This window comes from Diceros bicornis, chromosome 5 (genome assembly GCF_020826845.1).
Source record: "Diceros bicornis minor isolate mBicDic1 chromosome 5, mDicBic1.mat.cur, whole genome shotgun sequence".
Lineage (NCBI taxonomy): Eukaryota > Metazoa > Chordata > Mammalia > Perissodactyla > Rhinocerotidae > Diceros > Diceros bicornis.
Genome location: NC_080744.1, coordinates 89,492,634 through 90,069,349, shown reverse-complemented (window position 1 = coordinate 90,069,349; position 576,716 = coordinate 89,492,634). Strand labels below are relative to the sequence as shown.

Genomic DNA, 576,716 nt, shown 5'->3' with positions numbered 1-576,716 from the left:
CTACTTTTCCACCATCTCCTCTGTAAGTCCTCCAACATCTCACTTTGCAATATGGGAATAGTTGGTCTTTATCGTCTTAGAACTTCAATTGAAACAGAGTTGAGTCCCATTTTAATATCCTTTTGAGAGAGGGAGAGTTCGTGAACAAAAAGCACCTGCTTAGTATAAATACTTAAAGGAAAATAGCCTGGGAACCTCACTGGATGGCCATAATTACTCCCAGGGTTCAGGGCTGAAGGAAGACAGATATTTCTTCCTTAGAGTGAGGCCATTGCCTCACCAGCAGAAGCAGGCTGCAGGGGGCATTGAAGCTGATGCGAAATCTGCACAGGAACATGTTCCACCAGCTCCCTGCTAACTTCCCTTAGAGACCAAGTTCATTATCCTCTTAAAGCTTGTTTTCTCATGCAGAGGAGCTTGGCAGGCCAGAGAGGCTGTGGTTCTTTAGTCATGGTCTGCTGCTTTCACAAGAACTTTCTTCGACAGCACACTCTCAAGCCCAAGGCAGCTCCCACTCCCCACCTCCAGCCCCCCAACCCACCCTCCGCTCCATGCAGGGCAAACACGTGGCTGTTCTCACTTCTTCTGGGCTCCAGCTGCCTTTCCAGAGGGACCTGAATGTCAGATATCCTAGGTTCAAAATCTGGCTTTCCCACTCGCCAGCACTGAGAGGTCCAGTGAGTTATATAACCTCTGTAGACCTCAGTTTCCTGCCCTGTAAAATGGGAGTTATAGCACCTTCCTTAGAGGCTCTGGTGTGTATGTGATATGACATTATACACAAAGCACACAGCAAATTGCATGGATCTTAGTAGGGTCTCAGCCACTGTTTGTTCCCTTTCCTCTGAGATATCCTGTAACCCCTGATTTCTTATACTGCTCTTCATTCCCCAGGTCTTAACACCATGTCAGTGCCAGTAATGATAAAAAATCAAAATACTGTCCTACAGCAGAATAATACTCACTAATAACTGTTATCATCTGCATTCGTAAGGAAGACAATGTAGGCACTGACAGGGCCATAAAGAGGCCTGGACCAAAAACCTTTTCACTTCACAAATGAAGACACTAGAGCACAAAGAAGATACACAATTCAGTCCACAGAGCCACTTAATTGAAGAGCTGACCCAGAAGTCAGTCTTTCTGCCTAACTGGGGACTGGGTAGCTGATTACCCTATTTCTGGGAACGGCCAGGCACAGCCTGATAAACTATGGCTAGAAGAAAGGAACAGCGTGGAAGGAACCAGAACCAGATTACAAGCTAGGGTAGGGCAGCCATGGAAGAGACAAATACAGATATGACACTAACAGTAGACTGCTCGTCATCGTTGGGCATTTACTTTCTGCTCGCTCTGATCTGTGTGCATTATGTACATTATCGTATTTAATGCTTAACAATTCTATAAGATTATTATTACCATTCTTATTTCAACATAGGAAATCTGAGATTCTTGGAGATTAAGTAACTTGACCTACTACCCATAATGAAAAAATAGTGGAGCCAGGAATTGAATGCAGGTCTGTCTGTTTCCCATTTGTAGGCATCAAGAGAGTTCAATCTGACAGCATCATATTCCAAGCATCTAGAAACAATCTGTCCAGACAAGTTCATAATACTGAGTGTCCAAGATGAAGTCACAAGGATATCTCCACAGGATGGCACACAGGAATGTGTCCTTTCACTCTTTCATTCTCTCTCTTCTCTTCTCTTCTTTCTTTCTTCCTTCCATTCATTGAACAAGCACTAGCCCATGTCTCAGTTGATACTGAGAAACTCCATCCAGGATCCTTGCTCACCTGCCCATGAGAACATCGCATCCCCACTCCATTGCATGAAAGTCATCGAAATGTCCAAAATGTCCAGGTAAAAGCTTTTGAGCTTTGTTACAGGTTGAATTGTGTACCTTAAAAAAAGATATGTTAAAATCCTAAGCCCCAGTAACTCAGAATATGACCTTATTTGGAAATAAGGTCTTTGCAGATTTAACCAAGTTAAAATGCAGTCATTAGGCCAGGTCCTAATCCAGTATGACTGAAGTCCTTATAAAAAGGGGAAATTTGTACACAGACACACACAGAGGGAAGACGATATGAAGACACACAGGGAGAATGCCATGAGAAGATGGTGGATTGGAGTGATGCACTTACAAGCCAAGGAATGCCAAAGATTGCCGGAAAATCACCAGAAGCAAAGAAGAGGCAAGGAAGGCTTGCCCTATAGGTTTCAGAGGTAGCATGCCCCTGCCGACACCTTGATTTCAGAGCTCTAGCCTCCAGGACTGTGAAACAATAAATTTCTATTACGTCAGCCACCCAGGGTGTGGTTCTTTGTTATGGCAGCCCTACCAAAATAATACAGGGATGCCCCACACACCCTGCCCCCAGCCCTCAAATCCCCTCCCGTGTCATCCTGCCCCCCACTCCCCACTGCCAAGCTCAGAAGCATCTATGCCTATTGTTCTGAGAGCTCCCAGGTGCCCTTTGGCAATAAAGCTAGCCCAGCCCTCTATGTCTCACTCATTCAATCACTCCCCAAATGTTCCAAGTACCAATTTCATGCCAGATACTATTCTGGTTCACAAAGAACATGCCTCTGCCTTCAGAGAGCTCACATTTGAGAGGGAGAAACATACTCAGAACCTCAGGCAGGCAGCTCATGGCATCCTCCACAAAGAGAACTTCCAAGTGGAGGTCATGGAGAGGGAGAGCTTAGGAGCCAGACCTGGCCTGCCTTCTAAGGGCTGGGACGTCAGGTAGAGCACCCAGGGCAATCAGAGGCCCAGCTGGCAGAACAAGAGTGGGTCTAGAACCCAAATGAGAACCAGTGCTTCAAGAAGACAGGACTGCTAAAAATCCTACCGAAGGATTGTTCTAGAGGCCAGGGCAGGGCTGACCCTATCGTGGCAGGCAAACAGTGTCACCATTATTGTGAGAACCAGACAAGGGACAACTGACTCCTCCTCTTTCCCATCCCAAGGCTGCTTGGAACTCTCACTTGTAGCGGGCACAGGGGATCTTCTCTCATCTACAAGACGTCCTCGAGGCTAAGGAAAGGCACGTATTTGGAAAAAACTTGGCAGAGGTGTCACAAATTTGTCAACAATCCTAAAAACTTCATGATGATACCAATAAAGAGTTGCAAAGCTGAAAGGAAAGTTTCTAAGCTGTCAATAATAAAAAGCCAATTTGATCAACCATGCTAGAGGGAAGACTGAAGCATCCTTGTATATGATTTTACAGTTTCTCTATAAAAATATTACAAAATCATTGTCACGTGAAAAGGAAATCAAAGAATACATAGCCAAAAATTTGTAGGGAATAAAAAAGTATTATAGAGGTGTGCAGGGAGTTAATTAATAAAAATATCCTGTTCCCTTTCTGGATTGTACAGTATATGAGCTATTTGGCAGCTTTTCTTATAAGGATTAGAAATTTTTTTTTCAGTCTACAGAAAAATTGAACACACAGCATAAAGAGTTCCCATAAAACCCCTCACACACGCTCCCACCTCCAGGTTACTCGGCAGCTTTTTAAAGTCTGTAATCTGTTGTGATTCCTCATTCTAAAGAAAAATCCACTTTGTATCTAATTTTGTTTGTAATTTTATATTCTTTTTCTTGAGAGCACCCCCCCCCCCAAATCTTACCAGCTTCAAGTTCTACAAAACCCGGAACGCATCTCCCCTTCCTGTCACCCCCTTAGCGTGTTTCTTTCTCACTACAACACCTCGAGGTAGGCATATCATAGCCACACTGCAAACTGAGCTACAGGGAAGGCAATCGATGTGCCTGGAGGCACAGAATGAATACTGGTGCCCCAGAACTAGTGCCTGGATCCTTCTAGATAGTGCTCTGCCATCAGTCCCCTCTACTCCCAGGGACCTGACGAGTCAGGGCTTTGGGCCTCCTCCTGAAGGCCAACCCCAGCGCGTCTCTGTGGGCAGGTGTGTGACTTCACCTTCTCATCTGGAAACAGGGATGGTAAAGAGAACAGGCCTGTAATACCTTAGCTGCATGCCTGAAATTCAAGAAGATGAAAACTGAACGTTCTTCAAAATTTACCAGCAGCAGAATCTGATCCAAATGGATAACAGGTTATTGCTTATCTCTATTGACCTAATTTTGTGTGAATATTTATATGTTTTGCTGTTTGATTTCAAATGCTGCCCCAGACCCCACAAGGGCTGTTATTTCATAAACAGTTCGTGCACTGTAATTGCTTTTCTCAAGTCTGCAGAGCTCTGAATTTTGAAACACATCTGGCCCCAAGGGCCTTGATGAGGGGGCATAAACCTGAACCTGCCTCATAAGGTTGTTGTAATGGTGAAAAGTAGTAACACATGTGAATGGGCTTGGAGCACTGTAAAATGAGGGCCGGGTGTAGGTGGTAGTGGTGATGATTTTATCCATGCCCGTTGGCACCATCGTCACCCTAAGAATGGATAATAAGAAGAAGGGGAAAGCTTCTTTTCAATCTGAGTAACGTGTTCCACTTGAAATGTTACCTGAGAGCCCGGCACGCCACCTGGACAAGATAAATACAGACACCAACTCTGTGCCCGTTTTGGGCACACTCACTCCAAGCCCTCAGAGCTGCTTCCCACCCTTCGATCTGGTGGAGCCCAGTGACCTGCGAGTGTAGCAGGAATCTGAGGTCCATTCCCAGTCCTCTAGTGATTAACCAGGCCACTCCAAAGCTCTCTGGGCCCCCACTGCCCTTCTCTAAAGGACGGGGAATAGTAGCTAATTGTGGTCTGCGTTATGGGCTGAGTTGTGTCCCCCTAAAATTCGTATGTTGAAGTCCCAACCTTCATTATCTCAGAATATGACCTTATTTGGACACGGGATCTTTACCGAGGTAATCTTGTTAAAATGAGGTCATGAGGGTGGAGCCTAACCCAATACGACCAGTGTCCTTATAACAAGCAGAAATTTGGACACAGAAACATGCACAGAAGGAAGATAATGTGAAGAGACACAGAGAGAAAATGGCCATCTAGAGGCCAAGGAGAGAGGCCTGGAACAGATCCTTCCCTCACAGCTTCTGAAGAAACCAAGCCTGCCAACACCTTGGTTTTAGACTTCTAGCCTCCAAAGCCGTGAGACACTAAATATCTGTTGTTTAAGCGACCCCATCCATGGTAACTTGTTATGGCAGCCCTAGCAAAATATTACGGTCTGTATAAAGGTAAGTCTACTTTGTGTACGTGTTACTCCACTATTACTGTTACTCCTGTGGTAATGCAGGTCACTTGTATGTCATAATGTATATGATCACCTCAGTAAATCCAGCATCAGGCTGACCCTGCTGTTGACCGGCAGTAAATTTCATAATTCTCCATGTTCTCCTGAGAAATCAACTTTGCCTAAGTGCTCCAACTTGTAGCAGAACAGAAGCAACATCAGGATATGTCTGCCTTGTCTGTTATCCAATTTTGGATCTACCCTACTAACAAGTCAATGGGCTTGAATTTCACCTCCTGTCTCTGCCCATCTGTCAAGTCAACACATTTCAAATAAATTGCAGGAGTATTTACCAAGCTGCTCTAACTATAGCGACTGTAATAGCTACCACTTATTGAGACCTACTCTGTGCCAGGCACTGGGCTGTGCACTTGGAGACATCATGTAACTTAAAGCTCACCACAGGACCAGGAAGTAGGTAGTTTTATCTCCATTTTATAGATGAGGAAACTCATCTGTATCCCTGAGATGGGCACTGTGAGCCATGCAAAACAGGGGACTGTAGTCTCTGCTCATGGGGATTTAGCAATCTTGTTACTGATGTAGTTTAAGTATACAAAGCAAGTAGAGAATCACATGATTGGGTGCATAGAACAAGCTGTTAAACTGAATATAAATGAATGTCAACTCTAGTACTTTATGATCTCCTCAAAGGATAGACCACATCATATTTGACTTTGTAGCCCTGTGGTTGACACAGTTCTTGGCCTTCAGAAGAGGTTTATGGAAGGAAGGAAGGAAGGAAGGAAGGAAGGAAGGAAGGAAGGAAGGAAGGAAGGAAGGAAGGAAGGAGGGAGGGAAGCTGGTACCCAAAAAGATAAGGGCCATTGCTGTATCTTGGCCTTAAAGCAAAATTGTAGGATTTGGAACCAGCAGGGCAAGACAAGAGTAGCAAGTCCAGAAATGGGGCAAAGACAGAGGACAGACAACAGAAAGAGCAGATAAAGCCTAGATCACAGAGAAAGAGACAGGGAAGGACCCACAGTCTCTATAAAGGAGCAGGAGGGGAATGCATTCCTGATCCACAGTCAAGGGCTCTTCTGCCAAAGCCCTCTGCCAGGGTGGGCTCACAAAACACGTTTTGAAAGTACATCCCATATCAGAATCTCCAGGGCTGTCAGGACGAGAAGGCAAATACACCCAGTTGCATCTCTCCGAGCATATTCCAATGTGTTCCTTTTTGAGCATGCTTCTGCTGGTCTTCAAAACGCCATGCCACACACCCAGGTCCTGACCTCCCTGCTCACCAGGGAAAGGAAAGATCAATTTATCACACACGCACACATGCACGCACACACACTTTTTTAGAGTAGATCTGACTTATTGGACCTTGATGGATTGGAATGTCTTTGATTGGTGGGGAGGTGGGACTCCTCCTAAGCAGTAAAGGGTCTAAGAGGCCAGGCGCCAGAAGATCCTGAACCCAGGTGATCTGTCTTGGACTTCACAGGAGCTCACCATAGTGAACTGAAAGCACCACCATCCAAACTCCCCAGGAAGAACTCATTCTCTCCAACGTCCCCCCGGCTCTCAGGCAAACTCTCAGTTCCCAGGGCTGTAACTGATTAGCTCCGTGGTAATGCATAGGATAACTCACTAAATCATCTCAGCAGAGGAAATTGACTTTTTTAAAAGATGAAACCTTTGCCTCCCAAGAGCCCCATCAGAGTCTGGAGTTTCCTCCTCCTGGGCACCAAGATTCAGCCTATTTGTCAGGGGCCGAAACACGTGTCTAAACTTCTGAGAGTCATCCCTACCTTCCTCTGTGACAGGGACAGAGAAGGAGACATTAGATAAAGTTATCTAGATTTATTTATGTAAAAAGCCTAGAAAATCATCACCCGCCCTTGGCTAAAGAATAAAGCCTGCCGGCAAAGTGGAATATACTAATTCTCAGCCCTAGACAGGTTCAGCGCTGCCTTTCGGGTTTGCCTGCCTGAGCTCCACTCCCCAGCCTGGGATGCCAGCCTTTCTGGTGAACACACAAAGCTTTCTTTTCCATTAAGCAAAGATCAAAGAACAAAGATTGTTAATGGCAAGAAATTGCCAGGGAATGCACTGATGTCAGAGCTCCACACACCTACTTTGGCAGGGCCTGTAATCTTGCTCTGGGCGCTCAGAGCTGCCTTTGGCCACGAAGTACAGCACACCAGCTTCGCTTCCTGGGCCCTGTAGTAGGCTCTGCTGATTCAGGCCTCCCTGCACTCATCCTCGGGGATTGTCTGGACACCCGCCAGGCTGTTTAGTTTCCGTCTTGATTTTGAAGGTGGCTCCAAGTTGCCTATTCCAGTCAAGACAGGTGAGGAATTACCAGCAACTTCCCAATCCACGTACTTGCAGATCAGCTGAGACTGAGTTCCTTCCCCTCCTCCTGCAGGGTGCATAGTGATAGATTGCCAAAGAGCACATCACCCAAGGTCCAAGTTATTGGGTTTTGATTCTAAATAGACAAGAGTTGGGCTGCCCAGTTATGAGCTTCACCTGAGCCCAGATTTGCTAAGGAAGACATTTTCTGCAGCCAAGTGTCCACTTGGCTGAGAGAAGAGGCCATGACAGGCTGAGTGCCCACCTGGTTGAGGAAAACAGTCTGCCAGGCACAGGCCCGGTGGGATAAGGCGTATGTGACAATTAGCTGCTTACAACTGGGATGCCAAAGGATTCAGCTGTTCCAGATGTAATGCTGGATGGTTCCCTGAGAAGTGGAAGGAACAGAGCGACACCACCACAGAGCCAACAAAGAGATGCTGAATGAATGTATGGCCCTTCAGCTTAAGCAGGCCGGTACTCCATGTTTCCCTGCTAATTATTCAAGTTTAGGATATGCCGCCCTATTTCATGCAAAATTTAGCAGAATGTATTGGGAAAGTGAGCCCTACAACATGAAGCTCGTACTGCAGTAGTTGAAGGTTTAGTTTGGTCGCCAACATCTAGTTTACCTATCTTCTCTCTGAGTGCTGCAGATCCCCGCCCCCCTACTGCAGGTCAACCCCCACTCCCTGCCCTCACACACCAAGCCAACCCACCTTGTACATGTCATCCAACAGTATGACAGTTTTGTGCCCCATTGGTTAGACTGAACTACATTTCCCAGAAGTCCCTTCTCTTGTATGTTTCCTGTTAGGTGGGCTCCAAGAGAGATTCTCTCAGGAGAGCTGGAAGGCAGAAGGGAGGCAGCAACTATTTTGTCGCACATACATTGTTGCTGATCTGCCAACTTGCCTTTTTGACATGACGCAAATGCTCTCTTCTCCCCTAGAGTTTTCCTTCCATTTCTCTGACTCCTGGTCCAGGTATGTGTATGTTCAGCTCCATGAGGAAGGACTCTGGCTCCTGTAGGAAACCCTCATCACCAAGGTCAGAAGCAACAAGAACAGACACGGGGTTCAGTTCATCCTCATGGGGTTCCAGCTTACACACATGGGGTTCTAGCCTGCTTGTGATGTGCTCTGTCTGACCACCTGCCTGGGGACTTCAAGCTCTAACATTAGACTAAGAGACAGCCTTGTGGAGACTGCTTAGCCAGTGTCCATAATTGTATAAGCCGATTCCCTACAGAAAATGAATTGTATATTTATTCTGATACTTTGGGTGAACTCTGCCCAATACAAGTAAGGGATTTTAGAGACAAAAATCCCTCAAAAAAGGGATAGGTGGGGAGGCTCACACGAGAGCTAAAAGCACTCAGCACAGATTATGGCCAATAGTAAGAGCCCAGTAAACATCAGCCAATTTTAAATGGGCAGGGTTTGTTCAAAGATGAAAGAAACAATATTTGTAAAAACGTTTTCAGAACCATGAAACACTACCCAAATGCTGGCTTTCATTACTTCTACACTTAGTGCTACTACTTATACTATCAGCAATATGAGCAAAGAATATCGATCTGTCTGAGGAAACAAGTCCTAACTCTTTCACATTAGTAACATATCATTTGGAGTATATATTTCCATACCAAATACCACCTTAGGTCAAGCCCACCTGAGTGCTCTCCTCTGCCTATGCTGGACGATCAGGACCCCTTCCCCCAAAGGCTCGCACATGTGTCCGGGCACGTATTGGCATGGGCAGGGTGTGCGTGGATCACCTCCTTCCTACTTCTCCCACCCAATGGAACTTGAAATGCAGTCAGATTTCAGAAATGGGATCCAAAGGCCATATCCCACTGTTGGGCTCCTACCGTATGAACCAAATAATCTTGTTTCCAAACATACTTGCTACCTAGTGTCCTGGGAGAGCTATGGAACCAGTCACACACACACAAACTCTTCTTCTCTCCAACATGGGATGAACCCACTGTCTCCAGTCCAGTTCCTTCTGTTTCATTCTTTGCCTGCTATTCTACTTCCTACAAACCATCCTCCCCATTCCACAAGACCTGACGGTTTTGCTGCCTTCTTACGGTGAATCTCCTGGAATGACCGCTATTTCCCACCAGGCTCCAGAGGATTCCACTGCAGTCTTTGCAGCCACAGGGTGGAATGAAATAGCACAGACCACTTCTAGAATTAGGAATGAGACTGCTCTGCGCCTTTAGAGTTGTGGCTGATCCATTGCAGTGCCCTCTCCCAATCCAGCCTAAGAGGCCAGGTTAGTCCTCCCTAGTTAACTTTCCTCCCCCTCGGCTCCAACTAGCAGATGGAGCCATAATGCCTTAGAGCCAAGTTGATCTTAGTGACCATAGTTTTAGGCTCACGACATAGAAAGACACCTGAGGTAGCCCCAGGGAGGTATCTGTGCTTCAAGAAAACATTCAGTAATTGGATCCTGATTCAAACAAACCAATCACAAAGGACACCTTTAAAACAATAATGAGAAATTTTAATATGGGCAGTGTATTAGATGATATTAAGGGAACTACTATTAATTGTGTGATAATTGTAACGTAGTTTCTATAAAGTCCTTAACAGAGATTTATACTGAACTATTTACAGGTGAAATGATATGAGATTTGTTATAAAATAATACAGAAAAAATAAATGAGGGAAAGAAATAAAACAAGATGGGCAAAATGATGATAATTGTTGGATCCGGGTAAGGGTGAGTGGGGGTTCATAAAACTATTTTCTCTACATTTTGTATTGATTGAAATTTTCCATGATAAAGGAATTTTTTTTAATTCGTGAAAAACATACAGATACTTTCTACCCGCAGGTAAATTTCTACCCTATCAGTGCTTCGTGAGGATCCCAACTCCAGTCAGGAGATGGGAGTCCAACATGGACAGAGAAAGCCGGGTTTTCTCCACCTGGAGAAAGATGGCGCCAGGAGAGAGGGAACACAGAGTCCTGGGGTTCTCTTTTAAAACTTACTCTCCCAGGATTCTAAAAGCTGCAATTTATCGACCAAATTTTAGTGGCTACATCCAAGACTATCAAATTCTAAGCGGAAGTAAGGTCTAGAAATAAGAATGCATAAAGCGATTTGGAACTTTTTTTACAAATTTACTTTTATTATGTCTTGAATATATGTGCAATATCGTAAATGTATTTAAAGTGAAAGAGTAGTTACTGTTCAAGGAAGCAATAAAACAAGCTATCAAGTTCAAATCGCACTCAAATGTTAATAAACATATAGGCAACGAAAACAACTATCCACATTAGAACCTACTATTAATATGAAATAGAACCACTATCTGCACTGTCAAACAGAAACTTTTTCACTTTTTCAGATTATATTGTTACTCAATAAAAATACTACTAAATTTTGAGTCCTAATGGAGTTTTCAAGGAGTCTAAGCCAAAATTTAAATTTCCAAGGGGAAAATAATCCTGAAAAATTTCACATCACCTTTTGTAATAGATACTAATTTCAACTTTCTTACCCAGTGTTGGAAACTCACCCTGCACAGTGGATTGTGTATATGTGTATAAATCCTCTTCTTTCTTCCTGTGAGATGACAGTCCCATTAAGACACCATCAGCCCCTCTGCCCAATGGTCAATGAGTCATTCAATCAATAAATAGGTATTGAATTGCTACAATGTTTCAGGCATGTCCAGATGCAAAGGCTTTAAGGAAACGGGCTTATTTAGTGATACAGTAATGAAAGCTAACATTCGAAGAGCATTTTTGCAGTTTACAAAGTACAAAAACCGGAATTCTCTCACTGTTCGAGCAAGTCTCTGAATCCTAGTTTCCTCATTTTAAAAGGAAGGACAGTATTATCATCCAGCTGAACAGTTTGGGGGTTGTTTTTTTTTTTTTTTTGCTTTTATTCAAAAATGTTTGTTGAGCAACCACTTTGCACCAGCGGCTGTATTTCTATTGATATCACAGACAGTTGTTATAATAATCCAATGAACTGTGACAGTACCTAGCACCCAGCTTGGCGGAGCGCAAGCTCCTTAAACGTCCATTCCCTTCCCCTTCACTTATTTCATTGGATCTTTCCCGAGACCGCCTCTTAGCCCACTTTCCCAGCCTGCCTCTTTGGCAGTGATTCGGTCTCCCTTCTACCATCCGCCTCAGGCCTCGAAGCCCAGTCCATCATGGGAAGCATCCAATGTCAGCACAGCACCCTCATGGGCAGGGCTCCCACCAATCTCAGCCCAGCCCTGCCAGCACGACCCAGACGGAGTGGTGGGCTGGGGAACTGGAGGCAGGAGGAACCAGTCAGGTCTGCTGTATTGAGTTAAGATAGACTAAAACTTTTAACTGCTCTGATGCTGCTGAATTCTTAGGAGCCACTTGAATAAGCAATGCATTGTGTTTTCTCATTCCTGACAAGGCTGACCCACAGAGGCTACCTCAGAGCCTACGGTGGGGGGCCGGGGGCAGTTCTGAATGCCTAGGCAAGCTTTCCCATTGGAAACCACGCTTCCCACTCCTCAGCCATTAGTAACACCAATCCCTTTTTCCCGTCACACTGTCTTCGTTCTCACGTCTGACCAAGGAACTCGATTAATTTTCTGTGATGTGCATTCCAAATGACACCACCTCGGTCCTTTGAAATTCAAAGAGCTGGATTAATGAACCACAAACTTCAACCAAATTGGCTGCGTAATCCATCACATCTGACCACAGCTTTGCCTCGAATTCCAAAGAACGGCAGAAATTTCCCAGGCTGCTTTTGAAAATGAACATAGAAGCCTGAAACAGCAGCCTACTCTGCATTCATCCTCTCTAGAAATGCTACGTGTCTTCTGTGCGCTGGAAATTAAATGGTCCCATTCTCCCCCTCCAGTATTTTCTTGATATAAATTTAACCTGTTCAAATGTTACATTAAATTCCAATCTTTTCCAGAATAATCTACATTTAATTCCTCATTCTATCAATCTATTGAAAATATCCCTCTTGGCAGCCTTTCAGAAAAGCTATATGAATTGCAAACTCTCTTAGATTTTGTTGAAGTGTTAAGAACACTACTTATCCACATATTCAACTGAAGCCCTTTTATTCCATTCCATTTCCCCAAACTCCTTTCATCTAATGTCAGAGCCACAAAAACCAGGAGCAGTGACTGGGCATAGCCATTCACCTCTCCTTCAGCGGTGAAAATAGCATTAATGTTCGCAATGGAAAAAATATATATCAAACTAATTACTTCCTTTTCTTCTGAAGTAAAAGACAATCTAACACCATTCTTTTGGACATAATGCCATTTATTTCACATAAGGGGTTTTTTGCGTGCTCAAAAAAGATGGTGTTTAATACGTGTGAATCAAAACCCAGATTAGCTAATTAACCGATGTGTCTGAGAATGAAATGAAGAATCAATATGCTGTGAAGATTGTCAAAAGCACAGAAGAAATGTCAGGCCAGGTGAGACTAGTTCATGTGGTCCAGAATTCTTTCTGCCAGTAAAACAAAAAAATGCTTTTTTTCAAAAGTACTAAAGAATAAAACTTTGGTTAGCTGGAATGGCCAAGAAACGAATCATTGCTGGATAGCTAAGTTTTCCAGAGAGCTGAAGGTAAGTTCTTTAAGTAGTAAAAGATTTTGTTTATCTTAACCATTTCCCTGTTAAACATTGCTTGCTTATTCAGTCACCACTATGAACACCAAAAATTATTTACTGAAGGCCTAAGGACTTGACGAATTGTGTGAAGTTATTTGTCCCTTCATTAAATTGCCCCAAATTGTGCTGATGTGCCTGATGGCAACCTCAAACTTGAGTTCTCTATATCCTGACTCTCAGGTAGGCTCTTGACAGTCTCAGACAGGTAACATGATGTGGGGTGACTTCCGATTGTTATTTCGAATGACGGAGAAGCTACCTTCCCCAAATCCCTAACCTTCAGTAAGAATTGGTTAAGACATTCATCGTGTAGAATTTCTCCAATCTAAGGGCTCTAGTCATGTTCTTTTATTGCAGGAAGAGACAAATGCAGAGGTCATTTCTGTAATAGTCACAATCACTTATAGGATGTGATGGGGAAACTCAATCCTAACTGATCCAATCTTGAGTTACAGAAGAAGAAGGACAGAAAATTAGACTCTTGAGTAAAGCTTACTGGCTCTGGCAGTCAAATGCCTCCCTGAAAATTCTAGAAAACCACAGAAAAAGTTCGGGCTGACAGAAAGAATAGGCAACATCAATATCACTGAAAAGTTACCAGATAGCACTTCAAGATAAATCAATCCAGGAGCCGGCCCCGTGGGATAGCGGTTAAGTGCGCAAGCTCCGCTGCTGGTGGCCCGGGTTCGGATCCTGGGCACGCACCAACGCACCGCTTGTCAGGCCATGCTGTGGCGGCATCCCACAGAAAATGGAGGAAGATGGGCACGGATGTTAGCTCAGGACCAGTCTTCCTCAGCAAAAATGAGGAGGATTGGCATGGATGTTGGCTCAGGGCTGATCTTCCTCACAAAAAAAAAAAAAAAGATAAGTCAATCCATTAATTTCACTACTGCTGTAACATCTCTGTGTTTCTGGTTTGTAAAATTTTTTAGAGTACCAAGTTCTAAACATTTATGCCTGTACTCGAGGCGTAGAGATTTTCCAGAAATTTGAAGCTATTTAAAGTGATTACAAACTTTTTATTTTTCCCATTTCGTATGAAAGTTGGTACATTCCAAAATGCACCGTGTGGTTTCTTGCCTGCTCACCCAAGAGATGCAGGGCCTCAATTCTTCTCTCAGGGTCAAAGCCATGCCTATGCACAGCCAGGACTTGATCATGGGGCAACGGGAAGGTATTCCTTGGAATTTCCTTCCCAACTGGGTGACTTTAGGAACATTCTTAATTTTTTTTATCTGATAATACAGAACATAATGGTATCTACCTCATAAGGTGGATGTGCTAATTAAATTAGATGATGCAGGTAAACAGACAAGCATGATGTATCTGCTAAGAGGAAGAGGAAGTTTCTTGGCCTGTACATCAATTTATCCTGAATTCTGTGCCTTCCCTAGTTCTTGTCTTTGCTTCTCACTTTTCTTCTGTTTTCTGCTTGATCATGTAGCTGTCATCCATCCCTTTTCTCATTTCCAGACCACCTGTTCCTTCTAATTTTCTGTTTCATATTTTCTGTGAGTTGCCAAAATAAAACAAAGCTTCTTAGAATTGTATATAAAGGAAGAGAAAATAAGCCCTGGATTGGAGCCTTGCTCGGCCCTAAAATCCTTCCTGAGAGACTCTGGGGCGGTTGTGTCGAGTAGATAGTGGCCAGCTTTCATGACCCAGCACGGTATCACGGATGGCTGTGATTTCCACGTGTAGAAATGTGTGGTAAAGGACCACGTCTCCATGTCATTTCCTCGAAACACTCCTCACATTATCAGTTTTGTCCAAGAATTAGGACCTTGAATAAATGCATATTTATGAAACATAGAATCTTTTCAAATTGTTGTAAGTTAAAAAAAATGCACAATTTTATCTATGAAGTATTTTTCAAAAAAAAAAAAAAAGTGCCTGAATCTAGTTAAGCCTCTTGGACTTAATTCTTTTTTTATAGAAGGGACGAGAAACTATCACAGACTGAAAGAGATATAAGAGCTGGATCAACCAAATGCAGTATGAGGACATTGTTTGAAACTTGATTTGAAGAATCTAACCAGAAGAACACCATTCTGAGACAATAATGGAACATTAAGCATGAAAGAGATATTCTATATTAAGGAATGATTATTATTTTTGTTGTAATGATGATTTTGTGGTTACATATTTTAATCTTTGTCTATTGGAGATACATACAGATGTATTCACAGCGGAACGATACGATGTTTAGAATTTCCTTTATAGCACTCCAGCCAAAAAAGAAAGTATGTGTTGGGGCAGAGGGGAATAGATGAACAAAAATAACAGAATACTGATAAGTGTTGAAGCTGCTGAAGGATACTTAGGGGTTTATTACACTATTCTCTTTACCTTTTGTAAGTTTGAAATTTCTCCAAATGAGTCTTTAAATTTATAGACGGATACATTTTTAGAATGTCATTTTAGCTAACACATTAAAGCACCACGCTCCCTGGGATGGAAGGCTAGCTAAAAACTCGGTCAATCCAGCCAGCCATCAGCACTCATTGAGCGCCTACTGTGCACCCAGCCAGGCAGCTCTAAGAGGTCGAGCTCGTTAGCAGCCATTCCTAACGTAGCCTTTGACACTTGAATGCATTTCTTTTCATCTAATCAATTTTGCAAAATCACAGTCACAATGAGATTCTCATTTGGGGTTTGCACAATCTGAGAGACAAGTCAATGTATCATTTTTGACCCTGTATCAAATCTCAAGTATTTTCAATTAATACATAGAAATGTATAAATGTGACATCAATTATTATTAACCAAGTTAATGGAAATTTACACAATGAAATAGCTCACCTATCTCAATCTTCTTTGGCCTCAGTTCCTTTGGTCTTTCAAATTTGTTAAGCACTGCTAAAGCTATTTTTGGAATCCCTCATTACTTCCAAATAAAGAGTCTCAGTTTTCGAATATTTTGAGTCTAGCAAAAACAGCATGTACCTGAGAATCAGGAGATAGGAGCTCATGCCCCAGACTCTGCCAGCGATGAAATGAGTAACTTGAGAGACTCCTTTCTGCTCTGAGTCTCAGTCTCCTCATGTAGGAAACAAGGCTAACTGTACCCGTCACCCATTTTATAGGCATTATACAAAATTAAACCTGCCCCATGTTATAGGGATTATGCAGAAAACACAAGATGTATGGGAAATAATGTTTACTAACTTGAGAGGCAGGAACTGAATAAGTTTAAGACACCTGTGACCTTGGTTCAAGCTTTCCTTCTCTTCTCAGAGCAAAAATATGTCCAGACAGAAATCCTTGCCTGGGCCACCTTCATGTTCATTTGGATGGTGGAGTCCATTCCCTTTTATACCATTAGAAACACAGTGAGGTGTGGATATGGTGGCAGGATGTCCTAGAGGCCCCTGGAGTGATGCATAGATGGCCTCACCCCCAGCTAACCCCAGAGATGGCTAAACAACGTTTCCCAACTGTGTTCTTCAGCTGGTCCACTGGTGACAGTGGCTCACTGCAGCACTGTAACTCAGTGAGGGGACCGCCTCACTCAGCAGGACATATCAGAATCTCCAGGGGTGTCTTTTTAATAAGCTCCCCTTGATAGTACTTCTCTAGGATTTGCTTTATTCTGTAACACTAACACAGCTGCTGCAAAATATTGAGGAAACGAAATCCTTCACGTCCCTCACCAAGAATACGACAGTAGTGCACTCAAGCAGCAGGCACAAGTGTTCACCCCGTGACCGTTCACCCTGGACCAGGGCACCCAATGATCCAGATAAGGGGGAAAAAAGGAAACGAATGTCTTATTTAACAGGATCATTAAAACCTTGAAAGTGGCACATAGGAGTACTGGAGGGTTGTTAAGGGCGAATAGAACATTGTACAAAGATGATTGGTGGCCGTCCCCACAGCGTAGAGCTAATGCAGTGGCCAGGAGGCACCTCTGATAACTCTCCCTGGAAACTCTGCCTTCCAAGCCAAGTCCTAACAGTACATAGGTAGGCGGGTGGCCTCAGACCTTCCAGTGGATGGGTCTAGAATTAGTGCAGTGCCTTAGAGCTCACATCTGTTAGTAACCCCAGTCTTGAGTCAGCTCTGGTTTGCCCACGCAGAGGCCACCCCTCTGCCCCAGCACCTGCAGCCCTTACACAGCCATCCAGCTTCTCCATTCCCCCTTTCCCAGCACACCCAATGGAGCAAGGCCACTATGGTCTGAGAACATTCCTTCCACTTGCATCCTGCATTTCCATTATTTCTAATAAACAGGAGCAAATCTCTACCCATTCAGCCTGCCCATTCCCATTCTCATTCTGAGTTTGACTTAGAGTATCACAAAGCTGGAGGGATCTCAAAGAGACCAAATAATCCATTTGTGTCCTGCGGCTCTGTTCTGCTCAGATCCTGAGCAAAGGTCTCACCGCCCCCACCTCAAATGTTAATAACTCCATTTGTATTCTGGTTACTCTCCAAATGTTTCTATTTAGCTTCTCTCCCTGGATTTTGGGTACGCACTGAGCAGGACTGAAAATACCTCGTGACAGCTGCGATCTCGCCATTTGGAGAACTCCAGGTTCCACATTGCAAGATGGGGCGAGGGCCGGGCCCGGAAAATAGAGCCCATCTGATGAGCTGGAATGAACGCCAGCACTCGCACGGCACACTCCGGCCTTCTGGGAGGAGCAGATCAGAACTATGCAGTCAGAGAACCAGACCGGAGTTGGAGGCCGCGTTCTGCTCTGACAAGCCTGGGGTCGACTTCAGCCCAGACATCCAAACGCACGTCACGTAGAGGAGACCCACAGGGAGGTTCTGACCCTTAGGCAGAGGGCCAATAGGAGGCTTCTCTGATGTGAAGTAAACAGGCAGGTGCTGCAGAATGTAGATCCGGAGCGCCCCCTCCGCTTCCAGCTCAGACACCTGAGTGCCCCTCGCCCACCCCCTCACTCTAGGATGAGAACGGGCGGCGCGCAGAGTTCATTATACACGGAGCTCGGCGGCTGCTCCCGCAGCGCGTCTTCCCTGCACCATGGGAGCGGGTAGAGGATGCTTTCTTCCTGCATCAGTCTCAAAATGGGTACTCTCTATACAAGTATTAGTTAGAATTTTTATCATGGCAGGGAATGATAAATAGAACTTTTCCCCCTTCCATGTGATTTTGAGGTTTTTCTCCGAAGATAAAGCCCATGTGGAAAGATCTTCCCACAGCATGCTGCAGAGCACTGGGGGCAGTGACAGAAGCCCCCATCGTCATCCCCCAACATCGCCATGGCGAACCATGGACAGCAAGTAAACTCACAGAGAGCACTGCAAAGTCAGTTCCCCTCGCGGCATCTCTGAGGGCAGCGTCTCCATTCCTGAGCCTCTGACGGCCAGTCCCAGACTCACCGTGAGTTGGAAGGACGCATACACCACCTAGCCCAGAGGGAGGGAGAGCCTGGGGTGACACAGACAGTGCAGGCAGCGAATCCAAGAGGTCACCAAATCCCAAATCTCAGGACTCCTCAGGTGTCAGAGAACGTCCAACAGGATGAAGTGTCTGCAGAGTGGCGGGCACAGAGGTATGGCCGGGGAAGAACAATTTCACTGATCTTTCGGTGATCTCTAGGAGAAATGTCGTATCATCCAATTAGTGTTAACCTTTCATTGCTCCAAAATCTTGGGCAAGCATTTTGTCCAGTTGCCTTGAAACAGACAAAAGAAATAGAAGCAGGGTCCACTGCTGAAGAAGTTCACATTTGATTGGCCAGGAAAAAGGACCCAGGATCCGTTGAAAACCAAATGTCAAACCATGTAGAAACTCCTGGGAGGTCATTGGGAGGTCAGTGGGGACCAGATTCAAAAAAGCTGCATAAAAAAGAGAAGGCTTGAGCTGGACCTTATTCAGAGCTAACATGTATTTAATTACTATTCTGTGCCAGACCATACAGTAAATTCTTCACCAGGCTTCGAAAAAGGTGCTACTATTATCTCCATTTTACAAATGAGTAAAAGACATTTAGAAACGTTAAGTCGCCAACAGTTAGCTAGGCCACAATGAAATTAGGCATCACCCAGACCTATCTAATTTTAATGCCTGTTTTTCTAACCACTGGATTATTATTACCCCGCCTCCCATAATGTTATTACTAACTATAACTACTATAAAAATATATATATAATACTACTATATTTCTAACCACTGGGTTATTATTACCCCCCTCCCAACAGAGAGAGGGGGGCCAAAGTGGAGAGCAAGTGGCCTAAACCAGGAATCAAAGGCAGACGAGGGCAAGAGAGACCCACAAAAAGATGCTGTCCTGTCCTCGTTAAAAAGCAAGAGTTTCCTTCCAACTACAATGACTTTCATTTTTTCTCCTTGTGCTCATCTACATTTCCAAAATTTACCTGATGAACACTTAGCTGTGTATAATAAAGAGCAATAGATATTGTAATAAAATTGTAGGTGGGGCAGATTTGGAGAGCTTTTAAGCAGAGGAATTACAGTTCATAACATTCTGCTAGTTACATCACTTCGTATTACCAAGGAGGAAGCCGAGGCATTAAAATAGTAGGCAACTTCCTCAGGGACACAGTGAGATGAAGACAAAGGGGATAGGAAGCCAATTCTGTGGCTGGTGGGTGCTCTCCCCGCCACACTGGATGCTGCTGAATTTTCCAACAAAGGAAGCATCAGGATGCAAGTGGGAGTTTAGGAAGATTAGTAAGTGGCAGAGTGGAGGGCGAAAAGGAGTTGGGAGCCTCTACCAGGAAAGAAGCTACTGCAAAGAAGGCATGGCCTGGCATCACACTTGGCCTCGACCAGCAGGCTTAGTAACCAGGAGCAGTAAAGAGAACATTTTAGACCATACTGAAGGAAAGCTTGATAAATCCTGAAAAGCAGGTGTGTCTAGAGCATGAAAGAGTTGAAGGGATGAGAAATTTATGTTCTGGAAGAGAAGGCAATGGTGCAGCTGTTGACCTTGACTGGTCTATGACCCAGGTGTCAACCAATGTTGAACTTCAAGATCCTGAAAGCCAAAATCAGAAGCTTCTGCTCTCCGTTCCCTCCCTGTCTGCCTCAGTCCAGGACACTAAATTGGAAGTTCTCAACATTTTCCCCTTCAGCAATACACCTGATATTTGTTATTTACATATGCAATGCGCTCCTCAAATTTTGATGAAACCCATAAAAAAGTGTCTGTGGAAGTAAAATGCTGCACAATATTTCATTGTCACAGCGATTAACAGAAGGTTTTTTGTTGTGGGAAGTGACCTATGTAAGATAGTCCCTCTGGTTCCTGGGGTGCTATCTGTACCCCGACCCTTTTTCTCCTACTCAAGAAAGCACATCAGAATGCAAGTCAATAAGTTTTCTTAGAGAAATCATCTTGAATCTACTTCAATTTATAGAAAAATTCATAAGCATTGATTCTTTCACTATTGTTATAAGAAACTACTTGAGAGATCTACTCTACAGTGTCAAGACACCAAGTCTCCAGACCGCCAATCCCACCGGTGCCCTTGGAGATGCTTAACTCCCTAGGCACAATCTGACCTCCTGACCACTAGGGGGAAGATGCCTCGGCTTTCCTAACCTGGAAACTACCCTGATCTCAGTCATTTTCTGACTTCCCACCTGCTGAAAGACAGACCCCTGACACTGTCCTCCCCTCCCATCCCCAACATTCTGGCTCCATGGATCCACCTTCTTGATCAAAATCACTGGCTTCCTCTGGTCAACTCATTTGACCTGACTGGTCTCAGCTGCTCCACACAGTCCACTCAGGGATTGTATGATGGAAAATCTTTCTGATGTGCCATATTTATTATTCAATATCCTCCATGATGTAGTCATTAATAAAATGGTAAGGAGAGATAGTGAATGGTGCAAGACAGACAGGGGAACAGAGAAGCTAGCGCTACAGAATAATAAGGGGACTGAAGGCAAGACAAGGTAAGCACCAATGCTTACAAAAGAATAAACACATGGACTGCAGGCTCCACCTCCTTTTCCCTTCTCAAGAGTCATCCCCACATATTACACTCACACTCTTCCCCATAAGCATTTGTCATTTGGCCCCTGGTCTGCCATGTTATTCTGTTCCATACAGTTGTGTTCTCACTTTATTTCACTGACAGAAATAACTAGGTGAATGATGCATAGCTCAATTCCCTTTGTCCAAACACACCTTAACTACTTTCACAAGGCTTTGCCCTAACCAACGGGCCAATGCTGCCACAATGCTTCTCCCTACCCAATAGGCCCAGTCTCATGTAGAAGCACCACAGAAATAAATGGTATCCCGAGTAATATGATTCTGTTTTCCAGGAAAATGATGACTTTGGGGCTTGGAATTTCATGGCCTTTAAGAATAGATTTTCCATAAGGGAATTGGAAATACACAACCAGGAGGAATTTAAGAAGTCCCGGCCATTATTAATATTATATTTATTTTATTCTTGGAGGCAAGAGAAACTTGGTACAAATTTATTAAAACTTTACAAGACCCATTGATGCAATGACCATAGTGTCCCAAATGAACTGACCAGCATGAATATACTTCTGGGAGCAAGGAGAGAATATTTGAATTCGAAAGGATCTTGGGAGGGGTGGGGAAGAAGTATACGGCTGCTGCATCTGTAGTCTGAGCACATTTTCCCAATTATTACACAGGCAGAAATTTCCTGGTATAATCATTATTGTCATTTCTCTCAACCACTGAATTAACACTACAGATTTCCACCTTCCACAGTCTTTAAAGGAGGAAGCCGTGTGTACACACCCCCTGAATTATATAATTTGTAGCTCGAAATCAGTCTTGCTTCCTTTTCCTTTATTGACTTTTATGTCTAAGCAGATTTTGCAGACACTCTTTAACTTGACTGTGAATCATGGAGTCCCAGAGACCCAACCAGGTGATGGAAAGGGGAGAGAGTCACACAACAAGTTTGAAAGCTTTTCAGTTGTATTCTGCCCAATCAGCCATAGCCCATGTCCACTTCAAAAGAAAATGAATGTTTAGCTGGCCTAAGGAACAAGCTGACATAAAAAGAAAAACATTTTCTAATAAGGGAAGAGTTATCTCTTGCAAAGTGACCCTCAAATCACTACAACTTAAGATGTTTTCTTAATTATGAGACAAATGTAAATGAATTTGGGGAAAATTGGGTTCATGATTGGACCTTAGAAATAAGATCATCACTGTCGTTTTACAGATGAGTAGAGTGAGGTCAGAGAGGGAAGGCAGGGTGTTTGTGTGCGTCAAGGACCAGAAATTATGTAGCATCCTCCCAACCAAGCTGGTTTGGTGCCGCCCCCAAACAATGTCACCTATTCATCTTTCATTCACTCAATATTTATTAAGCACCTATTATGCGCAAGGCCCTGGTAACCACGATGTGGTTGCTACTGAGGAATTTGCTGGGCCAATGGGGGAGAGAAACACAACCTGCCAGCCCTGTGAGGACAATGGATTGGAGCCCAGCAGACCACAGCAAGAAACCCAGTTGGAAGGCTGTTGTGGTGACCTCTGAGAGCAGCGACAAGGGCACGACCCTTGAGCTGATAATTACAAGAGAGAAGAAAGGATGGATTCAAGAAACATTTAGCAGGTAAAATCAGCAGAATTGCTGATTGATGGGCTGTGTGAGGTCATGCAAAGAGGAGTTCTGAATCCCTTCTAGATTTTTTTGTCTTGAGTGGCTGGTAACCAAAATAAGAAATGTGATGTAATGAGGAAAATGTGCGAGTTATCCAGAATGCAAGTTAGAATAAGAAAAGTAAGAGAGAGAGACACACAGATGCTCTGAAGGGGAACAGAAGGAGAGATTCACTCCAACTAGAGAAACTGGGAAGGCTTCCTGACAGAAGTGACATCTGAACTGATCCCTGAAAATGAGTAGGATTTGAGAGATGAAAATGGGAGGGCAAAGCATTCCGGGTAAAGGGGGGAGCAAAGAAAGGGGAAGAATGTTTGGGGAATGGAGACTAGTCCAATGTGGCTGAAACAGAGGACAGGGAGGAGATGGACTATGGGAGGTGTAACTGGATAGGGGGCCAACTTTCTGAAGAGAACCTCGAATGCCATGAGGAAAGGTTTGGATTGTCTCCCAGGGCAGAGGGGGAGAGTGAAGGCTTTTGAGCAGAAAGGTGACAGATCAAAGCAGAGCTTTAGAAGGTACCTGTCCAGTATTTTCAGAGTTAGTGAGACCTATATCATCTTCCTGAGCCTATCCAAAAGCGGAGGAGTCAATTCCACTGCTTTGGAGACTTGAAAATGAATAAAAATGAAATTGAATAAAAATCCCTTCCACATTCCTCTGGTTGGCCTCTCTCCAAGAAGGGCAGATGGAAAGAGGTGGGCTTGGGTGATGCTTGCCCTTTTATACCGAATGGTGATCAAGCTGCTCCACGGAGCTTCCGAGGCAGGTCTCAGATCAACTGATGGACACCAAGCAATGCTTAATGACCAGAGAAAATGTCCACCCCCGGGGGAAAGGGAGAGCTTTCCGGAGAAGCTGGGGTGAGAAGCCGGCCTTCTGGAGTCCTCTTACAAAGGGAACTTGCAGGTGCAGAGAGGGAATGGGGCTGAGGAATACATCGCCTTGCTCCTGGAGACTTGGCTCCATCTCAGGAAGGAGCTGGCCAGCAGACAGGTGCCCGAGGGGGCTGAGCAGCCGTCTCCACTGCCCACAGTATCCTTATGGCACTGAATTGGACCCAGCCAGTTGGCACTGGGTTTGCACAAGTGAGATACAGGATTCCAAAGGAAGGAAATGAAGTACAGGGGATGAGAAAAGCCCCAGGCATCCCGCAGAGCCGAATGCAAACCCTGGAGCCAGCAGCCCCTGGGGTTCTGGCACAGGCTGCACCCCCAAATCTAAAGTCTGGCCTCCTCGAGGTCACATGCCAAATGGAATTTACCCACTCGCATGTCAGTCTCCCTTCCTCAATTTGAAACTCCCTGAAACTTATCCCCGGACTCCGACTTGGTATCAGAAACTAGAACAGGACCTATTATATAATAGGTTAGAAGACAGACAGACCGGCTAACTCAGACGGCGAGCGGAGAGAGCTGGGCAGGAGGCTGAGAGCCTCAAACAAATTACGCCGATAGATGAATGTCTGTTAGTACAGGGTAACTTGAATGAATCGTGTTTATATGAAATATTCTACTCTAAACCTAGTTACATGTCTGTGCATGCGTGTGTGTATACATATGTTTTGCATGTGTATATCTATGTATATTAGATAGATAGATAGACAGATAGATAGATAGATAGATAGATAGATAGATAGATAGATAGATAGATAGGATAAGATGATTAAATTATGCTATTTCTTGCTTTTTTTGTCCAAACCTTCCCTGCTGTTTTGGAGTGGTTTGTTCATGGGGCTTTACGTTTTTTTATGGGAGTCAGTGCTGAGGACCATGTTGTGGAGATCTGGACTTTTTGCACCACCCGCTGTATCCACTCTTGTGCTTCTGGTAACTGTGACCCAATTTCCTTTTATGAACATCAACTTGCGCTAATTTGCTCAGTAGAACCGTAAACCAGAGCGACACACTCTCCCCTAGCTGAGGGTTAGGCGCATCATCAGGGCCAGAGAGATTACACTAACTAGCTCTCTCTCGCTCTCTTTTGGGCCTTCGTGTCTTGAGCAGAGTGATACAAGGGAAGAAATAAATTATTAGAGCTTTATTATAAGGAATATCTACTTTATTATTTTCACATAAAATAATGCATAAGCATTAAAAAATAGTCATTCTACATCGCTCCTGAATCAGAAGTGGAATTGTTAGGAGTCCTGTGCATCAAAACACGGGAAAGGGGAGGAGAAGAGGGTCCAATGACTCAAGTCTGGTAACCCAGTTCTTTACCATGGAAAGAGCTAAGGGCCCCCTTCCTTTCTTTCACTTTCCTCCTGCCTTAAAACTTCTGATATAAGCCAACGAAGGCTTAGTCACTGATTATCACATGAGGGTGGGGAAAGACATAGAAGGAAAATAGAAGTTATAATCCTTGCCTTTTATACTCTTTCCATGTCAGGCGCTATACATATATTATACAATTTAATACAACACACTGGCCGTGGAGGCGCTACTATGCCCGTTTCAGAATGTAACTGGGGAGCTAAGGCACAGGAGACAGCAGAGCCGTCTCTCCCTAGTCGGATGACATGAGTGTAGCACACCATGGAGATAATCCTGTCCGTGGCTGGGGTTGCTTGGCCAATGCAATCCCCTGGGGTTGTCATAGGGCGTACAGGTGGTTATTTGTAGATACACTGTGCTAAGTAAGCATTTATTCACAAAACCCAAACATACTGGACACAAAACAACTAAACAATAACACAAGGTGTAATAGGAAATTAACTACCTGATACTTAAAGATTAGTATTGAAGGCAACACCACCCATTGGGCTGAATATTGAACATTTGAATCACTTGAATGTCCTTGTTCCTGTTATATCTTGTAAGCAAAATAGTGGGATAAAGTACCTGTTGGGCATGGAGGTCTTATATGGGCTGGCCCTCTGATGTGACACTATGCCCCTTGTCAGCTGCTGATATCAGAGTCCTGGGTCAGGGGAGAGTGTCATATTTCAGAGCTGGGCCTGAGAAAATGCCACCTTCAGAAATGCCGGGCCTGTTTCCTTAATTGATAAGAAATATGCAGAACTTTGGGTTCATCAGAACCAGTTCAACCCTGCAGGAGTGCCCGTCAGTTAGGTCCTGGATTCCTGTTGTAACTAACCCTGACTCTCCAGCCTTCCCTTTGCACCTGTAAACTCCAGATATCCCTGTAAATTAGCCCGACTCGGTTTCTGTTGCTTGCGCCCACACACCCTGTTCCTACAGGCCCCGAACGAAAACTAAATAAATCACCAGGCTATAAATGGATGCACCAGTCACATTCAGGATGCACTGTAGTCTTCAGGGGGTGGAATATTTAAGTTTCTAGAACATTCTTCTTCCAATCAAGAACCATTTAACCATCACCCACTACGTTCAGCATCCCATGACAACCATTTCAGAGAAAGAGAGAATTAAAAATCATTTTATCCTCTACTATCTACCCTGTTCTTAAACATTTCCTTCAGTTTACAGGGCCCACATGAATTGGTGGCACAGGTTAGGTTTCAGTCAGTTTTTCTGGAGTTTAGTATTAAATATTCCCTAAAACTTGCTAAGTATGGCAACATGGTATTTTGATTGTTGTTGCCCTCTTGTTCCAAGATTTTGGAACATATTTTCTTGGAGGGTGAGTTGAGCAAACACAGACACCTAAGGGGCTGGTGTGGGAAGCACAGAACTGAAGTGATTTCTAGTGGGAAAAAGGAACACACTTTGGAGCACCTGTGTCTATCGCAACTAAGTGGGGTACCGTGGAAAAGTGCAGGCTTTTGACATCTTTAATAATTATCATAATATTAGCATCTGTTTATTGAGCGCCCACTCACATGGACCTGCAACTATTTTAGGTTCTTTTTATTTATTTCGTTTACTCCTCACTGGTGAGGAAGCAACTCAGAGCAGCTGAGATGTGTCCAGTGCCTCCCTGTCCGATGCGCTCTCCTACCGTCAAGGGATTTCTAATTCCAAAGCCTAAGGATTTTCCCTGCCTCCCTTGATAATCGCCCTAATAATAAGTGCTGTTTTTCTTTTTTTGTCATTTTATAACCACTTGGTTTTATTGCACAGAAGCAATCAAGAGTGGACTCCAGTGGAAAAGTGAGCCCTGGCATGACTCAGAGGCCAGTCTCACCCACTCCACCTCTTCCAGGATAAAGGGCTTGACCACTCCTTTGGAAAACAGAAGGCATTCAGGAATAGGTTAAGACATCTCAAGCATAATGTGCTTCTAACTGCTCGTTCCTCCTTGCAGTCGTCTGTCAGGTGCACAGACAGGAAATAAATGCAGTTATTTGGAAAGGAGGGGGGCGGTTTACAGTCAAATGTTTATGTGTGGCATTTGGCATATCTCAGATGGGGCTACATAAGCTATCAGAGCATAATTGTCCATCACCTGGGGAGAGCTTGGGGCCTCTCCAAGGTGGTTGAATCCAACCATCTCTTTTGATAAATGAGAATGCTGAGGCCCAGGGCATTCTTGACTACCGTCAGAATAAAGACTAGACCTCGGGTCTCCTGAATCTCAAACCATTGGCCTTCCCACAACCTCACCCTTCAACAAAGCCTCTCCAAGTCCATCATGCTGCATGTTAGGTTGACTTCCTCCTTTTTATTCCAATCCTGCAAATAATGAGCCTCAGAAGAGGCATACCTTAACTCCTGTTCTTCTTTCCTTCACCCCAATGTTTCTATCTTTCCAAGTCCTCCTTGTTTTGATCCACCTCCCAGTTCCTCCTGCCCTTTCCCCAGAGCAGCTGCCAGGGCAAGTTGTAGCAGGCCCGTTGTGGGAGTCACTCGGCAGTGGCCAGGGACAGCGGGGAAGCCGGGAGGGAAGTGGAGCAGGGCTGGTTTCAAGGGCAAAGGAGCAGCTGGTACTTCAGGCGACCACTGCCAGCATGGCAAGGACAAAGCAGGCCCTGGGGAGGGAGAGGGCAGGGACGTCCAGCCGCAGTTCTCCAGCAGCCAGCAAGAGCTGGAGCCTGACAAGGCTTAACTGTCCCTATAGCGCCATGGTGGGGACAAACAGGTGTTCCCACAGCTGATTGGGCAGCTCAGCTCCTAGCAGGGACGTAGGGTAGGGCAGACGGAGCAGGGAGCTGCAGAAACACAAGGTCTAAGAGGCAGCCAGGCCCTTGCAAAGCAGTTGGGAGTAGCAGCCTGGGATGGAGCTACTTATTCCTAGAAGGATAGAAACAATTGACCTCCAGCCAGTCAGAGGCTAAAGGCAGTACGATGTGGGACAATGCTACCAAAAGGGCGGTCCTCACACGAACAGCATCAGCAACACCCGGGAGCTTGTCAATATGCAAACTCTCAGGCCCCACCCCAGACCTACTGAATCAGAACGTGCATTTTAACAAGATCCCCAGATGATTCCCACACACATTAAAGTTTGAGAAACTCTGGTCTCAGACAGCAGTGTCTCAAAGTGTGGTTCCCAGACCAGCAGCAGCAGCATCCCCTGAGAATTTGTTAGAAATGCAAATTGTCGGGTTCCATTCCCAGACTTCCATGGATGGGGCTCAGCAAACGGTTTTAACGAGCCATCCAGGTGGTTAGAGGCAAATTCAAGTTTGAGCAGCACTGATTTAGAGAACAGCTTATGCATTTTGGAGGGAGGTGGTTTAGAGGAATCTCAAGAAAGGCATCCTGATTGCAGCTGGCAGGAGGACCCAGGACTTTGGCTGTAGCTGGCAGTATCTCCTGCTGCCCCAGCCTCCCAACACACCCACAGAGATCAGATCCAGAATCCCACTGGCCCCAGGATTCCCAAGTTTCAGATCTGAGCTGGTCAGAGACCACTACATTTATTAATGATCATTCCAAATTAGCATACCATATTTAGGTAAGCTGGACCCCAGATGGAAACCGAAAAGCTGAGATACATAATCCAGCCACCACCTGGACTCTCCTTGCCCTTAAGGACCAGATATAACTAGCCAGAACTTCACCCCCTGACCTGTGGAAATTCAGGATCCTCCACCAAGTTTTCTGGGTGTTCTCAGGGTCCTTCTATCTCAGGTACTTGTAGCTGAATCAGGTCAACAGATGGATAACCTCACTGACCCTTGCATCCAGTCCCCCTGCCCCACAGCATCAATCTGGGTGAAGGTCCCAGCACATTCGTGGTTTCTGTGTTGTTGCTTTTTTTAAAAAACTGCCATTGGAATTTTGGAAGTAGTAGACTTTCCAAAGGTATTAGGGAAAGGGACTATGTCACAGAAATGTAAGTCGTTTCTAATTGAGAACGTCACTACCATTCTTAAAAGCCCCAGAACCTATCATAATGCTCTGATACTCTCTCCTCCTCTCTTCTCACCTCCCTTGTGTCTTCTTTCTGCTCCTCTCTTCTCCCACCCCATCACCAAATTGCTACTTATTTATAATGCAGAGAAATTTACTTCTTGACTCTCACTAAAGCATGCCCCCACCATCTCATCTTCTATACCAAGAAGGATATTTTCTTACATAAAATATTTTCTTTCTGGGAGTAATTCCAGTGTCAATGAAAATAGACAGACAGACAGATAAATAGGATGGATTTTTGCTTCACTGAAGCACACGGCCCCTCCGCCTTTCATTCCCTCCTTTGCAGAGTCTTGATCACCCCTCCTTGTCCCATTTTCTTAATCTAACTCTGAGATGTCTTCTTTCATTTGTAATGATTCAGGTTATTTTATCTCCTTCCTTTGTCTGAAACCAAAACCTCTTTTCCGGAACTTCTATTTTGTACAAGGCTAACCATTACCCACATCACAGCCTGAATTGTATACCTCTTCTCTGTGGATATTTTCCAAGGCAGCTGGCAGCTTTCTATAAAAGCCAAAATCCAGATATTCTTAATGTAAAGGCTGGGGTTCCCTTCTAATATCTGGGGGCTTAGGAATCCTAGAGGGAGAGGAACTCTGTAACAGCAAGTCTCCTCTCCTTTCCATTCCCAACACCAGCATCCTAGCTTAGAACTCTCACCATCCTTTCCTCGACGATCAGAAAAGTGTCATGAATGATGTCCCTGATTCAGTCCCTCGCTATCCACTCCACCCCACCCCCCCAGGACCAGGTCCTCTGTTCCCCATCGATAGAGTCAGCCTCATGCTCACAAATCTTCAAAGGCTCCCAATTGCTTGTAGAACAACACCAACCTTCCCCCAGCTCAAGTCTCCCACTAAAGTAAGAAAGGGGTAGTGAAAGGAAAATGGAAAAAATACAGAGCTGGGAAGAGGAAGAGACAAGCACTGATGGCTCAGCGTGGAGGGAGGAAGAGGCAGAGCTGGTATCCACACAAGACAGTAGAGCATGGGGTGCTAGCCATGAAGGTAACCCGCAGGAGAATGATTAGAAACATTTGTGGCCACCTTGTCACTCACTGAGAGTCAGCTCAGAAATCAGACCTCTGGTGCCCGCCCCGTGGCTTAGCAGTTAAGTGCACGCGCTCCGCTACTGGCGGCCCAGGATGGGATCCCAGGCGCGCACCAACCACCACTTCTCCGGCCATGCTGAGGCCGTGTCCCACATACAGCAACTAGCAGGATGTGCAGCTATGACATACAACTACCTACTGGGGCTTTTGGGGGAAAAAAAGGAGGAGGATTCACAATAGATGTTAGCTCAGAGCCAGTCTTCCTCAGCAAAAAGAGGAGGATTGGCGTGGATGGCTCAGGATTGATCATGAGCCAATCCTCAGGGATTGGCTCAGGGCTGATCTTCCTCACAAAAAAAAAGAAAAATAGAAATCAGACCTCTGGACACACTATGGAAAAAGCTGGAATGAAAGAACAGGTAGGAACAGACGCTGGACATGGGGCATGTAGAAAAATAAGCCAGGTCAAAGGTCAGTTTGCAAAGGGAATTAAATATGTGCTCTCTAATGAAATGTTTTGGTTTTGTCTTGTTCTACTCCCCTGAGACAGCGCTGTATGAATGGCCAGCTTCAGGACATTATTTCCAGCGTGAACTGCATTCAGTTCACTTCCTCACCCGAACACAGTGTAAACGTTTTATTTACTGAGTGTATTTGTGCAGTCTTTCATTTGTTGTCCACCCGTGGCCTGTGCTTCAGGATCCATGTTGCCCCAGGTACAGAGTCTCGAAGGTCAGGTGCCCCAGTGTGTCGGTTAAATCGCTGTGTGTGGCCCCATTACAGCCCAGGAGCTGCACAGTATCATTTTGGTTTTGGTAACAAAGGGCTGGGAGCAGCCTAAGGAACAATCTTAGGAGCTGGAAGTGCTAGTAAAAACATCCTTACGCCACCTGCAGTGAGAAATCATGATTTTTCCTGTGTTTAAGGCCAAATCTAACTCCAGGGGAAGTCTGGGGAGTTGAATATTGAAAAGCATAGATGAGATGGAGAGAAAGTCACAGCTCTTTGTCCCAAAGGAGATGCAGCAACGCTGTGGCTATTTCAATGATGGAAAGGAGAGAGGCATTGTCCAGGGAGGCTGGTGAGGAGGAAAGGGCAAGTGGGAGCATATGGACCAGGCTTGAATTCAGAAAGATTTGGATTTGAATCCCTACTCTTGTTATCTACCAGATTATTGGCCAGCTCAATTTATGTAACCTGTCTAAATGTCAGTTTCCTCCTCTCTGAAATGGGGGTTAAAGTATCCGCCCCAAAGATTTGTTGGAAGAATGAAATGGGATAATAGACGTGAAGTGTCAAATATCTGGTCCATGTTCAAAGAATGCTGTTTCCTTTCATCCCTCTCTCCTTCCTTCCTCATTTCCTTCCCTTATTCCAATAAACCAGCTCCTAAAATGCCCTACACTGGAAATGAAATAAAACCACATTTGCCACCCCCCACACAGAAGGACGTCACCAATGAACTCTGACAAAGATTTGAGTACTTGCAAATAATCCTTATAGGAACTATCCAGAGTGAAAAGAGAGATCGCTAAGAAACCAATTTCATCCTCAGCTTCTGAGGGATTATTACAAGCAGCGACTGGGAATAAGTATATACAGATAACTGACGTTATAATTGCCCTATTCATCCACCAACATCTTCAAGGTTGCTCAGAAATTTTTTCAAAACCACATTTCATCCCTCTCTCTCCCAAAAAACAAGCATTTTGCTCATCTGTGAGATGATGCCTCCACCACCATCCTCCATGTGAGAAATATGCATCCACTTAGCTGCCTCAGAAATACCGCAGAGAACTAAGTTCACAGGAATTCAGAGAGGAACGGAAGAGGTAAGACACGATGATTTGCCTGAGACCTAGTCAGGACGTCAAAGGTGGCTGTTAAAATTTTGGCAATGGCTATAGTGGTATATGATAGAAGTCCCCAGACAAACAGGGCCCCCTGCGAGGTACCTCTGTCCCCCGGCTTCCAGATGCTTCTATCACACGGGTCTGGGGCCGGCCCAGTGGCATAGCGGTTAAGGTCACATGCTCTGCTTCGGCAGCCCGGGGTTCACTGGTTCAGATCCTGGGCACGGACCTATGCATCACTCGTCAAGCCATGCTGAGGCAGCGTCCCACGTAGAGCAACTAGAAGGATGTACAACTATGCCACACAACTATCTACTGGGGCTTGGGGGAGAAAAAAGGAAAAAAGGAGGAAGATTGGCAACAGATGTTAGCTCAGGACCAATCTTCCTCAAAAAAAAAAAAATAGAATCTATCACACGGGTCTGAGCTGATGTTTGAGCCTTAAGAACCATCATGTGGGCCATTTGCCTTGGCTCACTTTTCTGCAGGCACCTACGCTGAGAGCAGCCTTTTGGTGACCCTGGGTAGGCAGAGAAACAACTTCGCTGACAAGAAAAACACAATGTCTACATCTGGCAAAACATGGACTCTCACAGGGTGCCTCCCAGAGCTCCTCAATGACTCAGAGAGGAGAACGTCACCTCCTGAATCACCACGCTGCTCCGGCCAGCTGGCTCTGCTTCTCTCCGAAGCCTGTTCCTCAGATCCTGACAAGCTCTTCAGAGAGACGACAACTAGAGGCCAGGAGATGTGTCAACCTCTCGATTCACGCTTCTCAGTCTACACACAAAATGAGTCGGTGTTGACAGACACAGAGTAGCACTTCTGACCATTTACACGGCCATCCTAGGTCAGTGAAATGATTGGGGAATTTGGCAGCTACCTAGAAGGACACAGTTCTTTATGTTGGTGTAATCAATTTCGATTAATAAATCCATCCAGAGCAGGCTTGAAATTGCCATACTGGGGTTCTCTGGCAGACAGGGTTGTTTTGGCAAAAAGAGTGGGTGGAGGGCCCCTCCTGCACTGGGGGCCCCTGGTCTGTGTGCCTTCTTGTCTGACTGCTCCAGACAGAGCAGGGAGTGACCGAGGATCCAATACAACCCAGCTGGTTAAACTCTGAATGATACCAGGATGTGAGAATTACACAGAACCAGAATAACTTCATGAGAAAAACCACAAACACACTGGAATTTAGTTCAGTAAAAGAGATCCTTGGTTGAATTGTTTTAACTTTCAGCTGGACTTCTGGCTTTTTATTCTTTAACCCGTATAAAACATGTATTTATTGAGTGCCAGGAAACACCACGCGGAGAGAACATGAAATGCCAGAAAGGGAACAAGCTTTGAAACCTGGGCCTGGCCTCCCTCTGCCTCAGTTTTCTCATCAGTACAGTGGGAATAATACCACATCTAGCACATAGGGTTGTTGTCAGGATGGAACATATTACTGTAGATTGCGTTATTGGCCTCAACCTTCACTTCTCCCTCATGCTTTGCCATGTGACTTTGAAGCTCCCCCCTCCCCACCCACCACCCCTTCCCCACGCCTTGACTTTGGGGTGGCCGTGTCACTTGCTTTGACATATTGAATGAGATGGACATGACAGTTCCTAGCATAGGCCATAAGAGGCCTTACTTGTGTCCACTTGTTCTCTTGTCCCTCTGCCAGGGCCAAGAAAAGAGCATGCCTTGGCTAGGCTACTGGTCCCAGGAGGATGAGAGACACATGGATTAGAGCCACCACAACGACTAGGGCCAATGACCAGATCTATCCTGGCTAACTCACAGACCTACAACAAGAAGAACCATCTTGGGCCGGCCCCGTGGCTTAGTGGTTAAGTTCATGCTCCACTACTGGCGGCCTGGGTTCGGATCCCACGCACCGCTTCTCCAGCCATGCTGAGACCACGTCCCACGTGCACCAACTAGAAGGATGTGCAACTATGACATACAACTATCTACTGGGGCTTTGGGGGGAAAAACAAAGGAGGAGGACTGGCAATAGATGTTAGCTCAGAGCCGGTCTTTCTCAGCAAAAAGAGGAGGATTAGCATGGATGTTAGCTCAGGGCTGATTTTCCTCACAAAAAAAAAAAAAAAGAAGAAGAAGAAGAACCATCTAACCAAGCCCAGCCCCGCTCAACCTAGATCAGCCAAACCCCAGACAATATGAACAATAATAAATGATTGAGGGTGTTTTAAGCTAATGAGTTTGGGGATGGTTTGTTATATACAGCATTACTGTTGCACTAGCTAACCACTACGCTTAAATTTATACACACACACAAAGAATCTCCCACAGAACCAAGTACATGGTAGATGCTCAATAAATAGTAATTTCCTTCCATTTCCCTACTACATTCCAAACACTGTGCTACACGCTGGGAATACAGTGATAGATGAACCTCAGACCCTTGAGAAACTTTCAGGCTAGTGGAAAAGGAACGGTAAGCTGTCAGTTCAAGTCCTCGGTCCCTCGCAGAAGATTAATAGAAGCTGTGGAAAGGAAAAGCAATGAGCAAATGCCTTCTCCTCCTCAATTTTTTCCTAAAATATGATAAACTAGATGTTTTCCCAAAGCAGAGATTTCTTTTCTGTTTCCTGAGACCACATCTGTCAGACACTTTCATGAGTCTAGAAGGAAAAGCTCCTTAAAGATAGGGAGAGCGTTGGGGTTGTGTCTGTTCTTTGCCTTAGATTGTTTCTGTTCAAGACTCTTCAGGACCCAGCCCGGCTTTGGTGGGATCAGAGAATGCTGTGCATCCAGCTAACTTGAGCTCAAAGCAGAAAAGGCCTTCAAGGGAGATTTTGAAAACTTTTTCTTTATCAGTGTTGAAGAAAGTAGTTCAAAAAGGACCCATCTTTCTGAAGACAAAGTGTACCCTCTGCAGCTGCCCACTCTCATGAAAGGACACAGTTCTCCAGCGGGGCTTTGTCTGCAATGGAAGGATCAAATCCACAAGGAGGTAAAGCGTGAAGATATTAGGGATTTTATCACCAACCATGTAATGCCTGTCATTGAATGTTCATCGAGTAATGGCCCAGGCCAATAACACCCCTCTGTGTTCTTAAATCTCTCCTGTCAGGGGAGCTTTAAGGATAGTTTCTATTCTTTACCCCTTTGAAATGACCATTCAATGGTTTGCTGTGAGAGTAGCCTCAGCCTGACAGAGAATTATTGGCTTTTTTCTTGTCAGCTCAGAGGAAATATCTATGTGATGCCACTGGCAGCCGAGACAGCTGGCGGACAAGAGGGCACCGAGATGTGAAGCTTGGAGTCCGGGGGGAACGGTACGGTCCAGAATACGTTCATGCCTCAGCTCCAGAGAGCTCTGCTCACCTCCAGGAGACGGACCTGGTTTAGAAGAAAGGACTAGAAGACAAGTTTGCATGAGCAGGCTCTGTTCAGGGGAAATCAGAGCCCTGAGCAGCGTTTTCCTCTCACTCTAATGAACAGAGAATTCCCTTCCAACCAGATGGCTCCACCAGTGTCATCCTTCTTATGCTGTGGACTGCAAAACACTCTCGACTATGTGAGTTCACGTAAACCTTACCACTTAGATCACCCCAGTGAGATTTGTCATGTTAGACGTTAGACCACATGAAATTGCAGCTGTTTGACTGTTTTTGACCTATAAAAACTGCAATTTTAAGAAAAGTGCTCATTTTAGTCAGGTTTATTATACGAAGTAAAACTCAATCTTTTTTATATACAGCTCTTTGAATTTTGGCAAATGCACACAGTCATGTAACTGCACCCACAATCAAGATACGGATCATCGCCAAGACCCCAAAAAGTTGCCTCATGCCCCTTCGTAGTCAATCCCCATCCCCCACACCCAGCCCCTTGCAACCCCAGACCCGTTTGCCATCTCTGTAGATTTGCCTCTCTAGAATGCCGTAGGGATGGAACCATACAGTACGTAGCCTTCGGAGTCTGGCTTCTTTAACTTCGCATCATACGCTTGAGATTCATCCATGTTGTTGCATGGATCAGCAGTTTCTTCCTATTTATTGATGAGTAGAATTCCAATGTATGGATTCACCACGTTCTTTATTATCTGTTCACCAGTGGATAGACAACTGGGTTGCTTCCAGTTTGGGGTGGTTATTAAAGCCACTATAAACATTTGCATGCAGGTTTTTGCACGAGTGTATGCTTTCATTTCTCTTGGGTAAATACCTCCGAGTGGGATCTCTGGGTTATAAAATAACTGTATTTAACTTTATAAGAAACTTGCAAACTATTTTCCAAAGTGATTGTGCCACTTTGCATCCCCAGCAGCAGCACGTGAGAGCTCCAGCTCCATGTTGTCACCAACACTGGCATTGTCAGATAGGCGCGGATTGGGGGTGGTCAGCCATCCTGATAGGTAGGGAGTGGTATCTGATTATGATTTTAATGTACATTTCTCTAATAACTACTAACACTGAGCATCTTTTCATGTGTTTATTTTCTATCCATATATCTTCTTTGGTGAAATATCTTCTCAAGTGTTGCCCATTTTCTTAAACTGGGTTATTTGCTTTCTTATTATTGAATCGTGAGAGTTCTTTAATCTAGTTCTTTATTCACAAAGTTAATATCAGGATATTAGTCCTTTATTGGATATGTGTTTTGCAAATATTTTCTCCAAGACTGTCTTGTCTTTTCATTTCCTTAAACAATGTCTTTTGAGGAGCATAAGTTTTTAATTTTGATGAAGTCCAATTTGTCATTTTTTCTTTTATAGTTCATGCTTTTTGTGTCCTATAGGAGAAATCTTTGCCTAACCCAAGGCCACAGAGATTTTCTCCTACATTTTCTTCTAGAAGTTTTATAGTTTTAGGTTTTACGTTTAGGTCTGTTATCCATTTTGAGTTAATTTTTGCATAGGGTGCAAAGTATGGTTCAAGGTTCATTTTTTTGCATATAGATATCCAATTATTCCAGCATCATTTGTTGAAACGACAATCCTTTTTCCATCAAACTGCCTTGACATCTTTGTCGAAACCAATTGACCATATGTGTGTGGTCTATTTCTGGACTCTACTCTATTCCATTGATCTATGTGTCTATGCTTTTTCCAATACCATATGGTCTTGATTGCTGTGGCTTTATAGTAAGTCTCAAAATCAGGTAGTGGGAGTTCTCCAACTTTGTTTTTTGGGGGGTTTTTTCCCAAAATTGTTTTGACTATTGCAGTCCCTCTGCTTTACCATATACATTTTAGAATCGGCTTGTCAGTTTCTATAAATAAGCCTGATGAGAGAGTGACTTACCCAGGTCACATGGTGAACATGCATTAGAGTCAGCTCAGTCTCCAATCATTTCTATGGATCCAAGTTCACGATCTGAGCGTGAGCTCCACACAGAACACTGAGGGAGAGCATCATTATCGCAGAAAAGCTGAGGCAGGTCCTGCAGAGCTCGCCAAAGGTCAGGAATTCTGGCTCTCAACACATTGGGAAGAAAACCAACCTCGTCTTCAGTCACTTAGCTGCTGCCTTGCCTTATCAGGGCAGGGAGGATAATCGGATATTGTCTGGAACAAATCATACAGTCATAGATCAAGTGTCTGCGGAGCCAAGGTGGAGCCCTGGTACCTCAGGGAGCTATGATTCCCAGCTTTAATATGCCCTGTCCTGTTGACAAGTCTATTCAAGCAAGCTTCAGTCTTGGCTTCTTGATTAGTGTTCCCAGTCCCCACTGGGAAGGAAGCCCAGCTCTGAACCCTCTTAGCTGGTGCTGGGACACCTTGCCTTACCCATTCCAGTCTTTTCCACTGTCTCCTCCCCCCTGTCATTGGCTGGGGCACCAAAGCAATGAATTCTCAGGACAGAGTCCTGCTCCCTGTGCCTGTGTCTACCCCAATGGCTGACCCCACCTCCTGGGCTATTCCTCTTATCTCTATCCTCTTCCCAAACCTATCCCAGTTTTATTGTTCCCAATTGGACAGCCTCTAGAAAGTATCCCTTCTAGCCACCCAACACCCCACAGGTGGGAGGCAGACTAGAGTAGAGGTTGAGAATTCCAAAGCTGAGATTTGGAACCAGACAGAACTATTCTTGAATCCCAGGTCTGTAATTTTGGGCAAAATATTTAATTTTCTGAGTCTCAGTTTCCTTGTTTATGAAATATTCTACAGAGCTGCCAGGAGAACACAGATAAAATAAAGCATTTGAAATGGTTGGCACACTTGTTGGCACATACCTGGTAGTAATCAGCACCATTGTGGTTCCTCTGCCGCAGACCCCCCATCCAGGCCTGATCTCATTTCCCCACTAGCCCACACCACTGAGAAGGCAACCTGCCTCCCAACAGAACCCCAGCGCTCTGGCACCAGCTGCGGTGGAAACACCCTTGGAAAGATTCCACTGCAGGAAATTCAGTAAATCCTCCATCATGAAAGTAGCAAGTCTCTCCCTCGTAGGTCCCTTGTGCTGACTTGATTGAAGAGAAATGGGCATTTATTTTTCATGATTCAGAAAAACACTCTTTTGCACTTAGAGAAAGGAACTCAAGCCTAATATCTGACTCTATTGATAGTCTTATGCACTTTTAATGGTGAATGACCCATGAGAGAGCCTGTCTCTGTCACTGGAGGACCTTAACGAGTGCTTTAGTTCTCTCATTTTCTGGCTTACCATAGAGCCAAATGAGAAACTATCCTTCATTCCCAAAGATGGTGCCATTGGCTTACGCACAGAGAAGCTTGAGATGTTTTCCGACGGTGGTAACGGACAGTGCAGGTCCACTGCTCTCTGAGTTCTCCCCCATGACCAGAAGTAGGCCCTTAGGAGAAGGTGGCCTGAGTTTTGGATGGAAGCTGAGGCCAAGGGTGCAACATTGCATTCTACACGTACAAGGATCACACCCGCCATCTTGATGTGTTCGCATGGAGCTCTAAGCACGCAATGACAGGCATGAGTCCTACTTGCTCAAGGAACCAGCCTGGGTCCTCTCTGGGCCTTGCAGGGGAGTGGTCATGGGAAGACCTCAAGCATTAGAAACAAAACTGAACCCAGAAGTCACACCAGGGACAAAACAAGTCTCAAACTGCATACACAGCATGAATGAAAGCACAGCCCCAAGCCCACAACTGTGCCAAGCGGCCCACAGGAGGAGCGCCCAGGCAGCTGGGACATGCTTGCAGACATAGATCTGGACTCACTCCCTTTCTGTCCACCTCGTTCCCAGACCTCCATCCATTTCTGCCTTCTCTCCTCCTCTATCCCTCTAGTTGAATGCTATCTACTCTATTCGCCCCCGTCTTATATTTCCTGATTCATTTTCCAAAAGTTGATCGGCCTCCTCCCTCCTTATAATAGACCTCACTTGGCACATCTAAGGGGTCACCATATGTTAGTAATAACCCATGAGCAGCCCTGACTGAGGACACGCTGACCCCACAAGTCCTGCTCCTTAATTCCCAGCCCAGCCTGAGAAGGGCTAATTCTACCACTGGGAGAGTGCAGGCGGGATCTCAAACCCTGGACCAGGGATGGCAAATACCTACCTCGTACACATACCTCACCTCTCCAGACTTTACCAACGACAGACAAAGCCTTCTTTCCTGCGGGGCCAAAGACAGTGGAGTTCAGCCTAAGGCCCAGATCAGAGATGGGTGAGAGCACCAGTTTGCCCGCAAGTCCCAAATCCTACGAAACCTCTCAGTCCCAGGTACTCCACGACAGCCGGTCACCTTAGCAGATGACACCAAATCCAAGGGAGGCTCAAGCAGAAAACACCACTGTGGAGTGAGCGAAGGGCAAAGATGGGAGGAAACAGGAGCAGAGCCAGAAGCTCTGCAGAGAGTTCTAGAAACTGAACAGTCATTTCTTACATAAAGAAACCATACTAGACAGGATAGACTACCTGGGGTAACAAACAACCCCAAATTTCAGTGGCTTCAGGTGATAAAGGTTTATTTCTTGCTCACATGACAAATTAACGTGGGCTGGCAGAGGGCCCTGCTCCACATGGCTATTCAGGGATGTCGCCCTCTTCTGTGGAGTGGCTTTAACCCCTTAGGGCAGAATCCCCCTGGGTCCTCTGTGCTCATTCACAGACACAGGAGGAGAGAGGCAAAGAGAGCTGTGTTCAGGGCTGCATGGCCGGGCCTGGAAATGATGTTCATCACTGGCTGGAACAAATCTACCCTCAGGGAGGCAGCAAAATACAGCTGTGCACCAAAGTAGAACATGAAATGGGCTGTTTGTTGAATATCTAGCTCACCATTGCCTACAGAACTCATTAGTCATAAAAGCAGGACATGCAGTGGTCAGAGGGTCCAAATGCCACCCCCCCTTATCCCACATGCCCTTTACATACCTAGGCTACAACATGAGAATAGTGGGGGGCGGGCAGAAAAAAAAAAGGCAGGGAACTCAGCAATTCCACTCCTGGGTATACACCCAAGAGAAATGAAAACATGTTCACACAAAAACTTGTACACGAATATTCATAGCAGCATTATTCACAACAGCCAAAAAAATGGAAACAACCCAAATGTTCATCAGTGGATGAATGGATAAACAAAATGTGGCATATCGATACAATGGAATTAAAAAGGAATGAGGTACTAACACATGCTACAATATGGATGAATCTCAAAAACCTTATGCTAAGTGAAAGAGCCCAGACACAAAAGGACAAATATTACATGATTCCACTTATATGAAATGTTCAGAATATACAAATCCATGGAGGGGCAAGAGGGAATAATGACTGCTAATGGATACAGGGTTTCTATTTGGGGTGATAAAAATGTTCTGGAATTAGGTAGTAGTGGTGGTTGCACCACCTTTGAATATATTAAAAATCATTGAATTGTACACTTTAAAAGGGTGAATTTTATGCTATGTGAATCATGTCTCAATAAAAAAAGAAAGAGAGAGGGGGAAGGAAGGAAGAAAGGAAGGAAGGAAGCAAGGAAGGAAAGAAGGATGGATGGAAGGAAGGGAAAAAGGAAGGAAAAGGAAGGCAAAGTTGCCACTCCATTCCCGCCCAGGCCCTCCCACACCTGCCCTAGACCCCACTGCCATCCCTGTTGGCCCCTCCATAGGCTCCTGGCATCCCCCTTGCCCCGCAGCTGGTTGGTGTGTAGCAAGGGGACACACACACAGCAGTTGTTGTGGTGACATGTGACAGGCCCAAGCCTTGTTTCTGCTCCTCGTCTCCGAAGCAGCATGTGGGCAGCTGTCCAGGGACAGGCAAGGTGTGGAGGTGAAGAGCGCCAGATGCACTGACGGCAAACGGCATTATCGATCTTCATTTCTGCAGGGCACTGCCGGGGCACTGGGGTTTCTACTGAGCCATGGAGCTTCTGGAAACAGTAACCTAAAAGGTTTCTCTGCCATCTGGTCTGTTACTGACCCTTCAGCTCAAAACACCAAGGCTTCCAGGGAAGTAGTTTGGGCTAAAACGCTAGTTTTTCTTGCTGGGGCAGCTGCAGAAAGAACGTGTGGAGACACAGACAATCTGAGATTCCTTTGTTTCAGGTGAACTGCCCCTGAAGTGGAACAACTCCTTATTTCTGGAGAGCATGTTAGTTGGCTGACTTTTGCCATCACACTGCTCCTCACAGCAACTGTGTGAGATGGGTCGCTGGTCCCATTTCACAGACCAGGTGAGTGAGACACAAAGGGAAGGGGTCTGTCTACGGTCACCTGCTCACAAAGAGTAGAACTTGGTCTCAGATAATATTAGAGTCTAAGGGATCTAAACGTTCTCAAGCCCAAACCTTTCATTTTACAATGAAAGAGAGAAATGAGGCTCAGAGGTGTTAAGTGTCTGGTCTGAGGTCACACAGCCGGACCCAGAATTTGGGTCTTCTGCCTCCCAGGACACTGCTCCAATGATGCCACCACAGCATTCTAGGGGAGAATCTGTGCCACAAGCAGACAAATGAGGTGAGCTCTACGGTCACCCACACTCGGAAACCTTCCCTTCCTCAGTGGGTAATCAGCCCTCCTGTCCTCTGTGCACCCAGAGCACCCAGAACTTACCATATCTGACTCCATTTCCTTTTTATGTGTAAGTCACCTGCAGCAAACCAGGAGCCACCTGTGGGCAGGAACCAGATCTTCTTTATTTTTCCATCTCAGAATCTAAAACAATGCCCCAATATGGCATCAAGTTGACTTCATTCATTCCTTCATTCCCAAATGTTTGCTGAGCACTATGTGCCAGGCTTTATTCTGGGGTGGCGATGCAGTAGGGAACCAAAAACCTGGGTGTTGGCCTTCATGGAGCTTGTGGGCCTGTGAGATGGGGCAAACAACAAACTACAAGAGAATGAATAAGTGAATAGATCATTTCAGATGGTGATCAGTGGTTCATAGACAAAAAGAACAAGAAAAATAAGATAGGGCGGGAAATGCGACATCTAAACAGAAACCTGAATGATAAGAAGGAGCCTGCCAGGCCAGAGAATTTAGGGCAGAGAGAACTGAAAGTGCACGGAGTTTAGGTCTCAAAAACACAGAAAGACAGCCAAGTAGCTGGAGCACAGGGAGGAGAGGGGTGCCATACAGGGTCAGAAGTTGGGCGGGGGCCAGATCGTGCAGGGCTAGGAAGGCCAAGGCGAGGATTTGGAATTTACCCTGGGCGTGATGGGAAGCCATGGGGCAGGGGTTAAGCAAAGGAATGTCCCGATGTGATTGACGCTGTCAGAACATCCCCCGGGCCACTGTGGGGAGAGAACAGACTGGAAAGTCAGTCTACAGTTCAGGATTGCAGTGGTCACAGAAAGAGTTCTCTGCATAAGATTTGGTACCATACCCAGGTGTTCCAACCCAGCATCACCAGCAATGGGACGGCATGACATCTATGTGCCACCTGAAGTGACGCAGCAGGAAGGACAGCAGACCTCCCAGGTAGAATTCTTGCCAAAATGTTTAACTTAAATCTAATCACACAGAAACAATAAGACAAATCCAGAGTGTTGGGCATTCTACAAAACAAATGAACCAGACTGTTAAGAAATGCCCAAGTCCTAAAAGAAAGTCCTCTCAAAACAGAGGAAGGAGAGCTCTAGAAAAAAGAACGTGACTTAAGAAACATGATCACGAAATGCACTGTATGACGACTCTTGAATGGATTCTGAAAGGGAGATTGAAAATCCCTATAAAGAACATTTCTGGGACAATTAGGGCAATTTAAATATGGATTGTATGTTACATAATGTTAACCCGTCAATGTTAAACTTTTTGAGTGTGATAATGATGTTGTGCTTATGTAGAAAAACGTCTTTATTCCTAGGAGATATATGTTGAATCACTGAGGGGTGAAGCGTCAGGATATCTACAACTTACTTTCAAACATTTCATCCAAAAAAGGGAGAAAGCAAGAGATGAGATAAACGTAGCTAAATGTTAACAATCATCGGATCCCAGTGAAGAACAAGCAGGTGTTCATCTGCCAGCTTGTCTATAGGTTTGAATTTTTCAGAATAAAAAGTTGGGAGGATGGGAAATAAGTAAACAAATTAGTCAGTTGATTAAACGAACGAGATTTGGGGAACTCCTTTGGCTAAGAGCTTTATGAGCAGTTTGCTCACATTGATTCCAACGTGGATAGTTCCGGAAGGACGCGGGCAGGACTAGAACGGATGATCTTTCCTGGTCTCCTCCAGATTGCAGATATTTTTTAATGTGGAAATTCCAAAAGCAGAGCAGACAATGTGCAATGCTTTAGTGGCTACTGCCATCTTGTGGATCTCCGAGTCTCAGTGAGGGTGGAAGCCAGACATTCAGGGTCACAGTATGCTAATAAGCTGCCCTCCACCACCAGATCGCTAACACGCTGGAGGTTAAAAATTTAAGCACTTTTGTTAACTTCCTTCCAGAGTGAGTAACAGTGAAACGCAGCCTCCATCCTTCTACAGGCTTCCTGGATGCACAGCATCTTTTGCCTGTACAATTACCAGGCCTAATAGAACCTTCATTGATTTTATTCTACCAAATTGGAGATAGGGAGCCATTGATTTGAATTTTACTGCCATTTGCACACAATATTGACTTGTTGGCAATGTTTCTCATGAAGGTTACTGAAAATGATACTGGGCACTTTTGATACCGCCTTTTCAAACCTCTAATTAGTTCACAGACAAAACTTAGAAAACAGGTCTGGGAGGGTTCCCCTTGATCAGGAGAAAATGGGGGCGGGGGGGTGTGCCAGCAAAAGAGTGTTAGGAGTAGCTGGGAATAAAAATAGATTCTGGATTTTCTCTGCATGCAGGATGGATGTGGTACAAGCTCTAAGGCTGGGCTGACTTGGGTTTGCATTTCAGCTTTGCAAGGCCACTTCCTGCTTGGGGCAGCTTGGACATGTCATCTTCCTGAGGATTCTTCATCAACATGGTGATGGCAACACATCGGACCACTAGAGGATTAAGGATGTTTTCAGGCAGTTCTTCTCAAACTTCAGCAAGCAGTAGAATGACCTGGAGGGTTAAAACCACAGATCACTGGGCCCTACCCATAGAGTTCTGATTCCCCGGTCTCAGGTGGCCTGAGGATGTGCATTTCTAACATGTTCCTAGGCAATGATGTTGCTGCTGCTGCTCTGGGTACCATATTTTGAGAACCATTGTTTTAAGGATTAAAACGCCATAAATATCCGGTAAGCACCTAGCAAGTAGTTGGCAGTCAATAAAATGTCTGCCTGACATCTTCCCCCACTCCATTCTGCGCACCCCCTGCACCAACATTGGAGTTGACACAAACATTTCTGAGACTGAAGCTATCTCTAAGAGATGCAGCAAAGTTCTTCCTAAAGGCTCTTCACAGCCTGTGTTAGGTGGACTAGTGCCCCCAAAAATGCATGTCCACGCAGAATGTCGGAATATAATCTTATTGGAAATAGGGTCCTTGCCAATGTAACTCGGGCAAGGATCAGGATGAGATGATACTGGGGTAGAGTGGGTCCCAGGTCCAATGAGAGTGTCCTTAGGAGAGAAAATGATACACAGAGAGACACACAGAGGGAAGACAGCCATGTGAAGACAAAGGCAAAGATTGGAGTCATGCTGCCACAAGGCAAGGAGCCACCAGAAGCCAGAAGAGGCAAGGACGAACTCTTCTCTAGAGCCTGCAGAGGGAGCATGGCCCTGCCAACTCCTTGATTTCTGACTTCTGGCCTCCAGAACTGTGAGACAATAAATTTCTGTTGTTTTAAGCCACTAAGTTTATGGCAATTTGTTATGGTGGCCCTAGGAAACTAACACACAGCCTGTTAGAACACAGCATTGACCAGTTCAGCTCAAGGCACCTTCCCCAAGGAGCCTGGAATGGGCAGCGTAACCCAGATCTACTCATCCAGGTAACTTGTCTCCATGCCTTTAACCTTTCACCGGTATTTTCACCTCCATCCAAAGTGTGCCACCCCTCTCAGCAGGCGACTCTGAGCCCCTGCAGAAAGAGATGGGTGGTATGTTCCCACCCTCCAGGAGCTCATAGCTAACACTGGTGAATCAGGAGAAACCAGAGGCAGCCTGTCAGGGACTGAGAAAGGACAGCCACCAAGAGAACATGGGTGCAGAACTGCTCCATAATGATGGCAGTCGGGGGCCAACCGAGGATTTTAGGTTTTATGTGCAGAACTATGCCAGAGGGGACATGATTTGGCCCATCTAAGTAATAACCATGATGATAACATCAGGCATCAAGCATCAGGTAACTGATCTACTCCTAACACTTACGTAAATCTAGCCTCACTTCCAATGTGCTAGGAGGGTTCCACACATAAATGACAACTGCCTCGTTACCTCAGTATTCTGTGCATTTCCCTTCTTGTCACTTGTCCTTGAGATTCTTAGTGACCATCAGCCTCCAGGTTTCATTTGGGGGTCCACAGTCGGATCCATTTGAGTTGGTTGAACAGAGAGAGGCTTCCTCTTCGTTGTCAGAGCCAAGTCCCTGTCAATGCTCCCCTACAGTTTTCTTCTGATGCTTGTCCTACTTAAGACATCTTGGGCAGATCTGTCTCCTTGGTGCAAGCATGTTTTCAAGACAAAGCAAGACAGCCCTTCTGGGATCCCTGTTCTTTGCCCTTCCTCCAGTTTCCTCCATGTTGAGGCCCTGTTAGAATTAACCGAAGGAGAGAAGTGGTTCTGGGTTCAGTCTTGGCTGAGAACAAACTTAGGGAAACAATGTCACTGAGAAATGTGGATCATGTTGAGAGACCTTTCTCTCCATCTTTACTATACAGCATCCAACCATATCTTGCCCAGCAGGAAGTCCAGAGCTGCCAGCCAAGGGGAATGTCGGGGCTTAAATTCTTCTTAAAGCTGATTCTACTAGGGAGCAAGGCCAGAGGGTTGAGAGAAGAAGAAAACATTTGGCCAACTTTTTGGTCCTTTGGAGCCCAGTCAGTCAGCAAGAATCTGAGGAAACTGAAGGTTCCTGGCAGGATCAGTTGCCAAGGCTCCTTCTAGGAGATTTTATAAATAGGGAGATGGAAGCTTGCCTCAAATTATCCAAGAACTTACCCATCAAATACAGGATTCCTCATCTCCACCTTGACCTCCAGCTCAAGATGTCCTTTCCTTGGGTACTTTCTGGATGGACATCTTTTAGATCCATGTGTTGGTTTTGCTTAAGCCCATCCCTCATGTGTGTGTTGCCTGGGTCAAGAGTCCAAATGGAGCCCCACCTACCAGATATCTAAACATCTAAAAGTTACTAATAAGGCCAACAAACCATCAAATAACATGTTCTAGCCTCCTCCATTGACCAATACACCTTCACATTGACATGGAAGGCCAGGTATGACTTTCAAATTCCTGGACTTATTACTATTCTTGTCGGGAACATGGTAACCTGGGGAGAGCTAGCTCCCAGCCCCTGCACATCAGTCCCTCAGCCATCAGCACACAGCCCACCCCTGCTCTTAACAGCCCAGCTCTACTGCACACCTCAAAGGGCCTCACATGCACGCATGCATTGGACACTCCAGTCCACAGGTCCAAGCTCCCTCTGCACCCTCTACCAGCTGTCACCGCTTGATCAGCCCTCAGGCCTAGGGTGTGCACACCAGAGGTACGGTCTGCCCTCAGGAGTCGGGCCCAGGGAAGAGACACACATGGTCCCTGAAAGTGGGCTCAGGCCACCAGGCAGGTGATGTCAGGCACAGAGTGGTATGGTGTGGCACAGGCAGGATGGGCACAGTCCCTTGGCCCCAACCCTGTGGGGCCCCACCCTGAAGCAGGACCTGAGAAGGTCCCTCTGAAGCATGGGGCCCAGAGGACGAGCCCCTCTTGCCCAGGTCTGAGGGCAGCACTGGTTTTGCCTACCCAGCATCCATTTCCCCATCTTCAGGGAACAGTAGCTCAATTTCTCTTTGGGGAACCACTCTCTACCATCCCAGTCCATGTGGTTCATCTGGGCCCCATGCCTGCCACTTGGGGTTATGCAGCTCATGCCCCTCAGAGGTGTGTGGTCAAGGGAGGGAATGCCCAGTTGGAATCCAGCTGGGCTCTGCTGGCCAAGGAAGTGCATCAGGGACTTTTTTGCTGTTTACGTGCCCTAAAGGATCACCCCCCCAACTCTCAAGACCCAGGCCCATTCCATCCCCACCACGGTCATCAAAATCCCATCCCCACCACCAGCAAAAATACGTGATAGAGGAGACCATTTCATCAGCAATGTATGTGGAAAAGACCAGAAGGTTCAGCTCTGTCATAAGCCCAATGAAGCGACAGATTGGGGAAGCTGCCAAAAAAAATATTTCTTTAAAGCTAAAGCTGTCTTCAGCCCCATTTATGGAAGTCTAGCATTCAGATCAAAGAAAGATAAGATCCACTGTGGTTTACAGTGATCAGGCCACATTGGAAAACTGACATTTTTGATAACAATTTGGCTTTGTGAAAGACTAAAAAGAGACAATAATCAAATGCAGCCTCCAAATGCAGTTCATGAGTAAATTCTATTTGTTCTTTAAAGGTTTAACGTAAAGGTTCTCAACTCTAGCTGCACATTAGATTCAGCTGGGGAGCTTTTAAAAATATTAGTACCGGAGCCCACCCCCCAGAGACTCCAATTTAATTGGCCTGGGGTGGGGCCCAGGTAACAGTACTTTTATAAAAGCTCCCCTGGTGATCATAAAGTGCAGCCAGGACTGAAAACCACTGGTTTAATGTTAGGCAGACACTTCAGGAAATGTGCATATTACCTAAATAGTGCAAACAGCGCCTAAACCAGTGGTTCCCAACCTGGAATGATGGTCAGAAACATCTGAGGCAGTTTTTTCAAATTCAGACCCCTGGCCTGACACTTAATTGACTGAATCAGAATCTTCTCATAACTTGTCATTTTTTCAAAGTTGCCTGCTTAATTTCAATAATCACCAGCGAGCAACAATACCATTTTTCTGCTGAGGATGCATATCAGCAACATCTGGGGCTCAATCCAGGATACAAAGTCAGGATGGGAGCTGAGCATCAGTGTTTTAGAAATTCCACTTCCCTGTAATTTTTTGTCCACCCAGCTAATATCACTAACCTGGGGCAGGACAATTAAAATAATAAACTTACCGTAATGCTACAGTGTTAGTTAACCACAGCTGCCTAACAAATTATCCCAAAACTTACTGTCTTAAAAAAAAACATTTGTTGTCTTGCAGATCTCCAGGTTGGAGTCTCTCCCAGGCTGCAATCAAGGAGTCAGCCAGGACTGCAGTCACTGTAGGCTCAGCAGAGGTGGGGACTTGCTTCCAAGTCACTCAAGTGATTACTGGCAGGATCCAGTTCCTCTCAGGCTGTTGGACCAAGGGCCTCAGTTCCTCACTTGCTGTTGCCTGGAGACCTTCCTCTGGCCTTGCCACGTGGACCTCTCTGTAGAGCAGCTCACAACATGGCGGCTGGCTTCATCAGAGCGTGCAAACAGGCAGGCCAGAGAGAGAGAGTGCTAACAAGATGGAAGTCACAGTCTTCTGTAACCTAATCCCAGAGGGGCATCCCATCACTTTTGCAGTGTTCTATTTATTGAAAGCTAGTCACTAAAACAACATGAGATGCCAATGCCACTACACGACTGTTAATAAAGCCAAAATCCAGAACACTGACAGCACCAAGTTCTTGTGAGGATGTGGAGTAAAAGGAACTCTCATTCACTGCTGGTGAGAATGCAAAATTGTACAGCCACTTTAGAAGACAGTTTGGTGGTTTCTTACGAAACTAAACATAACCACACAGCAAAAGAAATGAAAAGACAACCTACAGAATGGCATAAAATTTTTGCAAGCCATATATCGGATAAGGGGTTAATATCCAAAATTTATAAAGAAATACAATTTAATAACAAAAAAACAAACAATCTGATTTAAAAATGAGCAGAAGAACTAAGCAGATGCTTTTCCAAAGAGGATGTCAAAATGGCCAACAGGTACATGAAAAGATGCTCAACATCACTAATCATCAGGAAAGTGCAAATCAAAACCACCGTGAGATATCACCTCACACCTGTTAGAATGGCTATTATCAAGAAGATAGGAGACAACAGGCGCTGGTGAGGATGTGGTGAGAACAGAACCCTTACACACTGTTGGTGGGAATGCAAATTAGTCCAACCACTATGGAAAACAATATGGAAGTTCCTCAAAAAATTAAAAATAGAACTACCATACGATCCAGCAATTCTACTTCTGAGTATATACCCAAAGGAAACGAAAACAGGATTTTGAAGATATATCTGCACTCCCACGTTCATTACACCATTATCCAAAATAGCCAAGATATGGAAACAACCTAAATGCCCATCAACAGAAGAATGGATAAAAAAGATGTGGTATATACACACAGTGGAATATTATTCAGCCACGCGAAAGGAGGAGATCCTGCCATTTGCGACAATATGGGTGGACCTTGAGCACATTATGCTAAGTGAGATAAGTCAGACAGAGAAAGACAAGTACTGTAAGTACTTGTCATTTCACTTATATGTGGAATCTTAAAAAAATGAAAAAAATCAAACATAAAAAACAGTAAAGTAAAATGGTGGTTAGCAGGGAGTGTGGGATGGGGGAATAAGATTGATGATGTTTAAGGGTACAGACTTGTAATGAGTAGTATATACAAGTCATGGAGATCTAACACACAGTGTAACTAATATAAACAATAATATTGTACTACAATGATATAATGTGACAAATATAGCTACAAAGGCAATCATATTACAATATATAGATGTATCAAAGTAACATGTTGTACATCTTAAATTTACACAATGTTATATGTCAAATATATTCAATAAAAAAAAAACTAAACATACTCTTACCATACGATCCAGCAATCACGTTCCTGGATATTTACCCAAAGAAGTTGAAAACATATGTCCACAGAAAAATCTGCACATGGATGTTTACAGCAGCTTTATTCATATTTGCCAAAACCTGGAAGCAACCAAGATGTCCTTCAGTAGGTGAGTGGATAAGCTGTGGTCCATCCAGACAATGGAATATTATTCAATGCTAAAAAGAAATGGGTTATCAAGCTACGAAAGGCTAGGAAAATACATATTACTAAGCGAAAGAAGGCAATCTGAAAAGTCTACAGAATGTACGATTCCAAATATACAACATTCCGGAAAAAGGCAAAACTATGGAGACAGTAAAAAGTTTAGTGGTTGCCAGTGGTTAAGGGAGAGAGAGAGATAAATAGGCAGTGCACAGAGGATTTTTAGGGCACTGAAACTACTCTGTATGATACTATAATGATGGATACATTTCATTATACATTTGTCCAAACCCATAGAAAGTCCACCACCAAGAGTAAACCCTAATGTAAACTATGGACTTTGGGTGATTATGATGTGTCAATGTAGGTCTATCAATTGTAACAAATGCACCGCTATGGTGGGGAGTGTTGATAATGGGGGAGGCTATGCATGTGTTGGGGAGGGTCTACGGAAATCTCTGTACCTTCCTCAGTTTGCCGTGAACTTAAAACTGCTCTAAAGAAAAATAAAGTCTTGAAAAAAATTTTTTCAAAGCAAGTCACTAGCCTAGGCCATACTCAAGGAAAGGGGATTATACATGGATGTGAATACCAGGAGGCGGCGATCACTGGGGACCATCTTAGGAGTCACAGCTACCACATCCTGAGCACTCACTCACCAGACACCTTTCTAGGAACTCTGCACACTAACTCAAGTAGTCCTTAGAGCATTGCGAAGAATGAAGAAATTGAATCTAATGGGAGAAAGTAACGTCCTTGAAGCCGTGCAGCTGGTAGGCACAGAGCTGGGGCTCCAGCCCCCCACCCATTGCCATCGGTTCCCCAGCAAGAGAACTTCTCCATACAGATCCCGCTGCTGCCTGTGCGTGAGCAGAATATTTCCTATGAGCACCTGGAGGAGGGAGCACTGACAACGGACTGACTGACATGTCCTATTGTCCAGATGGGGTGAGGACACACCTCCCTTGGCTGGGTCATGGTCAGGAGGAGGCCGACACAGGAGCCGGAGCTCGTGGCCAGGCACGACTCTTCTGCCTCCAAAGAGGCTTTTGAACGCTCTGCCTCCTCCTGCCCCTTCCCAGCAGAGGCCTGAAATACAGTTCCAATTAGCGTGAAGAATATTCATGGGCTGCTCCTGTGGCCCGAGCATGTCTTAGCAGTCTTGAATAAGTTGGATTAATAAACTATCTTTCATTTGCCATCCTTTGGCATAAATTTTGCATTAGGCTGAATTCAGTTAGGTTCAAGCTGACATCATTCCCCCTAAGACAACGCTTTCTTCTCGTGGGCATGCGTGTGTTTACAGGAGGATGTTCCCGATGGTCCAGGAGCTCCTGGCGCATCTTGAGAGCATTTTTATGAACACTCAGGCCTGTGGTGCCTGGGAGTTAAATCTGAAGATGAGACCGCTCTTGGATTTATGCTCTTAATAAAGTGGGCTTCTTTTTCTTCACATTAAGGACAATGACCCGACTATCAGCTGAGTGTGTGGCTGGTTCAGCACTGTGGAAGGCTGTCCATCTAGAGGACAGGGTCAGCAGGAGAATGAAGGATCAAAGGTGGCCTTGTGAATGGGGGAGAAACCACAGACACAGTGCTCTCAGGGCCGTGGGCCCCATGGGGTTTCAGTGGCCTCCACATGAGCCTATGTTTGGCCCCACGAGTCTTAAGGAGGCCCTTGCAAGGCTTATTGTGCAGGGAATCTGACTCCTGAGCTCAGAGCACGGGGCTGCCCACCTAGGGTCCCCGAATCTATCGTGGAACATCTGGGAAGGGAAAGCCCTTCAGTCCACTGACATGCAGGTCTTGATGACCGTTCCCTCAACAGGGACAACTCTGACCACATGGGTTTTATGTCGAGGTGGCAACCCCCTGGGAAGAGTGAGCACGGTGAACGCAAGAGCGCCAGAGCAGATGCAGACCTGGATGCGACCAGGATGCTGCACTCTAACATACTCCAGGTGAGGCCACTGTGGCTGGTCCATGGACCACGTTTTGAGTGACATAAGCCAGCTGGGAAGCCATGAAAGATGAAGTGATCAGCTACTCCTGTGGGTGACAGGGACCCAGGCACAAGGCAAGGCACTGCTAGGGTGCCCAAGGCACCCCACGCACTATGCCCCCCTGCTCTGAGGAGAGCGTCCACTTCTGATCAAGCAGTGAAGCTGAGAAGAAGGAGCGCAGAGAAGGTGTCAAGAGGCTCCCATTCTCGCCCTGATTCCTCCGGTAGTCAGCTCTGCGACTCCGGGTGAATCTCCCTGTGCAATGTCCCAGCTGCCGCAACAGGCTACATAACATCCAAGGGAAAAAGAGATCTGAGAGTGTTCTCAGAAATAGAACACATATGCACGGTCAAAGAACCAGGACCAAAAGCTCAGAGGTTTAAGGCAACAAGCTGCCCCCAGCATCCTCCCTGGTCCCTGTTCTCGTTAGCAGCTGCACGGGGCCCTCAGGGCGTCGGGCACCATTAGCGATCCAGAGATGTCTCATGTGCTTGTCTTAGAGTTGCACTGTGTACACAGCCCGTGACCCCCACAATGTGGTTATCCCCGAGGCAAGAGGCTTTCAAAAGGGATGCCAGGTTGCCTCTTGGGCCCTCAAATCCTAACTGCTGTGTTGACTGCTCTTTTAATCCTTCAGTCCCTAAGGAGGTTATGGGGAAAGTGTGTCCTTTTCAAATTGTGGGCAGTGAGGCAAATATTAATTAGTATGATCTCCATTGCTAGATAAGGAAACAGAAGAATGAGGAATAAAGTTGAGGAGGGAGTCTGGATGAAAGGGCCCTGGGGAATATCGTCCTGCCGTGGATTGAGGAACACTTGGGTGTACCCAGAAATACCTACCCGCAGAGCAGCCCCAGGGTCTCATGGTTTCTACATACTTGCCCCCTGCACCATCACCCCATCGTCAGCAAACACACACTGAGACCCTGTTCTGGACCTAGTGCCAAGCTGACTACTCCTTGGAGGGTGGGGGGCTGTTGGCTAGCAGAGATGGTGGTGAATCAAAGAAAAATAAAAACGCGTTCCTTTTCTCCAGAAACGTAAAACTAAATGTAGAGATAAGTTAAACTAAAAACAAAACCACAATAAGGGGCAGACTATGCCAAATGCCAAGCAAGATTTCATGCTAAGTGCTCAGAAGCCCCGTGCAGGAGAGATTCCAGGCTCAGACGTGGGAGGGTGTTTCTGACCCGTGGTAGCAGTCGAGGTGAAGAAGGAAAACAGTAACCACAGCAGTTGTAGCGGCTGTGAGCTCAGCTGCTGTCCTGTGGCAGCTACAGTTTGGTGACAGCCCGGAACCTTCAATACACAGTGTGGAGTGTGTTCAGCCCTCTGGACAAAGCCGGCAGGAGGAGTCAGGCAATACTGCCCCCTAGAGGTCAACTGAGACCTGTCACCATGTGTTGGAGACAAAGCCAAGATGCCCTGACGTGCCAGAGTTCTGGCACCCTGCGGGAAAGATGTGAGCCTGTCTCACACTTGGGCTTCAGACATGTACAGATCTTCTGCTGGGCTGGGCATACCCCTAGGCGAGGCCTGACCTCAGGGCCAAGGGATAAATTAGCCCAGGTGCACCGGACGTCTGGCTGAGAGCAGGGCCAGGAAGCTGGTGCGGGCAGGCCAGGAACAGAGAGGCTGCCGGACCATCACTGTCCCCACCTACACCCTCGGTGACTGACAGACTGGAGAAGAGGACTGGGTTCCGAGGAAAGGACCCCGCCACTAGGGGCACACGCGCATGTGCGCGCACACACACACATACACACTCACACTTATGCTGCTGGGGACTCTGGGAAAGAGACGGCCGTGAGAAACACAAGCTATTTCTCCACCTGCCAGCGAGCACGCTGCAGCAGGAAGGAGGCTGGACGGCAGCCCAGGGTGGTGCCCCGCGGTCCTCTCGCAGAGGACAGGTGAACTGCCCCGGGCGACTCTGACTGCTGAAACCCGGGACACGCCTGCCACAAGCGTGTGCACTCACTTATCCTGAAGTGAGGAGGGTACTGTTACCTTCATTCTTACAAATGAGAAAACTTGATGATCAGAAAGACCGTCAGTTTCCCAGGGCCACTGATTTAATTCCTGGCAAAGCCAAAGCCCACGCTGTCAGGGGCTCCAGCTCTTCCCTTGCAGGGTGGACCGAGCAGTGTCAAGACCAGCATTCAGGAGTGAACACTAATAGAGAAAATAAATTACACTGTTAGAATCCTAGTGAGAAAAATAAAGTATAGCTTAAACATGCCTGGGGTTTGAATGTGTAGCAACTCAAGTCAAATTTCCTTCAAGCGGAGCAGCTCAGGGCATCCTGAAAACTGCAAACTCAAGGCGTTCGGGGAAGTTCTCATGCAAAACAGCTCCCCACTTGCTGCCTTTTCTGTACTTATTTCTGTTACTTGCTGCCTCCGCTGTGCTGGAAGTTAAACGGCTGTAGGAGAAGTAGATGAATTCTTATCCCAGAGCGAAGAAGAGGAGAAGGCTCCCCTGACAGCCAAATACAAAGTGATCTCCCGTTTTCCTAATGAGAATACGGTATTAAAAAAAGTTTGGGGGTAACTTGAATATGCAAACTTTCTAGGGATGTGGAAGGAAGAGTCAAATGTCCACTTATAAGTATTTCATTTATTCATTTAAGTGCTAAATGTTTTCAGTGGCATAACTTGGATTTTTCACATTGTTTATTATTACAAAATAAGTCTGAAACTGGACGCATAGCTCCTTCATGGCCCCACGCCCATCTGCCCATCACAGCTTCCTTTACAGCCACTCATGCTTAGAGTTGATGGTGTCTTTCTTAGCTCCTGACTTTCCGACTGAAAGAAGTCCAAGGGATAAGTGCAAACAGTGCAAAACCTAAGAGAGATTCATGGAATTTGCCAAACAATTCTTCTCAGTTTTGTTTTTCTTAATTTTACAAAATCAGGAATTTTGGAAAAAATCATGCATCAACATGACATATTGTTAGAGAGGCCACTCCAGAGTGATATCTCCACAATTTTTGGGAAAATTTAATATTTCAACAGTCTTGTTTCTTGAGAATTGTTTTTATTTTTAATTCTCTCATTACTTGAAAATAATAAATAATGAAATCTTAGAATTTCTGATCTCTAATCACTGTGAAAAAGAGTTTTTTTTTTCAAGTACCGCACTTTTGGTGGAAAAACAGACCTGTCTAACTACTTTTTGGGCTGGAGAAGTTTGTGTGCCCTAATGTACTGTTAACTAAACCAAACTCAAGTAAACTAAGTTCTAGTAAGAAAGCTACAGAAAGTGGTGCATCACGCCATGGAATACTACTCAGCAATAAACAAGGAACAAACTATTGATACACACAATATGAATCTCTGGAGAATCATGCTGAGTTTAAAAAGTCAGTTCCAAAAGGTTACATACTGTATGATTCCATTTACATGACATTTTTCAAGTGACATAATCATGGAAATGGAGAACAGATTTGTGGTTCTCAGGGATTGAGGATCAGAAGGGGGAGGGAAGGAAGCAGATGTGACTGTAAAAACACCCCAACAGGGGCCCTTGTGGTGATGGAGATGTTCTGTTTCTCAACTCCATCAATGTCAATATCCTGGCTGTGATGTTGTACTCGAGTTTTGCACGATGTTACCAATGGGGGGATGAGAGTAAAGGGCACACAAGATCTCTCTGTACTATGTCTTATAACTGCATGTGAATCTACAACTATCTCAAAATTAAAACTTAAATTAAAAAAAAGCTAGAGAGATCTTTTGGATGTTTATAACGTTTGGAAAAGTGGAGGCAATGAACAGTCTTTAAGAGTTTACTTAAACCACTTCATGGTTCAAAGTTAAGAAATAAGAACACATCCTCTAATATTCTGAATATTCTTAGTATAAAAGAATTCCTTGTATGGATGGGGGAAATTGCACATCAGCTTCATCGGCCAGGCCCTGTGGTGGATAAATCTCTATTGGACTTTATCTCACTTACCCTCACACTGACTTTCAGAAACTCAGATTATCATCTACATTTTATAGAGCAAATTGCTGTCAAAGAAGTGAAGCAGTGTTCCCTGGGTCACACAGATAGGAACTGGCAGGTTTGGGATTTGAATTCAGGTTTGTGTGGATTGATGTATTTTTTATCACCAGATCTGCTAGCCATTTAAGAAACAGTCATGAATCCCAGGAGTAGAAAACCTTTCAACTGTAAGCCACTGACCTACAATAGCAAGAACAGGAAAAAATAGATAAAATCAAAGGCTACTATCAAGTAAAAAGCAAGCTGTTTTTTGTCTTTTTTTTTTTTTGGTGAGGAAGATTAGCCCTGAGCTAAATTCTGTTGCCAATCCTCCTCTTTTTGCTGAGGAAGATTGGCCCTGGGCTAACATCCATGCCCATCTTCCTCTACTTTATATGGGACACCGCCACAGCATGGTTTCATAAGCGGTGCATGGGTCCACACCAGAATCCCAACGCGCAAACCCTGGGCCCGAAGCAGAGCATGCAAACTTAAGCACTACGCCACCCTGCCGGCCCCTTACGTAATTTTTTAAACATACAAATATACATGACTACTAAATGCAATATGTAATCCTGGATTGGCTCCTGAACTGTGAAAAACTTTTCCTTCTCATACGAAAGACCCTAGTGGAACAATTAATGAAATGTGAATAAAGTTCATTGATTAAACAATAGTATATAGTATTGATGTTAATTTCTTGCTTTTGATAATTGTACTGTGGTTATGCGAGAGAACATCCTTGTTTTTAGGAAATACTGAGTGAAGTATTTAGAGGTGAAGAGACATCACATCTGTAACTTATTCTTAAAAGTATTAGAAAACACATTACATATCCGTATCATGATGAGGGTTAAAATTTGGAAACTATAAGTGAAGGGTATATGGCAATTCTTTGGACTATTCTTACAACTTTTTCTAACTTTGAAATTATTTCAAAATATTTTTGACTTTAAAAGTACTCTAAGGGGCCGGCCCCGTGGCTTAGCGGTTAAGTGTGCACGCTCCGCTACTGGTGGCCCAGGTTCGGATCCCGGGCGCGCACCTACGCACCACTTCTTCGGCCATGCTGAGGCCGCGTCCCACATACAGCAACTAGAAGGATGTGCAACTATGACGGTGCACACCACTTCTCCGGCCATGCTGAGGCCGTGTCCCACATACAGCAACTAGAAGGATGTGCAACTATGACATACAACTATCTACTGGGGCGTTGGGGGGAAAAAAAAAGGAGGAGGATTGGCAATAGATGTTAGTTCAGAGCCGGTCTTCCTCAGCAAAAAGAGGAGGATTAGCCCGGATGTTAGCTCAGGGCTGATCTTCCTCACAAAAAAAAATAAAAAAATAAAAGTACTCTAGGAAATATGCAGAACAGCTATCCAGGTAAAGCCCCAGTGATGAACATATTCTTGCAAAGCTCTGCAAAAATATTGGCCAGGTCTTTTTTTCATTCTTTTCTCTCTTTCTCTTCTCTCCACCAAAACTAAAAATAAAGAATGATTTGGCCCGGCTGGCTAGGCAGGAATTCCTGAAAAGCAAACAACTCAAATTCTACAATGAGACAAGCCCTCCACAGATGTAGCCTGCTCCCTGTGGGGCACCAGTTAGGGCCCACGCAGCTGAGAGACGGGAGTCGGAGTCGGCGGTTTCCCTCCAGAGAGGCGTCAGCTGTCAGGCACCTCCGTATCCCAGCGGGTGTAAGAGCCGCCCCCACCTGGTCCAGAATCCAAGAAGTCCGGGCAGCACATGGTGAATACTGAGCGCCCAGCACCCTGCAATGAGGAAGTACAGTACCAGGGAGAGGAAGATCAGGGAGCTGGGCTTTTGATAAAGCAGGAGACATATCAAGGGCTAACAGAGCCACATTCTGGAAACACATTTTATACAGAGAGCGCGGGATACCCGCATTCGCAAGAGAGCAATCATAAATGTCTAGACGTATAGTGACTCGGAGAACCGGGTGTCTAGGCTTATGTAACGTTTTCCATCATCACATTCCTAGAACACCCACAATTCAAGCAACCCCAGCTCGTCCCAGGCTGAGCTCCTGCGGTGATATCTTGCACGAAAGCAAATGCAGCCTGCAGGGCACCCTCAGGCTCCCAGCATGCCTCGGATCCTTGCTCCCGAGCTGCCTGCATTAGAGAACGTGGTAGTTTGTAACTGTTAAAAAGAGCGATGTCCCCCTTCTCCCGTGCCTTACTGCCTTGCACACTATGATAATGTTTCCTTGATTCTCTATCTCTTTGACACCTGCATATCAACAGTCCCTGCTGCACAGAGCTGACTTTTCTGAAAACTCAAAAATTGCTTCATACACACACACACACACACACACACACTCACACCCCAGAGGACAAGGCCAATTCTCCCCATAAATTTCTAAACTGTTTCCATAGAGACAGGCTCTGTGTACCCCAAGTGTGGATCAGCAGTGCCACCTAGTGGGGATTGGTTGGTTATCCTGCATGCCCCAAACCCCAATGTTGGATGAGAGGGGATAATTTTTTTTTTTTTTTTTTTTTTTTTTTTTAGCTTTCTGGTGTTCTCCTTCAGTATATCTAGGCATCTGTCCACCAATATCTACTTGAACCAAGTTTTTTGAGGCCACTGGCTTCCCACATGCAGAAACAGAGTCCAACGTCACCTTTGGCACTGGCGTTCCGTCTCGTTTTCCAGATGCTCTGCTATCCCGTACCTAGCTCTGAAAAAGTCAGGGACTGCTGCGGAGGTCCCTTGGACATCACACACAATGACTAAAATAAACCAACGCCTGACATGTAGCAGAATAAGACTCGTCGGGGATTAGAAATAAATGACGTCCTCGTTTATCGTTTTATTCATTTGTTCAGCCAGCGTGGATTCTTCTCCACAAACTTGGATGTGCAAGAAGTAAGTTTTCTTTGTTTTCTACAAACGAAGTTACCCATTCCATCAGGGAGCAGAAAGTTGATATCAGAAAATTCTGGGTCTCCTCCCCTCACTTTATCCAAGTTCCAAAGGACTCGTGTGGCGTTGAGTGTGGGGCAGGGTGAGTCCTCAGGGCACTTATCCGTCCACACTCCCATCTGCCTCCTCAACAGGGGCCATGACCCCGGGCAGAGTGGCGACATCCGCCTGGCCCCGCCGTGGAGCGTCTCATGGTCAAAGCCAGCTCTACTGTTCTGCCCTGGGGTCCTCTTCCCAGGCGTGACTGCCAGCTGGTGCAGTAGAAGAGGGAACCCCTCAGGGGATGTCTGCAAATAATAATGTCAGCCAATATTCATCACACTTATGGACATGACCTATTTGAGGGCTGCGGCATATAAAGATGAAAACAGACTCCTTTTCTTAGGCTCACGGACTCCTGGGGAGACAGACTCATCCACAAAATACAGGAGTGCTCCAGGCAATTGCTGCAGGGGAGACGCAGGTCCCCCATCCCTTCATCAAAATGCTTGGGCCAGGTGGGTTTTGGAATTCCAAAGTGGTTGGATTTGAGAAGGCGACCGGTCTATATATTACATATTCCCTAATATCTCCGTCAGGGTCTGCGAAGTCATCCGTAATCACTCCCATCCATATTTCTGCAGCAAAACTCAGGTGGAGGAAAGAGAAACAGATAAAGACGGTCAACAACCTCACGCCTGAACCGGATTTGCCACCAAATGAGGCTTAGGAAAATTTTTTGTTTTTCATCATTTTTGTTTGAGATGAGACCTGGAAATGAAAGCTGGCCAGGTGGTGGGTGGTGGCCTGGCAGACGGAGGGCCACCGCGCACAGGGACCCAGGTGAGGGCCAGCCGAGCATGTTAGCACAGGCTCAACAAGTTCAAGGTGCTGGAAACACTAGGTTCTCCACTCTTTTCAATACTCCCTGCTCTGCCTCAAAACTCCCCTTTGCAGGCAGCCTTCCCTGGTGGCCCACCCTCCCCTGTACACATCGCATTGTCATTCCAAAAACGTTCTGTGTTTCCTGTTGGGTCACTACAGAGCTGAAATTCCTTAAGTACAAACAGTAGCTTCTCTCTTTGGTACCATCTAACACCTATTCAAGGTTTTCCGTCATGGCCATCCCCTCCCCTACAACAACAACCATGTCTGCAACCAGCAGTAATAACAGCGACGCATTCTGAAAGCAGTTATTTTGGGTGGTTAAGGGATAGTATTAGTCCTGGACATGACAAGGAAGGGAGAGGGGACGGAATCTCTCAGGGGTTGTGTGTGCTCGTCTTTTCTCTCCTTATCCTCAACTCATGGAACCAAAAGTTGTCTCCGACTCTGGCCAGGAGACAGATTTTTTTCTGTACATTAATTCTCAAGTCAGTGAAACTTCTAAAGCAGTGGTGTACATATTCAGGCGGTAAACACGGAGAGCCAAATGGAGTGGTCTTCACAGTTATTTTCAGTTCTCTGTCAAAATATTTAGCAATACATAAATCTTTTAAAACACATTAATTTGGCAGTGCACGCAAGCATTTCTATGAATATTAATCACCCCACAATCGCTAAATGTGGCTTCCATTTCAGCATTTCTTCAGCACTTATCAAGGAAGACTGGACCCAAAACCCAGAATATAAGACCCAGAAGGGCCTTGCCTGGACCTAGGGACAAGCCCGCCTCTGCCCAGGCTGGCAGGCCACCCCTGCTCCTGCCTCCCCAGCCCACCCAGAAATTTACAGGCAAAGCCACCCCCCGTGCTGTAAATAGATGCTGAGGCAATTCAGAGAGCCAGGAGGAGGGCTAGCAGAGTGGGGATATTTCTGGAATATGTCTTTTCCCTGGGGCTGGATAAATCAGCCTGAACTCCTCGGAACTCTATTTCCTGCAAACTGTGGGAATGTAAAAACCATATTACTGGTTCAGCGTTGTTCAGCGTGGGTTTTCTCTCAGTTTTTGAAGACACGCACAGCATAAACCAAATATATTTTTAATACACTGGAAACGTGCAGTGGATTTTACTGAAAGTGATTAGACCCAAGAAAAGAAACTGAGATAACACGGAGGAAGTAGGTCGATCTGGGACACTTCCCTCCCCCAACCTCGACGGGGAGGACTCTGATGGCCTCTACTCACGTTCAGAGGGACTAAGCTGTGACTTACAGAGAGCTCCAAGGGCTGCCACCTGGAGCTAATGCAAAGCTTTTGAGGAAGAAGGCTCAAGCTATGTGAATTCAGCAAGACCACTTGAAGGACTGACTTCATGCTCAGGCTTGTGCATGAAACAATGAACACAATTCTGGCTTAGCCGTCATGACAGGATGGATAGTTTGGGCTGGCAGAATAACAGCCCCCCCACCTTGGGCCAGCCCCGTGGCTTAGCGGTTAAGTGCACGTGCTCCACTGCTGGTGGCCCGGGTTCGGATCCCGGCGCGCACCGACTCACCGCTTCTCCGGCCATGCTGAGGCCATGTCCCACATACAGCAACTAGAAGGATGTGCAGCTATGACAAACAACTATCTACTGGGGCTTTGGGGGAAAATAAATAAATAAAAATAAACACTCTCCCTTTCTCTTTAAAAAAAAAAAAAAAGAATAACAGCCCCCAAAGATGTTCACACAGTGATCCCCAGATCCTGTGACTGTGTTGTCTTACACGGCAAAAGAAACTTGGCAACGTGATTAAGCTAAGCGTCCTGAGATGGAGAGATTATCTGGGATTATCGGGGGGCCCAATGTCATCACAAAGACCCTTATAAAAGGGGGCGGGGGGTCAGGGTCAGCAGTAGGAGATGTGATGATGGAAGAAAGAGGTCAGAGGAATGCAAGGAAGGGGCCATGAGCCAAGGAAGGCAGGCAGCTTCTAGAGCTGGAAAAGGCAAGGAGACAGATTCTCCCCTGCAGACTCCAGAAGGAACGTGGCCCTGCTGACGCCTTGATGTTAGACTTCCGAGCTCCAGACTGTGAGAGAATAAATTTGGGTTGCTTTAGGGCACTAAGTTTGTGGTAATTTGTTGCAGCAGCAACAAGTATTGGTGGGAAACCAATCCGTAAGCCCGATCACCCACTGAGCAGTCTCCCCACCACCGGCACTGTTGTGACAGAAGCACCCGTGGGCCACTCGGGGAGTAGAAACAAGGCGAAGGTCAATTCTCTGGAAAGGCCGCGGAAGGCCTCACAGAGGAGGCAAGTGAACCATTTTCAAAGGCTGAGACCTTTGGAAGCAGGGGGAGTTTAGGAAGCATTCCAGGCAGTAGGCAAGGCCTGAGCAAAGGGTCAGAGGAGGGACGTGCACAGCATGTTCATGCAATTGAAAGAACGTGGCGTGGCCAGACCGAGGGCGCTGACAGAAGATCTGAAAAGATGAACTGCAGCCCAACGCTGAAGCAGGGACTACTACACGAACCAGGCAGTGGAAGGGAATGTAAACCTACCATTTTCTCAGGAATTTGACTAAACCTCAAAGGGCAGTGTGATAGGCATCACTGACACAGGGCAGAGACCAGGGTGAGGCGAGTGAAGCACTGGCTCAGGGGGCAAAATTGAAGGGAGGGAGCAAAAAAACTCAGTAATCAAGATAAGCAAGTAATCAAGATAGTGTAATATTCAAAAATTCAAAATTAAAGCCAAAAAGTGATGAACAAAATATCAAAGTTTTAAATAAAGACAGGGTCAGTTACAGCGCCTTGATGAGCCACGCAGGAGCCTGAGGCAAGTGGAAAAATAAGCCATTCTGATCCCGCCTTTAAATGTTTGATATTTTGTTCATCATGGACTTTTTGCATTAGTTTTGATTTTTAATACTGCATTAAAATATAACATCATTTTTTTATTGAGGCAACATTGGTTTACAACGTTATATGAATTTCAGGTATACATTGCTATATTTCGACTTCCGTGTAGACTACATCATGTTACCCAAAGAACACGAAAACCTTAATTCAAAAAGATATTTGCACCCCATGTTCATTGCAGCAAAATATTACTTACCTCAATTACTGAGGTTTTTGGTGCCCCCTTAACTTTTGCACCCATGCCAGTGCCTGATCTGCCTCGCCTAGTCGCGCCCTGCCCCAACCTTCTGGAGAGGGCACATGCCAGTATCACCCTCCACAGCCTATGTGAGAGATGCCAGAGATTCAAAGGGGATTTCCTTAAGGTGGGAGGGGATTTTTTTAAAGAAACGTGAAGAAATAGAGGGGAGAGTTTGACGTGTGTTCCCTAGTGTTTGAGGGTACAGAGACTAAAGCCTCCTGCTCTCCTGGTTATTGCAGCCCACCAAGGAAAGGCTGAGGGAGAGGGCAGCAGAAGGGCCCATTCCCCCTCCACCCCTTGGGAAACAGGGTACATGGGTTCCCCAGGCCAGGTGTAGGATGGAGACATGAGCTGGGTCACAGCGTTGCCCAGATGAACTGCTGCTGCAGAGAGGGGAACCCAGCAGAGGAGGCTGTGGGGATGTACCACTAGGGGGCAGGAGCTGGGGGAGAGTCCGCAGAGGTTCAGAGGGTGAATCGCCTACATCAGGAAACAGTGCGGTCCAGGGTCCCCATGGGGTGTCTCAGAGGAACCTAATACCATGCCCTAGAGAAGCCACGTGACTCGCAGACGACGTTCAACAGCCAAGGGAGAAGCAGGAACAAAAGCTCCAGCCAAGCCAAAGGCCTTTGACCAGAGTCCTGCTCAGCCCTCCCCCAGGGTCCACCCTGGAAAAGCCAGCTGTGAGGCAGAGGGCGTGACACAGAACAAGGGGAAGGAAAGAACAGGCATGTGCTCACTTCCCGTGGTGGCTGATGAAGGCTGAGGTAGGAGGGGAAGGAAAAAAAATTGCCTGGGAAATTGATGTCTTGTTTCAGATTGGAATGGATCTTTTAATAACTGGAAATGAGGTTAATTAAGCCCCAAAGTGGCTAAAAAAGAATAGGCTTTGCTCAAGATCAGTCAGAGTATAATTGAAGGTAGTGATGAGGAAAGTGTAAACCAGTCTCCTAATTGCTTCCTACAGAGTTCAACCCATTTAGTAAAACAGTTATGCTGGTTATTCTCCATATATTCTGCCCCCTAATCCAGTCTCTGTCCTTCCTTGCCCTGCTCAGGGATCCTGGAGATTGACCCCTGCAGACTGCAGCATACAGGCTTCCAAGACAGCCACTGTGATAGTTAATTTTACCTGTCAACTTGATTGGGCCAAGAGGTGTCCAGATATTTGGTCAAACATTATTCTGGGTGTGTCTGTAAGGGTGGTTTTGATTAAATTAACATTTAAACTGATAGACTGAGTAAAGCAGATTGCCCTCCCCAATATGGTGGGTCTCATCCAATCAGTTGAAAGCCTGAATAGAACAAAAAGGCTGAGTAGGAGGAAACTTCTCTGGCCTGACTGCTTGAGCTGGGATATCAGTCTTCTCCTGCACTCAGACTGGAACTTACACCATCAGCTTTCCTGGGTCTCCAGCTTGCCAACTACAGATCTTGGGACTTCCTAGCCTCCATAGTTGTGTGAACCAATTCCTTATAACAAACAAATATATATTCTGTTTCTCTGGAGAACCCTGACTAATACAGCTGCCTTCCCGTTGGGCTCTGCCAAAGGCAGCCAAGACCTGCCTCTGCCCCACTCCTCTGGCAGCATCCCTGTCCCTCCATGACCATAACCCCTCCCATAACTCTAGGTCTCAGAGGCTCTAGTGACAAGATTTCCTCCCCTGGTGTCTTCAACCCTAGGGCAGTGATGGCTTTCATTATTGCTAGCTCTGGGTGTTTCAACATCTTTTGTTTGTTCCATTAAACCCAGTCCACAAAACCCTCTATGATCAGACCGTTTGTTAAAAGTCTCCTCATTAAACCATCTGAATGAATTCCATTTCGCATCTAGATCCTGACTGGTGCATCCAGGAGGAGGGATGCCTCTTCCACTTTGACTGGAGAGCAAGAGGAATGAATGAGTGGGGATGCAGGTGTCTTGGGTGGGGATGAAGTGGGCAGGAAGTAAGGGGAGGTCACATTGTTGGCCTGCATTTTCTTTATGAAGAAAGATGGAAAATCAAATGTTAAAATGGAATCCAGGCAATGAAGTTTTGTAGCAGGTAGTAAAAGGAATGGAGGAACCACCATTAAGACTGGAAGCCATGAATTTTTAGAGGCACCACTCTGTAACTTTGGATAATTCTCTTCGTCAGCTTTGAGCAGCTGAGTCAGATCTCATCCATCTTCAGTGCTTTGCACTGTTCCACTTAAGAAACCATAACTACAGATAACAATCAAAATAGATGTTCAGGGCAGCCTCAGTTCATGGACTGAACAGGGTGTGTTGTATTTGCAACAAAGGGATTAACAGCACTGGGCACATAGATGAAGATCAAATGCACAAATATTGCAAAGTAAGGGGCCTACAGACTCATGTCTTATCTTGGAACATTTCATGGCTTGAAGTGCCAGATGGGAGTTAATGACTCATAATTCATCAAAGGCCGGATCAACTTTGTGTAATCGGCAAACTTACATTCTCCCACTTTACCACTTTGAGACAGCATGGTGTGGAGGAAAAGGCAAGGAGTCTGGACAACTTGATGACCTACTAGGTGAGTTTTGGCAAATCACCTAAATTTACTGAGTCTCCATTTTCTCATCGGTAAAACAAGGATAATGCCACCTTATCCCCCTGAGTTAAAGCACCTGGCCCTGACCTGAGCCCAACAAAGGGGAGCTATTTTTGAAGTCTGAGTTAACATCGCAATAGTGGTAGGGTCCACACAATTCTGAAGGGTCTGGATGGAAAAGGAATAATGAAGGTAAGCCTTATCATTCTTTGGCCCCCACAATATCAATTTGTGCACATTTGGAAATATTCCATAGATCATATTATAGCTACTGCAAATGACTTTGAATAAGACTCAGAGAGGTCATGGAAGAGACAAGTACCCAGGAAGACACCAATGCCCTGGAATGATAAAGGATCATCACAAGTCATCTAAGGAGTCACTTTACAGGGAAAGCATCTTTAAGAGATCCAAGACTGAACAGCTGAGCTGACATTCTGAGATTATCTTGCACCCACCACAGGGAAATGCCAAAGCTTTTTGCAAAAAAAATTAGACACCCAGGCTCTCCTTTTGTTTCCCACCTTTTTAAACTCTCCAATACAGACACCCTGATCTCCATGTAGGAGATTATCTTTGGACTTCTTTTCCATGCTATCTCTTTCCCACATTATCCATGCTATCTCTTTCCCACGTTATCACAATAACTGAGGAGTCTGCATTTGGTGAGGGTAGGAGGGACATCAGTGGGGAAAGGGAAACTTGGAGCAAAAATAAGATAGAATATGATGCTCAAGTGTTGGAATAAAATTTTTCTTTACAGTTACTCCAAGGAGCTGGTCCTGTGCATTTCCAGGAACCTTAATGATTAGTTTCCACGGCATTAATCACAATGAGCAGTTTTATTATTAAAACAGCCAAAGCATTTTCCATGCTCACTCTGACGGTGACATTAAAGCACAGAAAGATAAGCAATGGGATTGGGGCAGAAAAGTAGCATCTAGGAGAAATAGAGGCAGTTATCAACTGTACTATCCTGCACAGGCTTTCCATGGCTAGAAAGAGTTATAAGATATCAGGTCTACGTACAGAGAAATATGGAATGTCACATTTTATAACCCAACATGCTCTTTTAATAAAACTTCTATTATTTAATATTGTGTCTCAATATGGTTGGTTCCATTATGAATAGTTAATATTCTTCACAGGTGCTGAAAAACCAGAAAAGTCTGAAGCTGGAAATTAGAGGGTCAGGCCAGTTCATCTTCCTTTGCTCCCAAATCAGTGACATGTAAATCATCAGAAATATTCTCCGGGACTAAGATAGGCAGACTGGACAACACGAGGGATTTATTTCAAACTCAGCTTCTATGAATCCAGATGTCCACTCATCTCTTATGCAAAATGCTGTCCCAATCAAATCCTGACTTGTAAATGTCCATTTCCGGTGATACATCCCTCCCACATCTGCTTTGGGGTCATGACCCAGCGAGGTGTTTGAATATCAGCCCAGCAACCTGCACTGCTGAGTTTTTTTTTTCCCCTAGTCTTTTGAATTATATTGAGACTTATTTTATGACCCAGGATATGGTCTAGGTTAGTAGCTATTCCAGGTGCATTGAAAAGAATGTGTATTCTGCTGTTGCTGAGTGTAGCGTCTTATAAATACCAATTAGGTCAAGGAGATGAATAGTGTTCAAACCTTCTATATCATTACTGATATTTCTGTCTATTTGTTCTATCAATTACTGAGAAAAGAGTGTTAAAAATCTTCAACCAGGGGCCGGCCCGGTGGCGCAAGCGGTTGGGTGCGCGCGCTCCGCTGCGGCGGCCCGGGGTTCGCTGGTTCGGATCCCGGGCGCGCACCGACGCACTGCTTGGCAAGCCATGCTGTGGCGGCGTCCCATATAAAGTGGAGGAAGATGGGCACAGATGTTAGCCCAGGGCCGTCTTCCTCAGCAAAAAAAGGAGGAGGATTGGCGGATGTTAGCACAGGGCTGATCTCCTCACAAAAAAAAAAAAAAAAAAAAAATCTTCAACCATGGGGGACCGGCCTGGTGGTGCAAGCGGTTAAGTGCGCGCACTCCTCTGCGGTGGCCCGGGGTTCGCCGGTTCAGATCCCGGGCGTGTACCGATGCACCACTTGTCAGGCCATGCTGTGGTAGGCATCCCATATAAAGTGGAGGAAGATGGGCATGGATATTAGCCCAGGGCCAGTCTTCCTCAGCAAAAAGAGGAGGATTGGCAGATGTTAGCTCAGGGCCGATCTTCCTCACATACAAAAAAAATCAACTATGATTGCAGACTTGCCTGGTACTCCCTTTAATTTTCTCAGTCTGGGGCCGGCCCCGTGGCTTAGTGGTTAAGTGCACGCGCTCCGCTACTGGCGGCCCAGGTTCAGATCCCCGGCACACACCGACGCACCACTTCTCTAGCCATGCTGAGGCCACGTCCCACATACAGCAACTAGAAGGATGTGCAACTATGACATACAACTATCTAGTGGGGCTTTCAGGGAAAAAAAGGAGGAGGATTGGCAATAGATGTTAGCTCAGAGCCAGTCTTCCTCAGCAAAAAGAGGAGGATTAGCATGGATGTTAGCTCAGGGCTGATCTTCCTCCCAAAAAATTTTTTTTAAAAATTTCTCAGTTTGTGCTTCACGCATTTGGAAGTTCTGTCATTAGGCACACACACATATAGAATGGATATGTTTTCCTGACGAATTGGTCTTTTTATCATTATAAAATGATCCTTGTTATCTTTTGTAATACTCCTTGCCTTGAAGTCTATTTTGTCTAACATTATTATAGCCACTCCAGCTTTCTTATACTTCCTGTTTTCCTAGTATATCTTTTTCCATTCTTTTCAACCAATCTGCGTCTTTATATTAAAAGTGTGTCTCTTGTAGAAAGCATAAAGATGAGTATTGCTTTTTCATCCAGACTGACAATCTCTGCCTTTTAATTGGCCTATTTTGTCCATTTACACTTAACACAAATATTGATATGTTGGGTTTAGGTCTACCATTTTATTTGTTTAATATTTGTCCCATTTCTCTTTTTTTTTTTTTTAATAATTTTATTTATTTATTTTTTTCCCCCAAAGCCCCAGTAGATAGTTGTATGCTATAGCTGCACATCCTTCTAGTTGCTGTATGTGGGACCCGGCCTCAGCATGGCCAGAGAAGTGGTGCATCAGTGCGTGCCCAGGATCCGAACCCGGGCCGCCAGCAGCGGAGCGTGCGCACTTAACTGCTAAGGCACGGGGCCAGCCCCCATTTCTCTTTTTTTTGGTTAGGAAAATCAGCCCTGAGCTAACATCCAATGCCAATCCTCATCTTTTTTGCTGAGGAAGATTGGCCCTAGGCTAACATCTGTGCCCATCTTCCTCTACTTTACATGGGACACCGCCACAGCATGGCTTGACAAGCAGTGCATCCATGCACACCCGGGATCTGAACCGGGGAACCCCGGGCCACCAAAGCGGAGTGTGCGCACTTACTGCTGTACCACTGGGCTGGCCTCTGTCCCATCTCTTTTCTGATCCTCTGTTCCTCCTTTCCTGCTGTCTTCTGTGGTAATCAATTATTTTTCCAGTATTCCATTTTAATTCCTCTATTGGCTCTTGAGCCACACATTTATATTTTTAGTGTTTCACATGAAATGTAAAAAACTTACGATATTGTAGTTCCATTAACCAGCCTCAGTTCTTTGTACCACTGTTGCCATATATTACATCTATATATATGTCATAAACCTCACTGATTTGGGGAACTTTGTTAAAGCAGTTAACCTTTCCTGATGAATAGAATGGTGAAGTTAATCATAGGCTTATTTTTCTTTGGCAAGATCAATTCATAGACAGTGAGAACAACAGTTATATTTCTTTTTCAGTTTTTTGATGAACTGTTTGGGAATCCACCGTATCCTTTTAGCAGGAAGTCCAGTATCACCTCTTGAGTCTTGCCCCCCTCCTCCCTTTGCCCCAGCTTAAATTGCCCAAGACCTTAGGGGCTTACTCGATCCAAAAGGATCAATTCTACTTCCTAATACAACACGGAGAGAGAGAGAGAGGAAAAGGAGAAAGAGGTGGTTATGGAGGAGGAGAAGAAAAGGAAATAAGAAGAGAGGAGGAGAGACTGGAGAGTCCACTTGGTCCACTGGCACAGTGGCTTCTGCACCGTCACTTGGTGTCCCCGTTGAACATGGCCCAATGCACACTTGCAAGGCACTCTTGCCTTTCTCCAACTAAGACTCTTGCTGGCCCAGATCTGTCTGAGCAAGAGTGGTGTTCCACACTTGACCTTCGAGGCTATGCTGTCCTGGTTCACACTCACAAGCTCTGCCACTGTTCCCCCAAAGCACAAGGACATGCCAGGGTGACCGGATCCACAGCCACCATCACACTCCGGGCCAGCCCGGGCCTGCTCACAAATCCTGAGGGCCTGGGGAAGAACCCATCACTGTCTCACCTTCCCTCTTAGTGAGCTCCCACTCTGAGGCCCTTAGTGTCCTTCCTTTCACAGGGCCCGGTCAGGACCTGCTGTTCTACCCCCTCCCCTAGTTTCCCTATCTTTGAATTCCACAGAAGGGTTGGAAGGTTGGTCCTTTCCCTTCTACAAGGCCTCTAGGCTTCTAGGGCAAGTTGGTGCATTTCCCAACTCTTGCCACTGCCCCCAGCCACATCCCCCTGCACTGGAGGGGAGAGGCAGCCTCGAAGGGTCAGACGAACATCTTGTCACCTCTTTCCTCAGGACAGGAGTATCCATCGTTCCTCCCCTTGCATATTGAGAGGAACTATGCACATGGCTCTTCTCAGATCAAAAGAACCCAGCTCAAGGTGATTTTCTATATGTGCCAGACATTGAAGACGCTGACACAGCTTCTAAAATCCAGCTTCCTCCAGCACCCCAATACACAAATACCTACTTACCTACTGTCTTCTCGCCTCCTTGATGGTGAGCATGTTGGGACTGGATTGGGATTTGAACCCCTAGTGGCTAGAACAACTCCTGGTATAGAGGAAATCCTCCACAAACGTTTGTGAAAGAATGAAGGAAGGAAGGAAGGAACCAACTGCTGAGTTAAACCCAGGCTGGGGTGAAAAGAGACAGACAGAGTCTGTAGAGAGCAGAGCAAACACCTGCACGTCCCCCGCTTCCCTGAGCGCTCCTCACTAAAGGGAAGGAACAGTAATCTGATTACTGAGTCCGATTCCAGGGCACTGATGGAGTCGTGGGTGCTAGGGCACAGGGTCAGTGTGTTCACACGCTGTGCACATCCTTGTGGCCTCCTCTTCTGCCCTTTCCTTCCAAGAGGCTAGACGGTGAAGTGGCCAGCATCTCCCCGAGGGCCGCCAGCATCCCCTCCATGCCATCCCTGGTGGAAAGACAACACTGGAACAAGAAGCTCTGCCTCCCCGGGTTCCTCTCCCAGAAGATGCTGCTGAAACGTCCTGATGGTCACTGGTGCATCTGATGGCCCAACCAGATCTGAGGTGCCATCCTCCCCTCCACCTATCAGGAGCTGAGGTTATTTTGCTGAATCTGATGAAGGAACTCTGAATTTCCTTCAAGGGATCCGAGCCTGTGAGTCCTGAGAACTGGAGCTGAGCTTCTAGAAGGAGGAAAAGAAGGGAAATGGCTCCCGCTGGTCCTGGTCCAGCACTTACTGCAGTGCCTGTGGCTGGTGAGCGCACAGCCGGAGCAGCCGTTCTCATTATTATCCAACACCCACAGACCGAGAAGGAGAGGATTAGCCTGTAAAATGGACCCACAACTGAGGCTCAGAAAAGTTAAGTAATTTACCCAAGATCACACAGCCAGAAAGCGTTCCTCCACAGTGTTAGTAAGGCTTGGAGCATCCTCCTCCAAGCTGGTTTATGTGAACTGCGATGTACTTGAGGTTGTACATGAAAAATCTGATTTTCTAAGAGGAGAGACCGTGCTCTCTGGTCCTCATATCTCCAGGTGCCTCAGACAGTGAACTAATTCAGCCAGCCCCATATCTCCTGAACCCACACTGAAACAGCTCAACAATAAAAAGACAAATAGCTCAATTTAAAAATGGGCAAAGCATCTGAATAGACATTTCTCCAAGGAAGACGTGCAAGCGGCCGATAAGCACATCAGAAGATCCTCCACATCAATAGCCACCAGGGAAACGCAAATCACAACCGCAGTGAGATACCACCTCACAGCCACCAGGGGGGCTGGAATGAAAAAATCAGATAATGACAAGTGTTGATGAGGTTGTGCAGAAATCGGGACACTGAGACACTGCTGGTGGAACATACAATAGTGCCGCTGCTCTGGAAAACAATCCGGAAGTTCCTCAAACGGTTAAACATAGAGTTACCATACGATCCAGCAATTCCACTCCTAGGTATGTACCCAAGAGAAAAGAAAACAAAAGTCCATTCAAAAACTTGCACGTGAATGTTCACAGTAGCATTATTCATAACAGCCAAAAAGTGGAAGCAAACCAAATGCCCATCAAACAACGAGTGAATAAATAAAACGTGATCTATCTACACAATAGACTATTATTCGGCAATAAAAAGGAAGGAAGTACTGATGCATGCTTCAACATGGACGAACCTTGAAAACACTATTCTGAGTGAAAGAAGGTGATCACAAGGACCACATATTCGGGACTCCATTTATATGAAATGTCCAGAGCAGGCAACTCGACAGAGATAGAAAGCTGATTAGTGGTTGCCCCGGGCTAAGGGTGGAGGGTTTCTTTTTGGGGTGATGAAAATATTCTAAAATTGACTGTGGTGTCGGATGCACGACTCTGTGAATACACTGAAAGCCATTGAATTGTACACTTTAAATGGATGAGCTGTATGGTATGTGAATTATAATATCTCAATAAACCTGTTCAAAAAAAACCATACTGACAACATTTGGTAAGCTTTGCCTGAGCAAAGAATCACTATCATAGCTCTATTTCTAAATGTTTATTTTCTGTTTTATCTCATTTTAATTCCAATCTATCAACTATGGTCAAAACTACACATTATTTTGAAAAACTGGTATGATTTTTTTGAAAGACATGCGTTTGGTTCCCAATTCTGCCTGTGGCCAAACATGTGACACTGGGCAATCACCTCTTCTCTGGGCCTGGGTCTCCTCAATGGCAACATGGGAGCGACGGGGCCTACATGGCATGTTTCCAGCGCCACCTTGTGGTGTGGTTCAGGTGCGCCCTCACCAAGGACATCTGGACAAGAGGTGAGTGGGGCCCAAGAGGCTGCACCTCCCCAGCGGGGGCATCTGCTACTAGTTCTTACAAAGGCACCTGGGGGCTAGTGCCAGCCCCGACGTCATAAAGCATAGAAATACTGTTTCTAACGTGCAGAGTCAAGTGGGGGGTGCGTGGTAAGTGATCAGCTGACGGTGAAGTATGTCTTTGGCTGCAAATAACAGAAAACACTCAACCTGGGTTGATGCACGAGAGTATTCCTGGGATCACAAAACTGCAGTCCTGAAGGACGGTGGGGACCAGGAGGGGCTGGCAGAGACCCTGCTCCCGTCTGACCTCATCTGGGCGGCTCTTTCCTCAGACGAGAAGCAAGATGGCAGCAGCACGTGCAGGCCTGACGTCTGTGCACCCCAAGGTCCCCAGGAAGAGAAAGGGCGACTTCCCGACAGTCTCTAAAGAGCCAGAAGCTTCCTTCACAGAAACACCCAAGTGCTCTTCGTTGGCTACAATGGGCCTGGCAGGGCACATCCCTCTCCTGAAAGAAGCCAAGGCCAGGACAAGGCTGGGCGCAGACTGCCTCGGCCTGCTCGTCCCGGAGCCAGTCACCACGGCAACGGGATGGATCATCCTGTGGCTTAGACCATCCCACCCCGGAGCTTGAGGGGTCCAGGCCATGGTGTCTGCGAAACAATGGCAGAGGGTAGAAGGCATGTCAGGGGGACAACAGCACCCACCACACGGGGCCGCTGGGGGACTCAACACCGCGGATTAATACGTCCAGGAGCTTCCTCAGGCTGTTTCCACTGGAGCAAAATAGAGGGGCGAGTCACCCTCCCCTCTTGGGTTGTTTTCCTTCCATAGCCACCACACAGGTGACCATAATAATTATTTTGACCAAAAGTTATTATCCAGCTCGTGATACTGCTCTGAAATCCATCCATTAAAGATTTCTTGGAGACTAACAAGATCTGGTATCTTGGAGACTAGCAACTAAGAGAAGTGAACTGAGAGTGTACTCTATCATCCCCTGAATTCCTTCAGTGCTGACTCATCCCGGGCGCCGTGCTCCAGCTCTAGGTCCTGGAGATCCTGACACTCCTCAGAGAATCAGGTAATGAACAAACGAAGGTAACAACAAGGTAATTCCAGGTTGTGAACATGTTAAGAAAGAAATAAGATATGATGATAATGTAGCATCATTGGGGAGGTGACTTAAGACAGGGCGGTCTGGGAATGTATTTCCAGGGAAAGGGGGCGGCTTTGACGAGGGAGGGAGGGGGGAGATGATGCAGGGTGGTCCTGGATGCCTGCCTGCCTGAGGAGTTCGGCTTTTATTCCAAGAACAACGAGAAGCCATCGTCGGAAGGGAGGGGAGGGTATCTGCGGTGAAGTCAGACACGGATTGAATCACAGCTCCATACATACCCTCCCTGAGCCTCAGCTGCCACGCCTGTAAAAGGGGATTAATAATACCCACCTCACAGGGTTATAAGAACAAAACGTGAAAAGAGCATTGTAAACTGTGTCACAAATATTAGCAACCTCTTCCGTTCTTTTCTTTAAAAACTGAGGGCTGAGGCGTTTAGGAGGAGGGGTCCTGACGAGTCCTGACGTCTGCAACCCACTTTGAAATATATCAGAAAAATAAAATAAGTGTGATGGGTGGAGAGAGAGGGATGGATAGATGGACAGACATGCAACCAAACAAGCAGAGTAAAGTGTTAATGGAAGAATCTGGGTGATGGATATATGTGTGTTCACTGTAAAAGTCTTCGAATTTTTAGGTATCTTTGAAATTTTTCAAAATAAAATTTTGAGGAAAAAGGAGAGAGGCGCCACTTGTATTTTAAGAAATTTGAAAATGCTTCTCCCGTCCCTCTCCAACTCCGAATGCCCTCCTTTCTTGTCTGATTGCGTTGGCAAGTCACCTTGAGTCCTGCCGAGTAATTCGGTCCCAAGGGGGACACTTAAGCCACCCAGGTTGACGTGAGTCAGCTTTAGGGGGGCCGGTGACAGGCGCCTGGCCGGGAGCTTTGCAGTTAAGCCCCTCGCGAGGGCCGAGCCTTTGCCGCTTGAGAAGATGCAGGCTGTCGCCGCTAGAGGGCGCTCCCGCGGCGCCCTGAGCTCCAAGGGCCGCAGCGGACGGGGCCGCAGAGAGCCAGATTCCTTCCCCGGGACGGGCCCTGGGACCCGCAGCCTCTGCAATTACCTGCGGAAAGCAGCTCTTCAAGTAGGACGGTCTGCGAGTCAGCGCCTACCATCTGGCCCGGCAGGGATTCTGATGAAGAAGAGAAGGAGGGAGGGAGGAAAGTAACGTGCACTGAGCAAGTGTCGGTGCTAAATGCTTTCACCTCACTTATTTCATGTTTTAGTTATGAATCAGTCTGAAAATAGAACAGGAATTGAAGTGCAAAGAATATACGTTTCATTCCTGGAAGAGACTGCCCAAATGGGGGCTCCCTGGTTCTCAGAGGGCAGAGCAGCTTTTCCCGCAGTAACACACCTCCCCATCCCATGAGCAAAGGGGCTCGGAGCAGTTGTGTCCCCTGGGCTGAGACAGCACCTTATGGTGGCTTCCTGTGATCTCACTCAGCATCTTTAAGGAGCCTGCCCAGCCCACCCAGTCGGCCCTCCGGCTTCTTTGTGTGGGGCTAGAAGAGTGTGCTAACCTTGAACCCTTCCTCAGCTCAAACCATCCCCACTGGCCCAAGTGTTTTCTGAGATTGTCTGTCTGGTACCCCAGCCACCAGAGATTCAGCCATAAATCATCAATGACTCAGTATTTTATAATCATAATCATTCAAAACCACTGTATACAAATCAATGATTTCCTCAAAATGTCTTTTTTGTGTAGCCACAGCCTTAAAGTTTCAAATACTGTCCTGAGACACCTCCACCACACGCCCGCATCTCTCCACCCAACAGACCCACACTAGCCTGCAGACAGCCAGGAACCCCAGCCCACCGGCTCCTCGGAGCTCCCTAAATGTTAGCACCTTGTCCCCGAGAAGGGAAGCAAGATTGTGCTGGGAAAGTCATTTCCTGGCTTCAGACCTGCCAGATTGGGAGAAACAGGGATCTGAATCCTATGGGAATTTGGTTAGAAAGGATGGTATGTCCCAGATTTTGATTAGTGTTTCTTTGGTGTTTAAATATTTTTATTCACAAGTAACACATGTCAGGTCTGAGAATGAGATAAGCACGCAGACAGTTAAATTCATCCATGAACCCATCCTGAGGTAAACACTCCTGCCATTTTGAACTTTTTATTTCTGTGAATCTGTTGATACACATGCCATTTTTCCTTAAAGGTTATATTGGACACACTATTTGTAACTTAATTTTATCATTTAATAATAATTACAAAGACCTTTTGATGGTTAAAGGATCTTTTAAAAAAAAAAAGGTGAAATCATGACTCTCCTACAGATAAAAAATGAATGCATGTTAAAGATTTTATTTAACTTGTTCTTAATGAGGGAACCATTAAGAGGTTATAACTGGTTCAAAGGAGAAGTCAAGACAGCAGAGACATTTATAGACCAGGAATACTGAAATGGATTTGCAGATGGACACAAAAGTGGCTTCTTCCACTGGGGAAAGGAGAGTCAAGTGAACCCCCAGTGGATGGAATTTATCTGCATGTCTATAAAGAATTATTTGCATTGCCGTCAGTTGTCTACAACTTAGGGAGATGTAACATAGCTCAAAGGCCACGAAAGGTGAAGAACCACAGAGAATCAGAATCAGCAAACCCAGGTGGGTGTGATCCACATGATGCCTAACGCTCAGCTGAAGCACAAATTTTCCCCCATGCCATGTAAACACCCACACTTGCATGCTCCCTTTAATGGTCACATATTTTTATTATGTCCATGTTTCCATAATTTATGTAGCAAACTGTTATTGGACTTGCAGTTGTTTCCAATTCTTCATTAGTATAAACAATGTAGGGGTAGTTCCTTTACTATGAACATCTTTGAACATTAACTTATTCATTCCTCCGATAAATTCCTAGAAATGGAAGTCCTGGATGGAAGGACGTGTACGTTTTCAAAGTCTGATACATGTTGACAAATGGCCTTTACAAGCTTCTTTCTAACCCACCTGGAATCCTTCCTCAAATCCAAACTCCCTCAAGTCTGATTTAAAACAGAGCTTTTATGCTCCTTTGACAAGAAATGATTCCTTGCGAGGAAATAATAAAAAGCAATAGGATACATTGGAGTATATGAGGACGCCATTTGGTGTAAAACTAAGTCAGCCTGACCTTGTTTTTCCAGAAAGGCCTGGCATGGCCTGTTGAGCATGCATTGTACGTCTGCTTTAAACATTTACAATGTCCCAAGCCAAGAATGATGCCCTTACGGATAGAGGTGTTGCCTTCCTCACGTCAGCACTTCTTTAAGGACAAGCATTTCTTCCCAGAAACAGGATTAATTACTGACCTGCTTTGTCTCGTCCCGTGACCACTGACCTGCTGGCCATCCACTTGCTGTGCTCGCCTGTGCCCACTGACCTGCCGTGCCAGCAAACGTCTCGTGACTGTTGTAAAAGAGATATTCCGATCACACGTGATGAACGCTCTTTGTTCCAAGACGGTATATAACCACTGAATACCCTGCCTCTTCGAAGAGCTTCCTTCCTTGGGGAAGGTAGTTTCTCCCGGGCTATAGTCCTCAAACTGACTCCTATAAGAAACTCGCCCCAATTTTGATTTATAGATTGATTATGGATTATTTGCGTCAACACCTGCTTTGAAATTTCATTCCCCTTCTCTGTAAAATTATTTGCTGATGAAGGTAAACTACAGTGTTAAATCAATGGAGAAATCAAACAAACGCACAGATAATTCAGCTGAAGCAATCGTTTCTGCAATTCCTTCTTTCATAGCCAGCTACTATTAACACACTCTCCAGCTCGTCTCCAACACAGCGCAGATCTTTCCCACTACTCCCCAGAAGCAGGGAGAAGAGTCCCTCAGAGCACTGGGGTTCAGAGACCTAACCTTTCCCACCCCTAATCCTTCCCAGAGTGGAGTCATTTCCCAAGACTTCTTAGCAGAGTGATCTAGGGTGTCTTACTCAATCCTACCAGGCCTGTATACAATTAGTCTGATAACACCATCAGACATGGTCATTGGGAGAATTTGACAATGTCGAGCTTTACTCAAGTTTCCTTCTTCAGAAACAGAGACAGTGAAGAAATTCCCCCCAAACTTGTGTATTCTGAAATCCTTCCATCCTTTTGCACTCTGGAAAACAGCTTACCGTAAGGAGCTACCTTTCCCGTATGACTTAGGTAAGACTTGCTGTCCACTCTTTCTCATGACTCCCATTAGACTCGCAGACGACCCCCAATCACCTGTGACAAGACCAGATGCAGTCCCTCCAACTGCCGTCCTTTGTCTCATAAATAACTGGCTGATCTGGCTGTCCCCCTGAAACCAGCTAGACACAGATGCACGCTTCCTGTCCAGCCGACTAAGTGAGACTCCCCTGATTACAAAAACAATCCTGACTGCAAAATCACCCCATCTATACTCCTCTCCTCTTCCCTAGAAAAGTCTAAGGCAAAACTACCCTGCCTCAGGAGATGCTCGAATCTTCAGATCTGGAGTGTTCCCACTATTGCAACAGCCTGAACAAAATCAATTTCCTTACTGGTTCGGTTCTTTTGTTGTTGTTTTTTGTGGGTGTTTTTGGCTTTGACACACCTCTTTAAATCAGAGTGCAATTCTCTCCCTCTCCCAGAAGCTACCAGCTGAGGGTAGTTCCTAGCAACTCCCCAGTGAGAGCTGGGGTGCAGCTGCTCCCGGCTAGGACCCTGCTCCCGGACCCATGTCCCCCTCTCTGCCCACTTCCTCTCCTGAAGGAATGGCTCCTGCGTCCACGTTTCCACGCACCCTTTGAGGGAACACTGGAACGTGTAGGCTCCATCTACGTTACCTGGTCCAACTGACTGTCGTAGGAGGTGGGAGGGACGGTGGAGCGGGGCAGAGAATGCCCTTGGAGAATGAGGCTGGGTTGGCTTTTGCAAAGAATGCTCTGGAGGGACATAAAGAGGCTAGAGGAGACCTTGGGCATGGCCACGTGTGCTCACAGTGGACACTGCCTGGCCACCCACGCCTGAGACTAGCTCTAAGGGGGTCTAATTCTGGAAACTGGCTGAAAGAGCAGGGAGATTGAGGGGGCAGGACGCAGAAGAACACAGATACCTGGGCAGAGGGGACATTTCACTCACACATTCATTCAACAAACTTGAATTAACACAGTTGAATTTCAAGGATATTTACGGGAGGAAGGAAGAAATGACAAAACACTGGGCATTGTGAAAAGACTGAGAGAAGACAAGACAATCCTTGCACGCTTAGAACTCACCTTCTAGAAGGGAAGATGATTCAAAATGCAAAACTACCTGTAATACAGGATTGTGTAGGAGAGGTGTCATTAAATTCTATGGAAATGAAGAAGAGGGAAAAATCAGTTCCTGCAAGGCTGCAGGGCCCTCCTCACCCCTAGGGGCCTCGGTGCAAATTGGAAGGAGTCCACCTTGACAGACCCAGCGCCCTGGGCCAGGCCTGGCAAACAAAGAGCAAGCTAGCTTTTGACACCTACCCCTCCTCAGGGAGGAGCTCTCACCCCTTCCGCTGGGCACCAGCCTGCTCCTCTGTGGGTGGCAGCCCAGGGCTTCGTGGAGGAAATGGCATTTGAGTCTGAGAAAGGACAGGCAGGATTTTGATAGGTAGAGACAGGTGGAGGTGGGGTGGCAAGGGGGCTGTTGAGAGCAGAAGCCAGGATATTCTAGGCAGACGGATTGGTGGAACAGCATTCTGGAAGTGGGATGAAGGAACTCCCACTGGGAGCATGGGGATTCTGCTGGAGCTGTCCCCTGGGGGGCGGGGGGGGAGTTCCTAGCAGGGTACCTCCTGAGTGAGCGCTCCCAGGTCACACACCCAGGCCAGCCAAGCAGGGCAGCCTAGTGACTCAGAAAGCACAGCTTGAGAGTTATTGGTGACTGAATTGTGTCCCCCCAAATCTGTATGTTGAAGTCCTAAACCCCAGTACCTTAGAATGTGACTGTATTTGGAGACAGAACCTTTAAAGAAGTAATAAGGTTAAATGAGGTCATAAGGGTGGGGCCCTCATCCAATCTGACAAGTGTCCTTATAAGAAGAGGAAGAGAAAAGACCACGTGAGGACACAGGGAGAAGGCGGCATCAGCTAGCCAAGGAGAGAGGCCTTAGAGGAAACCAACCCTGCCAACAACTTGATCTCGACTCCCAGCCTCCAGAACTGTGGGAAATAAACGTCTGCTGTCTAAGCCCCCAGTCTAAGGTACTTTGTTATAGCAGTCCGAGCTGACAAAGACAGGGGTCAACATCAGGCTCCAAAATTCCTCCCTGCGTCCTGAATAAGTCACTCAGCCTCTCGGAGCCTGTCTCCTGATCTGATGTGTAAACCAAAGAGAGAAACACATTCCACCCAGGGCAGCGATGAAGCTGAAGTGAAATCGTGTGTGTGAAATGGGAATCCAGTGAGTGTGCAGAGTTGACGGAAGAGTGTAACTTCTAAAATGAGGCGCATGCACCTAGGGGTGAGGTGGGGAGAAAAGATAAGAAGTGGGGCTATAGTTAACAACACTGCATTGCATATCTGAAGGTTGCTAAGAGAGTAGATCTTAAAAGTTCTCAACACAAGAACAGAAAATTTGTAACTATATGCAGTGATGGATGTTAACTTATTGTGATGATCATTTTGCAATATACACATATATCAAATAATTATGTTGTACATCTGACTCTAATACAATGTTATACGTCAATTATAACTCAATCAAAAATAAATATCTTTTTAAAAAGATAAGAACTGTGGTAGAGAAAGAAAAAATAAGGACTTGTTTTTACATTTATCCTACGTCTTCCTTTTACATTTCTATTTTTGTGTATGGTTTTCATGGACATAATACATAAATACACAAAAGTTTCTATATTATGAAAAATATCACCCTTGTAAATTTCTACTTCGCATGTTTTAATGCAAATCATATATGAATGCAGTGATATATGTATATGATACACGAATAAATAGATTTGCATATAGCAGGGTATGAGATTTTTAAAATTTTTAAAATCAAAAAAAATCTGTGGAGACCCGTGGCGACCATAACAGTGTGTCCACTAACATTTCTTTGCATGCACTGCTATGCCAGGGGAGGGAGGGAGTGTTTTGGAACCAGAGAAGAGGGAGGAGTGTGATGATGGTTGGCTGCCATCAGGAGACTGGAGGATAGAGGGAGGACGGCAGAGCACCTATGCCCACTCCAGCCCTCCGGACAAGTGCTGAGACCCAGGAGGTAGGGGCTTGAACTGTCGTCACGAGAATCTTTGTGAGATTCTGCCAATGACTGAGGGCCTTCGGGCACTGGACGAGCCCCACCGGCATAGACTTGGGCACAGACACTGGCACGAACATCATTCTTCAGACGGTCCCCTTTCGTGGTTACAATGGCAGGAAAGCTGTGAGTGGTGGACAAACAGAAGCAGGACAGGAAAGAAGAAAGGGGTGGACACTGGGGGTTACACCTGACACACTGGGCACGCGGGAGGCTCCCTTTGAGATCTCCCCAAAATGACTGGAGACCCTTGGAAGGGGGGGTGGGGGGAGGCTAACATTCTTGTTTGGGGAGATGAGTGGCTCAGAGCCTCTGTCATTCGGTCATGAGTGTAAACATGGCCCCATTTTGCAGTCACAGACTGCAAAGATGGACAGATGAGGTCCAGTGGCATACAAGTTCCATATTTCATCGAATCTCTACTTTCTGCGGCTGGGAAAGTTCACAACTTAGAATGCACGTGAAGAGATCCCAGGGATTCCCAGAGTGCACCATGAGGATGTAGGGAAAGGACTAGCATGTGCTCACTCCGTGGGAGGTTTTCATCCGTGAAGATAGAGTCTGAGAAACAGAACACAAACCTGTGGTCTGAGAGCTTGCAGTGCTGGGTTGTGTTAAAAAAAAATTGCCCAGACTTTGGTTTCAGTCAGAATTGGTTGAATTCCTAGCTGTGTGACCTTGGACAAGTCACTTACTGTCTCTGAGTCTCAGTTGTTCCACCCGAAAGACAGGAATACTCTCTTGCTCAGTGCAAACAAGGGGAGAGGTCTATATATCCAACCGCCCTTGACCTCCAACACTCCCATAAGCCTCCTCTGGGGAATGACGTTCTGGGTACAGTCTTCACAGCTCCAGGAAGACCCCAGAGCAGAATCACAGTAGCAGTCTGTAATTTTTTCTCCCCCTGCAAAATGTGGCAAGTGGGATGGAGCTGGGGAGGTGGAGAGCAGCTGCTACAGAGGGCTTTCTTCCATTATGTTCTCATTTTGCAGCTGGCCAACAGCTTCCTCATGCGTGCCAGGCACCAGGAGCTCCTCTCCTCTCCAGCTGGAGGGGAAAAGCCCCACGAGCTTGAAAGAAGCTATGCAAAGGACCAGCTTTGCCCTTGCAACTCCCAGCCCCCACCCCTCGGGGTGCCCAAGGCCCCACCTTCCCTGAGCACCGTGGCCAGGCAGCTCTGCACGTCCTCCTGGGAGCCAGAGGGAGGCTCTGAGCAGACACGGTTCTCCCAGCCTCTGCACCCACCTACTCGCTCCGAGGACCCTGCCCCTCTTCCTCTCTCTGCTTCCTGTTCCACCTCCCACTCCCTCGGGCTTCACCACCGCAGCCGGGGCTCACTTTTCCTGAAAGATTTCAATTCCTCACCTCAGCCAGGCAACATGCCCTGGGGTGGAGAGAGCCTCGGACACTGGAGGAGTCAAGGACGGCAAGCACAGTTTCCAGAGATTTACACAGTGGCTCAGAGTGGGCACAAGAGACTTTCCTGGCGAGGGTATCTCTCTTAAAGGGGCCCCGAGTCCTGGAACCCAGGCATTCTTTTCCCTTTCACAGATAAAGAAAAAGAGGCTGCATCTAATTCAGCATGGATTTATTGAGCGTCTACTCCGTGCCTGGCACTGTCTAGGCGCTGAGGACACAGCACGTCTTAGTCTGCTAGGGCTGCCGTGACAAAGTACCGCAGCCTGGGTGGCTTGAACAACAGACACTTATTTCTCATAGTTCCGGAGTTCACGTGCATTCTGTGAGATCCTGAAAAGTAATAACAGCTAGTGTTTATTAAGCACTTAGTACGGCCAGGCACTATTCTAAAGACATGAGCACATTAACGCTTGTAACAAACCCCTGAGGTAGGAACCATCATCCCACTTTGCAGATGAGAACGGGAGCAGAGAGAGGGAAGTCACTTCCTCCCACACAGGCTGACTCTGGAGCCCAGGTCTCGTGCTCAGGTGCCTCCCAGAGCTCTCAGAAGCCGTGAAGTACGACGCAAGGACACCTGATCACAGCGCCGTCAAATCTGCTGGTGACGATGCTGGCGATGATGATGCAGAACCTGTCCCTCAGCTCCCTGCAGGGAATGGCCGGTTCCTCCAAACGGTTTTCCATTTTCATTTTCGTTTTCCCAGTCCTATTACAAGTGCTTTTTGTTGTAAGACTTCTCTAATGCTTTTGGAAGGAAAGGATGTGTTAATGATAAAGGAATAACTGTTTCCTCTGCAGACCCTCTTTATCCAGCCACTCACAGGAGAGTGAGAGACAGACAGACAGACAGACAGACAGGGGGACTGCTGGGAACTGGGCGAGCAGTGCTCATGGTCGCCTGCAGATGCCGGCTTCCCCAGATGGAAATCCCATTCGCAGAAGTGAGCCTGTGCTGCGGGGTTTGGAGCACACACCCCGTCCCTGCCCCAGAGTGGGAACTGCAGGGAGAGCTGGCAGGGACTTTGGGCCCGAGAGGGCTGGCTTCCCTCACGTCTGAGACAAAACAAGGAACCTCCAGGGCCGAGTGGAAACTCAGTTTCTTTTCTGGCGGTGAATAAGAGAATGTTTGCTAAAGACGTGACCTAGGCACTCAGTAATATGTTAGAGGACACTGTGGGGCTTTGCAAACTGTCGGTCCCGGCTGTGCATCTACATGCTATCCGACACATCAGACAAACTACATGAATTTTCTGAGCTTCGATTTCCTTGTCTATAAAGCAGGGGATCCCATGGGGTTTTATTAAATGAACCCTGGAACGTAGCAGGAATTCAGTATACATTAGTCCCCTCTGTACCGTGACATTCCTGATGGCACGTCAACAGAGGGCGCTGGCTGGTCTGGGGTCACTCCATCTGGGAAGCTTCCAGTATGGTTTCTTAGCTGCCTCCATCTTGTGGGTAGAGGGCTGAGGACTTGGAACCACTGTCAGATTACCCCGCCTGTGGGCACCGTGCTGGGGATGGGAACAGATCCCTCCAAAGCACAATTAAGCATCATTTGCATTTCTTATGGAGAGCAGATGCTCATTTCCATCGGGAAACGTTCCCATATGGCCTGGCCTTGTTGCAATTTCCATCAAGGGCTGGTCTTGAATTCTACAATTAAAAGTGTCCCCTGGACACCGCCATAAAACGGACTGAGTTTCCACTCGGCCCTGGAGGTTCTTTGTTTTGTCTCAGACGTAAGGGAAGCCAGCCCTCTCTGGCCCAAAGCCCCTGCCAGCTCTCCCTGCAGTTCCCACTCTGGGGCAGGGATGGGGTCTGTGCTCCAAACCCCACAGCACAGGCTCACTTCTGCGAATGGGATTTCCACCTGGGGAAGCTGGCATCTGCAGGCGACCGCGAGCACCGCTCGCCCAGTTCCCAGCAGTCCCCGGTGCTCTCCTCCCTCCGAAGAACCGTCCCCGGCTGCCCTCCCAGCCAGCTGGGCTTCACTGCTGAGAGCCCAACAACCTTAGACGTGACATATCTTTGTCCAGCAGTCGCCATAGGAGGGCCCTTTCACCTCCTGTCCGTGCCCCTCTGTCCTCCCTGGGCAATGCCCTCCACTAACTCTTGTGCCCCAGGCTACCCCTATTCAGGGACCACTCGGCCTGCACTCCCCCCCCCCCCCCCGCCCAAATAGCATTCCAGGTCTCTTCAGTCTTTGTCCTCCATCACACAATCATCCTCTGTGTCCCATTCCCCCGGGACCTCACACGGGCTCTGAATCCATTCCCTGGCTGTGTGACCTGAGTATATGACCTATCCTGTCTGAATCCCAGGCTCCTTAAATGTAAACTGGGGGTGCCAACACCCATATTGTTGGCTGCTATGAAGAGTCCATGAGATAACAAATAGAAAAGTCTCTCCTTTCCTAGGTGGTAGGAAATCTCCGGGATGAGATGAGAGGCCTGGGGCAAGTTTCCAATGGCTGACCCCTCCCTCAAATGACTGCCCCCCACCCTCAACAGTGCAGAAGCCCCTGCCCCAGCCCTGCAGATCACAGAAAAACTGAGCCAGCCGAGGCTCCCCCTGTAAGGACCGGGTTCAAAGGAGAATCATTTTCTGCTGCCAGGTTCAATGGCTTTCCACAAGTCGACCTAACAAGGCCTGGGGTACCATCTTGGTGGTTCATTTAGAGCCTGCAGCAGCTGGATGGACATTGACCACAAAGAACGGATAGATATGGCGGATCTTTGCATTTAACAGTTGCTTAACACATGATTTAACAGTAGGGGTTAAACCTACTGCACTGATCAGAACCGCCCTCTCACACCCTTTTCCCAGCTGAAAAGGTAGTGAATAGGATTCTTTGCTGTGGAGCCTCCATGGAGAGCATCTGAGGGGCCCTGGCCAGGAAAACCAGCTGTCGAATCCCCCAGTGGCCTCGTCTTGGAGCCTGGTCCATGGACTCACTTTTATAGGTCTCTTAAAACCATCTTTCAAACAGCCACTTCCAAGGTTATGCAGCCATCAGGAAAGCTGACTGAGCTGACTTTTACTCTTTGTGCTACTGACGTCAGCGGCACAGCGGGCAGATCAGAACATTGGTGGGTGCCACACTCTGGCACTTCCTGCCAAACTGTGCCTACAACACATGGATGGGTGTTTAGAAGTGATGGAAAAAGTCTGATGGAACGAGCCCTGCAGTCATTGGGGATTTGGGGAACATAAGCTTGCCAGGTGTAGCTCATGCTGCTGGTTGCCCACTCAACATGCATTTCTCGCCCACCCTCCTTTCCTCTTTTGATTCAGAACAGGCGTCCTCCCTCCTTCACTCAGCCTTGTGCTTCAAGGGGGGTTCTTCTCAGTGCCAGCCCAAGTCAATCACGGGTCCCCAAACCTTTTATTGCTGATGGGTTTACATAAGGGCATGTGGTGTATTTCTGGCCAATAAGACATGAAGAGAGGTCTGCGGGGGGACTCCTTGGGGAGTTTTCCCTGCCCTTAGAAAGAGACCTAAAGAAGAGAAGGCTCCCTCCTGCGTCAGGACCTTGTTGTGACTGAATACGATAACTGGACCTGCTCCAGCCACTTTGTGACCACACACAGGGACTCTAGCCTAGAAGTGATTCAGACACATCGGCAAGAGCAGAGCCAAGAGACTCACAGAAAAGCAGACCTGGAGCCCGGTGTCCCCCTGGCCTTGCCCTGCCTACGGCCTTTCTATTAAGCTGGCCAAGTTGAGGTTGGCCATTCAGGCACACACGTGATACACTATGTGTGTTTGGTCAGGTCTCTCTGGGCCTCATTTTCTACAATGTATAAAAACAGTTTGCTTTCCTCAAGCCACCCTGGAAGGAACACTGTCATGGTTGATTAATATGGCGCCCACTCACATCAGGGCACATAGAAAAAGAGATCTTATTACTTCCCTTATAGTAGCAGCTACTAGAATTATAACAATGGGGTTCTGTATTACTTTATACATATTAAAAATTCTTTTGGTTGCGTGTAACAATCACCCAACTTGAACTAGGCTTAAACACAAATGAGAATTTATTGTAAAGATATGGGCCTGTCTCATAGCACCCAAAGCTTGGACTGTGGTCTGGTCTTGAAAACACGTTGGAATCCAGGTTCCAGGTGCCATCAGACCACCATCTCTGTACTGGGTTGAATAGTGTCCCCAAAAGTTCATGTCTACCCAGAACCTCAGAATGTGACCTTATTTGGAAATAAGGTCTTTGCAGATGTGATTAGTTAAATTAAGATGAGGTCATACTGCATTAGGGTGGGCCTTAATCCAATGACTGGCATCCTTATAAGACACACAGGAAGAGAGAAGACGATTGAAGACACACAGGAAAGAACACCACGTGACGACAGAGGTAGAAATATTGGAGTGATTGCCCATAGGCCAAGAAACACCGAGGATTGCCAACAGCCACAAGAAGCCAGAAGAAAGGCAAAGAAGGATCCTCCCCTAGAGCCTTCGTTGGAAGTGTGGCCCTCCCCACATCTTTATTTCAGACTTCTAACCCTCAGAACTGTGAGAGAATAAATTTCTACTGTTTTAAGCCACCCAGTTTGTGGTAATTTGTTATGGCAGCCCTTGAAAACAAATACACCTTCTACTCATCTTGGTTGTGTTGGCTTCTCCTTTGCCTCTGGCTACAGACCATCCCCTCTACTCCTTAATCCACATAGCTGCCAATAGCTTGCAGATTTGACACTTGTCAATCAAGCTTCAAAAAAGAGAGGCAGCACTCTCTGCCTCCCAAATGGAATTCTCTAGGAAAGAACTCTAATGGGCCCATTTTAATTTGGGAGATAAATCTGGACCAGTCAACTGTGGCCACAGGGAAATGACATTGCACCAGGATGGCAGCTCCCAAAGTGGCCATGTGGATGGGAAAAGGGGGAATTTCTAGAGTAACAAGTGTCCACTGCAGGTGTCCTGCAATCCTTATTCCACAAATACTGGCTTCCCTGGACCATGTGAATCTGTCCATTTGTATTTTGATTCACATTTATCAATAAACAATGGGGTGAAAAAGGAGAAAGAATGCTGAATCTTAAAAAGCCAGAAATCTAGGCTGACTAATGAAAGGCTTTGGCCATATGCAAAATCAAAGAGAGGATGGACACCAGTGTTCCTGGAAGTACTAATGGCACAGTTTATAAAGTGAATAATTCAATTGTCCTTATCCTATGCTGTTTGCCTGGAATGGTGAATTGATGACATTCAGCCCTGTGGAAAAACGATATCAAGAAGTAGCCAAATAAAACTGTGCTTGTTTCAATCTTTGTCTCTGCTGACATTTCTCTTCTCAGTTGCAGCGGGGAAACTGAGGCAGCTTATCAGGGATTTCAGCAGCAAATCAATTATGCCCAATTTCATTGTTCCTGGCAAAGACAAAATCACACGATAAATATTGAGTAGATACAGACAGAGAAATATCCAAAATATACTCACGTTTCTCTTAGAAATACTCAGCTACATCTGAATAGAGATGGCTGAAACACGTTCAAGGACAACTCCTGTGAAGTGCTGAGAGATGAGAAACTCGTAGCGACTTCTTGGCCGTTCACCTGGACCACCGGGTAATAAGTTATGCCAATGATGGCTCATAAAATTCCTATACACAAATTTCATCATTTCAACTATAGAATCATTATCACAAATTTTTTGTGCCTGGCAACCACATTGTTTATAAATAATTGGTGCAGAGCCTTGATTACAGAGGGGGAGGTTTGAGACAGGATGAGAACTACCTTAGGCCATTTTGAAAAGGTCTCTCCAAGTCAAGTTACTCCCCAGAAATGTTCCTGCATAATCAGTATGATTTTTAAAAGATATTCTAGGTCATTTTCTGTGGCAAAGTAAGTTCCTTTGGTGGATTTTCTCAAATCGCCTACAGTAATCATCAATTTCAGCCTTTTCTATGGCAGGTCAACTCTATGGTATCACACACAGATGGCTTCCTGTCAATAATTCCCCCATACGCTGCTATAATATGGCCAAGATAATGTGGTAAAAACCTGTTGAAATGAGAACAGTTTTCCTCATAAAATGCATCCTTTGTAGGCAGATAATTCATATTTATTAGTGAATAGTTTGCACTGTTTGGGCAATTTCTGTCTAGGTCACCTTCTCAACGCCAAATTTAAGATATAAGCTGATCTAGCATCGCACAGACAGTAAACTGTGATATTTCATTCTTTCTTCAAGAGGAAATGAGGTAATCCTCCCCTGATCCAGGGGTACTGAAGAGTTGAGAGAGCCTAGTCTGAGAGTGAGTGTGGAGGGGTAGAGGCTGGGGATCAGCGTTCACTCTTGCTCTTCAAGGATTCTACAACAGAGTATAGCATTTAGGACAGAGGGAAAGAGCCCAATTATTCATTAAAAAAAAAATAGTGCTCTACTTCAAGGTATAGGTTTGCTCTTAGAAGAGTCCCCAGAAAGTAAAAAGGTAGCTTGTGGGAAGGACTTAAGATGCTAATAATCCACAAGAAGAGCTTAGCACAGCGCCTGTCACATGATAGGCAGTCAATAAATGTTAACTGTTCTTATTATTTGAAGTGGTGGTGGAATTTCTTCCTTAACATCCATGATGATTGCTGGGGCTTCTGTGTCAGTTTCTGTGCAGGCTGTTCTCTCGATGACAGTGTTCTTGGGCGGAAGCCGCTGGTACGTGACCACCACCTGGCACTCTGTGGCCAAGCACAGCTCCAGTCCCACAAGGTGGAGCAGCCACAGCAATGCAGAGTGGCTGCCTTCACGGAAATCCACTGGCCCTCTCTGGGAAGCCAAAAACCTGCTTGACACACCCCTGCTCTGAGTCCAAGGCCAAGGAACGCCCGGTTTCAGTAGATGATAACATGGCTCAGGAACAGCAATCATTTGTAAACAAAAATACAAAAGGAAATAAGCAGCCCTGGGAAGGCTTGAGGTACTTCCTTTATATTTTAGTAGGTTCAGCATAGACTGAGTGTGCTTTACCTTAAGAGCTGTGAACCCTCGAACAGTTGACATGTCACAGTAGCAGAAGCGAAAACAGGAAGTTCCATGTTACGTTTCCTTTTACTCTCCACTGCTACGTCTGATATATCTCAGTGATACAGAGCATCCTGATTTGGTTCTGGGTGGTCTTCCTCTGTTGATCTCATCATTGAAACACAGTGCTACCCCTTTGGAATCCTAGAAGAGGAAAAGTTATGGTTAAAGCATTGAGAAAACTTTAGGAACTGTTGGATTCCCAAGGGGAAGGGGAGGGAAATCCCAACTCACCAGGTCTCGGGATGACGCGGGCCCACAGACACAGAAGACCGAACTTGATGCAAACGCAAGAGGTTTATTGAGCGGAGCTCCGGGTCGACTCGTGTCCCTCGCAGGAGACAGAGGGGTCGACCCCGAGCCTTAGGGGGCAAGTTCTTTTATAGGATTTGGGAGCATAAAGCGGGAAAAGGTTGGCGCGGTTTTACATGATTGGTTAATTCAAAACATTCAGACAGTTACATTTTATGGCGCGAATTGCTACGGCGCGAAACAGCTATCAAGGTGCACACACATGTCCCCACCTGGGCCCCCTCCACCCCGACCCTCCCAAACTTATCCCTCTGTAGCACTCCCTTGTTCTCAATTTTCTCTGAACAGTTTAGGGTGAGTCTTCCGCGAACAGAGTCAGTTGGGATCGATAGACTCTATTCATAGAAGACTCGCCCCAACTGCCCCTTAAGGTGTTAACATATTAAATTTTTAACATAATTTACATCCTTCAGAACCACAGAGATTCCTGCAAGTATCCCAAGATCAGCGATTGGGCATCTGTTGACAAGCTGGGGCAAGGTCAAGTGTCGCCAATATCTGCCTCCTCCTAGCAAAGACAAGAGGGTGCTCACTAGCCTCAGGCGTCTGACGTGGCTGCTGCCTTCTCATCCAGCATCTGTAGATTTCCCCCAATGACACTAAAACCTTTAAGCTCAAAGAATCCCAGCTCCTCCACTGGCTATCTGTGGGAACCTTGAGCAGCCTCTGTTTCTTCACCCATAAAATGGGAATAATAATTATCTACTTCATATGGTTGTTGTAAAGTGTAGAACTATAGTGTGTATTAAACATTTAGCACAGCACTAGGTACAGAGTAAACACCCAATATATATAAGAAACAGAAAAGACAATTACCAGGGCAAGTATGATAGGTATGTTTTATTTAGGACCCTGTTAGGATAGATTAAAGATTTGTAATCTGAGGTTCATGGCCCCTTAGAGGAATTTACTTAAATGTTATGCAAAACTGTATGTTTGAAACCGGCAAACAGCCATTGATGATTAAGCAGCTAGTAACTGTGAGGGACTGGAATTTGCGAACTCAAAATATGTCTCTGCCTGAATGACATTTTGACCCCCACCCCCACTAACTGACTAAAGGAGTTTGGGATGGGAGGCCTGCCCCCAGAAAAGGCCATTACCATAGACATCTCCCGGTACCTGGGTGGGTCGTGCTAAGCCCATTCTTAGATCTAGTTACCCTTTATGAGAGACATTTACATTTGTAAAGAAAACTTCCATTTGTAAATGTATCTTCTTCCCTGCATCAGGAAGAAGGGGGGATGGCCTTACCTAGAAACTTATCAGAATGGAAGGCCAGGACTTAAATCTGCATGATAAACTTACTCATTGTTAACTGTGCTGTTGGGCAATATGCTATCTGACTCCCACTAGGTTCCTATAGATGACATCTCCCTGGAGCCTGGGTTACCATGGTAATGGGTGTTTGAGCTGTTTTTTTTCAGGAACTGAACCCCTTGTCCACTTCAGGCCGGATTGAGACCACCAACCCATCAACTGGGCCCTTTTGACGGCAAGAGGTTGGAACCCCACCCTCAGGGCATGCTAATACCGCCACTCTGTGAAGACATGTCCTTGGAAGAGGCATGAAGTCTGACTACGCTTGGGTAGATCATCAATTACCTCATCTCCCCTCAGCTCCAATCATTTCAGACCACCTTACCCCCTTCCCCATAAATACCCCTGAGTCCCTATTTTCGGAGAGGGGGATTTGAGACTCGTTTTCCCGTCTTCCTCACTTGGCTGCCTTATGATTAAACCCTCCCTCTCTGCAATATCGTCTTCTAGGTGATTGGCTTTCTGGGCGGCGGGCAAAAATGGACCTGGTGCGGTAACATGTTTGTGAGCATTTTCCTGGGGAGAAGGCACAGAGCTTTCACCAGATTCTCAGATTCTCTGCTCTGGAAAATGGTAAGAACCACTAGAGTTTCTATGTCTTAAAAATAAAGCCCCTCACCTCACACCCATTAGGATGGCTACCATAAAAAAAAAAAAAAAAACAAAACAGAAAATAGCAAGTGTTTTTGAGGATGTGGGGAGATTGGGATCCTTGTGGTGGTAACGTAAAATGGTGCAACCATTATAAAAAACAATATGACAGTTCCTCAAAAATTAAAAATAGAATTACCGTAAGATTCAGCAATGCCACTTCTGAGTATATACCCAGAAGAATTGAAAGCAGGGTCTCAAAGAGATATTTGTACACCCATATTCATAGCAGTGCTACTCACAAAAGGCAAAATGTGGAAGCAACCCAGGTGTCCATCAACAGATGAGTGGATAAACAAAATGCAGTATCTGCAAACAATGGGATATCATTCTGTTAGTCTGCCTGGGCTGCCATAACAAAATACCATAGAATGGGTGGCTTAAGCAACACTAATTTATTTTCTCGTAGTTCTGGAGGCTAGAAGTCCAAGATCAAGTTTCTGGCCAATTCGGTTTCTGGCGAGTACTCTTTTTCTAGCACGCAAATAGCCACCTTCTCGCTATGTTCTCACATAGCCTTTCCTAGATATGAGAGAGAGAGAGAGAGAGAGAGAGAGAGAGAGAGAGAGAGAGCGCGGAAGAGAGGGAGAAGGCACTCTGGTATCTCTTCTTATAAAGGACACTAATCCTATCAGATCAGGGCCTCACCCTCATGACCTCAGTAAGCCTTAATTACTTCCTTACTCCAAATACAGCCAAACTAGGGATTAGGGCCGTACATATGGATTTTGGGGTAATACAAACATTCAATCCATAACAATTATCAGCCTTAAAAAGGAAGGAAATTGTAGCACATGCTACAACATGGATGAATCTTGGGGACATTATGTTAAATGAAATAAGCCATTCAAAAAAAAGACAAATACTATATGATTCCACTTATAGGAGGTAACCAGAGTAGTTACATTCACAGAGACAGAAAGTAGAATGGTGGTCTCCAGGGGCTGAGGGGAGGGGAGGAATGGGGCGTTAGTGTTTAATGGTAAAGTTGTTCAGATCCCAATTCCGATTCATGAGGGGGAGGGACTTCCCCACCACCACCAAGCAATTCTCCAGACACCAGCCGAGTATCCTATAATTCAACTCAGTTCTAACGCTGTCTACCTGAGACAGCATCAGACTCCACAGGTTAAGGGTTCCGTCTACAAGACTGCTGCCTCCCTCTCTCCTTCAGATGCCAGTCACAAGCCCAGGCTGTTGCCTGTGCTTCTGACCCACCACCCCTCCTTGGACTTCAGATGCCAGTTGAAAGTCCAGATTCTTAGCCGTACTTCTGACCAACTGGCTATAAATCACAGGTTCCCATGATCCGCTCCTTGGTGATAAATAAATAAAAAGCAATAACATATATTGGAGTATATGAGGAAACCATTTGGTGTAAAACTAATTTGGCCTGACCTTGTTTTTCCAAAGAGGCCTGATGTGGCCTGTTGTACATCTGCTTTAAACATTTACTATGTCCCAAAGACAAGAATGATGCCCTTAAATATAGGGATGTAACTTCCCACCATGTCGGTATTTTTTTAAGGATAAGTATCTCTTCCTGGAAACTAAAGACTAATTACCGACCTGCACTGCTTACCTTGTGACCACTGGCCTGCTGACCACCGACCTGCTGTGCCAGCTAAGCATCTTGTGACAGTAGTAAAAGAGATATTCCTGTCATGTGTGATGTATGCTCTTTGTTCCAAGACGGTATATAACCATTCTGTATACCCCACTTCTTTGGTGCCCTTCCTTTCTTGGGGAAGGAAGACCCGGAGCGATAGTTCTCAGACGTGGCTGATAACAACTCACTCCAATTTTGATTTTTAGATCGATTATAGATTATTTGCATCGATATTGGTTTCAATTAATTTGCTAGAGCGGCTCACAGAACTCAGAGAAACATTTTATTTACTAGATCACCAGTTTATTATAAAAGGATATAACTCAGGGACAGCCAGATGGAAGAGATGCACGGGCAAGGTATGTGGGAAGGGGTTACAGAGCTTCCATGCCCTTTCTGAGCACACCATTCTCCCCAAATCTCCATATGTTCACCAACCCCAAAGCTCTCCAAACCCCATCCTTTTGGGTTTTTATAGAGGCTTCATTACATAGGCATGATTGACTAAATCATTGGCCATTGGTGATTGATTCAACCTCTAGCCTCTTTCTCCTCCTTGGAGGTGGTGCTGGTGGTGGCGGTGGCAGGGATGGGACTGAAAGTTCCAACCCTCTAAACTCATAGTTGGCTCCAATGGCAAACAGCCCCCATCCGTCGGGGCTTTCCAAAAGTCACCTCATTGATATAATAAAGGACAGCTTTATCACTCTCAACACTTAGGAAATTCCAAGAGTTTTGGGAGCTGCAGCCAGGAAATATGGATGAAGACCAAATATATATGAGAAATATATTTTGGTCATCTGAATACCAAATACATATTTCTTATACATCACAATATTGCAAATGAGTATAGAGTTTCAGTTTTGCAAAATGAAAAGAGTTTTGGAGAGTGGTCGCACAACAATGTGAATGCACTACTGAACAGTACACTTAAAATAGTTAAGATGACAAATTTTATGTTATGTGTATTTTACTACAATTAAAAATAATAAATAAAGCCCCACTGAGAGCATTATTCAAGTCCTGCCTCAGCTAGAGTAATGAGGGGCGCTTAAGAGCATGTACTTTGAAATGAGATAGACCTGTGTTCATCTCTGAGTTTCCCACAGACCAGAGCATGTATTTGGACAAGGTAGACGCTTAATCTTCAAAAATGTTTCTTAAACTAAAATATACATTTTATCCCTCAGGTGACTAAATCATATTGAGAGCCAGGTTCCCTAAAGACATCTTTGAGCCTCTATCCACAAATTTCCAGTGGTCAGGCTGTTTTAATGGCCCCTGAATGGATCCCCCATGGGAGTTGGTAACCTGAACTGGCCCATGAATGTTTGGGAGTGTGCACTTTCCAGACAGCTTTGCATGTATGTTCCAGACAGTACTGCACAAGAAGGCAGCGCCTCTGGTTTCAGAAATGAAGAGCAACGTATCCCCATTGCCATTAAATTTGTCAAGTTTGTTCTCCCAAAAGGAACTTCATGTACCTAACACTGACACCTAGCAAAGACCCTGGTTGGTTATTTGGCTACATCTAGCCCAACTCTGTGATAGAATCAGAGATGCCCTCACCAGGCTATTGGTTTCACATCAGGGAATAGTTGGAATTCACCCCACAGGACACTCGACATGGATGGGCCTCGGCAATTATTTAATCTTCCCGCTTCCTTTTAAAAATGAGGAAACTGAGGCCCAGAGATGGTTAAGAGACTTGCCTAATAGAAATAAAAGGTAGAAATGGGGATCAAACTCAGGCCTTGGAGACCAAGTCCAGACACATTTCTCCTACAATAGGCTGCCTCACAAAAATATAAGTGCCTCATTAAGTTTCTAAGTCATCTCTGCTTAGGAACCTTGCCAATTTTTTCTGTATTGCCTTAGTTTTAATGTATGCACTGTCAAAGCGAGCATGTATAAAAATGTACGTTGTTAGCTATGATAATTAAATCCTGGGCTCATCTGTACATTCCATTATAATAACACCCATCTGATCATTTTATAACTGTCTCTTTGCTGGCCCACCTCCTCTTCCTCCCCCAGCTGACTGTAAATTCCCTGACAACGGGGATTGTCATGTTCCCAGTACCTAGCACAGCGGCTGATACAAGTATGACCTCAGAGAGGGGGTAGTTAGACCATGGATTATGCAAGTGAAATATGTACCATCTATAATGGTGTGGGAGATCAAGATTTGGCCACCCTGAAATCTATCTCTTTACCTTGGTTGTTTTCTCTGAGGACATTTGACCTCCCCCACTAACTGCCTAAAGAATTTGACATGGTAGCTCCTTCCTGGAATAGATCTATCATGATGGCTGTAAAGATAACGTAGGGTAAATGTTACAATAGGAAAGGCACCAACAAGCCCCTCTTATCAGAAGTTCTGTCTCTCTGGCCACATTCTCTGGATGACCCTGCGAAGAGTTGCCAGACAATCATTTACATTTATAAGGGAAATCTCCATTTGTAAAGGTATCTCCCTCTCTGTTTGGAGAAGAGAGGGGGATGAGCTCATTTATAGTGACTAGTCAATGTGGAAGGTGAGGCCTTGAGCTACATAATAAACCTTACTCTTGTTTACTGTGCTTTAGCGGTAATCTCCTGTAACTGACTCCCCCCACCCCCAAAATCCTCCTTTGTCATTGGCTGAAAATGATATTTAAGACGAGAATTTCTGCTATTGTGTTGAGAAACGCAGTGTCCCTGCTTTCTCCCATGTATACATGTTATTAAACTTGGTATTATTTTCTCCTGCTAACCTGTCTTGTTGATTATTTGGCCAGCCAGAAGAACCTTAAGGGAAAGGGCAGAGGGTGATTCTCCCTCTTCCCCCGACAATGGCAAATATTCATTTCATACCCTAGTTTTAGAAGAAGCAAGGCATTTGAGAAAACTCATGGCATATGCAAGGGCCCCAGTAAATTGTAGAAGCATAACAGAATTCTGCAGATACTTTGTGGTTTTTTGTTTTATTGCTTTATAATAAAATTAAAGCCTCATATGTATGTCAGGAAGCAAGTATTTTAGCATGTCCCAAATTTTAAGCATAAGATGTGCTCTATTTTCAGAATTAACTCTGTTGTTCATTAATCCTTTATGTACTGAGAACCCTGGTGGCCCAGCTAAAGATACATCCCACTGCTGACCAAAAGCAATTTCAAAATAAGTCAAATCCTTCACTTGTGTTTCTCAAAAACCATGAAGTGGAGCTTAATATGTAGTCCAGAGAAGCCCTTACTAGAAAGTTTTTACTTTTCCTAACCACTTCCCTCACTTTCTGCAGTTGCTTCAATACCTCCTTCTACACATTCGTGGTGCCCTTCTGGATGAAAATGGTGAAATAACACCACAAATTTATCTTCTCTCCAAACTCAAACCTATAAATGGTACTAAATTAATTTAAAAGGTATGAACCCTCAAGAGAAAAGAGAATAAGAGGTTTCAAATAACAAACAGACAAGAGATTTCAGCAAAGTTCTGCAAGATGGTGAGCCCATGGAGACACAAGAATAACTACTGGGTGAGCAGAAGTCCCAACCAAGAGTGACGTAGACGGCATTTCACTCTGAAAGGATCTCAGCCTGTCTTATCAACACGTAGAGAGGCTTGGGATTCCGGGGTGCTTGGTGGGAGTGAAATGTGAGGCTGAAACGGAAAATGATAGAAGATTATATGGAGCAAGTGGACTCACAGCCGCTGTCCCCTGACCACCCAGCCTCACACGCACGTGTGGAAATGCAGACGCCTGGAAGCAATACATACTCCCGTAAGGCCAACAATTAGACCGCTTCTCCTTAAAGCGATTGAACGTTCCAGGGAGAAGAACTCTGTGTTCTGGTATTTAGGGCTCAGGATAATGGATAGCAGCCCTCCTCATCACCCTGAGGCAGATCCCGCCTTTTGAGAAGCTCGCCTATGAAATTCAAAAGGGTGCAATCCAGCAATACAGAGCAAAATCACATATGCATTTGTTCTCCCACCAGCAAGTCCACTTCCATGAATCTATCCAAACAATATATTGGCAAAAATATGAACAAGACATATGCGTAAGGCTATTCACTGCGACTGTGTTTTTAATAGCAAAAGACTGGACCCAAATGTCTTCAATAGGAATGGGTTGAATAAACACTGGGACATCAAAACAATGGAGAGTTCTGCCACCATGAAAAGAAGTGAGGAAGCCGCCTATAAACTGCTATGAGTTTATCTCCACCATCCACTGTTAACAAGGAGAAAAAAGCAAAGGACAGAACAATGTTTAGAGTATGTTACTTTTTGTGTAAGAAAGGAGGAAATATGAATACAAAAACATATATTTATGTCTTTTAAATAAGGATAAGGAAGGATAAAACAAAAAGAATTAAAAATGCTTACCTAAACACCTCACTTAAAAGGCAGAGATTGGCAGACTCAACAAAAAAAACAAGACCTAACTATATGTTCTTTACAAGAAACACACTTTAAACATAAAGATGAAGACAAGTTGCAAGTAAGAGGATGGAAACAGAGCTACTACACAAACACTAAGCATAAGAAAGCTGTGTGACTCTAAAAATTACAGGCAAGGCAAACTTCAAGAGAAAGAGTATTACTAGAGATCAAGAAGGGCATTTCATTACAATAAAAGGGTCAATTTACCAAGAAAACATAAAAATCTTAACTGTTGGGCCAGCCCGGTGGCGCAAGCGGTTAAGTGCGCGCGCTCCGCTGCAGTGGCCCGGGATTCGCCGGTTTGGATCCCAGGCGCGCACCAACGCACTGCTTGGCAAGCCATGCTGTGGCGGCGTCCCATATAAAGTGGAGGAAGATGGGCATGGATGTTAGCCCAGGGCCAGTCTTCCTCGGCAAAAAAAAAAAAAAGAGGAGGATTGGCAGATGTTAGCACAGGGCTGATCTCCTCACAGTAAAAAAAAAAAAAAAACTTAACTGTAAATGCACCTCATAACATAGCTCTCAGATACGTAAAACAAAACTTGACAGAACCGATTTTCAGAAGTTTCCTGCAACTTTAGGGGTGTCACTTTCAGAGCGTGCCTGGAGTTGACAGCTGGTTGCCCTGGGCTATCATTTTTTTAAGGCTTCCCATGCCATTAACAACAGCCAGTGTGCTCCATAATCCTCACGCTCATCATTGCCCCCTGGCCTTCAAGTCCCATAGCTGCTGCATAAACAAATTTGGAAAAGGTACAGGTGCCTTGCTTTCCTGTATTTTCCAATTATTAAAAGCTTAATAATTGTGATGCCACTGCATGCCAGGTGTTATCACACCACCCTATCCCTAATAATGGGGTCCTTAAGTGTTCAGTTGGTGAGTAATCCAGCCCCAAAATTCTGTCTGCTTCCTGGGGTCACACCTGTTACCAACTATCTCAGTCTGAGCCTCCCAGACAGCCAAGCCTGAGGCAATCGCAAGGAGCTGGAGTCTGGGGAGGTTGGAATAGGAGGGAGGAGGAAACGGAGTGAGACAAGTAAGGAGGGAGAGCCATTACAAGGATGCATTGCCAGCTGGCCATTGCCTTAATGTACACAGTCATGTGGGGCCGTCTGCTTCTCAGCACGGTCTGTCTAGGAGAGAAGAAAAGGGGAAGAATTGATCAGCTGGCTCCTATCCCCACGGGTCAGAGCTTGGCCCTGGGGTTGCACTTGCGGGGACACCCGGTGGGGCCCCCCAATGTCTCCCACCTCAGCATCAGCAGGGAAGCCCTCTGGGCATGAGGGAAGAATCACAGAGCATGGGCATGAAGCAAGGTGCTGTCAAGGCGTGTGATGGTGGTTGAAGTCCATGAAAAGATGCTTCTAGCAACAACAGCTAGAACACGACCCCAGAAGAACGGTGTGTAGGAAGGGTCTGACACAGTGTATCTACAAAACCTACTCCGAACAGTACGCTTAAATGTGAAATATTGAATGTTTTCCCCCAGGAAGTCAGAAAGAAAACAAGGTTTCCTGTGAGTTTACCACTTCTATCAAGGTGTTCCAGGGGTCAGAGGCAGTTCAATAAGGAGGAGAAGGAACAAGAACTATAAGGCTTGGAAAGGAAGAAATAAAGCTGTTATTATTCACAGAGAATACGGCTGTGTATTTAGAAAATTCCAAAGAATCTATAGATTAACTATAAGAATTAATAAAAGAATTTATTGGAGATCATGGAGAAAAAAGTGAGTTTAAAAATCAATTGTATTTCCATATAGGAACAAACTAATAGAAAATGACATTTTAAAATGAATGCCCTTTACAACAGCATCAAAACACATCAAGCATTGCCTGGCTCTGCAGCCCACGGGTATACAACAAGCAGCTCAAAGATGATTATTTAAAAGCAAAAGCAAAAACAAAAACAAAAATAAAAATACTCAATGCCAAGCGGTGCTATGGAGCTGTAAATTTCTATTTCCATTGCATTTCATTCATGCTGTAAATTTTCCTCTGGCCAGGGCCAGATCCCGTCCAAAGTAGTGTCCCACCCTGAGAGGGGTGATTGAAAGCGTGGTAAGACCTGTTGTGTAGATTGAAAGAAAAATAACTAACGGTAGAGATAACGCCACGAGGCTGATTCTGACGACTTCACGAGTGGGATGTGACACACGAACTGCACATGGAGACCAGACTCCGAAGAAGAGTTAAAAGCTTTGTAAACTTAATGGTGGAGCCAGAGACGTTTAGCTTGAGAGCCTCTGGTTCTCCTTTCTTTCGACTTAGACTTGGTGGCAATAGAATCTGCTCTACACCTTCACCAGTCAAAAGCAAGAAGAGCTTGTCTCACCTGCAGGAAAAGACAACTGTGAATCTTTTGAGGAATTTGGGAGAAGTTCCCCGGGGCTGGTTGGAAGCTGTTTGAGTACCATCACCCACTATCCTGCCAGTAGCCCTAGCACCTTGCCTCTCGCTCTCCACTCATTTTGCCGACAGCCCCATTTTGTTTGCTTGTCTAACCTGTCTTCAATGTTTGGTGTTGCAACTATTGGTCCACGTTCCTTGTCACATTCTGGGAGGACTTCTTTGGGACTTCAGGAGCCTGCACTGGCATGTTAGAGCTCCAGGGCATTTTATCCACATGGCACTTTGGTTTAGGTGATTAAAGTTGAGGAGCTTTTAAAGGACCTACTGAAATGTTAGAAACCGGAAAAAATGCATGGACTCTAAAATATAAAAAGGCAACTCAAAAAACAACATGAGTACATGTTTAAATTTCTGTAAAATGTAACACTAGGCAGCTAGTGAATTGCAGCTCCACTCAGCTCTTCCTTGGTGTTGTATGAGTTACATTTAGTGCCTAAGGCTTGTGGATACATTTTAACGTGCTTTTGGAAGAGATGCAATCTCTAAAATTAGGAGTGCTCCTGGCCTTCTGAAGTTTTATACTGCCCTTTAGAATTCCCAAGGTGGGCCTGCAGATTAGGAAGGGGAGCTTCCAAAGTGAAGATTAGATGAGATCACAGAAATTAAACGACTTTGAAAGAACAAGAAGTATCTGCACAAATGCCAATAGATTTTATTTTAGGTTTTTTGAGGACTTCTGTCATGTTTTTATCTTCTTTTTCAACATCAGAGAATAGTCACGATTCCCTGAGCCACTTCCATCCCCAACTCCTACTCCTGTTTTCTCCGCTAACCCAATCCCACTCTAAATCTGCCACCAGGGCCGAGACAAAATTCAAATAAGGGAAAGTTTACTCTGTCATTTCTCGTGTCCCTTAGAAACTTGATTTTTGCTAAGGCTCACAAATGTTATTATGCTGCCCTTGCCAAGGGTATCAGCAACTAGTTATGGAAGACTTTGGAATCAGGACTAATAGGGGCAAATTTGGGGGTGTAAGTGAGTCTCCCCAGTGCCTCGCCCTCCATCGTCATCTATCCTGCTGGAACCCTCCCCTTTACCACTTAAAATGTTCCCAGCATATTTAGCTCTCAGTTTGCTCCACGATTGAGGAAAAAGAGTGTTTCTTTCTCTCTTCCTCCCTATCTTTTGAGTTTGAAAGCTCCTTTCAACAAAAGCAGGATATACTCTCATTATTGTTAATTCATGGTTAGAGGATGATAATGATAATTATAATATTAAGAATTATTGACCCAACTTTCTCCAGTCTTCTGATTGTGCAGCCACGCATAGTAGAATTGCTTTAAAGTGATGCAAGACCACACTTTATATCTGGGATTTCTCCAGCAGCCACTTGGACCTTAGAATCCATATTCACAATCTCTAGCATTTATTAGGGAACAGTGTGATTAATCAAAGTTTTGCTTATGATAAAAAAATTTTCCTGGGGTGTTAGAAGACCTTAAGTCAGGAAGAACGCAATGGGCGTTGAGGAGGTAGTATTTCTCCACGCTTCACATCACCTTCTGTGGAGTACAGAAGTATGGAAAGAAATAGGAATTTTCTTCCCTGCCCATCAAACCTGCTCGTCCTCCTCTGCTCCATTTCTGAGTCTGACACTGCTCATTGACTCACCCTCTGAACCTTGAAGTCACTTTCAATTTCTCTTTTACCCTCATGGCTCAGCCAACGAACGTCAGGTGCCTCTTCAGTGAGCCGCCTCTCTCAGCTGTTCTAATTCTCCCTATCCTTGCCCTGACTACCCCACTGGCATGTGACTTGTCTCCCCACCTGGAGCCTCTGCCCACCCTTGTCTTTACCATACTCTCCAAAGATGATGCTCCCTAAGCCCAGATCCTGTCAGAGCCGTGGATCTTTCCTTTCCTGACAGTCTATCAAGCTAAGGAAATTTCCTTCTATTACTAACAATTTGTGTTTTTTTTTTAAATCAGGAATAACTATTAATTTTACTAAATTTCCTTTTTAGTATCTCTTAAGCTTAGCTTGTAGAATTCTTACTGGATCTACTGATATGCCATATCATATTAATGTATTTTCTATTTATGCCATTTTAACCCTCCTGAGATAAACCTTACTTCATTGTGATAGTAGATAATTGTTTTAAATTGAATTGAGCTTGCTGGTGCTTTGTTTGGGATTTTCACAGCTTTGATTCTCAATAATTAGGGGTTTGTAATAGCAGTGATTTTCACACAGCGCCATGCACTGCCCTTAGTTTCCATGGAGGCTAGAAGTGTAGTGTGGGGTGGGGAGAGTGAAAGCAATTTAAAGACTACAAGCTCTGGACACTGCCTCAGCCAAGAGACTTCGCTTCATTGTTTAAAATCTCTTTTATACACTGGGGTTCCATGTGTGGTTTTAGTATCGACATTATTTGAGTAAAATGAATTGGGTGGTATTCCATTTCTTCATAGATGCTGAAACACCTTAAATAGCACAGGGAATGATCTGTTGTTTAAAATCATTTTAACTCAGATCCTCTTATTAGGGGAGTGAGACGGTCAGTAACTTTTTGAAAACTTTTTTAATTAAAATTTTGCTTGAGATAATTGTAGATTCACAAGTAGTTGTAAGAAATAACACAGAGAGGTTCCTGGTGCACTTAGCCCAATTTTACCCAATGGTAATGATACCGAACCAAGTGGGCTCGCCTCCTGGTGAGTTAAATAAGACTCTACACCAGTGGAAGTTGTCTCACAAAGTAAAGTGTATTTGCAGCAAATAGGAGACCATGAGGAATCATTTCCAAAGTCATGGCGTCCCTGAACAAAGGAAAGGAGGAACTTTTATTTGGTTGGGGAATGAATATTCAAAAGGGAGAGGCGGGTATTCGCTTGCACAGCCTCAGTTGGAGAACATGCTTCCACATAATGAGGCCTAAGCTCCTCCTGGAGAGATCTTTATATTAAAAATAAGGCAAAGGTCACGGGTTTAGCTCCTGTGGCGAGGCTTGGTCAGTTTCAGGATGGCTGCTGGTTACATCTCTTAAACACAGAAAAGGAAAAGAAACAACTTGGAAAAACAGTTAATTGCTTCCAAACCCACATTTGAGTTTCTCAAGGCCCCAGTCGGTGACAGTAACATTTTGCAAAACTGTAGTGTAATATCAGAACCACGATATTGACATTGACATAACCCATTGGTCTTATTTGGATTTTCCCAGTTTCATTTGTACTCATTTGTGTGTGAGTGTAACTTCTATACAATTTTATCATCTGTGTAGGTTTGTGTATCCACCACCACAGCCAAGCCTACTCACCAGCCCAGCACCACAAAGATCCCTCATGTTGCCTTTTTATAATCACACCCATCTCCCTCCTGGCACCCCTCCCTGCTCTTCATTTTAATCCCTGGAAACCACTAACATGTCCTCAATTTCTAAAATTTTTCATTTAAAAAATGTTATATTTTTAAATGTTACAATGTTTAAGTGTTAATGTTAAAAGGTTTATAATGTTTAAAAATGTTTTACAAACTTCCAGTTAAAATAAATAAGTCGTGGGGATGTAGCGTACAGCACGGTGACTATAGTTAATAATACTGTATTGCATATTTGGAAGTTACTAAGAGAGTAGATCTTTACAGTTCTCATCAAAAGAAAAAAATCTGTAACTGTGTGGTGATGGATGTTAACTAGAGTTAATTGTGGTGATCATTTCACAATATATACAGATATCAAATCATTATGCTGGGGCCGGCCCTGTGGCTTAGCCGTTAAGTGCGCGAGCTCCGCTGCTGGCGGCCCGGCTTTGGATCCCGGGCACGCACCGACGCATCGCTTCTCCGGCCATGCTGAGGCCACGTCCCACATACAGCAACTAGAAGGATGTGCAACTATGACGTACAACTATCTACTGGGGCTTTGGGGAGACAAAGGGAAAAAAAAGGAGGAGGATTGGCAATGGATGTTAGCTCAGGGCCGGTCTTCCTCAGCAAAAAGAGGAGGATTAGCATGGATGTTAGCTCAGGGCTGATCATCCTCACAAAAAAAAAAAAGAGTTTCTTACTCTATTGTATGGTTACAAAAGAACTATAGACTGTGGAATGCAGCTTAAAGATGACATATGTCAAGAAATTATATGGCGCCACCGTAATTCAAAACTGTTTTTATTTTGGAATTGTTTGGTATTAAAAATTAAAATTTGTGTTCACAGGACACACCAAGGAGTGTACCCCATAAGCATGATATCCGTGATTTTTCTTAAATTATTTTTATTCTGGAGCCTCAAACAAGCATTATAACTTTTGTGATGATTATTTCCTTCCTTTAATTATTTCTGTAATACTCCACGCTGATCTCTGGAAACTCACTTCTTATTTTGAAAAAAAGAGTTGGTTACTCTATCGTATGTTAAATGTGTATCTGCACAGGATCTGTAGTGACATCCCATATTTCATCCTTGTTATTGATAATTCGCATCTTCTCTCTTTTTGCTTTTGTCAGTCTTACTAGAGGTTTATCAATTTTATTGATTTTTTTCAAGAACTAGATTCTTGTTTCATTGATTTTCTCTATTGTTTTCCTATTTTCCATTTCATTGATTTCTGCTCTTTTCTTTATTCCTTCCTTCCTTCTTGCTTTGGGTTTATTTTGCTCTTCTTTTTCTAGTCTCCTGAGGTAAGAACTTAGGCTATTAACCTGAGACTTTTTCTCCTTTCTAAAGTAAGCATCTAGTGCTATCAATTTCCCTCTCAGCACTGCTTTTACTGCACCCCACATATTTGGACATGTTGTATTTTTGTTTTCATTCAGTTCTATGTAATTTTTCTATGTAATTTTTCATAGTCAGAAGTATACATTATTCATTGTCCATGTTCCACTCTCATACAAATGATGTCACGAAGAACTTCAGTTTACAAACAGTTCTCAACCATGTCCTGTTTAAAAAAGAAGAAACAAAAAAATAGAGAAATGCTCTCAAATTCAAGTGTGCAGCAGAAAACAATTCAAAGATATCATGCCACCCTGGGGGGGAAGTCAGTAAGAAATTATGTTGGAAGAAGGTGGTGTGGGGGAAGCTGTCAGCCCAGCCTCGTGTAAGTTTCCTGAAGCTCTGCTCTTCCCACGTGAGGGAGAAAATTTGGGACATTTGCTGGCTGATGCACGTCAAATCAATCCCTTTTTAAGTATGCCAAACTGCATCTTATGAAGACCTTGGTTTCTCTGCTTACAACAGGTTTTATAGGGAATTGGACTTCTGTGGCTTTTAATATTATATTGTCTTGAAAGATGTCTTGTGAGCCAGCCCTGACGGTCTAGTAGTTAAAGTCTGGCACTCTCACCCCTGTGGCCAGGGTTCGTTTCCCTGTCTCAGACCACACCTCCCATCTGTCAGTTGCCATGCTGTGGCGGTGGCTCACACAGGGAACTAGAGGGACTTACAACTATGATATACAACCCCATACTGGGGCTTTGGAGAGAAGAGAAAAAAAATAGGAAGATTGGCAACAGACGTTAGCTCAGGGGTACTCCTTCCCTGCTAGGAAGAAAAAAAAAAAGATGTTTTGTTGCAATCAATTGTGTATTTTTTTTTCATTTCCTTTGAGACTTTTTTACTCATGGATTATTTAAAAGTGTGTTCTTTAATGTTTTTTACTTCTTATATGTTTAAAGATTTTCTGTTTGTCTTTCTATAACTGATTTCTAGTTTGATTCCATTATGATCAGACAACACATTCTGTATGATTTCAATTTTTTGTTTCAGTTGAAGTTTTCTTTATGGCCCAAGATATAATCCAGCTTGGTGAATGTCTTCTGGGCACTTGAAAGAGAACGTCTATTCTGTTGTTGAATGAAGTGTTTCATACATGTGAATTAGAACCTGTTGGTTGATTGTGCTGTTCAGATCTTCTACATTTTTGCTGATTTTCTGTTTCGTAGTTTTATCAGTTGCTGAGAGGGGAGTGTTGAAGTCCCCAACCATAAGTGTGGACTTGTCTATTTCTTCTTTCAGCTGTACCAGTTTATTTTTTTTTTTACTTCATGTATTTTGAGGCCCTGTTGTTTGGTGCACATATATTTAGAATCATTATGTCTCCCTGGTGGATTGATCCTTTTATCAATAACTTTTTAAATTTTTTTATTGTCATTGAGCCCTTCATATTTTCTACTTATCTTTGAGATAATTTTGATAACCCATATTTTCCCAGAAAATCTTCAATATCATTGAAGTTCTCAAAATATTTTGTTATACTGTAGCATATTGTGTGTGTATGCTTACATGGTGTTTTTATATTTATACAATATAAACAACTATCTGCAAACAGTATATACTTTATAGTATTGCTTTGTAAGATTTTATAATGTACATAAATGTGATCTCACTCTATGTATTCATTTGCAAATTGCTTTTCTCACTCAACAACATGTTTTTGAGATGTATCCATGTTGACACATAAAGATATCTTATTGCTTTTAACTGCTGTGCAATAACCCTTTGTGAAATAAACATTAACAGTTTATCTGCTCACATGGTTCTTCATGTCTTGAGTTTTCATTATATTATGGGCCTGTGTGGGATCTGAGCAGGACCGTTGGCAGGAGTCAGTCACTCTCTTCTCCTTCCTTCTAGTCTTTTCATCCCTCCCCATACTACCTCACCTCCCCCTGTCCTCCTCCATATTCCTCCCTGGGGCTCCTCTACTTTTCTGGAATCTATCCCTGTAATTTTTCCATGCCAGGTATTCCCTTGTTGACTTTTACTCACCCAGCGGGGCTCAGCGCAAATGCTGCCCCCAAAACTCACCCTTCCCTCCCTGGCTCTGTCACAACCTTTTATTTGAATCTTTATGGCATTCTTAATTTTATTTTGCAGTTTGTGTATTTTCTGCCCCATTGGACAAGATTTGTGCTATTTCTAAGGATAAGGACTATGATTTATTCACCTCTGTGCCCCATCTCCCTCTGGATCTATTCAACTCCCAGCGTTGTGCCTAGAACATGCTGAGCATTTGATAAACATTTTGAAATCAACATATCAATGAGCAAAGCCTATAGCCTTTAAACAACTGCTAGGTGACATTCCCACTTGGCTACGCTTGGACTCATTTGTGCATGGAACAAAATTCCACAGGGCACACTGTCTATTTTCCTGGAGAATTTCTTCTGGAGCCAGAATGACAAAGGAATTTTCACAGATTGAGGTATATGGGGTAGCTATTCTGGTTTAAAACTAATTCAGCTTGAACTAAAGAAGCCTGACTTACGGGCTATTAAACATACGTTGTACATCTGCTTTAACTATTAAAGAAGGCATTACATATTATCTCAAAGTAAAAGAATGCACTCTTTTAAGATAAGAATGCATACTTCCCCTCCTAAGACACTAGTATCAGTACCCTTGAAGATAAGTTGCTTTTCCCAGACATAAGGGTCATGTTGACCTGCTAATTTAAAACTGAATACCTCTTTGAAATTTTGATGAACATGTGTCCTGGGCATGTTTGATGTATAGTCTTTGTTCTAAAAAGGTATGAAACTGTACTGAAAACCATGCTTCTCTGAACACTTTTTTCCTTTGTGGAGACTGCCTTCCCAGGTTGTAATCCTCAGCTTGGCTCAATTAAAACTCACCTTATCTCTCCTGTCTATAGAACGGTTATTGGTAAATTGCATCAACAAGACCCAGGAATCCTGTAGTCCTGTCCTGGGTATGCCCCCACAGCTTTCAGGGACATCAGGGAGAGGGCCTGAGCGGTGGAGGCCACCCCCCCACCAACTGGGAGGGATCAGACTCCTAATGGGACAGACTTTCGGGGGGGCAAGTGAGAGGTATAGAGCTTCTGCCTCTCCAGCTATGGAGTTACCAGAGACAACCTCCAAAGTTATGATGACATTTACAAATAATAATTACAATTAATTGAGTACTTATAATAAGTAACCCAGAGACACTCCTTGGTACTTTACAAATGTGGGAGATCAGAATTGGCCACCTCAAAATATGTTTCTTTACCTTGATTATTTTCTCTGAAAGAAACTTTGACCTCCTCCCTCCAACTAACTGCCTAAAAGAGTTTAACTCTGGGTATGGATAGACTGGGAGGGTCCTTGCTAAGCACATTCCAAGTAAAAGTAGAAGTTATCCTTTTTAAGAGACATTTACATTTATAAGGGAAATCTCCATTTGTAAAGGTATCTCCCTTTCTGTACCAGGAAGAAGGGGGGATGACCTTATCTCTAGAAACTCTTATCAGTGCAGAAGGTGAGGACTTAAATCTGCATACTCTTGTTTACTGTGCTTCCTAGTAATCTCCCATAGCTGACTCCCCCACCCACAACATCCTCCCTTGTCTGCCTGAATATGCTGTTTAGGGTGAAAACCTCTGCCATTTGTCAAGAAACTCAGTTTCCCTGGTTTCTCCCATGTATACATGTTATAAAGCTTTGTTGGATTTTCTCATGTTATTTGGTCTCATGTCAATTTAATTTGTAGCCCAGCCAGAAAGGACCCAGAGTGGGTAGAGGATAGTATTCCTCCCGTTCACAAACATCAAGTCGTAATAGCAGCTGCTAAAGTTTTTTAAGGTTTATCAGATCCAAGGCTCTGGGCTAAGTGCTCCACACAGATTTTTTTTTCTTAATTTAACCTCTTCAAGAATCTTATGAATTAGGAATTCTTCTTCTTATTTTTATTATTATCATCATCATCATCCCCATTTTACTGATGGAGAAACTGAGGCTCAGAGAGGCAAAATAACCTGCTCATGGTCACACAGTAAGTGGCAGAGCCAGGATGCAAACCCAGGTTGTTCTGGCTGTCTCCAAATGCCATTTCTTTTCCTTCTTTCTTCCTTCTTCCCCTCTTCCTTTCTTCCTGCCTTCTTTTTAAACATTATTTTTAATTATACAAAGAAAACCTGAAAACATTTTTCTAAAAATCCAGACCGCATACAGAGTACAAATCTCCTTTATCCTTCCTCTTCCCCCACCCTAAATTGTGCAAGAAATATATAGTTTTATTTCATTTTTTAAGCTTCTGATTTGGTTTTTAAACTATTGTTTGAACAAGCAATAGATCCCCATGGCTCGGAAACCACACTACTGCCTCTGGCCCCATCGGTCCACTGCCGCTCCTCACTTACAGGGGACCATTGGGTTCATTTTCCGAACCTCCTTGAAGACTGTCTTCATTTACACATGTGCATTTACAAGCTGCATTTGATTTTTCCCACTTTGGGCTCCAAAGGTAGCACACCATCCACACTGTTTTGCATCTTCAACAGTTGTTTGTTAACCATTGTCCCATACTATGTTTTGCTGTCTGGTTTCTGGGAAGGAAGGGAGGGGGACAGGCCCTGGCCAACGTTTCTAAAAGGAGGTGTTCGTTCCCTAATCCTCTCTTATCCTCCTTCCTGCAGCTCATTCCCACCCCCTCAGGCCAGCTCCTCCACTGCTGGCATTGCAGGCTGGGCCCTGGACATCTAGTTCTCCTCCCTGTGTCTCTGCACGTGCCCACTGCCCTGACACCAAAGTCATTACCACACCACTTGGTATGTTCTGTACAGTACAGAAGCACGAGTACGCTTTCTATATCAAATAAAGGTCTGCACCGTGGCATTTCTGGTGGTGTGGGGAGAGGACATGTGGGGGAGAGGGGCTTCATGGGCACTGCTGAATGGAGACCGCTGAGTGGCTGCAGCTTCTTGGGGTAAAAGGAGCAGTGAGCTCAGAAGGGCTTCTTCCTCATGCCGTCCCCACACTGCCACCAGGAGAAGGCAGGACACCCTCCCGCCTCCCGCAGCCTCCGTCCCTGCCAGGCCGCGCCCTGCGCTGTGCCTTTGTGCACCCAGAGCTGAAGCGGTGACTCAGCAGTGACCTTGATTCCAGTGCTCCCCCAGAAGGGCAGCCACCGACACCCTGCCCCTCCCTTGGGAACTGAAGCTGACAAAGCCATCTCCTGCCACAGCCCTGCCCTGCGCAAGCCCCACCTGACCAGGGGTTCGTCTTTTGGTAGGTTGACCAAAGACTGAAGACTGAGTTGAGTTTATCCAACCCTGAGATCAGAAACCACTGACTTAACGGTGGCTAACAGTGCCCCTGCAGCTGCCTTCAAATCATTCTGAAATCACTGAGCAAATATTTACAGAGAACCTCCTGTGTGCCAGGCACTGTTCTGGGTCTGGAAATGGAGCAGCAAGTGAAATGAAGGCCCTGCTCTCACGGAGCTTACATTCTGGGAGGGCAGACAGACAATTAAATCCCCCCACGCCACATTCAGTGTATGCATGTGTGTATCGGTAGTGTCAATGTTTGTGTATCTGCACTGTCAGCCAGGAACACCTGTCGATGAACAGGTTGGGTTTGTTACTTGTTGCAGCGAGGGAGACCACACACCAAGGGGGAACCAAGGGGCGTCTCAGTACCAGGGTGTTAGAAAGAACCTAAATAGGATTTGGGCTTTGGCTGGGTGGCTTGGGAGAGCACGCGAGGAAGGGGCGGTGTGCTCTGGATTGGGTGCTGTCAGAAAGCAGGGGTGAGTCTGTAATGAATATCTCAGTAAATCTTACCTAAAAGGAGACTAGACGGAGGCCAGAGCTGTAATCAATGAAGAAGCAGCTGTCACTCATACTAACCGGGGACGGTGGGCGTTTGGCATTTTGTGGCTTGGACAATGGTCGTGTTTTGTTGTGTTCAGACATGATCATGGAGTGGTCTTATCTCTGTCTCGACCCGTCGAGGTCACGGAGTAGCCTTGTCTGACTCTGATGTTCTGTGAGATTGCTTATGTTCAACAGGAGAACACCAAGGCCCAGCTGTGCCTGCGGGGCCAGCTCAAGACGTCAGGGAGGCTTCTCTCGCTCTCTCTCTCTCCATATAATAACAAACAAAACATAACATAATATAATGTAACTTCAGGTGGACATAAGTGCTATGGAGATATGGAGTAAGGCCAGGGATGGCCAGGGTAGGGAATATGGTTACTTCATAGAAGGTGGTTAGGGAGGCCTATGTGGCAAGGTGACACTTGAGTAGAACCCTGAAGAAGCCAGGGAGTGAGGCGGATGGATAACTGAGGAAGAGCTGCCGGGTGGAGCCTGCAAAGGCAAAGGCCCCGCAGTGGGACTGGCTTGTTTCAGGCCTAGAAAGGGGGGAGTGGGTCTGGAGGCGAGCGAGTGGGGGACAGGGAGGTGGAGAATGAAGTGTGAGGGGTGGTGCAGGCCAGATCAGGTCAGGCCTGTAGATCAACAGTAAGGACTCTGGCTTCACTCTGAGGGAGATGGGAGCCACAGGAGGACAGATGTTATCACATTACATTGTAAAAAGATCCCTCTGGCTGCTGTGTTGAGAAAAGACTCTAGGCGGCAGGGGTGGAAGCAGGGAGGTGAGCCGGGAGGCTGCCGCAATGCCCCAGACAAGAGATGATGGTCGCTTGGACCAGCTGGTGGTGGCAGTGAAGGCGGTAAGAAGTGCTCAGACTGGACAACGATTGGAGGTGGGGTATGAGAGCATGGTGCCCAGATTTGTTTGAGCAAAAGAGTGAGTTGTCCTGTGCTGAGATGGGGAAGCCCACAAGAGGAGCAGGATATCTTTTGCAGGGCAGCACACAGAGGCTCAATGGGGGCATGTTAAGGTGAGGTGCCCCTAGACATCAAGTAAGCACCTGTGGGCCTGGAGGTCATGGAGCAGCTGGGGTGGGAGTACAGATTTGGGAGTTCCGGGGTTTGTATGAACACAAGCCATGGGCCTAGATGAAATCACCTAGAGTATGAACGTAGGAAGGGAGGAGGTCTTCTCTATCTCACTCACCTCCCAGACACTCTAATATTTGGACATCTGGGAAGTGAGGAGAATCAGCAGAGGAGACTGAAAAGGAACATCCAAAGAAGTAGAAGAACCAAGAGCTCAATCATCTATTAACAAATATGTATTGAATTCTGTACATCATCTCAAAATTTCTAAGACTTTAGACCCTGAACCACATGACTACTAGACAGATGGCAATGCCAGGAGGGAAAAAAAGGGTGCTGGCCAGGACTGTTGATTGACACCAAAAATCTGTTCCCTCTTTCTTGGTAAAAGAACTCTGACTCTGTCTGGAGAGGCAATGCACTCATATAAATGTCTACATAAGACGTAAATGGAAGTATTGTATGGGACTTGTGCAGCCTGCTTAAATGGAGCTTTGAGAGGCACACAGCTGCTCTTCTACTCTTACTCCTTCCTGCAGTGTAAAATATGGATGTTATAGCTGGAGCTCCAGCAGCCATCTTGGACCATGAGGCAACTGCAAATAGAAACCAAGCATCAAGGATGGCAGAATGGAGATACAGGAGTTCTTGATGACTGTGGAGCTGCCGACCTGTCATGGATTACTTAACTTCAGATTTATTTTTCATGAGCAAGAAACAAACTTTTATCTTTTTAAAATTCACAGTTATTTTGAGTTTTCTGCCATCTGTAGCTAAAGCTAATCCTAACTGATATGAGATTTACTCATAGTATTTCAAAACTATGTAGACAACTTGTGTGAGGAACCAAGGATTTACAGATGTCACGGTCCCTGCCCTTCTAGAACTCCCTGTGCAATGGGTTGAACTAACAGGTAAGTGGGTCATTACAACACTAGCTGAGAGGCGCTATGATGGTGGGTATGCTCCAGGGTCTACAGTGAGGGCTGAGACAGATGGCAAAGCAAGCTTCATCTCCTCTTTTCCTTTCAAATCATATCTTAATTCAATAACTCGCAACATGTTCTTGGTCTGATTCCGGTCTGTTCTCTGTGTTTGATTTTAATATATTCCAGTACCTAATTTAAGCCTTTGAGTTGGAGAGGGGAAAAATGATAATGTGGACCAGATTTTAGATAGTTGGCACTTATAATTTCACAGAGAATCTGAATGGAATAATAAGCAATGATTAGGAACTTGCTAAGAATCAATTTTGCATGTGGAGCTTCATCCAACCAACAATTATATAAATACTCAAGCTCTAGAAAATTGGCAGAATGCTAAACTACAAATGTGATCTGGGTCATAATTCTTTAATGGACCAATTATTTCGATGCAGTCTTTTCCCCTTGGAAGGCACCTTAACTGCACACTTGGCCAGCGTCTTCCCTCTGGCAGAGACTGCTTTTACATGTCAAAACCCTCCTGTCTTGAAGGTCTCCAGATCTAGGCCAAACGGAGACACAAACCTATTTTGAGCACTTAGTAGGTGCCAGGCCCATTACACATGTTCTATTATTTAATCTTCACAATAATCCTGCAAGATAGGTTCTAGAATCCTGCTTTCACCAGTAAGAATCCAACTCTCAGAGAACCTAAGCAATCTGCCTCCAGTCTACACAGCTCTTGAGGGGTAGAGCCTGGATTCAAACCCAGATCTCAGGCTGCTTTCCTCTACACCTTACTGTTTTCCCCAAAATGGTTTCCCTCATGGTGTCTTCTCTATCATCTCACAGCCTTTTAAGTCTGGAATCTTTGTTCTGATCTAAACAGCTTTCTATCCGTGGGCTCTCCTCAGTTTCCCCAGTCAAAATCCCACCGCTCCTCCAGTTTCCCCAGTCAAAATCCCACCGCTCCTCCAGTTTCCCCAGTCAAAATCTCACCGCTCCTCCACATCTTTTGTGCAGTCCCCTCCCCCTCCATAAACCTTCCTGGCACCTTCCATCAGTGAACTCTGCTTCCTGAGAATTCTCCCCGCCCTACACTTGGCTCTTACAACACTTATCACTTTCTGTACCTTACCAGAGCTTTTTGTACCCTTAAGTGACCTACCTAAAGTATCAATTTTCAGTGGTCGCGAGAAAAAAAAGGACATTTATTGCGCACTTATTTTGTCACAGGTGTTTGTCTCCTTTAAATCCGTAAATAATCCTATGAGGACTTTTTACCTGCCACGTTACAAATGAAGAAACTGGATGCACAGTAACCTGAAGTGGTGGAACGAGACGCAAACCCAGAAGGCAAGAACAAGAAATGAAAGATCATTCCCCGCTAAGAGACTACCCCATCCGCAGGCGTCCAGTAACGTTTGTGGAATGAATTAACGAATGAATGAATATCTGAAGGTTGGCTTACAAGAGCAACTTGGTGAGAAATGACACGGGTAGGAGAGCCGAAGTACCCTGAAAAATACATATTCCAAGTACAGACGGGGTTTAGTGACAGCAGAAAATCCCAAACATTGAAACAAACCCAGACTAAAAAGAAAGGTTTCCGTAACATGTTCACAACCAAAAGTGTAGCTCCGCAGACTGGGTACAGAGAGGCATGTGCAATCTACAAAGTTCCCTCCTTCGGAAAGCTCTAGACCACCGTCGGATTTCGTTCCCAAACTTCGGCCGCGGGGGCGGGCAGGCGCCTGTCGCTTTAAGAATCTGGTCGAAGTCCTTTTCCTCTCCCCGCCCCGCCCCCTCACGGTCCCGGCGCGGTCCGGGCTCCCACCCCTGTCTCCTCCTGCGGACGGAACTACAGGTTCAGCCGCCCATCCGTCACAGAAGCACCGCCTCTGATTGGCTTCGGGCCGGGAGGCGGGGCGGGAAGGCCGAGAAACTAGTTTGTTGGCGGCGCCTGGCTGTACCGCGGCGGCAGTGCTCTCGGGCTGTGGTGAGCCGGGGGAGGGGAGCGGCGGCGCGGCGGCGGGGGGGGGGTCTGAGCGCGGCGGCGGCGCCGGAGGGGTGAGTACCTGTGCTGGCTTGGGCTGGGCTGGGGGCGCGACCTCCGGCCGCTCTTGCCGCGCCTGGCCGCCGGCACTTGTCGCCCCCCCAGCCCCGGACAGGGACCGGGGCGCCGGGTCTGCGCGCCCCCCGTGGGAGCCCCCGGCAGAGGGAGCCTGCGCGGGGCCGCCTGCGGGATGAGCACAGCGGGGCTTGGTCCCCGGAGCCGTCCCGGCCCCCGCGGGGTCTAGGGGGACTGGAGTCGGGGACAATGGTGGGGAGGGGACCGTAGTCAGCCGCCCCTCCCCAACGGCGGCCCCTCCGGCCTCGCGCGTGCCTGGGGACCCGGCGAGGGCATTTGCTCGGAGCGCTGGGCGAGGGAATGAATTGTTTTGCAAATGGATGTTGCGCGCGGGAGCTGCACTCTTTCCCCTGGGAGTGGTTGATTCATTGAGTCCGCAGACTCTCTTTTTAAAAAATTACTATCGATCCTGGAAAGAGGAGGCTGCTTGTCTTTGAGGATGTGAGCGCCGGGCTCTGCGCCCCGGCCGGCCGAGTCCCCGCGCATTGGACGCCGAGGGCCGGATGGCTGCCTGCCTCGTGTTGAGCGAGGGCCGAGGGGTTAGCCAGGGAAACGTCGTCCACGCTAGCCGGGGCCGGAGCCCGCCGCCCCTCTGCCCCCGGCCGTTCATGTCCCGCCTGACAGGGCCCCTTGTCTCTGTTTAGAGAGCTGTAGATAGCAGAGCAGTGATGCCACGCTGTAAGTCCCACTCACCTGTCCACCGTGGTGGCAGCCCCCCTGGCAGGTGCAGAGCAAGCCTCGTCCAGCCCGGCTGTCCTCATACCCGGTCTTGCTCTGGCTCCAGGACCCCACCGCACTTGGGCACGCCTCCACTCCTCCTTCCCCCCTCGTAGTTGCTTGAGAAGCTTTTGCTTTAGGAGACTAGGCCCCCAGGGGCACCAGACAACTTTTTTGTGTTGCTGCTTCAAAGCCCTTTAAGTTTGTTTCCACTATTTTTGAGCAAAGAAAAATCTGTGTAGAGACCTGATCAAAGGGATTGGGGCAGGGGCGACCCAGAGCCCCGCAGGTTGAATCTGGGCGCTCTTGGGTCCTGCGGGGTTGCTCTGAGCAGCGGGAAGGCACCCTGAGCTTTGGCCTTCCCTGGTGAGTCAGGGCGGAGAACACCAGGTGTGTCTGGGCCTTTTGCTTTCACTCTGCTGGTGTGAGCGGGTGAGGGAAGTTGCTAGTGGCACTGGGAGAGGAGGCAAGAACCCCACGTTCTTGTTGTGGACCAGGCTCTGGTGACTGTGACTTGGTGTCAGGCCCTTTGGGACCCTCGCTTCAGTCTCCCCATTCATAGGTGGGAGTGATGCTCAGTGGGCCTAGTTGTGCTGTTAGGATTCCTAGGGGATGTTGGTGAGGCTTGCATTTGGGGGCTGGGAGGAGTGGGACACAAGGTCCAGCCCACGGGGGCCAGATTTGGTGTCTTCTAAGGCCGGGGGTCCTTGAGTCCCCAAGTTGTGCCTGTGGAGGTTGATGGAGTCAGTCTTCTTCCAGTCCCGGCAGCTGTCTCCATCTTGAGTCATTCCGTTTGTCAGGAAGTGACTCCAGGGAGGTGGTTAAAAGGAAGGTAGAGAGAGATGGTAGAAACTTTGGTCCTGGGGCTCGTGCTGCAGCCAGATTTATGTTTGTGGTGCAGAGAGAGGAGCTGTGGGCGAGCTGCACACTCCACGTCGGAGACAGCTTCTGCAGCCTGATGCCGGTTAATAGCGTCTTAAACCTGCAAGCACCCAGTGTGGGAAGAGGAGGGCAGGAAGGAAAGAGGAAGATGACCCAGGCCTGGGACTGCCAGGTCTGCAGTGAAAGTAGGCTTGGTTCTTCCCATCTATCACAAGGATGCCCAAGAGGGTTTCAAGGGAGTGTTATTTAGTGAGTGGTTCATTCATTTGTTAATTCTTTCATTGTTTGAAGGGTCTTGATTGGGACCCTGCCTTCAAGGAGCTCCTAGACGAGGGAGGTGTGCTGGCACGTGCATTAGGGGTCCTGACTCATAGAGATGTGCACAGTACCCCAGTGATAAAGGCTGCCAGGGGACTTGAGGGGAACAGGAGGGGCACGGGGTATTCCAGGCCCTGGGCGCTGCCTTCTCCCACCACCCACTCCCGCTTCACCCAGAGGCCATTTCATTGCCAGCCTCAAGGCAGGTGCAGGTTGAGGTCAGGGAGAATGCAGGTAGGAGGGGATGGAAAGGTTCACCTGGGACTGTGGTGGTCTGGCCTGTGGAGTCAGTAGTCCCGGGAGTCCCCAGGAAGATGGATGGCTCCTGGATGCAGCCTCTCTGCTCAGGGGTCCTGGGAGAACCCACTACCAGCGCCAAAGACCAGCCCATCGCCTGAGCCCTTAGTCCTTCTGGACCAGCCAGGGGGTGTGGGTGTGGCCTGGCCAGGGAGGGGGCAGGCAGAGCTGGCACGAGAAAACAGAGTGGCCAGACGCAAATGAATTGGCTGATTGAGATGCTGGTTTTCATCTAATGTGGTAAATTTCATAATTGAATTGCCTTAGGCAGCCAGGGCTGTTGAAGCGTTTTTCCCAGCCAGAAAGCACTTAGTTGGGACAGCTGGGGGCAGGGGCGGGGATGGGCGTGGGGAGGACGTCTGCATCCACAGCTTTTACTCAAGCATCCTAGCAAGACTTTCCCTTGTGAATCTGGGTCTGTCCCCAGGTGAGAGAGGGCTCAGGGACTGGAGTGGTCTCTGTAAGTCTCTTCAGCATGAGGTCAGGGTGAAGAGCATGGATCAGGAACGAGACTTGGTTCGGATGCTGCCTGGTCTGTGATCAGTCCTGTCCTGGGACCCTATCTCCACCCACCCGGCCCCCTCCCTCTGGCACCAGTAGGCCCTGTTCTTTCTTGCTGCTGACCCTTTCCTTCCAAGCTCTGGCAGCGCCCTTTTGGATGAAAAAGGGCAGGCATGTGTGCCTCATTGGCTTGTTCTTAAAAGTGCCAGCTCTGTGATCTCAGAAATCCATTTTAATTGGGAAATTTCCCTATATTTTCTGCAAATACGTGAAAATCTTCTCAGCCATTGCTTTCCCAGTGGTCTCCTGGACCCCTGGGTTGGGTACAGAGGCTGGACAAGGCTCTCTGGGCCACACCTTGGTTCAGTGGGACTGAGGCCCGAGGTCAACTCCACCCCTTCCCCATCCCCACAGGTGGAACCCTCCCACCTAGAACCTGTTGGTAGAAAGAGCACTTAAGTGGGGGTCTGGGAGTCCTGCTCTGCCCCTGCCTGGTTGTGTGACTTTGTGTAGGTCCTGTCACCTTTATGGGCCTTGATTTTCTCTTCTGTACATTGAGTGGATGCTCTTCTGTACAATGCTTCTATTAAATGTTTGCTGTAAAATCTCAAAGGTTCTTGCAACCTGTGATGTTTAGTTTTATAACGCTTGAGTTCTATGCTTAGCCCTTGTGGGCAGGAAGAGTTTGAGAGACAGCCAGTAGAGTGCAGAGGGGCCAAATTAGAAGTCAGGAGTCTAGAGTGCTAGTTCCAGCTTTGCCTCTAATGTGTGCTATGGGGCTTTGGGCAAGTCACTTTCCCTCTCTGGGCCGTAATTCTTCCACCTGTAGAATGAGAGGAGTACAGTAAGCAAGCTCCTGGTTTCCTTTCCTTTCTGGTTGAGTGGAATCTGAGTCAGACTTCCCAAGTAACTCCAGAGGGACAGGGTTCATCTCCCTTGGTTTCCTGCCTTTGCCCCACTGCCTTGGAGTTTGGGGTCCAGGTGTGAAGGGCCTGCAGGCCATTGTGTGCCCATGGCTGAGGGGCTCGTGAAGCCAGCCACAGACTGGGCTCAAAGGAAGGTGGCATGTGGGTGACTCATTTCCCAAGATTGTTCTGACTGGTCCTGGGCTGGGAGCTGGGCAGCAGGCGTGGGAGCACTTAGAGTGACTCCCCCCTTCACCCGGAACAGATGGGATGGGACCTAGCCTGTGGGATGTCCCCTGGCCACAGAGCCCCGAGCCACCTCTGAGAAGAGAGATAGATAAAGAGCTCCCAGGAGCAAGGGGATCATGAGGGAGCCTGGGGGATAGGAGGAGGATGCAAGGCTCCTTGCCTCCTGCGCATCAGGCTTTGCCAAGGAGGCGCCTGCAAGACCAGTTGGATGGCTCCTCCCGTGAGGAGGCGGGGGCTGAGCAGGGCCGTGGGAGAGCTGTGTCTGCTGCCTGGAGGGAGGACCACGTTGGCTGTGGGTGTCACTCCCCGCCCCCTCCGTCTGCCTGGAGGATGCCTTCGACCCTCAGCTGGTTGATCGTCAGAGTGGTGTGCAGGGATAGGATAGAAACAAGCCTTGCTTATTTTCCACCTGCTCCTGGAGGGCCCCCAAGGAGAGGCTGACCACAGATCAATCTGGGCTGAATGGAATTAATTTCCTAATTAAGAGAGGCTTCGCTCATTTCAAACCCCAGGACAAGGTGCCTGCCGGGTTTGCAGTTGGCCAGGCCAAATTTGGTGGGGCAGGAGTGAGGGCCAAGAGCCAGAGGAGCTCAGAAGCTGTGGCCATTGCATCTAGCGTGCAGAGTTTAAGGTCTGCTACGTCCTAGCTGGGCTTGTAAGACCTTGGGCAGCAAGTGCCTTAACCTGTGAATGCCTCTGTTGAGCGTGGCTTTGGAAATCTGAGGGAGGAAGATGGACAGCTTTATTCGTGCAACATGCATTTATTTAGCACCTTCTGAATGGATCACCCCGGACTAGAAACTAGGAAAAGAAAGTCAGGTTTGAAGGGGGTCCCTACTTGGAAGCTCTGCCTCTGGTGTGTGAGGCAGACAGTCAAGTGGTTATGGCACAGCACTGGGGTCTGAGTGGCGTGTCAAGAGTCTGCCTCAGTTTCCCCATTGGAGAGGTGAGGAAGTGGACTATTTAAATTAGAGTCTCCATTCCAAACATGTGCAAGGAATATTTTTGCCGTCTGTTCTCTGCCAGGCTCTGGGATGCAGCAGAGAACAAGGCAAGGTCCCCGTCATCCTGGAGCCCCCATTTAACTGGAGGAGGCAGACAACACATAGACAAAATAAACACAACTACAATTAGGGCTGCGGGAGGTGGACGGGGAGGTGTGAGGAGAAGGGTCAGGTGGGGGATCCACTTAGACCAGAGGGCCTAAAGAAGGCCTCTCTGGGCGGGTGACATTTGAGGCTAGGCCTGCAAGACCAGAAGAGAGGCAGCTATGGGAAGATCCAAGGAGGGGCATGCCAGGTGGTGACCAAGCAAGTGCACAGGCTGGAAACATCCTCGGCTGCGGAGGGGGATGAGACGAGACCCAGAGGGAGGCTGCAGCCCTTAACATTCCCTAATCTTCTGATTCGTAGGGAGGCCAAGGAAAACTAGGGAGGCCAAGGAAAACGTGTTCCTTTTAAGTTGTTTTATTGTTTCTTTATTTCAATAATACATCAGTAGATTCCCTTTATAAGCAAACAGTGTAAGAAACAACCAGCGTGCTGTGCAAGTCGCCCGTCCTTGGTGTCTGTCAATGGTTTGGTGCATGCACTTCTAGTCCCCCTGTCTACGGACAGATTTTGTTTTTACGTAACTTGGATTGTACTTAACACTCCACGACTTCTGTCACTGGGTGTGTGTTGGAGTCCCTTCTCTCTTCATAGCTGCAGAATATCCCACAGCGTGGCTAAGCTGCCGCCTTTCATCTCACTGTGTCCTGACGAGAGACGTTCGGGTTCTGTCTGGTTTTTGTTTTTTCCCCCATACAGTCCATGAAGTCTTGTACATCCTTGATCATACATCTTTCTGATCTTTCAGTTTTCACTGTCAAAGCCAAATGCCTTTCGCAAAGACAGCCAGTTCGCTCTCCCACTGATGGTGTTGGAGAGCCCATGTCCCCACATCCTCACCCACACTTGATATTATCCAAGTTTGTAGCTAATGTGAAATGATCTCATTATTCCTTTAAAGAAAAAAGTGATCTAGTTTATTCACACTTCCTCTTTTTATTTTAACCCATCTTTGTTTTTCCAGAGGATCAAAGTTTAGCAAGTGCTGGCTCTGCCTCTCCCTGGTGTCCTGACCTTGGCTGGGGACTCAGCGAAGCCTTCACCCTGCGAATGAACTCATCTGTGAAATGAGGCCCTTTTAATCCCTGCCCTGCCCCCTGCCAGGCTGCTGTACACTGTGAATGGGAAAACATTCCTGAAAGTTCATTTTATGCTGAAAAGCTCTGCAAACATCATGCAGACATCTGAAGCTTGGAACATTTGAGTGAATCCAAATGTTTCTAAACAGCCAGTGTGTCCAGAGGAGGGCTGGGGTGCCTTTAGGTGGGACGTCTGCCTGGCGTCCCTGAGGTGGAAAGGGCCTCACCCCATTTGAAAGAGAAGTGAGAGGGACGGCCGAGTCGATGGGCTCCTTCCTGTCTCTCCTGTGGGCATAAAGCAGTGAGCCAGGAGGGTAGAGAACCTCTGCCTTGTATCGCTGGTTCATGAAAAGGCTCAGAAAGGGGCATTGGCCACCACAGGCTGATCCCCCTATTTACCTGTTGGTGGTGGAGGCCAAAGGCTGGGGCTCCTAGAACTGGATGAATTTCTGGTTTATTGCCTTGGGAGTCCTTGTCTATTTTCCTGTAATAGGAGGCTTTTAAACAAAAGGTTTACAAGAGGGCCCTTGTACTTGATTTGGAGACAGAAAGAGGGGAAGCTGTGGAGACTGATAGAGTAGGAAAGGTGGAATCTGGGGCCAGGGAAGACCAGGCCCATGTGCTCCCTGGGTGGCGTCAGGCCCCATGTTGGGGGAGCCAGGAGGCTGGTGGCCCGGTGGCCTGGGTCCCGGGAGGAATTCATTACTGCTGGATTCAGGTGCTGGGGGACATTTTTGCCAGCTCTTCTCTCATTCCCCAAGTGGGCTCTGTCTAACGCAGTTCGCCCTACCTTGGGGGCAGCATCCAGGCCTGGCTGCGATTCCCCTGCTGCCCTGGGGACGCCTCAGATGAAGCCCTGGTGGAGGCTTCTGTCATCCCCAGCAGCCTGACCTGGTTGGGACAGCTGCGGGGGAGCTCTAGACCACAGACAGGAAGGTGGACAGACATGGGGGTGGGTGATGGAGAGTGGATGAGCAGGGGACGGGGTACCCCCACAGGCTTTGGTAGGGAGGCCCCCCACCTTTGTACCTCTGCAGCTAGTGCGCAGGAGGAGAGAAGGGTGGAGCTGGCTGCAGGCACATTTTGGCATTTATCAGACGTCCCTGGATTCTGAGGGTGGGGTTTTTCGTGAAGGGAGAAAGGGAGCATTTCGCTCTGGAGCCGGCTACAGGGTGGTCCGCTGGGGGCAGGGGCATGAGCGGCCTGCCCTTGTGGAGTCCTGCCCCACTGCCCTCCTGCGCCTGGCTTGCAGGGACCTCACGGAGCTGGAGTGGGGGAGAATCGCTGGGTTTCCTCTCAGCACCCGGACGACTGGTGTATCTGCTGCAGGAAGTTGCAGCTGCTATTTTTACCACTGCAACTAGGGCTTTTTACTGGAAGGTCCAATTACAAGCAAAATGTTAGGGTTTGGCTGGCTAGCAAAGCCCTGGGAGGCCGTCCAGCCCGAGGTCAGTTGGTGTGTAAAGACACATTCGCACGTGGACACACACCTACCCTGGCTGCTGGGTGCTTCCTCTGAACCACTCCCAGTGTCTGGAGTTTTCCTCTAGGCAAGAAAGAGGCTTCTGCTGGGTTTTGCCCAGGTAATTGCCCCCAAACACCTTATCTCTGGCTAGTCATGCAGTTGTGAAGCTGAACTGGGGAGCAGTGAGCCATTCTGGTCCTGACTGCCCAGGAAGCTGAAATTTTGTTAAATGAAATTATTGAGAACCTGTATATGATACCTACACTGCTAAGTGCTAGGGATGGAGACGAGTAAGATAGTCGCTGTTCTCAAGCACCACACATGCAGCAATTTAAGATACAGAAAGTACAAGTCGTCCCCAGACCCTTGACCAGGCACCTGGTATGCTTTGACTGTTTGTATGCCTAATGGCTGGAGGCTGAGCAGGGCTTGTACTGGGTTCTGTTGCTGTGTGAGAAATCATCACCAGCTTAGTGGCTTCAAGATACCTATTTCTTAGCTCACAGTTCTATAGGTCAGAAGTCTGGATTGGCTCAAGTAGGTTCTGTCTGAGGGTCTCACAGGGCCAAGGCCAAGGTATCAGCTGGACTGGGCTTTTATCCTGAGGCTCTGGGGGAGAATCTGCTTCCAGGCTCATTCAGGTTGTTGGCAGAATCGAGTTCCTCGTGGTTGTAGGACTGAGGTTCCTGCTTCCTCATCATTGGCTGTCATCTGGATGCTGATCTCAGCTCCTAGAGGCTGCCGAATTCTGTGCCATGTGGCCCCCTCCATCTCCACGCCAGCAGTGGGGCATCCTGCTTCAAATCTCTGGCATCTACTTCTGCAGTCAGCTGGTGAAAACTCTGCTTTAAAGGGCTCGTGTGATTAGGTCAGGCCTACCCCGATAATCTCCCTATTTTAAGGTCAGTTGATTAGTTAGTAACATCATTAATTACATCTGCAGATCCCTTTGCCATGTAGGTAACATGGTCACAGGAGTAAGACCAGGGGGCCATCTTCAAATTTTCCTACAACAGGCTTCATGCTGTCCGGGGCTACAGCAACAACATTATTAATAACAGCAGCTCTCATGAATTGAGTGACTTTCGTGTGCTGAGCTCTTTACATGGATTCTCTCATTTAATTCTCAGGATAGTACTTTGATGTAGAAACGGTTATTTTCACCCCCGTTTTCCAGATGAGAAAACTGAGGCTCAGAGAATGTAAGTGTCCTGGGCCGGTTATACAGGTAGAAATGGCAGAGCTGGAATTTGAAACCAGGGCCTTGGCGCCTAATCACCCCGTTAGGCTGCTCGAGATCAGCATCTGCAGTTTGATTCCTGTGATTTATGGAACCCCAACGAGGACAGGGTTGAGGGCTACTCTCTCCCATCTAGCATTTAAAATACTTAAATATGAAACACGTCAATCATATTCCAAGTTAATACAGCAGACGCTGGGGACCTTGAATGTGGGTTTAACAGATGTCTGGATCTTTTTGATTCTTATTCAAGTGGATGTTGTGGTTAATCCACTTCCCATTCAGCAATATTTATTGAGCATCTAATATATTCTAGGCAGCAAAGATGACACAGAATACTGTCCTCGAGGAGTTGGAAATAAAAATAAAGACACAATATACAATGACTTGAAGGAATAAATTAATGCTTGATAACAAAGGGATGTCACAACGCTGCAGCAAAGAATTAACAGGTGTTAGAGTGTTAATTGCAGGAGACAAGACAAAAATGTTTTATTTACTCACTGCCATATCCCTGGGCCCAGCACATAGTAGCTGCTCAGAAATTACTTGTCACGTTAATTTTTTGAGCATCTTCTATGTACAAGGCCCTCTACACACCAGACAGCTGTCAAGTCCAGAGGAGGGTGTGATCATGAAATGAGAGGGAATGTGGAGAGGGAGTGGGCTTGAGTAGGGAGGAGGGGGTGAGGGCTAGAAAGGCCCATGGGTGCCTGAGTGAGCGGTGAGTGGGAGAGGGGCTGCCGTGGGTGATGAAGCTAAAGCAGGGAAATGCTGAGCCAGGCTTGAATGTCAAAGCCTCCTTGAAGGTTTTGAGCCCGAGATGGTGGTGGTCAAAAGCGACGCATTTGGACCCATTGCTGGAAGTGGGAGACGCTGGGGACGGCCTGTCACAGCCCAGCCTGCAGTGGGGAAGGCCTCACCTTGTCTCCAGCATAGGACGAGTGACACAAGAGACCCTGGAAGGAAGATTTAATGGAACTTGGTGGCCGAATGATATGCTAAAAATGTGTATATGAATGAGTTGCAATTCCTGGGCACCCATGTATTTGGCTATAAATACATGTCCGTATGTAATTTCAAGAGACCAGGAATTATCAGCTGCAGACCCAAGTGCAGCAGGCCGTGCCCGGCCCCTGTAGTTTGCTGTCTGAGGCTCTGCCCTCAGCAAACCACTGAGGACTGTTATTTTGGGGGAGCACGAGGGGGTCCTGTGGTGAGAAGAAGGCGTCTGGTAATGCAGGGAGGAGCAGAGCAGGCCTGGTGATTAGAGGGGAGGCTCGGGGTGGGAGGAGGCCGGCCTGTGTGGAGTAGAGGGTGCTGGCTCCTGGGCTGCACGTCTGCGCAAGCTGGGGAGGGGATGGAGACTCCCGGGGCGCAGGGGATTCCATGCTCACCTGCCCCATGCTCCCCATAGAAGTTCCTTTTTCTCTGAGTTCTTAAAAAGACATGGTTAACGTGGAGGATAAGGAAGTTCTGCTAACCCAATGTTCTTGAGGTGTGGCCTGAGAGGGTCCCTGAGATTCTTTCGGAGTCCACAAGGTCAAAGCTATTTTCATGGTAATACCAAGGTTTTAATTTGCCTTTTTCACTCATTGTCTCGGAGTGCATAACCCGGTGAACCAGTGTGTTCCAAATGACCATTGCACGATGGTACCAAATCATGCGTGGGTAAACGATCCATTCCGAGTGCGGCAGACCAGGATCGGGTACCAAGGTTCACCGATAGCGGCCGAGGTTCCACCTGCAGCAAACCTGTAAGAGGTCCTGGTGATACTCAGGGAAGAATATCCACGGTTACCTAAAAAGGCTCCTAAAATCTCCTCCCTTCTACTACTGCCCATCTGTGTGAGGCTGGATTTTCTTCATATTCTTCAAACAAAACATTTCACAACAAATAAATGCAGAAGCTGATATATGAGAATCTAGCTACTATTCTCAATAAAATTTTTAAAAAATAGATTTCTGAAAAACATCTTTGATTTGTGTTAACATATAATGGGTAATTATTACTGTTTTTAAGTGAACTAATATACATTTACATTCTTCTGAGTAGTAATTTCAAATATGGTAAATATCAGTAGGCAAAACCACGTGAACAAAAGCCCCATAGGGTCCTCAGTCTTTTTTTTTTTTTTTGTGAGGAAGCTCAGCCCTGAGCTAACATCCATGCCAATCCTCCTCTTTTTGCTGAGGAAGACTGGCCCTGAGCTAACATCCGTGCCCATCTTCCTCCACTTTATATGGGACGCCGCCACAGCATGGCCTGACAAGCGGTGCATCGGTGCACGGCTAGGATCCGAACCCAGGCTGCCAGCAGCGGAACGCGCACATTTAACTGCTATGCCACGGGGCCGGCCCCCATTTTTTTTTTTTTTTTTTTTGAGGAAGATTGACCCTTCGCTAACATCTGTTGGCAGTCTTCCTCTTTTTTTTCTTTTTTCTCTCCAAAGCCCCAGTACATAGTTGTATATCACAGTTGTAGAGTTGTAGCTCTTCTATGTGGGACGCCGCCTCAGCTTGGCTTGATGAGCTGTGAGTAGGTCTGTGCCCAGGATCTGAACTGGCAAATCTTGGGCCGCGGAAGCAGAATGCGCAAACTTAACTGCTATGCCACCGGGCCGGCCTCCTCAGTCATTTTTAAGTTGTAAAAAGATCCTGAGACCAAATCATTTGAGAACAGCTATGCTACCTAAAGCCTCTCTAAATTGGGAGCTGGGTATGGGTTACTGAGCCCAACTCTCTATATCCATTTTTCACCTTTGGTCCCTGAACAATCCTATGAAGTTGGTGTAATTATTTTCATGCCCATTTTACAAAAGTGGAAACTGAGGCACAGAGCATTTGAATACCAGGCACGGGTTCCACAGCACAGAGGTGACGGTGCCGGCAAGTGGAGAGGTTGCGGACTCATGTTGCTGTTCTGCAGGCGGGGAGGAAGGCAGGCGGAGAGACAGCCTGTGACTGCTTTTCTGGTCCACATCCTCCAGCCATGCACCTCTTATGCAGCAGGCCCTCTTCATGGCGGCTCTCTGTCTGGCAGGGAGACACGTCTCCACATGCCTCCTTCATTCCCAAGTCCCAGGAAGGAAGATGTGGGTTTGCTAAGTGGCAGCAGGGTGCTTGAGAAATCAGGTGATTTTCATTTGCAGTAGCGTCTCCCATTCAGGCACACGCAGTGTGTGTGGCCAAGAAGATTCTTCGTCTTCATAAAGAGCCCACAGTGTGCCATTTGAGCAGGGATTTTGGAGGGAAACAGCTTTGAATGCTGAGGATATGTGCATATTTCTTCTCTGAGCCTCAGTTTGCCCATCTGTACAGTCAGGACAAGGAGACCTTGAAGAGGTCTTGTAAGGAGTAAGTGAGAGAATGCATGTCAGTTGCCTGGCACAAAGGGTCAGGCAAGGTTTTTAAACAGTGACACTGCATCTGGCACAGAGTTCAGTGGGTTCAAAGGGAGGTGTGGTGAAGACAGTGTCCCCTGCTCTCCTCCCCAGCAGTAGCTACTGTCAGCCAGTTTCTCACACTGCCTGCCAGAGATGGCCTGTGCACATACTGACAGGTGTGTGTGTATTATGTATTGGTGTGTGTGTCAGTAGGTAGGCTGGTTTTTAACATATGTAAAAGGTAACATCCTATACACAGCACTTCTCATTTTAGCACAGAAAGCCAGTTGCTTAAATTTTTTATACAGCTGCATAGTACTCTGTTCTATGAACAAACTGACGTTTGTGTAACTGGGCCTCTTATTTGTGAATGTTGAGGTTGTTTCCAGCCTTTTGCTTTTGCAGCCGATGCTGCAGTGGATAACCTCACTCTTGTGCAAGTGTGGCTGAGGGCAAGAGTCTTAGGAATGGAAACACTGGGGCAGAAGGCACCTGCATGTGTCATCTTGAAAGATACTGCCCAATTGCTCTGCACCTACGCTCCCCAGCTCTTGGCCCTCTTCGTGGGAAGAGAAAGACAGAGCTGTGTTTGGGCTTGAGGAATTGAAGAACGTTCTAATTCTGAATTGACACCAACGCTGAGATCCTGGAGAAGAACGAAGCTCCTAAAGAACGTGGAGAAAGAAGCCACGGCCCGTAAATGGGCGGTGCGTTACCCGGGGTTTTTTTGTTCCATTCTGCATGTTCGTTTTCCTCCGAGACTGTCATTCCAGGTTGCTCACTGAAAGTGATATCTAGGCCAGAGCGCTTTTAATGGCTCCATCTGTGGGCCTCTGCGAATCTTTCGGGACCAGACAGGAAGAGAGACAGCCTCCCTCCAGGTCCCCAGCCCCCTCTGTTTGCCAGGGGCCAGGCCCCTGCTGCTGAAGAGGAGGAACCCAGGACAGTGATGCAGAGTTTACTCTGCAGGGGGCTGTTCTCTGCCCCTCTTTCTTTCTCTCCCTGTCTCGCTCTGGATAAGTGAAAGGAAACAAGTTATTTCAACAGCTGGGTGAACCTGAGTGCCGAGTTCTTTGTCCCTTCTGTCTGGAGCAACAGCTGGGCTTGCAGACAACTCCCAGCTCGGGGTCAGAGACAGTCCAGGCAGCCCCACCAAGCCCAGGGGGAGCTGGATGAGCCTGGGGGATGAGCCTAGGGGATGAGCCTGGGGGAGCAAGACATGGTGGGAAGAGGCTGGCGGCAGCTTCTCTCCGCCCTGCCCTGATGAGTTTGGAGGTGTGTGAGCCACTCCTCTCTTAGCTGAAAGAAGCCTTTTTGTCACGGGGATGGTTTAAGCGCTGCAGACAGAACTTGAGGACAACACGGCATTAAATGTCTGTTATTCTCCAAAGAACTTATCTCAAGAGAATCCAACACAAGCAAAGAAGTTACTTCTTTGTTGGGTAGAAATTCAAAAACCTATGGATGAATTAATTCGTAAGTCGTGGTTGATGTAGATTTCACAGACACCAGAAATGACAGTTGGCAGCCACAGAGAGGGGCTGTTTCTTGAGGGAGCCGGAAGATGGCCGATCCCAGTGTCTGTACGCAGGAGGCCCTTAGTGAGTCTTCCTTCACTGGTGAGTGAAGGATAGGAATGGAGAAACTATGTGGATAGGTAAAAAAGAATGTGAAATAGTATTCTATAATCGCAACAATATAAAATGTTCATTTTTGGATAAAAGCTGAAAATAATAAACCAAAGTGAACATAGTTATTCCATTCGCAGTGTTTCTCAAACTTTTCTTATCACCCCCCCCACAAAACCATTTTAGACTTTTTCCCCTAATTGTGCTCACCGCCCCCCCATTAAATTTTAATACCAGATATGCTCTATGACTATCTGTGTCCTGTATGTATATCTGTTTTATACGTAAAAGGAATAAGGTTTTTCCGCCACAAAGACCCAATTTTTGCCCCCTTAGAGCAGTGTCCCCACTCCCTCACCCCCGTGAAAAGGCCTGTGTTAGGGCTGGGATGCTGGGAGATTTACGTCTTTTGTATCGTGTGCTTCGCTCTTGGGGGTGCCTCTGTCCTGTCTCGCTTGGTTGGTGGAGCTCACACTCTGAGAAGACAGGGTACAGGGCAGAAAAAGGGGCGCTGATCATCCACGGCCGCGACTGCTGTGGCCTGGACGTGTGGCCCAGACAATCCCTCCTGTGGCAGGGCTCTCCCGGTTTGCCTGTCTCCTTGGTGAGATGGTTCTCTTAAAAAACCATATCGGTGAGAAGCTGGCAAAATCCCTACGTTGTCTTTGAGCATCTGGACAAGGCTGGGAGATTGTTAGGTCCTCTCCCTGAGGTGGCTTTGCTCAGCTGGGGTTCCTCATCAGAACACAGAAAATGACCCAAGAGGCTGCTGTCTTGCTAGAACCATTCGTGATGTACAGGAGAGAAGTTACCTTGTTACTACAGTGGATATCCTGGGGCGTGGGGGCGTGGTTCTCAAGATGGCACTGCCGCAAGTGCACAGAAGCTGGTTGAGAAGGGCGGCTCCAAGTGGTAGAGGAGAGGAGAGTGTCTGGGGGCTGGAATCCCAGGCCGAGGCCCCACAGACCTTCTCTTCCTTTGGTGCACAGGAAAGAGCGAGACGCACCTGGATCCGGTAGCCGCCCCTTCCCTGCGCTTGGAAGTTGGGCTCACACAGTGCACAGGTGGGAGCTGATTGCCCATGTCTCCTGCCCAGGCTACAACCCGTGACGTGGGGATGATACTGTACGTAAGGCTGTGGTGGGGATTGGATGAGTTAGTCCAGAAAGCTCTCAGAACAGTGCCTAGTACCTAGTAAGTACTCAATAACTATAATTTATTAGTGGTACTGTTGTCATTACCATTAATCTCTGAGCTGCTGTTTTCTTAGCTGCAAATTACAGCAACAGTAGGCCACGTGGTAGGATTGCACTCGGGCTCTTGTGGGTGAGTGAAGTCACGTGACTGGTTTTGGCCAACGAGATGGGAGCAGAAGTGGTGTGTGTCTTTCTAGAGGGCTCTCTCTTCCCTTTGGCATGGTGACTGGTGACATGGTAGCTGCTGTGTCCTCTGGGTCCCTGGGAGTGACAGTGTTGAGAAGAGCACTTCCCCACCAGCACTACCACTGCCACCAACCGAACCCACAACGTGTGTAGTATGAGCAAGAAATGTGTGAGCAATAAATCTCTGACCTCTAAAGCCTGGTTTGGGGGTTTGTTGCTGCAGCATACTCCCTTCCCAACCAGAATTCCCTGCTGATTCTTTGCAACCAGTGTTGCTTCATTTCCCAGCGGGGTTTCACAGGCCTTGACCCCTCGTGTCCTGTTCTGTGCCTTCTCTGGGAAGGCAGAGCCTGTTGCCTGGGTAAGGCCAGCGCAGTGCACCCCCCGAACCCTTCCTCCAGGAACGGCTCGTCCACACTGGTGGAGTTGGCATCGTTCTCAATAGCAGCTGTCAACTTGTAATGATAGCTCTGCCTCCTTGACTGCCAGGTGCTGCCGTCAGCCTGGGCCTTGGCTGTCGATCATGGAAGCTCAAGTGGCTGCCCTTCCTCCAGTGTGCTTACCGTTTGGGTGCATTGAGTGAAAAGGCTGGAACACGTGGAGAAGGCACTGAAGTATTTGCCTGCCCCCTGGGTCGGCTGGGACCTCCCCTCCCCTTCTAGGCTTTGGTTGCAGACGGACGGGTGGGCCACATGTAGGGTAACCTTAGGACACACTGCCCATGTGGGACACTGTTTGGGAGGGTGGCACTGTTGATCATGACCTCAGAATAGCAGGTGGGAACCAGGTTGTCCCACAGCGTGCTCTGTCAGAGGGTGTGGAGGGGGTTGGGATTCTGCCCTGTGGGGCGAGCTGAGGGGCGGGCTGGCCTGCTGTCCACCCGTCCTGGGGAGCTGTCTGGTACAGGGACATTTTGGTACTGCCTGAAGAGGAGCCCCATTAGTACCAAGCAGTTTATGAAGCAGACACCCCCACCCCTTCCCTGAGCCTTGCTCTGTACTAGAACTGCCCCCATGACCAGCCCGTTCCCCTGCATGAGGTACGGGCGTTGAGATGAGGCTGAGGGCCAGGGTGGGATGAGGTAGCCTCCAGCAGATGAACCACGTGAGAGCAGAAAGCATGCGTTACCAAGTCTCGCAACTTCACCGCAGCTGTGAAATCTTTCACAATAAAAAGCTGGCCAATGAAATCAAAATAAATACACGGAGTGAAAAATATAAACAATTCTAATCCATTGCATTTTAAATTAAAAACAAAGTACATACAATTTGTTGAATAAATATGTATATATAGTTTTGGGCTTGAAAGAATGGGCCATCGAAAGGCAGAAACATCTGGGGAAAGGACCCATTGTCTGATAATTCACTTGTGTCTAGAATGATCTTTGCCTCTGATTCAGTTACAGTGATCATACTAATTTTACTTTCAATTAACACTTAGATTTGTCTGCTTAATAAGGGTGCTTAGTTTGTTTTCCACTGGACACTCGCGTGGATGGACACCCCTGCCCCCCGCGGGCTCCCGGGGTGCTTGGTCCCCCAGACACGGGCAGGCAGGGCTTTGAGCCGCAGAGTCACGGCTCGTCTGCTTGGAAACCCTGCCTGGGTGCCTGAAGAGGAGACCCGTTAGTACCAAGCCCTGGAAGGGTGGTTGCAGCCCGCAGCCCGACGTGTGTGTGATATTTAATAGTGCTTAAGTCCTGTATTAGTACAGTCCTAGGAGTAAGCCAGATCCAGCAGGCTTGACAAAAATGTTTAGTGTTTTTCCTGATTATAAAAATACTACCTACTCATTAAAAAAATCAAATCACTTAAAAATGAATAGAGTCGACAGTGAAAATCCCCTCATTGAAAGTGGAGGTTAGGGACGGACAAGGCTCGGGAATGTCTGCTGTGTTCTTTGTTCAGTGACAGTGGTGACAAAGAAACAATAATAAAATAGCTGACCCAGTGAGCAGGCTGGGCCCAGGCTGTTCTAAATGCTATCGTTTATTGTCTCATTTAATTCTCACAACAACCCTATAAAGTAGCCGTTGTTTTCATCATCACTCAATGGTTGAGAAAAATAGACCCAGAGAGGCAAATTAACTTTCCCACGGTCACACAGTAATGGCTGAGCTGTCTTTATGGGCCCTGTTCCTAACCACTGGCATTGAGGAGCTTGACCTTTCCTCAGGCTGCGTTGTCACCATCCTGTCAGTACAGTTGGGGCAGAATGCCGTGAGAGAAACAGCTGCAGAATACCTGCCGCCTGCCCCTCTCCTGGCCCCTTCACCCATCCTGCTCAGACGTTAGCTTTTGTGTTATGCGTTAGTGTTGTACAGCCCAAGAGGTAAGACCGTGCCATCTTGACTTTTGTTCTTTTAGCCCTCAGCATAGCCTGGTATACAGCAGGTGCTCAATCAGGATTTGTAGACCAAGTGATCTGTGACCTTTGTGGTCACTGGGGTCCTCTGTCTTGGGCCCCAGTTCTGACTGACTGCTGGGGTCCCTCTGCTGTGGCTGGCGTGTCCCAAGGTGAATTCTTTACTGTGTGTCTGGTACCTGGGCTCAGGTGGCTGGAACAGTGGGAGTGGCCAGGCTGCACTCTCGTCACATGGCCGGCTTGAGCGTCCTCACAGTATGGCGGTCTTGGCTTGTCTGGCCTCTGTGATATGGCTGGCTTCCCCTTGGGTGAGTGTTACAAGAGCAAGAAGTGGAGGCTGCCCATCTCTGAAGGGCTGGGCCCAGAAATGAACTCAGTGTCGCTTGGGCACCCTTGCACTCCCTGTCACAGTGCAGTCACAGATTCAAGGGGAGGGGACATAGACCCTGACTCTCAGTAGGAGGCGTGTCATAGAATGTAAGGCACATTTAGTCACTGGCCCCATGTCATTGTGTCCCTGCCTGTCCCCCTGGCCTTTTCTCTTCCCCAAACGGGCCCACTTTGAGTCCACCCAGCCTGTGCACTTGCTGTTCTTCTACCTGGAACGGAACCTTCCTTTCCCCAGTCGTTGCATCCTTGCTCCAGCTCATCACTTAAGTGTCAGCTCACACATGCCATCGTCACAGGGACACAGATGAGCCCACCGTCTTCTTGTCACTCTGTGACCCATTGCTGTGTAATTTTCTCCATAGCACTTCCAGGAATTGAGTGTCCTGTTCACGGATTTGTTTTCTCATTGCTGGTCTGTATCCCCCGCCCCGTACCGCCAACCCTGGCATGTGGCCCATTTGGGCAGGAATTGTGCGGGCAGGAACCTCGTCTCTCTCTGCATCACCATCTCGGGTACATGGCACGTGGGACTTGTTCACGAAGCTTATGGTGAATGAGTGAATCAGAACCACGTTACCTGCAACCCATCAGCTGGGCTCTGGGTGTTTCCCACTCCTTCCAGCCTCCAGTGAAGAATGATGGCGTTGACACCTTCATTTTGAGGATCACTAACTCCTGGCTGGTGGAGGAAGGCGGTGTGTGTATGGGGGTTCTTTCTAGAGTGCGGCACCAGAAGAGCCGCTTTGACACTGCTGGTGTGTTTCTCTGAGAACAGAGGCCATGAGCTTTTAGTCACTGGAATCTTCTGTGAGCATGCCAGGTTTTTCCCTGGACATCTCATCCCTTGGCTACTTTGTTTCCTTGTGCATTTAGTGAACGTTCCAGGGAGGATGGGAGAAATGAGCAGGGCATGTTGTTATTTGGTGCATTTTAAGCGCTTCTCTGCAGGTAAGGATTAGTGTGGGGAGTGGGGGTGTCTGAGGTGGATCGATACCTCTTAGCAGGATGATAAATTGCTAGTCTGTAGCATGGCAGTGTCGTGCGGTTATATTATGTGCCTTAAATCCATCACAGCCCAGGGTGGCGCTTAGGTAATCGCAATAGTTCTGTGATACGTGCAGCGTGAGAGTGTCTGATCTGTTGTGGCCCCCAAGGCGGGGGCCGCAGAGACAGGCTTCGAGGTGCTGGGCAGACCTGATTTTGCACATGCACTCTGGAATGCTCACCCCTCCTGCTGCTGGGAACCTCCATCTCCCACTCCTTCGTGTCCCCCAACCCGTGCACAGGGCTGGGCGTGTAATTGGATCTGAACACTGAACGTCACCTCGTGAAAGCCGTTCTCCTCTGTGTCTGGGGTGGCCTCCCTGGAGGTGGAAGGGGTGGAGGGACCCACCCGGCTAAGACCCCTTACCGAGGTGAGCAGCCCCTGATCACCAGTTCAGGGACCTGATGTCCCAGGGAGTCCTTGTACTACTGGGGACTCTTGGTGGCAAGTGACAGAAACCCCTCTCAAACAGGCAGAAAGAAAGTCTGGGACAGACAGGCTCAGGCTCAGCAGGGACGAGGGGCCCTGCTCACCCTCCTCTGTGCAGTGTGCATCTTGGGCAACACAGCCACCACCCATTCCCACTCGGGGCCGTGGTCAGGCCTGCCAGCAGCCCTGGGGACAGAGTCTGCTTCATTCCTGCAGTTTCAGTTAACGTCGTAGACTAGAGACTCCTTGGCCCGTTGTGGTGGCTAGGAGGATGGCACAGGCTGAGTGGCAGGCCTGGGTCACAGTCACTCCCCAGCCACCCCCTGAGCCCAGTAACGTGGGGCTTTGGCCATCTGGGGCCGAATGCCCAGCCCTGGATTCCTTGTGTGACTCGCCTGGAAGGAGGAGGGTGGTTCCCAAGAATAGTCGGGGTCAGTGTGAGCAGGAGGGAGCAGTGCGAGCAGTGCAAGCCAGCATTGTGCTGGCTCGAGTGAAACAGTGTCCGCCTCGCACAGCCATTGTCGCAGCCACCTGGGCAGCGTTGGCCTTCTCAGCCTGCTGCTTCTCTGGGTCTGGAAGGCAGCCGGGCGAGCACTCGAGTTAGATGTTAAGTGGAGTGAGTTTTGTGTGCTGTATGCGTCTCAGGGCTTCATCATAGGCAAAGGTAGGGGCCGATGGGTCCATTCAGTCAAATCGAGCGGCTGCTCTGTGCCAGGTCCCATCTGGGTGTAGGGGTCACATCAGTTAGCAGGGGGTCAGGGAGGCAGTAAACAACTAAATGTTAAGTGTCGGTGGGTGGTGTGAGGAAAGCAGAAGTGGGTGGGGTCTGTGGGGGGGTGACCTCAACAAGGTGGTCACTCTGAGGAGGTGACAGAGTAAGCCATGCAGGAAAAAAATGATGGGCAAGAGAGTGTTCCAGGCAGAGGAACAGCACGCGGAAAGGTCCTGAGGCCCAGTGAGAAGTCCACTGTGGCCCAAGGGGGCGAGCAAGTTGGGAAGTGGCAGGATGTGAGGACAGGGAGCTAGCCAGTGGGGAGGGGTCGGCTCCCGTGGGGACCTGGAGGCCACAGTGAGCACGTGGGATTTTACTGAGGGTACTGGGAGTCCCCTGGAGAGTCTCGAGCTGGGTGTGATGTAATCCGGATTGTGCTTTTTAAAAAAATCACTCTGGTCTCAGGTGGAGAACAGACCCTGGTGGGCAAGAGCAGAAGCAGAGGCTGCTGAGGGGGCTCCCTGAGTCCAGGGAGGGCGGAGCTGCTGAGAAGGGCAGGTTCCGGACTCGTTTAGGAAGGGGAGCCTCAGGACTTGCTGGTGGATTGGATGTTGGGGGGCAGGGGGGTTGAGAGGGGATCTTAAACTTTTGGTCTGAGCAATGGACGAGGAGGATATGGTGCTGTTTTCTGGGCTGGGGAGGAGCAGGTTTGGGGGAAATGCCGCGAGCTCCCCTGGATGTGTTAGTTGAGTAACAGGCTTCCGGGGATTTTGTGGTCAAGGTGAGGAGCCCGAGACAGGGTGCAGCACCCAGGGCCCCCACTTTCAGGCCCTCCTTCCCGTGCTGGCCTGCCTGGAGCCGAAGCATAGCCCTGGGGCCGTGGACCCGGGTGGAGCTGTGCAGCCCTGCGGTGCCTCCCTGTGTCTGGGCCGCAGCATCCTCGGCTGTAAACTGGGGCAGCGAGACTCCACCTACCGGAGTCATGGTGCTGCGGACAGAGCACCTCGCTCGGGGCCGGGGCGAGGCAGTACGTGCCCTATGGCCACTGTCCCCAGAGGACTGGCTCAGGGGCCACTGCCTAAAGGGACGGGGACAGACAGGGAGCAGCGGGGCAGGGGCCTCTGCTCCGGCTCCGAGGTGCCCAGGCTGGCCCCTGGCTGGGCGAGAACCTGCCCGGGCCTGTCCCGTGTCACTGGCCCTCGGCCCGTGTGGGCAGGCTGCGTCAGCGCGCAGGCATCTCGGTGCCGAGCAAGACCTGTCAGCCCAGGGGCCCTGGGGAGGTCACCGCCTGGCCTCATTCTCAGGGCACTCGTGGCTGCTCTGTGCGGTTTTGCCCGGCTTTTTGACTCTTTCTCAGTCTTTGTCCTGCCTTGGACCCCCTCCAAGGGAAGTCTCCCCCTGCACCCCTCACAGGGTGGCCCTGTTAACACAGCACCCCAGAGTGAGCGGGGGCCTGTACCCTGCTGCCTCGAGGTGGACCTGGGACCCACGAGGGGACCGGGAGGAAGGGAAGTGTGCTCCATGGGGCCAGGGAACCCAAGAGGGCCTCCGCCCGCCGAGCTCAGAGTATGTCCACATGTGGCTGTGGGGAGAAAGCAGGGCTCTCCACTGTCCGGCCGGCCCAGGGCCTGGACAGGGCCACCCTGGGGCCCACGCCCCGGGCGCAGGTACTGGTGACGTCCTGGTTACACGGCTGTAGTTATTAAGGCGAATAGCTGGCATTCTTCCTTGGGGCTGTCTGTAAAGAGAGTCCGAGAGGAGTTTGGCACCACACGCAGGTGTCTGGGGCTGAGCATTCAAGGCCACGTTCAGCTGGAGTGCAGAGGCGGCCTGGCCTGGCTCCTGCCCGGGCGTGGGGTGGGGCGGGCCGGTGCGGCTGTAGAAGTGCAGGTGCTGAGGATGGAGCCGAGGCCGAGCCTCCACGTCAGGGCTCTGAGTTGGAGTCCTCAGAGCTGGGCGGGGCGCACTGATCAAAGGCCCCGCCCATGAGCAGCCCAGGCACGTGGGGGCGGGATGGACCGACTCACCCCGTGAGCGGCCATGTTTGGGAAAGCGTCCTGTGATCCAGGGCACAGAAGCCAGAATGAGGATTTAGCAATCACAGCAAGATTTGGGGAAGCGTGTCGCAGAGTCCAGAATTCGGATTGGGCAAATCAGATCTGCGAGGGCCGGGCTGCCTGTAAAGCCTCTGTGGGCCAGGCCTGCGCAGCTTCTTGTCCCCGTGACGCCCCGTCTCAGGCCCAGGCTTAGAGGTCGTGCTCCGTAAGTAATTGCTGAGTGACTCTCAGAGGCCTGAGCAGGATGGAGACTTAGCCTTACAGAAGAGAAAACTGAGGTTCAGAGGAGGGGAGACGTGCTCCAGGGTGGGTGGGGAGACGTGCTCCAGGGTGGGTGGTGGAGTGGGGACCACGTGTACAGCCTGGACCTGGGGTCCAGCACTCCCAGCACTCTCCCCTCATGCTGGCTGGGCACACACACACACACACACACACACACACACCCCTTCCTTCAGGCTAACCTCTGAACCCCAGAGCCTGGTGGCTGGCGGTGGCAGGCTTGCACAACAGTGTCCCTGCAGGTCTCTGGCCCGTGGTCTGCCTGAAGCTTGGGGGCCAGAGCAGCCAGGCCAGGCCCAGCCCCTGTGCCTTCCTTGCCGGGCCCGGGAGTGGGGCCCTTGCCCGGGCAGCTCTGATCACACCAGTGTGTGGCTTCTCTGGTTCTTTGCCAGAAAAGGAGTGAGTGAGAGAGAGATGCATTTGGATGCTAATTTATAATTCACTGAAGTGTGAAATCACTTCCTTCCTTTGCCAGATTGTTACTTAAGGAGAAAACTGACCTGGAGTGGGGAGTTAGAGACTTTTGAAAGTTAAAAATGACAAAGAAAGGGTTTCTGTGGCTTCATTACCAGCAAGAAGAAGGCAGCACTGCTTTTCGGGGTCAGGATGCTGAGTGCACTGTGCTTTTTGGCCACTTTTTCTCGCGGTCTGCGATGTTGCCTGCCTGTTGGCTGATGCCTGTTGGCTGAGCCTCTTTTCCACAGCGCTGCAGCGGGGTCTTGGGTCATGCCATCAGCCAGGCTTTAATTAAAATGCTTTGGAATATCCCATTTCAAGCGGGCGACGAGCCTGTGTCTGTCCACTCGCACAGACCAGCACCCTGAGCGCTGGGTCCAGGCCTGGCGGAGGAGGGTGGACAAGGGAGGCCAGTGAGGCGCCCACTGTGGCCCGGGGTCCTGGAGTGGCCCGGTGAGACCAGGAGGCTCTGCGGGCTGCGAGGTTTCCGGCTGCTTTGGTGGAGGCACATCTGGATTGCTTTCGTGTTTAGCATGTCCCTCTGTCACCCGGGCCTTTGTCTTGGCTTCCTCTTGGGACCTCAGAATTGAGCGGGTGTCTTGCGGGTGAACCACTGGTCAGCTGGCCTTGCCTCCAGACCCTCACTCATCCCAGCTGGGTCAGGAGGCCTCTGGATTTGGAGAACATGTCTACACTGAGCGCTTGGGCAGTGACGGCAGCTCTCGGGGATCTTTCCAAAGGGAAGGGGGTTGGGGGCTCTGGCCAGTGCTGCTTGGAGCCTAGCTCAGGACAGGGCCTGCTTGAAGCAGGCGGGGTACACAGCTCTGTTGGGGTCTGCGGCTCCTTGGGAACGTTGTTTCAGAAGTCTCCCCACAGGGGGTCAGTCTCCTTGGGCTGGTGGAGGGTGGAGCTCGGGCTTGGCACTGGATGGCCCGTGTGGGCATCCTGCCTCCAGCACTTGGGCAGCCACGTTGCCTCTCTGAACCTTGGCTTCCCCAGATGTAGAATGGGCCACAAGAGCAGCATGCCCAGAGGACCACTCTGAGGGTGGAATGAGGTCCAGGACACACGCTGCTTAGCACTGCCCTGACGTCTGCTTAGCCGGGGACACCATTTGCACGGTCTTGGAAGCGGGGGAGGCCGCCGCAGCTCCAGCTCGCCCAGGAGTCGCTCATCTCCAGGCCAAAGGTGTTTGGTTCCAGAGCTGGTCCCAAACCAGTTTTGAAGGGCAGGGGTGAAACCCAGCCTCTGCCGTCCAAGTTGTCCTTGGCGATGCTGTCGAAGGGAAGGGCTTCATCTGGGTTCAGCAGAGCTGAGCAGAGAGGAGGGGTGGGAGAGGGCAGGGCTGCTGGGGCCGGGCTGAAGGGTGTGCTGCCTGGGGTGGTGGGCGGGGAGCCGGGGCCTGCACTTCCCACGGTCCTCGTGACAGGAGTGGGCGCTCTCACCTGTGGCCTTGTCCCCCGGCAGGTTGGCTCAGCATGTCGGTCAGCGTCCACGAGACCCGCAAGTCGCGGGGCAGCACGGGCTCCATGAACATCACCCTCTTCCACAAGGCCTCGCACCCCGACTGTGTGCTGGCCCACCTCAACACGCTGCGCAAGCACCGCATGTTCACGGACGTCACACTCTGGGCAGGCGACCGCGCCTTCCCCTGTCACCGTGCCGTGCTGGCCGCCTCCAGCCGCTACTTCGAGGCCATGTTCAGCCACGGCCTGCGGGAGAGCCGGGACGACACGGTCAACTTCCAGGATAACCTGCACCCTGAGGTGCTGGAGCTGCTGTTGGACTTCGCCTACTCGTCCCGCATCGTCATCAACGAGGAGAACGCCGAGTCCCTGCTGGAGGCGGGCGACATGCTGCAGTTCCACGACGTGCGGGACGCCGCCGCTGAGTTCCTGGAGAAGAACCTCTTCCCCTCCAACTGCCTGGGCATGATGCTGCTGTCCGACGCGCACCAGTGTCGCCGGCTCTACGAGTTCTCCTGGCGCATGTGCCTGGTGCACTTCGAGACGGTGCGGCAGAGCGAGGACTTCAACAGCCTGTCCAAGGACACCCTGCTGGACCTCGTCTCCAGTGACGAGCTGGAGACGGAGGACGAGCGGGTGGTCTTTGAGGCCATCCTGCAGTGGGTGAAGCACGACCTTGAGCTTCGCAGGGCCCACCTGCCCGACCTCCTCCGGAGCGTGCGGCTGGCCCTGCTGCCGTCCGACTGCCTGAAGGAGGCCGTCTCCGACGAGGCCCTGCTCATGGCAGACGAGCGCACCAAGCTGCTCATAGACGAGGCGCTGCGCTGCAAGACTAAGATCCTGCAGAACGATGGGGTGGTCACCAGCCCCTGCGCCCGGCCGCGCAAGGCGGGCCACACGCTGCTCATCCTGGGGGGCCAGACCTTCATGTGCGACAAGATCTACCAGGTGGACCACAAGGCCAAGGAGATCATCCCCAAGGCGGACCTGCCCAGCCCCCGGAAGGAGTTCAGCGCTTCGGCGATTGGCTGCAAAGTCTACGTGACCGGGGGCCGGGGCTCCGAGAACGGGGTCTCCAAGGACGTGTGGGTGTACGACACTGTCCACGAGGAGTGGTCCAAGGCGGCGCCAATGCTGATCGCCCGCTTCGGCCACGGCTCGGCCGAGCTGGAGAACTGCCTCTACGTGGTCGGGGGACACACGTCCCTGGCAGGCGTCTTCCCGGCCTCCCCTTCTGTCTCCCTGAAGCAGGTGGAGAAGTACGACCCTGGGGCTAACAAGTGGACGATGGTGGCCCCATTGAGGGACGGCGTCAGCAATGCTGCCGTGGTGAGCGCCAGGCTGAAGCTCTTTGTTTTCGGGGGGACCAGCATCCACCGGGACATGGTGTCCAAAGTCCAGTGCTATGACCCCTCAGAGAACCGGTGGACGATCAAGGCCGAGTGTCCCCAGCCCTGGCGGTACACAGCCGCTGCCGTGCTGGGCAGCCAGATCTTCATCATGGGAGGTGACACGGAATTCACGGCTGCCTCGGCCTACCGCTTCGACTGCGAGACCAACCAGTGGACGCGGATCGGGGACATGACCGCCAAACGCATGTCCTGCCATGCCCTGGCCTCGGGTAACAAGCTGTATGTGGTGGGGGGCTACTTCGGGACCCAGAGGTGTAAGACCCTGGACTGCTATGACCCTACCTCGGACACGTGGAACTGCATCACCACGGTGCCCTACTCGCTCATCCCCACGGCCTTCGTCAGCACCTGGAAGCACCTGCCCGCCTGAGGAGCACCTGCAGAGCCCAGCCAGGTGAGCCCTCAGCCCCCTGGGCCTGTCCCCACTCTGGTTAAAGGTCTCCATGTCTTCCAGGGAAGGCCGAGTCGGGCAGCAGGAGACAGGCGCTCTGGGACCCTTTTTCAGCTCTGGAGCCAAAGTCTGGCTCTGCCCCTTAATTGCAGTTGACCTTGAGCAAAGCATGTAACCCTTCTGCCAAATGGGGATAACAGTCTTAGACTGGTGCGGTGGTTCCCAGACACGGCTGCAGGTCAGAATCATTGGGGGTCTTTTGACAATACTACATGGAGTTTAGGCCCACCTGCAAAGTCTGAGGGCACAGTCTCCATGCAAGAGTGTCGTCACTTCTGACACCAGCTGCAAGGTAGGGGCTTCCCAAAGCTGCCCTCAGATTCGAGCATCACCGGAAGGACTCACAGGATGCACTGAAGGTTGTTAATGTTCACAGTTACGGTTTATTGCACAGAAAGGAAACAGATTAAGCTCAGCCAAGGGCAGAGACGCATGGGGCAGAGTCCTGGGGGGTCCAGACATGAAGCATCCGTGGTCCTCTCCCCGTGGAGTCAGGACAGTGTTACTCTCCCAGCATCAGTGAGGGACAGTCTGCACAGAGTATCACCCACAGGGAAGCTCACACAAGCTTTGGTGTCCAGAGTCAGGGCCCCATCACATAGGCTTGATTGATTGACTGATTGATTGCCTACGTGGTTACTCTCAGTCTCCAGTCACCTGGTACAGTGTGACCCAAAGCCCCCACCCCAAGTCATGGGGATGTGGCCACCTCCACCCCCACCCTAAACAGAGACGCTCACATCAGGTATGACATAGATCTCCTCCCAGAAGCCGAAGGCAAAGGCTAGACCCCTGAGGAATCTGACTGCACAAATGCTGAAGCCCAGGCCACACCCAGACCCTGGAGCCAGGCCTCTGGGGCAGGGCCCAGGCCTCGGGAGTCTTGCAGCTCCAGGTGAGCCCAGTGTGCAGCCAGGTGAGACCCTCACCCTGGGGTCCTGTGAGAAACGAGAAGGGAGATGGATGGAGTGCCCAAGGGCCGAGGCGGGTGCTGACGTGGTGGGGCCGGGCACCCGTGGAGGCAGTGGGTGGTGCTCCCGTCCCTCTGCGAGACGGAGACAAGGCCTCCCTGGGAGCGAGTGTGACGATCGAGTGAGGGAAGCTGGCCCCAAGCAGGGCTTGCTGCAGAGAACTGCCTCTGCTCTCGTTCTTAGCACCACTGTTTCGTGAGATCATTGGAGAGGGAAGGTGACAGCGGATGCCGGGAGCTAAGGGACACGTTCAGGCACACTTTGGGGGTGCTGGAGGGAGGGGGACACACAAGGAGGGACTTGCCCAGGTCCTGAGGACGGGTGCAGTCAGGTGAAGGGAAAGGAGAGGGAGGATGGAAGGACCCGCTTATCCTGGGGGGCCTCTTCTGAGGGGCGAGGCGGGGTCTTCCCTGCAGCCCCTCTGGGGCCTGGTCAGCGACAGAGACTGAGGTTGGATTAGGGTGTCTCGAGCCAGCCTGGCAGGAGCTTGGGGTAGGGGCTAGAATGGGTGGTGGATCTGTAGGCACCAGAGAAAGGTTTGTGTTCTGGTCACACCCTCCTTGTCAGGTCCCAGCTCTTGGCCTCCCCCGGACCCTCACTCTTGCAGTGGGGCTACAGGTCCTCAGCCCTTGGGCTGTGAGGTCTGGGGACCCCAGAGTGGATGGGTGCAGGGAGGTGTGGGTCCCAGGGGCTCTAAGAAGCTGGGGGAGGGTGGGAGATCCCAGGGTCTGCTCTGCCCTCAGCGCAAGAAAAGGCTAGGCAGGGCCCCCCCCCGCCAGGGGGGCTGGGGACCGGCCACAGCCCCTGGGCCGTCCTGGAAGCTGAGGGGCTTCTCTGCCCAGCGCCCTGCGTGCTCACACCCGCCTCCGTGCCTTGCAGCTCTGAGGAACTGGCCCTGGCCCGTGTGTAGCCTCGACCCCCTCTCAGTTCAGCTCACGGGAACCCTGTCAGGAGCCAGCCTCAGCCAAAAATTAATTTCCTCAATGACCCGGCGGCTGCTGACACGCACGCTGGAAGCTCCACGCGGCGAAGGCGATCATCTCAGCTACGATTGCTTCTCAGTGGAATTGGACCTTTCAGCTATGAAATCACATCCACCCGGGCCTTTGAGGCCATTAAAGGGATACGCCGGCCATCGAGGCATCAAATCCATAAATAGACGGTGTTTGGGCTCATAAAGGCCAGCCTGAATAGGAGTGGGGCGTTGTTCTCTTTTAAGGTTTTTCTGTTTTGTTTTAATCTGCTCTCTTTCTCTTTGGGAGAAAAATGTGACAAGCCAAATTTCTTGGTACCCTGGCAGTAAGCCCCGAAGAGAATATTGGCATTTCCTCGTTGATCCGGTTCCTGTACTCTGGGGAGCTTAGAACCTGGGGGTGGTCACCTTTGGGGCCTGAAGGCTCCTCCCACCTCGGGAAGCTCCAGCCTTCCTCCTTGCCCCCCCCACCCCCCAGGACCCTGGAGGGCAGTTCATCCCCACGTGGGAGGGAAGAGAAGCACACCTCGCTTCTTGGTGCTGGCTCCTACTGGCTCACTTAATTTCCCTGAGCCTCAGCTTTCCCATCTGGAAAACAGGAATAAAACCTGTATTCCTCATAGTACTTACATGGAAGAGGTCAGGCGAGGGGCTGGGTCAGAGGCAGCTTTTATACGTGGTTGCGATGAGGGGAGGATGGTGGTGGTGATGGTTTTGGGATGCTTTGGGCGGCGGGGTCCTCTCCATGTCCATAGGCCAGCCTGTCCTTCTGGAATGGCCCACCCCCACAATCAGGATTGCTGTGATTGGGGAGGCACTTCCGTGAGCCCAACTCAGTGCTGCACGGCCTGCTCCTTCAGTCCTCCCCAGCCCCCGGCGTGGGTGCTCTCGTCAGCCCCATCTCAGGGATGAGGGAGCGGGTGCAAAGAGGCTGATTGCATAAGCCCAAGTCAGTGCTAGATCCTACTGGAAAGCCCAGCCGGGGCCCTGCCATCCCAGAGCCATGTCATCAGGCCAGTTTGTAAGCATCTCCAGAGCTGCAGGTTTCCCGAGCTCCTGTGCCAGCATCCAGTCTGCGTCGGAGCCAGAGGTTTCTTTTAGGCTTCAGCTGTTACCCTCCATGCCGGCTGTTCCCTCCTCGTGGGCCCCAGCAACTGACCAGACACCCTCCTTGCAGTCCCTCCTTGGCCTGAGCCCGCCCCCTCCCATGGCTCTGCCCCACAGGTGGGCCCAGGGTTGTCCCTGTGTTCTGTAAAGCCCCCCTTCTGTCCAGCGTCTCCTGCCTGGCCACCTCGGAGTTCTCTGGGTCTCCCTGCGAAGGCAGGGTCGTACACTGGGCTCCCTGGGGAGTGGCCCATAACTCAGCACTGGGGCCGGAAGCTGGCGCCCAGGACATGCCTGGCCCTCCCTCAGCTCCCTGGGCAGTGGGCTGCAGTGGCAGGAAGGCCACCCCTCGCTGCTGCTCCTCAGGTAGCCACCACGGTGCTGCCAGGACCGAGCTGGAGGAGCGGCCCCCAGCTCAGAAAGCCACAGAACAGGTTCTGAGGGGTGGTGCTGAGCAGGGGCAGCAGATGGAGGGAGTGGGGGAGCCTTGGACAGCAGCGGTGAGTGAGGGGCTGAGCCATGGAACCTGAACGAGGAGGAGCCCGGGCTGAGCCCCCTGGACCAGGAGAGAGGTCGGGAAGGGCAGAGACATGGCGTTCCCGCTGCCTCCCCGTCCATTCCTGCGGAGGGCACCCCCACGTGACCATGGCTCTTCCCTGCTGGCTGCCGCTGGGAATCCCCCAGCCCAGTGCCAGGGCCAGAGATTGGCTTCTGTACCCACCATCCAAGTTCGCCTCCCTGGCCCTGCTGTCCCGGTCCCCCGTGTAGGCAGCAGGGTAGGACAGGACTGGGGTCTCTGCGAGCATTGCCGACCTCCCTGTCTCCGAGCCTGAAGAGCCTCTCCAGTCTCCTCACCCCTCCGTCCATCCTACAAGACTCTGACTTCAGGAGCCCCCAACCAGGGATCCCCTGCACTCTGCAGCCCCTCGGCACCCTGTATGACGCTGCTCTTCCTCCCCAAGCTCTCTATTTCCCTGTCTTCACCACCAGTTTTGAACTCTTGGCAGGAGCCTGAGTCTACATTGAGTGCTGTAGCTGTGATCTCATTTAACCCTCAGAATGGTCTGTCGCAGGTGCGGCCGTGACAGAGGTGGCAGCTCAGACTCAGAGAGGGTAGATAGTTGGCATCAGATTAACAGCTAGTAAGGATTGGAGCAGGATTTTGCCCCATGCCTGCAGGCATCCCTGCAGAGCCAGGCACCCCCACGTCTGCACGCTGGCACTGAGCGTGGGACCGGCGTGCGTGGCTGCCTGGCAGTGGGGGGAATGGCTGTGTTGGAAGCTGAGCACCAGCAGGATCTCCGGGGCCAGCCCCTTAGCTCCAGCGTCGTCGTCAGATCCGTGTCCCTGGGTGACAGCAGCCAGCAGCGGCCGGGAGGACCCTGGAGCTGGGCGAGGGAGCCCGTCTCCCTGGGTTACCTGCTCCCACTGTTGACCAGCCATGAACGTCCTTTTTTTTTTCCTCTCCCACTGAGTTCTGCCCCCCCACCCCCATCAAGCCCTTTAAAGGCATAGCCCCCTCCCTCACCCCCGCTCCACCTGCCTCTGGCCTCACGGGCTTTAGAATGCCAGGCAGGCGTCCAGGCCGCCGGGAGCTGGTCTTCTCTTCACAGGCATTGTTGAGACCCAGCTGCTTGGGGCGCCAGGGCACTGGGGCCCCAATTCCAGCTCTGGGGCCCCTGCCGGGGGATTCGGTCACTGCCACGGGAGGAACAATTCAGCACATTCCATCCTGCCTTAAAAGAAATTGCTACCAGGAGGAAATCCCAGAGCACAGGATTGAGGGATGGGCCTGGTGTGGCGAGAAAGGTGCCCAGGGCAGGAGGTAGGCCTTCTGGACACCCCAGCTCTGTCCACCTGTCCTGCCCTTGAGGGCTTCTGTTTGGCTTGCTTTTACCAGGGCCAGCCCTGTGCCAGGCCTGGGGCTCAGGACGCCAGTCTGCCCTCGATAGCCAGCAGTCCGAGTCTGGCAGGGCAGACCCCACACAGCCCACAGGACGGTGAGAGCAGTAACGTGAGAGCCTGCTGCGCACAGGCAGTGTGACCGCTGACCCCACGTCCACTCTGCAAAGTGGATAAGTGTCCCATTCCACAGATGGGGAAACCAGGCCTCAGAGAAGCAGCTGCCAAAAATTTGGGTGGCCCAGACTAGGACGGCCTTGGGGCAGCCTGAGGGCAGCCCTCCCCTGCCTTTAGGGCGCCCTCTCCTCCTTTCAACAGCTTGGGACAGCCCAGAGGGCGCCACTGCCCACGTCAGGGTCCCACCACCTCTCACCCCTGGCGTGGGTGGCTTTAAGGTTTGTTTTGGAGAAGCAGTGGGGCCTTGCCCTGTGGGGAAGCCTGGCATGTTGGGCAGGGGTAGAGCGGGGACAGGCCCAGGCCCCTCTGCGTGGTGACCATGTGGGCGGCTAGGCCCCAGAGGTTTGGGTTTGCCACCTTAGAGCACGTCAGGATGTTGACAGGCCTTGTGACCCAGCTTCTCACTTGTGAGGAGCTCAGAGTAGTTTGGGGGCGCCTTCACTGGCCCCAAGAAAACAGTGCTGCTCCTTGGCCTGTCTAAGCCACACATGTGGCAGCTTGCCAACCCCCAGGGACGTCAGCCTTCTGGGAGCCGTGTAGTGGGGGTGAAGGAGGCACCTAATTTGAAGGAAAAATGTCCCTCAGGGCCCAGTGTTGGCTTGAATTTTTTTTATGATGATGTTACTTAAGTATGTGCAAACTTACAACTAGATGTAAGTAAGCTCCTTATGTTTGCAGCTCTTAGACAACTGTGGAGCTAACACAAATGCACAGGTTAGCTATAACCAGACCTGTAAAACCAAGGATGCCTTTGCCGTTGATGGATGTTTTGCTGAGGTTTTCTCGCGTCCCTGCTTCCTGAGTGGATGGATGTGCAGGTTTACTGGAGAGCTCGGCTGGCCGTGAGGACAGCTCACTGCTCTTTTCCCCTTTGGAGCCCCTGTGAGACCTCCTCCAGGCAGCTTGGCATGGAGGCAGAGATCTGTCATCCTCATTTTCCTCAGGAAAACACAATGCTCAGAGAGAGTGGACATTCACTGAGGACCCAGCCCTGGAGTGTGAGCTTCGTGACCATAGGGACTGTCCTGCCTCGTTCACCACTCGTCAGTCCCTGCAGCTGTACTTGTTCTCCCTAACAACGTGGCTGGCCATGCCCCGCCTGCCTCCCTGCTCTCTGACTGTGTCTGCCCTTCCCCCACCATTTCCACCTCACTGGCCTGCTATCATTTAGATTTTCAGACATGCCGAATTCCCACCTCAGGGCCTTTGCACATGCTACTCCTTCTGCCTGGACTGCTGAACTCCTCCAGCTAACTCCTGTGCATCCTTCAGGTCTCAGATTGTTACCGCCCCACACCCTCCACCAAAAAAAAAAAGTCCTATTTCTGATCTCTAATTTTTTTCATTTATAGCACTTCTCTTGATATGCAACTACCGTGTACATCTGTTTGTACAAGCCTTCAGTTTCTCCTACTGGATGATCTGGGGGACACTAGCTGTGTCTCTTTGTCCTCCTGTTTCCCCAGGGCCCAGCACGGTGCCTGCCTGGTTGCGGGTGCTCGGGGAATGTGGCGGGAGGGAATGAGGGCGGATAAGGAGTTCCCATGTTCCAGGTGGGGAAAGCTGGGAGTCTCAGGGAGTCACTGAATTGTTCAGGGCCGTGCTGCTGGTACATAGGAGGGCCGCGTTCTTACAGCCAGGCCTGCTGCTGTGGGGCCTGACTCCAGCCCTGCTGTGTGGCCTCTTGATGGTCGCGTTGTTCCGATTAGGACAGAACAGTGGGCGCTGGTTCACATCCTCTGTCTCTCTCCTGTTCCTCTGCAGACTCTGCGTGTTTCTCCCCTCAGTGTCTCAGAGTGGCCCTGACCCTGTCTGTCTGTCACGGCGGGAAGCTCAGCCCAGCCCAGCGGCCAGCGGTCCAAGTGGCTGGAGGCCAGCCCCACCAGCTCCGGAGCAGCAGCCTCAGGGGCTGTTCTGAGCTTTACACAGGAGAGAAGAAGCTGTCTCCCGTGTTCCGTGTGCCTGCCGGGGCCTTGTCTGCTTTGCAGTGGTTTGCTGGAGGAGAGGACCTTCCAGAGGAGCATGGACTGACACCAGGCCTCCTGAGCCTCGGGGAGGACACGTTTGCAGAGCTTTGAGGTCACCTGTTCCAGCAGGTCCTGGATTGGGGCTGGGGCCGGGCAGGGAAGCGCCTGGGGTGGGCTGGGGGCAGTGCGCACTCATGGCACAGCCTTTTCTGTCGGGGGTTGCAGTGTCGCCCACAGAGGCTGTCGCAGGCCTCAAGGAAGCAGGGTCCACTAGGACCGAGAGCCGAAGTTGCTGCGGAGAAAGTCAAGGACACAAAAGGGGCGGAAACCTGTCAGATGACCTCAGTGACATTCACAAGGCTCCATTAGCAAATGACACCCAGACCTCCAAGTGAAAGAGGAGATCTCCTGTGGCCCCCTCCTCCTGGTCAGGCCAACTCTACCCCAGGATGCTGCGCCCGGATGCGGACACACGCTCCTGCCCAGTCACACGGCAGGACTTGGCCCCCAGGTGACACATGCTGCCCTGTCACCTCTCCTCTCAGAGCCCACCCCAAGAGGCAGCAATGACCCCATCTCCTGACAGGACCACACTGTGGCCTACCCTCCAAGACTAGTGGTGGATGTGAGCTGGGGGCCACAGAGGGACTCTGGGGCGCCCACCATGGATCCCACCAGGGCTGTACTCCTCTCAGCATGGAGGATGGCAGCAAGGCCACAGACCCCGACCCCCAGCCAGCGCCCACTGCCCCCTGGCATCTTGGCCTTCCTGCTGGTAACTGAATCTGGTCTATTTGCCCCTGAGCTCAAAAAGTACAAATAGTCCTAAGAGAACTGCCAAACCTTTGTTTTCTTCACCTCCCCAGTCATTGGGTCCCTGGTCAGTGTCTCCCCAGCGTCTGGGGTTCTGGAGAGGTCAGCTCCTGCCAGCGGCCATCCTGACACTTAAGAGTTTGGGGCTCACCCCTCGCTGGCCCGGGTGCGCCATTGGAGGGGGAGGGGGCTCTTGGTACCTTGGCCCAGACCTGTGGCTTCCCAGGCCGCCTGCCGTGTGCACAGTGCCGGTTGATGGGTCCGGATTGGGGAGCTGTGTTGCTGATAAAGATCTGAGGCCACGTTACATCCTGGTGCTTTCCACAAGTCAGCCCTGCCCCTTACAGGCCCTCCGCGCTGGCGCCAGTCCTGCGGGCATCTCTTGGGGTGTGGGGCCTTTGGCCTGGGTTTGCCTACTGAGGAGCCCCAGCCGGGGCATTGGCTGCCACCTGGGAAAAAGCTGAAAGCAGAAGCTGGGTCTCCAGGTTCCGCAGACCCCGTCCACGTCAGAGGTTGGCCTCCTTGGCCCTCAGGGCTCGGCTCAGCCACCCTGAAGCCATGTGGCTCTGGTCCCAGGAGATGGCTGTGCTGGAGAGCTCGCGGCCCCAGGGCAGTGGGGCTGGTGGAGGAAGCTGCAGCTCTGGGGTGCCCCCAGGCCTGTTGGGTTGCTGAGTTGAGACAAGCACACTTTTCACACAGTGCAAAGGGCCTCACAGAGGGGCTTTCCTGAAAGGTGCATTGCCCTTATCCATTTCTAACTTAATAAAAGAGTTGAGAAAATTCTTTGCTTTTTTTGGGCGCAGGGACCAGTCTCGGAGGACGTAAGGCACGGGTAGACTTCGTTTCCTCCCCACCAGCCAGGGCCCCAAATCTGCCCGTTGGTGTCTGACCCTCCCGTGAATTGGAGGATGGGGCCCCCAACCATCAACCCCAACAGTGTGTGGCCACCTTCCTGCTCAGCACCGAAGCTGTGACTCATAGTGGGGAAGGAAGGGGCCTTTGAAGCGGCAGTTGTCTTGAACGTTCTTCTGGGTCTTCACTAGGTGGGTATCTTGCACAGAAAGAAATTTCTGAACTCCATTCTGTCGCAGCCCCAGCCCCAGTGGCTTCACCAGTCTCTCCCCTTCAGGAGGGGAGTGGTCTCTTGCAACACAAAGGGGGGGCTTCTCTGAGGAGGCCAGCCTCCCACGGCTTCCCTGCCCCTCCAGCAGCCGGGCTAGAGCCTGCCCCACCTGGCCTCCGGGCCACAGCACCTTCGGGGTCGGGCCTGCTTGCAGCCGAGCATGGCTGGGCTGACTCTCCAGCACGCCCACAGATCTGCCTGGATGCTCACCTGCCCTGTTGGAGCCTTGGGCTTCAGGCTCGGGCTCTGCCTCATTAACCATCAAGGAGCAGCCTGGAGACGCCTCACCCAGGATCGAGTTCAGGGGTCCATGCACTTGTATGGGAAAGAATGACACCCTTCTTTTCAGTAACCTCTAAGTGATATTCAGCATTTCTTCAACTAGGAACGCAGGCACCGCGCCCACTGGTATCGGCAGCCCCCGTGGCTTTGTCTCTGGATAATCTCATAGTACAGTTGTCGATATCTTGAGATGTCATACTCATTACTGTCTCCAGATTACAGTTATTCTTAGACCGGCCACTAGATTGCGTTACTTCATGTGTTAATAAAGAAGCACAGATGTTACCATTAATATCATAAATTTGTGTTATGGGTTGAATTGTGTCCCGCAATTCATATGTTGAAGTCCTAACCCGCAGAACCTCAGAGTGTGACCTTATTTGGAGAGGGTCATTGCAGATGTTAAGATGAGGTCACACTGCAGTATGGTGGGCCCTAATCCAGTAGGACTGGTGCCTTAGATGGAGGAGAAATTTGGACACAGACGTGCTTACGGAACGTGTGTGAAGACTGGAGTTACGCTGCCACACGCCAGGGAGCTGGTGAGGACAAGGTCAGGGCAGAGCCTTCCCCGGGTGAGGAGCACGGCCCTGCTGACCCTTTGCCCTTGGACTCTGGCCCCCAGGGCTGTGAGATAGTTTCTGTTGTTTACGCCCCTCGGGGTGCGGTCCTACTTGGTGAGGCAGCCCTTGCAAACTGAAACAACAGGTTTCCTTTGCCAGCCCGGGTGTTGTGTTTTATATATTTAGAAACCTCCCCCCAGGAGTCCGCAGAGGGGTCCGGAGCACAGAAGAGGTTAGGGAGCCCTGACCTAGGGGAGCCGAGGGCACAGTGTCCTATCCCCACGGAGCTGTGGGGCTCGGCTCACAGGAGGCCCCCTAGCGGCCACAGGCCTGCACGGGGCCCTCAGCTCAGCCGCCGCGCAGAGTACAGCAAGCTACGTGCCTTCCTGGCGTTCTGACCGGGGAAGGGGCTGGGCCTGCCCAGCCGCGACGTTTCTTCCAGGCGGCAGATGGGCAGGCGAGGGTGGGGGCCTCCCCAGGAAGCCCGATGCCCAGCCTCACTGGCAGTGGGGTTGCTGCCCGTCCTCCAGCCTGTGTTGCACGACTCCGAGGGCGCCAGCGAGACTGCAGTGTCTGCGCCCAAGTGTCGGCCGCTGGGCCCAGGCCTCAGGGAGCCGCGCACCTGCTGAGCCTCCCACACCCGAGGCCCCTCAGAGCCCCCAGGCGATGGCTGCGCAGAGCCGCTCCTGGGGCTCACCTCCAGCAGCATCCTCCCTGACGACAGGAGGCCAGAGCTGGGCCCTGGGTCAGAGAAGTGCTGGCTGAGCCTGCGAGGAGCCCTGGTACTGTGGACACGTTTGCGATGTGGGTGCGCAGAGCCCGGTCCCACTTCCCAGATCCAGACAATGGGGACACCAGGGCCAGCCAGGGCCACAAGCCCTCCTCCAGATGGCCAGGCAGAGCCGCAGGAGGACTCATGCTGCGTCCCCTCTGGCCTGTCGTCCTTGATCCGCTCTCACCTGGGCGCCAGGTGCCCAAGCCGGGACCTGGCCACCTTGGTAAGAGATGACTGTAAAGTTGTAAGTGGAGGAGGAGCAGGGGAACCTAGTTCACACCCAGTTCACAGCTCGCTCTCCTCACCCCTCTGGAGACCGTCCATCTGACAGCAGGCTTCGGGGTAACCGTCACCAGCTCACACGTTCATGTTTGGCTTTTGTGTGTCCCCACTTGGCTGCTTCATGCAGACCTGACCTCGTGGCTCGCACGCCCTCCTGCCTTGGACCAGACACTTAAGGTCCCTGTGCTTCAATTGCCACGTGTGTAAAAGGGGGTGTCACCAATGGCCATTTCACTGAGTCCTGAGGAGACCTGAACGACACATAGTCTTGGGCGCACGAAGTCCTCAGGTGGTGCCGGCACCCGGATACCCTCAGCAGACACGAGCCGGTGGTGTTTGTACCGTGTGGGTCTCCCACCCCTGCCCCCGGAACCGCGGCCATCAGCGTGCAGGGTCGCGGGTATCAGCGCCTCACCATGACCGTCTCTGTATGCGTCACTTTTTCCTTCTCGCATCAGTGCTTGGGGCTGTGTTCCACCCTCAAGTGGTTTTTGAGGTCAGAGTGCACCACAGTTTTAATAGAAAAGACCCAGGCTTTGAGGGAAAAGGGCAGCGGCTTGACCAGATGAGACTCCAGCTTCAGAGCCCTGCAGATTCGGATTAAGATCTGGCGTCACCCGGTCCTGGCCGCCTGGCCCTGGGCAAGACAGACAGTCTGAGCCTTGGTTTCCTCATCTGTGAGAGGAGAAGGCAGGCCGCCTACCTGGACGGATTGCTGAGGGGCTTAAATAGGAACATGTGCATTTCTTTCGTTCTTAAACAACCAGTGGGGCTGAGAGAGCGCTGGGTAAGAGGCCGGTGGGAGCTGGCGCCCTCCAGCCATCAGGGAGCTTGCTTGTCACCAGGCACCGCCCCCGTGTCTGCCCTCTCTAGTTAGGGCCTTTTTTTTTCAGTGTGGGCCTGGAAGGCTGACCGGCAGAGGCCGGGGTTGCCTTCAGAAGGAAGCTGAGCAGAGGGCACCCCGGGCGTCGAGTGACCTGCGTGGGGACGGCGAGCCTCCGCGCGGAGGGTGGGGGTGTGGGCGGGGGGAGGGGGATGTTCCTCGCGAGAACCTGGATTCCACCGAGAGCCTGGGCGCTTTCGCCCTGTTTCCAGTGTGACCAACTGTCCTGGTTTGCCCGGGACTGCGGGGTTCTCGGGATGTGGGAAAGTCCTTTACAGACCAGGACAGCTGGTCCCTCTGCCTGTGTCCCCTCTGCTGGCCCCCGGGCGTAGGGAGCCTTGCCCTGGGCTGGGGTGGCCTGGGCGCATGGCGGGAGGTCAGGCCTTGAGCGTTTGCAGCAGTGAAGGGGAGCAGTGGCTTTTTCGGGCTCTCCCGCTGGTCCCTCTACAGACCAGACCACAAACCCCAGACGCCTTCAGGTGCTGCATCTGTAAAGAGGGCCGGTTACCCCTTCACGGGCTTAGTTACACAGCTGATGGCTGTGGGCCCTCCCAGGGTGGCAATGCCCGCGGCAGGGGCTTCATAACTGGTTCATTGAGTTGAACGGGGTAGGACTGGACCATTTTCCTGGCCTTCTGCAGCGAAGGGAGAGGAGGAGCATTGCCCTGGTACCCCAGAAGAAGCTTCTGGACACCCTTGCATAGTATGATCAATTAATTTATCTGATTTATGGGGCACCACCTCCATGCCGGGCACTGCGCTCCATGCTGTTGCCCACCCCCCTGGGGTCCGGGGGCCCAGCCATCCCTCTGGTGACAGGCCCATCCACATGCTCCCATCATGTCTCTGCCTGGCCAGCCAGACCCCCAAGGCTCTAAAGCAGTTTGCAGGTCGACTCCCTGCTTCGCCTATGAGCTCTCTGGGCGCTGGCTCCCCCACACCCCGCCAGCCCCGTCCTGTGGGGTGAGCTCTGCTAGGACCACAGAGTGTCGTCCAGACAATAGCGCTGAGGGAACAAGCGTGCCCCGAGAGTTAACGCCACGAGTGGCTTCTGTCCCACAGGTTAGCTCGTTGCAGCATCACTCTGACAACTCTACCTCCTGTCCACCTTATGGAGGGGACGCTGGCACTCTTGGTCACTTCTCTGTGCTCCTGTGAGGGCCTTGTCACAGACTAGGGGACACTAAGCCTTTTCTCTTCCTCTCTCCAGCTCCTGCTTCTCAGGGAGAGAAGTGAGATGTTAAAATGGGAGGTGAGCTACTGTGAAGCGCAGGCCGCAGAGTGACTGTGAGGGTGGGCCCCACAACGGGGCCGGTCAGGGCTCCCAGCTCCCGTTCTGCTCACCGAGCCGGGGGGCAGTGCGCTGGGGCTGCCTTTTCTGCTTCACACCGACGCTCCGTGTAGGCCAGCGCTGCCCCTGCCGTGTCCCTCCCCTCCCAGAGGGGTCTGAGCTGCGCTCTGGGGCCCAGGTCAGGCCTCGGCGGATAACGTGCCTTGTCCCCAGCAGCTGAGCCCTCAGGATGCACAGTGCAGGGCGGTGCGCACACACAGGGAGTCAGGCCAGCTGGGGCCCAGATTCCAGCTCTCCTTGTATGCAGTGACTTCCTCGGGAAGGTCCCTTTACTCCTCAGGTCAATAAAGAGGTTCCTAGAGACTTCCTTCAACAACGTCCATTTCCTTTATCCCATATAAGGTTCCAACTGAGTAATTTTTGAGGATATGTTAGGAAATAAATTAACTAGAAAGAGAAAGCACCCAAGATTTTTTGGGGGAGTCAGAGGAAACTCCATTAGAAAGACATGTTTCCCTTTTTGCCCTGGCTCCCAGGAACCCCAGAGCTAACAGGTGCAGCACAGAAGCTGTGATTTCCCTCCTCTTGGCATGCATGCTTCCACGGCCCAGATTTTCGTTTCTGGAGCCACCCTGCGGACGTGGTTCCTGAAATCACGGGACCTCGCTCCTCCTTGGAAAATACAGTCTTCAGAAACTTGATTTGGCTTCCTGACTTTCGACTTTTCTCCTTGGGAGGCCGACTGCCCCAGGAAGAGAGATTCCCTGTGTTGTTGGTGGGGACCTTCACCTTCAGGTCCAGGCCTCCGTCTCGTGCTGAAAGGAGAGTGTTTTGGTCCGCTACTTTGCACAGCGCACGCCGAGCATCGAGGGGCCTGGTCATCACTCAGACGTCTTCCCCAGGAGACCAAGGGGGTCACTGGGCGCGAGTGGGTTTGTCCCCACCCGTCTCAGCAGGAGTCAGGGCGAGTGACTCAGGAGGCCTTTTTCTCTCTCCTCCATGAAAGCCGGACTCCTGACCCTGGTGGTGATCGAGAAATAGCTGGAAACTCCCTCAGGAGGAAGCAGCTTGCGGCCCACGTCTCCAGATCTGGAGGGAGGCTTGGCGATGGCCGAAGGCTGGGAGAGTCCCAGGCCTCCTCTCCAGCTGCTTTTCCCAAAGACGCTGCCTGCGACTGCTCCTCGTTCACACCCCCTCCTCAGTCGTCCTTCTTTCGTTTCACACCCCTGCTGGAACTCATTATGCTGCATCGCCCAGAGCACAAAAACTGTCAGGAACGGGCAGTGCTGAGGGAGAGGCTGACAGCAGAGCATACGGGTATCAAAGAGGCAGTGACTTTTGGAATTCAGTTGACAAACAGGTGGCAGGGTTCCACATCTTTGTGTGCCCATCTGTCCATATGTCCATCCTTCCATCTGTCCATCTGTCCATCCACATATCCATCCTAGTTGCCTCCCTCCCTCCCTCTCTATCCAATTCTTATTTTGAATCATAATTCGAAAAACGGATTTGTGCCTGGGATGTAGATTAACAATTTTATTTAAATTCAAAAAACAAAATCAGACTTTTTCTGGTAGACATGAATTCTGGAATCGGCCCGTTTGCCAATAAGGACTGGCTTTGCTAATTATGTTACGTGTCGACATTTTCTATGAATAGAACAACTTAAATCTTCAGCCTTAAATATACTGAAAGCATGTAATAATAGGTCCCCGATTATATACTTTGTAATTGTTAAACTTGTGATACCATTTTAGAGATCAACTTAAAAATGCAAGAGTTATGTGATTATTTGCAATTATTTTAGGGGGGACATGTGAACCAAAAAGTTTGATGACCACTGCCTGGGCCTGCCCTGTGCTGGGCTGGGACTGTGGTGCATTTCCTCTCTGCCTTTTGGGCCTCTGTGTGGCTAACGCCTCGATGTGGAGGAAGAGGCAGCCGCATCAAGCCCGTGGCCACAGCTGGCCTGAGACCCACTCAGCACCTGGTGCCAACCCTGGGCGGGGAGAGGAGGTGGGGATGCGAGGAATGAGCAGGCTGGCCCGGGCCTGGTTGCTCCAGGCTCCTTGTCCGAGCAGCAGGCTGGGTTCTGAAGGTTCCTTCCGGAGGAGGCCAGGTGGGGCGGAGGTACGGGGGCTTGGAAGTCTCACCGGGCTGGGGCAGAAAGGGGGGGCCCTGCCGCCTGAAAGCCTCAGTAGTCTCGTTTTAGAGCCCCCTGTTTGAAATAAATTTACTGTATTATTGACATAAACTGCTATGTGACCATGAAACATAGATATCTGACGACTTGGAAAGATGCTCATGATATATTACCAAGTGGAAAAAAGCTGGATTATGCCGTCTTGTAAGATGAACTGTGTGTGTTCATAGAAAGGAGACTGGAAGGATATATCATAATGAGAACTGTGCTTATTTCTAGGTGCTCACTGTAGGTGATTTTTAGAAACAGCTTTGTGGGGTACCATAGATATACAATAAACTGCACATATTCAGACTGCACAATTTCATAAATTTTGATAGATGTGTACACCCATGAGATCAGCACAATCATTGTGGCGACACATCCATCACCCACAAAAGATTCCTCGTGCCTCCTTGTTAATATATCTAACAGACTTGTTGAGATAGAATTCACATACTGTGCAATTCACCCACGTGAAGGGTGCGATTCGATGGCTTTTAGTATACTCACAGAGTTATGCAACCATCACCACAGTCTATTTCGGAACGTTTTCATCCCCCCCACAAGAAACCCCAAACCCATGAGTAGTCACGCCCCATCCCCCTGACTGTCCCCGTCCAAGGCGGTCACTAACCGCCTGTTTCTACGCACTTGCCTCTTCTGGACGTTTTGTAGAAATGGAGTACAACGGTATGTGGTCCTTTGCGACTGGCTTCTTTGACTCTGCGTAATGATTTCAAGGCTCATCCCTGCAGCATCGGTCGGTACACCACGTTTAACGTTTGAGGGGCTGTCGGAGTGTTTTCCAAAGCAGCTGCGTCGTTTTATGTCCCCTGATTTCTCTACATCCTCCTGCAAACCTCGTTATTATCTGTTTGTTCTTTTTTAAATTATAGCCCTCCTAGTAAGTGTGAATTGATATCTTATTTTTTTTTGTGGTTTTGATTTGCATTTCCCTGGTCCCTAATGATGTTAAACATCTTTTCCTGTGCTTATTGGCCATTTATGTAGCTTCTTTGGAGAAGTGTCTGTTCAGATGCTTTGCCCATTTTAAAATATTATTATTTGTCTTTTTATTATTGAGTTGTAAGAGTTCTTTATGTATTCAAGATACAGCTCCCTTATCAGATCAATGATTTGCAAATATTTTCTCCTACTTCATGTGTTGTCTTTTCACTTTCTTGATGGTATCTTTTGAAGCACAAAAGTGTTTAAATTTGATGAAGCCTAATTTATGTATTTTTTCTTTTGTCATTTGTGCTTTTGGTCTCATATCAAAGAATGCTTTGCCTAACCCAAAGCCACAAAGATTTGCTCCTATTTTTTTCTGAGAGTTTTATACTTTAGCTCTTACATTTAGGTCTATGATTCATTTGAGCTAGTTATCGTGCATGGTGTGAGGAGGGGTCTGAATTCATTCTCCGGCGTGCGGGCGTCCAGTTGTCCCAGCAGGGTTTATTGGAAAGACTGTTCTTTCGACACTGAATGGTTTTGACACCCTTGTCAAGAATCAGTTGACCATAAAGGTGAGAGTTTATTTCTGTCATTGTCTCTCTGTCCGTCCTTAAGCCCGTCACACCCCGTCTTGCTTACTGAGCTTTGTGGTAAGTTCTGAAATGGGGAAGGGTGAGTCTTCCAAGTTTGCTCTTCTTTTTCAAGATTGTTTTGGCTATTCTGGATCTCTTGAATTTCCATATCAATTTTAGGATCAGCTTCCCAGTTTCTGCAAGGAAGCCAGCTGGACTTTTGATAAGGGTCAGGTGAATCTGTCAATTACCTTGGGGAATATTGTCATCTTAACAATGTTAAGTCTTCTGATCCATGAACACAGGTGTGTTTCCATTTGTTTAGGTCTTCTTCTTTTTCTTTTCTTGTGAGGAAGACTGGCCCTGGGCTAACATCTGTGCCCATCTTCCTCCACTTTATATGGAACGCTGCCACAGCATGGATTGACAAGTGGTGCGTCGGTGTGCGCCTGGAATCCCAACCCCGGGCCACCGCAGTGGAGTGCTCGCACATAACCACTACGCCACCGGGCCGGCCCCTGTTTAGGTCTTCTTTAATTTTTTTCAACGATATTTTATAGTCTTCAGCATGTTAGTTTTTTACTTCTTTTGTTAAATTTATTTCTGGTTTTTAAAATTTTCTGAAGATATTGTAAATGGAATATTTTTCTTACTTTTATTTCCGATTGTTCCTTGCTGGTGTACAGAAATACGATTGATATTTTATATCGAGCTTGTACCTTGCAACTTTGCTGGACTTGTTTATTAGTGCTGATACTTTTTAGTGGAGTCCTTAGGATTTTCCATGTACAAGATCATGGCATCTGCAAATAGAGATTGTTTTCTTTCTTTCTTTCTAATCGGAATGCCTTTTCTTTTCTTTTTTTCATTTTTCTTTCTTTTCTTTTCCTTTTTTTTGCTGAATTTTCCTGGCTAGAACCTTCAGGACAACATTGACTAGAAGCGTTTATGTCCCTTTTTAAATCGATCCCTCCTGCCCCTCCCCAGTTGCCCCCTGTGCATCTCCAGGCAACTACTGCTCTATTTTTTTTTGTTGTAATAGATTAGCTTGCATATTGCAGAATTTTATATAAAGGGTACTATACAGTATATTCTCTTTTGTGTGTGTGTGGATTCTTTTACTCAGCATAATAATTTTGAGATTCACTGATGTCATTGTGTTTATCAGTAGTTTTTCCTTTTTCTCCATTTGCCTATTGATAGATATTTGGGCTGTTTCCAGTTGGAGCTCTTACAAATAAAGCTGCCGAGAACATTCATGTAAAAGCTCGATATTGACATACGCTTTAATTTCTCTTGGGGAAACACCTAGGAGTTGAATGTCTGGATCACATGGTAGGTGTATATTTAACTTTTTAAGAAGCCACTAAACTGTTTGCCAAAGTGGTTGTACCATTTTACATTCCCACTGGCAGAGTGTGCGAGTTTGTGTTCCTTCACATCCTTGCAGTGTTGGTATGATTAATCTTTTTAATTTTAGTCACTTTAATAGCTGTATAATGGTATCTCATTGGGGTTTTAATTTGCATTTCTCCATTATATAGTGATGTTGAGCATCTTTTCATGTGATCTGCTATCTTTAGATCCTCTTGGATGAAGTGTGTGTTCAAATCTTTTGACCATTTCTTTTTAGTTGCATTGTTTGCTTATTATTGATTGTTAAGAGTTCTTTATATGTTATGGACAGCAGTCCTTTATCAGATATATAATTTGCAAGTGTTTTTTCCTACTCTGAACTTTGTTTTTTTAATTCTCTTAACAGTGTCTTTGAAGAGCATAAGTTTTAAATTTTGATAAAGTCCAATTTATCATTTTTCTTTTATGGATTGTGCTTTTAGTGTCATATTTAAGAACTCTTTGCATAACCCAAGGTCAAAAAGATTTCTCCTATGTGTTCTTCTGGTATCTTTATAGTTTTAGCTTTCACGTTTAGGTCGATGATCCATTTTGAGTTAACTTTTGTATACGGTGTGAGGTATGGATCAAAATTCATTTCTCCTCTCCGTTGCGTTAAGGTTCGTGGTACATACCTTCACCTTATCACAGTCCACCTTCACGTGATATCATAAGCTTCATGTGGAGTACAAGGATCCTCAGTAGTGTCCTTCCATTTCTCTCCAATTGGCCTTTGTGCTATTGTCATACATTTTATTCTTACATATGTTAAAAACCCCATACTACATTGTTATTTTTGTTTAAACAGTCATCTGTCTTTTAAAGAGTTTTAAATAGTATGAAAAAATTCTTATATATTTTCCCAGGTAATTACTATTTCTGGTCCTTTACACAGATCCTTATTTCCATCTGGTATGATTTTCCTTCAGTTTAAAATATCTTGTAGTGAGGGTCTGCTAGAGAGGAATTCTTTTAGCTTTTGTACATCTGCAAAAGTATTTGTTTTGCTTTCACTTTTGAAACATATTTTCACTGAGTATAGAATTCTAGGTTGACAGATGTTTTATCCTCAATATTTTATTTTTTATTTTTTTATTTTTTGTGAGGAAGATCAGCCCTGAGCTAACATCTGCCAATCCTCCTCTTTTCGTTGAGAAAGACTGGCCGTGGGCTGACATCCGTGCCCGTCTTCCTCCACTTTATATGGGATGCCGCCACAGCATGGCTTGACAAGTGGTGCATTGGTGTGTGCCAGGGATCCAAACTAGAGAACCCCGGGCCACCGCAGCGGAGCTCGCACACTTAACCTCTTGCGCCACTGGGCCGGCCTCAAGGGTTTTTTTTTTTTTATTACTGGTTTTGAGCAACTTGATTACGATGTGCCTTGGTAGCGTTTTCTCATATTTCTTGTACTTGGGGTTTGCTGAGGCTCAACTGTGGGTTTATATTTTTCATCAAATTTGGAAAAACTTGGCCATTATTTCTTCAGATAATCTCTTTCTGTTTCCTGCTCTCTTTCTGGAACCCAATTAGAAAGTTATCAGGTTGCTTGAAGTTGTCCCACAGTTCACTGATGCTATGTTAATTTTTTTCAGTCTTTTTTTCTCTTAGATGTTATTGTTTTTATCTGTAGAAGTTTAATTTGGGTCTTTTTTTTTTTTTGATGTGGAAGATTGGCCCTGAGCTAACATCTGTTGTCAGTCTTCCTCTATTTTGTATATGGGATGCCGCCACAGCATAGCTTGATAAGTGGTGTGTACATCCGCGCCTGGGATCCGAACCTGTGAACCCAGGGCTGCCGAAGCAGCGTGTGCAAACTTAACCACTACACCACCGGGCTGGCCCTAATTTGGGTCTTTGACTATATCTTTCATGTTTCTGAAACTTTTTGAACATATGGAACATAGTTATAATAACCTCTAACATCCTCATCTGCTAATTCTAACATCTGTGTCAGTTCTGGGTCAATTTAAGTGATTTTTTGCCTTCATTGTGAGTTACATTTTTTTGCATGCCTAGTGATTTTTATTCGGTGCTGGACATTGGGAATTTTACTTTGTTGTGTGCTGGATGCTTTTCTATTCGTGTACATTTTCCTGAACTTTGTTCTGGGATGTGATTAAGTTACTTGGAAACAGTTTTGATCCTTTCAGGTCTTGCTTTTTTATTTTTTGCTGAGGAAGACTGGCCCTGAGCTAACATCTATTGCCAACCTTCCTCTTTTTTTTTTGCTTGAGGAAGATTAGCCCTGAGCTAACATCCATGCCAGTCTTCCTCTATTTTGTATGTGGGTCGCTGCCACAGCATGGCTGACAAGTGGTGTAGGTCTGCACCCGGGATGTGAACCCACAAACCTGGGCCGCTGAAGCAGAGCATGCCAAACTTTAACCACTATGCCACAGGGCCAGCCCAGGTCTTGCTTTTTAAGATTTGTTAGGCAGGGCTGGAGCAGTGCTCCATCTAGGGCTAACTGTTCTGCATTACTGAGGAAAGACCCTTCTGTGTCCTCTGCACTATGCCCTATGAATCATGAGTTTTCCAGTCTGGATGGTGGGAATCGGCACTATTCCTGGTCCTGTGTGAGCACTGGGTATTGTCACTTCTAATCCTTTGGGATGGTTCTTTTCCTAGACTTGAACATGTTTCTCACACGCGTGCACTGATCAGTTCTCTGATGAATACTTGAGGGGGGCCCTCTGAAGATCTCTGAAATTCTCTCTGTGTGCAGCTCTCTCTTCTGTATTCTGTCTTGTCAGTTCTATCTGCCTTGATCTCCTGACTCTCCGCTTGGGGCGTCTGCCAGGCTCCATCTGTGTTCATCCTTTGCTGCAGCCTGGAAGCTTAGGGCAGGGGCAAGGCCTGAGACAGTCACAAGGCTCCCCTTGGTCACTCAGGGTTTGCTGGACTTTGTCGTCTGATTTCCCATGTCTTAAAAACCATTAGTCAGGGGCTGGCCTGGTGGCGTAGCAGTTAAGTTCGTGTGTTCTGCTTCAGTGGCCTGGGGTTCGCCGGTTTGGATCCGGGGGGTGGACCTCCTCACCACTCATCAAGCCATGCTGAGGCTGCGCCCCACATAGAAGAACTAGAAGGACCTACAACTAGGATATACAATTATGTACTGGGGCTTTGGGGAGAAAAAACAAAAGAAAAAAAGAGGAAGACTGGCAACAGATGTTAGCTCAGGGCCAATCTTCCTTAAAAAAAAAAAAAAATTAGTCCATAGAGTTGGTCTGGTTTTGGGTTGCTTTAGGTGGGCAGGTAAGTCTGATCCCTATTACTTACTCCATCTTGGTTGAAACCAGAAGTTCCTACTATGGTTGATTTTTATTTATTCTGCTTATCAATAGTTTCTATATTTTCTCTAATGAACATGTTTTGAAGAAAAATGATGTTATAAAATAGCCCTGTATGTTATTCATAAAAGTGAAAAGTTGGAAATCCCTGAATCCCCAACAATGATATATCTATAAAGTAGAATATTAAGCACCCGACGTTCACACCCATATGTGAAATCAAGTAAGTAGGCTATAAATTCTATATAGAACATGACCTTAATTTTGCTAAAAAAATATGTGTACACAGAAAACATAAGGAAATGTTAATGGCTAGTTTATCCTGGGTGATGGGATTATAGGTGTTTAAAAATGTTTTAAAAGTAAATATTAGTATTTCCCATATAGTCTTCAGGGAATATGAATTACAATAATACTAGACAACAAACACACCCTAAATGTTAAGACAACATCTTTACAGAGGAGTGGCTGGTATCAGGCTGGGGAAGTGGGTGGATGGAGAGGATGTGGAGGTGATGGGGCAGGAGAGGCGGGTCCGGGATGATGAGGGCCTAGAACCCTTGGAGGAAAATCAGCTAGAGATTGGCACCAGAATCTGAGACTTTCAGGCAGGGCTTGGGCCAACGGAGGTTGGCTCAGCCCATCCAGAGTGGGCTGGGGGCCCTGTCTTCTCTGCCATCACCTTTCATTGCTTCTCGAGGCCCCTGGGTTGTTTGCTCAAGCTCAGGCCTTTGAGCTGTGCTCCTCCCATGGGCAACAGTTCTGCCTCATTCTCCCTCGTGTTTGTTTACCCTGCTGCTTGGCAGCCTCCAGTGGGCCCCAGGGCCCAAGGAGAGAGCTGTTGTCCTTCAGGCCTGGAGTCCTGGCTATGCGAATCTCAGGCTTCCATCAGACACAGAGCTGGCTCCATCTCAGGGGAGCTCTGGATCAGACACCCAGAGGGAGGGAGCTTCACCTGCAGAACAGAGCTGATCTCTGGACCATCAGTCTCTCAACCTCAGCTGCGTGCAGGAACCACCGGGAAGGATGAAAATGTCATGATGCCTGGGCCCACTCCAAAGGTTCTGGTGGGATCTGCCACAGGTGTGGCCCGGGCAGCCGAGGCTCAAAGCTTCCCGGTGATTCTCATGTGCAGCAAGGCTGAGGGCCACTGCCCTAGTCCAACCACCTGTTTTGTGGATGTGACACATTCAAGGCTACCCAGGCGGTCCGTGACGAGGTCGGCACAACCATAGTAGGAAATATTTATGGAGCATTTATTCTGTGCCGTCCTGTCATTTCATCGTCACAGAAGCCCTGTGAGGTCGTATTGTTCCTATCTTGCCATGGCTCATCACAATTTGTGAAGAGCCAAAATGTCTGTGGAGGATTACCTGCAGAACAAGAGCAGGCTTCCGCTGAGGGAAGCTCTTTCTGCAGAGTGGAAAGGCTCCAAGGGGGTGGGGTCCCAGAGCTCCTGCTGACATTCTTTCTTCACCTTCGTTTCTCCGCCCTCGGTTCTCCCTGCTCTCCTGGGTGGGAGTGTCAGGGAGCACACAGGGCCTCTGGCACTTTACAGTGCATAAAACTCCCCAGGGGGTTAGTTAAAAATGCAAATTCCCCAGCTCCATCCCGGGAGACTCTGACTCTATAAAGCTGGGGTTGGGCCCAGGGAGATGCCTTTTCACAAGCAGCCCCGATAGTTCGATAGTTCGGATGCAGGGATCCACAGACTGGACTTTTTGAAGAACACGGATCTGAAACCCCCGGGCGGCAGGTCCACAGGCCTGGGGCTGACCCTGGCTCCGGCTGGGCCAGCGACCTCCCTCTGTGAGCCTCGGTGTGATCCTCCACAGATGGGGAGACTCACATCCCTTCAGGATGTCAGGTTCAACGGGGTCATGGATGTGAGACCTGCGGTGTCTAGCCAGTGAGAGCCTCTCGTTCTTGGGCCTCCGTGGGGAGCTCATCCCGAGAAGAAGACACAATACTGGCAAAGTGTCTTTGAGCCAAATGAATCTGAAAGCATTTGGGAGCCCCGAAATCACGGTCAACTCTCACACCTGGCAGGCCCACCCTTTAGGGAAACATGTACACACATTTCTCAAGATCTGGGCCTTCATCTTTCAGTCTCTTCCTGTCAGGTAGGAAGAAAGGACAGGTAATGCTTTTTTCTTACAATAACCGTGGGGTAGGTGCCATCATCCTCATTTTACAGGTGAGGAAATTGTAGCTCAGAGAGGTTAAGCATGTTGGCCCAGGACACACAGGAGTGGGGCACCGGCGTGTAAACTTGAGTCGGTCTGTTTCCAGACCCAGCTGCTTTGGCTCTCCCAGCCCCAGCGGGAGAGGGCAAGAGACCCGGGGATCCCTGGTCTCAGACTGGGGCAGAGTGGCCTGGCCCACTTTTGGCCTAAGATCTGGTGGGGGTAGGGCTCAGCTGAGCGGCCATCTCAGGGCTTGGCAGCTGGATTCTGGACAGTCCAACTGGAGGCCACAGCGGGCAGAGCCTTCCGTGAGACGACTGGTGCTGAGGGCCACCCTCCAGACCCGGCCCTGCTGGCAGAGTGGTGGCCCCTGCTCTGCCAGGCCCTGAGACAGTCCTTTACTCCAGCACTCCAGCTGTGGAACGAGCGTTGGGTGAGGTGGCATTTCTAGGAGCAGGGGCCTGGGGCTCAGCCTTGCGCTCTGGCCTGGAAGCCGGCAGGAGGCGAGGCTAGCGGCAGAGCCGGGTGGGCCCAGTCACCACACGGTTCTGGTTCTGTGTAAGCCGCAGCCCGGTGGGTTCCAGGTGCTACGGGTAGACAGGAAGGAGGTCTGGGTTTGCCCTGGCTATCGGGGAAGGCTTCCTCGAGGAAGTGACAATTCAGCTGAGCCAAGTGAGGGGAAGAGGCACAGGTATTCGGAACCAGAGACAAGGTGCTCGGCGCCGGGTGCTGCAGACAGGCCGATGGAGAAGGCCAACTCTGCCCTGGGGAACTCTCCCGCTGGGAAGGGAGACAGACGTCAAGGATGCAAGTCCGGGGGCCACTGCTGTGACAGGCTGCTCCTGCTGCTGTGGATAACAGGCTGGAGGAGTGAGAAGAGAATCACGCGCTGGGGACCAAGAATTCAACAGCCGGCATTTCATAGAGTCATTGCCGCAAATCTGCCAGCTACATACACTCGTTCACCCAGGAAAGAGACATGGAGGCGGACATTCAGTAACTTGTCCAAGGTCACTCGGCCATTTAATGGCAGCACTGGACATGGAGCCCAGACTCTCTGGTCCAAAGTCTGTGCCCACTCCTTTGCTCACTCTGTGGGCTCCGCAGTCTTTGTTCACAGCCCCCTGGACGGAGCAGGACCCTGGCTTGGCCGCCTCCCCAGCTCCTCCCCGCCAGCCGGCTTGTGCGGTGTGGGGAGCATTGTTTCAGGTGCCCAGGGTTCTGCTCCTTTGGATGCAGAGACAAAGCAAGACTGGGAAAAATGGAGGTTGTCTAGGCAACCACCCAGCTCCGACTCCGAAGCTGGGGGTGGGGTGGGAAGCTCAGGGACCCTCAAAGGGAAGGGGTAACAAGGGAGAAAAGCAGGCCTGGCTCACAGTTGGTCTGTTCCAAGGAGCCAGTTTAAGTCACTCCCCCAACCTCTGCCCCGAAAGTCAATTCTCCCACAGAGGCCCTCCCAGCCCCCCCACCCCACCCCGCAGCTCCACGGTCCAGATACTGTTTCCCAGGATGAAGGCAAGCTGCACCAAGGCAACTGGAGGGAGGAGCAGTCCCAACTTCAGTGGGACTAGTTACAACTGTGTTGAGCAAGCAATTACCATGTGAAAGAGGCCAGAGGGGCCTGGGGAGGTTGTCACTTGGAGACCAAATGCAGCTGGAGAGTTGGGGGGGCAGGGGGAGGGAGGCTGGTGGGGCCCTGTGACCCACATCCTGCAAATCTGGGGCACACACCGACTCCTCCCAAGCCCTGACCCCCTTTCCCACTGGGGACCCATCTGAGGGCACCCACGGGGGTGGCAGGGCAGTGCCCAATTGATTGCTCCACTACCTTCTGGGTGACCTTCTGGCGGTGCCGAGGCCCCTGAAGAAATGGGAGCAATTTTAAGAGGAAAAAAATCTCTTAAGAATCCAAGAACAGGAGCTGTGGGGGTCGGGGGGAGGGCTTCTTGCTATGAAAGTGGCATCCAGGCCTCAGACTGCACCAGAGATGAGGTGACTGGGCCCCCAAGGTTACTTCTGATGCTCTGCAGCTCGGCTCACCCCGCTTCTGCTTCTGCGACTGCTTCCAGGGAAATAACAAAACGTGCACACTGCATTTCTCCCTTCCCCGGCGTGCTCTGGTCTGGACTCGGGCATTCCCATTTCCTCCCTGCATCTGACTCAGACTTCGGTCCTGTTGCACGAGTTACCACTTCCTCTCCCGCCACAGCCCTTGCTGCAGACCCCAGCCCGAGCCAGCTGTAGCTGGCCTGCCACCCATCCGCCAGGGCTTTCTCTCTGGGGGGGTGGGGGAATCCTCAAACAGGAAGTGGCCCCTCAGGCCACTCAGCGGCCGGTCACGCTGGGCAGAGGCTCTGGGCACAGCAGTCCCCCTCAGAGCGGGCAGACTCCCCAGCCCCGCTGAAAGGCTGTCCAGGCCTGGAGCTCTGCGTGCTATGAGCCTCTGCTGTTCTTCTGAACCAACAGTGGAACCTCCTCCCTCTTCCTGCCTCCCAGAGCCGGTCGCTAGCTCAGACCCAACGAGTGGAGGACAGAGGCTGTGGGAACGACTCTCCTTGCCCTGCTAAGGGTGGCTCGGTGGGACGGCGTCCGGGTGGAGTGGGGAGGGCCTGCGGGAGCTGTGGGGACAGCCAAGGGCAGCAAGGGGGTGAGAAGGGACAGTGTTTCACTGGCCTGTGGGGAGACAGCTATCGCCAGGGCTACCAGCGACTTAAGAAATCCGTGCACTTCCAAGTTGACTGAAAAGGGAGGCCAGTTGCCGTCCTGGCAGGACTTCCTTCTTGTCAGTTGTCGGGTGGGGGGACAGGAGCTCGCGCGCAGGAGGGCCAGGATCCAAGGCCGCTTTGCCCACGTCCTCTGCGTCACCCCACGTGGCACCTTCCCCATGGCCCGCTGGGCTCAGGGCTCTCTCCTGCAGGACAGCAGGCAGACTCAGGAGATGGCATGGGCTCCCGCAGGGTCAGCAACGGCTTCTCCCGTGCATTTCAGCAATTTCTCAGGGGAGCCCCGGCATCCTGAGATCCGACCCCGTAAATCCCTGTAAGCTACATGTAAGTAGGATTTTCCTTCCTGAATTAGTTTTTGGCAATTGCCTTTGTTTGCAGGTAGGATGGGGTGAAGCAAGTCGGCAAAGGCAAACTAACCTTAATCTTCTTTACATAGTACAATCTATAGCAAAGGACATTTTTTGCCGCATTGATTTAGTTGGAAATAGTTTTGACCTCGGCACCCTCGGGTTTGGGGTCCGGCTCCAGGAAAGAGGGAGGAGTACCCCGGGAGCTGCTCAGCGCTCCAGGACTCTCCTCCTGGTTCCTGTTCCCAGTGCAGAAATAAGGCTGCGCTGGGAAGAAGCCAGCCGGGAGCTGGGGAGGGCGCACCCCTTTACCAGGAACCCGGAGGATCTTGGGATTCTCTCCAGGAAGCCCACCAGGACAGGAGTACATCACAGCCACAATCAAGACTTAAAGGACATTTATTTTTTTGAAAGGGTCGAGGGGGACTTTACAAGAGTCTGAAGCTGATAACTAGAAAGGAAGATAAATAAAATACAGAGCCAGTATGTTGTGGCAAAACTCCAAAAAACACACTGAAAAAAATCTTTACAGTTTAAAACTGCTTTACTTTATACATAATTACAAATTAATATACAGCATCTGGGTTTTAACCCCTTTTTATTTAATAGACTTTAGCACAGAAATGTTCATATAGCATTTGAAAATAACAAATGAAAGCAGAGGTACAGGCGTATGGAAATTACCCTCCTGCACAACCTGGTGTCTCCCGCGCACGCGCCCTCCGTGGGGTGAGTGACACACGGGAAACCCCAGGCGAAACCGTCACCACGGGCAAGCTGGCCGCGCGGTCCCTGTCGGTGCTCTCCGCGGCCCATCCTGTCAGGCGGCTGCAAAGGTGGGAGTTGAAGCGGGTGAAGCCCTGGGGTGAACAGAGGACGGGGAGGCCAGCGCCCCGGGTCGCAGCAGTGAGGAGCCCCCAGCACAGGCCGGGCTCAGCCTGGGGTCTGGGGCGGGTCGTCATGGTCTGTGGCCGGAGAGACTTTAGCCAGTCAGGTCTGCCTGTCTTTAAACCTTAGCAAGATGGAGAAATAATTCAAGGCCTGTCAATCTTCTGACAAATTAAATTAGATGAGTACATGGAGAGAAGCCTTTGTTGTTTTCTCTTCCTTTTTTTTTCTTTTCCTTTTTTGGCAGCATTAAAATACTTTTCATTTTAAAACCTGGCCAGCAGGCAGTGGATTCCAAAGCTCTGGTTACTTAGGAATGTTATGCTACATTGCAAGAAAAATGAAGAACCAAACCAAAACGGAGTCTCTGCCCGCTCCCTGTCTCTGAGGATGAATCAGAGCAACAGCACCGGGCTGGGACCGACCTCAGGACCTTGGACACGTGTGTGTCCAAACGGCCGTGCTGACAGAAGGCCAGGCACACGTCTTTCAGCCACAGCTCCCGTTTCATCTGAGGGTTACTGCTGGGCTTGCACACTCCAGGGGCGTCCAAGCATGGGGGCTCGGTACCATTTTGCAGTGTTTGAGTCCCCTCCAGGACACCCTCTTTACGGCCACTGAAGCCCCCTCCCCAGGACTCTCTCTCTAAAGCCCTCCCAGGGCTGAGCTGTCCTCTGGGCACAGTGGCCACCCATCAAGAGTGCAGTAAACTGCAGCTCCAGTGCAAATACCACACCCTGGGGAAGAAAGGACTGGCTCTGGAAAAGAACCTCAGAGACGACAGGAGGAAATACAAAGCACTTCTGTGAACAGCAACTTCTGATCAAGTTCTGGCCTCTAAGGTTCTGGTTCTACCTTTTATTTAAGGTGGATCCCATTTCATTAACCCCGACACACTAACACCCATCCCCCCAAAAAAGGTACAACAAACCCTACAGATCCTAAAAATTTGTGCTTGCAACTACTAACACTATGGGCTTGGGAAGACAATAGGTAAGGGAGAAAATGAGCAAGGGACAACTTTTAGTGGTATTACCCTGAGACATAAGAGGAAAAAAGGTAAGATTCGTACCTTTTCAAAAAAAATCTTGATAAGGATTTCTTCCCCACAGAGAGCTCTCATGGGGGTAGAGGATGGAATGTTGGCAAACAGTGAATTATGGCAATTTGCAGGTTTTTAATCCTCTCCATTTTCAAAGAAGAACACAGTTAACATAGTTGATTGTCTCAAAATTGAAGCCAACCGATGAAAGCATTTAAAGTGCACATGTCACCCAGATGGGCTGACAACTACTGAGATGATATAATTTTTGAGAGAAGATGTAACCTCCTTCCAGGAAATTCACTAGATTCTGGAAATCTGGGGACTCTGGATGGTGTCTCCATCTGTCCCCCAAAACTTAAAACACAAAGTCAGGGATCTGATTTCTTGAGCTTGATGGAGAAGCCTGGCTTCCTAGCATGGGAACACTATGGGGAAGTGAATCAGTCACCCTAAAAGACAACCCCTTCTCATAGGAAAGAAACCCAGACAGGGCTGCAGACTCAGCAGCCAGAGCAGTTCTTAAGGTCAGAAGCCAAAGCCCAAGCAGCAACAATCCCAGGTGGCTTCCCAGGCCCCACAAGAAATCCCCAAGCTCAGTGTCCAAGGGCGAGACGGCACAGGCAGGAAAAGCCCGAGTCTTGGTAAGCGGCGCTCTTCGGCACACAGACTCGACTCCGGGCAAAGCTGGGCGGCTGGGACCAAGGCAGGAGATGACCTTCTGATTCTCTGATTCTGCACTTGTCCAATCGGAACCTGACCAAATTATTTTAAGTTAGTGGGGTGGGCAGAGGTGAAATTTCTACTTTTAAAAACTACCACTAAAACAACCAAAGTAACGTAAACATCACAGCTAGCTCGGAGTAAAAGACACTTTAAAACTGAAAAGCTGTGCCGCAAGGTAGAGAGACTCAGCGTGCACCGAGCTTTGTGAAGAGCGTACGTGAGTGCAAACCTCACCAGCACTGAGCCCTTCTCCTCTCAGCCCAGAGACCAGGGTGGCCTGGCCTCCCTCGACACAGAGGGAGAAGAACGCAGGTCTCCATTCTCCAGCACCCTGTGTTTCTAGCAGACCACTTCTCTGGGGGACATGGAGCCACAGAGGGAACTCCAGCAAGTGACAAGGACAGAGAGCTGAGCTGCATGCAGATCTGAGGAAAACCAGGACAGCATGGCCATACCTTGGAGCTGCACGGATTGGTGGAGGGAAGCAAATGACCTTTTTGCTGCTTAGGGTCTTTAGGGGCCACATCGTGGTTCAATAGAACATCAGCTGGTTGTGTTCTCAGTCTATTTCTGAAGGGTAAGAAATCTCCATGAGAAACACAGGCAAATGTAGCTCACAGGTGGCACGTTTCTTAACTCGCAGGCAAGGAAGAAGACAGCCCTTGATCAAAGGATGACGTGGGGTGGGAGGAGGGAAGGAGACGGACCCCGTCCCCAACACTTAATTCTCTTCTGGGCCTTCCAGGCACTTGGACAGACGCTGAGAAGCAAGCAGGGCTGGCTGCTACTCCCTTCCTGCCCTGACACAGAGCTGAAACCGTTGGGCTTGTACGTTCACCCTTACAACACACAGACACACACACACACACACACACACACACACACAAAATAAATAAAACAAATCTAAGCTAAAAATTTTAAACCAGACCTCTTTCAAATAAACTGAAAGATAAATATCTCCATCGGCAAGGCCAGCTTGCACTTCATCAACAAGCACCAAGTTACAGATTTGTTTTTTTAAAAAAGTATGTTCAAAGACCCATGCTCCTGAGGGGAAAAGAGCAGGAATCAAAGGCCACAGGTAAAGCACAGAATGTTCCAGGGTCTCCCCTCAGGGGGAGTAACAAGTGCGGCAGGCCTACGGGCCTCAGAGGGAAACACCGCCAATGGACTGTCCTGCACCTGCCAGCTGCTGACAAGCCTCGAGCAAACACTGATCAAAACACGGTGGGAAAAGGAAGAGAGAATAGAAAGAAAACACAGGCAGCATCTGTGGCATCTTCAAGGGGTAGAGTATAATAACCAACAACCTTTAGATTGAAAAAACTTTTTAAGAAATCAAATTTTGCCAAGGCCTCCTGACAGAATGAGAGCTCTCCTGAGCCACACCTGGGCCCGCTCTTGCGTCTGTACTGGTGGAAACCACCATGTAGGGGCTTACCACCTTCCCCTGCACCTACTTCTCGCCAGCTGTCCTAGGTAGAGGAGGGGACAACCTCGTGCAGGAGAAGCAGGCAGCCCCAGTGGTGGAGCACCCACAGGGCCATCCCACCCAGCAGTGAGGGCCACGCAGAGGCAGCTTCCCTTGGGAGCCACGTGAGGTCTCAGGAACACTCCAGAAGGCCACGGCCACTTCTGGTTGGTGACAATCAGAAAGTGTCACACCACAGGGGTGATGGCAAGGAGGCCTCTCTACTTCACCTGCACCCAGAACATGTGGGCAAACATCTTGGAAAGCCAGTATATGATTTTCCTGGATTCGATGATGAAATTAGATACTTTTTTTTTTAGCGATTGAAACACCAAAATCAAGGTGGTACAGATCACATGCTTGTTAAACACATCAAGCCTTCTCTTAACTGGTTTTCACAAATGTTTGCCATCCCTTCTAAAATGAAATGAGAAATGCATGCAAAGAGAGGTGAGGTATGCGCAGGTGGGTTTACAGGGAGACAGCCTCGAAGGACAGCGGGTGGGGCCCCGAGCACCCACGTGCTACCTGAGCAGTGCCAGGCCATGCCCCTGGCTCCCAGTTAAGCTGACCAGGTGTCTGGTACATAATTCTGGCATACCCCACGTGTGTATGCAGATGGGCTACTGTACATGTACACACATAAAGTCCAAACTATCTGCTGTTTGAATTTTGGTTGTGTTCCCCCAAATAAAAGGCAGTCAGAGTTTCAGATCTCATTTGGAAACACTCTTTCGGCCTTTAGGAATTCCTGACATGTCCAAAACCGTTGCCTGGACTTCTGGGGCCACTACTTTCAGGGCAACATCCCCAGTAGGGCCGGCCCCAACCCACGAGTCACTGGCAGTCACCAATCCTGGGCCTTTTTCCCCACCCTGACACTCAAGACCATTTGTTCCTCTGGTCCAGGACCTGGGGCAGCACGGGAGGACCGGACGCTGAAGAGCTCGGGTGTCCAATGGAAGAGAGTGAGCACACAGGAACAGCAGGAGGGGTGGGGCCGGTAACCACTGGCCAGGACGGGAGGCAGTTGCCTCAGCAGAGGAAAGGGGTCAGCAGAAGATCTCTTCACCCTCTGCAGGTACTTCCGATGCAGGGCCCTCTGGAAAATGGGAAACCAAGAAGGAAAAAGAAATTCAGAAAAAATTGCTCTTTCCATTGAACTTCCCTTCCTCCCCAAACACGAGTCTCCTGGGATGCAAGCGCACAGCTGGGGCCAGTGGGCAGTCAACTCCCTGCACACCAGGTTCCCCAACTGATGTGGTAAATGAGGTCTGCAGTGACAGCCTTCACGACCTGCTGCTCCTCTAACTCCACAGAAGCACCAGACTTTGTACTTACAAATAGGCTGGAAAAAGAAATTTCTCTTTAACCTCCCACATAGACGGGAGAGAGCAATCCCAATGACAAGGGACAGAAGGATTCGCGGACAAAGTGGGGCCTGAACTGAGAGCCTCATTCAGTGTAACTGACCCACAAGCTGTGACGGCAGGCACATCACTCAGTCTCTCTGGTTCATGTCACCTACTTCACAGTCACTTTGAGGATTAAATCAGATCTCGGAAAATGCTCACCAAGTACCAGTTACTATTACCCATTACTGGACTAGGCCTTAGAAAGGCAGGAAGACTAATTGCTTCATCGAGGTGAGTTTCAGTTCCTCAGTTGGACAATAAATGCCTGAAAAACGAAACCTGCACTATTTTGCATGCATGTGCACACAGTGGGCTCTTACACGCTCATTAAGTAGTGCTCTCAGTGTAAGTTCGAACGGTCCTTGGCGGTCACAGCAAGTCAGTGTGGTGAAAAGTATGACAGTTCAGCTTTTCCGCACCTGAAGGGCATCCTTTTATTAACCCTCCCACGCCACTACAATCTACGCGCTCTGCAGGATCCAGCGACACATGGCCGCAGGGAGACCCGGCTGTGGCACTCACCACCAGGCTGCAAGCGGCCTCCTTTGTTCTTCTTCTTCTTCTCCTTCTTCTCCTTTGGCTTCGCTAACCCAAAGAGGCGGGTGGAGCTGGAGCTGGACACTGGGGTCTGGCTCTGACCCTCTGCTACTTTGCTTGTCTGGCTGGTGGAACTCAGTATATGAAAAGGCCCCTTATCTTTGTGTGTCCGAGAGATGTTGTTCCTTTTTGGGGACACTGAGAGTTCAGAGTCCAATGACCCTGCTTTGGCTATGGAAGGTGCAGGCGGCAAGGGGGACTCCTCAGGACTGGGAAAGAAGGATGGGATCCTCAGCAGCTTGCTGTGTTGATGCGAAACCTGCACATGTTCAAGAGAAGGGGTTTTAACCTCGAGGCCTGCAGCATCCCCGGTGCCCACTCCATGACCTCTGGCTGAGATCCACTGGGTGGTCAGCCCGGATATACCCACTTCCTTGGACTCTGTTATAACAACTCTTTGTAAAAAGATTCAGAACTTCTCAGGTTCATTTACTGCTCCTCCAAAGAGTATCTATGAAAGTGTTAAAAATATCGCCTTTGACACCATTAATATTTTTATCACACGCACTTAACGTCTGCATCATCAAGAACTTGAGAAAAGAACTCCCCTTCCCTGAGGACACAAGGAGAGCTGCTTCTCTGAAGACTGATTTACACAGGGATGTAGATAATTATTTCAGGGCTAAGAGATTATAGAAGCCAGTTCAGGTTAGAGGGCTTATACCAAGATCCTAGTCAAAGGTTAAACCAAAGATAGAGAGAAAGCTAAGATAATCGGTCTAATCTGTGCCCTCTCTGTGCCCTGGAGCCTTCCTTGTGGAAGTCCCGCTGATTGTATTGGGTGGGGGTGGAATCCATCCTTGTGTCATAAAAAGCAAAGCAGAGCCATTTGCTGCTCCTCATCATACATTTGAAAACCTCTGCAGGAAGCTAAACTGCCTCCCTCTGGAAGATGACAGTTTAATTTTCTTTCATGGTCCAAGGTCAATTAGTCAAACAAATGGCAACATGATATGAATATCAACAGACACGCGAGATCTGTGTCACCCGAGCTTTCCATCTGCCGCAGGTGTCCGTGTTGCCGAATAACCACAGAATATTACCGAAATAAACTTGGAGTCAGTGTGGTGAAAAACTGAAAGCCTTCCCATGTAAGTAAGCAGCTACAGAAAAGGAAAAGTTTCGTCAACAGTAGCAAGACAAACCAGGAATCAAGCAGGGCCCAGATGTCTGAACATCTCCGGGCATGATCATCACCTCTCCACAGAAGAGTGGCCGCCTCCCATCCGTTTGCTGTGATGGGCTCTTCCCTGTCACTGACGCCCACTGACCCCACCATGTGGCTTCTTTCGGTGAGTCGTGCATCAGCGCCACTTACTGCTGCTGCCTAGCGACCACAGGCACCGCATGCTCTGGTGGTCCTTTATCCTTGGTGTGTCTCCCCCACTGGGCTACAAGTCCCTTTAGGTGGGGCCATTCGATTTCTTACGTGGCACAGAGCAGAGAGGCTGCTCCCGAAATCCTGCACGGCTGACCCCTAGCCTCTCGACACACTGCGGCTACTCCAGCCTCAGCCCATGATGGCTCAGGCAAGTGCCAGTCAGCTCCAAGTGTCCATGAACTTCCCTGCCCCAAACCCCAGCATTTCCACTCTCCTCATCAACCTCTTAGAAATGCAAAAAGGAGAAGACTACTCACTTCCTCACCTGCTCCCTTTTAGTGTAAAAGGATTCTGTAAAAACAGCCTTTACATCTCGGCTCACTTCCTTCTGGTGCTCAGTACACAGAGGGCTCTTCCCTGAGTCAGTCGTCACTGCCTCGCTGCGACAGTGGGAGGCCCGGTAAAGCCCCCCCCCCCCCCCCCCCCCCCCCCCCCCCCGGCTGCCCTTACCTGACAGCCCTCCCGCTCCATCTGCCTCTGGTGCTCCGCCTCTCGTTTCAGCTGCTCCTGCTCTCTCTCGAGCTGCTTCTGGGCCGTGCGCAGCCTCTCCAAGTCAGACTGGTAGGCGCCCTTCTTCTGCTGGAGCTCGTCCCGGTCCCTTTCTAAGTCCTGCTGCCCCCGCTGCACCTCCTCCTCCCGCTGGGCCAGCCGGGCCTCGCGCTCCTGCAGCGCCCTCTCGCGGGCCTCCCACTCGCGCTCCCGCCGGCGCTTCTCCTCCAGGTGCTGTGCCTGCTGCTTCTGCAGGTTGGCCAGGTCCTGGCGCTGCTTCTCCAGGCTGCGCTGCTTCTCCTGCTCGATGAGGGAGCTGGGGCGGGACAGGCTCCGCGTGAGCGCCCTCTCGGTCAGCATCAGCTTCTGGTCCTCAATGTAGCTGTCCTGCTGCAACACCACACCCTGAGGGAGACACAGAGGGGGAGAGAGATGCAACACTGCTTCCAGGACCCGGCCCCCCTACCCAGGGGCACTGGTCACTATGACAGACTACAGTTCTCCCCTCATTTTTAAGCTGAGGGGTAAAACGCTCCAGGATAACCCCTGCAGTTATATAGGAATATCAAGGGTGCAGGAACTCTCAGTTTTTTGTTAAACTTGGTCACAGGCTATTGACATTGCCTGGCATGGGGAGTGTGTGTATTCTGGAGGTGGGAAGAGGTAGGTATTGGATTGCTTAGATCTTCAAGAAAGGAAGTGAGCAGAATTTAAGGATAATTCCCAGGAAGTACTAAATAGCAGCTGTTTTGGGAGGGCCACCCTATCCAAATACCACACAGAGATATGAAACATGGAAACTTAGAATCATAAGAAATCCTTTCTGGATTGAAATGACCTCTTACGTGAATGTTAGCACCTGTGTCTTTGTGCACGGCTGTCAACAGTGCCCACGGCCTACCATCTGCCCATCAATTCTAGTCTCAGGCCAATGACACTCTAGCCACTGCGTCTTGTAACCTTTCTCATCATGACAGCCTGTCTTCCCTAGACTGAGGACCCCATTTACGCATGAGCAACCTGCAAACCTCACAGATCTAGGCCAACAATATCCTCTTTACTGTTTTTCTGGAAACCAGTAAGTGAAGGGATGACAGAGAAAGGCACGTACCTGCAAGGTGCTGAGGAGTTCATGGAGATGAACGACGCTCTGGACGACCTGCTGTGAGAGGAGCACAATGGAAACGTCACCTCAGGACAGTCTCAGAACCCATCATGCCACAGGCCACCTAACAGGACGGCCCCCTTAACACACACGAGGTGCCTGTACTTGGGTGAAATATTTCCAAACTGAAAGCACCAGAGAGAAGCAGCAGGTACCAGTGCCCAAGAAAAACAAAACAAGATCAAACAACAAAACTACCGCGTGTGCAAGAGGGACATCAGCACAATTTAAAGCGTATTCTAAGCTCCCGGTATTTAAAATCACTGGCACAAACAGGCAAACAGACCAACATAAGAGGACAGAATGCGCAGAAGCAAACTACAGGGATTTAGGACATGATATAGGTAGCATTTCTAAACCGATGGGGAAGGAAAAAACATTCAATGAATTGTTCTGAGAAAATTGGCTAAATCTTTGGAAAAAATTAAGTTGGGATCCTGGCTCTCACAAAAAACATTCAAACAGATAAAATGTTAAGTGTAACAAAAGAACCATAAAAGAGCTACAAGTAAATATGAGAATGTTTTCTGATCTTGAAATAGGAAAGGCTTTTCAAAGACAGAAGCGATGGACGAAACCACACACATCTTTAACTTTCACTATGTAAAATATAAAATAAAACGGCAAAGGACAACCTGAACAGAAAACCAAATGGAAAAATCTTTGATTTAAAAGGGCTCTCATAGATCAATAAGAAAAATGAAGTACCCTAGTAGAAAAACAGGCAAGGAACACAAACCAGCAGTTTACAAAAGAAGAAATACAAATGGCCAACTATATAATATATTAAAAATGATTCAACCTTATTTGAAATCAAATAAATAAATACCATTTGAACTTATCGAACCAACAAAACATCAATTAAAAATGGTAATTCCCAACGTTGGTGAAGAGAGATGCGAATGGATACTGTTATGCTGAGGGCAGGGATAAACTCTGCATAGCCGTTCTTCTAGAGAGCAGTTCGGCATGTTGAGGAAATAATCAATGTGTGTACGAGGATGCTCTTGGCTGCATCATTTATTTTTATTTATTTTTTTTGTGAGGAAGATCAGCCCTGAGCTAATATCCATGCTAATCCTCCTCTTTTTGCTGAGGAAGACCAGCTCTGAGCTAAAATCTATTGCCAATCCTCCTCCTTTTTTTTTTCCCCAAAGCCCCAGTAGATAGTTGGACGTCATAGTTGCACATCCTTCTAATTGTTCTATGTGGGATGTGGCCTCAGCATGGCCGGATAAGCGGTGCGTCGGTGCACGCCCGGGATCCGAACCCGGGCCGCCAGTAGCAGAGCGCACGCACTTAACCGTTGCTAAGCCACAGGGCCGGCCTTTTTTGTTTGTTTGTTGGTTTTGGTGAGGAAGATTGGCCCTGAGCTAACATCCATGCCCATCTTCCTCTACTTTATATGGGACGCCGCCACAGCATGGGACAAGCAGTGCATTTGTGCACGCCTGGGATCCCAACCTGCGAATCCCAGGCCGCCTAAGCAGAGCACGCGCACTTAACCGCTTGCGCCACCGGGCCGGCCCCTTGGCTGCATCATTTAAAAAGCAAAAAAGTAGAGAAAGAATTAACCACTGGAAAGACTAAATAAATTATGGTGGACAACACTGTAATATACAGCTGTTAAATAGCATGTTTGTACAAATGCACCTGGGGAAATGCTTCTAATGAGTGTAAAGAGAAAAAAAAGCAGGATATAAAGCTCCAGGAAGTATTGATATGAACTGTATAAAACTATTCACACTCACACAAACTTAGACACGTAAATATATGTTACTTATGTAGAAGAAGAGGCTGGAAACACAAACACCAAACACTTAACAGTAGTTATTTCTCAGTGGTGAGATTATGTTTACTTATTTTTTTCTTTTTTACATTATTGGACATTTTTCAATTTTCTACCATGAACATGTATTCCTTTCATAATACTTAAAACACAAAAAACTTAATCATCAGGCTTAGCTCTTCTGAGAATACTTTTACCCCTCATTTAAGTTTATTCTTAATAAACAGAGAGAGAGAAGTCACAGAAGACCGGCTGACTGGCTGAGCACCTACGGTGTGTAATCCAGTGTGTAACCTGTGCTGGAAACGCCTGAGGAACACTGCTCTCGTACTGTTTCTTACTGATTCTTCTCACTACACATAAGGGAAATTCAAATATAAATTTCACCAAATGGACAAATCGACTAAGAGCTAAATTTCCAGCCACAGATACAGACAGCAGCGGTCTGTGTGAGGGCAGGCTTATTTCACTTAAGGACAAATACGCCGAAGGGGATTCCTTCTGGATACCACAGTATTTAGACTTCCATGCCAACAAAGAGAAAACAATATCCTTCTGGGTTTGAGAGGAAAAAACAAAAGATTCTCTTAATTTAAAATTTCAAAACAAAGCTCCTCAGGGATTTAAGATGTTATGTTAAAAGCAAGAAGCAAGACAAAGAACATCCTGAGAGGGACACCCTAAAAAGCTACTACCCCGAGTCTGCTGACACACACAGTCTCAGGCTTAAAGTCAAGCAAGTGTGGAGATGGCAGGAACCTCGACGAGGATTTCCTGAGGAACAAGGAGAGGCGGAGACAGTGAAGCAGCACAGTTACCCCGCAGGAGCAGCGGAGCTCCGTGGAAGGAAGGTGAGGAAGACACGCAGCAGAATCTCATCTCTAACCAGGAGGACGCCCAGGCTACTTTCAGAGTGACAAGCACACTGAGTGAAAAGCAGCGCTCAAAGGAGAGGAGAAAACTCAACCCGAGTCCCTGCAGGATAAGAAATTACTATGCAGAGTTACCGCAAGTTAATTTGCAAGTTCCAGACTTGTGGTGTTGGGTGCCAGGCTTGTGTTACAGGAAAGGTGGCTACAAATTCTACTCAGTGTGTTGGGACTGAACGAAACCACCACGGAGGCTTCACAGCCCACGCCTGGAGAAAGCAAGAGGCTTCTTGAGGACAGAAAAGCAGAGGCCAGTGTAGTAGGCAAAACGTTGACAAAGCCGCCGACGCCCCGGGGGCCGGAAAAGGTAGGTAAAGGAAAGTGACAACTACACTGTTCATGCACAGCTCACAGCCAGGGGCCAGCCTGTTTACAACAGAACAAAAGTGAGTGTTCCTAACTAACAATTACAACAAGATCATGTTCTTCTAAATAGCTCATAATGTCCTTACCTCACTGTTTCTTTTATGCATAAATACCAGGTTAGCATTTCCACCCTATAAAACAAAAAACAGGCATTAAAAAAAAAAAGGTCCTGAGGCAAAAATTACATTCACCGTGTGTCTCGGTTATGCTGTGGCTTCCCATTTTCATTCTTTTCTACCTTGGCCTCTCACTGCAGGGTGATGAAGATTTCAGGGTGAACTGGTGCGGAAGCCTGGTTAAGAGTTCAGGCTGGTTTGGGGCATTTAAACAAATGGTCCTGTCAGGGCCACGGTAGAGCCATGAATGTACACATGGTATTCTAAGCCAGAGAGGGCAAACGGCCAATAACGTGCAACTCTTAACTGTATTGTTTAAAAATGTGCTTTCCTCTTAAAACACAGGAGGAAATAAAAACAGCAATCCAGACATCTAAAACAAGATCAACTTGGACTAATTTCCAAGATTATGAATTCAGAGGGAAGTGCCAAGGAGGTTTTAGTATATTTTAAAAGGAATACCTTTTTCAGACCACTATCCGATTCTGTTCTCCTAAGATCTTGGCCATCATCTCCCTCTTCCTTCTCACCTCCTAAAAAAAAAAAAAAACCTTGTTTGTTTGTTTAAGTTGTAAAACAAATTAGCCAAGAAAAGAATATAATATACATAGCTTAGGGATATAATATTTCTGAATCCTATTAATGCCAAAAAAGGGGAAGAAATTTAGTGGCAGCTAAGTGATTATTAATACTTTCACTGATGCACAAGAACTAGAAGCAGAAAGGGAACAACAAGAATTATTACTCCTTTGGCTACAGCTTAGCTGACATCCCAGGAAAATCTTTATTACTCAAAACGAACATGACACTGATAGACGTTCTTGAGTGTTTTAGCAGCTAGGTATTAGGATTTCACTTAAGTACTGACTGAATGGGACAGAGGAGCTACCAGAGTGCAGATCATTTTTAGCTGTGTATGACAGTCAAGGACTGCCTAGAAAAGCACATAAGTTCAAAATCATTTACCTTTTGAAGCATTCATCTGATGGCTGTCAAATCCTCCAAAGGTCTCTGCTCTGCGGGGCAAGGAAACAGGGCCGACCATGCCTTCTGGTTCAACAGGGCTGCTGACAGCCTGCCCGAGTGTGCCTCCCAGGCTTCCAGTCACCAAGCCCTGAAGGATCTCCACTGGAAAATATATGTATTTTTTACATATGTAATATGTACATATGTATATATATATACACATATGTATATGTATGTGGATGTATATATATATAAAACCTCACTATATAACACACTATATGTACAGGAAGCATGATCTGAAAATTCCAGAGGGTGAGTAGGTGACTTCCTTCACTCAGAGAAAGGTCTCAGCTCAAGATACGTGTTGTGGTTGGATTCTACAAGAAATTCAGAGATTAAAAACCTTCAGCCTTATTACATAAGGCCTAGGAAACTTGAAAGAATACAGGGAAGGCCGAGTAATTTACTGGAAGGAGCATGGCTTCTGGAGTCAGATCCAAAGTAGCCAAAAGGAATGCCCTGGAAAGTAAGGTGAGCAAATTTGAGAACAGCACCTAAAACTGGCCAGGTTTTTTCCCCCTTCTGTAGTGAGTGGTTCAAGGGACTAGAGTAGTCCAAGTATCTGAATTCTCAAATCGAGCCAGCTAGGGGTCTTTTCTAGAGCAGGGTCCCACAGAAAGGAGACAGTGCTGAAAGCGGAACAAAACTGAGCAAGAGAGGAGCAAAAGAGATGAAGAAAAAGGGAGGACCAGATAGAGGGAGGGAGGGAAACAGGAAGGGACTCGCACAAGACAAGCCATTATATTTTTTAAAAACACTACATGAAACCAAAAGAAGAGTCCTGTGAAGTGAGAAAAGCTATCTGAACTTAAAAATTTAAGACACTTATTTCACATAAAAATGAGCAACAAAAGACATCAAAGTCACATCTCATACAAAGTTAAGAGAGAGCGAGAGAAAGAACAAGGGGCACGTCCATAAAATAAAGGAGCTGATAACACTAAGAAAATGTCACGACATGAAAGAATCTAGGTCAGAATTAGAAACACAGAAATGAGGCAGCAAAACTCGAAGTGGAAACAAAAGAAAAAAGAATCATTTTAGAAATGAAAACTAAACGAGAATACAGGAGCAAATAAACCTAACAGAAAATGACTTAAGAAAACAGAAGGTGAAAGGAAGAATATTTAAACATTAAGAAGATGAAGAGCTGAAAGTATTATGAGAAAGCAATAAGTACTGATAATAGGCCAAGATGATCCAACACATGGATAATGGGAGTTCCTAAAGGAGAAAAAGGAGGGAACAGGAAAATAATAAAAACTATAATTAAGAATACTTTTCTGAAAAATCGGAAACCACACACCAAAATAGAACACTGTGATCCTGAGAACGTCAACCCAGAATAACCAATACCAAGGCATATTCAAACTACTCAGATTTAGGGGAAAAAAAACCCTTTGGGCATCCAGGCAAAGAGCATGTCACTTATATGGGGCAAATCAAATTAAAATCAGACTCAGACAGCAATGCTTTATGCCAGGAAAAAATGAATAACGTATTTGAGAATAATTAAGATACCCAAGGGAAGAAAATGTGAACCAAGGATTTTATATCCAGCGGAACAGACTTTCAAGTATAAAGGGCACAAATTATTACCAATATGCAAGAACTCAGGGTATATTATTCTCATGAGCCTTTCCTGAGACTTCTACTGAAGAATAAACCTCAGACATCCAAAATGACTAGAGCGACACTGACCTAAGAACTGGTTGTGGTTCCTGTAGAACAAAGACTACAGGCCAGGCTAAAAAGGAGAGTCCTGTGTGTAATGGTTCTAAGATGACAGTGTAGACACAGTATAACTGTTAAAAAAAAAAGGAGGGAGAATAGGGACACTATATAAAAATCATATTTGGTGACAGTTGTATTAGCATTACTATTCTGACACTGTTGTGTGTGTTCAGATACGACAAAGCCAGTAAGTAAATACAGGATGTGCTACTTCTATGATGTATCCTTGAGAGGTTAAGTAAAAGCCCCATAGTCCACAACCTGAAGTAGATCGTCAATGTGAATCCACACTACACACACACACACACACACACACACTTCCCCCCAAGCTGTCCACTGAAAAGGCTCAACCTAGTAACAGCAAAAGCCCCAGTAGCACTGACCATCCCTAGTACCCAGATTGTGGTCCTGAAATCATTTCCCACTAATGGAAACCAGAGCTTCTTAGAGGAATGGCTGATTCCAGATCTGGGCAGAAAACAAGACGAGCCTGGAACTTCTTAATATAGCAAAGAAGCTCCCAAAGACTACTAGCGTCATGTCAGCAGGACTTGGAAGCCAAACCAAGAGGCGCTCACTGGCCAACAGGACATTTTGAACTTTTAATAAGGATAAGAATCGCAAAGATTTGAAACCCATCCGATACTGTGTTTAAATTAATGAGTCTATAATATGTAAAAAGTACTGGTCACCTTCAGAGGATGACCATAAATCAATTCACTATCTTGAAAATTGGTAAATAAAGGGGGAAAAAAATCAAGCATTTATCTTTTTATTTAGCTTTTCCTGTATGTTACCAAAAAGGGGACAACTAGATATTTTGTGCCTCCGGAGGAAAGAGCACAGCATTACAAGAACACCACCACAAGCCTGCCAAAGGGATCAAATCTGAGTAACGAAGCCTCTGAATCCAGCTGCGAATCTGAAGGAACTAGAGGAGAGAAGAACAGAAGCACCGCACGAATAAAATTCCAACTGTGAGAAACTCCACAGGTCAAAAAGCTCAGATTCTGCAAAGATAAACCGTATAGAAAAGGGATGGTGCAGGGGACTGTAAACTAAGAATCTTAAAAAGCATGTCAAACACATGAGCCAGACTAAGCTACAGTGTCTGTGAATAAGCACTGGCCATAACCCATAATCCTAAGTGATTACTGCAAAAGTCACAGTACCTGCTCCTTTTTGGAGGGGAGGAGGGGGCTCTGATGGGGATAGGACATGTCCAAGGGCTTTGAGGGTGTCTGGTCACATTTTATTTCTTGACCTGGGTAGTGGTTATGAAGATGCTCACCTGACAATAATTTACTAAAGTGAAATATTTGTTGTGGGTTGTTTTCTGTATTTGTGCTTTATTTTACAATAAAAAAGTAAAACGTGGTAGATAACATTGGCATGTAAACCACTCTGAGAAGAGGTGAAGGGGGGGCAATGCTGACTGCAAATTACCCTCATTTATTGCACTTTTCATTAAGGGGCCTCCTTTGAGAGACTCTTCTGTGTTGGAGCGGAAGAGGATTCTAGAGCTGTGTGTCGGGGAGCAGTCCTCTGGCAAGGGAGTGCTGCACTCAGTCATGTCCCGGAAAATCATCTCCTTCTCTTCCAGTAAGAGGAGGATCTGCTGGTCCTTCTGCTGAAGTTGCTCTGCGGGGTGGATGGAGAAAAGCTCTGGTGACTTGATGGGCATTAGTATGATGAGATGACTAAGACACAAGCGCCACCTTGTGGTAGTTTATGGGACATCACAGAACAAGGCTTTTTTTTTTTTTTCCTCTCCTTTCTTTTTCATCACAAAGGCAATATCAAGTTTTTGTTCTGTAACTTCTACTTAGGAAACTATCCGGGTCTTTCTAGGAAAACACGGGAATTTCTGACATCACAAGCCTGCACTTTGTCTCCATTCCCCTGCCTCCTGTTTATCTCTCAACCCACTCATCACTCCGCATCTGCTCTTTCCAAGGTGACCCTTCAATACTGAATCCAATAAGCTCTTTTATTTCCTCCTTTCCAGCGTGGATGAGTCCTCCCTCCTTTTTAAACTGCTTCCTTCTCCCACTTTGAGGACATCATTGGTTCTCTTCCCACCATTCCTTCTCAGGGCACTTTACAGACCTGCCATCTGCAATGGAATATGTGGGTTCCCTGCTTGGCTCCATCCTGGGCTGCCTTCTACACCTTACACACTTTCCTTCTGGGGATCTCATTCACTCCCATGGCTTCAATTACTTCCTATGTGCTGATAACTCAACAAAAAGCATCTCAAATCCTACCTAGGTTTTTGAGCACCAGACCACTGAGCCCCTCTGTCTAGTGGCTATCTCCACTTAGATGCCCTGTCCTCAGCATGTCAGAAGCCTCTTTTCTCCATTCTTGCCACCCCACCTCCTCCGTTTAGCCTGTGATATCTTCCTCAGTCAACAACTTCTTCATTCTCCAGCTTACCCCAGCTGAACCTGGGAGAGGTTCCATCTCCTCACTTTGTCCCACCACCCACATCGGTTCCTCATTTCTTACCCACATCCATCCCCACTCCAGCTCATTTCTCACCGAACCTATCCTAGAGTCTCCTAGTCTGTTTTTCTGCTCCCAGTGGCTCCCTCACTCCCTCAAGCAATTCGCCCAATTGGCTTCAATACCAATTAAAAAGATTTAAGTTTAAATTTTGCTAAAAAAATTATATCATTCCCTTGTTGCTTTTTAAGACCTGGTGTCTTCCCAGCTTAATCTCCCATCACTTAACCCTGACCCTCCAGACATACCAACCCTGTCATTCCTTGGCAGACACGTCCAGTCCTTTTCCACTTTTCACTTAACTACTCTTCTTGTCTGGTGAAGTAATTTTTTTCAGATGTGGCCCGTGTGTCAGCCTCTCTGTGAGGCTTACCACAGGCAGGGCTGGAAGGTCGCCACACTTTCTGTGTGCCTGTGGTTTGGTAAACCACCCGGGGCCTGTCAGGTGTGGATGTCTCCCTTGCCAGAGTGGGAGCTTCCCAACGGCAGGGACTCTGAGGAATCTCTGCATCCTCAGCGCCTGGCCACACACCTGGCCAGGTGCTTCCTACATGTTAACAGAGGGACGTTTTCATCCCTGCCATCCTAACCACGGGCCGACAGATGTGAGGTAACACGGCTTCCAGGCTAAATCCATCCACCTTTTTTTTGCCTCACTGAAATAGAATGTTGCCAATCTGTCCAGCTTAAAGGACCAACAAAACTCGCTGGGTGCTTACATTTATTTGACTCCGGGCCTTATTTCCACCCAAAGCACAGTCTTTACTTCAGAATATTCAGAGAGAAGAGCACTAGGCTCTGCCTTTCAGAAGCCGTGAACTGAGGATGTGACCCTGCGCTGCTTGCTGTGCGGGCCTCAACGTTCCCATCTGCACAACGGGGATTAGAACATGTGTCCTGCAGGGATGTTGACAAGACCACACCAAACAGTAGGGACTCAATAAATCGTGGTCAGACATAAGCAATAAGCACACCTCTCCCAAAACCACCTCATAACTCATTTGTGAACATGTGGCACAGAGGCAGGGTAACCGATAAAAACAGATTAACTGGAAAATTCTTTTCCTCAAGTACCTTTCTCCTTGTTTTAATCTTAGATGTGACCATGAATTTTGGCAAATTCTTCCGTGACAAAGTACAAACAATGTCACCAGGGTCCCAGAACACTGACTGAGACAAGAGAATCAATATTCCCTTGACTTAGTATCAGACAATTTTTTTTGTGTGTGTGTGTGAGATCAGCCCTGAGCTAACATCTGCCAATCTTCCTCTTTTTGCTGAGGAAGACTGGCCCTGGGCTAGCATCCGTGCCCATCTTCCTCCACTTTATATGGGACGCCGCCACAGCATGGCTTGACAAGCAGTGCATCGGTGTGTGCCTGGGATCTGAACCGGCGAACCCCGGGCCGCCGCAGCGGAGCGCTCGCACTGAACCACTTGTGCCACCGGGCCGGCCCCTCCGACACATTCTCATAGCCGTTTTTCACCAGGACTCGTGTCAGCTCAGATCTGGTTTCTCTTTTGTTAAAAGCTGTTCATCTCCCTGTCTTGAGTGCCTGCCAGGACGGCTCTGGCACTGGGGAGGAGCAGCAACTCAGGAACTGCCAGCAGTCTCCTGCGACTGCAGACACGCCAGACGAGGGGCTAAGACACTGCCAACAGCCTTACCTTTCAATTCCCGGGCTTTGGTGTCCAACAGCTTCTTTTCTTCCTCATTCTCACTAGGAATTCCTTCATCTTCATCTCTGTTGCTAATACAACCAAAACAAAACAAAACATTCCTAAGATGTCAATTACTCTGGCCACTGCCCAGTCTAATATGAAATCACAGAGGCCTTAGGAGGCTGGGATGGGCCCTGGTGTGGAACTCACAGGGTGTTGATTGTGTCCTGAATGATCTGAATCCAGCTGTTTCGCTCCTCTTTGGAGCTGGCATGGACTTCTACCATCTCGGGATTTTTCATCCCCATACTGATGAGGAATAAACCTTTCTCCTCATGTGCTACTTCTCTGACAATCAGCTTCTTTAAAGAGATCACTGTTGACTTCTGGTCCTGGAAAAAGGGGAGAGGGCGGAGATAAGAAATGTACACAATGTTCTAAGTCTTCAAGACAACCTCGGGCTAAGGTAAGACTAGATGGCTCCTAAAAGCATCTGGTGTAACAAACAAGGCAGATTCAGGATAGTGAGAAATATCTCATTATCTCATTCTTTTATCAAACAGAAAATGATTTCCAAAAAGGAAATGCTAATTTATGGCTGTAAGGGTTCTCGTCATGTTTTCTACGTGATGAATACTTCCAGATTCTTCACAGAATCTGGATGGCAATATTATTATAAATTAGCACAATTTATGGGGCATAATGTGCAAGAAATCCTCCAGTGACATATTTTAGATCAAATGTCCAAGACTCTCAAAAGGATTGTTGAGGGAACAGAAAAATAATTTGTTTGGGGGGGGAGGGGGCAGAAAATTGCGAGGGTAAGAAATTACTCAGGAGAATTTGTCCTGAGCTAATTAATTTTGAGAGGGTGCGAGAGCACTAATACAGTGTTGACACTCACCTACCCTAGCTGCTCTGAATAGTATAATTACAAACAGAAGAGACTAACAATTCAGCTTACCAATGACGCAAAGATGTATTTCTGGTCTTTTTCTTGAAGGAAAACTAAAATGTCAGTAAGCAGAACTGCTTGAACCTCTGTGAAGGGGGGAAGGGAAGAGAAAACAATGACTACTTGACAGTTAAGCCCCATCAGAGAGCTTTTATTAGAGGCTAATTCAGCATCAGCAACACACCCCACCAGAGCAAATCAGATGGAGATTACCCTCTTCAGGCAACAGTTTTACATTTCTGCAGGATCCAGACCTGGCCATCAGATTTTTAGAGGCATTTTAAAATGGGATTTATCACCAAAGCCTTGTCTTGGAAAAGTTTAAGCGTTCAGTTCTGGAAACATATATCCCGTAAGGCAAGATTTTAAGAATAAAATACTTTAAGAATAAAGTTGGAAAACAGGACTTTTAACAGATGTTAAATAGCACCATTCCGTGAATTCTCAGATTGTAATATTTCTGAACTTCTGATTACAGTAATGGGAAAGGCGTGGGACAGCAGACAGGAAAGCTGCCAAAAGGTGATGTATAAAAACATCTGAGTCTCAGAAAAGGTAGATTTCCTCCTCAGCCCAGAGAACAGGAGCTAGACAGCGCCCTGAGATTTCACAGGGTCACGTGAACACAGCGGCTCTTCTCTCAGCTCCGACATGCCCCAGTCAACCTCAACCCCACACCATGCAGACAGCCTTCTCTTCTCAACGAAAACAAAACAAACACCAAAGGAACATCTCTAACTGGATCTAGGAATCAAAAGAACGCCACCAACACTTGCTCTAATTCTCCGGGAGTACAAAGTGACATTTCAGACATTAAGGTCCGAGATGAGCCATCTCTTGAGATCTAAGAGGCTGGCCCCTTTGTACCATCTTCAGTCTAGAAAGGGGAGGCTACAACTCCTCGTGAAAGAACGGAAGTGCCTTAAGCAGCCCCCTCCTACGTGGTCGGGCCCACTCTGGGCTTTTCCACCACTTCTGCCACAACTGGAATCCCCTTCCTGTGTAATTCATTGCAAAGCTATGAAGAAAACAGAAGCAAGGATGTCTGATTCTGAGGGAGGTCTAGGTTTTCAGCCTAGACCACAGTAATTTTTCCATGCACTGCCATTAGTTTTCACAAGTTTTTTTTCTTTTAAGTTTACTTTTAAATAACTCAGGTGTCTGCCAAAAAAAAAAAGTTCTAAAACACAAGTTTTAACTTCATTGGATCCTGAAGTTTATGTGATCAGTGTCAGTATCAGTGGATTAGAGAAAAACAATCCCATCCCCTTCGCAGGGTACCCGACACAGTACTGGCTGTTCTTGGCACAAGTTCGCTGGGGGTGAACATGACTCCACACCAGCTCCTGTCTCCACTGGAGGCACTTCAGGCCAGAAAACCAATCATCCTGCCATTGGCTTGATCACAGCGTTATTCCAACAGCTGCAATCTATTAGTTTTTATTTTGGGAATGAATAAATAAATGTTGTGTAAAGGAAAGAATCAAGTGCTAGCTCCAGGCAGCAGCAGCTCTAGGAAATTCAGGTCCTTACAGGAGAGGGCAGCCTGAACTGCCAGCCTGCCTTCGAGACAGTCTCCAGGCGGCAGTGTGCAGAATCCTGAACTGGGATCTTGGAACAGCACAGAACATCACGGCTGGGAGGAAGGAGCCCTGGGGACCACCAGTGCAGGTCATCATGGAGCACTGAGACACACAAGCAGTTGGTGGCAGGGAGGGACATTTCTTTTCTCTGAAACTATCCTGTCCTTCCGCTCATGACCTCGACTGGAACTCAGGCCCCGATGGCTCTTCCTCGAGTCCCTGCAGCAGGGACTCTCCTGTTTCTCTGTCACCAGTCTCCCCTCACTCCTGCTGCACTCGAAACGACTTCAGTCGTTGTGCTCAAAACAATCTAGTTTATCCCTTTCCTGCTGAAAACCCACCACTTTGAACCCCTCCTTTGCTCACCCCCATCAACAGTATCAACTGTCAACCTCTTAGTGTGGAGTATGTACCCTTTACAACTGGCCCACAGCCGTGTCTTCAGGCTTCTTTCTCGTCCCTCCCTGCCACTCACACTGCTGCCTGACAGCGCCCCCTGCCCCGCTTCCCGGATGTGCCCTTTCAACTCCATGCTCTATGCTTACTCTTCCCTTTCCACTGGCAACCTCCTCTTCATCCTCCGAGACCCCCCTCAATGCCATTCCTCACCCTTCCCCACTCTTTAGTTCACGCCTCTATTACAACACCATCCCACTGTAGAGCAAGGACCTCTTACAATCTCTTCATTCTGACCCCAACTTCTCAGCAGGGTATCCTATCTCATTCTCCTTTGAAACCTATCTGATTGCCTGGGACTTTCTGACTGTTGGGTCTAAGCGTTGAGACTCTAGCTAAGCACTCCTGGGTATTCTCTGACAGCAGTACCTACAGCATTGCTTACACCTCAGAGATGAGAGCAGCACAAATTTCACCCACCTTAGAGTTACGCCCCTGGGGCTGACAACACTGGGCTAGCCTGCTTCGTGCACTCAGCTCACTGAGGCCAGGGAGGAGGGAGGTATACTCAAGGCTATCGGTGAAGTCAGAGCCACCATACAGGCCCAGAGTTCAGGTTTGAGGACAACAATTATTAAAAAAAAAAAATCAGGTGTACAGATAAATTAACAAACCTTATAACTTCCTTAACTTGATGTAGCTGATCACTTGAAAAGTAAAAATTAAGACCAAATGCAAAATGAGTATCTTTTATGACTCTTTTGCTTAGAGCACGATAAAAGATACGAATATCATAAAGCTTAATAATATATCTAGTCGATGTGGGTTAAATGTACATTTCTCTAAGGTCTCAGGAGCTGAAAATTCCTCTAACATCTCTTCAGAACGAGTGATATATTTTTAATCTCATGGACTCTGTGAATTGTCTAACTGTTGGTGTTCCCTCCTTGCAACTGTTTTGCCCTAGACCCCAATCCCAAATGTGCTGCCCACCTCTCATGGGGGAACACGCCCTCCTTAACAGCTAGCGTTTTTGCATCAATCTTGTCTTTTGCTTTGTTTTTTAAAATCTTTTTTTCCATTTTCCCTGCCTATATCACTTCCTTCTTACCTTACTGTATTTTATATGATTTTGTAAGCTATCTCATACTAGTCCTTTTTGATATAAGATTAAGAACAATCAAATGATTGTTGCTCGTGTGTAATGTTTGGATATGGGCTCCCTAGGAAAAATGTGCTGGTGAATTTCTAACAAAAACATTTGGATTTTCCCTGCTCTTCTCTGGCACACGCTTAGACTCAGACAAAAAGTGAGCTTTACCTTTCAACCTTCCTGCTGCGCTCTTCAGAAACACACTCCCATCCCGCACAAGCTTCTTCCGCTTCAAATCCTCCTTGGCAAACATCTGACCGCTCTTCATGCTCATGATCGACTTGCTATCTGTCTTCGTATAAATCTCATTGAGACGTACTTTCTTTTCATAATTTGCCACTGTGCTGTCTACAGCTCCAATCACATCCTTCACCAGGCTCAAGGACTGAGCCAGATCTTCCTGCTCCACTTCATTGTCTGAGAAGGAAAGAATAATTCTGTTCTTAATGGGTCCTTTTGGACAAGGGTAGAAGGAGGAATCCTACTGTCTTGCTCTACATCACTTCCCTTTGTGGGCATGCGATCACAGCAAAGCCAATGTATCAGAGGTCATGGGCCTATCCCTCTCTGTGATAAGTTTAACTCTAAATAAACTTTGACATTTTCAATGACAGAGATAACAAGCAATTAATTATACGCTATTCTAAAGTATAAGGAACCAAACATTTTTAGGGAGGGAGAGGAGCAACAAGTTTTTTATTTACGTCTCTGTTTTACCTAATCTTTAATATAACTGCCTTGTAGTTTTTAATGTAGTTGCCTAGGAGCAGGATTAGCCAAGAGAGAGAAACTAGTAAGTACTGATTAAATGACAAACAGCAGCAATTCCAGCACTTATGGGAAGAACTGGTGGGAATTATCTTCCAGTCTGGGGGTAAGGGAGAAGTTGTTCAGACTGCACTCTTGATGGGACCAGTGAGTGGTTCCTTCCATTCCTGCTATCATCTACCCTAAGTCTACTGACATAACTATTTCACGTTTTCACTTAAGAAAACCGTTTTTAAGATAAAACATAGGCTCTCTTTCAGACCCGTGTCTTCTATAAGGTCTCTAGTGCTTTTGGACGTACCGGAAACAGTCCGTTGGCATACAAGGCTGAGTAAAAAAGGAGACTCACCTTTGGTACACTGCAATATTCTTTGGAATAAAACTGGGTATTTGGTGATCCGTTGGGTTACCAGCAGTATGCACTCTGGGATTCCAAGCCTTCTTACGACTGAACTGCTCATCTTCTTCTGCAAGGGAGTAAACGAACTATCAGGAACTACCCGAGGAGGAAGGCTCTAGCTAAAACAGACAGTGACACAATGCTCTGGACAACGACGGGGGTTTCCATGTTTCACATCAATACCTTTACAAAGGCCTGAAAACGCTTATCCTTGGCATGAAGATCTTTGAAGTAGTTTACAGACTGGTTGTGCTGCCCACAAAACTTGCCATATGTCTTCTTTAAGCGTTCTGCATTGTCACCTGAAAACTGGAGAGGAGAGAGAACAGAAGTATGCCGTAAGTCAGGGTGCTCAACTTGTTATTACCGTTTTGTTCAAGGTTTCCAGTCCGTTTGTAAAACCCAAGAGTGCTTCCTCATAAATTCCCCCAAATGATTAAAATGGTGCAGCAGCTTTGGAAAACAGTCTGGCAGTTCCTCAAAAAGTGAAATACAGAGTTACCATACGACCCAACAATTCCACTCCTACACATAAAAACATATGTCCACATAAAAACTTGCATACAAATGTTCATAGTAGCATTATTCATAAAAGCCCCAAAGTGGAAATAACCCAGATGTCCGTCAAAGGACAGATGGATAAATAAAATGTAGTGTATATATATGATGGAGTATTATTCAGTCATAAAAAGGAATAAAATACTGATACATGCTAAAATATTGATGAACCTTAAAAGCATTATTCTAAATGAAAAAAGCAATCAAAAGGACTACATATTGTTTTATTCCATTCATATACAATGTCCAGAATAGGCAAACCCACAGAGACAGAAAGTAGATTAGTGGTTGCCTAGGCTGGGACAATTGTGTGGGGGTGGTGCGTGATAAAAATGTTCTAAAATTGACTGTGGTAATGATTGCACAACTCCGTGAATCTACTAAAAACCACTGAATTGTATACTTTAAATGGGTGGATTATACGGCATGAGAATTATATTTCAATAAAGCTGTTTATCTTACTTACCTCAGGCCAGCAGCCCTAACAACTCTGCATGGCCCTTAAATCACTCTCAAATGTGTGCAATCTCAATGGCTCATCTGAAGGTATGTTCACTCTGGGGTAAACCGATGAGTTTCTGTATGTGGTCCATATGATACCTGCTAAGCATCGATTTCCACTGTACTAAAAATCTCTGGAGGCAACACAAATTGATCCTTACCAAAAAACTTGAAAAAGGGTTCAGAGTAGCTTTTCCTTTTCCCCTTTACCAAAAGAGAAGCTGAGGCAGAGATATTTTAAGTGTTCTGCTCTCACCATAAAGCAAATGCCCTAAAAGGGTGATTTCAGCAGTGGCACACAACCAACAAATGCACACCATGGGGCTAAGACATGAGCCCTGCCATCTAAGATCTACTGGAGGACGTGCACAATACAAGGAGCTACAAACTACACAAGTTAGGGTTAGATGAGGCACCTGTGCAGGTCTGAGGGCAGAGAGCAGGGGCAGAGAGAGACAAGGAGAACACTGGGAGAGGGGATGTTTGGGGAGGAGAGGTCCTCACTTGTAGAGTTGAAACCATATCATATCTTGATGAAAATATCAGCAACAAGATATATTTTATGAAATATTTTACAGATAGTTTCTCATTCAATTTTCTATGCTCAGGTGGTTTTTAGATAAATGAGTTCCTTTTGATTTGAGGCATATGGGGAAGTTGAGACTTCCAACAAACGTTTTTTGATTTCTTAAACTGCACTGTTTTTTGAAAAAGAAAACCTTACTTTTATTGAGTATCTACCATATATGCTAGGTACTTTATATATACATTCCTTTTAACTTTTAAAAACAGCATTAGGAGAGAAAAATTTACTGTCCTCATTTACAGAAAAGGGTTGAGGCTCGGCGAGATGAAATAACCTGCCTAAGCTCACACAGATAATAAACAGTAGAGTCGAGATGTGAATGCATAGCTACTGGACCCCAAAGCTTCACTCTGCCCCCCAATGCGTGTGAGAAGAACCTGAGATCCTCCTCACTGCTCACCTGATTTACGAGCACATCTCCCATCCTCTTGATGAGAAAGTTCTTTTCACTTTTATCCACCAGCGATTCCTTCTTCCGCTCCAGGATCCTCTGAAAGAACTGGCTATGGATACTAATCAGCTCATCCAAACAGGGGAAGAGCTTTTCCACCATCTGCTGCTCGAAGAGCAGCTCCGTCACCATGCCCCGGCTGTACACATCGCTCATGATCTTGAGCGTGCGGACGTGGTGTAGCTCCGTCTGCATCAACTCTGAGGGGGACACAGCTTAGCGGTCAGAACATTCCTGTACAAGGACCTCCTTCAAAGATCATTGGCTGCTCGTAACAGCCCAAGTTAGTCTTAAGGCTATCTGGGGCCCAATTTAAACTTTAAAACTCAGTCAATAGCTGTCTTTTCCCTAAAGTGTTTTCACCTTATTCTTCTAATTTTTACATGACCTAACACTATTTTCTGACAGGCACACTAGATTCCATCACTCTTAAATGGTGGTTTCCAGAGTGCTCTTCACTGGATTCAAATCCTTTCATCATTTACTGTGTTCCCATTTTCTACGAATGACTTCTGTTGAGTCTAGTTTCTAGTGGCGCTGAGGACTTAAAACTGTACTGCCACAAGAGATCTCTTTCTAGGACTGTGGTATAAGTAAGCACTCATTTTAAATAAAATGTTCAATAAAATTGAAATAATTTCAAAGAGAGGGAAAAGGATAGAAATAAACTCATGTCTCTACACCTCAAAGTTTTTAAAGAAAATCTTTAAAAGAGATGCCATATACTTGAAAATTGACTTTCCATTGCTCAACAAATCATGTGATAAAAAGTGCCGGACAACGCAAATCAAGCATTAGCAGAGCAACCTAAAGAGTCTCACCATAAATCACTTCTTGCCGTTTGACCACATCTTTCTTTTGCTGTTTCAGAAACTTGCTGTCCACTATTCGACTCCAAGACTCTGCTTCTAGCTGTTTGGATTCAATCTCAAAGTCGCCCATTAACTGGCCTTCATTCATGTCTGTACCTACTCCTCAAAATATCAAAAAAATCAATATCAGAACCTGGGTCTGTGACCTCTAAAAAGCCTATGTTGGACTCTCCTCAGGGTGATAATTTTGTAAGACACAAATACTCTGCATTAATTAATACTGGAATATTCATAGAATACATCTTGCACTACTAGAAAAGAATCATTTCTTGTTTGTGACATACAAACAAGAGTGACATGCTTGACATTCAAGACCTTGGTTAAGAGTGATAAACATCACCTAAATCAAACGTGATTAAGACATGACTCCTGTGTGAAGTAGGAATTGGAAGGGACCTGGTAACTTCACTTGTTTAACAGAGCAGGCTTACAACTGTGCCAAGAGAGCTAGAACAGAATGCGTACAAAAGTCTAGTGGAAGAAAAAGAGACTAGTGGAAGAAACAGAGACTAGTACTCAAGTCTGACCACATTAAAATCAGTAACATCCTTCAATGGACAGCCATCTAACAACTGGATAAGTCTGGTTACCAATTCATTATAAAGCATTTGAGGCTTTGCAGACAATTTAGAGAATCTTCACAGGAGTAAGAAGAGGCAGGCATATTATTCCATTAACACTTGTATTCTAGATAATGGCACACAATCTCTACATATGCATAAAATATCGGCCATTAAGTTCCTCTTACCCTCATCAGTAAGTGATTCCGTTGACTCATTGACCTTGCTGATTTTATTTAGTGAGTCTGTTGAATGAGACAGGAATTTCCAGGTGTTTGATATGTTCTCATCATTGCCAACTCTGGGGACAAAAAGAAGCACATACTGTCAAATACATTCTGATAAGCCACAGTTTGCATTTTTAAATGAGTACCTGAAAAACTCTACAGTCGCAGCTGGTTGTAAGTACTACAATGACTGAAGACAAATTACTTATGTCGGGTACCCAGCAACATGCAACATGAACTACGAACAACGGTTGGACGCATTTAACATAACGGCAAACCTGAATTTTTTTTTAATGATAGGTAGCAAGGAGAACTCTTTTCCCTCAAATTGTATACATATTATACAAGAAATTGCTCTGTCTGACACTCACTGTCTTAACCACTACACTTTCCCTCCCCTCTTCCATAAATAACTACAGACCAAGCACTTATAATAAACTATTTTTTTGAACTTTCTCAATCCCAACTCACCAGCTAGCATAGTAGACACCCAATCAATGTGTGTGGTATGATACAAAAGCAAGCCAGAGCCATTTAAAACTTTAAATTTTACTTAAAGACCAACTTTTTAAAGTCATAATGCAAACAAATTTTGATATCATAACTTTAAAAAGAAGGTCTTGGGATAATGACAATACAAAGACAAAAACAAACTAAAAATACCTGAAACATTTTTTTTTTTTTAAGGAAGAGAAAACATGAGCCAGCACAGACGTTAGGAAATACAGACAAGAGGAGATTTGCATCCTTTAGTTAAGCATTTTCCTCCAGCCTAGGTTAAGAGAGATGCAAGAGATGTTTCGAGTCCTACATTTAAGATGACTTCTTTACTTGATGGAAAGGCAGGTGTCTGACCCCAAACAGCCAGCAAGATCATAATCAGCCCTGTGGTAATCACGTGACAGCCGAGGCCTGACTAGTCAGGGGCCACAGCAACTTTTGCAGGGACCACAAAAGGAACTCAGTGCAAATGAGTTAGTGGGAACCTCATAGCAATAACTGGCCTATTATTCACTCCCATGAAACTGACTTAAGAATCAAGATGCAAAGATGAAAACAGATTAAAAAAGAAACAAAAATCAGGTTAATCTGACCAACAGAAAAATGTGACATCTGAAAATATAAGTGGTTGCAACTAAAAATTCAGAAGTAAATCATCGTTTTTCCTAGTCCCACTTCTTACTTTGATCTAAAAATCATCCTTTTAGGACTCAGGTTCTTTAAAAGCAGGGCTGATCACGTACAAAAGCGTAGGACAACCTGACCCAATAACGGTGTTTAAAGGAGATCCTTGTTACAAAATGGTGGTCATGACAGTACATCTAAATGGAATCCTCATTCTCCTCATCTGTATCATTCAGTTGTGCACCAACTCATTATTTTATACATTTTTTTCTAAAAGAATCTTTCTGTCAAATGATATGATTATTACGCTCTTGTCAACTAGAGGTCAACTGTGCTATCTTTAAACCCCACTTACCCAGCAATGTTCTGTATGGAGACACTTTTAGAGAGGGAGACGCTTTGCTGGGACCGTCTATTAGCAAATATGGGGGCAGCAGTGGTTTCATCAGCCAAGAGGACTGCGGATCGAGGGCGCTCCTTAGGCTGTGAGGCTGTAAATGAAGAGAGAACACCAACTGAAGCATCGTCCATCCATGCCCACCAGTACTGACGCATCTGACAAATGCCAAAGAGGAGCAAACTGCTTTAGAATAGATTGCCCTGGGAGTACAGATGGATACAGAAACTCTATGGAGGACTATTTGGCAGTATCTTTTGATATTGCTTATTTCAATGCCCTCTGATCCAGTAATTCCATTTTAGGATATGTTTATTCTACAAGATATATTTGTACATGACTGAAATGACGTACGTTCAAAGTTACTCAATGCAACATTGTTGGTAAAAGCAAAAGATCAAAAACAACAAATGAGTATCTAAAGAATATCAATTGATAAATTATGGTACATCATAACACTGGAATACTATATAGCTTTAAAAAATGAGGACAGTCTCATGAACCACCACAGAGCGCCAAGATAATATATTAAGGGGGGGGGGATCAAGGTGCAGAACAAAGAGCACAACAGACTATCTTTTATGTTTAAAAAAAGAAAAATTAATAATTCAAATTGGTATTTCCTTTATTTCAATAAATAAATTTGAAGAAGATAGATATAAAACTAAGAAGAGTGGTTACCTGCGGGCTGGGATGAAAATCAGGCAATGAGGACAAAGAATCATGGGAAAGTATTATATATTTAAAAATTTAAATTAATTCAAAATAAAATAAGATTGAAAGAATTTCAAGAATAAAAGGAACTTTGGAGATAACTGAGGTCAGTGTTCTTTGGGAGTCCCTACCAAGAAACATCTGAGGAACTTGTTAGATATGCAAACTCCCAGCCCTCCTTGTCGTTCAGGGGTGGGACCTGGGAGTCTACACATTTTCCAAGCTCCCCAAGTGATTCTTCTGCACAGCACTTGAGAACACAGATTTTGATCAATTCCTTTAATTTGCAGAAGAGGAAAATGCAACACTTGTTTAATGTCACATAGCTAATTTGTTCTCATACTGCATATTTCTCCTGAACACGACCAGAGAGGAAACGAGAGTTCTAATTTTATGCTCAAGTGGTCACACATTACTCTTCCTTGGTAACTGAGCTCCTGCCCCAGACATGAGGAGCACAAGCTGTCTATCCCCGGGAGTGTCAGGAGCTGAAGGAAGTATGACCGGGCGGCTGTTATGACTTCACTGTATTTCAGGATGTTTTTGACTTAATAAAAATTAATAAAACCATTAATTTCCAGTTCAAATTCTATTTAGAAGAAGGTGATACAATAAACACCAGAAACATGCTACACTACAACACAACCAGACCCTTCCTGCAGGAAGCACACAAGGAGCATGAGATGTGGGCCCCACCTCCACAGAGAATAAGGCAACTGGTAGAAAAGGGAATATGCTTCAGTGCCAAGAGCCTGGACCATATTCTCCATGTTTCAGAGGGGACGTCCGTGAGCAGATACACTCTAATGGGGGAAGGAACACTGGTTCTTACAGAATGGTAATGGTGTGGACAGGTTGGAAGGAAAAGAGGACATTCTTACGAGGAGAACTATATAAATAAAGGCAGAAATAATCATGTAGTATTGATGTAAAAAGGTGATAACAGGTAGGGAGTAAGGAAGCAGAGGATGCGCAGAAGGGATCAGGGAAAAGGCTGAAGGAGGAGAATGAGGCCATGTTATGCAGACCCTGAAAGTTATAGAGAACAACTTGTATCTAAAAGGCAGCACAGGAGGCTGAAAGTGACAGCTTTCCCTTCTTTGAAACCAATCCATAATCCACTCAGGTAAGTTACTTAATATCTCTGAGCCTCAGTTTCCTTATTTGGGATGATGACGACAGCAGCAAAAGCCATCACTTAAGGAGGGCTACTACAAAGTACTTTATAGGTATGATCTCTAGAACCCTGACTGCCACCCGCTGATACTATCACCATCCTTCTAGAGAGGAGGAAAATGAGGTCCAGGGGGGTTAGTAACCGTCCAAGGTCACACAGCTATCGAGTGGTGGTGCTGACACAAACCCATATGACCTGAATCCACAGTCCGTCCTCTTAACCACTACATCGCCTCTGTGGGTCAAACGGGTTATAAGAATACTTGTGGGGATCAGAGATAATATACATAAGGAGCCTGGCATATAATAGGTATTTAAAAAAACAGATGCTATTTTATCTGATGTGAAACAAAATAGGTTTCTGAAACAAGGAATAATATCACAGAAAAGAAGAGTTTAAGGAAGATTAGACTCATAAAAGGTGTTGGAATGGGTTGGGTCACTGATTAAAGTGGGTGGCAGTCTGGCAAAACTTCTCTTCTAGTAATTTCCATGCAAAGATTGATAACAACTGTACTCAGTATGTCTAAAGGGAATGCATGCTGTCTGTGGGAGTACAGTCTGGGACAGCCACTCCTGAGCTATCTGGAGGGACTTAGAGCTCTTAGGTAAAGAGCAGTGGTTCTCAAGCTTGTGCGTGCCTCAGAATCACCTGGCAGATCTATTAAATCACAGATCACTGGGCTCCACCTCTGGAATTTCTAATTTAGCAGGTCTGGGTAGGGCCCAAGAATTTGTACCTCTAATTGATCCAGGAACTACACTTTGAAAAACACTGCCTTAGGTTAAGTCTCACGTAAGCTCCGATAGAGCCAATTAAGATGATATTCATTCCTGCGTTACTCATGGTAGCAGTTGGGAACAACTTAGATATCTGTCTTTAAGAGCACTGATAATTAAAATGTAGTACACCTTCCCAAAAGAATACCACGCAGCAGTCTGAAACAATAGCTTACATGTAATAACATGCATCGACCTCAAAACGACACTGAGTGAAAAAAAAGCAGCAGAATGGATAAGCCTAAGTCATATCATCTGATTTAAATTCAACACACAAAACAGTAAGAGATATTTTCAGAAATACACATATGTCTAAAGACATGGCAGAGTAGAAAGATATACGTTAAATATACTACGGTGGACACTAAGGAGGGGGAAGAAACAAGATAGTGAATGGAAATGGAAACAGGAAAAATATTAAGTAAAACCAAAGTGGAGCCTTGCACAGACTGGGAAGATAGTGTGATGCGAATGGGAGAGTGTGACTTACTCAACTTTGTGTATCACTTGAAGTCCTTGGAAAAAAAATTAACTACTCACATAACTTCACAGTTTATGAAGAAGTTTAATAGGCAAGATCTCATTTGATTCATGCAACTGTGAGGCTCTAAAAGCAAGTATGATTGTCAACTCACTCAGAGGAATTCTGAGATGCACAGGGGTCACTACACAGGGCTAAGGTGCTGCCCTTTAAGCTAATACACACACTGTTCTAGAAACCTTCCAAGAGAGTTTCATGGTAGAATGTTAAGCTTTTGGTCGATGAATCTATAGCCTTCTCTAACTTACCACAAAATAGCTATTCAAATTTTGATGAAGAATAACAAGTGAATATCACAAAAGTATGTTTACATCCTGAACCAGAGTCAAAAAGGAATTCTGAGAGGTGGGCTGAGCTACTTACACTTGTTTCTCATGATGACTGTGGGCAGTGATGACGTGTCATGTGCCTGAAGGCTCCCTTTGGGCTGCTGAAAGGAAAAGAAAACAAATATGAGGACTGTACTTAAATTGATCTTCTGTCACATTTCAAGAAGCCTAGAGTAGGAAGAGAGCCAGCTGCTCCCACTTTCCTGCTCTATTCCTTGCCAAGGGTCCTCAGCATCTTACGTCCTAGCCACAGTCACCTCCACTGCTATCCTCTGAACCTGCCAAGCACTGTGATTCCACAAATGCTGTTTCTTCTGCCCGGAATGCTCTTCTCATCTTCACAGCATTCTTCCAGTTCAAGACCATTTGAGTATTACCTCCTTGGTAAAACCATCCATCAGCTTCGTTCTTCTCCTCACTCAGTGACTGGCACCCCCTCAGAATCCCGCAGGTAAGCTCCACAGAGTTCTTTCCTCATGTGGTCACCGTCTGTTTGCCCATCTTCCCCACTAGAATGCTGGTTCCTTAAGAGCAGCATCTGTGCCTTTTTCATTTCTATTTCTGCAGTGACTAGCATTTATAAGGTGCAAATAATTCTTAGGTAAAGTGCTAATTTTAGTTAAGACTTTTGTTGTGGCATGTAACAGACTCACTGTGTGTGTGAGAAATTACAGATTGAAGCAATTAGTCCAAGATAAATCATTAACGAAAATGAGTTACTTCCAATTTAAAGTGGTTATATTCTCTTACATGGGAGATGCTATATCTCTCTCATAATCCTTCTACAGAATCTAGTACATTCACAATAGTAAAAAGTCTTATCAGAGATCACAAACTCAAACGCCTGTGGGTGAGCCAGCTAACAAATGCCAGCAGCAAGTTGGGGGGAGGGAAGTGGCAATCTGGAACTTGCGCAGCCTCTATACAGGAGGCAGCAGCCACTCAGCTCCAGCTGATGATCACTTCCCATCCATCTCTCCAACACTGAAGGATCTATAAGCCAGATACCACTCTAGGGGCTAAGGATCCATCAATGGATCAAACATTCCTGACCTCAGACTGCTGTTTTGGTGCTTCCATTCTAGTGGGGGGAAGGTACAGGCCATAAAAGATGAATGTAATAAATAAATACAGACTGTTAAACATAGACTCTGAGAAGATCATAAGTACTATGAAAAAAAGGAAAAAGAGCAAGGTAAGAATTGGGAATGCTCAGTAAAGGGAAATACCAGGGTTGTGAGATCTTCCAATTTTTCAAGAGAAAACAGAAATCCAAATTGATACGAAACATGATTTTTAAATAACTGCATTAACTTAAAAAAATACTTCACGAGCCAAAAAATTTATGTCTATGGGCTGAATAAGGTCCGGGGTACAGAAGTTTGTCATCTCTACACTAGTTCAGTGCTTTTCAAAGTGTGGTCCTCAGACTAGCAGCATCAGCATCATCTGGGAGCTCCCAGAATCTGAAACTCAGGGAGTGGGGCCCAGTCAGCTATCTTCTAACAAGCCCTCGAGGTGACTCTGATTCACACTAAAGTTTGAGGCCACTGCCCAAGATAAAAGTGGTTACTGATGAAGCACACAGCATGCTGAGCCTTTGTGTTTTGCTGGAGATTACTCTTCTGACTAGGAACAAAAATCCATTTATGGGTGATGAGAACACTGAAAACCACATAGGCTAACTAAAAGGCATGCCCCCAAGCCATACTCTTTTTCTAAGGGCCACTCGATGAGCAGTGCACATTATTACACAGCGTGCATTCTCAGAGCAGGTACCACCACACAACTGGCACTTCCTGTTCTTGTGTCATGTGATCAGTCATCTGTACATTCCCTGTGGAGAAAAGTGCTGACAGACAGGCTGCGTCTAACCCTAACACTCCCCAGTCCATCAGGGTCAAAGCCCCTGATATCCACCTGCTGCTCTCATGGTCCCGAATGAGGAAGCCAGGTGTGTGAATAGCAGAGTAGGTCTGCAGACATGGTTAAGAAGAAAATCACCTTAACAGTGACACAGAGATATTAAAATTACAGAGAAATGTATATTTAACATGGAGAAGTTCCGAAAGCATTTTATTTTCCAAAATCCACAAATTCCCAAGTGTGTTAATTAAAAAGAGAATCAATCACTTGATTGAGAATATTTTGGTTACTTTGGTCTCAAAGTTGGTACCAAATGATTAAAATAAACAAAAACCACAACTTTAACTCTCCCAACTCTGAGGATGTTATTGGTTTAGCTAGAAATGTCTTACCTTCATTTTGACCTTTGCACAGGAGGCCAGACTTTCTCTACAGCCCTTGTGGACAAAAGCACTGCAGCCTGAAAAGAAAGCAAAACTCAGGTGACATTGACAAGGCAGACAGACATCGATTCTGATTTTCCAGTGCCCCAGCTGCCTATGGGTTTCCTAGTGAAGCCACTCACACTTCAGAAAGTGACTCTAACTGAAATTGGGGATTGCAGTCCTCTTCTCTATGAAGCAGGCATGTGATGTCATTTGAAGGAGGAGAAAAAGAGCAAATGTGATTTCTGATTAAGAAAAACTACAAGTCTGGAACTTCTCAGGCAGGAAGCTGCAAGGCCATCAGAACTAAAAGTAAAAGGGGCTGGCCTGGTGGCACAGTGGTTAAGTTTGTGTTCTCTGCTTCAGCGGTCCAGGGTTCACAGGTTAGAATCCTGGGTGTAGACCGACGCAGCACTCATCAAGCCATGCTATGGCGGTGTCCCACATACAAAAGGGAAGAAGATGGGCACAGATGTTAGCTCAGAGCCAATCTTCCTCAGCAAAAAGAGGAAGTGTGGCAACAGATGTTAGCTCAGGGCCAATCTTCCTCACCAAAAAAAAAAACAACAAAAACTAAAAGTGTTGGCTGTCAATATGTAAGTTTAAGTCATGAATAAATATATAAGGAAAGCCCCTAATAGGGGCTGCGAAATTTTTATGACTGTGTCAAACGTAGAGTGTGGATTTGAAAACTGACCTGTTCATGTCCTACTTGGGATCTGAACTACCCTGAGCTTTTCACAACCCACCACAAGTCAAGAGCCACAGAAGAAAGGTCATCAGAACTACCCCAGAGCACTTCCGGGAGCCCCGACTTGAGAAAATGGGAGGCTTCTTGAAAGATGAAGGAGAGACCACAATTTGCCAAGGATACGATTTTATCTCAACTTTTATTTCTCACTCCCCTGGCCTACAAGGGCCACTGATGTAAAAACCCAGCCCTCTGTGACTCAAAAGGGTCACCATCAGCTCTAACTGCCGCTATGAAGTCATAAAATAGAACTGTGCCAGGAGGCCAGAGATGAAGTAGAAAGAAATAAAAGATCTGTCTTTGGGGACACCCAATGACGAAAGCCTCCCCAGGGAAAGGCTCCTTGAGAAAATCAACCAGATACCATTCATGAGGCAATGCTTCACACACTGATTCAGGAAGCACCACAGGTCCTGCCCATGTCAACTCACTAATTATGGGCAAAGATGTTCTTTTAGCTCATACATATTGACTCCACTCCGACTTAGGCAGAGTGGAGGGATGATGGGGAGGATATCAGAATGGAGACTGCCAGAATCCCAGACCCCAAAGGTCTTTTCCCAATCCTTCCTCAACAGTTGCTCCTGCAGTGCCTGTCTGGTTCACAAGTCTTTTCTATAATACCACCAATCATGTTGTATTGTGATTGTTTTCTCCTCCACTGAGTGCTCTTGTAGGGCAAGGACCCTTTGTCTACTGCTGAATCTTCAATTAAGTCTCTCTAGCAGTGCCTGGCTCATGGCACCTATTCAAATGCCTATTTTAGACCCCATGTCTACTTTACCCAAAAGCCAAGTGCCCTGACACAACCTTGATTACAGTTTGTGAAACATCAACTTAGTAACACTAAAAGGAGTACAAGAAGAACAGCTACCAAACTAAGTCTGATGTAGGTCCTGGCTCTGCTGATTAGTTACTGTGACCCTATGCAAGTCTCTTCTCTAAAGGCCTCATTTGCCTCATCTATAAAATGAAAAGAGGGACTACATTTTCCCCCAAGTTCCCTCTGTCTGTGATTCTATAAGACTCTTTATGCTATCTGAAGAAAGGGATAATTTTTCGAAGTAAATTCTGCTGGACTGTTCCATAAGGTTCATGCTGCAGAAGAGTTTTCAACTTCTAAGTCATCTGAATTATCACTAGGATAGACTCATCCTTCAGGGCAGGTAAGGGAAGGACTCAGTAGTCAGTAGCTCTGACCGGAGAAATCTTGGCTGAAGTTATCACCATAAAAGAGGCTATCAGGAACAACTCTACTTTTGCCAACGGGGTGGCCCAGAGTTGGAACTAGTCTGGAAGTCTTGGGGGTGGGGTGGGGTGAGGCTTTACTCTAGGCCTTTTACTCCTAGGCATGTGGATGCCTCCTATCTAGCTAACTTCTTCTAGCTCCACCCAGTGTGAAATTCACTGTCTGGTCATTTTTTTCTGATATTAATAAACCAAAAGAGACATCCAAGTTCATTTACCAATAGAAGCATGAGAAGGGACCCTTCCGGGAAAGGCTCACTGAGGAAACCAACAAGAGGAAAAAACCTGGAAGGTTTCATCTCAGTCAAAACTCTATTCTTGCTTCCATTGTATTCTTCTCCAGGAATCGACTGCAAGGGAGCTATATGGATGCTATGCTCCTTGTAACTTCTACTGTCCGTGATATGACCATTTCCATGTAATTCATGAAGCTGTTCTAGAAGCCAGCAGTTAGAAAAAGGTTACATGTCACCAAAATTAATACCAGGTTTCTCTGCAACATCCCGTTCTGGGCACAAAGAGGCCTTTGCAGAAGAGACCCCTGGGGAGTGACTCATTCTAATCAGCAAAAGGAAACATTTGAACATATTTTTCTTAAGAACCGGAAACCACTGGTTCTCATTAAATTGTCTAGTTCTCTGCTACTTGAAAATAAGGATAAATTTTGATAAAGAAATCACTGTCTTATTACTACTCAGAGAAAAAAGTAGAATCACGAACAGAAATCCACACAACTCCTGAGATGCCAATGCCATTATGCCCTTCTATGCATCATGCAATATAACTCGTATTCCAGGATCTAGACTCCAGTGAATCTTGGCTAAAGACTTTAAGCCTCTCTAGCCAATGGTCGTCCACAAAGGGTCAAAGAGGCAAGAGGTGGGCTGGACCATTTCTCTTCATTGATTTGTATTCAAAACTTTTTGCCTCTCAGTTCCCAAAAACTCTTCAATGGCTCCCCGTCATCTATAGGATAAAGCTCAAGCCTCTGAGCTAGATATAGCCCATCATGCGTGGCTTAAATTGCCAGGCCCTTACCATGTTCTGTCACACCTCTGAGCCCTGAACACAGTGTCTCTTGTGCTTGTGTCCCTTCCCCTGTCTTCCTTCCCCAGGCTAGGCTGGCAGGACTCAGCTCTATGAAGTCTTCTCTGACTCTTCCAGGGAAGATCAGATTCCCCACCTCTGTGCTTCTGGTGTTCCACGCCTGCCTCCAGGTATTGCACTGTAGATTGTACGTTACATGGTACTGGTCTGTAATGGCTGCACTCTTCCACTGGACAGAAAACTCCTTGAGGAAGTTTAATTTTGTCTTTTAAAAGTTTTAACATCCCTATTCCCAGTCCCAGGCCCATAGTAAGAACTAGACGCCTGAAGAAGGGAGACGAGTGGGCAAGTGAGCTCCAAGCTGCTGGACCCACAGCAAGAAGCATAACAAAGCAGTTGAGGCAAACTTTTATATTCACTTCTAGTAAGACAGAATGTGTCTCCCCCCATCGGTACCACTATCCTTACTCAGGGTACGTGATGTCTCCCCTCTCCTGCCACACAGATGCCTGGGACTATGGAGCTGCCTTGTTCCAAAGCCTAGTTGATCCATCATCTCTTTCTTATGCACAGGCTTCATAGCTCCCCTACCCATCTTTTTTCTCTATCTTTCACAAATCCCTGCTCAGCTAAAGTCTTTCAAACAGATCTTCTTTAATCCCATCCCTCCTTCCCCTCTCTCAGAGTCTTGCCTATTTACCTTTAAAAGAACCTCTCGCTCACTTCATTCTACCTAAACACAACATACTTTAAAGCATGGGTAATAAGCATATGAGGAAAACTAATGAATCTATACCATGGACAAGGAAAACCACACATTCTGAAATGAAATGAAATTTAGTGCCACACACAATAACAATAACTTAAAAATGTTAAAAACTCCTCACAAAACAATAAGAAAGAAACAAAGAACCCAACACAAAAACTATACAAAGACTATGAACAGGCAATTCACAAAAAACACAAAACAGTGCTCCACCTCTCTGGAAATTAGAAAAATGCAAACTAAAACAACAAAGAAATATCATTTCATATCCAACCAGATTGGTCAAAATAAAAGTCTACCAGTTCTAAGTACTGGTGAGGATATGGTGATGCAGGAACTCTCATCATCTACTGATGGATCTAGAAATTGGTACACCCACTTTGCAGAGTAATTTGGCAACATCTAGTAAAGGCGAAAATGTGCCCACTTCATGAATTAGCAATTCCATTCTTGGTATATACCCTGGTGATACACACGAGTACATAAGGATGTTCCTTCTAGCACTGTTTGTAACAGAGAGAAACCGGAAATAACCCAAATGACTTAGCAGTGGAACAGATTTGATATATTCATAAAACGGAATACCATTTAAGAGTTAGCAGTCAATGATCTGGATCCATCTGTTTCAATATTCTGGATCCCCCAAATACAATGTTGATGAGAATAAAGCAAATTACAGAATGAGATACACAGTATGGTACCATTTACGTAAACTAAAAACAAAAACATTAAAGATTGTTTATATATGAGATAAAATTATAAAACATAGACTACATAGACTTCATGATAGCATTTGTCCTTGGGGAAGAAGAAGAAGGAATCGGATTAGGCAGAAAAACATACGGGAATTTGACTTTAACTATAATGGTTTATTTCTTCAAAGCTAAAAAATAATCTGAAGCAATATGACAAAATGTTACTGTTTTTTCATTTTGAGTGCTAGGTACATAGGTGTTTGTTATATTATCCATGTGCCACTTTGTATTAGTATTTTTTTTTTAAATCTAGTGTATCAAATTCTAACAACCTTCAAAGTTCCTTGGACCTCCTTAGTTTTTAAAAAATTAATCACATTTGTGATAAATTTAAAACAATTTTCAATTAGATTTTATTGTCATATTCCGGTTACAAAAGTGCCTTTTCTCTTTCGCTTTAATGAAAATCAGTAATATCTTAGGCATTTATGGGCAACATAGGAGGTGGTGGATTTGCTTGAGAACTTGCCACTAATTCTGATCTACAAAAGTGACCAACTAGCACACTGTGGACACAACTTGTTTCCAAGGTGCATTCCTCTTGTTCCTTGCTTTCCAATCAGTTCCATCCCTCTATAGGGAATTAAGCAAGGGCAATTTTTGAGGGAGTGGTGCTGTCACTTTTAAACAGACTTCAGTAATATTCAAGTTCTCAGGCCGGTGTTTGACTTTTAAGAGACAACTTCAATTGATGAATCATAAAGGCAGAAACAACATCTAAGATGTGCTTCTAGTAAACAACTTGTCACACAAACCCACAACTCAGTTGAAATTTTAATATGCACTATAATACGGTCACAAGTCTTAGTGATAAATAGTTCGCATGGACATCTGCTTAACATTCTCAAGTACCTACTTGAAAAACACTCAAGTTGTTACCAAGTTGTCCTGGACTCAGTTCACAGCGACGGTTTTAGTGGTGTGCGTGGGTGATTTAGAAACTTCGGCCCCACTGACATCAGCCAAAGTCATGAGGTTAAAACCTTATTTTTTGTTTTGGAAAATAGACAATTACCAAGAACACAAGATTCGAAGACAAATCTAATACATTTCAAGCTCTCTGCCACAAACCATACCATGTTGTTATGGAGATCAAAGAATTATTTGGCCTTTTATTTATTTATTTATTTTTTAAAAAGATTTCCTAATAGCAGTAAGCAATATGCTTTCCTTTTTCAAAGTTCTTTAAAAAGGTCCCGGCACAGTGGTTTATGGGAACAGAGCCGACCCCTAATTAAATTCCTCTGAACTTAAAAGCAAACAGCCCAGTCTTCAACTTCTTTTTTCGCTATAAGGAGGCATCAAACAAAAGAATCTGAAGGAAAACCCACATGACTGTGAACTATCATCTGTCTGTTGTTGCATTTTTTTTTCCCCGAGGAAGATCAGCCCTGAGCTAACATCCATGCCAATCCTCCTCTTTTTGCTAAGGAAGACCAGCTCTGAGCTAACATCTATTGCCAATCTTCCTCCTTCTTTTTTCCCCAAAGCCCCAGCAGATAGCTGTACGTCATAGTTGCACATCCTTCTAGCTGCTGTATGTGGGATGCCGCCTCAGCATGGCCAGAGAAGTGGTGCGTTGGTGTGCGCTCAGGATCCGAACCCAGGCCACCAGCAGTGGAGCGCGCGTACCCAACCGCCAAGCCGCGGGGGCAGCCCTGCATTTTTTTTTAACTTCTCCCACCAGCCACCACAGATCTTTAGTCAACTGGTATATACTATACAATCTTTCTCTTTTAGCAGAAAAATAAAAGAACCCGTTAGAGAGACAAGCTTAAGAAAATCAGCTTTATAGAAGGAAAAGAGGAGTGGCCATACCTAACTGAACTGAAACTACAGAATGGCGTGAATAGTCAAGGACTGCCCACTAAAGGAAGGATTCACCTTCTTGACCTAAGCTCTACACAGTCAGAGTTCTGACGTAAGGGATCTTCTGATACTCCAGTCCATTGACCATCATTAGGGAATATGCTGGAGACTTCTCACTGTTCTGCCTACTAGAGACAGATCTGAGCAGCAAAACGGATCTGGGGAAAATTCTCTGATCCTTCTTAAGGATACAGGTTGAAGAGTACCTTTAAGGAGAGAAAGGTGCAACTTCTTCCTGTCATTTCAACCCTAACCAAGAAAACTAAAACAAAACAAATGACAACAAAAACAAAAAACTATTTAAATATGAACAACTTAGAGATACATGCTCTGAAACTGTCTGCAACTTCTTGTTTAAAATCTTTGGGGTGTGTGAGACACTGCCTGGTCTGGACTGATAGAGCTCAGATACAAAAGGCACGTAGATGTTCTTGGCAGCTGGTGTAATAACCACAGTGTTGATGTACAGAACAAGAGGAAAGCCACAAACAAGAGCCAAATCATCTCAGCTGAAGTGCTCAGACCACAGCAGTCCTCGTAAGAACACTGGTAAACAAAAATGAAACAAAACGCAAGTGCTCTGCTTGAACAAGACTGACTTTATTGCCTAGGCTCTTCTTTCACCTTCCTTTGCCCTAAATAACAAACTTCCTTTCTTTAATCAATTGTATGCAGTTTACCATCTCACATAAGCAATGAACTCTAAATGGCAGAAAACCGTCTATTTAGAGAGCTGCTTTTCCAGAAGAAATCCAAAGCAAAATCCAACCATCACACACATTCTAAACTCCTATGTCTCCTACTTAGATTGTACCTCGTCTACTTGTTTATTTTTTTAATCAAGGGAAACAACCTACCACAAAAGTACTCAGAAGCTGCTAACACAACAGAAAAGAAATCATTAATAATCTCAGTATCATTTTACATCTCTTAAAGCAAACAGAACAGAACCACTGGCAAGATCCAAAACCCCAAATGTAATGGATTTCTTACTCTGAAGGACTCCACTAAGCATTCCAAAGACCAAATTATTTGCAGCAGCTGGAAAGAACAGCTGATTATTCAAGGGAAGCTTTACATAAATGAAGTAGTAAGAACTGGAGACACTCCTCTCCTCCCCCTTTTAAAGTCACCTAATCTTAGAGCAAGAGTAGAGTTTTGGCTGAGAAAAAAAAAATCTGCCAGGTTTCTCCTAAATTAAATGCCTTTGAAGCAGTCCTAACAAGGGCCTTCAGTCTTTGCTGCCACTGTTTTTTCCCGGGAGTTGACTGCAAAGGAACTACACGGAAGCTTTGTTCCTTGCCATTTCCATGCCTGTGATCATGACATTTCCACAAAAGTCCACTCAGCTTTCACCCATGATTATGAGCTCAGACTGGTCCAGGTGTAATCCAGTGGAGTCAAGAGATGTTGATTTGTTTAACAACATTCTATCCTGCTGAGTCTCTTAGTATTTGCACACAGAAGGATACATTAAAGTGACTACAGACATTTGGAAGACAGGTGCCAATCAATACCAGCCATGATCACACATTATCATGATGGCCTATGTGGCTGATCTTTCTAATCCACGAGTCAAAACTGACTGAGCAGCCACTTGGGGTACGAGGCTCCAGGGGTCAGCAAACAGGGTTATGTTAAACCAAAAAGGGAAGCTAAGAGCACAAGGGTTTCCCGGGAGGAGAACGACTAACTGGAGGGATGCTACATTTCCTGAGACTCCTGGGAAGATCCTGAACATGAGAGAGGAGGGAGGGAAGAGAAAAAAAAGATTCTGAGTCCCCAAATTACTCATATTTTCCACTTCCTGCAAGATAACAGATGGTGCTTCCTACACACCAACATTCATTGTAGGTTCCGTTCTTCAGGAAGCTGGAGAGAATCAGCCAATTACTTTTGTCTCTTTGGGAAGATGACTACACATTGTTCCTTTGCTTCCAAGCCTCAATTTTTTCCCCTCTTCTTTTTGTAAGTGGCAGGCTGCACGCTGTCTGTCATACACAAACCTCAATGCTAGCACTAATGTTGTGCCTATTTCAACACCACCTCAGGAGCTGAGTGCAAAGCGCTAGCTGCAGCAGGAGCGCCTCCATTTCTGAGGTGGGGTGGTATGCAAATTAAAAATGTATTTTGAACCTTAGGTGCATATTAGGGTAACAATCAGGTCCTATCAAACTGTTCCTTTTTGCTGTCTGATGCTTTCAGTTTAAATTTCAAAAACATTAACTCGTTTCTTTGTTTTTGCTGAGCAGATGGAACTAAGATAACTTGTGACATTTTAGTTAGATCAAGCTATTGCCATCAATAAAAGAACCACTGCCAGAGGACATTATGATCCTGAAACCAACTGTCCAAAAGAAAAGACTTCAGCGATGACACACTGAACTCCATGAAATGATCTGCTTCCAGAGGAAATAGACTCCTTGGGTGACTTAATATTAAAATTTACAAGTGAAACCAAAAAAGTCCCATCCTACTTATTATAAACACTGTTAACATAAAACTAGTAGCCGATCTGCTATTTACCGGTTTTCTACTTTTAAAAAGTCTTAAATGAAATAAAATGCTATATTGTGTGCCATCAAATATGTAAAATATTTAGCATAGATTTTTTAGCTATAATTTTAACATTCACTTTTTTTTTTTTTTGGCAAGGAAGATTGGCGCTGAGCTAACATCAGCTGCCACTCTTCCTTCCTCTTTTTGCTGAGGAAGATTAGCTCTGAGCTAACATCTGTGCCCATCTTCCATTATTTTGTATGTGGGATGCTGCCACAGCGTGGCTTGATGAGTGGTGCGTAGGTCCACGCCCGGGATTCAGACCTGTGAACCCTGGGCTGCCAAAGTGGAGCACCCAAACTTAACCACTATGCTACCGGGCCAGCCCCAACATTTACTTTTAAATTTTGTGTGTGTGTGTGTGTGTGAGGAAGATTAGCCCTGAGCTAACATCCAATGCCAATCCTCCTCTTTTGTGCTAAGGAAGATTGGCCCTGGGCTAACATCCGTGCCCATCTTCCTCTACTTTATATGGGACACCGCCACAGCATGGTTTGACAAGCAGTGCATCTGTGCATGCCCAGGATCTGAACCTGTGAACCCCGGGCCACTACAGCTGAGAGGGTGCACTTAACCACTGCGCCACGGGGCCAGCTCCCTAACATTTACTTTTAAAGTCAATAAATGAGAACAAGGAAGCTGTTTTGATGGATCCAAAAGTGAGAAATCAGAGGTACATGAGATACTTAAAATTCACACATCTACCTCAGAATCTAATTTATTTCTCTATTTATTTAGTTTTGAATACACAATATAGAGAACATCTTCATTCACATAGATAAGAAGGTGCAAATATTAGCAGTTTTTTAAAAAAAATGGCTTGCCTTGCAATCACATTATATTTTTCAGTTAATTAGAGATGGAAGGAAAAATACAAACAAGTAGGTAGGCTGAAAGCCAGTTAATATGTTGACATTAAAATTTGCTTACACTTTTTAGCATGTATAGTTTTTATGCATGTTTAAAATTAGTTTAAAATATATAAATTCAAAAATCTGTGGGATTTCTAAAACATCAGTTCCACAAAAAACATTGTGAAAACCTCTGCCCTATCTGTTAAACTATTTAATTACTACACTGATGTGTGGCTGAGAACTTAAGTCTATAAGTCTCAAACCTCCTACATTTAGTTTTTCCTAATTGGTACCAGACCCCACACACGTGCTTTCTCCACGTGTTGCTTTGGTATCTTTGGGCTATGGAAGTCTCCAAGACGTATCCCAGATGCCCCTCTCCAGGAGAATTCTAGCACACATTATACTGACAGCATAAGCAGTTCAACAACCTATGGTGTCCTAGCTATGCCTCACCATGGAAGGAGAACAGAAAAGATAATTTTTATTTATGTTTAATGGGAAGAATTATCAATAAAACAAAAATGGGCTTAGGATGCCTGTGGTTAAAAGAGGTGCTACATTATAGTGGAAATATACATAAAGGATATTTTTACTATCTGACAAATCAATCAGATGCCAGTTGCAGGTTTAATTCTGAGTCATTATCGCCTAATGTAGACTAATACTTAATACAGCCAAGGAGGGCAAAATTCAACTGTTTTTAACCTAGAAATAATGTATACAGAAAAATCAAGGGCAGTATAAGACTAAATATGCACTGATATAAATTAGACAACTTTTTCCAATCTAAATTTAAATTGAAAAGTTGTCTGGAGCCAGCCATGAAAAGAGTCATCCGTTCGCCATAATCATAAACCAATGGTTCTTAAACCTATTGTTCTCTACGGCACAAAGAAAGAGATTCTTCGGGTCTTCAAAAAAGATTTTCCACCTCTTTTGTCCCTACATCTTCTGATAATATTTCACATCACAGTTCAGAACTAAGAGCTGGAAGAATCAATCACACTGCTTCTTATTCAATCTGGTGCTTCAGAAACAGTGATGGAGCAACTCTCAAGTCTTTTGTCAAGGTGACTGTTTTCCAGTAATAATTCTGCTCTTTGTCCGTTAAATTCTTGAATCAAATATCAACATATTTTGCTCTTTCATCAGAGACCAGCTGACAACTAGAAAAAGCTCTGAAGCTATCAGTGATCCAAAGTTTACATTTTGGTTTTACTCATACAAACAATATATAAGTACATTCTTAAAAAATTCAAACAGAACAAAAGTATGAAAAAAAAAACTTAGTCTTCCTTCAACCTCTCCTCCCCGAATCACTTTCTTCAAATTGTTAATAGTTTGATGTATACTCTTTCAGAAATTCTTGTATATTTACATAACCAATTACTGTTTACTTATTTGTTTTCTATAAATTGGGATCATAATACATGTCTATTTATTGCCTTTTCAACTTCTCAAAATGTCTTGGAGATCCCTGTACCTGCAGATCTATCCCAGTGGCTGGCAAACTACGGTCTGTGGGACAAATTGAGCCCATATCCCGTTTTTGTGAGCACTGTTCTACTGGAACACAGCCACATTTATTTTTTACGTCTTGTCTACAGCTGCTTTCGTGCTACAAGGGCAGAGTTAAGCAGTCATGACCAAGTCCTAAGGGCCCGCAAAGCCTAACACACTTCCACCAGTTCCTTTGCAGAACACGTTTGCTGACCCTTGAACTATCCTATTCTTTTTAGTATCAGCCCAATATTCCATCTAATGAATATACTATATTTTATTGATAGGTATTTAGGTTCCTTTTAATTTTCCCACATTATGAACAAGGCTGCAGTGAGTAAATACCAAGGATTAAACTCTTGAGAACTCTTTTATAAGTCATGTGTAAGCAACCTGAGAAAGGTGCCTGGCATGTACTGCTGCTCAGTAAATACTTGTTGAGGAGCTGCTTTCGAATAAATCACAATACCAAACACAGTGCCTTGCAGAGTTCGGGCAACTGGTCTTTGCTAACTTCACTTAAGATCAGGAACTCAAGTGTATAATTATTGAGAGTTAAACGTAGAAAATAAACCCGGTTTGAAGTCAAAGATTTCCTAGAATATTCACCCAGCTCTCTCCTTACTAGAGCAGACAACAGAGTGAAAGCCATTTTCCTCCTTTATAAACAAATATAAATCAGAACAATCCACTGATGATGCAGAGCACTGAAATATTTGAAAACTCTCCATGGAGACCCTTCAAGGACTATTCCTCTTCTTGAAGTTTTATTCAGTTATTTTTCAAATCTACCTCTTGGTTTTTACGTTCTGCTCTTCCGTTAGGGATTCCTATTCCTTTCAACCTCTTAATAATTCTCAACATCTTCTCTTACTTGTGCCTCTGCTAACTCTTCCTCCTTGTGGTTTACTTCTTATTGTAAGCTCATCCACAGCTTTACAGGACTTTTCTTTCTCCCGTGGGAACCTCTAGATATCCTGTCCTGCCAGAGTGACCCTATGGTATGCAGTTCTGCATTTACTTCAGCGGGGGACCCTCCGGGTTTCATCATTCCTAGACTGGCATTTCATTAAACCTCTAGTGAAAACTTCTTAGCTTGGGGTTCCAGTACATATAGACGGTATTAATTCAGACCCCAGATTCATATCCAAGGGAGAGTTCTCACTCAGGGTCCCGGGGAGAGGACAAGTTTCCTTGCTGCTTCCGAAGGGCCAGGGCGTGGATGTTACCGTCTGTAAAGCTCTTGGTTTTATTCAGGGGGCTCAGTCCCAGCTCCCACTATCTGCCCTGAGGCCACACATCCTCTCCCCAATTGGGAGAGATGCTCTTCACTGCTCTGATTATGAGTTCCCTCAGGAACTTTCCTTTTTGCAGGCTCCGTTACATATTAGTTTAAAAAATACATTTTATCAAGCATTTTTATGTTTTACAGCAGAAAGCAGGTGTTCAGTCTGCGTTACTGATAAAGTTCCTTGAATGTCAATTTCATCCTGCCAATCAAGAAATACGATCTCTCCCTGTTTTCCTATGAGACCAGTGCTCCCCAAATGGAGAACAGGCACTTTGTAGGAGGGACACAAAATGATCCTTTGGAATACAGGAGGAAAATTCTACAGCTCTCATTTATATTGAATTGACTTAAAAGAGAAATGGAGTTAATATATAGATTAATACACTGGTGCCTCACTCGGCCCTTCTGTTAGGCAGCCTCACTTTACATATGATACCAGAGGTTTCTTGAGAAGAAGAGGTCCTCAGAAGGTGGGCTACGGATGTGTAGTGGTGGCACCCTTCCTCATTTGTTTACTTTCAGCATGTTATGATTGATGGAAATTTATAGCTCAATTAAGTGAGTTTATGGATTATATTTAGTTTCAACTAAAATAAAATGAAAAAGAGACTTACACAAATTCCTGCAAAGACACTATGGATCTAAGACAATATCAAGAAGACTAATAACTAACTAGCAAACAAGAAAATGGCAAATCTGACTTCTCTTAGTCCTAGAATGAGCTCTTTATAAGTACAGTATAGGACATATATGTAATTTTTATGTTAAATATATATACCCTGTGAGTAGGCTGAAAATGTTCTCATGATTGATGAACGTACTAAGAAGGGCTCAGTGACTACTGCCCTCAGCACCAAGTTATCTCAGCACTGACAGGGGACTGTGTCCAGCGGCTGAAAGATGCAACTGGAGACATTCAACTGAGTCCTAGGCATGAGTTCCATTAGAAGGATCTGGCCTCCACAATAAAAACGCTGGCGGATACTGGACAGTGACAGTCTCCTGTTTCCTAGAGGTCACATAAAATGTATTACCTCGCTGGAGTAGTTCTCAATTTCCTGGCAAGTCACACATGAAGGAGGACATAAATGTGTGATATATCTGCCCACAGTATGCATAAAGATTTAGACGAGAGCTCCCATGAAGCTGTTGTTATAAAAATAGGACAGCAAAACAAATAGGGCTGCAGACAACATTTAGGGTATACTATATCCATAAAAGTCATTTTACAAGAATATGCATGATAAAGGCAGTCATTTAAAAAGTCACAACAGCTGAAGCATGGAGAAGACAGGCTGTGGGCTATGGGCTGCCTGTGACTCCACTCTCTTCTCTTCAAGAAAGCGAGTGAGTGGAAATTATTATTGCAGTAACTTTGACTCTGCTCAAATAAACTTGTAAAAATTCTGAACTTCAGTGTTAACTATGTTTAGTAATCACTTGGGATGCTCCATACAAACGACTGAAGACACGACAATGCCATGACATCATGGTCTGAGAAGTGCTTCTTGGTGTCTCAATTAGTCACTATTTTGTCTGAACTGGTTACAGGTATAACATGACGCTAATCACCTCAGCCTTCTGGGTGACTGGGCTGGGCCTGGGGCGGCTGGACTTCCATATTGGTCACTTCTGACAAGCAGCCTCCTTGATTTACCTTGGTGTCTGCTATGGATATTATGCCTTTCTCTCCGTGCAATGATCAAATTTTGAGACGTAGTGCCTTAGAGCAGGGGTCTCCAAATTAAGGCCTGTGGGCCAAATCTGGCCTGTAGCCTATTTTTATATGGGTTATGACCTACAAATGGTTTTTACATTTTTAAATCGTTGAAAAAAATAAAAATACTAATATTTCATGACACACAAAAATTGCATGAAATTAAAATTTCAGTGTCCGTAGATGAGGTGTTACTGGAACACAGCCATGCTCACTGGTTTATGTAGTGTCCACGGCTGCTTCTGTACTATCATGGCAGAGTTCAGTAGTTGTGGCAGAGACTGTACAGCCCACAAAGTCTAAGATATTTGTTATCTGGTCCTTGACAGAAAAAGTTAGCCGACCTCTGTCTTAGAGTAGCTTATCAAAACCAGGAACCATGCTCAGTTAATAGACGGCTTCAACGTGGTTTTAAGCAGATCAGCAATAGGTCAATGGGGAACATCTTTGCACACGAAGGTACCCTCCCTTGGCAGCCACCATGACTTGATGTTGGTAAATGGCCGAAGCATGTACCAAAGTACCAGAATAAAAAATGTGCATATGAGACCTGACAAGGGACAGCTGGGCAGCTTTAGGGTTTGAGGCTACGAGACTGTTTTGATGCCTACACAGACTTCTGGAACAGGCAGTGGCTTGAAATTCAGGCTGCCTGAAAAAACACAGGCTGTATGTTATACATCTAGAATTTATTTCTTTAATGATTATTAAAGAAAGATATAAAAAGGGCTACTTCTAAACGAGGAACAGATAAGGAGTAGGATGGATAGGAAACCAGAAATGAGCTTTCCTGAGCCAAGAGAGCTCCATCTTACAGAAAGAAGCATTCTCTTACTTGCACAAGTGTAGGCATCTTTGTTGGTGAAAGGCTTCACACACTGGCTACAGCTGATCGGACCCACAACAGGAATGGAACTGAAAGTATGCCCATTGACAGTCTTCTTGTCCTTCTCCTTCTCTTTAGAATCTTTCTCCTTCTCTTTAATTTTATCTTTCTCTTTTTCCTTATCCTGCCAAAAAAAGCATCAACAGTTAATTGAACACCAGAAGGCCTTCCCTTTACCTAGGCACCCAGATGGCATGTGGTCAACAGTGGTCGGTGAATGTTTTGGACAAAAGTTAGGAACACTGTTCTGGACAAATTTTTTTTTATTAAGTTGTGAGCACCCAAGCTACATTAGAAAAACAACAGGAAGACTGGGCAGGCTACACAGTTCTGCCAGTGGCTTGTTCAGTGATTATTTATACTGACAGACAAAATGCCCAAGGCCCAACACCGGAAAGAGGCTTCTGGTGTTAGAGGAGTGTGGGGTAGCCGTGAATCCTCCCCAGGAAGCCAAAGCACAGCCCACGTAGGAAGCCAGCAGTGAGTTTAGGGCCAGCTGCAGGCAGGAGCAGAAGAAAGGATGGTAGCAATTCCGGGATCAGAAGGAGACCCTGAGGGAGAGGAAAGATGATTGGGCAGCACGAGAAATTACTCTGAGGTTCCGCTCTGACTTTCTCACACCAGTCACAGATCCCTAAGTGAGAGCGTATCTCTGATGTTTTCTCCCTTATTCACCCAGAAATATTAAATATCCCCCACATATACATTTCCAGTTTTTACTAATTAGAATTTCAAGCTTCATAGATATTAACTTTGGCTCAATTTTTAAATTGGGGGGAGGAGGGATTTTAAAACCTGAAAACTTGAAGAAATACTGATGAATGCTAGATCCTTAATGAAACAATACCTAAAGCAGTCAGGAACATTTCAGGTGCACACGACTCTTAGGCGGCTAGGACTGTGGGGTACAACTATACTCTCCATAAAAGATCCTTCAGAGAAGCACTGTTAGGCAGAGCACTTGGCTGGTTAATCAATGTCAATTGACTAATTTCCTTTCAAACCAACTGGACCACGAACTACAATTCAGAGGTAGGAAGAACACATTTAGTAGTTGTCACGATCACTAACTTTGGGGTACCTATTTTTCAGGAAATACAGTACTATTGTTGTAATCTAAAAAAATTCCTTAGAAAATGGGTACCCCAAAGTTAGTGATCATGTCAACTACTAAGTGCCTTATACTTCGAATCAATGCCTTCTACACACATTATTTCATCTGATTCAATAACTCTGAAGTGGGTAGGGTGGGCATTATGGTTCCCATTGTACAACTGAGAAGGTAAAGATAATAAATAACAGCTAAAATTTTGAACAGTTACTATGTGCCAAGCACAGTAGTAAGCAATTTACTTGTATTTTCTCCTAACAACCCAATGAAGTAAGTACTAGTTATTCTGTCCATTTTACATTTGAGGCCATGGATGCTTGGAGATCTTTAATGCTGCATTTGAAGCCACACAACCGATAACTGCTCAAGCTGGAATTACGATCCAGATCTGGCTGACTCTAAAGGTCAGCTCGCACTCACTACTCAGTACTGCCAAGGGCTGGAGAGGTTTGTTGACTCACAAAAGGTCACACAGCAAATGATCAGCAGTCAAAATCAGAACCCAGGTCTTCCGACTTCCTATTCAGAACCCATCCACTATACTGAAATGGTGAATGTTTGCGAAGTCTATGATTCACGTGAAGTGTTTTGTTAGTAGAATATGCATAATAAAAATCTAAGAGCCAAACTGATACACTTCAGAACTACAAAAAATAACAAGAGAGGAAGGGAGAAAAACAAACTACTTCACTTTACTAAACAGGAAACTGTTCTGAGAGAAAAATTAGTAACCACTAAAGTACGTAGAACTAATAAAAATCAATAACAAAAATTGAATTTTTTCAAATAATTTTTCCTTTTAACTAAATTTTGCTGAAGGCTTCTCCATGCATAAAATGTTAAAGTGAAAAGCATCTGACTTTTTGCTCAAGAAAGCTAAAGCATGCTCCAAGAGTTAAAAAAATCTTCTATGGCAACTAACTTATTCTCCGAAGCCTTGCAACGCTATTCAAATCTGAATAAATAATAAATAATTTCCTCATTCTTTGCAACAATCCAAACTAGTTCTTTCAAGGATAAAAACAAAACAAAACAATAAACTCCACTGTCTCTTTCTGTGTTTATTAGAACTCAGTGCTTAAAAGAAGTCAGGCTCTTACCTCCCCATGTTTTGGTCCTATGAGTCTCACTGTTATGAGGGGTACTTCATGAAACCGACCCCATTTTACCGACATGATCCGACCCCCATGCCAGGAAACGTGCTCTCACAGAAGGAGGGGCTCATGCCAGCGGGAGGAAGCCCAGTAGCCTCGAGTTGCCATTAGAGAACCCGTAAGAGGAAGCCAGAGACTGGTTGAGAAAGGGAAGGAGGGAGGGCTGAGGCTGCTGGTTTCCTTCAGACAAGCTTAACTATTTGAATGCTGCCGGTAAAGCCAACCACCGTAGTTACAAAGGACACAGGAAATGAAACAAAACTAATTCCCCAAAATACGGTGTGTGTGGACAGTGCTTAAGTTGCAAGATGGGAACTCTGGCAAGGATTGAGGCCAATTTTTTAACACTAGAAGTTAAGGAACACATCTTATCTACTTAAAAACAGAATCCTCATTTACTAAAAAGAAGTTAGTTTCCTAAGAAAACTTTTTAGTGAAGTTGCTTGTGGTAAAGTGGTGACTGGTTGTTTTAGGAAGATTGACTTTTCCATGTTTTAACAACTGCCAAAATGCTGTAACTGTGTGCTGGGAAACAGAGGCTGACAGTATTTAAAGGGTAAGATGCAGGTAACAGCTACACTAGAAAACTATGAAGGAAAATGATTTTTCACTTTTCCAAACCTACCGTTTTAGACAAATAATTACAATTCAAAAAAAAAAAACATCAGAGAACACTCTGGACAACTGTAAAACATGCCGTGATTAAGCAGCTGTCACACTGCAGATCTTTAATCAAAGATGGAATGAGAGAGATAATTATATTTAACATTGACCTAAGCCTTTGCATACACTACTTTACTCTAGTAGGCCCTTTTGAAAGGCTGATGGGTTTAGTCCCTTCCGTCTTATACAGACCACAAGAACTAGGAGTTGGAGCTGAATGTCTTAAGTTATATAGTACTTTAGCAGCTGTGCAGGAATTTAACCCTTGCACAATCCAAACATGCTTACTTCAAGTCATATTAAGAATTTGTCTAGGGGGTGGGCCCAGTGGTGTAGTGGTTAAGTTCACATGTTCTGCTTTGGCTGCCCGGGGCTGGCAGGTTTGGATCCCAGGCGTGGACCTATGCACCGCTTATCAAGCCATGCTGTGGCAGGCATCCCACATATAAAATAGAGGAAGATGGGCACAGATGGTAGGTCAGGGCCAATCCTCCCCAGCAAAAAGAGGAGGAGTGGCAACAGATGTTAGCTCAGGGCTGATCTTTCTCACCAAAAAAAAAAAAAAAAAAAAAGAATTTCTCTAAAACATTTCTAACCATCTCCTAGTTGTCTGTAAAGAGTAAAGCTTAGAAAAAAGAAAACCAGTGATAGGATGGTTTAAAGAGGGTCACTCCACTCCCTTCATGAAGGTGAACATTATGCACATTAGTGTTTAAATGCCCTGCAGCAAGCACGCTTACTTAGGAGGAAACAGTACGATCTCTTGAAGACATTAAAAGACAAAAGCAGAAATGGCCGGTCTTCCTGTTTTACTTCCTGTTTAGGCTCTCGCCTTTCAAAAACATTCAATACATTTATCTAATAACTCATGCAAGTTACTGATGATTCTTGAAAGAACATCTGAAGGATCAGCACTCAATTTCTCAAATCCTATATACACATAACCCAATTCTACAGGCAAAATGTACTACCCAGGAATGTGAACAATTTGGTGCCTAGTGGCTGACTTTTGGCTCCTTTGAATATTATTTAAGAATTGTATATTTTCACAATTTAACATATTGATTGTAATATATCTAAGCTAATAACTATAAACTATTTTTATATGAATACACATATAATACTTAACTATAAGAAAAGGAGGCATTTCCAAACCATTCTTAGAGACTACTAAGAATTAGAGGTGGCAATTTAATACAATCTTCAATAAATGCTTAAAATTTTCCTTTAAAAGAAACGGGAATGGTTAAATTGTACAAAAGATTGATAAAAATTTATTGGATGATCTCTAATAGCATCTCTTTAAAAAATAATTTAAAAGAAATAAAAAGGTATCATTTTCATTAACAAATTAGTGTTAACATCTATAGTAGCACTTTCAATTTTTTAACATAAAGAAAAACAGCAGAGTTCACATCATCATGCTAAGAAAAGTTAATATTCACTTATTTTTGTGTTATCGTTTAGAGAATAAAACACTTCTGTATGGTAAAGCTCTACTGTGGGTACCTGGCACATAGAGACAGGGTATTTAATGTCACTTAACACAAACGTATTGATTCACTATTCCCCCTACTTCTTACCACCTTTTGCTACATTGACAAAAGCAGAGCTATTCTATGGGAGGTTCTAAAACAATCTCATTTAAAGTTCACTAGTAACAATTATGAAAGGTGACTCAAACTTCTTAATATATTTGGCACTCTAAACACCTGATAATGAGAAATGGACTGCAATCTAGGGTTACCAATTTGTAATTTTTTGAGACTTTCCAATGCTAGATACAGCACAAGCCCCCAAAGATCAAATCTTGAAGCCAAGTCTGAAAGAGGAACTAGTCTCATTGCAAAAGAGTGTTGTCATTTTGACAAAGGAGATGATCAGAGGCAACAGATCAACTGATATGGCTTCTGCCAGTGATGACAGACTTTGCTCTAACACAAATTACCTTCTTTTCTCCTGCCCTTTTCTCTTCATCCTCTTACTAGCCAACTCCATTCCTTTGAGATAATTAAAAAAGTTAAAAAGAAAAAGATACTGTTTAGTAAAAGATTTTGTTTAAGAGTGAGCATGAAATGAAGAGTACCACTTGCTGGAAGTCAGACCACAAAAGGTTCTCTGCCTTAATATTATCTAGTTCTGTGACATGAAGTATACTTCCCCTGCTTCAGTTTGTGAAATAAGGAGGCTGGGATGAGACTTTTTTCAAAGGTCAGGTTCCAGTTTCTAAATTCAGTGGTACATGTTTTGTTCATGTCTGTTTGTATAACTTCACCAACATGATCAGTAGCATATTCACTGCTCTGCCCTGAAAGTCAACGTCACTGGGGAGATGGATGGAAGGGGGAATCCATCTCCCCTTATTTACTGGTCTTCCAATTAAAAGTTTGTTTGAAGAAAAGATTCCACAGTTTAAAAACAAAATAAAAACAACAAAAACATTCTGAAATCAGCGAAACAGATCATAAAATTTTTCAAGGTAAAGACTATGAGCTTTAGTTCTTTTAGGTGCTTGTTAGCACCTAGCAGAATGCTGACACAACAGAAGTCACTCAATAACACTTGCCTCATTTATATTGATCTTTCCAAGGAGAAGATCTTTTGTTGATGCCAACCAGTGTCCAAGCTAGCAGTGATAAATAAAATAGATAAGGCTCTATTTTAAGCCTTGCTGCCAATGTGTAGAACACTGATAAGCATTCTGCCCTCTTTATCCTTCATTTTTTTGAATTATAAAATAAGGTTAAGGGGCCGGCCCAGTGGCAAAAGTGGTTAAGTGCGCGCTCTCCGCTGCGGCAGCCCGGGGTTCGCCGGTTCAGATCCCGGGCGCGCAGCGACGCACCGCTTGTCAAGCCATGCTGTGGCAGCGTCCCATATAAAGTGGAGGAAGATAGGCATGGATGTTAGCCCAGGGCCAGTTTTCCTCAGCAAAAAGAGGAGGATTGGCAGATGTTAGCTCAGGGCCGATCCTCCTCACAAAAAGAAAAAAAAAACACTTTCAAATAAAATAAGGCTAAGTATGAAGTTAATATTTAAATACGTGATTATTCTAGAAACAATTTGCTAGACTCTCTGCATCTTTTCCTATTTCTCCTGATTGCCAACTTCCTGTCCATTCTGCACTTGGGCGGGAGAAATAAAGAGAAAACACAATTCTGGTGGCAGGTTTCGCGGAAAAATTCATCTGAGTGATGATCAAACCTAGTATTTGCTAAAAGAAAGAGCTCTTACTCACAAAACTTAGTAAAATACATTGGTTCTATTTCCATCAGCCTACTTAACTGAGGGCATAAGAAGCTTGTTGTGTTATTTAGGGGTGGGGGGAAGAGGAGTGCGGGGAGGTGCACTTTTACAAAAATATTCTTGAGTTCAGTGTTTGTTATTCCCCTTACTTCTAGGTATGTATCAGTGTGTATGTATATAACACAGACAAACACACACGCGTGTGTATATATAGTGATTCCTTGGCAAGAGCTCTTTAACTGATTCCAATTTTTTTTTTACTTCTTTCTTTTGTTGGAGGTTGGGTGGGTGGATGAATGGAGTGTAGGGGAAGTAGGAGGCAGAAAGTTTTTCCCCACTGATTTGAAACTGAATCAGTTTTTGGTTTAACACTGGGAATCAGTATAAGAAAGTTAACTCCTTTTCCTTCTTACTTTTAAAAATATGTTGAAAAGATTAGAAGAGTAGTTATTATTATTTTTTTTTTTTGGTGAGGAAGATTAGCCCTGTGCTAACATCTGCCAATCCTCCTCTTTTTTTTTTTTTTTTTTTGCTGAGGAAGACTGGCCCTGGGCTAACATCGGTGCCCATCTTCCTCCACTTTATATGGGATGCCACCACAGCATGGCTTGCCAAGTGATGCGTCGGTGTGTGCCCGGGATCCGAACCGGCGAACTCCGGGCCATGGCAGCGGAGCAGGCGCACTTAACCACTTGTGCCACCAGGCCAGCCCCGAAGAGTAGTTACCTTTATGTGGGGTTATTATAGGTGATTTTTATTTTCTTGTTTTTGAACCTCTGTCCACATTAGGGGTGTACACACAGATAAGGGAGATAACATCCACCTCACAGGGTTGTGGAAAGGATTACATGAGATAATATATGGAAAGCTCTTAGCATATAGTAAAAAACTCAATTAGCGGTATTAGCTCTTGTTACCATTTTTAAATATTAGGCTATTTCAGAGAGTATCTCTAAATTTATTTCCACATGTGCCCATCACTCAGTAAGTGTTTGGGTGTATACAGCTGTGGCTGGAGCCCACTGATGACTGACTGAGATGGTCACACAAGAATGCCCACGACAGTACTTACTCTGCTCTTCTTACTGCTGGACATTTTATTCTTGATGTAGCTGAACGTACGACTGACTTTTGTTCCACTCTTCACTTCAAAATCCTTCTTGGAGGGGCTTGGTGGCAGGACATTACCGTTCTCTTCTGTTATACTAAGTGAAAACAAGATTTTTAAAAAGGATTACAGAAGTTAACTTTTAAAAGTTAACACACCTTATAATTCTTTGTAACCATCATTGTCATATTTTAGCTACAAGTCACAACCAACTTATACACTCACATGAAAATGGGATGCAGAATAACAGGCTGCTGAAGGGTTTTATATAATAATATTCGAGAACAGAACACAGCACAGTGCTCATGTTCTGTTGCCAAAACCTGGCTAAGTTTTCTTACATCAGTTATTAATGTTTTACTAATGAATTTTCAGTGATCTGATGTTAAATAGAGCCTAATTGTCAATTATTAATTAATTATTTTATCTGAAATTTCTGAATCTAAAATAGCACTCAATTTACAAACTCCTTTGCATCAAAGAGGTGCCTGAAAACAGACCCGTGTATGTGATGGAATGATGGACTTGTTAACAAAGGTTGCAAACCAAGGAATTTTCATGATTGAATGCATATCCAAGTGCCCTAATAGCAGAGATGACACCTCTTTTAGTTTTATGGCACACTGGACAATCAATACTGTGGACTGGTGAACAGAGGCAGACGTCGTTTTACTGCGCTTTACTTCATTGCACTCCCCAGATACTGTGTTTTTTAAGACCCTCCACCAGCAAAAAGATCACAACTCGCTGAAGGCTCAGATGATGGTTAGCGTTTTTTAGCCATAAAGTTTTTTTTTTTTTTGTGAGGAAGACTGGCCCTGAGCTAATATCTGTGCCTATCTTCCTCCACTTTGTATGTAGGACACCGCCACAGCAGGGCTTGACAAGCGGTGTGTAGGTCCACACCCGGGATCTAAACCTTCGAACCCCAGGCCACCAAAGCGGAACGAGCAAACTTAACCACTATGCCACTGGGACAGCCCCGAATAAAGTATTTTTTAATTAAGGTATGTACATTGGTTTTTTAGACATAATGCTATTGGCACACTTAATAGACTACAGTGTAAACATAACTTATATGCACTGGGAAACCAAAAAATTCATGAGACTCACTTTATTGTGGTGGTCTGGAACTGAACACGCAATATATCTCCAAGGTGTGCCTGTACAGCTATGTACAATTTTAGGAGGGAATATACTGAACGGCAGGCAGAATTAAGGCAGAGTGTAGAAAGATTCATTTTATGAGTTTCACATAATCCAGATGTACCAATCCACTTGTTCAAGAAGCCTATATAAAATCTAAGTCCATCCATGATGGACACGCTTGGACCTTAGGAAACTCAGAATGGCTGATTTCCTCAAAGAATGCTGGGCACTTATACATATAATCCATTACATAGAAAAGCAATCTATTTATACTACTTTCCTAGGTGTTCTAGAACAGTTAGTTTAGAACTTGTCCACCGAAAAGTAGTGTTTACCTCAAGGGTCTCTCTGAGACGGCAGACAAGAGCACAACCACAGGGGTCTTCTTCAATAATTAAAAGTCTATTTATACATAAAGTGTTGTTTACAAAATAAAGCAGTCTGTTACTAGGATAAGGGGGAAATGACGTGATAGTCACTGCTCTAGAAAGGACAAAGAATAAACAAAATATGACACAAGTCCAAAGAGAAGTATTCATACTGAGAGAGTTCTGATCACTGAGTCATAACTGAAGCCTTTGTGAAAAGGAGAGCAACTTAAAAAAATTGCAGGGCAACAATCAGAACCCCAATTATGCTTAATTAGAATATTTAATCCCATAAGGATGAAAAGAGGAATACAGAAATAATGAGTGAAAACAGAACTCTTTTGGCTGCTGTCAAGTAGAAAACCAACTCACTTTCTTGGACAGAGCTGTGTACTGTATCCATGGATACAGAAGAAAATAACTTTAAAGCTTAAAATGGTTAAGAAGGTAGCAGTACTGCAGGAACACGTATACAGACACACACACTAACTAGGAAACTAAATGTTGTTAGACTTAGGAATTAAAAATCCCCATAAGCAAACAGTGCAAAAGTTCATAAAGTCAAATGTAAGCGTATCCTCATGTGAATAAATGCAAACGATAATCTTTATCATTAGCAGCATGTAAAGAACAAAGGTGGATCCATGCAGAAATAGAAGTATAATGATGTACACCTGAAATTTATACAATGTTATAAACCAATGTTACTGTAATAAACAAAAAATTAAAAAATAAAAAAGGTGATGAAAAAACAAAACAAAACAAAGAATAAAGGTGGAAAACTACTGAAGACATTAATTAAAAAGGATATAGCCTTCATGACAAAACCACTTCTAACCATTATTCCAAATTTAACACTCAAAGAAGTAAGAATCCAACGAGCTCAATGAACTTAGTTTACTTAAATGCCATAAGACATTTCGGATTTCCTTCACTTCACCTTGGGAAAAGGAGTAACAAAATAAATGTAGAGTACCTCTCGGTCAGATTGGCACTGGTGTTGTGGAAGGGCCGTGAATCTAGGAAACAAAAATGGCAGAGAAAAAGTTAGAACAAAGGGATTTTACCTGATGATAGAAAAAGTATTTAAAATTTTTCTGATGACACAGATAAAGCAGAAATAGCAAGTGAAAGCCAGTGGCGGGTGCCTTCTTCTCCTAAGGGTTTGGAAGAAGGAAAAATTAAACATGAAACCCTCAAATTAAAACTGGAAATAGGCAGCAATAGGGAGTGAATTTTCTATGAAAAAAAATTTAATCCAGGATTCAAGTTAACTGAACAAACCCCAAATCAACTTTTCTAAGTTCAAACACACATGAAACATGTTTAATTCCTGTTCTTATCAATGTTCAGTTTCCATAGGCCATCTTTCTGAGATATGTCACAGGAAGAATATAAAATAGGAAACTAAATGTCATACTTTGTATGCTGTTAATTTTGCTTTCATATATTTCTATACTAAAAATTTAGCTAAGGTATATCTGATATTTTCCTGAGCATTCTTGGAAATCGCTTAGTGAACGGGAAAGAGCATCAGAGCTGGTTTATAAGGTCTTGGTCCTGTCACTAATTTGGGGTGAAATCTCTGGATTTCACTTCCTCATCTGTGAAATGAGGAAGATAAAACAGACGCTAGGTCCTTTCCAGGTTGATACCAACAAAATGACTTGGGCAGATGCATTCTTCCTCCTTCCATAACTGTGAAACCATAAACTGAAGCGGGTCATTAAAACTAAGGCTAAGTCAGATAGCGGGGCAATAAGCTGAACAAATAGCGGGAACACTACCATCATTTTATCTACCACTTGCAAAAGTCTGAGCTACTTTCGAGGAAGGCCTCAGTCACACAGTGACAGATGGTTCCCAACTTTCAGGAGATCAGGTATAGAAATACTTTCTGTGCATGGTTTCAGGCAAAGGAGGTTGCTCAGTATAACTATTATTCTAATGTGGACAAAACACACTCATTCTCCTTGAGATTGGTTTCAAGGATCTCTGAGACCACTGTGAATAAAACTTTAATTTGACAGAGATTTGAAGATGTTCCACTACCAGATTACCATCATTTGAAGCTCTTAAACTCCCAAACTGTTCTACATTCTGAATAGAAATGTAAAATTGTAGTTATTACTAAGTAATCTAAAGAGTTAACAGGTGGAATTAATGCACAAGAAATTTAAAGACGAACTCTAAGTCTTCAAGATTGCTTTCTACAGTTTTCCATTTTACTTATTTGGGGTTCTTCTTCTATTTCACTTACAAAGCATGGTAACAACAGCCAGCTGAGAGAGAAAGATGAGCAGAGTAAGAATAAGATCTGGGATCTGTCCCTCAGTTCTGCATGATCTAGGTGTAAAATCATCAGCATTTTACCCTCAGGATGCCTTAACTTACTTAAAAAACGAAGAGTGTGGTTTAGATCAGTGACTTTAAAACTTTTTCCACCCAAGGAGCCTTGAATGACATAGGCATTAAGTTCTCTCAGGCTGCCAGGATTCTGTTATACACTTAAGCAATTACCTAATAAATTACCACCCTAGTAATATGAACACAATGAAAATAAAACCCATAACGAAGAAAAATACCAACCAGCACATAGCCTGGCCAAGAATAAGCTCCCAGTAGGTTTCTGTTGAATAAATTAAAAACTGAACAAGTACTGGGAGAATCTCTGACTCCCATAAGGATTTCCAAGTTTTTCACTGCTGAAAAAATTTTAATTCATTTACTGTGACCTCTCAGATGTAGTTCCGAAAACAGTGATTAAGCCACCAATGCCTCTGAAATTCCTAAAGTGTCATCAAGTTTTCAAAGCATCTAAGAGTATGAAATAACCAATGTTACTTCCATGATATAATTACAGACAAAGGCAAAGAAATCTCTCATTGAAGTTAGCCTGTGAAGTGTTATCACAGGTAAGTAGCATATTTCAACTAGACTTTTTTTTAAAGGCATAAAACAACCTGCAGACCTAATATACTACATTCCAGCGTTAGAACTACCGGATGGACACAATATTTTTCAAAGTAACACTAGTCTCATGAAATATTATACACACTACTGAACATATCGTACTTTCATGATTAATAAGTTTGAGAAACACAGCATATTGAACACTGCCTTGGGAATTCACAATGCACACATTAGCATATGAAACCTGCTCAACCCAGAGTTTCCTAAATTTGTTTGGCCATGAACCAACTCCTTCTTTTTCTTCCTTTCCCCCAGCCCCTCAACATAATTCTCACTGGTATCTTTGAATTTAAGGAACACATTTTGAGGAATGCTGGACACTTGATTCAAAAGTTGTCAAGCTTTTATACTTTTATGATTCCATCATGTCGGATTAACTGAGTAACCAGTGCCGTTATAATTTTAGATTAGTGGTAGAAGAAATACTACTTTACTTCTGTTTTGTTTGCTATGCTGACCTATTCCCCAGCATATTACAAATACTTTGATATGAAACAGCCTTGAGAATTTCTGAACACTCAAAGTTGAAAGTGGATTTTCACAACTTCCCTCCTATTTACAACTGGTGTAAAGTGAGTATCGTATTGTGTGGCTATTTACCAAACATCTTTTAATTTTGAAAAAAGCACTGAACATATAAGACCTCCACCTACAGGAAATTAACTGAACTTTGTGCTATTGTGCCTTACACTTTCCTTTAAGAACAATGCAAAAATGTTACCCTGAGCTTAATACTGCTTAAATATTAAATTTTAATATTTAAACATTAAATAATCAAATACTTAAATATTGCTGAAACTTAGGGTCAGCAGGTGGTAGGGTATTACAGTGTTCAATCATATGGATATTGTAATTCAGACTCAGTTATATGAAATGAAAATAATCCATTATTTAACTTTGCATTAGAAATGGTTTTTCCATTAAAAGTAGTAATCCTGCAATATTTTAGAAATCTTACGCAATTGAGAACAGTGATTTTCATGAAGGGGAGGATTCATTTCCCTTCCAAGTTTACTAAAACTGATACCCTTTAAAATTTTTTTTTTTTTTTTTTTTGCTGAGGAAGATTCACCCTAAACTAACATCTGCTGCCAATATTCCTTTTTTTTTTTGCTTGAGGAACATTAGCCCTGAGCTAACATCTGTGCCGATCTTCCTCTATTTTGTATGCAGGTCACTGCCACAGCATGGCTGATGAGTGGTGTAGGTCTGTGCCCAGGATCCAAACCTGTGAACCCGAGCCACTGAGGTGGAGTATGCTGAACACAACCACTATGCCAAGGGGCCAGCCCCTAAAGTTTCTAAACTAGGTATTATCAACTAAAGATACAGTCATCTGAAACCTACTATGTAGAGAACGGACAGAAAAATAAAAGTTCCCAAGGAGAGAAAGTAGGAGGGAAATAAATACATAACTCTCACCCTCAATTCATGGGGTCTAATCTCAAAAGAAAGGTATTTTTAAAGAAACGATCTGGGACTGGTCCTGTGGCTTAGCGGTTAAGTGCGCACACTCTGCTGCTGGCAGCCCGGGTTCGGATCCCGGGCGCACACTGACGTACCTCTTCTCCGGCCATGCTGAGGCCGCGTCCCACATACAGCAACTAGAAGGATGTGCAGCTATGACATACAACTATCTACTGGGACTTCGGGGGAAAAAATAAATAAATAAATAAAATTAAAAAAATAAAGAAACGATCTGAAAAGGTGAGAAGTAAAAAGTTTAACATTAGCCTTTAAATACCAGAGATGGACATCTAGGTATCTGTCTCATGAGATAAAAAAGCAAAACAAGGAAAAATGAAATTTATATTATCAAATGCAAAGTTTAGTGAAATTAGTATTCATATCATAAAAGGTACAAGGTGGGAAGGGAATACATCCTTTATGCCTTTGAAGATATCTGTGTTCTGGGACAATACCTGTGCCCTGGAATGAGGTCACTGGATCAGTGTAGTTAGTGCACAGAAGACAAAAAGTGCTTTATCCAAGGTAATTTTCAAAGCAAAGCATGAAGACAATGATTTAGGAATGATGGCATGCAAGGCAATGAAAGTCCCCAAACAATTTCTTAGTATTGAGCCTAGAGTGATTTCAGCGCTGGTCAGACCCTGGAGAACAGCCATTGGACACCAAAGTTGCTTACTTACTATGCAACTCCTCCTCCTCATCACTGGAATAAGAAGAGCCAAGAGAAAAGACAGTTTTAGACTTAAGGAGGAGCGGAGAGATACTGACGGAGAAGGAGATCCGTCTTGCTGGCTGCATCTGCTGCTGGGCTGAGAAGTGGTTAACAGAAGACATTAGAGCATGCACAGATTATACCAGGACAAAGTAAAAGGCACCTCAAACCCATGTTGAAACAAAACAATGTCACTGGCCTATATGTTTCCAGGGAAGGCTGCCTAGGTGAACAATGTAATTTATTCACACTTTCAACCTTTATTCCTAAATATGTGGAGCTCTAATGCAGCTTAAAAAAGTTCATCCAACAAATACATACTTGTTAGATTATGAAAACAAGAAGTAAATTATTTTTAATCGTCATATTTTTTTTGTGAGGAAGATTAGCCCTGAGCTAACATCTGTGCCCATCTTCCTCTATTTTTTTTTTTTATATGGGATGCCGCCACAGCATGGCTTGACAAGTGGTGCATCGGTGCATGCCCGGGATCCAAACCTGCGAACCCCGGGCCGCCAAAGCAGCACATGCGCACTTAACCGCTGCACCACGGGGCCGGCCCCTTTAATCGTCATAATTTATAGCTGGAGTTTTTTTCCTTCAAAGTGAAAACACTTGGAGCAGTGGTGTTCCTCAGGATTCTGTATTTGACTCTCTTCTCCGTCACCCTGAATCTCCTCACTCACTCTCACCTCTTAAAGCATAATCTGCTTATGATATACTGGTGACTCACAACTTTCTATCTTCAAGCCAGATCTCTCCTTTGAGCTCAAGATTCATTCATCTCACTGCTCACCTGTGGGTGAATAGCTCACCGGCAGCTCAACTGAACAAGTACATAAGTGAACTTCTCTTTTCCTCCAGACCTGCTCCTCCTCCTATATTCCTTTGTTTGGTGAGTGGTACCTAACATCTAACTAATTATTCAAAACAGAAACCTGGGCACCATTCTTGAGTCCTTATATACACCTCAGCCTGCCCTTTTGATTTTGTCTTCTCGGATTCTCTGAACATCAACTTCTCCCCTAATACCACTGCTCTATGCTCTGGTTCAGGCCACCAAATGCTCTCATGTGAATCCTCATTTGAATCCTGCAATAGCCTTCTACTCATCTACCAGCCTCTCCTCCCTAACACTTTCTTCAATGTGGTCTCTCTGAAGTGTATGAATCAATTAATCAATTAAATTTTTCAACGTGGTCTCTCGGAAGTGTATGAATCAATTAATCAATTAAATTAACTTAAATCACTCCACTGCCCTCAGACAAGCAGCCAAAATTCCTCAGTCTTGCTTTCCACATACTAATTCACCTAGTGAATTCCTAGTTTCCTTTTGGTCTCAGCTTTGATATTACTTCCCCCTTGTAAGCCTTCTCTGACCCCTCAAGTCTGATGCTCCTATAACACCCAATGTTTCTTTCAGTTGCTGCATTTATCATTTTCTATTACAGTCACCTGTTCTCTTGTCCGTCGGCCTACGTGTGGTCAGAAAAGTTCATCCCTCTCCTACCGCTGTCTACCCTGCTGCCTAGCAAAGAGTAAATACTCAAATATTTATTGAATAAATAAATTAATAAATGAATTTCCCTTTGTCAGGCTTCCTGAAAGCTCAATGTCCTAAATTAAATGAAAGAAAAAGCCCTGTACCTGCCCAATGTGAAAGCCACTCCATACCCCAGATAAATGCTAAGTGATGTCAACACTGTCCAGCCACTGCAGCCACTGCAGGTAACAGATCAAACAACTATTGGCACAAATAGATGTACCTTGGCGTCTTAGGCAGTGACAGTCCAGTACAAAAGTAAGACACCATTTTAATGTGTGTTCTAAAGTATTTGCAAATGTGAAGCAAATTTAGGAAATAAAATGAGCTAGCTCTCTTATTACATGAATAACAGAATAAGAATATTCTCTTCTTTTGCCATAAGATCATGGATTGTAAGGAAAAAGCTATTTATATGAATATTTAAAGAGTACCCTCAACATATATGGAAATCTCCAACATATATGGAAAGAATATGTTCTGTTAACACAGAGACTCAATTTTATAAACTACTCAAAGTATACACACACACACACACACACACACACACACACACACACAGTCATGCGCTGCTTAACAGGGATACGTTCTGAGAACTGTTCTGACAGATGCATCATTAGATGATTTCGTCGTTGTGCAAACACCATACAGTGTACTTACACAAACCTAGGTGGTAGAGCCTACTACACAACTACTACACAACTAGCTATGTGGTACTAATCTTATGGAACCGTCATCATAAATGTGGTCTGTCACTGACTGAAACGTTATCACGTTTCACATTATGCACATGACTGTGTATGTGTGTATATGTATATATTTAATGAATATGCACATATTTCAGGCTTGCAATTTAATCAAAAGACCAATATAAAAAGTCTATTTGCCTGATTAACTTTTTGTTGTGACATATTTATCAATGTTATCTTCTCCAAATAGAACCACTCTCAGAAAATACATGTATTCCAATAAATTCTCAGCCCACTGTACACAGACAGAGAGAGAAAATAAGCATAGAAAGTAGAGATAAAATATCCTCATTAGCATTGATGCCTAACTTTCCAGAGGCCCACCCTGATCTTCGGTCACTTTGGATCATTTATCTTTTTGGATCTGGTATGTTTTACATACGTAAATGCCAGAGTCCAGCTCTTAAGACTGACTTAGCTTTCACAGTCTAATGCAAGCTATCGAGTTCCAAGCTAGTGTTCCCATCAAAGCATGCATAAGGAACCTGGCCAATTCACACACCATGAGTGAAGGTGTGAGAATGATCCCAAGGACAAGTGCCATTTGTAGACACCATTCTTTGTGACAATAAACCATGCAAAATGAAGGGGAAAATGAAATCTTGTGAAGAAGCTCATGAGGTTAAAACATCTAATGGGTACAACTCTCCTTTTAACATTACTGCCAGTAATGCGCTTAGAGGTCTTCCGGGGATACAATCAATCAAGCAGTTTCTCTACTGTTTGTAAGCCTCTTCTGGGTGCAAACAATGAAAAGTTAAACAATACAGTCTTAGAAAGGGATCGCCTGTAATAACTGAATTATTCTATCTAGGCAAAAATGAAGTTTATTCTTAAGTTCCGTCAGGAAACCATCTGAGTTTTCTGGCAAGCTGGGAGTCTCCACTCAGTCCTCTCTGATGCAAGAAGGAGAAACGCTGCAAACACATTTCCTGGAGCAGTTCCTCTGAGAGCAGTCCTCCCCAGCATTTTCCCACATGATAAAGGCAGCGTCAGTGCTATTCTGATTCCCTAAAAAATGAGCTGGCAAGATGCATTCATCATGTTTCCTCCATCAAGACAGCAAATTGAAGGGCTGAGATAGGACTGCTTTGCCGCCCATTGTGGTTCCTAAATAAGCTATCGTCTGTCTACTTTCCACCCTAGAAAACGATACAGAAATATTTTAGTCACCACCTTTACTAAGTATTTTTCTCTACTTCAATGGGTTTTTGAAACAGATCCTGGCTTAGAAATAATGCCACAAGTTTGTCTGGTTTTCTAATCTAGCAAATGACCTAAGAAGACATTCCAGACAACAGCTCAGTGGACATACATTTTCAGAAATGCTCAAATGGTAACAGCTGTGAAAGACTGGCAGATGCAGCTAATTTCTTTAAAGGAAGGAGACAGAATACAGGTAAAAGCTGGAAAGTAGCGAGAGAAGGATGATTTTAGGAAGTATTTTGCTCCTAGACAAGCATGCTCATAAGACACAGCCACTTAAGACAATGAGGGATATTGTTCCCGTTTCTTTAGCATTGCTTAAACTGCTCAGAGAAAAACGGACCCTGGGCTCTGGGAACTAACTCACTCCATAATGATAACAAATGCTTATTATAAGCCAGGAAATATGCTAAGGATTTTAATAAATTCACGTTTAAACCTTATCACATTATTATCCCCGTTTACTAGTTCAAGTAACTGAGGAAAAGTTTCAGGACCTAGCCCAAGGTCACACAGCCACCATGTGTGCTTACAAGAAAGCATCAGTTAGAATATCTTATGTGTACCAGACATGTTAGGCTTAAAATCACTGTGCAGATTTTAATTATGATACTTTCAGCTAGGAAGACCATGACCAAAGATGAATCATGCAGAGTATTTAAGCAATTTGGAATTGAAGATTTGAGTCTGTGGCAAATCAAGAACTATCCAGTTATCCTGATGCTTAAAGGCATAGCACATGGAACAGACTTCTTTCAGTCTTCTGCTCAACAGCCAGAATTTTAACATCTGCAAAAAGATTTATCATGTTTCTAGAGCAGAATAAAACATACAGTTGGGAAAATTCATTTAATTGTACAGGGGAGGGACGAAGGAGAATAGCGTCCTTAGACTTGATTAGTCCTCTAATTACAGTATCTGCTAACTTAGGGAGGTAAGTGGGGCAAGTTAACTGATTTGAGACCTCTCATTCAAACCAGCATGAAACGTACACTACAAATTAGAATGAGGGTATCCTACTTTGTTGAAAGTTTTAAACTGTTGCTTAAAGCTCTCCTCTTGACAGCGGTCTATTACTGATTTAAGTCCCCCTCAGTGAGCTGAGCAGAAAATCTCCCAGCAACAGGAAGAAGAGCTCTCTGTGCCAGAACTCTTGGGCTCTAGGACAGCGCTTTCTGGGAGTTGGTCACATTACTTACAGTGTTTGGCTAGCAACCGAAAACACAGTCAAAAACCATCTTGCTCTCTGGAGGAAAAATAATGACGTGTTTCATGCACGAGGAAACTATAGGAAAAAGCTCTGTCTGTAGGACACTCTGTTGGTAGCGTGCATCTGTTGCTACAGGAGTAGAACCTCCACCACAACATCACTAGTCACGGAGGGAGGCACATGGGGCAAACATCCCACTGAGGAGCGCTTTCCTGTCTTTGAGCTCTAGCAGTCCAGGCTCATCAAATCCACTATAAACTGTTTTATTATAATAATTTTCATTCTATAGCAACAAAACCTCTAACCCAAAGCCAAATCAAAACAAAACCAAAACAGGAAAAGCTATTTCTGCCATGGTTCTGTGAGGTTATATCTGTATCTTTGCAAATAAGTCATCATCAGGCACCTTTAGTCAAACAGGCCAGATTTGTATTTGAAGTATTAATCATACGAAAATGAAGATAAAGTTAATAGAATCATCCATTATGTCGTAATTTCACTGTGGAAATCAAAAAGATTAGGCCGCCAGTAAGTCATGAATTGAGACAGAACATCTCATTAATGCAGGGCAGCTACTTCTGTCCCCAACTCTTTTAAACTAAGTTATATCAGGGGATGCTGAAGAGACACCAGAAACACCAGAGATTTTATTTATTCCCTTTGCTTCAGCCTCCTCAGTACACAGTCTTTCAGCAAAGAACATAACATATCACTCCCCCTTTAATGAGAATTTAAATCTTTATATCAAGATCTCACACTGCAACTACTCATAAAAAAAATCAATGTTTTAAAAATAAAACAGAAAAAGTGGGGTTTCTCAAAGAACAAGCTGCCTTTCCATGGCAAACCTTTGGATCCAATTCAAATATGTTCATGAGCATCTTTTATTTGCAAATGCCCTGTGCTTATGGATGCCAAATATCTCTACAAAACTTTCATAGCCAGTGGATCCTGAATCTGCATACAGTTCCTCTGATTACTTTCAGATGTAATCCTCTTAGCATTTGCTTCACTAACAATGTCTTTCTCCTTCATGAGCTGAAGATTTTTGAAGAGCTCAGTAAATTAATATTGGATAAAATTTGGATAACTGTACTGTGGTAATATTAGGGAATATCTTTGAGACATAAGAGCATTATGTCTGTACCTTTCTCTCAAGTGTTTCAGAAAAAACTTTGAGGGAAGTGAAAAAGAGAGGGAGAGAGACGGACAAAACAAGTATTATGATACTGTCTGGGGACTCCAGGTGAAGAATAGACGGTAATTCTTTGTACTATTTTAAAAGTCTGAAATTACTTCAAAATAAAAAGTGTGTCAGGTTTGGGCCCCAGAATATAATGAATTTAACGTATTAAGGAGATTTTTGGGTAGTAAAAGGAGGAAGATGCCACGGCTGAACTCTATGCTCTTTTCTGGTTAAGTGCTTAGCCATTCATCAGAGGAAGAGGCAGGCAAATTTTGGAAGGTAATGTTATAGGGTCTTAAAGAGAGAAAATGATAGGAAAAGTATTTAAAATATAATCATTTAATTAAAGAAAGTATTATACTCACTGTCCAATACAGAATGGCTGATCGTCATCAATGAGATGGATTTTGTCAATGGAGAAGAAATGGCTGATGTACAGTAATTAAATCCCTGTTGTTTAGATCTGTGACATGTCTGTGAAGTAAAAAAAGGTGAAGAACAGCTTCTAAGTATACGCTCTCATATCTTTAGATAAGCACAAACTTTGCATTCTGACCCAACCTAGGAAAATAAGGCAGTACATGAGGACGTAACAGCACAGGCTTTGCAGTCAGACTTGGATTCAAGCCTGCCTCTGCCACCTGATAGCTGCTCCACTTCTGAGAAGTTACTTAGCTTTTCTGAGCCTTAGTTGTCTTATATGTAAAATGGGGATAATTAGAGTATTCATCCTTTACAGTGGTTTTGTATCTTTCACAATATCTAATAATGTTTCAAACTTAGTAAGTGCTTAATAAACATCTGCTAAATGCATAATCAGATAAAAATAATTTCACTGGAAATATCAAACTACATATAGTTCTTGTTCTTTGAAAATCTAAATATCCCTTATAGATATAGAGTAGGATACCAGTAATATTATTCTGATTTTAAAGAGCTGGAAACAGAGATGCAAGTAAAAAGTGTCTCAAGATCATAAGCAAAGCAGCCGCGCATCTGCAAACAAGCCTAAAACTCTTTCATTTCCTCTTCTAAGATTAGTCTGCTTTTACATGACCATGAGGGTGGCTGAAATTTGATAATTTAAGTCCCTCAGTAAATTCACAGCAGCTTCAAGGCTATGCAATCCAACCAACTGCAGAAGTTCCTGCAATAATACCCCTGAAAGAGAGTCAGCCAGTATTTACCAGCATACTTCCGGTGACCAGGGGCTCCCTCCCCCCGCCTCCCCTTTTTCTGGTTGTTGTTGAGGAGGATTGGCCCTGAGCTAACATCCGTTGCCAATCTTCCTCTTTTTGCTGAGGACGAGTGGCTCTGAGCTAACATCTGTGCCCTTCTTCCTCTATTTTGTATGTGAGATGCCACCACAGCATGGCTTGATGAGTGGTGCACTGGTCCACACCTGGGATTTGAACCTGCGAACCCCGGGCCACCAAAGTGGAGCTTGTGAACTTAACCACTATGCCACCAGGCTGGGCCCCTTCTCTTTTGTTTTGAGAGAGCTCATACTAATTAACTAACTTTAATGATCATAAATCCCTTCCCTTCATAGTAGACTGAAATCTGCTTCCTTCTGACTTGCACATGTTGAAAGGGAAGCAATGAAAATCCATTACTAGCATGAACTTGACTCAATCACCCCGAAGAGTTCTGATTATTTAGAGCTTGCTCCATGCGTAACCATGGAGTCCGAGGCAAACGGTTGCTATGTTTCAAATACAACCATGAGGTCTGAAAAACGGCCTCAGTGAAAGGCAGAGACCTTAAACAGGAAGTTGGCTGCAGGCGACTTGTCCAGATCAGAGACACAAGCAGCTCAAACACCCACTCTGAGGTTGCACACAAGACAAAAAGCTATAGGTGACCAGAGAGTTCCAGGAAGGCTAAAGCACAGCAAGCCCCTAAAATGTCGACAACTGTATTGAGAAAGACTAACTCAGAAAGGCCATTTTAGAAAGACATCAGTGGTAATTAACATCACTTACTAAAAGGGTTCGTCTCTCAAATTCCTGGAAATGTCAGTTTCAGAAAGTTCCAGAAAATGTCAATTTTCAGAAAGAAATATTCAGAAACAATATTAAGAAAACTAAAATGTTTCCATTTTCTCATTAAAACTCATCCACTTCAAAGACATGGAAAGAAGCAGCGAGCCTAACAGCCAGGAATTCTGAGTGTAATACTGTTCAGCTAATAGTGAGTTACAAGGCCAGGCCTTAGGCAAGTGACTTAAATGGGCCTGCAGTTCTCACACACAAGGGCTTAAGTGGAACCCAAAGGGACAGATAGTCATGAGCCACATAAAGACATTTTGGTCAACCATGGATTGCATATACGACGGTGGTCCTATGAGATAGTACCATAGAGCCTCGGCATAGTAGGCTATACCATCTAGGTTTGTGTTAACTCCATGATGTTCGCCAATGACTGTATTGGCTCTGAGTCTATGATTCTGTTCACAAATCCAAAATTTTTAGTATTTTAGCTGGGTCCTGCAAATGACTTCCAAAGGATTCTATACACAGGAAATGCAATTTATTTTTCAGACTTTCCACTTATCAAAGATGTTCTCAGCAGTCACCAAACAATTGTTTCTATTTTTTTCCTCCCTTTTTCTGTTACCATTAGACTGAATAAATGTAAATCATTTGCTTCAATAAATATATTTTCCATATTCTTATTATTTTTTCCAACTTTTTCTCAAGTATCAGGCCAAGAAGACACGGGTGTGGTGAGGAGAAAAAGGTGGCAAAACTCCTTTAGGCCTTGAATCTGATTTTCATTAGGCCCAATTCTCTTAGGCTTCACATAAGCATAAGTGATACATTCGTTAATAAAGTAATCCACCAGTGCCAAATTTATATTTGGTCATATCATTGCTATGTAGTAGGATGTAAAAAAAATTAAATTTCTACACAAAACCTCAGTCATCTATTCAAAGAATAGTTTGTTTAACATTTTTGTTTGTTGTTTAATTAGAAGTGTTTCATTATATTTTTACCTAAAACTCCAGTCACCTGTCCAGACAGGTATTTTAACTTTTTTGTTCGTTTAACTAGAAATGTTTCATTTGGATGTGAATCCTGGAATCCTCTCAGAAATTAATCCAAAGTCTCCTTGGCCCAAGAGGGGCAAAAAGGACGGGGGGCAGAGTAGGATGCTATAAAAGCATATAATTCAAATTCTCAACTCAAAAACTCCCTGAGGGAGGGTCAAAAGTGGTAAGTGATAATGAAGGGCCTGAGAAGATGTGAACCAAGAAAAAGTCACTTGATTAGGTTGACAAGGAAGTCCATGACCTTCACGACAGGAGCGTCAGGAGAGTGACAGTGGTGGACATTCAGAGATCACCAGGTGGTGAGAAAGAGAAGGCAGGGATGCAGATGCTCTCTCAAGAATTCTGACAGTGACAGGAAGCAGAGAGAATAAACAGTTATTTCCTAGACAATGTGATAAGGCAAAGAATAAGAATTTTTTTTCCAGGAAGGAGAAATTTGGGATGTTTTTGAGAATAGGGAAATTTTATAATGGTATATATTACACTTCAAGACTCAGTTTACTATTGGGGTGGTAAAAGAAGTCCTCAAATAAGAAAGAAAACCTCAATTTAATATCCTGGGGGCCGGCCCGGTGGCGTAAGCGGTTAAGTGTGCGCGCTCCACTGCGGCGGCCCGGGGTTCGCCGGTTCGGATCCTGGGCACACACCAACGCACCGCTTGTCAGGCTATGCTGTGGCGGCGTCCCATATAAAGTGGAGGAAGATGGGCACGGATGTTAGCCCAGGGCCAGTCTTCCTCAGCAAAAAAAAAAAAAAAAAAAAAAAGAGGAGGATTGGCAGATGTTAGCACAGGACTGATCTCCTCACACACACACAAAAAATAATAATAATAATAATATCCTGGATACTTTCCTAATTTAAAAAAGTTGCTTTGATGGAATATTTAAATCTACGCAGATTAACGGTATTCTTTAGTATTAAGTGCTAAAAACTTGCTTTGTGCTAGATTGAGTGTATTACATAATGGGTACGTAATTATAGCTACTAGCCTTATATCAACATAAGTCTTGCCTTCTTTGTTCCTAATATGAGGAACAAAGGACATATTTAGGACAAAATGAGGACTATTTAGGGAAATCAAATTAATTTTTTCCAAATTAGCAACATACACCCATTTCATCCTTACCTGTTGATCAAACCTCCTGTGTTCTCTCTGGCCTGATTCCAGATCTTCTTCTGAAAGGGACATCAAAGAGTCACCCCGTTCCTCACCATTCAAAGGGTGTCTGAGCTCTTTGGTGTTTGCAGGGCTTACTTCTAGAGATGAGGATGGCTTGTTTCCAACACCAGCTCCTCCTGCCAAGCCTTCTAGACTGAAACTGAACACAGAACACATGAGTTAATTTGTTCTATTTCTGAGTCTCAGAAAGGAAGGAGGATACAAAAATCCCTTTAGTTGCCTAGCAGAACTGTCTACAAGGGCACGGCACAAATGAGTGCCACTACAGCTCTTGGTATGCTGAGAAAGAATTCTGCACTTAGATTTTCTTACCTCATTACATCTATTCACATGTTGAACCATCTAAGGTCATTTTCGCAGATTTTTTTCAATATACCATGTAGACAGACCATATTTATCTTACTGATCTTTTATTTATGTGTGTTTTTCCTTGATCCAATGCGATTAATCTTTGCCAGAATATAACTTTGCTAATACCAAAGAATTAATGGGCACAGAGAAAATATGAGCATAAGTAACTTTCAGAAGGCAAACAGAGAAACTCAGACTTGCCCCTTGTGTCCACTAAGTGGACCTTCATAACTTCACAGGTATGCGTCCACCCCAGAAAACCCAAGTGTTACCTATGAGCATCATCATCTGTGCACACCTGGCTGGACAACAATTAGTTGACAGGTTTCCTGAGAATTGTTAGTTGCAGACAGGCACACATAACACCTTAAAGAACAAAGGCTGAAAAGCTACTAAGTCTAGAGTTTTAATTTTTTTGTCTTGATATTGACAAAGGAAAAAGAAAAGGCAATTTAGGGTTTAGTATCTAAAACGGGATCCCTGGAATAAAGATTTTGTGGTTTGCAGAGTGAAAAGCATTTTCTGTATGCAGTAGGCTGCAGAGAGAGGTTAGCAATCGATCCTCCTTGGGGTCGCTAGCCAGAATAATTCACATCTGTCACAACTGCAGTGGAAACTTCTTTAAAGTAAGCAAGCTCTCAAACTGTGGCTGTGGCTGACCATGTCCTCAGTTATAAGCAGCTGAAATTGTATTTGAATGTATACTGAAGCTATTTAGTTATCTCTGCTCAAAATGTACAGTTAATTGCTACAAATAATTCTTATATGCCAGTCCAGAAGAGCTTGCATTTGCTTTTTTTGTTTCACAAATTACTTATCAACTGAAATAATATGCCTCTATTTTCTCTAGTGGGTAAATTAAACAATGGATTTTGTTTTTCTTATTTCAATATGACAACAGAAATCATGACTAACTATAAGTGAATGTCTTTGTAAAACTCATGTACCAGGTATGAGAAGACAGGCTACGTGAAGAAGAAATTCAGTTTTCTATTGTGAATTATTTGTAAAGCCTGAGAAAACCAGATCTATGCTTACCACAAAACTTAATCCTGAACATGTCTTAGTAATTAGATCTGGCTGCTTAGTTGAGAGAAGACTATGAAACGATGAAGAGTCTGATTTGGAATCTAAAGAGATTGGTGGATTTGGAAGCATAACAGAAGTAAGTGCATCTTATTAGCTCCTTGCTTCTGTCATTGTTTTCCCCAGGATGTGGGAATTCCTAGGATCTAGGAATTAGGACAGACCAAAACAGAGAGATAAGTCGTCTATCACACCATGGAGACAAGTCTGTGCAGAAAACATCAAATCTATAGCCACTTGAGACAAACACGATGCATCAAGGTACACCGTCCGACTCTTAGGCTGTACCCCTTCAAGTAGATTAGTGATGCCCATAGCAGAGGCAGCTGAATACTGTGCTCACAGACAAAGCAGGCTGCCATATGCATTCCAGCCACACAGAAGCCAGCTCCAAGCGAAAAGCCCAGGTGCCATATTTTATGGTTCCCCATTTGGCGGCTGGACATCTAACAATACCATACCTTCTGTAATTAAAGTCAGCACTCAGGGCAGCAGAGTATTGCACACCAGAGGGACACCAGCTCATACTGGGGTTGACATCAAAGGCAGAAACAGAAATGGAGGGAGAAAAGAGGAAACAAGGATGGGGTTATTGGGTTTAAAAAGAATGGGCATAGTTAGAGACAGATGGATTTATCTGATCATCAAAAAATTAGGAATGTAACATTGATTTAGAATTTAGAAAAAGTCTAGAACAAAAACCATGGAAACTTAAAATTGTTCTTTTGATGTCCATTTAGGTAACGGGTTGGAAATGACTAGGTGAGCTCTTTAGAGGGTAACAAGTTCAATCTGAAACCCAACTTTGAACAAAGAGCCCACCCTTCCTGTGGCTTCCTCTTCAGGCGCTCTCAAAGAGGTGTTTCAACCTCCACTATGGGGACAATCTCTCTATACATCCCACCACTCCCACGTCTCCCTTACCATAGCATCTATAATCCTTAACTAAAAGGAACAGAGACAAACTGCACTGGGGTAGGCTTACTGAGTCATGAGTTTTTTTCATGAGTGTTTCCAGTAAGGATCCATCTAAGCCAAACAATTCATAAATCTTTCATAAAAACAATACCTAATCAACACTCAAATCCATCTTCAAACCCTCACTAGGCTGTTATGCTAAAGATAAAGCATATAACAATGGTCACATTTCCTTGTAGTTTAATGATAATGAAGGGATTTATTTTCAAAAAAAAAAAAAAAAAAGGAATTCTATGGTACTGAGTTAGCAATGCGTCTTTTTAATTTTAAGTTTGTATCCATTTTCCCCATAAGATTAAAAAAAAAAATCCATTTGATTATCTACTTCCTTGATTATCTCAGCACTGATATTTATTTTCAAGCAGCAGGGACAGAAAATCTGGCGTTGGAAATGCCAAGTAAATATAACAGCTAAAAGACAACCATTTCAAAATATCAGGTATTTTGTAAAGGGAATTGCATCAACGGGTCACGATTTCTGATTAACAAAAGCCATCATTTAAAAAACACACTGCTACTATTTGGAACTTAAAGTTCTAAGCGACATGCTTTTGTTTTCAGAAGGGAGACACAAACAGAGCTCCTGGACAACAGTAAAACCACTCAGCTCCCTCCTGAATCGTGCAAATGGGAAGACCTGCAGACACCAAAAATGCCTATCTTGATCTCATCTAATAACTGTGTTTTGCTGACAAGTGGGGGTTTTTGACAGAGGAAAGGAAACAAGGAAAATGGTGAGAGAATAAATATAACAGCTACCCCTAAGGCTCTTCTAAAAGTAAATCTTTAAAATAAGACTTAAAAATAATTTAAATAGTAAAACATTTTAAAATCACATTAAATTAATAGTACAAAGCTCACAAGTGCAAAAGCAGAAAGTAGAAAAACATAGCCGAGACACGTCTCTAGTCTGCTAAGCGAGATCAGACTGACTTATAACTTACTCGTGTGAGTAGAAGCCAGCCTTAATGATAGTTTACAAACACACCGAAACTCAGAAGTCCATTCTTTGAAATTATTAACTTAATTTTAAATCTCCAAACTGTTAATAAAAAGGCATATTATACCTAAATATCCAACTTATTAAAAACAGAATGCGGTAAATCAATAACTGAATATACACTACCAAATTATCATTCATAGAAATAATCTCCTTCTACAGCTGTAAACATCCCTTTACTCTCAGAAAATGATAATGACATGAGAGACTGGGATGACATTTAAGATGAAGAGAATGAAGAACAACAGAGAGACAGAAAGAGAGACATAGCTGTTCCAAGGATCCAGGAAGGAAGCTGCAGGTGGTCCTACAGTAGCAGAAAAACTGCCCTTCCTTGTAGCAGAAAACTCATTTTGCAATTGAGTATTTTTGACAGCATCCTAATTTCCTCAATTCCTCAATTAGTGGAGGTAATATTTAATGGTTCTTTGGTTTTATTTTCAGATTTAGGAAATTCTAGCTCTAGATTTAAAAAAAAAAAAATATCCTGCTCCCTTACCTTTGAATACTTGTTGGAATGTTTCAATTTTCCTAGCTAAGGCTGAATACAAAATTTAAAATTATACCTCATGTTCTTCCTACAGAAATATGACTACAGGTGAAATTGTAACTGGAGATGTTATGCCAGTCGTAGCTACATGCTAACTGGGACTGTGTCCAGCAACTTGCCACCTCCCAGTGTCAGCAAGTGCATGTTTTTAGTAAGTTCATATTTAGAGCTTTAATGGAGAAGAGCTTTAATGGAGAGCCAAACAAATATCTCTCTAAAGGTTTAGATACTTCTATTGAAAAAGGCACTTAACAACTTGTTCCCCTGGAGAAAAACTTAACCAGAGTCACGATTATCTGAGATTCTGAGAATATTTGTATTTAAGCTCAATTTTGTGCCTAAAACCTGGAATTAGAGGAAGCATCCACTTGAAAAAGATGAAGTGGGAAAGATCACAATTCACCCACTTCCCAAACAAACAGCTTCAGCTAACAGTTAACAATACTTCTTTACAAATGTCTCCTAACAGAAGATGCTAACAGAAATCCAACTATCATTTTTAGATTTCTAAATTTTTTCACACACAATGAAAGAAAAGATCACTAATGACTTCTGAATAATAAAACAAAACTCAGCATTTGAAAAATTTAAAGCAAATCAGCATTTTTTGACTAGAAATGACTTTTCAGCTTATAAATCACTAATTTTTAGCCTCAAAATTTTACCTGACAAAAAATAATGAATGAATTAAAAGACTGAGAGGACCCCTGAGAGCAGTGAGGCCTCCCACTTACTTTAATGAGTGACTACATCAACAACGGAAGGGAAACCACCAGGTGGTCCAGGAAGAGAGGCTTTCAACAAATTTTAAAGAATACATTGAAAATACATTAGGGCTTGTGTGCAAGCGCACACATATTTCTAGTTCTCCCCCATTTTTTTTTTTTTTGGAAAGAAAAAGTACTCCCCAAGGTCCATCAGACAGGCACAACATAGACATTTCTTTGAATTCTCCTAGAGAAAGCTGGGGAGACCCTAATACCAAAGTGATTGAAACACAAATAAGGGCAAAATGGAAAAAAATATCAAAAAAAATTTTTTTTTAAGATAAAAAGTAGAATAGGAAAATACTTCAGATTCAAGAAATTATTTCATATGGAATGGACATGAGCAATTAATAAATACCTATATTTTATCTGTCTGAAGCAAACATGACAGTATTTAAAAACAGACTTTAATCATGGATTAAGCAGAATGAGATGCTTGTTAGTATATGCTCAGAGGCAACATGGTTAGTACATCAAGTTAGCGAACTCTGTACCTTCTCCTATGAATGGGAGGTCTCCTGACAACATCCCCAAGAACTCGCATTGAACTGAAAATGAATGGTGGAAGAGGTCAGTGCCAAGGTGAAACACAATGGATACAAATGCATGAAACATACAGATATCACACTGGGAAGAGATACAATCACCAAAGAGAACAGCACAGGAAGTAAGGGAATGAAAGAATGTGGAATAAGAAAAATATCAGAACCACGAAGGCCTCACATTTTCTGTGGAGGGTTACTTTGCTCCCTCCTCGCTCTATGGAGTTAATCAGATGACAAGGAATGAGGTTTATTAAATTATAAAAGTAAAAGGATCAGGGGGAAAAAAAGGCCATTCAAAACTTTAAAAGGGTTTTCTTTTTTTTTTTTTTTTAAAGATTTTATTTATTTATCACACCCCCCCCCCGAAGCCCCAGTAGATAGTTGTATGTCATAGCTGCACATCCTTCTAGTTGCTGTATGTGGGACGCGGCCTCAGCATGGCCGGAGAGGCGGTGCCTCGGTGCGCGCCTGGGATCCGAACCCGGGCCGCCAGCAGCAGAGCGCGCGCACTTAACCGCTAAGCCACAGGGCCGGCCCTAAAAGGGTTTTCTTAAGAGTTTAAAATTCAGGTTACACTATATGAAGATAACACTATAAGAATTAGTCAAACTAATTAAAGTGATACCTAACTTTCATTCCATTATCTCCAGAGGTATTGGGACAGTGGTGCTAGGTTAATCCTTAATGCTATACTCAAATAGAAGATTCCATATTATATGGGTTGGAAATATAAATAATTTGGGTGGTAGGGTTCTAGTCTTAGTTCAGCCTTAAGATCACCATGTAATCTTGGGCAAAGCATTTAATCTGAGCTTCAATTTCCTCATCTGAGCTACATAATCCATAAAGTCACATCTAGCTCTGAAATCAAAGTCATGGCAAAGGGATCCATATTGGGTTATAAAGAAAAATAGATTATATATAAGAGAACTCTCATTTCTTGATGCTGTTATCATCTGAGACAAGTATGTCCTGTCAAGAAGCTACTCTTACATCAGGAAGAGAACTCTGGCTGTAGGGATCATTCCCCACATCCTTATTTTTTCTATTGGTGTGAATGCTTTAAAAAAAAATAAAAGTGCAGCATGAATAAGGCTGGGAAGAAAAGCTTTTAGAAACTGCTTTTTATAAAATCTAGGATTTCAAATGTTTGTAAAAACTACCCAGCAGATAAAGCAACTGCTTCTTTTTAAGATTAGCATCCTGAACTCCACTACAGAATAATATGGAATCATAGAAAGAGCACTTGACCAGGAGACCAGAAACCTGGATTCTGCTGACCTTGGGTAAGTGATATAAACTATCTGCACCAGTCCCATCTGCAAAAATGGGGATAACACCACCTGCCTCAGGAAGAAGACTGGAAAATTGCCTGAGATAATGTGATATTAAAGGAGTCTGAAATTGGAGTAGCAAACTAGGAAAGTGTAAGGTATTACACTGTGAGCTCCATGAAGGCAGGGCCTTGCTCCTGTTCACCTCTGTGTCTTCAGAACCTAGAAATGCCTGGTATGCAGTGGGTGTTCAATATATGTTGGTTAAATAAAGGAATAAATGAGTGAGTGAATGTGATCAGATTACACGTACTTACAGCTATGAAATTGGAGCCAAAATATTATGAGGACAAGGAATTAAAAAAAAAAAGCAACAATTTCCCCAGATGAGTTGTTTACATCAATTGCTTGTTTTAAAACAGCTGTCAGCCTCCTCCTCTAGCTGCTTTTCCTCATTAAGAAAGTAGCTTTGGAGTAAACGCACTCTTGTGTATACAGTAGGCATCATAGCACTTGTTCTTTAGAGCTAAAACCATCTGCTTGAATTCATCTAGGCAGCCAATGGTCAGAAGCCAAATCCAACTTATCTTCTTGAATAGTCTGCTTCCAAACTGAAGGTTTGAGACTGAGTCACACTTATGAAAGTCCCCAAAGACTGGATGACACATGGAAAAATACCAACCATTTAACAATATTTAATGATTCTTATGCTCTCTTGAGGATAAAATACTGATAATTTAGACTTTATCAAAACTTTCTGCATTAGAAACAGATGGCAATTCCTGTGAAGCACTTTGAAAAACTTAGATGTGTTGAGACTTTAAGATTTCATGTTTATAGTAGTCCCCCCTTATCTGCGGGGGAAACATTCCAAGAACCCCCAGTGGATACCTGAAACCACGCATAGTACCGAACCCTATATATACTAACCTATATATAAGTTTTTTCCTAATTTAATGGGCTAATGAGTGGGTAGCATATATAGTGTGGATACACTGGAAAAAGGGATGATTCACATCCCAGGCAGGATGGAGCAGGACACCATGCGATTTCATCACACTACTTAAAAGCAGGGCGCAATTTAAAACTTATGAATTGTTTATTTCTGAATTTTCCATTCAATATTTTCAGACTGTGGCTGACTGCAGGTAACTGAAACCACGGAAAGCAAAACTGTGGATAAGGGGGGATTACTGTATTCCTTAATTCAAAACTGATATGAAACTATTCCAATATTTTCTAATTTATGAATTTCATTAAAAAATATGGCCTGAATAAATGTCACCATTTATTAAACATCCACTATGTAACAGGTATATTTCACTTGTAATATTTATTATTACAAATACTCTGAAAGGAAGATAGTTTACAGATGAGAAAATTGAAGCTCAGAGGGGTCAAGTCACTTGCCCAAGGTTATCTACATATAAGTTAAAGAGCTGGAGTTTGAACACAGATTTTCCTGATTCCAAAGCCTATTTTCTTTCTTCTATACCATGGTGTCTCCTAAAATCTTTTACCAACAATAACACCAAATCACCAAATCAAAAGCAAGCAGACACTGAGAGACTAAACAAACAGCCTGCCACCTCACCTCCGGTGGTTCATTTCTGCATCGCTGGCTGCATTCTTCCCAGGACCCCAGCTGTGCCTCCGGAAAGGGGACAGAGAGCGCATGGAGCTCCTCAGGACAGAGCAGTTTGCGGGCACTTCGGTGATGCTGTCCATCTCCTCCTCTTCAATTTCACCTGACCCAGCAGGTTCACTCTCACTCTCTCGACCCTCAGCTCCCACCCCATGGCTGTGGAAGCCATCAAGGCATTGCTGATCTCTGGACCTGTTCAAATTTGAAACCTGGGGGAGGGATACATCACTGCCATGAGAAGAGTGTCGATCCAAGGAAGCTGTGTCATCAGTGGAAGAAGTGGATCCAGTGATATCACAAACCAACTGTTCCTCCAACTGTTCCTCCTCCGGCTGTAATGGAGAGAAAATACGTATGGTTGAAAATGTCAGGACCATGCAGACAGCCTCAGTTACTCTCAACAGAGCCAATGACTTCATAGGGGGTCAGATGGGCAAGGTCACCACTGGCTTCAAACCGAGATTTCCGTTTTAAAGCATGATTGCAGTTGGATTCAAACAGTCCCCAGTAAAGGTACAGTCTAGGTCCAGGCTCTTTCTACCCTCTTATGAGAGTTATGTACTTTACTAGACTAGAAGTACATAACTTTTCCTTTCTTACAGAGGAAAAAAAATCTAACTTAGTTCTTTCAGTCAATACCATCAACTGAAATGAAGGGAACCCATATGTCTCTGCGATTTCTGCTATATGAAAACTTTAAATTCATATCATATGAGGTTTAATTTTTCTCACAGGCCTTACCTAAAAACAAGGTAGTCTGCCTGGCTGCAGTGATGATGTGTTGAAGTTAATATTCCAAAAGTAAGCCTGTGATTGTTTTTAGTGGCCTTGTGAAAAATGCAGACTAGCTTATGATCCCATTTGAAGTCTGCCACAAATGCCAAAATTCTGGCTACAAATACCTAAAGGGAAGAAATCTATTCCTTTTTCTCATTTCACTGAGAATTGGCTGAGTGTTATCAAGCCAAATTGTACACAAAATAATCAGTCCTAGCAATGGAATCTCTGATAAAGTGATGATGCTCTTTCCCTGGCCAACCTCTACAGCCTAAGAGGAATTGTGCAGTTTTGATCCCGGCAGCCTGACATTCTCCACTTGCCGAAAGACACCAGAACATATAACTTGATGGGTGAAGGAAAGATGAGTTTCATGGCACCCAAAAGATAAGCAAAAGTGTCTGAAGAATGCATGATCACACTCTCAGCCACAGACGTGGGCACTGTACTGTCTCTCCATTCTTACACGACAGGAAGCAGGAAGAGTGAAAGGCATTGTGATGATTTTCCTTCTTCATAGTATTTTTCTAATTAGCCAATCTACTCAAAGTTTTAATTAAGAGTGAAGAAACATAGTTCTTGGAGAAAGATTTAAAAAATTACGACAATTAATGAGCCCTTTTAGCTTTGGAAGAGAAAACAAGTCCGATATTAGGAAAGCCTCTTCAAAAGTTTAACATAACAGTTTGAAAGCATGCTACCTTCCAAAAGCATTTATAGCTTTTGGGCTGGATTTCACCAGCTTGTGAGATTTTTTTCCCCACTCTGTAGAATCCAGTTTCCTAGGTTAATTGCTCTTTAAATGATACAAAAGGGATGAGACTGAGAGTCTCAGAAGATGTGAGGGGGTCACTGGACAGTTAGGAAACCGAGGTCTAGACTGTCTAATAGGCTCCCCCAAGGTCATCGGCAGTGAGCACCAGAGACAAGATCTGAACCCTGGTTAATTTTCAACTAAAACTGCCCTGTTATGTTACCTTTATCACCTTTAAAAACCCTGTAAGGACAAGATTTCAAGGTCAATATCAGAAAAGTCCTCAGTGTTCCCTTCAGTGGGCCACACTGTCAAATAAAACTATCCTTCACCAGAGACTCTAAAACAGAGTAGGTATTATCTTCAGACAAAATTATTGGCCACTCTTAAATTAATGAGGATTCACTTGGCATCCTCAAGAATTTCTACTCATGGGGCCACTCTCTACAGAGAGGGGAAATGTAAATGTTTATGAATACCAACTTTAGAAGACACTTCCAGGATGTTTTACCTTTCTCACTGTACTGGGTTGAATACTGTCCTCCTCAAATTCACGTCCTTCTCAGAATTCATGACCTTATTTGGAAATTGGATCTTTGCAAATATAATTAGTTAAGATGAGGTCATACTACAGAAGGGTGGTGCCTAAATCCAATAGGAGTGATGTCCTATATTATAAGAGGAGAAGAGACACTCTTCTGTCAGGGGAGAACGTCATGTGAAGATGGAGGCAGAGACTGGAAGGACGCATCTACAACCCTGGGAACGCCAAGCATGGCCAGCAAGCACTAGAAGCTGGGAGAGAGGCAGGGAAGAGATTCTCCAAGATCCTCCAGAAGGAAAGCAGCCCCTTGGATAGATTGATTTTAGGATCTCTTGCCTCCAGAACTGTGAGAGAATAAATTTATGTTGTTTCAAGCCACCAAATTTGTGGTGATTGGTTACAGCAGCCCTAGGAAACTCATACACTCACCCTTAACACATTTGATTTACATGGAGTCAAAACCAGGGTTGTAAAATGATAGTTAAACTGATCCCATGGTACCATTCCTCCAGACAATCAGGAGTAATATCCCAAGTCCCTGAAAGTCACTTAATATACTTATGAAATGCATTATGTATATGTGTATATATATGTATATATCTAGTCTTATAAGCAGATGGCCAAAACATAATTCTCTGCTAAATGCAAGATTTTTTTCCCTTAAGATACAGTATTAGGATGGGGTTAGGGCAGAGAAGTAGAAGAGACTTAGAAAGGTAGAAAGAGTCGAGAAGGGGTGGTTGGGAGTTGTGTACGTATGTGAGAAAGCAAGCATATTGGGAAAACAGACTGACTCTATATCTGAGATTGACACATGAATCCTTCCTCCCTTGAGTTTTCATAATTGGTTTTCCTCCTGCATATGGGAGGATGGGAACACACATGAAAATATTATTTCTACCATCAGCTTCTGTTTTCTTAAGGCTCGTCTAATCTTGAAAATCTGCAATGGTTTTCAGACTAGCAAAAATCCCTGGGAGTCAAAGAGAGAATGCTTGCAAAGAATGGGCCCTCTAAGCAACACAAAGGTGTGAGTGTGGCTGCTTTACAAGCACCAGCCTTAAACGGACAGCTGTGATTTCAGGGGCAGGGGCTGAGCAGATGGAGTGACCCAAAGGTACTGTTTTGCTTAATTTCAAGTCAAATAAACCAGAGAGATTGAAAATACAAATAATTATATAACTAAAAATTAATGAAAAAGTCAAATTAAATGATGATACTGTCTATATACAGCTTGATAAACTATTATTATTACTTAAATATATGTGCAATATAACTATTATATAAATTTGAGTAATAATTATTTACTGGATACTGACTACATGTGAGGCTCTGAACTAAGTGATTTACATGTATTCTTTCTTTTAATTCTCACAACTATTTGACTTAGTAGGTATTCTTATTCCCATTTTACAGATGAGAAAGCTAAGGCTCAAAGAGGTTACATAATAAACTCAAGATTCTAATTTAACGGGTCTGGGGTAAGGGTCAGGCTTTTTGTTTTTTCCTTCTTCTTCTAGCTCTTTAGGTGATTCTAGGTATAGGTAGGATTTAATCCTATTGCTATGAACTACAGAGCTGTTTTTAAAGTGTTTGAAGTAAAACTGAGATGGATCGGGGCTGGCCCGATGGCATAGCAGTTAAGTTCGTGCGCTCTACTTCCGCGGCCCGGGGTTCACAGGTTCGGATCCTGGGTGCGGACCTACGCACCGCTTATCAAGCCATGCTGTGGCGGTGTCCCATAAAGTAGAGGAAGATAGGCATAGATGTTAGCCCAGGGCCAATCTTCCTCAGCAAAAAAGAGGATTGGCAACAGATGTTAGCTGAGGGCTAATCTTCCTCAAAAAAAAAAATAAATAAATAAATAAACACTGAGATGGATCCTAGTCCTAAATGTAAAAGCTAAAACTATAAATCTTCTTAAAAAAACATCATGTCTGGGAGCAAACAAATCAATAGCAGGATAAGACACAGGTAGCAATAACCATAAAAAATTGATAAATTACACTTCATCAAAATTAAAAAATTTCAGACACCATTATGAAGGTGAATAGGCTTTAGAATGGGAGAAAGTATTTGCAAAGGATAAATATAACAAAGGATTGGTGCCCAGGATATATATATACAACTCCTACTTCTCAACAACAAAAAGACAATCTATTTTTTTTATACGGGCAAAAGATTTGAACACACACTCCATAAAGGAAGATGTACAAGTGGACAATAAACACATGAAAATGTGTTTAACATCATCATTAGTCGTCAAGGAAATACAAATCAAAACCATAATGAGATATCATGACATGTACACCAGAAATGCTAAAATTAAAACAAAACAATTATACATGTTGGTAAGTACGCAGAACAACTAGAATTCTCATACGTCACTGGTGAGAAAGTAAAATGGTACAACCACTTTGGAAAACGTCTGGCAATTTCTTATAAAACTAAACCCACACCTACCATATCACTCCTAGATATTTACCCAAGAGAAGTGATAATATTTCTATTCCATTTATATTAAGTTTTGAAACAGGGAAAATTAACCGGTGGTGGAAAAAAAAAATTAGAACAGTCCTTGTCTCTGGGAGGTTGGAGAGGAGATAGGCTGGGAACAAGCACGAGGAAACTTCCCGAAGTGATGATAATAGTCTATGTATCCTCATGGGGGTTTGGGTTACAAAGATGAATGAATGCATTTATCAAAAGTCACTGAGGTACAGCCACTACAGAAAACAGTATGGAGGTTTCTCAAAAAATTAAAAGTAGAACTACCATATATGATTCAGCAATCCCACTTCTGGGAATATATCCAAAGGAGATAAAAATCACTATCTTGAAGAGATATCTGCACTTTCATGTTCATAGCAGCATTATTTGCAGTAGCCAAGATACGGAAACATTCTAAGTATCCATTGACAGATGAATGGATAAAGAAAATACTATTCAGCCTTTTTAAAAAAGAAGGAAATCATGAATGGACCTTGAGGGCATCATGCTGAGTGCAATAAGCCAGACACAGAAAGACAAATACTGCATGATCTCACCTATATGTGGAATCTAAAAATGCCAAACTCAGTAACAGAGTAGAATGGTGGTTACCAGGGGCTGGAGGGGTGGAGAAAATGAGAAGATGTTAGTCAACGGGAACAAACTTTCAGTTATGAGATGAATAAGTTCTGGAGAACTATAGTACAGCATGGTGCCTACAGTTAATAATAACGTACTTTGGATACTTGAAATTTGCTAAGAGAGTAGATCTCAAGCGTTCTCACCACACACACAAAAGAGGTGACTAAGTGAGGTGACAGATCTGTTAATTAGCTTGATTATGGTAATCACTGCACAATGTATATGTATATCAAAACATCATGTTGTACACTTTAAATATATATAATTTTTGTCAATTATACATCAATAAAGCTGGGGAGGAAATCACTGAATGGCACCCTTGAGATTGTGCATTTCATTCTATGTAAATTTTACAAGAAATAAAACACCAGGGCCGGCCCCGTGGCTTGGCGGTTGGGTGCGAGCGCTCCGCTGCTGGCGGCCCTGGGTTCGGATCCCGGGCGCGCAGGCGCTGCTTCGCCTGCCATGCTCAGGCCGAGTCCCACATACAGCAGCTGGAGGGATGTGCAGCTATGACATACAACTATCTACTGGGGCTTTAAGGGAAAAAAATAAAATCTTTAAAAAAAAAAAAAAAAAAAAGAAATAAAACACCAAAATCCTATAGATAAACACCGAATTCTAAGTGTTTAGGGGTAAAGTGTATTGATATCTATAACTTATTTTGAAATGCATAAAAGAAATTAGATGGACTGGTGCGTGGATAGAAGGACAGAGAGAAACACAGTTATGTAACAAAGCAAATATAATAAAAAACTGATTGTAGAATCTAGGTAGTGAGTGTTCACTGAACATTTCTGCCAACTTTTCTGCATATTTCAGAATTCTCTTAATAAAATGCTGGGAAAAAATGCCTGATTGGCTTTCTTGACCAGAGCTATACTATGATATATATGTATAGACAGAGGTATAAACATCACACACACTTACATACATAGAAATATAAAAACAGTTACCCACTTTGTATCTTATTACTACATCTGAAGGAATCATGCTTAATACTGACAAAATACTTTAATTTTCATTCATGTATTCATCAAATATTTATATCTATTATATTATATACAAGGCGTTGTGCTACGTGCCTTGGAAAATAATAGCTCACGTTTTAGGCACCTAATGTATGCCAATTCCTTAATCCATTTATGCACAATATTTTATCTAAGAATCTTAAATATCTGATAGCAAGCATTATCCTTGTTTCACAGTTCTGAAATTATAATAATTTCAATACTTGTGCATAAGCAATTATAGTTTTTCTAATTTGGATTCTATAAATATATTTACTTTTATCCCTAACAGGTTAAAAAATAAAAGGTAATTTGTGGCCTGGTGATCAAGTACTTGCGAGGCAACTACAGCATGTGAAAGAGAGGATATTCCCTTAAGGTTCAGCATCTTAGGGGAGTTCCTTTGTTTTTTCTAAATCAATTGTGGATTTGCTTTATAACTCAGAGAAAAAACAAGGTGTAAGGGCTTTGATTTTTCTCTCTTTGGGAAAAGAGGCAGCAACTCAGTATTTTCTATGGACTTCAGTTATACTTTTGGATAACATGGTGGCCTAGATCATGTATTTTCCAATTGCACTTGCCCTCTTAGCTAGCACCAAAAAGAATCTTAGGATTTCTTCTCATTTAAACACAAAATCTAAATTTTATGCTTTTGATCTAAAAAAGAAAGACCTCAGGAACCAGCAAATATTCCTAAGAATAAGCATGAAGCTCACAACACTCAACAAAGAGTCCTATTTACCAGGAGGCATACTGAATGGAAATGTAAAGCTACTGTGAAAAGTTCATGACAAACATTGCAGGCTGTTAAAGAGACCTCTGTAAGGCCAGAGTCACATGAATGGCTGCAGGAAGTGACCTAACGCACCACTCACAGCTCACAGAAGAGGATGTTGCAATGTCTTGCCTACAGATTATGTTTTTAGAGAAGGGAGGAGAGAAGGGTTAGTCTCGGGAGATAGCCTGGGCTAGTCTATGTTCCGCAGCACACACTGTGTGGAAGATCACTGAGGAAGGCTTTTAAAGAAGTCGCTGATGGCCTGTCTGCCACAGCCATGCTTCTGTATAAATCACTGGCTGTTAAAGTGTCTGCAGACTGAGAACAAAATAACAAAATGAAGAGATTTTTGAGTCAGGCCTAGCTACAAATCTCAGTTTGGTTACTAACCAGCTGAGTAATTTTGAGTAATCTTCTTTACCAATCTGAGTCTCTATTTCCTCAGGAGTATAATGAGAAGAAAACCATCCACTTTGCAGGGTTGCTGGGAGCATGACATGAGATCACAAATGTAAAAAATCCAGTTCAGTGCCTCGTGTATAATAAGCACTTTGTAAATATTAGTCTGTCTCTCTCCTTTCCTTATCATATGTAAACCCTTGGTTTTATTAACGCTAGAGAAAATATTTATTGCAAAACCTCTCCTGGTCACAGACAGCTTTGGTAGAGTGGACATGCTAAGAGGAAGAGCTCTCTTGATCGCGTCCCAGGCCATGAGACATTCTCCTGTGTGCATCAAGAGGCAGAGGTACACCCACCATTTCTGGTTTCCCTGAGGCACTCCAGTATGAAATGTAGGTAAAAGTTAATTTAGGGAGTATGCTTCAACTTTTAAAAACTGTATCTGTCTAGTCATCCTGAAAAAAACTGCCAATTCTAGCACTGGCCATTTGTCTGAACCCTCTCTTTAGTACTTCTGGCAGTCTGAATAAGAAGGCAAAATACAGGAAATTCTAACTCTCCTTAGCTAGGAAAACCACTCAATTAGTGACCAGAAATAACTATGATTCTGCAGAGATAGTGACATCCAGGGACAAGCTGTCATGCGCCCAGAAGGTGGCAAGCAAGTAATAAAGACGTTCTTAATGAAGATTTTTCAATTTTTAAAAAAACCTTTTCTTATGAAAATTTTCAAACATACATAAATGTTTAAGAAATCACATGTCTCCATGACCCAGTTTCAGTAATTATCACTGATCCAATTTTTTTTTTTTTTTTTTTGGTGAGGAAGATCAGCCCTGAGCTAACATCCATGCTAATCCTCCTCTTTTTGCTGAGGAAGACCGGCTCTGAGCTAACATCTATTGCCAATCCTCCTCCTTTTTTCTCCCCAAAGCCCCAGTAGATAGTTCTATGTCATAGCTGCACATCCTTCTAGTTGCTGTACGTGGCACGTGGCCTCAGCAAGGCCAGAAAAACGATGCGTCGGTGTGTGCCCGGGATCTGAACCTGGGCCACCAGTGGCGGAGCACACGCACTTAACTGCTAAGCCACGGGGCCGGCCCCTCACTGATCCAATTTTAAGGCTGGAGCTTAGAATGTGATCTAATCTATTTATCTCAGACAAAAGCAATATATTTTTAGAGACTTGTACCTTCAGAATGGTATTCCCTGGGGGAGGAGGATACTTTAGAAGTCCTTACAATGAAAACCTCAACATTATAGTGGAAATTACCCAAATTCTATTTGTTTAAAAATCATATTGGTTTCCCTCTTCTTAAAGAACTTCAGAGAAGGACAGATCTTCCCAGTGTGTGGATTTTTACTTTACAGAACCCCCTGAGTCAACCGCCTACAAGTAACGATAGGAATCCTGAAGTTCCATGAACCTTTCCACGGACTCGGAAGATAATGAGCAGAAGGACAAGGAACAAGGTGCAAAAGGGTTAACGAAGGCACATTAGAGCCGCTGGACAGAAATGAAAAGAAAGTGCTTGAGATACATTCACAGAGGCTTAAATACGTCCCAGACCAGAATCCCAGAGAGGTAAGCCTCCATTCTCCCACCATAAGCTTTAAACAGCATCATCACACTGTCTTGGAGAACTAATCACCACTAACACGACTGCGCCCGCCACTCCTCCAAAGTCATCACAACACTTCATAAAGGCATCTTAACGGCTGCCATCATGTTTCTGCCCCTTTACCCTCTTGCTGTTAAGACAACCATGTGTAGCATATAACTGAGAACTATCTGCCGATCCTGCTGTGGGAAAGCCCTCTATTCTTCTCAGGAGACAAAGTAGAACTGGCTGCAATCCTTCTTAGGATACAAACATAAGCAAAAAAAGCAAACTGCCCCCATCCCCCACCCCCTAAGAGAGCCTCAAATTACATGAAAACACGAGGTGATTCACATGGATGGGCTTGGCTTTTCACAGGGGAGAAAGTTCGGGTTCCTTATTAGAGATCTAGAAAGTTCCAATTAAGCAGGCTAGATGAGGAGGGGTGACATCACCAAGCTCAGCAGCGAGCTTCAGTCCTCAACACATTAATCAGAAATGACTCTATGGTTAGTTTACAAACATGACATCATACAGTCTGAGCTGCGGTCCCTTCCTGCCCACTGAAAAGTATTCACTGTCATCTGATTTAATCCACACTAAAGAAACCTCCATTTCTTTAGGCTTCAATGTGAGCTTCAAAACCTGCATGAGACCAGCCATGATTCTATAGAAAATAAAGTGGCCAATGCCTTTTCTAAGCCCCCAGCAACCTGGAGCTTCCTTCAGGGAACATTTATACTTCTCTAAGATCAAATAAGAGCTGGAAAGAAGGCCCGTGAGGCTAGCAGGATCACAACAGACTAGTGGCAGTCACATACTGAGGCAAACAGTACCTTGGAGAAGATGCTGCTGTCCACTTCTTCACCGGGTGAGCGAAAGAGGTCAGAATCACTCCCAGACTGTCTTTTAAGGACACCTTGTTTTGAGGCACACTCTCTGCCCAGCCCAACATCCAGGAAGTTCTCACATTCTGGAAAAAAAATTTATTCAACCAATACTTAAAAAAAAAAAAAAATTCAGTTTCTTTTCATTCCAGCAATCAGCCTTTTAAATCACCAACTAACCTCCCTTCCCCACTCCCTGCTAATAGTAAGAAGCTGTAAAGGACACAGTCAAATTAGTGCCTTTCAACTCCGGTGCTCCAATTCTAGGTTGATACAGTTATTACAGGACAATCATGAGTTTGCCATGTAAACCAGAGGTACAAAAGATAAAATGATGATTTAAAGCCATAATTGCACCTAAATTCCACCATTTAGGTATTTAAATGGTAATCTTTTTCTCCTGGTAGTTAGAGAATTTTTTTCTTTTGCTACCAAAATCGGAAGTCCTTTATGAGGAAACAATGTGATAGGGTTTGCAGATAATTTCTGTTTTGAGATTTAAGTTCTTTCTGGAAACTTGTTACTTTATCAAAATACTGAGACAAAAGACAAAGGGGGAGCATAGCTAATAAACATATCAGTGTTATTAAACTTACGGGCTCTAATGAGTAATAACAGAAATATAATTATTTAACTTCTCCTACCTTAAACAGATCTGTCATTGGGGGAATAATGCACTGAAGAAGAAAAATGTATTATCTAGAATCTGTTTTCAGTTCAATAACTAGGATAGGGACTCTGATGAACCAGATGGAAGGGGCCTTGACAGAAATATTACATTGGTACATCAAAGAATTCTAAACACTTAGTATACTAAAATTAGCAAGGTGTTTAGCAAGGTGTTTAATCTGTTCTCTCCTATTAACTTTGTAAACAAAAGGACATGTGACCTGGTAGCAACGGAGTTAAAAACATTTGCACCTGGTAAAACCAAGAACTCAAAGAAAGTCGATTAGTAGGTAGATATCAACCTCCTTTAAGAAGTTCTGAAGGTAAGAGTGAAGCATCTCCATTCTCGTCAGCATTTTTGTGTGTGACTGGACAGACATGTAAGTATGCTTATGAAATCTGCAGGTGATACTAAGCGATGAGGGACAGAGCAGATAACCTGGCTACCTAGCAGTTCATGAGGACTCTACCTGGAGCTTTTCATTGAAAGCAAATTCAAGAGGAGCTGATAATACAAAGTGATGGCAAAACAAACAAAAAAAAACGACTAATAGTTCTAGGCTCTATTAATAGACAGTGTACCCAAATCCAAAATGGGGACAGTCCTGCCACTACATGCCAGCTAGACTGCACCCACCGGGACTGTGTTTGTTCCTAGACAATATTTAAACTAAAACCCCAATAAACAAAAATGCATGCGTGATAAAGAGGTCACAAGAGTGGAAATACTTGAGATACACGCAGCTTACAGAGGAGCTTGAAGAAAGTGTGTCCAAGGACAGCTGACGATTTGCTCTGTGCTGTCTCAGAGGGGAGGCTGCAGAGCTGCACCATAACCAGGCTTCTGGGTAATGGGACAGCAGCCTCATAAAGTAATGAGCGTCACCTCACCAGACAGGGTGAAGCAAACGCTGGATGACAGTGTCAAGAGGTTTCAGAAGAGATGTCTACACAGAAGGGGAAGTGGAGACTGAACTAGATAACCCCCAAAGTCGCTTTTAATTCTTAAAGTCTACGCCAGGACAATAATTGTGTGTGTGGATGTGTGTGTTGGGAGCAAATAAGAAGAGGAAGTTGCTCTTATCTAAATTAACTAGTAACTGATCATTAATAAATTATTTGCTCTGGATTAGCCAGGAATCTCAGACGAAGGGTCAAAAAGGCATGGTACTGGTACGTACAGGTCATGAATTGCTTGTCAATAACACGACCTTTTCTATTAGTTAGGCATTTGAGTAGGTACTGGGGAATGTCCAAACAAAAAGAGATGTTTGGTGGTTGGGGGGTGGGGTGGGGTGGGGGAGTAGTTTACAATCTTGTAGCAGAAATGAAGATATTAAGAGACAATTTCAACACAGAAGTACACAAAGGATGCCACAGGAAGAGAGGCAGGGCCCACAGATTAATATGAAAATGTTTCAGTTAAAGAAAAAAAAAAAAGAACTTAGTCCATTTCATTCTTGGTCCAAACTATTTATGAGTGAAACAGTATGAGTCCAAACTATTTCTCAAATTAGTTCAATGGGACTAGCCCTGCCTTTAAAAGACTGGAAATCATGGGTATTCCGGAGGGTTTCTTTCACATTTCAGAGAGTATGTACTAACTTAGGTGGAGTTGGTGGGTATGATCTTTCTACTTCTTCCCCTTTCCCCACTTGAAAAAATCAAAAACTGTATTCTGTGGCTGAGGGGAAAATCGGGGGGCTAGCCAAGAAAAGAAAGGGCTGTCACAGCAACTATGCTCAGCTGCTCGCTGTCCAGCTGGCAGTCTAACAGACCACGTCCAAACTCCAGACTGGAAAACAAACCAGCTCGAGACATTCTAATGGAAAATTCACAGGGCAGATCCAGATTCAGCCCTGGTAGGAACACCTCACCCAGAAAATAAATCCAAGCCAGCACTACAAGGGACCACAAACCAAGTTTGGGAAAAAGAGTCTGCTGTGTGATACAATGTCGATTGTCCAGTTGAGGAGGAAGGAAGAATAAAAACAAGGAAACAGGGAGACAAAAGGACCTTAGGCCATTATGAAACCCCCACAAATGGGGGAGGGGGCCTAAAGGCAAAGTTAATTACACTCTACATCACACGTGTTGGTAAGTTTTCAAAATGAATGAAATCTTTCCTTTCTTCCTATAGGCCCCCTTCCGAATGAATAAAGTGGAGCAGCATAGGAAGGCATAAACGAGAACAATGAGCGCTGGTTTCAGGGTTAGACTGATGTGGCTTAAATCTAGGTCTGACTATTCATCAGCAGAAAGATCCCAGGCATGAAGTAATTTAACCCCTCTAAGTCTACATCTCAATACCAGTGAAATGGGATGATTAGTACCTCCCTAAACTAGTGTCAGTGACAGTTAGAAATACTTTATACATATAGTAACCAGAACTCTGTGCCTCAGCACACGGCAGGCGTTCGAGATAAACACGAAGTTTACAGCTTCATTAACCCATGATGTGTGATGCCATAAGCACCTTACGGTAAGGATGTTACCTTGAGGTGGGCCAGTGCCATTTTATGACTCACATATAAATTTGTCTATAACTTTTGGGTCCTGAGCCATTAGTGCTTTAAAAGCTAGCAAAATTTGTACTTTTTAAGGCTCTATCTAGTCATCTGCATTTAAAATTACATATATGCAAACAAATTATAGTTGAGGAAGGATAGGAACATACCAACAGCACGCACTAGGCTTTGCTGAACCATGCTAATCATAATGCTATCTCGTATTTATCCAGAATTGAGGAATATACAAAGTGATTTTAAAAGACACTATCTTATTTGGTTTAACACGATTGCTGCCTTGAGCTGTTTTTATCAAGTCAAAGAAAGAAACCAGCAAGACTGTAAGTACCTAGAATTCACAAAAAACTATGCCTAAAATCAAAATCTCAGGTCTGCACTCAGGTCAGTGCAGAAGCATAATCCAGACCACGGATTTTGTTAAATTAAGGTTTAAAAATAATCACTCTAGGGGGCTGGCCCCGTGGTGTAGTGTGGCACGCTCTGCTTCAGCAGCCTGGGTTCACAGTTAGGATCTCGGGTGCAGCCCTACATCACTCGTCAGCCATGCTGTGGCAGCAACCCACATATGAAATGGAGGAAGACTGGCACAGATGTTAGCTCAGGGCTAATCTTCCTCAAGCAAAAAAAAAGAGGAGGATTGGCAACAGATGTTAGCTCAGGGCAAATCTTCCTCAATAACAACAAAAAAGAATCACTCTAAAAAGACCAAAGTGATCATGCCTGGGGTTGGAGTGTGGAAGGGGTGTCAACAAAATTCAAGATTATGTGCTGAGGAAAACGCTCAGGGGCTCAAAATTCATTTCTTTAAATGAGTAAATTAAACCACAGCGTGTGGAGAAACTTCCTGTAAACATTCAAATTGTGAGGCAACCTCATTTAACCTTTACACAGCAGACAGTTTCACTGCTTGGATGGTTGAGAGTAATTACACTTTTAGAAAAAATTTCAAACAGTTTAAGGAACCAAAACATAGCAGGTAGTATACTTTTAAATAGAAGATTCTAGGGGGCTGGATGTGGGAAGTGTCAGCTAAATTTGTGAAGAGGGTCAATCTTACAATATGCGGAGACCCTAAACAAAACCATAGCATAAGGATATCCTTTAGTCACTTTCTGTATGTGAGACAAAAATAGAGAAAAACACTTCAGATTTGTTTCCAACACTTCCTTGGAGTAAAGTCAGTTGAGAATCAGTAGAAAACCTCTCTGGAGATAAAGGATTTGAACAGTTTGTCTTTAAATTGAATATGACTGCAGGTCATCCACCGCTAAATTGTTTCTAAAAGGAACAGTAAATGAGGACCCACTGATTTTAGTTTAAAGCAGGTCAGTAAAAACTGGGAAGGTGAGCAGAGGTTTTGTCGGGTGAAGTAGACTCAGGAGCCCAGAATGCAAATTACCAGTGTCCACAGAGCAGCTGCAAGAACAGGCACAGGGACTTACAGTTACTCACCATGTCAGACAACACCCCCCACTGAGGAAAGCTAGCGATGCTTTAGAGATGGAAGATAGCAGAGCCCACAGACATGAGGGAACATCCCTTACGTCACAGTGAATTAGTGGCTAAACCTAGGTAAAAAGTTGGGACTCCTAACTAACCACAAGCCATGTGCTGTGTCATAAACAAGCAAGGTCTTAAGAGCATTTTACCCTCATCTGTTGTTACCAATACCTCATGGGTGCTTAAGGAAAGACTCAATGGCTGACAATGCTTTCAAAGTTTACGGTTCTCAATCTTGGCGACACAGTAGAGTAACTGAAGGAGCTTTTAAAGATTCTGATGCCCAGGCCACACCCCAGCCCAATTAAATCAGAATCTCTGGAGGTAGGACCCCAGCATCGGGGTATTTTTAAAGCTCCCCAGATAATTTCAACGTGCAGCTTAATTGAGAGCCACACGTTTGGGGCTGGCCTGGTGGCGCAGCAGTTAAATGCACATCCTCTGCTTCCGTGGCCCGGGGTTCACAGGTTCAGATCCCGGGTGGGCACTGACACATCGCTTGTTAAGCCATGCTGTGGCAGCACCCATATAAAGCAGAGCAAGATGGGCACGAATGTTAGCCCAGGGCCAACCTTCCTCAGTAAAAAAAAAAAAAAAAAAAGAAAGAGGAGGATTGGCATCAGATGTTAGCTCAGGGCTAGTCCTCCACACAAAAAAAAAGAGAGCCACAGGTTTACTCTTTAATAATATATATTTATAGTTTTACCAGATTAAGAAACCTTTATCATATGTATATGTACAACACATATGCCTTCACAGATGAATTAATAGATCATAAAGCCACGTGTGAAGACTTACTACTAAAATGAAATTTAGGTAATTACATTATATGTGCTCATTTTCAATTGTGAGACGAAATGCCTACAAACCCAAATCACATATACCCCTTCCTCTGACACACTGCACAATCTGCTAAGGAAGGACAGATTTCCAAATCAAAAGATCTGTTAATAGAGTGGGACTGTGGCTCTAGAAAATGGTCATTTTGGATGCAGTTATTCAAGCTAATTGGAATTTGGGAAATCTCTGCATACCTGGGCTCTGTGTGGGAGCCAAAAGAGATGTTGCATCAGGGCATGGCTCTATTGTACACCAGCTTTCTCGGTTTATCTGAAGGAAAAGAAAAACAGATTGAGTTTCAGACAGTGCAGTAATATGGGATGATTTTATTGCAGCTGCAAGTATATCTACTGTACCAACACTCCTATCTTTTTCTATAATACTTTATTGCAAAGCAGGTAAATTATATCAAGAAAAAAACCCTTTTCACAATACAATCAAGGCAATCTATACTTAATTAAGGCTCTAAAGAGACTGTCAATAAAAGTTAGGCATATAAAAGCAACAGAAAAAGATACATAAAGAGGAAGACCATGGTGCAGGCCAAGGGTGAAATAAAAAAAAAAGAAGTTAACAGATGAAATGGATAAAATATTAAAATACATGTTTGATGTCTTGGTTTGTAAGTTTTAAAAAAACACAAAAATTTTCCTATTTATTCAAGAATTACTATACGTTGGGTATCAGGTTAAGAATTCTATGCATATTATCTCGTTTAATTCCTACAATAGCTACAACAAGTTTGTACTATCTCTATCCAAAGAATAATTAGGCTCAGAGGGGTTGCTGAGGTAATGTCAGGGCTGGCAATGCAATACAAGTCCATGTGATTCCAAAGGATATTAAGAAGCAAATACACCTTCCTAAAATAAATTCTTTTAAAAAAATTTAGCTTTTACAACTCCCAACCATCTTGACATTATAACCCTCTACATTCATTAAATTTAAAATAATCTAATTTTTAAAATTACCATTAGAGATTTCAACAGTCCTCTCTCAGTAACTGATAAAACAAGTGGACACAAAATCAGATAGGATACAGAAAACTTGAAAAACATTATCAACGAACTTGATCTACCCAACACATACAGAGAGCACTTCTCTCAACAACAGCAGAGTACACCTTCTTTCCAAGTGCTCATGGAACGTCTACCAAGACAGACCATGTTCTGTGGCATAAAACAAGTCTCAAATTTGAGGATTAAAATCATACTAAGTATGCTCTTTGACCACAACAGTATCAAATTAGAAACCAAAACCAAAAAGATATCTGGAAAAACCCCAAATATTTAAAAATTAAGAAAAAACAAAACTTCTAAAAAAATTCATGAATCAAAGAAGAAATCTTAAGGAAGCATTAGATATTAGTTAAATATTAGAAAATATTTTGAACTGAATAAAAACACCAGATATAAAAATTTGTGCGATACAGCTAAAACAGTCCTTAGAGCAAATTTTATAACATTAAGTGCCTATATTAGAAAAGAAAGGTCTCAAATCAATGTTCTAGGCATCCACCTTAGAGAGAAATTAACCCAAAGCAAATACGATAAAGAAATCAAAGAGCAGAAATCAATGAAATAAAAAATAGAAAAACAATAAAATCAATAATACCAAAAACTGGTTCCTTGAAAAGATCAATATCATCAATAAAACTCTAGCTAGACTGATTAAGAACAAAAGTTACAAATTACCAGTATCAGGAATTAAAGAGGGACATAATTATAGATCCTATAGACTGAAAGTATAACAAAGGAATATTATGAACAATTTTACTGCAATAAATTCAACAAGTTAGATGAAATGGAAACATTTCATGAAAGACACAAACTACCAAAATTCACTCAAGAAGACACAGATAATATGAATAGCCTTATTCTATCAAAGACATTGAATTCATAGTTTAAAATCTTCCTATAAGGAAAATCCCAAGCCCAGTGGCTTGGTGAATGCCACCAAACACTTAAGGAAGAAATAATACCAATTCTATACAAACTCTTATAGAAAACTGAAGAGGAGGGAACGATATACAATTCATTTTATGAGTCCACAATTACCTTGACACCAAAACTAGACAAAGGCATTACTATAAATCAATATCCCTCAGGAACACAGATGCAAAAATCCTGAACAAAATTTTAGGAAACTGAATCCAGCAATACAAAAAAAAGATAAACTTATCATTACCAAATTCATACCAGGAATGCAAAGTTGGTTTAACACTTGAAAAAATTACTTTATTAACAGACTAAAAACCGCCACAAACTAATAATTATCAACAGATGCAGAAAATAATTTGGCAAAATTCAACATCTATTCGTGATAAAACTCATAGAACACTGGGAACATAAAGGAAATTCCTCAATTGATATAGGGCACCTATATTTAAAAAAACCCTACAGTTAACATCATATTTAATGGTTAAAGACTAAGTGTTTTCACTATGAGATCAAAAACAAGGCAAGAATGTCCACTCTCATCACTTTTATTCAACATTGTATAGGAGGTTATAGCTAATGCAGTAAAGCAGAAAAAGAAATAAAATGCATAGATTTGAAAGGAAGAAGTAAAACTCTCTTTATTCATAGATGGCATGACTGTCTATGTAGAAAATCCTAAAAAATCTACAAAAATGCTACCAGAATAAATGAGTTTAGCAAAGCTGCAGGATATGAATTCAACATACAAAAAAATCAATACTAGTTCCACGTATTAGCAACAATTAAAAATTAAAATTAAAAACAAAAGTAATACCATTTATAATAGCATCAAGAAATATAAAATAATTAGGCATACATTTAAGAAAATATGAGCAAGACTTGTACTCTAAAAACTATAAAACAATGCTGAGAAGAATTAAAGCAGGCTTAAATAAAGCGAGACATCATGCTCATAGATCAGAAAACTCAATACTGTTAAGTTATTAATTCTCCTCAATTGATCACTACTTGATTTCAAGACTTATAATAAAAGCTACACTAATCAAGTCACTGTGGTACTGGTATAAAGACAGACACACAGACCAACAGAATGAGAGAATCCACAAACAGACCTTCACAGATATGGCCTATTGATTTTTGATAAAGATGCCAAGGTATTTCAATGAGGAAAATAACGGTCTTTTGAACAAATGATGCTGCAATAACTGGATGTCCATACACAAACAAACAAATAGATAAATCTCTCCAAAATCTCAAATCTTGTATCATCTATAAAATGAACTCAAAATATGTCTAAATGTTAAAGCTAAAACTACAAAACTCCTAGAAGAAAACATAGGGGAACATTTTTTGTAACTTTGGGTTTGGCCAAGATTTTTTAGCATGCATAAAAAAGCAACAAAAAACGATAAATTTGACTATATCAAAATAAAAAATTTTTGTTCCTCAAAAGGCATTGTTAGGAAAATGAAAAGGCAAAACACACTGGGAGAAAATATTTACAAAACATCTATCTGCTAAAGGACTGGTATCTAGAATATTAAAATATAAATAAACAAGAACAAAAACCTCTTACAATACCATAATAAGACAAACAACATACTTTTTAAAATGAGCAAAATACTTGAATAAACATTTCATCAAAGAAGATATATGAATGGCAAATAAGCACAGGAAAAGATGCCCAAGATGATTAATCATCAGGAAAAAGGAAACTAAAACCACAAAGCAGATGACACTCCACATCCATTAGAGTGGCTAAAATTAAAGACTGATAATATCAAGTGTTGACAGAGATGTGGAGCAACTGGAACACTGATACATTCCTGGGAGAATAGAAAAATAGTACAGCCACTTTAGAAAACAGTTTAGCAGTTTCTTGTAACATCAAACATACACTTACATACAACACAGCAATCCCACTGATGGGTATTTACTCAAGAAAAATCAAAACATATCTTCACACAAAGACTTACAGTGGAATTTTCATAGCAGCTTAATTCATGATAGCCCCAAACTGGAAACAGCCCAGATTGCCATCCATGGGTAAACTGATAAACAAATTGCAGTGGATTCATACAATGCAAAAGACTCACAATAAGAAGGAATGAACTACTGATAAAACAACATAGATGAATCTCAAGAGCATTATGCTAAGTTAAAAGAAAAAAAGCCAACAAAAAAGACTACCTACTGTATAGTTCCATTTACATGACATCTAAGAAAAGGCAAAACTAGTACAAGAAAGCATATTAGTGATTAACAGGGACTGGAGGAGGCTACTGACTGCAAGAGGACAGCAGGGAACTTCAGAAGTGATGGAAATATTCCTATCATGATTGTGGTAGTGATTACACAATTGAAACATTTGTCAAAACTCATCAAATTGTGAATTTAAATTGGTGAATTTTATTGTATGTAAATTATATCTCAATAAAGCTGGAAAAAATATCCCCCAAATAGAAGTATAATATATGTTTTAGTTTTTACAACTCCCAAACACCTTAATATTATAATTCTCTAGTCTCATTAACACTGAAATAGCAGTAATTCAAATAACAGTAGGAGTATATAAACAAATTATCAAGTTGGTGAAGATTTGTAATGCTCAAAGACAATTTTATTTAAGGACCTCTAGAATATAGTATGTACCTACTAGTAGATTTCTGATCGCTTTGGTGAGAAGATACTGAACTATATTCACGATAAAGATCAACAGTTTTATTGAAGATGCTAAATGGGATAAGGCAGAAAGCTTCCGACATTTTGTTAAATTATAACTGCTTGACAAAGAAGAAATGCAAGGAATTAAACTGCTAGCAAATAAACATGCAAATCTGGAGCCACATGAAACCAAGCACCAAACCACTTGCTCCTTGCTATTTCATCACCATTACAGAGAGGAGAGGAGGCAGGAACCAGGGGCCATCAATGTTTCAATTCCTGGTGTGTGGGGAAATGATGCCAAAAATTTGAAAGTGATCCTCAATGGAAAAGAATCTTCAGCAGGTTCCCTAGGATTATGCAAAATATCCCCTTCAAAATGTAATTTGAATGTGCACAATAAGGAAGTAACCTCAAATTCAGTAACTTTAACAAATCCTACCCACATCTTTCAAAGAAGTGAAACAGTAAATTTTCTTTAAAAAAAATCATTCATTGGGAGAAGGGTTTTCTTACTGTAAACTGTATCTCATCTGAAATGAGCCAAATTTCACTTACAGTGAAATAAGTTTTTCTGCTAACAGTAAGAGTCCAGAACTACTATTCTTCAACAGAAAACTACATTTTGAAGTTGGAAGAGAAAAAAATTGTTTTTCTTCCTGAAATAGGAAGAGGCTGCATGAATACAGCAACAAGTTTAAATAGTTAGAAATAAAAAAGCTTACAAGACCCTTTAATAACAGTGAAGAATGTTGAACTGCTCTGAATTATCATGACATCGCTCTCTCCCCTTCCATGACCTTCAAGACCTTTTCAGCCAACATTTCAGGAAACTTTGCTGAAATTCTATATTTTAGAATATTTTTCATCACCTTTTCAATACCACACGTTATTCCACAGCCAATAAGTAAACTGAACCTTCTTTGCCTTCAATATGTAAGGGACTAAGGGACTATATTTTTCATGTCATTTTTGGCATTTGGATGTTAAAAAGTGAGTTGCACATTTTGCAAAATAATATCTAATATAAATAAATAACATATAATATACATATATTTAATAAAAACTAACTTATTTAAAATATTTATTATTTAAAATAACATATATAAATACTTACTGAAAGAATGAAAGTAAAATTAAATCAAATCTCTAACTGAATACACTGATTTCTGAATAACAGTAACGAGAACATATTAGTGTTGGGAGACAATTCTCCACGGGTATCTATTTCTTCTGCACGTCTTGTGAACCAAGGCACTGATTATCCTTTTGTTCTAGACTATCTTTTCAAGAATATCTGTATATCAAACAGCCTTTGAAGATAGAGATATTTTTTCCTTCTGAAGCAAAGGGTAGGTTTGTTTACCGACCAGTAACATAAAGATAGTGTCTCAAAGGCAAAGGTCAGGCAGGCTTACTGCCCATCAGAAAAACTCAGAGTTTTTAAGGTTGGGGTTTCTCAGCTGTGACGTAGCATCCACCTGGGTCCCTTGGTGTTGCCCCCCGTGGGACTTGGGAAGCAAGAAGGACCAACAAGAAGCTGATGGTCATGGTGCTTTTTAAGTATACAGTAGTAAAACATTTAAACACAGTGGCAGCCAAAAATCTCTTGATATGATCACATCTAGGTGGTAAAAAATCCTAATCTGATTCAATTTTCCATTGAGTGTTAACGTTATGCTTGAATGATCATAAAGAGACAATATCCCTTTTAACTTTCCTGTAGTTCCCCAAATTTTCTTTAATGATTATGTATTACTTTTTGTTTTTTTAAAATTTATTTTGATATACTTTTTATTCTGTAATAACTTTAGGTTGACATAAAAGTTACAAAGATAGTATAGAGTTCTCACATACCCTGCCCTCACCAGTTTCCCCTATGTTAACATCTTACATAACCACATACATTTGTCAATACTAGGAAACCAACACTGGCACACTACTGTTAACTAAACTCCAGACTTGATTTAGATTTCATTCATGTTTCCACTAATGTTTTTTCTGTTCCAGGATCCAATCCAGGGAGACAGCACATTGCATTGTGTGTGTGTATAATTTTGCATTTTAACATCTTTACTGAAATGTATTTCATACACTCTAAAACTCACCCAATTAAATGTAAATTCAATGGTTTAGTATATTCACAGAGTTGTGTAACCATTACCACTATCTAATTTTAGAACATTTTCTTCACGTCAAACAGAAACTCTGCATCCATCAGCAGTCACACCCCACCCCAACTCCTGCCTCCCAGTTCTAGGCAATCATTAATCTACTTTATGTCTCTATGGATTTGTCTACTCTGAACATTTCATATAAATGCAATCATACATTATGTGGTCTTCTTTCACTTAGCAAAATGTTTTCAAGGTTCATCCATGTCATAGCTTCTAACAATACATATGTCATTCCTTTTACTGCCAAATAATACTGTATAGAAATAGCCACATTTGATTTATTTATTCTTTAGTTGATAGACATTTGGCTTGTTTTTACTTTCTGGCTTTTATGAATATTCAAATACAAATTTTTGTGTGGACATGTGTTTTCATTTCTCTTGGGTATACACCTAGGAGTAGAACTGCTGGGTTATGTAATTTATGTTTAACATTTTGAGGAACTGCCAGACTTTTCCAAAGTGGCTGGACCATTTGACATTCCCACCAGCAATGTAGGAGTGTTCTAATTTCTCTACATCCTTCCCAACACCTGTTATTGTTCTTCTCTGTTTGATTGTAGCCATCCTAGTAGGTGTGAGTGGTATCTCATGTGAGTATACATATTTTTTAAAATAGAAAATATTTTTTAATCTATTGGTTACTTTCTAGTAAAGGAAGATACTGTGAAGACAATGCTCATCACCTTCAGATTTCTTTCCTTCTTTCTTTCATTAAAAAAATGTATTAAATACCTTCTATGTATCAAAACATTGTATATCAAGTCTTAAAAGCAGAAGTAGTAAAAGAACTTGTCTTCCAAGAACTCAGAGTTTATGTGAGAGAGACATGAAAAATGTTAAGTAAATAAGCCTCTCACAGCATCCTGCACATGGCAGGCACTGAAATGCGTACTGACTTGGACAACACATGCTATAATTAATAGAAATGGGAATGAGAGTGAATGGAACACTGTAATGACTTATTATATTTTAAACGCTACATACATTTGGGGCCAGGTCACAAATACTACATACACAGACATTGGGCCAGAATAACAGCTTGCCTCTTCCACTTCATATAAGGCATTGCACAATATAGAGAGTAGGGAAGTCAGAGACTGCCACACCTTTGTAGAAGCAGAAGAATTCTGAGAGATTCGAGTTTCACAGAAGTTAGGGAAGCAGAAGGCTGGGAAGAGAAAGTAGGTTTCACAGCGCCAACTACTGCAGAGAATTCAAAACTGATAAAAAAAATAAAAAGAAGTTACTCAATTGGGCTACTGTGAGGTTTCTGGTGACTTTGGAAAGAAGCAGTTTAACAAGATGAAGAGATCAGAATTAACAATGTAAAACATCTCATTATATTTCTAGACTCACGGTACTTTAAAGTTTTTAAAGTACCGTCACCTAGATTTGACCTTTTTCCTGCCCACAAGGAGGCATGCCGCCCTCTTAGAGAGGAGATCACACACTCAGCAAGGCTACATTGGGGGATAGTATCTTTGTGTGTGAATTATATTGTACCGGTAACTTTACCTGCTCAAACGACTGTAAGCTTCGTGAGAACAGAAGCACATCTTTTATACCATGGGTCTCCCCAATGAAATACAGTCATATGTCGCTTAATGACGGGGATACACTCTGAGAAATGCGTCATTAGGTGATTCTGTCATTGCGTGAACACCAGAGTGTACTTACACAAACCTAGATCGTCTGGCCTACTATAACCCAGGCTATACGGCACTGACCTTACAGGACGACTGTCGTATACGTGCTGACGGAAACATTATTATGTGGTGCAGGACTACAGTACGCGCGTGGTGCATGGTGGAGGCTTAATCTCTGAATTATTTTCAGTGATTTTACAGAAAACTAAAAGGTGGGAGAGCCTCTAGGATTATCACTCTGCCTCCCTTTACCAGATCCATTAAAAAAACCCTGAGGCCAAATGAAGTGAAGAAACGTGAAGGTAATACAATATTTAGAAACAAAGAGAGGACCCAGTTTTCCTCGCTTCTAGTGCAGCATTCTTGCCTCATCCCCACGTGTCTCTTCTTGTTCTTTATTTTGTCTTGGAATTTAACAATTGTTTAAACAACTTTTAATAGCAATGTTAAAATGAATAAGTCTGGCAAAGTGCATTTAACATCTCTGGAGAAGATTTGCTGGAAAATAGAGTCATTGTTTAATTTAGACAGAAATATTTAGAAAATTCAATATTATCAAAAAGAAACAACTAAAATACGGAACCGTGGGTGCCAATTTTTTAAACATCAAAATGCCGTAATTGAAAGAAATGTTTTTTGTTCGTTTGTTTTTGGCTTTGTCTATGTCTAGGAGCCTCCGTTTTCAGTCACTGACAGTTAATTAACAATGGTGTTCTGATAAGGCTCACTATTTCTAAGTACACAAGAAACGTAAGCAAATCTGGTGATGATGCTGTTTCACTCAGTTCCCTCTTCCAAATTAGGCTTCATTTACAAACATTTAAAAGTAAAACCTATACTGAAAAACAGTAAGATTTCAGGTAAATCAAGACTTCCTCACCAGGAAAGGATGGGAGAATCTAGCATAAGAAGGCTTGCTAAAGCTATCTTACTGTCAGCTATCCACTGATCCAACCTCACAGCTGGCCAGTCAACACTTAGGGAGTACCCATTAAGAAACATGTTAAGATACAGCAATAGACAGAAAGATGAATAAATCATGTTCTTGATTATAATTTGCACAGTATGTCCCACAGTTTGCAATATGACAAGCCCTTTTTAATTGAAAATGTCATGGGTTACATTTGCCTCCACATCCCAGGATGAGAGACATATACAACCACATGGGTCTATGGATTATCAGACTCAATGAGATAGCTCCACAAACTGTGGACCACAGGCTGGGAAACACTGATCAGTTTGTGAAATACAATAGGTACACAAGTACCTGAAATTCATGGAGATAAGGAAGCCCCTAGTATAAAAAAAGATAATTTCTGGTTCAGAGATTTGTGAAAAGTTTAACAAAGGTGGTGGTATATGAGACAGGCCTTAAAAGGGGGCAGTATGTTTAAGGGAGACAGACAGTAAGGCAGAGAATTCCATCCATGTGACAAAAAGTACGAGCAAGGATGCTTTAGAGCTGGAGTTCACAGCCTTCTGTGGCACAGACTCCTTCAAGAATCTGAGAGAAGCCATGGAACCCTTACCAGAAACACTGCCTGTGTGTGTCCAGTCACTGGTTCTGGAGCATATCTTATTAGAGACCCTTTCCTTAGATGTTTTTAGGAGTACAAAAAGCCCAAAGGTGTCCAGAAGTATACACTGAGGAAAGAAGAATAATGGGAGATATGGCTACAAGGAATCTAGGATTTATTCCCTACCAAGGGTCATCTTTCTGTCCCCCCCCCCGCCACGAGTATATAAGCGAGTGAGAAGGTCAGTATTATACTAGGAAAATAACTCTAGGAGAAGTGTATAGATAAAATGGGATAGTGGGGAGGAAGGAAGCATGGGGCATCCGGGACTCAGAGACCAGTCAGGAGGAGGGTGAACTGGTCTAGTCTAAAGGCAGCACATGCACCTGGACCAGGAAGACGTCCTCTGGAGCCCAGAACCAGCAGATCAGTATGCTAGTGCAAAGGACAGAATCCACAGAAAAAGAGAGAAAAGGGGGTGGTGGGAGGGGTCCAAGATCCACAGTTTAACTGATATAGGAAATCCAGAGGGAAGAAGACGATGATGCATTTTTTTGGACTACATTGAGTTTGAGGTATTAAGATATCTTTCAAATGGTTAAACAAAGTTACGGATCTTGAGAGAAAGGGTGGATGCTAGCTTCATTTGTTCTTGAGGTAACAGGTGAAAAGAGTATGCAAGAGAGCCAAGGCAGAACATACAAGGAGACAAGACACACTGAAGGCAGCATTCATGTTAGATAACACACATTTGCGGACGGAGTAGCTTGGAAAATTCATACTAGCTGGCTTCATTTTTTTTTTTTGAGGAAGATCAGCCCTGAGCTAACATCCATGCTAATCCTCCTCTTTTTGCTGAGGAAGACCGGCTCTGAGCTAACATCCACGGCCAATACTCCTCCTTTTTTTCCCCAAAGCCCCAGTAGATAGTTGTATGTCATATGTGCACATCCTTCTAGTTGCTGTATGTGGACATGGCCTCAGCATGACCGGAGAAGCGGTGCGTCGGTGCACGCCCGGGATCCGAACCCGGGCCGCCAGTAGCGGAGCACGCGCACTTAACCGCTAAGCCACGGGGCCGGCCCCTAGCTGGCTTCTTACAAACACAGATAGCACAAAAGTAAGCGTATATGAGGGAAACGCAAATAAATCAAAACCATGATAAGATACTACAACACACCCATTAGGATGGCTATTATAAACAGCAAAACAACCAAAAAATAAAACCAAACCAGAAAATAAGAAGCGTTGGTGAGGATGTAGAGAAATTTGAACCTTTCTGCATTGCTGCTGGAAATATAAAACAGTGCAGCCACTGTGGAAAACAGTATGGTGGTTCCTCCAAAAATTAAACATAGAGTTATCATATCATCCAGCAATTCCACTTCTGGGTATATGCACAGAAGAACTGAAGGCAGAGACTCGAACGGATATTTGTGTACCAATGTTCAAAGTAGCATTATTCACAATATATGAAAGGTGGAAACAACACAAATGTCCATCGACAGATGAACGGGTAAACAAAATGTGGTACATACATACAGTGGAATATTATTCAGCCTTAAAAATGAAGGAAATTCTGACACATGCTACATGAATGAACCCTGAAGATGTTAGGCTAAGTGAAATAAACCAGTCACGAAAGGACAAATATTGTATGATTCCACTTATGTAAGGTACCTACAGCAGTCAAATTCATAGAGACAAAAAATAGACTGGTGGTTGCCAGGGCCTAGGGGAAGGAGGAAATAGGGAGGTCTTGTTTAATGAATATTGAGTTTCAGTTTGCAAAGATGAAAAAGTTCTGAAGATGGATGGTGGTGATAGTCGCACAACAATGTGAATGTATTTAATGCCACTGAACCATACACCTAAATGTGGTAAACTTTTTGTAATGTATATTTCCCACAATAAAAAAAGTGAGTGTGCAGCAGTTAGAAATAAGCAAGCTTGTTTAGAGAAGAGCAGTCAGGCAGCCCACATAGAGGCAGAGCTGTAATCTGGGCCAGATGCTACCAATCATGGTCAGTGCCATCAACCAGAGGACAAACTCCATATGCAGTGAGTATGGAAACAATGTTGAAACATGTATCAGCATTTTCAACCACATCCTGTATGCAGTGACAACACCAATCATATCATATTCACATGCGAAAAACACTGTGCTTACTACATAAGTAAGCTGCCTAAGAGAGATAAATTGGATTACAAAACACCTCCCCCTCCTTCTGCCCGGTATCCGAATCACTGATGTGACAGATAAATTTGCCCTAGTCTTGCTTCTACAGCAACTCCACTGTTTGTTTCTCACTCATACAGTGAGACAACTTAGAGGCCCCACTATGTGGCTCCATTTGAAACATTTTCAGAGTGCTTCTTATAGGCCAGATACAATGCCAGGCCCTGAACACATACATAGTAACACATCTGTTCTTGTATTAGCCTCTTTTCCTAAAGGTGACCTCTAAAACTGAGGTTTTTACATTAACGGATGACAAGCTGGTTCTCTGTACCACCAACACTCTTGGCTAGCTCTGTGACTAGGCTAGACAAAAGATTCTGATTGCCAGCAGAATGAGGAGATAGAATAGGAAGAAACAACAGTGTTGAGACTGCTAATAATCTGAATTTTAAGAGAAAAACAAAGATGATTATGAGCCCCTCTATCCAGATTTTGCTCTATGGAATCTTTGAGCTATTAGCAAAATACAGGATTGGCAACTGACTGAATGAGTAGGAGCGGGAATAGTTCAAGACGATTCAGAAATTTTGTTTAGCAAGTAGCTAGAAACGGGGAAACAGAGACTTTGCATTAGATATTCATGTCTTTTGGAGGAATAAGTTACCAAAACCCACTTTCTGGCTCTGATCCCATTTATGATTCTTTAGCCAAAAAAAACCAGTCTTTTTTTCATGGTTTCTTCATGACAACCAGATCATAGACACTACAGGTATTTGACATCGAAAGTTCTGTTGAGTTACAGTGCACATGGAACATGGGATAACGAAAGTTACTTCACAAGAAATGTCAGATCCATCCAGGTAATTTTTCATTCCTGCAATGAAGCCTGGGACCTTATGTTAATCTAAACTACACCCACGTTGTGTTCCCATCAGTCTGAAAATAGAGTTGTACATATTTTCAGTGGAGAGGAACTGCCTTTTGTTTTTGGCAGTGTTTCTGCAACTGTTTATATCTGAACATCCTAATAATACAGCTCATGGTTACACCCAGCCTTCCCAGCCATTGCCCATATTTACTTCCTCTGCAACTGTCTCAGGAGATCCAGCCAGAGTAACAAGGTTGAACAAAAGGAAGCAAAACCCCACTATCCGGACATGGAAGCCAACACTTGAGTCAAAGTCTTTTCAGGGAATCAGATTGCAACCAAGCAGATACGTGCAGCTATCTTCAATCCTTAGCCTCCTTACGTCTTTTGTTTGATGCAATGTGGAAGTGTATTAGAGCAAGCAAACTTATAAAGAACGTGTATTTCTCTGGAAAATGACACTAGACTTACACTACTCCTTTTGAGCTTTGGCTAATGAGGTCATGTGGCCTGCCCAAACAACATGGATGAGGAAGGGTTGTTCTCCTCTTGAAATCTTTTCATTCAATGCACATATAGCATGGTTGCAAATCTTTTAACCATTCACCTGACACTCTGAATTACTAGCTACAAAATATGCTCTCAATAAATCATCAATAACAGGAAGAATCATGTTATTATTAGTAGGCATTATTTTTCCAGGAACCCAAAGTTATAAAATTAGTAAAACAGAAATGGCCCCTGGACTAAAATCAGTTTAAATCAGCAGTTAATCCTAGATTCTGATCTCTTTCTTTTTGGCATGCTAGTTTTGCACTAAGTTTCTGACAGTTGGTGTCCTCTTGAGTTGAGTGGTTTCAGGAATGCTCATCATGAATTAGCTATCGAATTGCATTAGGCAGAAAAGCTCCTATCATTCATCAAATTGTGAGGTCAATACAGGATTTTTGAAGGATGCTGAGAAAAATGGTCATGTTGATACCAAAGGGCCTCTGCCAACAATTCAAATTCTTCCATATCCCATTTTGAGCACGTGATTCATAGTTACCAACCACTTATATCATAAGAGCCAGAAGTTATATATGCATCGAGAGGTGGTAACCAAAGGAATGTCATATAGTGGGGAAGAGGAATGCATATGTGTGTACTGGGCTGGGGATGGAGGGGTTGGTGACCAAGGGATATATCAACTTATGCCTTATTATTTAGAAAAAAATTCAGAAAGGAGGTACCATTTCAGGGATGCTGGGGGGTGATGATGGGAAGCAAGAGCTATCTGAGGATACAGACTAATGTATCTAGCCTTACGGAAATCTTAAGAGAAGGCCTTGATGCAGAAGAGCTACCATGAAACTAACTACAGAGAACTGACAACGCGAACAGATCAGAATGCAGAATAAGCCAAAGAAAGTATGGGTACATAACAAACGAGGAGAACTTTGAAGCTAATCTACAGTGAATTATTGGGATGCCAATGGGAGGGACTGGGGTTATAAACATGGAATACCAAAGTGACAGGCTCACAATCTAAATTTTGTGGGTAGTCATACTTCATCTCTGTGTTCTTATACCAACCTTATCGATACATTCCATACAGTTTACGTAACATGACGCTTATGAATCCATACTTACACATCTTAAAAGAGAGCATTTAATATGAATTAGGGACATTGTTTTGAGTACTTAGATATAGTAAACAGATGAAAAAATTATAAACTTCTTAAAAGCAAACTTCCACAGTTAAAAGTGGAGTGAGAACTATACATGATCACTTGAGAACTGCTCAACACACACTCAATATAATTATTTTTTAGAAACACTAATTAAAAGCATTAAAATTCAAAATGGAAGATAATTGGAGAACACTTCTGAATGATTAAAAAAATTGGGGAAAACCCGCTAAAAATTGTGTGACAAAATGAATTTATATGAGATTATACACCTGTCCTAAGTGTTACAGAAGAAATTTCTGCACTGGGAAAAAAGTGATCGATATAACTTCTAAGACTTTTTGCAACATGAAAAGTCTAAGACAGAAAAAAAATACATATGTACTATAAATAAAAACTGATATACATATTCATGTAATAAAACGAATTGGTCAACTCAAAGAGGAGGTCTAGGATAGCAAAAAAACCCAGGAACTTTGAAAACAATCTGATCTGGGGTTGTATCCTATTACCTATTACATATGAGCTGTGAGCCCTTCGGAAAATCACTGACTATTCGAATCTGTTTCTCCATATGTAAAATGAGACAGATACTAGGAATGTAAAAACTAAATGCCTGTATCTCATATCCATCCACTTCTTCCCACTTCAGACCACAAAACCATTTTATCATGCCTGGACTACCATAATGGCAGCCAAACTGACTCCCACATTGCCAGAGTGATCTTTTAAAAACACAAATTGAGAAGTAACATAGCCAAATAAAGCAAACGCCTCCATGGTTGTCAAGGCCCTGCTTTTCTAGGTCCCATGTCCCATGCCAGCCTTCTTCTCATGCCACTCCCTGCTTGCTCAGTATGCTCCCGTCACAATGGCCCCGTCAGTTCTTTCCTACCTCAGGGCCTCTGTATTTGCTGTTCATTCTTTCCAGAACTCCTTCCCTTGGTATAGCTGGCATCTTTTTATCCTCTGGAGATCAGTTTTTTAAATGTCAGCACCTCAGAAAGATCTATCTCAAATAGGTTTTCCCGTTATTTCCTATACAGCACACTGCTTGTTTCTGTCAAATCACTTATAATAATTCATACTTTTTATTTCTCTTTTTATTATCTGTCTTTAAGCAATATGAGGATTTTAAAGAACTATGTACCCACTGGACTTAGCACCATGCCCAGCATGAATAGGTCATTAATATTGTTTTAATGTATAGCTCTCAGTGATGTCACCTTCTTCCCTATTTCCAAAGCAAAAAAATTAACACCAAACTTACCTATCTCATTTCAAACCAGAAACAGGGTGTTTTCAGGACTCCTAGTGTTTACTGATTTCTAATAAATGTCTATTTTCTGAGAAGTGAAGTTTTCTCCAGTGAAAATCTTTCATTATGCAGTAAGCAGTATGGTACAAAAAAAGAATACAAATATAGGTTCATCAAAAAAACTAATTATATCCTTTACTAGCTGTGGCCTTGTGAAAAAATCACATCTCTGTCACTCAAGATCTTCACACTCCTCACCACGGCTCAAGCTTGCCTCACCTCAAGCTCTTCATATGAAAATGGGAGGAAGAAGTTGCTGCCTGACAAGTCAGTCTCACATATTGTATGTGGGATTGTTTTGCTAAAACTGTGAAATAGCATATACGAGGCAGATAAGCCTGTGTTGATTTAGCTCTACTCGGGAAGGCCTTCACACCCGGAGCATAGAATACTGTATGTTCTAGTGTTATTTTAAATGTACGATATTCCCTGTGATACTTAGGCTGAGATTTTTCCATCTTCTCTCCCTCTTTTCCTCCTTTCTTTTTCCCCCAGACAGGTAAAATCATACAGTCAAGCAGATAACGGTCCTAAAAGCAAGGCCCTCCTATTTATATGAGACAACAATTTTAAAACATCGCTGTGCTTTCACAGAGGAAATCACATTTCAGAGAAACTAAAATGAATAATATCTTGGAACAAGTTCAAAATGCCAAGTTGCCAGCTGCTCCCAGCCTAGGCCTGGCCAAGTCAAACCACCCCGATCGCGATTATGGAGAGACAATGACACCACTCCACCACAAATCACAACTCCTATACCTAACCCCTGTCCAACATGGTATTTCATTGGCTTCTGTGTTTAGCCTTCTGAGCCCATTTCTTGGTCTCAATGGATCAATGAAAAAATTAGGGAGTCTCAAGTAGTAAATTGAATTGATAAATCAACAAAACAGCTCCACTATTTCCTTGACCACGGCAATATATTACTACTCTGCATAGACTCCTCTGGCTCCACACCCTCCCAAGTTCAGGTACTGAGGTTCTTTTGGCATCTGTGAAGCACTTGGTTGGCTTTCAATTTCCCCTGCCTTTGCCAAAAAACTGATAAACTTCCAAAAAGTGCTCCTTAAGTCGTCCAACATTCCCAGACTCCCATCTTACGGCTGGAGGAGTCCTTACTAATTTTAGATTCAAGGATGCCTTCTGTGAGCAACTAGCTATTCAGAGTCTTCAGCCCATCCTGCTTAGACACCCAACATCACTAATGTGGAGAAAACAAACAAATACAGCTATCAGCGGGATCAGAGGCTAGACCTGAAAGCAGTCAAACAGAGCCAAAAGGGCCATTTCACTGCTTTAATAAATAGGTTGATTGGAGACCCTTCCAAAGGAAATAAATGTTGTCAATCTTTCCCCTAAAGACTTATGAGTGAGAGAGAGCAGAAGTAACAGATAGAAAAGACAGAGAGATCAAGAGACAGAGGCAGAAAAAGAGACAGACAGAGAAAGATACTCAGACAGAGGGGGGCTGAGGTGGGAGATCAGGGATGACAGGGATAGAGGGACAGACAGAGATATCTCAGGAAAGAGCAACTCGGAAGGTGAATTTCTCCCTCTGTGATTTTCAAGAATATGAGGTTCTCCTGAGCACAGGAATCCATTTTAAAGCAAGTAAAATGACATTTAAACAGTAGCTCAATGCTGATTCTCAAGCCCCCATCGTCTCTGTTCAGATATTCCTTTAAGAACCTTAAAATCACCAACCCGACCCACCACTCCCCACTGTCCACACGTACTTCTCATTCTCAGCCTTTTTCCCCATACGGGGTGGCTAGGGACCCAGTTATTGGATTCAGAGAGAAACGGCACTGAGAGCTTTCGAATGTATGAAATGCGGCCCCTTACCTTCAGCAACACCACGTCCACCGTCCTGTCCACCTTGGAGATGTCACAGAGGCTGTAGCGCCTCTTGTGCCGTTCATACATTTTGTCCAAATGCACAAGAGAGGAGAAAAAATGCAGGAGAGGTACCCACTGTTCACTTGGGGAACCCGTGCGCTCCTGCAAGTCCAGAGTTCTAAATTTCTCACAGTGAGCTGGAGATCTGTGCCTTCCTGACTCCTCTATACATAAAATCCTCCAAGGGTCAAAAAATGAATTAAAAAGAAACCAAGCAGATTCCAATTCTCTGAACTGAGAACTTCCTGGCAACGTCTCAGCACTGGGATGATGAATTTATAATTCATAATATAAACAATAAATGCCTCCTGATGCTATACTTTACGCAAATCTTGACTGAAAGAGAAGCACACATCGTTTCCATCACTGGTGATTACTCCAGTAGAAAGATGAAGAATTAATTGGCTGAGCATAATGGCCAACACACGTGGGGAAAACACCCAAAACAGCCAATAAAATTCCAATATGTATTTTGCCAGGAAAAGAGAAAGAGAAAAAAAGGGAAGACAACTCTCTTTCAAAGGGATGACATGAAAAAATTCTCTCATTAAACTCTGTTCTTGCTTAAAAAAAAAAAAGGAAAATCAATTTTCCTTTCCAGGGGGGAAAAAAAAGTAGAAGCTTGGAGATTCTGTTCAAAAGTATTCTTTAGAGTTAGCCTCTTGCTCACCAGGCAGTAGAGCTTGGTTCTGATTTCAGTTGAAAATAGCTAATGACAGCAGAGTAAAAGGAGAAAAAAAAAAAGACCACTCCTCCTGCTCTCTTCCCTCCCTCCCTGCCTTCTAGGGCGCTGGCCCTTCCCTACCCTAGCCCCCTCGCCCTTCTCCCTCACTCTCAAGAACGTCACTGCTTGCCCTTTCAGCTCCACACCAGCGGCCTCCGAGGTTTGAAAACCTAATTGCAGTGGTGGGAACATGATTCATCCACAGACAAGAGACAAACAAGGCTTCCTTTTCCAACCCACTTCCTCCTCCTCCCCCTCCTCCTCCTCCTCCTCCTCCCACTGTCCCCTATGAAAAAGGCTCTGTCAGGCATTGCAAGACGAAGCTCGAGTGCTTTGATGTCAGGGCAGTATGCTAATAAAGGGAGGGGGACGTCATCCCAAACACCCCAAGCAAGTACAACATAGTGAACTATTCCACGAAGTACAGAAAATTGAAACTACCCAAGGCTCACACTGCTTCTCCCTGCCAAACGCAAACCAATGATTTAATATGAGAAAAATGTTAGCCAAATATTGCAGGGCTATGCCTCTAGGATCCAGAAGTGGCTAAAAAAGTCTCTGACAAGGTTTAAAAATCAAGAGTTCGGCAATTTCCGGGGGGAGAGGAGAGCTTTAAAGAAAATCGAGGGGGATAGGAGAATGAATGGGTATGTGTGCCAATACTTTTTGCGACTAAGAGTCACCTGGCTGGGACATCCTTCCCCCTTTCAAGGCATCCATTCACATGAACTGAGCCTTGCATGTGGCTGTTATTGCATCTGCCTGTTTTCTTACTATCTGAGACCCCTCTAGCCCCACCCTACCCAGCATTCTCAGGGGCAGACCTATCCAGAATTCATTGTCTCACTTCAGACGTTCTCTCACTTGGGTCGGAAATGATTTGGGAGGGAAAGGAGGAGGAGGAACTGAAGGAAGCAAAAAGGGGAAAAAAGTGGAGAAAGGGAAAAAATAAAAAGATCTTCTCCTTCTAGGAGCATTAGGCTGCTCACATTTTTCTCAAGTGGCCAGAGGAGTCCTTAGCTAGACCTGGAGAATGTGAATGAGGAGTTTCAAATACCACAACAAAAAGGAAGAAAAGAGATTTAATACCTAAATTTCTGTCAATATTGCAAACAGAGTTGATGATAAGGTTTTTCAGGAGCTATAAAAGGAGTACACAGAAGGTCTGACAAGTCACCATTTCCTCAGGCCAGGCGTTCAAGTTGCCAACCAGCTCAAAGGAGAGAAATGCAGCAAACCCTGCTAGAATGTAAGCATCTCCTCATCTATCCATTAACACACCAGAGCTACAACGCAAAGCCTTTAATCCCCCATCCCTCACTGTTTCCTCCACAGCATGAAGGTGGACAGCCCTGTCCTTCCCCTTATGCCCCATGAGCCTTGGCTCTGTAATGTTACCAACACGTACAGTGAAACAGATGCTGCTTTTCATTACAGTGATGATGGAAAACAGTAGAAACAAGATGATTAGAGAGAGATTAAAAAGTTGTAAATAAAATTCTTGCTCAGGCTTACCAAAAGGGTGGGAACCTGGCCAGGGATTTACAAATACTTTGAAACTATGTGGTCTAGGGCACAAATCGAAAGATCCTTTAGGCTTTAGCATACGGAAGAATTGATAGTTTATTATTTTTTCTCTATGGACTTTCACCAAGCTATAATTTAGATTTGCCCTCCTCCCCACATGAACACAAAGCTGCCTCCCCTCTGTCCTCAATATGGTTTATTCCTCACTGCCGCTCCCTTCTGATTTAATTAGAATCAAATGTTTCCTGCTTCCAAGGTTCCCAGGCATCTCTCTAGGGATCAGAGATGCTTTAATAGAGGCTTTCTACTCCCAACATCATCTAAATATTGACTTTAATATAGATAATCCATATTAATTTAATCTATAGTGATAATCTACATTTTGTGCCTTGCAGTGAAGACAAAAGAAATGAATAACAAAGTCTCTGTCCTCAAGAAGTTTATGTAATTAGGGAGAAATCTGTTTCAAAATAATATAATTGTCTGAAATAGCATATATTATATGTTTTGAGACATATACATTCTCCTTTTTATTCCTGACGATCTGCTGGCTTTGTGCTGCAGGCTGGAAAACTAGATTGCCTACTCTTTCTGCATAGTAAACATATTAAAAGGATTTGGAATTGTCCTTATGTATTCTATTCCTTCTTGGAGAACAATTGCTCTGGGTAGGGAATGAACACTCTGGGTGGGGGAAAAAAGAGTCTGTTTTGCTTTCCCCTCTGGATCTATTCAGCACTCTCCACAGAAGACAGAATCTGCAGTCCTGTGCTTTTGCTGCTGATGTGACAATTCCAAGCTTTTATCAAAAACATCTGGAACCTCTGAACAGTTCTTGTGTTAGGATTTTGAAACACAGCAACCAATCATTTTATATCCAAACCAGAGCTGAGAGCTACGAAATGTTCATTTTGAGAATACTTCCCCTTTCCTTTAATTTTGAGAACTTGTGGTAAAATATGTTTATTATTTACGATCTCTTACGATAGTAGTTATTTATAAGATTAATTATATCTCCCTTCTCTCTGTGTACTCCATCTCACTCTCTGTCCACAAGGAGTCCCAATAGAAGCAACCAGTGCTTTTAGTCTGTTCATACCACAGGCCCAACATATGTTCTTAAAGATTTTAGAACATGAAGTATAAAAATATTTTATGCATTTTTATTTAACTACAGCATTTCCATTCATGAATTAAATTTTCTCTTGATTTATTTAATTACAAGATCTAACACCTTACCCATATTATTTAAGCATTCTTACAGGTCAACTCTATTTGGCTCCTTTCATTCTAGTTAGGGCAGAACCCTGTCTAGGGTCCCACAGTAAAGTCTGAATAGGACACCACCTAGTGGGTATGCTAAAGATCCAAACAGAACATCAAAGGCTAGTAAGCATTTGTCGCGGGGGGGGGGGGGGTCTACTGCTACCAAATATTATTCCTGTAACCACAAAGTGAACATAAGGTAGTAGCATGTGACTGGGCACTGGGTAAGTGACCCACCAACAAACGATCAGTTTAGTCTCTGCAGGGAACACAAGACAGTCGGGTGAAAATCAAGGCTTCTTTCTATTCCCAGGTGCACCACTACATCACTGAGCAACCTGGGATAACGAGTTTGACTCTTTGGACCTCCACTTCCAGAACTGAAAAATGAGAGGACTTCGGCACCAGACCATATCTGAAGTTCCTTCTTGATCTGATATTGTCAGTCTGACACTAAGAAACCTTTATCACCTGTCATATAGCTCACAGGATGTGGGTAGGTTCAGAGGAGAAAGAAAAAGGAATTGAGAAATTCTCTCAAACCTTGTGGTAGAAAACATGTAGTATATTCTTGCATAATTGTATTTTCCACCTCCATTTTTCACATGAAATAGGAAAAGTCTACCACAGTTAACAATTTTCATTTACTTTAAAAAATAGTGAGTCATTCAGAGTTACACATTTGTTGGTGGCAAAATTTAGTAGAATATAGATAAAATATTTAGTCTCCACTTGAGCAACTCCAGTCTACTTAGAATAACAAACTTCTTCAAACAAGAGGAGAAAGAAGGAAATTATTTACAATGGCTGCAAAGGAAAGTGTTTCCATCTAGGATTTCCTTTTTAATTTCAATTTAGGTGTTTAAGCACTACTGGCCCTGGAGAGGGAGGCCCAGTGTTACTCGCCCTGGCATTTCTTTGACTCAGAGATGTGGAGGTTCCAAGAAGGTTAAAAGAGTAAAGGAGAAGGGGAAGGCCAACAGGGCCATCACCCAGCAATTCTTTTCAAATCAGCATGGGCAGCAGCAAACAGCTCCTTTGCTTAAGCCTGTATTGCTTTCGCAGGAAGAAACCTTAAGACAATTCAGCTGGTAGCAGCAAATTGTTCGACAACAGTAAAATGGCACAAAGAAATCAAGACGGAAGAATATAAGAAAAAAGAGAGCTTTAAAAATGTCTCTTCAAGCTTGCGCTCCTGGCAGGAAACAGGTCTCATGGAACAAGCACACAAATGTTACATTTTACTAAAATTATTGACAGCTGGGTGAAATAAAAAGAGGAGGATGGAAGACAGGGAGATAGCAGAATCATAATTTCAGTTGGAAAAGTCATGATAGGATAGCTTAATCTCTAGGATAGGTTTTCTGGGGCAAGGTTTATTAGTAGCGACATTTACTGAATAACTGTCAGGTGCTTCCACACGTACAATTTCATTTATTCCTCATAAAAAGCTGTAAGGTGAAATATTACATCTACAGATGAGGAAAAGTCACTCTCAGAGTTTAAGTCAGTTGTACAAGGTCACAAAGCTAACAAAACAAGTTTGCATTAAACTCAGTTCTGTAAATCTTTCTTTCCACTATACATCTTATTAACTGCCACTTGAGTAATCCCCCAAATTAAAAGAAATGAAACTATCATGGAGAAAATGTACGTTAAAATTTGAGGAAAGAAAACTTAGAATTTACTACTCATATCATTAATATCCTTACATTTGATTTTACACAAATGTCAAAAGATAGAAAGAGATGTTATTTTTTCAATAAAAATGACAAATGGTTCCTAATTTTAGAAAGTACAGGTAGAAAGTGTGTGATTAAATTAAACAGACTCAACTTCTTTACCAATATCTTAATACTTGATATTTGAGTTTTTTAACAGTTTCTAACAATAAGTCAAGATGGTGGCGTAGGCAAACTCTGAACTCACCTCCTCCCGCGGACACAGCCAATTTACAACGACTCATGGAAAAATTACCCCAGAGACAGAACTGAAAACTGGATAAGAGGACCTCCTGCAACAAACGACAATCCTAACTGAGGTGGAAGAGGCAGAAACTCCCTTCTGGAGAGAAAAAAACGCCACCTTCACAAGCCGCCAGCTTCACGGCTGCCTGGGAGCAGCCCAAAGGTACGTAGCCTCCCTGGAGGAGTGAGGTCCTGAGCCGGGGAGCGCTCCCGCTATAGGCACTATGTGGACCCAGCACAATCTAGACGAGTGGCATAATATCTGACTTTGCGTGCTACTAAAACATTGGGGAATACCCCCAGAAAAGCTGGTTCACAAAGAAATTAAAACCTGCTCTTAAAGGGCCCACACACAAATGCACCTATTTCAGAAAGCAACCCAAAATCACCAGAAAGAAAGGTGCACAGTGTTTTGGTGAAAAGAGACTCACCTGATTAGGCTCTGAGTGCACCTCGGTGAGGGGTGAGACCTCTCCAGGGACTGGGACATTGGTGGCGGCCATTGTTGTGGCCTGGTGTGAGCGTGCTGACACAGATGCCATTGGAGTTCTCCCTGGGGCCTGCTAGCCCAGGGTCTGCCCCACCCACTAGAGCACTGATTTAATCCAGCTCAGCCAGGGCGGGCTGTCCACCCTAACGACTGGCCCCACCCAACAACAAACCCTCGGGCAACTTGTGGGCCTGCTAAGTGAGCCGCCTGGATTCTCCACAGCTTGGCAAGTGGTTCCACCTCTGTTGGGCAGGGTGTTTGCAAGGAGCGGGTGGAGAGCGTGGGGCAGTGGTGGAGTGTGTGGGACTCCCGCCTTGGAGAGACTGGGTCCACTTCAGGAGGTCGGGGCACGCACACGGGGCATGAGTGTTTGACTGTGTGTGTGGACCTGCGGGCAGCGGGGCTTGTCAGCTGCAGAAGACTTGTGCTTCTCAAACACCCACACAGGGGATTTGCCCACCTTCCAAAGCCTGAAACAACTGGGTGCTCCCATGCCTGAGGCCAGCCCCACCCAGCTGCAATCCTCAGAGAGCTGACAAGAGACCTAAAGGCTGGAGGCTTATAGATATTGTAAGCCCCTGAGCCTAACAACCTGCCACGCTGGGGGCCTACTCACGTAAAAGAAATACTGCAACACAAATGTGCTACTAGAACTTGCAAGCAACTGTGCTGGGGCTCCCTACACCCGATAGTGAAGGGCCCACAACAACTACAAGCACCTGAGCATTGCAACAGCTGGCCAGGGGTATAGCTCAGCCTCCCTGAGCACCTACAGGGACAGCAACCACATCACAACAGAAGGACACGCGGAGCCCACATAGGGGTCACTCCTGGAACATTCAGAACTGAGGGAAGCACACTGCTGGGCCTCATAAGGCATCACTTATATAAGGCCACCTCTCCAAGAGCAGGAGACGTAGCTGACCTACCTAATAGATAAACACAAGCACACGGAAAGAGGCAAAATGAGGAAGCAAAGGACTATGTTCCAAGTAAGGGAACAGGACAAAACCCCAGAAAAGAAACAAAGTGAAACAGAATTGAGCAACCTACCCGAGAGTTCAAACAATGTGTGTTAAGGAGGCTCACTGATCTTCGGAGAAGAATAGATGAACTCAGTGAGAATGTCAACAAAGAAATGGAAGATATAAAAAAACCAATCGGAAATGAAGAATGCAATACGGGAAATGAAAAATTCACTAGAAGGACTCAAAAGCAGAGTAGAGGATACAGAAGAATGGATCTGCGAGCTGGACAAAAGACTAGAAGAAATCACCCAAGCTGAACAGATAAAAGACAAAAGAATTAAAAAGAGTGAGGACAGTCTAAGGGACCTCAGGGACAACATCAAGTGCACTAACATCCATGTTATAGGTGTCCCAGAAGGAGAAGAGCGAGACAATGGGGGAGAGAATCTATTTGAAGACATAATAGATGAAAACCTCCCTAACCTCAGGAAGGAAACAGACATCCACGTATAGGAAGCACAGAGAGCACCAAACAAGATAAACCCAAAGAGGCCCACACCAAGACACATCATAATCAAAATGTCCAGAATTAAAGATAAAGAGAGAATCCTAAAAGCCTCAAGAGAAATACAAGTTACATACAAAGGAAACCCCATAAGGCTATCAGCTGACTTCTCAGCAGAAACCTTACGGGCTAGAAGAGAGGGGCATGATATATTTAAAGTGCTAAAAGGAAAAAACCTACAGCCAAGAATACTCTACCCGGCAAGGTTATCATTCAAAATAGGAGAGAGAAAAAGTTTCCCAGACAAGCAAAAATTAAAGGAGTTTGTCACCAAGAAACCAGTACTACAAGAAATGCTAAAGGGATTTATTTAAGGGGAAAAGAGAAGACCACAAATAGGAAAAATTATCTATTCCCATGGTAAGAGGGTAATGGATACAAATGCACAAAAAAGAGGTTAGATATGATATCAAAAACATAAGATGTGGGAGGAGGGGAGTTAAAGAGTAGCGCTTTCAGACAGAGGTCAAACTAAAGAGACCATCAACTTAATATAGATTCCTATATACGTAGATTACTGAATAAGGACCCCAGGGTAATAACAAACCAGAAACCTATAACAAACATGCAAAAAACTAAGAGAAAGGAACCCAAACATAATACTAAAGAAAGCCATCAAGCCACAAGGGAAGAGAACAAGAGAAGAAAGGAACAGAGAAGGACTACTAAAACACTGAGAAAAAAAAGTTAAAAAATGGCAATAAGTACATACTTATCAATAGCTACTTTAAATGTCAATGGACTAAATGCTCCAACTAAAAGGCATAGGGTGGCTTATTGGATAAAAAAACAAGACCCATATATATGCTGTATACAACAGACACACTTCAGACCTAAAAACACTCACAAACTGAAAGTGAAGGGATGCAAAAAGATACTCCAAGCAAATGGCAATGAAAAAAAAGCTGAGGTAGCAATACTCATATCAGACAAAATAGACTTTAAAACAAAAACCGTAAAAAGAGACAAAGAAGAGCATTACATAATGATCAAGGAAACAATCCAACAAGAGGATATAACACTTGTAAATATCTATGCACCCAACGTATGAGCACCTAAATATATGAAGCAATTATTAACAGACATAAAAAGAGAAACAGACAGTAACACAATAATAGTATGGGACTTTAACACTTCACTTACACCAATGGATAGATCATCCAAGCAGAAGATCAATAAGGAAACACTGGCCTTAAATGACACACTAGAACAGGTGGACCTAGTAGATACATACACAACATTCCATCCCAAAGCCGAAGAATACATGTTCTTCTCAAATGCACACGGAACATTCTCCAGGATTGATCACATATTAGGCCACAAAACAAGTCTCCATAAATTTAAGAAGACTGAAATAATATCAAGCATCTTTTCTGACCACAATGGTATGAAACTGGAAATCAACTATAGGAAGAAAATCAGAAAAGCTACAAATACGTGGAGATTAAACAAAATGCTACTCAACAACGAATGGGTCAATGAAGAAATCAAAGGAGAAATCAAAAAATACCTGGAGACAAATGAAAATACGACATGCCAGAATTTATGGGATACAGCAAAAGCGGTTCTAAGAGGGAAGTTTATAGCAATACAGGCCTATCTCAACAAACAAGAAAAATCTCAAATAAATAATCTAACAATGCACCTAAAGGAACTGGAAAAAGAAGAACAAACAAAGCCTAAAATCAGTAGAAGAAGGGAAATAATAAAAATCAGAGCAGAAATAAATGAAATAGATACTAAAAAACAATAGAAAAAATTAATAAAACCAAGAGGTGGTTCACTGAAAAGATAAACAAAATTGACAAACCTTTAGTTAGACTCACTGTGAAAAAAAGAGAGAAGGCTCAAATAAGTAAAATCAGAAATGAAAGAGGAGAAATTACAACAGACACCTCAGAAATACAAAAGATTATAAGAGAATACTATGAAAAGCTATATGCCAAGAAATTGGACAATCTGGAAGAAATGGATACATTCTTAGAATCATACAACCTTCCAAAACTGGATCAAGAAGAAGTAGAGAATTTGAATAGAGCAATCACCAGTAAGGAGATCGAAACAGCAATCAAAAACCTCCCCAAAAATAAAAGTCCAGGACCAGACGGCTTCCCTGGTGAATTCTACCAAACATTCAAAGAAGATTTAATACCCGTCCTTCTCAAACTCTTCCAAAAAATTGAGGAGGGGGGGACGTTCCCTAACTCATTCTACGACGCCGACATCACCCTGATACCAAAACCAGAAGAGGACAACACAAAAAAAGAAAATTACAGGCCAGTATCACTGATGAACATCGAAGCAAAAATCGTCAACAAAATACTAGCAAATCACATACAACACATTAAAAAGGTTATATACCATGATCAGGTGGGATTTATTCCAGGGATGCAGGTATGGTTCAAATCAATCAACGTGATACACCACATTAATAAAATGAAGAATAAGAATCATGTGATCATCTCAATAGATGCAGAGAAAGCATCTAACAAGATATAGCATCCATTTATGATAAAAACTCTGAATAAAATGAGTATAAAAGGAAAGTACCTCAACATAATAAAGGCTGTATATGACAAACCCACAGCTACTATCATCCTCAATGGTGAAAAACTGAAAGCTATCTCTCTAAGAACAGGAACCAGACAAGGATGCCCACTTTCACCACTCCTATTTAACACAGTATTGGAAGCCCTAGCCAGAGCAATCAGGCAAGAAAAAGAAATAAAAGGGATCCAAATTGGAAAGGAAGAAGTGAAACTGTCACTATTTGCCAATGACATGATTTTATATATAGAAAACCCTAAAGAATCCACCAAAAAACGTTTACAAGTAATAAACGAATACGGTAAAGTTGCAGGATACAAAATCTACATACAAAAAGCAGTTGCATTTCTATACACTAACAATGAAGTAGCAGAAAGAGAAATTAAGAATACCATCCCATTTACAATTGCAACAAAAAGAATAAGATACCTAGGAATAAACTTAACCAAAGAGGTGAAAGATCTGTACACTGAAAACTATAAAACATTGCTGAAAGAAACTGAAGACACAAAGAAATGGAAAGATATTCCATGCTCTTGGATTGGAAGAATTAACATAGTTAAGATGTCCATACTTCCTAAAGCAATCTACAGATTCAATGCAATCCCTATCAAAGTTCCAACAACATTTTTCACAGAAATAGAACAAAGAATTCTAAAATTTATATGGAACAACAAAAGACCCCGAATTGCTAAAGGAATCCTGAGAAAAAAGAACAAAGCTGGAGGTATCACATTCCCTCATTTCAAAATATGCTACAAAGCTATAGTAACCAAAACAGCATGGTACTGGCACAAAAACAGACATGCAGATCAATGGAATAGAATCGAAAGCCCAGAAATAAACCCACACATCTGTGGACAGCTAATCTTAGACAAAGGAGCCAAGAACATACAATGGAGAAAGGAAAGTCTCTTCAACAAACAGTGTTGGGAAAACTGGACAGCCACATGTAAAAAAATGAAAGTAGACCATTACCTTACACCATACACAAAAATTAACTCAAAATGGAATAAAGATTTGAATGTAAGACCTGAAACTACGAAACTTCTAGAAGAAAACATAAGCAGTACATTCTTCGACACTGGTCTTAGCAACATATTTTCAAGCACCATATCTGACTGGGCAAGAGAAACAATAGAAAAAATAAACAAATGGGACTATATCAAACTAAAAAGCTTCTGCACAGCAAAGGAAACCATCAACAAAACGAAAAGACAACCTAACAACTGGGAGAAGATATTTGCAAACCACACATCCGATAAGGGGTTAATCTCCAAAATACATAAAGAACTCATGCATCTCAACAACAAAAAACTACCAACCCAGTTAAAAAATGGGCAAAAGACCTGAACAGACATTTATCCAAGGAAGATATACAGATGGCCAACAGGGACATGAAAAGATGTTCAACATTATTAACTATCAGGGAAATGCAAATCAAAACTACAATGAGATATCACCTCACGCCCATCAGAATGCCTATATCAACAAGACAGGAAACGTGTTGGAGAGGATGTGGAGAGAAGGGAAGTCTCACACACTGCTGGTGGGAGTGCAAGCTGGTGCAGCCACTATGGAAAACAGTATGGAGATTCCTGAAAAAATTAAGGATAGAACTACCACACGATCCAGCTATTCCACTGCTGGGTATTTATACAAAGAACTTGAAAACACCAATGCGTAAAGATACATGCACCCCTGTGTTCACTGCAGCGTTATTCACAATAGCCAAGACCGGGAAGCAACCTAAGTGCCCATCAAAGGACCAATGGATAAAGAAGATGTGGTATATATACACAATGGAATACTACTCAGCCATAAGAAACGATGAAATCCAGCCATTTGTGACAACAGGGATGGACGCTGAGGGTATTATGCAAAGCGAAATAAGTCAGAAGGAGCAGGCCAAATACCGTATGATCTCACTCATGAAGTAGCAGATAATGACAACAAACAAACACATAGAGACAGAGACTGGATTGGTGGTTACCAGAGGGGAAGGGGGGAGGGAGGAGGGCAAAAGGGATAATTAGGCACATGTGTGTGGTGATGGATTGTAATTAGTATTTGGGTGGTGAACATGAGAACATGATGTAATCCATGTGGAAACAGAAGTATAATGATGTACACCTGAAATTTATACAATGTTATAAACCACTGTTACCACAATAAACAAAAATTTAAAAAAACACAAAAACAAACAAAAAAACCCAGCTTCTCACTATGTAATATCTTACAAAAATCAGAATGAACACATCCAACACAGAGACTAAAAGATTTCTGGATACTGACATCTGTTATCCAGGTCTTCTTTAGAATGAATGGGTACAGTGATCCTAGTTTTTTTCTTTGGAACAAACATTAGTTATTTCTTATGGCAGCATTTCACATATTTAAAGATACCCATCACTCAGCCACCCTCCTCCAAGCTTCTCTTCTGGATCATGATTCCCACAACTATTCCTCATGCAAAAGGGTACTGACTGAGGGCTCTCTAGTTAATCCCTGTCCTTGTGTTGTGGACACTCAAAACAAAATCCTCTGAAATTGCAACACTGGGACAATTATGATCAAATTGGCTTTCTTAATACAAATACCGCAATGCTAGAAGGATATAAGCTTATGGTGAAATAACCTCACTTCCCATGTCTCTTATTTCAGTTTGACTTATGTCAAAACAGGTCCCGGGGCTGGCCTAGTGGCCTAGTGGTTAAGTTGGTGCCCTCCTCTTTGGCGGCCCGGGGTTCACAGGTTCGGATCCCGAGTGCTGACCTATTCACTGCTCATCAAGCCATGCTGTGGAGGCATCCCACATACAAAATAGAGGAAGACTGGCACGGATGTTAGCTCAGGGGCAATCTTTCTCACCAAAACAAACCAAAACCAAAACCGCCAAAACCAAAAAAAACCAGGTCTCTTCTGTACTATAATCTTGTAATTTTATTTTAAAACTCACTTTACATCTTTCCCTGATAAATTCTGTCATTTGTTTTCAGTTATCATTTTAGACTAAAAAGAGCATCTTGAATCTAGATTCTGTCACTGAAATAACAGCTGTTCCTCCAAACTTTGTCATCTATAAAGACAATGTGTCATCTATAAAGAGCAAGGCTAACAATGAAGACCTAGAGGGTATGCCACTAAAAGCCTCCCCTGGAAGGAAGTCAATCTATCAATCAGCACTCTTGATCAAGTGCTATTCCATCAGCTACAAAGCCAATTGAACACTGAGCTACATTTCTTTATCTTCTATACAATATGGAACAATCTGTAAAATTTCTTGCTGAAATTAATACATACTAGATCTATGGCCTTCTCCTATTCACCCCATCTAGTAACCCTACCAAAAAGAGAAACGAGACACCACACATGCAGTGTACTGTTTGAAACCAGATACCAAAGACTGTCATATCTGATCAACTATAAACCATATTTACTGTTGTTTCTTAATCTTCTAGCAACATGTATTTTTAGCATGACCACCACAGCATCACATAAGATAGTACGGTACTGACAAAAACAAAACAAAAGCTACTCTAATTTTTTCCTTCATAATGGTATGATACAAGAATTTCTTCTCACATGTAGAAATTTTACCAACTTCATGAAGCCTATAAATGCAAACTTTTAATTGAGTAAAATAACTATAAGTAATAGCATCTTTTTCTCCTCAAGGCACTAATGGTAAAAAGGCTATGCTCCTTCCAAATTTTCTTATTCTTAAACACGCTAACTATACTACTACTAAAGGGTCAATTCAATGAACTCATATCCTTTTGCTCTTTTTCCCACCCAAATAGTTTGTAAATATATTTACAAGTGCAAAAAAGCATGGGATTCAGACTAAACTGTTGGTCATAACTTCTATTTCAGATGCTAATCTAGACCATGAAAAATATTTTTTTACTTATTATTTAAATAATTTTTGAGCAGCTTTACTGAGGTATAATTGACATACAATAAACTGTACCTATTTAAAGTGTACTAGATATTTTATAAACATTTATCTATCTATCTATCTATCTATCTATCTATCTATCTATCTATCTATCTATCTATCTATCTATCTATGGGTGTGTGAGGAAGGTTAGCCTTGAGCTAACGTCTGTTGCCAATCCTCCTCTTTTTGCTGAGGAAGATTGGCCCTGGGCTAACATCCATGCCCATCTTTCTCTACTCTATACATGGGATGCCGCCAAAGCATGGCTTGATAAGTGGTGCACGCAAATTTAACCACTACGCCACCGGACCAGTCCCTAAACGTTTATTTTTTTAAAATGAATTTTCAAATTTTCCCAGATAATGTGGCTTTAAAATATATTAGTATTTTAAAAACTTGGAATGTTAAAAATGGCAAATTTAGTATCAGTAACAATTTAAACCACCAAGAAACTTCACATGGAAAATCCATAGTATTGTTGTGATCATATACTACAACTTCACACCACTGTCCTAAATCTTCAACGAGCTCTTCAGTAAATGAAGTTAGTTCAACCATTAGATAAGTTTATTGAACACCTACACATGGCACTGAGGATACAGCAGGGAACCAGACTGACATTATACAGTTACAATAATGTCTAAGAAGTGTTAGAATACAGGAATCACAAGGTACTACAAGAACATTTGCCTTTAGATGTAACACACTCTAAGGGCCAGAAAAGGCCTGCTGAGGAAATAATGACTAATCCGAGACCTGATGGATGAGGAGTTATTAACCAGGCAAAAGGTGCACGTGTGCCCAGTGGTATAGGGAGGCCGGAAAAGGAGAGCTAGAGAGACTGACTTGGCGTACAGGTTCAGGCAGTGGACTGAGTGCTAAGGCCCAGAGGCAAGAAAGAACAAGTGGCAAAGGACGAGGCCTGAGGAGCAGCAAGAGGCCAGCTGCAGACTAACACACTACTTCTGTTTAGAAGTCTGAGTCACTGCAACAGGAAAAAGCACTGAAGGGTTGGTTAGTAGGGAAAGGCATGATCAGTTCCACATTTCAAAAACATCATTTTTTTCTAGAGCAAGCTCAACAGACAGGAGGGAGCAAGACAAGAGGCAGGGAGGTTTGCTACAAGGCTGTTACAGAAGTTGGATGAGAGATGGTGGTAGCTTGAATTGAGGTGATGAAAGTGGAGATTAAGAAAAAAAAATTGAGAGTCCAAAGATATTTAACATTAAAAGGCATTGGGGGTGGGATGATGAGGGAAGTGTCATGCTTGTCTAGGATTCTGCCCCAGGCAACTAGATAAATGGCGAAACGAAGCACAAGTAGGTGGCAGGGAGAGATCAGATGATGAGTCTGCTTTTAGACACAGTGAATTTGAGGTATCTCAGAGATATCCAAGCAGAGAAATGATAAGCAGATGAAGGTAAGTATCTGGATCTCAGGAGAAAGGCTGGATTGGGCATACAGATTTGGGAATCAATACATACATGTGGGGGCCGGCCCCACGGCTTAGCGGTAAAGTGCACGCACTCCGCTGCTGGCGGCCTGGGTTCGGATCCTGGGCACGCACTGACGCACCGCTTCTCCGGCCATGCTGAGGCCGCGTCCCACATACAGCAACTGGAGGGATGCGCAACTATGACATACAACTATCTACTGAGGCTTTGGGGGAAAAATAAATAAATAAAATGATATTAAAAAAAATAAATACATGTGATATCAAGGAAACTAAAAGAAGGAAATATTTCAAAGAAAGAAGGGTAGACAGTGCCAAATGCTGTGAAAAGGCCAAGCAAATAAGAGATCTGGATTTTGGTATGTAAATGTCTCGTGGACCTTGGTGAGGGCAGTTGTGGTGTAGCAGCAGAGTGACAAAAGCTGGATTTCAATACTCTACCATTTCACAGGGGAAAATTTAAGTTCTAGCCATATATTCAACTTTTTCTAGCTTTCTCTTAAGACATTGTTCCCTTTAGAGCAAGTATCTTAGTGCATTCTTATATAATGGTTGCTATAGGATTATTAACCTGGTAATAAACACTTTGGATTATAAAAAAACTTTCTGAGAAGTAAATGAAGCAATGACAGAGAAAAAGGATAATTAACACAAAGTGAGTTCTTTGCAATACGTACGCCTGTTCTTTTGTGTACTTTCAATTCTTTCCAAGAGATTCTGTTAGAGAGACCCAAAGAGAACACTTGAGGGCACATACTGCTATCAGTGTCAGGAATATGGTCAGGTCAGGAATATGGACAAAGATTTCATAATAGCTAGAGGAGGGAAGCAGAGTGGACAGTGTTTTGGCAAGGAAATGGAAAAAGAAGGAAACAGCCAACAAGTAAGAAACTCCCTTTCCATATGATCATCTATGGAAATAAGAACAAACCTCATTCTACAAAACAAAGGCAATGAGATTAAGGGAAACAATGCTGACATTTACTGACCAGAACTTCCTAATCTGATTTTGTCATCATCAGTATGTCACGGCCAATTAATAGCAAATGAATGAATATTAGCCAAATTCATTTATCTATTCAACAAGTATTTAAATGTCTGCTGTAGTTATGTTGCTCCATAAGGTATTATGAGAGATAAAAAGACGGATAAGACACTTCTGGGTCCTCAAGGAAACAGAGCAGAGGCAACAGCATGAAATATAAGACAACATGGGCAGTACAAATGAAATGCAGAATTTCAGCACAAGGAATGAGGATCTCTGGCTGAACTGATTAGGAAGAGAAGTTTCATGAAGGTGGTGGTTGAACATAAAAGGATGGAAAGAGAAAAAACGGGAGGGAAGAGGTGGGCATTGACTATGAAGTGTGTGAGTGAAGGTCAGACATTGCTGAGTGGCAAATACAACAGAGGACTAACAAGCTGTCTAGTTATATGCATCAAATTCCTGTAAGAGAGTGCTATGACATTAGCCTGATAAAGCATTAACAGCCTAGATTATAAAAGCATATGATGTCATGCTAAAAAGTTTAGATCCTATTCAGAGGCAATTGGGAGCCAGCGAAGATGCTTGAGCACAGGAATGGTATGATTTGTGCTGTAATTCAGGAAGACCGTACAAAACCTTAGCCTTATCAAGTCTAATCTTCCTTGTCTGGATTTCTCACTGCTCCATGATTCTTACCCAATCTCATTTGCTACTATTCCTCAAGATAGGTATACAGCTCATCTCTCCAAGTTCCACCACCAGGACCTGGTTCTTCCCACCTCAATACCCCTGGGCTCTTAGGACAATCATCTTTTCTAGAATTCCCTATCTTGTCTCTCCACCTTAGCCAAAATCTACCCTTCAAATCTCACTTTCCTTAATCGAGCTCTCTGCGTACTCTAACCCTCCTTATAACTCTGTCCTTTGAACTACAACGCTCCTTAGATTCTGATGCACTCACTTTACGGTGTTCTTCCTCTATTGTTCCTTGATGCTGCACGGTGCTCTGGCTCTAAGTAGACGGTGAGTTCCTTAAAAGCAGCAAGCACCAGAGTGCCAAATACGGTACTAGACATCCAAAGCCTAGATGACTAACTGGTTATGTACTCATTTATTACCACAAACATAGTCCTAAGACTTTTCCAGACTTTTGTGATCAGATTTAGTTATTAAACAATGAAGAGAAAAAAATGTATGTCATTGTTAACATACACAAAAGGTGAGTAACCTAAAAGAGTTTCTGAATTTAAAGGATAAAAGTCCTGGCCAGACATGAAAACTTGTGTTCAAAATAACTATACCTTTAGGAAAATTTTGAATCCCACATAAAATGAAAATGTTTTACTTTAGGAAATTACTTGACTTATTCTTATTTTTGACTTCACGGAAAAAAGAATAGCTCTAGCATAGTCACTCAGTCAGACGAGCCAAAAAATGATTCAGCTTCCCGTGGAAGACTTCCCTCATCCCTCCAAGGCAAACACACACCACTGCACAGTCACGCCTTCCAGAAAATGCAGAGGTATAACTTGCTGTTTTTATCAGTTGTCCAAAAGACAAAGCAAAGGGGAAAAAAAAAATCCTTCAAGAAAAAAACCTACTTCTCAACACTACTGCCAGGTCAGTTTTGGCATTCACTCATCCCCAAAAGAGTAAATCTGGTTTTGTTCATTTAGAGACTACTATTTGGAGCTTGTATTTGATAATTTTATTCAACTAGAATGGATGTTTTAACATTCTGAAGAATTTTAAGAAAGTACAATGTAACTGTTTACCTTGATTAAATTGTGAGCATTTGTTCTGGAAGGGCTGTTATCACAAAAATATGTTTAAAGAGGGGGGAATATGCCCCTTTACTTAAATACACACAAGCAGAGATATCCTATACAGTACACATCACAGAAAGGGAAGGGATGACCAACAGGCTCAGCCCCTCTATTCTACCTAGTGGTTAAGAGGACGGACTCTGGAGCCAGACTGCCTGGGGCAAGTTACATAATCCCTCTTTCCTTACTGTCTCACCTGTAAAATGGGGATAAAAATAATAAAGACAAATAGGAAACGAAAAACGTTGTTAGGAAGAATAAATGAATTAATACACATATTTTGTATAGTGCTTGTGGCATGAGTACTATGTGTTAGTTGTCATATTTTATCACCATACATTTTTGCCTTATTTTAAAAAAGGACGTATTTAAGTCAGCCTACAAGGGTGCATATAAGATAAAACCAAGTAACCAACATAAATTCTGACTCAAGTTAGAACTGAAAGAACAAAACACCTTTGCTTTGAATCAGACCACCATGTTCCCTCTGAAAATATTTTGTATCATGGGACAAGAAAGCAGAGAGAGGGAAAAGTTAGGTTTTCTTTTCTCTCATAAGTGGAAAAGGCAGGTAGCTTCCCCAGAAGCTAGCTAAAGGAGTTATTGAGCTGTTTTATGGAGAAGTAGTTCTCTAAAAAGGTCACGATAGGACTGGGAATTCAGATGGAAAAGTTAGCCTTGGGAAAAAAAAGAAAAAAGCCTCTTCATCTGAGGCAAAGGGAAAGAAGTAAGAAAAGATATTTATAGATTTTTCCTGGCCAATCCCCAAATGCCTAATTTGGATTGAACTTCAAGTGTCCCTGAACAATCCCCATCCAGAAGGCTGAAATACCAATGTGACCCATTGGGATAAAGAGCATTTGGCTCTAAGAGGTGACTGGAGAAAAGCTTAGCACCATGACAGCCTCTCTGGTCTTTTCTCTCACCTCTCTTTGTTAAGACTCTTCTGCTGCAGGCACACAAGTCAACTTACTGTGCTCAGACTAGACTTGACACCTAGCTGCCTCCATGCCCTTGACCTTGCCCTCATGTTCTTTCCCAGAGATGCAAAACTGCTAAGTCTTTAAGACCCCTTCAAAGGCTATCATATCCACGATGCCTCCACTGAACCCCTCAGTCAAAAAACAGGCCTGTCCATCCTCTGATTCTGTTAGAGCTGCATTAGCACTTCCACCACACTTAAAGCACCCACTGACTACCACATTCATCTGGGTGCCTGTTGTGCAAGTCTCTTGAACCAAGACACCTCCTATTTCTTTAGATTTCCTACAAGTTCTTGGCCTTGGTATTCAACAAATGGTTCTTGTGTGAATGAATAAATATCTATCTCCCTGTCTGAAGAGGAACTTTCAGGTAAGGTAACCCATTCTCAGGAGTAGATTAAACTGGTGCAGGCTATCTAGATTCAGAAGCTCCTTAATGTTGTAAATTTATATGACCCACAGGATTTTGATACAGAGATATGCACTAGAGAAAAGGGCATCTACTATGCTCACTACAAACAAATGCTAATAGTTGTTAGACCTTGTATCAGTAAATGCAACACACCAGAAATTAATCAGCAAGTAGAAGAACTTCTCTGCCTCTCCTTGAATGCTCTTTTAAAATAGAAATTGTAGGGGGCTGGCCCAGCAGTATAGCGGTTAAGTTCGTGTACTCTGCTTCATCGGCCTGGGGTTTGGAGGTTCAGATCCTGGGTGTGGACCTATGCACTCCTTATCAAGCCACGCTGTGGCGGCGTCCCATACAAAGTAGAGGAAGATGGGCACGGATGTTAGCCCAGGGCTAATCTTCCTCAGCAAAAAAGAAGAGGATTGGCAATAGATGTTAGCTCAGGGCTAATCTTCCTTAAAAAAAAAAAAAACTTGCAGTTTGGGTGGGTTCTGTAAGATCATCCATTGTGGAGATTTGTCTGACTAAATACATATTAATTTTTAGGTTACTGTTTCATTTCTTCATAATTATTAACAGGCTGATATCCTAGCACCTTTCTAAATATACAGATGTCTCTTTCTGGAATTAATGTAAATGTTTTTAATATAAACCTTGAAAAAAGAAAAAAACTGCTCTCAGTGAAACTTTTAAAAATATATACTTTGCACAAGGGGCCGGCCCCGTGGCTTAGCGGTTAAGTGCGCGCACTCCACTACTGGCGGCCCGGGTTTGGATCCCAGGCGCGCATCGAAGCACCGCTTCTCCAGCCATGCTGAGGCCGCGTCCCACATACAGCAACTAGAAGGAGGTGCAACTATGACATACAACTATCTACTGGGGCTTTGGGGAAAAAAAAGAGGAGGACTGGCAATGGATGTTAGCTCAGAGCCGGTCTTCCTCAGCAAAAGGAGGAGGATTAGCATGGATATTAGCTCAGGGCTGATCTTCCTCACACACAAAAAAATACACATACACACACACACACACACACTCTGCACAAAATGGTCAATTATTCAAGACCAAACTTCATGCAAGCATTTTGATAATTTCTCCAAAGGTATGTGTTTTTAACGGCTCAAAAGACTGCACAGCACTGACTGGTTGTGCATTATGTTAAGGACAGTGCATCGAACAAATCAGGTAACCCATAGGGATAGTTTAAGCAACAGTTAAGAGCATGAAGTATTATCAGGGCCACACACTGAGCAGGACACAGAGAAGGCCTTTGCTCAGGCTCTCCAACTTTCCATGTGTAAGATTATTATTAATATCTCTTTTCTGCCTCCCCTATGAGGATAATAATACTTATAATAATAAGTATTAGTGGTCTTCAACAGAACACAACATTATTTAATATGGATTACTCTTTTCTTTCTTTCATACAAGCAGAATTTTCCCGGGTCTGAATTCTAATGGCTCTATGCCTCCAACTCTCACAATGAAAAACCCAAAGAAGTGTTTGGTCTAGTTCTGTGTCACTGTGAAGACAACTATCCAAATTCTACATGGACAGAAAGATGAATTACTCTTCTTTGTTCAATCCTAGATACTCATATTAACGGGTTATCAATGAGTATCTTCCCCTTCTCCACTTGAGTTTTAGTTGCAACATGTGCCATATTGATTAAATCAGTTTTTTTTTCTCAAGCAACAAAACTTAAAAGCTTTAAATATATTTGCTGTGGAAATAGGAAATAGGGTTTTAAAAGAAAGGGAACTACTTAAGGTTATCAGTGTTCTGAACTAGAGAACTTAATAAACAGATGAAGTAAATATACTCTCATGTAGAGTTCATGAATATAGAAAACTTTCAACCAACTAGAAATCAGCCTTGTTGAAGTTCTTCCTGTGTTTCTTTTTCTTTCAATATACTCACCATGCAGCCAACATTATAAACACCTGTCATGTGTGAGACAACGTGGCAGGTCACTGCACAAAAACATGCTAAGGCAGAGTCACAGGCAGGAGGCAGCGATGCCCCGACGCAGTACTGTGCAGGACTCATGGCTCACGTCACAACTCCTCCGCTCTATGCTCCAGTGTGGGGTGAGAGAAGAGGACACAGGAGACCTGAGAGTGAAGAGGGCAGCACAGGACAACACAGCACCTCTGAGGAGGGTCTTAAAAACAAACAGTACCCAGGTAGACTCCAAGGATGCATTTCAGGCAGAGAATACCAACGAGCAAGTATAGCCATGGATTTTAATGGAGGAAGAGGAGTCTGGTGTGGCTGGCGGGTGGACTAGACAACAGAACAGCATAGCTTATGGGACTGTACAAGTTACCTCAGGGCTAGCTTGTGAAGTCCATGCGTGCCACACCACAAAGTTTGAAAACTAAGGAGCTATCTGACTGACTTTTAGCAAGAATTGTAACATGAGCTAGAGCAGTGGTTCTCAAGGTGTGGTCTGCAAAACCTGCAGGGTCCCAGCGATCTTTTCAGGGTACGTGTAGGGTCAAAACTATTTTCATAGTAATACTAAGATGCTGTTTGCCCTTTTTACTGTGTTGATATTTGCACTGATGGACCTTAGCACAAATCAAGGCAGAGGTACCAAAGTGAACCAGTAGTCATTATATTCTTCACTTTCACACACTCACCGTTTCAACAAAAACACTTTCACATGGAATGTCCTTGATGAAGCTGTAAACATTATTAATTTCATTAGAATTCAACCTTCAGGTACACATCTTTTTAATACTCTTTGTGGCAAATGGCAAGTAGACATAAAATACCTCTACACACAGAGGTATGATGGCTATCTTGAGGAACATTACTTGTGAAACTGCTTTCAGTTGTAAGCTGATCTAGCCGCCCTCTTCATGGAACAACATTTTTACTTGAAAGAATGACTGAAAAACAAAGGTTATTCAGAACCTGGGTATTTTCTTGGAAATGAACAACGTGAACCTGTCTCTCAAGAGGAAAAACTGGCAGTATTTATTGCTGATAAAATTCAGACTTTCAGGTGAAAATGAGAATTTTGGAAAACCTGTATCTGACACTGTGAACTTGCCAGTTACCAATACTTAAAGACATTTCCAATGAGATTGGTGGCGATATTAACAAATGTGATTTTCTGATATTGTAGAATGAAATGTTCAACATTTAGAAGAGCTGTATTACTCAGTGAATCAATATTTTCCAAATGACCAATGCATGATGTTAGAAAATCATGCATGGATAAAAAATCATTCAAAGTACAAGACAGAACAGTAGATTTTAATGTACGAGTATAAAAAGTTCAGTGATAGGATTTCAGATTCCACATGGCAAATAACTTTTAAGAACGTGTCATTTGTCAATTCTGATGTAGTATCAAAGAAGAATATCACAATTATCTGATAAAACTACTAAAATATTCCTCCCTTTTTGAAGCATATATCTGTGTTAGGCTGAATTTTCTTTATCTACTTCAACCAAAACAACATATTGCAACAGGGTGAATGTGTAAGAGCTATGAGAATCCAACTGTTTTCTATTAAGCTGGAAGTTAGATTAAAACAACATCACTGTTCTAATTTTGTTTTTGTTTTGGAAAAGTTACTTTTCATAAACATATGCTCTTTATGTTAACAAGCAATGGGTTCATTATTGTTATTATAAATATAATTAATACTTTTAAAATGTATCAGTTTTAATTCCTAATATAGTAAATATTTATAGCTATAACCCACACAGATGAAATTTCTTTGGAGTTTTTAATAATTTTTTAAAGTATAAAGGAATCTTGAGACCAAAAATTTGGAGAACTGCTGGGTTGTAAGGTAGAAAGAGATTAGTGGTAAGGAAACCAAAGAATCCAGGTGAGAGAAGATGAGGGGATGGACCTTCTAAATCAGAAGTTTGAAGCATTAAGTTAAATTTGACAGAAAAAATTTTTTTTTGGTTTGGAGAAGAGGGAAAAATCTGGATGAGGGCTTTCAACCTTCAGGGACTGTATGAAACCTGATGCCTTTAGCTATAAAGTGAGGCCCAAACAATTTCATAATATTTTTAATGAAGCTGATGCATTAAGAGTAACTAGAGCAGAGATGAAAAGCAAAGATGGCTTTCTGAAGGATGAATATAATTCTTTAGGAAACGACTGTTTCCGTGGTCTATGTAAGAATGAATTTAACTGAAAGGCACTTCCTAATAGACCACATGGCTTAATATGTCTCATTCCATTTTTGAGAGATTGGGGCCAATGACCAACACGTAAACCAACACGAGTAACTCTTTATTCCAAGTTCCCGTACTACTAGTAGGTTTAGTGCCCACTGATGCACATCTTTATTACATAACAGTCAATGACAGCCATAATGATAATTCTGAGCCATCAAGAAGAGGATACATTGTGTTCAGTGTTTAAGAAGTCATCCAAGTACACAGTTATTTTACAAGTAACTACAGCAAAGACTTCCAAATTGAAGCTCCAGCACTTAAGGCTTTACCTCCAGCTACCTGAAAACTCTGTATTCCAAAAAGATTCAGTGTCAACGGTTCCACAGAGTGGAAATATTCTAATCTAATTATAAGATGGTCTTCACTCCTGGGGCAGGTAATATCACGAGGAACCACAAGCCACAATTCTAAGCAATGGAAACATGGTTGAAAACGGGGCTGGCCTGGTGGCCTAGCGGTTAAGTTCGCACATTCCGCTTCGGCGGCCTGGGGTTCGCTGGTTCGGATCCTGGGCACAGACCTACTCACTGCTCATCAAGCCATGCTGAGGCAGCATCCCACACAGAAGAGCTACAACTCTACAACTATGATACACAACTACGTACTGGGTCTTTGAGGAGAAGAAAGAAAAAGAGGAAGATTGGCAATAGACGTTAGTGCAGTGCCAATCTTCAACAAAAACAAAAACGCATGGTAGAAGACTTCATACAATTTTGTCTCCCTGCCAAAGCTGAGTTCTCTGCTCAGCTACTGCTTGTGGTCATCGGAATATATGTGTGTGTTTTTTTTTTTGCGGGGGGGGGGGGGGGCGCGTGGGGGGTACGGGACATATCCCTTTTAGAAGGCCACCTTGTTAAAATTTAAAATCAATGACAGGCATTTGTCAAATGTTTTAATTACTATTTGTTCATTAAAAAGAACTTCCTAAAGGAACATTTGTTTTGTGAAAATGAATGCCAATATTTAAAGTCCTTTCTATTATATTAAAGATGGCCCAGCAGTGCCTCACTTAACAATAGCTGTTGAAATCTCTGAGTAACTGTATATCGAACAATAAGAGCCTTGCTTTTAAAACTATTTGACAATTTCCACTTTTTACTTATTTAGATTTGTGTAATTATCTCCTTTCATTAGACTAAATTAGTTGTTTATGTGATAAAATCCTTTTCAGAGGAAGAAGAGTCAGGCAGCCCTTTCTTCTTTTTTAAAAATTTCACTTTATATTCCCATCTTCCCCACTCGATGCTGGGGCAATAAATTACAGAAGTTATAGGAAGAACTGCTAGAAGAATTAGACAACTTGGGTCTTTTCACAGCTGTTGCCATTTCATGCCTTTAGAGCTTGGTCAGTTGCAGATGCTGTAGAGACTTATGCTTAGCTATCCTTCTGCCTCCCCAATCCCCACATTAATGCTCTTCCTCATCTTCCCTTTCTTTTTTGCTAACCTCCCTCTTCCTGCTCCAAGCTCCCACTAACTAGCCTTAAAAGGGGAGGAATGATCAAGGCAACTTTTCACATCAGTCATATTTCAGGGCACCTTCATGTTTGTCCACTAATAAATGGCTAGCATTAGATAACCCATAGGGTGAGTCAAAGTTTTAAAAAACAAGACAGATTCAGAGATCGTATTCTTAAAAGGGCATGCATTACTTTGTTTTTATTTAACCCCTGCTCCTTCCCAGAGAGTCATGCTAAGAAACAGACACACAGCAGTACAGGTTCCCATCAGGAATAAAACAAAGATAAGGAAACTTGGCATTATTAGGCTCTGATGAGCTTGCCCCCCACTCCGGCTCCAGGGACAGCTAAAAGCACAGTTGCTCCTCCCAGTGTGAGACTGAAACCAAACTGAGTAGGTAGAAATACATTGTAACTATGACACTAGGCAGCGATGTCAATCATCTGTATTGACCATGGCCCAGCATCTCTAAAGAAGCTCCACTGGCTTCACAGAAGCCTGGGGGGCCACGGGGGTAGAGTGGGGTGTGCCAACAACAAACTCTTTCTTAAAGCCTAAAGGACACAGTCTTTTTGACTTAAAAAGCAAACCTAAGAGCGCTATACACGTTATATTATACGCCCATCTGGAAACAATATTACTCCTCACAGCTTGCAGGTATGCCTTGTCATGGGTTCAGCTGCAACAGCAACTGCATTCAAGTTCCATGTCAAGAAAGCCAGGATTTAAATCCTTTTCCTGACTCAAGGAGGAAAGAACAGTCAGACAAGGAGAAAAACAATCCACTGAGTTTGATGTGAAGCAGATACAGCACTAGGTTTCAGCACTAATGAGGGAGGAGGGCCAGAGCTCTATTTTCCTCCTTTAGATCATCCCATTAGGGAAACCTAATGACTCCTAGGAAGGAACATGGCCTATTGTGCTGTATTTGATGGTGATAGGGACAGGAACTGTTCCATGGCAAAACAAACATGACACATGCATCACTTTCTGGAACCGGAATGAAAAGACTGACTCTATTTTAAGGCCAGCAAGGCTGTCAACAAAGGAAAATCCCTTGAGTGAAACGTTTCAGCAGAATTCCACTTAATGCCTGATGGTATAATACCACCAAAAGTGAACAGTACAAGGGACATTCGTATAGACAGGCCTAAACATTAGATACTTCCTTTTCTGAGTTCTCACGACCCAGGTGTCAACTCCTGGTTCATTTCTCTGTCTCTCCCAACAGAGCTTCTTGAGGGATGGGATAAATCTTATTCATTTTACCCATTATGGCATTCCCAGTTTCTAATACAACGTTCTGCACATAAAACAGTGGATGTGTGCAAATTAAAGGCTCAATTTAGTTTTGGAAATGCACAACAAGTAATTCCTGTAGGAAGGGAATATGTTCTAACAGCATAATTTCTTGTTGGAATCTTTGTTATAAATGTTTAAAGTAAGGAACTCATGCATGGATATATATGTGCTCTCTCCATGCTTCCCCTGCTGACAAGCCAGTCTGTGGCTTCCCACAATCCCTGGCCTCATAGGGGTGGAATGAGAGAAAAAACTCCTGAGTCTCTTAGAATGAATGTCTGTTGGCCACAAAGTGGAGATTACACACTACTTGGGCTCTGGTGCTTCTTGTCATGCAGCCCCCTCCAGACTGGTCCAGGCCCCGGTCCAATCTCAAGAGGCCTATAGCTGAGGCAGTGGTTCTGGTTCTTCTTTAGCCACCTCTGGCAGGGAGAGGCCTGATGCCAACCCACTGTGTCCCCAGGCCTAAAAAGAGCTTGGCTTGTAGATGATTCAATGGGGAAAATGAATACGATACAATTTTTGGTGGCAAAATGAGGAAGAATGGCAAAGAAATAAGTTGATGATATCAGAAGTAAAAGAGACCACAAGCACATTTTCCATAAGTTATTATTTTCATGGTAACAGAAGGAGAAAGGGCATTGGAAAGAGGATCCTACAATTCTGCTTCTCCCAGGGCTACTGGGATATATCCCTAGTGAAGGACACGCAAGCACAAGGCTCCTCCCCTTTTCACATCATTCATCTACTGTGGCACTGCCAGAAAACATCATTAAAACAAACTTGGACTCCTGACCAACTCATGCAGGCTCATTTGGAACCAAAGACCCCCCCACCCCCCTCCCTTGGTTGGTAACAATTTTCATTAAATTACAGGGAAGGTAACACAGAACAAACACTCATAAAAATAAAGACACCATGTTCTAGAAAGGAGAAGGCAACAAGGGGGTGAGACTAAATAGTTAACTAATAGTTAAATCTATTCAGCTCACCCTACACTGTGATCTGCATGAGACCCAGCCACAAATCTCCAAGAATTTACAGGAGACGGCAGTTTGCTAGAAGGAAGTGCAGCAGAGCCACCAGAGCAGCAGATGCACACAGCTTGTCAACCACAACACAGGATTCAGTGTACAGATTCAGCTGTGCCCTTCCCATAATTCTCTCAATGTATGGGGTGAGGATTTAATTAAACAGAGGAGGGTCAACGATCAGTAAAGGTGGTCCTATTTAAGGATTTCCACAGCAGAGTAAGCACAGGCCTGGGAATCGGTAGAAACACCGGAGAGGGTCGCAGGGTGCCTCAGCATATGGTGTGACACTGAGGAGCTGATTTCAGTGAAATGAGGTGATCTCTAAGGTAGAGATGGGCAAGAAGGGAGAGGCTGGTCCACAGCAAGGCTCTACGGTTCAGGGTCTTAGGTCTGACTCTGGCACTAAACAGCGGGGCAGACCAATGGCAGGCTCTTGGAGCGCTCTGGGCTCAAGTTCCTTCCTTGCAAATTAAAGAGTACAGACTGCAAGATAGAGACTACAATTCCTCCTTACACTAAGATTCTATAAGGAGAACAATTATTTCTGGAAGATTCTGGATTCCTGTAGTTACAGAATCTGGAATATAAACAGAAAAGACCTTTAAATGGTTCCATTACAAATCTTATGATCCTATGCTCTCTATTTTTGCAAACAAACCAAAGGGGCGGTGGGACATCTCCAACTGAACAACATTTTTCTAATGGCCTATCTTTCCTCAAGCAGATTCCAAGCAACAGAATTTAGTTTTTCACTTGTTATCCCTCTCTCTAATTTTTTTTATCGCCTCAGGGAAGGAGTTTAGCAGAAATTTCCCAGACGCTATACCACTCGCAAGGTATCTTCATGTTCTGTGTAGTAAAAGAAACACACACACACGTGTATATATCTCACTTAATGAAAGTTCAAAATCAAATTTATACATTCCAATAAATATATTCCACAACGTCCACTTTGGGAAGCTATACACTTATTCCAATTATTCCTACTGTAATTGGTTCAAACAATTTCAGAAATCATCTTCTGCAACTATCTTCAACAGAAATCCAAGAACCACACACGAAAAATCTGTTTCATGTCTACAACTCAGTTCAACCCCAAACTTCAACCCCAGAATGACTAGGCTTTCAAAACTCGTAAATATATATCAATCCTGATGACTCAGTCAGGCCAGAATGCCAACTACACATAAGGAAGAGCAACATAATAAGTATTTTTCTGACTTCTGAGTGAGGCATATTTTAAATGTGCTCATAAGAGTATTCTGTTTGAACTTTACAGAAGGTATTTTCACCATCAACTGACTTTCTTTGGAAGACTACATATGTGGCACTGGAGTAACACTTAAGATCACCATCACAACAATCCTTTGGGTCCACAAGCAGTGACAGGGCTTTGGGGGTTCTCAGAAGGAAGCAAAATGTCTCGATCACTGCATGAAATGAAAGAGGCAAGGAGGGAGAATACAGTTATACTGGCTGAATGGAAATATTCAACCAGAAGCAACACTCTTTTTAATTCCCACATGGTTCACAAGAATAGAATACTTCCATTCTTCATACTTCTCTCAGTAAATGTTACTTTTCTCAGTTTCCTAATGCGATTTTTTTTAACCTAGATCATCGCCAGATCAGTTACCCTGCAAATTGGGGCATTTCTGGCGATTTTTAGGCAATTCTATGATCTTTGAGGGGTGAAGGACAACGTGAAAGCAAAAAAAGAACTATGAAGCTGGAAAGCACATCAAAGGCTCCCTGAATTGATCCCTAGTCTTTCCAATCAATGAATATGTATACCACATGTGTTACAACTCGGTTATCACCAAGGCAACCGTGGAAACGTGATGTTTCAAACAAGCACTTCTCAAGACAGATTCATCTCTCTGTGAACTGCTACAGCAGGTTAATAGTGCCTTATGGCATGTAACACACACTGTATTCACATACTGTGATTCTATCTGTATGTGCTTTATCTAACTAGATTCTAACTACACCAGGGGCAGAGACAATATCTAACTTTTTAAAATTCCCTAGATATTTGATGCAATACCTTGAAAGGGTAAGGCATCCGTTTAATGTTTACTAAATGAGTAAATGAATTGAAATCAAAGCCACAAGCTATATCACAAAATTGAGCAGCCTCAGAGGCCAAAAACATCTGAAATCAGTACGTCTGAAACCTTTTATGGATAAAGAAAACAATTCTATACACAGCGTGCAACTTTACTCTTATGGTGGCCAACCAGCAAGGCATCAGCAGGCATCTTCTTAAAATACACAATCAAAACCTAATATGAGAAATCTAAAACTTCCCCAATCATGTATATCCCTGAGAAGGACCCAGGCCTTTCTTCACAGATCGAATGGCATTTTCCTTATAGTTTTTCTACTATGGAAGCCTTCTCTTTTAAGAGACAAAAAACAAGCAGCCATGAAGTCATATTTATGTCAGTAAGCTGAACACAGAACTTAGGATCAGAAGCAATATATTAGTTTTTCTAAGAGACCACCTCACGGTGGCCCTTCCAAGTCTACTGGTGGAAATAATGGTTACATTACAATTCAAGCTTGTGTTTCTGACTCACAACGCACATATTTCCACTTCCACAAAAGAGAATCAGCTTTTAAAATGAAACTTAGAAAGTCACTTGAGGTAAATGGTATAAAAATAAAACACCATTCTCTAGAAACTTCCCTTCCTAAGGGGGTAAACAGGAGCTTAGAGTGAAGAATTTACCGTCTATCTCACTGAAAGATATCTATTCATAAGTAATCCTATGTTCAGCTATATTGGTTTAATAATCATCTCTTACCACGGGAATATGAGCCTTTGAACGCAGAGACTGACCTATTTTCATTTCATCATATCTAAGGCCTAGCAGAGTTCAATGAACATTTGTTGAATTAAGTAGTGAATAAATTAGTGCACCCTCACAGTAAACACAATAATTTAAATGAGTACCACTGTGGCCTCATATAATTTCTTCTAAGACCATTTTAACCATCATCTATCTAAAATTATTCATCCACAGAGCCTTAAGAGGGGGTCTGATAATTGTGATTTAGTTTAAAATGAGATTAGAATTACATCTACTGCTTATAAAATGCCTATTACAAGCTAGACACTATACCAACTCTAGTTAGTACAAATCACCCTTGAAGTAGGCATCATCTCAAACCTACAGGTGAGGAAACAGAGCCTCTAAACAAATGGATCAAAGTGGCAGAACTGGGATGAAAACCTTGGTTTAGTGGGCTCCATAACTTTCCACTACGCTTGGTCACCATCCTTGGCTGTCAATATAATGAGATAAAAATGAACAGAAGTGAAATGAAGAGTGTAAGAAATGAGCGGAAAGAATGATAAGAATCAGATCTGGTTCTTTTGTCACAACAGGAGGAAAAAAAAAACACACACCCCCTCCAAACGCACATATGACCTATGGTTACACAGTTCTACGAGAGAAAAAAGTGGATTACTAATGTAATTTATTTTAAGATTCCAGAGCAAAACACCTTGGAAAATGTTCAGGGAAAAAGTGATTAGTTAAGAATTTGGCTATTAAAGAAAGTGTGATTTTAACAAGTCCCTTGTGATTGTCCTTTTGGTCCAACACATAAATTACACACCCCAACACGTATGAATTTATTCCAATCATTTTAGAATCATACACTGGTCAAAAATTAAGAGCTGGAAGAAACTTTAGAGATCATCTAACCATTATACAAAAGAGAAAATAGAGACCAGAGAAATTAAATAACTTGCTCAAGGTCACTTAAAAATGTACAGCTAGATCATTAAATTATACCCTTATATATAACATCTACAGATATTTTTACATTAAGGTTATAGGTTTTCTACTTGTGGCTTTATGATCTGGGGTTCCTCAAGGCACTTCTTTTTTGAAACTACCTACTCTAGAAGAACATTTGCAGAACTTCCCAGAAACTCTCTACTTCAGAGGAGACACAGAGAAAGGGTTATCTTCAAAAAATTTGTATGAAAAAGCTGAGGAGTAAATTTCCTTGTGGAAGCTAGCTCTTTGAAGCTAGCTCTAGCTTTAAACTCAAAAGGGATGATGGCGGGAGGGCTGGTTCTCGTAAATGCCAAATACATGCAGAGAAGACTTATTGGCGACTCATAAAGAGGCCAATTTGTCTTTTCCTAGGTGACACATACACCATGAAACTATATATATAAATATGATAGCAGAGACATTTTTAAAAGGACCTTTTTAAAAACTGAAAACTGTTGAATAAGACAGTAGGATGTATAAGCCACTTTGAATATCAGTGTCATGGCTTGTCGGGTCAGTTACCAAATAGCCTGAGAGCTGTCATATTTTCCTATGGCAGCTGAGCAGGGAGGGTGGGCACAGCCACACAGAACAAAAGCATTTAACCAGACTCCTGGACTAGGGATGGAAATGCAAGCTCGCCCCCTTGAGACAAGAAAAGAAACACAGTGTTCCATCAAGAATAATAAAAGTACAGAGACTTCAAGAAGATATTAACCAGAAATAGTCCAACACTGCCCTTACCACAACCTTGAAGAAACAAATATTAATATTGTTGTAAAAATAATTAAGAATAAAAATTCAGTTAATCTGATGTTTGGCCGTGTAGTTATAAAAAAGAGGAGCATGGTTCTAACTTAAAATGCTTTCTTGATGGGGGAGCAGGTGTTAAATGAAAAGTAGACTTTCCCAGTAATCTAATACTCAACATATGGGATTTTATAGCTGTGCTTGAACATATTTGTTCTTGAGTGTTTGGCTGCTAGGACCACGGGCATCCTGACAAGATATACTGGCTTGGTGAATTAACTGTTCCATATGGCTAAAAAGCTTATGCAATGAGCATTTGGAAACAGAATTATTACAGAGATACCTCAATGAACAGATAGCCCAGGGAGGCAAGCTCCTTCCTAATGAACCTGGTCACATACTGAAGACAAAAGATTCCTCAAGACATGGAGAATGCTGGTTTGCAACACTGGGGCAGGGAAGCAGGAGTCAGAATTCTTTCCTGGCCACCATGGAGCATATCCTCAAGGTGAATGGTCCTGGAAGGCTTTCTATTGTGGACTTAAGTATTCAATGTCATCTCTATACCTAGTCATATCATTCTTTAGGAAATAAAAGGCAGGTCTGGAAAATCTTAGTAATTTCTGCACCAAAAGCAAACTCTTTGGACAAACACCATCTTGGCAGTATTTAGCTGCAGCTAAACAGATTATAATAAGAACTTGAAACTTACTTTAAAGTGAATCAGCTTAGGTCCTAAAATGGCCAGCAGAATTTCTCCAAGCATCTTTGAAAGCACAGGAGTATAATGCAGTGGTTTTAGAATCTTAGTGTGGGTAAGCATCATTCACGGGTACTTGTCTAAAATGCAAAAACCCATCCAAGTGAACTGAATTCCCCAGAAGTGTACCTTCAGGATGACTCTTCTGGAAACCATAGTATAGTAGAAACATTACTAACATAGAACTGAGGTTCTAATCCAGCTTACAGGATTAACTAGATGGGAAATGAGGCAAGTCACTTAACCATACTGAAACCATTTCTTCTCCTATAAAGCAAAAGTGTTGTGTTGGACTTGAGATAATCTTCAAGGTTCATTCAAATTCTAAAGGTCTCAGAGGTATAACAAGCTCCACGTCTCTTGACTTAAATTCATGTCTGATGCTATTCCTGAAACTTTTATAACAATGTTCAAGAAACAGAAACTGAGTCTTGATTGTTTTGGCAACCACCATATGCCACTGGTTACTTAAATGAGTAAAAAGAATATTAGAATCTGAAGTTATGAAACTAATTAATAATAATAATAAATCTAAGCTGTAGTTATTGCGTGTCAGGCTCTGTTCTAAGTGCTTAATATATATAACTCATTGAGGGAAAAAAAGAAGACAACCGGGGCTGGCCCAGTGGCGCAAGCTGTTGAGTGCACACGCTCCGCTGCGGCGGCCCAGGGTCTGCCGGTTTGGATCCCAGGCGCACACCGGCGCAACCGCTTGTCGGGCCATGCTGTGGCAGGCGTCCCATATAAAGTGGAGGAAGATGGGCATGGATGTTGGCCCAGGGCCAGTCTTCCTCAGCAAAAAGAGGAAGATTGGCAGATGTTAGCTCAGGGCTGATCTTTCTCACAAAAAAAAAAAAAAGACAACCAAAGGTAATCTGAGAACCTTGAAATCACCAGAGTATGTAAGAGAGGATAACACTGAATATGAAACAGTAACTTGTTTTAAAGCTTTGGCAATACTTAATAACAAACTACAACCATAAAATGCTGATAAAACTACTAATGGGAATGGGCTATATTATGTGTGAGTAAATGACCTGGCCTCCTAAATTGTGAAAAAATTTCAACCCAGTGAAGAAATATGTTAGGACTGTCTATCGTCTGTGGAAAAACCTGCAGCATTTAACATATACATGTGTTTTTTCTAAGAATATAAGAAAGTATTAATCTAGATATTGCCTAATTCCTTTATGAATCATGATTTTAAGCACTATTAACCTCTAGAGTAAGGGCTTATTTACAGCACGATGTGTCAACCAGGTTACGGAATGAAAAATTACTCCTCAGTTTGTTTGACAGATATCATACTACTGGACTAAGAAAATAGGAATCCAATTGTACCTTTTTTCTTCAAATACTTGGTAGTGCCACACTCGACTGAGGTCCCTATGTGCTGACAATTGCATATGTTTAGAGAACATTACAAAACAGGAAGACTCCTATAAGAATTTAAAATGGATTCTTTATTTACTTTTATTAGAAAATTGCCATAAATGCACCACCATTCTAGGGTTTCAAGACAGTAGCAAAGCATAAAATATACAAATTCTGTTTTACATTTGGAAGTGGATGATTCAGTGAAACAATGATTGAATGAAGCAACGACTGGCCTATTCCCAAGGCCAACACAGGGACTGGGCATGTGTAAGAAAGATCGGATTAAATAATATTAAACAAATGCCACTCCACCCTCAACTACAATCACAAGCTCAAGTAACCCTTTTCAGACTGCAAACACAGATTCCAGAAGGTTAAGGCTAGAAGATGAATAGAGATAAGGAAGCTGAATTCTGCAGAAGCTAAGTCAGAGAGCTGGTTCGGAGAGTCACAGAACTGGAACTCTGCCTCCCAACCTGCAGTGTAATAACTAGAGCTTTCACCAGAAAACAAACAAAACAATTTAGAAAAGAAGTCTACTTGCTTTCTCCTTCTTTTCATCCATTGGTGCACAAGTATTCGGTATTCTCTAGGCCAGGGGCCCACAAATGACTCCCAGCGGCCCATCACCTGTTTTTGCACAACCCATGAAAAAAACCTGAGAATAGATTTTACATTTTTAAATGATTGAAAAAATATGTATTCAAAAAAGAGTATTTCATGACACATGAACATTCTCTGAAATTCAAATCTTAGAGTCTATAAATAAGGTTTCACTGGAACACAGTCACACTCTTGTTTACATTCAGCCTGTGGCTGCTTTCACACTATAACAGCAAAGTTGACCAGTTGTGACAGACTAGATGTCCCACAAAGCCTAAAATACTTACTATCTGTCCTTTACAAAAAAAAGTTTGCAGACTTCTCTCTCTTGACCCAGTGAAAACCTATATAATGAATGTATATCATATGAAGAGTTAAATGGGAAAAAAAGAGAAAATGGGACATGGGAAAAATTAAAGTGTGTGTCCATGCTTTATCCTTTCAATTCACAGCAAAAAGGGTAAGTTCAGCAAAGCAACAGCAAGGATTGGTAACTGGTTAGATTTCACATTACACATTACAACAATGCTATGCACACAAACATCTCCACTATTTAGACCTGACAACCTTCAAGAACCAAAAATCCCATTAACATATGCTTTCTCCAACTATACAAAGTGAGGGCAGACACAAAGTATAAGGCAGAGACCTCCCAGCAACAAACAAATAACATGGTTCTAACCTACTGATACTCCTTAGAATATATCCACCAGTCACAGAGCCTGGGGTAAGAGTCAAGAAGGAATGTGCCCTGCTGTGTAAGTCCAAGTTAGAGATCAAACTCCAAGCTCTCATTGTAGCAGGGTCTGACCTTGAACTATTAGTCATGTGACTCTCCAAAGGGTCTCATTCTTTTATCTTTAAAATGAGGCATGCTGACCAACTAGAGGAATATCATCTCTCTCAACTCCTAGAGGAAAACTAGAGGAAAAAGGAGAACAGTAAAGAGATGAGGAGAGGAGGAACTTTTTTTTTTAAATAATGTTTTGTTTTCTTCTTTATAATAGACAAGATACAATTAGGATTGAAAGATCCCTCATCAGAAAGCAAAGGGTCTATGGCCAAGCATCAGGCTGTGTTCAATGACACTAATCACTTCAATGTTACAGATGGAGGACTAAGAAACAGAAGCATGTGAATTCAAGGATGTGAGTTTGTTCCTTCCCTTTTTTAGGGGCTTCTGGAAACAAAGACGCATGTACCCATGCAGGGTGTGTTCTCTTTTCTTTCCCCAGGGGCAAAAGAAACATTTGTCTGAATAATTCCTGCTAACAAGTAGCCACCCAGGCATTAGTCATGAATACTATCTGTAATAAGGGGCGGGTTAGAACAGTCAGCACCTCCTTACCACTTTACTCTAATAAAATGAGGCTTGTTTATCACAGTTCATACACTGGAAACAGTTTGGGAGGGTACAGTTCTGTTTACCTTCTGGGGTAACTTTAAGAAAAAATACCACTTAGCCCTCTGAAGAGCAAAAACAGTACACTGTCAAGTCTAGCCAAGGAAGATTGATTTTTCTGAAAGGCAATATGATTTAGTCCAGTAACTTGATTTTCAGCTTTCAAAAGTTTTTTTTTTAACCAGCATGGAATCTAAAGCTTAAAGCACTATTTCTCTCATAAAGTTTAAGTTCCCTTGGTTTAAAAGTTAATAGCTTTAAACAAGAATAAAAATAATCTCAACATGCTAAAGAAAAACATTTTAAAAACTTATTGAACATTAAATCCAGAATTACCAAATGATCCAGCAAATCCACTACTAGGTATATGAAAACATATGTCCACACAAACTTGTACACAAATGTTCATAGCAGTATTATTCACAACAGCCAAAAAGTTGAAACAATCCAAATGTACAACAAAATGTGGTCTCTATCCATACGATGGAATATTACTTGGCAACAAAAAGAAATGAAGTACTGATCAACGTTATAACGTGGATGAACCTTGAAACAGCATGCTAAGCGAAAGAAACTAGTCACAAAAGACTACGTATTGTATCATTCCGTTTATATGAAGTTTGAGCATGGGCAAATCCATAGTAGCAGAGAGGAGATTAGTGACTACCAGGAGCTGGGTGGGGGCACGGGGAGGACTGCTAACGAGGATGGGGTTTCCTTTTGCGTTGACAACGTTCTAAAATTAAGACAGTGGTGACAGTTGCAGAACTCTGCAAATATATTAAAAACTACTAAACTGTGCACTTTACTTGAATGGGTGGATTTTATGGTATGTGACCTTTATCTCAATAAAGCTGTTATAAAAAACTAACTGAATCTTTTTTCATCACTAAAAATGACAACATATTTTAGACAGTATTCAGTTATAAGTTAAAATCTCATTTTTGCTATCAGTTTCTATATAAAGAAAGAAGAGTCAGATTTAAAAAGGGTCAATAGATCTCCTTTTATGGTGATCTTCATTTTGCGACACGTTAACCTTGATGACAAACTGAAAAGTCTTGTGCTCACAGAGAAAATCTTGTTCATTATAATCTCCAAGGGATCCATGCAGGAGGGCCTGTTCCAGAAGTATGATATGTGGTGCACACCATTTATGAAAGCTCAACTGCAACAACATATTCATGTTTATACATAATGGAACAAGAGAGAAGGGGAAAAATACTACTGTGGAAAAAAAAAACCCCAAAATAAAAAAAACCGAAACCATTAATCAGACACAGCAGACCAGGCTACACACATTTTGTGCTTGCAGAGATGTGATGCCACTTACCGCCTGGGTCTTCGGGCCTTGCTTCAGTGTCATAGCTATGCTTCCTATAGCCACCTCTTCAGAAACTGAACTCTCCCTGGTATTACTCAGAAAATCCACTTCATCTTCAGCTTTTGTGTCTGGCATTTCTGAAGAGAATAGAGGGGTTACAAGGTGCATTTGAAAAATTGATTCCTGTGCCTTACTATTTACACAACAAGCTTCAGGTTTCAAGTGTTTGTTTTTGCTTTTGTGTTAAATGGAAAAGTGCTCGTTTGCTTTCAGGAGCTGGTGTCATTTCTGACCCTCTGCTGAGCTATTCCTTTATCACATGGCTGTATGGTTTTCCCTCGCCTCTGTATGGGTCTGCAGCTAAGGCAAGATCCAAGTCCATATCTATTGTACTTCTATTTTCACTACTGACTTTGGTGCTGACTTGCATATGGAAAAGTAAATTCACAAGCTTAAGGGAACAGATTAACAGCTGAAGCTAGGTAGTCCATCTTGACCATCATCAAAGAGGTAAGAGATGTTTGAATTTGTTCAGGACAAAAAGCAAAGAGCTGCTGAGAATGAGATAAAGCCTTTGTGAAGAGTCTGAGTTTCCTTAAAAACATACTATACACTCGCATCCACCTATCACTGCAATTGATAAGACTGAACTATTCCAGTAAGTTATTTTTTGTTTTAACTTTTATTTCTTCCCAAACCAAAACATAATCACGAACTAGCATTCTTTTTCTTAAGAAAAAGTTTTTACAGGTTTTCTTTAGAATTATGCTCAACAGATGAAACAGTAGTGGTTTTTGTTACCCGACCACCATGTGGTCAAGCAAATACAGGAAGGAAAGAAGTAACAAAATGCTAGCTGAGGCAAATTTAGGCTTTGACACTTCTTGAACGGGAACTGATGACTGAACAGTAAAATTCACCTTGATAATCCAAATACAAATGGAACTGTCATCTCAATTTCATGTGGAAAATTTTCTGTGGTTGTTACTAATCTGGTCATGCCACTACTCTGGCAGAGAAAAATGTTCCCTACACCAAGTGACAGAGAAGTTTCTTATCACCAAAAATAAATTATATTAAGATTTTATTCTAATAGTCCATTGTGACATGCACAGAGGTCTTCTTTAGATTTAGGAAAGTTACATTCCTATAAATGAACATTTATAAATCTTCTTTCCTTGCCCTTATTTATAATTACATAATCTTACCAGCAATTTAAAGATGGGCAGACAAGTTTCTTCGCCCAAAAAACCAAAATCTGTCCTACATTTCATAAAATGTGATTAAAGTTAAAAAAAAGATCTGACTAAGCAATCCCCTTAGAAATATTCCTTGATCAAAACATTTCTGAGTCAGAGTAATTTTTTTTTGGTTGTTAATGATTTTTATTTTATTTATTTGGGGATGTGATTTTTGGCACAACCTTACTATCCTATACCCATCAACTGAAAATATGTATCTTGGCAAGGAGCAAGCAGTCACAATGGTAGACAGTGATTACTGAGACCTGAGGGGTATTGGCAACTTCTGTAGGACTAGCGTGGCTCAGTCATGTACAACTGACTTCCAAAGCACTGTGACCAGTGCTCTTGATGGGAGAGGGGCCACATCCCCTCTTTCTAACTGGAAGTTTTGTGCTTTCCCCATCTCAATTTCTCTTTGGCTTTATCTACAGCAGTATATAAAAACAGAAGCCAATGCCATGAGGCTCCTTCCAATCCAGCAGTTAAGCTGATGTCTCTTCACTCATAAAATAGCATGGTTAAACTCTAGAATGGAATGTAAACTTCCTAGAAAATACCCTTTGGCTCTGAGCTCACACTCAGGTGCTTTTTCTCTGGGACAATGTGACCAGGGACTTCCCCCAATCCCGGCTATTTTCTGAAGAAAGCACTGATTTCTTCATCACTGGCTACTTCTCTCTGTAGTGTGAGACCTTACACATCGAGTATATACAACTCCACTTCGTAGCAGAACAAGTAACTCACCCACACATATCGACCAACCCCAAACCTAGACATACCGATGAAACTTCATACATCTTGTTTTCTGTCCTAAAACCTTAAAATCTTAAAAATCATTTCTTAGCATCTTTACTATATTTACATACTATTAAAAATCAAAGCCTGAAATTCTCCCTGGTTTCTACCTTTTCTCACAGGGTACTAGACACAAACCTCACAAAGTTTTCACTTGCTTGGGTTAAATCTGACTACCCAGCCAGAAAGAGAAATAATTCCAGCCCACGTGGCCAAAGACGCAGCACCCAAATGAAAAGAACATAGCCAGGCATCAGCTTACAGCCACTCCCATTCTTCTGAAATGTCAGCCTGCCATGGCCCCCAAAATAGACTTGTTGTTGTGCCTTATTTTAAAAATTACAGACCTTCTTATTTAAATTCTGAGATAGCAGTCAACACATTTCTACCACTAACAACCCAAAACACTAATAAAACTAAAGACCTGAAGTCACCAAAAATATTACCTCAGGTTTCTTAAATCCCTCAACTGGAAGAAAAAAAAATATTATAAATGGTTAAAAACCTGTTATCAGGGAAAATGACCACTTTGTTTAAATTGCTCTTTTTCCTAAGCAACTTCTTTTTTTGTTCTATTTGTTCATTTCTCTACACATTCCGCCCCCACACTCTTAACATGTACTAAATTTAAAAGGATTTTCAAAAATTAGAAAGAAGAGCAAAAACAAACCACAAAAACAAAACAGGCTACTTCTCACCTACTAAAGCCTGGGGGCAAGCATGGAGACAGCTCCTCTGTCTATACCTGGTAACAGGTGGTAGTCGCAAAGCGTGAATCAAACTGACCTTCAAAGACTTCAAGAGTCAATACTGAGTCCAACTCCCGTTTCAGCTTCAGCCTCAACCTCCTTCAAGTTTTAGTCAGATGGCTTATTTCCACTGAGCAATAGTGGTTTCTCTTTGCTCTCTCTGGACATGGTTACCCACAGATGGAACAGGCTGCTGTGAGCAATCTGCTCAGTGCAGCTGCTTCACCAAGATAAGCAGACACAACGTCTGCCCTGTGACAGCAGCTCAGCCGACTGGGCTTGGGCGGAAATCCTGCATCCTATCCCCTGCGCTGTGCAGGGTCCTGAATTCCCAGACTGGTGCCCAAAAGCAACAGGCAATGGAACGGCAGGTTTGCTCCTCAGGCAGGAAAAGGAGGGAGTTCCCTTCCCACCGGCCCTCCCCAATGACCTAAGGCCACCGTTTGGGATGTTGGGCCATCGGCTTAGAACGATACTTAAAGAGCTGTTCATGAAACTGCTCTGACTCTAAATTTGCTCAGAACATAGACGAGAATGATAGGGAAAGAAAGGAGTTTCAGGCTTGTAAATAAAACATTGTTTTTTATGGTTCTAGAGAAGAGGACTAAGCCATGTGAATAAAAACATCTGTTAAATTCCTTTATCGTTTTAGAGCACCTGTGATCTAGGCATTGTTTTCCAGGTTAGGAAAGTTGCAACTGCTCCAGGGTGACAGACAGAACACTTACAGGCTTAAGCAATCAAGCTAGGAGTCTACAATACAGGAAGCAAAATCTGTCCAACCCTAAGATGACACGCCTCTCCTGGTGGGGGTGACTAGTAACTTAGCAACCTACCCAACGAATGCAAGGCCCCTAAACAACAAAGACACCTATATTTTTACCAGCACATCATAGAGACTCTTAAGGGAATTTGTTTCTCAAACAGTTTATTTTATATTTTGCTTTGCTTACCTGTTGCCGGCTCAGGTCCCTGGACAGGCAGAATAATCTCCTCTGGCTCCTCCCTTCCAGCAAAACATGCTACATGGTTCCCAGGGGCTTCTTCATGAATACTGCCCATTTGTGGGGTCTCCCCAGACAGGAGAGCACTCACTTTCCCTGGAGAAGCACTCTCCAGCTGTTCAGTCACTGGGCCTGACTCTGAAGGACTTGACAGTGACATCTGACTTATTTCCCCCTCTGTGATCAGTGTTCCTGAGGCCTTGACTCGTTCCATGACGGCATCCACTAAGCAACTCGCAGCCTCCTCGATTGAGTCTGCTCTCTTAGGCAGATGCACAGCTTCAGCGGAGACAGTGCAAGGCAGAGGGGGAGCACCCCCTTCCCAGCTTGAGGCCTTGTCATCACTGCTCGAGAGCCCTGTCTCTTTGGGGCGCTCTTTGGCAATAGGCTGTGGTAGGACGTGATGTGCCTCATCACCCATTCGTGCCTCCTTGGAGTCGCCCATGAGACAGCTGCCGTCTGCTCCCTCTAGCTTCCCTTTCTCCCAACCAAGAGGTACCATCTCTGGGGCTGCAGCATCCTGTAGATCAGTCACATCTTTACGTGATAAAGCTCCTGGCAAACCCAGGATCATATTCTTCTCCTGGCTCAACAAGACTTTTGGAATTGGGCTGTCTTGGGTGTTGTGTGACACATCCTTTCTTCTGGCTCCAACGGTACCTTGTAGGGCATCAACCACTGCCACATCCAATGCCACATTTCCACTCACCTCACAAGCAGTGTTTTTACCTTGGGATTGAGTGTTTTTCACTCCAACATCCAAAGCAGATCGATTGCAATTAAGAGCCTCAGACCCATCTGGTAACAGACCTGGCAACAGAGGTGAGCTGCTCTGCTCTGCACCCAAGGTTTCCTGGCTTGCATCTGCAGCCAGACTTGCTCCTGGTGGCACCGGGCTCTGTGCAGCCCCACCTTCAGTCAGCAGCGAGACTGGTGGGGCCACTTCCTTGTTATGTTTAGTTTCTGCATTAAGACCGGCCGAGGGTGTGCCCAGTGAATTACCCTGCTGAAGGGCTTTGTCCTCAGCACAGGCAGCTGAGCTAGGTTCTTCATGGAATCCTGGTGCCTCCTGTCCAGGAAGAGGTATTCTCTGCTCTTCTTGCAATGTATCTGAAGAAAGAGTATCTTCCTTAATGGAGGAACAAGTCACTGCTTTATCCTTGTCATCTTGTCCCTGAGCTGCAGAGCTTTCTAGAACCACCAGATTTTTTCCTTCTTTAGTCAAAATGGAATCAGAGGCCAAAGTGGCCTTACTCACATGTAGCAGGGAAGAGTCAGTCCCCTCTTCGATATTCAGAACTTCAGGGGCTGTGGAGAGGCAGGGACCCTCATGCTCCTCACTAAGTCCAACGGGACTGGTATTCCCCATGCTGGGCTGAAGATTTACAGCAGTGGAGGACGTGGACAGGCCTGCCGCACCGTCTTCTAGCGGCTGCTTATCAGGATCATTCGAATCTCCGTCTGGGCCATCACTACCGTCTGTAGCCGTATGTAGTTCAGGAGTTGCTGTTCCCTTTTCCTTCTGGGAGGGGACAAGAGAAAGCGCGTCATCTTTGGTTACTGATTCACTGCCTGGACTGCCTGCAAGAGAGAAAGTCCTGTCTGATGTCACTGCCTGCTCTGGCACCAGTTCTTTCTCAGCTTTGGGGGCAACTGCATGTGGATGTTGAACCACCTCAAGCATATCTGTTAAAGATGCTTCTAGTTTCAGATCTTTTCCTTGGCCCTCTTTATCCGAAACTTCGAGAGGACAAAAATCCACATGTTCCTGGGTATCTCTTACAACGTCAGGGGTGATTGTGTTAGCCTGTGAGCCTTCAAAGCAGATGGCAGAGGGCAGATGTTGTGTGTTGGGCAGCCCTGTGGTGGTGCTTTCAGGCTGGGTAACCATATCATCACAAGGTTTTGCAGCCAACACACCACCAGAAGTCACTGTGTCCTGTTGACATGAAGAGGCAGCACAAAGTTTATCATCTCCAGTTGCAGAACAGATGGGTGATTTGCTGTTTTGGCTTTGAACATGAGATGAAATAGTTTCTGATTTCTGGTTTGCCATAACATCCTTTTGTGGCCTGGAAACAGTTAAATCAGAGGGTGACACTGCTTCACATATGCCCGCTAAGGGAGCCTCAGGTTCGAACCCATGTGAAATCTTGTCTTCTGCAGCAGCTGGAATTACCAGAGAGTTCTGACCTACTGGAGCATCAGCACTCTCTTCACAACTTCTTGAAGTTTCAGTTTCTGCAGTTTTTTCAGTGGAGGTTTCTCCACTGCTAAATGCAAATAAAGACTCAGCCGGTTTGTTACCATCCAGGGAGCCAGTGGCAGAGACACAGTTTGGAACACTGGCTTTATCCACAGGCTTACTTGTGACTTTTACATCAGAGGCTCCAGCTGTGCTGCTATGAGAGTTCTCCAATCTTTCCTTTGTACTTTCCCCTCCTTCAAGCACATTCTTCTGGATGGTGGCATCTGCGTTCACGAGATGACGTTCCATTTCCCCTGAAGTCTCTGGGACACTGCCATCTGTTGTTGAACTGACTACCAGTTCCCCTCCAGAGAAATGCTGCGCCATGCCTGGTTCCACGACCATGTCTTCCTGCAGGACTCTGTCTCCACTGCTCAGAGACTCCTGGGCTGTGGCCACTGCAGAAGATTTTGTTCTAGTTTCTTCATTTCTGATTCCACAGAATGGAAGGCCATCTGTGTCCTTTCCTCCACACTCAGGCATGCTCTGAAGGCAGCTGTCAGGATCAGACACAGTTAAAGAGTCCACAGTAGGTGTTGGCTCCGCCTCTTCCCCTTTTCTCTCCACGCCTTTATTTTCCTTCCTATAAGAACAGTCTGTATTCTCTTCCTCAACCACGCTTGACAAATCATAGGAACTTTCAATCTGCCCAACAGTGCTTGCCTGGCAGCATGAAGAGCTCTCAGTCTCTTCAGGAAGAGAAGAAAGCTGCTGGTCCCTGGGCTCTGATGTGCAGGGAAGAAATTGGCCATCTCTATCTTGGGCACTGGGCAGACTTGAAGGATCCTGTGCTGTCACCATTAAGGGCATAAGACTGTCCATCTGCTTGAGGTTTGTTTTCTAGAAGGAAATGAAAGATATTTTTAAAATACTGTCCATGGGAAAAGATGCCACTGACAGCTATACGCAAAAATCCTGTTGGAGAGAACTCTCTGCCATTCCAGCCCTTCTTAGGTCACATGATAAGCTGATCTAAAGAAACACAAATAATTTTTTTCTTGTTCCTGATACCACCGTCCTCTCTTATAATTGCATACCTACTGGAATGATAAAAATGGTCAAGAATATACAAGATGACTATTTTCTACATTATGAACTTATTTTACAAAACAGATTAAAATTGAGCCTCAAAAACCTTATTTTAAAAAAAGCACAGTGACTATTTTCAAATGAGCAGCTGAGAAAGACTTTTTTTTAATAGGGTCTTCAGAGGGGCAGAGGCTGCTTCCATCCCACCCCATAGATACAAGTAAAAACTAATCCTAACCAGTTTGGTAAACTCTCTTTAATCACAATGCTCAGGCAGATGCTCCTGTGCCCTAATTCTTACTGAGGAGTTACACAATGTCCTTTAATCCTCAAAACACGCCCCATTCAATCTAGTTTATGAGTTCAATTTTAGTTATGGGTTCATAATTTCAATAACAATGGCATGGTAGATATTCTTTTACTTTTTGATAAAAGTAGTTCCTCTGTTGTTTAATATTGAATATTAAATACATAAGAACATATCAAATTAATAATACCTAATTCTTGATTATTCTCACATGGTACTGTGGCTTGAGGATATTATAGGTCATCTCAAAAACAGTTTTTGTAACTTTAAAGTATCTTTTAAAACATAAACAGATATAACCACCACATGGGAATGGTTAAAATAATCATGGTTGATCAACCTGATGGAAAATTCTACGCTGTTATAGAAATGTTAACCATGAAGACCATGGCGAAATCCAAAAAAGATATTTATAATACAATGTTGAAAAAAATAAAACCTATAGTTAATCTAAGGTTATAATTATGCAAAAATCACATGTACATGTAGACAAGGATTAGGAAATGGAGAAAAATATAGCTGATCTTTAGGGTGGGTTTGCCTTTATATCAAAATTTCAGAAATTCTTATAATAATACTATTTGTTCAACAAATAAAAACAATTTCTAAAACATCTGGTTTGCTCTTCACTCATTTTCTGATCTACTGCAATAATCTCATGCATCTCTGCTGTCCACGGTCCTCTCGTTCATTTACTCACTCAGTAAACACGTTGAACACTTAGAGTACTCCATCATCAGACTACTCCTGTCCACATACTGGGACTTTCGTAAAGTGTACACATTTAAGTGCAAAATGTTATGCTCACTAAAGTCCTTCTAATAAGAGTATAAGAAAAATGGATTTTTGCTAAAAGCTTCTGTGTTGTGTTCCTTAGAGTATTCAAAATTAGCTTGCTTCTGTTTTTGCTCAGAGTACAACAGACTCCTAAAAATTATGAAAGCAGGTCATTAAATTTAATAAAGAATGAACATTATAGAACAGAAATTTGAAGAAACAAGTGTTGCTTGACAAATTTTAGAAGCTTCTAACACACGCATCCTCTCACAGTTTTAATTTCTCATGGTTTCCTGTCAACTATTCCCATACGTTGCAGGTAGCTTTGGCACCTCCAAACTGATATTTTCAACTGGACTATCATTCACCTAGTAAGAAGAGCTCTAAAGGGAAATCTGACTTTCCGGCAGTCCATTCAGAGGCAAATAAAATGACACCTGTTCTGGAACAAACATGATTTGGAAAGGCAGAGGCAGGAGCATCATACAACCCTACTATGAGGTGTCTTGGCCTGCTGGTCTCAAAAATAATGCCTGCTCCCAAAGAAGCCTCCAGCATTGAGCTGACCCTAAATGACCTTAAATGAAATTACTGTCAAGCTTTTTCCAAATCAAATCAGCTCTGAAATAAACTGAGTGGAAAAATTATCTAAACTTAGCCTTTCAGATGTTATGGCCAAGAGAGATGTACCCATATGACGTTTATATTATCCATAATAAATGCTACCAGGGAGTCTGTAATGTTTTTATGTCTGGCAACAATTTTATCTTGAAGGCTTGAGTGGATTATAAAATCTTTATTTTTTTAGTGATCTTTTTACCATACAACTATCAATTTAAATACAGTAACACTATCATCACTCATTGAAATAGCTGTGAAAAGGCTTTCTTTCTGAGTAAATTTGGTTCTTGTTCTTTAGCAACAATCTCAGAAACTGCTTTGCTCATTTAGTTTTATAAAGTTAAAGACACTAATTTCCTTTTATGCCAGGAAAATTTAGTTCTGGTTGTTGCATATTTCTGTATCTGCAATGTGTACGTGTACCTTTTATAACTTAAGAAACCTGGCAAAAACCAATGAAAAATTCTCAGTCACCTACTGCTACAACCCCAATGCTAGCTCTGTCCCTGTAAGCAGTAACAGCTAATACCACCAAAACTGCTTTACAGGTTCACAATCTTTGAGGGAAGCATTTTTATGTTCTAATTATAGCAAAGTTCATTGGACGAAGCGGTGAGGACACAAAAGCCTGAAAAGGAAAATTTTCTTCCTTACCATTAGCTGCTGTTGGATGTTCATAAGTTTAAAAATATGTCCAGTGCAACTGTCTTTAGGAAATGGGGGTTCATGACGTGATTCGGACTCAGAGGTTAACGTATAGATGTCCAGCTCTCGATGATGCCTCACAGAACAGTCTCCATAAGGTATCTCATAGGATAAACTGCTCCAGGAGTCTGGTTCTCCAGCGTTCTCCCTGTAAACGAGCAATCTCTGGTTAACATTTGTGTGTTCTGCCTCCCAGGCAAAGATTTAACCCTCTAAGTCTTATGCAAAATTTCTAACCTGATTGCTCTTTGAGGCTCTGCAGCAGAAATTTGGTTTGTACAGTTCCCCAATGATTCAGGAATATAACTGTTCCATCCTCCTCATAAGAGGTCACAAATGGATTAAATGAAAACTACAAGATTCTTCCCTAAGCACATTCTTTTGATCAAGATAAAGAGAAGTCTGGGATCTGAAAATAGTTAATATTATATGCTAACAACCAAATAATGAGGAAATGTAAAGAGGATAGTTTTAGCCTGGTTTTCAATAGAAACAAGGCTTATTAAGCATTTCTCTTAAAATAGGTTACGCCATTTGCTAATTGCAGTTGATTATATTGGGAAGGGAAGAACCAATCACTCTGACCCATGCAAGGGCACTCCAACTTTTGTTAACCATAGATGGAAGAAGCACCCTCAAAATTCTCTAAGTCAACCACGTAGAGAAAAACTCCTACAATGCCATATCATACCATACATGTCAATATAATTATCAAATCCTATTGTAAATGAAGAACTTGGTTCCAAGAACTCCAAGTGAAATTTTTTTTAATTTAAAAAACAAACACTTTTGCTCAACTCATATCATTATACACATACATCATATCCAAATCAAGGTGACAAAGGCATAGGTATGTAGAAAAGCCTTTCTGGGACAGGCTTCCAAACATGAACTATGTGGTTCTCACTAATGAACCAGTAGAGTGGTAAAGTATCCCAGAGATTCTGCAAGAAGGAGGAAGGTAACGTTTGAGATTATCATCATGGAAATGGAAGAAACTAAAGAACTAAGAAATAATAGACATGCCATCCACTGACAAATATGAGAACGATTACTTCAACTTTCTCTCCAGAATTTTGTCTACTAAATCATGTCTGTCATTAACAACTCACCTGAGAATGACTGGAGTTTGAAAACTAAAAACATGCTATAGCGGAAAACCTGTAACAAACTGGAGAATAACGCACTGGTTGAGGGTTAACAATTAACACTGCTCCAAAAAAAACTACTGTAATTTCTGTACTCAAAAGGGTCTCCCCAACAGCTGCTTAAAATGAGCTTGGCATATACTATGCTAAATGTTTTATGCATTTACCAAACTGCACTATTCTGAGTAAAGTGACCTCAAATAGAAAAGGACCTGTAAGACTGACTTACTTAAAAGATGAACTGAATAACTCAGCTATACCAAATGAGCCGGCGGCAACTTCTCTGTAAATTCAGCTTTGAAACTTGGTTTGACATTGTCATCTACTCTGCTTAATTAATTCTCTGACAGACATTACTGGCATATCTGCTTACTCAGATTACCATACATAGTCATACTCCACAAAAAAAGGCCTTTGAAAACAGAACCTGATTTATATACCACCATTCAGTGTGAATAAAATATAACAAGCTAAGAGGGGACTGTTTGCCAGGCAGGGGCAATTAAAACCTGATCCAGTCCATTCTCAGCAAAACGGAGTTATCTACCAACCTTGCCACTGTTAATTTTCAAACCGTTTCCTTTCTAACATCTAAACTTTGGGAAATTCCCTCTGCAACCACAACCTATTTACCTTCTACCTTTCCCATGCTCTCCTTCCAGTGGAATGTGCTTTTGTTGCCACAACTACCTTCAAGTGCTAACCCTTCCATCTCCCAATTCATTGTCCCTGTGGATTGCTGTTGCTTCCTAGCCCATCTAAATGCCAAGAATAGTCAATGCAATTATTCTCCCACCGGCTTCCATGGATATATGAGGCGACTGACACTTCCAGACACATCTTGCCTGCAGGTCTGAGTAAACCTCACCATTCAGCAAGTATTTATGCGCCAGCCACTATTCTAGGGGCTGGTGATACCAAAAACTCCTCATCCTGTTGGAGCTTATCTACTTAGCAAAGGAGACAAGAGTAATCGAGATAAACAAAATACCTGCTATTTTGGAAGACAGCAAGTGCTATGGAGAAAAATAAAGCAGAGATGAGGGTTGCCATTTTAAATGTGGTGGGTGTTCACGGAAGGCCTCACTGAGGTGACATTTAAGCCAATACATTTTCTGCTCTGTGTTCAGCATTGTATAAAACCTTTACTAGGTCCACTAATAAAATCTGGCAAAGCACTATGAATAAAAATGTTTACTGCAACTTTAGGTATAATAGTATTAAAAACTGGAAACAACCTTACCAACTAGAAGGTTGTTTTGGTAAATTAAAAAAAGATCTATAGACTATCATGTAGCCATTAAAAATAACTGAAATTAACAGTTCTATAACATTAAAACCTACAATGTTCAGTGAAATAAGCAAAATAAAAAAGGTAAAAAACGTAGGTAAGTCTAGACAGTAAAACACACAAATAAAAATAGTATGAGGGTGTTTGGGTTATAGGTTTTCTTCTTCTCCAAGATTTTAATTATTGTTTTTAATAATTTTTTTTAAGTTGCTGTTCAGCCATGCCTCACTGCTGCTCAGTAATGCTTTTACTCACTTGTGTGTAATCTATCCCCACAGTGGTTACTGAAACTTTCTATAATGTCCTCAAAGGCCCAACTTTAACCTTGTCTACTTCAGTCTCAGGTGACCTTTTCTCCCTTCTTAGTGAGAAGCTTGAGGCCACCTAAGGTGAGCTAAAACCATCTTCATCCACTAAAGGGCCTCTGCCCATCCCCTCTAACTTCCAGGATGCCTCTTCTGAACAGTGGATTTGCTCCGTTTCCTCCTGCCCTCCTTAGGTACCTGATTCAGTAATCATCCCCTAGATGCCTGTGGTCTCCCACCTGCTCTGGACTAGCTCTTCCCCACTCACCTACAAGGACACCTAAAACATGAGCAGTAGACAGAGCAGCAGTGGCAGTAAAAGGGATCACTGCAGCGGGTGGAAGCAGCAGCAATCCTCATTCAACGCTTTATACAGGCCACTCGTTCTCACCCAGCAATTTGGCCCCCAGGGGACACTTGACAGTGCCTGGATACATTTTTGGTGTCATTTGACGGGGGTAAGAGGAAAAAGGAATGTCCTACAATGCACAAGACAGCTGCCTATAACAAAGAATTATCAGGCCCAAACTGTCAGTAGTGCTGAGGTTGAGAAATCCTGATGTAAACCCATTGAACCCTTTCTGTCTGTCCTCCCCTTCCCTTCCACTTCCTTACCAGCCATATACACACTTTAAGGCTTTGCAATCTGGCTCCTACTCACTCCCACTGCTACTAGAACTCCTTTGTCACAGGTCTCCATTGACAAGTAAATCCCCAAACCCCTTGGCCTTTGTTTGTCCCCATCATCCTTGAGGTTTACAGAATTTAAAAATGGTGACCTAATTCTTCTTTTAAAATTTATTCTCACCTGACATCCATAAAGAACCATCCTATTCATCCACTGTTTTCTCCGGCTCTTTCTTCCCTTCTCACATCTTAGATGTAAACATACGTCAACTTTCTGAACTTGGTCCTCTTCTTTATTCATCCTTTCCCACAGCCCCAATTCACCTCCCAAATCTCTCTGGCCTCAAAGTCTCTCTGAGATCCTGCCCCACACTTCCGACTACTTGATGAATGTCTCCACCAGGACGTCCAGTGGGCATTCTCAAATTTCAAAACTCAATTTCATGTTCCTCCATTCCCAAAAGCAGGAGCAACTCCAAACTCATTTCCATGAATGAAATGATTGTTCTTCCTAGTAACACCATTTCCCTTGTTCAGAACACTCTGTTAATTATGTGTCTGCAATGCTTCTCCCATTCAAACACCTACACACCTGATGTCAATTCTTTAAATTTTATTTATTTATTTATTTATTTATTTATTTATTTATTTCCCCCCAAAGCCCCAGTAGATAGTTGTATGTCATAGCTGCACATCCTTCTAGTTGCTGTACGTGGGACACGGCCTCAGCATGGCTGGAGAAGCGGTGCGTCGGTGCGCACCCAGGATCCGAACCCGGGCCGCCAGCAGCGGAGCACACGCACTTAACCACTAAGCCACAGGGCCGGCTGCTGATGTCAATTCTTATAGGCATTGCTCTAGTTGAGACATTCATTGAGTTATCTGGACTCTTGTAGCCACTCTTGTTACAGGCCAGCTACCCTAGAACCTCTACCACTCTCCAAATCTACCCAAAGGAATTATTTTAAGGCAATAGTGATGCCATTCTCTTGCTCAAAAGTTTCGCTCTGCAAAACCACACAATTTGTTGTTGTTCTTTTTGCAATTGGGAGTAAAGCATGTACCACGTGTGCCTGTTTCACTTAGCCTTTCCCTTTCAATCTTAGGCATTCTATGTAGCATCCCATCTCTATGGTATGGATATATAAAGCAGAGAGCCACAGAACTTTACAACAAAGGCTACTCAGCTACTAATCAGAGCCAGAACTACAACTCTCTCTCTCCATTCTATGATGGTACTGTCATAGCCATGCTTGACAAGTACAGCAAGGCTTCTGCCTGGCCACTGACACCTCCACATTAAGACACCGTTGTTCTTTTCGTCAATTTATCTTCTTATACTCCATTCTTCTTATACCCTATTCTGCAGCTATACTGTAAATGCCCATTCCCCAAGGACACTCCATCAGCCAGGGATGCCAGCCTAGCCAAAATCCACCCATCTTTCACAGTCTGGTTTGCCAATCTCTTTTTCCATTTTTCTCTCCACTGATATAAAATCTTTTCTCCCCTCTGAACACACAAGATCTTATTATATCACTCTCTTGCAGCTTAAAAAGAAAACCTCTTTGGGCTACTTAATAGTTATTTAGGTACTTATCACTGTCACTAGAATACAAGACAAGCTCCTTAGGAGTGGGATGGTGGCTACTGGAATTGCAGTTTACTGAAGGTTTAAGATCAACAGTCAGTACGGAACACAAAAATGAGAGTGTGTAAAGAATTTCTCTTTACCACTATTTTTCTTGGCTTAGTAACAAATGAAAACCTGGCCTAACATTTTGGGGCTATGTTATATAAAAAATTACACATCTCCAAGCAACAGAATCACAAAGCACAGACAGACATACACACAGAAGAGGAATGAGGGAATTGAGACTGAGGAGGCATTATAAACTGACTTCCTAAGAAAATGAGAATCTAGCTTACTACCTGCTCCCCTTCCCTAACAACATCTGCACACCACCTGACCTTTTCTCCTCATAATAGTTAAATTTTGGCTGCATCAGCGTTCACTGTCTACATTATTATGCATCTAGAAATGCTGTTCACAGCTGATCCAAGTTATGCACTATGATTACTTTTCCGTTCTTATACAATTTATTATTTTCTCTTGAATTAAGTGAGTTACTTTCTTTTTTCTAATTACTTCTAACTAGAATCTTGTTTTTATGGTCTTGCTTCACAATGTGATATTCAAACATCATTCAATGAAACATTTACTGAACAACTATTAAATGGTAGGCACTGGGCTAGATGCCAGGGCTACGAGGATCAATATGATGCCTTTCTCAAGGAGAAATGTAAACTCACAGTCTAAGGTCAAACATAATTACTGTTAGATAGCCACGGTTTGGCTTATTGGTGTTACTGTCACCTCCATGGAAGCAAAAGCAGGAAAGAATCTATTAGGAGTTTTACCCCTCTAAGTGTGGCATTTTATACAATAAATATACCATATTTCATCAACATTACAATGCTACTACTTGTAAAAAAGTACCACCATTTTATGTACCACTAAGGAGGAAAGAAACTGCTGTGAATTAAATTATGACACAATGTTGTAATAGGATTGATCAAAATGTATCTGATTTCTCAGTTGGAAAAACATACATCTTAAAAGAGATAACACAGAGTATAAAGTCAACCGTCCTGAATACTGGTAGTGGTAGCACAAAGAGTTCACATGACCAAACCGTTCCAACATCATCTGCTTTCACAGTATGCTCTGCTTAACTTAATGTTAACATTCGCCTGTGTTCCCAAAGCATGCAACAAGTGGACAGCAGATACACACGAAGAAAGCAGCTCAAAGGCTTTAGATTGAGCTGCAAGGAACCTCAGGAAACCATGGCTTGGTATACGTTAACAAAAACATCTAAGACACTAGCTCTCAAACTTTTAAGTAGCTCAACATTTTCAAATAAAAACACAGGCATAAAAAGAGTTGCCTGGTGATGGGGCTAGTGGAGGGAAGTGAAGGCAAAGCCCTGCTCTCTCTCCACCCGCCTTCCCTCTTAGGTGGGCTGTGGCGCCCAGACCTAGAACATAGCTAGATGTTTTGTAATTTTAAAAGTACAGACCTACTTTATGTACAACTACCACATTTCTCATTTTAAAGTCATTTTCGTTGTTTAGTCTCCTTTGCACTTGTAGAATAACTACTCAGCATTCTCCTGATTAGAAGCTCCTTTCTATGTCTAGAGTTAGTAATTAAATTGTTCTCAATACTCAGCCTTGTATTTCTGCCATGGAGAGGAATATGCCTGGGTATCTAAAATTTACCTTAGCAATATACACCAAGATTTTATTGTAACCAAATCAAGTCTGGCAGGACAGAAAAGCACCCACGAATGTACTAGAAATTCTGGTTGTTTCAGTTGGTGAATTAAGAGGCACCCTACCCTCAGCTGAGGCTTCTTAAAAAATGAGTGAAAGGGATATCTGTAGATGAAGGAGCGCAAATGCTGCAGAAAGGTCTATAGAGATCTTTACCACATTTCATTTTTCATCCCAATAAGGGAGGGCACCACTACTCTGAAAAAATGAAAGGGTATACTGTGGAAATTATGCAGTACAGGCATTATTTCATTACTACTACAGCAGACAGCATTGAGGTCTCTCAGTATTTCTTAGATTGTCACATTCAACCAGATCCCAGGACAGAATTCAAGACAGAAAAGGTCGATATCATGATTACCCTGACACTTTCAATCATCCTGCTATAAGGCAATTTATTGTTTCCAACCATTCCTGGGTGTCTTGAATTTTATCTAGAGTTTCCAGCACAACTCCAATGGCAGTCTCCCCCTTCTGAGCTCTGAAAGACTTGCTGCCCGGCACTGTAATGTTCTCTTTATGCATCTGTACCCCCACTGAGGACAAGGACCATATACCTCTGACTTGCTGGGTCTCACTACCCTGCTCCATCCCCTGACACGTTGTTGGTACTCAAATACCCAGGGCAGAAAAGTAGGAATATTCTTCTGTTTTCCTCAAGATGTTACAAATGGTTTGAGATCACGAAGAACTCACTCTCTGTGAAGTAACAGATGATCTAAAGAAGCAATTCTAGTAAAACCCAATGTAGTGGCAGGAGACTTGGTAAAGGAGACTAAAAAACCATGAAAACTAAATCCAGTGTATGACAAGACAGGGAAGAAAAATCACTGCTTAAACGGGTATTACTGGGCAGCTGGTGAATAGTGAATATAAACTATACATTAGATAATCATATTATATTAATGTTATATTACTGATTTTGAAAACTGCACTGTTATAATATGCTGATATATTTAGGAATAAAGGGGCATGATATTTACAACTTACTCTCAACTTCAATAAAATTATATACACACACTCACAAAGCAAATATAACAAAACAAACAATTGGTGAATTTAGACGAAAGGTATACAAGAGTTCATTGTACTATTCTTGCATCTTTTCTATGAGTTCAAAATTTTTCAAAATAAAAAGTTAAATGTAAAATATTAATTTTTAAAAAGGCAGAGGTAGCAATTCTTTCACTCTTCTATGATTACTATTTACTTAAGGCAGGGAAGAAACTAATATTATATGGGTATCTACTGAGAGACAGGCACCATGACAGGTGCTTTATTTTATTTTCTTTTGCTGGGGAAGATTAGCCCTGAGCTAACATCTGTGCCAATCTTCCTCTATTTTGTATGTGGGTCACCACCACAGCATGCTGACGAGTGGTATAGGTCCGTGCCCAGGATCCGAACCAGTGAACCCAGGCCACTGAAGTGGAGTGCACCAATCTTAATCACTACGCCACGGGGCCGGCCCCAATAGGTCCTTTTAGGTACACTATTTAATTTAATCCTCATATGAGTCCTTCAAAGAAGTGTTATTCCTAGTTCAGAGGAGAGGAAACTGAGACTCAGAAATATTAATGCATTTGCTCAAGATACCACATACATCACAGTTTGATAAACCTGACTTCAAACAACAAGCCTCACCACTTACAAGAAGTGAGAACTTGGGCTACATACTTAACCTCTCTGAGCATCTATCATGAGCTGTAAAAAGAAGACAGTGATAGTCCTTTTACAAAGTTGCTGTGGCAATTAAAGGCGACAGGAAATAAATTAATAATGCCTGGCACACAGTAGACAGTCAATAAACTTTAGTACTATCCTTACTTAACACATAGCTACTAAGTAGTGGACGAATGGATTTGAATCCAGGTTGGACTGACCCCAAAGCCTGTGCTCTCCCACTATCTAACGCTGCACTGCTCTAGGTGGAAAGGGCTGGTCTTTATAGGAACGCCTCACAGGGCGCCACAGCAGGAAGTATCCAGGGTCATTTGAAGGCAGCATGGAGCAAAGAGGCTTTTAGAGGAAAATTTTCTTCACGAATTAAAAGAATGCCCACTGCAGGCAGAAACGTTTTTCACACACAAGCATTCTCTGATAAGAAGTTCTCAAGTCCACTATCTGCTGAATTACTCAACAGGATGATGAGCAGATCAACCACAGCTATTCTCAGGTATCTGATGAGATTCTGACAAAATGTAGGAAAAACCGCACTGCCCAAATTCTCAGTGCCTAGCTGTTTACAAAATAAGCACATTCTACTCAAATGAAGAGCAATATCTGCTTGGACATTTATTCTTTCAATATTTTTCAAAAATGACACAGTCAAATTGTTCACCACATTTTTCACCAAGGTGATACCAACCGGCACCTATCTTTTCCTAAGGGGAAAAAATACTCTACTTACCACACCAAATCGCCACAAATTTATCTAATGAAGTTCAATTTAGATTTCCCTAGAGGTGAAATCACTGGGCAATATGATGGAAAAAGCATAGGTGTTGAGGTCTCAGAAGAATCCCTTTTATACCATGGTCTGATCTAAGACAAATTATCTAGTTTCCATGAGCCAAAGTTTTTTCATCTATTTTTTTTTTTAAAGTGGGAATAATATCAGCTTTCTTATGGAATTGTTTTGAGGATTAAAGATATATGGATTGAGATAACCTTAACTATATACACTACTGGTAAGTACTCATTAAATATTAATTTCTATTTCCTTCCACAAGGGATACACACCATAACCACTCCCTTTTATTGCTAAGTTTATTAGTTGTTTAACAACGTATCAAATATTGAGCTATGTGTTTTACCTATATCACCTCATTTATTCTTTTAACTATCCTGTGAAAGAAGACATTATCACCCCAATTTACAGATGAGAAAACTGAAGTTGTTGGAAATTTAATAACTTGCCTAACAGCTACTAAGTAATGGAGCCAGAATATGGACTGACATTCTAAACCACTACACAAAACCACCTCTACTGCCTATTTTGCACTAGAAAATGCAGACCAATAAAACAAACCAAATATTTTTAACATACACACTTTGGGGGATTAAGTTGGGGGATGCAAGTTCTAGATTAATGCGCATTATGGATATGGGGTATAGTTTGTGGTCCGTGGCTTCCACGGTCGTTTTCCTCTCCTGCTTTTCACTCTGAGGGGCTGCTTGGGCTCTCTTACTCAATGGTCCCACGACTTCTGGAATACTTTGGTCCTCTAATAGCCAAAGTTCTGTATTTTCTAGACTCACCTTACTGTCCTGCTTTCCAGATCTTGAAAAAATCATTTTTAATCTCCTATCATGATACTAGTTATATATGCATCAATACCTAATATACCAACATTCACAGGATAAGTAAAAAGAAAGTTAAATCAAGTTTATATTAGACTGACATTTAAATATTTATTGATATGATCAAGCTACTGAGTTGTTGATTCCTCTTATTTACTCAGATTTAAGCCACCAACCTGATTCAACAAATAACTCTCAGGAACTAATTTTCAGATGCAATGTTAGGTCTAATTTTCCCACTAAAGCAAAGTCCTTGATCTTAACTGCATTTTAGAATTACCTGGAGAGCTTTTAAACATCCTGATGTCCAGATCACACCTCACACCAATTAAATAAAAATCTCTAAAGGTGGCCTTCAGGCATCAGTATTTTTTTAAAGCTCCCCAGAGATTCTAAAGTGTAATTAGAATCCCCATGTGATTCTAATGTGCAGCCAAGGTTGTAAAACAGCACATTAAAGTAACCTATTGGTGCCAGTTCATTTAAAAAAGAAAAGTATAGCAAAGGCTGGCAAGACTGCAATGAATACCGGAGTTTTGAGTGTCACATCCTTTGACCTAATTATACAATTCCTTGGAGTTTATCCCACTGAGGTAATTTAACAGAAGCAAAAATCAACAGGTAAAAAATGAGGCTCACTAGAGCATTCATTAGTTATTTTCTGATTTTTTTAATGATAAAACTAACATTCAACATTTGGTTTAAATACTCCAAATATTTTAGAGGACCTCAAAAAGAATTATAAAAACCATATAAATAGATGAGTAGGATACAGTAAAAATACCAGAATACAAAATGGAATTATCACTGCAACTGTTTAAAAAACTCTATGCACTGTGGAAAGTAATATCTGATCATGAAATAAACCTGTCTTATGATAGCAGCATTATAAATATTATGTATAACTTAATTGTTAAAAAAATAAATGTTAATTCTCTCTCCCTGTCATCCTTCTTGCTTCTGGACTAAGTCAGAGGACAGAGACAGCATAGGGCAGGTGTCACCGAGAGCTACTTCAAGGGAACATGGAGAGATAAACCACAACACGGAAGTCTGAGCACACAGTTATATTTAATTCATCCCCAGAACAACACCAGGCACTTCAAATAGAGCCTCAGCTAAGAAACAACCCAGATTGACCAATCTCTACTCACTCAGTAATGCACTTTCTCTTTTTCAACCCTCTGACTCCCCAGATGACTTAGGTCATCTAAGTGATTAATTAGAGATTTCTATTTAAGTATCATTTGATTTATATTTATATAAAACTAGGATGATCTCTCACAGAACTTATGATTCTTTGCCTATTTCATGACAGTTATTGGCTTAATAATTATTTATTGTCCTCTGCACGCAAAGTGCTTGATGTTACTTAATGAAAGTGAGAAACACAGGCACGTGAGAATTACTGTGAAAGGGAGAACATTATCACTGTTGACTAAAATCAAATTCTAGGTTGGGGAAAGAGACAGAAATGCTTACAAAATAACCTGAAACTTGGGAAGAATAACAGAACTGGATAAAGTAATTTCAAACTGATGATGGAAAACAGATCAGGAAGAAAAGTTAAATATCCAACCATGACAAGAGAGGTAACATGTCTCTAAAATGTTGAGTTTCTTTACCTTTCTCATGGAGCAAACACACAAACCAAAATCAAATAGCAACCCAACATGTTTAACAATTTAAATAACCTAATCACAATAGAGAGAAAGGAACACACATCCATTTCTTCCAGTCTGATTTTTGAAAAGCATTTGAAACTCAGTATGACAGAAAGATTAAGAGCTAAATACGAATCTGTAACTCCAGTGTAACGGTGACCATTAAAATCAGTTGATTACCAAGCTTCCAATGGTGAAGATTCCATGATTCTATAGACTAGCGATTCGTTCCTTATAGACACCGATAACTTTAATCACAACCATGTCACCACTAAACTAGCTTTTCCAGCTAAGGAAAAAGTCTGGGTAGGACTCTTTATCTTCAGGCATGAAGTTCACCTGACTTTACACCAGGTTACTGTCATTAAAATTTAAGAAAAGAAAAAATGCAAGACATCAGGAGTTAGGCCTTGGTGTTTGATCTCTATGCATGTTTAGTCTTAGTAGTCACCACATTGGGCGAGTAGGCATCTTAAATCTGTTGGTTAATAGACAAAGCAAATCAAACTCATCTGTTTCTCAAAAAAAAAAAAAAAAAAAATTTAAGAAAAGAACCCATACTTAACAAGTCCAATAAGCTTCTAATGATCTTGTGTATTTTTATACAACCCATTGCCCTGATTCAGCACTTTTCATAATTCAATTGTTGAAATGGATTAATCTTATTTAGAAGCAGTTAGACAAATGAAATAGGTCAAAATAAAGAGAGGGCTGAATGAGAGCCAAAATATAAATCTTTTTATTAATTCCAAGCAATCTATTCCCTAGCAGTTTAGTATAGTAACTTACATGGATTAATGAGATGAAAAAAGCTAAAAGCAAAATGTTTCTTTAGATTATGTTAAAAAAGGTACTAAGAGGTAGTCTACTGAACACTCATATCTTAACCAACAAAAATGTTTTCATATTAGCATGTATTCTCTAAAAGGGTATGCATATACAAAGACCCCAGAAGACATTTACAGCATAAGTATACAGAGAATTTTAACTTACTCTATGTAAACTTAAAATGCAAATCTAAATCCTATGAAATAGGAGGGAACTGGGTAATACATGAGGCAATTACAAAAATACTATTTCTCAGTATATGAAAATATATTAGACTCTATATGAATACTTTTTCAAATGTTCATATAGGTACTTTTCTATTATTGATAAAATGTCTCCATTACTCTGTCGGAAAAAATAACACTACAGATGGCATGCCATTGTATTAAAAATGCATTCTACCTGGAATCTGGTCTTCTCTATATTGTTCTTAAGTTCATATTTCAAGATATCTTAAAAGACCACATTTCCAGAAAATGAATGGTCTACGTCATACATTTATTCATTCAAACATTTAACAAATATTCATGGAGTATCTACTACATTCCTAGATGCTAAAATATATTGCTGAATAAATAAGACAGCCAAGGTTCCTACTATAATGGAGCTTATATTAATAGAGGGGTATAATTATAGTTAGAGATAAGTGCTCTAAAGAAAATAAAACAGGGTGCTTATGGTGGAAAATTCCTTGGAGTGGAGATAGTGGCTTCTTCAGATAGGTGGTCAGGAAAATTGCTGAGAAGGTATGACAACTGACCTGAATCATATGAAAAGAGCCAGCACGTGGTTACTGGGACAGAATATGTCAGGCAAAGGGGACAGCAAGTGCAAAGATCCTGAGGTAGCAACCAGCTGGCCAGTATGGCTAAGGCCAGTATAGCCATGCAGAGAAAGCAATGGGAATGAGGAGAAGGTTATGAAATGAGGTCTGAGGGTTGTACAGGGTTCAGATCTCATGGAGTGTTGTGAATCGTGGTAGGAACTAAGATTTTATTTTGAGTGGGGTGAGAACATAGGAGGAGGAGGAAGGCAAAAAGGAAATAAACAAAAGAATGATACTAACAATATTACCTATTAGTATGGTACCAGATGAATATTATTTACTTTTAATCCTCACAACTTTGAGGCAGGTATCAGTGTATTTCCATTTTTCATGTGAGGAAACTGAGGCTTAAGGGACAATCATGGGGCCGGGCCAGTGGCGCAAGTGGTTAAGTGCGCGCACTCCACTGCGGCGGCCCGGGGTTCGCCGGTTAGGATCCCGGGCGCTCACCAACGCACTGCTTGGCAACCCATGCTCTGGCGGCGTCCCATATAAAGTGGAGGAAGATGGGAACGGATGTTAGCCCAGGGCCAGTCTTCCTCAGCAAAAAAAAGAGGAGGATTGGCAGATGTTAGCACAGGGCTGATCTCCTCACCAAAAAAAAAAAAAAAAGGGACAATCTGCCCAAGTACATAGCTAGTAAGTGAAAAGCCCAAATGTGTACCCACACCTAATGCCAAAACTTCTGTACCTCTTCCCACTTGCCACAGTGATACTTACCCTCTAACAGTTTCAAACCACGACTCCATTCAAATTATAAACTGTAAGTCTGATATATTTATCAGAACCTAATCAGGTATATTAGGTTTCTGTTGTCATAAATTTTAGAGGATCCACAGCAAGTTTTCAACTATGGAAAAAAACAAACTAAGAGACCATTCTTCAGAGATTGTGTTACAGCATTCAAATTGAGTATCCATGGCTGGCCCCAAAACTGAAGGTTTATGTATGTGGTACAACAAAATCGATAAAGCCCAGGGAGAATTTCAACTAATTTCCCAGCATTCTAGCCACTAGGCAAAAATCAAGAACCAATCACCCTCTGCCTTCTCACCTTGTCTAGGATGTTGCAACTCAAGAAAGAGTTCAGGTTTAATATGCTAACATATGTGTAAAACCCTGTCAAATCAATTGCAGAGAAAAACACTTTTCTGGTACTAACAACACTAGTCATTCACGGGGGAGTTCAAAGATCCGTCTTGCTGAGATACAGCAAAAAGCCAGATCAAAATGTCAGAGAACAGACAACAAAGATCAACAACGCACGAGTTCAGAAGCTGATACTCACTTACGGCGGCCTGAGCACCAGGAATATCGCAAGCCCATCCTATTTGGGTCTTGGCTTCATACTACGACTTTAAGAGTAGAGAAAAACAGCCAGGTCGGCCCTCCCAGAGGGCGTGCTTGCTGAGTCTCCTTCTGACAGGAACTGCAGCACCTAGTTCCTTATTTGAGGGTTACTGCAAGATCTTCATGAAACCACATCACCAGAGCAGGGTCAAACCTCAAGGAGTCCCATAAAACCAACCACAGCTCCACTGAAATGGAAGGGGAGAGGCTAGATGCCAGAAAAGGCAGGGAGGGAGGAGAATCGCTGATCCACCTCAGAACGAAGAGGAGACTGCTATCTTAGGTGTTTGTAGGGAACTCATTGCTAGACTAGTTACACACTCATGCACATGCAGATTCACTAGAAACTGTCCTTTCTTCCTTCCTTCTTCCTTTTTTTTTATGTAGTACTGCCACTCTGCCGTTAACAACTAGCATGGGAATAGTGCAAAGGAAAGAGGGCACACAATCTGAAACACTGTGTATCAGCAATTTGTTATAAATTCTATGCTGTTAAATAATTAAAAACAGAAAAGTTTTATAAGGTGATGATTAGAACATGAGCTGGAAAGTCAGAGACTGGTTTGATTCCTTACTCCGACATTACGACCTGTATGATCTTGGGTCAGTTACTTAAATTTCTCTGCAGCGCCATTTCCTCATCTGTAAAGTGAGAACACTAGTTTGTTGTGAAACCAAATGAACACAAATGTACGGTGTTAGGATAGCATTTGGCCTTCCCAAAGTGCTCAATAAACTGTGAGTATATGGTTTACTACAAGGTTGGTGTAATTCTAATGAACAAAAATGAAGGCCATTTCTGAGTATTAGACATTTAAAAAAAAGAAAGCATAGGGATCCTGCTTGTGAGATAACTGTCAGGCAACTACCCCTGCATCACCCTACCACTATTTACTCCCAAAAAATCCAAGATGAAAATGGGGCTCTAATTCCCTGCTGTTTCAAGGGATAGTGTTACAGTTGTGGGGTGAGGCTGACCAGGAAAAAATACATCAGAAACTGAATGGTGCAAAGAGATGTCATATTCGCAGAAAGCTGAGTGATCATCCTATTTCCAATGTATCTTCTTTCCTAGCTCTACAAATAAAGGAACATGCTAAGTTTCTAAGAACTTTACAAGTATGTTCTCATTTAATCCTAACAGATCTATGACATACATTTTATAGATGAGGAAACTGAGGCTCATAGATGATAAACAATAAGGATGCAGCCAAGCTTAGCTTGGCCATTTTTAAGGCCAAACAGTTGAATGCCTACAAAACATGTATGTGATCAACGATCAGGTGACTACAGAGGTTACCATCATACCAGTGAAGCAACATCACCAATTCAAGAAACACTGTTAAAATAAGGAGTATTCTCTAAGTGCTCTCTACATAATTTAAAGTGCAAATCTCCTTATATGCTTTTTATGCAGAAATTCTATGGGTCAGTTAAAGCATAAATGTGTATTTATTAAAAGAGTACAATGCTACAATAATTAGTGATTGTGAAAACTTTATGCTATGCACAAAAACAAGAGTTTTCAAATGGTTAAATTAATAAAGAAATAAGTTGACCGTTAATACGAATATTAAGAGAAAGTGCATTGGCTAGATAACTTCAGGAAGAACACTTGATCTTTTTTGAGCCAACAAATGTTTATAAAAATTTAAATGATACAGGAAGAATGACATGTATTAGATTATTAAAAAACTATAATTTTGATTAACTTTTTGTTAATTATCACTCACAACATTAAATAAACATTAAATAGAATAACTATTAAAAATTGTATATATCTCATTCCACTTAGGCCATGTGTCTGTCTCGCCAGGGAAAATTCTATTTATAAATTATTCACATCTTATAAAAAACAAATTAAAAGCAGAATGTCAACACTGCCACCTCAAAATTTTAGAAGGAAAAAATGGCCAAAATCATGTATAACAACTATGATAAATACTCCTCAATCCAGATATAAATGCATGAACAAATGTGTTAGAAAAAAATTAGGTATCCCAAACACATTTTTTTGCTAATTAAATGTCAAAACAACTGACTCTATTAAGAATACAGGCCGGCCCCGTGGCTTGGTGGTTAAGTGCGCGCGCTCCGATGCTGGTGGCCCAGGTTCGGATCCCGGGTACGCACCAAGGCACCACTTCTCTGTCCATCCTGAGGCCGAGTCCCACATACAGCAACTAGAAGGATGTGCAGCTATGACATACAACTATCTACTGGGGCTTTGGGGGGAAAAAATAAAATAAATAAAATCTTAAAAAAAAAAAAGAATACAATTCCTCATAGTTACGAGTGTATACGGACACTAAACATTTAAACAAAACCTTGTCAAAATAACCGTTTTTACAGTGCTTATCAATTTCAGCAGCTTTTAAAGCATTTTGAGATTCACCTAAACTAAGAATCCTAAGTACAAATCTCCTTCTAGAAAACATGTTCCTGAAACTTCCCTGAATTATAATTTTCTACAGCCCAACTAGTTAGAGACATTATTGATGTGCCAGTAGAAAATGAGTATGCTGTTTAATGAATCAAGGGCAATCTAGAAGCCGGTAATGCTGAGAAAATACTGTTCTTCCACTGTAAGGTCAATCTTTTAAAACAGAACTATTAAATTTAAATAAACATATAGAATTAGTTATATTTTATACTAGTTCCTATTTACTCTTGTATTACACAACTTCATTCTGTGCTGGTGATACTCAGCTTTGGCCAAATATTGATTTTAGCCAAAATGTTTATTCAACATGCCTATTTTTTTCCTTGCTTAAGAATCATTTTTATTTCTGTTAATAATAAATACAGGTAAAGTTTTCAAGTCATTCTCTCTATTGGTATGCCTTTAAGGAAACTTCAAAATTGATCAAATAAAAATAATGTGCAATGGTTACTAAAGGACTGTGTTTTTTAGAGGGTGGAAGGTGCCAAGTGATCTTTCCTTTTCTCACACACACATACCGTGTCCTAGACTCCAGGTTCAGGTTTCCTTTCACTTAGGTCTATAGTGAAGTCAGAAGTATTTTCAAAATCACATGCTGTTGCCACAGAGAATTTGTTCCCACAGGTTAAGCCTGTAACTTCACAACTCTGAGGCCTAAATATTACACAGTAGCAAAAACAAACATAGGTTGGGGCCATGTACATGCATACAGCAGGGAGAGAAAAGAAGCATACAGAAGGAAACACAAGACATATGGAATGGCTTTGTTATTACAACCAACTTCCAACACCAATCCCTCTTCTTAGAAAGTCCACAGCACTGTAAGAGTTCACAGGTTCCGGAGTTACAACCTGGTTGAAGTTACTGCTCTGTTACCTACCAGCTATGGCAATCGCCTCGTGAAATGAGGATAATATGCCCACCCCCAAAGGGTTGGGAAGAGGATAAAATATATGAGAATTTATGCAAAAGGCCTAGCACAAATACAATAAATGGTGACTAGTGTTATTGTTGTATAAATATAAATATTATCCTGCGAAGGTACATTTTGCAATTTTCCAGCATGTTGCCAGATAGGGCAATCCTGAGATTACTATTTGAATGGCTTAAAAAAATCTACGAAGGGCCGGCCCTGTGGCTTGGTGGTTAAGTGCGCGCGCTGCGACGTTGGTGGCCCGGGTTCGGATCCCGGGTGCGTATCGAGGCGCCGCTTCTCCGTCCATCCTGGGGCTGAGTCCCACATGCAGCAGCTGGAGGGATGTGCAGCTATGACATACAGCTATCTGCTGGGGCTTTGGGGGGAAAAAATAAAATAAATAAAATCTTTAAAAAAAAAAAAAAATCTACGAAAAGTCAAAATTCTTAAAATGCTTCAGTTGAAAATTTACAAAAAAAGTCACTGAAAACCAGATCTATGAAGCATCATAATCAAATTAGTTTGGTTAAAAGCCTGACAATGTTACCAAATACGCCTCCCCACAAAATTCTATCAATAATGTTTAAAAAAAACCTGAAGACAGGCTTGTGAATAACAGCAACTTACTAACTACATGGCCTTGGGCAAGCTATTGAGCTTCTCTGGCTCTATTTTCTCACCTGTAGAAGAACGCTGACTGTATCAACTACACCTTAGAGGGTCGCTGGGAGGTTTTAAATGAGAACACATGCAAAGCACCGATGCGGCAGGTACTCAATACTCAACAAATGTTAGTGCCCTCCCTCCTCTTTCTAGTTTTCACTCAGTTCTACCACCTTATCTTTACCGAAACAGAAAGACCCAGAGCACACAGGGAGGGAGGAGGGAAGGGAGGAGGGAGGGAGGGAGGGAGGACGGATGGACGGGACTTAGGCCAGAGAAATGTAAAGAAAAAAAAAATCCCGGTCTCTGGCTACTATTTTGAAGCTAAGTTTGTACATGTGTTTCATCTTTTCCCCTCCTAAGCAAAAGCAAAGGCTCCAAACTTGTTTTGCACCAGATGGGCACTGAGGACCCACTTGTCAAGTACTTGAAGAGGATCCTAAAAAGGCAATCACTATGTCAACAGAACATATTGCTCAATAGCACTTGGTTCCATTGTGAAATATGTACACTTGACTAGTTACTCTACCTCCTGACCCTGAACCCAGGTTTCAAGTGCAAATGTGTCAAAAGAAGGACTTGAGAACCTATAGACACAAACTCTGAGAGGGGCCAATATCACCCACTACAATAATAAACCACGACTGAGAGGTGGCGTTCGCCAGGCTGGGTCTGTGCTCTGCATATGCCATCTCAACCTGGACAGATCACTGGACTTGGAGCCTGAGCCCGGTTCTGTTACTTTTGTAGCCTTGTGACTTCGGGCAACTCACTCCACCTCTCTGGCCTCAGTTTCCTAGATTATAAAATAGGGATAACAATCCTACCCATTCATTAGGCTGTCATGAGAATCAAATTATAGAAAAACAGCTTGAGTGTAACCAACAATACTTTTAAACTATATGATGGATGGTGAAAATGTAAAGCTATTACACTGAGGATCTTGTTTTCCTCAGGAAAGGAGAGGCTAGGACTAAAAGGAAAGCTTATAACCCTTTCCTAACTAAGTGCTATTCATCCTGTGTCCCCGTGGCCTCTTCCTAAGTCTCACTCCTCCTGTCAAATTTCTGTAGAGGGAAGAATATGGGCTCCAGAATTCCATAGATGTGTGTGTAACAGTAGCTCTACCACTTTCTATAAAGCCTTGGGCTAGTTACTTTAGTTCTCTGAGCCTCCATATTTCATCTGTAAAACACAGATAATGCCTATTTCAGAGTTTGTCACAAGGTTGAAATGAAATATTATCTGTAATGTACCAACCATGATTTCTAGTGCATTGTAGGAATTCAACAAAGATTTATTGAACTGATACTGAAAATAAGAGGAAGTTAAGAGGACAAATACTTTTAAACTCACTCTTAGGGCAAATGAAGTATTTCAGCACTTTTATGTCAACACTCCAGAGTTGAAATTCTTAAAAGAAATTCTCTTCCTGTAAGGGTGGCAGTGTTGTAAATGATTCCTTATCAATCTAGAGTTCCAGGTTCCATCAACCCACAACCACCGACATCATAGCAGGTATCAGAGCCAAACGCATTTCTGTAAGTGTTATCTCTTACACTAGGGAATAACTTCAAACTCTTATCAAGGAGGGACATCCAAATGCTGCCTGAAAATACTTCAAGATTCTGGCAAAATTTCCCTAATGTATGAAAAACTGATATAGGCCTAGGAGGAAAGGGAAATTAAGGAAAGCACAATAGTAGATAACATTTATGTCAGTCACTGTGTTATGCCCTCTACGTGCATTCTTTCTTTTATTTCTCAAAGCAGCCCACAGTGATGATAGGCTTCTTACTCTTCCCATGTGACAAACAAAGCCCTGAGGCTTGGAGAGGTTAGGCGAATCACTCAAGAGCATACAGCTTCACAGAGGTAGACTATGGATTCAAAACTAGCCTGCCTCATTGCAATTCTCCCAACCTCTCCACTAACTTTTTTTTTTTATAATTTTATTTATTTATTTATTTTTCCCCCAAAGCCCCAGTAGATAGTTGTATGTCATAGTTGCACATCCTTCTAGTTGCTGTATGTGGGACATGGCCTCAGCATGGCCGGAGAAGCAGTGCATTGGTGCGTGCCCGGGATCCGAACCCGGGCCACCAGCATCAGAGTGCGAGCACTTAACCGCTAAGCCACGGGGCCGGCCTACTAACTTTAATTAATCACAATACATAACAAAAAAGAGACTCTAGGTAGACCCATCAACTGGCATTTGAGTTTCACTCGTAAACTATCATTTTACTGATTTTACGTCTATACAAGAAACTTTCACATAGAGCACCTTAGAGTTTAACAAAGTATCTGCACAAATCGCACCTGATTCTAACAACCTGGTGACATAGGCAAACGAGGTATAATTCATAAGAGATGAGACACATGAGACACAGAGTGGGTAGGGGACTTTTTCCAAGTCACACAGGCAACAAAGTGGGGAAGCTTAGATTTTAAATAAGCTCTTCATCCCTAAGCAATTCCACCCATACTATACCATCTCTCTTCAAGCTGAAATATTTATAGTCACTATATTTGCTCCAAGAAATAACCATAACCTGTGTGACAAACCCTGAATTTTAACACTGCATGTGTCAGGCACTTGGTTATCATTCCAGGAGGTAGACCTTATTATCCTTTTTTTAAAATCAGATGAAGAAATTGAGGCCTAGAGAGGAAAGTTTACTTAATGCTTCCAAAGTAGAGCTAAAAATGGCAGAGCCAAAATGCAAACTTAGGTTTGACTCCAAAGTTTGCACACTTAGCCATTACCTGGAACTGCCTCTTTTCTCAGCTCTCTCCCTCCCCTAAATGAGTGACCCAGGTCCTAAGACTTCCCATTTGTCATGTGGAGTGAGACACTGGACAGCATCTGGCTCTAACACCCTCTCACCAGATGACTCCAATGCAACACTCATCCAACGCCATCACTTCCCAGCAGTCACTCAACTAAGAGCCTCAAGATGTGGGTTCTCTCCCTACTCCCACCATCACTAATTATGGGACTTTGGGTGAGGTGTTCAACTAACTTCTCTTCAACATGGGGGAGCTGATTGTGCCTCTACTTCACAGGAGCAGGCCGAGGTGTTCTGGGTACACTTCTAGGGACAAGATTTCTCAGGCACTGGTGGCATTTTGTTTAAGGTGAATTTTCAGATCACAAATACATTCATATTCATAATGTAAGATCAAAATATAAATATAAAGAAAAAGAGCAATGAGTCAATAAAATCTCTCCCCTCCCTGTCACTGAACTAAGGGAAAGTTAACAATAATGGGTTGCAGAAAAGGGAAACTGTCAAAAAATGTCCAGAATAGTTGTTACTGTCTGGTGGGATTTAATACCAATTTCAAGAGTTCTCTAAAGACCTAGGTCTTATTTAGAGAATCCTTCTACCTCCAAACACAGCAGAATCAATTTTCACAAGGAAGTGACATAGTTTATCAAAATAATCCTTGGACACACGAACACAAAAAGAACTGGGACCCTAATCAGTGCAGTGTACCTCTCTCCCCCCAAAAAACCAAAGTGAGCAGCAAGGAATTAAAACAAGAAATTTATATTGGGAGAGATATAAAAGGAGTTAAATAAACTTGCCTTTTCAGTTAAGACTGGAATGTAAACAGTTATTTAATAAATGTAAAATGTATATAACCATATTTCAATTTCATATTAATTGAAAAAAGAGGATAAAAGAGAAAGTCCTATTGGAAAAATTTAATTTAAAAAGGAGGAGGGGTAACAACACCCAAATTAAAGATTTTAGTAAACTATTAGAAAAGTACTATCCTAATGGTGGAACAATTCTTAACTTTCCACAAAGCTCTTTGTGAATTTCACAACACAAACTCTTTCCTCAGAAACACATATACATAAACTATAATTTCAAAGGATACAGAACCATGATGTCTATTTTTGGGCCCCTTGTTAAGAATTCTAGGAGTGAAGGAGCTCTGGACAGCCTCTTAGGAGATTTGGCTTCTATTTCTCGCCCTGCCATCTTGTCACCCTAAGCCAGTGACTTTGCCTCTCTGGATCTCAGTTTCCTCACCTGTTAAAAATGATCTTTCCTGACTCATTATGGTTGAAATTCTAGCCAAGTCTACTAATATCACAGTAAGATTGAGGGATTTAGTAAAATCACCTCCTTACCATTTTCTGGATTGCTAATTATGATTCAGAGCACTTTTTCTAGGTTGCAGAACAATAACAGCCAAAAGAATCCAAGCCTAGGGCTAGATCTGCAGCAAGGTGCTCATACTCTCCTACTGTAGTCCTCCATTTGAAGATTTCTCAAACTTGGCTTTCCCTTACTACTGCCCTTCAAAAGGAGTAGCTTTCCCACATGTAACAGAGGTAGTACTATATAAAGCAAGGCAAAAAATATTCTCCAAGAATAAACACACTCTAGTTTTCTTAAAGCTGTGCTGCAATAACAGTCTTGTGACATCCTCAACCAAGCACATAATGAAGCTGTTGTAATCACTTTATTTCCCCATTTGGATGGCAGTCCTTAACCAACTCTGCTTCCCAGCAAAACTCGAAGATCAAATTTAGAGGAACTGCATTTGAACTTCACAACAGTTATACTGGTTAATTGTTTCAACTTCTGGAACCAGGCCTTTCTTCCTGAGGCCATGAGGCAAACAGCAGAAGGAATCCAATCACTGGCCAGATGGGAAGTGCAAAGGAATGGAACATACCGCTCTCTGGAATAATGTCACAGGAGAGCTCAAGTATCCACAGCTCATTTGAGAGGAAGAGTGCCCCTCCTACTGCCATTGTATCTGCAGCACTCATCAGAAAGCTTTCTGCAAAGAACCTTCTGTCTGGCTTGATTGGGAAAGTTATAAGTTTGGCAGGTAAAGCAAAAAACAAACTGTTTGTATAACAGTAAGTAGCATTACATTCTGAGATCTCTTCTTGGCCCTTCCAGACTACCTCTCCGCTGCCGCCCCCCCCCCCCCCGCCTCCAGCTAAAAATGATAAAAAATAAATGCAACTTGGGCTGGCCCTGTGGCTTAGCGGTGAAGTGCACATGCTCCGCTACTGGCGGCCCAGGTTCGGATCCCGGGCACGCACCGATGCACCGCTTCTCTGGCCATGCTGAGGCCGCGTCCCACATACAGCAACTAGAAGGATGTGCAACTATGACATACAACTATCTACTGGGGCTTTGGGGGGAAAAAAAAAAGGAGGAGGATTGGCAATAGATGTTAGCTCAGAGCCGGTGTTCCTCAGTAAAAAAAAAAAGAAACGAGGAGGATTAGCACGGATGTTAGCTCAGGGCTGATGTTCCTCACAAAAAAATAAACAAAAAAACAAAACAAAAAAATCAATGCAACTAAATTAAGTCTAACACAAGCACACTATCTGAGAATTTGGGAATACCGACTTAATTTACAAGGGCCCCTCAAGCGCTAAAGAACATAGATCCAATGGAGTTTACTCTTGTTCAGATTATCTGGTGGAAAAGACGATGATGAACATAAAACAACAAAAAATACATAAAACAAGAGAAACTATACTTGGAATTTCTGCCTTTTATAAATATTCCAGTGAAAAATGTTGGCTGTTGTAATGCATTTATTTCTCTATTTATACAAGAAAAAAGAAGAAAGAACTCTTCAAATGTTTTGACTAATAACCTTCCTTCAAAGGACTCTCTAAAGAGTCCGCATGTTTAACAATTGAACCCACAGACACAGACAGGATTTCCTACCGCACGTTTCCAAGACAACTCAGTTGCTTTTCACTGCTACTTATATGAAAAGACCATTGCTCTCAATTTTATTCACAGAAATTGCATTCAAAACAAAACTCAGTGGTTTAGCCTATTTTCCATATGCAATTATTATACTAATAAAGTATTCATTTTTAATTAATTCTTTCAAGTCTTAAAGACACACCAGAAAAAAAATATATGGCACAGAACAATTGTTTCCTCTTGTACTAAACTGGGATAAATTGGATACATTGGTAATGGAATGCTACTCCCACAGACGGGACCTACTCTGAGTTTTCAGTAAAATATTAAGAGGCAAGAAGCAGTGAAGGCAGGGAGGTAGTGCAGAGAAAATAGGAATATGACTTACGTTTGTCTCTCTCAGACAATGAAGTGGTTAGCAGGAGCAAGCTTGTTACAAACCTCCAGCAGAAGGCAAGGCACAGTTGAGGTTTTAATTCACGGAAAACTTACACTGAGATGCCAAGCGGGCGGTAATACTACGAATCAGGGGGGTGGGGCTGGTGGTGAGAGGAGGGAAATAGGGAGAATGAGCACTTACTCGGTTAGAAGCTGGTGCAGCTTGTGATAACCCCGCTCCAAGGCCAAGCTCACAGGTGTTGCTCCCTCCTGGTTGGGGATGCTGAGAGCTCCGCGGCCACCTGGCTTCTGCAACAGGAACCACGTCAACCTCAGCAGTCCCAGCCGCACAGCAAAATGCATCAATGTCTCCCGGGGGCCACCATCTGTAGATGGGGCAGAAAATGAAAATAAGTGAGGAGGAGAATGTGAAAACAGAAAAGAAACAAAAAGATAACCTAGGTAAACACCACTGCCTCCAAGTACCTAAGATTCTAAAGTTAAGCCACAATACACAACATGAACAATTTTATTGTGGCCGGGTAGAATCAGCTCTCAAGTAAAGACAAAACAATGCTAGAAAAAAGTATGAGAAGCAAAATCTCCAATAGGAGACAGTCCCACAAAGGAGAATCAAGTCATTTCTATATCCTGATTTAATACATTTATACAGGCAGATTTATAAGGGTGACTCCATGCTTATGTTCTTCTCCTTTAAAAAAAAAGAAGTGAATGCAGCCTCACAACATGGGGATCCAAGTGGAATAGCTGTTGGGGCTTAGATGGGTGTTATCAAAAAGGGTATAATTACTTAAAGAAAAAACAACACCCAGACAGGAGTTGGCTAGTTAAACACTAAAAACAGGTTCTGCTCGTTAAGCACACACAGGTCTTTTTATTCCCCCACATTAAGGACAATTCAAATTGCTGGCACTGCCAGCATTTGTTGTTGTTGTTTAATGAAAGAAAGAAATGCATCTCCAGGCATAATAAGAAAGACTAATTCTAAGATAATATACTAATAACTTCAGAAAGAAAAACATGTGCTTGGGCTTATTTCATTTGAAGTGAAGGCTCCTTCTTGGTATAGTGAGTCATTTGAAAGTGGTGGAATGAGGAAGGGCTTTGGAGTCAGATAAATCTGGGTTCAAATTTGGCATTTACCATCTGTATGACCGGGCATAATCCATTTAAGCTCTCTGGGCTTCACTTTCCTCATCGCCTCATTCCCAGTAACAAACGAGAGGAGGTGGGTGAAATGCTGATATGATGACGGCCTCCAGTAGGTACACATTAAATACCAGGTTCCTTCCCTTTCCCTGCTCTCTGTCCTCCTGGACTTCAAATTACACTCTCAGTTCACTAGCAACACGTTCTCTCTTCCTCAGGCATCTTCTCGTGCCCAACCTGTGATGACAGGAGCTAAGGCCACTGCAGGGTTGCAGTATACAGCCCCACAAGGCTGTGCATTACTGAACTCCAGGGAGCAGCACTCAGAGACTGGAATGTGAATGGTGCCCCGGAGGTGCGGCCTGCCTTCTTCCTCTCAGCTTAGCTAACATCTCTCGTTCTCCAAGGCTTCCCTCATGTCTCAATTTCTTAACTGAGCATTCGCTGACTTCTTGGACCCATGTTTTCTCCTTACACTGAAGTCCTCAATGCTTCTATATATGTGAATAGCCAATAAGAATGAACGCATTTTTGAACCCGTGATTTTAGACTGAACTGCATTGTTTTCTAATGTCACATGTGCATAAGTCTAGTCTCCCTACTGCCAAGGTAAACTTCCTTGGAAGCAAAAGCTATCTTTCATATTTTACATTTTCCCTTAGAACTTTGCATACTGACTAATTCAGGATTTACAGGGTGTTCAGCAAAGGCACATGGCTGGAAAGAAATCAACACCCTCGAAGAAACTACTGTATGTGTGGGTACAAATTTTAAAAATCAACACCTCAGAGCAGGTGGCAAGGCCAGATAAAAGGACAAAGAACCTTCAGAAAAGATCAAATATCACCACCTGACTTGTGCCTTACAGTTGTTCACAAGCACTCTGACATCCTTATCAAAAACGAAAAAGCCAGTAAGGCACCGATCAGGAACTATGTGATTTTTTAGAGACTGGTTAATTCTGGCCTTACCAGGTAACACATCCTCTTAAAGGAGTTTTCTCTACACCCCTACCCTTTCTGATCCCTTATTTGCTCTGAGTCAGTTCAGCATTTAAAAGTCGAGTTCCAACAAAAAGGCCATCCATCTGCTTAAAGCTGGCACCCTGATTCCGGCACCTGCGTCCTCCCTGAATCTCACTCTAAGATCCTCAGCAGCAAGTGCCACATCTGCTTTTAGGTCACCCCCTTCCTGAAATCAACAGAGTATAAGAAAAATAATACCTGGTGAGGACCTGCTAAGTGTCATACACTGGGCTACGTAGTTGTATTAACTTTTTTCATTCTCACAGTAACCCTATGATGTCTCATTATCCTCATTTTGCAGATGAAGACAGGTTAATAACTTGCCCACAGCAAGCATCAGCAATATTTGAAAATTCTTCTTTCTAGAGTCTAGAAACCATACCCTCTCCATTACTCCACCCTGTCTCTTTTTGTAAAAATTAAGCAATCATGCAAGCAAGCTAAGCTGTGGTTTAAAAAGCATCTTTTCATGTTTTCTTCCAATAATAAAAATTTTTACCCAGCTTATCTTCCATTATTGCTTTTGTTCCTTTTGTTTCACTTTAAACTCCAGAGCACCTAGAATTTAGGATCAGTCTCTGTTCTCTACTCTCTATATTTGTTTTTTGTTCCTCTCATGATTCTTTGTCTTTGTCCTCTGTACTCAGAGTCACTCAACTTTGTTTTTCAAATCACTAACTGCATTTCCTATGATGTCAATTGGGTCCTTTGTCCCCAATTTGAATTTAATTATGCTACGGGATTCTGGATGTCCTTGAATCATTTCAGCCCACTCCCTTTCCATCTTTGTCCTCACTGCGATGGCTTTTTTGCAGATGTAATTAAAGCTCCTAATCAGCTGATTTAATAAGGAAGATTATCCTGGACAATCTGGGTAGGCCTAACTCAATCAGTTGGAAGGCTTTAAAAGCAAGGCCGAGGTCTCCGCTGGAGAAAGAAGGAATCGAGTCTGCGGAGGACAGCTTCGGCCTGTCCTCGAAGAGCCCCATCGTGCTCAGGATCTCCCCCGTCGGACTGTCTGAGGATCCAGCTTTGTTTGGCTCATGCTGGCGGTTTGAGCTTGCCCATGATCTTCTGTTCTATTCTTGCCCTACAAATTCTGGACTTGCTTAGGCAGCCCCCACAATTGTGTAAGCATTCCCTATAATAAATCTTAATACATATTTCTCCTACCGGTTCTGATTCTCTGGTTGAACCCTGACTGACATATTCATTAAATCCATTTTTCTCCTTGTTGCTTCCTTTTCTAATTTCATAATAGGTCTGACTTCTTCAATCTTTTAAAGGACAAATGGAAAATCTCTTCTAAAGTTTTCTTTGGTTTCTTAAAGACAATTATACTCAGTCTTCCATCTGAATACTCATGATACTTTTCCATTTCCTTTACACTATAATGTTATTTCATTGGCCATATGTTGCTTAGCTGGTTTTCCTGTTTAACCATACTCAATTGGAAAAATGCTTCTACCCACAGAGAAGGTAGGAGAAAATGTCTTAAGTCCTGTTTGCTATCTCCTTCTATGCTGCAAGTTCCTCTCCCATACACGTTCCCTCAGATCTACAGAGGAAGGTGATGTGCCTGGTAGGCACTCAACTGTGATGAGGATGTTAGATATACGGCTGCATGTTTTCAAACTGTCAGATCTTCTAACTGAGCAAAGCGTTCTAAGTTCTGTGAACAATACAGTAATCAAAGACTACCTGTACTTTTCCCACCCTATCAATCCACCACACTCTCTGTTCACAGTACTCGACGAATCTATATCATGCGACTTCAAAATCACTATTCTGTACTGCCTCTTAAATAAACCTGATGTCCCACGTGATGCAGGAATTCTCACACCCCATAGGGAAGAAAACAAGAGGCCAGTGTGAGAATGGGCTTTTGGGAAAATGACACTTGTAACCTTGTGACAGAATCAAGGTTTGAGAGGCAACAAAACCTTTTGGAGCTAAGTACTGCCATTACTAGGAACTGCTTGTCTTGGAGTCAACAGATATTAATCCTCTGTCAAGAAAAAGATCCCTTAGAAGTCTTTTCAAACTTTATCATTTTCTTTTTTAGCAGCTATGATAGCTGAAAAAACACAAAAACACTAGTAAGTGTAGCTAAGGAAAAATTTCCCCCGAAAGCTATCACACAATCTGGAAGGGGTGTGGGAACTAAAACACCAAATGATTACGGCTGAGGTTCTATTGACCAGCATCAGTGATAAGGAACTGAGAATGCATAGGCTGTTTTTAGTGCAGTCTTTCTTAAACCTGTTTTATCCTTGTCTCCACCCAAATTTCTCTTTGTAGGGACAATTCCCACCCCCAAAGATGATTAGATCCTCTTTTCCTTTAGTTACACAATACCATGACTAAGTAAGAATGAAGACTTCCCCTAGCATGCTCCTCCTCCTGCTTGCTTCAGAGCAAGTCCTGGATGGGCCCACCCTCTGTTCCCTGACAGCTGGCTGACGGCTACCATACAGGATCTTTCAGGGGGAAAACCATCTTTTTGTGTGTGTGTGTGGAAGACCAGCCCTGAGCTAACATCCGATGCCAATCCTCCTCTTTTTGCTGAGGAAGACTGTCCCTGGGCTAACATCTGTGCCCATCTGCCTCCACTTTATATGGGATGCCGCCACAGCATGGCTTAACAAGCAGTGCGTCAGTGAGTGCCCGGGATCCGAACCGGCGAACCCCGGGCCATTGAAGCAGAGCACGCGCACCCAACCGCTTGTGCCACCGGGCCAGCCCAGGGGGAAAACCATCTTAATTCACCATTTCCCTAACCACTGAGGCACTGAAGAGCTGAGACAACTAAGTGAGCCCTGGTAACTCAGAGGGAAGAGATCCTTACCCCACTGTTCACCCCCCACCCAGATGAATCCTTACTACTCGCATTTAAGGCAGAACTAAAGCAAAAAGTACACTGCTGGGCCGGCCCCGTGGTGTGGTGGTTAAGTGCGCGTGCTCTGCTGCTGGCGGCCTGGGTTCAGATCCCGGGTGTGTACCGATGCACTGCTTGTTAGGCCATGCTGTGGCGGTGTCCCATATAAAGTGAAGGAAGATGGGCATGGATGTTAGCCCAGGGCCAGTCTTCCTCAGCAAAAAGAGGAGGATTGGCAGATGTTAGCTCAGAGCTGATCTTCCTCACACACACACAAAAAAAGTACAGCACAGAGGCTGCTTTATGTAACTAGGAATTAAAGAACACGTGGAAGAACCAAAATGGACAAACTCCTTGATCATGTTTATACTGAGGATTAATTTTAGAAATAAGTAAAAGCAAAAGAAAAACTGTCTCATTCTACTTCCAAGAGCCTTTCCTTTGAGTGTCGTTTCATCCTTTCATAGGACGGGTTACTGTCCCTCCTCACAGCTCCTCACCTCAGTGTTTTGTCTCTAAAAGGTTACTGGAGATTGGTCACAGTATATTCAAAACAAATAGCTTGCAAACCAGCACACTATCTGGATATATTTTCCTCCACTTTATAGATGAAGAAATTGAGAAACAGAGAGAGTATTTTGCACGAACTCTCACAATGAAGCCAGGATATAAACAAACTGACTGCCTCCACTCTGTCCATTTTACAATACCAAATCTAAACCAACAGTCCTTAACTTCACGTTCACGCCTGCAGTTCAGGGGGACTGTGAATCCCTGAAATCATATGTAAATTTTTGCAGGTAGGCACCTATATGTATATTTTCCTGAAGAGAAATCTGAGCTATTTTCAAAGGAGTCACTGACCTGGAGAAAGTTAAAAAGCACTGCATCTAAACAATTAGGAGGATTACACGTAAATCTTACACGACTCCTTTGTCCAAGTATTAGGCTGGAACACCTGTAAACACCCTAGCTTTCAAAAGCAAGCAGCCCTCTTATGTAACAAGGTGCCCTATTTACCTGTGTTAATATCCCAGGTAACAAGCTTATTTCATACCTTCTTCCTTTAAATTCCTTTTAAAAAGTATTTGATGTGCAACTTATTGATGTGAGCAGAATGTTCCCTTACATTCATCCCTCAGCAGCAAGCAAGCAGCTGTTAACTGATGCTACTCTGCCCTTAAAATACCCAGTGTTTATAGATTCTAATCCAGAATTAACTGAACAATTTAACCTGCAGAATGTGAATCTAGAACTTGAAATCAGGTTCCTGATTCCAGCTGTTGACTTACGAGCAGGTCTATCAAGTCCCCTGCAGATCCTCACTTTGAATTTAATTACGCTATGGGATTCTGGATGTCCCTGCATGCACTGCACCTTGCAAAGCACACACCTCGCTTGTTCAATTTCTTTTGTTCTTTTGATTATTTTAAATTTATGTACAATGAAATTCACTTTTGGGGGGTGTACAGTCCTATTGAACACACACATAGATTCTTATAACCACCACCACCAAGATACAAAACCATTCCAACACCCAAAGAATTCCCTCATGGTATCCCTTTGCAGTCACACCTTTCCCAGCCCCTGGCAACTACTGTTGTATTTTCTGTTCCTATAAATTTTGCCCTTTCCACATCATCATATAGATGGAATCATACAGTAAATAACCTTTGGAAACTGACTTATTTTACTTAGCACAACGCATTTAAAATGTATCCAAGTTGTTGCATATGTCAATAGTTTGTTCCTTTTTTATTGCTGTGTAGTAGTCCATTGTATAGATGTACCATAGTTTGTTTATATATTCACCCAGTGAGAGAACGCTATTTCCAGTTTTTGGGGATTATAAATAATGCTGCTAGAAGCACATTTACGCAAAGATTTTTTTTGAGTAAATATAAGTTTTCATTTCTCTAGGATAAATAGCCAAAAGTGGGATGGCTGGCCATATAATAAATGTACATTTAACTTTATAAGAAACTGTCAAACTGTTTTCTAGAGTGGCTATATCATTTTGCATTCCCACCAGCAATGTATGAGATGTTGTTCTGCATCCTTGCCAGTACTTGGTATTTTTAATTTTAGCATATCATAATAGGTGTGTAATGGTACCTTGCTATGGTTTTAATACATTTCCCTGAGTGTTCAAATTTGATCTAGCCTTTGCCAGCACTGCTTGAGCAATTTTATACAACAGAAACTTAAGAAGCACGTGGAAAGTTCACAAAAATATTAAAGCTGGCCAGTTTGCTATTAAAGACAAGGCAGCGAAGGCCCAGAGAGGGGAAATGATACACCTAAAGTTTCAAATCTGTGCTTTTTCTAATGGTAACATGAACAAACTATACAGCTCCTGTGCCTTCTGTAAACAAGACAAAACAAAACTATAAGAACACTATAAGCCCCACAAATAACTACCCCAATCCAAGCTGATACTGATTTACAAATGATAACCAGAATAATCATTCCCAGATCAACACAGAAACAGTAGGGGCTAGAGGCATTAGGTTCCAACATCAGGTTTCTGAAAAGGTGCTCATGCCTTATATAAGGGCAAATATTCTGATCTCTAGATCTCAGCAATGCAGAGGTTTCTTGGACACTATATTAATTAAAAAAAAAAAATGAAAAAGAAAAGGACAAACGCTTTCTTCCTGATTTGATCTGCGAGTCCACACTTCTTTTCTATTTTACCTGGGCAGGACTGCCCAGCAGTATGCTGACAGTAAGCTCCTGTGTAGTAGGGGACACCATTCCTGCAGTTGATCACAGGCTTCACTGTTAAATTCAGTGGATATAAGAGAACCAAAGCAGGCAAATACCTCTCTACCCTTCTTCCGTGGTGGGAAAGATACATTCATTTAATGGGTCTGTGAGAGCAGGAACCCGGCAGGCCCCTGGCTCAGTCCCCTCTGGGCGTTCCTCCTCAGGATCTGCTCACCTGCAGACGGTGACTTCTGGTCTGCTCTTCCTACATGATATAATAAAGCTGGATGCATGCTGAAGGGCAGTCCTGTGACTGTCCAGCTCTTTCAGAGGTTAAGTAGAAAGGATAAGAAACCCTTCGGGCAGGAGATCAACGTCAGTCTTCCAATCTAGCTTTCATCAGTAATAGAGCAAACATTTTGATCTCTGCCTAACTCCTAAATCTTTCAAATGGACTTGAACTCAGGAGGGAAAGAGGATGTTATTTACTGGACCCCAGGTACATACTGTTTCATTTATGTATGTATATACAAAATCATGACATCTAGTGGATGTCATTTGCCACAAGAATAATTATGCGGGAAAACCCCTGTCTGAAGAGGAGGAACATACAAAGATACTTATTATACCAGTGTTTTTTAAAAAGCGAGCCCTTCATTGAATTCTTATATGCACAGCCAGTAGATAAAATAAGTAAGAATGAAAATACTCTGCTTAAAAAAGGGTGGGATTTCTCAGAGCTCAGCTTGCTCTCATGCTTCCCCCACTCACTCCCCAATCTTTCCTTTCCGCCAACTCCATGGAATCGCTAGAGAACTTCAGAATAATAAAAACCCTGGCTTTGATAATTAAACACCAAAAAAGTAACAGAAAGTTACTCTGCTACTCTCCTCATGAAGGACGGGTCACTTTCCACATCTGAGAGATCAAGCCTGAAATCCAGACCCACAGAAAGGTAATGTACCACTCTCCATTAAAATGAGAAGCGACAATGACTCCGGCAAGCTCTCTCTTGGGTCATTTCACTGCAAGAACACGTTTAACAGCTGAAGAACCTACAAGAGATGCCATCAAGGCCACTTTGCTACAGTAATTACGAGACTTATTCAGCCGCTGTGGAGACTTGAAGACAATGACCATGTAAAAGCAGCCCCAATAAAAAACACAAGTATTCCAAACTCAAAGTTTGTTTGTGGGTCATTTAAGTTCTTACCGTGTGAAGTCTGATCTGTCCCCAATACATTCCACTCCGCTGGCAGCTTCAGGTGTCTGAACGCCAGGGCAACCTTCTCGTCAAGGGAATTCACATCTGTGGATGGGGGTCCTGACCGATCAAGAAAACGGGTGAAATTCAGAGCCTGCTGATTGCCAGCACTGGTTGCCAGGAATTGGGCTGCATCATACGCCTCATCCTGGATGAACTGAAAGTCTTCTTCAGCCACCACAAACACAGGGAGGCCCTCTTTGGAAGCACAGAGCAGCACCTTCACTGTCTCGCAGCAGTCGTGACCTAAGGAAAACACACGTAGAAAGAAGACAGTGTTAGAGGCCTCCTCACGAAAGGAGGACCCTGGTGGTCCTCTTAGCTCTTCCTACAGGATACACAAGGTCCCCTTCCTGTAAGAAACCCCTCCTTCCTCTGACCTCTGACAGCACTCACAAACTTCTTAAAACTCCTTTTCCAGCTCTTTTTTTAAATTGTTATTTGCAAATATGAGTTAGTTCCCTTACCAAACATTAAACAACTTTGTGTCCCAGCTGTCACCAGGCCTATAGCACAGTGTTTGGCACTGAACAGTCTCTGAGTATCTCAACATATACTGAACTACAGCTGTTCAAGTTGAACAAATTAAAGAATGAAAGCTCAAGGATCCTGTAAGGCCTAGCCTATAGCCGGTAGTCTTACACCTACTGCCCTGATTCAGATCTGCAAACCCAATAGGAAAAAGTCACTCATGCGGGTTACATGGGAGGAACTTCACAGACGCCCCAGCACATGCCGCACTCGCACCACAATACGACCGACCAGGTGATGAAGCAGTTTGAAAAGTACAAAACCACTTGACTTTATTTTACTATTATTAGCAATTCAAGGCCTAGAAGATAACTTTTGCTCTCAGATACACGTTCTTTCCAGTAAGGTAATGAGGACTTAATGAAATCACCTGGTTCACACAGAGATGACGCAATGCCGTGGCTAGAAGCCCAGCTCAGGAAAAGCAAGCATGACACAGAGGGTGGTGCCCACTGTACAGTCGGCAGAGACCTCAGGAGCTGCGACACCAGGCAGCAACCTACACGCCACCCCAGCTCAGCTTGAGTAAACTCAGAAAGGTTTAACAACACTGTTTCTGTGGGTAAGGACTTCTTGGAGAATCAGACTTCCGGAATTTTAGCTTCGGAGAATTAGGTATTTCCAAATATGCAGAATATATTCATTGAAACACATTGTTGTTCCTCAACTTTCAAACACTGATCTCAACTAGCTAGAACTATTCTCCTAACATCATCACCATTCTTCCATAAAACATCTTTCTGATAAAAAAAAGAAAATGGAGTTGATGTGTGTGTTGCTCGAGTTAGGCCACCTCGTGCTTGGCCTGATTAAGCACAGGCACCTGCGCCCCCACAGCTCTCCTGAATCCACCAGTATGCACAGACTGCGTCTCCCCAGCGGGAGGGAGGCAGACGGAAAACTCCATGTGGCTCATCAATTTGGCTTCCCAGACCATGGGCACAGGCCAATAGAGGCTTCAGACTTGGACAGAACAAACTAAGCTTTCTGCTGTCTTGAAAGAGAAAACAGCAATTTTTTTTTTTTTGATGTACCAGTGAGAATAATAAGTAAATTGATCTTCCACATACTTTTCCCCCAGGGGCCTCCTGAAGCCCTTTACCCCTGTAACAAAAGAAATCGCTCACTGCTGTATAACTTCAGGGTGGCAACAAGTATTTACTAACCAAGTACCTACTACATACCAGGCATCTGACAGGTCATTTTCTCTATACAACAAATACACGAAGTATGAATTGTCCTCAGGTTACAGATGAGAAAACTAAGACTTAAAGAAGTAAAGTAATTTGCCCAAGGTTACATGGATATTAAGAAGCAAAATCCATTATTCAAATTCAAGTCTGATGCCAAAGGACATGGCCTGTTATACCGTGATGCACGAGTTTTGTGCCACACTGCTTATAAACAAAGGAGGAAGGGTAACAGCTACGTCCCCGCCCAAAAGGAGCCCAATACTTGGAATGACAGGCCAGTACAACTACTAAGCAGGAATAACTGGTTCATGAACCACGGAGATCAGTCTCCAAACACACACATAACTCCACCAGATACTCCCACTGCCTTCCAAGTTGAATTTGTTCTACGAAGGCTGTAGGAAACTGAAGCATCCCCTGCCTGGTGTGTGTGTACACACCCACATATATATTTCAATTCAATATATATGTTGAATTTATACATTTAATATATGAAATGAAATTAGAAAAAAATCTTAATTTTTCTTTGAGGGGCAGACAGACTAATTACATAAGACAACAATGTCAACAGAAACCAGTCAACCAATTCAGGTAGTAGGTTTGAGAATGTTTTATTTGGCAGGAAGTAAGTGTTCCTTTTAAACTGTTCTACAACGTCTAACAGCTATATCCACCAAGCCCAGGGCACTGTGATTAGAAAGCAAAGATGAGTAAGTAGGAGTCTCAGCCCTCCAGAAGTTTACAGTCTATCAGGGGGAATCAAACAAGCTGTAGAGAACTGCAACATAAGTCAAAATGGAATGAGTTCTATAAGAAACACACAGCAACATTGGTGGGAGGAGAGCAATGCATTTCACAGGTGGGCAGAAGTGGGAAGATTTCACAGAGGAGGTGGCAGTTAAGAAAGACCTTTTTGATAGGCATCCTGCTGCCAACTCTCCAACCCCAGGAGTTCTTCACTGCAACTCTCAGAACTCAGATGCACAGGCCCAGCTTATCTTATCTTATCTAGCTAACAAACACTTACATAATACTTGCTATATGCCAGGCAAGAAGCCAGCCCTGGTGGTCTAGTGATTAAGTCTTGGTGCTCTCATTCCCGTGGCCTGGGTTTGTTTCCTGGTCAAGGACCCACACCACCCATCTGTCGGTCGTCATACTGTGGCAGCTGCACGTTGCTGTGATACTGAAAGCTATGCCACCAGTATTTCAAATGCCAGCGGGGTCACCAATGGTGGACAGGTTTCAGCTGAGCTTCCAGACTAAGAGACTAGGAAGAAGGACCTGGCCACCCAGTTCTGAAAAAATTGGCCATGAAAACCCTATGATTAGCAGCAGAGCTTTGTCTGATAGAGAGGAAGGCACAAAAATCTTGGGCAAGGTTCTGCTCCACTGGACACAGGGTCACTAGGAGTCGGAATTCACTCAATGGCACTAACGACAACAGTGCACCAGGCACTATTCTCAGTGCTTTCCAAATGACAGTTCATTTACTCGTCATAACAACCCTATGCAGTAGGTACTATTATTATCCCCATTTGCCGGATGAGGAAACCAAGGCACAAAAATGTTAAATAATTTGCCCAAGGTTATAAAATTCTTAAGTGGCAGAATTAGGATTTGAACTTGTTTCTTCCCTCTAGATTCCACCCCTACACCCAAGATTTAGGTGTAACAAGAAGGAAAGGAAGAGGAAATATGAGTACCATGGAACAATCAACAGGAAAGCAATAAAAACACTCTGTTCAAATCCTGGCTATAAGACCCATAAGTTGTGTGACCTCTGCTTCTCTGGGCCTCAAGTTCTTCATTTATACCAAGACGGACCAGCCTCTACAGGCTGTAAGGTTTCTCCAGCTGTAAAAGCCTGTGGGTTTTACCAGGCAGAAGTTGGGGAGGGAGAGAAAGTTAGGAACAGATTCCAGAAATAGGAAACAGCTTCAAAAACATAAAAATGAAAGCAGAGGGTACATTCAACAGATGGAATAATTACTGCCAGAGACAGTCTCAGGACAATATTAACTTGGCTACATCTAGATACTTAGTGATAGGACAGACTGGGTTCAAACCTATTTTCTTACTTATTAGCTATGCGGCCTGAAGTAAATGACAACCGCTCTAACAATTTTAAATCTAGATAGTCTCTTAGTCTTATAAGGGCTATAATTTAGAAGAGTCCTCTCAAATTCTTTAATACTGTCACCCAAAACAACATATATAGCTTCATTTCATTTCCAATTAGATTCGATTAGATAGATAGATAGGTAGGGAGGTAGGTAGACAGATAGATAGATATAGCAATATGTATTTCAGTCAGAAGAATTACTTTAAAGTAAGAATGTTGTAGTTTTCATTCATGAATCTAACCAATATTAGTATTTTCCCATTTATTCAGGATTAAGCTAATTTGTAAACTCCTGAAGTCCTCTGAGGTAGATATGAATAAATGTCAATAAAAACTAAAATCACACGTTTCACCATTCAACAATGATAATGTGAATAATTTGGGACCAAAACTTAATTCTGCCTTCAAAACTTAAACTCACTGTGTCTTGGAAGAGGTATTACACTAACTTAAATAATATCCACTGCCCCACTCATCTAAACAGTTCTTAGTCTTTCTTACTAGTCTCCTTCCCCAAGCCTGTGCAAAGGTGAGAAACCTGAAAGCTTGAACCAGAAAGGGAGTCATGACGCCACTCAAAGTAAGTATCATTCACCGTTCTCTAAAATCACCTTCTGTATATACACAGGGTTCATACCACATTCCATTTCTTCAACTGCATCACGCACATATACACACAGAGCCAAAAGCCATGGTGAAGCAATACCACTTATTCAAAACCAGAAAGGGCAGAAGGAAGGTATCTGCCCAGAAATCTATCGGGAATTGCTAAAGTGACTCTTTACTTGGGTAGGATGGGCGTGGAGAGAGAAGGGGCACAGAAGTAGAAGGAGGTTTAGGGGCACTTGTGTGCATGCACACGTGCTTAGTGGCATAAGCAGGCATATCTCTTTCCATTGCTCTAGCAGAAGAATTTGTTAGAAGGCGGAAGGACGTACGGGTGAACTACTGTCAGCTCTATTTGTGTACAACTAAAATAAAACTGTATATTAGAGGAGGCAGAATGTCAGAAAAGGCCACAAAACAGATATCTAGGAGAAGCCATCCAATTGTTAGCCCAATATTTCCCCTTCAGATGTAAACTCATAATCTGAAGGAGAAACCATAAATCCTCCTAAGTAAAATGTGTCATAAATCTGGAATTTGTTTGGTATGATTATAAACTTCTTTTTCAAAAGGAAAACTGAAGGTTAAAAGAGGAGTGGAGAACTGAGAGTTTCCTGTTTCCTGGATCAGTCTTCATTAAACTTAGAGTAAACTGAAAGAGTTACTACTGATCAAGAACAAAGTACCTGGCCCTACTGCCTGGAAATCAATAACACAAGGTTGGCAGGGCCACTCTCTCACATTAATGTCTTCTACTCGGCTCAAGTGGTTCTCAAGATTATTTTTTAATCCCTATAACCTTTCAGATAAAGCATCTAGGAGGAAAAAATGTCAACATTTTTTAAAGCAAAGCTTACATAATATAGACCCAGTAATAAAACTAAAATCACTTAATATGCACACATAAAGCCTCTTACTACCATCAATTAGCTCTGGAGACATGACTATTTGCAGGGGCCATTAGTCTTATGACTGCTTTTGTACACACAAAATGCAAGTATTTATGATGTCTACATCTACACTGCAAAGACAAAAGGATGGGAAACCACATCCAATTCGATATAATAACCACAAGTTAGCTTCTTTTTACATGAAAACAGAAGCTGCAGTAGAAAAAAGAGTAGCAAAGTTTTCAGCTAGTTCCATGGCTTTTTTCCTTCCACTCAATTTCCTGGTAACAAAGAAGGAAAATAAAAATCACAAGTCTTTTTAAAAAGGGAAGTTCTAAAAAATGTCCTGAGCTTCTTCTGAAGGAAGTATGCCCAGAGAATTTAGAGAGGGGAAGAGAGAGATAAATTGTTAAAGAAACATGGCCTAAACTTTAATTCCGTTTTTTAAATTGCCTTCTGAATTTATCCCACAATCAGGTCCAGTTCATTTACATTTATAAGAAATATAAAGTAAATCATGGGGTGGGAGAGATCTGTTTCTAATTGAGTGAACTGTAAGGGGTCCTGAAGTATGCTGGCAACTAGCTGTAGAGTCAGAAAATACTAGGTTTGAATCTCACCCTCCACTGCAGATAGGTTGGGTTATCCAGAAAGTTACTCAACCTTGAAGCCTGTTTGCACACAAAATGAAACCACCACCAACCTTCCGGATTGTTAAAAAACATTAGAGATGGCCGTACACAAAGCACTTGGCATAAAACAGACATCTAAAACTGGTAATTATTATTATTATTAGCTATTAAAAGGCTCCTGTTCAGGTCACTCAAGGAGAACAGATCCCTAACATTCTACAAAGAGCTTCTGCAGCATGGCCCACAAAGCTTCTGAGCCAAATGTTGCCACTGGCACAGCAGAACTGAAAAAATAAAGCGAAGAGGGAAGAAAGCAGAATAAACAAAAACACAACAAGGAGCGCCTAGGTGGGAAACAAAAAGTTAACTGCTAATTGTCCTCCTAAAAGCACCTAAACCAAACCTGTTTTAAGCTCGCAGGTCAGGAGGCGTGTGCTCAGAGGGGCGGAAGAGCTTTGCTGCGGCGCCTTATCACCAATGCAGCCCTCGCACCCATGGAAACGGAATATTGCCACAGAGAAACAAAACTGCTGAAGCACGACCCAAGAATTACTTCATTTCCTACTAAGCTACAAGTGGCACACATCCCATCCGGCCCTTCTCTTTTAAGGATGAAACAACTGGGACTTTGTTTCACCAGCTATCCAAAAACGACCCCTCAAAGTGCTGGCTGGGCCAGCCAAGCCCAGTCCCACTCAGATCATCTTCTAAGGGAAAGGCTGCATTAGCCGTCAATGGTGGAAAATACAGAACTATAGTAAAAGATACTATTTTTGTCTCAAATTATTTAAGAATTTGGCGTCTTTTTCTTCCCTCTGAAGTGGCTATACAGGGTTAAAGGAAATTTTCTGTCTTTAGACCCACACGCTAACAGGAGATAAGATTATGTGCAGAAGTATGCACCTACTGCTAGTTTTTGGTGGCTAACGGTAGATGTGCAAATTTGGTATGTGTGTAAAATGTCTCTACATGCATAGGAGCATTTAAGCAGAGGGAAAAAAACAGCAGATATAGGAATTTCATCATGTATGTTTTGGGGAAGAAAGGAGCTAATCAATGCTAAAAAAATGTGATCTACTATATTCCAGTCTATTACTCTAACGCAGTTTCTCAACCTTTTATTCACTGTCATCCCCTAAGGAGCCTTTTTAGACATTTTTCTCTATTTGTCCCCCATCCTATGAAAATTTAATACCACAGATATACCATATACTTGTGTGTGTATATCTGTGCTTTATATATCAAGAGTAAGATTTTTTTGCCCCCCCACCCCCACCCAACAGCCAATTTTCACCCCCCTGGGGTGGAGGCTGACCCCACTGTAATGCATGTGCTGGGATTCTAGTACTGTGTCCACAGTGCCAAGGTGATGCAGTATACAACTGCCACAGAAGCATGACAACTGGGACAGGAGACAACAGATATCCTTTCCCTCCAACTAGTTCTCAGTTTGTTTTTCTAGGATAGCCACTATATATATTGACTAGCAGTGGGACAGTTTTTTAAAATATAACATCACATCACATCTAGAGATAGCCTTAGAGCAGGAGTATTTCAGAATAGGGAGACTGTTAGAAAACGTCCAATAAAAAATAACATTACTTTGGCAGAGAGGGAGAATATCGGAATTCTCTGATTACGCCAGTTTAAAGCCTACAACTTCTTTTCTAACGCGTTATTCAATTTGGCAACCTTTGGACCTCTGCTGCTAGAAACAGAGTCTCGGTTCACAAGGACTGAGAGACAACATCGTGAAGTAACTAACCGCAGGGCTCCCTGTTGAGACCTGGGCTGTAAGCACTGATTTTCAATTAAGCCCCAAAGGACTTCTAATCATGGTAAATGTATTTTTTTTCTTTTTTTTTTTTAATGACAAATCTACTTTATATAGTACCTTACCCTTGATGAGTGAGAAAGAAAAGTAAAATAAGAAAGAGCTGAGTCAAATTTTGAGTCAACAAATGTTTGTAGTTTTCCCGTCAGGCAAGAACCCTTGCTATGAATTCTGAAAGTAAATAATAGACATGCTGAAAAAAGATTTCTTTTTATGAAAGATTCTGCACCAAAGCCTTTCATAAAAATATTATGCAGCATCCACCTCGTCTTCCATTCTGAAATCACTGTTTGCTTGGTTTAAATCCACATTTAATGACAAAAAACGAACACAGTAAGACGGTACTCCAAATCTCTCCCCAAAATTGTCTTCCAACGATACTCAGATTTCTTTACATTACTCACCAGTCCTATACAGGTCTTTTAAAGAAAAAAATCTCAGCTTCATCTCTGGAGGAAAATCACTGTTCAGTTAAAATGGGATTTGGGGTTGGATTCGTTTCACATGAAGAGAAAAGAATGGAGATATTTTATTTTCATTTACTACAAAGGCAACACCTTCTGTCTTTAGAGATGTATGTCCTTTTCAAGTTGTATTTCACAGCAAATTATACTCTTAAACCAGCCAATTTATAGGTATTTTGAATATGATCTTTTTTTTTTTTTGGTGAGGAAGATCAGCCCTGAGCTAACAACCATGCCAATCCTCCTCTTTTTGCTGAGGAAGACTGGCCCTGGGCTAACATCCATGCCCATCTTCCTCTACTTTATATGGGACGCCGCCACAGCACGGCCTGATAAGCGGTGCGTGGATGCACTCCTGGGATCCGAACCCGGGCCGCCAGCAGCGGAGTGCGCGCACTTGACGGCTATGCCACAGGGCCAGCCCCTGAATATAATATCTTATTACAAAACTTATTTGTCTTTGCCTAGTGTTAATTAGCACAAAGATGGATTTATTTTCAAAAGAGAGGACTTTGTTTTCAGTCTTCAAAATATTTTTATTAAAAATTACTATCTAGGGGCTGGCCCGGTGGCGCAAGCGGTTAAGTGCGCGCGGTCCGCTGCGGCGGCCCGGGGTTCGCTGGTTCGGATCCCGGGCGCGCACCGACGCACTGCTTGGCAAGCCATGCTGTGGCGGCGTCCCATATAAAGTGGAGGAAGATGGGCACCGATGTTAGCCCAGGGCCGTCTTCCTCAGCAAAAAAAGAGGAGGATTGGCGGATGTTAGCTCAGGGCTGATCTCCTCACAAAAAAAAAAAAAAAAAAAAAAAAAAATTACTATCTATATATGTTAAAAGTAACATACTCGTTGTAAAGCATTCAAACAATTCAAAAGCAGATAAAGTAGCAAGTCAAAGTCTCCACCTTACTGTCTCTTAAGAAGTTATTACTCTAAACATACTTTATTAAAAAAGGGGGAATCGTATCATGTCTACAGCCTTTCAATGGTAGCAAGGCAAGAAAAGATTACTTTAAAAAGCCTTTACAACTTCTTTATAATTAAACACACACAATTCATTGTAAGCTTCTCATTAGAAAACAAGCAAAAAAGTGAGAAAACAGCAAAAAAGAAAAATAATCTCAATATCTGAAGTCAAAGACTTTTTTTAAGGAAACAATTTAGAACTGTCTCATTCTCCCACCCCCAACCCCCCCAAATAAGGAAAGGTTACAGACTAACATCAAGAAGTAGCTGCCTTTTGAAGGTCAATCAATCATCTGGTTTTAGTAAAAACTAAAATGTTACAAAACATTGATAGTGAAACACAAAGAGAACTCAAAGAAAAGTCAGAGGCAGCAATCTGGATAAAACATGACATTAAAAGCAAAAACAAGACATTAAAAGCAAAAACAAGACACAAAGGTCTTTTTCTTCCCATAGTCAGTCAAAATGACTAGGAATTGCAGAGCTAGTCCACACGTGAGCAGAAGCGGCGCAGAAACATCCCTCTGAGCAGCAGCCGCTGCAAACAGACCTTGCACCTTTCTCCAGTAACTGGGATGCACAAAGCAAGTACAGACTTTCCATGAAGAATCTTGACTAACTTGACACTGTCTCAGCAGACAGGAAATCTGAGGCTATCGATACGGCTAACTGATGCACAGAAATCATCAAAGGTAGCTCTGGAAAGAGAACAGACTCCTGCCCCAAGCCAAGAATTCAATTCAAGCCAGAGACGACTCTTGCATTTTTCAAAAGAAAGGGTGCGTGTGTGCGCGCGCACACACGTACACGTGCACGTTTCTAGAAGGATGGCTTCTGAGAATCAGGATGAATGCTGACACAGTGGAAACGCTGTTCCATCAAGTGGTAGGAATTCCTAGAACAAGCCTTCTTAGTACATGTCAGTGAATAAAACCAGACAAAAATCCATGCTCTCATGAAGCTGACACTTGAGTAGAGGCAGGTAGGAAATAAATAGAATAAACAAAACATATAACATGTTAAAAGTTGATAAGTGCAATGGAGAAAAATTAAGCAGAGAAGGGTAACAGGGAATACAGAGAGGAGGCAGTTGTATACATTACAAGGTGGACGTTTCGGAAAGGCTCACTGAGAAGGTGGTATTGGAGTAAAGACCTGAAGGAAGGTAAGGAACAAATCTAAGACGTCCGTAAAAAGAGATTTAAGGCAGTTTAATTCTAGAGTAAAATATTATCTCCATGATATAAACAAGAAATTCAAAATTAACTTAACCCCCAAAATGCCCCTACCCCTACCACGCCCCCCCCACAAATTACCACAGGAGACGTAGCAGCTGAAAGACAACCTCATCCATCATGACCAGAGCAATAGGGTCCCTTTAGGAATCTCCTTTGCTTAAATAGTTAACAGAGCTTCTAATTCACCAACTAGGGACCTCACTGGTACCCCTGCACATGTATCAGAGGCTCAAAAAGTGTGGCCTTGCTCTTCATTTGGTCTGCTTGCACAAGAAGGTCTTTTAAGGACTCTAATCTTTTGTCACCTCTGCACCTGATTAGGCACCTCCTATCAGCAGCCTGACTGAATTCAGGTGGGTAGTGGAACATTCGGGCCAATTGGCACGAAAAGGGGACAAGTTCGAGCCCCATAAGCACGATCAAGAATAGTGGAAGTAGTTGAGATCATAATTTAAAGGGAGGAGAGCTGATTACTAGAAAACGAAGGAGAAGGCAGGTACTAGGGCTCCAGGCCCCAAGCAAACAGGTCAGGAATGATTTCTGAGGATTCGAATCAAACTAGAAGAAGGCAATGGAGTACAATATCCATTCTGGTTGGTTGGGGTCGGGAGGGCAAGGTACTCAGAGTCAGTAAGTACAAAAGGACACCCAGAGATGGGTGTGGCTGGAAAACAGGGGGTACTGCAACATATGCAGAGGTTTTAGAACCAAAGGCAAGGGAAGAAATGGAAAGAGTTCAGAAAGGTAGGCTGGGGACAGTATACAAGGGTCTGGTACAAACCAAGAGCTGGAGGCTGTCATAAGTACAATGGGTTTGTGACTCTAAGGAAAGTAATTGCCTGTCGCCAATCCTAACTTAAAAACCTTGCCTAGATGTTAGCTCAGGGCGGGTCTTCCTCAGCAAAAAGAGGAAGATTAGCATGGATGTTAGCTCAGGGCTGATCTTCCGCACCAAAATAAATAAATAAAAACCTTGCCAATGAAGGTGTAAGAGCTGTCATGCATATCCCTCTCCACCAAGAGGCTGGGCTCTGCTGGTACTTGTGACTGAGGACTGCAGCTAGGGCACAGGCTACATCCTTGTCATATTTGTCCTTTCTCTTATAGCCACTTGCATTCTCCTCATATCTACTTATAGGCTTTCTTGCTCTCACTCTCTCTATATGCGCACACACATATGTACACAGACACACTCTCCAAACTTTAACCCCTAAAGTGTTTCTAATTCAGGAAGGAGTAAGTTTGTAAAATTTACCTCCACTCCTTTCCTAGTTAAGAGCCCAGTCAGGGACTGACTGACTCTACCTCGCTGAGGAGCTCTTCTCCCCATCACCCACATGTAATAAATGTTTAGCAATGGTGATACTGGATGGCACCTGCTAGAGAGCAGACCTCAAGTTCCAGATAAGCCTTTCTGACATGATATACATCACAGGAAACACGATGACTGGAGCTTTAAGTTACAAACGACACTTAATACTCTTTAGAAAAGAAATCAGTATCTATCCTGAACTTCTTGTTAAATTTCCTATCCTTAAAAACTTGGGGGGAATATTCATAGTAATTGTCAAGAACTTTTAAATCCTATACTTTTCAAAATAATTTTTGCCAAGTAGGAGGATAAATACAGCTTTCAACTGTCATAATCTCAGTTCTTGAATGTGGTATAATTTCCAGGAATTGGTGGGTATCAGACATGAAGTTAATTTATATAAAATGGCACAGCCACAAAAAACTGGCAATGTGCAAGACCACATACTGAAAGTGCTTCATAAACTAATAATTTTTTACACCATCTATTTCAACGAAGTGAAATCTGTGTTACATAAAAACACCGTTAAAAAGAAATGTTGCAATAAGAACTAAATCCACTTTATTCTCTAAAGGAAAATAGTTCAACTGCCGACACTTTCTGGGGGTTCCCCCTAAATGTGCCCTCTTTTATATTCTGATGAAAACTGGTCCATTGTTAACTTTGAAAAAAGGTTAAAGAAAGAAAGAAGCTCATCTCCAAACACAAATCAATACACCTTCAGAGGGTGGGACAGGTCAAGAGAGGCACTACTTCATCAGCAGTTTCCAGTGGAAGTAGCAATGACTTAAGGACTCTGTAAAGAATTTTTAATAAGGAAACATTTTCCTTTTAATTCTGTTAAACTTATAAATGCAATAGTGATTAAGCACTCGTTCCACCATGAACTGCTTTTATGGAAGGTTTCTTAAGTCTTTCCCACACAGACACTGAGGAAGGTGTTACTAATTGTGTTTCAACCTTTCTTCGCCACTACAATATTCAGAATCAAATCTGCAGTCACACCACAGTAACCACATAAGAACTTTTACCTTCCACATGTGTTGTAGTCTTCCTCAAATCTCAACATTCCAATAAATCAATATTTTTGCTGATCCTGATTTTTATCTTTCAATTTATGACACCACTTTAATTCACTTATTTCTAATTAGGCTCAGAATTTGTGGAACAAGCAAGATATAAACAAACTATTTTAAACTGTATTTAAAATAAAGATCTGACAATAGTTCTATCACTCTGATTCATTCTTCCTATCGCTCTATACTAATGAACATAGAATACAAGCGTTTAAGAACTAGTAACGGCTAGTAAAGACTCCACTCAAACACTTACCAGGAGCAATGGTCTCCAGCGTATCAGAGCTGACCTTCCGTGTACTTGTACAGTGATGGAGGGTGGAACCCGAAAACACTAAGTAAAAGACCACATCATCCTCAACTTTGTCCTCTTCAGCGAGCAGTACAGTAACAACACAATCGCCCTAGGAAAGGGAAAGACAGCAAGTCTGCATTAGTAAGGTTCTTCTTGGGAGTCTATCTTTATAAAACATCAAATTTAAAGGAATATCAAATCTATTATCTAAACTGTGCCCCATTCTAGAAGGTTTATACAAATATAAACACTGATTGAGCATTTACGTGCCAGGAAGCATTCTAGGCACTGAGAATACAAAATGATCTGAAAATAAGACCTCTGTCTTCTTTAAGCTTCAATTTTAGTGGAGGTAGTCAGACAAACAAGTAAACTAACAAGGTAATAGCTGGTATATTTACTTGATGAATGGGTAAAAAAGGGAGAAATCCAGAAAAATCCAAAAAATGAGGCAGAGAGGATGGAGGAGGTATATTAAACAGCTACATCCTTATACTCGGAACGCCCCTTAACGCCTGTGGTTCCAGTTTCAATAACTCTCTGAAGTCTACATCCCACAAATCGCCGCCAAATCCACCCATTCTCCTACAAAGGTGGAGAGCCTCCAACAGGCCAGAGCTGGCCTGGAAATGACAGAGTGCAAAGAGCATAAACTTGGGCTCCAGACAAATCTGCATTTAAACTCCACCTACAAAGAGTTTACTTAAACCCTCTAAACCTTAGGTTCCTTGACTATATAAATAGAGGTAATACCTTCTCCTCTTACAGCTAATATACGAAAACTCTTGGAACATATTCAGCTCTCAATCTATGATAATATTCTTTATCTATCAGGATGAAAGAGTCACTTTTCTAACAATTTGTTTCCTGACCATCTGGAACCCCTACTCTTTTTCATCCACCCCTCCAGTTAAGCCCGTGGAATCAGACAAAACTCTTTTCTTTTTTTGTGAGGAAGATCAGCCCTGAGCTAACATCCATGCTAATCCTCCTCTTTTTCCTGAGGAAGACCGGCTCTGAGCTAACATCTATTGCCAATCCTCCTCCTTTTTTTTTTTTCTCCCCAAAGCCCCGGTAGATAGTTGTACGTCATAGTTGCACGTCCTTCTAGTTGCTGTATGTGGGACGCCGCCTCAGCATGGCCGGACAAGTGGTGCGTTGGTGCGTGCCTGGGATCCGAACCCCGGGCCGCCAGCAGCCGAGCACACGCACTTAACTGCTAAGCCACGGGGCCAGCCCAAGACAAAACTCTTGTACAGTAACTTTGCCCATGACTCTGCAACTACTTAGAAGTTAAGACATCTCTGTCCTTTATTTGCAAATATTCTTCCAGCAGTTTTTACATCTTCATTTTTAAAAATTTAAGTCAGTGGCTAAATTAAATATATTCTATGAAACATGGTCCTAATTACCATTCTCCCAATCATAAACGTAATATAACTCATGTTGCAACTATAAACAAAAGATTTTAAAGCACTGAGGCTTAGTATTGTCTAAATCTTAATAGGGCACAAATTAGGGAAAGCCAGGCCATTTTAGCATTATATAAAGGAGCGAATTAAATAAGAGAGATAATTTTCATTACTTAAAAACAGCATTTTTTTCTCTTTCCATTTTAGCAACAGAGCCTATTAGAGAACCATGCCACCCTGTGGCCATAACTTGCTAAGCCCAGCAGCACAATGGAGCAGCAGGTAGTGTTTCACTAAACACTAAAAACCAGAAATCATAAGGTCAAACTTAGGATCAAGTCTATTAACAGAAATGCTCTAATAGGCTGATTCTGGAAACAGAATTCAAGGTACTTCCCAAAGCCCGGAGTGTCTGTCTCTGACTTGTCCCCAGGGCTCTGTGCAGTGCCCTGTACATGGCAGCTGCTCAGTGTGTTGAATGCAACCCGTAAGATGTTAGAATGAACACAAATAAGCCGCAACTCACTATGAATGCCGAAGCGACAGGTTCCAATGCACCCTAACACAAAGAATAGCATAGTCGGTAAAACAGAATGATCACTGACTTCAGTCACCATTCAGAATTATACTTTAGACTTGTGTAAGCCCCTTTCTTGGAAACGTTTTCACAAAGCTTAGGCTAGGGGCCGGCCCGCTGGCATAGTGGTTAAGTTCGCATGCTCTGCTTCGGAGGCCTGGGGTTCGCTGGTTTGGATCCTGGGTGTGGACCTACACACCACTCGCTCATCAAGCCATGCTGTGGCAGCATCCGATATACAAAACAGAGGAGGACTGGCGCAGATGTTAGCTCAGAGCCAATGTTCCTCACCAAAACAAAACAAAAAAAGCTTAGGCTAGCAAAATGTTTAATATCCTTTGGCACGATAACCCACAAGTTAAAATGTCTGCAGCACATATGAGAAGAGTCCATTTCTCAAGGTACTGAAATACCATTATAACCTGAAAAGAAAAGTATAAATGAAAGTTCTCAAGTTTCATCCTTTGGAACACAGGTTGGCAAACTATGCTTGTTTTTATAGGGCTCACAAGCTGAGGAAGATTTTTTTTTTTTTTATTGATGTTTTAATGGTTTCTAACATTGTGAAATTTTGGGTTGTACATTTTTGTTTGTCCATCACCATATATATGACTCCCTTCACCCCTTGTGCCCACCCTCCACCCCCACTGCCCCTGGTAACCACAGTCCAGTTTTCTCTGTTCATGTGTTGGTTTATATTCCACATATGAGTGAGATCATACAGTGTTTGTCTTTCTCTTTCTGGCTTATTTCACTTAACATAATACGCTCCAGGCCCATCCATGTTGTTGCAAATGGGACGATTTTGTCTTTTTTTATGGCTGAGTAGTATTCCATTGTATATATATACCACATTTTCTTAATCCAATCGTCAGTCGAGGGACACTTAGGTTGCTTCCACTTCTTGGCTACGGTGAATAATGCTGCAATGAACATAGGGGTGCATGAGCCTCTTTGGATTGTGGACTTCAGGTGCATTGGATAGAATCCCAGTAGTGGGATGGCTGGATCATAGGGCATCTCTATTTTTAATTCTTTGAGGAATCTCCATACCGTTTTCCATAGAGGCTGCACCAGTTTGCATTCCCACCAGCTGTGTATGAGGGTTCCTGTTTCTCCACATCCTCTCCAACATTTGTTGTTTTTTGTCTTGGTGATTATAGCCATTCTAACGGGCGTGAGGTGGTATCTTAGTGTTGTTTTGATTTGCATTTCCCTGATGATTAGTGATGTTGAGCATCTTTTCATGTGCCTATTGGCCATCTGTATATCTTCCTTGGAGAAGTGTCTGTTCATTTCCTCTGCCCATTTTTTGATCGGGTTGTTTGTTTTTTTGTTGTTCAATTGTGTGAGTTCTTTATATATTATGGAGATCAACCCCTTTTCAGATGTATGTTTTGCAAATATTCTCTCCCAGCTGGTTGGTTGTCTGTTCATCTTGATTCTGGTTTCATTTGTCTTATAAAAGCTCTTTAATCTGATAAAGTCCCACTTGTTTATTTTTTCTTTAGTTTCCCTAGTCTGGGTAGGCATGTCATCCAAAAAGATTCCTTTAAAACCAAGGTCAAATAGTGTGTTGCCTATATTTTCTTCTATGAGTTTTATAGTTTCAGGTCTCACCTTCAGGTCTTTGATCCATTTTGAGTTAATTTTTGTGTATGGCGATAGCACATGGTCCACTTTCATTCTTTTGCATGCGGCTGTCCAGTTTTCCCAACACCATTTATTGAAGAGACTTTCCTTTCTCCATTGCATGTTCTTAGCACCTTTGTCGAAAATTAGCTGTCCGTATATGTGTGGTTTTATTTCGGGGCTTTCAATTCTGTTCCATTGATCTGTGTGTCTCTTTTTGTACCAGTACCATGCTGTTTTGATTACTATTGCTTTGTAGTATGTTTTGAAGTCAGGGATTGTGATGCCTCCTGCTTTGTTCTTTTTCTTTAGGATTTCTTTAGCTATTCGGGGTCTTTTGTTGCCCCATATAAATTTTAGTATTCTTTTTTCTATTTCTGTGAAGAATGCCATTGGGATTCTGATTGGGATTGCATTGAATCTGTAGATTGCTTTAGGTAATATAGACATTTTAACTATGTTTATTCTTCCAATCCACGTGCATGGGATATCTTTCCATTTCTTTATGTCATCATGGATTTCTTTCAATAATGTCTTGTAGTTCTCATTGTATAGGTCCTTCACCTCCTTGCTAAGATTTATTCCTAGGTATTTTATTCTTTTTGATGCAATTGTAAATGGTATTATCTTTTTGAGCTCTCTTTCTATTAGTTCATTATTAGCATATAGAAATGCAACTGATTTTTGTAGATTGATTTTGTACCCTGCAACTTTGCTGTAGTTGTTGATTGTTTCTAATAGTTTTCCAACAGATTCTTTAGGGTTTTCTATATACACAATCATGTCATCTGCAAATAGTGAGAGTTTCACTTCTTCGTTACCTATTTGGATTCCTTTTATTCCTTTTTCTTGCCTAATTGCTCTGGCCAAAACCTCCAGTACTATGTTGAACAGGAGTGGTGAGAGTGGGCAGCCCTGCCTCGTTCCTGTTCTCAGAGGAATGGCTTTCAGTCTTTCCCCGTTGAGTATGATGTTGGCTGTGGGTTTGTCATATATGGCCTTTATTATGTTGAGGTACTTTCCTTCTATTCCCATTTTATTGAGTTTTTATCATAAATGGATGTTGTATCTTGTCAAATGCCTTCTCTGCGTCTATTGAGATGATCATGTGGTTTTTATTCTTTGTTTTGTTGATGTGATGTATCACGTTGATTGATTTGCGGATGTTGAACCATCCCTGTGTCCCTGGTATAAATCCCACTTGATCATGGTGTATGATCTTTTTAATGTATTGTTGTATTCAGTTTGCCAATATTTTGTTGAGGATTTTTGCATCAATGTTCATCAGCGATATTGGCCTATAATTTTCTTTCTTTGTATTGTCTTTGTCTGGTTTTGGTATCAGGGTGATGTTGGCCTCATAGAATGATTTAGGAAGTGTTCCATCTTCCTCTATTTTTTGGAATAGTTTGAGAAGGATGCGTTTAAATCTTCTTTGAATGTTTGGTAAAATTCACTGGAGAAGCCATCTGGTCCTGGACTTTTATTTTGGGGGAGGTTTTTGATTACTATTTCAATTTCTTTACTTGTTATTGGTCTATTCAGATTCTCCATTTCTTCTTGGTTCAATTTTGGGAGGTTGTATAAGTCTTAGAATTTATCCATTTCTTCTAGATTGTCCAACTTGTTGGCATATAATTTCTCATAGTATTCTCTTATAATCCTCTGTATTTCCATGGTATCCATTGTAATTTCTCCTCTTTCATTTCTAATTTTATTTACTTGAGCCTTTTCTCTTTTTTTCTTAGTAAGCCTGGCTAAGGGTTTGTCGATTTTGTTTATCTTCTCGAAGAACCAACTCTTTGTTTCATTAATCCTTTCTACTGTTTTTTTGGTCTCAATTTCATTTATTTCTGCTCTGATTTTTATTATTTCTCTCCTTCTGCTGGCTTTGGGCTTTGTTTGTTCTTCTTTTTCTAGTTCTGTTAGGTGTAATTTAAGGTTGCCTATTAGGGCTTTTTCTTGTTTGTTAAGGTGGGCTTGTATCGCTATGAGTTTCCCTCTCAGGACCGCTTTTGCTGCATCCCATATGGTTTGATATGGCATGTTATCATTTTCGTTTGTTTCCAGATAGTTTTTGATTTCTCCTTTAATTTCATCAATGATCCATTGGTTGTTCAGTAGCATGTTGTTTAATCTCCACATTTTTGTCACTTTCCCAGTTTTTTTTTCATGGTTCATTTCCAGTTTCATAGCCTTATGGTCTGAAAAGATGCTTGTTATGATTTCAATCTTCTTAAATTTATTGAGTCTTGCTTTGTTTCCCAACATATGGTCTATCCTAGAGAATGTTCCATGTGCGCTTGAGAAGAATGTGTAGTCAGCTGTTTTTGGATGGAGTGCTCTGTATATGTCTACTAGGCCCATCTCGTCCAGTTTTTCATTTAAGTCTACTATTTCTTTATTGACTTTTTGTCTGGATGATCTATCCATTGCTGTAAGTGGGGTGTTAAGATCCCCTACTATTATTGTGTTGTTGTTGATTTCTCCTTTCAGGTTTGTTAATAGTTGCTTTATGTACATTGGTGCTCCTATGTTGGGTGCATATATATTTATAAGTGATATGTCTTCTTGATGTAGTGTCCCTTTTATCATTATATATTTCCCTTCTTTGTCTTTCTTAACCTGTTTCATCTTGAAGTCTACTTTGTCTGATATGAGTATGGCAACACCTGCTTTCTTTTGTTTGCCATTAGCTTGGAGTATTGTCTTCCATCCTTTCACTCTGAGCCTGTGCTTGTCTTTAGTGCTAAGATGTGTTTCCTGAAAGCAGCATATTGTTGGGTCTTGCTTTTTAATCCATCCTGCCACTCTGTATCTTTTGATTGGAGAGTTCAATCCATTTACATTTAGGGTAATTATTGATATATGAGGGCTTAATGTTGCTGTTTTGTCACTTATTTTCTGGTTCTTTTGCATTTCCTTTGTTTCTTGTCCCATTTGTTTTGGACTGCCAATTCAGTTTGGTTGTTCTGTCTTATGATTCTTCTAGTTTTCTCTTTGTTTATCATATGTGGTTTTGCTTTGATTATTTGTTTAGTGGTTACCTTGAGGTTTGGGCAAAAAATCTTGTGTATGAGATAGTCCATTATCTGATAGACCCCTATTTCCTTATACTAAGTCAATTCAGTCACTTTCCTCTTCCCCTTCTAAGTTGTTCTTGTTATACCTTATTCTATCTTGTGTTGTGGCTGTGTGTTTACAGTGATGAGGTTAAATTTATTTTTGGTGAATTTCTTCCTTTGATCTTTGAGTTTAGTATTTAAGTGGTTGCTAACCTATTCCGGTAAAGATCTACTATTTCTCTGATTTTGTCTACCTACTTTTCTCCTTCCTCCAAGCTTTGTGTTCCCTTTCTCTTCTTTTTTTCAGGCCTGAGGGCCTTCTTGAGTATTTCTTGTAGTGGGGGTCTCGTGGCCATGAACTCCCTTAGCTTTTGTTTATCTGGGAGAGTTACTATTTCTCCATCATATTTGAAGGATATTTTTGCTGGATAGAGTATTCTTGGCTGAAAGTTTTTGTCTTTCAGTATTTTGAATATATCATTCCAGTCTCTTCTAGCCTGAAAAGTTTCTGTTGAGAAATCCGCTAAGAGCCTGGTGGGAGTTCCTTTGTACGTTATTTTTTGTTTTTGTCTAGCTGCCCTTAATATTGTTTCTTTGTCGTTGACCTTGGCTAGCCTTACCACTAGGTGTCGTGGTGAAGGCCTTTGTCTGTTATTGTCCTGTTGGCTTCGCTTACTGGTATTTCCTGCTCCTTCCCCAGATTTGGGAAATTCTCAGCTATTATTTTGAGGAAGATTTTTAAATGGTTAAAAAAATTCAAAAGAAAAACATCTTTTAACAAGTGAAAATTATGACAGAATTTCAGTGTCCATAAAGTTTCACTGAAACACAGTCACGACCATTTGTTTATACACTGTCTACAGCTATTTCTGCACTACAACGGGCCACAGCAGAGCTGAATAGTTGCCACAGAGACCCTATGGCCCACAAGCTTATTTACAACGCGGACTTTTACAGGAAAAAAAAAGCTTTTTTTCACTTAGATATCTAACCTGGAATTCTAAGAATATATTTCTTTTCCAAGATCGAGGATTTCCTCTCCATATGAGACCCAACATCTTGCTAGGAAACTCTCTGTGCCCAAGATACTAGTGGTGTCTGGGGACAAAGGAGATGCCTAATAAGCAGTTGAAATTCTTTTAACAATACTCTCAATATCAACCTCTTTTTTTATTCGCAAGACCAAAGTAAGTTGTAAATTGCTTTCATAGCTTTGTTTTTCTTTTAAGTCAAACTACCCAAAATATCAAGCAGAAGGGAACATAGAAGACTCATTGACTTCAAAGCCATTGGAAATTTAGATTCCAAAGGCACTTGAAATTAAACTACCTGTTTTCCTTAAAGGAGAATTCTTTGCACTCTGATAAAGTCACTGAGAGCAAACAAAAATTCTTACTCTGCATCTCCGCCGTATGACTCCTACTATACTGCAGTAGTACCAGGCACTTAGTATTACTCGAGATGGCCTTGAAAGATTAAGCAAGTGGAGTGATGATTAAAGAATAAAAATGAAAAACAGATCTAAGTAAGAATTTTTGTTAAGGTGGTTGCTTTCATTACACCCTCCTTGAGGGATACCCTGGTAAATGATTTTGCTGCTCAAGAGAAGGACCACCCCCACAGAATAAGCAGAAAAATCAATCTGAATGCCCAATTAACAAATGCATCATGTTTCTAACCACAACAGATGAACTTATTAACAAGGGCAATTTCCAGGACATTCTTGATTAAAATTTTTGTTTGACCCAAACCCAGGAAGAGAATGCATCTACGTCTCCACTTTTCCAATAATCTGAACTCAAGAAACAAGAGTGCTAACCTTACAAAGATATTTTCCATGTTTCTGCATTAATGAGAAATTTGTCCTTGAACTTGACAGTTTTTTCAGGGTCTTAATTAGCTTTGCTGACAGATGACACAAGAACTAATGGAAAAGACAATCTATACTAGGCCCCATTTTATAAATATAGGTGATTTTCCAAGTATACATGTATTGTAGTTCTAAATGCCACCAATCAATCACATATTTGCCAATAAAAACAGGGTTTTAAATGGTAGCTATGGTCTCAGTTGTCCCTATCTTTAACTTATTTATAAAGTAGATATACTGTATTAATAGTACTGTAATCACCTTTGTATACTTATTAATAAGTAAAAAATATCTTTTTCCACTTAGATTTCTAATCGGGAATTCTAAAAATGTATCTTCCTTTTCTAGATCAACTATTTCCTCTTCACATGAGACCCAGCATCTTGCTAAGAGACTCGCCATGTCCCAAGGTACCAGTTACGTCTGGGGTCTTCCTTTAACTAAGGACAGTATCTTGATTAGGGAAGAACTGGAATGAGAACGGGAATGACATTTGAGACGTGGGAAAAAGTGAATTACAGTATGGGGACGGGTGGAAGAGACAAGGCCTCGGACACAGGGAACATGCTAGACGGAGACTAGAGGAACGAGATAAGAAGTTTTGTGGAAGGATTGGTAAAAGAAGGGATAGCACTGATGTCTTAGATAGCAAGACGGTGCCAGCGATAAGGTTTTAGAAGGTGGGCCCAGCGAGCAGAAGATAACTGCACTGGCATGCAGGAGTTGGCTTATACAGGCTTGTGAAAGCTGATCGTTATGTTCTGAAGAATTTTGCAAGCCACTTGTTAAACACAACCATTATTAAAAATTAAATGATATAAACCTACAATTAAATAAATTATATTAAAAACAAATGTAATAAATTCTCAAAACATCACTTTTTAATATTTTGCCACATCTTACTATTATCTGTGCTCTTGAGGTTTACATCTACTGTACCTCTATGGTAGAAATTCCATTATAATGGTGTGCTGCTGCACCTTTTCCCAGCACAGGTCTCTTGCCAACTCTCCATTCAGTGATGTGGCACTGATAACTTGAAATCAACCATTATGGGAGTATTTCAACCACTGTGATTGGCAAATGCTACAAATCAGGGCTTTTGTTTTTTTTAGCTATCACATCATTGAGAACAGGTCAGGAGAAGGGAGGAGGGGGGAAAGGGGAGAATTTCCACAGGGAACTCAACGGTACACCATGGCAGGCCCAGTTAAGAGAGGTCATTGCTTATGAGAAGTAAGAGTGGAGGGCTTGCTTTAGGAGAAAATCCTAGGCAAGTACTAGCATCTCAGGTCAGGGCTAACAATGCTGCCATAGCTCTGCTCACAAGAGTTCAATATTATCACTGCCTAAGTCAATTTGTTTTCTACCTTTCAAACTTGGCTTATATATAACTTGTCAGCACAATGCAGTGGTTAAGAAGATGGTCTCTGCCTGAATCACAGTATGGCGCATCATTTTCTAGCTGCTTAATCCGGGGTATGTTAAATTCTCTGTGCCGTACGAGAGGACAACAATCTACTTACCTTATAAGGTTGTTATAAGAATTAAATGACTGATAAAAGTAAAGCACCTAATGCAGGGCATGGCACATAATGAATGTCCGATAAATGACAGATCTAACAGATGTAATGTAGAATAGATGTACTGTACAACATGGTGACTACAGTTAACTAGTTAACAATACTATGCTGTGTCTCTGAAAGTTGCTAAGAGAACAGATCTTAAAAGTTCTCATCACAAGAAAAAAAAATGCATAACTATATATGGTGACGGATGCTGACTAAAGTTATTGTGGTGATCATTTTGCAATATATACATATATCAAATCATTATGTTGTACACCTAACACTAACACAATATTATATGTCAATTATATCTCAATAAATAAATAGATGACAGCTATTATTACCAGAATGTAAACCCCATGAGAACATGCTTTATTCACCCCCTTTGCCTAGAAAAATAAGTAGCAGGTACTCAAAACAGACATTTGCAAAGAAAGAAAAGGAGACACCAAAACTTTAATAGCAGTTATTCCTAGATGTTGGTTGAGGGATAAACTTCATGCTCTTCTGTTTTCCAATTTTTTAAAATAAAGATAGATTATTTTTGAAAGAAAAAAACATTTTTAAAATAACCTCATTTATAAATTACAAAAGGAAAGATAGAAACCGGAAGATACCACCTGAATTAAGTGATCAAAAAAGTTAATGTCATGAATAATGAAACTAACATCACTCCTGATACCATCCACTGAGGACACAGCGCCACTTACAGGGTTCCTAACAAAAATGTGTGACCTCAATCCAGTTGTGAGAAAACATCACAAACCCAAATTGAGAGGCCTTCTATAAAAAATCTGGCCTGTACTCTTCAAAAATGTCACTAATGAAAGACAAACTAAGATTAAGGCACTGTTCCAGATTAAAAGACTAAAACAATTTGCCAACTAAATGCAATACATGATCCTGGACTGGATCCTGCAAAATAAAAACAAACTGTTATTAAGGACACTATTGGGACAACTGGCAAAATCTGAATGAAGTTTACAGATTAACATTGCACCAATGTTAAAATTCCAAGTTTTGGTAAATGTGCTGTGTTGATGTAAGAGACTACTTTTGTTCTTAGGAAATACACAATAAAGTATTTGGGATAAAGGAGCATGATGTCTACAACTTACTCTCAAATGATTCAGGGCAAAAAAATGAGAGACAATGATTAAGCAGATATGGCAGAATGTTAATAGTTGGTGAATCCTGTTTTCGGGTATATAGGATTTCTTCGTACTATTCTTACAACTTTTCTGTAAATTTGAAATTATTTCAAAATAAAAAGTGTCCAAGAAACGATTTCTCAAATAATTAATATGACCAAATATTCAAAGTTAAAAGGTGCAAAATTAAGTTACATTTCTAAGGCTATTTTTTACATCTTATAGACATATATTTTCAATAAAGACATTCTTGCAGGGTTCCAGAATAATGAAATAATAACAAAAAGTACCTTCCATTCAAGAATCTTAAAGGAGTTTTACAGGCCTTCCCAAATCAATTTCCCAGTATGTCAAAATGACAAGATATATACTCAATGTTCATATGGGAAAAATGAAACAAAGGAGATAAGTAATACTAAGGAAATATTCAGCATTACTCCAAAGTATTATTTTTCCATGAGGTGGCAATTATTATAGTACCAAAAGAATAACTCCAAAGTGAGTCGTTGTATAATTCTAAAGCTAGTATCTAAAGATACTATTTGCATTCATGCAAATAGCTTCCTTCTCTCCTTTAAATACAAGAGTATAGTCAATTGATATACCACTTTTCCCAATCATTTCCTGAAGCAACCGAAGACTGATAGCTATAGTTTTTCCACAGCTTGAAATGCAAAATCTGTCCCTTGGAAACTCATGGTAGCTAGCTTCCAATTTCATTCAAGGCTCACAGAACAGAGGGACACCCAGTAGCAATGAGCACACCTAATGCTCAGATCTTGGTCACTAACACCATTCTCCACTAAAAGGAACCAAGGCTGCTCAAAAGAATGGCTGTTTCCAGGCCTAGGTCAGGATATGTACAAGATGAGCCTGGAACATCTTGTTTTGACAGAAAATAAGGAAGTGCTCAAAAAAAAAAATGATGGGGCCATGTTGCACATTGAAGTGGCTTCCTCTGGCCAAATCTAGGACAATCTGAAGACCAAAACAATTAAGAATAGTAATGGATTATAAATAATAAAAAAGGAAGTCATGAGTCTATGCTAATAATAGACAAACAGAGGGGAAGGGAGAACTCTTGTGTATAACAGAATGATGAAGGCTGACTGATAAAGTGGAGAGAGTGCTGGAGTGGTAAAAATATCATTTCTGCAACCATAATGGTAAAGATTAATTCCGGCAAAAATTATCAATGAATGCTCAACACTAGGGGGAAATTCTGATGAGGAACAAGATACTTACATTGTCTTAAAGTGTCTCCTCATAGACTGCTTATTAGTTGCAAGGGAAGAAAAAAAGTAGTATTTATTCAGTGAAGAAATCTACCAAAACCTTGACTAGGTAATCAAAATAAACACCCCCAATAAAGACAGATGAACATTGTGTGCCTCCAGATGCGACACCTGGAGGATGCATTGCGTATGCAGTACTCTGACCAAGAATGCAAAACCTCAACCTAATCACATGGAAACATCAGACAAAAAAATAGAGAAACATTCTATTAAAAAAAGGAGAGGGCTGGCCCCGTGGCTTAGCGGTTAAGTGCGCGCGCTCCGCTGCTGGCGGACCGGGTTCGGATCCCGGGCGCGCACCGGCGCACCGCTTCTCTGGCCATGCTGAGGCCACGTCCCACATACAGAAACTAGAAGGATGTGCAACTATGACATACAACTGTCTACTGGGGTTTGGGGGAAAAAATAAATAAATAAAACAATTATAAAAAAAAAAAAAGGAGAGAAGTACTATATTCTTCAAAATTGTCAATGTCATACAAGATGAAGAAAGGCTGTGGACATGACCCAGGTTAAAGAATGCTAAAAGAGACATGTCAACTAAAAGCCTGATCTAACCCTCTTGTGATTATAGAAAAGAGTATCTCTAGTCTTAGGAAATTCCTACTGAAACATTTTAGGAGTAAAGGGCCAGGATATATGTAACTTACTGACAGACAGTAAAGGAAAAAAATGGTGGGTGTATGTAAGTAAAGAGCTAGAGAGAGTGCAAATGACAAAGCAAAGAGGGTAAAAGGTTGACAGGCATTATCCTGAGTAATGAATATTCGGGTATTCTTTGTATACTGTTTTTTGCAACGTTTTATAAATGTGAAATTATTTCCACATAAAAAATTTTAAAAACAAGAAACAAATTTTAACTCAAAAGGCTTTAAGGGAATTAAGGACTAGGGACGTGGGAAGCTCTATCAACAGAGATGTGGACAAAGCTCTATATCAACAGGAAACTTTGTTTCTGAAGTTCCCTTGGTGTCAGGCCCCACACTGGGAGCACCAGCCTACCCTCACCTGTGCAAAACTGTCTCCTACCTGACAATGTAGGAAAAATAAATACAACACAGCAGACATTTTTATCATTAAATTAGTATTACATAAACAATAAATGCTATAGGAGTTTGGTGAAGAGAAAGGGAGATGAGCCAACAGTGGCTCACTACTATCGTTTTCTGAATGCCCTACTACAGGTCCGTGGCTGAACCAGCTGCTCTACAAATACTGCAAGGTAAGTATTTTTACCCGCATTTCAGAGATGAGAGAAAGTGCAGCACGGAGGATTTTTAATATCTTGAGTAAGAACAAACCTAGAAAGGGCCAAAGCTGGGATTCAAATCCAAGTAGGATTCCAAAGTCTATATTGTTTCACTATTGTGACTGTGAGGTTAAGTTCAGGAGACAGGGTTAGGTGGTAGAAAAGGAGAAATGTGTAAAGAGCTAATTATCAATAGAAGAAACACATGTCCAATAGCAAGCAAGTAGTAGACACCAAAAGGACTACAGGAGTTTAGAAGGTGCTGAGAACACGGGAGACAGAAGCATCTGGAGGTGGTGAACGGGAGATCAGGCAGGAGATACACTTACAGTTAGGGTCAACTCAAACCCAGGCACAATGGCTGCTTGGACCCAAGGATGTGTGACAAAGCCAGAGAGGTATGTTTAAGTGCACACTTATCCCACTATATTGTACATATTTCTCATCACCATCTGAAGCTTGTGGAAAGCAAGAACTGTGTCTTTCTCGGCACGTCACATAGTGCCTATGTAGCAACAGGAAGTTTGTCAATACTATATGAATGAATAAAGGTGGCAGAGATCAGCTTATGTATAATACTAATGGCAAGTCAAAAGATTCATACTTGAACCTGTGCAGGCAAGAAAAAAACCACAGCCTTGTGTGGTATGTATTGGGCAAAAATTGGGGTGAGAGGGATAGAGGGTGACATGTTAAAAGCAGCAAATGTTCTCAAAAGGTTTATCTCTCAGTATCCTAAGAAAGAAAAAAAGAATAGAGGCAAGAAAACCATTTGGATAAAAGATTACAAAAATACAGTGTGAGGAAGCAAAAAGAGCTTAAACTGCTATGGCAGCAAGATGATCTAAAAATAAATGTGAGAAAGGCATTCTGTTGAAAATAATTTGATGAAATATGGTAACTGACTGGAGGGGGCTGGGCAAAGACAGCAAGACAGCAAACATGAGGCGACATTAACAGAAAAAGGGGTATTTATTTCACTAAGGAAAAATGGGGGGTTGTGGGAATGATTTGTGGGAAAGAGGACAATAAGCTTTAAATGTCAAGTTTCATACACTAGCAGGATGGAAAATTGTAGATATTACATATATATCCAACAGGCAGTTAGCAAGACAGGTTGTCAGAAAAGGTCTGGGCTGGGGAGGCAGATCTGAGAGTCAACCTGGACTAAGTTAAGAAGCCTTGACCACAGATGAGTTAGTTTTCCATAGTAACAGAGAGCCAAGGACTAGACCCCGGCATTCCTCCAGGGGAGGGCAGGAAGAAGAAACTGATCTGGAGAAACAGACCAAACGAGGAAAGGCCAGCCAGAGCAGAGGGGAACCAGAGAGCACAGGATCAGAGATGCCAAAAGAGGCAAGGAATAAAGGAGTCGCAGCATTAACAGGGTACGATTTTTCAGCAATCCTCAGAACAGGCAATGGAGGAGAGACCTGAAGACAGAAAAGCAGCAAACTCAAGAACTGTTTCATTTTTCTCTAGCCTTAAATGGCTCTTTTCAAAACATATCGTTCATCTCTCTGTTTCAGTGCCTCAACCCCAGAAACAGGGTCCTTTGGACCCAAGAGGAACCCAAACTCACATGCCACCAACAAAGATTTTGAGACTTAGGATATCTCTCTTTGTTAATGGCAGCCACAACAGAGCCCCTCTACAGCTAAAAACTTAAAATACTTATTTTCTCAGTTCACGTCTTTCAGAGAGAGCACATTTGCTAAACTAAAATAAATCACTTCCTAGATTCACGATACAGTTAATTTCCCACCATCTAAAATATTTCAGATCTCTCTTTATTTTAACCATCTTCTTGTTAATAATACCCCCAGTAACTACAAAAGCCTTTGGGGGGAGCTATAATCTAGGCAAAATATAACTGTTAATCTGTACTAATTAGGTATAAAGCTAGATTGAATTAATGCAAGTTAAAAGACTTTGAAATGACATTGTTATCAAATATATATAGGACTGCTATCCATTAGTATTGGGATTTTTAAAAGACGAATATTAATATTGATACGTAAATGAGCCTTAAAATGTCTGAAAATATTACTGTAAACATTTCCTTTAGTATATTTTTAGTATATTTTACTATTTCATTATTTTTTACTGCTTATATAAAATTTTTATTCCAGTCCATCGAGTAAATTAATTAGTAGAAATATATTTAATAGCCCAATATTAATATGTTTGCTACATTCCTTTCTGTTCTGTTCCCATTACCACTGCCTTAAGTCATTCATCCATTCACGCTAAACAAGCATGCAGTGCCTTCTGTTTATATTTTGTCTCTATTATCAACCAGGTACTAGAATTATAAATACTTTCTGGTGCCTGCTCTCCAGAAGCCTAGACAGACAAGCACATAGACAGAATGCCACGTAGTAAGTGCTATAACTAGCACAAATGCCAGCATCTTGAGGTGTAGAGGGGATGGACGCTCAAACTCTGCCTTACGTATGACTAGGAAAGCTTCTGTGGAGAAAATGCCTATGTCCAATACTGCTCAAGGCTCAACAGAGATCATGTTCGTCAGGAACACACCTTCTGAAAGCTTAGCCATTTACAGTGAAACTGGGAAAGGGACTGTATCTAGCTCATCTTTGTATACTCTACATCTCTTTAAAGGGCCTGATACACAGCAAGTACTCAATCAACGTTTGTTGGATTGAACCAAAAACATTTCATCCCTTTTAAAAACAAAAATTAAATTGCTACAAATAAGCAAAATACTAAGTTTGTGTTGCTTATCACCTTCCTCACTTAAGTAAACATTGGTTGCGCACTTGGGTGGGGTACTATGGTAGATCCTGAAGATATAAAGACAGTTCTTGCCCTCTTGGCACTCACAGTCTTTTAAGGAAGAAAGAAACATTTAAAGCAGTAATAGCATCTGTGTAAAAAGCACTGCAGGAAAAGCAAGGATCAGGTATTGTAGAAATTAGAGGTGGCATCGGACACTGCACTGAGCAAAAGTTGGCAGAGGGGCTTCCCACTGGGGCATTGCAAACACAGGTCATTGGAAGGAGCCAGAGGAACAAGAATTCTCACTTGCCGGACTTCAAATTCTGTTTAAAAGAGATGATCATTGCAATGAATGGACAGGGGTAACGTGTGGGAGGAGGTGAAAGAGGCTACAAACTGAATCCAAAATGATTCAGGAAACAGCTGGCAGATCTGAGAGTTTTTAAAAACACTAGATATTATGGAGCCAGCAAAATATCACATAGTATTAGCACATCTCAAAGAAATACCTATCTTGTATTTCTAACTTTGTGAGCACCCTGAAGTGCTGTTCCTTGGCCTTCTTTACATTGGAATTCATTTGAAAGGAGAATTTTAATTATAGAAGGACAGATGAGTTACATTTGTGCTGTCTAATATATTGGAGTGTTCTAGGAAAATAAAAGGCAAATTTATAAGGCACAGTCATGGCAAAGCAGCACCCCCAGCATCTTTAAGATAAGAACTAGCAAATGTATGACGTTGCCATCAGGCTAGAAAACAAAAGGCCTACCAGAAGAAAAAAAGTCCAAAACCCCAATCACTGGACAAGACTATTCGGTTCTGTTGATTTTTAAATATCCCCTCAAAGTAGCTTGTATGGTTCTCAGAGTAGCCTAGTTTTTCTGGACAATTAACATCATTACAAAGCATGTGAGAGAGAGCATGTGTGTGAACAAATCTTCAATGTTATTTAGCATCCACTATTTCTTAAACGCAACATGCTACTCCGTAACAGAGTATATGCCACTGCACAGGGTAGTGAATAGAAAAAAACAGTCTCGGGAATAAGATCAGAATCAGTCACTTAAATAGCTATAGATCTGATAACTACTTGAAACTCATTTTGTTTGCCGGCAAAATGAATTTATTCATTACAGTATTTATTGGTCATCAAACATGTATCAAGCTTTGTCAAGATCTAGGGAATAAACATGAAAGAGACAAGGCCTCTGGCCTCATAGAGCTTATGTTTTAGCAGGTAAGACAATCAAATTATAAAAAAGTAACATCAGGGCGAAAGTTCTGTTACAAAGAATAAGAGGGTAAGGGGTTCAAGTGTGTCTGAAGTAGAGAGAGAGGCTGTTTCAGATAGGGTGGTCAGGGGGGCTACCAGGGGAAGTCACATTTGACTGAAAGCTGAATGAAGAAGCATGTTACACGTAAGTGTTCAAGGCCAAGAGAATAGCAAGTGCAAGGCCAGTATAAACTCAGCATGTACAAGGAACAATAAAGTCAGTCAGTCTCGAGGAGCAAGTGAATAAACACCGGATGGGAGATGAGGCTGGAGTTTGGATTTTTTCTGAATGCGATGCCAAGCCACTGGAAGGTTTTGAAAAGAGTGACATAATCTGATTCACGTTTTAAAAGAATCATTGTGGTTCCCTCTCCTTGGAGTGACTTTATCCTTTGTCTGCCTAGTCAACTCCTACATGTTTTGAACAAACATGGCCTGTTTGAGGAGTGCCGTGCCATGGCTTGAGCACAGAGAACACGTAAGCATAAGACAAGGACATAAAGAAATGCCAAAGATTTCAGTCTTTAGTCCAAGGGGAGCCATGGAAAGCTTACCAGCATTACCTGCCCTGTGTACTTCTTCCATGGTTGGAAGATCAAATGAGATAATCATAAACAACTTTTATACAACATTACTGATCATTATTATTCAAATGCCCCCTTACCAGAGGTCTCCCCTGACCATCCTAAATAAATACAAACTCCCCTGCCCCAACTCTCCTTGTCTATCCTGTCTTGCTTTTTTCCCCCATAATATTTTTTACTGTCTGACACATATATTTACATATATATGTGTATATATATACAGTGTATATTATCTATGTATAAAGTTAAGAGTATATATTTATTTGTTTATATATTTCCCTGATTTCTCCCTCTCCTCTCAACTATTATGGAAGCTTCAACGGGGCCAAGGACCATATTTGCTTTATTCAATGCAATATCATTGCCTAAAAATGTATCTGATTGTTTTAAATGCTCAATAAATATTAAATGAATGAATGAATGAATGAATGAATTCCTCATGGAATTCTCTTCCTGTGAACAATCTGCCTCTCTCTGCCTCTCTTCAATTCATTTAAACACGTAAGATGACTAGATGAGAAATGCAAAGACATAAAATCTAATGCTCTGGCTATACCAAATTTTTAGCTCAGTGGTCCTTAAAAAGTCACTTAAAATATAACTAAGGCTCAAAAGGACCAGTGACTAGAAGAGAATATAACAGCATCGCCCCTGTTCATCTAACCTAGAGGCTCTACTCATATCTGTCTCAGGTGGAAAAATATCCAGATACTCTCCTCAAATAAAGCCCACTCTCCAGATTCGCCAGCAAAGCCCTTTTTATGAAGCTTTCGTTCCAAGATGCCTCAAAGTACCTTAAGTAACATGAACAGAAATCCACTGAGAAATTTACTGACTTTTGGCATAAACTAAATTCATTCCACATAGACAGACTTTGGTTGATTTCAATGTTAGAAAACATTTAACAGTTTTATTTGACATTTAAAGTTAATTTTTATTTCAACCAGGCTAATCTTTTGCCAGATAAAGATAAGAGTCAATGAAATCCCTATAACCTGCCTTCTTTAACCACATGTCTATATTCCCACCAATAGCATCCCCCCTCCCAATGCTAACACAAAACTGTTATTTTAAATACTACTATTAATAATAATCAAAATTCATATTGTCTTCCAGCTTCCTAATTTTCCAACGCTAAGATATACGCAAATTCTTAAAGACTTCATGCACCACCTACTTGGTCCATTAAAGTAAAACCGGCAGATGGCGCTCAATAAATCTGTTGAGTTCTCTGTATGGAGTGGTTTTAGAAACTACTCTCCCTAATGGGGAAGAATCTTGAAACTTCAGCCGAAAAAGGAATCAAATCACAAAAAGTTTGGAAATCATTTAATGTATGGTCGCCTTAACGGGAAGTGTTCCTTAAAAAAATGACAATTTTTAAAAATTCTAAGAGTATAAGCTTTTTGTTTCAGTGCACAACCCTGCCTCTCAGTCTATTCTTGTTAAGCAAAGCTGAATTGGTCAGAGGGTGTTGGCTGGTGGCTTAAAAAAACAAACAAAAAAAAGCCTCTCCCTCTCATAAATGTTTCACAACTCTCTGGAACTGCTAGAATAATTAGGTCAACACTTAAAGAAACAGTCTCCACTTTGTTAACAGGACCAGATATTTGGTTAAAATGCAGAGATCAAAAGGATTTCATTAATTCTTGATAGAAATTTAATGAAAGAAGTGGAGGTGATTAGATACAATCTCTCTGGCTCCCCATTCCTCTCTTGGCTCTCTCCCCTCCCAGAGAGCAGATGACTAAGGTGGGGACATTCTGTAATTAACATCTATCAGCTGGACTTCTGTTCTCACCCGTCTCACACTTATTCACCTGGCTTCCTTGCTTATTCCTTGGTCAGTTCTCTTGGTTTTCCTCTAAAGTTATCCATGAAAGTGAGTCTCTAGGCTTCTAGGCTTGCGTTCCACACACTAAGAAGCAAAAGAAGAGTCTCCAAAATATAATCTGATCGAGTTAGTCTCCTGAAACTCTTGGACGGCCAACAGGATAACATTTATGTGATATGATTTTTACCAATAATGCTGAATAAGAAAAATGTTACTATCATCTGAAATGACTGAATATTTCTTAACTACATTTATGGTTTTTAAGAACAATCACGCATCAGTTAATGATGGGGATACGTTCTGAGAAATGCATCGTTAGGTGATGTCGTTGTTGTGCAAACATCATAGAGTGTACTTAACACAAACCTAGATGGTGTAGCCTACATTACACCTAGGCTCTATAGTACTAATCTTATGGGACCATTGTTGTGTATGCAGTTTGTCGTTGACCAAAATGTTGTTACTGTATCATGTATTCTTTAATGCCCATATAGCTATTTTGTTATCAATTAGAAAGTTTAACCAGCTTTAAGAAAGCTTTATAATTTACCTTTTAAACTAATCAAGCTTTTTTACTCTTTCTATATTCCCTTATGACTGCTTTCTAGAGGGTTTCATAAAACCAATTTTGCCATCTAGTTAAAATTCTTTACCCATAATTAAAAAAACCCAGAAAATAGTAAAATTTATTACCACACTATTTGGTTTTGTTTGAGAAATATGTTTTACTAGAAGAGATCGTAAAGAAAGATAAAGACATGGAGATTCTGAAATGTGGGATATTTTTATTTACTTGCAAATGGATGGGAACATTTATTTTGTACCTACTGTATTCTAGACACTTGGCATACCTTGTTAAAATACTAGTACTTAACTTTATATGGTTGTTGAGGGGATTAAATAGTAACCCTTATCTGTATAAAACATTTGAAACAGTGCTGGCATATAGTTAGCACTCGATGAAAGAGCCATTATTATTGTTTGATGCACTTCAGATATGTGAATATAATAGATACAGTTTCTACCCTCATAGAGTTTACAATCTAGCAGTTCCTAGAAAGGATTTGAGGTAGTTCCCAAAAGAATCACAGAGCTAGTAACAAATGAAGCTGGTATTCTGAGTCATGTGATTTCACAGCCTGTGGTCTTGCCCACCAAAGCAATGTCTCCCGTTCTGTATTTGCAGCTTCCCTTCTTAATCTTGATGTAGTTGACAGTGTCCCAGTTGCCAACTTTGAGTATCTCTTTTCTGTAGTCGCAGTTTGTTGTATCCTGGGTTAGGAATGCGATTAGACCAGGTGTGGTTCAGTTTGACCTGATGGGTTTCCCTCCTCAGGCGTTGCCCGTGCACATGCCCATTGCCCAAACAGGGCAGGCTCCAGGAGTTGGAGGAGACCTTGACTTGCATGCAGGGGGTGAGGCATATGTGAGATTAAGAGGCCTTTCACCTGAGGAAGGGGACCAGGTGTCTACTCAGGAAGGAAAGGCATTGTCTCGTTTCATGGTTTACTCTCTTGCTCTAATCATCAGTCAGATGAGAGGAAGATATGACAGGTAAAGGGAGCTGCATGGCCAAGTAGTGAGACAGGTAGGAAGAGTGAGGCTTAAAGGTCTTGGTGTGATCTTCAACTATCAGCAGTCTGCTATGATCGTGTGAGTGTCTGAGGAGAGAATTTGAGGGAGGTGAGGTTGGAGAGGAGCAATAAGCAAGGGCTAGGTTGTGGAGGCCTTGTTTGCCGCAAATTGGAGGGACATGCTCAGGAGTCAGGATGATAAGTTTTTAAAAATTTTCCTTTTAAAGTGTCAAAATTTTAAAAATAAATAAATTAGCTTTATGAAAATCTATCTAAGATGCCTTACACATTTCCCGGACTTTTTGTTTGTGGTAACGTTGGTTTATAACATTATATAAATTTCAGGTGTACATCATTATATTTCGATTTCTGTGTAGATTACATCATGTTCACCACAAAGACTAATTACAATTCATCACGATTCACATGTGTCTAATCACCCCTTTCGCCCTCCTCCCTCCCCCCTTTCCCTCTGGTAACCACCAATCTAATCTCTGTCTCTATTTGTTTGTTGTTGTTTTTATCTTCTACTTATAAGTGAGATCATACTGTATTTGACTTTCTCCCACTGATTTATTGCACTTAGCATAATACCCTCAAGGTCCACCCATGTTGTCACAAATGGCCAGATTTCATCGTTTTTTAGAGCTGAGTAGTATTCCACTGTGTATATATACCACATCTTCTTTATCCATTCGTCCCTTGATGGGCACTTAGGTTGCTTCAAAGTCTTGGCTATTGCCCAACACCATTTATTGAAGAGACTTTCCTTTCTCCATTGTATGTTCTGTGTTCTTGGCTCCCTTGTCAAAAATTAGCTGTCTATAGATGTGTGGGTTTATTTCTGGCCTCTCGATTCTGTTCCACTGATCTGTGTGTGTGTTTTTGTGCCAGTACCACGCTGTTTTGGTTACTATAGCTTTGTAGTATATTTTGAAATCAGGGAGTGTGATACCTCCAGCTTTGTTCTTTTTTCTCAGGACTCCTTTGGCTATTCGGGGTCTTTTGTTGTTCCATATAAATTTTAGGATTCTTTGTTCTGTTTCTGTGAAAAATGTTGTTGGAACTTTGATAGGGATTGCATTGCATCTGTAGATTGCTTTAGAAAGTATGGACATTTTTAACTATGTTAATTCTTCTGATCCAAGAGCACAGAATATCATTCTACGTCTTTGTGTCTTCTTCAATGTCTTTCAACAATGTTTTATAGTTTTCAGTGTAGAGATCTTTCACCTCTTTGGTTAAGTTTATTCCTAGGTATTTTATTCTTTTTGTTGCAAATGTAAATGGGATTGTATTCCTAATTTCTCTTTCTGCTACCTCGTCGTTAGTGTATAGAAATACAATTGATTTTTGTATGCTTATTTTGTATCCTGCAACTTGACCATATTCATTTATTATTTCTAAAAGTTTTTTGGTGATTCTTTAGGATTTTCTATATATAAAGTCATAGAGATGATCATGTGATTTGTATTCTTCATTTTGTTAATGTGCTGTATCATGTTGATTGATCTGCAGATGTTGAACCATCCCTGCATCCCTGGAATAAATCCCACTTGATCATGGTATATGATCTTTTTAACGTATCGTCGTAATTGATTTGCTAGTATTTTGTTGAGGATTTTTGCATCGATGTTCATCAGTGATACTGGCCTGTAATTTTCTTTTTTGTGTGTTGTCCTTGTCTGGTTTTGGTATCAGGGTAATGTTGGCTTCATAGAATAAGTTAGGAAACTTTCCCTCCCCTTCAATTTTGGAAGAGTTTGAGAAGGAGAGGTATTAAGTCTTCTTTGAATGTTTGGTAGAATTCACCAGGGAAGCCATCTGGTCCTGGACTTCTATTTTTTGGGAGATTTTTGATTACTGTTTCGATCTCCTTATTGGTGACTGGTCTATTCAAATTCAGTTTCTTCTTCTTTTTTTTTTTTTCTTAATTCAGTTTTGGAAGATTGTATGATTCTAAGAATTTATCCATTTCTTCTAGATTATCCAATTTGTTGGCATATAGCTTTTCATAGTATTCTCATACAATCTTTTGTATTTCTGAGGTGTCTGTTGTAATTTTTCCTCTTTCATTTCTGATTTTATTTATTTGAGCCTTCTCTTTTCTTCTTGGTGAGTCTAGCTAAAGGGTTGTCAATTTCGTTTATCTTTTCAAAGAACCAGCTCTTGGTTTCGTTGATTTTTTCTATTGTTTTTTTAGTCTCTATTTCATTTATTTGTGCCCTGATTTTTATTATTTCCCTCCTTCTAGTGATTTGGGGCTTTGTTTGTTCTTCTTTTTCCAGTTTCTTTAGGTGTACTGTTAGATTGTTTATTTGAGATTTTTCTTGTTTGTTGAGGTAGGCCTGTATTGCTATAAACTTCTCTCTTAGAACCACTTTTGCTGTATCCCAGACAAATGCTGAGACCATTTGTCTCCAGGTATTTTTGGATTTCTCCTTTGATTTCTTCAATGACCCAATAGTTGTTTAGTAGCATTTTGTTTTATCTCCACATATTTGTGACTTTTCTGATTTTCTTCCTGTAGTTGATTTCTAGTGTCATACTGTTGTGGTTAGAAAAGATGCTTGGTATTATTTCAATCTTCTTAAATTTATTGAGACTTGTCTTATGGCCTAATATGTGATCTATCCTGGAGAATGTTCCATGTGCATTTGAAAAGAATGTGTATTCTGTGGTTTTTGGATGGAATGTTCTGTATATATCTACTCCAAGTCCATCTGGTCTAATGTGTCATTTAAGGCCAACGTTCCCTTATTAATCTTCTGCTTGGATGATCTATCCATTGATGTAAGTGGAGTGTTAAAGTCTCCTACTATTATTGTGTTACTGTCTATTTCTCCTTTTATGTCTGTTAATAATCGCTTTATATATTTAGGTGCTCCGTATACTGGGTGCAGATATTTACAAATGTTATATCCTCTTGTTGGATTGTTTTCTTTATCATTATGTAGTGACTTTCTTTGTCTCTTGTTACAGTTTTTGTTTTAAAGTCTATTTTGTTTGATATAAGTATTGCTACCCCAGCTTTCTCTTCATTGCCATTTGCATGGAGTATCTTTTTCCATCCCATCACTTTCAGTTAGTGAGTGTCTTTAGGTCTGAAGTGTGTCTCTTGTATGCAGCATATATATGGGTCTTGTTTTTTTAATCCAATCAGCCACCCTATGCCTTTTGATTGGAGCATTTAGTCCACTGACATTTAAAGTACCTATTGATAAGTATGTATTTATTGCCATTTTGTTACTTTCTTTTCTGGACTTCTTAAATATGGACAGGGAAGGACAGGAATATTGACTGAGCAACTGCTATGTGCTAGAATCTTTATATGTGGGAACAGCAATATTTAATTGTTGAAGAGTAAAAGATATATATGAAGCACTTCTCTAAGTACCTAGTACTTAGTAAGTATTCAATAAATGCTAGATATTGTAATTTTTAAAATCATATTTAATCCTCATAAAAATCCTATAAGAGAGGTATTACCCTGGTGAATTTCACAGATGAAAAATCTAAGACTTCCACAGTTAGTTAGCACTAGAGCAGGAATTTAAACCCATATCTACTTGACTCCTAAGCCCCCATACTGTTCTCTACAGGGGTTATCAAAGTGTTGTCCCAGGACCAGCAGCATCACCCGGGAACTTATTGGAAATGCAGATTTTCAACCCTGCCCCAAACCTAGTAAATCAGAAACTATGGGCTTCTGTGTGGCAATCTGTGTCTCAACAAGCCCTCCAGTGATTCCAGTGCATGCTCAAGTTTGAGTGCAGCCCCACTGCACTACACTCCACTGAAGCAGTCATCACAGAAAGCGTATTGTCTGTCCCTAAATGGTTCCCCCTCTTCCCAACTAATTCCACTTTTCAATCATTCTGCCTTTAATAATTCCATCAAGGCCCCAATTTTCCAAGTCCTCAGCAAAGCCCACTTCTTCCCACCCACGCAAGGTAAGAGCAGACACACAGCAGCAATATTCTGACATCATCAGGAGTCCAGGCTTCTAAGTAAGAAAGGCCTGGTATGAACTCCAACTCTATCCCTCACTAGCTGCATCACCTCAGCAAGCGACTGAAGTTCTCTAGCCCTATTTCCTCATCTTTAAAATACAAAAAACAACAGGTTTGTTGTCTGATGGTTGTTAGAGTGTTTAAATGAGAAAATGAAAGTAGGACATACAGCACAGTGGGTAAGTACTATAAGGTATTCAATAAATGGAGATTCTTATGACTGCCATTTTAATACAATAGGCATTTCTGCCACCCTCCACTGCATGCACATACATTAAGTCAGATGAAAAGTCAACACCACAACCCCACACTCAACAGGAAGACTGGGGTTGGAATCTCAGTATAACTTTTCTTAAAACACCCATTTTTATCTCATAGTGAAGGAGAAGATCTATTTTTAATTCTGAAATTTACTAAGATATGGACAACATATGATCATATCCACAGATGTGGCAAGGATAAAATAAATTTCATAGAGATCTGGAAAATGGGGATTTGTGGAGGAAAGATATTGGCTATGAGAAACACTCACAGTAGTAACTTAATATTATGCTGTCTGGGATCCTTTAACCACACAAGATAGGACGAACTAGGCAATGTTGGCAAAACCTATTAAAAGCTTTACTCAAAGCAGAATACAGGAAGGCAGGAGGTGACTGAGAAGGAATCCATATTCCTGAGGGTAGGTTAAGATCACCCCTGGCCTTTAACTAGTTCAAGAAGATGACAGGAATGGTAGAAAATGAGCACACTATCAGATTGGTGGGTCCCATGGACAAAAAAGGAATGTACCATTGCCTGAGTAGTAAGATAAAACTCACATTTCCTTCTGTGGACATAACAAAGAGACAGCTGAGAATTCCACCCTAGCTGCCAGATGCTCTGTATATCACTCGGGGTCAGCAGTTAATCCAAACACAAAGCTTCTAAAGGGCTCCACGGATGCACGAGGGCTGAGAGCTCTTTCTTGGTTTAAAAAAGAGTACACAAGCAAACAAAATTTGAGTGTAGAGATGACGTTCTCTATACTTACGGGTAAGGACCCTAAATTACAATCCCCACATAAAAGGAATAATCAGACTCTCTGGAGAATAAATGTGGAGGAGTGAGAAAAGTACTAAAGATGTGCATCACCAGTCCCTTAATCAATCAATGAATTAGTGCACCTTTCAGAAAAATGTAATTTCCACATCCCTGCTGATATAAATATATTCCTAATGTTCTATTTGGATGGAGCTATTTGTGGACTTCTGAATTATAGATTCAGTGAGCTGACTTTATGAATCTACCTAACAGACTTATCTTAGACGGCATAGTGAATTCCAAAGAGGGCAATGAAAACCTTTAGGATTATAATGAACAGACTAGAACTTTAAAATATAAATCTTGCTGTCTTGGTTCCCCCATCTGTGAAATAAAACAATTCCTCCTAATTCATAGTTTTGTCAGACCAAGAAAATAAGATTAGTATAGAAAGAAGCCAACACAGCGAGTTCCAAGTAATCAGCCCATAACAACACAGAAATATTAAACTATTTGGGTTGAAATTCAGTTTTTCATCAAGTGTCAGTCCCAAGTTTTCCTACAAGCTCCATCTCACAGGTCAAAGCAAAGAGACACTTCTGTCACTGGTTCCAGGTCACAAAGCCCCCTGTGTGGTTTCATCTCTTGACTGATGATCTATCATCTCTTGACTGATGATCTACAGTGGCCTTCCCTTTGGGGTCATAAATCTTACCAAATAAGATCTCATCTTAAGCTAAGCAGACAGGTATAACTAACCATGCATGGGGCAAACCTCTTTCCCAAAGAACAGCTTTAATTCTATTTAATCAAAAACACTGAGCACCTACTATGTGCAAAGTACTGTTGACAGAAACTGAAGTTAAAATAAGGGCAATAAAAGCAACAACTCCAATATAAAATCTCTGCCCTCAAGATGTACACAGTAAATGGAAAAAGGCACGTAAACAATAGCGTACTCATTTAAAGTGTCTGAGGTGTTGTCATAAAGCCCGGACCGAGTAGCTGGGGCCTGGAGGGAGGAGTGACAGATTCCACAGGAGGCTGAAGCTCAGGCAGGGCTCCACAGAGACAAATGACAGGAAATGAATCCTGAAAGATGAGCAGTTTTCTCTGTGTGTGTGTTGGGGGTGATCAAGGGGGTTTACTGTATTTCAGAGTTGAAGAGATGCAAAAACTGTCTCACATGGCTGAAGGCTAGCATACATAGAGTTGGAACTGGTTTACCTGAAGCACCAGTGACTAAGCACGGAGTCCACAGCTAGGGAGTTGTAAACTCCCAAATGTTGACTTCACAATATTATTTTTATTTATGCTGTCCACAAATCAGTTACAGAAGCCTGTCTACAACCTCATTCCAACCCAGGTGCTCTTATCAGTTCCATTTGCATCATGACCTGCTCTGCTTACAAAGCAGACATGGCTTTAAATTATTCACGACCACACAAGGAAGAACTCATGAGAAATCCTAAATGACATAAAAATATTGTGAAAAATAATGTGAAGTATGAATTCCCTTAACTGAAAATAATCACTACTACCTCCTGCTAAGAGATAACTAGCCCTGTGTTCAATAGTACACACTTTGATATTACTGTGAGTTAATAATCCAGTGATAATTTACTCAGGAATCTACCACAGATCTGCCCCTTTGAAATAACATCCTACTTAATGCATATAATTTACACGTATCTTCACAGTCAACCACTGCTGATGGGTTAACAGTCAGCCATATTGGAAGCCCTAAATCTACCCAAACTGCTCCAATTTAATTCATAAGGAAGAACTTGTAAAACTATCCTTTTTAGGGGTTGGCCCAGTGGCGCAAGCAGTTAAGTGTGTGCGCTCCTCTGCAGCGGCCCGGGGTTCGCTGGTTCGGATCCCGGGCGCGCACCGTCGCACCGCTTGGCAAGCCATGCTGTGGTGGCATCCCATGTAAAGTGGAGGAAGATGGGCACGGATGTTAGCCCAGGGCCAGTCTTCCTCAGCAAAAAAAAAAAGGAGGATTGGCAGATGTTAGCACAGGGCTGATCTCCTCACAAAATAAATAAATAAATAAATAAAACTATCCTTTTTGTTTACTTGGTTCATGCTTACACTCTGAAGTGCAGCAGAATCATTCTGATTCAGTAGGTCTGGAGTGGGGCCTGAAAATCTGCATTTCTAACAAATTCCTAGTGATGCTCATGCTGCTGGTTAGGGACCAGACTTTGAAAACCAGTGCTCTAGAACAATCCAGTTGTAAGTCAGACCAGGTCACCCCACAAATCAATTATTGCTGTGAGTAAATTTTTATAGGATCTATTCTTACATTTGAACAACGGATGGTAAACAGAATTCAGTGCTAAAGACAACTTCTAAATGTAGAATGTGATATAAGCATCACGCTTCAAGTTACCAGATCAAGAGAGGGTGGTACTAACTTGAGGAACTGATAGTGAAACCATCCTTACTTGTAGAGATTAGACAGAAAGAGCAAAAGTTTTGAGTTCAAATCCCTGCTTCACCTCTTCCTAGCTTTGTTCCTTCATCTATAATACAGGCCTCATAAGGGTAAGGGGATAACGTATGTAAGTCACCTTACATGGAAGGTAATCAGTAAATGGTAGTTCCCCTCCCCTTTCTAAGCAAACAAGAGCTGTCAACAAAAGTGTTTAAGCAGAAGATGTAAGAGGAAGCCACACAATATAATGTTTATATGCTTTCACACTGTGTCAAAACAAAGGAGATGGGTCTCTTTAAAAACTATCTATATTTAAAGTTTCTATCCATCGTCTGTGAAATGTGCTTATATCACCTCATTTAATCCCATCACCCCCTAAGCTTGTGGTAAAGATGTGACTGTTCTCCCTCAGGCTTCCAAGGCAGCTCCTCCTCCTAAATACTCCTCACTTGTTGGTGCCACACCCTTCTCCCTCAGCCTCTCATATTAAAATCCTCAATGGTCATATCTGTGGCTCTTGGATGTTTTCAGTCATTCTATCAGACAAAATCCATATGTTCTTCCTTCGGAACAGCTTAACTACTCTCACATTCCATTCAGTATGTTGTAACAGTGAAGTAACAGGCCTACTTATTTGATAGTCCCTCACTGCTCTTCCTCTGCTCTCTACACCTGTTGATCAATGTTCTTTGGGTACTCCTTCCATCATGCCACTATTTCCCTGGTCAAAAGATCTCCAGTTGCTCTCCATCCCGCTATGTGAAACTCCATATTCTCTCTATCAGTGCTGGCCAACACAACTTTCTGCAATAATAGAAAAATTCTATATCTGTAGTGTCCAATATGGTAGCCACTAGCAACATGTGGCAACCGAGCACCCTGCAATGGAGGAAGTGAATTTTTTATTTTATTTCATTTTAATTAATTTAAATAGCCACATGTGGCTAGTAACTACTATCATGAACAGAGCAGCTATATATACAGTAGTCCCTCCTTATCTGTGGCTTTGCTCTCTGTGGATTCAGTTACGCGCAGTCAACCTCAATCTGAAAATTTATAAATGGAAAATTCTAGAAATAACAATTCATAAGTTTTAAACTGAGTGGCGTTTGGAATAGCATGATGAAATCTTGAGCCATCCTCCTCTGTCCCACCCAGAACGTGAATCATCCCTTTATCCAGCATATCCATGCTGTATACACTACCGGTCATTAGTCACTTAGAAGCCCTCTCACTTATCAGATCAACTGTCACGATATCGCAGTGCTTGTGTTCAAGCCACCCTTATTTTACTTAATAACAGCCCCAAAACACAAAAGTAGTGATGCTGGCAATTTGGATATGACAAAGAAAAGTTATTGTCGTTAATCTCTTACTGTGCCTGATTTATAAATTTAACTTTATCATATGTATGTATGGAAAAAACATAGTATATATAGAGGTCACAACTATCCGTGCTTTCAGGCATCCACTGGCAGTCTCAGAACATATCCCCCCTTGGGTAACAGGGGGCCTACTGTAATCTCATGTCCAAGTATTCTCCAATGTGAACTGTCCTCTCCAGTCAAGCCAGATCCCTCACCACCCCTGAGGATACCATGTCCCTACCTTACTTCAAAGACTATATTTCGTTCTCTCACTCTGCTCTTTCCTCTCTCCACAGCCTATCCATCCAAACTACTAGAGCCCCCATCTTTCTTGAAAGCTTCCCAATCATTTCTGCCAATAACCCATTTCTCTCCCACTATGAACCATCTCCGCCTGTATAACTCATCTAGCTCTTGAACACATGTTGTTTGCGCTGTCATTTAACTCCTCATGCATCTGAGCCCCTGTGAAAGAATCTATTCCTCTAAGACCAGATCCTCCATTTGCTTAACAGGTACTTCAGAAATACCTGTTGAATGAAGTAAAGGTACAGAGCATTATATTTTGGTCTTCCTTGGATAGAAGTCTTCTCTTCGCTAGAACCAAATGAAAATTTTAACTCCAATCCCCCCCACTCCTCGGTTTTTCAGATGCTTAGGAAACACCAAGTTATTGTAAAAGCAACCTGCAGATAGGCCCTGAAAAGTCTTTGACCTATGTATCTTCATCTGCTCTGAAACTGCCAAGGAAAAACAAGAAAATGCTATCTACAAATGCAGAAGCCATTAACTTCAAAGCAAGTTTCTAGAGACTGATTAAAAAGTATAACAGAAGGAAAATGATGTTCTTGCTCTGTAAAATCATCAAAAGCTAGATTGAGGAACACTTGACTTCCTTATTTCTTCTGGCACTTCTGGCACTAGTGACAAAGTGTTGTTATTTAAATACAGTCCTCAGATCTGGCTGGAAAGGGCCACCAGTCTACGAAACTGGAGCAGACCCACCAGACATGTATTGTTAAGGCAAAAGCAGGTAATTCATTTATGAGATCAAAAGGCTGATAAAGCTCTCTCTGAAGGAGCAAAATGTAACCGAACAGCCAAACAAGAAGCATAGCCAGGTTATTTCAACTCCTGCTATTGTAAAAACACATTTCCCAGGAAGAATAATAAAATGTTGCCATGACCAAATAGGCCCTCTTCTCTACAATGAAGCAACTGAGAAGATTAAGCTGGGGTAACCTAAATTCTGTGGCCATTCAAAAATATGACTATTTTTGCAAACTATACTTATTCAAGAATAAAGTTTTTAATTGATAAAAATTTTTAAACCTCTTCCTTCTGAGCACAACATCTCCACTTGTACTCTCATCTTCTGGTACTCTACAGGCTCTGAGATCTGTTCTGATTAGCAGGCACAGGACATGTTAATCCACTGCACAAAGTCCAAGTCTTCACTGAGGCTGGAAACATAAGCCCAGAGTCAACAAGAATCCAATGTGGTGGCAGGAAATCATTCTGATAAGTTTTTCTCAAGATCTAAATGTGAGTCAAATGGATATGGTCTTCTGATCTCCCTTATTTAAATGAGCTTTGAAGTCACCCGCAGGATTGACCCCTAGGTTCCCCACGGCTATGCAACCTTACACAAGTGACTGACCCCTCTGAATCCTCACACCCCTGGGCTGTAAAGTGGAAATATTAACCAAATCTTTTATGTCCTCTGTGAAGATTAAATCAGGGAGTGTGTATTAAGTGCCCACCATGGTACCTTGCCAAGAGTAGGTTCTCAACCAATACCAGAACCCTAACCTACCTACTTTTCCCTTCCCTGGGAAAACAGAGTACATCATCACCATAAGAAATGGTCCCTATTCTAATTCAAATAATTATAATAATTAGATACTGTTTTGCTTTGTACATTTTGAATAAAGAAAGGCACCCAGTGCCAAAGATACTCTTTCTTATGATGTTCCTCTATTGTCAGGATGTTTTTGCCTCTTCCCACAAGCAGTTACATGCAAAAACATTCAGTACTAAGGAAAAAGGAGATGGGAAGGGAGAATAATAAACCAGATCTGCTGCGGTTCTGGAAATTTGTTTTCTAATTGGAATGGCTCTTCCCCTTGGAAATCTAATAAATGTGGGTTTTATCCCAAACATATGGCAGGTAATGATAATTATCCCATATATAACCTTGGAGCATGCCTTGGAGCAGAATTTACATCTCACATCTGAGTATCTCTCTGGTTTTAAAAAGTATTTAATTTGTAAGGGAAAAATGCCTTTTGGTTTTCCTGAGGGAGACCTAGAGATGTGTTCAACAGACCACAAATCTTGGGGACACAAAAAAAAGTTTATAACCGAAGAATCTGAGAAGTGCACCCCAAGTTTTCCCTCTTTAAATGTGTTCTTATGGTCATTTTAGATAGTGAATCATCACCAATATAAACCTTCTCAGTCAGTGTTAGCCACTGCCATCCATTCTGGAGTATCATCAACCATAAAGTGTCCAATGCCCACTGGAACACTTTGGAAACCAATAAAGAACATTATTCTAATAGAGAAAAGCATCACAGATGCAGGAGCTGCACTTTACAAGAGACATGCCCTACTGTTCCAGGGCCTTGACCTTCCTTTCATGTGGGGCTAAGAAGTCACCCATCCTCTTGAGGAAGCTCTAAGTATCAAGTAAGTATCTGACCAAATAATTCATCGGGATGGCTACTACTCACTTTCCTATATCAAAAGTCACAATATACATTTTATTTTCACTCTTTTTTCCACTTAAGAGGGATTTCAAGTATTAACTGTAAACTATTCTCCAATGTGTCCACCCCCCAAAGTCATTCTAACCCTTACCTGTTCACCACTCCGAGAAAGGAGCTCAATGCTATCTTTTCAAATATTCCTCTCTTCTTCCAGTCTTCCCATTGCTACTTTTCTCCCTCTTACTTAGCCCACTTATTCCGAGACTTGTACTGTAACTTCTCTGCGCATGTACTTTGAATCTGGAGTGCAAACCAACTAACGACCTGCCTCCTGTACCACTAGCTACCTGACCAGATCTATCACAACTCCCAGGAAACTTTAAGGAAATCCTTCAATCTCTCTGTTTCTTCACTCTTCCAGAAGACTGGGCTTACCCACCCCTAAAATATGATTCCTATGACTCATCCAATTTTTCTCTAGTCTGACTGTGGGACATTCAGCACTTGGGTGCATGATCACAACTTTTTCTCCAGAAAAGTGAAGTGATGAGAAGAGAAAGGAAGTGACTTCCTCTGTCATATAGTGTACTGGGTTAATCTGAGTCTCTTTATTCTTGACACCTATTGTCTGCGTGTACCTTGTAGAGCTTCAGGCCTGGCCTCGCCAGATCTCTTCTAGAAGAAGCGTGGGGCCTGAGATAAGAGGCATCTTAAGACCCTTTCCTCCTCTTGCTTCCTTTTCAGCTGTTAGCCCGAGGGAGGATTTGTTTACTATTGCTAGTATCCAGTTGCTAGGTTGCTAGGTCCAGTAGTGCTTAGCATGTGGGGGTGGTGGTAGGGCCCATTTCGTTGGTTTTATAAATACCAACCTTTGCTTCTTGTGCCTGGCTTTTTCTCTTATCATCTGACGGCATCCCTCATCCCCTACCCCTTCTGGGAAAAGCCTATACTTTTATCTTGACAGTGAGAAGGGCTCTAGAACTAAAAGGTACACGGACTACATTCTTAAAATAATATTAGCAGTCATATGGTTTACTATATGTAATTTGCTGTAAACAAGTGGCTCAGACCACAAGTCCCGTAAGGACTAGAGAGAACAATTCAGGACTCAAGAAACATAGGCATGATTTCCAGTATGCCTTTTCAATTCACTAAATGACTAAGTAAGTTACTTATCTCACCAAATATGTCTCTAGAATAAAACTCTATCAGACACTCAGCTACATTTCATAAGGATACAGTGCAGATTTCCTTACAATTGTAATGAAAGTTGCACAATAAAGACATCGTTGTCACATTTATTTCCTTGTTAGCAACATTTTCAATCACAAAGAGGGCATCACTAACTATTCAGGGCCCACACAAGGTAAATTAATAACGAAACATAGGAAGGAAATGAGCAACTTTAAGAAAGGCATTTATTCTATCAAAAAGAAGCAAAATTTACTAGTCTTATCTAAATCGTATTTCACTTAACAACTGTTCACTGAAGGCCTACTATGTTCCATATTAAGTATGGTTGGTACACCTTAGCTGAGAATTATATTTGTTTAAAAACCCAGTGTTGAGTCGGCCCGGTGGCTTAGTGGTTGAGTGCGTGCGCGCGCTCCACTGCTGGCGGCCCAGGGTTCGGATCCCGGCATGCACTGACACACTGCTTCTCTGGCCATGCTGAGGCCGCGTCCCACATACAGCAACTAGAAGGATGTGCAACTATGACATACAACTATCTACTGGGGCTTTGGGGAAGAAAACAAAAAAGGAGGAGGATTGGCAATAGATGTTAGCTTAGAGACGGTCTTCCTCAGCAAAAAGAGGAGGATTAGCACAGATGTTAGCTCAGGGCTGATCTCTCTCACAAAAAAAATAAATAAATAAATAAATAAAAACCCAGTGTTGGGGGCCAGCCCAGTGGCATAGTGGTTAAATTTGCGTGCTCCGCTACGCGGCTCAGGGTTCACAGGTTCGGATCCCAGGCTCGCACTGGTGCACTGCTTGTCAAGCCATGCTGTGGTGGCATCCCATATAAAGTAGAGGAAGACGGGCAGGGATGTTAGCCCTGGGCCAATCTTCCTCAGCAAAAAGAGGAGGATTGGCAACAGATGTCAGCTCAGGGCTAATCTTCCTCTCACACACACACAAAAAAAACCCAGTGTGTATCCACAAGGACAGAGACAATGCTCTGTTCAAACCGCAGGCAATGAATTACTCACAATGAGCTCTCTGCTGACATAAGCCCTTTCACCTATATTCAAGGGCACACCTTGCAGAGAACAAGGGTGCCTATTTTAGGAAAATCCAATATGCAATAGATACTTCCAAACCAGAAACAACATTAGAGGGGGAAAGGGAACAATTACACCATCTTATTTAAATGCCCAATTCCTTCAGAACAGATAAATTAAATTATATAAATTCAACACCACTTTAACCAAGGGATCAAAGTTAACATCTCCAATAATCAGACAAGAATATATCATGTGTCCTCCTAATGTGATACATCAATAAGGACATCTTTTATGTAGTATTCCTGCCAAAATCAGGAGAAAATATCATATAAACTCCAACTGCTACAAAATAACTGGCCTATACTCTTCCAAAATACCAATATCATGAAAAACAAAAAAAAGCAGACAAACTATTCCTGACTAAGAGACTACAGAGACTTAAAAAAATACAATGTGTAATCCTGAATCCTCTGGATTGGGGAGGGGAAAAGGGAGGATGCTATAGAGCACATTGTTAGGATAATGAGAAAAATTTGCATATGGACTTACATAAGAGTATTACATCAACGTTATAATTCCTGTTTTTGTTGATTGTACTGCAGTTATGAAAGAGAAGGTCCTAGTTCTTAGGAAACATGCTGAAATATTTAGGGGGAATAGAGTATGATGTCTGCAACTTGCAATTGATTCAAAAAATATATAATACAGAGAATGATAAGCAAATGTGACTAAATGTTGCTAATAAGAGTTGAATGGATAAGTTGTATTTTTGTAATCTTTTCTGTAAATTTGAACTTATTTCAAATAAAACATTTTAAAATCTTAAAAACGTGAAATGGAAGATTAAATCTGGATTACATATAAGAAAAATGGACTTCGTGCAAGTCTCTATCATATTAAGTGCTATGAGCTTTGTGTGTTTTATGGAACAATTGCGGACAGCAACTGTGTAAGAAGTTTGGTGTATAGAAGGAAAAAATGGATTTGAGAGTTACAATTTCTGGTAAAGCCCTACCTTTTGCATTTACGAGATGAGCCATCTTGAGCTTTTGTTTCCTCGAGTATGATGAGGGTAATAATGCAGCTTCCTCCACCCTCACAAGGTTGTTGTGAGAACCAAATGACATAATATATGCAAATGTGCTTCTTAAACTAGGAGGACCATACTAAATGAGCTCTTGCTTTTAAGAAGTTATCATCTAGAAAGGTGATGGAAATGAGTGCTACACCAGTAGGTGAAATATTCACAGAAAACCAGAAAGTCAATGGACTAATCTTAAATCATATCATACATCGTTTATTTAGGTTCGCAAACGGACTAACAGTAATAAGTTTTAAAAATATGTTGTTTTTTCTCCCAAGAAGCAATTCAGCCATGAAAGAATATAAAAACAATGCAGATTTTTTTTATTACACTTTCCTCTGGTAAGTGACAGCCAAATCAGCTAAATAATGTTCCTCAATTGAAGAATGTCCAATTTTCATAGAAAACATGGACCTTACGGATGACTACCAAGTACTTAAACTATTTTTCTTCAAATGGGTAGTCCACAACACTATGTTTAAACTGCCTAAGAATCCAGGCTGCCCAGGGCCTGCAGCTCCACATGAGGATAAATCCCAATATCACCAAGAGGTGTGACTTGACCTAAGCATCAAAGGCCCCCAAGTTCAGGGTACACTCAAAGATGGGTGCTGTGCTGCGATTCAGACATGATGGAAGGCAGGCCCAAGGAGAGTACCCAATGGTCTGTGAAGTCCTACAAGCTCAGGCTTTTCCCTCATCTCCTCCCTAAGCGTCCAACCTCATCAGGAAGGAAAAACCATGCTCCGCCCCTTTGCACTCCCTGAGTCCCAGGCATTATTTTTTCTGGTCCTCAAATGTATTAAGCCAGCCCGCACTTTAGAGCTTTCACAATTCTTCTCTTGGGCTAGAACACTGTGGGCTAGCACTCAGCTTAAATGGCATGCCCCTCAGAGGTCCTCCTCGTCCACTCAACCTAAAATAACCCCAGTCAGGCACTAGCACATCCTCCTGTTATTTTATTTTCAGTTTTTCTTCCTGATAGGTTTCTTGCTTATGAGTTGTCTGTCTTCTCACTATAATACAAGTACCATGAGAACCGGGACCCTTCTGTTTTGTTCATGGTTAAATCTCCAGCATCTAGAACAGGGCTTGGCACAAAGCAGGCACCTGAACGAAAGAATTCAACAGCTCCACCACCAAATTCACTTCCAAGCCCATGTGTGACTGAAATTAAAGAACTCCAAGAATAAAATGTTAAAAGCTTAAGTTTGCCTTTTCTGCCATAGTCCACTATTCAAATTTCAACCACTCTTCTATCTTCTCCAAGAGCTCATCTACTCTCATACTCAAAAGTATCAATTTGTTATAGATGACTTAAACTATCTCTACTTCAAAGCCAACTTCCTTTCTCCACAGTTCCAAGCCCACATCTCCAGCTGTCAACAGAACATCAATATGCCCTTCAACATGTTTAGAGAACAAGCTCATCACCTTCTTTCTTTCCCTTATCTGCCAATGGCACCAGCTGTCATTCACACCCAAATTCTCAATCAACTGTCATTCATTCTTCTGACTCCTCATATCTAATAAAGCATTTGGTTCTGCTGCTTCTTTTAAAATACTTCTTGCATCTACCACTGCCTCTCCATTTTTTACTCCCACTTAACTATCTAGGCCCTCACCACCTAGAGGGATATTACTAAACTTGCCGAAGTTTTTAACACCACCACCCAATGGCACTGAAACTGCAATTCTCATAAATTCATCCAGCAACAATCAATACCTTTGTGGAGGCTGAGAAAAATACCTGACCTAGTGATGTAACTAGCTTGCCTAACACAAAGGTGGTACCAGTAGAATCACAGAGCTGACAGACAAGGAAACCAAGGCACAACCATTTTAAGACACTGGTCTCTATAGTTTCAGGCCAGTGTCCTGCACACTCCACAATGAGCATTTCACCAAAAATAATTCATTAAAACAGCTTCATTTAGGGGTTGGCCCGGTGGTGCTCGCTCCGCTTCGGCAGCCAGGGGTTTGTGGGCTCGGATCCCAGACACGGACCTACGCACCGCTTACCAAGTCATGCTGTGGCAGTGTCCCATATAAAGTAGAGGAAGGTGGGCACGCATGTTAGCCCAGGGCCAATCTTCTTCAGCAACATGAGGAGGATTGGCAACAGATGTTAGCTCAGGGCTAATATTCCTCACACACACACAAAAAAAACAGCTTCTTTTAAACATTCAATAGTACTGCCACCTGTAGTTTGGAACCTTTCTTAGATTTTTAACTACTCCAACTTATTCTGGACACATTTTCATTCAAAGACTGATTAAATATTTATTTGGAGTCTAGCCTATTTTTCTTAACTCACAGATAAAAGTTCTTCTAAGGATCCAGTGTTTTTCCTTATATCTAACAGTTTTTCTCTCCTCTGATGATAGTTATCTGTAGCAGACCCCAACTATAGACTAAAGGAAAACCTTCAACACACTCGGTCTGTTCTTTGTTTATGACTTCTTTCTCTAGGTGCAGAGAATTGCCCCCTCTCCAATGGACTGTCATATAACAGTTACTTTATTTCACCAAAATAGCATAAACCCTTGCGACTTGACTTAGTTCATTGAGAACAAATATATTGTTACTCTCCTTTCAAAAAAGGGATAACAAATTGCCCCATTAAGTATTACTGCTTTTTTTTTTTTGTGAGGAAGATCAGCCCTGAGCTAACATCTGCCAATCCTCCTCTTTTTTTGCTGAGGAAGACTGGCTCTGGGCTAACATCCATGCCCATATTCCTCTACTTTACATGGGATACCGCCACAGCATGGCCTGACAAGCAGTGCGTCGGTGCGCACCCAGGATCCGAACCGGCCAACCCCGGGCCGCCGCAGCAGAGCACGTGCACTTAACCGCTTGCGCCGGCCCCTAAGTATTACTGCTGATAGACATACTTGGAATCTGAAATGTAAAATATTCTTCTTCAGTAGACCCTGCCCCATTAGATTAAACACATAATCATATTAATCAATATAAGAATATTCCTCAGAACTGATTTCTAAAAAGCCTTGCTTCCCTAACAGAACGAAGCTCTTTTAAGCTTAACAAGCTTTACAGTGGTTTCTAGACGAAGCCCAGAAAATATAGATTTAAATCACAATTTTACTATCAATTAGCTGTGACACCTTATCACATTATCTTCAAAACTCATTTCCTCATCTCTAAAATGAAGACGAAGTAGATAATAGCTAAGATCTTTATTAACTCTACGGTTCTCAGATTCCATAATGGCAAAATCAGAAAACTTCTAACTTATCTCTATGCCTCTCCTTCTAAATTATCCTTCACACTACCACAAATTAATTTTCCCAAACGATGACTGTATTAGCTTTCTATTGCTGTTACAACAAATTACCACAAACTCAGAGGCTTAAAACAACACAAACTTATTATGTTACAGTTCTGGAGGTCAGAATTTTGAAACGACTTCCACTGGGCTAAAACAAAGAGGTCCACAGGGCTGTGTTCATTTGGACCCTCTAAGGAAAAATCATTCCCTTGTTTTTTCCAGCTTCTAGAGGCTGTGTACCTTGGCTCATGGCCCCTTCCTCCTTCTTCAAAGCCAGCAGTACAGCATCTACAAATCTCTCTCTGGCTCATGACTCTCCTCTTGCTCACTTATAAGGATCCTTGTGATTACACTGGGCTACGCAGACAATTCAGGATAATCTCCCATCTCAAGATCCTTAATTAAATCTATGAAGTCTTTTCTGCCATGTAATAAGATAAACATTCACAAATTCCAGAGATTAAGACATGGACACACTTGGGGAGCCATTATTCTGCCTACCACAACAACTTAAGTTACATTAGCCCCCTAAGCAAAAACTTTCAATGGCCAAAACCAGACAAAGATATCAGAAGAAAACTACAGAATATATCTTTTACATATAGACACAAAAATCCTCAACAAAACACTAGAAAACCAAATCCAGCAACATATAAAAAGAATTATACACCATGACCAAATGGAATTTATCCCAGGAATGCAAGGTTGGTTTAACACTCAAAATCAATCCATGTAGTACACCACACTAATGGAATGAAAGAAAAAATCCTCAGGATCATCTCAATAGACAGAAAAAAGCTTTGACAAAATCCAATGCTTTTTCATGATTAAAATACTCAAACTAGGAATTAGAAGGAAACTTCCTCAACCTGATATAGGCATCTATAAAAAACCCACAGCTAACAACATCATACTTAATCTTAATGGTGAAAGACTGAATGCTTTCCCTTTAAAATCAGAAACAAGGCAAGGATGTCTGCTCTCACTACTTCTATTCAACACTGTACTGCAGGTTCTACTCAGGGCACGTAGATAAGAAAAAAGAAATAAAAGACATCCATATTGGAAAGGAAGAAAACTATCTCTATTTTCAGATGATATGATCTTGTATATAGAAAATCCTAAGGAATCCACTAAAAAACTATTAGCTAATAAACAAGTTCAGTAAGGTTGTGGGTTATAAGATCAATATACAAAAATCAATTGTATTTCTATACACTACCAATGAACAATCTGAAAATGAAATTAAGATAATATCATTTACAATAGCATCAAAAAGAATAAAATAAGAATAATTTCACAAAAGTACAAGGTTTGTACACTGAAAACTATAAATCATTGTTAAGAGAAATTAAAGATGACCCAAAGGAAAGGACTAGAATTGAGAGTCCAAAAACAACTCCTTACATTTATGACTGATTGATTTTCAAAAAGGTGTCCAAGAAAATTCAATGGGGAAAGAAGAGTCTTTTCAACATATGGTGCTGGGACAACCAGATACCCACATGCAAAAGAATGAAGCCGGATCTCTCCCTTACAGCATACACAAAAATTCACTCTAGAACCACATACCTAAATGTAAGAGCTAAAGTTCTAAAACTCCTAGAAGAAAACATAGGAGTAAATCTTCACGACCTTTAGTTAGGCAAAGCTTCCTTAGATATGATACCATAAGTACAAGTGATAAAAAAATAGGTAAATTGGATCAAAATAAAACTTTTGTTCTTCAAAGGACACCATCAAATAAACAAAACGATAACCCATACAATGGGAAAAAATTTTTGCAAATCATACATCTAATAGGAGACTTGTATCCAGAACACATAAAGAACCTTTACAATTCAAAAATAAAGAAGATAACCCAATTTAAAAATGGGCAAGAGATATGAATAGATATTTCTCCAAAGATATATAAATGGTCAATAAGCACCTGAACTATGTTCAACTTCATTAGCCATAGGGGAAATGGAAATCAAAACCACAATGAGATATGACTTCACACCCACCAGGATGGCTACAATAAAAATGTCAGATAATAGCAAGTACTGGAAGAATATGGAAAAACTGAAACCCTCAACATTGATGGTGGGAATGTAAAATGGTGCAGCCACTGTGGAAACAGTTTGGTAATTCCCCCAAAAGGTTAAACAAAGAGGTATCATGTAACCAAGCAATTTTACTCTTAAGTATATAGCCAAGAGAAATGAAAACATACGCCTACACAAAAAATTGCTGTTCACAGCAGCATTATTCATAATAGCCAAAAAGTAGAAACAACCCAAATGCCTATCAACTGACGAGTAGATAAATAAAATGTGGTATATCCATACAATGAAATATTTGTCAATAGAAAAGGAACAAAGTACTGATACTTGCTCTAATATGTACCTTAAATACATTATACTAAGTGAAAGCCAGTCACAAAAAGCCACATGTTGAATTATTCCATTTATATGAAATTTCCAGAATAGGTAAATCCATAAAGACAGAAAGTAGATAGTGGTTGCCAAGGGCTAGGAACAGGAGGGGAATGGTGAGTGACTGCTAATGGGTATAGGGTTTCTTTTTGGGGTGATGAAAATGTTCTGAAGTTAGACAATGGTTATGATTACACAACCATGAATATACTAAAAACCACTGAATCCTATACTTTAAATGGGTGAATTTTACCGTGTGTGAATTATATCTCAATAAAGCTGTTTTTTGTTATTGTTGTTTTTTGTGTGTGCGTGAGGAAGATTAGCCCTGAGCTAACATCCGTTGCCAATCTCCCTCTTTTTGCTAAGGAAGATTGGCCTTGGGCTAAAATCCGTACCCATCTTCCTCCATTTTATACGGGATGCCGCCACAGCATGGTTTGACAAGTGGTGTGTCAGTGCGCGCCCAGGATCCGAGCCTGCGAACCCAGTCCGCCGCAGCGGAGCACGCGAACTTAACCACTACGCCACTGGGCCGGCCCCTCGATAAAACTGTTTTTAAAAGTCTAAGGTACTTAGTTCACGTGCAAACCTACTGCTGAACATACTAAACTGTCTTCAAATAGTCTGGAAAGAAAATAAGTACATAAAATATCTTCTAAGAACACATATTTTTCTTTATGTTATATTTAACATAAAAATCATCTATGCAGGAGAGTGATCATATGAATGTGCTATGTTAGAAAGGTATATGACTATTATTAACATAGAATGGTTTAAAATAAATAAATGCATAAAATGAACAGCAGATTTAAAATACACGCCATCAAAAGCTCCTCTGTGGTCACAAAATAAATACCCTGCACCTTTGCCTTCACAGTTGAGCTCCAACCATCTTTTCACACTATTCTCCCATTACTCCCCACCACAAATTCAGCTGGGCCAGACTCTCCACCCGCCCAGCACCCAGTGAACACCATGCCCACTGCCATGCATCCCTCTACCATCTGCCTTTTGTCTTGAACAAATGCTAAGGACTTTTCACCCAACTAAATGCTCTTTAGTCTTCAAGGCCCGACTCAAGTCCAGTTCCTTTAAAGAAACTTTTCTCACCTCCTCCAGACCACACCAGTCCAACATCCACCGGCCTGTCACTGCTCTAACTGTCACAGCTCTAACTGTCCATATCTCTAAGCTGGTTCCTCATCAAACAGGCACTTTTCACCATCCCTATTCAGCTAACGCACTCTCACAACAACAAGAGAGAGTCACCTAGAGTTACCTTTTCCTGCCTTGATTAACCCATTTGTCCATTTCATCTTATAACTCCCTTACTTAAAAAAGGTGATATTATCGGCTTTCACCCAGAGTCCTAAATAAATAGCACTCTTGCCAATGACAGAGTGCCACCTAGTTGCAACACAGGGTAACTCACAAAGGCAGTAGGAAGATCTCCATACTACTTTTATGCACTCTACATAAAAAGACGAAGCCACACCATCATTTTGCAGGGCAATGTAACTGTTTTATACGTGCATCTTACCACCCTGACTATATTACCTCACAAGTCTTACGAGTATTATTTGTTCTCAGCTCAGTACCACGCATGTATTAGCCATTTAGATTTACTAAATCAAATTCAATTTCTGAAGTGTACTATGCCAATAAATTCATGTATAGATGGTTAAAAATTCCTTTGATAATCACATGAGAGATCTGTGAGTTTATCAGAACAAGTAAACAGCACAGATAAGTATAAAATAAAAAAGGAATCTCGTGATTTACTCACATATAATGGAGCTTGTTGTGGATTAAGTTTCATGACCCAGGACACTGAAACAGAAATGGAAGAAATAAATGAGAACAAAGGAAATAAATGACAGTAAACTTAAAAGTTGTCACAATATAAAAACCACCTTAAGTCCTAGATATCAACCACAGCTATATGAGCACAATCAGAAGTCTGAGATTACTGTATACCTAGCTTTCCTTAGAGGTTTGGGAAGGCAGCAAAGTCAAAAGGATTGCAGAATTCCTTGTAGGCCAGATTCAATCTTTTCAAGTGGAGAGAAAGATGTTCTGATTTAAAAATACAGACAAAAGGCTTCACACTGTCACAAAAGTTGTTTCAACCAACAGGATATTTAAGGCAGTTGCCAAAGTGTATGTTGTTGTTACATTTTTATATAATTTCTCAACCTGACCATACCGTTTACCAGAGCCTCCTCCAAGTCTCACTAGGGAGTTTAGGGGAAAAGGAGGTGGCAGAGGACCCCTAGAGCTCTCTTCCTCTCTGCCCCTCTCTCAGAGGAGGGAGGCCACAGCTGGCCTCCAACAACTAAAAGTTGTTACCCTCTTCAAAATTAATAGCTAAATTTGCCATTGTTACTTTCACTAAATGAATTCTCACAAAAATCTTCTGAAGAACTTTAGAGAAGACTTCCAGGATTGTACAATACATTCCTAAATATTAATAATAGCATGTTCTTAAAAGTTTAACTTGGTGATTTGACCAGGACTTCATCTAGGCTAAAATATCATGGTCCAGAATCATGGACTTCAGAATGGCAGGTCCTTTGCCAAACACCCTGAATTTGAGTATAAGCTGACCCCATCCTCATAAAAGTCAGAGAAGCAGACCCAACTGATTTCATTATAAGAAGTTTCTTACTCATAATAGGTAACTGGATTAAATTAAGGCACATACTAACCAACTATATAAACAACAGTAGAGAAATGTCATTCATACACGCAAAAAATAGACAAAATTACATACTTTGTATTCTACCAGATCACAAAAAACTAACAAAGAATTGAAATTCAAATAGCATAAATTGGAAGTTATCAGTGACCAAATGTTTAGAATAAAGAGCAATGCCTCAGCGACCAAGCATAACTTAACAGAATCCTCTCAATATTAAAATCCTCACAGATCTGCCAGTTTGGTCAGGCTGCGGATGTCTGAGATCCAGGCTTACCCAAAAAGCAGTTAATACAACTTGGGGGTGGGGCGGGGGAGGGGAGGATCTATAACCAGGCTCCTAAACCCAATCCTCTCCAACCAGCCACAGGCCATAGGTTTCAATGTGTTCTGCTGGACAAAGGCAGTAGATGCTGACAGCTCGGTGGCTCCCCCACTTTGACTGACCACCTCCAGGCCCACCTGGAGGCCCACCTGGCTCACTCATTCTTGGTCCATCCCCACAATTTAACAGACTTCCTGGCTCAGCATTCTTTCCTTCCTGCCTGCCTTCATTTAATGATTTGTACTCGTAGGAGCTAAAATTACCTGCAGAAATCCACACTGAAAAACAAGCTTGAGAAATACAGCAACAACCAACTCTTTCAGTAGAAAAATAAACATCTCCAGACCATCAGATTCAAATGGCAAGCATGGATGAAAAAGAAAGATTGAAGCTCTTGAATACTTCTCAATGCATTAAATATCCATTTAATTTAAAATTAAGCTCATTGTGCTCAGTGGTCTTTTAATCAGCTTTCCAAGTCCTGTTCAGACTTGCCTGGGACAAAGGCTTGAAAGAACCTATAAATTTATGAACCAATCTGCCTTAACTAACTTCTGAAGTGTTCCTGTTATCACAAGCAAGAAGAAATACCAGTGGAAACTGAAACAGGAATTAACACTTTGGTAATTCATAAGGATTGGAGAAATCTGTGGAGACAAACTAGTGACTTACCAGCCTTCTGATGTTTCTTGATTTGCCAAGAAACTTAGGATGACTAGGTAAGGACCATAAACATCAACTTATCTGAGTGGCTCCCACTACATTTTGGAAGAAAAAGCTGGTGGAACTCACATGGCTCTAAGGAAAGGCTAAATCATCTAAACTGATTAGAATTATGAACTCGCCTAAACATATTTCAAAGCCAGAACCCATACAAGTTGTTCTGATATAAGGATTAAAGAGGGATGACAAAGTGTCCTCCCACACTGGTCAAAGGGACAGGTCACTGTTATGCTGGCAACACAGGCTGTTGAAAGAACAAATTTGTCAAAAGTCATCACGGCAACGACCCCAGAAGCCACAGATTGGTAAATTCAGATTGCCTTTAAGCATCTTCCATGCTGACACACACAGAGAAAGAGAGGACTAACATTTACAGAGCTTTATATTCAGTATCATATTTAATCCCCATAAAAAGATACTATTTTCCCATTCCATTGGTGAAAAAATTGAGTCTTTCAATGACTAAGTTATTTAACATCAACGTCAAGAAGTGGAAGAGCCCAGATTCAAACTCAGTCTGATGCCCAAACATGTGCTTTTTCCCCATATCATAAGAGGATCTCTTATAAGAGGATCTCTTATGATGCATCCTCTTATGAGGATCTCTAACGACCTCGATGTACAAACTGACTTGCCCTACCTCTAGCCCTCACTCTACAAACAACATAGATTCTCCCTGACTTTAATTCAACTATTGCTGTGCATCTACAATGTGCCAGGCACCATACTCCTCCAGGCACTGCAGGTACATAAGCTTCACAGAGCTCATTCTAGGAGTAACACAGACCAATAAAACACTAAAATAAATGGTTTTCAGATAGTGATAAGTTCTATGGAGAAAAATAAAAGAGAAAAGGGAACAGAAAAGGAATAGGATACTGTTTTAAATATGGTGCTGAAGGAAGGCCTCTCTGAGATGACATTTTACCCAAAAAATGAAGGAGATTAAGAAAGTAAGAGGTAACAGGTGAAAGGTGTTCCAGACCTTCAAACTGGCCCCAAAACTGACAACTCAGAGTTCTAATGCTAAACCATCAAAAAACTTGCTACATATAATGCAAACTAACTTATTATACACATTTAAACAAACTTAATTTACTTGAGAACTGTGTTCTAAAGGAAGAAGCATTCTACAGGATGGCAGTCTTTGGGTCAGAGTAAACACACTTAAGAACCAAACCTATACTCCAAGAACAATTTCAAGTCTTCACTTCGTCAACAGATTTTTTTATCCAATTTTCCCAAAAGGAAAATTAAAGAAATGTACAATGTTCATTCAATGATTTCATCAAGGAATTTTAAGAGAGAAAACCCTATAATTTCTTCCTTACCCAGTAACTAGTGGATGACTTTGAGCAAGTTCACAAGTTTACCAGGGCTGCTTTCATATAACACAATACATGACAGACACCATGGGACAGTAAAGGTTGTGTACCATTTGAAAGACTACAAAGAAAAGGAAATACCAAAATTGACAGACTTAAATAATGTGGTTTTATGGATGTTCACCAAATCTACCACTCAGTAGTAACCAGCTAGAGTTCTGGGAAGTCATAAATTTGAGGAGTGTGAAATAATAACAAACAGTAATTAAGTATTTTTATTCTTCCCACATTTTCCATTTTATTTCAAAATGCTGAAAGAAAATAAATTTAATAGTTTACTATTGTATGAAAGTAACACATTCACTTTATGCCAAAATAAGACTCACTCAATTTTAATGCAACTGTCTCAATTATGTAAATCTATATTCTACCACAACGCCCACATGTAAGGGGTCTCAGGGGGTTGCTGATTAGAGAAGCAAAGACTGCATTTCCACCAACCAATGTGCCTGAGCAAATGAACGCAAAACCTTAGAAGCTAGAAAAAAATTACAGACCTACATAGAAATTGCTGTCCACAGCAGGGGTCAGCAAACATTTTCTGTAAAGGGCCAAATGGTAAATATTTTAGGCCTTGCATGTCATATGGTCTCTGTTGCAACATGTAAATGAATGCGTGTGGCTTTCTTCCAATAAATTTTTATTCACAAAAAGATTCAGTGCCAACTCCTGGACAAAAACTAACAAAACACCTCTCAAGCCAAAGAAGCAGTGTGTCCCCATTCAACAGCTTTATATGTCTCAAAGATATTTTCAGCTAAAAAAGACCTCAAGTCACAGGATGTTGCACAATATTCTCTAGACAAGAAATCAAATTAAATGGTTGGGCATCCCAAGTTCTCTACTAATTAACTATATGACTTTGAGCAAGTCATTTAACTTGTCTGAACCTCAGTCTCCTTATCTGTAGAAAAAGCATAATAACTCCTGCCTACACCATGGAGTTGGTGGAAGAATAAAAGAGATAATCCAAGGAAAGTGCTTATGCACACTGCCAGGCCCAGCATAGAAGCCACTGCTGCTTCTTCCCTGCAGAGTTTCTAGGGCTCGATGGAGACTCCAAGCAAAATACTTTGAAGACCACAAATGGTTCAAGGAAAGGCTTCAGGTACCCAGAGATACATTTCTGTCTTAAAACACGTTGGTGGGGGGCTGGCCCAGTAGTGTAATAGTTAAGTTCGTGTGCTCTGCTTCGGCGGCCTGGGGTTTGCAGGTTTGGGTACCGGGCATGGACCTACTCACTGGTCATCAAGCCATGCTGTGGCAGTGTCCCACATACAAAATAGAGGAAGACTGGCACAGATGTTAGCTCAGGGCTAATCTTCCTCAGCAAAAAGAAGACTGGCAAAAGATGTTAGCTTAGGGCCAATCTTCCTCACCAAAAAACAAATAAACAAACAAACAAACACCACAGTGGTAGGTAAATTACAATTCTAAAATATAACAAAATAACCATAGACAACAATCTGGAAGAACAAATACCAAAACGTTAAGTGTACATATTTCTTCGAAGTACAAGGAATTTTCATTCCTAAGTCATCACTTTCTTAATCATAACTATTCAAACAATGAACAGATATTACTTTTGTAATCGGGAAGAAAACATTATACACAGCACATCTGTTTCAAGTCCCCTGTCATTCAGTGCATCACAAGTGAACTGGAAATGAATAAAAAGACATTTTTTCCTAAATGTGCAAACTGAAGAAATCTACAACCTTTACTAAGGCTCCCCAGAGCAGATAAAAGAAAAGCAATTAAACCAGATTATCTGCACCCCTATCTATGTAAACATAAATCCAACTCACTCTTCTTTAGCTGTACCCACACATCAGACTAGAGAAGCCTTTATTTAACAGGAGCTCCACTCTTAATCAAACGTCCCGAAGACGAGGGGGGAAAAAATCACAGGCCCAACATTGTATCAGGAATTATACTGCAAACTGCAAACTCTCTTGAATCGGCTAGCTTGGTGTTCTCAGGCCATTTCCTAACAACCAGCTGTCCAGGTCTGAGGAACCTATCACTTCAACTGACATGGTTTTTGTCATTCACAACAGGGAAGCTTCCAAATCACAAAAAAGATGTGAAAACCACCCCCCTCCCACCACCCTCATTCTCAATAGGAGGAGGGCAGCTGTTTGAGACTCAGCCAAGTGTAAATAGAGGATTTTTACCTGCAGGGTACTTCTATGGCACAATGCGCTTCAAATGAATTTCCATGGCCAGGGATCCTACTAAAACTGGGCTACAGTAAATCCTTCAAAACCCACAAAAATTGGGGTGAAGGTTAACATGGAAATTACAACGCACACACTGGATTCTTGTAAAACAACATTCAGCTCTTCCTCAAGGAAAATAACAGGATCCAAAGACTCTTTCCTTCATTCCTAAGGAGTCTGGGCTGGTGGCTATAAACATGTTACACCCCGTTGGGAGGGGGAGCAGGGAATTCTGAACAACAGAAAAGGAGGGGACAAAGAGTGAAAAGCCTTCTCCTGTTGAGGATGCCAAGTTCTACAAAAAATATAAAGTACTACACGTACCAAATGTATTTCCTGAATAAGAGACTGAGGAAATCTTACAGGAGCCTCATAATTGTCTGACTTCCATTTAAAGTTGCAGTAATTAATAATGGAGGGGGCTGGCCCGGTAGCGCAAGCGGTTAAGTGCGCGCACTCTGCTGCGGCGGCCCAGGGTTCGACGGTTCGGATCCCAGGAGCGCACCAACGCACCGCTTGTCAAGCCATGCTGTTGCGGCGTCCCATATAAAGTGGAGGCAGATGGGCATGCATGTTAGCCCAGGGCCAGTCTTCCTCAGCAAAAAGAGGAGGCTTGGAAGATGTTAGCTCAGGGCCAATCTTCCTCACAAAATGTAATAATAATAATAATAATTGAGCAGTTAGCTGTAAGCAGTGATTCTCAAACCTCAGTGCACATGAGCATCAGTTGGAGGCCTTGTTCAACAATGCAAATTCTTGCATGCCCCCGACTCCTTCTACCATTAGAGAGTCCAAATCAGGAGACCGGACCTGGTGATGCCTTTGCTTTGGGAAACAATGGTGTCGAGAGCCGTAACATGTGTCTGATTCTCTTATGGCACAGTCAGCCTTGGTCTGTCCCACCACCACATGACACGGTACTCAAAAATCACCAAGAAAAAAACAAAGTACTGGTCACAACTGGAGTGAAAGGGGGAGGAGAGCCCACAGCAGGTGGGTAGGACTTGACGAGAATGAAGAGTCCAACACAACGCAACACTCATAGTAAAACAAAAGGATATGGCAAATTAAAACAAAACAAAAAAACACAAACATCCAAATTCACTCATTTAATTTATTCTTTACCAGTGCTAGATTACCCAATAGGCAGCACTGAATTAGGGCAAACATATACACACAAATAATTATCGTGGAATAAAAAAATAAGAACTCTTACCACAATAATTAATCAATGAATTTAAATAATTAAAGAAATTTAATTTAATTTAAAAATCAGAACTCTGACTTTCTTACACTGAGAGTTTACTTTGAAATTCATATGGGAGAGTACACCATAATCTTTTCAGTACTCAGGGCCTCCTTTTCTTTACATATGTGTATATCTGTCTGGCACAAAAAGACTCAATAATGGTAGACAATCTCCTCATATTTCTGAGCCCCATGTACAGCTAGTTGCTGAGCTTTAGAGATAAATAATACATGGCCCCTATCAATTTAGTAAGGGACATAGACATGTATACAGATAATTACATTACAGTATGATAAATGTAATAATAAAAATGTTACAAGGATCAGGAAGAAACAATCAACTCTCTAGAAGGTGGAGGCCCAGAGAGAGCTTCCTGGAGGAGGCCAACCCTGAAGCAAGTTTCATCAAGTGGACACAGGAGGAGAAGCATAGAGCAGAAGGAACAGCATGTACAAAGCCAAGACAGCACAGTGAGTTGTTGAAGACTACGCATACAGATAAATGAGAAGTGCGAGCAGGGGATGATGAGAGAGGAGGCAGGAGAGGCGCTCACGTACATTCACACAGCTCAAAGCTGCTTGGCCTCAGAAACCAAAGACAGGAAAACAGAAGAAAACAGTCATGCACTGCATACTGATGTTTCGGTCAACAACGTACCGCATGTACAACGGTGGTCTCATAAGATTAGTACCATACAGCCCATAGTGGGTAGTAGGCTATACCATCTAGGTTTGTGTAAGAACACTCTAGGATGTTTGCATGACAAGGAACTCGCCTAACGATGCAGTTCTCAGAACGTATCTCCGTCATTGGGCAACGCGTGCATATATACAAACCACTGTGACATGGCTCTACCCAAAAGAAATTACAGCCATATAATAGCAAGGCACTAACAAATCTCTACCTTTCTTTTTTCTTTTTCTTTTCTTTTTAAGCTCAGCTCAAATTTCTGTTCATTCACAACTGCAGCTTCAAAGATTCACAAAAAGTAGCACTGGAAAAAGTCTGTAATCAAGCAGCCTAAACTCAAACCCAGACAGAGCAAGTATCTGTTGTGGGTCACAACTGGTAAGACCAGCCCAGAACCCCCACCACGACTTCCCTGAGGTGCAGCAAGCAAAGTCTGGCTTTCCAATCAATTTGCACAGGCCCTGGAATCCTCATTCCAAACCCTAGCCAAATCCTGTCAGCCACAGGACTTTATAATTAGAAGGGGTCTCAGAAGCAGCCCACATCACCCTTCTTCCCCAAGTAGGAATCACCGCCAGTCTACCTGTCTCTGCTTGTAGACTGCAGGGCCAGGGCTTTATCACCTTGAGAAAATCTCTCCATGCTCCATTTGCACCTCTGACTCAACCTTCCTAAAATGCTATTTTCATTCTGCAGCTCCCTCTCTGCCTACACAGTAGTAAGCAATCTTTTAGAAAGGTTCTTTTCAGGTACCAACCTCTTTTCTTTAGGGAGTTCTAGGGGATGACACTAAGATCTGCAATGATTCAAGAAGGGGAGAGAAAAGCTTAACAATAACATGTGATCACAGTTTTGGGGACACATTTAACCCATCTTAGTTTTTCTAGATCTTTCAACCTCTAAAGCTTAAAAGTGGAACCCTGCACCCTGGGGCTCATAAGCCCAGACGCTGCATCCACAGACGCGCATGGGCAGCGTGGGACTGGTGGCTGCCAGCAAAGAGATTAAGCTCACTATACCTCCTCTGTAAAAAACCCAGTATCATATTTATTTTACACCAACTGTCTATAAGCCACTTTGATAAATAATGAAGACATTAAAGGAACAGATGATTGCAGAGTCCTCATCCAGACTGGAGACAACTTTCTAGCATTTAAGAATTCTTTAAAAACCTTTAATAGAAGAATGTAAGGACAAAAATGAGAATGACAACATAATTCAGAGAAGGAGGCAAATAGATTTGGATTTGAGTTGTAACTCTGGCACTTGTGGCTGCATTATCTTGGACAAGTTACTTAACTGCCATGCTTTATTCTCATATGTAAAATGTGGAAAAACAAGAATAAAAGATGTACGTAAAATGTTTAACACAGTGGTAGGCAATAAGAAAATACTCAATAAATTAAGTCCCTGTTACTGCCTGGTATGAGTTACCTGATTAGCCATTTCAGCACTAACCTCACACCACATTCAACTCCCATGTCTCTTGGACCATCGTAATCACTGTATTGATCCCTAACTCTAAATAAAGGGTATTGATGAGGGAAACATAGACCCCAACAGATATGGTGCTCTGTTAAATATGCCCTTTATCTTTGGTGAACTCTCAGAAACCATCCAGGCTCCCCGTTACCTCTTCTGGGGCCTCCGAACAGTATTCAGTGCATTACCTATGCAACCTTATTTAGCGCTCCTTCCCCCGCACCCCTCCCATCCAGCTCCTGCACACACCATCTGCATGCGCCATGCTCAGTCCAGTCTTCACACCTTTGCTCATGATAATGCCCTCCATCCTTGCAGATTTTGATAATAGGTTTATTGCTGATAATCTAAACCACACAATCAGCAATGTCACATACTGTCTTGTATTTCTCTTTTATTTCTGTGCTTGTCTTTTCACCTTGTTTATTCTAGTCTACCACAGTGTAGATGTTTTCCATAGCAGTGCTCTACACTACTGCCACTCCTGTCACAGCACGTGGCACAGTGCTGAGCACCCAATAAATACTGAAAAAATACTTGAAATGAACATCAGAGACAAAAATTAATCAGCAGCTTTTCCGCACCATTTAATGGCAAAGGATCCATAGCTATAGCTATAACAACAAAAATCCATCTTTCAAAATCAAAATACCTAAGGTCAGTCTAGTCCCAGAAGGTTAATCTAATTAAAGGTAGTAGGGATCCTGCCAGGTGTTGAGAAATGCAGCCTGGATCAATTTGCTTAATCGGCTAGAGAGGTAATAGGGACCAGAGTGGGGGAATTCAGCATCTTCTAACTGGACAATCTCAAACCAAAGGGGAGGGCAAAGAGCTGCTTCACACTATACTTAGGCTCTCACATGATGCCTGGTACCTCTGGGAAGAGGAACACATGCACATGTTATTTCAATTCTCTTTTGGTATTTAACACAGGCTTGTGGTTTCCTGTAAAAATAGTTTCTGCTGCTTTGCAAAGATCTATACGGAGAAGAAAACTCCAAATGGCTATTCCACAGGTGAGAATTTTGCCACCAGCTGTATCCTGTTATCCAAAGGAAACGGAACTGTAAGCTGCCAGGAGGTCCAGACACAGGAGAGCAAGACCATAAATTCACTAAGTGCTGACATTCTTATCCCTGTGGTAATAAGAATAAGAGACTTCAAATTTAGAAAAATTCATACACAGCTGGGCTTTATGTAAATTAACCAGCAGGGGTTAAAATAGATATCCGGTAAATAGACTGCCAAATTCAAGCCTTTATACTTCCTTCATCTTCCCTAACCTTCACCATCCAAAAAGCAAGCAGCCCAATGGACTAAATCAATTGCAAACTATTTGAAAAGACTAAATATAGGCAAGCGGGCTCTCACACAAATGTAGACATTACTAAGCTGGACGAACTTACCTGGACAAATCCCAGGGCTACTGGGATTTGCTACCTGGAATAGCTACTCTGTTAGGAATTATTTCACAGTGACACACAGCCCACCTTCTTGGACACATTACATAACAAAAGCACTATCAGATGATTCCCGTAAGGGGCAGGGAAAAGAGGTGTTAGAAACAGATGCTAGAAATGTTTCAATGTTTTAAATTGTTGAAATGGTTCTCATGTCTCAGGGGCACTTATCGCCTTCAACGTCACGATTTTCCAATGCTGTCTTTAAACAGCTGAGAACAACATTGGAAAACACAGACGAGATGGCAGTTTTGTTTTTTTTTTAATCAATCATCTCAAAATTGGAGGGAAAGTTTTGAGCAATAAATCCAAATAAAAGAAATCTGTATATTTCACAATTAAATAAAAATGCTACGGAGTCAAAGAAACGCCAGTATTTTCAGTAGCTCTGAAATACTGACAGCAAATGATAGTAAAATATCATTTCATTAACTTCTTAAATGAAAAATTTTATTTTTAAAGAGGACTTTCTATTCATAAAACATCCCTGGCCTGACTTATCCTTTGGAGAGTCATTTTTGTTCTTTATAATATACACTGAACAGAGTATTAAAAAAACTACTGATATACTTATTTCAGGTGGGAACAAACTAGGATCACTCAGCTAAAAGCACATGAAAATCATCACCACTTCGAACAACCTAGATGCCATACAGAGCTATAACATGCAACAGAACCTGCAATAACTTGATTAGTGTTTTTAGCAGAGAATTTAGCTATTAAAAGACAAAATGGTATCAGCGTTCTGAAATAACAGAACTGTTTCTCAATCTCTCACTACCTGGGAAGGGTACCTCACAGTAATCTCTCCTAGTAACATGGAGGGTGGTGCTGAGGGAAACTGAATCTGCACCGTACGCGTCCACAGTGCAGGACGAGGAAGTACCTACGCATTTTGAAAACGGTAATTTACAAGAGGTGCGGATTATTCTGTTTAGATATTAATAAAAATAGTTCACTTTCAATTCAGATATACTGCTTCGCAAAACAAACATAACAAGTGTTTGGCAATACTAAGATAAGTGGTAAGATTAGATCACAACCGAGTTTAAAATCAACTAGTAAGTTAAAAAAAAATCATGTTCTGCAAATTCTCCTACCTTGATCAATTCATTGATAATGGTTTAAAAAGAAAGATTAAACATACAGCTTTTCATCAAATTATTAAAAAGTTATTGCCAGGCTAAATCTGAGTGATATTACACTTGTTCTGAAATTAGAAATAACAGATTTAAGAAAAACTTTATGCATTATTCCCTGAATTTCAAATTTTCTGAATTCCTTTTAATAGGAAAGTCTTAGAGGGCCACACATGTTAATAACATCATACAATGCATGAATGGACAATTAATTTCCCCACTTGAACTAAGTTAAAAAAAAAAATCAAGTTGTCATAAAAATACAGACCTGTTGCTTTAAAACATTTTAGCATTTCTCGCTGTGTATGAGGAGATAAACGGCACATAAGAGAAATGCATAATGATGATTGTTGTTTCTAGTAAATATGGAAACAGACCATACTACTATGCACATGAGACTTCAAATATTTAATATATTTAAGCTAGAGAAAGTCGGGCGTCTAGTACACAATACCTCTTCCTTTAAAATTACACCACTTCAAAATTCAAAGAATATATATAAGTATTTCGTAAAATCAACGTTAGAACAACCCAAGTGCTAATAATTTGGTCATAATGAACAGTTCAGTTGGCTACTTTTCCTGAGAATCTTTACAATGAAAACGTGAATTAATTTAGGGAGTGAGGAGCAGGTACCTGTGCATGTGTCTCCAAAGAGCCCAAGCCGTCCAGAAAGCAATTCAATGTGCAAGGGGATGAGGAAGAGAAGACGTAATGCATGCAAACAAAAGGTATATGAAAGGCAACAAAGGGAAATAATTCAATTCAACAAACACTTGAGTGCGTACTCTAGACAGAGACTGTGGACAGAACAACAAACTATAAATAGTCCAAATAAACTCTCCCGAGAGCTCTGAGATCCTGGCTTTCTGGTTCTCCACATAACTTAAAATGGCCCGACAGCAGGACCCCCATGACAGCAAACAGTTGGTTCAGAGCTTGATTAGTTGTGGTTAGAAGACGGCCAGAATTCAGACTGGACTGAAAGACCAAAGAACTAATAAGGTTGCTGCAAAAATCTAAGATGGCCAAAGCGAACAATCTCACCTTAAACATGCCATGCCCACTGACGGATGGTGGACTGCTGTGGCCATAGTAAGACCGCCACGAGGGAGGAGGGAGCTGAAGTCCAACCCCTTGCTAGCTAAAAGCTCTTTCTCCTCTGTATGACACAGTTACTGATCACTTGCCCCTGAGAACTGCTGTAGTAGGTCAAATAAATTTGTGCAGCACCGTACTATGGTGGTAACACAGAGCAGATGTCCCATAAACTCTTTCACTGACACCACCCTAGCAAAGAGGCACACCTGACTTGGGACAACCAACAGGAAAAAAATAGTAATGCAAGATGGGAAAAAAAATCCTTACTCCTTACTTGCAGCAACAGCATAATCCTTAAGAAATAGAGCCCGCTCAAATAACCACTACTTTGGAAGTTTAAAGTTAAAACCTCCATGATACCAATTCTCCATCTAAGTGACTTGAACAAGATGAAAAGGGTGTTTTCAACTACCAAACCTGAGCTCAGGAACAGGTGTCTTTGTGGCTGACTCCCCATGAGGAGGAAGTAGCAATGGTAAAAACCACAAGCCAACTCAGTCTCAGCCTCTACCCCAGGAGGGAAAAGCTCATAGGCCAACTCTTTTCATAGTCCTAAAAATGTATTTCTGATTCCTCTTTCTTTCCTTCTGTTCCCCTTCCCACATGCGGGTACAACCAAACTAAAGATCACACTCAAATAATCTCCAGAAACATTTAAATAGAACAAAACTGCCCCAGTACCTACTACAGGAAAAAACTAAGCAAAAATAACGCTGAAGACTGACTGCTGGTTCTATCCCACATTCTCTCACCCTGTGCTCCTCCCTCCCCAGCTGGCACATGACCCTTCTATGGAGAGACCTAGTCATTTTCTAGCTCATATGTTTGTACAGAAATAGGAGCACTGTAAATGTCCAAAGAACAGAGTAAAAGGATTATCAACTAGCTCCAATTATACCAACTGACTTCATCCTCTTGTTATAAACTGCTTCCTGGCATCTGAAATCCATTTCTGAAACTCAACCAAGGGCATTTAAAAAAATATTATTCCCTCCCTCATTCTCTCATGCACACACTGGAAATACACCAGGTGGTAAACATATGCATTCACTGGCTTTCAGAATTTATACTCATCAAAAACCACACAACATACACATACCTCACTGACAGATACGTCGTAGCCTCCTGTTTCTCTCCTCAACAGATGTTCTTTTCATTTGTTCATCCAAAAAGTAAACACCTTAATTCTATGGTTCTGACATCTTACAGCTTATCAACTACAAGGACATCAACTACCAGCATCGTCATCTTTGCTGGTACTTATAAAAGTGTCTACTTACTCTGTTTCCAGGTACCGTGTTAATCCTCACATTAATCCATTTTACAAATAAAGAGATTCATGGTTAAAGTTTAAGTTAAGTTACCTGTAAACGGTCACACAGCTAGTAATTAGTGGGAGTCAGAATGTGAACCCAGATCTGACTCCAAAATCCATGCCCTTAAGCTCTAGACTACTACATTGCTGCCTCTCTTAAGCTGCAGCAAGCTCCTGACTGCCATTTCTTATGTTGTGAATGGCAGGAGCTGGCTTCCGTAATCGTGCAAGTTCCTCCCATCTCTAATACATCATAATTCCATGCACAGAAACCCTGGGTACCTTAGGTATATAAACAAATGAGGCGATTTTGTGAGCTGGGGACTAAACACAGTGAAGATGACAAGGAAGAGAAGTTCTCATTCATTTAAACAGAAACTGCTTGGTGTACGAAGTAGCATTTCACTAATTTAAAGACTGAAGGGAGAGGAGGAAAGCAGAGACATACACTTGTTTAAAGCTTCTCTGTAAACTAATTCATCTGTTTCATCTCCCCCAAAACTTACCATTGCAGACTAATTTACTGATGTGTCCTATTCTGTTTTTCCAAAGTAGTAGGTAATAGCCTACAGAAACAGTCAGCTGTGTAATTACCCAACAAGTAAAGCAACTCAACAGACCAACATGTTCCTACCCACATCCAAATGGAAATGTTTACAAGCTTGAGAATCAGCTGGGAATGGACTCCCTTCTACACAAACACAGGCTAACATCTGCCAGCTGAAATCTGCTGCCCAAAAAATTTAGTTGATGTTACATAAGCAACAGGAACTTCTGAGAATGTTTTTCCCCTAAATTCTACAAAAATCTGATGAAGAAAATAATTAAGCTTCAAAACCAATACTTAAGTGAACCCCCTGTTCGCTTAATGAGAGCGAACAGGGAGTCTTTCACATTCAAAATTGCAGTGAAAGTGAATGAAATGTTTCTGTAAGCATGATATTAAATTACACAAACTGTAAGTACTAATAAGAAGTATACCATCTCATCACTTCATGACACATACTGAAAAATACATTGGTTTTTCATATAGGTAATCAGCAGTCTTGAAGTTTGCTACTAAGCTGAACAGAAGATTAAAAAACAAAGCAGTTACAAGCAAGATGGACAGACCAAAGACACATATACCACAACCTTCCATTGTAGACCCTGACTGCTGTCCCAGGTCAGAGCAAGGAATAAATAAAGAATGCAGCCACCCACTGAATACCTCCCCACCCAGTACAAGAGAAGAAAGAATACCACAGGTGGGAAATCTAAAAACTCACGGAAATCTAAAAACTTACGGAATCTCCAAGGAGACACTCCTTCGTAGTTGATATTCAGATATGGGCTAACAGCCTCAAGCCCCCAGCTTTAACAAATACAACCAAAAACGCCACTAAGGGTCAGCGTTAGCTACCCTTACCAATCCCAAGGCAAGCTCTGCCTTTCAAGCGTTCTCAAAACAGAACCAGAAGCAAGGAAAACATTTTTTAAATCTTGCCAACCAAATCAACCTATTCTTTCACTTGCAAAAATTTGAACTCTCGAGTGAGGTTTCCAGTGCCTCATTAGAAGAAATACTATGGAAAGTTAACTGGAGATGACAAAGGTTTGCAGAATATTCTTTAATATGTTCTCTAAGTCGTATACTACCTTTCTGAATGCAATAAAAGGGGAGAGGGCCCAAAAGGATTCAGAAACACTGAGGGGAAAAAGAAGGAAAATATGGACAATAATTCCAGGAGAATGGATAAGTAATGATTTTAAGACTAAAAGGAGCTCCACTATTTAAAAATTCAACAAAAAAGTAAAGGCTGACTACCCTGTATTAGACTATTGCTCTTACAGATAAACAATTATAACTGAATAAAATATAAAAAGCTACCATTTGAAAGCATTAGAAGGAGATAAAAGCAGACAGAAAGCTGAAAGAAGATAAAAGTATTGGGCAAGATTCACTTTTATATTGCTTTTCAACTAAGGGTACTCCCCAGATCACATAATACAACAGAACTCAAGCAAGAAAGCTGCAGTCTTAAAATCTGCATATAAGCTCTCTCCAAATCCTTAGAAGACCCCTGAATTGTACATACATTGGGAAGAGCCCAAAATTTCCAGCAGAAAGCAAATCTGTCATGCTGAAAAAACTGAGCAGAGATTAAACTAAAGTGGGAGTTTGAGTCCAATCCAATTAGGTACCTGCTAGACAAAAGTTAACATTTTTCAGAAGAAGATAAAAACCGTAGTGGTCTCTAAAACATATCATCCACAATGTGCAGCATACAATAAAAAATTACTAGATATGCGCAATCTGTTTTAACATCTTACTGGATCCCTCATTAATAAATGAATTAAATAAAATCTTCAACACACAGTCATTTTGTATTTGCATGAGTCATAACTTCACCTTTGAAAGCCACAGACAATATCCGCAAATCGTATATCTGATAAATAACTTCTATCCAGAATTTATAAGGAACTCTTCCAACTCAATAAGACGACAGTCCAACTAAAGACGCATAAAGTACTTGTACAGACATTTCACTAAAGAAAATACATGAGTGGCTAATAGGCACATGAAAAGATGCTCAACATCATTAGTCATCAAGAACAGCCAAATTACAACTACAATGAGATGCTCATCTACCAGAATCACCCTACATCTATTAAAGAACTTGAATTCTTAAGTTTTATCACAAAGAAAACTCCAAGCCCAGGTAGCGTCAAGTAACATGTACCAAACACTCAGGGAAAAAATGACACCAATATCAAAAAACAGGGGAGGGGGTATTTTCCAACTTATTTTATAAAGCCAACATTACCATGATACTAAAACCAGACAAAGACATTACAAGAAAAATACAAGCCAAACCGCCTGTGAACACAGACACAAAAATCCTTAACAAAATGTTACCAATTCAAATCCTGAAATATAAAGAAAGGATAATACACAATGACCAAATGAGGTTTATCCTAGGAATACAATGTTGGTTTAACTTTTGTAAATAAATGGAATTCACCACATCAACAAAATAAAAAAGAAAAACTATTCAAATGTCTCATTAGATGTAGAAAGAGCATCTGACAAAACTAAATGCCAATCCATTACAAAAACTCTCAGCAAACTAGGAACAGAAAGGAAACTTCCTCAACCTGATAAAGGGAATACACAAAAATCCTACAGCTAAAATTATACAGCAGGATGAAAGTCTGAATGCTTACCCCTAAGATAGGCAACAAGAATGTTAGTTCTCACCAGGAATCTACAAAACAGCTACTAGAAATAAGTGATTTTAGCAAGGTGGCAGGTTATATAAGGTCGATGAGCAAAAATCTATTCTATTTCTATATGCTACAACAGATGGTTGGAAGTTGAAATTTCAAACATTTATAATAGCACCCAAAATATGAAATACTTAAGTATAAATTTAACAAAATATTAGACTTACGTATAAATTTAACAAAATATTGCAACCGAAAACATGCTTTAAAAAAAATCCTAAATAAGATATTTTAAAAGAGATATACCATGTTAATGGATTAGCTCAATATAGCTAAATGTCAATTCTCCCCAAACTGAGCTACAGATTTAATGCATTTCCAATAAAAACTTCAGTACGCTTTCTTACAGAAATCGACAAGCTGATCTGAAAATGTATATGGAAATGCAAATGACCCAGAATATCCAAATCAATTTTGAAGAAGAACAAAGTTGGAAGACTTACACTACCTGACTTCAAGACTTAATTATAAAGCTACCATGATCAAGAGAGTGTAGTATTGGTCTAAGGACAGATATACAGAGCAATGGAACAGGAGAATCCAGAAATAGACTCACACATATATGGTTCACTCATTTTTCGACAAAGGAGTCGAGGTAATTCAATAAGGAAAAGATAGCTTTTTTCAATAAATGGTGCTGAAACAAATGGGTATCCAAGTGCAAAAAATGAATCTCAACCCTTACCTCACACCAGCTACAAAAATCAACTCAGATCACAAATCTAAATCTAAGAGAAAGAAGTTATCAAAGAAGATGTTTGTGACCTTGGGTTTGACAAGATTTCTTATACAATACACAAAAAGCACAAACCAGAAAAAAATGGATACATTAGGCTTCAACAAAATTAAGAACTTCTTTCTGCTCTTCAAAAGACACCATTAAAATAAAAAGGAGAAATTATTTGCAAAACATATCTGATAAAGGACATGTATTCAGAATATATAAAGAATTCTTATAACTCAGTAATAAGACATCTCAAAAACATGGCCAAAAAATATATATTTTTTTACCAAAGAAGATATATGCTCAATAGTAGTAGTCAATAAGGAAATGACAATTAAAACCACCATGAAATAAGCACTATACACCCACTAGCACGGCTTAAATTTAAGGGGTTGACAATTGACAATTTTTGACAAGTAAAGAGTGACCGGAACCCTCATACATTGCTGGTGGAAATGGAAAAATGTATAACGACTTTGAAAAGCAGCTGGACAGTTTCTTAATAAAGTTAAAGACACACTAACTATATGACCTGGCAATCCCACTCTTGGGTATTTACTCAAGAGAAACGAAAATATATGTCTACATAAAGACTTATAAGCAAATATTCTTAGAAGCTTTACTCAAAACAGCTAAAAGCTGGAAACCATCCAAATTCCATCCAACCAGTGAATGGATAAACAATTTGTGGTATATCCACACAATGGAATACTTCTCAGCAAAAAAAGGAACTACTTTTTTTTCACATGTGACTACATAGATTTCAAAAGCATTATGGAAATGACAGATATAAAAAAATATATACTCTATGATCCCATTCTTATGAAATTCTACAAAAGGCAAAACTGACACAAAGTAGATCAGCGCTTGCCTGGGCTCTGGAGTGAGGGTGATATGACTGATCGCAAAGGGGCAAGAAAGAACTTTCCGGAGTGATACAAATGTATACCTTGATTGTGGTGGTGGTTATATGATTGTATGCAAGCGAAAGAACTAAGTACCTGAACTGTACGCTTTAAATAGATGAGTTTTGTTATATGTAATTTTATACTCTAATAAAGCACATTTTAAAACACATTTTTTTTCATTTCTTCAAACAATTTAACAGTGTTTTACAAAGCTGTAATGCTCTATGCCATTGTATTGAACATCAACTATCCCTGTTCTATGGCTGGGCCAGGATAAAGTCTTAGCTTTTTCCACAAGGAGCGCAGTAACAGGCTGGCAGCAAGAGGCCAGCAAGAAGTCACAAGGAGTGTGGAAAGTGCATAAAGCTAAGTAACTAGGATATTACCATACTTTTGTTAGATAGCATTGAAAAGTACACAGATAACCAAAATAAGGAAGAGCAAAGTTACAATGACACTTAACGAACAGCAGCCACATGCTGTTATGGCTCAAAGAAAAGTATAAAATTGAATGTTCCTGGAAGATGCAGCCCTGTTTCTCCCCACATCTCCAGGGACATAAAATCACTGAATTCTCTTCACTGTCAATGCTTAAAGCTCTGGCCCTTTGTCTAATTGCATGTCTGCTGAATGCACACTGGCTACTCAGAACAAAACAAAGTGATCAGGAAGTACAGACTTGATTAGAGTTATACAATCAAAGGCAGGGAGGGATGAGAGAAGTTATTTTGAAAGAGGAAAAGCTATTTTAAAAAACCCAAACAAGAATCCATAAGCTAGGTAAGAATTTGGAAGAACTTTGTACAAGCCACTTAATGTCTCTAGGCCTCAGTTTATTCCTCTAATTATTCCTCTAATTTAAGATTCTCTGTTCAGGGGTCAAGGCAGTCCTGGCCAAGGTCTATATGCATACTTACCAAAACAGATCAGGTGTGTTATTTAATACATGCTGTTTAACAGTCAATGTCCTCGGGTTGAAGGGGAAGAGGTTAGTAGTTAAATCTATATCTTAACGGAAGCAGGTCCACTAGAAACGATTGCAAGTGATAACACAGAATTGCATCATATCAATCACTGAAGTAACGGTAGCCATGTTTCCAAGCAGCTATTTCAGAAGTATGCTTAGGGATAACTGCTAAACTTTACACCTAAAACGGTACCTGTCTATACTGGATTAATCTGTCACAATTTCAAGCAACCTGGAAAGAGGTAGCCTTGACGACAGTAACACCCAATAGTAATATACACTGCACATAGCAACTACAGCCAGGAATTTTAGATCTACCTACTCTAGAAGGCACTATTATATGCCATTTCTTACTAGCAGAGGCACTTTCTGGTTGCATAGGACACATACACAGGTATAGGGCCTCTCATTTATCCTCTTAAACATGTGCACATCTAATGAGGGCCAGGCACTGTGCTACTCTTGGTACACAGAAATTATTCATCTGTTAGTCATAGCCCTGAAGGAGCTCTCAATCTGTTACACAGATATGGGGATAGCTAATTGCAAGGCAGTGATAATAATTCTACAGGTATTTACCTAGTATAAAGGGTGGAATAGGGGCAAGCTTCACAGGAGTAGTGCTCTCTGACCTAAAAAAGATTAGTAAAGACTAAACTCTTTCCCCAAATGTTAATTTAATTGTTTCAAGTCAGACTTTATACAGAATTCTATGAATCCAGTTCACATCCTAAGCCCTTTACACTTTTTCTGCTTTGTTTGGGTCTTTTCATATGATGAAGAACAAAACTTCTAAAAGTGACACAATGAGACTCATCCAAGAGAACCAAGACATCTCTTTAGTACCCCAATCTTCTTTAAAATAGCAAAGCTACATTGTTAAAATGCAATGTGACTACTCTTACAACTACAAATCACAACTGATTTTACCAAAAGTTAACTTTATTTCATAGTCCTTTTCCAAAGATATTACCTCTCATCCGCTACTAAAATAGTCCAATCTTACAGAACAACCACTAAATCCACAAAAATAGACATAACAGTTTTATTTTCAAATGTCAACATACTTCTAGAAGGGCTGGGATTTTCACCATCTTAAAGGGTCATCAGCCATAAGAGAATTTGTTCAGGCTAAGCTAAAATGTAACGCAAATTGTGAGCCAGGCTAGATAAATGAGAAGGCAGAGACAGGATTCCTAATTTCAGTTCCTTGCAGCATTAGTAGGTTTTCATGGAATATCTCAAAACTTCCTTTACCCTGAAAAGTACCAGAAGCTTTTCCAACATGGTCTCATAATATTCATTCACCTGAGATAGAGTTCAAGAACCACCCACCAGCACAGTATTTTGAGAGCAAATGATCATAAACAGACTCTCAATCTGGTTACAAAGTGAGCTATTCTGGGCTGTTCCTATAACCATCTAAGCCATGAAATAAATTTTTTTTGCTGCTTTCTTTTGTATTATTCTGAGACAAAAATACATAGAAAATTTAATATATAAATTTTAGTTCTTGAAGATACTAGAAATCAGGCATTAGAAATGTCCTCCTCAACCCTGCTTTAGTCAACACTTACGTCACTAACTTGGATGAAGACAAAGAAAGCATGCTGACCAAACTTGCCAGATCTAATAATGGCTAACAGGTTGGATAACAGAATCCAGATCCAAAAAGATTATAGGCTGGAACACCAGGCCCTGAAACTGTTCATTTGTTTATTTATTCATTCACTCATTCACCAAAGTTTAATATGCAGCTACTGCGAGGCATACTGTGTTAGATATTGCAGATGAAAATAATAATAAAAATACATTCCAAGGGAAACAGATGTGAAAACAAATAAGTGAAATGATATGCCTTAGTTATTCAGGTAGAGGAAGACACAAGGGAGTGTAGGGAAGAAAGAGTGCTCAGGAAAGGCTTCACAGAAGAGGTGACTCTTAAGCTGAATTTGAGAAGTTGAAATACATCATGGATAAGAGAAGAGTGGTCATTCCAGAGAGATAAAACTGCTGTGTGCATACTCATACAGAAGCATAAATAACTCACAGCTATTTAGGGTACAACTAATGGTAGTTCAGTAGGCCTAGAGCACAGGTTCTGTGGGGATGATGTTGAAAGAAAGAAAAAAAGAAAAAGCTCAAGGAGTAAGCAAGTTCAGGGATAAAAATCCCAATCATTCAAACATTTATTAATTAACATTTATTAAACTACTATGTACCAAGTACTGAAAACAGGCAAGGTATACATTTAGAATCAACTAGATCAAATAAAGGTAGGAAAGATATAGCATAGCAAAAGCACTTGTAAAATACACTTAAAGATTGGTTAATACTAAACTCCAATGAATAGTCAAAAGCACAAAATGGCTGCCAAAATCACCAATATGCACTAATAGATGCATAGTGAACACAGTTATATATATGTATATATATGTGTGTGTGTATAGTTAATACAATAACAGAGAGTGTCCAAAGCAAAGAAGCTGACAGATGATTCCAAATCACTATTTACTCAACAGACCTAGAATATAATGGTCCATTCTAGGAACTCCACCAAGATAGACACAAATAAAATTTAAAAAGGTTGGGAACAAAGTGAAGGGGATAGTAAAAGAAATGAAAAACATATTTTAAAAAGTAACAGCTGATGAAACTAGAGAGATTTAACCAAGACAAAAGATCCAAGGATCTTTAAATTTCTCTTAACTCCAAGATTCTACAACTTGACAATGGAGGATAAATTTGAAAAGCTTACTGGGGCCGGCCCAGTGGCATGGCAGTTAAGTTCACGCGCACTCTGCTTCAGTGGCCTGGGGTTCGCAGGTTCAGATCACCAGTGCGGACCTATGCGCCACTCATCAAGCCACGCTGTGGCGGCGTCCCACATATAAAACATAGAGGAAGACTGGCACAGATGTTAGCTTAGCAACAGTCTTCCTCAAGCAAAACGAGGAAGACTGGCAATAGATTAGCTCAGGGCCAATCCTCCTCACCAAAAAGAAATTTTAAAGCTTATTTTTGGTCTTTCAAAAGTTTTATTCAAGTCATCATTGTCACAAATAAAATGTCCTGTGTGCCTATTATGAGTAAGGTACAGTGCTAGACAGAACGAAGAGGAAGATGGATAGCATGTGGAATCCTTTTGAAGGATTCAAAGTTACTAAAATCCAAATATTTGCTTTTGTTTTTTTTTTTTTTGTGAGGAAGGTCGGCCCTGAACTAACATCTGCCAATCCTCCTCTTTTTTTTGCTGAGGAAGACTGGCCTTGGGCTAACATCCATGCCCATCTTCCTCCACTTTATATGGGACACCGCCACAGCATGGCTTGAGAAGCGGTGTGTCGGTGTGCGCCCAGGATCCGAACTCGCGAACCCCAGGCCACCACAGCGGAGCGCGCGCACTTAACTGCCTGTGCCATCGGGCCGGCCCCCCAAATATTTGCTTTTAAAGACCTCTGGTCTACCAGAGTACAGAAGATAGATCTATAAACAGACATATAGCAAGGTTAAAAAGTAATAAATGCCTAAAGATCAATAAAGATAATTACAACTCCGTTTAAGAGAAAACTATACAGTTCAGTCTCCCCAGTTTTACCACTAATCTGTATGTAAAGTGAAAAAAGAGAAAAAAAGAATGGGGTAAGCAAATGAAAATTCTGAACCTATATAACTTTACTATTCGGGAGATCCTGATTTAAATTTGTTAAGAGTGCTAGCTCTGACATCAGATTGCCTAAGGTTAGATTCTAGCTACACCACTTACCAGCTGTATAACATTAGGCAACCCAATTGTATCTCTGAGCTTCAGTCTTCTCTCCATATAGATAGATGAATAAGAAACTACCAGTTTTAAACTCCCTCTGTGAAATTAATTCCTTAAAAGAGAATTATACAAAAATGTACAAAATTAGAAATGACCTAGAATAATTGACTATGATGAAACCAAAAGGAAATCAAAGGAATAAATATGTGGCAGACTTATTAAGATTCTTTTAAACTTCAGAAACTCCTGAGAAGTAGATATTATCCCTATTCTACAAGAAAATGGACACCAGGGTTCAAAGAACTGGTAGACTCGTGAGTCAGTCTGACTCCAATGTTCCTTCCTTGTTAATCCTAAACAATACTATCTCCCAAAATCTGTAGCTACATTTCTAACACCTATGTAGGACACACACTGGTGCACACACATGGATGGGCACAGAAACAAGAGGGACAGGCAAGGGAGATGTTTTAATATTTATGAACAGGGGAGTCACTCATCTGATAAAGCCTAACAGATAGAGGCACCTCATGCCAGACTTTAACCCTTTGGTTCCTGGATCATAGGAAGCTGGGGTAGAAAAGGAGGAGCCCTCTCGGGGGAGATCCAAGGGCATCCAGAGCAAGGAGAAGCGGGAACAGGGGCTTGGGGCAGTATTTCAAACTTTTAACAATCAGTATGGCCTCAGTGCATACTAGCTGGGTGTGAGCACACAAGCATGCATTTCTAAAATGGTTAAGGTCAGAATCACAGGACTCTGGCTTCCACATTTCAACCAAGGCACATTAACAACGACTCATTACCAAGTGAATCCCAGCACTGCCACCAGCAACATCATCTAGGAGAGAAAAGCAAAGACCCAACAAAAGCCTCACCAGAGGTTTCTCCTGGCCAAAGGTGACTCTGCTATCAACAGAACTCACAGCCTTTGATGTAGCCAGTCTCGCTCAAATGCATCAGTCTCCTTTTTGCCCTTTCTCAGAAACAAGAAGAGGGTAGCAGAAAAGGAAAGCAAAGAAGAAAGGCAGAGGGAAAAGCAGCACACACAAAAAGAGCCAGTGTTCACTGCAGACCTCCAAAAGAAACCAGCCCTGGCATGTTTCAGAAAACCACCATATTCTGCCATTTTGTGCAATTTAGTCTTGGCTGCAACTTAATCTAAGTGATCTCATAATTGTGGATCTGCAAGACCCAGAAAGAAACACTATAGGGACTGAAGTCAGTCAGGCTTGTTAAGACCAGACATTTGGAGAAAAGTAGGAAAATGAAGCCTCAATTCTTCCTGGGCTCTATGCTCATCATCGTTTTCCCCTTTCTTCTTAAACATGTCAAACAGTAATGATTTCTACTTAATTCTTTCATTAAATTTAGAGACTCTTTATCCCTATTCCTTCAAATAATTTTTCCTGTCTCATTCTCCCTCTCTTCTCTTTCTGGAACTTCAATTACATGCATTTTACAGACTTTTTTCTAAATTGTCCTACAGGTCTCCCAGCTACTGTTCATTTTTTTCTCTCTGTTCTTCAGATTATATAATTCTTATTGATCTAAAAGTTCAGTGATTCTCTTCTCTGTAATCTCTGTTAAGTTTATCCTGTAAAGTCTTTATTTCAGATAGTTTTTCTTCTTTTATAGTTTCTATCCCTGTGCTGAGATTTCGTAGCTTTTCATTACCAGTAGATCTTCCTGTATATAACCGAGTACAGTAATAATAGCTGCTTTAAAATCCTTATCACTAAATCCAAATTTGGGTCATCATGGGGTCAATCTCAATTGATTAGATTTCTCTTGAGAATGGGTCACATTTTCCTGTTTCTTCATATTTTGAATAATCCCAGATTATATCCTGGATATTGTGGCAATTCTTGATCATTTTATACCTCCAAAGAATCTTGATTTTTTTTTTAAAAGCAGGCAGTTAATTGAACTCAGATGGCAAACTTTTGTCTCTTGGATGGCAGCTCCAATCGCCATTCAGTTTAAGCCTTAGCTTGGCTGCCCCTATCACACACGGATTAGGATCAGCCAGAGATTTGGACAGAATTCGGGGCACACCCTCTCTGGGCTCTCTTCTCTCCTGGATTCGCCCTTCATGTTCCAGTGGCTGTGACTGCTCTGAACTGTGTCTTCTGGTGATACAGGCCATAAACACTGTGGGCTTTCTAAAGACTTAAAAACAAGAAATTCATCCGGTGACTGCCTGTTCCCTTCTTCCACATATCAACTGCCCTCTAGATTCCACTTTGTAGGTTACCCTCTGGTGCCTTCATGTCACTGTTTTTGTATTTTATACAGAATTTAGAGTTGGTAAATTGTGACAGGATAGGAGAATCTGGAATTCACGCCAGATTTACACTGGGATGCCATTTAACAAAAAGAGGCAGAAAGTCAATAATTTTTCTTTAATTAATATTACCAAAGTAAAATTTTTGTTCAGATTTATGAGAAAGGGAAAGTACACACCTGTAAAGCAGCACCGAGCAAATATATTAAGACCCAACATCTGAGATTTATTACACAAACTTCTCTCCAAAGGGACTCAGATAGACTGTCACTCTACTTTTAATTGTCATGTGCAAATGATATAATTAAGATTATACCTGAAGAGGAAACAGGAAAAGAACCACCATAGTTAAAGAAAACAGGAGCAGTAAGAAAAGAAAGTTAACAGGAAGAAGGAGATAGAAAAACTATTTAAAATGTGAAAACAGCAACTCAAAAAGTAGTCTGGGGGATTTAGCATGTGGCAAAGTTCCTCAAAAATATTTATAAGGATATACAAACATCATCATATTAGTTAATTCATGCGCTCAAACTTTGGTGTATTAACAATGTGTTAGCACTGTGTGTGCTAGGTGCTGAGGACAGTGGTGAAAATATATATACTCCTACCCCCACAGAGCTTAAAATCTAGTGAAAAAGACAAGAAAATAGACATATAATACAATAGATAAGATATGATGGAAGTATATTAGTTTTCTATTGCTTTCATAACAAACTACCACAAACTTAGTAGCTTAAAACAATTAAAAAAATTTATTTTACAGTTCTATAGGTTAGAAACCTTACATGAATCTCACTAGGCTAAAAACCAAGGTGTCGGTAGGGTGGCGTTCCTTTCTGGAGGCTCTCAGGGAAAATGTGTTTTCCTATCTTGTTTTGCAGCTTCTAGAGGGCACCTGCATTTCTTGGCTGTGGTCTGTTCCTCCACCTTCAAAGCCAGCAAAGTTGAATTTCTCTGACCCTTTTTCAATCACCGTCTCTCTCTCTGACCACAGCAAGGAAAGATTCTCTGCTTTTAAGAACCCCATGAATAGACTGGCCCATCTGGATAACTCAAAATCATCTCCCTACCTCAAGGTCCATAATCTTAATCACACCTGCAATGTCCCTTTTGCCATGTAAGGCAACATATTCATAGATTTTAGAGATAAAGACGTGGACATCTTTGGGTGGCCATTATTCTGTCTACTACAGGAAGTATCATAAAAGGTTCAATAAAAATGAAGCAAGTGAGATATTTATGGCCAGCAGTGACACAAGTAAACTTCAGCTGTATCTTGTAAGAACTCATTACAATGATAAATAAAATGCAGGGTAAGCTACGTGAAGGGCTGTGTACTTTCCAAGCAGAACAAACAGCATGTGCAAATACATATACACATAAAATTTCATAGAATATTCAGACAACTGACAGAGGTTTGGTGGCAAAAGTTTGGTGAGAGAGTGTGTGTGTGTGTGTGTGTGTGTGTGTCTGTGTGAGTGTGTATGCAACAGAACTGGGAGATAAGACCAGAAAGATAAAAAGAAACAATTACAGACTGTTAAAGAATTTAGACTTTACTCTAGAGGCAATGAGAAATGATCGAAAGTCTCTAAGCATTAAAATAGCATTATGTATGCCCAAGAAGATAATTTCTGGCCATGATGTGAAAATAAGACTTGACGAGGTAAGTCTATAAATAGAAGTTGGGAACCTACTGCAATTGTCGTGGTAAAAGACAGTGAGCCTAAATATGGACAATGGTAACAAGGATGGAGAGGAGAGAACCGACCTGTGAAAGGCAGCATAGCTAGAAAACTTAGTGACCTGAGACAGTTGAGAGGGAAGACTAAGCAGGAGTCTAGAAAGATTTTTACCTTGACTAGAAAGATGATGGTACTACTAATAAAAAATAGATGAGCAGGTGGTAACTTTAGGAAAATATAATGAGTTAAATTCTAGATATGCTGGTTTTGAGGCATCCTTGATATACCCAAGAGTAATAGCTCTTGACAATGAGCAACAGAGAGATGGATATACGAATCTGAAGTTCATAAGAAAGTCTTGGTGAGAACTATAAATTTGGGAATCATTAGCATATAGCTAATAGTTTATGTCACAGTAGATAAAATCACCTAGACAAGTATATGCAGAAAAGTAAGACCCAACCCAACACTCTAAGGAAAACAAATATTTAGAAAGAAGCCAGAGAGGTCAGGAAACAAGAGATACCAGTGAAACAGAAGCCATTAAAGAGGAGACTATTCCAGCAACATAGCAAGATTGATGCTTATATTATAATGGTGGCCCTGAGTCACTATGGAAAATTTAACTATTAAGTAATCTATTACAGTACGTAATGCTTTTCAGAAAAAGTTGTCCAAAATGCTTAAAATAAAATAGTTTTGAGGGAAAAAACTGTCAGTTCTAGAAACTACCAACTATTCAAAATGATTTCCCCAAGTTTCAAGGCAGCAGAAATCTGGTTTCTGCTGTACATACTATGTACCTTAAAAATCAAACAAATATTTTTTAAAACACTTGAATCTACAAGGATTTTATTCATGACATAAAAATCTGGAAATAATTGGGCTCGGCCTGGTGGCGTAGTGGTTAAGTGCACGTGCTCCACTGCAGCGGTCCAGGGTTCACAGGTTCAGATCCCGGGCGCACACCAATGCACCGCTTGTCAAGCCATGCTGTGGTGGCATCCCATATAAAGAAGAGGAAGATGGGCATGGATGTTAGCCCAGGGCCACTCTTCCTCAGGAAAAAAAGAGGAGGATTGGCAACAAATGTTAGCTCAGGACTAATCTTCCTCACATAAAAAAAAAAAATCTGGAAATAATCTATATAACATTAGGAGAATGATTAAGATTATTTAAAACTCTAAGTAAGAGGAACTTAATAGCATGTGCAAATGCTTATAAAGTAAAGTGATAAAATCAGAATATAGACACATAACACTGGCACACATAGTGTGGGAGGGAGGGAATGAGGGAACAGACTCAAATGGTCAATGATAATTCCTGGAAGGTGCAATTATGGGTAATTTTTGTTTTCTATGTCATATTCTAAATTTCCATAATAAGCATATATTACTAAAAATCAGGATAAAGGGGATATTGATTTTTAAGGAATACTTAAAAGTTAGTATTTTCTTCAGAACTGCTTAAGGCAGATGCCTCACCCCTCGAAGAGATCTACTTCTATTTGGCAAACATTCAAATCTCTTTTTATGATTCTTTGGCTTAGAAAGGTTAAATAAGGCATTCATCACAATTAAGCAATGTGGCCACAACTCAAAGTCATCCTCCACCAAGGGCTGGAGTTGTGTATGTGAAGACAAACACAGTAAATAGAAGAGCCTAAAATAAAGGCAAATCATTTTGTTGGTTACCACGCAACAGATGTTTGCAATGGACAAGGCCTGCGGAGACAGGTGTGTCCAAGTAGAGTGAAATACAGATCACTGCAAGGGGTCAAGGGCTACAACTAGACACCATGGCACTGAGACAGATAATCTCCACCTACTTCTACTATGACTCCAACGTGCACACTGATGAACAGACTTAGCTCACTGCTTCCCAGAAAAAAGGTAGGTCCTCTCTTCTAAAAAAACTCTCAATGGCTCCCTTCACCCTTATTTTAAAAAAAAAAGTCTTTAAAGTTCAAGAATGTGTTTTCTTCAATCTCATAGCCTCCAAAGCACCTGGCAGAGTACCACACCACAGTAGGCCCTCAACAGCAGTGAGAAAAATCACTCACTTTGGAGGTCAAATAGACACAGATTAGAATTCTTGGCATGCCTCTTAATATTTTAGATAAGTTACTTTTAAAGGCTGATAAAAATGCAGATACAGAATAGATTATTTCTATGAAGCCTGGAGCAATTCATTTAACCTCTCTAAGCTTCAGGTTCCTGGTCCATAAAAAGGGGATCATACCTTTCTTACAACACTGTGGGAGGATTAAGCAAGAAAATCTAAGTAAAATGCCTAGCTACAGTCAGTGCCTGGCACGCAGGAGATAATAAATTGTAGTTGTTATTGTTATAAGTATTAAACGGACTGAGGAATATCTCCCCAGACCCATAACCTCATGGAACTTTCAGGGAAGGTTCATGAGCTCAACAAAAGCTCATAGACAATAATTATACATGAGCTGACTAGACTCTCTGGGGGGAGAGAGCTGCCAACTTGAGCTATAAAATAGAAAGTGAGGGTGGTGAGTCTCCTATAGACTCTGAGGCATTGCAGTCCTCATTATTTGGACTCTGATTAAGAAGGAGAGGTCAGGATTAGTTTTCATCTCTAACACCTTATTAATAGTCCTCTCCAACCCAAAGCAGAAAGGCCTGTTGAACCAAAATGTTCAGTGTATATATCCGAGTGGCTGAACAATTAAACATTTCTGATTTTGCTTACAACAAGAAGGATGAACTTACAATAGTTTAGAGTAGAAAGGCAGAAAGGGGATGATTCTTTACCTCAAAAGTGAACTGAAGCTTGGAAAAATGCCATGGACTACAAAAAGGGCTTTTCTGTTTTTCTATGTTCGAGGCAAGAGAAATAAGGCAGATCTAAGACCTACTGCTCAGGGTGGTGGTGTACAAAAGGAAGTACATAAAAGAATTCCTTACCTATTTTATTTCCTCCTTTTCTCTCAATGAGAATGAACTTCAGACTTCAAGTTATAAATAACAGCAAAGAAAAAATTAACCACCCAAGACATGGAGACACTATCAGAGTGTCTGACTAACAGGAGTTTGTCCCAGGCCAGAGAGAGGTACTTCCTGAATCCTGAAAGATTATTTAAGAATAAAAGAAAGGGGGGCTGGCACCATGGCTTAGTGGTTAAGTGCGCGCGCTCCACTACTGGTGGTCCAGGTTCAGATCCCGGGTGCGCACCGATGCACCACTTCTCTGGCCATGCTGAGGCCTTGTCCCACATACAGCAACTAGAAGGATGTGCAACTATGACATACACCTATCTACTGGGGCTTTGGGGAAAATAAAGGATGAGGATTGGCAACAGATGTTAGCTCAGAGCCGGTCTTCCTCAGCAAAAAGAGGATTAGCATGGATGTTAGCTCAGGGCTGATCTTCCTCAAAAAACAAAAAAAGAATAAAAGAAAGGGACAATAGCAGTTTGCTAAGAAAGCAGATTCCATAAACTGTAATCTATTGAGTTTTATCTCAATATCAGGTTTTAATTTTAATTGTTAAAGAGGGATGGTTTCTGAGCCTTTTAAAGGGAAGTAATAATCTAAAAACCCAGCACAGAGCCATGAATAAAACACACCAGAGTGGTTTTTTTTAGTAACTTTTTTCATCCAAGGGATTGATAGTGTGTCTAAATTTCAACAAAACACCTGCCCAAATCTCTCATGATACCACTGTGAACAAAGGGAAGAAATCCGGGGTAAGAGGACATGGTGGCCTCACGTGTCAGCATAGTATGACTAAAATTCTCCCTCCCCGGACACATGCTTTTAAAGACACAGAATGTGCTTCTAGGTTAAAGCGTGTTGTTGTTCTAGGAATTCCAGGAAACATTATGGGAGAGGGAGAATATGCCCCACAGCCCACTGTTGCCATCCTCAACCCTATAATGGTTTCAACAACAAAGCAAAACAAATAACTGTTGAATACGACAAGAAACAAAGTTTCTATTATAGGCAACTATAACTCTTCCCCATCCCACCTCTGTCCAATTCTGACTCTTTTACTAAGGACTTGAACTATCTAACGATAAAATAATCAAACATACAGACTATCTGAGATTCATTAAGAATACTAATACACTGCAAGTCAGAATGAAGATCCAAAACCCTGAATGGCTAAAAAGATGTACCAAGGATATATATGAGAAGCCAAATGTACTCAGATGAAATTTAATATGGATATAAATGAATCCTGCACTTTTACATCAAAACACCCAGGACTTATGTCAAAACACCCAAATGAACAGAGAGAGGTAGAAGAAATCTATCTTATTAGCATATGTAGAAAGAGACCTGTGACTTTTGGTAGCTAACAATCTCTCCGTCAATAAAATGAATTAAGGTTCTCGGGTCAAAGAAGGGGATAATCTGGCTCAATTTCTTGCTGGCTGGCTGTTAAAAGACCAAATGAGAAAAGAGAACTGAGCTTCAGAGAGCTTGAATAAGGCAACTTACGTAAGATAAAATAGTTATTAAATGCTAGGTCAAGATGATGGCTCAAGGGTGCAGGGTTTCTTTTGGGGATGATGGAAATGTTCTAAAATCACTGTGGTGACTGTTACACAACTCTGTGAATATACCAAAAGCCACTGAATCGTACACTTTAAATGGGTGAATTAAGTGGTTGTATATGAATTAATCTCAATAAAGATGTTTAAAAGAGTTAGAGGGCCGGCCCCGTGGCTTAGCGGTTAAGTGCGTGCGCTCTGCTGCTGGCGGCCCGGGTTCGGATCCCTGGCGCGCACCAATGCACCACTTCTCCGGCCATGCTGAGGCCGCATCCCACATACAGCAACTAGAGGGATGTGCAGCTATGACATGCAACTATCTACTGCGGCTTTGGGGTAAAAATCAATAAATAAATAAAAATTATAAAAGAGTTAGAGATAAGAATCAAACCCAGGTCCATACCATTTCCATTTTATTAAAGAGCACTTATTTTTCTTTAAAAAATCTATTATTTTAAAAAGCAAATCAGAAGTTCTGTCATTTTCTGACTACAGATTCCCTTTTCTGGCTTAAACCATTCCCCATTCCTTCCTTAAAGTTCACAAAGCAGGATAAAGAACATTAAGTCCTGTCAAGTAGCACACCAAAACCCAATGAAGTCACGGAAACTACGGCTCAAGTCTTCCCACACATTGTTTGATTTGGCATTGACTTTGCTCCAAAACAAAAAGGGAATCTCATTTACCTGACTTGCATTTCCAAGGGTATGACCAACCTCCAGAGTCTACAATAACATTATCCAACACACAGATTCAACGTAAGACCCACGGCCTGACGTCATCAGTCTACACTATCCCTCAACTCCATTTCTCTGTCTTCGTTACAGAATTATGATTATTTCTATCCAGGTCACACAATTTTGTACTTTATACATATTAGAAAGCTACTTCTGTGACCTCTAATTACCTAAAACTCACATACTCATTTAACGTATAATTATAGAGTTGCTACCACATGATAGGAGACATAGCAGGTATTGTGGAGACAATGCTGAGTCCTCGGTCAGTTTACGCATGCTCTCAGAGGGCTTACAGTCCAGTGAGGGATAAAATCAAATAATCACATAAATAATTAGAAAAGTACAACAATATTACAAAGATGAGATACGTGGTATTATGAGAACAAATAACAGGGAGATTTTACCTGTTTGGGAAAGTCAAGGAAAAGCTTCCCTGAGGAAGTGAATGTTTGGGCTGAGAGCCCAACAATCCCCCCACCACTGCCAAGGCAGGTTTTTTCAAAGTAAAATATTACTTTTACTTATTTGGCCCCTTCTGAAAATTCTTCATGATTACAAGTAACAGTCAAAGAGAAGAATCTTTCAGGTACAAAGACTCTAACAAGAGAGAGTAGGTGAATATGAAGGATTAAAAGAAAGCAAATGTGTCTAAAACAAAGAGAACAGGAGGGAATATTTAAGAAATAAGGCTGGAAACGAGGGTAGGGACCAGACCATTTAGGGCTGCTAGAACCCATCAACTATTTTGGTCTTTATTTTTAAAGTAAGGGTCATGATTATATTTTTATTTTAAAAGGATCACTTGTTTGCATAATGGACAATAGAGTGAAAGAAGGCAGGAAGTGGATCCTGGGATTCCAGCTAGAAGGCTGTGGCAATAATTCAGGTAAGAGGGAACAGCTAGGGTGAGAGTGATGAAGATGGAAGGAAGAAGGGAGACAACAGATATTTAGAATATTAAACTCAACAAGATTTGCTGACAAATGTAACAAATACAGGGAATAAGAAAAAAGGAGTATCAAGGATGATTTCTAGATTTCTGCCTTGCATGACGCAGACCAACAGTGGTACCATTTGTTGAGAGTGGAAAAGAGAGAATCATGCATTCATGTGTGCCTGTCTTTTTCCCCAGCAAGACTTTCAGTTCTATGACAGGCACACAGCGGATCCCCAAATACTAATTAACTGACTAGTGGTACACACTGGCAAGAGCCATATCTAAATAATTCCCCCCTTTGAGTAAATTTTCTGAAAAATTCTAGTTGAGCGATAGTTTTCATGAAAACTTAGCTAAAGCTGACTATCACCCATTCCAGTTTAAAATGCACACCTCACAAAACACATGCCAAAATACTAAGTATACTCTCCCAAAACACCAGAGAGCTTGTAAAGTGCTATACGATGGATTTCTGCTTCCAGCACCTTACTTAGCTCTTTCCCCAAACCATTTTCTTTCTTGCACGAAATCAAGGTATTATGACATCCCCAATAAAAATGTTAAAACACTAATTATTTTACTTTAATGTTTAAATGTCCTTCCTTGTTTTTACACTTATTGTTAGGATACACTTACCTCTTGAGACCTCTTTCTAGGAATGACAATATCAGAGCTAAAAGGAAATGTTGATAATTAGGTCCAGTCCCTTTCATCTTATAGAAAAGGAAAAGGAGGCCCTAAGAAGTAACTTGTTCAGTGGTAGAAGTGAACGGGACTCAAACCCAGACAATTCCCCCACCACTGCCAAGGCACGTTTTTCCAAAGTAAAATATTACTTTTACTTATTTGACCCCTGCTGAAAATTTTTCATGATTATAGCAGCTGGCTGGAGGATTGGAAATAACAAGTTCAATGAACTGCAGCTCATCTTCAAGCCCCAATACAGCCCATGTAGGACACTGACAGCATCACTCACTTACATGAGTAGCATGAGGAAGAATGAGAAGATAGCAAAAGGCTCACAATCTATTATTGCTATGGATACACTTCCTATCTCACCTACAGCAAAAGGGTGCACAAAGCTGTTCCAATTTCCCCTAAAACCAGAGCAAGGAAAAAGGAGAGAAGAAACTCAAATTACTTTCTGCTCATTAGTTTTAAAGTTACAAGCAGCAAAGGGATTTTGTGAGAGTAAGCTTTAACTATGAGTTATCAGATTCTGAATGTACCAAATTACTATGTGGAACCATTTAGAACAGAGATCAGAGCATACAAAAATAATAGTAATAACTGTAGCTTGAGCTTATGACATATCAAGCTCTCTTATAAGGGTTTTATACTAAGAAATCATTTAATCCTCACAATAACCATAAAGGTTATTTCCCCTTTACCAAAGAGGCAATGGAGCACAGAGTGGTTGAACACACAGTCCACAGTAACACAACTAGAAAGTAGACAGCTAGTAAAGAGCAGAGAAAGGTTTAGACCCTAGCATTCTAGCTCTAGAATTATGCTCTTAATCACCACGCAGTACTGCCTCTCTGAGTACATACTGTGAAACCCAAATATTTATGCTGTCACTTTTTTATACAATGTTTAATGATATGATGGATTTTAAACTAAATTCTCTTCCTCAGAGCCCAGCACTTTAGGAAGGGCTGGGCAAAGTGGGGAGGAAGAAAACGCATGTTAACCGGGTCAGACAACCTGGGCAACTTACTCCAGATAGCCCTCACATCCAACAGACATCTTTTCCACCCCATTCCCTCAGTTTTAGCTATCACTTCTTTGCAGATTGCTCTTGATACTGACTCTCTAGCTCTAACTTCTTTCCTAAGCTCCATATCCTAATTGCCAACTGCTTACTAGACATTCTATTCCCCATGGATGTTCCGCACCAAACCCATCTTCTATACCATCGTTCTCTGCCCTTCATCTTCATTACTGGTGTCATGTAACTATTTTCTTCTCCTTTACCTCCTACGTTGTAGCTCAACAAACTCTATTCTTTTTACCTCTACAATGTCTCTTTATGCATCCCTACTGCCCAAGTCCTCATCCTCTCCCTTGAACTAGAGCTTCCCTACTGTTCTCCCTGCCGCTAAGCATAACCTGTCCTCCACATTATCACAAGGTTCAACTCCCCTGCAATCTGGATATAATTTGTGTGTCAATTCTCTGATCAGATCCTTCCAAAGATCTCTTCCTTTCTTCACAATAAGGCCAAACTCCCTAGCCCCAAATTTTATCTATAACTTTATTTCCTGCTGCCATCACAACTCTAGCAATACCAGGCTGCTCACCAATCGTGGTACTTCTACAACTAAGTCAAAATAAACAGAAAGAAAAACTTCAGGCACAGTGCCATTACAAATATGAATAATTTTTGTCTCTCTCTGTTCCTGCCTTAATTTAATTAATTGATTGAATTTAATTAATTTAATTCACGCTTTTTTCAGAGTTGATGATATCTTTCTCCCTAAGTCAGTCTATAAGTAAGTACTATAATAAAGACAAATCACAGTACTATGGGAGCCCAGAGGAAGATGTAATTACATGAATTCTCATCAGACCACACTGCTATATAAACTATTTCCATAATATGACAATCAGATAAGAAAATAGAATTAAAGGACATTTCAGGACACAGAACACTCTCGATAACAAACTTCTCGCATCAATGACCACTAAAAATCCTAAGATGTATCAGTTTACTTTTCTGTCTCCAAAATTAGAACATATCGACCAGTTTCTCCAGGCTAAACCCCAGGGATGCCATCACAGCCTGTAACTCTCACTGTGAGCTCTAGAAATGGAGGTTTAGAAACAAAGCACCTTTCAGTGGGAAACTGCCAAGTCATTCACCATTTTCTTTGGTATTTTAGGGGCCTCAAAAACAAGGCCCACAAACTTTGCTAACTAAATATTTATTATAATGATCCAGTATCTTTAAAAAATGTAGGTAACTCCAAGGAGGTTCATTCCAAAGAACTGTTTTGATCAGATAACTTTCTAGTACTTATCAGAGATCAGACGATAAGGGCTTTTTGATTAAGTAAGCACATGGAGGGTGAGAGAAAAGAAGGGGAGAGTCATTTCGTCTTACACACTTTAAGAGAAGACACTAAATGGAAAAACAATACATGTGACCCTGTACAAATTCTCTCTACCTTAATTTCCTCACCTGTAAAACAGTTTTCAAAACAGCTATGATGATTGTATCATATGAAGAGTTAACATCTTCAGCGGTAACAGAATACTCCAGGGCAAAGGGGCTGGGAGAGAAGGCCTCCAGGAAGTAAGAGGTCCAAAATGGACAGCAGAAGGCCACTGAGAAGCAAATTCACTCACCAGGAAGTGTTGCTAGAATCTCAGTGTTAACCTCACTGAATTTAACTAAATTGTAAGCCCTTTCCCACAAAGCCTATGTGGCCATGTCTTCTGAAAAACATTAAAATCGATTCTGAACTCCCTCCTAGCCATTCTAAAGGAACTATGCTTTGTAGGTTCTTCACTCAATCACTAACAGCTTTTCTTTCCAATTTTTCTGAACATGTGAAAAGCAAAAATAACAGTCAATGTAAATATTTTACTCTAAACAACCTCTTACTCCCATGTAGATTTCTTCTGCAACCAAGTCAAAGATTGGCTGGCACTAGAATAAGAGAGATGAAAACAATTCACTTTTTATTTCCTTTAGGATTTCTTTTCTACACTTCCTAAATCTCCTCTTATCATTCTTCATCCTGATCCACTGGTCCAAATATATTACGATGATCATTGGACGCTGCCACCTTTGGCTGTTTTTTGTTTTATTTCTTTGTTTGTTATAATGAGCCTGATGTGGCAGTAAGATGCTCCAATCCAGCCTGAGTGCTAACGTTAAGCCCGAACATAACATTTGTCAGGAATAAATACAATTCACATAACAAGTAGTTGGCTCAAGTGGAAAGCCCTAAATCACTAAACAAAATAGTTTAGCAATTAACAGAGTGGGTTAATATAAAGAACTCTGCTTTTAACTGTCCAGAGTCCAAACATCCCACGCCCCTTTGCACTCATGACACCCTCAAGCCTTAACCTGAATCATTAAAAAAAAAATTTCTGCTGGTAAATGTCAATGAGGGGAAAAGAATCTGGATTCCTGTACAAACATATCAACCACCTTTCTGTTTGCAGACAGGATACTATGGCAACAACATAAGCAATAGATTAGAATAAGTTACGCTATTTGATAAAGTGAGGGCGTCACTGGGAAGTTCTGGCTGTCAAGAAGGCCTTGATAGTCATAAACATCTCCTAAACGAAGAAGGAAGAAAAATGAGGCTCCAGGATTACAAATATCCTACACACACACACTTTGTTGACATAAAAAGAGTACACTACAACTGATGCTTCTTACTCATTAACTCAAATGCAAATAGTTTGATGATCTGAGATTTAAGGGTACTTGGGAGAAGATAGAGGTCCCTATAGTAGATACGCCTGACCAGATCATCAGAAACTTACTTCATGGTTCCACCAACACAAAAAAGCTAGGAATGCTGATATACCATAAAAAGCTCTTTGTTGAGTGGCTAGTCCATTTTACAGATGAAGAAACAGAGTGGCTTGCCTGGAAATCCACAGCCGGTTATTAGTTAATGTTCAGTAAATTAAAATTGCTGATGAAATCAAGACAATTCAAGGAATTTTCCTTGTTAAAAATCTCAGCTCTCTTCTTTATCTTTCTATTCAGCTAACAAATACCAAAGTTAAAACTAAGGCTCTCAGAGCGGAAAGCACAGCACAGAAAGGAGAAGAGAACCAATCCTTAATTTGAGCAGGACATAAGAGGATTTTGGAATTAATCAAGAATAAAAGGGAGACCACATGAGCCAGAAAAGAAAGAAAAGGAGAACTATTTCTTCCTTTCTTCTTTTAAAGCCTCCCAAACCAGGAAAAAAACACAGAGGTTAACTCTTTTAATTCAAAGATGCTTACGTTTTCCCCTTGATTTTCAGATCTATCACATACTAGCTGAGTGACACTGGGCAAATTATTTACCCAAGCCTGCAAAAGAGAAGGGGGAGGTAGGAAGGATGGAGACAGGGAATAAATGTTTAATACTATTTTAATATAATTTTAATACTTCATGGAGCTTTGTGAGGTACAAGGTGGGGCTCACAATAGATGTTCATCAAATATTAGCTCCTAACCTTTCCCCTTCCCATGAGAAATGCAAGAACACACTGAATCCATCAGTAGATCCAAATATTGTTCCAAGAAACTATGCTGTCCAGAGTCCATATACCAATCACACAAAATTAAAAGTACTGCTGCACCAAAATCAGGATAGTAGTCTTGGGGGAAGAAAGGTTTTTCTTCATACTTTGGTAATTTCCAAAAGTTTCTGTAATAAATATGTTTTACTTTTATAGTTAGAAATCACTGGAAAAAATAAAAAGGAAAATGTTTGAAGAAGGGTTTCATCACTCTCATATTAGAACTATTTTTAACAAATGTTCAAGTTAGCTTATGCTATCCTAGGCTTATCTAACCCAAACTGTGTGTTAAAATAAGATTTCATAATCACCCTCAGAGGGAGAGGAAAACAGAGCATCTTCTTAACTAAAGCCAAGCTAACTAAAACTCAGTATACTCATTGTTTACAAAGACTCTGTGGATGACTTCTTAATAGAGAGAATCAGAATCAAGCAAAGCAAACTACGGTACAAGACGTCCCTACAGTAAGGCCAAGACTCAAGACAATCCCCTTCCGTCCTTCTTCCCCCAACGAAGTCAGAAAATGGAGGCTTCTGCTCATTAGCACATCCAAGACTGAGAGGTAGTATATAAGCTTGAAGGAAAAGAACTTCTAAGAGTCCTTCCAACAAATGGCACCAGAACAAGTGGATATCCATATGCAAAAAAATGAACTAAATTCTTAGCTCACACCACACACAAAAACTTACCCCCAAATGGATCACAAACATAAGATCTTAAACTATAAAACTTGTAGAAGAAAATGTAGGAGACAGTCTTTGTAATCTTTACTAAGGCAAAGATTTCCTAGATATGACATCAAAAGTATGATCCATAAAAGAAAATATGATAAACTAGGCCATCAAATTAAAAACTTTTCCTCTTCAAAAGACACCATGAAGAAAATGAAAAAAACAAGCCACAGACTAGGAGAAAATATCTCCAAGTCAAATATCTGATATAGGATTTGTATACAGAATATATAAAGAACTTTTACAACTCAATAACAACAACGAAAACAATTTTTAATGGGCAAAAGGTTTGAATAGGCACTTCACCAAAAAAAATAAGCAAATGGCAAATAAGCACAGGAAAAAATGTTCAACATCAATAGTTATTACCAACACACACTCACCAGAAGGCTATAAAGAAAAAAACTAATAATACCAAGTGTTGGCAAAAATGCGGAAAAAAAATTAGAACCCTCATATATCGTTGTTGGGAACATACAATAATACAGCCACTTTACAAAATGGTCTAACCCAGTAATCCACTCCCAAATATCTACATATATGAAAACATAACCACACAAAGACCTGAACAGAAATGTTCAAACCTTCGAATGGCACCAGATTACGAAGCTTAGAGTTCTTAAGTATGTTTTTTGTAGTTTGTCTTGCTATCAAACTGTTGGCTCTTATAATTGCTATATCTTTCAGAGGAGTTTTCCTAGGAAAAGGAAAAGTGTGTGAGAGCTTTGATGCACCACGCTGTTGACATCTTGGTGACTGCTCAGAATCTCCCCTCCCTTTTTGATACCTGACTGACCTCAAGGTACGTGAAAACTGGTTAATTAAATAAAAGATTCACCTATGCAATACCAGATAGAACAATTTCTACTGATGAATACAGAAGAAGAAAGCTATTTTATCTATTCAACAACTGCCTGTTAAAGATTTTGCATTAGTTCTCTCTTAAGCATCAAAGTCAGGTCCCTCCCGGGTGGATCCATGAGTTTACAACATAGTCAGTTACAATAACAGCAGCATTTCAGAACACATGAATAAATTCTAGAAAAAGAGAAATTTAAATTAAGAAAGAGATTCACTTATAAAGCAGAAATAGATCTAATAAATATGGAGCTAAAGTTGTATAAACAAGCCTGTAACCTATAAGTTAGCTGAGAACCTGCTAGTCACAATCAAAAGAAAAGGCAACAGGGAGGAGACGACCGAGGTGTTTGCTTTGATGAAGGGAAGGGCAGAGAAATCTGGACTGGTTCTTCTGGATGCACAAACTGGTTCAGCCAAAGTAATTGCTAAATATATGTAAAGGATGGGCAGAGAACACCATAAACATGGATAGCTTTGTTAGGTGTTCTTTTCCTTCACAGGGAATTTCCAAATGCTTGCTTAACTATTCAGTGACAACCTGGTTCTAATGAAACTACTCCAGATCTGCTCTAACACAAACACTCATATCACATTAGCTAATAATATGAAGGAATGATCAAGAAGTCCCCAGAATTGGATGGAGACCAAAAGAAAGGCCAGGGAGCTTATGAACTGTTTAGGTAGTGATAGCATTTCTAAGAGAAGTATAATCTCATTGGGTTTTTCCATCCATAAATCAAGAATGGGTAGGAAAATGAAAGTGCCCACTGCTGACAAAGATGTGGCAAAACAAATACTCCCATAACTCAGATGATGGGCATGAAATATAAAGTGGTTATGAGCATTCTGGATAAAATCTAACAAATTTAACAACATACATAAAGAAACTTGAAAATGTTCAACCCTTAACTCATTAATTTTACTTTATCATAAGGAAAGAATAATGAAATTGAGGTGAAAATTTGTTTCGGGGGGAAAAAAAGCTTAACGTCTAACAGAGCATTAGTTAAATTTGATAGCTCCAAACAAGAGAATTATACTATCCCTTAAAATAATACTCAAAAAACCATATAACATGGGAACACATCATTAAATGAAAAAAAGCAGAAAACTGTATATATAATCTGATCTTCTCAACTATGTACTTTTTAAACCACACATAAGGGAGAAAAAGGCTAGAGGAAAACCAAAATGTTAACTGTCTCTAGGTAATGGGATGATGGGTAATTATTTCCTCTACTATATATTTGCCAAATTTTATTCATCACTTATCTAATTGAGAGGTGGTAGGGGGAGGAGATAACCCCACCACCACCACCTTATAAAAATATGATGGCAAATCCTTTCAACCATAAGAAACAAAGCTGTTGGAAACCTGCCAGAGCCCCTCTTTAGAGTAACACAATTCTAAATGAAAGAAAGCAGTCCATGGAAACACTGGCAGGATCACTTTTTTCAACTTATATTACCATAATAAAGTCCAGTTTTGCAAAGTGAATGAAAATCTAGTCATATAATGAGGCTTACATCCACCCAGGTCTTTTTCAGACAACTAAGTAAAGTTTTTCCTGGTGTCTACATTGAAGTAAACTCTAATAGACTCCTTCTAAACCTAGAACTCTCGCAGAATAGTAAAGGTCCACAGTAATCTCTATATCACCAGTCAACTGCTACTGAATGATGCCTTCAGAGGGAATTCAGTAGAATTCTCCCACATTTTACAAACTACTCTTACACAAAAAATGTTTCAGCTATCCTCAAACTCAATCAACTTTTTTTTTAAGACTGGCAGAGGCATGAACAGAGCTTAAGGGGTTAGGAAAATTATGAGGAAAAAAGATAATCCAAAATAAATATGCGTTAGCTTGCATTTTTTCCCCTCATCGAAGTAAAACTACATTTTTATAGCAGATAAAAAGTGGACAAGATTTTGCAGCCAAAATAAACTATAAAGTTAGGCTAAGTTAGGAATGAGGTTAGAATGAGTTGAGAAAGCTGTTTTCTATTGTTCTTAGGCTAAAGTACATATTCTACTGAAAAAAAAAGAGACGAGAACTCATCTGGTATGTAACATTCAATACTCAAAAACACAGAATTCCAGAAATAGAGTTGGAAAGAGTTCCTCATCTAAACTGCCTCCCAATGAAATTCACAAATAATTAGTGAAAAAGAAGTATTCTATCAATTGAAGAACTTCTGAAATTTTTTTCAAGTGCTCAGCTATAATTTCAGTCATTATTTCCATCAGATGATGACAATCATAAAATCTTAGACCTAGAAAAATTCTTAGAAATCGTCTGCTCCAGTTCACCAGCTGATCCAGATGTAACCAAAGAAGAATATCATTTTTGCTGTAGTTGTAAAAATGCTACACAAACTTAGGGACAAAAGAACTAAGACAAAGGTGATATTGTGCTGTGTCACTTTTTGGTCCAAGGAAGGTTATGAATACATATGCCACTCTACAGAAAAGTCATCCAACAGGTTCCAACAATCTGCCTGTCTACTTCACTCTCCATTTCCTTCTCCCTAACCTGACCACAATATATAACATAAGCATGTTACTCTTTAAACAGTTTTAAACAGTCTGTGTTCATAATTTCAAAACTGGAAATTGAAACAAATAATCACTAATTAAATCATTTATTTAGGAGATCCTACGAGGAATTTTTGTACAGTTCAGAGGCCCTCATTAAAAAAGTAAATGGTTTCCTATTCCCACCTCAGGCAGTGAGATAGCTTTCCTTAACGACTTTCTTTTCAAAACTTATGATGTGTTTAAATATTATAGAGAAGACTAAACAAGACAGAGTTTGGTTAAGTAAGTGTTATTTCTTAAAGTCACTTTAACATTAAAGGCATCTTTTTCAAACACCAAACCCTAGATTTGCACAATTACACCAACTCTTCTTTCTGATCAAGAACTGCCACTTGACATCTCTTTTCCCTGCATCCCTCCAACTGAACACAAACACACAAGCCACACACAACTCTACCTCACATTTTTCAAGTTCTATCTATCCTAAGGTCAATCTGCTAAAAGAATCTGGTAATCAATTTCCTTACCATCTACTTCACTTTCATATTACCTAGAAGCAAGAATATTTTAAATATATATTTTTTTATATATAAGCTCTAAATTTAATAGTACTATGACTTTCCTACCGACTCACAATAGTAAGGCAACATTTTAAGCTTACCATGTGCAAGATACTCTGCTAAGTACTTCACATTGCCTTATTTCATCCTCACAATCTCTCTTTGAGGAAGATACTAGCACTACCCCTGTTTTATAGGTGAGGAAACTGAGGAGTGGGAAGGTTAAGTCACTTGCCTGGGGTCACAGAGCTGGCAGAGCTAAGGTATGAATGTAAACAGTCCAGCTCCCAGCCTAAGCCCTTAATCACCATACTGGGATAACCAGAGGTATTTTAGATTTTCCTAATACACCTGGTTTCTAAATTTATAACAAATATGCTTCTAAACAATGTTATCATGATGGTTGTGGTAGGCTGAGCCTCTGCACCTTCAGTGTGAACGTCTGGGAAGTAATATATGTATGGTTATTCCACTCCCTGGAATCACATTCCCCAGTCATTACAAAAAATGCTAACTGACTAGTTACTGATTATGACCTCTACCTCTCAGTGTCACCTGGAGAACCCACTTGAAGAAATATAGGTGCTTACCAATCTGATCAGAAAAGAGAAAACTGATGATGAAGATCTGGCCTGGTCCTGGCGCAGCTAAGTTAAAAGTACAGGTTCTAAAGGCAGGTGTGGATTTGTATCTGGGTTCTTTAATTTGTTAGCTCTATGACTTAAGGCAAGTATTTGTATCTCAAAACTTCCATTTTCTCATATGTAAAATATGGATAACAACAGTACTACTCACCCAGGTATTATTATGAATATTAAGCTAATAAGTATAAAGTCATCAAGCATGATGCCTGGTATATAGTAAGTATTCAGATGCTGGTTGTTATATGTAATCATTAAGATAGGAATGAAGAAGCCTCGATAAACAGTAACTATCTGACGTGTTAAAAGAGGATGGAAGACAGAAACACTACAAAAACCCATAGTATCACTTCAAGCACAAGAGTAAAGAATGACTAAGAACTTCAAGACATTTTAACTGTACAGTTGGAAATCAGGCTGGTTCAGTGAAATTAAACAACTTACAGCTTTTAAGAAACAAACCCACCAATAGCCACTAACATACATAGCACTCATCTTTCCCCATGGGAAAGATTCTGAGTCACACACAACATCTCTCTCTACCACTGAAGAGAAAGTGTCAACATGTTTCTATACAGACAATAGAGTTTACAACTTCAACTAATTTGGAACTGTTTGGGAAAGATAATTTACTGACAAACATTAATGAACTTAAGAAGTTTTTACTACCTTAATGTAGATAATAACTTGAAACTAGGAGCCAAAAAAACACTGCCAAGAAGTTCTATTTGACCTACTGAAATAATTAAAACATGTAATTAGCACACTCAGGAAACAATGGTGCCCTTATTAAGAATAAACTTTACCCTAGTCTGCCTCCAAAATACAAATTTAAAGTAATAGAGAATCCAAATCAATGAGACTTCACAGAATATAATGCTGTTTTGCTATTAAATACACAATTTATCCCAAAAGATAAAGAAATGAAGTCTACTTTACTAGGTTCTACAATTAACTCCCTGAAGACTGAATCTACTTCCACAGTGGAAATTCTGCTTAAGTCAATCACAGATTACATTCACAGATCTACTAACTACACAAGGGCTCTACAAAGAGCCAAAAGGCACCCAAGTTCAACTATTCCCACTTCAGAGTAAAGTATGGGATAAAAGCTAGGGAAAAATACAAAGGTTTATTCAGAAGACAAGAAAAAACTTGTTTCTGAGAAGTAAGGAAATAAAAGATTCTCCCTGGCAGCATAAATCACAGTGCATATCAGAATCTCAGATTCCTGCCCCACCCAGACCTACTGAATTAAAATCTCCCCAGGATATTCTGATCCCGAGCCAGGACTGAGAATCATGGCCTCCCTGTAATAGCTACATATATATTTATGCTCCTTTCTCCCTCTAAACAGACAGTGGGGTTTGTTTGGTTTTTGGTTGGTTGGCTGGTTAGACAACCTACGGCCTTGTGGCACTTATCACAATGCCAATTATACATGCTTTAGTTTCCAAATTAAATCCTAAACTTCTTGAGGGCCAGAAGGGAGGTTACTATTTTCCTGGGCATCTAGCACCAAATCATGTCAGCAAAGAGCAATCTAGTGGATGCACAACAAGTAAAGGAAATTAGTCCAAAAAAACCAAAATATTAAGAAGCAGTTTGGGGAATTACCTCCCATGCTTCCCTCTTCCCTGGCCTGAAAAACAACTCCCAGATGGACCATTAGTCTTGTGAGGGAGAGAGGAAAGGAGAAGATCATCTGGGGAAACTCTAGAAGTAGCACACGATGCTAAATTAGAAACTCAAGAAAATTAAGAACTCAAGAAAATCCACTAGGGAAAAAGGGAAAATACAGATAAAGGGCCTAAGAAGTAAAAAAGTAAATAATTAGGTAGAAAAGAATGGTGGTTGTCAGGCTATTCTAAACAAGACAAATATAATTTGTCTTCTGTGATCATAAAATAAACGTCATACAAGATCTTTTGAGTTAAGACACAACTGAATTCAAATTCCAGCTCCACTAGCTATATGACATTACTTCATTCAAGTGCCAGTTTCTTTATCTTACCCCACAAGCAGGCTAAGAACACGACCATAACACAGTAAGGAAAAAGATAGTTGGAAACCATCTAGCTCATTATCTGGCACGTCCTAGGTGTTCAATAAAGATTAGTGCCCTTCCTCCACAGGTGGAAACTCAGAAGGTAAGATAATAAAAATGATGATTACCTAGTAGAAAAGGACCAAGTGATCATCCTAGCACCATTTTTGACTGTGTGCTTTCTCAGAAGTTTTCTGTTGTTTTCATACCTGTAGGTGTGCCAGCCCGCAGTACTAACCTCAGCTACCATCTCTGATACGCAAGATCATAGGAAAGCTAAAAAGTGATTGTGATGCCCATAAATCTTTTAAGTCCTGTTAGAAACAAGACCTTAATAGCATAGGTACAAACCCACCAATGACGATTTAAACTCCCCAGCCACTCTGGAAAAAAAAGAGAGAGACTTCATCTTTCCCAAGGCTCAGAGCCTGACTTTGCAAGACACCGAGAAACCACTTCTAATCTTCATGACTTTAAATAAGGGTACCATGTCCTGAGAGGCCTCTAGGAAAGTAAAAGGTGTTACTGGGATCTTTATACAGTAGGAAAGGCAAAGAATCATGTTAAGGAAAAACAGGTGAAAAGCCAGACTTGTTCATGTGGCCAGGAACACCTGAAGTCAGTTACCATGAGCTGACTATCCAGAAGCACCTGGAGAACCTGGCTGGAGCTTCTGGTTTCAAATAGTGCTCAGGAGTGTAAGTTGGATAGTAAGACTAACTCATTTGTCAATGTTCCTCTGAAAATAGATAATCCAGGACTAAACACATTAATACTCCAAATCTGCTGGTGTGGTCCTCTTCTCCTCTAACACCACCAATGTCCTTTTCTTTTGACATTATACTTTCATTAGTGCAACTCAAGATCAACTTAGCAATTTTGACACCCATGTCATTCATGACTAAAACACACTTATTACGGTCAACTAATGCTCTGATTAAACCAAGACTTCCTTCAACTACACTTGCATAACTGGTTTTCTGGACCCAAATGCAGATTTTGACAAATATTTCTACTGTAATTAATCTTATCAGATTTAGCATACCATTTCAGCCTCTTTTCACCTCCTCGGCCCTCAGGTTTCTCATCAATAAAATGAACAAACTTAACAAAATGGTTTCTTCCAGTTTTAAAATTATATTCCAGCATTTACCAAACATATATGGTTTACATTTTACTTTTAAAGCAACTTTATTCCACCAGGATTTTCAAAGGACTTTTTTTTCTTCAATAACAAATGGCTACAGACTTTTGTCTAAAGGAGTCATTATGCTTGCATGTCACTCACACTCCTGCCATAAAAGCACCGTATCGAGCTTTTAGCTCAGGATAACATAAGCTTCTCAAAACTTCATGTACTAGGAGAAGGAAAGAGAACAAACCTCCAAATTTCTAATGACCAGTGTTCTTTATTCCTATTAAAGCAGAATACAGAAATAAGGCATGAAGAATTAAGAACAAGGTTTTAATTCCTATAAATCAGAAAACAATACCAAGGAGATTGTGTGGAAACAGGATTTCTAACATGCACAATCTAAATCTCTCATCAATATGACTATATATATATATATATATATATATATATATATATATATATATATAAACAAACTATGGCGACAAGAATTGCCTAGAAGAAAATGCTTCAGAGATGGTTATGAGGGAAAGGTATGATCTGGAAGTAAGTCACAATCTCCTGCAGTATACCATCCTTTAAAAAACATTAAGGGGTGGAGACAGGGTAGTGGCTAAAACCTGTCTCAGGATTTTAAATGACAAAATACTGTAACTGAGTAGAAAACGCACTAGTCAAATAAATTTAAGCCATCATGTACGGTCTTCCACGAAGTCTTCCCTGAATGGCAATGAGAACTCAGAATATTTTTTCTCCTTTACATTTTCATGATCACTTTATGTTTTCCTCAGCATAAGTCCAAATGTGAAAACAGTCCAAATGTGATGTGAAAATACACTTTAAATGTGTGCAATATGTCAGTTACATCAAAAAATAAAAAAACAAAGATTTATCCACAGATTGTGTTACCTCAACATACAAGTGAAACTGTATACATGCAAACTTATTCTCTTAGATTTTTACCTATTTTCATCTTAGATGATCATTGACAGTAATGTCCGAGGCCCCAAAACAGTAAAGGCTCATTCACACACCGTAAGAGATGATTAAGTTCTTGCCTCACTGGCTGAACACTGCTTCTTTTGCCCACTACCCTAATTAGCACTTGGCTTAATAATTATCAAGGTCTCATGCTACAGTAAAACCTTATGTTTAGACTAATTAAGGAGAAGACCCGTTAGTACTTAATGACTAAACCAATACAGAATATTAAAGAATCTGATAACAGAGAATTCTAATCGAAATAGGAAGCCCTTCAGAAAACTACACTTTCTTATTTTCAAATCAGCCATTTACTACACCAAGCACTTAAGAGCCAAAATTGGAAATTATACAATGAACCAAAAGGCTCACTCCTTTTGGAAAAGTCAATACTTACTCCACCAACACTGCCACTATTCAGAGTGGTTTTGGAGCTTCTCTTTTGCAAGGATCTTCAAACAGCATTAGAAAGTCATTACTTTATAGATATGTCTCTTATTTTCTTTCTCCATACAAAACAGTTTTTTGCAATTTATTATCAGTCTTATATACCAATCTTGTTTCTAAATATTTTTTGGGCTACTAAAAAACTAAAACTCTCACCTCAATAAAACAAATCTATCTGACCAGTTACTATCAGTACTTTCAAAAGGCCTGGCACTGGAGTTTAAGTCCTTAGAGGACTTCCTTTAAATGAACAAATACAGTTTGATAATCCAAGAACTGCTTCCCGAGAATTGAAAGTTTTTATTTTACATAATTTAAACATGACCAGAAAATTATCATTTATAATTAGGCTCTTTATAAAAAAGTGAAAATAAACAATAAATATTAATACACAATACTGTACTATATTCCAGTAGCTCACTTGTACATTGGCCATGCAATATATTGTAATTAATAAAGTATTAATATTATGATAATAAGAAATTGCCATATTAATAAAGTGTTAGGTATTTTTCAGTCATCCATTTTACTGCAGAGCATCTGCATTACTGAGATGGATTTGCTGCCAATATAAGAAATTGTATATTAACACCAACTTCTATCCATAATAAAGTTGGCTTGGGTTTTTTTTTCTTAATTTAGAATCGTGTACAGGGATGTACTGGGAAGGATGCAACATTTGGTTTGGTTTGGTTTGATTAGGTTAGCTTCGTTTAAGTTAGATTAGGTTAGGGCAGGATGATAAAAGTTCTTTCTTAAACTGCTCCACTAGAAAAGAACTTTGTTCAAATTACAAGAGGAGTTAAATCCAAACTAAGCCAACTACTCTTCCTGAAGTCAAAATGGTAGATAACCTGAAAACTGAATATAGTACTTCCCCATTGCAAGGGACAAAGTCCTCCATGCCTGCAAGCCTTTCCTACTCTAACCCAACTCTTCCCCAGCTAACTCCTCCCCATCCTTCATAACATGGAAATATAAACATCACCTCTTCCAAGAAACAATCACCTAATTCTCTCAATTCATGGTAAACTGGGTCAAGTGGCTCCAAAGCACACTACCAAACCTCATAACAGAGGACCTCCACACTGTAATCGCTAGTTACCTAGTGTGGCCTCTCCTACTAAAATATAAGTTCCCTGAGGGTGAGACTAGGTCCTAAAAATGTAATTAATGCCCAGGACCACACACACTGGTTGGTAAACAGTAATCATTCAAATGATGGTGGATAAATCACTTGCAGAGACACCGATAGAGCCCAGATCATCTGTATTACTCTTATCAATCCTCTAGCTGTAGTTTCAACGAAGGCCTTAGGTATGCTGATGTATACTGGAGCAACCACTTTAGTGCCAGGCAGTGTATTCTAGGCACTGGATATAACAGGGGGATGGAGGGAGCAGAGACCTCACTCATGGAGCAGAGGCAGTGACATTACTAAAACAAATATTCCTTAATCAACATGGGAAAAAGTAATTGTTTAACAATGCATACAAACAGAAAAAGAGCAACATGAAAAACTTTTACTCAGACATTTAAAAACAGTATTGGGGCTGGCCCGGTGGCACAAGCGGTTAAGTGCACGCGCTCCGCTGCGGTGGCCCGGGGTTCGCCGGTTCAGATCCCGGGAGCGCACCAACGCACCACTTGTCAAGCCATGCTGTGGTGGCGTCCCATGTAAAGTGGAGGAAGATGGGCATGGATGTTAGCCCAGGGCCAGTCTTCTTCAGCAAAGAGAGGAGGATTGGCAGATGTTAGCTCAGGGGCTGATCTTCCTCCCCCCCAAAAAAATAAAAAAATAAAAAATAAAAACAGTATTAATAAGCCTATAAAGTAAAAAGTTCCCTCTGTTAACTCTCCTTGGATCTGTGAAGTTTGTAACTCATTAACAGAGGAGGAAGAGCCTTTGCCTCTTCTATTACACTGTCAAAGCCTAGACAAGAGTGAGTATTAGACTGGAGGAGAGAAAGGTAAAGAAAAAAAAAGAATATCAATATGAACACACACACACAACACATCTTCATCAAAATATCTGCTACTCTCTTGTAACCTCTCTGACGAAATTTTGCTTTTCTTTTGGCACTGGCAGAAATTATCAAATGTTCCATGCCATTCATTCCACTTTCTGTGCTCTAGTTCAAGCCCCTTTCATATCTTTCTCAAAAATGCCCTCAGAGCCAGTGAAGACTTCTCAATAAAGCTGCTAACAGAGAGGGAGAATTACTCAGCTGGCAGGGGAAGGGAGTTAAGAGACCCACTCCAGCTGCTCCAAAAGTTCAAATGTGCAGATAAGCCTCCATCTATTTTTAGGTTTAGCTTTGCCCACCCTTTAAGAGTCACTAATCCACCAGAAGCGCTCAAATGCAATCTACAGCACCATTCCCTTTTAATTTATCCTAGTGCTATGTGTGCCATGGACTGTTTTGACATCGAGATATTTCACAAAATACTTATTTTCTCTGAGACTTTCACCATTTTTTTTCTGTTATTATTTTTTAAAACTTGAGAAATCACACAAATCAAAATCATTACTGTCTGGATTTCTGAGTCATTGTCCATCTGTACCTTTGTTTAATGAGATCCTATTGAAAACAGTTTGCAGATTTCCACATAATTCAAGTTTCCTAATCTATGAAACTAGGAAAGGGCCATAACTCCTCTAAATGTGTAATCTAATTTGTCAGGTATAGTCTATTTAAAATTGTTTCCAATGTTGAAGAAAATAGTGGAAAGAAAATCCTTTTTTAATATGTCAGCTTCCCTTCCCTACAGTTCCATGCTGTTCAGATAACTTCTCTCACATAAAATAGCTAGCTCTTAACCCCCTTCAAAATCTATCTCTGGTCTCTACATTTTTACCCTCAGCAAAATTTTCTGGCATTATGTTCTGGTAAAATAAGGTATTCCTCCTCTACATCCCAGTTAAAGTATGAGTTTTTAGTATTAACTTCCCTCTTGTATTTGTCTTTTCTGTCTCAGGAGATGATCAACTGACTGCTTAACAAATAGCTGGGCAACGGTCTTCATACTAGATAAAAAGATAACTTCCCTGCATCCATTCTTTCAAGCAGGAAGGGTAGTGGACTGGGTTAATGGGCCCCACAATTGTTTCCAAAGTCATGGGCCAGACTTTCCAAGAAGCTGTTCTGCAGATCATCATAAAAATGAAGTCACAGTAGTCTGCATCTTGAAGCTACACTGCTCTGTAAGAACATTGTTTCAAGGGTCAGATACTCTTAGGCCATCTAGAAATGACATAAGAATATGAAAAATGTGTCTTCTTTCTCCCTTCCTCTTCACTCTTTGCAACCCCAGAGAGACAATGAGGTGCACAATTTCTCTTCTCTTTGCCCTACTAACTCTTAGGCAATAACACTTAGCAATAGAAAATATGACATACATACACATTTGTCACTGACAAAAGGCATATATTATCTGCAAGAGCTTTCAATTTTCTGAAACAAGTGAATGCTAGTTAACTAATGATTTCTCTCTGTTTCCTCTATCCCCTCACCAAAAAATTACTAAACTTGGAAAAACAGTTCTCTCCTCCCCAACCCAAATAAACTAGAATGCTAACAAACTTTTTTGTGTGTGTGAGGAAGATCAGCCCTGAGCTAACATCTATGCTAATCCTTCTCTTTTTGCTGAGGAAGACCCGCTCTGAGCTAACATCTATTGCCAATCCTCCTCCTTTATTTTTTATTCCCCAAAGCCCCAGTAGATAGTTGTATGTCACAGTTGCACATCCTTCTAGTTGCTGTATGTGGGACGTGGCCTCAGCATGGCCGGAGAAGCGGTGCATCGGTGCGTGCCCGGGATCCGAACCCGGGCCACCAGTAGCGGAGCACGCGCACTTAACCGCTAAGCCATGGGGCTGGCCCGCTAACAAACTTTTAACTTTAAACGATTAAGCAACTATATTTCCATATACTTTGCAACCAAGCAATTCTATATATAATGATATCCAGTTCAATACTGACATACGATCACATTCTAGGAGGTGTTACTTGTATGAAAAGCTTGGTCAAAAGTGCACGTCAAGTTCAATTGGATTAAGAAAATGTGGTATATATATACAATGGAGTACTACTCAGCCATAAAAAAAGACAAAATCGTCCCATTTGCAACAACATGGATGGGCCTGGAACGTATTATGTTAAGTGAAATAAGCCAGAAAGAGAAAGACAAACACTGTATGATCTCACTCATATGTGGAATATAAACCAACACATGAACAGAGAAAACTGTACTGTGGTTACCAGGGGCAGTGGGGGTGGGAGGTGGGCACAAGGGGTGAAGGGAGTCATATATATGGTGATGGACAAACAAAAATGCACAACCCAAAATTTCACAATGTTAAAAACCATTAAAACATCAATAAAAATAAAAAAAAAATTAAAAAAACATCGTATAGAATTTTCTTAAAAAAAAAAATGCACGTCAAGTTAATCAGTATGATCAATGGGTCTTTATCAGGAACAGAAATGTGGCAACATAATGGCAAGTACAGACTGTCAAAAGGAGAGTATTTTATAACCTTGCTCTGGGGCTACCACAATTCAACCTTCTCAGTACAAAATAATACTTTTTTTTTAAATGCACACAAAGAAATTTGCAAAGCACTTTCCTGAAATCCTACGAGGCTGTGGGATAAAAGCTGTATCTAAAGCAAACACTGTTTTCATGGTGAAATATCCTAAAAGATATATAGTTTGACTCTTCCCATCACCCTCAAATTTTTCTTCTCAATCCCAATCAGATGGAAAAAATACCTTTCTGGAAACAACTATTCTAATTAAACCCTTGAGGGTGAGATCCTTGAGCAAGGGTCCATTTATTATTTTAATCCCCAAACATATAAACAATTCCTGGCACACAGTAGGCACTAAAAGTAGACTGTTGAATTTAATTATCTACCTTAAATCCATGTACAATATTTCAACTGTTTTCCCTTTTGTGGTTAAAAGTGGTCTTAGCCACTCATGGTCTTTATTATTAAGAATAACTACATGATTACATTCCTTAAAATCTCCAGGCTAAGTGCAATCGCTTGCCTTTTAAATACTACTTGACTATTATATTTTAACCTACATCATCTACTCCTGTTCAGAGGACCAGAATTTCCAAATATGGGAAAGACAACCAAATATCTGCATTACCACAAGGCTATTAGGCCACTTTTTCTAATGACGGATTTTATTAAACTAGTCAATGCTATAATTGTATGCTATAAGCTGAAATCAATCAAAAACATGCAAAACTTAGGTTGATGTTGAAGTCTTGGTTCCTTTAGTACTTATACACTTCAGAGAAGCAGAATGGACTAAAGGCAATAGCACCGGTGCTAGGACTGAGCTATCCAATATAGTAGCCACCAGCCACATGAGGATACTCAACACTGAAAAGCAGCTAGTCTAAACTGAGATGTGCTATACAGTAGTCCCCCTTATCCAAGGGGCATATGTTCCAAGACTCCCAGTGGATGCCTGAAACCACGGATAGTACTGAATCCAATATACACTATGTTTTTTCCTATGCATTCATACGTATGATAAAGTTTAACAGATACATTAGGCACAGTAAGAGATTAACAACAATAATAATAAAACAGAACAATTATAACGATGTACTGTAATAAAAGTTACTGTATATCTTAGTAACCTTGGCATTTATTTTTTTTCTTTCCTTACTAAGTTGAGAACTTTCACCTTTTCACTTAAAGGAAGCACTTTATGACTTCTTTTTGGCATATCAGAATGGCCATGCCAGCACCACTAATCTTGTGCTCTGGGGGCATTACAATCATGCGTTGCTTAACCACATGGATATGTTCCGAGAAATGTGTCGTTAGGCAATTTCATCATGCGAGCATCATAGAGTGTACTGAAGGGGAACAAAATTTGCCACCCTAAAATGTGTCTCTTTAACACGAGGATTTTTTTAGGCTGATTATTTTTAAGAAACAAAAGATTCAGAAAGCTTTTCTTATTACCTCCCCCTTAATTGCTTAAAAGAATTCAGATTAAAAAAACCTGCCTCAGGAATCAAGCTATCACCTTAGCGTAACATAATAATTTAAAACTTATGAATTGTTTTTTTCTGGAATTTTCCATTTAATATTTTCAGACCGTGTTTGATTGCGGGTAACTGAAACCACGGAGAGTGAAACTGTAGATAAGGGGGCACTACTATACATGTAAAATATACTCTGACTTTGAAGACTTACTATAAAAAAAGAATGTAAAATATCTCAATTTTTTTATATTAATTACATGTTGAAATAATATTTTTGTATATTTTGAATTAAAAAATATTAAAATTAATTACACCTGTTTCTTTTTACTTCTTTAATGTGGCCACTGGAAAATTTTAAATGACATATGTGGCTCACATTACGTCTACTAGACAGCACTGGGCTAGGACTAGGCAGACGTGGGTGCAATCCCCAGTACCAATACTTTACTTGGCTTTGTGCCACTTGACCATCTGATTAATATTTGGTCTTCATTTCCCTGTGTGCAAAACTAGTATAATGCCACCTTCTTCACTGGGTCATTGCGAGGATTAACTAGCATTTAGGACAAATGGCTGGAACTCAGTAGAAACTCAGCAAACAGTAGTCATTTTTAATCAGAAAAGAAAGAATTACAAACCCGGCCAATGATGCTGCTGCTCTCAAATAAGAAAGTACCACAAAGTTTGTCAATGGGCTAATAATGGACTGTTCTTTTCACAATGCATGATTTGTCATTATATTTCAATACATTTCTATTCCTGCCAAATACCCATTAATCATATTGATTAACTTAACTCTACAACATTGACCAATACTGCAAAACTACATTTCAGTGATTTCTGGTTCTTACATAAACTAATATTTTCTAATTTAAAGGTCTGTTGTGTGAATGTTGTTTCAATTTGACAAAAAGGATATCAGAAGAATCCATTTGTTCATACACAGCAAATTTTAAACTAAGACAAAGAAAAAGCAAAGCCAAAATCCCTCCCCAAAATGAGGTTCCTAAAATCTCAAAGTCCAAAAATCACTGGAAGCTCACCTGGTATACATTAAAAAAAGCTTGGACCCTACCTAGGATGACTATATTAATATTTCCAATACCAATCTAGAACTTAATATCAAACAATCAGCAAAAAATAAAAAGCAAGAAAAAGTTGCCCTTTGTTCCTAAGTTAGCAAGCTTATAAGGAAAACTTATTGCAAAAATCATTTGTTCAACTTAAGCATTAATTAATATTCTTTTGGAAACAAAGAAAGAAAGTTTGGTGAATAAAATCTCATATTTCATATTGAAACATAGCACATTTCTATGACTCTAACTTATCAAACTCCACCACAGATAACAAATGTCAATTCTGTAAGTATGTAACCCTTGTGGGCAGGCCATCTTTCACGTTACAGTACAACTGTAAGGGAGCATGTGTGTGGGATGCCTAAAATTTACCATCTTTTAATGGAGAGGGGAGAAGAGGAATGAACCACGATGACAGCGAAATCATGCCGTGGTGAGGATGAAGGGGAGTGAACATACTGGTTTTCAGAGGGGTGAATTTTCAGCAGAATGACATTGACACTAGCTCTAACATTCAAATATACACCCAAATTCCCATAATCATAACAGACGTGATTTGATACTTTACATGTCCTGCAAGTTAAATAAATTACTCTACTTCTCCCAAATTTTTCTCCCACTCAAAACAAGTTAGCCATAGAAGAAATTAAGTACCCTGGACACAGTCACTGACCACTGGAGTCCCAAAATTATTGTGGATACCAGTCACGGCCATGGGTACTACTGGGCAGAGGAATAACGCGTGACTTTACATTAATGAGATGGATGATTTCCAAAGTGGCTTAACAGCAGGGAGGGGAAAAAAAAAAAAACAGAATGAACAAAAAGCCACAGTCCCTGGCTACCCACAGCTCAGTCTTAAACCAAGTGTTATTCAGGCTGCTCACAAAGTACCCCCCCGAAATTACTGAGGTAGGACCACCATATGTTTGCTTTTTAACTCCTTACCCAAGTACCTAGCACAGTGCTAAACATCAACCGCACAATGAATAGAGTTGTTTAGACTAATTCTTAAGTGTCCACTTACGTAAATAGGCAGTCCAGTGAACTCTGAGTTTATAAAAGGGTAACCCCATCCCATTCTTCTTTAATGCTCTCAAGGTTTTAGAATGTCCTTCCCTCCTCCTTCTCTCCCCAAAGGCTCAAAGCAGATATAGCTCCTCTATCATCTGTTCCCACCTCACTTTGTTCACATCTTTCTAATGCCATTTACCAAACTTACTTTTCTGTTTACAAGTCTGCCTGGATCCATAACTCTGAGCTCAAGCAAAGGGCTACGCATGCTGAACTACAGGGCGTTCAGTGCATCAGCTCTCTCATAAACCTCCTGTTACTTTTTAGAAGCTAATAATCAACATACTTGTGTCGCACTTTTATTTTTTATTTTTTTTTTGTGAGGAAGATCAGCCCTGAGCTAACATCCATGCTAATCCTCCTCTTTTTGCTGAGGAAGCCTGGCCCTGAGCTAACATCTATTGCCAATCCTCCCCCTTTTTTTCCCCAAAGCCCCAGTAGATAGTTGTATGTCACAGTTGCACATCCTTCTAGTTGCTGTATGTGGGACGCGGCCTCAGCACGGCCACACAAGCGGTGCGTTGGTGCGCGCCCGGGATCCGAACCCGGGCCGCCAGTAGCGGAGCGCGCGCACTTAACCGCTAAGCCACGGGGCCGGCCCTATTTGTGTCTCACTTTAAACAAGTCATTTCTCTCTGAAATTCCTCAGCAGACTAACTAAAGAAAAATTACCAATTTCTAGAGTTAACTTGACTACCACCCCAAAGCTGAAACTAAAATTTAAAAAACAAAACACTCCAACCTGAGAGAACCCAACCCAAAAAGCTCACATGATACCCTTTGTCACACTCTGAAGTCACATGTAGGTATTTTTTCCCCATCATAAAGTTGCAATTTCACATAATAGAAGCCCAGAATCAACTTGAGAAAACAGAATACTAACCCTCCTCCCAGACCATTTTAGTCACATCCAGTCACATACTTCCCAATACAAAATGAGAAGGCTAAAAGAAGAAAAAGTCTCAAACAGATGCCAACAGTCTCAGAGTTAGGGCATCTTCTCTATTTGTCATTTGTTCAAAGGCAGACATTGAAAAGAATCATGAACAAATTAACCATTCATCTTAGAAATGCATCCACACCAAGAAAAGGCATTTTGACAGAAGAATTAACAAAACATGTTGTCCACCAACTTGCTTATCCAGTTTTGAAGCTCTGTATCTCTTTCCACATTACTAAAGGAATACTCTATACCCATATCATTTGTATTAATAGTATATTTCCTATCTTTATTCTGTGTATCACCTACATCTCACTACAACTCATTTTTATGTATGGGAATCTTTTTTGTTAATTATCATTGGAATAAAAAGCTATTGACTATTTCAGAGAAGAAAAAAAGCACAACAATCATATTCCTCTTCTACTTTTTTTACTGTGCAACTATTCATAAGTTCTCGTTTTGTTTTCCCCTCATTTTAAAACTCCTTCGCACAATTACCAATTCAATTCTACCACAAAATACAGTTTTAGAAATGAATAGGCAATCTTTACAACAGTTTAAATTTGCCCCCTGTCAAAGCCTATTTACATAATACAAATCTGAAAGACATGTTCCAATTATACACTGGCCACAGCAGTGCTGAGAGAAAGGAAGACTTTGGTTTGAAGGCACAGTCTAAATGTTAGAGAGAAATCTGGGAATAAAGCTTGAGTTAATCAAGACCAAAATATAAAAAAAAGAATTACACCTCCTTTCCCTGCTTCTCAGGCTAAAATAGGTACTCTTATTTCCATTTCCATTGAGGTGATAAAAAATAAAATAATGAGAGTTTAATAATTATAATCAAGTATAATAGAAATATCTACATGCTCTTTAGTAGAAAGGTTTAATGTGTAATATAAATAAAGCTGTTCATATAATTAATCTCAAAACAAATTTACAAAGACAATTTTCAAGTATCTAAGTAGCACAAGTTGAGTCGCTTAGGCATGTAGGACACTGTGAAGACAAATGCTCGAGAGGGTCTCCCGTCAGCAAACCCACCAAGCAGGAACAAAAGCGGTCTGCAGATGACCCCAAATGAGAGGGCCTGACACACACACTGCTATTCTCACCATGGGGGGGGGGGGGGGCGAGGGGGAGGTGCTGTGGCAGCATGTGTCTCCATGCCAAGTGCCCAGGTCCGGTGGCTTCCCCTTTTCTCAGTCTGTGCTTTCACATTTGCTGTCCTTCAGTCACCTTATGCTCCAGCACAAGAACCAAGAGCCTGGGATCCACAAACAGTGCTATTCTCCTCACGTTCACCTGACTTCAACTCCAATCCCACTTCCTTTTCTCCCAATGGGAAAACTCCTTGCTCATCCAAAATAATACTTTCAGGCGATCCAAGGTTTCTATACCCCTGAATGAAATCAAGAAGGGCAACTAAGGCAAGCAGTGCATCTAAAGCCATCCTGTAATTCTCCCCAACCTTTACACACTAACACTTCCTAATCTATAAGGAAGTAAGCCTACAGACTTCCAGTCAGGGGCCATTCTGAAGTTCTGCCCACCTTCTAAGGATGTGGTTCCATAAAACAGTACAAGACTATTGCCTGGGTTAGAAAGAAAACACAGGCAGGGCTTTCAGCCACTGCTTGACCCCTGCACAAACAATCTTCAGATAAGGACAGCATTCTGCACTTTTACTCTAAGGACTGACCCGCAGTATGGATATAGTGCTGACTGACGGCAAACACCTTTCTGTGAGGTGGTGGGACACCCTGAAGAAGAGCACAGGCTTTTGAATCAGACTTGAATTGAAACAGGTCCAAAACTTGGCTCTGCTACTTACCTCTTGAATAAGTTTGAGTCTATTACTTAACCTCTCCATCTCTCTATGCCTTTCCTCTCTGATTTGTAAAGCTGGGATAATATATACATTACAAGATAAAGATTAGAGGAAATCATATAAGCACTATGTTTGGCACAGGGCCAGACTCTTATTACGTGCCCAATAACCTGGTATCATACAAACAGAAACAAACTATTTCTCTTTTCTTCTGTGTTGTTCCTATACAGATTTTCAAATAAACCAGAAACTAAAGTATTTCCTCAGGAGCTTATTTCAATCCACTGTAAACTATAATCAGTAGTTTCAAACTTCTTGGTTTTCTGAGATCCCTTTTCACTTTTAAAAATTGAGGATCCCAAAGAGCTTGTGTTTATGTAGGTTATATTTATTGATACTTACTGTATCAGAAATTACAACTGAAAAATTTATAAAATATTTATCAATTCATTATTAAATCAATGAACTGATTACATATTAAAATAAGTAACATTTTTACGAAAAATAACTATTTTCCAAAACAAAATAAAAATTTAATGAGAAAGTGGCATTGTTTTACATTTTTGCAAATCTCTTTAATATTCGGTTAATAGAAGACAGCTGGACTCTCCTATCTGCTTCTGCATTCACACTATTACATACAATGTTTTGGTTGAAGTATATGAAACAAATTCAGCCCCAAATACGTAGTTGAAAAAAGGAGGAGTATTTTAATAGCCTGTTTGCATAAGTGCTAACTTTCTTCTTTGATATTACACTTGACAAGTGGTGTAGTTTCTTACAGGTTAGTTGCAATGTGAGATCTGAATGCATATCAGTGACTTTTTGTACTCTGTTACATTAAAAGTTACTGGTCTATCGCTCACTTTCATCATGAATCTTTTTACCCAAGCATGATTTTTCTAACATCATATATCGATCATTTGAAAAAGACTGGTCCTTTGAGTCATGCACATCTTTCAAATGTTGGCATATTTCATTTTACAATATCAAAAAATTATATTTGTTAATATCATCACCAAACTTATGAGAAAGTTTTTAAATACTAGGAAGCCGTCAAGCTCATGGTAGCAAATACAGGTTTTCCAAATTTCTGATTTCACTTGAAAGCTCAAATTTTATCATTGGCAACAAATGTTGTCCATCATTTCCCTTGAAGCAACAGATTCACTTTATTTATTTTCAAGAAAATGTCTGCCAACTACCCAAGTTCTGAACAACCACAGTTTGTCAGTCCTCCCTTCAAGTAAAAATGGTGTTCCATAAAAAAAGCATCAGTTCACAAGTCACACGAGAGCTCTTCCTCAAGACAACCGTTTAACACTTGTGTGTGCATAAGTGCTTGGTCATAGTGCCCTTTTTGTCACGCAGACTATTAAAAAACTGGTACTCAGAGTGAGATTTAACACAATTAATAATTTTCATTGCTTTATCAAGGACACTGAGTGAAAGTGGCATTATTTTTCATTCAGAGTACACGACTGTTCTAATACCATGACTACTCAAGCTCAGTCTAATGCCCCTGCCCTGATTCATGCTAGGGCATCAGCAGTTTTACTCATCACCACTTTTGCACTATGAGCACCAAGGTCTGCACAGTATAAAAAGGCAAATAACATTTTAATATTATTATGAATATAATGTTGACATTGCGGACCCACTGAAAGGGTCTAGGGAATCCTCCAGGGTCCTCTCTGAACTACACTTTGAGAACCAATGTTATAGATCAATCAATTATCTATTTGTATAGGACTATACAGAGTATAAGACATGGTTACTGCATCAAGGAACTAAGAGGGGCAGGAGATACAGACAGACAGACAGACAGGCACACAAAGCTAAACACAATCCAGAGCAGTTATACTCAAATACCCAATGAAACAGCACAGAAAATAAATACCATAATCATTCTAAGGAAGGGAGATGATGGTTATGGGTTGGAGCAGCTAGAGGATTCAGGGAGGACATGGATTTGAGTGAGACTCTGATAAACAAGGCAAGGAGAAGAGGTAAGAGCATTCCAAGCAGAGGGCACAGCATGAGCACAGGCATGTTCAGGGCATAGTGAGGAAATCTCAAGAGTCACAGAGAAGGAGAAATGTCCCAGCTGTCAGGCACCTTAGCCCAGCCCAAGGAAAGTAAAATGCCTTGACCAAGAACACCAATATAGTAGTGACCTGGGAAACATAGTAAAAGGCTGGAAAGGAAAGTTATAAGGTCAAGGTGAAAGGAGTCTGACTACACACTTAGCAGTTTGAACTTGATCCTGGAAGCATCACAAAGCCCCTGAAAGAGGTTCAGTTTGAATTTTTGAAGTCTTTTGGAAAAGCCAGTCTAAATGGTGTGCAGGAAGAATAAAGGTAAGAGAAACCTGAAGCAGAAGACCTATTTAGAAGCCACTGCCATGATCCAGGTAAAAGTTAATCAGGCCTCGAGACAACTACAACTGTCAAAGGATGTTACGATATGACATCCTTTGTTATAGACGATATGACAGGACCTGGTTCTAACTGGACAGTTGGTGATGAGTGACCAGCCCAGGGAAATAAAGGTCATGATGCTTATTCTCATAACCACAGCTATGAGCCATAAAACAGAAAGAGAAGCAACACTACTGAAGAGACACCAAGTCAGTAAACGACACCCAGAAAGTAAAATTACAGAAAAGGAGAATTCCAACCCATGTTCAATCAAACTCTAAAACTATCATCCTCTTCTAAAAGAAAAGGAAGGAAACTAATTCCTTGCTTTAAACTCAATGAACTTATCCCAAAAGCAACAACTCTCTCTCATAATTTAATATATTAAAAGATTACTGGCTGCATCAAAGGACACAGTCAAAAGAATGGAATGGGAGAAAATATTTGCAAATCATATATCCGGCAAGGGATTAATATCCAGAATATATAAAGAATTCCTTCAACTCAACAACAAAAATACAAACAACTCAAAAAGTGGGCAAAGAACTTGAACAGACATTTCTTCAAAGAAGATACACAACTGGCCAACAAACATAGGAAAAGATGCTCAATATTACTAATCATTAAAGAAATGTAAATCAAAACCACAATGAGATACCACCTCACACCCATTAGGGTAACTACTATTTAAAAAAAAACAAGAAACAAGTGTTGGAGAGGATGTTAAGAAACTGGAATTCTACAGTGGTTCCTCAAAAAATTAAGACTAGAACTACTACATGATCCAACAATTCCACTTACGGGTACATACACCCAAAAAACTGAAAGCAGGAACTTGAAGAGATATTTGTACACCGATGTTCATAGCAGCATTATTCACAATAGCAAACAGGTGGAAGCAACCCAAGTGTTAATCGATGGATGAATGCATAAACAAAATGTGGTATATACCTACAATGAAATACTATTCAGTCTTAAAAGGGAAAGAAATTCTGACACATGGATAACTTTGGGAATATTATGCTAAGTGAAAAAAGCAAATACCATATGATTCCACTTATATAAGGTATCTAGAATAGCCAAATTCATAGAGACAGAAAGCATAATGGTTGCTGCCAGGGGCTGGGGGTAAGGGGTAGGGGGAAGTGGATAGTTATTTTTTAACGGGTACAGAGTTTCAGTTTTGCAAGACAAGTTCTGAAGATGGATGGTGGTGATCATTGCACAACAATGTAAATGTACTTAATACCAGTGAACCATACACTTAAAAATGGCTAAGATGGTAAATTTGTTATGTGCATTTCACCAAAATTAACTTTTTCTTAAATTTAAAAAATAAAGATTACTGGCACACAGTAAACAGATAAATAAATGAACTCTAAAACAGATTGTAGGCAAAAACAAAAACTACCTTGAAAGCGGTAATCTAAGCAGAGCTCAAATGTTCCCTCCTCCAGGAAGCCTACTCCATCCCCACACCAGAATAAATCATGCCCCTCAGAACACTGTCCTTCACCCAGCAGCCTAAGCTGGAAACTTTCAGTCATTCTGGACAACTACCTTATTTCCACCATCTGCTCAACAAGTTTCATCCATTCGACCTTGGAAACGTCAGGTAGACCTGCTGACTCTCTCTCTTGACTGCGCCCTTGAGGCCCTCATGGCCTCTGTCCTGAACTACTGTAATGGGCCCCTTTAACTTTTCTCTGAGGGGCAGTGCTGCCAAGTCAATACCCATGCTGCTCCCAGAAGGAGCTATCCAAACAAACACAGACTATCCTCCCTTCTAAGTTTCCTGACACAACACACAGACACTGTCACCTACCCCACCTGAACTTTTCAATCTAATTCGGTGACTACCACACACACACTAAATAACTCAACCTCACTGCTCACTCTGCTCAAACACACCAAGCTCTCCGACGTCTCTGTTTCTTTGCACATACGTACTCTTATCACTACAGGACTGCCATTCTAGTCCTCCTCTCCTCAACCCATATCTGGCCAATTCCTACTCATGCTTTAAGATCCAGTTCAGATATTGCATCCCTCATCCCTCATCTGCGTTCCTTAGGACTTTGTATATAACACTGTTACACCACAAATTTCCCTCTCCTTCACTATAACCCCAAATATCTTTGCACTACTACTAGCTGGTTCCATTCATTCTGCTCAAACATTTTTTTCAATGAGTTAATACTACTTATAATTGGCATAATATTCATCTATTTTGTTTTGTAAAAAGCAAGATGCTTAGCCCCTAGAGATGAGCTGTTAGTGAACTGGGACTGAGCATTACTCTCCCTCAATTCTTTCCGGGCCTAGCCCATAAGATGCTGTTTCAAATGTTTGCTGAACAGAATCCCAAGATAAATCTGCCTCTAGAAACAAATCCAGTTAGCTTCATGCTTACATACTTTCCCCTCAAAGTGTCTATGCTCTGTTTACACAAAATGTTGATTATGAAATTTAATTGCATTTATAAAAATTAGCAAAGAAACAAAGTTGCAAACGACTTATTAGAGCACTAGATAATTCATGTATCCTATAACAGGAACACACAAATATCACAACCAACCTCTTTCTTAATAAGAATGCCGAGTGGGAAGGTCGGTACCTGCTGTGTAGGTTTTCTTTTACCCTCCAATGTCCTACACCATGATCTATGCTTAAAAAAAATTCTTCCCTATAATAGCTACAGCTACAGATAAAATCCAGCAACATGCTATATAAAGTGTGTATTCTATTTTCCATTTTACACACAAGGGAGCTGCAGCTCAAAAAAGGCTAAGTATCTAGTCTAAGGTCACAAAAACCAGTTGAGAGAGCAAGACTTGAACCCACATTGATGAAACCACACAATACTGTGGGAATTTTAGTCAGCTCCCTTCATCTCAGAACACAAAGCACACTCACAGAAAGAAAGGGAATCACTCCACTATTATAGAGTACACAGTCTTAATGGAAGATCCAGAAAAAGAGTTTATCCAGTCACTCTCCTTTGTATCTTAAGATTATTATATGCAGCCTACAGTCTTTCCTTCAAGAGACATCCAAACCCTCCTTCATTTTGTCCTAAAGACTACTCTGTTGGCAAAACCTAGAAGTGCTTGCAATTCACAACAAAAAGAACCTTGTTTGGACTGAGACTGATCTTGGCCAATGTTCTGGATCCTGCTCTTATCAGATGTATGGCCTATACAAGTATCCTACTTCTCTGAATCTCAGATTTCCTTAATTGAAACATGGAGATAAAATCTCCCTCATAGGACAGTAAAGAAAGCAAATAAACAGCATCGAGCATATAGTAAGCACTCAATAAATCTAAAGTTTTCTTCATCCTATCCCAATTCTACCAGAATTTTGTCTCCAATTTTTGCATCCACACTAGATTAGAATTCAAATAACTTACCCAGTCCTCTGTAAAATCAGGATGAGAGTCATAGATTCTTGTCAAATTCATTTACATTGTGGATACAAAGTTCACGATCAAAGTTAATCAAGTTAGCCAGTAGCCAACCAGACTAGATTCCGGGTCTTTTTAACTACTCACTTCAAAACTCTGAATCAAGGGCACATATCTTTCAGACGAGCAGTAGAGACAGCAAAACACCAAGAAAAAACAAAGTTTGAATTGGTTAAAACGTTAGACCCATATATTCATACGCCCTAAACCTACCCCGTAAGTCACATTAAGAAACCCTATGGTAACTCTTTAAGAAAACACAAAGCAGACCTTACACAATGGTAAAGAAGACTCATCAGTATGTCAGTGTGTCCTAGGATACAGCATTCTAGATACAGTCAAAAAAAAAAAAAAAAAAGCATTGCCACATAAAGCTCTGCTGGGTGCTAACAATGTACAAATACAACAATAGGTGAAAGGAGGCAAGTGCAAGCAAGGCAGAAGAATTTTAAAGATAATGAACAATTTGTCAAACAAAAGCAAATCAATCATTGATTGGCTTTTCAACACAGCCACAACCTAACAACCATTCATTCAGCAAATATTACTCAGTCCCTGCCATATGCTGGGAGCTAGGTGCTAGAGAAAAGTGTGACACTAGCCCAGAAAAGGGAATAAGACATAACTTAAAATTTACAATATCGGATAGAAAGCAGTGTGCCAAAAAGGCTTGAGAGGTAAGAAAGAGATTATATCCAACAGTAAAAATGAAGCAGAGTTTACACAGGAAATATACTTCAAGGTTCGTATCAAAAGCTAAGTCAGATTTGGACATGCAGAGATGGGAAGGAACATTCTGTGTGTCCCCAGAACCCAGCTTCAGCAGTGGCCTGCAAAGTGATCAATGTCCGTTTCTCAAACGCAGGAATGGGCAAAGGCACATGCTGGAAGTGCAGTTCAACGTGGCAAGAGAACAGTTTAAAGGCATGTGAGGACCAAACTACAGCAGGTCTTACTAAGATTTTACTCTGTGGGTAGTGAGGAACTACTTATGTTTTAAAGTAGGGCAGTGATATGACCAAAGCTGTGCTTCTGGAAGAATAAACTGACAGAACATGAAATGATGACAGCTGAAAGAGAAACTCTAACATTTAATACATATTTAATGTCATTGAGCTTATCTGCATCCAAAGTAATTTTGCTTCATTCTCGGTCAGTCCCTCTCCTTAGCAATCTATTACACTATTGATTATTGATGATGATTAATAATTATTGATGATTATTACTAATGATTACATCGAGATAGGCTAGGTTATACTATGGAAACAAACAACCAGAAGATGTCAGAGAGCGAACAGCATCAAGTTTACTTCTCATCACTCAAAGACCACCACGGCTCCAGGCAACTCTCCAGGGCAGCTGTCCTTCATGCCTTAGCTCAGGATTCCACCTGCTTCAATACTATGGCACCTCCGTGACCCCAACCGTAGAGAAAAGAGAGGACTTCACATCAGCTTTGAAATGCTTCTCTCCAAAAGTGACACACGTCCTTTACGCCCACATTTCATTGGACAGAGCAAGTCACATGGCCACATCAACTGGAAAGATGCTGGGAAAAGGATCCTCCCCATGTGTAAGAAAGGAGAATTAGAAACCTGGTGAGTAGCACTAATGCCCATCACAATGTGATGTCTTTACAATGCCCAGTAGTAAACTATTACATTTGAAGAAAAAAATGCCCAGTTTCTTTGCAATTAGATAACATCATACTAAACTTGTTCTCAAGACATCAAAGTTACCCATAGAGCCCTATAAATATCATGAATCTAATACTGATTATAAACCAATCTAATTTATTTTTGTTCATTGACTCTAAAAAATTTAGCATCATCTATTATAGCTTTTTTCCCTTAGTTTTTATGTCTATTATTCTTTTAGGAATAATTTCCAAACTTGTAAAAAAACCATATTGTTGTACACCTGAAACTAATATAAGAAATCAATCATACCGCAATAAAAAAAAATTTGCCAATACAATTTCATTTTGCTCTAACCTGATAAATTTCTCATTTATTCCTTATTTATAAGGACATAATAAACAATAATATATACAGTCTGATCAAATCATTTCTGCCCTATTATTAAGAGTCTTGGGCATAATCCAAGCAGATAAGATCAATGAAAGTTGCCAATTACTTATATTACCAGATTTAATTAATGAGAAACATGAGTAGTCATGGTGCTATTAATAATTTCTTCAAGCTATAAAACTCCTGCAAATTTAGGAGAGTCAAGCAAACATAATAAAGAATGCACACATTTGAGAAATACAATCCAAGTTTCAAACCCCAGCTCTATCACTTACTAGCTGTGGAAGCGCAGCCAAGCTACAGAATCTCTGGAAGCTTCAATTTCCTCATCTACAGCACAGTTAACCCCAGCTACTTCACAAGACCACCCCAGGGTTAAATGAGACAACTTATGTAAAATGCTACAAGGCAGGTGCTCAAAAAAGCAGCAGGTAGTATAAATATGTTTTGATAAGCAAAGAATATGATTTTCTCTACCATTTTATTAGGATTCTGCAAGTTAGGAGAGGTTAAAGGTGCTTCAATTTCTAATTGTTTAAATTGTTTAGAAACATCTCATGTGCAGCTGACATCAGGGCACAGCCAAGCAGTCAGACACCACAATTATCTCCTTTCGTACACAGTTCTTTCACAACTGAGCCAGTGTTTCCCTAACCCTGAGAGAATTACACCAAGAACAAAGACAATGGATGGGTATTCACAAACACCAAATCTTAGCATCAAAAGGCATTTTCAAGATGTTTCAGTCTAGATGTTTCCAAACTGATTTTTAGCCATCTGACTTGCTTCAAAGGAAATATACACGAAACCCACGAAAGTAAAACAGAAAAAAGCCCCGCTACTCTGTGGGGGACAAACTAGTCTCCTTATCACGCCCTCCCCAACCCCATTTGGCCCACTGATGAAATTCTAAGGAATCCTAGGGCTTAAGAACACCTTTTGGAAAAAAACTAAACCAAAGAAAAATGACTGCATTTCGCTTCTAATGGCAGAAATTGGAGGTAAGGAGGTCTAAGTGACTTGTCCAAGGTTGTTAGCAACAAACTAAGTCTAGAACCCAAATCTACTGAGTCTTAATCCAGTGTCTGTCCACTAACAATAAAGTTTTCTCAGCTACTGATGCAAAGAATGCTTTGCCTCAGAATTTACCCTTATCATCTTTGTCACAGTCAGTGAGTTTCAACTCTCCAATTTTTAATCTGGCATCCTTACTTTCTCATTACTCTCTTATTACTCATTCTCTTATTACTTTGTTCCCCATTAGTGTTGTCATGTGTCCCAGAACAACTGCAGGGAAACATTAACTCCTTGCACTGATTTTCCAAGCCTATAATGTTTATGCACAGATCCACAAGACAGGAAAGAAAAAGTAATGAGATGCAAAGGGAGAATCCCCTGAAATGTCATATGCTGAGATCCTATTCCTTCCCTGACCTGCTAAGTGTTATTGCTCCCTTTTCTGTATCTCCAAAATGGCAGTTTATCAAGAGAATGCTGGGATAAAAATGACTAGCTTCTTTGGTAAACAGATTATAGCTCGCTACGGAAGGGAGGAAACAGTGAGAAAGCAGAATGGCACACTTCTGAGATTCAAGTCCAAATAATGCGGTTCTACAGGGGAAAAAAAAAAAAGAGCTCGCCTGACCCCAAATGATTTCCAAAGCAGAGGTCCTTTGGGAATTCAGGTTGGCAGAGAGATGTCCTCAAAGTCCACATAAGAGGGTGCTACCAAGCCTAAATAACACCCAGACACATGAGTGAAATCTGAACAGCTCAAAAGTCAGGTATGCTGCACAAAAAACTGGGTGGTTCCAAGAGGACCACAGAAGTCCTCCCACAATTCAAGAACTATCTACATGTTCCAGGATAACACTATTAGAGAGCCATCATAAATCAATTCTTCTACTTCTAGTGATATAATTTATATAATAAATTAACCAGCTCTTTCTCTGTGACCAGGAACAGGCTAAAGATCTGAGAGAGAATACTCCTAAGAATGCCCAATAGAACAGAGACACTTTGGTGTATTAACAGTGCCAGGACACCAGCTTATGCATCCATGCAACTTATAACTTGCTGTGCAACTGACTCTTCCTACCTATAGCACAGAAAATCTTGACAAACGTTATCTGATTGAAATTTACTGCTATCAGAGCTGAGACCAATTAACTCATCTTTGTCTTACAGAAAAATGTCTGGCTGTATTAATAAGTCAAGAGCACAGTACAATGTTTAATTTGCTTATTTCCTTGGTTATTTAAACTATAATGTCAACACACGACTGTGATTTTGGGAACATATGTGGATTGTGCACGTTCATAATTGAATTAGATGTAACATTAATTTTAAAAGCTTCTAATATGCATTTGGATGTGCAAGAAATGGCCACAGATCATCTCTCATAGAGTACTTTGTGTACAAGGAGACCTTACTCCATTTCATCTCTATAAATCTTATCTCAAACGCTTCCCTGACTCATTGCTGGAATTAATTTGGACTGACAAGGAGTAGCCAAAAGAACATGACATCAGTGACTCTATTGGAAAGTTTCCTTCATGCACCTTTTATTACTGAGAACCAATCTTAGATTAACTCTCAGTGCTTAAGAGAGTAGTGACTATGCTTCATGAGTTTCTTCTTGTTCTTTTAGAAATACAGAGTTATTTTACTTATAATTGGTTGCCAGTAATTCTAATAGTAATTCTATTATGGCATTTAAAACCTCTTTTTAAAATGTTGGATTTTTAAAAACTTTCCTCTAAAGATTATGGAGAAATGGTAAACAGACACTCATACTCTGCCAGTGGGAGTGTCAATGATATAAGCTTTCTGTAGACAACATGGCAACAGCTATTAAAAGCTGCTGAATGTACAGCTTTTGCCCTAGCAATTCCATTTCTGTGAGAAAGCAGTAAGCGAGGATACAAAGATGTATATACACGGTTGTTCATGCCAACAATTTTTATAACAGCAGAAAGGAGAAAGGGAAACAGGGAGGGAGGGAAAGGAAAAGAAATACAACCTAAATATTCAAATAAGAGGGTAATTAGTAAACTAAGGATAGATCTAAATCCACACAATGAAACACTATATAGCCATTAAAATAATTATGTAGGTTACCTGATAGCATGTAAAGGTATAGTCATGAAATAACATTTTATGATGTTTATACTCAAGTATATAGAATATGGCATATATACATATATGTACATATACACACATACCCTCTACAAATTTTCAAGTTCATAACAAATCATACAAAAAAATTTTTCTAGATAGTTTCATTTATTCATATGTGTATTTTTTCTTTGTTTATGTGAAATTCCTGAATTTCTAGAGGGACTGTACATTACCGTTGTTAATATAAATAAGACAAAAAATGTCTTTCATGAATCATGAAAAGTATCCAATGACTTCTAGAATAAGAGATTATATAGTAGCAAGTTAACCATAAAAATAATTCATCTACTGGCAAAGTTAAAGTTACACAAAGTTCTGCCAAAATCATAGCTCACAACGGATGTCCTTTTCACATAATTACTTATTTCAACTCTTGCTGGAAATGTTTTTGATGCATGTAGGAAAGAGCTTGGGCCCTAGAGTCAGAGACCTGAATTCAACTCCCAAGTCTGACACATACTAACTGTGCAACTCTGAGCAAGTTATCAAGCCTCTCTAAGTCTCAGTCACCTCATCCATAAAATAAAGGTAATAACAGACCCCATCTCTTAGAGTTGTGGGGATTAAAATGACATAATGACAAGGTGCAGAGAGCACAAAGTACTAAGCTTGGCATATGGAAATCAGTAATAAATGATGGCAATTAGTACTATTACTATTGTTGCTATCACATATTAATAAAGAAACAAAATCATGAGTGTTTTAAGGGCAGTGACCACGTCTTATTTTTGTTCATCCCTAGATCCCTGGCACCTACTAGTGTGCCTGATGTATAGCAAGCCTTCAATAAATGTTTGCTGAATGAAGTACACCTAAAATTAATGGATTAACCTCCTTGCGCCTCAATTTCCTTTTCTGGCAAAATCATAAAAACACCTTGCAAAGGTGAGAATTGATAAACATAAGACACCTAGTTCAAAGAGGTTCCCAATATATGACAGCCATAGTATTAGTGAACTTGTCCCTATAGATTTCAACAGGCATGAAGACTGAAGGGAGAGAACAGATATAATTTTTCCTCTGAATTTCCTTTAGTATTTGGGTCCTGAGGTATAGCACAGATGAACTATGACTTTTATTTAGACTCAGGAAAGAAAATTCTCCATTTATGGGCACACATCTTAGGGAGCTAACTATTCAAGTGGTAATCTTTAGACTGCCACAAGCGCTTTTGGCAAAACAGCCCAAATAGTGGGCTCTTTACCACAGAGGGGGAAAAAAAGTGTATTTCAGAGAATCCATGAACTTAGGACATAATATATACAAATAGGGGCCATGAAAAACAACAGATAATTGTTCTTGGGGCTTCAAATGAAAGCTTTTAAGATGATGCTCTCAATCAGGAAGCATGAGAAAAAGTAACACTATTTTTATATACATTGCCAAATTAATTATTCAGAAAGTACATTTATGAAGGTATTCAACTACCTAACAAGTATTTTCTTCACAAAAAATCAAAGTATTTTAAGAAGAACAATAGATTCTCAATGGAAAAAATTCCATGTGAGGAGGTAAAAAAAACTATTGACATGAAACAAAAAATAATTTTGTATAAACCATAACATTCTTGTACTAGTATTTAAGAGAAACAGTCATCTGAAGAGGGGAAAAAAAGCCTAACATAAGGAAGAAGAACTCAAAAACTTCACAGATCAGTTAATTTGTGCAGCTCTGTTTAATTTTCCATGTCTAATTTGACAGAAACCTCAGATTTCATACAGAAGTGCTTAATAGAAGGTTTATGGTCCTATTTCTGTAATGATTCTGCTGAAAGGAAAAAAGGCTACTCAGCACTCATTTCCTTTGAGTTAAAGTTCTCTGTTCCATATCCTGGAAAGATATCATGCCATGATTTACAGAGACATTTCATGGTTTATAGCATTATACACTGGAGTAAAAATGACATTTAAAAGTCACTATTAAGAAAATAATAGTTTGGTAGTAACTTTCAAAACAACCAGAATAAACATATTCAAGTGAGGCAGGGGTAAATTTTATCATATATGGATTACATCTTAATAAAACTGTTATTAAAAAAACAGTGTTGCAGAGAATGGCAAAATCTTGCTAATTCTCTAGAATCTGGGTAACGGGTATACAGAGGTCAATTCTGTTCTATTTTGAATATCTTTTTAAATTATTATATTTTTTACATTAGGCAGGCAAGCCACATCTACATCTATATGTGAGCCACACTAATATGGCAACGATGAAGCTGCTGAGCGGTTAAACAAGTGATAGACTGACCTACACTGCCCAAGCACAGAAACCACGCAAGAGTTGTACTACTTTTACCACGAGACTTGGTCAACACTGGCCAATCTTTCATTTAACATGGTGCCTTCTCTTCCCTAATAACGGACGATTTAACTCACCAAAATCAAACTACAATTTATGCTGGGAGAAAAAAATTAAATTCCTCAACAGGATAGATTTTATTAATAGTTTAATAATATGCATATATTATTAACATATACAGTTGCGTCACAAATTCATTCATCCATCCATCAATCCAAATATTTCCTGAGTAGCAACTATTATGTGCCATACACAATGCCAGGTGCTGGGAATACAGTGATGAACAAAGAGGATAAAATCTGCCCTCTGGGAGTTTATAATCTAGGAGGAAATACAGACATATGGGATTACCTTATCTCCACCTAGTCAGTGAGCAATGTGACAAATGAATCCTACTGAATTAACTGGGAGGGAGGAAATGAACAGTGGGCAAAGACAACAGGGAAAAATTAAAGAGGTGACTAAAGACAGTACAACCCAAGATACCTAACCTAAATAGGAAAAACAATCATTTATCCTAATTGCTGGCATAGTGTCTTAGAAAAATCCACTTATTTCTATAGCTTATGGTACTGCTATAACCAACTAGGTGTTTCCAAAAGAAAATTTCGTCTAATTTATATGCATAGTTTACCCTGGCAAAAAGAGTCTCTTTTTTCAAAAAAGTAAATAAAGGTTACCTATAGATATCCTCTAAAATAAAAAAAGAGTGGCTTTAAATAATTAACTAAGTCAATCTCAATTATTCAAAGTTCACATATAGTATTATTCAAGGTCCAGCTGTACAACATTCCTTCCAAGTTACCATAAATCTTGGTAGAAAAAGATGAAAAGTTTAAACCTGGGTGTATTCAATGTTACAAAAAGGTTCAAAAGCCAACTCATCTCACTTTTAAAGTTTTCAGATTTTCAAGAAGTGAAGGAAAGGGAAAATGGAAAAAAGAGAAAGACTTGAAAAACAACACTATTTGATAGAGGGGGAAAAGTTCAGGGCCATTCCTATCTGGCCCATTAAAAGAACAGATTCCCGTTCATGATAAAAATTTAATTAAATATACATGCCAAACTCCCAGAATTCTTTTCTGCCCCATACTAAGGTTTCTCTGGCAAGGTCATCTAGACAAAGATTCGTGAACAGATCTCCTCTGAATGATCGGGCTATAAGCAATGATGAAAAGGAACTTGCATGTCCTGTCTTAGGAAATCACCCAGACACAATATTTATCAAATGATTCTGTTTATTGCTCTGTATTACAAAAAGAAAGATGTTTAAAGTGTCGTAATGTGGTTGGCAACAATAGTTAAGAAAATAAATTAATTATTCTAACCAAAGTAGGAAGGAAGAAGTCACCGCAACTTTGAAGAATCTTCACTAATGTGAAAATATCCTGTCCCATTTCATGTTCAAGAGCATCAATTCTATATCCCCAAGAGCATAAGTTGTATATCCTCCTCCAGCCACCCCTCGAGGACTCAATGAAAGGTGAGTCACTAACATGTTATTTAACAGAACAAAACAACTCAAGAGCAGAAGAAAAGCAGTAACCTGCTCAAGGTCACACAGCTAGTTATGTGACAGAAACACAGCTGAACCAAGACAGGTGTCTCCTTCCAAATCTTTTTCTAATTACAAACCTTGCCAAGTAAAAGCATTTTATTGGAGGTGAAGGAGAGAGGAGATGGAATTAGGTGACCAGTGGTGGTGAGGAAAGTAACAAAATATTCAGTTACAGAGTTATTATCTCCTAAACCAGGAGTAAAAACGAAAATAATTTTTCCTAGAAATTAGCACGTATAGCAACTCTGTTCATTTGCGAGTCTCTGTGCCAATCGCTGCCTGTCCCTCAAAACTCCCACAGGAATTAATTAACGACAATTCACATTTAAGGGACTACAGAAAAGAAAGTTGCCATACAGTTCACTGAACCACCCAGGTCTTTTCCCCAACCATCCTGAACCCTGTGTCTATTTTTCAGTCTTTCAATTCCATTCCCTTGTATTAAGCAGAAGATGTACACCCAAAAAACACGCCTGACGTGAGCTAAGCTGGACATAAAGCCAGAGGATTAAGGAAAGATGTTTAATATTGCATGATGTATACCTGCATTTTTCTCACTGAAGACTTACTCCTTATCCCCCTAACAGTTCGGTACTGCTAAAATGAACCTAAAAAACTGGTTTTTCAATTTCCAATATAGGTTAAACATGAACTAATTAACTGTTTGTGAAACACTTTGAAGATGTGAAAGTGTGTAAATGTTAATTATTAATGTTAATCCACAAAGCTCCTGCAAGTGAAGCAAAATACAATTCTACTGGCCAATTTCTGCTACTTTCAAGGCACAAAGCATGAAGCGCAGCATGTTTTGAAGAACTCTAGGAAAACTTTAAGGGTAGACCACAATGATTTTCTATTTACGATGCAAACAAGCTGGATTTTAAGTTGGCTATTTTGAATATAATTATAACAGAGTAAAAAAATGTGACTTATGGCATATATACTAAAACCCAAGTATGTTTACAGACACAAAAGTCCTGGATGAAAATTACAGTGCATTGACCTGAGAGAGGCAAACTAAAATCTCTGAACCCCAGTTTTCTCATGAAAAAAGGCAGGGGGATAAGACCTATTTTATGGGGTTATTGTAAGGAATTAAGAGAATGTAAATGAACACACAATATGCAAGTAGGTACCCAGTAATAGTTTCTTCCTCCCTTTAGTGACTTCATTTTTTAGAAAATACCTTTTAGGAAATGGCCTGCCTCAAAAGGTCTCTCTAGACTGGAAAAGTCTTTTAAACACACACTATCCTATGCACAACAATGCAGATACACACAGCACCATTTTAGCAGTAGAGCCCAGGGAACAGCTTTGGTCATTCCTGTCCACTGACCCATATACATCCTTAATCCTCAAACAGAGAAAGGACCTCAGCCGGGCCCCACGGCCTCATGTGACCAAATGAACAATTAGAACTCTACTTCTCAACTCTTGTTGACACATTTTTTCCCTAAATAATGCCCAAACTGCAAAGTCACACCCAGAGTTCCTTCATATTCTGAGCCCAGTCACCCTGTGCTCAAAGTATCCAAGAAGCAAAAACCATTTTCTTCCAGCTTGTAAAAGGTAACAGAAATTGTTTCCACACAATGCCACAACGGGCCCCCCTTCTCCCACTCCATAAACACGCCAACTTTAGACAGGGCAGAACTCAACTGGCAAAATCAGGTAGGTGGATTAATTTACAGATACTATTTCAAATTGTACTAAGTGTGTTTTCAGAAGTGATTCATAAATTACAGAAAATGTCCAATTTGCAAAAAGTCCCTGTCATATCTACCACCTTGAGCACAGTTATCACAGGGGAAAAGGAATACTTCTAAAAATGTAAGTTAATGCTGACAGTATAATTCAGATTTAGAAAAAAAAAAATTCATGCTCAGTTCAATTTATCTGAAGTGATCTGCCCACAACAATGCAGATACAACATAGCGCCCACCCCCTTTGAACAAAATGTGCCACATCCAGCCTGGTGGGGAGAACACGTGCCAACAATTTTCCCAGGAGCTGTTAATGGACTCCTATCAAAACCACCCGTGCTCTCTTACCTGACTCCCCTGTGATCAAGGGCTCAAATTTTCAAGATCACAGACCAGTCAAAGACCCATCTATGGGAAGAAATAGTGTCAGCAACCACAAACAAACGCAATTCATCAGCCCAGAAGCTAACCAACGGAGTAGACTCTACAAAACTACTAATTCCCTTTATTAAAAGTAAAGAAAAAGATATACTTTGCAGAATATTTAGAAGATCAAAAAATACCCTACCTAGGGGCCAGCCAAGTGGCGCAAGCAGTTAAGTGGGCGCGCTCCACTGCGGCGGCCCAGGGTTCACTGGTTCGGATCCCGGTGCACACCAATGCACCGCTTCGCAAGCCATGCTGTGGCGGCGTCCCATATAAAGTGGAGGAAGATGGGCACGGATGTTAGCCCAGGGCCAGTTTTCCTCAGCAAAAAAAAAAAAAAAAAAAGAGGAGGATTGGCAGATGTTAACACAGGGCTGATCTCCTCACACACACAAAAAAATACCCTACCTATCACCTCACTCCTCAAACGTAGCTAAAGTTAACACTTCGTCATAGCCTCTTTCCAGACTATCTTCTGTGTTCTGTGTATGTGAAGTACATGTAAATGATGCTCCTGCACCACATTAAAAAGCACAGATATCCTTAAAGACTGGAAATGCACAACAGACTCCACTAAGAATATTTTTATCATGCCCAGAGGAGAAAAGTTCTCATGGTGTTTGCAGCTCTAAATCTGATATAATACACAAGGTGCCGTTTTAGGTAACTACCATCTTCATTCATTCCTATCTAGCCCTCCTTAGTTATACCTAGGTGGTGGTGTTGTTTACCACTGTCATTATTATTACTAACTACCGTGCCATGTGTACCTACTGCGTGCCAGGAGCTTCATATATCCCTAATCCCCACAATAACCCCCACTCTCCCTTCTCTATCTACAATTCTCTAAATCTTATACTCAGTCCAGATTTCATCCCTGAACTCCAGACTTGCATATCCAAAAACTTTAAAGTCTCACAGATCTCAAACTCAGCACACCCAAAAGAGAAATCACAATTTCTTCCTCCCAGCAAACTCACTCCACATCTTCCCCACTCAGGAAACCAGACCACCACCAGTCCCCCAGGTGTTGAAGTAAAACACCTGGCAACCATCCTTAATTCCTTTCTTTCCTTCAAAACCTTTTTCAAACCCTTAAGTAATCCTATCAGTTCCATCTTCAAGGCGTTTATTGATTCCAACCCCTTCTCGCCACTTCCACCGCTACCACGCTAATCCAAGCCGCCATCTCCTCTAAACTAACGGACTACTGAAGTCTCCCTGGTTCCACTCCTGCTCCCCACATCCAGAGGGAAACTTGAAAACCTAAATCACCTCTTCTCAGTCCCTGCTCCAACCCTTCAGCTGCTTCCCATCATAATGAAAAGCCTATTTGATCTGGCCTCTGCCCACCTACACATTATCTCCTATGGTCCTCTTTTCCCAGCCCGTCCCAGTCACGCTGGCCTCCCTGTTCATACTCGCACCTCCAGCTCTTGTATGTGATGTGCCTTCTGCTTGGACCATCCAAGGACCTTCAGGGAGCTTGCTCCCCTCACTGCCTTCAGGTCTCTGCCCAAATCGCATCTCAGGAAGGCCTTGTCTGACCTCCCCAATTTCTGCTACTACCCTTCATATTCTTCCTAGAATTATCACCACCAGACAGCACCGAAATTGTTTGTTCTACTTATTTATTTTCTGCTTCCCTCACTACAATGTCAGCTCCTTGATGACAGCAACTACTTTTTGTCACTGAATTCCCATCACCTAGAACAGTGCCTGACATACAGAAAGTACCCAAATATGTGTTGAATAAATTACCAACCAACCCTACAAGGTATGTCATATACTCATTTTACAAAAGAGAAAACTGAGTTGCAGAGACAAATAACTTATCTAAAGCCACACAGCAAATAAATCTCCAAATGCATCTGAAACAGCCAATATCTACTCACTGACTCACTACATCTTGTGCCATAAAACTGAATTATACATACATGCTAGGAAACAAAAATGTAAAAGAAAGCATTTCTATATGAAAATATCAGACCACAGTGATCTTTCCTTTTCTGTTCATCACTAGAGCATTTCACATCTTTGATTGACCTTAAGTGTACTATGCATGTACTTCTTCAACAGGAAGATATCTACTTTTTTTGTATTCCCCACAGAATAAGGGCTGAGCTACAGGCAATGGACATTTAACAGATGTTTCTTTGATTCGTTAAATGTCTTTATACCTCCAAAGACTTGAAGAATCCTATAACGAGACTTTCAGTACCACCAAGAAAGTATACTCTTCCAAGGCACTTCAGTTTCCAACCATGATGGAGTAACTGGATCCCGACTTATCCTCCCACACCCCTCCAACAACTACAAAAATGGACAAAATATATGAGGCAACATCTTTTAGACACCAGACAACAGACGTACAGGACTGTAATCCCTAACAGAAGGGAACAGATGAGATGAGCCCCACATTTGCACCAGCTTTATAAGCCTGGAGGCACATACTTGGGAGGAGGAGCCCAAGCATAGCCTGGTAGTCTTGTCAAGTTGAGAAGTCAGACACCAGTCTGGGATGGCTGAGGAATCTAAAAACTGCAGAGTACCAGAAAGGACAGAGTTGCATTAAGGATCTCCATGAATCATTATAGAGGCCTCCTTGAGTCTGATACTGAATAGTAAGCCATGCACGCATATTGTAAAAATCTATGAGAGCACGCAAAGAATGACCCAAGAACTATGAGCTAACTGATGCCAGAGCTCACACAGGGCTGGCACACATTCATATTCTGACCAGCCAGAGCAGAGAATATCAAATTCTTCAAGGAAAACTACAGAGGCTTCATGCCTTAGTAATGGGGTGAAACTAGCCTTAGACTAAAAGCTACTCTAGACTAATCCTAACAAGTTTAAAAATAAGGGGCCAGCCCTGTGACGTAGTGGTTAAGTTCGCGGCAGCTGGGGTTCACAGGTTCGGATCCCGGGCGTGCACCGATGCACCGCTCGTCAAGCCATGCTGTGGTGGCATCTCATATAAAGTAAAGGAAGACGGGCACGGATGTTAGCCCAGGGCCAATGTTCCTCAACAAAAAAAGGAGGATTGGCAACAAATGTTAGCTCAGGGCTAATCTTCCTCAAAAATAAAATAAGCCTCAGAAGTATCAAGCAAATAACCAAACCTGCCAAAACAAAGTCTAATACTCTTTAAAGTGTGGGTCTCATATTAGGGATGATTTTGCCCCACAGGGAACATCTGGCATTGGTTGTCCCAACTAGGGGTGATACTACTGGCATCTAGTAGGTAGAGGCTAGTGATGCTGCTAAACATTCTACAATTCACAGCACAGCCCCCCACAACAGAGTACTATCTGGCCCCAAATTTCAGTAAGACTAAGGTTGAGAAACCCTGCTTTAAAAGAATACAATAATATCCAGCAATCAACAGCTTAAAATTTATGATTTCCAGAATCCAACAAGAAATTACTAGACATGCAAAGAAGGAAGAAAATGTGGCCCGTAAGGAAAGAAAAATCAGTCCATAGAAACAGAAATAATGGGAGTTCTAACAGATAAGGACTTTAACAACTATTATGAGTATTATACATATAATCAAGAATTAAAAAAAAAAATAGGAGACAAATGGAAGAAATAAAAAAGATTCAGTAGCAAATTGAATTCAACAATGTATAAAGAATATATCATGACCAAGTGAGGATTATCACAAGAATGCAAGCCTAGTTCAATGTTCAAAAATCAATCATCATCTCAACAAATGCAGAAAGAGCCTTTGGTACCTTCAAGATCCATTATGATAAAAACTCTCAGCAAACTAGAAGTAGAAAAGAACTTCTGGGGCCAGCCCGGTGCCGTAGCAGTTGAGTGCACACGCTCTGCTTCAGTGGCCTGGGGTTTGCAGGTTCAGATCCCAGGTGTGCACCGACACACAGCTTGTCAAGCCATGCTGTTGCAGCATCCCATATAAAGTAGAGGAAGATGGGCACAGATGTTAGCCCAGGGCCCATCTTCCTCAGCAAAAAGAGGAAGATTGGCCTCAGATGTTAGTTCAGGGCTAATCTTCCTCACAAAAAACAAATAAATAAATAAAAGAAGAGAACTTCCTCAACTTGATGAAGGACATCCACAAAAACAAACCATAAATAACATCATATTAATGGTGAAACACTGAATGTTTTCTCCCTAACATCGGGAAAGGATGCCCATCTCAAAACTCCTATTCAACATCATACGGGGGGTATGCCACACTGGTACAAGCCAGTTCAATAAAACAAGAAAAAGCAATAAAGGGCATACAAACTGCAAAGGAAGATATCAAACCGCCTGTATTTGCTAATGACATTATTGTCTATGTAGAAAATCCCAAAGAATCTACACAAAGCCTTCTAGAACTAAAATTGACTTTCATAAGGTTGTAAGATACAAGGTCAGCATACAAAATTCAATCCTATTTCTATACACCAGCAATGAATAATTGGAAATTGAAATTTTAAAAGCATCATTTATAATAGCACCAGAAAACATGAAATACATATAAATCTTAGAACATGCATGCAAGAGCCAATTGCTGAAAACTACAAAACACTCATGGAAAAATCAAAAAGGTCTAAATAAGTAATATATACCATGTTCACGGCTCAATATTATTAACATGCCAATTCTCTCCTAACTGATTTACAGATTCAGCACAACAGCCAATCAAAAATAGCAGCATGGTTTTTTATAGATATCAACAAGCTGATTCTAAAATGTACGCAGAAAGGCAAAGCAACTCGAATACTCAAAAACAACGCTGAATAAATAACACAATTAGAGAACTCACATTGATTTCAAGACTTACTATAAAGCTACAGCAATCAACAACATGGTAATGAAGAAATGAAAGACACAGATCAATGGAACAGAATATAGAATCCAGAAACAGACCCACACATATATGATCAATTGACTTTCAACAAAGGTACAAAGATAATTCAATAGGGAAAGAATAGTCTTTTCAAAAAACATTGCTGAAACAATTTCACATCCATATGCAAAAAAATCTCAATTTATAATTTGCACCATCTAGAAATATTAACTCAAAGTAAATCATAAACCTAAATGTAAAATTTTAAACTATGAAACTTCTATGAGAAAATACACAGGGGAAAGTCTTTGTGCTCTTAAGCAAAGGTTAGGCAAAGATTTCTCAGATATTACACCAAAAGCACGATTCATGAAAGAAAAAACAACAACGGACATTATCAAAAGTAAGAACTGCTCTTTGAGAGACATTATTAAGACAATAAAAAGATAAGCCACAGACAAGGAGAAAATATTTGCAAACCATAATCATGTATCTGATTCTAGAATACAGGCATACCTCAGAGACACTGCAGGTTCAGTTCCAGACCACCACAATAAAGCAAATATCACAATAAAGCGAGTCACATAAATTTTTTGGTTTCCCAGTGCATATAAAAGTTATGTTTAGGGGCCGGCCCAGTGGCATACTGGTTAAGTTCATGCACTCCACTTCAGCAGCCCTGGGTTTGTGGGTTCGGATCCCAGGCATGGACCTACACACCACCATCAAGTGATGCTGTGGAGGCATCCCATATATAAAGCAGAGGAAGACTGGCACAGATGTTAGCTCAGGGCCAATCTTCCTCACCAAAAAAAAGTTATGTTTACTCTATACTGTAGTTTGTTAGGTGTGCAATAGTATTATGTCTAAAAAACAATGCACATACCTTAAAAAATACTTTATTGCTAAAAATGCTAACCATCATCTGAGATGTAATCTTTTTGCTACTGGAGGGTCTTGCCTCGATGTTGATGGCTGCTGACTGACCACAGCGGTGGTCGCTGAAGGGTGGGGTGGCTGTGGCAATTTCTTAAAATAAGACAACAATGAAGTCTGCTGCATTGACTGAACCTTCCTTTCATGAATGATTTCTCTGTAGCCTGCAACGCTGTCTGACAGCATTTTCCCACAGTAGAACTTCTTTCAAAATTGTAGTGAATCCTCTCAAACCCTGCCACTGTTTTATCAACTAAGTCTATGTAATATTCTACATCCTTTGTTGTCATTTCAACAATCTTCACAGCATCTTCACCAGGAGTAGATTCCATCTCAAGAAACTACTTTCTTTGCTCATCCATAAGGGGCACCTCCTCATCCATTAAAGTTTTGTCATTAGATTGCAGCAATTCAGTCACATCTTCAGGCTCCACTTCTAATTCTAGTTCCCATGTTCTTTCCACCACATCTGCAGTCACTTCCTCCACTGAAGTCTTGAACTCCTCAAAGTCATCCACGAGGGTTGGAATCAACTTCTTCCAAACTCCTGTTAATGTTGGTATTTTGACCTTTTACCACGAATCACAAATCTTCTTAATGGCATCTAGAACAGTGAATCCTTTCCAGAAGGTTTCCAACTTACTTTGCCCAAATCCATCAGAGGAATCACCATCTATGGCAGCTATGGCCTTACAAAATGTATTTCTTAAACAATAAGACTTGAAAGTCAAAATTACTCCTTGATCCATGGGCTGCAGAATGGATGCTGTGCTAGCAGGCATGAAAACAACATTAATTTCACTGTACACTTCCATCAGAGCTCTTGGGTGAGAAGGTGCATTGTCAAGGAGCAGTAAAATTTTGAAAGGAATCTTTTTTTCCTGAGCACTAGGTCTCAACAGTGGGCTTAAAATATTCAGTAAGCCATGTTGTAAACAGGTGTGCTGTCATCCAGGCTTTGTTGTTGCATTTAAAGAGCACAGGCAGAGTATATTTAGCATGATTCTTCAAGGCCCTAGGATTTTTGCAACGGTAAATAAGCACTGGCTTCAACTTAAAGTCACCAGCTGCACTAGCCCCTAACAAGAGAGTCAGCCTGTCCTTGGAAGTTTTGAAGCTAGGCACTGACTTCCCCTCTCCAGCTATGAAAGTCCTGGATGTCATCTTCTTCCAATATAAGGCTGTTTCATCTACATTGAAAATCTGTTGTTTAGTGTAGCCATCTTCATTAATTACCTTAGCTAGATCTTCTGGATAACTTGCTGCAGCTTCTACATCAGCACTTGCTGCTTCACCTTGCACTTTTATGTTATGGAGACGGCTTCGTTCCTTAAATGTCATGAACCAACCTCTGTCAGCTTCAAACTTTTCTTCTGCAGCTTCCTGACATCTCTCAGCTTTGTACAATTGAAGAGAGTTAGAGCCTTGCTCTGGATGAGGCTTTGGCTTAAGGGAATGTTGTAGCTGGTTTGATCTTCTATCCAGACCACTAAAACTTTCATCATATCAGCAATAAGGCTGTTTTGCTTTCTTATTGTTCATGTCTTCACTGGAGTAGCACTTTTAATTTTAAGAACTTTTCTTTTCATTCACAACTTGGCTGTCTGGTGCAAGAGGCCTAGTTTTCAGCCTGTCTTGGCTTTTGACATGCCTTCCTCACTAAGCTTATCATTTTTAGCTTTTGATTTAAAGTTGAAAGACATGTAACTCTTCCTTTAACTTGAACACTTAGAAGCCACTGTAGGGTTATTAATTGGCCTAATTTCAATATTATCGTGTCTCAGGGAATAGGGAGGCCCGAGGAAAGGGAGACAGACAGGGGAACAGCTTTTTGGTGGAGTAGTCAGAATACATGCAACATTTATCGATTACGTTTGCCATCTTACACGGGTGCTGTTCGTGGTGCCCAAAAACGATTAAAGCAATAACATCAAAGATCACTGATCACAGATAACCATAACAAATAAAATAATAATGCAAAAGTTTGAAATATTATGAGGATTACCAAAATGTGACACAGAGACAGGAAGTAAGCAAATGCTGTTAGAAAAATGGCACCAACAGACTTGCTCAACGCAGGGTTGCCACAAACCTTCCATCTGTAAATAATGCAGTATCTGCAAAGCACAAGAAAATGAGGTATGCCTGTATACACAGAACTCTCAAAACTCATTAATAAGCAAACAACTCAATTTAAAGAAATGGGCAAAAGATTTGAATACATCAAAAAAAAAAGGTAAATAATCACATGAAAAGATGCTTAACATCATTAGTCACTGGACAGATTAAAAAAAAAGGCTACATTCTGTATGATTCCACTTACATGATTCTTGAAAAGGCAAAAGAACCACGGAGACAGAAAACAGATCAGTAGTGTCCAGGGTCTGGGGGTGGAGAATGGGTTGACTATAAAGGGGCTCAGAAGAATCTGGCGGGATGAAGGAACCATTCTAAATCTTGATTGAAGTCGTGGTTATGAGAATGTATACATTTGTCAAAACTCACAGAATGCTTCTGAATTTTACTGAATGTAAATTATACATTAAAATTTAAAAAAGAATGATAAAATAGAGACTAAAAAGATAACAATGTACTGAGTGGACCTTGATTTTACCCTGGTTAAAAAATTTTTTATATCAACTATAAAAAGATATTTGGAGGACAAACAGGGAAAGCTGAATATGCACTGAATAATACGGTAGAACTGTTGATTTTTTGAGATGTGATCATTGCATTTGGTTATGTAGAAAAAGGATTGGCAAACTTTTTTGGTAAAAGGCCAGACTAAATATTTTTGGCTTTGTGGACCACATGGTCTCTTGTAACTACTCTACTCTGTCACTGTAGCACCAAAGCAGCCACAGACAATAAGTGAACGAATGAGCACTGCTGTGTCCCAATAAAACTTTATTTATAAAAAACAGGCAGTAGGCCACATCTGGCCTGTGGGCCATAGTTTGAGGACCTCTAATGTAGACAACGGTATAGAGACAGAAAGCAGAGTAGTGGTTGCCTATGGTGAGATAGGCAACAGGATGAGGGCTGAAGGGAGGAACTGCCTGGACAGTGGCACGAGGGAACTTTCTGAAATGACAGAAATGCTCTATATCTTGATTGTGCTGTTAAGTTAAAGGCACAGATACATATATACTTAAAATAGGTGGATTTTAGCATATAAATAATATCCCAATAAACTTGATTTGTTTTAAAAATGTACTCTTTCCAGGTGATTCCATCAATGATGCAAAAAGCATGGCCCTTGGAGCCAAAATAATCTGGGTTCAAATTTTAGCACCATGGTTTAATAGCTACATGACCACTATCAAACCACTTTTGGGGCTGTTTCCTCATCCTAAAATGGGTTAATACTGTCTGTCTCATAAGTTTGCTTTAAAAATTAAATAATATAGGTAAGACACAGTATTACATCTGGCACACAGGCACACTCTCCTGACTTGTGTAGACCAATTTTTTAAAAAATAATTTAAGAAAATAAGTCAGAAAAGATCAGGTAACTCCATTAGCTTCTTTAGTATTCTTCTGAAATATTCTGACATTCTTTGTTTCCTGTTTATTCTGGTTTCACCTGACTTCACGCACTGGCATCCAACATCAGTTTCTGTGATTTTGCAGTAACTTGGATCTAACAGCAAGCACTGTGAACCGAAATTTCTTTAGAGTTTAGAAAAATATTCCATGACAAAGATGTTATAAAAGAAAATATAAGAAGATAAGAGCCAAAAGTGAAAAGTATCAATTTTCCCAAGCCAAGAGAACGGCAACAGAAATGGCATATTTTAATTACCTTTTATAAAGAAAAACCAATAAAGTTAGCTGGATGTTTTCCCCTTTTAGACTATGATTTGAATTTTATCCAAAACAATACCCAACCAATAAAATTACAAAATGATAGGGACCAGCCCGGTGGCGTAGCAGTTAAGTGCTCGTGCTTCGCTTTGGTGGCCTGGGGTTCGCAGGTTCGGATCCCAGGCGTGCACCAACGCACTGCTTGTCAAGCCATACTGTGGCGGCATCCCACATAAAACAGAGGAACATGGGCATGGATATTAGCCCAGGGCCAGTCTTCCTCAGCAAAAAGAGGAGGATTGGCATGGGATGTTAGCTCAGGGCTAATCTTCCTCACAAAAAAAAAAATGACAGCATTCATATAGTGCTTTATCTCACATGTTTCTCACAACATTAGTGTGTGGTAGATAGGATAAGATTAATATTAAATTCACTTTTATTTTATAAGTAAGGATACTAAGCCTGAGACAGACGAAGTGGTTTGTTCAAGGACACATAGCCAATAAATGGCAAAGTCTGGATGTGAAGTCAGATATGTGGCTCCAGACCACGTGCTTTTAGTAGAGATCACCACCAGAGAATCATCTTGGGTTCTGGGAAACTCTTTACATAACTCCTTGGTGCTTTTCCCTAACGTGACATCTTTAGTTGTCTAAAAGACAAATTATTTACAGAGTGACATACTTACTAAATTCCTAACTATTCAAGAATAACTGGCCATTTTGGGTGGTAGAGACTATGGCCAAATATGGGCTTATGATCAGAAGTGAAAATTCAAAAGGACTAATTTCCAGTAGAAGAGCCTGCAGAGTGACAGAAACGACAAATCCCTCACACCTTTTCATTCTCCCCATCCCAATACCCACATCACACAAACACATGGATATCTACCTTTCCCAGGCTCTGAACACAGCTCTGAAGAGGTAAAAAAGGAAAGCACACCATTGCCCCACACACATAGTCAGTATCTCACTACTAGGTCTGCAGGTCCATCCTCCCAGCAAGGAATGACAAAAATGGGTTATCTATTCATCTACTTATTATGTCCCAATCAACCTACAGGTGGACTACAAGACCATAAATGTGAGGACATATGAATGAAACAAACTTTCGTCCACTAACAGCTTCCTCCTCTCTCCTTGTTTACAATGGTAAACAGTTTGACAGTGAGTGATTCAGAGCCCTCCTTCCAAATGGATGCCCGTCCCCATCAGTAAAAACCATGTCTATTCAAGTGCACTTAAATTTTAACTTTAAAAGAGGGGATTATCAAAAGTCCAAGTTTGTTCATCTAGCTTTATCACGGATGTTTTTTTCCTCGATCTAAGCCTGATCAAATATAACTTTTAAAGGTTTACTATAATGCTTCCTGGTGAAAATCCTTATTTTATAAGAAAACTAATAGAAATCCTTATTTTTATAAGAAAATCTTTATAAGATAGAAAATCCTTATTTTACAAGAAAACTAAAGGAAAGATGAGATTCAATATACAGAAATGTCCATTACAGGTTAATATATCTAGACTGTATCTATTCCATTTGGTATTGTGAATATTCTAAACTGAACTGGTATAACTGATTTAAATACTGCTTCCTTCCGTAAATGGTGGCACCTTCAAAAGTGTTATCTTGAAGAGGAAATGAGTGATTTGCTCAAGTCTCTGAATTGTACTAACACTGTAGCAACCCCAGTTCAGCACTATCTCAAGCAAGTATGAGAAATGTAGTCATAATCCATATCTATTATGTTTCAAGACTAAAGTAAAATAAGGAAGAAAAGCTAACTATATAATCCAGATACCGTATTACAAGTGTGGAAAACAATCCATCTCTCACCATTTCCTCAACACTATAAATGCAGAGTTCTACCCAACCAAGCCACTCTGCAAGGCCCTCCCAAAGACTAACAGGCGACTGAGAGGATAAAACCACTGTTTCTATTAACATTCAGTGCAACTAGCACCTTAAAAAAACTTTTGCATTGATTAAGACTCAATTCTCAGAGGGATTCCTTCTTTCTGAAAGAAACAGCTAAACCACTACACTTAGAAGCACCAGACTTTTAAAAATGCTTTTCTAAGTCATATAAAAAGTGTTATCAAATTATCAGTATAGCTACCAGGTAATAGGCCCTACTTAATGTTAGGCCCACTATTAAGTACCTCCATAGTTTCACTTATTCCTAAGAATACTGCAAAGTATATTACTACACCTTACAGAGTAGGAAACCAAAGCTCTGAGAGGATAAGGGACCTGCTCAAGGCTACATAACTAGTCAATGTGGGGATCTGAACTCAAATTTACCTCGCTCCAAAGAATGCACATGCTTCTAAACTGTGCTACCTCCTCACTTCACAACAGAGGAATAGGCAGAGATGTGAGTGGGTTTATTCAGGTTTATTCAGATTCAGATTTATTCAGAAATGATTCTTAATCATTTCACCAAAAAACGGAGAAAATTTCTGAATCAGAACTAGTTTTCAAAATCCACAGTGCACTATTTAAACCTCACTTCTTTTCAACAATTAACAGGATAAGAGAAAGGTTAGGAATCCTTTTCGAAATAAACTAAATTTCATCACATTTCAGCAACTGAAGTGTTATTTTGGACAAGTCCCCAGGGTTAGTGGTTCTATGTGCACTACCACTAGCTAATACAAAGCACTTCACCCAACTCAAACACATACTGGACACCTGCACTGTGTTAAGACCCCTTCCTGGCAAAGAGGGTACAAAGCTAAATAAGAAATAAGGCCCATCACAGCCCTCAAGGAGTTAGACTAGAAGAGAAGTCCCTTTATACTACATATACAGTTACCGTTAGTCAAGCAAATAAATGAACTGTTAGAAATCCTAAAACAAAAGTATGTATAACATGCTATCACAGCTTAGAGAAAGAAAGCAACTGGCCTAGCTGTCACATTATGTTGTAAGTAATACTTGTTTATATTATGTCCCTCCCTGACAACCCCTTCCAACCTGTCAAGCTCCCTCCCCACAATCCACCCACACAGGCACACACAACCACACAACCAGGAAGGAAAGCCCTGAGAGCAAGCACTGTGACTCCTAAAAGTCACCTTGTTGCTGTAGTTCAAAAGTACAATGCTTATGCCATAAGGACATTCTTCTTGAGCTTCATCAGGTGAAGAAAGCTGGTTTTTCAAAGCAAAATGCAGCCAACCAAACCAGAAAAACCCAGGAAAGCTTCTCTACATTACTCACTTAGCATGAGAAATCAATCAAAGCAAATTGACACACAGTATTTCTCAAATTCTTCTTTTTAATTTAGCAGATGGCAAAGGAATATAACAACTGATATTAACACATTCTGGTCATTTTGTTCCACTACAAATGTGACAGACATTTAAGCTACTTCCATCTGGGAGATTTAAACAGAATTATTCTCACATCATAAGCCAAATGAAGCAAATTCAGTAGAATCGATGCACCCAAAACTTGATAAGCCTTGTACTTAATGCAGTCTGCAAACCCCCAAGAGACCACGAAGGAATACAAGAACGGTAACAGTGATTTATCTCAGCTCATCATAACTCCTTTACAAACTTGCAAAAAATGATCTTTCAAAAACGGTAGCATTTGTCCTGATCCGGGAAATCCAACGGTTTAGAAAAACAGTATAAGCTGCTGCTTCTGAAAATAAAAGGGGGGGGGGGGTTATAAGAAAAAAAGGCACACATTTTTTTCCTTTACTTCTATACGCCTGAGGCAATAAACTCCCAAAATAACTTCACCGAAGAGTGTAAAAGCTGAGAATGAACACCAAAATATTGCTCAATCCAACTTTCATTGTGAATTCCTGAGTGCACAGAAAGATCTAGAAACTTAATGTGATGGAGTCATTTTTCTGTAAAAACTGTATCCAAAAACCTGTCTATTCTTTCTTCAGATGAAAAAAAAATTTTGAGGGTTTTCCCCATATTCTTTTAAAACTCTTCACATACTAGTTGACTTTGCAAAAAAAAACAAAAGTGTCAGTAAGCCGTATTTACAAAAAGAATGTTTTGTTTGGTCTCCAAGTACGGCTGCACTTGAACTCAGTAGAGTTGAGCCCACTGCACGGCCCCGGAGCGGGTCCCCTCCGGCTGCACGTCTCCGACCCGCGCGGGTCCCCGGCCGCGCCCCCGAAGGCGGGCGCCCGGCGTGTTTACGGTCCCCGCCGGCCCCGGGGAGCCGCTCCCTCGCGTCCGCAACACTTGTTCGCGGACTCCGTCGGACGGGAGGGGCCCACGGAGGAGCCGACCAGGGAAGCCTGGGGCCGAGGGTTCAGGCCTCGCGTGGCCCGGGGGCGCCTGAAGGGGCACTCACGCCGTGCAAGGCGGCCGCGCCCCCCACCCCGGCGTGGCGGCGGCCCCCAAGTTGGGCTGCGGGAGCCGGGAGGCGCGCGGGGCCCGGGAGCAGACAATGCGTGAGGGTGGCCGCGGAGGGAGGAGGGGGCCGCAGAGCCGGCGGGCGCCCCGCGGCCGCCCATTCATCCCGGACCCCGCCCCCCTCCGGGCCCCCGCCCCGAGGAGCGGCCTTAGGGGGAAGGGCCCGTCCTCTCCGCCCGCGACCCCTCCTCAAACCACAAAACTTCCCCCAACTCCGCCAACTAAGTTGCGCTCTCACCGTGCGGCGCCCGGGGCTCCCCCGCGGGCTGAGCTGGAACAGCTCCGCACCTTCGCCGCAGAGAAAGACAATAGGCGGCCGCTACCCCGGCGGCGGCGGCGGCGGCGGCGGCGGCTCGTAGCTGCGGGAGCAGAAGCGAAGAGCGGGCACGGCGGTCTCGGCGAAGCCCAGGCGCTCCACCGCGGCTGCTCCGGCTCCGCGCTGGCCCTGCACACAGCCCCAGCCCGCCAGCGCATGCGCCGCAAGCAGCTCGGGGCTGGGCGGGGCACCTGGGGAGGGCGGTAACGCCTACGAGCCCTCCCATGAGTAAGCGCGGAGCCAAGGACCACGAGCTGGGATTGCACGGTAGAGCTGCCCATCAAGCTCCGTGAGACCAATGGGAAGGCAGCTGGGCGGAGCGTTCATGTTGCTAAGGAAGGTTGAGGTTGACCGCCGCCGCTGCTGCGCGGCGGCAAAGTGATCAAAGTGGGGTGGCTGGCAGAGGCTGCTCTGGGAAATGCCCACCCACGCTCTCCTTTCCGCCCTATGTCCGGAAACCGCCCTTCCTCTGTGTGCCGGTGCTTACCTGAGCTGTAGCACTTTATACCACACATACCGAAATCATTTACTCTTCTATTTCCCTCCGGTTGGAATCAGAAAGTGGAGTTTAGTCTTCACTGTGTCCAGGGCCTAGGAGAGTCATTGCTAGGTGTTCAACAAGTGTTTTAGATGGGTGGATGGGTGGGTCTATGGCGGCATCAGGATTGTGACAGTGCGTTCTGTGAACTTTTGGCTGCTTGATCGCCACAAAATCGTCCATTCTTCCAGTTGCAAAGGACTTCAGAACTCATCTGGTGGCTTTTGAGAAACAAAATGTGGTCCACTGGTACACGAAGAAACTTCTTCATTTTGATAATTGTGTGTTTATTTTAATGCGTATTAGGGGGAAAATGCCTATCATGTCAAATCATTACTTCGTTAGTTAGCCTAGAGCTAAAATATGCTTTCCTGTAAGTGGATCTGGTTCTCACATATATTTTCTTAATTCACCCTCACAGGTGAAAAAACCAAGGGCAAACATTCCTGGTGCTTCATGTGACATTATTTCCCAATCACCTCGTCATGCTGCTCACTCTCCTCCACATCACTCTAACCTGTCCTGATCAATATTTAAAAGGTGACACAAAGAGAGGCAACTCCTACATCCTAGTCCTGACTCTGCCACCAAGGAGCCCACTATGCTCAGGTCACTCCTCCTCAAAGAACTTCAGTCTCCTGAAAAGCAAGGGGGCTAACCTAAAAATCACTTAAGCCTAATGTGTGATAATCCATGGTCTTCTCTTAGAGCCTGGCTGGTCTGTTACAGAGGCAGCAGCAAATTAGTTACCATGTCATCTTTCTAGTGACTGCTGACAACACCATTGCCTGCTCCCTGCCTCAGCAGAATTTACACCTTTCCAGTAGGCTGCAAAAAGGGTCCAGAGTCCAGCACTTTTCAAACTTTACTGTGCCTACAAATCATCTAGGAGATTTTGTTAAATGTGGATTCTGATTCAGTAGGTCTGGGGTGGGATCTGGGATTCTGCATTTCCAACAAGCTCCCAGGTGATAGTCTGGGACCTCACTTTGAGGAGCAAGGGTCTGCTCTAAATTCCCCAGACAGCTGAGCCCTCCGTCTTCTTTGGGAAATCCTAAGTAGTTATCTGCATGGCTGGCACTTTCTCATCATTCAGATAACAGCTCTAATGTCCCTCCTCAGAGAAAAGGTCTTTGGCTGGCCTATCTAAAATAACCCACTATCATCTAGTCCCTCTCATTCATATTACTGAAATTTTTTCGTAGCATTTATCCCAATCTGAAAGTATCTTGTGTGTGATTATTGGGTATCTCACCCTCTATAATGTAAGCTGAAGTCTGTTTTGTTCACCCCTCTCTCTCCTGCACCTATTATAGTACCTGTAGGAAGGGTAGGAACTCAATAAAAGTTTGCATGAAGTAATTTGTACAGAAGCAGCTGCTGTGAGGTACCCTCAAGCTGAGTGTGCCTGATACTGAAGATTTGTTCTTCCAAGGAACACCAAATATCTCTACCCAGTGTGCCCTATTTCACCAGAAAGAGACTTTGGGTTTAGTAACTCTCTCACTTTCCATGAGTAAGTTTACAAGCCAGGAAATATACCAGGGCCTTACCAAGTAGTGGTAAGATTTTGTATCTCTGAACTATCTCTGAATTATCTCTCCAGTTGACTTATAGCTCTCTAATTGATTTACACAGGTTATAATACCTAAGAATATAGCAAGCCCAAACTCCATTTTACAGAGTCCCTGGAAATGCCAAAGCAAGGAAAAAACAAAATCAACACAGTTGTAAGAATATGAATTTCTCTTGAGACCCATGGTCCCTAAAATGTCCACTTTTGTAAAAGAAGAAGCACTGAACAGACTTATCCCAGGGCTCTCCTTTTGCAGCAGAGGACATTTTACTGTTTTTGTGGTACAAATAGTACCCTGACATTTTTTTGAGGGAACTTCCACTTTCAGCCCCCTGTTTGGGATGAATCGGACTCCACCAGGACCCCAATTCCATGGCTTCAGCATGTGATCACACCTGAGCCAATCAATGCATCCCATCCACAGGCAATAATGATTGATTCAAGGTGGGGCACATGACCCCAAACAGGCCAATCGGGGACAATAGGAGTAAATTCTACCCTCAGTTTGAACTGTCGGGATAGCTGACTTTGTCTTTCTCAACTAGAACCTGGAAGGATAAGCTTGCCAGCCCTTGTCGCCATGAGGAAAGAGTCTCTTCGAATGGAGGCAGCACGATGGAAAAGAAAGAGATGATGAAAAATAATGTCTTAGTGACATTGATCAAACTGCTGAATCTAGCAATGCCTGAAGCTAGAACGACCCATAGACTTTTCCATCATGTGAGCCAATAAGGCTGTCAGAGTGGGGGTTTCCATCACTTGAGTTCTATTTAAATACAACCACCCACGAGCTGATTATTTCCGGTCAATTCCCTGACTGGCTTCTCAATTCAATTAGCAAACAGCTATTGAGAGTTTACTTTGTGCCAGGTCTTAGGCTTGGTCCTGGGATTGGAGAGATGAAGAGCAAGGTTCTTGCCTTTAAGGAACTCACAGCCAAGTGAGGGAAACAGGCGAGCAAACCAGCAAGAAATCGGATGTGTAAATGCCCTTACAGAGGCAAATGCAGGGTGGCAGGGGGCAGAGAGAGAGGAACTTCTACTTGAAGGGTGAAAGTTCAAGGGAGACATCCAGGAGGATGTGACAGATGAGCTATGTCTTGGAAGCCAATCAACCAAGGAAAGAACAGTGGGGTAGTGCAGGAGGCTTGTGTGTGTGTGTGCGGGTAGCTGAGGACATTCCCAGAAAAAGGAAGAGCAAATTCAAAGACATGGAGGTATCAGAAACACAGCACACACAAGAAACTGGAGGGGGAAGGGGTAGGCGGTGAAGCTGAAGGAAGGCAGCGGAGGCCAGGTGATGCTGCCCTGCTAAGGAGTTCCGTCTTTATTCTGAAAGGCCAAGAGAAACCCTCAACAGATTGTAAGCAATGGAACAATGATGAGGACAGATTTCCATCCTAGAAAGATCACGCTGGTACTGTGTGCTTAGGCTGAATTTAAGTAGGAGATGAGGATGAGGATGGGGGACAGGGGAATCTCTAAGAGAAACCTGGCTCCAGGTAGGAGGTTTTGCAGTCCAGAGATAAAGTTTCACTTCCTGTGTGGCAGAGATTACCTGCCTTCCTCAATGTCAAGCCCAGCGCTGTCCAATAGAAATATATGGTGAGCCACACATGTGATTTAAAATTTTCTAGTAGCCACATTCAAAAAGTAAAAAGAAACAGGTAAAATTAATTTTAATGATATTTTATTTCACCAAATATATCCCAAACATTATAATTTCAACATGTAATCCATATAAAAATTTATTAATAAGGTATTTTACATTCTTTTTGTCATACTAAGTCTTCAAAATAATCCAGTGTGTATTTTACACTTATACAGCACATCTCAATTCAGACTAGCCACATTTCAAATGCTCAAAAGCCCCGTGTGGCTGGTGGCTGCTGTACTGGACAGCACAGGTCAAGTTGATTGATTCTGATACAGAGTCTTCATCTGGGAGTTCGTTCCAAACCACAACATGTGCCTGGGGCCGTAGTTCCCGAACCATATCTCCTTCATTTGCATTATCTCATTTATTTTTCACAGCCCCGGACTGGTGCTATTATCCCCCTTTTAAAGGTAACTCCAGCTCAGAGAGATTAAGTAACTTGCTCCAAATCACATGGCTACTGATTGGCACAGATTATCTTCCAAGGGTTGAAAACTAAGGGAAAGTTGCCAAATCCAATTTATTTATTTATTTATTTTGTGAGGGAGATCAGCCCTGAGCTAACATCCATGCTAATCCTCCTCTTTTTGCTGAGGAAGACCGGCTCAGAGCTAACATCTATTGCCAATCCTCCTTTTTTTTCCTTCCCCAAAGCCCCAGTAGATAGTTGTATGTCATCGTTGCACATCCTTCTAGTTGCTGTATGTGGGACGCGGCCTCAGCATGGCCAGAGAAGTGGTGTGTCAGTGCGCGCCCGGGATCTGAACCCGTGCCACCAGTAGCGGAGCTCTAGCACTTAACCGCTAAGCCACGGGGCCGGCCCGCCAAATCCAATTTAGAATAGCACACTGCCTAGGTCTTCCCTCACCTGGGCTCTCTCACCCTCTCCCCTTCCCCATTTAGAATTGTGAGTACTCAGCTTATCTACGGAGCAGGTGCTCAGTAAAGAGCTGTTTAAGCAACCAATCCCTTGTTCACAATATGTTCCTATAATACATTTCAGAAATTCTGCAGGCACAAACAATGTCGAAGAATTGGATTAAGGATATATGCTGGATTACAGATAAATGCATAGTAAATGGCACTTATCATTATGATTATTACAGCTCAGACAGTATTTTTAGGGATCTCGATGTACATTCATTGCAAATAGTTCTCCAGAAAGGTTATGCTGGTTTACATCCCTACTGTCAGGGTACCTAACTTCTCTGATTTAAGTTCTTCTTGTATTAGACAGAGAGACTAGAGCTTTAGAAGCAGCCAGGGCTGGGTTTGGATCCTGGATGCTCACGTTCTTTGTAAAGCCATCACTCTCGCTCAATAGCCACACGATGACAAATACATACAACAACATGCGCGGAGTCCTTAGCTCGTTTCGGGCACAATGCTGGTGCTCTGCCCATTTTAACTCCCTTCTCCACTTCTCCTTTTACAGACGATAAGAAAATGATAGTCTAGGAGTAGATCTGATTATGCAGAAAAAGTACTATTGGAGAAATGCAGGGAGACATGGACACTGCCACAATAGTAATAGAGAATTTCCTACAAAAAGAACATATTATCGTGTGTTGACCTCTCTAATAGATGTGGCAGCCACCTAGTCTCACCCCCCAAGGGTTTCCCAGCCCTTAACTAATATGTGGCAGATGTACCGCTTAGTGATAGAACAATTTATTTAATTTCTAAAACACTTGCTTTTCTCCATAATGACCGTTCCAGCAATAGGTTTGCTTAAAGGCTGCTCATGGGATCAAATTGAGTTTCTGAAGTCATTATATTTCCAATGGTAGAAGAGTTAGGGACTGCTGGGTTGGTGGAAGAAAGGGAGTTACAAAAACTTCAGGATTAAGGGACCACCCTGGCCTCAACAAAAGTTATTGCCATATTTCTCAGTCGGGAATCATGAGGATTTAATTTGGGAGATGTAAAAGGGTCCAGAGCTTCCCTCTGAATAACTGCAAAGGAAAACCAGAGTCAGTTTTTGGGGTAACGTTATTTTGATTTCGTTAGGTTTGGTTTGGTGTTTACTTTAAACCTAGGTTCCAGTTTGAAAAAGATGGGCACTGTTATTCTGATTCCAGAGAGATTTATGGGCTGGCTCAAGGACTGCACATTTCATCCTATTGCTTTTCTCTTTATGCCCAGCCGTTTCCAGTTTATTCAGCTGCTCTCATAATTATCCCCAATTATTTATAATGGTAGGTTTCTGAAGCTGATGTTAGAGACACCATGTTTTTGAGCCCTAAACACTATTTAATGGAAATGGACTCCAACAACTCATGTGAGGCCTAAACTCAGGTTTTCTTGGGCAGATTTTTAAAAAAAATTTTGTTTTCATCTTTAATACAATATTTTTTTCCAAAATTATGTGGAGTTTGCAATATTAAAGGAGAGAAGTCCTTATTTGCACATAACTGTTAGCAATAATTGCAGTTTCAGCACAGCTTAAACCAGCTTTTCCCTTTTTTTTTTTGAATGGAACAAACATATCACTTGTAATTTTCATGTTTTTAGGTCTTAAAATGTATAGATTCCCAGATACCAAAGTACTTCAAGAAAGAGCTGGTCAATTAGAATATAGTTGAGTCAGAATGTTCCTTTTTCCCTATGTTTTCTTATCCAATGTACAGTTCATATTCAAACTCCACCAGTTGTCCCAATAAGAATATTTATAACTATGCTTATTTTTCCCCTAGAGGATCTGATCAAGGCTCATGCATTGTGTTTACTAATAATGTCTCTTTAGACTCCTTTAATTTAGAAAGATTTTCCCATCTTTTTTTCTTTTTTTTTTTGGTTTTCCGTGACATTGACTTATTTGAAGAGTCTAGATCAATTGTTTTGCAGTTTGTGGCACACTCTAGATTTGTCTGATTGTTCCCCTAATGGTAGAATCAGGTTAATTTTCTTTTGCAAGGGTACTACATAGATGATATTATATCCTTCTCATTGCATCACATCACAAGAGTTCGTTTGACCCACATTAAACTAGTTTCTTTTAAAGTGCTTTCCTTGAAACATTAGTTTCTGGAGCTATTCCTTAGAAAAAGCATTGTCTGTTTAAGGGAATATAAAAAATGCTTTATATTTTATATTCTTGTCCTCTTGAGGATTCACTGTGCATAGTACCATTAAATACTAAGGCTCTGAGAAGTACTGCATTTAAAAAACTGTTTAGCTTTGTCTAATCCTATATTTCTCAAATTTATTTGATCACAAAACCAATTTCTCTTGGAAAACACAATAATATCTCACATTGCACTAAGGACACACTTTAAGAAACAGTGCCTGAATTTATTCAATTCATTTTCCAGAAAGAACAGTGCAGGTATAGTCGATTCTGAAACATCATTTACTATTTATCCACTGTTATGGACTGAATGTTTGTGCCCCCTAAAACTCATATGTGGAAGCCCTAACCCCCAACGTGATGGTATTCGGAGGTGGGGCCTTTGGGAAGTAATTAAGTTTAGATGAGGTCGGGAAGGTGGAGCTCTTATGATGGGATTAGTGCCCTTATAAGAAAAGGAAGAGACACCAGAGCTTCTTCTCTCCCTTCTGTGAGGATACAGTGAAAAGCAGCCATCTGCAAGCCAGGAAGAGGGCCCTCACCAAAAACCGAATCTTGGAATTCCCAGCACCTTGATTTGGATTTCCCAGCCCCTAAAACTGTGAAAAATAAATGTCTGTTGTTTAAGCCACCCAGTCTATGGTATTTTGTTATAACATCCCAAGCTGACTAATAGACCCATACTGTCATCCATTTCAAAAAGTCTCTATTCCTTATCAAGAAAGGAAAATAGATGCTTCCTAAATCTCATCTCTAGCCTAATCCAATCACTCCTGTGAGATTTCAACCTCCATTCCCACCCACTGCAAGCACCTCTTTACCTGGATAGTCGGCTGAACTGCAAACTCAATTTCCGAAGTGAGATCTCCTTCTCTCTCTCATCTGCTCCATTTCCTGCTTTCCCTCTCCCTCAGTTCCATCCAACATTCTGCCTCTTCATTCCGTCACAATCTCTTTTACAAATCAAGACTGTTTTCTTTTCCTGCTTCTCGCGTGTTCATTCACCAACTTTCGGCTGAATGATTGCAGTAGTCTCCTGTTTTCTCTGCCTCTAACATTTCCCAATTAGTCCATATTTCTCTCTGCTACAGAATGATTTTCCTACAGTACACCCCTAACTTGTCGGTTCTCTACTCAAAAGACTTCAATGGCTCCCGGCTACTTGCAGAATAGTACTAAACACCTCAGCAGAGAATCCAAATGTAATTGACTTCCAGCATCAATTTGCACAAAAACTATATTAGACTTCTTCTCCACCTAAACCCAAATCCCTACTCAAAGCCTCCAACTTTCGGCATGTAAACAGAACTACTTTGCTGAGAACATTGGAACTATCTGAGCGCCTAAACTCTCTTTTAGCCATCTTTTCCAGGAAGTATTTCACTATCTAATCCTTCTACTTAACACCATTATTTTGATCCCTTCTGGAGTATTATTTCATAGTTTAAACTTTCTGTTTTATACCTTTAGTCCTTATCCTCTGCCTTCAAACTTACTCAAATCTCTCTTACCCTAAAAAAATATAAATAAGATCCCTGACCCAGATACACTCTTAGGACATTGTCCCATCTCTTTTCTTGCCTTTGCCACCACACTGTTTAGCCTACAGTCACTGATTACACCCCCTCATAACCTACCATCTTCTCTTTTTAAAAAAATTATTTTATTGAGGTCATAATGGTTTATAACATTGTGAAATTTTAGGCGTACATTATTATTTATCAGTTTCTGTATAGATGGCATCATGCTCACCACCAATAGTCTAATTTTTATCTATCACCACATATTTGTGCCCTTTTACCCCTTTTGCCCACGCCCCAACCCCTTTCCCCTCTGGCAACCACTAATCTGTTCTCTTTGTCCATGTGTTTGTTTATCTTCCACATATGAGTGAAATCACGTGGTGTTTGTCTTTCTCTGTTTGGCTTATTTCGCTTAACATAATACTCTCAACGTCCATCCATGTTGTTGCAAGTGGGATGATTTTGTCTTTTTTTATGTCTGAGTAGTATTCCATTGTGTGTGTGTGTGTATGTGTGTATATATATATATATATATATATATATATATATATATACACCATATCTTCTTTATCCAATCATGTGTTGATGGGCACTTAGGTTGCTTTCACATCTTGGCTATTGTGAATAAAGCTGCAATGAACATAGGGGTGCACAAGTCTCTTTGAATTGTTGATTTCAAGTTCTTTGGATAAATACCTAGTAGTGGGATAGCCGGATCATATGGTATTTCTATTTTTAATTTTTTGAGAAATCTCCATACTGTTTTCCATAGTTGCTGCACCAGTTTGCATTCCCACCAGCAATGTATGAGGGTTCCCTTTTCTCCATATCCTCTCCAACATTTGTTACATTTTTATCTTGGTAATTATAGCCATTCTAACAGGAGTAAGGTGGTATCTCATTGTAGTTTTGATTTGCATTTCCCTAATGATTAGTGATGTGAAATATCTTTTCATATGCCTTTTGGCCATCTGTATATCTTCTTTGGAAAAATAGCTGTTCATATCCCCTGCCCATTTTTTGATTGGGTTGGTTGCTTTTGTTGTCCAGTTGTATGAGTTCTTTATATATTTTGGAGATTAACTTCTTGTCAGCTATATGATTTGCAAATTTTTTCTCCCAGTTGGTGGGTTGTCTTTTTCTTTTGTTGCTGGTTTCCTTTGCCTTGCAGAAGCTCTTTAGTCTGATACCATCTTTTCTTAAAATCAACTTTACTTAGGTAAAATATACATTCAATAAATATACCCATTTGTAAGTGTACAATTCAGTGAGTGTGATAAATGTGTAACCATCCCCACAAGCAAAAAATACATTTCTATGATCCCCAAGAGTTCTCATGTGCCTCTGTCCAGCCAATTCCAACCCCTACCCATGACCCCAGACAACTTAGATAAGATTTGTCTTCCCTAGAGTTCATTTAAAAGGAATCATAGAGTATGTGCCTTTGGCAAGTGTATTGTTTATTGTTGCATAACAAATTACCCCCAAATTTAGCTTAAAATAGCAAAAGTTTATTATCTACACAGTTTCTGAGGGTTAGGAATCTGTAAGTGGCTGAGATAGGTAGTTTTGGCTCAAGGCCTCTCATGAGGTTTCACTGAAACCATCAGCTGGGGCTACAGTCTTTGGACTAGGGCTAAAGAATCTACTTCCAAGTTCTGGCTGTTGGCAGGAGGTTTCAGTTCTTTCCTGCTTGGGCCTCTCCATAGGAATGCTCAAAACATGGCTTCTTACAGAGTGAGTGATAGGAGAGAGACAGAGAGAGTAGAAGCAACACTACTTTTTATGACATGGTCCCCAAGTCCTGTACCAACACTTCTTCCTTATTATATTCATTAGAAGCAAGTCATTAGGTCCAGTCCACACTTAAGAAGAGATTATGCAAAGGACTGAATTCTAGGAGATGGGAACCAGTGGGGGACATCTTGGAGGCTGGCTATCAGTCTGTTCTCTGATCTCCCATTGATTCACATTCTTCTCACATGAAAAATATACTCACCATGTTCCAAGGCCCTCATAGGTCTGGATATCAAAGTCCAGAATCTCATAATCTAAATGAGGTCCAGGTGTGAACGTAGCTCCTAGGTGTAGACCTTAATTATAGCTCCTTAAGTATAGTTCTTATGAATCCTTACACCTATAAATCCTATAAAATAGACAAGTTATCTGTCCCCCTCCAACACACATACCTGATGTACAATGGTGACACAGGCATAGGATACTCATTACAGACATCCTGTTCAAAAAGGGAGGAAACAGGAGGCACAAAGCCATCTCTGGTCCATAGCAATTCTGAAATCCATCCTAAAAATATTGTGAGTTCCCAGGTTAAGATTCAGTCCTATTCCTGCCCAAGAGTGGTTCTCATAGCTCTTGATTTCACTCTCTGAGCTATCTTTCCTTTTTCATGAATGGTAGCATGCATTTGCAACTGAGTAGTTTTCTCAGCCTGTTTCTTTCTTGTAGAATTTTGGGAGCCTAAAGTCCTTTCTTCATTTTGTACTGTCGTAGCCTCTTTTAGTCCAACCTGGTGGTGTTTCTGCTGATATAAATATTTTAAATTTTTAATGGGTCTCCTGTGAGTCTCATTGGGGTCCACTCCATTAGAGTGGACTCAAAGCCACACTCACAAGTCTTTTTGATATAATCCCTCTCTACTTTGGACCTCTGCGGAGAGACAACACCCTCAAGCTTCTTAGAAGCCCCATTATTTGATTGAGAGCAGCTGTTAGTCACATCCTTAACATAGTTATCGGGCTTTCTGTTTGAACAGTACTGTGAGGCACCACCTTTAAGCTTTCTGAAATCTTAGCAAAGGATTTTATAGGCTTTATCTTTGGACCAGATTTTCCCAGCAGTACTCTGAATTTGATCTTTTCTCAGAAGTCATTTTTAAATTTTAACATCATTTGCCATCTAGAGAGGATGAGAATTTTCAAACCTAGCTCCTTTTTGTTTAACAATTTTTCCATTAGTTTATCTCTGTCTCTTGCATTTTACAGCAGTGAGAAGAAACCAGGAGGCATTGTCAAAACTCTGCCTGGAAATCTCCTTAATTTGATCACTCAGTTAATTAGGTACATTTTCTACCACCCACATTACTGCAGGCAACAATATTACCAAAATTTCTGTTACTGCGTAACAAGGCACTTTACCTAGTGTCCTGGGCACTAGTTCTCCTTTTACAACTGCCTGATGACTCCCAGTACCTTAAATATATATGTCCTAAAACAGCACCTCTGTATTCATTAAGACTCTTTTGGTTCACTGGTTCAGGAAAAAAAGGAAAAGGAAAATTGAAGTCCAGAGATAGATTTCGAGCAAGTCCGGTCCAAAGTGATCCAACGATACCATTAGGAATCTGTCTCTCCCCATTGCCTTCTTTGTCTCTCCTCATCTCCCTCTCTTGGCTGTGCTCTCCTCTCTCTTAGTTTCTTTCTCTGAAAGATCTCCCCTCATAGTGACAATATAACCACCGGAGGCTCTGGGACCCCATTCTATCAGCATCATACCCCCAATGAAATTAGAGTTTCTGTACTCCAATACTTATATCAAAATTCTCAGGGCTGTCTTTCATGGGCCCTACTTTGATCACACGTCCATCCCTGAATCAATAGTGGTGGCACCATAGCACCGTAGGGAGACACTGAAGAAGACTTAGCTCCCCCATAATATTTATCATGGTCCTACTTTTGAAGATTTCTTAATTCTACAAATTGCTATGCAAGCACAGCTTAAAGCTCAACCATCCCTCAATCACCTTCCCTCCCAAGTTCATTACTTTTCCTATGTTCCATCCTTCAGTAAAGGTCACTACTTGGGCTGAAATCTGCAAGTCACTTCTGACACCTCCCTCTTCCCTGCCCCAAACATTCAGACTGATGCCAAGTCCTTTTGACTCCCTAGCTTCACCTGCCCAGAACATGTCCTCTGGTTTCTTCTTTCCTGCCCTGGGTGATGTGGTTACCTCTACCCAGAATATCCTCCCACTGCATCTCTGCCTCCACACAAGTCTTAAAAGCCAGCTCAAGAATACCAGCTCCATGAAGCTCTCAATTTGGGAGGAGTCAGATTAATCACCAGTTTATAGGAGTATAGTTCAGGTCTCACTTTTATTTGGGAATTGCTCTCATAGTCAAATATATAGCTCTAAAGTAAGATCTTTGGTACTTAGGAAACAGATACATGCTAAAATCTGGCCCTTTACCTCCCTCTTCTCTCTCTCTTCTATCCATGTATTCATTTCTTTTCACACAAAGCAGGTGCCTTGCAAATGCCAAAATTGCCTAAATATAGAAACCTATTCATCCAGAACTAAGGCATCAGACAATGTATTTAAAATTTCACATCTGTGTCTCAATTAGTGAAACTTCATTGAAGTTTGTGAAAGAATTGTTTAATTTTGTTTTCCTGCATCTTTCTGGCTTCAATCCTGATGTGATGGGTCTCCGTCACGTTAGCTTGAGGAGGCCTTCTGCTAATGCACTTAAATCTTGACCTACAGACCCCAGTGGGTGTATGATTCCCAGCTGAGCTGTGACTGGAGCTCCACACGGGAAGGCCTTGGCCTCAGCGTACATTAGGGACAAAGCTTGTGACACAGGACACTCTTGAGCTGGGGTAATTTTAGCTGGTCTCTTGAAGTGAATATCAGTTCTATTTGGAAATCTGCTTTACTTCTCTTTGTTTTTCTCTTGAAGATCTTCGTCTCTATTTTTTCATTTTAGGTACAACACTACCCTCTGATTTTCTACTTTAAGTATTCAGTGATGGAAAGACAGCAGCTGTATAAAATATACACACACAGATATGCACACTCACAAGGAGACTGATTTTAAAAGTAAGCCCAAACCTGTCTGACTCTGGCAGGGTTGTCAAATCAGAGGGGAGCCTTCAGAATAACTTTTGTGTTGGGACCTTGGCCTGTCTGTGCTAACAGTTACACATTCCAGCTTGTCATTTGTCTCTGACTTGTTTTCCCAAATGCTTCCATTGAGTTACGCCACTTATCACCTGCTTAGTATGTGACACTTTATCTGCCAAGACAAATGCCATATTAGAAAAGCCTTCCAGTGAATGAGGACAATACTGGATTGCAACAGAGAAACTTTGGGCTTTTTCTTTTAATCCACTTGCTGAGTCTGTTTCCCAGATCTTGCCTGTTGCTGGGGTCGGTGGGATTTTTATTATATGTGGACATGTTGTATTTAGGTTACAGAGACACAGCCTCAGATGAATGGGTCCTGATGGATAGGACAAACTGCCCTTGAAACTCTAAAACTCTGACAGTAAATTTGATCAACAGAAGTTTGATTTGATTAAAAACAAATGTTCACAAATGTTGTGGAGCTACCAAAAATGAGGTCATCAGATTTTCAGGGCACTACTATAGACTTCTCACAATCCTAATATTTTTTTAATTAAATGAACTAAATGCTTTTGAAAGTGAGAGGCTGGGGCCGGCCCCGTGGTGCAAGTGGTTAAGTGTGCGTGCTCCGCTGCGGTGGCCCAGGGTTCACCGGTTCGGATCCCGGGCGTGCACCAACGCACTGCTTGTCAAGCCATGCTGTGGCGGCGTCCCATATAAAGTGGAGGAAGATGGGCATGGATGTTAGCTCAGGGCCGATCTTCCTCACCAAAAAATAAAAGAAAAAGAAAGTGAGAGGCTGACAGCTTTGCTCAGGGCTAGAAATAGAAGGCAAGCACAGGGGTACCTTAACAGCGAGACTTTAAAGTTGTAAACTGCTTCTGCTAATAAACTTCAGGGTTGGGTGACAGTCGTTGTCCTCTCTCACGCCTGAGAGGCCTCTGAGAACCTGTTTGTCAGAGTGGACATCGTCGTCTCCAGATTTTGTAAAAATCTCAAAACTCCTGTTCATGTTATGAGAACCATAGCTTTGGCTCTGCAGGTGAAAAGAGAGCCAAATGATCAAGTAGAAGTGTCAATATTCCTATTCAGGTCCCATCTCCACCACCTGCAACACCATCACCAACAAACAAAACCAAAATTCCGTCTAGCACAAGGTTCTTGGACAATTTTAATTTTGGAAGATGTAACTTTCTCTTTTCCATGTGTGTGTGGGTTTGGGTATTTTCACAACTTCATAAAAACCAGTCAAATCCCTGGACATAAATTTTCCTGACAATTTTAAAAAGCAAATCTGATTATGTTACTCTCCTGCCTGGACTACTTCAAAGACTCTCTATACATTTGATGTGAAAGCCCAAATTGCATAGCTTAGTTCCCCAGACCTTTTGGGATCTGACCTCTGCTCCCCTCTCCAGCCTCTGCCTCGGTACCCCCAGCCCCCACAACACCTCTGGTCCTGCTGGTCAGAACCAATGGGGATTTCACATTCTGTGGCTAGGCATATGCTGTTCCGTCTGTGGGCACAGCCAATCCCCACTTCCCTTCCTCACTTGGTCTACTCCTGCTTGGCCTTTCAAGCACTCAACTGCCCCCACTTCCCACCATGACTTACTCCCCAACACCCATACCCCTCAAGCATTTACTGAGAATCCCATTTAGAAACTCTCCATGGGGCATGCTCACCATTCTATTTTTGCTCTTATACATCTCACAATAGTCTGATTTTCTGTTTCCCTCTCTAAACTGAGACCTACAACTCATTTATATATCCCCAGCTCCTACTTCAGTCCCTAATGCATAATATGTGCTTAATCATTTTTTATTGAATAAAAGAATAGTAATTGAATTGCCCATCTCTGTTTCTGGAACACAGAGTATCCCAGAATGCCCTTCAGTGCATTGCTGATCAATGAGTCCTGTGTTCGGAAGAATAGATGGTGCTAGGGTTCTCAAAAGAACTTGATGATACAGAAAGGAGTACAGGTCAGTCCAACAGAGGGAGTAAGCAGGATATAATTAACTATGAGACAGACACTGTCCTGGGCACTTTAACTTGTATTTTCTCATTTATTCTCAACATCTTCCCAGTATAAGTCTTGTTTTCTCCATTGCTGCAGATGAGTGAGCTGCCCAAATCACATGCAGCCAAGAAGTAGCAGAGTTGAGATTCGTTTCCACATCTTTATGATTCTAAAATCCTCTTCTCTTTGCACATAGCATGGAGGCTAATTTCCTCTTCTTTCTCTAAGTGATTCTGGGAAAGGAGAAAATTCTCTAGTTTCTGTCTTTTGAAAGAAAGAAGTGCAGATTATTGAGACCTACAGGAGCCTAGATTTGTCTGGGGTTGGAACAGAAGATGATCCCGACCCCTCTGACCCCCAAATTTACTCACAAAGTTCAGATTCAGAGAGAGGTGGGCATAGAGATGATGGGAGGACCTGGACCAGGGACAAACTCGTGACAAATCTTTTTCATTTTGTTTCAGTCTCTACAAAGCCGTGTCATTGTTTTTACTATAGCATGTGGTCATTGTATTGACATTTTATTTTTGGCTAGTTCACATTGCAGATATTATATAATACAATGAATAAATTTGTGCCTCCATTTTGGATGCATTATACACACCTTTACTGAGTGCCCGGGAACAGTGAAGAGCAGAATTAAGCAGGGGCACTTCCACCTACGTGACTGTAGCACTGTCTCCGGCCACAGTAGCAACGATGAGGTTTAGTCAACGACCACAATTCCAATGACCTCCCCAGTTTGTCTCTCTCAGGTCCAGTAGAACTGCCCTTTCTCCCCAGGGCAGTCCACTCCAGCCCTCTGGAGTTTGTGAAATCAGCTGCACCTTGACAAGCCCTGGCCTGGGAATGACTTGGCAGGAGGTTATTCTGAGATTTCTCTGACTCAACTTTGGGGCTAGCTCTGAGCACCAAGGCCCAGCCCTGCCCTCTTTTGCTTTTTCTCCGTGCTGATTCACACTGGGTTGGGATTTTATAGTCAGTAGTCATAATTGTGCCTGGGTGGAACTTGGATTTTAAAGGTGACAGGAGGCCAAATCTAGGGATTCTGCTGGCTTTGTTATTCACTGTGTCATTTTCCTCAAATGAAAAGCGGAAGGAAGAAAAGAAGCGAGGATAAGAGGTAAGGAGGAAGGAAGGAAAAAAGAAAATAAAGAAATGTCCCACCAATCCAACCTGAAATCTATTTTCTTGCGTCCTTTATATTTCCTCCCAGCCCCTGGAAAGGCTTGTCCTAGATCTAGTTCACAAGAGAAGAAGCCAGACGTAGTAGAAAAACTATAGATTTTGGAGTCAGCATATCTGAATAATTGTGGGATGGTGGGCAAGTTATGTAACCTCTTCGAACCTCTGTTTCCTCACCTGTAGAACAATAATAATATTTACCTTGCAGGCTTGTCATGATAGTTAGGCATATTGTATATAAAGAGCCTGGCACATTAGCAAGCATCTTATAAATGGCAAACATAATTGTTATAGGTGGTTTTATTACGAGGCTCTTTGAAGCAGTGAGAATGTGGCCTCACAGAGTAGACTGCAAGTTTAAATTTCATTCCTCAGAGATTACGGTAGATCCTCCTATGCTCCCCTGGAGTGGGGTTTGGGGTGTGTCTATTGTCATGGTGGTTGGGTCCCAGGTACTGACTCAAGCTGTGACAATACCCAAAGCAGTCAGTACAGGAGAGAACCAGGCAATAGATAGAAGTCAAGTCCTGGGGGAAAGCAGTAGAAACTGGGGATAAAGAGCTCCGTCTGGCTGAGTGGCCTGCAGCTCCTCCACTTACTACTGGAATAATCTTGGCCAAGGTGCTTAAATCACTATGATTGGCTCTCTTGTCTGTATCTATCTCTGAGTTATCTTGAGGATTAGAGGAGAGCACACATGTCAAGTGTCTAGTGTAAAGAAAGCTCTTAGAAAAAATTATCTCAGATGTTAAGGAGAGACAAGTTGAAATTTATCAAGTTCAAGTGAAGTATGGCATAGAATTTGGAGCCATACTGCCTGGTTCACATCCGAGTTCTACTACTGTCTGCCTCATTTTCTCGTCTGTTAAATGGGTATAATAATGGCTTCTTTATCTGTACCTATCACACAATTTTGCTGTGAGGAGTAAATGAGTTAATACACATCAAGCATTTAGAACATTACTTGGTATAAGGCCAAATACCATAAAGATATCTGTTAAATAGATAAATAGATGGGTCAGTGCTGGGACAAGAACAGAAGACAAAACCACAATGGTAGAAAACAAAATTGGTTGACCTTGGACCGGAATGGGGCATGAAGAACAAAAGCAGTAATGAAACAAAAGCTTCCAAGACAATTGCCCTAAGCAGAGCTGAGATACTCATGTTCAAGACACTTTCGTTTTTAATTGGCTGCAGGCAGTGAAATGTGAGGGTGTATCAGCCTGAGTTAGAGACCAAGATCTGGGTGGACACCGTCCTTCCTAGCCGTGGACTCCAGGAGAATGCCATGGTGTTACTGTAACAGCAGGTCCTGCTTCCTTAGCTTCCCAGACCAGGGGCCTGAGGATGTGGCTCTTTTCTGGGGGGATGGGTTTGCTCAGGGAAAGCCCACTTCTCAAGGAAGGGCCACTGCTTCAGAAAGGCATAGAGCCATTTCCAAGGTCAACTTAGTAAGTTGATGGGAAACTGTGGCCACTTCTGCTTCTTCTGCTGTCTGACTTTGTGCACAAGCAGGACATAGAGTATTCAAATTCCAGTGATAGAGCCAACTGTGCAAATTCCTGACAGTCAAATTGAGGCCCATTATCTGTAATTACAGTCGCCCGAATTCCATGCCAGAGAGACCCTGTTTTCCAGCAGTCAGAAATAGCAGCTGCTGCTCTGGTGCCAAATGCATCCAGGGCAAGTCCCAAGAATGGAGATGAGCAGCCCTCACAGGCTATTCCTGGCAGCCACTGTCAAGAAACCCAAATCTCCTCTGCTTATGACCTTCAAATGGCTCCTATAGCTCTCAAGATCAACTCTTTGTTAGGTTTGTCATCATCTGGTCCATCTACGAGTTCAACTTCCTCCTTCCTTTTTCACTTAAGCCATGCTGAATTACTTGTTTATCATGAACAACCTGGTCCCTGATTCCATCATATTGCCCTTCATTAAGGTGCTTTTCCATGTGTGATTTAGTCCTTCTGCCTAGAATTACTTCATTATTAACTCCAACTCATCCTTAAGCACCTACTTCTGCCCCCTTCTCTTCTCTGAGGAGGCTTCCTTGGCTCCCTCAGGCTGGACTTATTCCTTTTCTCTGGGGTCACAGAACACAGCACTATGGTTTTATGTTTGCTTTGTCTGTCTGCCCCACTAGACTATGAGCTCCCTGAGGGCAGGGGCCACATCTTATTAGATTATTTCAGAACCCAACACAATATCCAGCATCACTGGGCATCCATCCAATGGATATTGGCTGCATGAACGAAGGATGTCTTCCTTGCTTTAGCACTAACGAGATTGTTCTTTCATTTGGGTAGATCAAAAGATTCCTCTTTTGGGATTACTGCTCAAACCTTTTTAAAAATCAACCAGTGGAAACCCAAGAAGAACATTTCATTGGTACACTAAGGATAAATTCAACTCACCACATTTTCTTCTATCTTTAATGCTATTTAATCTATGGGGGTTGGGTTCCCTAGGTATACGATAGGACATAAAGACTTAATTAACATTATTGCTTCTGTTTCGTCATGGTGCACTATTGAAGCCTTATTTAAATATGATTTGGTGTTAGTCTGCTCACAGTTATTAACAAAGTCCAAAGGTTTTTATTTAATTTCTATTGATGACATTATTTGAGGTGTAACTCTTAAGAAATGTCTATTTTAAGTAGATATGCAAAAACATATTTATCTAACTGACTGGATTCCTTCACTGCAGATCCTTTGCAAGTCTAGCCACCTCTCTTGTGATAACACTGTAGCTATTCAAAATATTTTGGGGCCTCTGCTTTTTTTATTTTGCCTTCAGAGACAGTTAATGATGCTTACTTGAAGAGTGGTCTTATTACTTTAGAACCCAAAATGACAACAACAAACAATGTTGTTCACTGAATTGTCTACCTTATTTAACTTCTGAAAATGGTGCAGTGTTTTCCAAAAGTTGAACATATACACCATTAGTGGGAAATTGGATATGTTGGGTGGTACTCATACATTTTTAAATTAAAAAATTAATAGATACATAATTATTTTAATGTTCATTAACTATATATATAACAAGTACATCAAAATCATAATTTCATGCATATGGCTTAAAGAAAAGCTTAAGATACAGTGAGTTAATTTGCTGAAAAATATTAAACAATTATCCATGTTATGATAGTAAGACAAAGATTGTGAAGGGAGCACATAAATAAATAAAGTGTGAGAAACACCAATGGAATGAAACGGACAAAGCCTATTGGGTCCCAATTATTTTACTTATCAGGTGTCAATTACTTAACCTCTGTGAGTGAGGCTTGCTCATCCTCACAACGATGAGAGTGAGTTGCAGTGGTGGTTAGAGATAAAGTTTATGGGGTACCTAGCACAAGACCTAAAGGGCTCCACAGAGAGAACTGTATTTAAAAAATCATATCCATTCTCATAGGACAAAGATAAGAGTCTATTTTAAAGAAGTTGCCACCAGTTCAAAAGGGAAGACCAAAAGAGACATTTCATTAAATGTGATGAGCAAAGGGCGGCAGCCCAATGGTAGCTTCTCAAGGATTGCTTTGAAGGCTCAACGTGTTTGTTTGAACCTATTCATCTGGGCAGGTTTGTGAAGGCCCCAAACGCATAATAAAGGAGTCAAGTAGTCACACTTTCTACAACGCTAAATAATTGATACTACCCTTGAACTCTAGAAGTTTCTAAACCCCTGGACATTAAGCCAATGAGAGTCTGTTCTTTGCTGACTTTACAATGCCTCTCTCTCTCTCTTTTCCTTTGGCAGCTGGAAGCTCATAGCGAAATTCACAGTTCAATGCTAGAACTCTGTGTTACCTTATGAACTACTTGCTCTTCCCCTTCATCTATACCTCCTATGCTAATGTGCACTTTCCCTGGTCCTGATATTTTTTATTCTCACTTTAGTATTTTATTATACAGATTCTCATTTTGATGTGTGCAATGAGAAAGGAAGAGTATCTAAGTGTCTTAGTTGGCTTAGGCTACCATAAAAAAAAAAAACACAGACTGGGTGGCTTAAACAACAGACATTTATTTTCACACAGTTCTGGAGGCTAGAAGTCCAAGATCAGGGTACCAGCATGGTTGGGTTCTGGTGAGACCTCTCTTCCTGGCTTGCGGAGGGCTGCCTTCTTGCTATCTCCTCACATGGGAGCAAGCTCTCTGGTGTCTCTTCTTATAAGGGCACTTATCCCATCATGAGGCCCCCATCATCACGACCTTATCTAAACCTAAGCCTCCCAAAGGCCCCATCTCCAAAGACCATTACATTGGGGGTTAGGCCTTCAACATATGAATTTTGTGGGGCACAAATATTAAGTCCATAACACTAAGTAAATAAGTAGATAATAAAAATCATGTCATCTTTTGCCAGGAGCCAACAATTTATCATCTGTGTCCCATCAGAATTCCTACACCACCCAAAAAGTCTTCCTCTTTCTTGGATCAGCCATTCTAAATCTAGGTCAGCATGCTAACTGGCCAAAAATATTGGTTCTCCTACTGAGCCACGTATATATCCTTGGTTGTTCCTCAGCCATCATGGATTCATAATAGATGAGCAAGATCTTTTGATGTCTCAGTTTATTTGAGTTCTCTTTCTCATTCTAGTTACCCTATGTGTAAACCTATAATGAGAGCCTACAATGTGACAGGCAAGTGTTGGATGTTATAATCTCATCTAATCTCATAATAATCCTGAGAGTAGAAATTTATTACACCCTGTTTTTAGGTAAGAAACTGAATCTCAATGAGACTAAGTAATTTGCATAGCATCAAGTAACCAGTAATTGGGGGAGTCCAGATTTGAACTTAAGTCTATCTGAATCCAAAGGCTTTGGGAAGATTTTGATGTATCTGGAGTCCCTTCTTGTATTGCTTGTCCAAATATTCACTCACTCATTGCACCAATATTCATTGAGATCCAACCGTGTGCCAGGATCTATGTAGGCAACGGGGATACAGAACAGACAAAAATTCCCTGCCTTTATGGCTTACTTTCCAGTTATGGGAGGCACATAATGAACAAAACAAACAAGGAAAATAAGTAGTGTATCATATGATGATAAGCGAAAAATAGAGCAGAGAAGGGGGACAAAGATTACCGGGTTGGAGGAAGTCATAGTTGAAAATACATTGGTCAAGAAAGGCCTTACTGAGGATACAGTTAAGCAAAGACATGAAAAAGTTTTCAGATTATCATGAACTCTGAGGCCCCAAAGGCTCAACAGAGAGTGACTCTCTTGAAAAGCCATTGACAGGACTTTTTCTCTTTGCAAGTGATATGAAAATAGACTCAAATTGACTTAAGTGAAAAGTGGGAATTTATTAGCTCAGGGAATTGAGAAGGTCAGGACAGACTGGCTTCAAGGGTCAAACAACGTCATTAGGATACGACTTCCTTCATTGTGTATCTGTCTTACTCCGTTCAGGCTGCTGTAACAAAACACTACACACTGGGTGGCTTAAACAACAAACATTTATTTCTCCTGGTTCTGGAGGCTGGGAAGCCCAAGATCAAGGCACTGGCAGATTTAGTGTCTGGTGTGGGCTGCTTCCTGGTTCATAGACAGCTGTCTTCTTGCTGTGTTCTCACACGGTGGAAGGAGTGAGAGAGCACTCTGGGGTCCCTTTTGTAAGGACACTAATCCCATTGATGAAGGCTCCTCCCTCGTGACCTAATCATCTTGCAAAGGCTCCACCTCCTAATACCATCATCTTGGGCACTAGGATTTAACATATAAATTTGGGGGCACACAAACATTCAGTCCAAACAGTATCTCTGCTTTCCTCTGTGGTGACTATTCTGTAGCTCCACAAAGAGGTAAAATGGCTGCTGGCAAATCTAGGCCAACATCCTGCCAGGTTCAAACCGGGAAGGAAAGAGAGATTGCCCTTCTGCCCACAGTCCAAGGAAAAGTCTCATTGCATCTCATTGGGTTACATGCTCATCTGGACACATTATTGAGATTGGGAAGGGAACACATGGCTCTGATTGGCTGGACCTGGTCATCTGCCTATCCCTAGAGTCACAGGAAAGTCAATCTGCCAAAAACAGGGGAAGGTGGGGGCCAGAGGAAATTTGGGGTGTTGCCAGAAGGAAATGAATGACTGCTGTGTGGAGAAAGTAATGAATATACACTGTATCTCTAATCTAAAGACAATTTCTTTTATCCCATGTGTGCAGTGTTGATCCAGTGTGCTCTATACCCGAAGGATGGTTAAGCACAGATTTCTCCCTGAGAGATGGTCTGCAAACAGCTTAAGCTTGTTCAGCGGGACTGGTGATTTCTGGGGTCTCCTGTCACCACACAGAAAGTGTACACATCATATTCATGAGCAATCAGCCCCTGGAGAATGACTGATTGTGTGGTTTTCACCTGTGACCTCTTGCGTTTCCTCCATGGGCTTTAGTGAGCCACATCACAACAAGGGCCTGATGTCACCAGTGCCAGAAGTCCATGGCTTTCAGAGTCTTGTTCCATTAGACCCACATGTTACCCATTGGGCCTGACAACATGTTGGGGATAGAGTCCTAAATTTGAAAATGGAGCCTGCTACTCTAGTAGTAGAATCTCACTATTTTCCTAGGAAGTTCTATGCTGGTGCTTTGGTTAGATGGTCCTGGGGCTGGATCTTGACTCCACCACTCGCTTGCTGTGGGACCCTGGGCAAGTCATGTAACTTCCTGAGCCTCGGGTTTCTCTTTTGCAGAATGAGGTCATTAGGAAGAGAAAATAAGTGGCCGGCCTGGTGGTGTAGTGGCTAAGTTTGCACAGTCTGTTTGGTGGGCCGGAGTTCACAGATTCAGATCCTGGGCATGGACCTACGCACCGCTTATCAAGTCATGCTGTGGCAAGTGTCCTACATATTAAAACATAGAGGCAGATGGGCACAGATGTTAGTTCAGGGCCAATCTTCCCCAGCAAAAAGAGGAGGATTGGTAACAGATGTTAGCTCAGGGTTAATCTTTCTCATCAAAAAAAAAAAAAGAAGAGAAAATAAACGACCACGTATAAAGAAGCTGGCATCCAGCCTGGTATACAGCAGGAGCTCAGAAAATTTTGTTCTTTTTTCCACTTCTCTGCTACCTTATTCCGTGAGGCCATTATCAGTGTTCCTTGGAGTCCATGTTATGCAACTTGCAGATAAACCTGTCATATAAAAAAAAAAGGAATGAAAGGGATGCACAAGTGAACCCTGGGGCAGAACTGGGGGCTGTGCAGTTGAGTAGAAAATCATAGGTTTTGGAATTAGACTGGATTTGAATCCAGAAGGCCTTGGGAAAATTACTTAATATCCCAGAGTCATTTTTCTCATCTTCACAATGAGAAAAACATTTATTGCTATTTTGGTTGCTGTGAGGATTCATTGAAATAACGTATGTAAGGAACCTGGCCCACAAAAGTCTTTAATGAGTCTTAGCTCTGTTTGTTTTCGAAAGTAATTAATGCCTGAGTGAAATATGATTGGCAATCAAGAAGCCCACATGAAAATGCCCAGAGAGCATTATCTATTTTTCTGAAGGCTGGAATGTCCAGGCCTCTGCCTTATTCCCCACCCTTTTTGCTTGTGTGATATTATTCCTTATATTGGAGGCTGGACAAAGGAAATAAAAGTCAGTCAAAAGGGTATACTGACAACCAGTTGTGCAAGAAGGGAACATTTTGTGTTATGGATGGGAAACCAAATAAGTAAAAAATATGACCCTTGCCCTTGAGAAGCTTCTGACCTAATTAGAGAGATAAAATATGCGAAAGAGGCCATTTAAAACACTGATGAGCAAAATAATAGATTTATTATTTGACAAATGCTCAGGTAGACCATGAAGGCGGGACCAGAATTGGGTGTGAAAAGTCAGGAAGGTTTCTAAGAGCAGAGATTAGCAGGGGAAGAGGCCCCAGCAGAAGTCCAGAGGTGGAGTGAGAAATCTCCTGTGTGGGGGATAGTGGCCTCGCTGACTTATCTGAACACCAGGAAAGAATGGTGTGGAGGTAATGAGATAACAAGTCAGGAGGCTCTTGAGCAATTGAAGGAGGTCAATCGCAAGTCGGTGTTATTACCTGTTACTGGCACCTGGTAACAAAAACAAACCCAAACCGTCTCCCCAGGCTGACTGGTTGGAAGAAGAATTGAAACTCTCATCCAGCACAAGGTGGGGAGCATCCTTGTTTTGTCTAAGTCTGAACTTGCTGGCAATTATTCTGTAGTGGCAAGGCTACCTTTCTCTATGTAGGGTTACACTGAACAAGAACTGGAACTCCCATCAGGTGCCATGTGTCAGCATATAACAAGTCATGGTGCCACAGATTACTGGCGCTTAGATCACTGGATCTGCCACCTCCACAGCCGAGGACAGAGGACACTGAAAGTGAGGGTCCTGCCTCCAGAGTTTCTCTGGTCTGCAGTTTCAATCTCCTAAGCGTACCTTAGCTTTTGAAGAGAACTTTCCTTGTGCTATTCTCTACAGCTGGGTGATGTCATGGCATGGCAATTGTGGGCATGGCTCTGTCTCTTACTTGCTGGGTGGAGTTTAGCCAGCTAAATATAAGAATCGTGCTAATAATGGTAATTCTGTACTACGATTGCTGGGAAGTAATTAATTCAAAAGGCTTAGCACTGGGGCTGGCCCAGTGGTGTAGTGGTTAAGTTCATGTGCTCTGCTTCAGCCGCCCAGGGTTTGCGGGCCCGGATCCCCGGTGCAGACCTACACACCACTCATCAAGCCATGCTGTGGCAACGTCGTATATACAAAATAGAGGAAGATTGGCACAGATGTTAGCTCAGGGACAATCTTCCTCAAGCAAAAAGAGGAAGATGGGCAACAGATGTTAGCTCAGGGCCAATCTTCCTCATCAAAAAAAAAAGAAAGAAAATAATAATAATAAAAGGATTAGCACAGTGTCCGGCACACAAGTAATCACTTACTAAATAGTAACTTTTTGTTATTTTAAACAAGTTTGAAGTTTGGTAAAGTTGGGATACTATTTTTCTCTAGAGCACAAAGGGCAGATTTATGTGGCCCAGAACAGACTGGAGCTCAGGTTAAATCTAGCTGTGATGCTAGCATGGTGTAAGGGAGAATCTTCTACCTTTAACCTTCTGGTGATTTGAATGTTTGAGATACTCTTCAGTAGGAAGGTTCATGGAAAGACTCTGGAACAGAGGCCTGTGTATATGCTAACTTTTTCTTTTAGTATTCATGTGCAGTTATTTTTTTCAAGACGTTGCTTAGAAACGAACTTTATGTATATGTCTGTTATGCATAAACTAATATATACATATAGTTTATACATCTGTATAAATGACACCATATTCATTAATTTTCAATATGATGGACCAGGTGCCACTGGAGACAGAAAGACTCAATAATGGCTTAACCTCTTACTAAATGTGTGATCTAGAGAAAGTTATCTCCTGCCTCAGTTTCCTAAACTGCAGATTGTGGATAAGTTATCTAACTCAGAGGGCTGTTGTGAGGATTAAATGGGATACCAAATGGAATGCACCTGGCACCGAGAAGTACTTAACTTTTTTTTTTCTTTTCTTCAGATGTTAAATGAAAGTTAAACTGAGATATAGAGCATTGTCATCAAAGTCTTAGTGTCTTACCCAGCGCCTTTATGCTCCAGGACAGTTTGGATGAAATTATAGATAAGAGACAGCCTGCTTGGGGAAGACTTGATGAGGAAGAAAACTACACGGGTGAATATATTCGATCCTTGATACAATTCCAATGAATGTAATAACAACTGGAACCTTCTTTAGACAGATGATGATGTCATGCAGCCTGTCCTGGTAGGAAGTGTCAGAATGAATTGCCTCCGTGATGGTGCTAGGTTGTTTGGATAGCAGATTGTACTTATGACCTAGATCTATCCTCTCTCTGGACCTCAGGTGGCAAAATGGAAGCATCTGGATTCTCAAGCTTCTGGCCTAGAAGGTTGAGAGGGTGCAGTTCTGTAGCCCTGAGCTGGGAGTGAAGACACCTGAGTTCTAGTCCCACTTACTGCTTGCCTGTGGGCGTGTCACTTCATTTCTAGGTCTCAGCTTCTGTAGGTTCCAACTGATGTTCTCTAAATTCCATCCAAGTTCTAGTATCTTGTAATTCCATGAATGTGTAACCTGGTTCCCAGCTGAAGAATAAGGTCTTAATGGACTAAGGCAATGCCAAAATGAAATAGCCTCATTCTGTTATGAAATTTCTGTGGCTTTCTAAAAGGGGCGGGGAAGAGTTTAGCTAGATTAATAATGAGGATGAGCAAGTATATCACTAAATCCAGGAAGCAGAGTCTGGTCTTTAATGACTTGGAGGTGGTGTCCTCCGCTGCCTCTAACACCCTCATCCCCATGGTCTGAATCCACTTGATTGGGAAGAATTGCTTTTACTCTTTGGCTGAGGTTGTTCTCTTGTCTTCATAGCTGGTTTTCAAGTCCATATCATTTCAGAGAGGCTTCCCTCTGCTCTCAGATGCCCGCTGGAACAGTCCATGACCTCTTTTCACTCGTTACTGCGGCTGGATGTGTCAGAGCAAGTCGAGTCATGGGGAAAGCATGACCTCTCCTACGTGATCCCCAAACAGGTCCCTCCAGGGCTGTTTTCTCTGTAACCAAGCTCAGTCACTGGCCAAACTCTCAAAACAGAGATATCTCTAAAATTCCATGAGGCCTCTTTTTCCCCAGGTGAACTACTTTGTTTGGTTTTGTTTATGAAATAGTTAGAAGGCCTCTTCTGAGAGAAGCCACCCGTTGGGTGGTGAGAACTGGCCACCCAGAATATAACTGGGCATTTTATAGCACAGGCAAATGTAATTGACCATTTTTACATTTTTTTAAGTGCTTGGCCATTGATGAATCCCTTTCACACATCTTGTGTCAGCTTATTGGCTTCACAATATCACGTTCTTGTAGGTGTGATTAAACCCATTTAGCAGATGAGGAAAGTGAAGTTTAGGGAGACTAAGTTTTGCTCAAAGTCACATAACAAATAAGGAGTTAATCCAGGACCCATATCCAAGTCTTCTGATTCTGACTTCAATGTTCTTACTGTGAATACAGTAGAACCAGGAAGTTGATTCAAATCCACATTCCCACATAAACAGGAAGAATTCTGTGAACATTTTTTGGTCACTGATCTCATGACTCATCTGCCCGATTTGTTTGCCAATATCATTTTTATGGTGCTTTAGTCATTTTCCTGACACCCTATGTCTCATGAGGAACAAAATTAAGTAGATAAGATACTGGGGCTGCGCGTAAGAAATTTACATTCCAGAGAAACAATTCAAGTGCAAGGACAGTGTTTTATGTTTTTTGTTTAAAATGAGAGCAGAACAAGAGGTAGGAGACTCCAAAAAACTTTCCGATAGCAGCAATTGTTCCACTAAGGCAAGTTCAAGTCATCAATACATTCTTTCATCCATCAAATATTAACCAAACATCTATTGTGTGTCAAGCTCTGTACTAGCAACTGGAGACATGATAAATAAGACTTAGTCCTCACCGTTAAATAACTGATAGTTCCATGGAGGAGACAGAAATGTCAACAATCATTGCAATAGGTGTGATAAGAGCTCTAAGAGAGATGTATATATAAAGTTTTATGGTACACTGAGACAGGAAGGCCTGACAGAGGAGGTAATATTTTACCCAAATTGTAAGAGCTTAATAAAATCTTGTCAAATAAATAAGGGGGAAATGATCATTTCAGAAAATCATCATCATCGTCAGTACCAGCCCCATTAACATATATTTATGCCGGACACTGTTCTAAACATTCTATAAACATGAACTCATCTGATCTTCACAAAAAACTACAAGGAGGTTCTATAATTGTCCCCGTTTTTCAGATGAGGAAAATTAAGCGACTTACCCAAAGTTACCCAGCTAGTAAGCGGCAGAGTCAGGATTTGAACTTGGGCCATCCAACTCCAGAGATCATATGGTTGACCATGGTGATGCCTACAATGGAAGGAACACCTGATGCAAAGATGAGAAGGTGTGCATGGATGTTTGTGTGAAGAATCAGGACCATTTCAGTGTGCCCGGAGCATGGCACACAAATTGTGTCTACCTTTGTTGCCCTCCAAACTCCTTTCCTGCACCCATTCTTCCATTTTCTCAACATTCTCTCCATGCAGTACCATTTTAAATTCATAGCTTGAGTTTTTGAACCACACCAGTGATGCAGATTTAGACTGAAAACCTGCAAAAATGCTGGCCCATGGTTACAACCGCTTAGAGACAGATTTTCTTTCTTTTCTTTTCTCCTGACTCTGTTTAGCACCAAGACCTCACTCCCTGCAGTCCCATGGGGATGTTATGGGGGGGCCAGTTTACTTCTGATTCACATGGACTTGAAAAGTGCCTGTGGAAACCCTGGCCATTCCTGGCCTTGACTTCTGTCTCCCTTGTCCTGAGAATCCATCAAAACCACAGCTCAGATAATCCAGATTAACAAATACAGAAGAAAGGTGATTTCGATGCTCTGATTACTTCTTTAGGTCTTACTTTCTTTTAGATTTAGGCCTGGAATTTTTTTTTTTTTTTTTTACCATTTTATCAGTTATTTGATGCTTTAATGAAGATGAAAGTAAAAATTATCCAGCATGCTTAGCTATTTTCAGTAAGAGGGTTGATCCAAATCACTAGTCCTTCAGTTACAGAAAACTCAAAGTTCCACGACTCATCCAACTTTCACAGCAACCCTATGATGTAGATACAATTAACCTGATTTTTCCAATGAGGCAAATGTGATTCAGGGAGTTTAAGTAGCTTGTATAAGGTCACACAGCTAATAGACGTTGGGGCCAGGATTCCAACCCAAGTTCTCTCAGTTCAGTTCCTACATTTCTGCCTCCATATTCCCAGGTTTGCCACTCACTAGCTGTCTGAACTTGGGGAAGTCACTTAACCTCTCTGTGTTTAAATTTCTTCACTTACAAAATGAAGACAATAAAAGATTTACATCCAAGAACTGTGCAGATGCAATGAGTTAATACGTGGAAAGATTTATAGCTATGTATTGTACATAGAACTTAATAGATGTTTGTAGTGATTATAATTCTCTAGGGAAAGCAGGCTTGTTTAGAAGCTGAAAGTTGAGTTGGAAGCTTGAGTCATAGTAGACTGAGTAAAATACTTGCCAACCATTCTCTCTCTCTCTCATTCATTCATTCATTCATTCATCACTTATGGGCCACCTCTAGTGTATAAGGTCTCCTACACATCACATATTTAGGCCTTCCAGAACTTTGGGCCAAGGCCATGGGTGGCTCCCTGTGTTGGAGTCCTATTTTCCAAAGGGAGGAGTTACTTCCTTTCTGGTCTCTAGGATAAGAGAGGACGCCTGTCTGAGTAAATGTTTTGTAGTTACACTATTTGTTGATCTCCTTTCCTATTTTCTTCTCCTGTTTCTGAAGTCCAGTTTCTTTCAGCCTCCAGATATACAGTGGACAATTCTAAAACAGGGAGTTACTATCGTGACGGGTCTGGCACCAGGCCCTCTCCTGTCCCAGATTACAGGAATCCTAAAGCATTAGTTAATTGTCTCTTTTTTTCAAGCTTTAGCTGTCTTTTCAGAGACTGCCAGGTCCTCTCTGAAAGAAGAGAGGCAAAACCCAGCAGAGCCAGAGAGTCATCCACGAGATGAATAGTTGACTGACCACAAATATCCATCAAGTACTTGCCATAAGCAGGACACTCTGTGTTGGTATTACAGAGGATATGAAGCTAGCCATTACACACACAGTCCTGTGGCAAGGTAAAGAACACAATAGGCTATACACAGTAGTTTTATTTAACAATGGAAGATTGTCACAGGACAGTATTTAGATACAAGAGAATTGAACAGCTACCTGGGCTGGGTGCAAAGAATTCAGAGGGGAGAGAGGGAAGCGTGCACATGTGTGCACATGTGTGTGTTTTGTGATTGGTGTTAGGGTCCCGTGTGGGAGGCAACTGTCTATGGGATGGAGAGTGAGGCAATGGTGGGTCCCAGGGTCCGGGAAAAATGAGGAAGGACTGGAGGCAATATATCCAGTTAGAGCACAAAGATTCTCATGGAGGGGCCAAGGTCATAGTAAGTAGAGTCACGTGCCACTTAACAGTTTCAGTCAATGACAGACTACATATATGACGGTGGTCCTGTAAGATTATAACGGAGCTGAAAAATTCCTATTGCCTAGCAATGTTGTAGCCATCGTAACATGGTAGTGCAATGCATTACTCACGTGTTTGTGGTGATGCTCGTGTAAATAAACCTACTGCGCTGCCAGTCATATGGAATAAGGATATAAAGAAAGAATATATTGTTGTACAGCTGTACAATGTGTTTGTATTTTAAGGTAAGTGTTATTACAGAAGAGTCAAAATTTTAAAAAAATTAAAAAGTTTATAAAGTAAAAAAGTTGCAGTAAGCTAAGGTTAATTTATTATTGAATAAAGAAAAATATTTTTTTAATAAATTTCATGTAGCCGAAGTGTAGAGTGTTTATAAAGTCTACAGTAGTGTCCAGTAATGCCCTAGGCCTTCACATTCACTTACCATCACTCACTGACTCACCCAGAGCACTTTCCAGTCCTGCAAGCTCCACTCGTGACAGGTGCCCTATACAGATACACCATTTTTTATCTTTTATACTCTATTTTTACTGTACCCTTTCTATGTTTAGATATGTTTGGATACACAAATACTTACCATTGTGTTACAATTGCCTACAGTATTCAGTACAGTAATACTCTGTAGAGGTTTGTAGCCTGGGAGCAATAGGCTATACCATATAGCCTAGGTGTGCAGTAGGCTGCACCATCTAGGTTTGTGTATGTCCACTCTGTGATGTTCACACAATGATGAAATCACCTAACAATGCATTTCTCAGAACATATCCCTGTTGTTAAGCGACATATGACTTTACTAATCTGGATGGTGGCCCAAGACAACACATAAGAAATCAAGTGGTGTCTGCCCTGACTTGGTTCATTTAAGGCACTTGACCTATCCACACACCACACACCACACACTTTTTGATAAGGCTAGTCCAGAAGCATCAATACTTTTGTAATAATCACCTAGAACCCTTCATTTCTTGCCCTTGAGAATAGGAAAGTGAAAGACCTCCTAATATAGAGACCGACTAGACCATGAAAGCAGAAGGGTCAGATTCTGGTCATTCAAAAGAACCTGAACCTAACCTCTTTTGTTCTGGCCCCTGAATCCTGAATTTAGTACAACTTGTTTCTGTTCTCATACTATTTCCTTCTGGATCCTCACTCCCTTAGATGCAGTCTTGCCTCTGACCTTTGGACCTGGATGAAATGAAGCATAAGAAGGAGTTGAAGAAAGTGGTTAACAACTAAGACCAAGAAAATGTTCATTCTATACGGTGCCTTGTACGTGTTGCAGAAACAGGCCTGGCTTCTTTAAAGTGTTGAGTGGGTTGGATGATTTGTGAGTGTAAAGTGGCATAAACTGGTATTGATATATTTCTTATTTTAAAATTTTATCAAGAAGTTATTTATTTATTTCTGTGAGGAAGATTGGCCCTGAGCTAACATCTGTTGCCAATCCTCCTCTTTTTGCTGAGGAAGATTGGCCCTGGGCTAACATCTGTGCCCATCTTCCTCCACTTTATATGGGACGCTGCCACAGCATGGCCTGGCAAGCAGTGCACTGGTGCGCGCCCGGGATCTGAACCTGCTAACCTTGGGCCGCCGAAGTGGAAGGCGTGAACTTAACTGCTGTGCCACCAGGCCGGCCCCAATCAAGATGTTATTTTTTATTGAGGTATAATGGACATATAACATTATATTAGTTTCAGGTATACAACTAATGATTCGATATTTGTATATATTGCAAAATGATCACCAGAATAAGTCTAGTCAACATCTGTCACCAAACATACTGCAGTTGCAGAAATTTTATTTTTCGTGTGATAAGCACTTTTAAGAACTACTCTCTTAGCAACTGTCAAATATGCAATACAGTATCATTAAGTCACCTTGTTGTATATTACATCCCCATGGCTTATTTGTTTTATAACTGGAAGTTTGTAACTTTTGACCCCTTTCACCCACTTTGCCCACCTCCCATTCGCCACCTCTGGCAACCACCAATCTGTTCTCTGTATCTATGAGCTTGGTTTCGTTTTGTTTTTAGATTCCACATATAAGTGAGATCATACAGTACTTGTCTTTCTCTGTCTGATTTATTTCACTTAGCATAATGCCCTCAAGGTCCATCCATGTTGTCACAAATGGCAAGATTTCCTTCTTTTTTATGGCTGAATGATATTCCATTGTATATAGATACCATATTTTCTTTATCTATTCACCCATCAATGGACACTTAAGTTGTTTCTACATTTTGGCTATTGTGAATAATGCTTCAATGAACATGGGGGTGCATATACTTTTTCGAGTCAGTGTTTTTTGTTTTCTTTGGATAAATACCCAGAAGTGGGATTGCTGGATCATATGGTAGCTCTATTTTTAATTTCTTGAGGAATCTTTTTTCCATAATGGCTGCACCAATTTACATTTCTATTAACAGTGCACAAGGGTTTCCTTTTCTCCACATCCTTGCCAACACTTGTTATTTCTATTAAGATGTGATTTTATTGAAGTGTTTTTTTTGTGTGTGTGGAAGGATCGGCCCTGAGCTAACATCTGCCAATCCTCCTCTTTTTTCTGAGGAAGACTGGCCTTGGGCTAACATCCATGCCCATCTTCCTCCATTTTATATTTTTTATTGAAGTGTTTTTTTTGTGTGTGTGGAAGGATCGGCCCTGAGCTAACATCTGCCAATCCTCCTCTTTTTTCTGAGGAAGACTGGCCTTGGGCTAACATCCATGCCCATCTTCCTCCATTTTATATGGGACGCCGCCACAGCATGGCTTGACAAGCAGTGCGACGGTGCACACCCGGGATCCGAAGCGGCGAATCCCCGGCCACCGCAGCAGAGCGCATGCAGTTAACCGCTTGCGCCACTGGGCCAGCCCCTCATGGAAGTTTTTAATACTAATAATTTCATCATTCTGTTTTATGTTTATGTATATATAACAATATTATTAATTAATATTATTAATAATATATTATTATGTATATATAAACCACAATATTGTTGCAGATCTAGTTGCTCTATATTTCTTCATCTTAATGTCTCCAGTTAAATGGTTGTGAGGTGTATTCAAGGCACTTCTTTCTTGTGTTACTTTGAGAGAAGGGATGAGGGAACAAAAATAGGAGGATGCACAACGGAAAAAGGAGGGAGTGGGGTTTCAACATTGGTCCCCAAGAGGCAGCAAAGGAAAAACAACACAAAGCGAATGAGAAATCCAGAAAGTCATTGAAAGGAGAGGGAAACGCCTCAGGAAAGGCAAGAGAAAGCAAAGGCCAAGGAGTCGGAAATAGATAGAGACTGACAGTCCCAGGCGTGGTCCTAAAGGGACTGGGATAGTCCCAACTGGAGATAGAGGCATTTTCCAGAAAGATGAGAGCCTGTCACTGCTGGAAACGAAAAGGAAGTTGGAAGCAGAGGGCATGATGGGGTGACTGCTCTGCCGTGGTCCATGTGATAGATGCCAGCTGAGTTAAAATTGTTTGAGTAGGAGCTAAGAAGGAAAACTATTCCTTCTACGTGGGCACATACATGCTGCAGAGCCTGGAAATAATTCCAACACAGATCCCTTAAAAAAACACACACACACAAAATGGTAGATGGAAGTGAATTTCCAACAATTTATTAGGTGTTCAGGGTTGCAGCTTGGCTGAGCTGGGAGTCCTTATAGATTCACATGGAGTAAGCCTTTAACCACAAAAGAGAAGGGAATGGACAGTTGTTGAGCAGCACAGCATTGCTGTTGATGGGATGCTATTATCTTCACTTTATAGGTGAGCAAAGGGATGGAGTATAAAGTGACCATATATTATCCATTCATGCCCAAGGTCACACGGCTGAGAAGCGTGAGGCTGAGATTCAAACCCCAGTCTTTCCATCCCCAAGCCTCTCCACTTAAATCATGCTGGGCATTGTTTCATTTTTGGAAATCTCACCTAGGGCCAAGTTCTTTATATACTTTCTCTGAGCTATAACAGGATCCAGCCATGTGCTGAAGTGTCAGTGTGTCAGCATTTCAAAAACCTGCCACTTCCACATGACCCTAACACCTAGAGCTAAAATTGGACAGGATCTCAGAGCTCAAGCATTTCTTTCCTTTTCTGATGACTTCATGGGGGCAGGGGTGGGACAGGAAGCCCTGAGTGAGTAGAGTCCAGATTAGGAAAGATGTCCCTAACTGGCACTTGGGCTTGCTTTCACATATTTTTTACCTTATATTCAGAGACTTGTCTAAGAAATGTAGACCCCAGCAGAGGAAACACAGTGGACAGATTTTCCTTCTGTTATTTGGAGGAATGATGTGATATAGTTACTTTATATCTTTGTTAAAAATGCTGTATTAGGTCTTCTGTCTTAAATTATTTGAAAATAGAAGCATTTCTAATAAAAGTACCAGCGGTTTAGGGGACGGTAACTAAAAGTCATTGTGAGCTTGTTATAGGTCAGATGCTCTAGTCTATATTATTTCATTTACTTCTGGGAGGAAGGTGTTATTACACTTACTTTACAAATGAGGAAACTGAGGGTCAGAGAAATTACAAAAATAGTAGGTGGCAGAGCGGGATTTGAACCCAAGGACACTTGAATCTTAACTAGGTGGCATGTCAGGCTTTAGGAAGGATGTCTGGGGATTAAAGAGATGCAACTTTTAAGGAGTGAGCCTTAAGAAGCTTAGAACGGTATCTGGAACACAGTAAGCTTTACATAAATGTTACGTACTGTTACTGACATTATTATTATCAGAAGACCACCTGTAAAACCACCTTTGAAGAGAATCTCTGATATATGCATCTCTCAACCATGTCTCGCAGATCAACTAATACCTGGAGATACGATGGTGATCATTATTCTGATGATAACGCTGCCATGATACATTTACAGACTGATTCAGGCTTTGTAACCTTTCCAGAGTCTCCATTCTTAGCAGAAAAGGGCTGTCATATGGGTTTTCAGAAGGCTGTTGACTTGTCCTTTCATAGTCGACTACTGGAAGGAAAGACACAGGAATTGTATGAGTTCAGAGTGCTGGTGGTGGCTTTAAAAAGGCCAACTTTGTGATTAACAGAAAACAGTCATGGGTCAGAGATAAGAGATAGAAGGGCCAAGCCAGTTGAGAAAAGCTTGCCTGGAACTCTGTCTGCCTGAAACATTCCCGGGGTTGGTGAACAGGACAGGGATGAGCTTCTCACTGAAGACAAATCTGATTTGGGTCAGAACAGAAGGAAAGTCTAATATTTAAGGACTGTGAATTGAATTCAAATTTACCTCAATTTTCCCATTTAAAAACTTGCTCTGTGGGGGCTACTAGCTTGCTATTCATTTTTTCAAGTGTTTAAAAAAATATGTTACATTTTGGTCACAGTGCCCCATATGACTTCCCCTGTCTGGGCCTTTGTTCATGCTGTTTTCTGTCTGCCTTCTTTGCCTGAGCACCTCCTGTTACTCCTCAGGGCTTACTTCAGCATTATTCCCCCAAAGAAGCCTTCCTCAACAGCCTGCCCCACCTCTCGCTCTCCCTACTCTGGATGAAGTCCCCTTCTCTGAGCTCCCTGAGACCCTGGGCATACTGCTCTACCTATATCATAGCTTCTATCACTTTGAATTGACTTCTTTTTCTGCACTGAAAATGTCTGGTATGTGTCTGAATCTCCTTTTAGAAGGAGCACCTGGGCCTTCTGCCACTCATCAACATAGTGACTGAAGTAAGTGCTTGAGAGTGAGAACTTGATGTGAACTGCATCCAGAACAGAGTGAGCCCGTCTCCGCTACCCATGCAGATAGTAGTTGAAATCACATGCCTGAAAAACAACCTATTTTCATCTGCTTTTTTCCAAGTACTCTCTCTAACTGCTGAATCTTGTTTTGAGAGATGAAAAGATATCTCAAAAGGTGAATCTGAAAATCTAAGTATAAAAATAGATGACAAGTTGACCACAGATGACGAGGATGAAAGCTTGGGTGACGCATTTTATCTTTCCCGGAAGGTCGATGTCCTTGGGCCTGCCTGATGTTGCCTCATTGATTTCATGTCCCTTTAGGTCAACAGCCAGAAATGGAGAAGATGCCGGCTCCCACAGCAGCAGGCTGCTCTAGCTGATCTTCCTTCCAGTTCTAAGCTGGGACCCAAGCCTGGTGTAGGCTATGGTATGCAGGATTTGAACTTCCCTGGCACGTGAATGAAACACTGTGATCCAACCGGTAGCAGAAATTCCATGTTTATGCAGAAGAACATCTGCCGATTTTATCTCCAGTACAGCCCTGTTACAGTCACACTTGGTATTTAAAGAATGAAGTGAAGCAACCACAGAAAGAGATAAAATGGCAAGTCCTCTCTGTCCAGAGTCTCTGTAGCTGTTTCAAACATGAGTAGGCTTCATAACTAGAAAAGGAAAATAGGAAGATTGGGGGGTGGGGGGAGGACAGAGATATGGGAATTTATCTATCAGAGCTGGCATATACAGTCAGTCCTGTGTCAGCTTTGGAGTGCAGGGAACATAAACTATTTAGAGCTAGAAAGATGTGGGCTTCTGGCTCTGGCATGTACAAAATGATGTAGGTACAAAGCTATTCATTGCAACATTGTTTATATAAAGTAGCAAAAGATTGGAAACAACCCAATATCCAACAACAGAGGACTGGTTAATTAAATCATGGTATGCCCATTCAATGGAATACTGTGCAGCTGTAAAAGGAAAAGAATGAGGAAGCTCTGAATGTGCTGATCTGGAAAGATCTACGTGATACCTTGTTAAATGAAAAAAGCAAGGCCCAGGGCAATATGTATAGTATATCACGTTTTGTGTAAAAATGGTGGAAAAATAAGAATATCTATTTTTATTAACTGGTATATGCATAAAGAAATGCTAAAAGTTTACAACAAGGAACAAATGATGGTAGCTTCTTGTGTATGTGGCAAAGGAGACAAGAAATGAGGGGAACTGGATATCTGGAGGTAAGGGGGGACGAGAGACATTTTTATTGTATATTTTTCTATGCTTTATGATTTTTGAATCATGTGACTGTATTATCTATTTATAAACTAAATCAAACAAGCACTGTAGCTCTGCCACTTTGTTACCGGCTGATACTGGCAAATTACTTAATGTGGTCCAGTCTCAGTTTCCATAGCAGGAAAATGGGCATATTTATATTTGCCCCACTGGCCTGTTAGGTCTCTGACAAGAGAACATGAAAAGTACTAATCGCTGGACCTGGAGGGGTGCTCATGAAAGTTGGGTGATTTCCCTTCTCTGAAAGTGCCAGGGTTTCCCCACCCTTGGCAGGATTGTGATCCATTGGCTCAGCATTTCTCAAGAAACATTTTAGGAGCAACTTTCTCCTGCTGGCTTTGTCATACTTTACCTGAGTCCTCACTCCACAGTTAAAAATGTCCAGTGACCTTAAGAGTTCAGTAGCCTCCGAACATTCCTCTTTTAGGCTGGGCAGCCTCTAGAAACCTCTGCTTCATTTTCCTCCTTGGTTGATTTCTTCCAAATCAGCTCCTCTTGTAGTGTCACTCCTGCGTAACCTTCGGGGGAGCAGTCCCAGGACTCAGGTGCCTCGCTGTGGAACACGGAAGCTGCTTGACGGAGCCCTGAGCATTTGGCAGCATTCAGGTTCATCCTCTCTCCGCTTTGCTCTATTGCTCGCTCTCCAAATCATTCTCTGGGCTTCAGACTCCTAGTGAAGTGGGGAGACAGACGCCTGCTATCAGCGAACCAAGACCTTCTACCCCCAGAGAGGCCTGGGAAGAGACATCAGAGAATCAGGGGCTCTAAGGGGCCACCCAGCACGCCACCCCTGCCTTTGTGATTGAGGGGCCACGGGGTGCTCTGACTTCGAGGCTGGTGTTTGATCCCCTGCCAGCCTGTGCAGAGAGCCGCAAGCAGAGCGCATGCACGTTTGGAAGAACACAGGGCTCCGGCTGAACAAAGCGGCTGCAAACGTGCTCAGGCCCCTTCGTTTCCTCCGGGGAGGGACCAAGCGCGGCCTCTAGCGGCCTCTCCTAGATCTGCTCTCCCGAGTCTTCAGTCGTGCGACTGTTCATCTAAAGCCAGGCCAGACCTTCGGAGTCGTGTGAAAGGCGGCAGGACTGCGTGACATAGTCATCTGAACACCTTCTCCAGGCCGAGTCGTGGCCGTCCTGTAGGCAAGGGTGTGAGTCAGGCTGGACCTGCCCCCGGGCGCCTTGGGTCAGGCTCGCCAGCTCTCTTCCCCTTTCCACCTCAGTTAGCAGGGCAGCCTGCCGCCCTTCATCTCAGTCCGTGGTTTGCAGCGCTGGTTGCTGCATTCCTTGAAGCTCTTCTTTGCATAGATTCTGGGAGCTAATATTTCTTGCACGGATGAAGCCACGCTAATTTGGGTAAGCTGAGAGTGGACCTGAAGTTGAACCTCATCCATTCACCTTAACTTACTTTCTAGGTTATTTAAAAACATACAACGTCGACTCTTTTTCTTGTTACAAAATTTTGGTATTGTGGAATGCTGTGTTGGAAATTCTCATCAAATCAAGCCCTCTGATTTCATGGAAGATCAGTATAAATTCTATCTTTGTTCCCTATTGGAAAAAAAACCGAACACTTGAGCACTCACTGGGTACATGAAATTGTTTTAGGTGCTAGGCGCTACATTTCCTGTAACCCAAGGTGGATTCTTTTAGGGCAATTAAAAGGCAATAACATGGCATTTTTTTGTACATATTCCTTCAAATTTCTGCTTTCTGTATTACAAGCTACCGTCCGCAGAGGGTCATAAATCCCCTGGAGAAGTTGTATGTTACACCACGTGATTCACTTTGCATCTGTTTTGCAGCTGTTCACTTTGCAGTTTTATTTTGCCTTTTGGAAACCCTAGAGCAGTGCTTCTCAAACAAGCGTGTGCATACGAATCACTGGGAGATCTTGTTAAAATGCAGATTTTGAGTCAGGAGGTCTGGGGAGGGCTGAGATTCTACAGTTCTAAGGAGATGCCAGGTGGGGCCGGTTCCGCTGGTCTGGACACCACACTTGGAATATCAAGGTTGTTGAATAATAGGAACAAAAGGATTGTAGGAGCTGTCACACCGTCATGTCGATGTGCGTGCACTGAGAGCCAGTCCGGCCGTGGAGGAGGAGTTTTCCTTGGTGATTCTAGTCTACTCTTCCCCTCACCCCTCACATTCCCTTTCTTTTAAATATCCTTTACTGTTGTCTTGGTTGGAGAGAAACTGTGAGAACAAAGCCAAGAGCCATGTTGATGCAGGCTTTGTGGGTAGTCATCTGGGCTGGAAGAAAAATGGTGGTGCAGCCAGCTATAACTGAAACCACCGTGACCTCTGCATATGTGTGTGAGAAACCAGAAACAGACCCTAACCCCATGGTTTCAGTTCCCTCACCTTTATTTTACTAAAGTGAGAGAAGCAGCAGGTATCTGCAAGGAGCTAAGCTCCACTCCCTCCTTTACATGTGCTGTGATCTAGGGCAGGGTTTCTCAGCTGTGGCACTATTAATGTTTTGGGCTGGATTGTTGTTTGCTGTGGGAGAGGCTGAGTGTCCTGTGCATTGTGGGATGTTTCGTAGCATCCCTGGACTCTACCTGCTAGATGCCAGTAGCAGCCCCTACTGTGACAACCAAAATATCTCCAGATGTTCCCAGATATCCACTTGTGGGCCAGAATTGCCCTTGGTTGAGAACTACTGATCTAGGATAAGATATAATTTGTCAGTTCTACTGAATGTGTATCCTTTCCAATGTTATCTATCTGCCTTTTCAAATTGCATCTTATTTTCCACTTTCTAGGTGAAATGTTTCTAAGTGGGATACCACAAAATGAAATTTCCAAATAAGTGAAGCTAAGGCATATGGGTTTGTACTCTGGGCAAGTTTCAACTGACTAGCTCTGGCTACTAGAGACACTGGGTTGAAAAGGATTCTGAGGATTCCATATGCAGCAGGAAAGAACACTGTCTGTCACAGGTGTGGGTGTGGGGTATAGGGGCCATTATGCTTGTCATGGGTTTGTCTTTTTAAAAACTATAAATTGCCATCTTTCCTTGCATCTTAACATTCAGTTTGCTCTCAGTGGGGCAGTAACTGTGGTCTAATGGAAAGCATGTTGGCCTTGGGGTCTGAAGATTTGAGTTGGAATCCCAGCTGTGCAATTTACTAAATCTGACCTGGAATGAGTGGTCATTTAAGCTCCTCGAGTCTCAGTTTCCTCAGCTTGGAATATGGGCTCTTCATTCCTAGCTCGCACGGTGGGTGTGAGGATTAAAGGAGATAAATGAAAGTATATAAATAGTACCTGGTTTATAGGGAGTGCTCGACAATACATATGTGTTTATACATCCTTTATTTATTTATTCATCCAATAAATAGGTGAAACTAATTTTGGGCTAGAAAATATGATCCTATACTGAGTGCTTGGAAAATTTCAGAAGATGAAAGCAGAGTCCTAAAGGCGCTTGTCCAGAAGGAGAAAGGAAGAGCTGGGAGGATTGGGCCAATCATCCTTTCAAAGTGAAGGTATATTTGAAAGACTTCAAACGAGCCCCCACTGCGAGAATAATTTGGAGGAAGGAAGAAATATCCAAATTTGTAGAGATGACTCATTAGGTGAGCCATAATGAGTTCTCAAAAGTGTGGTCCTGGGACCAGCAGCATCAATATTACGTGGGAGCTTGTCAGAAGTGCACTCAGAAAGGCCAGAACCTAAAGCTCACTTGATTCATAGGCAAGATGCTCAGGCCCTCACTCAAGAGTTGTTTTCTCAGACTTGCTTCTTACAAAGTGTAAAATTTCTAATCCATAGCAGAGAAGAATCAACAAATTAGAAGAGGTAATGTGGACCTATTAGAAGTTGGACCAGTGAAGGCAAAAATAAGGTGACAATTGATAAAGAATGAAAACCCCTCAAATATTAAGACTGGACTTGGATCCTTTAATGTGGGGCCATACCCCTCAATAAGTCCTGTGGTCATTACTTAATATTCTAAAGGTAGATACCTGTAATGTTGGCCTAGAATCATCAAGAAAAATTTAAACCATGTTTTACGTTCTCTGTTTAAAATCATCGGATGGTGTAGATTTCAGAAATATTTTTTAAAATAAAAAAATACACTTCAAATAAATAAATTTTGAATACTTTAAAGAGTTAGCGTTACTTATTTGGGAATTTCACTTTGTGGCATACTTCCTTCCCCAAGAAACTGATCGAGAGGCATGACTGTAACTTTTTAGAGGTCAAGAGCCCCACCCCACACAATCTACTTGAGCTGGCTGCAAGAACTCAATAAATACATGACTGATCAAGCTGCTCTGTACGCATTGAGAAAAAATAGCAGAAACTCAATTGTTTTGTAGTCATCATTGCTGTTCCCACTTTGCCCTATTGTTGCTTCTGTCTTCAAAGCCAAACGTCTGTTCATCTTCTGTATTGTTTGCTTCTTTTTTTCTATGGAGAAAATGAAATTATGCATGGAGAGCAACCTTGCTGAGAATGTTTGTTTCCTTTCCATATTGTCTCTCCATGGCAGCAAACTCACCTGCTAGCTTCCTGTGGGTACTAATCATAATTATAGATCTTCAAGAGTTAAGTGAATTTCATCCCTTGTTACCAGCTATGAAGGTCATTCCTTCAGGGATTGGTTATTTGTTGAGATGACTTATTAGGGAAGCCTTAATGAATTCTCAAAGTGTGGTTCCTGGACCAGCAGCATCAGCATCACCTGGGAGCTTGTTAGAAATGCAGATTTTCAGACCTCACTCAGACCTACTGAATTAGAAACACAGAGGGTGGGACCCAGCAATCTTGGTTAACAAACCATCCCGGTGATTCTGATGCACAGCCAAGTTTGAGATTCGCTGCCCTAGACTAGAATACCAGCTTTTATTCATCTCACCCCTTACTGCACCCCAGTGGTGACAAGTTGTTCTCAATTCAGAATATTTAGGCTATAAATCTAGAGAGGTTCCTAAGCTTAGTAGAAAGAAAAGGCTGAGATGAATCTGGGTTTATTTTTATTTTTAATTTTTTTCTTCTTCCTTCTGCTGGGAAAGATTTGCCCTGAGCTAACATCTATTGTCAATCTTCCTCTCTTTTTTTTTCCCTCCCCAAAGCCCCAGTGCATAGTTGTATATATTCTAGTTGTAAGTCCTTCTATATGAGCTGCTGCCACAGCATGGCTACGGACAGACGAGTGGTGTGATTCTGCCCCTGGGAACTGAACCCAGGCCGCTGAAGCAGAGTGTGCTGAACTTGAACCACTAGGCCATCAGGGCTGGCTCTAAATCTGGGTTTAAATTCTGGCTCTGCCACTTACTGCTTACATATCTTTGAGCATATTATTAATGCACATTAAACATTATTAACCATTTTGAGGCTGATTTTCCTTAATGCTTTCTTGAAAAGGCTGTCCTGAAGACAGAATGAGCTAATATACATTAAACACCTAGTACATAGCTTTACACACAAAAAGGCTAACTGTTAGGTCTCTTGCTCTTCCTTATTTTGTTTAGGCAACAGAGGTGTTTCCGCCTAGAGAATGTGTCTTCCTATAAAAATAACATTTAGTGCTCAGAACCAAATGTGTCTGAAATACTAACATTAGCATTATATTTTAGGTATATTATGGGTTAAAAACAAGCACAACAGGCTTTTTTGTGCTGCCCTGGGAACTTAATTATCCATTTATTTCTTTATTTAGTCATGCCTTTGAAAAGCACAGTACAATTTCCTCATGGGGAAATATATTCCAAGTTCCAAAAATGTAATTTACACATGACTTTTGGGACATGCTCTGTTCATTAGATGTTTCTAGGCATATATTATAGCTTTAATATAATCCAGACAGTCAAACTCAAGGAGCCAGAGATTTGGAAGCTCCATAAAATGAGTGCCTTTCCTCAATACTAATAATATTCTTTGTAATTAAGTAAAACTCAAAGCACAGCACAGTTGTGACTTGTTTTGGTGCTGACTACACTAAGTTGAAATGAAGCAGTCAGACATTAGGGCAAAGCTGGGCTGACTGAGGCACAGAGGAAGGTGGAAACTCCCAGTTTGAGCACCTGTTTGGCCATGAAGTCACACTCATTGTCTTCAGGATAAGTTCTCAGTGAGCATCCCGTCACCTCAGTCACCACGTCATGTGGTGGCTCCAGTGTTAGAGTTCAAAGGCAAGAGCTCCAGGTCCTTGAAATGAACCATTTGTATTTTCTGCCTCTCAGGAAAGGCACAAATTGTAAGAAGAGATCTCAACCTTTGTTCAAGGTCAATAATAAGTTTCTTTTCCTTAAAATTAGTCTGTGAAAATGTAAGTGGCTATGTCCCAAGGAGGCTGCTCATTTACTTGAGGCGGTGCGGGATAGTGGACAACGGTGCCTATGGGGCAGAATGTCTGTGTTATAACCCTGGCCTTTCTTGTTGCATGTAATCTGATCTTTTACAAGTCATGCAACCTTTCTGAGCCCAAGTTTTCACTTCTGTAAAAGGTAGTAATTATAATAATAGTACCTAACCTCACTAATTCAAAGAACTATTGTTATAAGGAACAAATGAGAAGACGTTTACAAACATCTTAACCACATATATGTGGACGTGGAATATTAAACCAGAAAAATCCTTGAAAAGGCAGCAAGTGGACCTTTTTTAACCACAGGGGGACCATTTCATGGCAGAAGGCACAGGAAACAACTGCAGATGGAATGGACTTGAGTAATGGGAGAGATTTTTCCAGACAACATTTAACCTAGGAGTTCCTCTTTTTCTACTTACAGCCAAGGGACTCTCTATCCCTTCCACCCCAGCTGGAGAAGGTGTTCATATACATTTCTCACAGGTGTTTATAGGGGTGGTTCTGCAGAGGGCATTTGCAGAATGGCTTAATTTAAACACTCATATTGACCACATTTCAGCATTTGTGCGGAGCTTTTCAGCAGTCAGTGGGAACAAATTAACTAGAGCAACTGGAAATGCGGTTGAAGAATCTGAACTTGAAAAGCTGTAAACAGTAAAGCCGTGTTGCCCGGTCACACGTGATTGCCCTTTACCCGTCCTGGAAGAGATCTAGAGGTTTAGTCTCGGATAAGGTAGAACAGAGGGCTTTTGGATGGGGAACTTCAGACTTATTTGTGGGTGTGGGCAGTATACCACGTCAACATTGTGCCAAAAACAGAGCGATTACATGACCATATGCACACTGAATTCAGAGTGAAAGGAAGTTTTGCCCTGTTCCTCCAGTGGGCTTATAGAACACCGGCCCAGGGCTCTCACCTCTGGGCGGGAGATGAAAGACTCTTCTTTGAGAAACTGACCAGCCCAAGAGGAAAGACCTAAATATATTGAATCAAGGTTTTACTCCAAAAGGCACCACCCACACAATTTTACAGTGAAGTTCAAAGTTGACAAAGCTCATGATAAGCTCAGAGCTTCCCATCAGCTTTTCTTCTCTACTGGTTAGTGTGAGTAGATGGCTAAAAAGTACTAGATATTTGAGAAAAGTCTCTATCATGGTAGGTTCAGATGAAAAAAGCAAAAAAAATAAAAAAAAATAAAAAATAACAGCACTTAGAGAATACAGAGACAAGACAGGGAGGGAAAAAAAGTAGAAAAAAAGAACCTATTATTAAAATCCTCAGATGGAAAGGAGAGGATACTGCATCTCTGATAAAGGAACAAGAGTCTATACAAAAGAAACATTCAGAGGACAAAAATATGCTTCTGGAAATTAAAAACTCAATAGAAGAAAAGGAAATCACCCAAAAAGTAGGCTAAAAAAATACAGAAATGGAAATATAAGGAAATTAAAGGATCAGTTCAGGAGATCCAATATCTAAATAATATGAGTTTCCAGAATGAGAGAACAGAGAAAACAAAGGAGATGAAATCACCAAAAAAAAAAAAAAAAAAAAAAAATTTATGAAAATATTCCCTGAATTGAAGGCTATAAGTTGCCAGATTGGAAGGGTCCATTGACTGTACAGCAAAACAGATAAAAATAGACTTAAAACAAGGCACACACTGTGAAATTCCATAACATTGGTAACAAATAGAAGTTTCTACGAGCTTCCAAAGAGAAAAAAAAGATAAAAGGATTGGAACAAAAATGGCTTTGGACTTTTTAATAGCAACATTGAAAGCAAGAAGATAATAGAGCAGTGCCTTCAAAATTCTGAAGGAAAATTATTTCCATCTTGGAATTCTATACCCAAACTGTCACTTCAGTTTGAGAGTTGAAAAACTACATTTTCAGGCACACAAAGTCTCCAAGTCTTTATGTCTCATGCGACCTTTCTCAAGAAGCTCATGTCAAGTAGGACGTACCCTACCAAAAATGAGAGAATAAACAAAGGAAGACATGGGACACAGGAATTAGGAGATCCAGTTAGAAAGGATGAGAAGTCCCCTAAAGGATAGTGAAAGAAGATCCCAGAATGAGAGCTGGGCTTGCAGTGGCCATGTGGATGCAGACTGGAGGAGTGCACTCGAGAGACAGGACGAGTGCTGCCATCTGCCAGATCCCCATTGCCGTTTACTTTCCTCTCAACTTGAGAGCAGCACGTCTGAGTTTCATATTATCGTCTTGACTTGGCTTGTCTTGACCACATGCAGATGAAGTGCCTGCATGTACTGCTGCTTAGATCTGCTGAGGACATTCATTTCACCCCACAGAATTTTTCGGTTTACACTTACTCCTTAGAGCTGGTGATAAGTCATGGGTTTAGAAGCGGAAAACACTCAAGAGTCCATTTGGCATGCTGGACGTCCTGTGCCTGGCCCATACTGCAGTCCTGCCTGGTGTCCCAACTATGGCAAGCTCTCTGTTTCTGAGGACTCACTGACAAGACCTGCCCCTACCACCTTCACCAGAAGGGGCGGAAGTTGAAGCCAGACTGTGACTCAGAGGCGGTTCGGCTTTGCTTCTCTTGGGAGCCTTCATCTAAAAGAGGCCATGTTGCCTGTTCCTTCCATGGTGAGGGGGTGTGCTTATTACTGAGTCTTTCAAAGTGAAGTAATATATTGTTTAGGGATACATATGTTCGTGGTACAATTATTTTTAAAAAATGTGAAAGAATGCTTGACATTAAAGTCAAGATAGTGGTTAATTCTCCGGGCAGTGAGAGGGGAGTAGGATGCAATTAGGGAGGGGCACACATAGTGGGCTTTAAAATGACTCGTAATGTATTTCTTAACCCAGGTGGTAGGTATGTTGTTGTTTAATTATTATTTTAAAGTGTACCTGTACGTTTTATATGCTCTTCTCTATGTGTTATATATATATCTCGTAATAAAATTTTTGAAATAAAAATGGACCTGAAGTCCACAGGTGGGGAATTCCTAGAGTGGGTGTTTGAGTTATGTTGAGCCCCAAAGTGGAAGCTCTAAGGTAGGATTATTTTGACTCTGATTGAAAGGAGGAAACTCCCAATTATTTAGGCATTAAATTCTCCTAGGAAACTTTTTTCTGACTTGCAGTGGCCTGCTCTACAGGGATTGAGTCACGGGAAACATCAAGAAAGATGTGGTTACTTCTTCACCAACTGCTGGGCTGTGCTTACGCTTTCTGCCTTAATTCAGATATTACTGGGGGAAAAAGCCCCTAATTATAGTCAGTTACTGACTCATAACCATACTTCGCTTGTGGTTATTTCCTCTAAGAAGAAAATATGTGGTATTTTTGCCTAATGTGTGTGTGTTTGTATGTGTGTGTGGTGTTGATCTCTCTAGAATGTCTTTACATGGCCTTCAGTCATAGGGTGGGCCTTTCCAGAAGCTCTTTAAGTTGGCTCCAGCTGTGTGCATGGCTGTTGGATTGCTTTAGCAGACACACCCAAGATATGGGTGTGGGTTTGAAATGCCCAGTTCCCATGAGTGTCATTTCATACCACCTTCTGTGGCCAGTAGTAACTGAACAGGATGTGGAGCTGACCTAGTCCTCTGTGCTAGTCCGGGCTCTAGGTTGCAAGGGGCAGAAACCCAATTCACAGATTTAAACACAAAGAGATTTACAGGCTCACTTAACTGCATAGCATAGGAGGAGATTCAGGTACAGCTGGATCCAATTGCTCTTACAAAATCATTAGCATCTGTTTCTATCTGCTTTCTTCCATGTTGGCTTCCTTTCCAGGCAGGCTGTCCCCATTGTGGTGGCCTGGAGCAGCTACAGCTTTTATTTTACCTGCTTAGTAAATCCAGCATAAAAACCCCCTTTCTCAATAAATCCAGCAAAAGTCTGGGGCTCTTATTGGCCCAAGAACAGCCATGTGACCATCCCTGAAGCAATCCTATTGGCTAGGGTGATGGAGTGGTCTTGCCGACAGCATACACACGCCCACCCCTGGTCCTGGGGAGGGACTCAGATCCACTACAGGACATGGGCTGAGAAAAGAAAGGCAGTTTTCATTATAGCAGCTATGTGTACATAGAAACTACTCTGGAGTTAATTTTGAATAACTAATTTTTGAATTTAGTTATGTTTATGATAAATTTTAGGTCTAATTTATGAACTACCATTATCTTCTGACCTAGCCATATTTTATGAATTTCCACACTTAATGAAAACTTTAAAAACTTAGAGGTTTCCAATTCAGGTGAGTATAGAAAGTCTCTTTTACTAAAGAAATTTGACAGCCATAAAGCCCTTATTTCTTTATATTGAATGGGGGAAAAACCCTCACCAGAAGGAATCTGCTGCTTCTGATAGGTCTCAGAGCTTAGTTCAGTGTGACGTGGGGCCTCCAGCTCCATTTGATTAATCAGCTCACGGTTTGGGTTTAGTGCAAAGGTTTGTATGTTCAGTCTTCTTACTGAAGGGATTTCTAACACGGTACCTGGGAACAGAAAGTGCTTTTTGATCTAAGGAGTTTGTTCCAAAGTTTCTCCCTTATCAAAGGGAGACTCACATTTCTGACTTCATATTTCACCTTCTCAGTGGGGGCTTGTTATTCTCTTTCGTTGCACAGTGGACAAGATGTCCTGGTTGGTTTCAAATCCTGTACTAACTCTGACTTCGCCTCTCTGTGCTTCCATTTGCTCATCTATGAAAACCTCCTACATAGAGTTGCTACATAAACTTCCTAGGACAGTGCCTGGTATGTAGTAAGCCCTTTATGAGTATTTGCTACCATTATTGTTATTTCATGAGCTCTTGAAGCACATAACCATGGGCGTGTTTTACTTCTGGTTGAGATGGAAGCTGGGAGGGCAGCGGGCAGATGCCTGAAGCTAAGCAGCCTATTAAAAGTAGAATAGAAATAGACGAGAGGAAACCCAAGTGCTTTTCTCTTTAGATAGCTATCAAACCACGCTTCGCTGCAGACTCTGGGCTTGGGTATGGCCAGAGATCAAAGGCCCTCTTATGTGCAGTGACATTTCTGAGCACAGGGCTGAGTTATAAAACTCTTGAATGGAAGGTTTTGGCACTTGGAACAGCTTGGGATAGAAAGGCAGGGTTTTTATAGAGGCGATTCACGGAACTGCTTTTGCTGGTGGAGAATCCAGACTGTTATGACTCACTTGTCTCTTTATTGCTTTGGACCAAGAACTGTTGTTTCCTTTTAAGTCCCTCTGTAGGAGCTGAGCTCAGCCTAGGGCCAAGATAACTCTTTCAGAAGGACACTGTGGCTTCAGTGAGTGTGAACAGGAGTACCCCTTTGTTGGGCTCTGGGTCAAGTGTACTGGACAGGCCAAATAAGGATTTTATTTTTACCAGGGGATAGAATTTCTTTTGGAAACTGGCAGCGTCCTTAATGCTTCTTTAACTTCAAATAAGCTTTCCTTTTGTCTATCTGCCATTTTCATTTTCTGAAAGCACAGGCTAAATTAGATTGTGACACGTAGAGGCCAGTAGAACAACTTTGGACCGTTGAAATCAGTGTGTCTGGATGGCTACATATGGAACTAGGGAGGGCAGAGGGGTCATTGGGAGTCTGGATTGCCTGAGGTCCTGCTAGGTCTTCGGGGAAAAACTGGGAAGAGGATTTTTGGACTGATGGTAAGATCTAGTGTGGTGGGCAGACTTCTGATATAGCTCCCAATGTTCCCTACCTCTTGGTACTTACTCCTTTGTGTAATTTCCTCCTCTTATGTTTGGGTTGGGCCTAGTGACCTGCTTCTCATGAATAGACTATGACAAAAGTAATGGGGTGCCACTTCCATGATTAGGTTACAAAGACTGTGATTTCTTGCTTGCTAGGACTCTCTCTTTCTTGCTGCCACTTTCTCATTCTCTCTCTTGCCCTCTTGGTTTGCATGCTTTGATGGAGCCAGATGCTGTGTTGGAGAGGCCCACCTGGCAAGGAACCGAGGGTGGCTTCTGGTTAATATCCTGCAAAGAACTGAGACACTCAGTCTAATGCCCCTGAGGAACTGAATCCTGCCAACAACCGTGGGTGACTTTGGAAGTGCATCCTGCCCCAGCTGGACCTTGAGTTGACTGCAGCTCCCAATCGTCCATCTTGATTTCTGTTTTGAGAGAGGCCCTGAAGCAGCTAAGCAGTAGCTGGATTCCTGACTCTCCAAAACTGTGAGATAATTGTATATTGTTTAATCTGATAAATTTTGGGATAATTTTTAATGCAGCAATAGTAACTAGTATACGAGGTCAGTAAAATTTACTATCTTGAGCAAAGAGGGAAACAAAGTCGGCCTCCAAACTCTGGGGTTTGGGGTACTTTCAGTGGGTTGGGAACTCACTATGAAGTAGCAGATCATCATGAATTCATGGAGACAGAGGTTCTTGGTCTCTGAAGAACATGAGTGGGTGTTAGTTATGGTCTCTAATATAGTACCTGGGAGTTATCCCAAACCTTGGGGAAAGAATGCTAGAACCAGAAGAACCAGGATTTCTTTGGGAATCTTAATTGGAGTTGAAGTCACTGGTTGGGAGAAAATCTCCCCCTTGGTGAACAAGAGCAGGAAGTGTTAAGTGTGGGGAGAGAGAGGCAAGTTCAGGTCTTTATTCACAGATAATCCTGGTTTCAGAATAAGATTACCATGTGGTTGGGAAGAGAAGAATCACAAAGAAAGATGAAATTGCAGAAGGAGGTGCTACGGAAGCAGCATATGCTGAAGGATTCCTCTAAGCAGCCCAGAAGAAATGACATACCCGTGCTAACAGAGGAAGAAAACCACACTTCAGTAAAACAAACAAAAATTTAAATGAACAATGCTCAGTGTGTAAAATTTGAATAAGATGTGGATAAAGATAAGAGTAAAAATAAATCGTACATAATCCCACTACCCAGAGAGAACCAGTTAACATTTTTATATATTTCTCTTTATCAGTGTTTATTTTTGTATTGATGATATTTTTACTGTATATATAACTTTGCTCTAATTAGAAATTTTAATTATGAAATAATTCAAATATACAAAAAGTTTGGAAAATAATATGACACCATGTGTAGTGGTTTAGATTACATTTGGTGGCAGTAGAATGCCCCTTCACCCCTTCAGTAACATTGTTCTAGACAAGATAGACATTTATTTTTCTCTCAAGTAAAATACATCTGTAGTTAGTCAGGCCAGGGATGATTGGCAGTTATACAACATCATCACTTAGGAACCCAACTTCCAGCTCTATGCTCTGTCATTCCTGAGATGCCTTCGTGCTTACAAGATGGTTGTTGGAGCTCCAGAAATCACATCCACATCCTATACCATAGGAATGCCTCTTCCTCTTTAAAGAGACTTCTAGAAAGTTTCATGCAACACTTTCACATCATATGGGCTCAAATTTAGTCATGTGGTCACATCTAATTGCATGGTGGGCAGGAAATTAAGTCTTTTATTCCAGATGGTGATATTTCCAGCTAAAAAATCTTTCCTACACCATGGAATTACCAACTAGATTTAACATATAATACCACTTTGTTAATTTGGATCTCTTTTTTAATTTTTTAAATTAAGAATGAAGAGTTAAAGGTATAGATATATTCCACTTTCACTGAGGATGTAAAAACTGGAATTGTCATTCTTATTTAATGGGAAAAAGTCAGATAAACTACAAAATCATAACTTTTCTTGAACCCATTAGAAAATTGAGGTTGGAAGGTGATTAAGTAGACTGAAATCCAAGGAAAGACAGGCCCCTCAAAGGAGAGACAGGATCCCAGCACAGCCTCCCCTTTGGCAGAGAGTATGGCAGGAAGAAACACTGGGTACCATACTAGTAGGTAAGAAATCAACTAAAATTTTTAATGAATTTCTAAAAGCTTAATGTGACGATATAGAAATCTTGGGTTCCCCGGACACAAGGGAAATTCACACTCACTAATAGGTTCTTCATGATGGACCTCTGGTGAGTGTTCACAAGAAAGATTGAGGCAAGGGGGGAGACAGAAAAAGCTTTCCTAGGTGGTTCAGACCTGAAGGAAGAGATTGGTCTCCATAACCTTTTCCCCTGTGGAGCAAAATCTGTAAGCTCTTGAAGGAGGGACAACAAACCAATGCCTCTAGCAACACAAGTGAAAACCCATTATGGGGGAAAAGTAAAAGAAAAAAATCCTTTTTACCTCAGGGAAAGGAGTAGAAAACAATTCTAAGCAAGAATCCTATACCAGTATTATTAGTGGTCTCCTACTGGTTGGGAAGGGGCAGGAAGCTATCTCCTGCACAAAACTTTCTAAAGATGTAAAGCAGAGTTTGGTTGCCATGGGGAGGAAGGACGGAATCACTAAAAACGTCACACCTCTGAGACCTAGGCAATACAGGGCCTGGCAGGACAACAGAGAATTTCCCTTGCCCTGATACAGAATTTCCCCTCTGCTCCACTCTCACCCCAATCAGGCTAGCAAGCACTAAGTAACAAGCAACAGCAGCTTAGCGCTGGGAAAGTGACAAGAGCATGGAAAGAGATACCCTGTGTGGTGCAGGCACACAGTGAAGGCTAAAAGCTAAGAGTGGAGCAAAAACATTGAGAAAAACCCTCTAGCATCCAGCGCCCACACCAAGCATAAAGTAACACTAGAGGAATTTGAAGCCACTGGTGCATAGTAATGGTAGCAACAACTAAACTCAGTATAGTGAAGGTAACGATAGCAATAAGAAACTCAATATAGTGAAGGTAACTATAGCAACAACAAAACTCAAACCCTACTCAATTCCGACTAGGTTGACTCAACTCCCCACAGTAATGACCCGCTAAAAGAATGCGTGTGTCCATTTCCAGGCATAAATACTGTTTACCTCAGTCTTTATTGTTCTATGTACACTGTCCAGCATTCAATAAAAAATTACAAGATATAAACATAAGAAAAAAACCCCCGCTGTTAAAAGACAAAGAATGAATAAAATCAAGCTCGGAGACTACCTAGATGTTAGAACTATCAGGGAATTTAAAGTAACTATGATTAACATGTTAAAAAGGTCTCATGGAAATGTGGCCAATATACATGAATAGATGGAAGATTTAGTAGAGAGAGGGAAAATATGAGAGAGAGTCAAATGGAACTGTTAGAAATAAAAAACAAAGTAACAGAGATAAAGAATTCTGTCAATGAGCAGTTCAGGACGCTTTATACCACTGAAGAAAGAATAAAGGCACCTGAAGACAGGCTAAAAGAAATTGCCCAAGTCAAAACACAAAGAGAAAATAAAAATGAAAACAAAAAACCCCAAAAAACCCCAGAGCACTCAAGAGCTATGAGACATACGTATAATTGAATCTCAGAAGAAGAGAGAAAGAATAGGATGGAAGATACAAGGTTTACTCCTCCCCATCCATTTTCTTTCTCTTTTCAGAGGTAACCATTCGTCCTCAAGTTAGTATGTATCCTTTCCATCATGTTTTAGTACTTTTTAGTACACCTAAATGTGACTGAAATAGATACATGGTATTGTATTTGTTTTTAAAATATATATAAATAGCATCATGGTATCTTTCTTTGCAATTTACTTTTTTAAATTAAAAATTAAAATGGATTAATTTTAACTACTATATGGTGTCCCCTTAGTTTATTTATTCATTCCCCAAGTGATGGAAAAGTAGGTTTATTTTAATTGTTTTTTTTTTTCGTGAGGAAGATCAGCCCTGAGCTAACATCTGCCAATCCTCCTCTTTTTGCTGAGGAAGACTGGCCCTGGGCTAACATCTGTGCCCATCTTCCTGCACTTTATGTGGGACGCCGCCACAGCATGGCTTGACAAGCAGTGTGTCGGTGTGCACCGGGGATCCGAACCCCGGGCCTCCGCAGCGCGCTTAACTGCTACGCCACTGGGCTGGCCCCTATTTTAATTTTTAATATTATAAACATTGCTGCAATGAATATATTTACACATGAATACTTGTGAACATGTGTTTCATAATTTATTCCTCAGTGTGTACTTCTGAGTTAAGGAACAAGCAATTTTCAATATTACTAACTATTGCCAAATTGTTCATTAAATTGGCTGAACTGATTTACACTTCCACTAGCAGTGAATAATAATTTCTTATTCTTGACATTTTCACAAACACTTAGTATTATCAGATCTTAATTGTTGTCAAATTATGAGTGTAAAATTACATTTTAATGTTGTTTCAAGCTTCATTTCCCCTGAATATCTTTTGATATGTTAGTTGATGTTCATGTATCTGTTTATGTAAATTCCCTGATCATATTCTTTGCCCATTTTTAACTGGATTATTTGTCTTTTTCTTATTTTGTAAGATTTCTTTATCCTAGTTGATTAATCTTTGTTGGTTATGTGTTTATCTGTGGCTGGCCTTTTATTTTTGTTAGGGACTCCTTTTTTTCTGTTGAGGAAAATTCACCCTGAACTAACATTTGTTGCCAATCTTCCTCTTTTTTGCTTGAGGAAGATGCTCCCTGAGCTAACATCTGTGCCGATCTTCCTCTGCTTTGTGTGTGGGTCACTGCGGCAGCCTGGCTGCTGATGAGTGGTGCAGGTCCACGCCTGGGGACTGAACCCAGGCTGCCAAAGTGGAGTGTGCTGCACTTAACCACTAGGCTTTGGGCCCGGCCCCTGGACTCCATTTTTATACAGAGATTATGATTGTAATTTGTAAAATGTAACAATCATTCCCCTTATGGTTTCTGTTTTTTTTTGTGCCTTATGAATTACTTTCCTACTGTAACATCATAAAATTACACTGTCTTATATTTTCTTCCAAAAGTGCTAGAAATATTGTTTTTCACATTTGCAATTTGTTTTATGTGAGGAAAGGTCTAATTGATCACTTTCTACATGGAGCCAGTTGTCCTAGAACTATATTTTAAATTGTGTTTTCTTTCCCCCGTGGTTTGAAATGTTCCAAGTTCCAAATATTCAAGCTCCAAGTTACCATTTATATGCGGGTGAGTCTGTTTCCAGGCTTCTTATTCTGTTCTCTTGACCTTTTTTTTTTTTTTTTTAATAATTTTATTTATTTATTTTTTCCCCCAAAGCCCCAGAGGATAGTTGTATGTCATAGCTGCACGTCCTTCTAGTTGCTGTATGTGGGACACGGCCTCAGCATGGCCGGAGAAGCAGTGCCTCAGCGCGCGCCCGGGATCCGAACCCGGGCCGCCAGCAGCGGAGCGCGCGCACTTAACCGCTAAGCCATGGGGCCGGCCCTCTTGACCTTTTTTTTTTTAGTGTTGATGCATCTTCTATTTTCTTCACTTAACATTATTTCATAGGAATATGTAAGGAAACTTTAAAGGCTGCCAGAGAGGGCTGGGCCACAGAGAACACAGCTGTGGGAACTGGGGTTTTGAGGAACTTACATTCCCAGTGAACATACTGGGTGTAGACTCAAGAGACAGAGACCACTCCAGAACACTCTGGATTGTCTCTCTCACTGAGCAAGCTACATGGCTGGAGTTGTGAATGTGATTACATGCTTTTGGGAAAAACGAAAAGGGAACTTTAGCCTGTCCTAGTCTATCTCTACCTGAAAGTCCATCTGAATTATTGAAATTTTCACTATAGCATAGATTATTAAAAATTAAACCACACGATAGAAGAGGCAACATACTGATTTATCAGAGTAGGAAATTGGTTTAAAGAAATACAACTTTCTTTTTTCTTCCTTATAGGGTAATAGAATGTGAGACTAGAAGAAATCTTTGAGATCATCTAGTACAGTTCTCCCACTTTCCAAATGGGCAGAATAACCACATGCAGAGATACCTGGGACAGTTCCAGTTTATGCCAGTTGTTCCAGAATAATAATTAATAGTACGTCCTTTAACTGTAGAAATGTCTTGGTTTGGGTAATAAATTTTATGATCCTGTTGAGGAGAAAACTGAGATTCCTAGAAGTTAAGGGACTTCTTTGTTTTTAATCTTTTTCATTAATTATAACTGGATAATGTTGACAATAGATTTCCCCAATCCTTACGCTAGGAATACATACAAATGTAAACATACTTTAAAAATTTTCTCACTAAGTATGATAAGAATTTGAGTTCTCAACTAACAAAATACTTGGGAAACTATAATTAATATTTAATTGGTTGAAAGACATAATGGGGTGATCCCATAGCTGAAGACAGAGCTAAACTAAACACTAGGGGATAAGTAATTTTCAATAGGTCATACAAATACTACAGGTGGTGTCATGAGGGCTACACCTCAAGTCCTTTGTCTGTTTATTGCTCTTTCTATGATGCTTTCTTTACATTCTCTATTGTAGGGTTTTTGCAAAATGCTGGACTGAGCTAATAGATACTCCCATTTTCTATTACAAATGTATAGAATAAAGTAAAGAACAATTTCTTATGAAGAATCAAAAAAATTAACCATAAAGGAATAGGTTGGTAAATCTAACTTCATTAATTAACATCTTCTATGTATCAAAAGACACCATTAAGAGAGTGAAAACACAAGCTACTGAGTGGGAAGATATTTGCCCACACATCTAATTGACAAATGAGTTGTACCCAGAATTCCTATAAATCAATAAGAAAAAGACAACTCAATAGAAAAAGTTGACAAAAGACTTGAACAGGCACTTCAGTAAAATGGAAGCCAAACATTTTGTGTGTTCTCTCTCTTTCTCTCCTAATAATAAGTCAATTGATACAGATACATTATTCTTTTAACTTACTAAAAATTTTCAAAATAAAACATTGGGAAAAATAAAAATATAGCCAAACTCAAAGAAAAAAAAAAAAAGATTACTAGATGACAGATATGAAGAGAGAATTCACAAGGAGAACAGTAGGTGTACCAGCCAATGCTACAGTGACTTAGGGACATACTAGACTTCAATACAGACCCCAGGAACTTGGGGCTAGGGATTGAAATTCTGAGCAGTTACAGGAAGCATGTGACACAAAGAACTAAAGCTGAGCCTCCTACATATAACCGGATTGCAAGGAATAGCTACTTTCTTCAAAAACGGGGACTAGAAAATTCCTCATATTGTCACAAGAAGGTGGTAAGAGAGCTTGTCTTTGCCTGATGTTCAGGGTAGAAAAAAGTGTCCTCTGAAAAACTGAAACCCCATTCCTGTGCTTGTGTGAGTGTTGAGTCCAAATGTTCTGTAACTGCATTTATTTTTTTATAATTTTATTTATTTATTTTTTCCCCCAAAGCCCCAGTAGATAGTTGTATGTTATAGTTGCACATCCTTCCAGCTGCTGCATGTGGGATGCGGCCCCAGCACGGCCGGAGAAGCAGTACGTCGGTGCGCGCCCAGGACCCGAACCTGGGCCGCCAGCAGTGGAGTGCGCGTACTTAACTGCTAAGCCATGGGGCTGGCCCTGTAACTGCATTTTTGATAGAATGGCCCCAGACTAATGAACTCTCTAAACCATTCAACAGAAGCAAATGCAGAACTACTCTGAAGGGATACTTCATAATCTAAGGTGCATGAGATTTTCAGTAAGTATTAGCTCCAATACAGAATAACAATACAGGGCCGGCCCCGTGGCTTAGTGGTTAAGTGCGCACGCTCCGCTGCTGTGCGGCCTGGGTTCGGATCCCGGGCGCGCACTGACGCACTGCTTCTCTGGCCGTGCTGAGGCTGCGTCCCACGTACAGTAACTAGACGGATGTGCAACTATGACATACAACTATCTACTGGGGCTTTGGGGGAAAAATAAATAAATAAATAAAATTATATATAAAAAAAAAGAATAACAATCCATATAAAGAAACCATCCACCATGGGGGATGGTCGGTGGGCACAACATGAGGAAGGATGAGCATTCTAAACACTTGAAATTGTATAATAATTGGAGAGAGATAACAAGATTTTTTAAAACAATCACATAGATTTTAGAAAAAGAAACCATATGGAAGAAGAGGATACTATGAAAAAGAAAAGATATATTTGGAAAATAAGCAAATTAAACTAATAATTAAAAATAGTCATTGAAATTAGAAAAACCCTCTGTGGATGGGTTAAATAGCAGATTAAACACAGCTGAAGAAATAATTAGTGAACTGGAAGATTATCCTTAGGAAATTGCCCATAATGCCACATAGAAAGATTATGAGATGGAGGAAAATGAAAGACAGATTGTGACATGGGAATAGAATGATCACAGAACGAGATGGACCAACACATGTCCAACTGAAGTTCCAGAAGGAGAGAAGAGAAAAAAATTGGGAAAAGCAATATTCAAAAAGAAAATGACTGAGAATTTTCCAGAAAAGATGAAAGATATGGCTAACTGGATGTAAAAATGAGATTCTTTTTAGTTTCTGCTGAGACCAACATATCAAGAACAATTCAACAGGTGACAAGTATGACCTAGACCTTATTTATTTATTTATTTATTTTGTGAGGAAGACTAGCCCTGAGCTAACATCTGTTGCTAATCCTCCTCTTTTTGCTGAGGAAGACTGGCCCTGGGCTAACATCCATGCCCATCTTCCTCTACTTTATATGGGACGCCGCCACAGCATGGCTTGACAAGTGGTGCATCGGTGCGCAGCTGCGATCTGAATCTTCAAACCCTGGGCCGCTGAAGCGGAGCGCGCGCACTTAACCGTTGCGCCACCAGGCCGGCCTCTGACCCAGACTTTAAAGTTAGCTTCTTGGTCACAAATGCAAGACATGCTAATAGATTGCAAAACTTGTTCTGACAATATGAGTCACTCACTGACTTTTGAGAGTAGAGATGAAGAGGCTTAGAGAGGGAATTTTAGGAGAGAGTTATTGATATACTGTGTTCTTATGATGACTCGTGGTGGAGAAGCAGGAGGATCTTTCTCCCTCACTTCAGGCCAAGAGATGTGACTTCAGTGGTGCTACCTGGCAAGCTTGATGTGTGTCTCCCGAAGTTGGAGGGCCTAGGGAAGATATATGACTCATGCCAAAAAACCTAAAATCAAGAGCCCATGGTTGGAGCCATGCCTGCCTGGCAGCAGAGTGACAATTGGTGGCTGCGCTCTGGGGACAGAGCTGCACTTTCACTACTGGTGGACAAAGATGCCTGCTTTCTGAGCTGTGGAAAGGAAGATTGGAATTTGAATAAATTTATAGTTTTGATGTTACATTGGACTAGCCCCAAATTATGTAATTATTAGGTTATTATCTGAGATTCCACGTAGGAATGGTGAAGGAATTGTGGAGAAAATTTGAAAGGATGGGAAGAAAGAATAAAGTTAGTTTCTTCTTACATCTTTTTGGGTTTAGCTTAAGAATACACTAGTCAAATATGAATCTTCAGATTGTGGAGTGATAGAAGTCACAGTTAAGATAAAAATCAATTCATATTTACTGCACATTTTAGTAATCCACAAAGAGAAAACATTCCCCCCCTTGGAATATCATGTGCCTCTAAATGTGATACTCTGAGAAGGACACATCACGTACCTATGTAATATTCCTGGCAAGAATGTATGACCTGAGTCTAATGAAGAAACATCAGAGAAACCCCAAGTGAGGAATATTCTATTTTAAAATGGGGAGGCAGATGTAATAAAACTGTCAATGTCATAAGAGACAAAGAAAGGCTGTATAAACAGTCCAGATTCATGGAGGCTAAAGATACATGACAGCTAAATGTAATACCTGAGACTAGATTGGATTGTGTACTTTAGCGATAAGGGAGAAGATGTTATAAAGGACATTATTGGGTCAATTGAAAAAATCAAAATAAGAATGAAAGATTAAATAAAAATGTATCATTCTTAAATTTACTAAAGTTGATAACTATATGAAGTGTCATATGAGACTGTCTCTGAGAAAATATTCATTGAGGTATTTAGGGGTAAAGAGCATGATATGCATGACTTATCCTCAAATGATTCAGAAAAAAATGATGTGCATATGTGTGTGAGTGGGTATGTGTGTATGTGTGGGTATGGAGAGAGAACAAACAATAAAGCAAATAGAGTAAAAGGTTAACAGTAGATGAAACTAGGTAAAGGGTTTATATAAGTATTTTGTATACTATTTTTATTTTGCAAATTTTCTTTAAATTTGAAACTATTTCTGAACATTCAAAAAACAAAAACAAATGAACAAAAAAGAACCAGAGCGATAAAACAGATTATCTACAGAGGAGGCGATGTCAGAGCAAAGTTTTCATCAGCACCAGTAGAGGCTAGAGGCAATAGAATGGTATTTTCAAACTGCTAAAGGAATGCAACTTTCAGTCTAGTAATTTTATTCTAGCTAAACTATCATTCTGGTGTGAGAATAAAATAAAAATATTTAAAAAACAATAACAGTTAGAAAATGATTAAAATGATCACTCACAGTTCCTTGCTGAAAGAACTACTAAAGGGTGCACTTCAGGAAGAAGGAAATATAGTACAGAAAAAAGAGGTGGGATACAAGATGCAAAGTTGAGCAAAGCAATTGGTAAACATGTAAGCAAATCTAAACTTTGACTAAAAACAAAATTTAAAATAATTATATTTTGGGTTTAAAGATGTGGACAAAAATTCTAGACAACAATAACATGGAAGATGGGAGAGGATAATCCAGAGCTAGAATATTCTAATATCATATTTTCTTTAGGTCAACCATGCGTGTTAAAAATTTAAGATAATAAATTAAAAAAAAAGGAAATAGAATCTATAACTTCCTAAACGGTCAGAAGAAGCCGAGAGAATAAAGAAAACATGATACTCCTTCTCCTCTCAAAAAAGGGCAAGAAAGGAAAAGTATAAATAGAAAAAACACAAAATAAGAATGGTGGAAATAACTTCAAATATGTTGGTAATCACAGGAAATGTAAATATTCATATAATGGAAAACCACATAGAAGTCAAAACAAACTAACCAGCTTATATGTATTAACACAAATCTCAGAAACATTGTACTAAGTGTATAAAATAAGATTCAAAAAGATACACACAGTATGGGACCACTTAGTAAATTACAAAATGACACAAAACAACGTTAAATATTGCTTATGGATACAAATATATGTAGCAAAATTGTGAAAGGAGGAACGCACACCAATTTAGTGATTATCTCCGGAGAGGATGGGAGAGGGGAGGGATGGGAGGGGGACAAGAGGGTGCTTGTAACTTTATCTGCCATTTTTCCCCTTACTACAACAACAGCAACAACTCTGAAACAGTCATGACAAAAGTTATTGTGTTACATCTGGGTTGTCGGTGTCTGTTATATTAATTTCTGGGCTTTATAGTATTTAATAATAATAAAAAATAAACCATAAACCTCTATATTTTATATTCAATTACATTTTCCCAAGGACATAGAGAAGACACAGTCCTGCTCTTATGGATGCTGGTTTAGGAAGGATGTGGGTTATTCTTTGTTTTCCTTCTGTCTTAGATTCACACTCTGCCCTGCTGAGTCCTGAGGACTGCATCACCCGGGCCCTCTTGCCAGCTGGCTTTCAGGCTCAGCCAATGGGAGGCACCAGGGGGGAGACTGGACAGTGGGAGTAAAGAGAGGTCTGGTATTTCTTCTCTGCTCTCTTCCTGCTTTGGCAGCATGTGGCTGTAGTTGCATCCTTCCATAAGCACAACTCCCACCAAACAGCCCCTCCTCCAGGGTCCCTGCTCTCGCTGGGCTCTAATAACAATATTTCCTCCCTTGTCTCAATAGGCCCTGAGGGTGGTAACAGCTTCTCATCATAGGCTCCGGCTGCCTCACCACACCTGGTTGGTGTCCTTAATCGTGTAGTAAGCTCTGTGAGTAGTCCCTTCATTAAAGCCTTTGCATTTTAACCACCTGGGATGACACAAGAAGGCACTGTGAAAAGTTAAAACAAAACAAAAAAAAAGAACTTCTTTGCTGTGGATGAAAAGATTGGTTAGGTGACCTTCTCCGTGTCTCCAGACTATCTGCGCCAAAACAACTTGTCTTGAGCATGTATGGTGGACAACTTCTTGATGAAAAGGGATTATGGTTGACATATACAGGAAGACCTCTCCTCCTAAAATCTCATGCTCCAAGGATCTTATGATTCCTTGAATGCTATCAATTAATTGTGTTTTCTGATTTATTTATTCATATACTCAATTAATTTTATTTTATCCTCCTCTATACTAAGAAGTGTGCCAAGAAATGGGGATGCGTTATTGAACAAGAAGTCCTTGTTGTCAAGGAGCTTACAGTAGCCAGGAAGATCTGCAAACCTAGTATGAAGAGATGTGGTAAGTGCCAGGAAGATGAAAGTAGGGAATGCTATGGAGTACCCAGGAAGGTTATCCAACTCAGTCTTGTACCATAGAGATAGTTTCCCAAAAGAAATAACATCTAATCTGAGACCTGAAGGGTAAATACTAGTTAGCCAGATTAAGGAGAGTAGCTAGTGGGAGGGAATGGCTTTTAGTTTTAAGT

General features: G+C 42.3%; 2 protein-coding genes across 9 annotated transcripts; one reads left to right on the top strand and one right to left on the bottom strand.

The window, feature by feature from the left end:
- Nucleotides 1-115,293: 115,293 nt before the first annotated feature.
- Nucleotides 115,294-151,877, top strand: KLHL25 (kelch like family member 25). Of its 3 annotated transcripts, none has more exons than XM_058542400.1 (3): nt 115,294-115,307; nt 139,726-141,530; nt 148,479-151,877. In XM_058542400.1, exon 2 carries the CDS (start codon nt 139,737-139,739, stop codon nt 141,504-141,506), a length of 1,770 nt encoding a protein of 589 aa, XP_058398383.1. In that variant the 5' UTR covers nt 115,294-115,307; nt 139,726-139,736; the 3' UTR covers nt 141,507-141,530; nt 148,479-151,877. The 3 variants fall into 3 exon arrangements, with proteins under 3 accessions (XP_058398383.1, XP_058398382.1, XP_058398381.1); XM_058542399.1 differs by lacking the exon at nt 115,294-115,307 and adding an exon at nt 129,465-130,269; XM_058542398.1 differs by lacking the exon at nt 115,294-115,307 and adding an exon at nt 137,455-137,728.
- Nucleotides 151,878-172,824: 20,947 nt separating this feature from the next.
- Nucleotides 172,825-514,596, bottom strand: AKAP13 (A-kinase anchoring protein 13). Of its 6 annotated transcripts, none has more exons than XM_058542397.1 (38): nt 514,397-514,596; nt 423,182-423,225; nt 378,947-379,094; nt 365,775-366,071; nt 356,982-357,165; nt 331,946-332,144; nt 326,259-329,397; nt 322,527-322,654; nt 267,157-267,232; nt 261,375-261,511; nt 251,490-251,872; nt 248,571-248,624; nt 245,243-245,308; nt 243,291-243,483; nt 239,475-239,583; nt 229,037-229,079; nt 226,508-226,640; nt 219,214-219,388; nt 203,986-204,053; nt 201,762-201,828; nt 198,146-198,281; nt 196,627-196,739; nt 195,828-195,980; nt 194,956-195,206; nt 193,094-193,219; nt 192,860-192,977; nt 191,911-192,159; nt 188,620-188,696; nt 187,866-188,047; nt 187,662-187,744; nt 184,932-185,126; nt 181,692-181,853; nt 181,188-181,258; nt 180,696-180,740; nt 177,472-177,522; nt 176,322-176,765; nt 174,416-174,749; nt 172,825-173,580 (listed from the first exon to the last, which is right to left on the bottom strand). In XM_058542397.1, exons 2-38 carry the CDS (start codon nt 423,212-423,214, stop codon nt 173,531-173,533), a joined length of 8,472 nt encoding a protein of 2,823 aa, XP_058398380.1. In that variant the 5' UTR covers nt 423,215-423,225; nt 514,397-514,596; the 3' UTR covers nt 172,825-173,530. The 6 variants fall into 6 exon arrangements, with proteins under 6 accessions (XP_058398380.1, XP_058398374.1, XP_058398375.1 ...); XM_058542391.1 differs by having other exon boundaries at nt 195,828-195,977; nt 514,397-514,496; XM_058542392.1 differs by having other exon boundaries at nt 195,828-195,974; nt 514,397-514,496.
- Between the last annotated feature and the right edge of the window lie 62,120 nt (nt 514,597-576,716).

What these genes read in the sequence shown, in the direction of transcription:
- KLHL25 (XM_058542400.1), top strand. Translation starts at nt 139,737, where the DNA reads ATGTCGGTCAGCGTCCACGAGACCCGCAAGTCGCGGGGCAGCACGGGC.
- AKAP13 (XM_058542397.1), bottom strand. Translation starts at nt 423,214, where the DNA reads ATGAAACTTAATCCACAACAAGCTCCATTATAT. An exon ending in CAGCCATTCTGTATTGGACA is followed by an intron (nt 229,080 to 239,474) that starts GTGAGTATAATA and finishes TTTGTTTCCTAG; the next exon opens with ATTCACGGCCCTTCCACAAC. An exon ending in AGTCATCATGAGAAACAAGT is followed by an intron (nt 198,282 to 201,761) that starts GTAAGTAGCTCA and finishes CTTCATTTACAG; the next exon opens with CCTCACAGCCTAAGGAGCGC.